Genomic DNA, 576,716 nt, shown 5'->3' on the forward strand with positions numbered 1-576,716 from the left:
TTACACCAACACTGTTGGTCAAACGTTTTGATGTCCAATGTGTGCCCTGAAGATGATAACTTGGTGATTGAAACGTGCATCAGGAGATGGGTTTGGAGATGGGCACAAAAAGTAACCAGTACACGTATTTTTATTATAAAATAATTACATTCATTTTTAAATAAAAAACAAATCAACAAATTGCGGATTTAAATTAAAAAAAATTGAACATTATAGCTATAAGTAGTATAATTAACGACATCGCGAGTCCTACATACATCAGTTTATTTACAGGATTAGTAATTTTCGGCAAATCTTCAATAAAATCACAATTTAAGGCACTTTTGTAATATTTGTTAACTTCCAATGAATCTAAAACACAACAGACTTTTTATAATAAAAAACTTATAAAAATAATCTTATTTCAGAGTAATTTATACTCAATATTCACCTGCTTGCCCTTCGACATCAGTTATATCCAATTTCCCATCAATTTTAATATCTAAAAGTTCCTCCAAAGACATTTTAGCTTCTTGAGGACCTTCGCCTGGAAATAGATAGTCTGAAAGAGCTACCTCACTATTCGGTAGTGAAATAAGAACTCGCCTTGGAGGTTCATGAACACTGTTTATATCCTCAGAATTTTCCTCCTCCGTTAAAGAGTCCCAGTGCATTTCTAACCTTGCAGCTAAACTCCTTAAAATATCTTCCCTGACAGCATCTGCTGCTTCGTTAATTGTTAATTTCGGTTGTAACCAAAGTTTACAGGCCACTTTTCCAACTAACTGTATATTACCGCAACTATCTGTTATATTTTCGTACAAAACAGTTTGCCCACACTGAAAAACAAAAACCTCAAATTGATAAATATATAGGTTCATAATTGAAGGTTATGTTACACTATAACCACCCAGAGCTGTTTTCTCCCTTCAAATTCCAAAGCACTCCAATATACGTAGAGGTTACAATGATATTACACCTTCACCCCTTTATTATCTTATCCAAAAATTGTTTTATGTATGCTTGTAATGACAAGACATGCTGGAATTGGCCCAGAACCATTCTTGGTGAGCCAAAAGTATTGTTATCATATTGTACCAGATATTTTTACACTATTGGCATCATGGATGATCCTTAGTTTTGCTGGTACATGGAAGAAGAACTAATAGTAGACCAAATCATCTGTGAGTACCCAGTACAGTTAAAAAATTTGGACAAGACCCATAACTTGCTAAATGACATCAAAAATTCAAGACCAAATGCCTGATTGGCTTCTCAAAGGACATCTGCCATTGGTTCCAAGGTATAATGGCTCGTGACCATCCACTATTCTACTAAGACTTATGAACCAATGGAGTTTCTCTGTTTTCTTCTTCTTCCTACATCTTGAAATGCTTCTTTTTCAGTAAACCTCTTCATTTAAGTTGAATCCTTTGTAACCAGGAGCCCAAAATAAAGACAATCTGTTATATTTGCCCATTTCACATAGTTTTCTTTGGAATTCCCATGTCAAGTTGAATTTGATGGCAAGGGAGGCTTAGTATTTTGATAATTTCTGAACTATTATAATGAATCACTTTGACAAATGTATTGGTACTTTTAATAGAGAAAATCTGTGAAAATGAATATACTTTTACCTTAGTTTGTAAAATGGACACTTTTAATGGTTTTAAAGTTTCAGCATCATCTTGTACACCTCTCTTTGTTCTAGAATGTCGTATTTTCTTAGTACCTATCGATTCTAAAGTATCACTTTTGTCTTTGAATTCCCCATCAAATAAATATATCGCTGACTGTAATGTACCATTAATTTCATCCATAATGACCTGTAATTATAAAAATTTGCCCTCCATTATTAAATTTAATAAAATATTTACCTTGATATGTTTTTCTAACGGCCAATCACATTCGTCTTTAAGTAGATATCTAAGTTTATTCAATTTGAGATCGCATTGTACTTGAATCCACTTTTTTTTCTGAGTTTTGATGTCAATAGGTAAAACATTATGATTGTGAACATCATAAGTCTTCCCGTAATATTTTTGAGTCTTTGATGAAAGGTGTATTATCAATTTTTCACTTTTGGGACTTCCAAAAATATATTTGTTGTTATTTAAATCATTGTGGACAATTTGTAGAAGTGATTTAATTTTTTGATTCAACGGATTTAAGCAATCGTCTGGGCTTATTACAAATAATCCTAAGACATGTAGACCCCCAGAGAGCATCCTGGTAGCTTGTCTAGCATGATCAGCCAACCAATTCCCATTAACATCAGTCAAACTTCCTAGTTCTATAGGTGGTTTGCCAAGTTTTTTATCCTCTTCCGATTGACAAGGTGGGGTTTTTGCAAAATGAATTACATACTCTTGTCCCAAACACGACTAAAAATACGATAAACAAAAAAACATGAGCATATGTTACGAATTAAAGGTTATGGTTGAATTTACCTGTCCTAAAATTAATCCTACAGCATATGCATTTTGTTGTGATACACCAGTCAGATATAATAGTAGGTTTTCGTCAACTATAATCGTCTTTACCATTATTATTTATATTAAATTACAAAAAAATATTTTATGTTAACCTACAAAGTTGAAAGTTGTGAATTTGACATTTGACAAGGCGATAAGATTAAAGGTACAATTTCATGTTGATTCTCTAGAACGTCAAATGAGATCACGTGGTGCAATTTTAACTGGGACGTTGTTTAGCTTTCAATTAAATAAAAGTATTCATCAATAACGATATATATTCATCCATCAAGCTAAGAATTTAATCAAGCAATTATTGAATGAATTATATATTGACAAAAGTGGTATATTTTTTCAGCGTTTCATTGATTCGAGTATTTGTAGCTCTAAGCCAGCGTCGAGCGTCAACATGAAATTACACCTTAACATTCTTGACTATAGACGAAGAAAAAACATAGATGATTACTCACATAGATAAATTAGAGTTTTATATTTTAATTAATTTCATTTTCGATTGTTTAAAGATCCTAAACTAGTTTATAACAAACATAAAAGAAAATAATTCAACTACTTTATTTAAATTAAATTAAACTATCAATATTTTTTTGGTAATAAATTCCGAAGCGTTCTCGTAATTTTCGATAAAATTATTAAATATTTTAACACGATCAATAAAAATTGTTTAATAAATTACTGAAGATATCTACGACACTGTTATTGGTGGTACTGATAAAATGCAACTATAAAAACTAATTACGAATGTGAGCAAATCACTTTTAAAATAATTTTTATCAAAATGGCACCGACTATTGAAAAATTATGCGGTAATTTCAAATTGGGAGAAGCTCCCTTTTGGGATGAATCTTCTCAAGTACTTTATTTTGTTGATATCAATGGTTATACTATTAATAAATATGATCCAAAAACCAAAAAACATACAAGTGCTTATGTAGGTAAGTAAAAAAATATTGTTTTTATAATTAAGTGGTTAGAAAAATTAATTAGTCCAATATTTCAATTTAAATAACTTCTAATCATTATATTAGAAGTATTAGAATGAAAATTTTGATTATATTTACATCTTCACTTTTTATTTTAATTAATGTTTTTTCATGTATATATATTATCCAAATAAAGTTTCTATCTTTTAATTACCAATTTAATTACATTTTTCTTTATACATATCTATAGTGGTTATCATTTAAATTAATTTGTTTTTATGGAAAATATCCTTGACCTCCATCTTGCAATAGGTAATATCATGTTTTTGATACTGAATTCGTTGAAGTATTTAAAAAAGTTGAAATATTGTACTTGGATATTTCATAATGTTAGCCAAATATGTATAATCTAACAAACAAAACATGAAATTAGTCAGCTCTATCTTTTTACAGAGTTATTATTAGAAATTATATTTTTTAGCTATCTTTTCAGTTCGTTATTGATGTGACGTTTCATGAGGTTTAGGTTATGTTTGGCTTCATTACCCCGTGTACCATGATATAGACAGATTTATTATTTTAGTTTTCATCGCGTTTACTAGTTTTCTTTTTACAGTTTATTAATTTTTGTTGCAGGTAAAAATGTATCGATCATAATTCCAGTAAAAGGAAAAAAAGATCAATTCGTTATAACTCTCGAACGAGAATTGATGCTAGTTACATGGGACGGCGTCAGCCCGAAACCATCTAAAATGGTAAAATTGTTGGAAGTCGATCAGAATACCAAAAACGTTTTTAACGATGGAAAATGTGATCCTTCGGGAAAACTATGGATAGGTATGATAAAACTTATCACCAAATAAAAATATTATTTCATGTAGTATTCAAAATATGGTACATAACCTAAAAAAAATTTTATATGATAGTTTATGTATCAACCTAAGTAGTCGACGAGTTGCGTATTATATTTTAACGACGACCTCTACGTGACAAACCAAAGGATAACTTCCATTTAGGAAAAAAAGGAAAGGAAAAAATACTCAAGGTCCTTTCAGATGTAATGGGGGCTCGTCCCGGAATGGTTCGTTCGTTGAAAGGTGTATTTTGAAAAAAAACAGATTTGGATTTGTGTATAATCGATTATTAAGTCGAAAATTAGTACGAGAAATATGATTTCAGTATCGTTAAATGAAAATAATGCTTTAGGTACCATGGGGGGTCCTCCGGTGGTTATAGCAGACATTCCCTTGGGCAAAGGTACTTTATACAGTATCCAAAACAAAAAATCGACCCCACATTTAACCGGAATCGGTATAGCCAACGGATTGGCGTTTAATACCGAACTTAAAAAAATGTATTACATCGATTCCCGTACCGGTACAGTTGACCAGTACGATTGGGATACGAACAAAGGATCGATTTGTAAGTTTATTCGTTTTAAATTTGTATCAAGTTAAATAGGTAATTTCAGCGAACGGTACGCCGATATTTACTGCTAAAAAGAACGGTTTGGACGGTATGGTTTTCGACGGAATGACCATAGATACCGATGGTAATCTATACGTAGCTGTTTGGGGCTCGAGAGTTATCAAAATCGATCCGAAAAAACCTGAAACTCTATTAGATACTTTCCATATGCCGGCAAAAATAGTAAGTTAGAAATTATTCGACTTGGAGTATTTTTATTTATTTTTCCAATTCAGGTTTCATCCGTTTGCTTCGGCGGGGCTAATTTGGATGAATTGTACGTAACCAGTGGACAGGTAGGTATAACACCTGGTCCAGATGACGGAGCTACTTTTAAGATTACAGGTATCAACGCTAAAGGTTTCGCCGAAGTACCAGTCGATTTGGAAAAAATGTAAATTTCGTTTTTTCAATAAAATAATTATTATAAACTCAATTTTTTTTATTTAAATTCCTTTGGACCGATTCGAAATGGAAACCAAGCAATAAACTAACTTTACTCACTCTTTTTTTCTTCACCCTGTATATATAATTGAATTATTATCAAATTATAAGTGATTATTCTATTTTTATCTTCTTATTTATTGAATTAAATATATATTTTTACTATCTAACCTCAATTTGCATCAACCATTTAAACTACAATTTATCCCACCTCCGTAAAATTCACTATAACTCAAAATAAACAGAGATATAGATGGAACTATCGATATTTATCAATAATTCGTATAGTAACTATCGATTAATATCGATAATTCATGAAAATATCGTAAATTTTGTTTCATGTCATATTTAATCCATTGACAGATAAATAAATAATCTATATGTCAAATTAACAGCGAAAAACAAAAATAAAACTATGTTGCAAGTTTAATCTTCTTCTTTTATTATGTAGTGTTATTGAGTTATTTCTATTTCTTTTATTTGTATCTTCTCATTTATTATTTTATACGCACGTCTTCATTACTTAACCTAACTTTAATCATTTAACTACAGTCTATCCCGCCTCTGTAAAAATCGCTACAATCGTACAACTGCGCACACTCGCCCACAATAAACGGAGAACTATCGATAATTATCAAAAATTAGTGCCCAAAATTATTATGGATATTTTTTTTTATTTGCTTTTAATGATTAAACATTTTAACAGCCCATTTTCACCCAGACTGGCGAGGTATGTGAAGTCTGGTTGTTATTGCGTTTTTTCTCACTACCGTTAATTTGTAACCACTACTCGAATACTTAACCTTGAAATAATACACGAAGATATCTTGCCAAACATTTTGATTACTCTCACTACTAAATCTCTTCAGAAATACAAATCTAATAAAAGATCAAAATTTAAGTACCTATATTTTTATTAATTCAGATTCAAAGAGAATTTCAAGAAAAACTGCATAAATTCATAACTCCTGTATAAAAATAGATTTCGTATACAATTTACATTCAATTTATACCAATAGATTCAAAACATCATTTATCACAACGTGGGTATCTGAAAGTTAAATTTAAATTTGAAATTTAAAGATTGGATAGTCTGTCTGAGTTAACTGAACAGAATTCATTACAATTCATTTGAAGTACAAATATAAATATTCTAGGTTATGTTAACGAGGTATACCTATTGAATAACGATTATTTGCTTTATAGCGTATAATTTTGTTTTTCGGTACATATTTAAAATGAAACAATCAAAATTTTGACTCGACATTACTCTAGAAATATTAGCAGTTTGGAAAAATTCATTTGGGAATAATTGATCGAGATTATATATTAAGTAATTGTGAAGGTCACGAACAAATTACATTTTTAAACACATATTGTTTCAATAACCACACAAATCACACTGATTCACCACAAAATCAATATTTTTCGGTTGTATATAAATTAAATAAATAAAGTGTTGTAATGAATTCATTTGTGGCTAATGAACCAGGTTCGAGGCCGTTTACCTTTCTCGAACTCAACGAAAATATTTCTTAATTAAATTGCGGTTTTTTAATAACAAACATTCTAGTTAGATTCGTGAATTGTTAGAAATGAGTTGTGAGAATTTTCCGTATCCGTACGTCCCTTACTGTATTGTTCATTATCACTTCTTCATTCAGATTTATTATTTTACGTCTCCCTCCATTACCCTCTCCTCGCGAGAGTCGTTCGCGTCGAACCGCGACAAATAAAAACAAAAATCACCATTTAACTCTTGAGACTTTTTATTTTATTTCCTTTTCTCAACTACTCTTTTACCTTTTCTATATAAATTATGTATTATTCAACAGTTTTTATGCGATGGAATAGAATAGATAAATTGGTTATTTCTTTACAGGAACGTACTCGATATAATGTAGGCTTTAGTATTTATGAAGTGGAAATAAACTCGATCGTAAATTACTTTTCTGTTATTGAATAAGTAATAAAACAAGTTAAAACAATAGTGAAAACTTATTATGCAATAATTGTTGATTTAAAAGTCATTTAATGTCATTATTACAACATATCATTTATTTGAATATATAAATTACAATCTTAATTATTAACACTGCAACGTGACGTGTACATTTCGTGTTCTATCCTGTAATCAACGTCTCTTCTTCTTTTTTATATAAATCTGTTATGTAGAGGCGGGACTCGATAGTTACTTAATAACATCTTGTTGATATATTACACATTTGTATTTAAAATCTATTTTCGTAGCTTATATATATACTTCAGTATGTAACGTTATTTTCAGTGAGATTTTCGAAAAAAATATTACACGGCAAAGGTCATTTTGAAATCACGTCACAACTAACCGCCATGTTGTTTTTAGGGGACAAATATTGCGTTATTGACAATAAAATTATGATTATATTTGTGTTTTATCTTCTTTTTTTTTGGCCGATTGTATTAATTTCAATCAAAACAATCAATTCTCTAAGCACAAATTAAATAGAATCTTTGTGCACCACGACAATATGGCCGACGTCTCAAATCACGTTACTCGAAACGACTTATAGGTTAGGTTTTCCAAGAAAATTATTAAAATATAAAATTGAATACACGACAAGAATTTGGAATCAGTTTAAAAACTATTAGTTTATCAATTCTCGACTTTACGATGTGAAATGATTTAATTTGTAATGTGCAGTTACGGCCCTGGGTACATTTGCTACAGAGATTGCTCTCCGCTTTGATAAAAAGGCCTAAATGTGGCCCTGAATGAAAGTGTAGTGCCCAAAACTAAGTATACATATCTACATTTTGGTCACAACGTGCACGTCAACAAATACCGATCTATAACTGACCCACCTGTTTGTGTTCTTGAACTTGAAATTTCTGTCTGCTGTTCGGCTGAAAGTGTATTTTCTTCAGTTATCGGTGGAAATTTTTAAGTGAGTCTTTAATTTGTATATACTCTCGTTTCGTTGAAATTTGTGCATTATAATATTGTTGATGACATGAATTTTTGGTTTTTAATAAAAATAAACAAGGTAATATATATTATTTTATGCTAATTTTTTGGAAAATTTGATCTCTTTCAATGAGATGAAATTTTTTCTTTTGAAACGACGTAATAAGAAAAAATAAAATTTCTATTTGTAAAAATTGGAATTATCAAAAATTATAATTATAAATAGAAGTAATTTGAATAATGTTACTAAATTTAAAAAAATAATTTTGGAAATAGTATCAAATTTTGAGAGCTAATACCATTACAAAAAAAATATTATTCATTCATCATTATTATTTTTACTTTGTGAAACATTTAGATAGTAAATTATGGAGCTGACAAAATTTTTTAGTCACCACCAATTTTTTGTAGTTAAATAAACTATTATAGTCCTAGGTATTTTTATTTGTTAATTGATAAGAAATATAACAAAACGATATTAAAAATGTATGAAAGGGTGTAAATAAATTTGAGAAATGTATCTTTAAGATTGGAATGATTACCTTTTCACTCCTTTTTTATATTTCACAACTTTGTTATTAACACAAGTGCACTTAAAATGAAACATCAGTATAATCTCCTCAGTAAATAGGTCAGAAAACGACAATTTTTAAAAAGATCACTATGCTTTAATATAAAATTAAAAGTAAACACAAAAAACACAACAATTAACACTAAATAAACAAAAGCGCACTGGAATTAATAACAAAAAAGACGAAAATATAACCTCGAAATGACAAACTTTTTCCTGTTTTGTATTCCGTAACAGAAATTTTTTAGCAAGTTGTAAAGATGTCAATACGTTGACGTCATGTATCGGCGCCATGTTTGTTTACAACATTGATACATAGACTTAATTGGTTCTTGAAGTTATAATTGTAAAATGAAAAATAATTAGTCTATATTTAAAAAATAAATTTGTGCTATTACAAATTATCTCCGTCATTGTAAAAATGGTAGAGAAGAGATTTTAAAAACTCATAATTATTTCTAGGCAAAAGACTCTCTCTATATAAAGTTTATCTATGGTTCACGCCACCAATGCAAATGTCAATTCATGACATTATTTCTACCCATTAAATAATGTTTTATCCCATTTCATTTAATGTTTATTTTTTTGTCTTCCTGTTTGTTTCTTTTTTGCTGTTCTTGTTTCTTATATTCTTCTAACCATTTTGTTTTTTCCCGTTCTTGTAAAATTCCCAAATCGTATTAGCTGTTACACATGACTCAATAAGTCGTGTGACTAAGATACACATTTTTTTGCCAAAAACCGATCTCATTCATCAATGTAATATCCTTCAAGAGCAATACAACCATTTCAACGCTTCTCTATTTTCTCCATGTTGTGCTTAGCGAAAGATTTGTCTTTTGCCTCAGTTTCAGCAATTGCTTCTTCATTTGAGCTGAATTTCTTACCGGCGAACATTTTTTAGAGAACAGCGAATACCAGCTTTATATTTTGATTTCTAGGTTAGTTGTTATTGATTTACATGGAGTTATATCAATTAAAAACTCAAGAAGTTTGAAATCTTGCGATTGAATTATTAAAATAAAATAAAGTCATTCTTGTTTCTAGACCGATTTATTAAATTACATTTTTATAGTATTATTAGATTAGTTTCATTGTTAATTATCAAAAAATTTATGAAGAGACTGAAGTTTGACCTGAAGATGATATCTTGGTAATCGAAACGCGCGTCAGACTGTGTAATTGAGGGTATTGGTTATCAAATACTGAAGTTTGCCCTGAAGATGATATCTTGGTGATCGAAACGCGCGTCAGATTGTTATTGAGAGTTTTGTCGTAGTTGTAGTTATCATATTTTACATCAAACTTTCATAAAATTACCACTATTCATTGATTTATTTTCAAAATTAAGGTAGAAAAATAAAGAAAACGCTGTACTTTAATATAAAATATAATTTTAAATCTACAATAAACTGTAAAATAAATTATTCCACAATTTTATTATATTTGTATTTTCCTCTCCAGTGTTTAGGTAGAGGGCAAGTACCGGGACAAGGTACTTGACCAGGTATTTCACAAATGCAATGTTTATCGTATCCTTTTCCAAAGTTAGCAGGATTGTCTTCCTTTTCTTTAACCATACTTTCGGCTGCCAAAACATCCCTTAATAATTACATTAAATAATAATCACACACTCAATATATACGATATTGACAAAAAAACACTTACTTAGGTTTTCCTACAATATTAATAAGATGTTCGTAAATATCTTCTTTAGTACGATCGAATGTATCTATTAACATCTGTTCTCCAGTATCTAAAAATAATTATTTAACAATAATTTCAATATATACATCCTTACTTGCCATAAAAACATCTTATAAAAGGTGTTGGGGTCATATTTTTCAACGTAGTGATCTGCACGTCACGATTCTTGTATTGAATTTGTGGCAAATACCAAAAAACAAACTCCCTGCAATAAAATTATATATCCTAGCCTACATCTATTAATTACAATTCCTATTAATTGAATTTGGAATGAAATTAATATTTTTACAACTTACTTGGTTCCATTATGTTCTTTACCATGTGTATTGTAATTTACAGTAACTATTTTTATCTTATCTTTTAAAACCAACCTTCCTGCTTCTAAATATTTAATTGTTCTCCTAATAGGAGCTCTACCTATCATAAAAGGCATCTTATTTCCTAAATAAATAATTTAGGTTATTATTATATCGACTTACTTCTTCTTTTTATGATTGATGCGCTAGTAGGTTAACCTCTTATAAAGTAAGCTAGCCAGCCACTAAATTTAGTGAAACTAAAATTAATGAAATTAAATCTATTCACATTATATTTTTACTTCTTAGACCTTTTTATGTTTTCCGTAATGATTTGTCTTGATTTTAGGTCTCTTTTCTATAAAAATCAGTTTAAAATAACATGTAAAAATTGACGTTTCGACTTACTTCCGTCTTTAACAAGAGATGACTCGACAATAAAAATTTGCGTAATTATATTTCAATACATTACCTACATTTTATAAATAATATTTGGTATTTAATAAATGAATTAATACAAAAAAAAACTATTTGAATTATTGTTTTAAATCCTATGTATATGGTTTTAATTGAATAAACTCTAGACATGAGATATATGATATAGACAATAACGGAAATAATCGATCTGGTATACAGGGTATTCCATAACTCAATGCTTCGTGCATTATTCATAATATAAATATGTAATATATAATAAAGATATAAATAAAAACGAAATAATTTGATTTAATTACATTAAGGAGTTTATTTATGAGGGTGGAGATAATAGAAAATTATCTTGCATATTAAAACCCAGTGAATATGTATAAGATAATTTAGTGTAGTCTCTGTAGGTTAGTAGTTTATATAGATTAAACACGTTTTTGCTTTTTCGTCTGTTATTTAACACCTTTTCTGTCACAATTACCAGTCAGCGGTTTTATAAAACTTGCTATATATGTAATATATATATTTTTACTTACGTTTTCTCTTCTTTCAGCTATTAAATACAATAAGTATTTAATGAAAACAAATTCAAAAAGTGTATGTAATCGTTATTAAACCAAAAAAAGTGTGATTAATAAGGAAGTAGATATAATAAAGGTCGGTTAATATTAGAAATTATTTACTTTTCAATTAGATTCATTCATCACAGCCATCGATATGAAATAAGAACATTATTTTAAATGGTAATATGAGATTCTAAACTTAAAATTAATAATGAATTATAATGATATTAGTAAACAATTCATTTTGGTTATATCTTTTCAATACAATTCTTCTTTTCTATCGATTGCCTTTTACCTTCATAGCTAGGGGTTTCCAGCTACTTTTTTACTCACATGTTGATAGCTGGATCTTTATTTTTCTTCATTACCACATCCGAAAGATTACAACGTAAATAGATTTAGTATTTTCTGTTTTTTTTATGTAATATACATATTTTTGTAGTTAGGAGATGAGTTTCTTTCATTTCTTCTTCTTTTTTAAATTTCAATCTAACATTATAGATCACAAATCTATTACATCTTATGTTTTTGTTTAACTATTTACATATTTTGTCGACAATTATTAACTTTTCGGGTTTATTTTGAATGTTTTGTTACAGAATTTTAATATGCCATTATTCAACTGGCCATCGATGTTTTTATTCGGACTAACTCTGTACGTATTGTACAAATATTTGACGAGAAATCACAATTATTGGAAAAGTCGAGGAGTGCCGTTTGAAGAACCGTATTTTTTAGTGGGTAACTTTTGGGAAGTATTTTCTGGAAAAATGCAAATAGGAAAACATCTCGGTTATCTTTATAGCAAATATAACAGTCCCTATTTTGGAATATACATTTTAGGAAAACCTTATTTAGTTGTAAGAAGTCCAGAGATAATAAAGAAAATCACGATAAGAGATTTCAAAAACTTTGACGATAGGACGTTTGCTTGTGACAAAAATGCCGATGAATTAGCGGCAAATAGTTTGTTTATAATGAGGAATCCCGATTGGAAATATATAAGAGCGAGACTAACACCGATTTTCACCTCTGGAAAATTGAAATTAATGTTAAATATTGTGAAACTATCCGCTAGAGGGATGCAAGAATACTTAAAACAATTCGACCGGAAGAACGTAGACGTTAAGGAAATCTCCTCCAAATTCATGACAGATGTCGTCGCTTCCTGTTTCTTCGGTTACGACGCAAAAGCGTTCAAAGATAACAATTCCGAATTCTACAAATTTACACAAAATATGTTCGCTTCTAAGTTATCATTTTTGAATTTGTTTTCGTATTTCTTCGCTCCTATCTTAGTTTCTTTGTTAAAATTGCAATTTTTAGAATACGGATTGCTCAGAAGAATATTTTTAGATACTTTGAAATATCGAGAAAAAAATAACGTCAAACGAAATGATTTTGTCGATTTGTTGCTGCAGCTAAGAGACAATCGCAAAGAAGAAGATTTAAATGTTGATTTTGGTAGGTTAGGTTATGAAAATAAAAACAACGTTTGAATAATAATATTTATATTTACAGGTGTTAACAGAATGATAGCCCAATCAATGACTTTTTTCGTCGCTGGTTTCGAAACTACAAGCAACGCTGTAGCTTTCGCTCTTTACGAACTTTGTCTTAGAATTGACTGTCAAGATAAACTGAGAGAAGAAATATTCTTACACATTAAAAACGAAGGGGATGTCACTTTCGAAAATATTCAAAAAATGAAGTATCTCGATATGGTTCTTTCGGGTAAGTTCGGATTTATTATATACTCGTATCTCGATATATATTTCTTTCGGGTAGATTCGGGTTATTGTATTATACTTATCTGGTAGCCAACTTCATGTATATACTGATTTGTAAATAAGTAAGGTTAAGAATTAAATTATTGTCAAATTTATATACAAGTCATTAAGTATGTCTATATTTATACTATAATTCAAGTTTGAGTCGACAATATTCTCCATTTATATTAATTTTCGTGTTATTTACGCATATCACAGTCTTTTATATCAAAATATTTTTTTTAGAAACTCTACGTCGATATCCTTTCGGTCCGTTCTTAAACCGGAACTGTCGAGAAGATTATTTAATCGAAGAGACTGGTTTGTTGATAGAGAAAGGAACTCCAGTTTTGATTCCATTAGACGGTCTACATTATGATCCTGAATACTTTCCAAATCCCGAAAGATTTGATCCGGATAGATTCATTGATGGAAACAAACACAATTATACTCAGTCGTGTGTTTATATGCCGTTCGGAATGGGCCCAAGGAACTGTATAGGTGAGTTTTATGAAGCAAGTGTGGTAGTTTGATGTTTTAAAAACAAATTTTGAAAGTTGGAACACCATTGCGAGTCTATTTTCGAATAAAAAAGGAAATTTTTATCTAAATACATCGTTTAACACCATTTCACAAAGTTGTATCTGTATTAAGGGCTTTATAAGTGAGCTTATGTACAAAGTGTGGTGTTTTAAAAACAAATTTTGGGAAGTTAGAAAGCTAATTCAAAAATTGGGACAGAAAAAGGAAGATTTTGTGAACATAAGTCATTTTACACCATTCCTCGATGCTCTATTTATAAAATAAATAAAAATTTGATGATAATCAGTCTTATTGTTCAGTTTATGCACACAATTGCATAAAATAATTTCTGAATTAGTGGTAATATCTCGAAATACAAAAAAAAACAATAATATGGGGTAGTTTCAAACAGAAAATATTTATTTTATAGATTGAGCATTCTGGATAGATTGTAATGACTTATTTTCCAAAAAATCTTCTGTTTTCCCAATCATTTATGATAATAATAACATCGAAATTGTGATCTGTAGCATTGGTTGACACTATTTTTGTGATCTAAAGCATTGATAGACACTATATTTGATATCCATAGTATTGGTTGATACTTTTTGTGATCTATAGCATTGGTAGACACTATTTTTGTAATCCGTAGTATTGGTTGACATTTATTTCAGTTTATAAGGTCAATTATTGAGTGATTTTTCTACTTCTTGGACCCTTTTTTGTTGCTAAATTCTAATAAAGACCTAAATAGATCAAAACGTTTAATTTTGTACTTTTCGGAAAACCAATTTTCAATCAGAAGAAAATCAAAATCAAAACGATTTAGCAATAAAAAAGATATTGAGTTTATTGTATGAAATATTATTTTAAAAACTGAAACATCAAAATATAAGGGGGTTCATTGCATTTTAGGTGACAGGTTCGGTTTAATATGTGCTAAAATAGGACTAGTTTACTTCCTACAACAATTCAAAGTAGAACAATGCGAAGACACCCCAGTGCCTTTGGTGTTAAATCCAAGAACTCCGTTCATGGTACCTTTGAATGGGCTCAAAATGACCGTTACACAAATACAGAAATAAATTATTTATTTTGCAAAAATTTGTAGTGTGCCCAAACGCGGGTAAATAGTAGATGCTGCGTTAATATTTTTAGAAATAGAAACTTTTTGATGCCACATAGAAATTTATTCGACTTTGTTATTTACAACACCTTGTAAATCGATATGTTGATATATCACTACAAAAATTGATGATTGAATTAAAACGAGTACGAGGTTACTTCTAAACAACGTTGCCAGACTTTGAAAACGTTATGGATTGAGGAAATGTAAAACAATGAGGTTATGTTGATTGGTGACGGTGAGCGGTATTGTTGGTATCAAATTTGAAAATGAATAAGTTATTGACGATGTATTAACTATCAAATAAAGAACTTAACCGATTAAATTGTTTTATTTTGACAAATATCCATGTAGAAATCTTTGTTATCTTGTTTCTAACCTTGATTATACAAGTATACGAAGACAAGGAGCGAGCGTTAATGATCAAATTTTACGACTTAATTGAACATAGATTTATTTAATGATTAAATAACAAACAAATCTACTGTTTTTTTTTTATATTTCAAGTCAAAATGTGAAATAACAATATATATTCCGACATATAATAAGAAAAAATATTTTTTTATACAAATAAATTAAGGCAATTCTTATACAACAGGTGAAGAATGTGTGAAAGAATTCAATTCTTCTTCTTTTACGTCCGTCACTTCCTGCCTAAAAAAACAAGAAACCTGCTAAATCAAATTCCTACCAGATCTTCTAACACTAGCTTTACAAATTTACCTTTTTTTCGCCCTGTATATGAAAAATATGACTACAGCATTTATAGCAAATAGACATACGACTAAAGTGGCTGGTAAAACTAGTTCTGAAGCCATATTGTCTTCCTCTTTACTAGGAAATATTCTTATTATTTCTTTTGATTCCTTCCAATATGGAGTAGTTGATTCTAAAAATAAATATTTTATTTTTTCGCCTACATTATTGTAACTGTAGCTTAAATCAAAACAAAAGACTGTCATATTTCGGAAAAAAATTTTTTGGATAAGCTGTTTTCTCAGTGTAGTTACACTTCAAAGGTATTACGTTTTAAATATGCAAATTGGGATAAAAATATATGCAAAAAATCACAATCAAACTTTTCATATACTTAAAACTTCGTTATTTCAATTTCGAATTGCCCCGTATATGTTCTAAATTTTTATTTGCTTGTTGTAAATAGACCCGTTGTATAACAATCAATAAAATTTTCCATTTATTTGGAAAACCTAATATTTAACAATGATAATACATTCTAATTTTGATATAAACAGATCCACGTGTGTTTTGTCCTAACCTAACTTTTATTTTCGCTCTAAAAATCTGTACTGATAAACCAACATTAAAACAATGGGTTTGCGTAGCCCTGAAGAGCACTTTCATTTCCATTACTAACAATGTTTTCACATATTGTGAAACAAAGAAAACACGAGGATATGTACGAACAAAACAATGTTCAATGAAAATACTTACCTAGTTTACGCTATTTCTTCATTTGTTTTTTTTTCTAAAAATCCAGCGGACGCTTTGGTTAATGAGAAAAATAATGACACGGTAAACGTTTAGTTAGTTAGTTCTCAGCGCACTGTTTCTAAACTTTTGTTACTAATTTTCGTTTGGCGACCAAATGGATACTGGAGTTCACTTTATTTATCTAGACGTGGAGTAATTGCACGGAAGAGTTTAATTTAATCTCAATGATAAACATATACGATTTTTTTACAATTTGTTGATGTTGATTTTATATGACGAAAATTTCATCATTTTTTCGGTTAATAAAAAATCCAAAAACCATAAATTTCTCAATTTGTTATCGAAAAATTTATTTCACATTTTTTTTTCGAAAAGTATTTACCAAAACTTACAATTTGAAAGAAAAAACCTTATTTGGAAATGAGGACCTCCCTAATATTTGTTCAAAAAATTGTAATTTTCAAGGTTAGGTTGAGATTTTCAATCAAATTTTGTTTTTATGTACTTTCCGATACAAAAAATACATTCTTAGCAAAAAATACAGTTTTTTAAGGCAAAATGGAAAATTTATGATTTTTGGATTTTTTAATGATCAAAAAGAGATGAAATTTTCGTTTTAAAAAGTCCCAGTTTTATCTCAAATGAACCAAAATAATAGACAAAATGAAAAAAAATTATCACCAAAAATACGGTGGACCCCAACATTTAACAATTGTTGAAATTGAATCGCCATAAAAGCTCACTAACAATCAATATAAATAACACTAAAATTGTGTAAAAAACATTATTGGACCCGTATACAAATCGTGTACAAAATGAATATTTCAAATATAAATATAAACCTTCAGTGCAATTGTCCACACCCTTTAACGTTCAACCGTCTGGAAACGATCAGAATCCTCAAAACTAAATAACATCGAATTCAATTTTCTGCACAGACGATGGATTTATCAAGGGTGGATGACGAAAAGGGAAATTTTAATGAGATAAAGTAAGAAAAGTACAATTTAAAAGAGTATGTAAAAACATGGTCTGGCTTTTATACGTTAAAATAAAATAAGAACTGTATTAATTTCGGTTATATTTCTTCTTCTTTTTCCTAGTTGCTACGTCATATATCGTTAATAACGAATTTAGATAATAAAAGAAGAAAATTTTGACATTAACTATGTTAGTCGGACGTTCAAAGGTCAGATAAATTATTGCCGATTATATTGTGACGCATAACACATAGGCGTACTAAAAAATTTTTTCCGATGGGTTACTAAATTCTAAAATATTCGATTTTGTCGATAATTTTAATTAAAATACTCACTTTGACAATGCGAAAGTGGCAGTGTAGTGTTCCATAACGCCCCCTGGCAACCGACGGTTTTGATTCTAGTACGCGTATCCGGAAAAGTGTATCCTAAACAGCAACTAAATACCATTAAATTAATATTTCTGTAATAAAAAAAGAAAATTATATCCGATTTATACGAGAGGAGTTAAAAATTACCTATAAATTAAGTAGGCGTCTTGGGGAATTTCAATATCGGGACATCCAATAGCAGTATAATGTATAAAAACACCTCTACGAGGGTTAAACGTTTGTGTAGATTTCAGTACTATTTCAATCGACTCGGTTCCTGAAATTATTTCAGAAGGGGGATGTTCCTGTCGACACGTCGAATATATAACTTGTTCTGTATCTTTTATTTCTAGAACATCCGCACAGTTAGGCCGATCAACTGCAACGACATTATATTTGTACATCAAATTTCGCGGAAATTTCCACGGCGTTTACCTATTAAAGCTATATCGAGAATAGTTATTTTAATACGTTGTTTATCCTGCCCCACGATTTTCCATTTACATTCCGGTCCCGAATAGAATCTAGGATAACCGGGATTATGAATGTATCCATCCGAAAGTCCTTTTGCATACAAATCCGAGAGCTGGATGATATCGTTGCAATAATTATGAATTCTGTCTTCTATAACCATGTACAGGAAACGATATTTTATAATAAATAATAATTATTTCACTGCAACAAGCTGACAAACAAACTACTCCTCCAGAAGGGACTTATTGTCGTGAAAAGAAGAGCGAGAACGAAATGGCACAGGAATCATGCACCGAGAAACAAAAATACATATAATCGACTAAGCAACACCCCCAATAAATCGATAATCCGTCCACACCTGACCGACCGATACACGAACCCGGCCGAGGCGTTTGGAATCGCGGAAAGGTAGAAGGTTTTTGGTTTTTTCCAAAGTCAGGTATATTGGGTAAGCTAGGAAGAAAAAGTAGAACTAGCACCCTCTTAACGATACTCCAGACCAGATTATCCGAAACGAACTAAACAGAAATCGACGCGATAAACATAAGGGGACAACTCCAAAGGAAATAATTGTGACAAAACTGCTCCAAAAATAGATTACGACGCTAACCTGGATATTTAACGCGATGTTAAGACTGCAGGGTTATTGTATATCGTAGAAAAATATACAAAGGGAGAGCCCTAGAAGAGCACGTGTAAAATAAATCCGAAATATTAAAAATTCCGCACGATACGTCAACCATGTTGTGAATGTTTGCCCCACGTGTTGTATTCGGATTAACGGACCTTCTTAATACCTTCCTTTGTTGTGAATAGGGACAAAAGAAATCGTTGTGTATTCACAAATTCGGAAAATTACACGGTCATGGAGATAAAAATAATTTTTTTGTTCAGTTTTCTTTAATACGAGGGGTGATAGATAGAAACGAAAAAAACCCGAACACCTAGAATTGAAATTAGCCAGATGTATTAGAGATACGATGATTTATTGATGTTTTGTATCCCATCAAGGCACCCGAAGGTAAATCTAAACTATTTCGTACGAATAAAACATACATCTGACCCATAATCGTAAATAAAACAAACGCTTACTTCATCCCCAATCACCTACTCAAAAGATATTTTGCTTGCGACCTGGAATTGAAAATATAAGTGTTGATTCAGCACCAGCAACACTGTTCATATCGATAAAGACATAACCTCAATTCCGAACACTATAAACGCCCCATAAGTGATTTGTATCATTAAATACCTTGCTAGAAACACCCTTCTCGCCCCTAGACCACTAGTAGACGGTACTTTTTCTCAAAATCTAAAAAGAATCTTCCCTATCCCCCTTTTCCCTTCCTTTTGGTGAATCTTGAACTCTATTTGTAGGTTTTCATGAAATTGTTCATCAGATAAATGGCCTAAGACAGGGAATAAAACATTCTATTTTATTTTTTAATAAAATGTCCTTATCTCCCCCAATAAAAATAATCACAACTCTGTCTCCTGAACGTGTCCCTAATAAAAAGAATCACAAGTGCCCTAAAATTGTCCCTATCTACCCCAATAAAAATTATCACCACTCTTTCTCCTGAAATTGTCCCTATATCCCCCAATAAAAATAATCACAACTCTGTTCCCTGAACGTGTCCCTATCTCCCCTAATGAAAAGAATCACAACTCTATCCCCTGAAATTGTCCCTATCTCCCCTAATAAACATAATCACAACTCTGTCCCCTGAACGTGTCCCTATCTCCCCTAATAAAAAGAATCACAAGTGCCCTAAAATTGTCCCTATCCACCCCAATAAAAATAATCACCACTCTTTCTCCTGAAATTGCCCCTATCTCCCCCAATAAAAATAATCACCACTCTTTCTCCTGAACGTGTCCCTATCTCCCCTAATAAAAAGAATCACAAGTGCCCTAAAATTGTCCCTATCCACCCCAATAAAAATAATCACCACTCTTTCTCCTGAAATTGTCCCTATCTCCCCCAATAAAAATAGTCACAACTCTGTCGCCTGAACGTGTCCCTATCTCCCCTAATAAAAAGAATCACAACTCTGTCTCCTATACATGTTCCTATTTCCCCTAATAAAAATAGTAACAACGAGCTCTATTTATCCAATATAAAGTGAAAACATAAAAAAGCGAAGTTATCAGATTTAATATGACTAAGATCAATTTAAAATTATGATTTTTTGTTCCATACGGCCCTATGACGAGAAAGCAACAAGAAGATGACAACATGTTCCTTTATTATATTGTTATTTCCCACCATGCTTATGACGTCATCTGCCAAATTTTCAGATAAATCTGACAGACAGATTAGTTTCAATAATCACATAAAGAAAACTGTTTTTGTTGTTGGGTAAATTACGGACAGAAAAAGCTTTAAACATTATTTTTTCACGTGGAAAAACAATAAAAAAAATCATTAGTAAAGTAAAAATTGTCCTGAAATTGAAAACATCCTAAGGAATTAATTACGTGATTCGAAAACAGTGCGGATTAACACAATTGAAGCTATATTTAAGATAATTTTGAAGAACCGGCAACACGTTGTTTGTCTTCTCAAGCTGGACAACAACCGTTAATTAAGTCATTTATAAAAAATAATTGTTTTCAAAATAATCACCAAATTTATCGTTAATTAAAAAAAATAAAAAAAACAAACTCATATGTGATAATTTCGTGATAGGAAACATTTTTTTTTTAAATATACATAAACGAAATGTGTCAGTAAAAACTATATAGTTGTAATTAAAAACTTCTTGAATTGTAAATACCAATTGATGAGAGATGTGAAGTTGCTAGTAACACATGGCATAATTCAATTATATATACAAAAACATGTAATTTAACGTATTTAAATATGTTTTATACATTCACGTGTAGTATTTTTGTAGATACTTACGCGTGATACAAGCATATTCGATCGTTATATTTCCTCTACCAAATATTTCCGAACCTGGACAGTCTTCGGAAAAAATAAAACTGCAATGATTTAAACCTGAACATCTAAAATGAAAAGCATCTCTTAGCAACAAATAAAAAGAGAGAGATGCATTTGACATAGAACGTGTAAAACAAAGATGTATAACGATATTGTGGCAACAGTGACATAGACAATAAAGAATATTTTATCAGAGGCGTACTTAATTTTGATTTAATAAATTATATATTTGAAAATTAATGATTAACCATAAATAAATATACGTGTATTTCGAAAAAATATCTTTAATAGTATGTCGTAATTTCAATAGTTGAAGATATTTTCATTCCTAATGACATAATCTGTTCTTGTAAACGAAAAAACTGATTTAAAATTAATTATTTTTGAACTAAACATTTTTTCCAGCGAGTTCCGCCCCTGTACATAGATTCTAAAGCCCTATTGGCTATAAAAGAATGGAATAGTAGTAAATTTATTCCATTTTCGTGGAATTAAATTCCAAAATCGAAATAGTTATGCCGAATATCGATCTAGAAACCTTCACTTTTACGTTTTCTTTCCAAGCCTCTATACATAAAACCAAATGTAAAGTGAAGATAAAAAAGTTATTTCTAGTAATAGATTTAATCGATACGGCATTGAGACCATCAAAGAAATTATATACCGCGTAATTAATACCACTTAAGAAAATATGAAAAATGCTATTTTGGTCTTTCGAAAAGATCTATGGAATACAAAGTGAAATTGTACACTCAAAAAAAGTTTCGTCTTGAATAAACAAAGAAATTAGTCATTTTTTCATTATGTCAGAGTTGAAATAAATATTCAGAAATTTGATATTAAGTTATATTTAATAAGACAAAAATTTCGTTGGACCCCCGTTTTTTTTTCGAAAAAGCTACGTTTGCTCCCCACCACTATCCAAAGTTATAACTAAATATCTCCGAAAATATCGATTTCAGAGAAAAAATTTTCAAACAAAAAATGAAGCTCTTAAAAAGCTTGACAAAAAAGATAATTTACATTTTTTACATAAACCTATTATTTTGGCTGTTACGACCCAAGATATCTCGGCATATGGCACCTGATGAGATATTTTGGGTAATATCAGCCAAAACAATTGATTTACGTAGAAAATGTATATTATCTTTTTTGTAGAGCTTTTCATGAGTTTAATTTTTTATTTGAAACAATTTTCTCTAAAATCAATATTTTCGGAAATATTTAGTTATAACTAAAACTATTACAATAAACGATTTTTCTTGGTGTATATTAAAACATATCCATTACTCAATTTACTATATGTCGATATCGATTGTCCCATTCGCAACCAAATATTTATTAATGATACATTGCACAAAGTTGGGGGTGTTAGGGCTCGGGGTGATTTTAGCAAAAGGGTGCTTTTGTATCAGTTACAAACTGGCACGCGAAGTCGTTATTTAGATATCGACGCTGATTAAAATAATATTTAAATTAAAACAAGTTATATCAAAACATTTTCAAAAATATATATTGAAATAAAAAATTTATAACAAAAATTAATTAAACAAATAAGTTACTTTTCGAATACACTGTATAATAATTGACGTAGAATAGGCAAAATCAATCGACCATATGTTAGGGTATGACGTGTCTTATTCACAATATGTAAGTCACCCGATTCTAAGGGTAGATAAAAATGATAACTGACCCATGAAACTGCATTTTATTTTGATGCATTTCAGACCGTTATATTCAGATTATAATGGCTATGGTAAAAGATTTGTATAGATTATTTAATTAATTAAAAATAAATTTACCTTGCATTAAGTACGTCCCTGGGATGGACTGGAGGGAAAGTAGGCGGGTTAATAACACTAACGAATGTATTGTTTCTCGAGGAAACTTCGAAAATACCATTTGATTGAATCCCGACGAAATCGACTTTCAGAATAGCGATCACGTCTGTCAGATGGCGACACGTCAGCATCAACTTGCAGGTGTCGCAACCTTGAGTTTCAACTATTTCTGCAAATATAATAATCGAATAGTATCGTATCAGTATCCATAGAGGATTGAATATTATTTAAATAAGAATAATATAGTAAATTTAATTATTGAAGTAGTTGAATATTTGTATTGACGGGATCGATTAAAATCAATTTCTTTCGCAATAACTTAGTTAAGAATGGTCGTCATCGTATATCCATATCCAGTGTTGCCAGCTCTACGTCTTTCTACGTAAATTTACGTATTTTACGATTTTTTCTCTAAACCTATGGACTTTAGTCTCAGAATATATTTGAAAAGACAGTGGATAGTTTGAAATTAATTTTATGATACTTATCACTACACAAACCTACGTTGGAATAAATTCAATATTTTATCAAACATTTGTATAAATGTAATTTAGTTGAGAATAATAAAAATGAGTAGTAACTAAAAAATTTATTTGTTCTTTAATGGCTACAAAAGCCTATAAATACTGCTAATACACCATCTCCTCTAGGAATTATCTTATCTAATCCACGCCTTTTTCAAAACTCGAATTGGCAACACTGTCCGAATCCCTGCCCAGTTCGTGTACGACGTTTAACAAAATCGCTTTTGTACGAAAAAGTTTGGCAGTAGCCATCTTGTATCGATTTAATATCGATCACGTGGAATAATCTACCCGAAATCATGTAATATCAAGAATTTAGGATCGATGGTTTTATGACGATGTGGTATTTTGTAGTTTAATTTTTAGATGAACATTATTTCTAACCCAAAATTTACTGCAGGATAATGAATATTGAAAAATTACTAACCTTAACTCTCAGAGATTAATATTATGTGACAAGTGACAACAAACAGTACCTTTTGAAAGTTTTTATGCATTTCAATGGTTTTAATTTGAATATAACACATTTGGCAACGATGGAAACGTCAAGTTGCAACAGTTGAGGCTCGCGCAAGCCAAAGCAAAGCGGGAGCGAGAAGTTAGTATGGTTTTACTGTGTAATATAATTCATATATAGAGGAGCTGATACGTTCTGACTTTATTTGCTATGGTTTATAGGAACATTAACTGTAAAATTTATATTTTTTTAAGATTCATCTAACCAGGACTAAGAGGTTATGTTTTTGATGTAACTTCAATTCTTAATTGTCTAATTTACATATTTGTACGAATTTTTTTTATTTTAATGTTTTTTTTGTGTTTCTTGTATTTAAAGACACTTTCAATACTATATTATAGCTCATACGCATAAAATTTTCCATATATTTGTATCTTAAAGTCTTAAACTTACCTACATATCCGTAGTTGGTATCCCATAAGTAACTGAAAAATAGCATCCATAAAAAGATGATCATGTCCTTTCCAGTGATCGTTATTTTTGATTCGATTATTCAGAAACATAATTATGTTTCTAACTCAAAAAAAAACCATCTAAAATACCATTAGATGATACTGATTTATACGTAAAAATTTGTATTTCGATTTTTCTATTGGTTTACAATCTATCAAGCATCTTTGCATGTAGGCGACTACGCGAAATAACATTAAATTTTTCAATACCTTCGATTTTGTTTATCTGCCGGACAGATTTGTCTGGAGTTTGATTTTTAGTTTACATTATTTTGTATATCGTAGAAATAGTATTTAATCTGAAAATAAATACAAACGATATTAGTTATTTTTAGTTATTTATATAAGCATTTCACTATTTTTTTAAAAATTCTTTCATCTTTTATAATACTAGATAAATATTGTATTGAATTACCTTAAGCTGTACAAACAAACAAATAACAGAATAAGAAAAAGAAATTATCACTAGTTGAGGTTATAAATAAGATTTAACAATATAATGACTCCACGAAGAATTGAGAAGAAGAATGATGGCGGAAGTTACAGGGCTGTACTGTGATAAAAAACAAGCGAGTTTGAGAAATAATAAATTCCAATTAACTAGATTATTTAGTTTCATACTATTATTCTCAATGATTTATTATATTATATATAAAAACAAATTTAATATTAACAAACATGTTATAATTGGCTAGAAATTGAACTAAATTTTGCACTTGTTTTTCAATGTGTCTTTACTATAATATATAATAACTATAAATCATGTACCAATTTACAAAATTTACAATGACTTAAACTTATTGCGACCATTATCGTTCAACTTGTATCACCCCAAAATAATTGTGAAGAAAGATGTCTTCGTCCGACAAACTCTATAATACCTTCTGAATTTATTTGTAGGATTATTATTATACTGCTTCCGGTAAAATCAATACCGATAATATACAGAGTTTGTTCAAAACTGATTGAAACGAATTTATGTATAAAAACTTCATATTATAATACCACCCTGTAGTCATCTAGAATGCTTTGTTTATTTTGGGTCTCTACCTTGATAATAACTAGCCATCTTTGATGAAATTCGAAAATAATATAATAATATAATTTGTTTCATAATAAATATGAAATTTTATTAACAATAGTCTACAATAATAAATATAAAATTGTATTAACAATTCTAGACAATAATGGAATTTGATTTAGTAACTTTAAAATTCGTAGTCGCTAAAATTCTTATCACTAAAAATCGAATCACGAAAATATGCCTTAACTGTCATTTTCAAACTATAAGTAAACAAGTGTAATAATAATTCATATTTTTTAAAAAAGTTGTGATTTCATTTATTTAGTGTCAGTTATTTTCACAGTATCGTAGTCAGTTTTTCAAATTAAATATAAGTAGTAGACTTTTCAAAACATTTTGTTTTCGTCTATTGTGTGAAGCTATATATTTATTTTTCATATCTCAAATTTAACTTCTTTTACGTAAGTTTTTCAATTACTAATATTTATTTATGTTAATTTTGAATTTCTTTCGGTACTTCAATACAATATTCATGTTATTTCTTAAGTATTTGATGTAAATTTTAAAAGATTTGTCAAGGTCATTCTGTAGAACAGAAGAATACAGCATTTTCAATAGTAAATAATGTCCAATGAAATTGGCGCCCAGTTTTTTATCATAACACTTTGTATAAACTTTTGAAATGAAACTTAGCTAGTGATTAATATATAGTTTTCAACAAAAAGTGTATATTTTCATGACTACAGTTTAAGAGTATTTGTTGAGTCTGTAATATCATTTTTTTCATTTATTTTTGATTTAGAAGATGTGATAAAAAGTTATAAAATTGTAACGTTAACAAGTTAAACAATAATTTTACATCATTTTATATTAAAAATTCATAACCTCTAATATCGATAACCATAGATGTTAACTAACTAAATTATTTATTTACCTGTCTCCTTAGGTGCTAATATTTACACTGAGGGTGATGTTTCGTTAAGCACAAAACATCGTGATGTAAGAAAACACGTCGTAATCGTTCGTCACGTCACAACGACCACCTTCTCCAGACACACGAAAATTAGTTTTAAATCGAACAACGAAAAACACGAACGATCATACTACATTTTCCCGCCACGTTGCCAAATCTACTCCTAATTTACCAGATTAGAGTCGTTTGTTCCGTTAAACAACTATATATTTACGTGTTATTTTTGTCGTACATTATTGTCGATTCGACAACGTCGCTTTCCACCCCCTCTTTAATCCACCCTTCTTTCGGGTCAGGATTGTATAGAGGGTGCTTTCGGGATATTCCACAAATTTTCTGCGTTTCCCACTGCCCCATTGTGCCATATACACAAAATCGCGAATCGAATATATACCGGGGGGAAATTAAAATTTATTTTTATTTAGATTCAATCGAGGTTTCATAAGAAGAATTGTTTTATTTATATATTTGGAACTATACTACAATTAAAAATTTATTGATTTCTTCATGTGCTTAAGGATTTTTTGTTGAATTTTCACTATCAGGATCCTCGGGAATGCTAATCTGGAATTGTAAAAGCACCACCAAATATGTAACCATCGTCGCTATTAACTGAAAATTAAATTTCTATTTAACATTCCACCAAAATAGAATTGGTAATGAGTCCCAAATATTCCCACAAAAAATGAAACGATTTCGATTTAATATATGACATTTTAGCGATTCTAATAATTAAAAAGTGTATAATAATCACATATAAATAGTTCAGGAGTATTGGATGGACGCTTTTTAGCTATAATCAATATTTGGTATTTTCTATCGACAATAGAATACGCCAAGCGTCGCATAAAAATCCAAATTTTGAATTTGACCTTGAGTAGCTTTCTCAGCAAAAAAATTCAAATTTTGATCTTGGGGAGCCATTTCAGCATAAAAATTCAAATTTTGAATTTGACCTTGAATAACTTTCTCAACAAAAAAATTCAAATTTTGACCTTGGGGAGCTATTTCAGCAAAAAAATTCAAATTTTGATCTTGGGGAGCTATTTCAGCATAAAAATTCAAATTTTGAATTTGACCTTGAGTAGCTTTCTAAGCAAAAAAATTCAAATTCTGATCTTGGGGAGCTATTTCAGCAAAAAATTCAAATTTTGACCTTGGGGAGCTATTTCAGCATAAAAATCCAAATTTTGAATTTGACCTTGAGTAACTTTCTCAGCAAAAAAATTCAAATTTTGACCTTGGGTAACTGATTGAGCATAAAAATCCAAATTTTGAATTTGACCTTGAGTACCTTTCTCAGCATAAAAATTCAAATTTTGACCTTGGGGAGCTATTTCAGCATAAATATTCAAATTTTGACCTTGGGGAGCTATTTCAGCAAAAAAAATCAAATTTTGACCTTGGGGAGCTATTTCAGCAAAAAATTCAAATTTTGATCTTGGGGAGCTATTTCAGCATAAAAATTCAAATTTTGAATTTGACCTTGAATAACTTTCTCAACAAAAAAATTCAAATTTTGACCTTGGGGAGCTATTTCAGCAAAAAAATTCAAATTTTGATCTTGGGGAGCTATTTCAGCATAAAAATCCAAATTTTGAATTTGACCTTGAATAACTTTCTCAACAAAAAAATTCAAATTTTGACCTTGGGGAGCTATTTCAGCATAAAAATCCAAATTTTGAATTTGACCTTGAGTACCTTTCTCAGCATAAAAATTCAAATTTTGACCTTGGGTAACTGATTGAGCATAAAAATCCAAATTTTGAATTTGACCTTGAGTAGCTTTCTCAGCAAAAAAATTCAAATTTTGATCTTGGGGAGCCATTTCAGCATAAAAATCCAAATTTTGAATTTGACCTTGAATAACTTTCTCAACAAAAAATTCAAATTTTGACCTTGGGGAGCTATTTCAGCATAAATATTCAAATTTTGACCTTGGGGAGCTATTTCAGCATAAATATTCAAATTTTGACCTTGGGGAGCTATTTCAGCATAAAAATCCAAATTTTGAATTTGACCTTGAGTACCTTTCTCAGCATAAATATTCAAATTTTGACCTTGGGGAGCTATTTCAGCAAAAAAATTCAAATTTTGACCTTGGGTAACTGATTGAGCATAAAAATTCAAATTTCGATCTTGTGGAGCTATTTCAGCATAAAATCCAAATTTTGAATTTGACCTTGAGTAACTTTCTCAGCAAAAAAATTCAAATTTTGACCCTTAACTTTGGGGTAACTTTTACATCTTATAAGGAATCGATGGGAATTTGAAATGCCAAAGTCCAAAATTACCACGAAAATTCGGCTCCGTTGGAATTTTTGGTTTTTTCCACCATTTCGTGTTCTAATTTGACCAGATAAAAACTTTTGATATTGATCACACAATTACCCGCTTACGTAATAAATAAGAAACAAAAAAAGCAACGAAAACCTAAAAAGAACCGTTTTTTTATACTACAGCCTCCCTTTTCTTCTTCTTTTTTCAACCCTATCCCCGGCCGAGAAACAACTCCTATATCAGGGCCAATTCCAATGAATTCCACCCTGTATGCAATTTTTATGGTTATTTCAAGGTGTATCAGTATCGAATTATGAAATTCAAACCATTTAACAATAAGACCACGAAAATCCGTTCTTAGTGTTATTAATACGCCCCGGAAACCATAGAATATTTTCAGTATACCTCAATCTTGAGGGGTAGAATTTACTGCAGTTCGCTCATCTACGAGGGTGAGAAATAATTGGCTGCCAAACGGCGGATGGCGCGTCAATTTGATGTTTTGACTGTTCCAAAAAGTTTTTTGTTTGTACCGATGTGCGAGAGCTCGCATTTTTGTGGTGTTGCCACATCTCAAAACTTATGCAACGACCCTCGTACCTGACCCTTGATGCTGTCGACTATAGTCAGGAAATATATTTGATGTATAATGAATCAAAACGGTCGGCGATTTTACAGAAACTCGAATTTAAAATAATATACGTCTTAACTTATCTTATGAACCTCGTATATCGATTTCTATAACGAAATTAACATTTTTGTCGTTACGAATCGATAACACTCAGTATATTTGTGGTGTAAAATTTGTATTTTTCTGAACTTACCGATTTAAACAAATTTCTGTTGACTTCAAAAAATCCACCAAGGCTCATATCGGTCGGATTCATTTCTGTCGCTCTTAAAAACATGTTGATCTGAAAATTAACGTTATTACTAAAATACTAAATACTAAAAAGTCCGCGAAATTGTTCCCTACACCGGCCCTGTGTAGTTACTACGCAATTTTAAAGGTTTGGCGAATTCGCGCGGCGCTTTCGGGGGACTTCTTTTAGTAGCAGGCGGTTTATTTACGGTATTTCTTCTAAATAATTTATAAAAAAGTCTATTTATTTATTTCTTTTGCTTCTTTTTGTTCTAGAATTTTATTTAGATATATAAATGATTTGTGTAAACGTAATTTATCTGTAGCATGTAGCAATTTGAAGCTAAAATATTTTTTATTTATTGTTTCTAAGCCAATAATGCAGTATTTAAATTTGCCGCCATTTATCCAATAAAGTGTTGACAACCATAAGAGAAAAAAAACAAATTGACAGCTGACAGTTGAGGTTTAGTAAAAATTTATAGTCATCAAAATGGATGCCGATTTATCGAGCATTGAACTGCATACGATTTTCAAAACCCACACGTGATTTTGGGCCATAATTAAACAATAGTTTTTTGAAAAAAAAACGTTGATCGAGCATTGACTTATTGGTGCTCGATATCGCGACTTGATTAGACATTTCCTTTTGCCGAAATATGTGGTTTCGACAAGACCGTGCCACTCGCGAACTTTCTCGTTTAGGTGATCCGAATTGGGCCCCTAGATCGTGTGATTTAACACCATTAGATTAATTTTTATGGGGTTAGTTAAATTCATACGTCTACATCGACAAGCACACAACCACGCCTGGATTAAAGAAGAAGAATCAACGTTGCATCAACCACATTTATGCAGGTCATGGTGTCAAGTTCAAAATGGTGTCAAATCTCCTAATTATTTAATGCAGCTGCGATTTTCCTGAAAATTTAGAATTAAAATCATCTTATCCTAAGATCTACATGGTTGTAAGGTGTGGAAATTGTTTTTAAGGGGTGAAAACCACCCTTTATAGAAAAATATTGATATCGTAGTTTTACCTACTTTTTTTCGATTCAAACGTTTTTCGTTGATGAAGCATAAGTATCTTAACATATTGTATAATAGAAAATTTATGTATTTTGAAGTATCAACCCTTAAAAATCGTCAAAAACTACCCTTCTGATGAAAATAACACAGGAAACAATTTTTTAACTATTTAAAACGTTGCAATTTCATTTTTACTGTGAAAAATTCAAAGTATTTTAATAAAATTTCATTGGGAATTAATTTTGATTAATCAACCCTTAAAAACTACCCTTTTACGGAGAAAAAAATAAAAATAAATCTAATGACTGCCAAATTTTAGATTTTGCGTTCTTTTTGTTAGTTCTTGTCTCTAATTGAAGTAATTTTTAATTGTCTATTTCCTGTCAACCCTTAAGAACTACCCCTCTGAAAAAAAAAATGGAAAAAATTTGTTTAATGACTGTTAATGTTTTGATTTTGAAATTTTTCGGTATTCGAATGCGTTTTCCAAACACGATGTGATTTTTCATTCTCTACACCCCTTAAGAACCACCCCTATACCAAGATTATTAGTATATCATCTCTTGGTAATCTCAAATTTACCTTGTAATCAATAGAAAAATGCGCCAAAATTTTAAACTTTTTCATAACCTATAATTCACAAAAAAAAATCTCAAAATCTTATTTTTTATGTAACTCCATTAATTTTGAAGATATCACGTCCTAAAAAAAACCATTTTGAAGGTAATTTTCAGGGCTACAAGTCTATGTATGTTAGAAGGGCTTGAGACTCTCCATATTTTATTAATAAAGGGTCAAAGGGCTGTGGACTATAGTGGACTATAGTGACAGATTAATTTGGTTATAACTCCGTCAATTTTTATGCTACAAAAAAAATAAAAAAAGAAAAATAATCTTCATAAAAAATACTATAATTTGATTGTTTATTTGTTTTTGTATCTTTTATGGTTATGGAGAAAAAATGACCAAAATAATTTTTTTTTGAAAAATCAAAAAAAAGTATTATTTAATGTTAATTTTTTTCAAAATTGTGCATTTCTGATCAACCAAACTTTCAGATGTCGTGAATAACATCCAAATAAAGTATTTGGTACAAGGATTTAGTTTAATTTTGATTTTCAATAAAATGGCATTAGTTTTAGTGCAATTTTTTTTTTAACTTTAACTATTTTACATCGTATCTCATTGAAATTCCAATCGAAACGGCTTTTATAAGTAGTCATTCGAAAGGTCTTTTTAAGCTCTTCAAAAAGTTTTATGTGACTTTTTTTTGAAAAATGTACCATTTTCCCGTTATTTGAGGTTAAATGTTTAATTGCGTAAACCAAAAAGTTATTCAAGTATCAATAACTTGTTTTAGGTAAAACATTAAGATCTTGAAATTAGTTTAATTTATTTGTTTTTTTATAAGCTTCATTTTTGTTCATCACAATTTTTTCGATAAAATGCATCGTTACACAGTTATACGTAAAAAACTATCGAAAAAAGCGGTTTTTTTTTGACGTACTTTTCAATAGCGAATAACTCAAAAACTATTGATCTGGCGAAAAAAATTTATACGACATTTTTTACTTTAAATTTGTCGATCTTTCGATTTCCTTGGTTATTTTGAAAATAAAATGGGAAAGAACTTGGCTTACCTCTTGTTGAGTATCATCACTCATCCAATTCAGTTCAACAAGCAATAATTTCTTTTGAAACTGCACTTTCACCTGAAAATAGTTCCATTCAAACGTTACCGCTTACAAAAAATGTTTCAATCGTTTCGCTTACACAATTGGAGGCGAAGTGCGCTTCGTCGCTGATCAGCAACAACATCAAACCGGCGAAAAATCCCGTCACCGCTAAACCGACGTCCTTAACGCCCAATCCGGCCTGAATTTGCGACATGAGTCCGTAAATCGTTAACGTGATTATCAAAAATAAATAGAGACACAAAAAAGTTAGAGTAAATCCGAAAGCGTTGCCCGTATCTCTGATAATTCTACTCAACAACATCCACAGCGATCTAAATTCCGCTATTTTATTAGCGGGACTCGCATTTCCAAGGATTTGCTTAAAATCCTCGGCCACTGTCAAGGCGATGTTGGCCAGTAAATCGCAGAGCATGTACCAAATACCCCCAATCAGGTACGTAACCACGTTTATGTAGCAATAAGGGATTACCTGGAAAAATATTCGGTTTATACTACAGCTAAAAGTTTATTTCGGCTCAATGGGTCGTCTAATTGAAGACAATCGTTTCGATATCAAAATTTGATTGTAGTACTGATGAAATTATAGAATTAAACGCACCAAACCAAAGGGTTTCAATTAGATGGTAATCCGAATACCAAAATCGACAGATTATACTCGAAATTGGACAAAATCGTCTGTCGAAGCGATTGGTTTGAACACCTCTGATCATCACCAAGATATAATCCATCGTTCTGCTGCTGAGAACAACAAATAACGCAAGATGGGATTCCGTTGGAGAAACGGAACTAGTCAAAATACAGTGGCTGGGTTCCGTACAGATTTTAGAGCACCAAAAGAAACGATGGACGTAGAACAAAGAAGAAAAGAAAGACCAAGAAAAAGATGGTGCACAGAGAGAGGAATTCAGGACTGGAAAATGAAGGCAATAGATATTTACACATTCTACTGTTGTTCATTCAAGTATAAAAAAAGTCAAAATGTATAAAATGACTTTGGAAAGATGACCAACTGTCGTTGAAAAAACTACGACTGATCAAACGAAAGCTATTCAAAAAAGAGTAGTCCAGAGATGAATTGAAGGTTCTTGGTTTCCTTGGTCAATAGAATAAACCTTATCAAACGAAAATATAAAAGAACAGATAGAGCTGGATGATTCCTTATCGTTAATATCGAGGAGCTTCCCCAAGAAGCAGTTTTAGAACAAAGGAATGGTCAAATGGGGTTTGGACGATGGAAAAATCTTCTAGCTTTTGGTAGATTGTTGCTAATCAAAGAGGAATAAGTTTCTTTTTGAATTACAAGGAAAAGAATCGTTTGATCAACTAGGAGATGACGAGGATCAGAAATATATCATCGATCAAGTGCAAAAACTGGTTATAAGTACTACCAGGCACTTCATCTTCGTTAAAACGACTTGAATGTGCTGCAAATACAAATTTGATGATTTTTCTTTGAACGACAGGCTTTATAATATAAAAGTTAACGAAGAAACTGCGTCTGCAGATGAATTGGTCACCAAAAAGTTAGAGGTTAGACCCCAGATCAAGTTTGAAATGTAGATTGGGATATAGCTAAAAACTGGTGGTTCTAAAGTCGAAAAGGACCGTGTAGCTTCCCCAAGAAGCAGTTTTAAAACCAAGGAATGGCCAAATGGGGTTTGTTCGATGAAAAAATCTTCTAGCTTTTGGTAGATTGTTGCTAATCAAAGAGGAATAAGTTTCTTTTTGAATTACAAGGAAAAGAATCGTTTGATCAACTAGGAGATGACGAGGATCAGAAATATATCATCGATCAACAGCAAAAACTGGTTATAAGTACGACCAGGCACTTCATCTTTGTTAAAACAACTTGAATGTGCTGCAAATACAAATTTGATGATTTTTCTTTAAACGACAGGCTTTATAATATAAAAGTTGATAAAGAAACTGCGTCTGCAGATGAATTGGTCACCAAAAAGTTAGAGGTTAGACCCCAGATCAAGTTTGAAATGTAGATTGGGATATAGCAAAAAACTGGTGGTTCTAAAGTCGAAAAGGACCGTGTAGCTTCCCCAAGAAGCAGTTTTAAAACCAAGGAATGGCCAAATGGGGTTTGTTCGATGAAAAAATCTTCTAGCTTTTGGTAGATTGTTGCTAATCAAAGAGGAATAAGTTTCTTTTTGAATTACAAGGAAAAGAATCGTTTGATCAACTAGGAGATGACGAGGATCAGAAATATATCATCGATCAAGTGCAAAAACTGGTTATAAGTACGACCAGGCACTTCATCTTTGTTAAAACAACTTGAATGTACTGCAAATACAAATTTGATGATTTTTCTTTGAACGACATGCTTTATAATATAAAAGTTGATGAAGAAACTGCGTCTGCAGATGAATTGGTCACCAAAAAGTTAGAGGTTAGACCCCAGATCAAGTTTGGAATGTAGATTGGGATATAGCTAAAATCTGGTGGTTCTAAAGTCGAAAAGGACCGTGTAGCTTCCCCAAGAAGCAGTTTTGAAACAAAGGAATGGTCAAATGGGGTTTGGACGATGAAAAAATCTTCTAGCTTCTGGTAGATCGTTGCTAGTCAAATAGGAATAAGTTTCTTTTGGTGAAGAAGGTAAGTACAGTAAATATTGTAATTACCTGCAAAATTTTAAAATGTGCCATAGTAACGTGTGTTACTACCATAGTAACGCAAGCAAAAACAGGTAAAGCTATGGTAATAACGAAAGGTTTGTTTCCCAAAAATTGCGCGAATCTTTTCTTTGTCATTTTATAATAAATTCTTTCGAAAGCCATAAGATTCGTCAAGACTCTCGCTAATTTTTTAGATTCGCTCCATGCTATTGGACTTGTTATAATTGGAATCTATAAAATATGAGAATTTATTGAGTTGTGAGATATACAAATGAATTTTTAATTGTATATGACTTTGAAGGCATCAAACGTTTCTTCAGGTGTAGAAAAATCCACGTCGAAAATCATAGAATAACATCGTGCGAAATAGTTCTGCGAAATGTCAAATTTTATGATTTCCAATGTTAAATTTGACATATCTCGATACTTAATCATCGATTTCCATCACTCGAGAGATTTTCAAACGTACTGGAGATCTTAGAATCAGACAAATCTTCTACTACCATTCTTTTCAGTTTGATCACTTTGTAATTTATAAAATGAAGTTTTATAAGTGACATAAATGACATTTGACTTGTAACTATGAATGACAGGTTGTGCGAACTTGAAAGTCACGTCAAAAATCATAGAATAACATCGTGCGAAATGTCAAATTTTATGATTTCCAATGTTAAATTTGACATATCTCGATACTTAATCATCGATTTCCATCACTCGAGAGATTTTCAAACGTACTGGAGATCTTAGAATCAGACAAATCTTCTACTACCATTCTTTTCAGTTTGATCACTTTGTAATTTATAAAATGGAGTTTTATAAGTGACATAAATGACATTTGACTTGTAACTATGAATGACAGGTTGTGCGAACTTGAAAGTCACGTCAAAAATCATAGAATAACATCTTGCGAAATAGTTCTGCGAAATGTCAAATTTTACAATTTCCAATGTTAAATTTGACATATCTCGATACTTAATCATCGATTTCCATCACTCGAGAGATTTTCAAACGTACTGGAGATCTTAGAATCAGACAAATCTTCTACTACCATTCTTTTCAGTTTGATCACTTTGTAATTTATAAAATGAAGTTTTATAAGTGACATGAATGACATTTGACTTGTAACTATGAATGACAGGTTGTGCGAACTTGAAAGTCACGTCAAAAATCATAGAATAACATCGTGCGAAATGTCAAATTTTACAATTTCCAATGTTAAATTTGACATATCTCGATACTTAATCATCGATTTCCATCACTCGAGAGATTTTCAAACGTACTGGAGATCTTAGAATCAGACAAATCTTCTACTACCATTCTTTTCAGTTTGATCACTTTGTAATTTATAAAATGGAGTTTTATAAGTGACATAAATGACATTTGACTTGTAACTATGAATGACAGGTTGTGCGAACTTGAAAGTCACGTCAAAAATCATAGAATAACATCTTGCGAAATAGTTCTGCGAAATGTCAAATTTTACAATTTCCAATGTTAAATTTGACATATCTCGATACTTAATCATCGATTTCCATCACTCGAGAGATTTTCAAACGTACTGGAGATCTTAGAATCAGACAAATCTTCTACTACCATTCTTTTCAGTTTGATCACTTTGTAATTTATAAAATGAAGTTTTATAAGTGACATGAATGACATTTGACTTGTAACTATGAATGACAGGTTGTGCGAACTTGAAAGTCACGTCAAAAATCATAGAATAACATCGTGCGAAATGTCAAATTTTATGATTTCCAATGTTAAATTTGACAAATCTCGATACTTAATCATCGATTTCCATCACTCGAGAGATTTTCAAACGTACTGGAGATCTTAGAATCAGACAAATCTTTTACCACCATTCTTTTCAATTTGATCACTTTGTAATTTATAAAATGAAGTTTTATAAGTGACATGAATGACATTTGACTTGTAACTATGGATGACAGGTTGCGCAAACTTAATATACAAACCGTTCTTACCAAATACAACGTAAATAAATAATCAATTACAGCTTCTTCGAATTTTCCTTCTGCAGATCTAACCATTTCCAGTTTATCCCATTGGATATAACCTACGTATCCTAATATTATAAAAAATATGCAAACAGAATAAATAATTGATCCAATAGTTACCTAAAACAATTTATATAATCTTTTTGTTTTTATATAAAATCTAGTTATATCTGGTTATTACTTGAAACACCAACTCGTCGTCTGTTATTGGAAAAATCCCAACGAATTTCATAAAATTCAATAAGGGTTTCAAACTTTTATATAATACACTATTATATTTATCTTTGGTATGAAAATTTCGAAGAATATCGCGTCCAGGTCCTGGACCTTGTGGTACGAAAGGTGCAATTTTCGTCACCGGATTCGGATTCTTTTCGGGTTTTTGATAGAAAGGAGCCGCACCTCCTAAATACACACTTCTTTTTCTTCCAGACATGACGTCTTCTAGTGTAAGAACGTTCTGACCAAACATTTCTAGAATATTTAAAAATATGTTTATGTCTCGTAATAATTTGGAGCAGCGGATACGAAAAAACCTCCAAAAAAAACCGAAGCTTCGTCTGTACAAACCTATATAAAGACCAATAGTGAGGTACGGAGCCGAAACGTGGACTCTTGACAAAGTAGAAGAAGAGAAGTTCGAGGAATAAAAAATACGAAATTTATTTGGGGCAAAACAAAAAGAATTACGGACGTTGAATGAAGAGGAACCAGAAAAGGGAAGACCAAAGAAAAGGAGGTGCTTGAAGACTCAAAAACGAAACAAAAAATAGAAAGGAATCACTTCCAAACTATAGGGATAAAACGCCTGCGTTCAGCAACCCATAAGTATGTATTATACTATAGACTGCGCCAATTATACACTTCGATTCGTTTTTTGAAGAAAAACAGAACGAAAATATAGAAAAACAAGAAAAGCTGGATGATTCCTTATCGTTAATATCGAAGAGCTTCCCCAAGAAGCAGTTTTGAAACCAAGGAATGGTCAAAGGGGGTTTGGACGATGAAAAAATCTTCTAGCTTCTGGTAGATCGTTGTTAATCAAAGAGGAATGAGTTTATTTTTGAATTACAAGGAAGGGAATCGTTTGATCAAGTAAAGGATGACGGGGATCACAAAAAAATCATCGATGAAGTACAAAAACTGGTTATAAGTACGACCAGGCACTTCATCTTTGTTAAAACAACTTGAATGTACTGCAAATACAAATTTGATGATTTTTCTTTAAACGACAGGCTTTATAATATAAAAGTTGATAAAGAAACTGCGTCTGCAGATGAATTGGTCACCAAAAAGTTAGAGGTTAGACCCCAGATCAAGTTTGGAATGTAGATTGGGATACAGCAAGAAACTTGGTGGTTCTAAAGTCGAAAAGGACCGTGTAGCTTCCCCAAGAAGCAGTTTTAAAACCAAGGAATGGTCAAATGGGGTTTGGTCGATGAAAAAATTTTCTAGCTTTTGGTAGATCGTTGCTAATCAAAGAGGAATAAGTTTCTTTTTGAATTACGAGGAAAGGAATCGTTTGATCAACTAGGAGATGACGAGGATCACCAAAATATCATCGATCAACAGCAAAAACTAGTTATAAGTACGACCAGGCACTTCATCTTCGTTAAAACGACTTAAATGTGTTTCAAATACAAATTTGATGATTTTTCTTTAAACGACAGGCTTTATAATATAAAAGTTAACGAAGAAACTGCGTCTGCAGATGAATTGGTCACCAAAAAGTTAGAGGTTAGACCCCAGATCAAGTTTGAAATGTAGATTGGGATATAGCTAAAAACTGGTGGTTCTAAAGTCGAAAAGGACCGTGTAGCTTCCTCAAGAAGCAGTTTTAAAACCAAGGAATGGTCAAATGGGGTTTGGTCGATGAAAAAATTTTCTAGCTTTTGGTAGATCGTTGCTAATCAAAGAGGAATAAGTTTCTTTTTGAATTACGAGGAAAGTAATCGTTTGATCAACTAGGAGATGACGAGGATCACCAAAATATCATCGATCAACAGCAAAAACTAGTTATAAGTACGACCAGGCACTTCATCTTCGTTAAAACGACTTAAATGTGTTTCAAATACAAATTTGATGATTTTTCTTTAAACGACAGGCTTTATAATATAAAAGTTGATGAAGAAACTGCGTCTGCAGATGAATTGGTCACCAAAAAGTTAGAGGTTAGACCCCAGATCAAGTTTGAAATGTAGATTGGGATATAGCTAAAAACTGGTGGTTCTAAAGTCGAAAAGGACCGTGTAGCGTTGTTTTTTTTTGGAAAGTTTAAATATCACATGGGGTCGCACCCCTACTACTAATTCGTGCCGAATAAATTTTTTCAACGGCAAATAAAAAGGCCTAAATGACTGTTACAAAAAAAAATCTTTCTTTTTGTAATACACTATTACTTTAATTAATTCTTTTCAAAAATTTACCTTGTATAAATGATTAATCCCGTAAAAAAAGTATCAAATTAAACCAAACAAAAGTACCTACACTCTCTCATCCTAAATACTAAATTTTCCGAAAGGAAAACTGAAACTAAGTAGACGACCTACGCTAAGGTCGATTGTGATGTAAATATTTGTATTTCGTTAGAAGAAAAAAAAACCGGCCAAGTTTCTAGAAAATTGGTAGCTTTTATGTTTGGTAATTAGAATATGTAATTGATGTCACGTTTAATAATTTTTTGATTAATTGTTCCCGTTATAATGCTTTCGTTTTATATCCAAGGACGAAGATGTATTATTCAATAAGACAATAAATAGATATATAAACGTCTTTCACGTGAATTTAACAAGGTATAACGTCATATTTTATACATTTATATTTAAATACTTATAAATCACACTTATTCTACGCCACTGGTAATCTCAGCAAATGACGTAATACCAAGATATACTAAATTTAGACAGATATAATTCAATCTGTTTATATAATAACATTTTTATAGAAAATTTTAATTTAACCCTATATTGATATTTGATAAACTCGTCTAAAAACAATAATTTATAACGTCTTGTTACTTTCTATTGATTAAATTCATTATTTCAATATATAATTATTTCTGTAATAAGTTATAATTTATCGTGTCGTCCTCTATCGGTCAGTAGCATAACATTATTATTGAAATAGTGTAGGTAAAATAGGAAACAGTCGGAGATATTGTAGTAGATGACTCTGAAAACAACAACTAGCCTTTTAGTTTTCACTTTTGTGTCGTGGTAACCGAAGTATCTTACTAACATAACCTTGTAGTTGCCAGTTAGCATGTTATTTTCCGTATATTTACAACAAACAGTGTTAAAATGAAAAAATTAACCTGTGTAGTGCCGGGTTGTGATTCGGGAGACTCCCCTACGGATAACATACAGTTTCATCAGATACCTAAAGAATCCGATGTACGAAAAAAGTGGTTAAAAGCTATAAACCGAACTGAAGCAGAAATTAATAAAAAGTCTCGAGTGTGTTCTAAACATTTCAAGAGTCAAGATTATGCTATTACTAAAATAAATTACACAATGGGGGGAAAAGCCGCTCCATCGGGATCAAAGAACACCTGTACGAGAATAAATAGGTAAGGCAATAGCTTTTTTTGTAACCACCCTGTATGTTTTAGGCGAATTCAAGGCGCTAAAATCTGAGGTGGTGCCAAATCTGCAGCTACCACAAAAATCTACGTTCAAAATAAAAATCAGCAAAAAGGATAATGCCAAACAAATCAAAGTGGAAGAGGTGAAAGTCAAGGAGGAAAAAATTGAAAAACTAGAGAAACCCGAAAAGGTAGGAAGCTATGTTTACAAACTAATATTAAAAACCCTGCAAACCGAAATAAATTAAATTAAATACCCTCCTACTGTTTCTAGTGTTTATTTTCTAAAATAGTGACCTGTGTTTCTGTACCTGATACTGTTTTAAAGGACTTCACTCCCAATTTTTCGCTATAATTTTGTTTGTGTTCGAAACTGTAAACAACAGTAGACCAATCATATCATGATCGGTTATTTCACCAACGTTTTCACATAAAGAACTGGCCTACTATAGTGAATAATTTTGAACGGCGTTGTCTTTTAATCGGGTGAAGCGGGACAAGCCGCCATTTTGGTTATTATTCTGACTTATTTATAATACGCGGTAGGTTAGATTTTGTTAATATTCCATTAACTTTTTCACATTTGGAACGTAAATAAATATTCTATTTTCGCATAATTTCGCTTTATTTTTGGATTTAATAAGTTGAATTTGAATTTGCCGCTAGGGATGCTCCTCCTATTTGAAAACATCGTTGCCGATGTTCGAATTAGTATGAAATTTTTTATACGCTATGGTACAAAATTTATTCAATTTATGATATTAAAAAAATTTTAATGTTCTAAATTCAAACTACTTTCTACTTTTAACGTTATTTCAATTAATTGAAAAAAAAAATTCTTCGTATTCCAAACTTATAATATATGTGTAACTCAATATTAATATTTATATTATAATATCTAATTAATTGTTTCTCAAATATTTGATGTGGAATTATTATTATTCTAATTAATCTGCAGTAAATAACATTTAGGTAAGGTATAAATATTCACTGGTACGTAATTGTTCTTTATGATCAAGAAATTCGTAGTCGCATCGGCAACAATGTTTTATACGATCGTGTTTTGTCAAAACTAATCAAGATGGAGGATGGGCCGGTATTAAGAAAAATAACAATTTATTGACATTTCTTTCAAAAAAATTTGCCGCTTTTTTTAAAAAAGTATGTTAATCATTCTAAAAAATATATAAATCGATCTGTTGAAAGTTGTGAATAGTGATATCATTGTGTTGGATGAGACGTTTTATTAGATCTGTCAAGAAAGTTATTTTACCGCCATTACCTATCGTACCTATCATTAAGTGAATCTTACTATAAATCGTTTAAATTTTAAAAGTGATTACTTCGTTGAAAACGCACGCGTATAAATATTTACCCACTCGCCCCACCTGTAATTAAAATTTACATAGCGCCTTATTTCAACCCCCTTAACCATGTTTAAATTTCTAACCTCGGTATTATTTCTATAAGTGAAAAACTGGTAATATTATTGATAATCAATTGAAATAATAAACCTATTGATAAAATTTGAGGTTAAGTTTATTTGTTTTTTTTTATTTTCTTGATAAATTTCTTATTAAACAGTGACGGTACGTGGGGATTAGAATAAGTTAATAGGGGACGTACTTTTATTACAATTTCTTTCCCAATTGAATCGTTTTTTTTATAAATACTCAATATTTAGTTAACAAATCGTTAATTATTTCGTAGTAAACGAGTTTAATTGTGTTGTGATAATAGTGTATTACATAGGAGATGTTCCTGAAAAGAATCGCGATTTAAATGTTTTGTAGATAAAGATGCCGAAGAGACCAGCTCCTCCTGATAGCCCTCCTCCGCGATCCAGGACACAATCTAGGAGGGCAGCCAGTAAAGAAGCTCTGAAACAAATGCAGCTGTTGTTGGATGATGAAAATGATACTGTGGAAATTCCTGATGATGTAAGTAGATAATGAGACTTATATTTAACACAAATAAAGAATTTAATGCATTTTTTAATAGTAAAATGAGAAAAATGATAAAAGATATTTTATTTCTTTGTGAATAAACTGTTTAATTTATAAAAAAGTTTCTATACGTATTTCCTTTCTTTTGTTGTTTCATCAATAAATAACTTGTCGCACATTATATGTTATAAATGTTATATAATTAACGTACATTTTTTCTTGCTTTCATATCATGGATTTTCCAGTATTTTCTTGATGTAGGTATAATATGTTAAATGTAGTATCTAGCAGCAATTTTTTTATAAATTCATTTAAAAGCATGGAAACTGAATGAATAAAACATTTTTATAATAACAATATTTGGTTTGTTATAAACTTTGAATTCAAGTATTACTAATAATTTTGATTTGATACGTTTTATCACTAACTTTTTTTTCAATATCGATGTATTCGAAATATTTGTGTGATTATAAATGTTTTTTGAGAATCTGAATGTGTCAAGTGCTAATTTAACACAGCTTTAGTTATTTTAATAATTTTTTGGTGCAATTCAATGCTTTTGTGCTTATTTAGTTATTTAAGTTGAGAGGAAAACAAAAAATGAGGATTTGTTTCAGGATTTTTCACAAAACAATGTTTTTATTTTGTTTTACTAGTTTTCGATCCCAGATGGGTTAACTAGGTGATGAAAATCCAAAAGTAAACTTTGAAATTACAATTAGTTGTTACATTTCAGTGGACTTTTCAATTTTTACATCCTTTTATATGTTTTTAGTGATAAATTTTGTTTTCCTCGTTTTATTTGCCGTTTACCTACTAATGAAAAACATATTTTTGAATACAGGTAATACCAATAGACACATCTCCGCACGTCCCACCACCTCCGAAGAAAAAGTACAAATTGAGTCATAGAAAATCATCAGACGGTAATACCATCAAACCGGCCGGTATGGATCATCACAATTTAATCACCTTGTAAATATTATTCTATAAATCTATATTTCTTACAGTTGACAGAGAAGCAGTAGTTTTGAAAACAATTACGAATCGAGATGCAGAGAATACACTCGAATTGGATTGCTGGATTGAACCACTCGAAGAGATTCAAATCAACCGCAGTAAAAAACTCCAAGAAGAAGAAAAAGAAATCCAAGCGAAATTAGATTCTCTCATATCACAATGTGACGCCAAAGTTATCCACAAAGGAGAACTCAGTACCATCGTAGAAGTAGCCGAACAAGTCCAAAGTGCTATACAAGGTATTATTTCTTTTCATTTTATTGAGATTTTACTAAATATTTAACCATTTCAGGCGCCCAAGCTCCTCCAACTAGCTTAATAATAAATAATAATCTAGGAGGACAACAAAGTTATCAACTTGTAATGGATCCAAGGATGGGTCTAGTCGTTGGAGCCGTAAATCCGACTACAACATCACAACTACCACCTGCTCCGAAAGTATATCAAGGAAAAGTACAGGTAAGATGAATTATTAAAAAAAAAAACGTCGAAAATATTGTGTTGATGATTATTTCAGGTGGCGCAGAATCTTCAACAAACCCCAACGACTTCTTCGACTCTAACTACACCTCGAGTAGCAACTAGAGCTCGCGGTAGAGGATCCACGAATAAAATAACACCTCCACCACCGGTGGTTACTCCAACAAGAAAAGCTGCCGGTAACCAGAACGTTTCCGTAACTCTGCAAACGCGACAAGCAAATCAAACCAGAACACAAGCTACAACTCCGACTAGAGCTCAAACTCAGGTACAAACAACAACGCCTACGAGACTGCAGACCCAAGCGACGCCTCAGACGCGATCGCAAGCCGCGACGCCTCAAACTAGAACAAAAGTACCTACGGTAATTAAGAAGCAAATCACAGTTGTGCAAACAAATACCCCCAATACTCGAGGAAGAGGGGTGAGTCAGATTCAAAGTGTTTATTCGAGTGTTTTATTTTTTAAATTTCAGCCTAGTCCTAATACGTTCACGACCCAAGTTCGACCATCGGAATCGAACGTAGAAGGCGGTCTGACGACCGGTTCTGCACAAGGTAGCAAGAAAGTAGTCGTCGATCTAACTTCCGACGATGGTAAATCCGCACCGGACAGTAGAGAAATTTCCTTCAATAAACTACAAGGCAAAACGTATCCGTCTTTGGTCGTCGTAGCCAGACCACACTTGAGGGTACAAGATTTATCCTTGGACAGACCGAAATTGGACGCCAAAGTCAAATCGGTGCTGATGCACGCCCCTACCAAATTCACCGAATGGTAAGCATGATTTTTTTCCAGTGATTAGTGGGGAGTGATCGGTTCGGGACAAGGGCAAAGTGCAGTTTGATAGTGAAGTGTTTAGTGATCCGATCAAGTCAATACTTATATAGTCGCATGGTGTTTCAATCCTTACTAGAACTATCTAAACGATTCCCCCCAGACCAAATATTAATTTCTAGTAAGGAAATTTCTGAAAAATGTCATTTGATGGTTTGTTTTGATGACATAATCAAATAGTAGGAATGTACAACACAGATAAACTAAATGATATTAAAAAAATCCTTGTAGGGGAAATTTTTGTATGGAATAGTTCCTATATATAGAAAAATATCTAAAATGAACTGTCATTTTACTTTCTTAATTCACATTTAATTTTCCTTGGTGTCTTTAAGGGGGTATTTTGGTCTAGAAGATTAAATTTTAGGCATTTTTGAAATGATGCAGTGATCTGGAACAAAAAAATTTTAAAAATTCCTAATCTGTGAAGATTTTTCTATCGCATTTTATTTGTTTCATATTTTTAAGAGCTAAACTTTGAAAATATGCAAAAAAACGATTTTTTCAAATTTCTAGATTAGAATACCCCCTTAATCCATTATTTTTAACTGTTTCTTTTATATTAACTATTTCCGGTTCCACAAAACTGAATTTATTAAGTGATACATCTTCAATTAATCCCTCTCTTCCTGTTTCTCTTTTACCCATATCTTTTATATTTTCTTTTTATCCTCTGTCTATACATTTCAATGGCTTCTGCCCTTAATTATTTTTAATTTGTTAGTCTATCCAATCCTGATGCATTTTTATCTTTTCGCACGTAAGGCTTGTTGGAGTTGAGTTATTGCACAGAATATTTTTCTATACTGGGTGTTTTGTTTCATTTCATGCCATCTTATACCTCGATTTTCCCCTGTCATATTTATTTTTTCTATCCAGCTCTCCCTTTCTTCATACATCTTATTTTTTTGTAGTGCGCTCAGGAGTTTCATAGTGTCTAACACTTTAAAAGATTGTTGATAAAGGTTTTGTCCTTTGCACAACAGAATCTGCATTATTTGCCAAGTCCAATGGGGCCACAGTGTCCTCACAGGATTCTTTTTAGTATTCTTAGGTTGTTCTTGCCTAGGTCGACACCATCAGCTGATACTTTCTTGAGAATCCTCAGTATTTAAAGCAATAACTCAGAAAGTAGGATTGTTCTAACTCCCAGATATCTTCGTCTTCTATTTCATAAGCTTCCAGGTGCAATGCTCTGGAGTTTAGTAGTGTTTTACTTCTCTGCTAAGTCCTTTGGGACAGACAGTGTCCCAACAAAATTTCTATTAGTATCTGTAGGTTGTTATTTATACATTTAATAGGTTATAACGTCCCAGGAGTGTCTTTGCCTTCTTACAGACTATATTGGAACCCATATTTCTTGACCTTCCAGTCTAAAAGCTGCCTCTTCTTCTAAATTTGATTCCAATCAATATTTTCACCAAAAATTTTATATATTGGTGATATATAGATAGCTATATATAGGAATCTTGTAAAATTTCTTTCGTTTTCAGGTTGATTCAGCAAGGTTTGATCAGATCGGAACAGAAATGTTCGGTGCACACCAATACCCAATTAAAATTAGGAATGTACAGCGACGTTACGAAATTTCCATATTCCGGTGGTTACGTTTGGATATCGGAATGTTGTCCTCAAAAATTCGTATCAGTGTTCAGCGGATCCTTATTCGAAGGCTCTCCCCATCCTCCGATGGTTATTTTGAAACTATTATACCATTGGGCTTGTCAAACTAACATTCAAAATGTTACGCAATGGGTAATAATGATTAATTTGAATTTTATTTTTCGTAATTTATTAGTTTTTTATAATTTCCAGGTGAAAGTAGATAATTTATACGTTAAAGGTATGTTTACGTGGCTACGGTCTACTTGTACGGTTGCTCTACAAACTCATATCAGACAAATAGGCGGTCCGGGCGTTAAAGTAGAAGTGGGCGTTATATCTTTGGGTACCACTTCCCAAGACGGTAACCAAAGACAAGTCAAAGTTGAAGTTTTGGGCGTTCTGGAATCCGAATCGAAACTAATCCGACTCAGAGCCGTAGAACCACAAATAGAAGGCGATAGAAACTATAAGAAGAGATTCTCGAAGATATTGGAACCTCTGATTCAATGGGTACATCCTCAGAGTATTTTAGTAGCCGATTTGACGGTTGACAAACAAACTTTGATCGGTATGGGTTTTTCCAACGTAGTACACTATTCATCTACCCAATATGGTAATAATAAACAGATTATGGATTATTTACGAAGGATAGTACCAAGGATGTTCCAAAATACTTTGTCGTTGTTATCCAGACAGATAATTCAACAGTTTCTCGATGAATTGGTGTGGAGGGAATGGTTCGGAACGTCGTCACTTCAAGCATTCGATAATATAGTGTCTCATTTAGCGGAACAAACCAAATACGAAAGCGGTTCATCGTTGATAGTCCGTTTAAATAAGGTAGCACAAAATCCGTTCAAAAGTTGGAACATGAATCTCTGTAATCCGTCTAAAACAGTTGAAAACGCCAAAAAGTCCAGAAACGCCCGAAAACCGGACCCGCCAAAGGTAAATAACATTTTTTTATGTTAAAAAAAAATTGTGGTGACATAATTTTTTTTGCAGTCAACTCAACAAGCTCCTATGGAAGTGAACCGACCGCCGAAAAGTACCTCACCTGACGTACCGGAACAAATGGTACCTTTAGAAAACTATTATTACGGTACAATCGATACCTATTCCAAAACCCCAAAGATAACCTTAAATATGAAATGCCCTTTCTGCAAATCGGTATTCGATAACAACATACAACTCATGAGTCATTTATTCAAACACGCCCACAACGTCTCCATGGACGCCCAACTGTGCAGATACTGTCTAACCAGCGTCGCGACGGCGAACGATCTATTAAAGCACATAGGTAAAACTATCCAAACCGATAAACTAGTCGAATACCTTCCTGTATCTTATTGTTTTGTTTGTTTCAGCTACATCACATCCCGCCGAAACCAAATTCGACAACGGTTTCTGTTGTCTCATATGCGAGACTCAATATATGAATCCGTTCGTATTGGGAAAACATATGTCGAAAGAACATTGTCCCAGCGAATTACCGTACCAGTGCGGCACTTGCGGTTATAGGTGTTCGAATCACAAACAGGCCATCGATCATTTTTACAGGACTCACGATAACGGTCCTACCATACAATGTCCCTTCTGTCTAAAATCCACTACCGTATTCACTTCCAGCAGAAATATCGTACAGAATATGAACTATTTCATTCAGCACTTACAGGTGATTTTTTTTTATGAAATTAGGACTTACTTTGTTAAATTTTAAGTCCAATGTTTGTAAAGTCTCGTATAATTTCATTTATTCTAGAAAATTTTTGAAAAAAATTGCTTAAAATAAGGACTTACGTTGCTAAAACGTCAGTTTAGGATTGAGGTTTATAAAATAAAGACTTACTATTCCAAATTTTAATTTCAAGCTTCTTAAAAGTCATGTGATTTTATTGATTCTAGATAATGTTGAAACTCCTGGAAATATGTTTTCAAATAAGGACTTACGTTGATGAAAAGTCAGTTTAGGACTTGTGATTGTGAAATAAAGACGTACTATTTCAAATTTCAAGTTCAAGTCTTTTAAAAGTCTTATATTAATAATAAAAATTACGAAAATCTTGAAAATATGACTTCAAATAAGGACTTACATTGATAAAATGGCAATTTAGGCGTGATTTTTGTGGGAAATAAAGACTTATTTTAAATTTTAAGTTCAAGTCTTTTAAAAGTCTTACATTAATAATAAAAATTACGAAAATCTTGGAAATATGACTTCAAATAAGGACTTACATTGATAAAATGGCAATTTAGGACTGATGTTTGTGGGAAATAAAGACTTGTTTCAAATTTTAAGTTCAAGTCTTTTAAAAGTCTTATATTAATAATAAAAATTACGAAAATCTTGTAGATATGACTTCAAATAAGAACTTACATTGATAAAATGGCAATTTAGGACTGATTTTTGTGGGAAATAAGGACTTATTTTAAATTTTAAGTTCAAGTCTTTTAAAAATCTTACATTAATAATAAAAATTACGAAAATCTTGGAAATATGACTTCAAATAAGGACTTACATTGATAAAATGGCAATTTAGGCGTGATTTTTGTGGGAAATAAAGACTTATTTTAAATTTTAAGTTCAAGTCTTTTAAAAGTCTTATATATTTTTATTAATACCATAAAATGACGAAACTTTTGAAAAGATATTTCAAAATTAAGTTTTGCGTAGATAAAATGTCGTTTTAGGACTAATCTTTGTGAAATAAGGACTTACTGTTTCAAATTTGAAGTTCAAAGATTTTAAAAGTCTCATAATTTCATTAATACTAACAGTTGCAAGTCTCATTTAATATTATTAATACTAAAATAAGACGAAAATTTGGGAAATATTGCTTAAAATAAAAATTGCGTTGCTATAATATCAGCTTAAAACTCATTTGTATGAAATAAAGCCTTTATATTTTGAAATAGAACTTAATTTTTTCTTTAGAATGTGTAAATTTGATTATTTTAAACATCACTAGAAAGTATTCCCCAAAATAAAGACTTAAGTTTATGTAATGTCTATTTAGGACTGATATTTGTAAAATAAAACTTAATATTTTGTATTAGAACTTATATACTTTTATTAATACTAAAAGATGCCGAAAATTCTAGTTAAAATAAAGACTTATCGTTTGAAAATATGTATTTAGGACTGATGTATGTAAATAAGACTTGATTTTTTAATTTGTTTGAATATTTGAAAAGTATTAATTACAGTGACTGAAACTCTCATAAATAGAACTGGAACTTGAGTTTCTAAAATATTTCTTTAGAATTGATGCTTTATTTGGACGGTCTTATATAATTTTATTGATATTCAAAATCTCCACTACTCCTGGAAATGCTTAAAAATAGGACTTGTTAGTTTAAAACTGATGCTCGTAAAACAAATACTCAGTGCTCTAAATTAGAACAAATATTTCAAAAAAAAAACGATGAAATGGTTAAAAATAATGTGTAAAATTAGGACTTATGTTTTTGTTTAAGAACTAAACCTCAATATAGAACTTCATTATAAAAAATAATAGTTTACGAAACATATTATTCTAATGAATCTTTATTTTTAAATTATGAACGTTTCATAACAAAATGACCTTTATATATAAGACTGTCCGTTTTAAATTAGGACTTATACTATTTAGAACTACCTTAAACCATATCGAAAGATAATGTTAGTACTAAATATTTTTTTTTTCTCGTAGAAACATCAACGCAAACAGTTCGCACGACGTTGCGGCAAATGTAACTTATGGTTCGTCCAAAAAGACGTCATCAAAGAACACCAGAACAAGATGCACATTTCCCAAAGGGGTAAAACGGGCTTGGTACCTTGGAACGCCCCTCGGAACGGCGTTATGGTACCCAAATCCAAAATGGATAAATACCCCGTAGACGCCGAGGTTATCAATTTCGCAGCTTTAACTTTCGATCTAGGCAAAGGACTTTTGTGCAAGGAATGCAACACCCCCATGGATACGCCCAAACACTTTCCGTAAGTTGAAAAATGATCAGTCACAATTGATTATTCGAAAATAGGACTGAGCATTGAATTATTTCGAAATTGGGACTTTGGTTTGCGCAAATATTTTGAAATGGGAATTTTTTTAATCGCGCAAGTATTAAAATAAGACTTTGGATGGTACAATATTTCAAAATAGGACTTTGGGTGACCAAATGTTTTGAAATGAGACTTTGAATAGTAGAAATGCTTGAAATAGGACTTTTAATTGCCCGAATAATCTAATAAGGACTTGAGATGGTGCAAATATTTTAAAATAGGACTTTTGGTCACTAAATGTTTTGAAATGAGACTTTGAATAGTATAAATGCTTGAAATAGGACTTTTAATTGCCCGAATACTCTAATAAGGACTTGAGATGGTGCAAATATTTTAAAATAGGACTTTGGGTCACTAAATGTTTTGAAATGAGACTTTGAATAGTATAAATGCTTGAAATAGGACTTTTAATTGCCCGAATACTCTAATAAGGACTTGAGATGGTGCAAATATTTTAAAATAGGACTTTGGGTCACTAAATGTTTTGAAATGAGACTTTGAATAGTAGAAATGCTTGAAATAGGACTTTTAATTGTCCGAATGCTCTAATTAAGGACTTGAGATGGTGCAAATATTTCAAAATAGGACTTTTGGTCACTAAATGTTTTGAAATGAGACTTTGAATAGTAGAAATGCTTGAAATAGGACTTTTAATTGCCCGAATACTCTAATAAGGACTTGAGATGGTGCAAATATATCAAAATAGGACTTTGGGTTACTAAATGTTTTGAAATGAGACTTTGAATAGTAGAAATGCTTGAAATAGGACTTTTAATTGTCCGAATGCTCTAATTAAGGACTTGAGATGGTGCAAATATTTCAAAATAGGACTTTTGGTCACTAAATGTTTTGAAATGAGACTTTGAATAGTAGAAATGCTTGAAATAGGACTTTTAATTGCCCGAATGCTCTAATTAAGAACTTGAGATGGTGCAAATATTTTAAAATAGGACTTTGGGTTACTAAATGTTTTGAAATGAGACTTTGAATAGTATAAATGCTTGAAATAGGACTTTTAATTGCCCGAATACTCTAATAAGGACTTGAGATGGTGCAAATATTTCAAAATAGGACTTTTGGTCACTAAATGTTTTGAAATGAGACTTTGAATAGTAGAAATGCTTGAAATAGGACTTTTAATTGCCCGAATACTCTAATAAGGACTTGAGATGGTGCAAATATTTTAAAATAGGACTTCAAATTGCATAGAGATTGAAATAAGACATTTGTTTGCACAAATATTTAAAAGAGAGCTTTGTATTGTGTGAATACTTTAAAATGGGATTTTGAACTGTTGAATATTTTGAAAATAGGACTTAGATTTGCACAATTGTTATAAAAAGGACTTCGAGTTGTACAAGTATTTTGGAATAAGACTTTGAATTGTCCAAATATTCTAAAAAATGCTTTCTACGGTGTAAATATTTTAAAATAGGACTTTGAGTTGTAAAATATTTCGAAATAGGACGCTGAATTGTGTAAATATTTTGATATAGGACTTTAGCTTGTGCCATACTTTGAAATAAGACTTTAAATTTCTATAATATTGTGGAAGAGTTTTTGTTTGGCGTACAAATTTCAAAATAGAACTAAGGATTGTGCAGATAAGTTGAAATAGGACGTTCAATCGTGCAAATATTTTGATTAAGGACCTTATCTTGTGCAATATTTTGAAATAAGACTTTGAATTTGTGAAATATTGCAGAAGAGTCTTTGTTTGGCGTACAAATTTTGAAAATAGAACTTTAAGCTGTAGAATAATTTGAAATAGGACTTCGAATTGTGCAGATAAGTTGAAATAGGACGTTCAATTGTACGAATATCTTTAATAAAGACTTGTAATCATTTATATTGAGTTGTATCGATTTTAGGTCGTTTGAGAGCTGTCAAAATCCCAACTGTCAGTATTCTACTTGTTGTACCAACGCAATGCAAGAACACAACGCGAAATGTAGCAAAACGAACAATCCGATTGCAGAAGAAACTCTTCCTTTTGAAATGTTTTGCATATGCGGTTTTAGTAGTTTGGACGGTGAGTCTTTTCGCATAATTTTATTTTATTATTTTTTTATTATTATAATTTACGATTCTAGGTAATCAAATGGCGAGACATCTCGCGATCTGCGAAAGGAAATCATCATATCCGTCTAAAAGTGAAGCGCAATCGGCGATTGTAACGCACAGTATGTTGGACGTGCTCGGTTTGGTAAGGAAACCGGAGGAATCGCCAAAACCGGAATCGTCGAAATCCGAATACTCGAAACCCAGACCGAGAACAGAAAAGAAAAAGAAACAGATGCAAGAATTGAACGCCCTTGACGACGCCTCTAATATACCGGAAGCGAATAAAGATAACGATATTGTCATGATGGAAGAAATCGAAGATAACGATTTGGATAAAAATAGGAACGACGAAGTCGACGCCATCGCCTTCGACGAAAGTGAAAATAAACAAGAAGAAGAAGAAGAAGCACAACATCTAGAAGATAAGGAAAATCCCATTAAGACTATAGATTGCTTGGAAATCGAAGAAAATCAAGACGTCGAAATGACTCTAGATCAAGACAAAGATGTCGAAGTACAGGAAAATGACAACGAAAGTATTAAAAATTCCGAAGAAACAAACGACATTGAAACAACAACAGAAGAACCTATTGAAACTATTGCAGACGATACCGATGAAAAATCTGATAACAAAATTGACGATGTCGATGAAAACGTCAAAGAAAACCAAGAGGAAAATATCAAAGATACCCAAGAGAAAAACGTCGAAGAAAATCAAGAGGAAAATATACAAACCGAAGAAAATATAGATAAAATAGAAGATAACGAAATCGATAAGGAACAAATTGAGGATTCTAATGAAAAATTAGAAGAGGAAGAAGAAGATAAAATCGATAAAGATGAAAATGATTCCCAAACCGCCATAGAAGATGCTTCAGATAGTCTTCGAAATAAATATAAAGAAGATGAAACAAAAGATAAACAAGATACCGAAGATAATGAAGATTCCGAATGTAAAGAAGACAATAAAAATGAAGAAGATGAAGAAGAAGAAGAAGAAATCGACGATAGAACAGAAGAAATAAATAAAGAAACTGAACGTAGGAAAGATGAAGAGAACCGAGAAACTGAACAAAGAGAAGATGAAGAAATCAAAGAAACTGAACAACGAGATATTGAAGAAACTGAACAAGGAGAAACGGAAGAAACTGAACAAGGGGAAGTGGAAGAAATAGAAGAAAGTGAACAAGAAGTGGAAGAGAACAAAGAAACTGAACAAGGAGAGGTAGAAGAAATCAAAGAAACTGTACAAGAAGTGGAAGAAAATAGAGAAACTGAACAAGAAATCAAAGAAACCGAAGCAACAGACAATGAAAACGAAGAATTTGTAAATAAAGAAAATATTGGCCATAAAGAAGATGAAGATAACGAAGAAATTGAACGCGAGGAAAGTCCGGAGATGTTGGACGAGCACGAGAATCTCGAAGATAACCTAGAAACGAGAGAAGGTGACGAATGTGAGACTAGTCGACGCGAACAATACGAAGACAGCCAACAAATTAGAGAAAAAGACGAAATATACGATGAAGAAGATGAGGAAAAAATCGAAGATCCACACGAAAAACTTCTAGATGATATCTCGTTGGATAAACCGGTAGATTTTCCAAATGACGAAACGTTGTCGGATCTTCAGAATCACGTATTGGAAAAAACTCCCGACAAAGCACCAACGATCACTTCCGATGATATACAGAGTCTTTTATCGGACGTTGTCGGCGAAAGCGAAGCTATGGATACGGAAAGTGGCAATAAACAACAATTAGATGATGTAGCGGAAGAAATGATGGATATAACGGAAGATAGTGGGGACATACCGACACCGATGGATACGGACTAGTTGAATTTTGAGAGAGAAAAAAAAAACAATCGGATGTTTTGGTGTGTAGATCCGGAGGGAAACTCGACGACTCAGAAAACTTGTGTTTGATTAAGGCGGTTATTAGTTCCTAGATGGATATGAATCGATACTCAGAAATTTGATTTTGTTTTTCCAAATAAATCGTTTTTTAAATTGATACCAGCTCAGAAATAGTGTGTATATTCAGAACGAGCCACATTTCTGAGCAATATTTGTTACCGGATAAGTAATTTTTTTAAACTTACATTTTTTCAACTAAATTTGAGTATTAAACGAAAATGAATGTTTCTGATATCGTTCGAGTTATAAAATCTACCGGCTTCTCCATATGGAGCATCTAATAAAGTTCGTTTCCGAGTAACATCGGGAGGCAATTATCTAGGTTTCTAAAACCTTGTACCGAATCCCTTTTTAAGGATTCTTATGGGTAGACTGATGTTTAAAGAAAGTGTTTGATTGCCACTAGTATAGATCGGGAATACGGCAACAACATAACCTTAAATTAACGCTTATCTACATCCCCCCCTCGGTATTTTCTATTTTATTTTTCCATAATTTCCTGTAATCAATCGTATTCGTACTAAATACCCTATTTACTATCCCTACACCAATGGTACCAACGTAGATCCCCGTCGAGTCGCCCTTGGATCCTTGGTGGTCCGCTTGGACCCTATTATAATAATTACGATTAGATTGTTTGCTCCTTCGAGCCGGATATTATCGTTGAAAGGCTCCAACTACTAGATAATATAATTTTGAGTTTATTTTTATTATCGAAATGAGGCTACTAAACATGGCAGGAATCAGGATACTTTTTTTGATCAATGGAAACCCAAGGAGTTTTTCACGAGTCGTAAGTACTTTTCCGGTACTCCAAAAGGTAGGAATTAAAAAAATTCGCGGACGATTTCGTTCCAATTCCTTCTGGTCTAAGAGTGTTGACTAGTTTTTATTATGTCGTCATTAAATTGAGTTTTTTCACCAACTCAAATTTAAGGATTACATAATATTAGCTCGTATCGAATCTCTTGACGTCTTTGCTAAATTTGTGGGGTTGCCAGTTCCCGATCTCTTTGTAAGTAACCGTTTTTCATTGTATATATTAGCTTATAAGATTTCTTCTTTTTTTTTGTATAAAAAGTGCTGTTCTATAGATGTAATCGTCCGTAAAGACTCGAAGAGGTTAGATTAAATAGAGTTTATTGGATATTTAAATAAATAAAAAAAAACTAATATGATTATTATTTTATAAAACTTTGTCCGAAATAAAAATGAAGCGGCAACAGTGTTTTTTTTTCTAACACTAATGGATCTAGTAACTTCTTCATTATTACTTTGAACGAAGTGTCGAACTACTTGTTTATATTTTTTTTTTTATAGGTGAAATATAATTTTTCAGTGTATTTCAAAATCGTGTTGCACTATTTGTACGTTTAATAAACTTGTTTTTTCTTTTTTAGTTATTTGCGATTTTATTTCGAAAATAAAATATTTTAAATTACGGCCCTGTGTTTTATTTCATTATTTACAGGTTATTTCAACTTAGAAAGATTTAGTTCGGCTATTGTGCGATAGATGGTAGTAACTACACAAGTATGTCGCGTATGTTGACAAGAGGTGAATATAAATAAGCCAAGCGACTAACACGACATCTGACGGTTGCGTAAAATAATACAAGGACAATAATGGTTGTAGGGAACATTGGAAAAGGCTCTGGTAATCTCGAGATCCATCATTTGTGTACCAGGAAGGTACATTTCGTACTTCCGGAAGATTATTATTGACCCATGATTGGCAGTTTTTGAATGGGACATCTATGTCCATCATCCTGAGCATTTGGTTCAGTATAGGTGACAGGGAAAAGATACTGTCAAATTTAATAAAAAAAAATAAAATTCTACTCAAAAAGCTTATATTTATTAACAAATACATACATCTACAATTCCAATTACATTCAGTCTTTTTTTTTAAATTCACAAGTTTTAATGACATATGGCATATTTTGGGACACAGAAAGTGACTAGTCAATTATTCAACAAAAATAAATCAAAAAAAATATATATATATAAACATTGTTTGGTTAGTAGAAACAGAATTTGACATTAGTACTTAAACTTTTCTTTTAATCTTATTACTAAAAATTATAAACATAAATGCATTATAAGGAGTCAAAAGACACACGATGCTCCAATTATTTACACCAGGTTCAAAATTAATATTTCTCTTTTCTGCGTGTAACAAATGGTAACTGTAACTTTCAAATTTTGCACTATAATTGTTCTTTGACCAGATGAAGATTGGGAGGGAAAAAGTTCTTCCATCAGATGAAGATTTGGACAGAATTATTTGCACGGATGAAGATTGAGACAAAATTCTTTGGTCAGAAGAAAATTGAGCTGATTAAGGTTGGGAAAAAGTTCTTTCAGTAAATGAAGATTGAGCTGAAGAAGATAGGGAAAGAGTTCTTTATCAGATGAAAGGTTTTCTACAATTCCGATAGACTTTTAACAGTTTATCGAAAACCAAATAGAAGATACACCTTCCGAAACACAAGATTATTATTTGGAGAGTCAATTTAGGTTAGGTAGTTATTAATAAGGGTTGTATAACATCAGATAGGGATACAAAGGAGATTCTGATGGTATTTGGTCTTTGCATTGGTGAGGATTTGATGTTTCGGTAAAGTAATTCTAGACCGTAATTTGTCCAAATTGTCCTAAATTATCATAATGAGGTTGGAATTGAAATTATGGATTGATCAATGAAAAATATTGATTTTAATCAGTATATAAAAAGTTGGGACATGATATATGAAAGTTTTCAACATTTCGAAATGACTTGATGAAGATTTTTATAATAAATTTCAACACAATTATATTGTAATTCATAATAGAGAAGGGAATATCAATTTTTTTGAATTAATTTTGTTCATTTAGATCAATATTAGGAAAAAAAAATATATTTTTCAAAATTTAGTGCTGGCAAGTCAATTTTTCTGGAAAGTATGTTTTTTAAATGAATGTTTTTAGAAAAATTTTAGCTCAAAAATATCTACAGGGATCGCAGAGAGGTTATTATAATAATAAAAAAAAATAAGCCTAAAAAATTTTATCGCCCTAACGTTTTATAAATAAAACCCTAAATCCGAATACCTGATTACCACCGTAAAAAATAATTTCCACAACTTTATATTACGTTAACTAAATATTGATTGTGTAAGTGTTGGAGAGATTAATATATAAACGAGTTTTTTGTCTCATTCCTCCTTGTTTTTTTGCTTTTCTTTTTCTTGTTCTTTTCGAATTTGTTCTTTCAGTTGGGCCACTTTTAGATTTGTCATTAATTGGGTCGATTGATACAACCAGCTCCCCTAAAATATAGAAAGGATTTTTTTTCGTATTTTGATGTATAGATATTTATTTTTAACAGAATGGCAAATCTTTTTTTAGTTTTATTGCAAAATATGAAAGAAAATGGGTATTCTGTCATAATAGTATTTGGAACATACACATTTTTCTTTGTTATTTTGAAAATATGAGTACGAAGATCAAACAAGTAGCTTTCGTGAAAGAAAATTGATTTTTAAACAAGACCCAAAAGTTTATTTCTTCATATCTACAACTTTTTACGCCCCTTAGAGGGTTAAAGTACTGGAATTTTAGTTTTCACTCTTCTTTTATCTATTTTTCCACTCTTTTCCATCCCTTTCTGCTACATTCTTATATCATATTGTTTCCGCTCTATTTCTTTCTCCAGTTCTACTAATTCTAGGCAAGTTTTCTTCATATCTACACCTTTTTATGCCCCTTAGAGGGTTAAGTACTGGGATTTTAGTTTCCACTCTTTTCCTTCTCCACTTCCTTTTTTGTTATTTCTTCCTTTCTCCTCCTATTATCCTAAATCCTTCGAGTTTCTTTTTTAATTTAAATCAAAAAAGTATCAATTTAGAAACTGTTCCAAAAGTGTTTTTATGTCCATCGGTATACGTACCACCGACTCATTTCATAATTTTCTTTTTATATCCTAAATTGGGAATTCTATTAAAAGCAATCTAAGTCATGTGTATTTCGATTATTTGTTTTTTTAAACAATTCAAATACTCTAATAATGAAAATGTTCAAGATAAGAAACTAGTTTAACCCATTAACATACTAAACTTTCAATTATTATAATAATAAATTTGAAAAACCAACTATTCATCTAAATACCGAGTGATATGTATCGAAATCCTTCCATATTCAAGTCACTGGTCAAGTAAAAAAAATAGATAGCATTTTATTCATAAAAATAGTTTCCTTCGTGATTCAACATATTTCATGTCTTTTTCCATATAAAACTTCCATTAGGTGATGTCTATTAAGTCTCCCAATTTCATTTTGTGGTTTTCCGTTAAGATTTTCTGGATTTATTTAGGTTTTCTGGTATAACTACCACTTCCGGAGGTCCTGATTATATAAAATCTTGGTCCTTGTAAGAAGGATACTTTTTCTGGTTATAACACAATATTTATCACATGGAATTATTTTTTTCAAATTATAAATGATACATTTAAGGAAAATTTTGATTTGTAGTGGATTTTTTCCATCAGATCAAGGATTTATTGAAGAAAATTTATACGAATTAATATAGAAAATTAGAAATTTATGAAAAATTACTTACCACCATCAATATGCAGTTGATAAGTATTGGTATTGAGAAAACTACTGATATAAACAATCCATTACTGTCAAAGTACTGCTGCCTTGAGAAAATCTTCCAATTAGTCGATGCCAATTCGTTTATACTTTCAGAAAAATATACTAATAACACTAAAACATCAATTTAAACAAATACAATAAATTTTTTTCTATAAATCAAATAACATTTGAACTAATAACAAAGTTAATATACAGATACTAGTTATAAAGTATACACAAGCACTAAAATCAACACTGGCAAAAAAACTAAACATTAAATTGTAATTTTCTTAGTAATATCTTAAAGCTAATTAGTATTAGCTTGAAAATGATATAAAATATTGTAATATTCCTATCTAGTGCTATTTAGGGGTAACTAACCCTTATAAAAGGTTATCTACCTAAGTCACCACTATCAGTTAGCCATTAAACATTAACCGATACACATTTCTGTTAACAACAAATTACTATTTTAGCTAAAAAGAAGTGATAAAGCCGCTCAAGTTGCATATAAATCAAAATATCATTATCAAACATATGTAGAAAAAATATGTTAATAAAAAGAACTTAAGTTATAAGAGAAATTAAATACATAGAGTACTTGGGTTGATTTAAGGCTAAATCAAGGTTATTATCATGATTTTTTTATAATCAAACCATCCAAAATCATCATAATAAATTTCGAAAATATCTATTTTCCATCGTTCTGCTATCATTTATGATAACCATTGGTTTTCCCATAAAACAGAGGTTGTATGTATATACAGGGTGTCATATACATTATACACTACCAAAAGGACCTATTTTGTTATGCCATTGAGGACATTCAGCGTTCACAATTGGTCTTTTGAGAAAATTCGGGACGTGGAGTAGCTCTAACCTTGATTCTATTTCATACTTCCTCTATGTTTGCATATCGCATCCTATTAATCTCATTCGTTTGAGAAAATTTGAGATCTGGAATAGCTCTAACCTCCATTCTATTTTATACACCTTTAGGTGAATAGAAATTTCATCCTCAACGTTAGCATGTTGTATCCTCTGCTAGGTCTTCAGGTGTTCATTGAAGAGACAATTATTGATGTTATAGTCATTTCTAGTATAGAATTTTGAATGGTGTTGTGGGTTGTGGACTCAAAATAAAACTGTATAAAAGTTTTTTGTTTTAAATGTCAATGTTTCAATTCTTTATTTGATCTTTATCAAGTTTTACTACTTATTTATCTTCCTCAACGTTTAAATTATCATGTACTACATATTTGTAGCCTTGATGAAGATAAAATAAAGGATCGAAACTTTTAGACAGTCTTATTTTGAGTCCTCAACTCACAACACCATTTGAAAACTAATATTATGAATTATCTATAAAAATTATCATTACTTGTCTCAACCTCTATGCTAATTTGATAATATGAACAAATCTGAAATAGATTTTTAAAATCTAAATAAAGAAACAAACCAAAATATGACAATACAAGTGGAAAGTGAAAATAAATTTGTGTTACAGGGATTATTAACGAAGATACAGAAAATCTTGTGTTTATTTCACCAAATATTATTAGTTCATATGTTAATAATTAATGATGGATAAATTGCAGAAACTTACATAAACAGAAAAATAATAAAGCTTGGAAATTTCCATAGTTTCGTGTGAGAAGGGCCATCATGAATATAGAAATGTGGAAAGTAAAAAGTGCTATCAGCCATGGGTCCCTCCATTCGATCTATAATACGTCAACTTCATCAAACCAATAGAAAAAGTGAAAATCTGTATTTTCATCATTGATAACCCAATTAAAACGGTACCACGTTTAAGATAAGTGTTGATGCATATTAGAAAAAAGGTCAGATCTGGTATAAAAGGATTAGATTTGGATTTTTACCATAAAATATCTATATTTACACATATATTTTTATGAAAAAGTAATACTTTGTTATTAAAATTAAAGTCAATAATCATATTAATTAGTATTTCAAGTTATTATCAGTATAAGGGTTATCGACAGATGGTAAATATAAAATCCTTTTAACAACAACATTTTTGACCTACCAGACTTGTTTTTACTAAAATTTTAATCCTAGAGCTTCTTTAAAGTAGACTGTTTTATTCTATTTTTAACATATAAATATTGAAAAACACTAGTAAGTAAAATGGATTAAATTAGACTGCATTTGATAATTATAGTGTTCATATATCTCCTCATTTTCGTCCAGTGCAAAATATTATCATACTTTAAAATATCACTTAATTTGCGTAAATAAATCAGACGAATATTACATATTTCAAATAACTGGTCATTCTCAGTAACAAGAATTTCAAAATAAACATCCAACGATACAAATTCAATAATATTACCGACAATTAACATATAATTAAAATTCCGGTTAATAAATATTTATTATATTGTGAGTATCAAGTTTTTTTTGTAGCGACCGCTTAGAAACTAAGCACTTGATTTAAATAATGAATGATTATAGAAGTTAAACTTCTAAAATTTTTACTTACATTCCACAAAAACGACAAAAAATTATTTATTTGGTTAACTTCAACAAACTCCCTATCGAACATGATTTAAAAAGATAGAAATATATGTTGTTATTCTAGAATATTGTCACTATATACATCCACATATCAATTGCATACAATTATAAATATTATACTTAAACTCAATTCACCATCATAGATAAATTGTGTCATTTGTTTGTCAATAATGTCTCCTGTCAATTTGTAGGTGATTAGTATATGGAATAAAACTCGAAGTAAATTTTTTACATTGTATATTGAATCCCATACACTTTCACTGTACATTTGTGGTACAAACTTATAAAAAAAATTAAATAATAACTTTCACATGTATTTCATTAGAATATTGCAATCACATACATCTATGATTACAGCTTATGTGGTCTGTCAACCACAGAACATACGAATTTTCTTCTTTTTATTAACTTGCAGCTTATGTTTTAGTAGATTTTTGAATCTTCTTTTTTATAAAGAGCGTTTGATCTAATCATTGTTTTGCTTTGGAGTTATCCCATGACACATGAAACAAATATTTTGGAAAAGGGAAAGAAGAAAGAAAAGAGAGTAAATGTAATTTTTTATTGAAAACACTGAAATTGATTGTTAGTGAATAGACTGAATATTAAAAGCATACATTAATTTAACAATGTTTATCGTAGTATATGATTCATCGTTAGAGATTGTCTTTTATCGTCCTTGTTGGATTTTTAATTACATTTTTCACTTATTACTAATTGTAAATGTTGATTTATAAAAATACCTCAAGATTCTTTAGATAAAAAATAAAATGTTGGAATAGTTTGAAATAAGTCAACCAAATGTATTTTTTACCTTTGTTTCCCAACAGTTTATAATAAATAATTGCGTTATTATTTACTATTTGAATAATAAAGATTATTTTGAGTAAAAAAATGAGTTTAATAATATTGCATGGTGAATAAGAACAAATGATTTGCCAACAAAATAATTAAACCAGTGGTAGAGCTTTTATGAATAAGTATAAGGGAAATATAGGATACAAAACATTGAATAAAGTTTAGAATAGCAACAAATATATAACAAATTTGATGTAAAATTATTGATGGGATAAGAATGATAAAAAGTATCATAAGTACATACATACATTTCATAAAATGTACTTCATAATCTTGATATGACACTCGATATTATCTAATATAGGTTAAAAATACTTTCCATACATGTTTTTTTTTAAAAAACAGTGGCGTTCGTCATAATTGAAAAATAATGTATATAAACAAACCAACAAAACGCAAACAGCACTTGTTTTTATAGACAGTACAAGTTCAGGGTCAAGGTTATTTTGTATTTTCGGTTTAGAGCCCTAGATGGGCCTGCCGACATAAATAGTAATTAAGATATACGGACATTTTAGATAGTACCAATAGTAATTTGGTTTTTATAATAATTATTTATATTTTCTATAACAATCCATTAATACGATGCATTAATTCTATATCTTTATAAATGTTTTTACAAGATGGCTGCTGCATGTCAACAATACTCACTCGAGATCTTGATAATATTTTGGATGTAATGTTATAATAAACAATACTTTATTTAGAAATTTCAATGTATTTGTGTCAATATGTACCTTAAATATATATCACTTTTATACTTGTTACAAGTAAAAATGTTTAAAAAAATGAGTTAGGGTCGTAAATAACTTTTAAATTTCGCGCTACAAATACATTTTCCAGTGTTTCCTGACAGACGTCAAATTATTAGTCATCCCTAGATGGTTAAAACCATAGACATAGTGATACTAGACAAGACAACTTTCCAATATAGGAAGTATATTAAATGCGCAATGTAATATTACTATGTCTATAGTTAGAACAATAATATTGTTGTGAACCATCGATATATAGGTGATCTGTGTTTGTGTTATTGCTTTGTTTAGAAAATGGCGTCATCTATATATTATGAGACTTGATTCGAATAATTTAATAAATATATAGTTGTAACTTTGTTTTTGGGTTATATTCAATTTTATGTTCGTTTGAAACAAAATCATACATATTTAAAAGAAACTTTAAGCAGTTATTTATAATATTTGCAAATAAATACATGACTTTTTTATGTAATTCTATACGATAAATGGCATTCTGGCAGATAATGTACTTTGTTATCATCTTTATTAATGCACTTTGTTTTGTAAATAAGAGATATAATAATAATAAGGTGGTATTCATATATACACTATGAATTTCTTTGTGGTGATTCTTTTTAGATGATATAAATATCGATGTTCACGAAGTGTTAATTTATTCGTTGTTTCAAATAAGAAAATAACGTAAATCTTATATTTATAAATTTAAAAAAAGTGCGCCACTGTTAATATCAATATTATATCTATAATATGAAACTAAATTATGAACTTTGATTCTTACATATAACTTGGATAAGAACAGATAAAACCTTTTTAAATTGAATACAATCCGAACAGAATACTCTGTATGTCCTCTCCCTGCAGACAAGTTTTTCAATAATATTAACCAACAGTGAATTGGGAATATTTTAATAAGTAAAAATACAAAAGTAAGTATTGTTATAATTTTTTAAGAGTTTTTCTTATCATCAATATAATTGAAATATGTATCCCTCTATTTTTATTAATTTTTTTCTAGTTATTAATAAAATAAATATAACAAGAACTATTTCAATAACAATTATTTTGATTTCTACAAATATGTCGAAAATTTCAATTCTTTTTTTAAATGAAATGTATCAATAAGTGAGATGCTTTTATCAATATGTTGTATTCGTTGTAATCTCAATATATTAAATTAAAATATTTGTATGGGGTCAGACCTAAGCCACCTTTTTATTGATAATAGAATTAGAAAGATAAGTTCCATAAACAGTAGAACGAATAATCCAATATTTACAATTAGAAAAAAAGCGAGGTCAATGTCATTAAATTTGTTTCATATTATTATATGGTATATTGATATATCTGTATATTAAAGCGATTTAAATATATAACATTTTGCATTTTGCATTGAATTTTTATTAGAACTTATCACGTAAACTACCCCATTAACAATAAGTATGAGGTGGCTATGTATATTTTTTAATGACAAGTGACATTTCCTATTTGGCATAATCAAAACTTACCTTAATTTTTATTTAATTGTTGCATAAACATCAACTTTGTCAAAATTCTATTCTTATTCCTACTTGCCTTTAAACACCAACTTCCATACAACAAATTAACACAAATATATGTCTGTATTAAGCAAAACCATTCACAGCCACTTAATTCAACTTATTATAAACACAAGAAATAAATAATTGAACATTTTTATTAGGTTATATTTTATTTTGTACACATACAGAATAGAACAAAAACCCTCGACGGTTACAGCGACCTCATCACAGTTGTAGGAAGAACTAATAAAAATGTTTGACCTTGAATTGAAGGGACATAAAACTGTGTTGTTAAGAAAGCTAGTAGGTGGCGACACCTTTATCCAGTGATGCCAGCTTTGTATATTTTACTATGAATTCAAAGAAAATAAGATTTTCTTTTTAAATATAAAATAAAAAATTATGTAACAGGAAAATTTTATTAATTAAACGTTTCTGACTATAAGGCATACGAGAGGAACAAGTAACTGTAATATTTCGTGAATGGTAAACCCATACTTTAGAACAACTATAATAAATATACGGGGAACAGTTTGAAAGTATTGTTATATATTATTTTTTTAGATGAGTAGTCCTTTCAGTCTCAATAAGAGTCCTTTGGATGAAGAAACGCGACAAATAGCGTTAAATGAACTTCGGGAGACACCCGAAAATGTGGCAAATGGGTTGGCAGAGCTGCGAGAACTTTTGGCCAATGACAGCTCGATTTATTTTAAAGATACCGACGAATATTTAACTATATTTCTAAGACCCTGTAAATGGTATGCCAAAAGTGCTTACGAACTGGTGAGTCTTCATTTCAACCGTGTCATTGTTTTAATATAAACGTTTGTAATGAATCATATCTTATTATTTATGTTATGAAACATCAAGATAAAGATTTACGTGACTTGCATTGTTTGTGTGTATCGAGGTGGGAGTTATCAGTTATAAAATAACAGTTTTCCGAATCGTATTTTTCGGTATTTAAAGACTCAGAGACCTTAACACGACACCTCTAAGATAAAAGATATTTTAGGTTAGGTTACTTTGAAAACAAGAAACTAAGAAAATGAAAACTATTTTCTTTTGTTTTTCAAATTAAAAGTGTTATATTTTATTAATAAATTGATTACCTTCAAAAATTCTTATCTAGTCAGGTCACAAAAAAAAATATTTTTTATGTTTGTTTCTTCAAGTGTTTATTAAATAGAGTAATCGGCATTTTTTATTGTGATACGATAAGACACTTAAAAATCTTCATGGAATTTTTCCAACTTTATGTTTAGATAAAATTATAACCAAATAATTTCGGCTCAACCTTATAAAATCTTTTCATTCGCTTTTAACTAAGAAGCAGAAATTTAAAAATTTACGTCTACTATAAAAAACAATATATCAGTCTGTGAGACGTACGAAATAGGCAGTGTTGCCAAATATCCTACAGAACATTCCTTGTGACCTAATTATCGTTTTTGTGATTTGAAAACTACCTCCTAGTAAGAAATTACATTTGGCAACATTGTTTTTATACGAAAAATAATAAGTCATAGACTTATTAGGGTTGTTCACAATATCGACATGGATAAAATTTTTAAAAAATCTCAAAAGTGTTTTATTATTATCATAAATTTTATGATTTCTTACTGTTTGAAATTAAAAATTGTTTTTTTTTTTCTATTTCTACAATATTAACAAGCTAAACTTATTGTAAATAAACTTGTTAGAGATAAATATGTTATTACATAATTATACCACTTGTAATTGTTTACTTTGTTTCCAAATTCGTTCTCGATTACTCAATTTATAAAATGATTCTTATTTAATAAGAATTATTAATAATTAAACAATATAACTGCCTCATTTATTCGATAACATATTATTATTTACACGTCACTAGAAGGTTTTTATAAGATTGTAAAATAAATCATTTTCCCTGGTGACTAAATCTGGTGAATATATCAGATTCGGTAGTATTTTTACTTTACAATAATTTTAATCGGTTTTATAAAAGAATTAACGCGTTTCAGGAACAAAAACTTTGACAAATGACTTTTGATAGGCATTTATTAGCGCGGTCAAGAAACACAAACTTTGACAGATGACGTTTAAAAGTCGTTCCTATCGGTTTTATGTGAAACCATAGAGTTTACAATACACTTCTTCTTTTTTTTGTTTTAGATGAAAAGAATAACAGATTTTAAAGAAAAAAACAAAGGTACTCTAAATAATCTGATGCCCGAAGATGAAAAAGAAGCCATTACTGAGCACAACGTTGTTAATATATTAACAAACTTGGATCATAAAGGAAGAAGAGTACTTTTAGTACACGCTGGAGGTATTTCCATATATATGACACACACATATATGAGAAAAATATAGAACAAAATGGTTTATTTTTTTTTGTCCACAATAATTAAGACGATTTAATTGAGAAGACAAAAACTTAACTTCACTTAATTATGAAAAAACACGAATTAAAACACTACCTCTAAATACGAAAATTTTCCACAGTTTAGATTTTCATCCACAACATAAATATTAACATTTGAAAACGCATAAGTACGTTCGGCAAAGTGTTTTTTGATTGCTATGAAAAACAAATAAGTGTAATATTTGTTTTGATGGAAAAACATAGACAAAGTTAAAAATGAAAAACAATATTTGTTACTATCGAAATCTAATTGTAAATTAATATCTTTAAAGGTCGATATTGTTCTTTTTTATTGAAATACATATATGGAATGTATTTTAGAAACTTGGGATCCTTCAAAAGTGACATCCGACCAAATTTTCCGTATATTTTATTTGATCCACGAGGTGGCAGTACTAGAACTGCAAACCCAAGTTAGAGGTGTGGTAGTTATTATGGATTATAACGGAATGGGTATGAAACAAGTTCGTGGTCTAGGACCCTCCTTCGCTCTTCTTCTACTCAGCTTCATACAGGACGCCATGCCTTTGAGACTCAAAGAAGTCCACATGGTCAGAGAACCTTTCGTGTTCAATATGGTGTGGACCTTATTCAAACCTTTGCTGAGGGCTAAACTTAACAAAAGGGTAAGATTTTGTTTCATATTTCCTTATTTGAAACACTAACACAATTTATCATTTTTATTTTTTATAATATTAAAAAAAAATGTTTATAACATCTACATCTTCCTGTAACCGCTTGTATCTAACTTCAAGTATAAAAAAATGTAAATTGGTCATGAATAATCAAAATATGGGGCACGTGTATAACAGAGCAGAGATTATGGAAATATAATTCCATATAAATACACAAGTACGTATAAGCGAACTGGCAAACCTGCCAGCTATATACATATTACTTCAGGCCGCTGCTATCTAAAGATGGGCAACTAAATATATTTGACAACACGGCTTTTTCTTTAGTCTTAGTATTGAATTTACTTATACTACAATTGTTACTATAAAAGATTAATGTGTTTTTTGATTATATATTATGAACTTTACCTTGCTCGAAACATTTTCTTTACCCCGGTAACACTTGAATTGCTTACTCAAACTATTTTGTTTATATTTCACTAATACTCGTTCGGAGTTGTTCACAAATAATTAAATCATTTAATAATTGTATTCACAACAAATAACACAGATCACAGTTGTTATTTCTTTTAAAATAAATATGTACGTTACATTTTCGTGCCGCGCTATTTCCCTTTTGGTTAGTTTTCTTCTTCTTTTTGAAATGAATAACTGACTTGTAGTTTATCATAGAAAAATAAAAAATATAGAAGGTTCTCCAATACTATTTGATATTGATGGTTAATATTGTGTGTTCCATGGTAGTAACAGTCAGCCACCATTTTATGATCCACAACTTACTGCAAAAATATTCAATAAACTATGAATCTATTCTCTTTTATCCTAGAAACGAACAAAGTTAGAAAACATTTACGTCGTTTTTCAGATTTTCTTCCACGGTAAAAAGATGTCTTCTCTCCATAAATATTTAGCTCCTTCCCACCTTCCCAAAAATTACGACGGGTTGTTACCGGAAATCAACTATTCCGGAAAAGAGTGGTTTCCAGTTTTGAAAGAACACGAAGAACATATAAAATTGATGAACTCTTTTGGGAAACGAGACAAATGAAAATGCAATGAAAATACAAAAAAATTATTATTTTGAAATAGAATTAAATCGTAAAATTCGTATTCCATACCACACATTCCAAAAAAAATTAATTTTTAATAGCCGGAACTACCAATATGACAGATGACTTGCTATAATTGAATCATCAACAATTCATTTTTAGGGTTAAGTTTGTTATGATTAATCACGAAATTAAATTTGTAACTACTTTTACCAGTTGTATTTCTTTTTACAGAAAAAAAAAACAATATTTTTTGTGCAATTTTTTCCAGACCTTGTATATAGCTTTTTTATAAAGTGTGTTAATAAAATTAAAGCAGTATTTATTTATTTTTTTCAATTTAATTCCCTCGCAAAGAACTACTAAGACTTAAAATTGGATTAACATCAATTTATGTTGAAAATTAATATATTTTGTAATTAAAACTTCACCTTCTTATACAGTAATTAATTAGTTTTACAACAGTCATACTAATTATTAAAAACAAAACAAAAAATGTTTTCTGACCAGGTATGTGTAGCACTGGTTGATAAGTGTGATTATAAACAGATGGCGCTGTACTTACAGATTTATTCGTTTTAAATGGAGCAGTATTAGATGGGTTCAAATTTGTTTTTTTTTTTGAAACGAATGCGTGAATTTCAGTACAATAACACCTATTGTCAATAAGACATAGGTCAAAGGTGTTGAATATTCATCAGAGTAGGCTTTAAACATGGGTGGCTTGGCATAGAAGTATTCAATAAATGATTATTTGAATCGGATTTTACAGGTTATATTAAAAAAATGTTATTGAAAAAATAAACATCCTTCTTCATTTAAGCTAAATATTTTGATTCCGAGAAAATACAATTAAGAGATTACACATTCTTAATACTATAATACAAACGATTATTATTTTTTATGCAATAAATAATCTGTAGCCGGTTCTGTTGACGTATATAAATGAGCAGATGAGGCAATGGAAAACTGTATTATGTTTATAAGTATTGGTTAATCGATTAATCAGTGATAGTGAAGAAATATATTCATAACTGTAAGTACGGTATATTATTTTGAAAAAAGGTACGTAAAATAACTATTCTAAAATTTATAATAACATTCTATTTATTTATATTGTTTTACGTATAAAAAAATTTTAATTATTTTTACGTTTGTAATATTTCCTTTACTCATTTTTATATCGATAATCTTTCACAACTACGGAGGGTAGGGGAAAAGTGTTGATCAAAATGCGCTACCCTCATGCCACACAATCGGTATCGGTTGAAATGCGTTACCCACATTAGCATCAGGGTAAATTTTCGAGGAAGCTCTAGATATGATTAGAGAAGAAATACGAAGTAAAATCGTTTTCTCTTAATAATTCTTTAAGGTTATATCTTTAACTCTGCATACATCAATTCATCTACAATATTTACATTTATACTTTGTCTAAAACTGCGCCATTATAGAAGGCTTTTGAATTGTTATTTTAAGTATAATTCCCCCATAATCGATGGAACATGACAGGCTTTCATCAAAACGCGGCGGTAATTAAAAAAAAACAGAGTTTAGTTAGTCAGTTTTATCCATACTTGTGAAATAATTAATTAAACTGCACGTGTTCTTGAACCCGCCATTTTGCCGATTATGACCAGTGGTAATTTAGACTTCTAATTTCGTTGGATTATCGCTAATATTTTGTAGTTTAATGCGCTTTCGTTTAACAAGACAATTTATTCCTATTAACATGATTAAATAAATTATTTGATCGATATTATATTTAAAATATCATTTTTAATTTCCTTGATGCAGTTGATCCCTCTAAAGGAAACATAAATGCTCTTAGTTATCGATCAACCTCTTTAGTGTGATGTGTGTTTAGTTAAGGTTAGGTTATAAGTGTATCTAAAATGAGTGTTAAATTCATCAATATTAAGTGAGTAGTGTTTATTAGTACAGTTTTCAAATCATTTACTATTTTCCTATAATAATTTGCTGATAGATTCATAAAATTTACCACTTTACAGTACTTTATAATTTCCTAACGAAATGGCGGGGAAGTTAGAAGAATGACTCGTAAAAAATGATTTTGCTACTACATAATTGTTTCTGGTTTGTTTATCAAATCTTTAAATGACGTCTTTTGTCCTATTTACATTGCATTTAGATCGAATGACCATTTTAGTTAATTTTGCAAGATTTCCTCATGCATAAACACATTATTTCATTGTTTAACTTTAAAATTTGTTAATTTGAATCGACCGTGTAATTGATAGAAACAAAGAAATTGTTTGTCTTTTAAATTTTTGATAACAATTGTAATTGTTAACCTTTTATTCAATAGCGCGTGTGGGTTTCGAACGGTCGTGTTAGTCCTGGGAATTCTAATCGTTAATCATCTTTGATACATCACGAATTGCATTAATTTATTATTTTTTATTTGTTTTTAATTACAATGAAAGAAAGTGTTTTCATAATATCTAACACCAAATGTTATTGACTTGAATTATTATCAATAGTGATAGGTATGTATTCTTTGTTTTATTATAAATCTATTAGAAAACAAAATAATTCTCTCTTTATAAAGTAGAAACGGCGGAAGTCTTCCATCACGTGATTAATACGTCAGTACTAATATTCATATGAATCAAATCAAAATTTCTGACAACTCAGTAATAATAATCGTAATGACTAATATTCCAGAGGTCGACCTTTTCCTAAGTTGTACTTGAAATTTAACTTCTTAATTCAACGAATCATACTGTTCTAACAGATATAATGTATACATAAGTATATAGAGATCGAAAAGGTCCGCCATTGTTATTTTCCATCTCAAAATATTCAAATTTATAACACCTAACCTCAAATTGCGGAAACGTCAAATTCAACGTCACGTAATGGAAATTCTCATCTTTACAGATTTTTTTTAAATAAATTTTAGTTAAAAAACTAATATCAATTGATTATAAGCATTTTACAGCAATTATTTTTAATTTGATTCGACAGTATTAAAGACAGTTTATTATCTAACAATGAACATTTAACGATATTTTTGCAGTGTATACAATTAATTTCTTTAATTTATGTTTAACGATAAATTATGGATATTAATATATTTTCCATCGTTTAAATACAAGTAGTTATAATATACTTCTAATTAATAGTTAAAAATAAAATTACTGTATAATTACACTCAATTATATGTAATTCTTATTTATGCTGAACTTGACAACACTGTGTTAGCATTTGCAACTTCAATTCTTTTATTAAAGTTCCATATTTTATTAAAACTAAACGTTTCATTAAGTTGCTTAATTACTTATTCATCACTCTTATCGAGATTCAAATATAATTGATAATATTTTCTATTGAATTAATTACGAACTGACACAAAACAGATTCTAATTGTTGTCTCTATTGAATATAATATTCTGTGCTAGTTTTTTATAGTGTTTTGTGCTAATTCGTTCAATTTCACTTAACAACGTTGCCAAGTTATTTAGATAAATTTATATTGAATAAATTTTTTTGTCGTATTTTGAACAAATATGAATAAGTTCAGTTACTTGTTTGAATGTTATCAGTACCGGATTTGGCTTCACACTATCTCATAATTGCGACTGATTCATAAAAAAAACTTTTTATTATCTTACTCTACCATAGTATTCGTTGTATTTGTTAATTTTATTATTCTAGACGTCCTTTTTGTGAGTTGATATGTCGATAAAAATCGAAAAAAGTTTAGATAACGTGCCTTACATCCAATTGGGCTCGCATCAATTACGATTAGATTTAGAAGATTTAACGCCGGAAGAAAAGCAAAGAGCTGAGCAAGAATTGAGAGAAACGCCTGAAAATGTGAAATATGCATTAGAAAAACTCAAGGAATTGTTAGGAGGTAAATTTATTATGAGTAAAAATTCATTTTATTTGTATTTTTCACTAATTCCGAAGGCGTAGTTGTTTATATTCAGAATATCAGCTTTTTTTGATGTTTATAATATTGAATATTTTTCTCGGTGCTGCCAGAATTAATCCAATAATTCTAATAAGTTTTGCTGAATATACAAGTTTCTCTTATCAAATTCGGATAAAAACTTAATTCTGGCAACATTGTCTCGTAGAACATCGTTCCCATATATTTCTTCTCTGTCTATATATTTATCTCAATCGTTAAAGAACAGATCCGGCGTGCCTATTTAAGATTTTTCAGCTGCGATGCTGAGTAGTGTTTTTTTATCATACAATTATCTAAATAACTTATCATACAATACAAAATTATTGAAATAGTTGGTGTATTGAGAATTTTGCAACAATTTTTTTCAAATTTAAATACAAACAATTGAATTCAGTGTACAAATTTTAAACTAGGCAACACTGTCATAGATGTCGTCGTTCTCTCTCCGCTGGTATCGTCGACGTACAGATCCGGCTTAGCTTATGTGATGCAATGGTTTTTCTTCAAAAAATTATCGGAATATAAGCTTATTGTATAATTTTTCTACAAAATCCTTTAAATTCAAATAAAAACTTTCTTATGTATAAATTATATATAAAACTTTTCACATTTAATGAAATACTCTGACAACCTCGTTCAGCCTCCATTTCTTGATTTCCGGTGGTATAGTCAACGTACAGGCCCGGTATTAGCTTTTTCTCCAAATAAAATTCTTGGAATAATCGTTACATATACAATTTCCTAATTTAGATAAATATATATTGAAATCCCATATAAATATGTTTATATAAAAAAAATCAAGTATATACTATAAGGCTGGCAACACTGTTGAATGTAACTTCGTTCTCCCTCTTTTAAATTCAATTGGTTTAGTTCAGATCCGGCACGGCAACCACCATCTTTCCTCTTCTAATGCGAAATTTTTTTTTTACTTTCAAAAGTATTGGGATATTGGCTGGATATAAATTTTTCCATCAAAACCCTGTAAATGAATTGAAAATCTCCACATCCGCATTAAAAAAAATATTATTTCGAATTTAGGGAAATGCTATAATTCTGGCAACACTGTTGCATCTAACCGCGCTCTCCTTTTTTATATCGTTTTGTTGTCTCGACGTACAGATCCGGTCTGGCTACCTTCGCATGTGATATTGTGTTTTCTAATATTATTGGAGTATTTATATTCTAGATGAACCAGATTTTTTCGTACCAATCGACGACGACATATTTCTTACAAAATTTCTGAGGCCGTGTCGGTTTATTCCCGAAAATGCTTTCAGAATCATGAGAAAATACTACGGGTTCAAAATAAAGTATCCTAAATTTAGTTGCAACATCACTCCAGCTGGTATCAGACATGTTTTCGACAAAGAAATTTTTAAAATGCTACCAACAAGAACGTCTAACGGCTGCAGAATCATGATCGTCAGCTTAGGTAAGTTTATTCTTATTAAATATATAGTGTCAACCATATTCGGGTCGTTTTAAGAAAAATGGGACCCTAAACAAGTGAAATTGGAAGATCTGTTTAAAGCTGTAATGGTAGCTATGGAAATCGCCATGTTAGAACCGAAAACTCAATGTGGTGGTGTCGAAATTATTCTGGATACTAAAGGGTTAGCGTTAATTCACATTTATCAGATCACCCCTACGCTAGCAAAAATTATTTTAGAATGGATACAGGTAATAAACATAACTTGGTTTTTTTACCTTAATCTACATAATATTTTCAACGTTTGGCAACGCTGTTTAAGTACGTGCTCCAATTCGTACATGTACCGATATGTTTATGAATTTCAAAAATATTTTTTAATGAAAATTATTAATGCTATTATTCGTCAAAGTATTATTTTTGTGAAAAAATAATTTAATTTAGAATTAAATTGAAATTTCTATTTTGATTTTACTTAAAAACGTAGGCATGCGCAATCTAGCATTATGATTTAATGTTAAAGAGAGAGCGATGTGTAAATGAAATGAAATTATACTATTGGAAGAAAGAGAAAGACCATCGGTTCAATACCCTTAATTTGAAACTTTGACGTCATGGCGATCCAATCAGAGTAGAGAAATTCAGAGAGTTGCATACCGGTGTTCTATCTCTCTCTATCAACAGTAAGGGCCCACTTGTCAAAGCCCCGTACCTCTCTCTCTATTTTCATTATTAATTCTGTGGAAATTTCAAATGATGATCGGTTACACGCTTTAGGCGAGGTTGCCACGTTTCTCAGTTTCAATTCGAACATAACTTTTAAATTTCTTATATATGCAACAGGATGAACGTTTTTTTTCTGATATTTCCATATGTCCGGTCAATTGTTTGATGTGGCAACAGCGATTGTTATATTAAGATTTTAGCTGACTACAGTTCATCACATATGAAATAGATACGCAGACTGACGTAATACGTTTGATGTGATTTGGGTCAAAACGTGTTTACTATTACTTTAAATTTTTGTTTTTGATATCATAAACAAAGAAAAAATATTAAATTATTTACTTTAAAACAAAAACTAAAAGATATTTTAAAGTACGTAAAATAAAAAAAGTTTAGGGATAAATCTAAGATTGTTGTGGCAACGTAGCATTAGGCTCCGTCTCATTATTTCCTGGCTCGTTGGGGTTTGAATGTTTAATTACCAGGATCGGCTTAAGGTTCCTTTAAACTAGAATTTGTAATAATTGTTTTTATAATTTATATAAATTGTTTAATATTACAGGAATGTTGTGCTGTAAGGCTGAAAGGAATTCATGTTATAAATCAACCGTTAATATTCAACATGGGTTATAAGATATTTAAACCATTCTTAGGGGAGAGATTAAAAAAAGCGGTAACTTATATTTATTTTATTAGGTATTAACTTCTCCCAGAATACTTTCGAAAGTTTAGGGATTTTTTTAACCCAAATACTCATGTTGTCGTATATCTTCACACAATTATAAGGGTTGGTTTTAGTTGTTTTTCCATGGACATAATGCTGAAAATTTATTAAAACGAATTTCCCCGGAAAGTTTACCCCCAAAATACGGTGGTACTGCTGATATTCCAGAATATCCAGGATCTTTATTTTCTGACATGCTTTTCTATTACGAAAAAAATTTTGAAGGTAAGTTTTTTTAAAGTATAATTATATTAAACCAATTTTCGTGTTTAAATGGGATTAAATTTGGATTTAACAATGGCTATTGCTTTATTTAACATAACCTCATCCTTGTAAGGGATTGAATTTAGATAAACCATTAAATTGATGAGTTTGTTGCAGTAAAATCACGTATTTAGCTACAATTTTTCGGGAAAGTTGATGTAGTTTTAAAAAAAATATTTGAAAATTTCATTAATGACTTACATGGTTATCTTTCTATTAATATTAAATATAAACTTGAATCGAACCTTTATCAATATAATAAATAAAATTGCAGAAGACACTTTTCTCAATCTTGCGATACGGACCTGACTACGCATATACATAATATGCGTAAATAGCCACGGTCACGAATATTAAATCCTCTGAAAGAGAGTGCAACGTTGCCAATTTTAAATTGGATACGTGGGTCGTGAAGTACTGTTTTGTCAGGTGATGTCACACATTATCTACAAAATATTTTTGTGTACTACAAAAATTTTGTATCCAAATAGAGGAAATGATCTAATGTAAAATACTGTTTGCATTGTGGGTGTTTATTGAATTATTTTCGTTTCATTCAATTCAGTTAATATAGTGTTATTCTCACAATTTTTCACCCCACCTCACCCTTAATTATTGCGTTGAAATACAGAAAAAATTAAATTTATTTAGATAGAATATCTTGTTAATTTAGAAAAAAAAAATTTTAAATAACTATAAAGCTTTTTCACCCACGATGTGGTTAAAAATAAATAATACGAATCACAAATATTTTTGATAAACTTCATTTTCATGACAATTAACCTGTTACAAAAAACTACTCTCATTGGATCCAATTTGGCAACATTCGTTTCTTAAACAAATTATGACCGTTGCTATTTAACGTCTTCGGCGACTATGCACGATTCTGTATTTCGTGGACTCTAGAAGAATAGATAAGATTCATTTCTATTCTTTTCAATGAATCGATTATTAATTTCGAAAGGAAAGCTTTTTTTTCAATAATTGAATTTCGCGAATCGGAATCGATTTCCATTGTTTATAGACATGTCCTAAAAACGTGATAGATATCGAAATATGAGCATACTAAATTTACAACAATAAAATGAGTGTTTAAATAAATCAAATTCACTATTGTTTATATATTGGAATCGAATTTTTCATATAGGATCGATTTTTTGGCAAACATCGATACCATATTTTACCTACATATAAAATGAATAAAATTTATTTTCATGGAAATAAATGTTATTTTGACTATTTCATAAATATGAATATTTAATTTGTATAAATCAACGAATAAACAAATTACTAAACATAATAACAACAACAATTTGTTTGTCTGAAACAATATGTTTTAAATAATAAATCTCCGGTTTTATGTTACCAAGTAACCTACAAATTTCAATGTCACACATTTTAGTTAGTCGCGCTGTTGTCAGATTTGATTTCAAAACGTATTGAATTAATTTTATTTTATTTTTAATAATGATTAGGAAATGAATACTAAGTGTTTTTAATTTAAAAGTTAACTTCTTTTGTTCTTGAAAGTATTTTTATAAAATAACGTATTTATGCTTATAAAATGTTCAATTTTATTGTGTACAATTTCTATTTTTTGAAAAGTATAGAGAAAGTTTATTGTTCGTTTTTCTTCAAAAAATTAGCAATAACATTTTTTTTATCTGACTAGAAACGTGAACTTCAAACAATTGATTTGAAAATAGACGTGTCAATGACATCATGCAATACCAACAATTAATAATAATATGTGACTAATGAGGTGATAAATTTATATCCAAGTGCGTGGTTCGAACAAAAAGAAATGATTATAAATTGAAATTTTTCTATAACATGGAAAATATTTTGTTTTTTTTTTTAGAATATAATACTTATGGATATAAGGAAGATACAAAAACAGTACAAACATTTAATGATACTAAAGAGGAAATAAGTGTAACATGCCATTAACGTGAGGAACTAAAACAAAACTTAAGTTCACTATGTATTTTAAAATTCATAGATCGATTTTGTGGAATATATGTTTTTATTTTTTAATAAAAATTCTCATTTACTAAATAGTTTTTTTATTTCTAACCTACCATTGGTAGAAAAAAAAAACAAAAAAATTTGACCTGTACTTGAAGCAAAGTTTTTTTCAAAATTTATAAATTTGGATCCAAAAAAAATAACTCGATGGTCAGGAAAATAAATAAGAATTAATCTTGTATTTGGCAACACTGTACAATTTTCGTCAACCATTGATAACAATAACCACAGACTAACTACTTCATAGACGGTACACGCAGAGAACTCAAGAACAATTTTTTAATTAAAGCACACAAACATAAATAGAAATGACGCAAAAATAATTATATGTTTATTCATATAAATAAACTGTTTAGTTCTAATTTTTTCTATGAAAAATTCATAATTTATTGTACTTACTCCAAATATCAGAAATATCGTTAACAACAGCAGTAATAACCACAGACTACATACTTCTTAGACAATACACGCTGAGGGCTTAAGATAATTGATTAGTTCATGACATGAACTACCGTTAAGTGACATTTTTAAATTTGGAGCTATTAATAATATTCCAATTCGTCAGTTTTTTTGTGATAAATTGAAATTATTTTTTGAAATTTATTATTGTTATGTAGCATCTAAATATAAATTATCTATGGTTGTTAAGTCTATGCATCTATTTTGACAATACTAAAAAATGGCTGACATACCAGTACAAAATATTATTTTTCTTAAATAAAAGTTGTTAAGAATAATCTGATTTAAGATCTATTCGTTATATTAACAATTATAAATGCCATTAGGAAGGTATAATAATTCTGGTAATACCTTACAATATACTTAATAAAACTAGCTGAATAACCCTAGAAGCTGACGCCTCATAAATCCAAAAAAGAATGACAATGTACACATCATTGTGTTACCAAACTATCAGTGTGATTGTGTATATTGAGATCTAATGAAACATAAAATTAAAATTCTAAATTTTTTGACACAATTCATTCCATATTCACATTTCATCGAATGAATGTGTGTGTTTATATATAGGTACAAAAATTATGAATCACGACATTTCAAATAACAATAAGTGAAATGAATATAAAGTTAGAAACTTTGTTTTTTAATAATTAATACTATTTAAATTTATCAGAAACGTAGAATAAATCTGGCAACATTCTACAACTTTCGTAAAAAACTAATGACATTTACGAATTGAGCAAACTAACAAATTGTCAAAATACCCGTCATGGGGTAAACAAATGATTTAACCGTAAGTAAAGTAGCTTTTTATTCTTTTTTTATAATAGTGTCTTGTTTAGTGTAGGCAAGCGGTAAATAAAGTATATTGGAAATTTGTGGAAAATGAGTAGGATTAGTCTCCTAAATTTTGTAATTTGCTTGAAAACTTGCACTAAACAATTGCACAAATACTTAGTTTCTGCTATATTAGTTATTACAGATCGAAAAAGTATTTTCTAAAAAAAAACATTTCTCACTACCGGATAAACCAAGAAAAGCTAATACGAGTATATACGAGAAAATTAATTGTTTACTCAAGGACCGCCATTTTGACGTAGATCAGCTGTTTCGTTAGATGGCCTAACGTATCTGTTTAAGTTTAAAAACATCCATTAAAATAGGCTGAATAACCTAGAAGCTGAGGCCATTCTAATTTCAAAAAAGAATGACAATGCAATTGACATTATTGTCATTTTTATCATCAGTGTTGTTGGGTAGTTGGAATAATTTAGTTTATTGAAAACTAATAATGCCTGAAATTATAATTTCACACTTTATAAAACAATCAATTCCATGTAGATATGTCATAAAATGAATTAATGTGGAAATATAAATACAAAAATAAGAAATCATGACATTTTTAATAACTTACATCAAGGTAATCTTTGTTTCTTAATAATTAGTCTTGAACTTATGAAAATTACCAGTAAACGTGTGTTTTAACCTATTTTTTCATATTGTGTACCGATATTTTATTCATGTGAACAAAAAAGTGACAATTATAATTAATCGGTACTACAAACTTGTTTCAGATTTGAAGGTATGGTTGATTAGGTAATAAAACGCTAATTAATTATCAAATTTTAATGCCAATTTTATATATTTATATAAACAATACTATAATAAAATTTTATTTTACTGTACAAACAATAACAATAAGAGTGATGTAAGCTATCACACAGAATTCTTGGCAGTAATACTTGAAGAAAAAAATGTGTGTAAACCTAATAAATTTCTGATTATTCAATGGAAATTTTACTAAAAACAAAAGCTAACACCACTTCTTCTAATTACATATAAAAAATTGTATAAAACCTTATAAAATTCTCTTATAAACACAACAAAAATGTTGAGAACCTCGATTAAAGATATTTTCGTATGTTATTGAGCTAAATAGAACCAATAAAATAGTTTTAACGATGAAAAATTCAATTAACAATAAATGCAACTTATTCTACAAGTAAAAGGGAAAGGAAAGTTGGAAAATTTCTTGTACTGAATTTGTCGTGTGCTGTAGGTTCTTTCCTCGAAGAAAAATACATAAAACCGAGATTTTATCAAGAAAAAAGGGTGCAAAAAGTAAGTATCCTCCAAAATTTTTTACTTTATTAGACTCTAATCACAATCGGACATATTTGAATACCCCAAACATCTAACCTTTACCATGATCTCAAAGTGCGGTTAGGCAGAGAAGTTGCACTTCTTTTATTATCCTGCGAGCTCCGCGGCGATAGAAAGCTCCTTTACTACCTATAGCTAGGTTCACAATAAGAAAAGAAACCGTTTTAACAAATGAAAGAATTGGTAAAAACGTTTCTTTCCAATAATTGGAAGCTTTTATGAAACAAGAAGCAGCACAAAATGAAGATAGAAGTTGTAGAACAACACCAGGATCTGATTCTGGTGCTTGTACTACTTAAAATGTGAGATGATCAGATAAAAAACTGAAGAAATAGATACCAATTCTAATATTCTAAAATTTTTAGTACCAAAAGCGAAATCGAAAAGTTAATTTCGCTTGTTAAGAGGGTAATGAACATATCTGATACTAATTATTATCCAGGAAAGTCATGAAAAGCTAATAAGAACCGAGTTGAACCAACGCAAGGACTCTGTTAATAGAGAAACAAAAAAATTTGTTCAAAAATCGATATAATAAACAGTTTGGAGTATCAGGAACATTTTCCAGTAGGATTTAACTTTCCCTGGACGAGGGAAAAACTTTTTTTATCAGGTTAAATAGTGTGTTCATTAATTTAAAATTGTATAACATTGAAAAAAATATTTAGAGCTAACCATATCAAAAACTGGCAACATTTTTACAAAAAAATTTATAATAATCGACAGTAGGTGTTATAGCAAGATGGATGGCTTCTCTTCTTCTATTTCGATTTACAATTCTCCCTTTTTGTTATAACCATATGAATTGATCGCTGAAAGTACAATTAATAATTTTTTTTTGATATTAACGATTAAACTGAAGTACTTACCGGTGTATTCTTGATCGCACATAACCAACAGTTCGTACCATTGGTTACCGTTTATTCTTGGTAAATCTAAAGTACCCCCGTAACATTCAGGCAAGCATTTGGGGCTTATGTATTGCTGTAACGATTTGCGATCTGTACCGTGGAAGATGATACGGCTTCTCAATTTTTCCCTAAGGAAAGGTTTGAAAAATGCGAAAACTATTTTGAAAATATAAGGTTGATTCACGATGTGGATATTTTTTAACCTTAAAGGCATGCTGTCCTGTAAAAGAACGTTTAATTAGCATATTTACAAAAAATCAATTTATTTTTGTTATTGAACTATTGACACAAGTGGCTAGGCCGGATCTGTACGTTTACGATACCAAACGAAATCGAGAATGGAAGAGAGAAAGAGCGAGGTCATTTGTGACAGTGTTGCCGGAAGTAAAGTTTTTTTTTAGATAAGAATAATTTTAAATTAAAAGTAACAATTGAAAAATGTTTTTATTGTATAAAAAAATATTAAACGCAGTTTTATCGTTATTATCGTAAATATGAATATTTTCTAATTTTTATAAAAAAATCTATTTTTTTAACTGCGTTTTGAATAATGTGAAGGATTTTCGTAAATCGATTAAAAATGGTCGGTAAAAAAGTATGGCAACACTGAATTACAACGAGATAAGAGAAAGACGAGGCCATCTGCCACAGTGTTGCCAGAATTGAAGTTTTTTATGCGAATTTGAAGCACTTTTAGCAAATATTTGTATAATACAAAATATTAAACTCAGCTTTCGCCACGTCAATATGAATATTTCGTTACTTTTATTGAAAAAAACTTCCATCACAGTCTTTTAATCGACGAAATCCTAATGTTTTGAATGATTTAAAAGATAATCGTGAATCGGTTAAAAAAACAAGTTTGGCAACACTGAATTACAACGAGATAGGAGAAAGAACGAGGCCATCTGCCACAGTGTTGCCAGAATTGAAGTTTTTTATGCGCATTTGAAGCACTTTTAGCAAATATTTGTATAATACAAAATATTAAACTCAGCTTTCGCCACGTCAATATGAATATTTCGTTACTTTTATTGAAAAAAACTTCCATCACAGTCTTTTAATCGACGAAATCCTAATGTTTTGAATAATTTAAAAGTTAATCGTGAATCTGTTAAAAGAACAAGTCTGGCAACACTGAATTACAACGAGATTCGTAAGATTGATGCATAATAAATTCATTGATTCTGTATCAGTTTTACATCAGTTATTTGTTCGTAATAAATAATAAAATTTAAAATTTCGATATTTATTCATAATGTGTTACAATGTGACCGTCTTTCGAAGAGATGTGACTAAAATTAGTTAAACGGAATGTGATTAGAATATCTAATGGGTAATAACTGAAACAAAATGAAGCAATTACTTGATAATTGTCATAAAAAAATAATGTAATAATACCTAATTCAAGGAGATTTAATAAATAAAGACACGTAATAATGTTATGTGTAGAATCCGGTGCATCGCGTGTAAATATTTGAGGTTATGTATTCGAAAATAGTCAAGATCGAAATAAAAATTCCGTTTAACGATAAAAACACAAAATATACACTGAGCGATACAAAAAACCGTCAAAAATATGAATATAAAAAAATTAATATGAATAAATAAGCTAAGCAACGTTTTGAAGTTATTTACAACCTGTTCTTATACCACTTTCGACTGTAAAAAATTCCATTACTTTACGTAATATACTGGTTCTTACTGTGTCGCCGAATTACGTAATTATACCATATAGAAATTAGCATATTTTGACTTCATATAATTAATTAAAATGATTCTGTCTTACCTGAAGCCAATCGACGATTCTTTTGGCGAATCCGGGTGTGAATTTAGTCGTTTGTGATAAAGTCAAACCGAGCATATCGAAAATAACAATGGCGCCGCATACTTGTGTTTCCGGTTCCAACATGGCCGCTTCGAGGAACAACACACAACCTTTGTATACTTCGTCTAATGTCACTTCATCCGTTTTCCATTTTTCTATTTGGAAACAATGATAAATTTAACGAAAACATCCAGGAAATAAAAAAAAATTAGATGCAATTTTTTTTAAACTGTTATTTTCACGTTCCCATCTCTGTACTTGTCATTATTTCGATACGTATGTTTTTTTTAATACTTATTTAATTAAATATTGTTTAAATTAGAAAAACAACTTTGTTTATTACTTTATTTAATTGAATGCCAATATTTTATCATAGTCGATCGGGGAATGAAAACATTACAAATTAATTACGATGTAAAACAATTAAACATAAATTGATTATTACGTTAAACAAAAAAAATTAATAAAAATAAATAGGGTGCGTCATACAGTCATTGGACACTCGCATTTTGAATCCTACAATAAGAATAAATTGTTTATTTATATAAATTTGAATATTCTATCATAGATGCCATTACGTCCCTGTTATATTTATTCAACCATCTTTCTCGCTAGACAACCAGAGCGTGACGTCATATCCGTCGATTTGTTTCTGCATTTAAAAAGTGTTCAATTCGTTTACTATTGTAAATGGTACTTTGTTTTGTGCGATAAGGTATTTTTTTGGAAAAATTTCGAAGAAAATACGAAATAATCACAAATCACTAAACGTATACAGGGTGTTCCGCAAAAAATTCGGTAGTGAATAGATGACGTGGAAATAATGTTGTGACATAAAAAAATTTGTCATACGACTCCTCGTTTCTGAGTTATAGGTTGCGAAACTTAAAAGTATATTATCTAAACTATAAATTTGAACATTATCAATTTTTGATGGATGGTTACGTGTTTGAAGTCAGGGGCGGCTCATGCCCAATAGTCCAGATTCAGGAGATATGTAGTTAAATTTTGAAAATAAAAATTTTCTCAAGTGTTCAATAACTGCACGGTTTACCCCAGTTTTACTTACTTCCTAATTCTATAATTAAAATTCTTCTACCAAATTGATCTCTATTCGGTTGTACTGTTAAAATATTTTGTTCGAAAATATTCTTCTCTTTACTGGGCATCAAACCGTCGTAAACATCGGCGTGCGTTACTTTAAATTTATAATATCTCTTAATCTGTAAACAAAAAAAGTTCGCGCGTCACAATTTAGAATCGATTCCAAAAATGTTTTTGTACTAAAATTCCGATTTATTTTTGACCTAACCTCGTATCTTCATCCTAACTTGTTCGTATGTACGTACAGTTCAATTGAATCAGCTGGAACTAGTTCAAAATCCACCAAAGCAAAATTAATTTAAAGCAGTGGAAAATTTTTTAATTTTGTTTTATATTAAAAAAAATGAGTTCTAAAAATATTTTTTTACGGAAATATAATGACTAATAGCGATGGCAATCACCATTGGTCGACATAGTTATGGAAGTAATTAAAAAAATATAATTTAATAGTAAACATTCATTATAATAATTATAATTTAATGAGATTTTTTTATTTCAAAATATGTATAACGTGGTTAAATAAACATAAAACAAGAATAATTGTTTTATCAGAAGTTCTACCACACACTTTGCAGAAATATCAAAGTTTTTATACTAATTTCGCTTTTTCTTCAATAATTACGTTTGTAACCATGAAAATCACACTTAACTGTCATATTGAGTTCAACTGTCTATGTTGCCACGTTTAATTCTACTTCAGACATGATCGAAATTAAAAACTTCAAATTACTCTTTGAATTATCAAGTTTATCAAATTTATTCATTAGTATTTTTGTATTTGAATTTATACAATCATTATTTCAAAAAGTTTTCATACTAATTTTGCTATTTCTTTGATAATTACGTTTCTAACAATTATAATCACTTTTAAAGGAATACCGTTCAGGTTACAACTGCCATAATGGATTTAACTATATGCTACGTTGCCACGTTTAATTCTACTTCGGAGATGATTTAAATTAAAAATTTCAAATTAAATTCTTTTTTGAACTGTAAAGTTTATCAAATTTATTCATGTGGTTTTTTAGAAAGTATACACTGAAAAAAAAGTAGGCAATTATAATTTTGCTTTTTCTTTGATAATTACGTTTCTAACAATGATAATCACTTTTAAAGAATACCGTTTAGGATACAACTGCCATAATGGATTTAACTATGTGCTACGTTGCCACGTTTAATTCTACTTCGGAGATGATTTAAATTAAAAATTTCAAATTAAATTCTTTTTTGAACTGTAAAGTTTATCAAATTTATTGATAAGTGGTTTTTTAGAAAGTATACACTGAAAAAAAGTAGGCAATTATCATTTCAAAAAGTTTTCATAATAATTTTGCTTTTCCTTTGATAATTACGTTTCCAACAATGATAATCACTTTTAAAGAATACTGTTTAGGTTATAACTGCCATATGCAACGTTGCCACGTTTAATTCTACTTAAATGAAATAAAAACATGCTCACCAAATCACGGGCGCTTTCAGGATAGAATTTACATGGTCTCAAAAATCTCACTAACCAAAGGTCGTTATCTAATGGTACTTTAAGGTCTTTTTCCTCTGTAACAAATTTCAAAAATTGAATATATACTTCTAATAATATACTTTTCATTTTAGTTACCTTTTAAAAGATCTCGTAGTGTTGCTATAGCTTCCCTTTTAGTGTCCGGATTTTCATTCAGTTCTTTCCTAGCGATTTCTTGTACTTCCGGTCTTAATTCGTCAATTTCGAATTGCAGCACGTAATCCCCCAACTTTACCGTGGGGAGCTTTTCCATAACGGAAAGCAGACTTGGGGCAACTGCAACGAGGAAAAATATTCAAATCAAAAGAATCCCGATCGGAAAAATTAGGATATTTGGCAACAATGGCGGTGGTATATTGACAGCTTCACTGAGTCGTCATATTTGTTGTTAAGACCATTATATTTTTACAGAAATGAAATATTAAAATATTTGTTATTGTGTGCTTACTTCGAACGATTTAAAAAAAAATAGTAGATAAAAAAACTATGACTCAATTACCTTGAAATTCAACTTAACTTTCAAATAGAATTATCTTTAACGTTTTAAATTGAAATGTTAATTTTTTTTAGTTGATAATTCCATTACTAACCAAAATATTGATTTCAATGGTTATCTAATTGTTTATTATGATTATTAAGTGTAAATATAGTTTAAAATATAAAATTATTTCTCACGTAAACATTTCGAAAACCATCTAAATTATTTAAAGAGATTAAAAAACAAAAAGCAATTCATTTCAAACGGTTATATACATAAAATGATCAATACCTGAAATAAAAATATGAAAAAATTCCAATCCAATCCTGTATATATAATAACCGTAAACAAAATATGAAAAAGATCGAATCCTAACCTAATTCTTTAAAATAATCCTTAACGTTAATATATAATTCTTCCGAGGAATGTTTTAATATAAATAAATATATCACCTTTGGACATTATGGAAAATCCAAGTTATTAATATTTATCAAACAGTTTCTTCACAGTTTTCTATCAATTCGTTGGCTGAAGAATGAATTCAGAACAAGTTCTACTTTCTATGTCTGTATACTAGCGGTACACTGAACAATATTCAGATTATATAAAACTGGCACAACTCACGTTATTGACTGAAAGGCGCGAATACACAAAAATGTGTGAACCTATTGGAGAAAAGTAACATATAAATACAGATGGAAACGGATGCGACGTTGCCACGTCAAATTTAAAACCGTAGAAATTCGATGCTCAATAATTCAATGGGAAAGCTTTTTTTTGAAACGATTAAGTTGCAATCAATTTTGTATTAGCTTACGATTAATAATAAATAATTGCCAAGATAAAGAAGAATAGACATCGTTTAATTTGTAAAAAAATTGCATAATACAAAGCTTAAGATAAACAAGAATCTTTTATACATATGGGGAATTTAAACTGAGGAAATTAGGAATTAATAATTTTGAGATACGCATATTTGTTTTTAAAAAGCGCAAATAACGAAAAAACTTTCAAAACGCAGAACAAAATTTTATCAAATCGGGATGTCAGTTGTAATTATTTGTCGACACGTAATTTGATAAGGAGATTTAAGACTCGTGTGAGATTGATGATAACGAGGAAATGTCCAAAATTACGCATAAAACTTCTCCGATATTATGTACAATATCTTTAAAACTCAAGGAAGTAGGATATAGTGTATCAATTTTAGATATGGCAACGCTGTAGGAACTTTTAATGCATTCCTTGGACAAATAATCGACGAAAAATTAATAAGTGGGAATTTTGTATTTAGTAACTAAATTAAATTGTAAAAGATACCTCAAGGTTTTTGTGACAGAAATTTTTATGTAATTTTTAATAACCGATCATTCGGTTTGCAGGTCGTTGAAAATAATTTATCGTCGAAACAACATAGTTAGTTTAATTGTACGTTATTTTTCTCATATTATAAATAATTGTAACTAATCATATCGGTCATTTTTTAGACGTTTTTCTTTTGAAAATGAAAAATATTTTCATCTCAATGATAATACACGTATAAGACGAGTCCATTTCGTGTGCGGCAGGGGTGTACGTTCATGTATCTTCCACGTTTACCGCCAAATGGACGAGTCCATTAATTGGAGGCAACTGCTTTAGTTTAGTCCGCCGAAATCAAAATAATATATAGGGTGATTCATTGTAAAAAACATAATTTCAATATCATTCAATTTTCGGGATCTAATTTTCAATAAAAAATAAAATGGTGTACCTAGTGAGGTGTATATTTTATTTAGACCCTAATCCCTTAAACCATCGTGTCATTAGTGCCCTTTCAGAAGATTAATATATTAAATACTAGCGTAAAATATCAGCTGTGGAGCAGAAAAGTGAAACAAATTAGCAGAACAAGATATGAAAGTTATTTTTGTTGCATTAACGTCCCCGTGTATATTTATGGCTTTCCTCGGGTTAAGAAACACTACCCTATATATTAAAATTATGAAAATATTGATTATATATAATTTCCGTACCTAAATTATTTTATTTAACAAAGTAGTTGTACACCCAGTGTATATCTTTCATTATGACATACATCACCCTGTATAGAGCAAATATTGTCGTCACACTTTGTGGTTACAAAATATATATCCCGCCTAAAATTATTTCTCAACGTAATCCTGTCCTCATTATATTTTTTTTTGTTGTTCGAACCCTCATTTAACTATTTTTTTAACCTACCAGTTTTTTTTTCATTCCTTGAATGATTTCGTATGTGTTAAAAACAGGAGATTGGCTAATGAATACTAGTTTAAGCACATGTCGTTTTTTTTATAATCAAGTAGAAGGTAATATTAGCATTTTAAATTGAATTTTTATTTATGAACAAACCTAACAAAAGAAACCGCGAAAATAAATCGCAAGATAAAATTTATTTCATTAAAACTAACATTGAAAATTAAACAAAAGAAAAGAAAATTACAATCTGACAACAATGTAAATAATATCGGCCATTTTGCAACTCGAAATAGATATAAATCATGCCGGCCGTTGCATACTTTAAATTCGCTTTGTATACTTATGTATATTGCGTTACAAAACAGTTTAATGCACTTGAAAATTTTCAATGAAACTTCATAATAATATTTCAAGTTTAATATTTTCGTTTCCTTTGGGTTTATTTATCAATATAACGTGTTAGTTAACATAACCTTGAACTTTAGTCAAATGGGTGTTTAATCGAACTCTAATTTTTCCAAATGACAAAAATAATAATTATCGACTGAAAATTAGTGCCAATTACTGTTGGAAAATTATGATGTCATTGTATATAGATTAACACAACTACATTACAGGTGAAATGTGAATTAAATACTAAATTAAATTTTGCCTGAAAGAGTCTGACGTAAACAAATAAGAAACGAATTCTGGGTAATAGTCTTAACGCTGATTCTTTCCTAACACGTGACTAGAATCACGATATTATCTAAGACGTACTGTGTTGTTACTATCTTTTTCTAATCACAAATAAAAATAAAAGGCATACAACAGTGTATTAGAAAGTGTCGTAGCGGTTTGTAGCAATTGGGAATATTTTAAAAACACATTTTTTAGAGATAGCTGTACCTTCGGATAAAACATAATAATAATTTTAAAAATCCCGACGTTAGGAATATTAGTCATAACGTTAATATCTACTGTCATTTTGATTCGATTCAAATTGATGACGTATCGATCACGCGACGGCGTTTTTAGTATACAACAAATCTATTCAAATATAAATAAACATTTGAAAATAAAAATGTATAAACCCACTTCATCTAATTAGACAAAACTCACGTAGATGTACTCAATATTGCATATTGTAGAAAATGACGAATCCTTTTTCATTTATTCACATGACCTTGACCTTCTTTTCAACGTTGCTAGTGCAATCTACTTCAAACGTGATTTGTATCATAACATATTATTATTTTTATTAGACGGTCATTGGCTCGGTAATGTTAAGATGGATAAATATCCATAATCATATTTTTTATTTTAAATTTAGTCGTCCTTTACGAATTTATTGAAATTAAAAGGCAACTGATAGATTGGTATAATAGGCAACACTGTTTTAAGTAATCACTACATCCAACGCCATTTTCAAGGATAATATTTCCGGTCTTATTTTCTTCATATTCCCACTACTGATAATCATCAATTTAGATAAAACGTTTGACAATAATGTAAAATAATTCTAATCATAAATTCTTTCAATTATATGTGATAGAAGATGGAATCAATTTAATTAAAAAAAGCACGTAAGTGAAAATTCCGGATTGCAATAATGCCAATCGAATATATTTGACGTAACTGTCAGAATGACAGCGTAAGTCATTAGTATAATAATCTACTTTTAATGTATTTTTACAAAACATAATAAAAAAACACTTCTTATACTTAGTTACGTATATATATTTTTATAATTAAGGCTATTCTGTTAGCATTGACAACACTGTTTGTTCACCAACATCCAGCTTGACTCGCTCAATTCTACGCCGAAAGAATTTGACATAAAGCGCATTTTTAAGTTCGTAATAAAAGGAGATAGATAAAATAAGATTTAAGCAAGACGTAAACCTGTATCACGAAAAATAATTACAGGAAATTAGTTGTAGTTTTGATTGTACAAGGTTATCGTTTACGTACTTCGTTATGAGAAAAAATATTATTTATAATATATGCAGTATGATTCATTAAATATGTTCAATGAATTTAGGTAGTTCTATGTTTTGTGATTGTAGAATAGAGGGCGCTATTGAATCAAATAGGTTGAACCCTAAGTTTTTATTAATTTAAAAAATGATATATAGAGAAAAATGAAACTTTTGTAGTTAGTGACAAACAATATAATTTTTAATGATATTATACCGAGAGGCTGATACATAATTAGTTTTTTTTACGGAATGATGATGCAGAATAAAGAACAAGGTTCAATGTCGTTAATGACTCCCAATCGATTACTAAAAAACCTGTAGTTTCGAAACGAGGACAAGCTGAGATGAAAGATCAATTTTTAATTTTCAATTATTATATTTTTACGCAATATTAACATATACCTAGCTTAGTAAAAGTATTACAGAAACTTTAAATCGTGCATCTAGGTTAAAAAAATTAATTTCAAGTTTATTAATTCACAGCTAGAGGGCGTAGTTAAATATTCGGATCAGTTGCCTTATAACTTTAGAAATAACAGGTAGGGGTGACTGGGGAAGTGGATGCAATGCAAAGTATTCTTAAATCTTATCTTAAAAAAAATGGATGTACACTTTAGAATACTTATACAAAAGAAAATTTATTAAAAAGCACGAAATATAGAATTTGAAAAATATTAACGACCGTATTGACAATTTAATGACTTTGATACAACTGTCAGTATAAATGTTCAACTGTCAATTTTTTCATATAACTTACATTTTACAATCGATTCAATTGTGTGTGAGTTAGGAATCAATTAATTCTGTCAATAACCACATTCTTAATCAAGTCTTAATTAAAATCGGATAATCGATTATTTTACTTCTTCACATTTAGAAAATTGAGTGGAATTAATATTTGAAAGAGTGATATCTAGGATGTAAATTATTAGACGGTTCTAAAACCGAGCCTTTTAATTTTTTTCATATTGTGATGGAACGAATACGATCGGGTTTACTTGATGTAATTTTATAATAACTGACGTGCTCCTCCTTCCATGGCTAGACAACTACTGACGAATCATGATTCAAATCGCGTAGACGATACGGATGCGCCAACTTAACGCATGCGTATTCATAAATTTATAAAACGAACAATTTAATTGACTATTTAATGATTTAAATAAAGGAAAGTTTTTTTACTGAAGTAGGTGACAAACATAATTTAATTAATAGTATAAATGATTAATTGATATAATGAAACCTATTAAAAAAAAAACATCATGTCATTCCTTATTATAAATGTGTTAACAAATGGATAACTTACGAGATGCTGGTATATCCCTTGAGCCCAATTCAATGGGCGTGATATTCTCAATTTTCTTTTTTTCTTTTTTAGATCGAAACATTTCGAAAAATTTATTAATTTTTAACCTTAAAAACACTGTCACAATGAGAAGCTATTATTTGTTGAATAACGTGTACAACAGTACAAATCCATTTTGATACCTTTTTAAATACCATTGTATGCAAATCATTTCAATCGACGTTCAAAAAGGATTCCGTAAGGTAAATTCATTGTCAAAATTAATGAAGACACAATATTATTATTAACAAATTAACTTCAGGTTTATTGTATTAACCTTGATTAAGGTTAAATATTTAACGTTTAAATGCTACATCCTGAAGCGTACGAAAGTGATGAATCTTTTCTTAAAGTCTACGCCATTGGTTGTAATTTTCGTTTTAGAATAATTTTTTGATTACCCAATACTTTCCTTGTAAAAAATTATTCCGATAAATAATCTTCTGACATTATGATCCGGTTAACTCGATTTCCGATAACTGTCATTCGGAAACCGAAGTAGCCGAATTTGTAAATACAAACAAGTTTTTTGGAAATATCAAGTTATATTTTCTTTAAAAAAGAATACTAATCATTATAATATTGGAATCTATTATACATATAATTGAATTAAGACATAAAAACACCCATAAACGGTTAAATAAAGCATGAAACTAAGTGATTAGTATTTGTAATTAGTTGATCTACTTGATTTAGATCGTTATTTCCGGAAAGAAGAACGAAATATGGCCGATCAGAAGCACCGCCCTAAAAACGCGCGTATTTCACAATATTGTACAGGGCCGTATTGAGGTAAAGATAAAATATAATAAAATATTTTTAAACTCATGGAAAATTGATTTCTCTGGAAACTAATGAACGAAGATTTTTTGAAATAGTGAGAAAATATATAGATGGAGACGAATTTTAAAATACTTCCTAGGTTATAAATTTTTTATCGTTCTTCTTTCAAGAATTTGATTAAACTTTTTATTCCTAAGGTGCTGTAGGTTAAAGTTTTCGTAAAACAACGAATAATGACCCTATATGATTATTAATTTTATTAAATTTGTTAAAAAAGGTTAGATATAATACACAATTATAACTAAACATATATTTATATCAACAATTAATATGAATAATGGAAATAATTTATCCAAAATAAAACTTACGTTCGGGGGCCATCGGTACATAAATAATTTCAGCCATATTTATAACTATGATCGTTCAACTTCGAAATAGTAATATCATACTAAAACTGATATTATTATAAATATTTTATAACATTAACATCGTCCACTTGAACGATTCGTTTATCAGACAGATTTCTGTTATCACGAAAACGAGGAATGAATTTTAAAATTATACAGTGTGTTTTCCAGCACAAAAATATTCTTGCGATATTTGTATTTAATCCAATATCAGTACGAGAATTCGCCAAATTCAACTTACGTAACCTCTGTAATCACTTAACTATGAAATAAATATCATATCGTAATTATTTAGATACAAATGTTTCGGGTATAGTACAGTGTAGTTATTGGTTTGCATATGAAACTTTTTTTTTATCCCAGAGTTGTTTCAGAAGCACTAGATATTGTCTCACCCTCGTATACTGTTTAAATTTTTTCTTAGTAATAAAATCGTGTATTAAAAATTAAATTTAAAACCGATTGAGTTCTGGAAACTACAGAAAAAATATTTTCATACAAAAAAAACTGTTTTATTGTACCAACTGTGGACATACTGTATAAATCTATTCATAAATTTATCGAATTTATTACTTCTTAGTTAACCTCAACTACGAAATAATTTTTTTTATCCCAAAGTTGTTTCACAAGCACTAGATATTGTCTCACCCTCGTATACTGCTTAAATTTTTTCTTAGTAATAAAATCGTGTATTAAAAATTAAATTTAAAACCGATTGAGTTTTGGAAACTACAGAAAAAATATTTTCATACAAAAAAAACTGTTTTATTGTACCAGCTGTGGACATACTGTATAAATCTATTCATAAATTTATCGAATTTACTACTTCTTAGTTAACCTCAACTACGAAATAATTTTTTTTATCCCAAAGTTGTTTCACAAGCACTAGATATTGTCTCACCCTCGTATACTGCTTAAATTTTTTCTTAGTAATAAAATCGTGTATTCAAAATTAAATTTAAAACCGATTGGGTTTTGGAAACTACAGGAAAAATATTTTCATACAAAAAAAACTGTTTTATTGTACCAACTGTGGACATACTGTATAAATCTATTCATAAATTTATCGAATTTACTACTTCTTAGTTAACCTCAACTACGAAATAATTTTTTTTTATCCCAAAGTTGTTTCACAAGCACTAGATATTGTCTCACCCTCGTATACTGCTTAAATTTTTTCTTAGTAATAAAATCGTGTATTAAAAATTAAATTTAAAACCGATTGAGTTTTGGAAACTACAGAAAAAATATTTTCATACAAAAAAAACTGTTTTATTGTACCAGCTGTGGACATACTGTATAAATCTATTCATAAATTTATCGAATTTACTACTTCTTAGTTAACCTCAACTACGAAATAATTTTTTTTATCCCAAAGTTGTTTCACAAGCACTAGATATTGTCTCACCCTCGTATACTGCTTAAATTTTTTCTTAGTAATAAAATCGTGTATTCAAAATTAAATTTAAAACCGATTGGGTTTTGGAAACTACAGGAAAAATATTTTCATACAAAAAAAACTGTTTTATTGTACCAACTGTGGACATACTGTATAAATATATTCATAAATTTATCGAATTTATTACTTCTTAGTTAACCTCAACTACGAAATAATTTTTTTTATCCCAAAGTTGTTTCACAAGCACTAGATATTGTCTCACCCTCGTATACTGCTTAAATTTTTTCTTAGTAATAAAATCATGTATTCAAAATTAAATTTAAAACCGATTGGGTTTTGGAAACTACAGAAAAAATATTTTCATACAAAAAAAACTGTTTTATTGTACCAGCTGTGGACATAAATTTATCGAATTTACTACTTCTTAGTTAACCTCAACTAAGAAATAATTTTTTTTATTCTCATAGTTCTTTTAATATTTTTATTACAACAAAGAATTTTTTTCGGTATTTGAATTTGTTCAGAAAAAAAAAGAAAGATAAAAACTTACGTTCAGGTAGGAGTTTCTTATAACCAATTTCAGCAGACATGTTTATTTAAGCAGATGTGATCACTTTTTGTTTTCGAAGCAAAACCGCAAATAACGAACGATAAAAATTTCAAGAATATTTAATATTTTTTTTTTCATTAAGGAGGGAACTTTGCATTTAAATACGTCAACGTTATTGATCAACTTAATGGATGTTAACAATAATTAAAATAACACTATTTTTGTCGATATTCAGTTTATTATATTTATACCTAACTGGTTTTCGGTTTGTTATTTTTGTTATTCACGTTTTTCATATCAATACGTGTACCATGTCTACATTGAGTTCGATCGAAATATTACTTTCTCTGCTGAACATTGCAAAGGTTATGGTGTTCGATTCCAAGTATTTCGTAATCATTTTTGTGAAAAAAAATTGCTTTTATCAATTATGAAAACTAAAGAGAAAGTCATCGCGGTTTATGTTGACTGTATAACGTTTTTAAACCGAAATCTGTTATTGAATAATAATTATTCGTAATTTTAATACAATTACCACAAACTTTATCTGATTTGATATAATTTGTTTCATATAAACAAGAAATGTAATTGTTATATATCTTTAACTTAAGACCTAAGAAATATATATTATGCAAACACTTTTACATGTATGTATGTTGGGTTGCCTATACAAAATAATCGAAACTGTAGCGGGTATTTAACTGGGAATGGCCTTCGTCATATTTCTTCTATCGTCGCGAAACAAAGTTTTTCTGTCACTGGAGGAAAGCTCGCGATGTTTAACAACATTTTTTTACAGTTTCTTTTTGATTTTGACTCAATTTTACACTCACAAACTAAATATATTTCACTGTAACACACTATTATAATAACCGATGCCCTTAAAGACTGATTGTTATTAATATACATAAAGAAAACATCTCTGAATAATTTACTAAGTGTATTTCACTGTGCAGCAATACTCGAAGCTGATTGGCTGTTTTAAAAAATCAAATGAGCGACTATTCATTTCAAATAAAATGTTAACGTTTTTTTTAGAAACTTTTATTCATAAATACAAGTGAAATAAAAATCAATAAATTTTAATTTCAATATGACTAGTTTGGTAGACGCGAGAGCCTTTTTAAACGGCATTTTATATATATATATTAAACGTCTAAAATAAAAGCCTACCTCTCAAAATAAGAGTGGGAACTTCGTTATGAATAAAAAAGCCTGTGAAACCGGTTCTGCCTAACCGATTTTTATAAACTTGATGTTTTTTGAAAGAGCTTTTGTCAAACAATACAAAATATATAAAGTCTAAGTAAAGTAATTATCAACTTGGTTGCTAGAGGGCGTTGTTTGATATATTTTAGATATTGTGATTTCTTTTACCGAATATCTTAAAAAATGTGTAAACGACGATAATTTTTCTTCAAATATCTATTAGACTGGTTCATCAAAACGGAAATTCACATTTACATCGTATACTATTGTAATAATAATTGTGTATCGAACCAAAAATTATTTCCTTAATGCGGTCCTGTTACCAGCCGTTTATAAGTCTGATCACGTGCACTATGCGTGAATATATTTTTACTATATTTCTTGGATAAATAGAGTATATTTAGTTGTCCACCCGGTATAAAATTTTAATAATGCATAGTAGCATCAACATTATTTTCATAGTTTTAATAAAATAATGAATTCAATCGGTAATCATACATTTTATATTAACGTAATCGGATTTGACATATTTTTCGTATAGTGTGTTGCCTACCAACTAAATACAAATATTTCTATAAAACATATTTAGATATTATTACGTTTTTGTAGATATAGACACAATCTTTTATAAGTAAAAGTTCAGTTTGAACTAATAATACGGTAAAAAGCATCATCAAATGAAACGAAACTTAGAAAAAACTATATTTATTTACGAAGTACGAAATCTAATATGGTGGCCCACAATGACAGGATTATATTTAACGTTTTATTAGATAATAAAAAATACATTTCTGTTATTTAATTATACGTTATTGGTGCTAAAACGATGAATCGGTAGTGTTGGAGTAGTAACGATGGGAGAGTATTTCTGAAAGGTAAAACTAGAAAGCCATGAACTGTGTATTCGTTGTTACCGTTTATCGTGGCGCTGCGGCTGGCCTGGTGTACGTAAGAAAATTATTAAACTCTTTGTAGCAAGTACCACTTTGCATATAGTTAGACAGGTAAGGATAAATTTTTATCTTGAATTTTATTTTTAATGTATTATTCAATTGATTTGTTTGAGATAAAAATTAGATGAGATATTTTTATTTTCTTGAGAGGGATCTAGTTGTTGACCCGAATTTAGCTTTTATTTGACAAACACTTCGTGAGTTTAGTATGTAATTGTAAAAAAACAATGATAATTTTTAATATATTTTAATTTTAGTAGATTTATACTAGATTGATAAGGTTTTTATTGAAATTATAGAATTTGAACGTTATTAATAATTTTTTATCAGATTGATTTTTTTTTATACAAAAACAAATGAGACTTGAGAATTATTTAGTTTTGTAATTAATTCGAGGTCACGACGTGACGTTAAGCCCCTTTTGAAAACGACACTTAGCTGTAATTTTGCTCTTATCTATCAATATAATTGATTTTTTAATTAAGAAATATTTTTTTCTATATTTTCTTAAATAATCAACTTACTAATAATATTAATTTTTCATTTATTAGGTTGTAAAGTTAATTTTCATTTTTTCTTATGATTCATGTCTCCTTTTATGACGCCTTGTATCTCAGAAACGCTTCATTTATTGTTTTTTTCTTATAACCACATTTTTCAATATTAATTTGGGCTTAATATTCCCATGAATTTGGTTTAGACATTTTTTAAATAGATTTTTATTTTTCGAAATTCTTTAATCAATGGCAAAAATACATCATCCCGGAACTACTTCTATAATAGGTCATTTCGGGATGACGTCACAACCGGCTGTCATATTATTGTCTTACGTGAGAAATTTCGTGTTTATTTACATTAAAAATATTATTACTATCGGTTTTATTTCTATTGTTTCGGTCAAAGATATTCATGTCACTCAAATAAGTGGATTCAAATAATCTATTCTTCATATACAAATAAAATAAAATCTTCACCAACGACAATATGGCCGACGTATAAAATCACGTTACTCGAAATGATCTATTGCTATGATCACACCTCGTATTCATTCTTCTATATTAGGGTATATTGAATAATTTTATAAATTATGATATAATAAAAATAATCAACTGAAGAAATTTGAATACCTTTAACGAAAATATGGATGTTTATGTCTTATAATACACGTTGTATATCCCAATCTATATATTTAAATACATCAGTAACTTAACATAACCTCATTAACGGCCATTTTGACAAGCGGCAAAAAAGCCTCTATGTTCTCGTACAATAAAGAATTTTTTTCTAGGAGCCTAAGAAAGCGTTCATCAAATCTCGATTTTTTATAGTAGAAAGAAATAATATTATAAAAATAATTGTTCTTGTTAGGTTAGTTATAGTTGTAAAAATAAACGTAAGATTTATGTCTCTTGAAAACGAGTTAAAACTTTATGTTTTTTTGTTGGGTATTTCAAGTTGATTCTTGTGTTTTTAACTGACACTGTTCTTTGAAAGATCGCTGGTTTTTTTGTTTCATTTGTTTTTATAGTTCCCAGAATAACATAATCATATACATTAGCACAGGACCGTACTTAAACGCTGTAAGATCTGGTAATTTATTAAAATAGAATTATAATTTTGAATTTTTGTCGTTATGAGGTTATTCTTTACAAATTTTATAACAAAATAATCAGTAATTACTTGAACTTATAACGAATAATAAACAATTGAAAAAAAAATTGATTGATATTTTAGAATTAATCAAGAACCAAGGACACGCTTTAGAAATCGTGTTTTTTTCCATTTATAATTTTTTTTTATCACACTTTCCAAAGTTCAACGATCAAAAGATATTTCAATACTTATTTAACATCCTAATTATGATTTTATTATCTTTAAATATCGATATGAGACAATTTCAAAGAGGTTGTATAAGTATGTTATACTGATGAGGCCAAAAAACTAGAAACTATTATTCAATCTTGGAATGTTTACGTACTATTCCAAGTACGAGGTCCCAGAAGTACCTGACCCAATAAAATAGCCATTAACTACCAACATTGTTGGAAAATCTTTCATTAACAGGCCATTTCTTCAAGTCTGGGTACAAAAAATAATCCGAGGTGGCTAAATCTGGCGAGTAGGGTGCATGGGGTAGCCAAATGCGACCATTTTGTTTGATATCTTAGCTCAAATGTTCTTTTTTCTACTTTCATGTGAAACCAAAACTCTATTCAGTGGAAAAACTTGATTTTTATTGATGTAATCAGTTTTATAGCGATTATTGGTCATTCTACTATAGCCGCCATATTGAATTGAACAATTCGATCTTATTTATCACTAAGTAGTGATCGATAATACGACAAAATGATAAATAAATCCCCCGAACAGTTAACTGGGTCGCGAAATTTCTAAGTATAAATAAGCCGACAGATTACACTGAGAAAAAACAACAAAAAACTAATTTTCAGTGTAAAATTATGAAAATTAAAGAAAATACCAATATCCAGTTGTCTTTTATATTTAAAAATTCTCCTAAATCATATACGAAATTATTATGACATTTTTTTTCTTAGTGTAACGATTTGAGCTTGTTTTCTCAGTGTATTCCGTTATGCAATTTCAAAACTCATTCAAACAACGCGTTTTTTAAGCGTAGGTCTAAGTAGAAGTTTTAACTTCGTCCTAATTACCAATTTTTAATATTAACAAAAAAATGTTTTCCTTTGTAGCGTAAATTATTTCAAATATTAAAATGTAACAAAATGTCATAACCTATATCAGCGTATGAATTATAAACCTACGGTCATAATAAACCCCAGTTCAAGGTTACAAAATTCCAACTTAATAATTTTTAAAAACCTTTGCACATTTTATTTCATTTTAATTAATTTGATTGATGATAATTTGTTGATTTTAATCGTTTTCAAATGGTAATCACCTTCGTGTGTTAATTGTTTTTTTTTATTTGAGTTAAAAGTATGAATCATAAAATAACCGAACTGCTGATATTTAGGAACAAAATGTCGGATGTGGACATCCTCCCCGACTTGGATTTGGGAGAACCCCCCCAAGAGCTCCTTGATTGGACAAAAGAGAATATAAACGAAGATCCTGACACTAGGGATCAAATATTAGAAAATTTCAGAGATCTGATTTTCGGTAAGATTCGTTTCAACTTTTTCATATCGCCTCGTATACGAAAAATTAGTTTGTTACAAAACTTTTCATTATTATTTTTAATATTTCGATATATTCACTAGACCCTGTATATATCTCGTGAACAAGTAGGCGGTTCATCAACACATTGTAGCATCCATATTGTTGAAAATAATGTTTCCTACTTTATCTTCCTAACAACTTTCTGGTTATTTCCGGTTTTTAAACTTGTTATTTCAATTTTACAGTTTCCCTATTTGTGTCGTTGATATTTCTTTAAATAATAAACAATGCGTTTTATGAATCAGTAAAATCATAGAGTGGAACAATGTTATTTATTATAAATCCGTTGTTTCATAGAGAAAGGAGAATGTACACCACACAGGACGGACGATAGTTTTTTATTACGTTTTTTGAGGGCACGGAATTTCGTTATAGAGAGAGCACACAGACTGGTGAGTTCGTTTTTTTCGGTGTTGCCGCCTTTTGTACATAACCTCAAAAATGCCGTTAATTTGAACCAATTTAAAGTGAATTCGAATTGAGTAGAATATAATTTTTTTAAAAAATCTTTCATCTGCGATATATTAAAATTTTATATAAACAAAATCGTCTTAAAATGTTGACCTTTTGTTTTAGTTAGTTAATTATTACGAGTTCAAAGAAAATAACCCAGAATTCTATGAGGGTGTAAATTTAAGACATTTAATAAAAATAGGGGAAGAATCTATAATTATCGTACCGCCCTATAGGGAACAAACCGGAAGAAGAATTTTACTTTACAGAATAGGTGAGGTTGACTTGGATGCAGAGTTACGAGGGCTGATCTCTTTGTACCACTCATGAATGATTCAATAATTAAAAATTTATCATTAGGGGCTAAATCCGGAATATTGAAATTTACGTCTTCTACTGTAGACATGTCAACTTGTCAATTTCTGATGCAACTATACATAATATAGTCCAGGGAAATTATGAAAACCACACGATTCTGTTTGTTGCAATCTCCAGTAGTTTGATATATAGGATATCGACAAAATATTTTTTTCTTTTTTTCAATATTTATTCAATTTAACTACAACTAATCAGATCCTGACAGAACACCATAAGTAAATTTTTGTTGAGGAACGATTTATCAAGTTCCTTAATCCAATCAGTCACTGTACTATAATTTTTTTTAAAAATTAATTAAACATTCCAGGAAAATGATTGTAGGTCTATATATTTTCAATTACAGTCAAAATCCGTCAAAAAATGTGAGGTAAACACTTCGACCTCCTTCCCGGACTAATTAATTTATTAGTTCATAAATACATCAAGGACGGAACAAAAGAATCAGCCCTCGTATACAACGTCGTAAAGTATTCGTGGATTCATGGTCTATTTCAATTTTTAAAAACTTTATCTCCACTAATACTTTAATATTCCATTGTTTTTTTATTATTATAATTAGGTAACTGGAATCCGGATAAAATCAGTTTGGTAGCTTTATTTCAAGCCACCATGATAGTCCTCGAACTGGCTATATTAGAAGCAAGAGCACAAATATTGGGCGGAATAGCTTTTTTTGATTTAGGGGGATTGACAATGCAACAAGCTTGGTATATGACGCCTTCCATTGCCCATAAAATTGTGCAAATCATGGTGGTAAGTGATTATTGATTACCCATAATAAATGCCATTTTACTTCATACATAAAATAATTAATTCTGGTTTGTACTCACCCTGTAACAATACAATCACATTCACTTAATTTTATATTCATAATTGAGATTATTTTTAATAAAAGAACAATACATTATTAACTAAGACCGAATTTTTTTGGTAATAATTTAACGATAACAATCTTTGATCAAATTTCCACCCATACTTAAAGAAAACAAAGAACTTGAAGTTAAAGAACGCCGATTCTTCTTTTTTTCAAGGTCTTATACTTCTTAGCTAACGTAACCACTGTTAACTTTTTCAACAGAATCTTATTTTGCATTCATAATTATCGTGAATGTATACAAATAAAATAAAATTTATAAGATATAAAACTTTCTCGAATAATTAAGTAATAAAAAAAACGTCGGGTGCATTAATATAGGAAGCGATATCCAGACGAGAAATTAGAACAATCGATAGTCAATGTTAATGAATGTTTGTGGCTACGGATGGGTAATTAGGAGCAGTGTTGCCGGCTGATATATTTTTCCGCGTTATTTGTTAAAGTGATAATAATTATTATTTATTGATTTAGATAATATGAAAATCAACAAAAAAAGTATAAAATAGACCCTATAAACTTGATTTTTTTAAATTATTAATACATTTACGTCGTTTATAGTACGCGTATCGACTTTTATTTATTATTTCGGGTTTCAAATTCAAGTATTTTTGATAAAACCGACAACATTGTATATTTTATTCAACAGAGAAATGTTCAATTATTTATTATCACAAGGAATTCAAGTAAAAGTGGTACATTAGAGAACATCTTAATGCTTTTAACTTGGCTATATATAATACAAATGCAATAGGAAAGTCAGTAAAAAATTTTCTAGATCGTAAATCATGTCTTCGGGAAACAGATACACTTGCATAGTTGCCACATTTAATATTTTTATTGATATAGACGTACTGAGGGAGAATTTTCTATTGTATAGTATTCTAAATATCAAAAACATTTGGCAACTGTGTATTGTAAAACTTTCGAGCTGGATAAAACGAGTATTAGGAAAAACTGTGGGTGAAATGAATTTTCAGGAAAGTTGATTTATTAAAAAAGAAGAAAGCTTTGTTTAAATAAATAAATTGTTTTCGATTTTTTTTTTAATAAATTCTCTATAACGTTATTTTTAGACTTCTTTTCCTATGAAACTTCACGCTATACACATCGTTCACCAATCTTGGATATTCGATATAATTTACAATATTTTCAAGCCGTTTTTAGACGATCGTATGAAAGAAAGAATTTTTTTTCACGGAGATGATATGGAAAGTCTTCATCAACATATCGACCCTAAACATTTACCTGAAAGGTAACTTTTCATTTTCGTAGAATATCCATTAATTCGATTCTTATTACTACCCTACCTCGCCCTGCATCTTGTCCCTTCCGGAATCCGCTAAATTCAAACCAAAATCAAAGTACATCAATATTAAAAATATATAATAAAAATACCTATTCAAAAAACCTAATTTATATTTTTCTCAAATTAAGTGAGAAAACATCCCAATTGGCAACACTGTTGAACACTGTCATCACAGAGATATTATAGATTGAGTAGACATGCGTAGAGGTGGAGTGTGTCTCGAGTGTAAAGAATCACTTACATATTTCTATCTCTTTCTTTCAGACAGTAATACATAAATCATTCTCTTTCTAAATGTTGAACACTCCCATTTGCAAGCGCACCTATACATGCCTACTCTGTACGTAATATTTATCTATGCTCATATGCTCAAGATATATTTTTCTAACGTCTTTTAACGACTTTTATTTCATTATTGTACTTCATTGGAATCGTAAAACATTTACGTTTCTTTAATTTTTTTATTCTTATCTATTACATCACCAATGGTTCTAGAAAGTCGTACTTACACGAGACTCATTTGATTTGTTCAGGTACGGGGGTATTCACCCCGATTACAATTATAGCGATTGGATAGAAAATTTCCAAAAAAGTGAAAAGATCAGATGGGAGTTGGAAACTTTGGGATACAAAGACATCGAGGAAGAAGAAGAAGAAAAAACCGATTTAGAAGTAGACAACAACTTAAAAAACGAAATCAATTAATTTTTATTAAAGATATTCATTATTTTTAAATACATTATTTAAATTTAGTTCTAACAATCCAACAATAATAATCTGAAGATGACCTGTGGTGTTCGAATTGTAAGTTTTTGTAAAATTTAATCAAATATAAGCTTTTTTTGAACACGTGTTTATTTATAATACTTGTCTACATACACCCTATATCAAATTTTCTAATTTTCTATAACATTAAATTCAATTGATTTGAGACAGTTTGAAACTGATATGAAATCTCAATCAAAATGTTTTGGCTACACTGTACTTGAAAAAATATTCATTATACCAGTGGCGTAGCGTGTGTCAACTGGAAATTCACACCCTACTTATTAGTGCAACGTAATACACATTGTAAAACGTATGTTGATGCTGACGTCATCAATATTTTTACACTTGTTGACATGACAAAATTTTTCATATTAACTTTGACGGAACATGTACAAAAGACATTTGTTTTTTCATTATGGTGAAAATAAATTGCAACACAATAAATTCCCGTATAAAGTAACTTTACATGAATGAATCACCACACAATATCTGTCTATCTGCATTCTCTAACCTCAATTTTCCACGGACGAAATTAATAACTTTTCAATGAACAAAAATCGACAAAAAAACTTACTACACATAAAGTATCGTGGAACAAATCACAAATAAATTTTTTTGAAGGACACTTACCCATTATGTTTTATTTCAAATTGATTATGTTACTTGTGAAACCCTTTCGCACTACGCCACTGCCTTATACATATGCCGTCGAAACTATTAAGTAAGTATTGTTAAATATTTAAGAAAATATTGAGTAAGTATTATTGAATATTTATTAAGAATAAATCGAATCTTTATATAAAAATATTTCATAATAAGCCTAACCTCTATAAAAACATAATATAAATAGAAATTTCGAAAAATTATTATGCCAGCATCAGCACTTGCATGCTAAAATTTAAATGTAATTTTATCGAGAACTTGCATTCGTAAATGAAAAAAAAACACTTTTCATTTTGCTATGGTTGACAGGAACAATAAATTTCCCTCCATTTTCAAAGTATTAAACTGTTATATTTACGTACATATTTATGTCTTGCAAGTTAAGATCCTAGTTATGAAGTCACTTTTTGTCAAAGGTTTTTTGTTAGAAATATCAAATAATAATAAAATATCGAACTAATAATTTTATTGATTCATATTGATTGGGTTGAAATATTTCATTATGACCTATAGGCAACCAATTATACTTACATACGTAATGGAGTCTTCGTAATTCGAAGGTAATTTAAGAAGTTTAGTAAACATTTTAGTGTTTTTAAAATTCACGTGTTATTGATAGCATTCCAATATTTTTCATTGTCAGTTAGAAATTATCTACTTAAAAAACAGTAGAAATTTCTTTCCAAGCTATTAAAACTATATGAAATTTATATTATTCAGTAGTAACTACGCCATATGCAACCAGTTAAGCTATACAGCTCAATTATTATATTTTATTTAATACGTAGTTGCCATAAAAAACTCTCCATTTTTTCAATTCCATTTCTAAGTAAAGTTATGAAAAAGTTCAGTTCAGTTGTTTGTGTTATGAATTTGATTTCCAAAGTATCAAAAACTTTATAATTTCTCTAAATATTTGAAGCTTACAACTGCATCTTATGCAACCAGTTAATCTCTGCACACCACAGAATATAATATTATTAGTAAAGGGATATTAGGCAATGATTCTATGTTTGAAATATTCTAATTTAGGTAGGTATAAAACATTTTTAATACAGTTTGAATATTTATTTACAGGAAACGGTATTGAAATGACATAATTGATCTTAAAGAACCTCATATGATAACAATGCAGTTAGTTCTGCGCATCTTTTGTGCGCATAAAGCATACGCAGTATAGATAAAGTGTCGGCACCGTAACGTAGAGACGTTTTTTCCCTTAAGAACTGTCCACATAGGAGTATTACATATATTATGATTGATATACATACATCATATGCAACCAGTTATACTCTACATATAATTACAATTTAATTCGTGAATAGTTTAGAAAACATTTTAATCTTACTCACATTTAATACAATATGATTCAATTGAAAAGGAATTTTCACTCGTTCACTTTCTTTATTCCATTTTTTTAAATTTTTGAATTGTTCCTCTAATATTTCCTACAACTTATGTAACCAGTTACACTCTTCGTTCATTTTATACAATTTTGCGGTGAAATATCTATATTAGAATAACTCCTTATGCGACCAATTACACTCCACATAGCGCGTTACTTCATGTTATTTATTAGAATAGATAATTTTTAATCCATATTTCTTTATTCAATTTTTAGATATCTCGAAATTGTTCTATTAATATGTTTTACAACTTATGCAACCAGTTATACTTCACGTAACGCTATACTCCATTCTATTTAAACAAATTCGTGGCTCAATTTAAAAAGATCTTGTAAATATTCTTAGATTTAATGGAAAACTATTTACTCGAAAAAATAATACTTCGATCGTTTATAGTAGTAATTCTTTTTTTAGAATTTTCAAGATTGTTTCTTTCAACATATTGTTTAACTTATGCAACCAGTTATACTTCACGTAACGCTATACTCCATTTTATTTAAACAAATTCGTGACTCAATTTAAAAAGATCTTGTAAACATTCTTAGATTCAATGGAAAACTATTTACTCGAAAAAATAATTCTTCGATCGTTTATAGTCGGAATTTTTTTTTAGAATTTTCAAGATTGTTTCTTTCAATATATTGTTTAACTTATGCAACCAGTTATATTGTATATAGCGCGATACTTTATTTCATTTAAATAAACTATTAGTATAGATCAGTGTTTATTATATTTAATAAATAAATATTTAATAAAATAAATGTCAACTCGTTCATCACGTTAAGATTTTATTTACTTTGAAAATGAAATGATTTTAAATGAGACACTCTGTAGTAATATGCTTTGGGATGACATCTCAGTATCTCTTTGTTATTTTCAATATTATAAACACAGCATTAACAAGGATAAACAATAATTGATTCGCACGAAACAAAAACAAATGACAAATCGTGAATTTTTTTTCATTATTATTATTTGAACCTTATTGAAATTCTACTCATATTTCAGAGAAATGTTATAATACCAATCGGTATTTATTGGAAGCATTCGAAGCAGAAGTTCTATAAATACTTATGAATTAGTTGTGTTGTTGTTTCAACTATGTTTTGGGTTAAAGTGCTCCAAAGATTAGATTAAAATACGTTTAATGGTGGCATGGAATGTTTAGTTTTTGCGTTTGTTTTAAATATTTTACTTGTTGAAACATTAATACGTTCACCTTGGTACCGTTGAAAAGGTTTTTACGTTAAGTTCTGTGTTGATAGGGTTTTAATATTGAAAACGTTTCATACAGAGGTAAGAATTTGTATTAAATATTTATCATAAAAAATAAATAATGAACTAGTATTTATCACGTTATTCTGCGTAACCATGACAACGTCTGGCGAGACAAAAAATATTCATTTAAATTTTTCGTTGTCTGTTTTGTCTTAACGTTAAGGTTAAGTGGTGAATATATAAAAATAAGTGAAAGGGTGAAGGTACTGTGAAATAAAAGATGCTAAAACCAATAAACACCAAAAACAAAGGAAAAAATCATAAAAAAGATTCATAGCAGTGTAAGACATAGAAAGAAACTATGGAAAATATACAAGGTTATCAAAAAGTACATATTTTAATAAAAATAAGAAGGGTGTTGTGATAATTACTGAAAATAATGAATTAATAGTATATAATTGATTGAAAATAAGTTGAAAAAGGCTATATACAGTGTGGTAATTTGTTTACTAAAATTACAGAAGCTCAAACAAACTTATTAATACCAAATTACTCTGCGTGGAAGTTGGTTCCGCCATTTTGAAACTTAATACACCATTTCCGGATGGAAAAACGTTTCGCAAATGTATAGAAAATTGAAAACGTGTTCGATTCACTTACTGAGAGAAAAAAAAATAGATTTTCTTTCTTATTTAGTGGATTTTTCGCAGTTAAATGACTCCCTGAGCTCCTGATTCACCATATTTAGTACCATGCGGCTATTGGTTTTTGAAAATGTGCGAGAAAGGAAAGTTTTGAAACCACTAGTCACATCAGAAACAATCATTTTTACGAGAAATAGTTTTATGTATATAATTTTATTAGAAATAAACTAAAAACCGTGGACAAATAATTTATTATGGTCATTTGATTCACTATTGTGCAATTAACTAAGAAAAAAATATATTTTCTTCGCCCTAATAACATCAGAAATCTTTTTGGTTCGATTTTTGCCAGCTAAATGACTTTCTGAGCTCCTAATTCACCAGATTTAGTACCGTGTGACATCTGGTTTTAAAAAATGTGCTAAAGAGGAAAGTTTTGACACTATTTCTGACATTGAGACATCAAAAACAATAATTTTTTAAGAGAAATAGTTTTTAGACAATTTTATATATTTAAATGCACGATTCTCAATTTTTATTGGCCTAATTTTGTCATAAATGAACTAAACACATCGAAAAATAAATTATTATGTCAGTATGACTTTCAGACAATCACATGTGCATAAACTTGACTAATTGACTGGTCTAATTTGACCGGACTAATTTTGATCTGTTATTTTTTTCAAAAACCCCGTATTATATGAAATAAAACATGAGTGTAATCAAAGATTATTAGCTCAATTATAATGATTTCACGGTTGGTACAGTATAATTGCAATTTACCTACTAGCCAATTTTACATAGATAATCATCTACCTGGATTCGTCCTTGTTGGTTAGGATAATGTTTAATAGTCTATTCAATGTTATTCGAAAACATTAACAACAATAGAAAACATATGTATTTGCTGACTAAAGATAAAAATGCAAATATATAGTTAGTTATAAGGAACTGAATAAAAACCATGACAATAAAATTCCATTTCGTAGACATGAGTCATCAACTCATAAATCATCAGAAACAAAAGCTTGAAATTATAACTGAAATATCTAAAGAAAATAAAACCACTTCATATTTTCTTAAACTGAGAATTATTTTGTAGCTTGAGATAATACTTACTTCGTATAGGTATTTTGAATATGTTTACATATCCAGGTGTTTAAAAAAAGTGAATACAGAGTCGTATTCAATACATACTCGTACAAAATTTTTGTTTTAATAAAAAATAACCTCAAATAATTATATATTATCAATATATTTATATTAACAAGAGTGAAACGCGTGATATAAATTTATAATTAACTGAATCGGTTAACCTAACCTACAAAAATTGTTCGAAAATAACCTTTGAATATATCTATCGGTTCTATATAAATGAAGGTGAATATAAACATTATTTTATGGAGAATCGAATGAAACTTTTAGTTCGTGACTTAAGAATTCGTTGATATATTTTATATTGAGAAAATTTGCGAGCTGTAGGGGTAAGTACTACCCTGTGTCTAATCGATTTATTTATCATATATATTTTTTTATAGTTTTCATCTAATTTCAACTTATTTATAAATTGTTTTTGTGGTATCTTCTTTGATTGAATAATCTAAATTTTTGGTAAACGTTTGATCATAAAAAATCAATATTTTCAGTAATTTTTTCTTTTCATTTTGTTATTGTTATCGGCGCTTTTAAGATATAAATGAGAAGTGAGTTTGAGAAACAACATTCAACCTTTTTTTTGGTTAATTAAAAATTCAAAAACTTCAAATTCATAGATTTGTTTTGTAAAAAATTTTTTAGGTTAGATTAGGTTAGGTTAGAATCTACTTCAAGCTTTCTTGGAAGAATTTCATAACGATTTAATAACAATTTAATTTAATTAGTAAAAATTGTTTGCATTACGATATTCAAATATTTCTTTTTCGTTTTTATATGTACTTTCCGACAAAATTACGACATTCTAAAGATCATTTTCGTCTTTAATTCGTTGAAAAAAGAAACAAAATGTCCAAGTCTACTTTCTTCATAGTAAATCAATATTAATTAGAAACTTGGCAACATCGTATTACAATTCCTATCTAATTTGTAACTTAATTTTGAGATTTTCATAAAACTATTTTGACGAGACGTGGGTAAATATTGAATATGCAATAGTTCATATTCACAAATAACGATTTGTTCATAAAAAAAATGATTTCAATGCAACTGTAAATTACACCAAAATTACAATACAAATTCACTTATGCCAAATACCATTTTGTATAAAACCGGACTCAACTCACTTCTTGGAAGGTCTTCGACTTTGTCAAGGTCCTCAAGTTTATTCATCTCTATTTATATAACTAACTACCCAGAATCTTACTGACTACAATCTATAGTTCCATAAGAAAATGATCTTAACCTAAATTGTAGTACGTACCTAATAAAGGCCGAGATATATGACTCATTGTTTGTGTTTGTTAAAACAAAACCAACTTTAAAAGTTATGTACAGTTAAATTATTGTTTTTATTCATAAAACCGTTTTTCTAATCTATTTAACAACCATAAAAAACCGACCTTCGCGCTAATTTATCTTAGACGACGTTAAGGAAAAACAAGCAAATGTCAAGGTCAAATTAAAGTCATTTATATTTATTTATAAGTTTGAATTTACCTTCTTCTATCCATTAAATAGATCGTGATCGGTTTATGTTAATCAATATTATTATTATACAATAATATTGCAGTAATGAACTCGCCAAATATTAACGAAATGAATAAAGAAACAAATAAAGCGGTGCTGGATTTATCGGAACCATCCGGTGAATTATTAGAATGGGCTGAAGAAAACATAAACGAGAACCGAGACAAAAAAGATCTCCTCATAAGCGAATTAAAAGATATGATTTACGGTAAATTACTTTTAACAAGTTTAATTTTCTCTTTAAAATATAATCTTTATAGAAAAAGGGGAGTGTACGCCTTCGAGAAGTGATGACGAGTTCCTTTTGAGGTTTCTCAGGGCTCGACATTTTATTTTGAACAAAGCGCATAGATTGGTAAGTGTTATGCAACCCGCAAAGCACTAAACAACTAGGAATTTATTAGTCACTGTATGTATATTTGTATATTGAATCGAAACTTCAATTTCAGTATGCCAATTATCACAATTTTATCGAAGATGTGCCAGAATATTTCACAAATGTCAATTTACACACTTTATCGAAAATAAAGAAAACAAATATATTCAATTGCCCTTTAAATAGAGATCAACATGGAAGAAGAATGCTCATATTTAAAATAGGTAACTATTTGTTGAATATTTCTATCATTTACTTTTATCGCTCTATTTAATTTGAAAACTCGAACTTGCAACGCCACCTATTGATGATTGAATGAATCAAATTTTATCTTGGAATCCATTTTGCGATCTCGAAAGCAATTTTTTTTTGTTTCGATCAATATTGTAATCTCAGACCAATCCCTTTTTGTATTTTACGTTTCTTCCTTATAATTAATAAATGTATTCGATAAGTTATCTTATAACAAACGCTAATTACACACCTAACAAATTTACTGTTATATGATTCGGAGATAAAGATACAGAAGATATAACTAAAAAAAAAATGAATATGTGAAATAGAGAAAGTATAAAAAGTGCATTACATCAATTTCAAAAAGTTGTTGTCTACTACCATTAATAGTTCGGTACTAAAAAAATAAATTGTTAGAGTTGCGGTACTGTTTTGACGCTGTGAAAAATTCACTGGTATCTTGTTACTCGCTTTCCAGGCGAATGGGTACCTTCCGAATTTTCTCCAGAACAGATCATGCAGTTCGTAATATTTATAATCCAAATCGGAATTATGGAACCACAAACACAAATAAAAGGTGTCGTGGTTATATTTGATCTTAGCGGATTATCCTTGGACATGGTATGGTATATGACACCCACTCTTGCCAAGCATTTAGTTAATATCACAGTTGTAAGTACTAATTATACAAATATATCATTAATTGTTTGTAATAATCGTTCATTTAATCAGTTTTGAATAGTTCTCAATGCAAAGGAAGTAGAATCAATTTTTTTAAAAGCTGACAATTTAACGAAAATAACCAGCGTATCAACCGCCTTCCATGAAACGGCGCAGTGTTGCCAAAATTATCAGATTTCCTTTGAAATTATGTTGATTATTCCTTTCGAAACTAGTATGTTTCTCATGAATTAAATATATGATAATAACAATCATTGTCACGAGGAAAGAAAAAAAAGCTTTGAAGAAAATGCGCAAAATTAGTATAAATATGTCTAAAATAAATATTATCTTTAATTTCTTAGACCTTTTTGTATGGTTTTGTTGATAAATGTCTTGATTTTAAGTATCTTCTGATTAAAAATTTGATTGATAATCAATAAAAAATAATAAAATATTTAGATATAATCAATTTCTTGCTCAAAAAGTCGAGAAATATGTCGAATTGTTTTATTTATAAAAATTTTGTTAAAATCTGAAAATTGTTTGTAATCTGGCAACACTGGAAATGCTAAAATATCAATTATAGTTTGATAAATTTCCGCATCGTAATGTCGCTGCATGTCATTACTTCTAATTGGTAACGTTTACCAAGTAATAAAAATTATTAGATTTATAGATATTTGTTAAAAACAGTTTACAGAAATATATAATAATATTATTGAATTTCACGAAGGTGATATTATTTCATCTCGTTTAAATTATATTAAATAATAAAATTGTTAAAACAGCGCCACCTATACAACAGAAGCTCAAACATGTCCGTTTAATATAGAAGAAATCGTTAATTTATTACAGACTTCCATGCCCACTCGTATAGAAGCCGCGCACATGCTTTACAGTTCTTGGATATTCGACACCGCTTTTAGTATGATTAAAGTGTTAATACCGAACGATGTCAAAGAGAGGATACATTTTCACAATGATTTAGATACTTTGTATACTCATATTGATCAAAAACTTCTTCCAAAATCACTTGGTAAGAATTCAAACGCAACTTTGAATTTTCTTTTTCCCCTCGTAAAAGTATTGTAGTTAGTTATATAACTTTTTTCCAGGGGGCGCTCAAAAAGATTTTTCGTTAAATATGTGGTATGATTGTCTGATGGAATCAGATAACGGGAAAATTAAGGCTGAATTAGAAAATTTAGGGTATCAAGTACAGGAGTTTTTGGATTCTAGAGATAATTAATGTAAAACTAAATAAACATATTAAAATTTTGTTGTTACATAATTTTATGACCTTCTCATTTTAGATTTCGATAAAAAAGAAATTAAATGGTGTATTATGAGGATTTAAAGTTGATTTTATCAATTTCCGATATTAATTGATAGAGATTTATCAGATAATTATTAAAAGTCAATAGTGTTTCAAATAAAAATCACCCATAAGGTCCTATTTCGTATAATACATTGAGCATGTCCGTAATCGGACGTATGTGATTTATTATTTCAATTCAAAAGAAGGAATCTACAGTTCACGACAATTCCACTAGTAATTAACTGTCGATGGTTTTTTATTGACTTTCGACAGATGACGCGCGGAATTCTTTGTCGATGTTACATAGAGGCGAGTTTTAACATACAACATATAATATGTAAAATAGAGAAAAATAATAGTTTCTCGTGTTAATAGAATTGAGATTCTTACGAAACAATTTCGTTTTTTTGTGATTTTGGTTAACTCTTCTTCTTCTCTATTGGTCTTTCATCTAACGACTTACAACCAGAGTTAGTTTTTAATGACTAATACAACTCTATTGAATGTTAAATTATAATAAAACAATTATAATATGTGAAATTATATATTAAATTTCTTTCGCGTTTAATTATTATGCTCTTCTTAAAACTCTCAAGCTGTTCCAAGTTTTAGCGACCTCACAACTGAGATGGTTGTCATTTAGAAACGCAACGTTGCCGGTAATACTTTTATTTCAGTAGAACTATTAATCGAACAAGATACTAAAAAGTAGCAATTTTTAAAATTTTCCATTCTCTAGTTTATGATATTTAATATAAATTTTGTAGAATTTTCGATAAATATTTCATATAACATGTATAAAGAAATAACAGATATACAAGGGATCAAATAAAATGACTGTCGATTCCTGTTATATAATAGTGAATAATTTATAATGTATTTTAATAAAATGTCGCAAAATTGTTTATAATACAAGGAAGTAAATACGAGGAAGTAAAAAACTAAAGCTATTGGGTAGAATTACGATTTCTTAGAAAAAATTCTTTCTTTGCATTTTAGGTTATTTTTGAAGCGACTTTACGTGCCAGAGAAGGTTGTCATTTAGAAATGCAACGTTGCTGTTAGTATTTTAATTTCAGTGAAACTTTCAACAGACCAAAAAACATTTATCTCTTTATTAGGTTTAATTTTCTTCTAACCCTATTGCTGTTTATTAGAAATATTGACGAAATTTTGAATACTTGTAGAAAAAATGATATATTTCTATATTTTATAATTTATATTTCAGTCTATACCAATGAATCATTGTTAAGTTGTAGGAAAAAATTTATTTCTGTCCTGTCTTTTGTTGACATTACATTCCCAAGTTCACTCATAACTGTCATGTCGAAAGATGTAAACAATAATTTTTGCAGACTTGTAATAATTAAAGTCTAGGTCATGAATCATTTGTTGTCGTTCCGTTCGTATTAGCAAATATGGAAAACGAAAATAAAGAGCAGAAATACGAGAGTTTCAAAGAATTTGAAAAACTAGCTAGAGGTAAGTAAGAATAAGAAATAAATTCAATTAACCAGAAGATTAGGATTAAGTTGAAAGCACGTTTACATAATTAGATACAAATTTTACATTCTTTGTAAATGATTTAGAGAAAAATATCAATCGTTTGGACAAAAGTTATTTGAGAAGATTTTTCGTTGGACGACAGTATGATACCGTGGCAGCTTTAAAAGCAGTAAGTTTTATATTAAATAACTTCGTAATTTTGATTTTTTTCTTTCATAATAAACGTTTAAGCTTCAAAATTACGAAAGTTTCGTAAAAAGACGTAAAGAACGATGGCTGACGATGAAAAAAACAAGAATAGAACTGTTAATGCAATATCAAATTGTTGAAATATTATTAAGTCCTGGTATTCAAGGACAATACATTGTTTGGATACGATTAGAAAATTGGGACCCTGGAACAGTTGAAGCTGACGAAATTTTAGAGGTATTTATTCCAACTTTTATACATTTTAAAAAAGTAATAAAAAATACATTTCTACACTTTACCTGTTTTTCCAACCTTTTAAATTCCAATAGACTCCACATCTATTTAATACCTTCACGCATACTTTTTGTATTTTCCAAAAACACTTCAAATCACAATCATTTTATTATTTTTAATAATCAAAAGTGATTTTACGTGTAGTAAAACACTTTAATGCAGAACTTGTACTTGTTTTCCAACAACCCTTTTTCCCAGTGTATATTTTTTTACAGTTTTCAGGTCTACTCTGCGAGCTTCTTTACGCAGAAGCAGACGAAATTCATTCCATCGACATTATCGTCGATTTACATAATTTTTCCCTGAAACACTTGTACGGATTATCCCCAAAGTTTGCTAAACGAATGGTGTTTTTTATGGCAGTAAGATATTTCCGATATACAATTAATTTGATCGATATACAATTAATTCGAATGATGTTATTTTAGGAATGTCTGCCAATGATTATGTCACACATTTATGTAGTTAGACAACCGAAAATATTCTATCTGGTATATTCTTTATTTAAGCCGTTTTTGGATGAGAATATTAGAAAAACTATCAAAATATGTGGTCATAATTATCAACTGTTGACTGGAACTATTGGAAAACATAATTTACCTATAGAGTTCGATGGTACGGTGAATTATTCAAAACTTACCAGATGGTTGAATATTTTTCACAACAACCGTACGCAAAAAGGTATATAGCAGAGTTTTTATTTATATCCATTGAATAAAAAATGTGTAAGTGAAATAATCGCTCGTGTATCAGGGAAAATTACATTCTAAAAGGTGGCAATCATGTAATATTTCGTGTTGAAAGATTAGTTGTCAAAATCAGCTGATTCTCTCCGAATTTATTGTGTTTATAATATTTTAGTTACATCCTATTGGTTATTAATTATTATTCTAATATAAATAATTTATTATTATTCTATTTATAATTATCAATCTTATTTCCTATTGGTTGAATTGAATATAATCATAGCGTATACTATTTTATAGGAATGATTAGAAAAAAAATACGAAGTGGCAACGATGTAAAACATCTGTCATCCATATTTATGATTCTTTTATATACTTTTTACATTTAATTTTACAGGTCTAAAGTTGGCTGGATACGAATTCGTCTGATTTGTTCTTAAGAAAATTTTTATTGAGTGAAAATTTTGTACTATTTAGAAATAAATGTCTACTGTATTAATTATGTGTTTATTTTTTACTTCATTTATTATGCGAAAAATACAATAATCAGTCAATGAAGTGCAGTAGGTGATCAAGGTGAGTGGAAGAAAGGTTAGCCGATAACGAAACAGGAAACCGTTACGTCACTTGTTGAAAACCATCGAATAATAAACAATGTTTACGTTTGGTTTGTGCCATTTGTAGTTAACTTTTGCTTTCTATCCGGTTTTTTGATGGATTGGGTTTATGAATTTATTGAATTTTTTTCATGGTTTCAAATTAAATCGACAAAAACCATGATATGTCTGTAATTTTTATGACGTCACGCGTAGATCAATCGGGCAACCTACCACCTATCAACCTTGAGCACGGATTTATCATCTGACCGATGTTGTCGTGCTATGAAAAAGCAGTGGCGTAGTTACTTTTTTTCTTAATATATTTACATTCAATAAACCAGGACGTAAATTATTTACTTTCATATCAGGTGTATCGTATTTATCGATAAAAATAGTTGTATGCCTAATAAAATAATGTCAAAAATCATATAGTTGTTTTATAGGTATTTTCTTATCAATTAAATTTATTTCCTCACAGGAACATTCATATAATTAGACATTATTATCAGAACAACTGTACCAAAAATAATTATTTTTATTATATCGTTAAATCGTATCGCGTATTTAGATTTTGAAATTAGATAAATATATTTTTATTAATGGTACATTCTGAATATTAGTAGTGTTTGGTGCAAGCTACTGGTTCGATATTTTAGCTAAATTTATTCTATGGAAAACAAATCTATAGAAATTCGTCGTATTAATGATGATAATGGACAATATATTTTTGAATTCAGGAAATTATTACAAGGTTAAGCTTAACTCGAGCAAAAAAAATAAATTTTATTGGTTTTTTTTTTGATAAATTATATCTAACATAACGTTTAGAAGCATCTTTTTATGGTACATATTTCATGTCAACTTATGAAACTTATTTTCTAGGAGATAATTTATTGAAACATCTAAAATGCGACGATGCTTATTTGTATCGATTTTTAGCTGCAGTTGATTACGATATTGCAAATGCTTTCCAACGGGTAAGTATTTAAAATTAAACGTTTCTATTTCTAGGACTTTAAAATCACAATTTTTAAATCGTACACATATGTTTATCGACATTTTTTTACTCACACTATAACATCGTAAATGGCAAAAAGTTCATTTGTTATAGATCAAAAATTTTTACGAATTATTGTCAGAAAATCCTAAATGGTTTTCAATGGGAGGTTTAATCGATAAAAGACGGTTAATACAAAAAGACATAAGCATCATATTAGATAAACATGATAAAGAAGGAAGGCCCATTTATTTACTGAAATTAGGTAATAACAATTATAGTATTTTATTAATAAGTATTCTAAGTACCTCTAGCATGTATTTTTAAAATCCTTTTTAACACTAATATTATAAAAAACTTTTGTACAAAAATTCGTAATATTTAATCAAGGTTAACTAACCTTATCATCTGGGTAATTTATTCAAATAAAATAAATCAAATATAAAAGAAAAAGAAGAAAATTACTTCATACAATCGCCATAGATAAATAAATAATATAGAGTGGAAAGTATTAATGCTGTAAGATGCAATTTTGATTTTATCTTTCGCGACAAATTATATAATCAATAAATATCAAGAACACTTTTTTTAGAAATGTGTAATACTCAATTATTCTTATCAATAAGAATTTCCAATATAAAAATATTTTTTTTCTCATTGCATTCATAGATAAAATCAACCCTATCACTATGGACTTTGTCAAGGACTTGGTAATTTTGCAAGATCTTTGTTGTGAAGGAATATTTATTAATAATATGGATATATCGATGAAAGGACTTTGTATAATAGTAGATGCTGCCAACATTCCTCTTAATGTTATAAAGTGGGCAACGCCGCATATTATTAAAACTTCTATTAAAAGAATTTATTCTATGCCGATAAAAGATTTTCGGTATCACATTGTTAATACCACGACTTTTTTCAATATAATATTGCAAATAGTATGGCCATTTTTGCCACAGCATATCAAAGAACAGGTAAAGTCTAAAATTAAGATAATATAACGTTGTTTAAATATTCTTACTATTTTTAGATAAAATTCCATTCATTTGATTACAAATCATTACATCAACATATAGATAAGGATTCCCTCCCCAAAGAATACGGTGGTACTCAAAAAATTAACACTACTGAACTTCGACGTACCTTATTAGATTGTGAAAATAAAATAGCTCATAATTTTCAAGTTAACAGAAGGTTATTTTTAGACGCCATTACAAACTAGAATTATGTATATTTTAATAAATTTTAAAATTGTTACATTTCGTTTTGATATCCAGTTATAACTGCTATTTACTTATGTCGTGATTTATCAACATCACAACTACTATTTGAAGCATGACATATGACATATCAAGGTCCATATTGCTAAATAAACTAAATGATTCATACCTAATAATAAAACAATAAAAGTTGTAATTAGTGAAACAAAAATCGTTTTAAAATGTTTTCGAGTGGTCCTAATTACCCGAAATTAAAAACGAACCTACGATTAGCGATATCGAGATTAAAACTACTCCAAAAAAAGAAAACAGAATTAACTGAGAAATCCAGAAAAGAAATTGCGGATTATATCGCAGCGGGGAAAGTTGAGAGGGCAAAAATAAGGGTAGAATATATAATTAGGTAAAGTACAACAAATTATATAAAATAGAAAAGTTATATTATACTATAAATAATTAAATCTCGTAATAGAAACTAGGTGACCACACCTAATTAATTAGTTTATTATTATAGGGAAGATTATCTTGTAGAAGCATTAGAAATTGTAGAAATGTACTGTGATTTATTATTGGCAAGATTCGGGCTTATTTCAAATATGAAAGAACTAGATGAAGGTATTGCAGAAGCTGTTTCAAGTTTAATTTGGGTATCTCCGCGACTTATGTCCGATATACAAGTAATAATATTGAAATTATACTTTCAATTTTATTTATAACTTATTATTTCCAGGAATTAAAAGTTATATCAGATCTTTTGAGTTCTAAATACGGACCTTCTTACGCTGAAGCTTGCAGAATCGAATCTGTAGAAACTATAAGTGCTAAATTGAAGCATAAATTGTCGATTCAAGCTCCTGCAAAGCTACTTGTTGAAAAATACATGATTGAAATTGCTAATTGTTATAATGTTGATTACGATCCTGATCCTCAAATAATGGCAATGGAAAAAGGTAACATTATATTTAGTTATTTGATATATAATTCAAAATTTCTTGTTCGTAGGGCACGATGCTCTATTGATAGATCTTTCTTCTAATAATTTGGGCGGAGGTGGTAGCGGTGGTTTACCACAGCCTCCTGGGTTCTTAGGGTATCCTCAACCTCCACCATTACCGTATATGGCTGATCCCATGCCTGCACCGTTTACATATCCCGTAAGTATACTAAATTTGAAGAATATAAAGGAAACATTTTTGAAAATCCAATTAATACATTATCCTCATAAAGATAATTAAATGATTTCTAAGTACAGGTCTATCAATTCAGAAATGAAAATTGTTACTGTTTGAGTCATTTATGTGTATTCACTTATTTACATATAAAATTGCAAAGGAAGTAAACACAGGAAACTTCCTACTTTTGACAAACATAATGAAATTTGTAAAAAAATGTATGATTTTGTTGTGCTACAGGCTCCAAAAGAAAAGGAACTGAATATAGATCCATCAGCCCCACCAAATCTACCATTTTCTTATAACATTCCACCTAATGGTGATAAAGAAGTTAATACAGATATTGGTGTAAGTATATTTAAGATTTTTTATTTGTCTTGCCCTTGTATAGGTGGAAGTTATTGTTTTTATAGTGTTATTGTGTACTAGGTTTGTTTTTTTTAATTATTTTTAGGAACAATTGCCTTCTTATAGACATCTTTATCCCAATTTCGCAACTCCCAAGGTAATTGTTGAACTTTATTTAATGCATGGTTACTTTCATTACTAGTTATAATTTCATTACAGATTTTTACTTATTGTGATTTATTTGAGTCATTATTAACACGTTCACTGCCATGCTAGTACTTTTATTTAGATGAAAATCATTTACTACTGGAAGTTAACGTGTTAAATGCAAAGTAGTTCAGAATTAAGTACATCAATATGATCAAAATTAATAATGATACTTCTTGTGAGTCTCTTCAGTCATACAAGAAGCAAAAAAGTTATAAACGACATTTATTACTATTTTTTTAATCTGGGGAAAGATTTTTATACAAAAAGTTTTGGAAACAGAAGGAAAGCACTCTGCTGATTCCATAAGGTGCTAAATAACTACAAAAGTTCCTTCGACTCAGCTGGATTTAAACATTATTTGGATAAAAAGCTGAAAAAAGTTACATTTCAATGGATATTTCAAAGGAATGTAACCTCATGGAAGTCCCTAATTAGATCTAGCACAAATTGATGGATATAGAATCTATGAAGAGGAGTTTTAGTTCTAAAATTCCCAGTTATTGGGAGCAAATATAAAAAATAGTTTGAACAATCTGCTGATAGTTTTATGTTGCTGTTAATCTTAATCAAAGTGTGGGAAAATCGTTTGCGGAGGGCTTTAAACCTTGTTGAAATTTGCAAGGAATTGATTAGAACTATGGGACTAGCAGATGATCCATAGATGTTGAATAATTTGGAAGCAGAATAATAAGATGTACAAAATATCTTTTAGGTATGGGTACAAAGTGGTTGTAAAGCCAAAACAATCTACAATCTAATGGAACTTCTCGATAATTGGATGTAGTTAATCACGATTGATTCAGATTGTTAAAATCAATTTACAAACGAGTAAAAAATGTCTGGTTTTTACTTCCTGTGAAGTTTCAATGGATTATTATCATATATTTCAATTTTTTTCTCTACTTTATTTGTTTTCATGTACTTTTATTAGTATTGGAGTAGTAAATAGTATGATTAGCATCGATGATTCAAAAATCTCAATTAGTGACAATCTTTTGAAGCTATTCGTGTCCTTAATTTCGATTTTTATTATATTTCTACAGCATGCTTATGACAATTAGTTTTTTTTTTCATTTTTCAAATTTTCTAGAGCGGTGAAACTGATTCTGCGACATCAAAAGATGGGGAAAAAAATGAGGTAAATAGTTGTATTCAAATTATAATAGAAAATCTGTTTATAACAGGCATGTTTAACCCATTAGCTTCCGAAATTATTTTTTATTTCCATATTTACTATATTAGTTGAAATTAGAGTATTAACAATAAAAATAATTATTAAAAAAAATATATTAGCCGCTACTACATACAGATGCTAAAGATTGCACGCACAGCGGGGTCTGTTGCATTGAGCATACCATCAAAGTGAACAGCTGATAGAAATGTCCTGGAGGTTGATGTTCATGAAGGTGGATTTTTAGTATCATTTCAATTTCCACAAATACCCGTAACTGTCTACCTGTCAGATTATAAATCATACCCCATTTGTTTTTATCTGCAGAGACTTCATTGGCGTCGTATGTTACTTTCGTGGGCTGATTTGTTGAAACCGTATGGTATCACAGTAGATTTTATCAAAGTAATACATTTCGTTAAAAAAAAGAAATTGGAATTAAATTCATAATTCTAATCACCTCCTTTTGAATATACAAATTACTTTAAAAACATAGTAGTAGTGATTTATTGACTTTCGATGCCTATTATTTATCCAACACTATACATTTTAGGAAAATGATAATGAATCAAGCCTAGATGTCAATATAGAGGTAGGATATGTGATAAAAGTGTTTGTAATATCATTAGATAACAGCTTAAACTATGATTAGTTGTATGTACCACATCCTGAAGCCTTTCTACCTTTTCAGGTGTAAGGCATGTGGGATTGAGTCCTTACACGAGTTCTGTTTTCAACAGCACTTTCCATTGTTTCCTATCCTGTGTTTTTATTTCCTGTTACGTTTTTCCTCGTTGCTATTTTCATTATTCCCGCTCAGTTGATTGTCTTTCTTCGATTTTTGAATTTAAATTATCCCTCATTTTGTCATACCTTATTTTATTCTTTATTCTTGTTAAGAAACTCATTTTTGTATTTTATATGTTGCAAAAAACAAAATAAAATGATGTTTTTAAGAACAATAGAGAATTCAAAGCAAAATTGATCCAGAAGAAAATATAGAAGCTTAGAAATGGTGCATACAACTATCCAGCACGCATTTAATACCTTCATTCAGATATTTTCACCTAATAATAATTTTTTTTTTAAATTCAATGTGTGAATTTTAACCAAATCGTTATTTACATTTCAGACACAATTTCCATCATCAAAATCAGCTATTTAACATTGGGTTTAATGAAATTATGAAATATATCACCACTTGAAAAATTCTCATAACGGATTGTTGTTTTCAGAATAATGACAGTGTGCCAAAACCAGCTCCAAGATTAAAAATGAATGACAAAGTTTATGATTTACCGGAATTGCCTTCAGTACCGAATATCGAAAATGATTCATCTTCATCAAGAGATGATGATATCGATTTTGATGATTTAACAAAAAGATTTAACGAGCTCAAGAAAAAATATTAGAAAGAATGTTGAGTATGTGATGGGAGGGGGCTTTCCGCACTTTTTGTTGAAACTAGAAACAACTTTTATTATCTTGTAATTAAGTAATATAGAACAGGTATTATAAATATTTGCTATAGGTTAAAAAAATGAAAATTCAATACTAATTTTTGTTATGCCTTGTGAGATAAATAAATATATTATTGCTATGTATTTTTAAATATATAAAAATGTAAAAAAACCGGAAAATAAATTTTAAAAACGTGATTATTGTTTTATTTTTTAGTACCGGTTCAACTTATATACACACTTTTAAAAAAATACACAACAGATCACTAACTTTTACACATTTTTGACTAAATTTTCATTTTTTTTATAAAAATTACTGCACAGTTCAAGATTGTAGGCATTTTGTAAACGTAATTTTTATATAAATAGAGTCTAATAATTTGTTAATAAATAATCATTTACATTTCAGCCATTTTGTTCAGTCAGCTGACGTTTGACAATCACTCAAGTAGTTGTGAGGGAAGATATGATGTATCATCATCAGTCACTGTGAAATTTAAACATGAGTGTTTAGAAAATTCAAAAAAATTTTATAACCATTAGAAAAAGTTGAGGAAATAGTACTGTTGTCATAGAATTGAAATTAGAGAAATGATTACATCTAAAGAATTCAGTACAAATATAGAATAAGAAGTAACTGCTGAATGAATATGAGTATCCGAAGTGTTCGTGATATTATCGTTCGTGTATCGAGGGAAATTATATTACGAACTTTGGCAATCCTGAGGTAGCGGTGTTGTAAGATTTATTGTTGAGTTAAAGATATACCCAAAAATAAAAAAGAATATATGTATATTTCAATTTTTGATATATTACAATCTCTAAAACTTAAAAATATTTATTTTAATTTTTTTTGGAAAGTATGATGTAGGATCAGATAGATCACTTATCAGTTGATTGCTATATACACATCTATCATAGATTCCAAACGTTGAATCTCGAAATCTTTTTTTACTCTGTTTCAACTATATTTCATATATTATTGCACCTTTATTTAGATATATAATGGATACCAGGTGTTAAATAATTGATATTAGTTATTAGATATTTACTCGTTGTCAAATTTTACGGTAACCACTGGAGAAAAAAACACAATGTGGCAACGATGTAAAACATCTGTCATTTTATTTGCTAATTATGCAATAAGAAAAAGGTAAGATTTCAATAAAACAAAAAATTATTCTAATTAATAAATATTTTATTTAGTTATTATATTTACAATTCATGGAAGTTGATTTTTCTAAACTATAACCGAAAATACTAATCAGTTTTTGTTTTTTTTTTAAACCTATTCTAACCCAATAAACTACTAGTAATAAGTCGAAATAAATAATTTTACATGATAAAACAATTCAGTGAAACTAAGCACAGAGAGATACAAGCCAAATAAAATTTGAAAAAAAAATTTTCTCCTTTTTTATACTACTGAAAAAAAAATTATTTACATCTTTAAATATTGTTTACATCATTTCACAGGGAAAGTTATCCGAAATCGAAAAAACATCGTCAAATTCCGCCAAATCTTCTGTTTTATAAAATAAAAATCACAGTTCTTAATCCCGGAAAAAATATTTACCCTCCAAAATTTGTTAAGCTACACAAAAATGCTTTTGGTACTATAATTTGGGCAAGTACTGGAAGTACTGTTTAAAAAAAGTTTTCTCAACAACTTATTAACAAAAATTTTGCAAAAAATAAGAATCAATAGAAATAATAATGTAAATTTTTTCAAAATTATGAAAAATGTCAAAATAATTGAATAAAAGTACTTATTTAATTAACTAGAACGAAAGGTTTCAAAAATATAAGGAAGAAAGGATTTTGTTTGATTTAGCATTTTTTGTAAAGAATTAGTAATGCTCTAAGTGAAGCAAAATGGAATGAGATATTAATGACAGCGTTTGTGAGTTATGGGGTGTTGAAGTTTACATATCGAAAAATTAATCGAAGCTCTATAATTTGAGAATGAATTCACTAAAATAAATCAAATTTTCATTGTTTCATTTATTAATTCTTCATAAATAAGCAGATAATTCATATGACTTTCTAGGACGAATGGTTTGAAAGATTTGAGTGAAATAAGAGAACAAAAGTAGCTCAAAATTGTCAAAAATTTATTCCGTTCAATTTGGTATTTTTTTATAGCCAATTTAAGGGAAATGATCTAAATAAACCTGAAACAAAATTAAATGATACATGAATATCGATGAGAGATACGGGGTGTTGAAGTTTGCATATCGAAAAATGAAGGTAACGTTTATTCGAAGCTCAATAATTTGAAAAATACTTGAGATAGAAGTTTGAAAATGTCATGGTTTGTATAGAAATTCTTCTTGAATAAATAGATACTTCTTTTGATTTTCTAGGACGAGGTGTTCAAAAGATATGAGCAAGATATGGGGCATCGAAGTTTCCATATAGAAAATCGAAAGATAAATTTTGTCGAAGTTCTATAAATTTGTGGAATATTTCAGTAAAAAATATGAAATTTTCTTATACAAATCCTTTTCAAATTCATAAGTAACAAGTAATAAAGAATTTCAACGACATGAACGAAATGAGAAGGTAAATCAGTATTAGGAAGAATCCAAGTTATTAAATAAACAATCTGCTAGGATTTTGTGCTCAAATTGACATATTTTGTGGTAAATTTGATAGGAATACTCTAAATTTACGCCCCAAAATATAATAGAGTCATCCAAAGAAGCGTTAATGAGATATGGGGCGTTAAAGTTCACAAAACGATGGAAAATTGATTCAAAGCTCAACAAATCGAAAAATATTTTAGTAAACGATCTGAAATTTTAACGATTCTTACAGAAATTCTTCTTAATTTGGTAAATAATTCATACAACTTTCCAGAATAAAGAATTTCAACGATATGAACGAAATGAGAAGGTAAATCAGTATTAGGAAGAATCCAAGTTATTAAATAAACAATCTGCTCGGATTTTGTGCTCAAATTGACATATTTTGTGGTAAATTTGATAGGAATACTCTAAATTTACGCCCCAAAATATAATAGAGTCATCCAAAGAAGCGTTAATGAGATATGGGGCGTTAAAGTTCACAAAACGATGGAAAATTGATTCGAAGCTCAACAAATCGAAAAATATTTTAGTAAACGATCTGAAATTTTAACGATTCTTACAGAAATTCTTCTTAATTTGGTAAATAATTCATACAACTTTCCAGAATAAAGAATTTCGACGATATGAACGAAATGAGAAGGTAAATCAGTATTAGGAAGAATCCAAGTTATTAAATAAACAATCTGCTAGGATTTTGTGCTCAAATTGACATATTTTGTGGTAAATTTGATAGGAATACTCTAAATTTACGCCCCAAAATATAATAGAGTCATCCAAAGAAGCGTTAATGAGATATGGGGCGTTAAAGTTCACAAAACGATGGAAAATTGATTCGAAGCTCAACAAATCGAAAAATATTTTAGTAAACGATCTGAAATTTTAACGATTCTTACAGAAATTCTTCTTAATTTGGTAAATAATTCATACAACTTTCCAGAATAAAGAATTTCGACGATATGAACGAAATGAGAAGGTAAATCAGTATTAGGAAGAATCCAAGTTATTAAATAAACAATCTGCTCGGATTTTGTGCTCAAATTGACATATTTTGTGGTAAATTTGATAGGAATACTCTAAATTTACGCCCCAAAATATAATAGAGTCATCCAAAGAAGCGTTAGTGAGATATGGGGCGTTAAAGTTTACATATCGAACAATTTATTCGAAGCTCTACAATTCAAGAAATATTATAGTAAAAAGTCTCAAATTTTTTCAGGATTGAGGATTTCTAAATATATGAAAAGACAAAATCTTTTTGGACGAATCAAAACTGCCCAAAAATCAATTTTATACCCAATTGTTGAATTAAATTGATATATAATTGATTCATTCATCAAAACAGAGCCAAAAAACATCCAATATAGTACCAAAAACAATTCCGATTCCAGTTTTTCGCCAAAAAAAAAAAAAAAAATGAAAAAACATCAACAATAAGTACGACGCCCGTAGCCGAATCCACAAAACACCGTCAACTAATGCGTCATAGCGTGATTAATACTTTGAGTCATTATCGGGTACGACACCATCGGTTGAGAAGCGGCATTAGACATCGCTATAGCTTGCGAGGTGCTCCTGTGAATCTCCGACGCCAAATTTTGTTGAGCAATCAATTGTTGATTAGTACTGGCTAAAGCTAATTGCTGAGGTACGTTCGTGACGGTCAACTGTTGAGGTTGGGTACTCAACTGTTGATTGGTACTGGCCAAAGCCAATTGTTGAGCTTGCGACGTCAATTGCTGATTAGTACCGGCCGCCAAGGCGAGTTGTTGCGCTTGCGTCGTCAATTGGGGACCGGCCGCAGTAGCCAACGCCATCTGTTGATTGGCCATGTGTTGAGCTTGCGACGTCAATTGAGGTTGGGCGGCCTGTTGGGCGGCGGCGAGGTTCGTTGCGAGATTCTGTTGGGCTATCGCCAATTGGGCCTGGGAACTATTGGCGATCGCTAATTGGGTCGTAGGATTTGTCGTCACTACGAAAAAAATATGGAAAAATGAAAAAAAAAAAAAAATTAAAACATACACCGATGACTTACCTAATATTTGTTGGCTGTTGGCTAAAATCTGCGCTGGGGCCATGCTAACAGCGGGACAACCGGTAATAGATACCGGGTTACAGGTGGATACCGTCGCCAGAGATACCGGTACGGTGGCTACGCTGGCTATCACTGTCCTATTAACTTGTTGGGGCGTTTGGGAATTCGTTATGCTAACGGCCGGTACGTTTACCGTACCGTTACGTTTGTCGTTGACGCGCAACGCGGCGTTTTGTTCTAATAAAAATTCATTGGTGGCTGTCAGATTCGATACCTACGGAAACGTTGAATAATTTCCGCCGTAAAATATCGAAGTACGGTCCTGTTGTTTGTTTACGTTACCGAACTAACCTATCGTATATGACTTATGACGTAGAAATGTAAACAAACCGCAGGGTCGGACTCGTTTTGAAAATAATTTGTTCCAAAAAAAAAAAAGAGAAAGTATTTACGCACTTGTTTTTTGAGTCGAGCGTTTTCTTTCAGTAACATTGCATTTTCTTCCACCAACATTAAAGTTCTGCAATAGAAATTTGAGAAAAATTTAGAATTCGGACGGCATGCATTAAATAAATGGTGCCCAATATGGCATCTAAAACCACTAGATGACAACTAAAGACCGATTTATGTCATTCAATATGGCATCTATTGAATAAATGGCACCTAATATGGCGTCTGTTGAATAAATGGCACTTAATATGGCGTCTATAACCTAAATGGTGCCCAATATGGCATCTAAAACTACTAGATCTTAACTAAAGACCGATTTATGTCATTCAATATGACATCTATTGAATAAATGGCACCTAATATGGCGTCTATAAACTAAATAGTGCCCAATATGGCATCTAAAACCACTAGATCTCAACTAATGACCGATTTATGACACTCAATATGGCATCTCTTTAACAAATGGCACCTAATATGGCGTCTATAACCTAAATGGTGCCCAATACGGCATCTAAAACCACTAGATCTCAACTAATGACCGATTTAAGACATCTGTTGAATAAATGGCACCTAATATGGCGTCTATAACCTAAATGATGTCCGAAATGGCATCTAAAACCACTAGATCTCAACTAAAGACCGATTTATGTCATTCAATATGGCATCTATTGAATAAATGGCACATAATATGGCGTCTGTTGAATAAATGGCACTTAATATGGCGTCTATAACCTAAATGGTGCCCAATATGGCATGTAAAACTACTAGATCTTAACTAAAGACCGATTTATGTCATTCAATATGGCATCTATTGAATAAATGGCACCTAATATGGCGTCTATAAACTAAATGGTGCCCAATATAGAATCTAAAACCTCTAGATTTCAACTAATGACCGATTTAAGACATCTGTTGAATAAATGGCACCTAATATGGCATCTATAACCTAAATAGTGCCCAATATGGCATCTAAAACCACTAGATCTCAACTAATGACCGATTTATGACACTCAATATGGCATCTCTTTAACAAATGGCACCTAATATGGCATCTATAACCTAAATGGTGCCCAATACGGCATCTAAAACCACTAGATCTCAACTAAAGACCGATTTATGTCATTCAATATGACATCTATTGAATAAATGGCACCTAATATGGCGTCTATAAACTAAATAGTGCCCAATATGGCATCTAAAACTACTAGATCTTAACTAAAGACCGATTTACGGTACTTGATAGTGCCCAAACCGGTACCTATAATAAAAATGGCGATCTAAATGATGTGCTAAAGTAAAAGATTGAGAAAAAGGAAACAAGTGAGAGGGGGGGATGGTGTGGTATAAAATGTTTATATTACCTGGCATTAGCTCGGGCCAACATATGCGGCGGGGGATTACCGGCGAAATAACCCTGAGGGGGAACGCCGGCGAAATATCCTTTGAAATAAGGACCGAGTCGAGATTCCAAAAAATCGCAAGATATCATTTCTTGTTCGGACATCGCGGCGTACCTCCGTTTTATCAACGGAAGTCCGTCGTCTTTATATTCGTCGTAACTTACGCCGTTTCTCCTAAGAATACCTTCGAAAACAAAACGAATCGATACATTTACGTACTATATAGTGACGTCATAATTTACCTCTGACAGATTCCAATGGCACCAGCTGCGGTTCGGCGATATTACCGTTATCGTTGTCGTATAGCAAAGAACGTTGTTTCTGGTGTTCGCCGTTGACAATTTCGGCTTCTTCTTGTTCTTTGGTGATGTGGCGGTATTTGCAGTTGGATCTACGGCATTGGCCGCGTCTGAATTGATCGCAGACGGGCGGCGGATCCGGCAGCAGATTCTTTAACGTAACTTCGGAAAGGATTTGCGGCGTCATCTGTCCGGTACGTTTGTAATGATCGGCCTCGTTCGGAGAACAATGGATAAATCTACGATTAAATTTGCTATTTAATAACGAATTTTTATGAAATATCGACGTTCTCACTTGCAAAACGGCCTGGGGCAGACGTTGTTTTGGAAATCGTGACAGAAATTCAAGGGTTTTATTTCGTTTTCGTGTTTATATTTACAGTTGTTTCTGTTGCACGTTCCGCGTAAAAAATCTCGACAGATATTGTCTTTTTCGTTCGATTTATTCGATTGTGAGGCGTCTTCGGAACTTTCCGACATTTCGATTTGATTATTTACCTAAAACTAAAAGAAAACAACAAAAACAAAAAAAAAATCCGTAAAGTTCTTATGCGAATTGGGTTCGTTCTCGAAAATTCGAACGAATTGAACAGTCTTCTAATTAATCGATCACTCATAAAATTTCGTCCGGAACCGTCGTCTCGCAGTATCGCAGAACTGATTCAACGAGCCGCGCCATTTTCAATTACGGTTGACGTCATAAAAAAACTCAAAATGGCGTACATTTCTTTCGACGTACCGCGCGCGTCCGGATCTGCGATCTATTAAATCGTGAATATACCTCGTATAAAACGAATGATATTGAAATTATTCTGATCCGAGATGGAAATGTTTAGTTTTTTACAACGATAACCGCTTAAATCCAAAAATTCATCGATATCGGTGAGTTTCAGCAAAAAAAAGGCACTCAAAACATGTTATGTTAATTTTTTTTTTTTAAACGTTCGTTATACAAAAAAAAAATAACAGTCTGCCAATCTCTTGGGATAAAATGTAAAGCTTGTAACCCCGCTGGAGGTTCTCGGTTTTGGGGTCAACAAACTTATGTTCTTTCCAAACGTTTTCGTTAATTTTAGGAAGTGACTACTAATACAACGTAAGGACGTAAAGGGATCGTTTAAACTCGTCTACGTCAATATTCAATAATTCCTGGTGGCTAGTCCAAGCTATATACGGGGGCGAAAGCTCCTGTCGTATACAAGCGACGTGGGGTGATGACTTTGGATGTTCCCAATATCTATCTGTCGTTCAGGATCGCATGGAATCGATTGGGAGTGCAGCAGACCGCGTTTGTTTGAATTCCTTACGTGGAGGTGAACCCCACCGACGGAATTGTTGTCCAACAACTTCGCGTTGTCGAAAAACCACAGTCGAAACGTTGAAAACCCCCCAAAAGATCCAACAAACACACACCTTGAGATAACTGAAGCTCGGGAATGCGTTCGCTATTGATCTTTTGGATAATAACATCCGAAATACGGCCCTGCAGTATTTGCGAACTCTTCTCCATAGAACTCGGTCAAGTGTCGATGGATTGAGCCTAGCACTTTCCCTAGAAGCTGTAGCTCATCATTTTTGGTATTCTAGATCTTCAAAATTATATAAAGTTCGTTCGATTATCCGGCAACCGTCATTTTTTCAATTTTCCGCACCATTTTCGTATTAATACACTTTTTTTTTAAACACCTCGCGGAGGAACGGTTTTAACGGACAAAAAACGAATCGCAGAGCGTAATTCGTACCCATGTTTCAGGATTTACGAGGCTACACGTCAAATTCCACCTGACAGTGTTCCTAGTGCACTTATTTTATGTACAACCCTCGTATTTAGATAAATTTGTTTCGAATTACGTATCGTCGGATCATTAGCCACTTCCGTTCATTAAAAATATCACTGGTATTAATGACGATTTTCCAAATTATTGAATAGAATTTTACATTATAAAACATAATATTTACGACATTTTAAATTGATTGATCAAATGGAAATGATAAATTTCATTTCGGGAAAATCGTAGAAAGAACTGGGAAAGTATAAAAGGGTGGAATGTAGAAATCCCAGCTCAGTTAGCTGTTTGAGAGCGCGAAGAGATGTTGTTTTATTTTGTAATTTTTGGAATTTTAAGTTTTTCTTATGTAATCGGCGTAAATGACATGTCTGAAGAAACTTGTGAAACTCTACCCTCCGAAATTCATTTAACGAAAGGTATATCGAACTTCATTTCGAGTTTAAACTGTATATATGGTTTACAAAGTTCAATTGCCGCTTAATATTTGAACGAAATTTTGTTTTAGAGGAATACGACGAATTGGGAAGACTTCAAAGGACATGCAACGGCGAAATAGCTGTCAACAAATGTGAAGGATCGTGTAAAAGTCAAGTACAACCATCAGTTATAACGCCAACCGGATTTCTGAAGGTAAACTGAGCTACCCAAATTGTTTTTTACGAAAATCAACTTTCAAAATTTAATAAATGGAATTTGTATAAATCTCGTCAATTTGTGTAAAGTTATTTTACAGAATTAGTCTGGTTTCGAGCTATAACGCCTATGTGTAAGAGAGAAATAATTGTGTCCTTTTCTATTCTATTCTTTCAAGAAACTAATGGCGCTTGCGCGCCGCGTAGCACTCTCCTGTCATGTGCTCCCGCGATTGTAAACAAAACAAACTTCACGAAACTTCTATAAGTGATTGTCTGTAAACCACGTGATCATAGGAAGTCCTCTTTCCCACCCCACTGCTACGTTTTCTATTACGTAATTATTAAAAAAAATCATTTCCTTTAATAAAACTTTGTTTTCACCTCCTCCTCCCGCCACGTGATTCAGTGTAGTATTTGAACTTATACCCCTCCCTCTTGGCCAATCTACGTGTTTTATGGGCGTTCCCTAATTTGAATACATGTCCCAATGGTGTTCGATCATTTGAACAGATGATTGTTTCGCGCGCTTGTTTTATTGGAGCTGTCATTAATTTTTTTGCTCGAGGGCGTATCAATCGCGTGAACGACCGCTCGTGTCTAGACTTTTCTATACAGGGAGTTTAGTCGAAGTTATTTTCCACGACGATATAATAATATTTAATCTGATTTTTTTTAGGAATGCTATTGCTGCAGAGAAAGTTATCTTAGAGAAAGAATAGTTACTTTATCTCATTGTTACGATCCCGATGGTGTGAGATTGACGTCTGAAGGTAACAACGCTCTGGACGTCAAACTTAGAGAACCTTCCGAATGCAAGTGTTTCAAATGCGGCGATTTTAGTCGATAAATTTTTTTGTGCGTATTTTTTTTTTAGGAGAATATTTATTGAATTTGATCTTTTTTATTAACGCAAGCTTGTATGAAAATAAAAAGTATTTTCAAAAATAAAATCTAAAACATTTGTGTTGTTTTTTCTTTATGAAATTATGAAAAAATATACGAATATACGTTTTTTCTGTTGATACACCCTATATATTTCTTCGTAATTAGATTCTTCTTTCTTACAATACGTAGTTTTATCTATTTACGAGGGCGGTCCCAAAAGTACCAGGCCCAATAAATAAAACACAAAAATTTTGGAAAAAAATATTTTTTTTTACTAAAATACGTACTTAAAACACACTTTCGAGTGCGTAGAACTTCACTTTACGCACTAGTGAATAAAGAAAAAAAATATTAAGCTCTCATTCGTGCTCATTCCACTTTTTTTTCAATTATTTAACAAAAATATTGTATGCAAATCGTGTGTAAAGGTCTTTTTTCGACTCGTGTGATTGCATGAGTCATTTTTTCAAGTCTGGGAACAAGAAATTATCCGAGGTGGTTAAATCTGGCGAATAAGGTGCTTGAGGTAGCAATTCAAACTTTATTTAATTAATTTTGGGCGTCTCAATAACTGCTACCCAATATTTTAGTGTTGATAACGAAGGAATAGTCTCAACCAGAGTAGAATCAAGTTGTATACTCACTAGAGATGGCGGTACTTTCCAAGTAAATACCGCCATCTCTACATCAGGCCAGGTACTTTTGGAACCATCCTCGTATATAAAGTATTTATATCGACATCACTCTGTATATGCGTGACTATTTAGTTTACGTAATACGTCGACGAATATTTCCAACTGATTATGAATTATCGAGAAAAATCTGTATACAGGGTGAAATAAAAACGATTTTATAAATTTTTTAATGTTTCTTCTTATATTTTATTTTTTTTTCGCGTTTATGAGCATCCCCTATATTTGAATTCGTCACTTTTCGAAAATTTTTCAGTAAAATTACGGCGGAAATGATCTAAATAACGCATCTTGGCTTCGAGTCCCCTAGTTCATCATTGTGGTAACATACTTGTCATTATTTCATCATCTTTCATACTAAAAATCATCTTTGGCGAATTTTCCTTGAAAATATTTCAATTGGATTTAGATCTGGTGAATTACCAGGTCAATCAAGTGCTTTTAATTTATTTTCCCATATAAAATTCTGTATCAATCATTTTAAAATTTATTTCATTAATAGAATAATCTTATGGTGCAATATTTCGATGAATTTATAATGCTTTCAATAAAAACTAATCTCCCAATGCCTTTTTTTTTGTTTATAAGGTCGTTTAACAATCTGTTTACCTTCAATTAGTCTAACGAAACTTTATGGATATCCCTGTAGAAATAAATGTGTTTTATCATGGAAAAGCACCTTTTTCCAGTCATCAACTGTTCGTGATTGGTATTTTTAGTCCATCTTAAGACTTTTACATCATTTTCTGAGTTAGAAATTGTTTTTTTTTGTCTTCCGGTCAACTTCGAAACGCCTTTCTGTACATTTGAGGTACTCACTCCAAAATCTAATAAATATGTTGGACTTGGTTTTCTTCGATTTAGTCTGGACTTCCTAAGAACCTTTTTCCATCATTTTATGAGTTAGAAATTACTTTTTCTTTGATTTTCTTGTCTTCCAAAAGTCTTTCCGTACAATTGAGGCACTCACTTCTATTCCATAATCCAGCAAATACCTTTAAAGGTTCCTGGTTGTCTTTATTACCACCACGCTACGCATTTCCTGATTATAAATAGTTTTTATGCCTTCAAATCAACGTTTGTACTGTGGAAGCCCTTACTTTATCACTCTAACCTAGTAAATCCCTCCAAAGGTCTTTCTTGGATTTAACTTACATAGTTGAGCCTTGCCAAGAGTTTTTTTATCATTTTCTTGATTAGAAAATGTTTCTTCTTTGATTTTCTTGACCACTACAATCCTGCAAACCCCTTTAAAGGTCTGTGTTTGTTTTTCTTGGAAAACGACCATGAAATTTTGTATTGAGTTGAAAATGAATTTGCCACAATTCTCAACATACATTTCAATAAGTTTGGGCTCCATGACTGAAGTTATTTTTCTATATGTGTATTAGATAATAATTTTTTTTGTGAATTAAATTTTTTAGAAAGAATAATCAGCTGATTTGATCATTTTATTTCATCATAGGCGATTGTATTCCTCAAAAAATTGTACTCCTTCTGTATATCCTTCGATTACCATATTTTCTTCATTACGGGATTCCTTTTTCTAGAAATCCTCAAGTTATAGCCCAAAAATTCAATTTCTTCTGCCTATTTTTGACTTTCCTATATAAATCTTTGACTTTTCCAAAGATTTTAGTCATCTACGTCTCTATCCAGCACCCAACAATGACATCTAAACAATAAAGTTTAATGTATGGTCTAAATAGATGAAGATATTTTTTGATTGCCATATGGGGCTTCTTTTCCCAAAAATCCTCAATTTACTGACCAAAAATTTTAACCATTTAAGTCCATATTTGGTCTGAAATTATTACAACAAAGACCAGATTGCCCATTTTGACTTTCCCTTTTAAAAGTGTCACTTCTTTCAAGATTCCAGCTTCCTTTCTCATCTTCAAGAAGATATTCTTCGATTACCATATTTCATACATTATGGGGCTTCTTTTTCTAAAAATCTTCAAGCGATAGCCCAAAAATTCAATTACCTCAACCTTTTTGAAGCTATTTTATACTTGATTTTGATAGTTCTATAAGTACTATATATTGAATTTTTCAAAATTTAATAAGATCAATACCAATTCATGTTCACTATATTTATATGGCCATAAACTAACTTTATTGCAAATTGAACTATTTATTTACTTATATTTAATATCATTTATCGCTTACCTGTTAAAAAAAAATAATTTAATCGATGGGTAAGTTGAACCGTTTATGTAATTCAGTTACAGTAACATGTTCGGCATCGGCCAAATAACCTAAAATCATTTGGGCTAGATCCTTCATTTCATTATATTCATGGAGGGCGTCCATTTGAGGATGAAGATCAGTTGTAACACCATTATCTTCAAATTCTTTAATAGCTTTATCTAACTCGGCGTTTTCTTTCAAAAGTCTTTCGTATCTAGATTTCAATTCTAAATTCGAAGAATTCTCTTTGGAATCGATCTTTTTTAATGATTTAAACTTTTTTGACGGTCTTGAGAGACGTTTAGATTTGTCCATTTACTAAATCAAAACATGGATAAAGATCTATAACATCAACAATTAAGATTTAAAACAATTCAAATTTTGTAATAAATGAGTGTATATTTAAAAAAGAAAAACTGTTAATCAAAAAAGGGAAAACAACATACTACCCCCTGTCAGATTGAACATCGGCCATGCCATTATACCACCCCCATGGTGTTAAGCAGGGGGTAACAACAGAAAACATATATTTCACATATAAACGGATAAAATGAAACCTAGAAGGTTATTGCTATTAAACCAGTGGTGTATCTATAGATAATATTGATATTACGGAAATTATATAATATTAAATAACATTCAAACCTAAGAAATTAGTAAAAAACTAGATTTTTCACCATATGAACACAACTGCTATAGACAAATAATAATATTCATATAACGATGAATTTATTAGAATATAAGTAGTTAAAATGAACTAAAAATATGTAATTAAAAATGTATTTACAAGATTTTTTATAAAAATCATCATAGAAAGTAAAAAAATCCAAATAATTGATGTTATAAGTGAACCTACACCACTGGAGGATCAGAAAAACAAGACTAGTTAGTCAGGATAAAAGGGTGTTTTATAAAAAGGCAAACGACTTATAAAAAAGCAACAGTGTGATTACATACTTTCAAAGGGTTGTGGGATGTTTGTAAAGATATTTTCGATATGTAAGCAAAATAAGTGATAATAAAACTGTTATTAATTCAATTTATTTCAGTGTTGAATAAGACATGGAACCTATTTCTGTTGCTTATTATACTAGAAAATATGTGTATAGATCCCAGATTGAAAACAGCAACAGTAGAAGCTGCTAGTACGACTGATGAATGTCAAGTAACGCCTGTCATACACGTTTTACAGTATCCTGGATGCGTACCAAAACCTATACCTAGTTTTGCTTGTATAGGGAGATGTGCATCGTATTTACAAGTAAGTGATGTTAATATAGAAAAGAATTTAAAAGTACCTTTTCTAAATTCATTAATTAACACATTTATCTGGGTCAAATTATCAAATATTTATTTGAAGACGAATATTAATAATTATTTATAATTAAATTTGATATGATATTAAGAAAATTTTTGTTTATGTTTATTTATTATAATCCAAAATCTACGGGAAATACAAAATAAAATCTGTTGGTAGAGTTGTTAACACATTTTTCAAGTTGATGCTTTTATCAAATTAATATTTGAGAGGTGGGGACAAGGAGGAAGATACATCGTCTATAGATTGTTTTTAATTTTTATAAGTATTTCTAGGTATCCGGTAGCAAAATTTGGCAAATGGAAAGATCATGCATGTGCTGCCAAGAATCAGGGGAAAGAGAAGCTTCAGTTTCATTGTTTTGTCCGAAAGCGAAGCCAGGAGAACGTAAATTTATAAAGGTTTGTTGGAGAATTTTAAATTTAAAAAAACTCACCTTCAAATCCTGGTTAATTGATATATTTTTGTTGGACTAATGTCTTTATAATAGTCAAATATTCAATATAAACTCCAGAGACAACTAACTACCTACGATTAAACACCAAACTTTTGTCTGTCAAAATGTAATGATCAGTAACAATTATTGTGGTACATTGAAAAATCGACCTTAATTATCTTGTCAATTTGATCTAAAATTCAGTAACACAAATAAAATGTCAAAATAATACATGTGACAGCTGAGATACAGTTAACTATAGTTTTGAGAAATTTTTGTGATTATAATTGAGCTACTGAGCAGAAGATGACGCACACCAATTTTTTAAATAAATAAAATGTTTATAATCTCATTTATTTTATATGGCAAAATGTAGACGTTTATGTTTATAGGTAACCACAAAAGCTCCATTGGACTGTATGTGTAGACCGTGTACTGGAGTCGAAGAGAGTGCTGTTATACCACAAGAAATGGCGGGGTATTCTGATGAAACTCCTTTATCAGGACATTTTCTTAAATCACATCAATTGTGAAACATCTTGACTATTACATTTAATATTGAATAAATCGCAAAATGTATATATAGTTTCATTAAAAAATACAAAAACCATCGATTGTTTAATTATATTTACAATAACTTTACAGTTAATATTTTTATTTCTTGGCTTTTTGATCATTAAGGCGTTGATATATATTAAATAAAAAAGAAGAAATTTGACATATAAAAATTGACACCAAAACATTTTTTTGCCAACATTGCCAACAAATCCTAATTTTAGGGCAAATATAAGTGAAAGTCTAAATAGAATTGTTAAATAAATGTAATGACCACTTCTAGGGTTATACGCGGCACTAGAGCCAAAGTATTTCTATACATATGTGCTATTTTAATTATAGTTGGTATAGTGGCATGTTATAATAACACTCTTTCTCAATTAGACGATGTTAAAAAAGCGAATGATATTTGCCACCAACAGGAAGAAAACTTATCTACTCAGTTGCAAGGTATCTATATTCATTTCAGACAAGTAAAAATTCAAGGAAACTAAAATAATTTATATTTTTATATTGTTTAAATTCAATTACCACTGTATTGTTCGAGTTTATTTATTTATAGTTATATCAGATTACAAACAGAGACTGGAAAAAAGTTTAAAATCTGAACAATCAGATCATCATCAAATTAAATTAAATCTTGAAAATCAGCTTAAAGAAGAAAGGAGCAAATATGAAAACGAAGCTAATGATATGAAATTAAAGTTGGGATCTGTACAACAACATTTAAATTTATTACAGGTAAAATCTATCGATTTTAGTAGATGCTATATAAGAATAAACGTATTCAAAAAATTGTTGTTTAATTTATACAATTTAAAAAATAGAATTCGCGTAAAATTGTTATTTTAATTTTACCTTGTTTCACTAATAGACACAATATGATGATTATAAAGAAGAAATGGATAAAAGCCAGAAGCAGCAACAAGAAGAAATTGGCAATTTGGAAGCTAGGATAAGCGAATTGTTGGAAGAACAGAAAAAACTTAGATCTTCTAGAGAAAATTTGAAAGTAAATATACAAAAACACGAATTTGTTAGTTATTTTTGTTTTTATTTATGTTCAGTTACAGTTTGATCAACTTGTGAATGAAAAAGATAAATTAGAAAAGCAAATTCAAAATAAACATAACAACGAGGAATTAAAGAGTGAAAATGCTGTACTCAAGCAAGAACTTGAACAATTGAAAGTGAGTTTTTATAATTTCTTATTCATTTAAGTCGATTTACCGTAAAAAACCTGTAATTTTTATCATATTTATACAACAGAATATGTATGTATGGATATTGATCCCACTGCTTTTGAAAAGTCCAGAAAGTGGGATGGCTCTAACTGCCAGAGATCTTCGTCTTCTATTCCATATGCTTCCAGGTGTAGTGCTCTGGAGTTCTGTAGTGTCTCACACATTACGAGAATGTGGTTAAAGGTTTTGTCCTCTGTGCACCAGAATCTGCAGACTTCAGATATTTATTGAGGCAACAGTGCCCCTATAGAACTCCTCTTAGTATTCAGCAGATCTTTTCTGGGTATAATCTCCCAGTAGTTTCTCTAATTGTCTCATCATCTGCTTCCAATGCTTTTTTTGTTCCGTAGCTGATACCCTAAAAGGGTTATGGTCCTATGAAGGGTTTGTCTGCCCTTGTTTTAGCAATTTTGTCAGCTATTTTGTTTCCCTTCACTCTAGTGTGTTCCGGAATCCATTGCAAGGTAACTTTCAAAGCTTAGTGTTGAGGTGATTTTTTCTTGGTATATCATCCTGAGGTATGTCCCCGGTTTGGTTATTTTTTAAGGACAGTTTTTCCTCAGTGATTCAGTCTCTGAACATTCCGAGAGATGTTTTTATTAGTGTGCAAATAGCTTAAAAAGTATTTTTTCAGGAAAAATGTAATATTCAAGATACCATTCCAGAACCTAAAATATCCGAAACGGGACCAAAACCACAATCTGATAAAGAAAATAAATTAGCTGAGGAAGCAGAAAATAAACTATCAGATACTAATGTATTACATCCTCCTCCAAACGATTCAAATATCCCTCTAAATCAACCGTTGAATATGAAACAGGAACTTCCTGTTCTTCCAGAGCCTATAAACGATAATGGCAAAATAATATCTTCTAGTACTTCTTCAAATAACAAAATTTTGAAACCTTCTCAAGCTAGTTTGAATTTAGTTAGACCAATATTTTTACCTACCGTCACCCCTGAAACAGTAAAAGAGCATAAACTACCCAAAGGAGTGGTAGCTGTTCCAGAAAAGAAAGAAGAGGAAATTATAAATGCCAGATATCAAAATGCAAAAGACAGTGCTAACGAATTAGCGCACAGAGAAAAAATAGGTAAGACACAATTTTGACTAATCGGATTGTATTATATCATTTTTATTTTGTTTTTAGTAAAAGAAGAATTGGAAAAGGAAAACGTAGCGCATGAAGTATTTGATGCGCCGTTACATCAAGACGGTTTACAATTCGACAATAACGACCAATTCAAACAAGCAGAAAAACCTAATTTTGATAAAAAACATATCGATACATTAGGAAGAGATAAAAAGAACTACGATCAAGATCAAGCTGAATATAAAGATTTGCAGAATGATGTTCAATTAGAAGAAAATGATGACGGTGAGTAATTTTCTTCACAATCATCTTGTAACTAATAATAAATCGTTGAACAGCAGGAGAAAAATAAAATAAGAGAAGAAGGAACGAGTAGGTAGAACAGATTTGAATAAAAAGGAGCTCATGCTCTATATATTTTTTAAAACATAACCAAACAGAAATCTGTTGTATTCTATTCGTTCTAATAAATTTATTTAAAATATTTTCAGACGATGGAGATGGTTACGATGACCATTTAGAAAGACAAAAAGAACCGGCTGTTAGGAATTAGAAATGAATTCGTGTTTATAGTTAGAAAATCGCGTACAAAATATACAAGGTTGTCTAAAAAAAAATTTTCTATACTCCGTACGTGGTTTTTTCGCTTTGTGTCATATAAAAGTGAAACGATCATACTTTCGATTATATCTTAGCATCTCTTGCCCCATTTTTATACATATTAAAATAATTTTTGTAAATATTGTATATGACCATTATGTGGGTAAGGAAAAAATATTTTTTTCTTATTATTATTTGGGGTATCTGTAAGTTTAGTTTCCGTACGATATTAAAATTGACATCGAAAAAAAAAATCTACATTAGTACTTAGTCGTGTCTGAAAGGTACTGTTCTAAATAACAAAAAAATTAATACAGGGTGACTTAAAAGTTCTAATTCAATTTCGGTTATAATTTATTTTTTTTATAGTACCATAATTAAATGTTTCTATCATATAAAACAATTTATAGTCTTCTAATTCCGTCCATTGATTAATGTATATTCAATTGGTTGTTCTAAATTCATCATTTTCTACAAAAATAACCACCAGGTACCCGAATGCAACTTTTTACCCCTAATTATTAGAATATTCTTATATTCCCTTTATTATCATCCTTTCGCATTGTCTTTATCCTTATATATCTCAAATTTTTTTTAAAAATGTATCTGCTATTATTACTATATCATCTGCATACACCAATCCATCTATTTTCACCGTTTCTAGGTTCCTGCATCAATTTATTGTCTTCCGTTATTTTCTTGTTGATCTTCTTCTTCTATTAATTGAATATTTCCTATTTATGTCACTATAGAGCCTCTATGTCCTTCAACCAATCCGAATAATGATAACCCGGTTTCAATTTTATATATTTCAAAGCATCTCTGTATATTTATAATTAACAATCACTCTGTATTAATTCAATGATAAGTTATTCTGTATATAAAAGCTGAAACAATAGTGTACAGTGTGATTTAAAAAAAAAGTACTAGTTAGATACATTCCCGTATCGATTAATCTCAAATCTCTATTCGAATATCTCTTCGCTAATATTTTTAATAAAAATTTGATTCATGTATAATGTACATAATTTTGTTCGAATAATAATTTTAATATTTCGCTGTAGAAACAGTATTATTATTAATTTTTTTGTTAATAAATGTGTTATATGAAATACCGTTTACTGTACATCACAATTTTAATAATTAACAGTTTATTTAAACATTTTTGAATAAATTTTCAAATTACGTCTCTATATATGATCATTTGAACTACTAAAAGGGCCAGACAGTATATTGTACAAGACTATATCTCCTCTCGAAGGGGTTTTGTGTCTCAATTTCCTAGTAATACTTCAAATCAAACAATTTTCAATATATAATCAACTGGTGTTTTGTATTAAATAATTTAGTTGATAGATTTTTTATTGTTTTTATATTTTTTTGTGTATATTATCATGTAAAATAAATTATGGATCTATAAACGTAAATAGTTGTTTTATTTAATTTCTTCTCACTAAAAATTGAATAAAAACTACATCCCAATAGTTTCCCAAAAGATTTTCCACTTTGGATCCAAAATTTTTGACCCAAAAGTATAATTCTACTAAATATTATTGGGATCTATTGCGTCCTCTTATCTTGTTGATCCCAACTACCAGAAATCTTCCGTATAGTGCTCTGGAGTACCATAGTGTCTCAGAAAACGTGGATAGAGGTATAATTCCCTGCTCAACAGAATCTACATTCTCCAGTAAGTACATTGGATCTTGGTTATTGCCTAGATAGATACATTCAGCAGATTCTTTCTTGATACTAAGTGTTTACAACATTAATCCCATTTTTTCTTATGAATTTCGGGTTCTAATTGTCTTCTATTTCATAAACTTTCAGGTGTAGTATTCTGGAGTTCCATGTTTCATCCTTGGAGAGAATGCTCAACAGAATCTGCACGGACAGTGTCCCAACAGCACTGCTTTTAGTATCCACAGATTGTTTCTTCTTACACGAGTTGAGACATTCAGTAGATTCTTTATTAGGGATCCTCAATGCTAACTACATCCCCTGACAAGACTCCTATTAGTATATTTGTCTATCTTAACTCGTGTAGATTTTTCCAGTAACTACCTTGATACTACAGAAGAGCTCAGTCTGTCAGCTATTTCGTTTACCTCTACCCCAAGGTGTCCTGGAATCCATTACAGAGTAACTTTATTTCGTCCCAAACTAGTTTAGATATTATAATATTAGAGCTTTGTTGCTTGGCTATCGTATAAGATGATTCTGCAATAAACCAGATTGATATCAAAAGAGTTAAGGAACAATTTTGTTTTATCTTCTACAATATTATATCCGGATCAATAAATCAATACACAAAAAAATTATTTTTTGCTTATTTAAAGATTTTTTTTATATTATTTTAGAGATTACACAATAAGAACATTGTGGTAGTACTCTGAAATGTAAACAATTCACAAATCAAACAATAACTGAGCGTTATCAATATATTTAGTAGTAAAATTAATATATTTTCCTTATCTAAGGAAAGATAAAACTGGCTGTACGTATTTGTTAGCATACCTACATTTTAATCTTACCTGAAGTATTAAAAACCATAAATGCGGAGATTAAAATGAGTGTAAGTGTACAGATTACACAATATTTTTGTTGAATAAATCAAAAATATTTGTTGCAGGCACAGAAATACGGAGTAGAGTTTTTAAAAAGTTATCCCGGTATATTGAAAATTACCGAACAGGTAACATATTTTTTTATTAGAAATTTTTAAATTTGTTATTACAGAAATCACCATGAAAATCGAATTCACTATTATTTTTTCAAATTAAGAATTTATTAGCTTCATAACGTTTTATTTAAATGAAAATAACCTCAAAATTATCGATCTTTCGAAAATATCTAAACGAAACAAGTTTTATTGAAATTTTTCTAAAAATAAGTCATGATTATAAAGCAAATTGAAAAATTTATAATATTTGGATACAAATCACCATAAAATAAATATATTGTTTTGATTTATTACCTTTTATATGGTTAAAGGTCAAATGCGGACATAATAACCTCAAAATCGAAAATATGTAAACAAAATAAAATTAACTGTTTATTTGAAATCATGAGATTATCACAACACCTTCATGAGAATTTTGAAAACGTTTTTTATGTTAAAATCCACAAGATACTTTTTTTATTAAAATTTTTGGTAAATTCCATAAACTTAACTTGCCGTTACTAATATTCATAAACTTGACGTTGCCGCACTTAATCTAAAAATTGTGTTATTCTTGTCCACTGCTTTTTGTTATCGGAATATTTTTTGTTTGTAATCCCGTATTTATTAACGATATTATAGGAAATAACTCAGAAAACAAGCAAACGGGAAGATAAATAACCCAAACATCATGTTCTAACGTCATACGTCAAAATCACGTGACAATCAAAAACGCATATGATTGGCCCTTTTTCTATTATTACGAACGGCCGACGGGAAATAAAAAATTCGTTTTTATTAAAGTTAGCAACGGCAACTCTGAATGGTTTTATGCATTTCAATGTTTTAAATTTTGTAACAAACGGAAAGTCAAGTTTATGAATCGGCCTTTAAGGCCATAAACGAATTTTATGTTTTCCCGTGGGCCGTTCGTAGCAAAAGAAAAGAGAGAATTACATTCGTGTGCGTTTGTCACGTGATTTTGACATGTGACGTTAGAACGTCATTTCTCTGTCGGTTGTTTGTTTATGGTAGTCATTTGTTTTTCATTAATACCGAATTCCAAACAAAAAATATTTAAGGAAATTTTATGTTAACGGTGATTACAACTCAACTTTTGGTCACAGATTACGCAGTTTTGTGAAAATTGAAAAAAAAAACATTAAAAGGTTTTATCTTCACCATTTAGTAAACGTCTAAAGCCTATAAATTACCGTATTTTTAAATTTGCCGCCGAAGCATTCATTTTAACGATTTTACATACATTTGTCTTGTCAAATCTTCTTTTTTTAATAAAGACACAAAAAAACTAACCTTAACAATTATTCAGGTACTGAATATAGCAGTTCTGATAGGAGTTTCGGTATGCGGATTCCAAACAACAATTATACTGCTCGGCATAAACGTATTTTACGCTATATGCACAACTACATTCTTCTTAATAGTAAGATATAGATCTGTATTCAAAAACTCTACTTTCCCGTGGGATTGGATCGAATGTGCTAATTGTATTGCCGTCGCGATAATGTACGCTTTAGGATCGTCGATTGCCCTTTCGGAGATGTCGAAGGAATTCATAGTAACCGCAGTGAGTATATATGTTTTACTAATTTACTAGGTTAAAACTATCTTGCACGACAATTGAACTATCTAAATCAGGTGACGCCCATTTAAACATGGTCGCCGTGGGATAAACTTTAGCTGATGCACATTTAAACAAGGCCGCAGGGGGATAAAAAAATGCTTTTGCAATTTCACTTTCAATCAATTTCCATAAAAAATGAGAAGTTTATGAAATCGCACAACTTCTTGATCATTCAGGTACCTTGGTTTTAACCATCTAAAGTGTACCAGCATGCACCAGCGGCGATTCGGATCATCCCTGAGGTCTATAGGTTAGTGATGAGTCGGATTTTACGACTAAGAGCGGCAAAAGGTCCTTCTATGTATGTCCTTCGGCTTATCTCATGCCAGCGTATTCTTTGACATTATTTTTCCATACAAAATGATTATCGAAGCGTTGTTCAAGATTCAAGAAGTTATTACGAGTCATTTTTTTTAGATAATTGGTTACATAGCTGCTATGGTATACGCTTTAGAAACTGTAGATGCTTTTAAACTGGCTGCTACACCACGAGCTCGGTACGTTTGGACGACACCAAATATGCCAGAATAAGAAAAGTCATATTGTATCTCTATTGTTATTTATTTGTTGGACAATAAAGTTAACTTTTTCGATAATTTTGAGTTTATACAAAAGAAAATGGTGACGATCGTATAAAATAAGAAAAATCACGTTGTATCAGTACTAATAATAAAGCATTTTTCTGTTATTCAAGGGTATTTGATCAGATGATTAAGATATTGATCACTAAAAGTCTCAAAAATTTCTCATTTTTTAAAAACATAATTATTTTAATAAAAAAAATTCGCCAAATACAAACATTTTCGATTGAAAACAAACGGTGTAACAATCAGCTACTTATGACGTCACTAAATAGTAAACACCTGATTAAAACCATCCAATTCACTTTCTTTTGGTTAGCTGTGTAACAGTCAAAAAGTAGTATTAGTCCGTTGAGGCACTATGTACCAGACGACGTCAAATAAAGACTACAAAAGGCCATCAACTGTTCACAAGCTTACTATGTACTGACGTCATAGCACCGCCATATTGGTAACAAGAGTTCTAGCGAAAAGTTAAAAATTCAACGTGTGAAATTGGAGATCATTCAAAGAACTTTTTCAAAATTTGTCAAATATCCTATCGACAGTTTTAGTTAAATCAGTGTAGCCACAAACCTAACTTGAGTAAGAGCTGAAAAAAAAGGATATAGGAAAAAAATAATTTATCCAATTGACTTAATATTTAATGTACTGGAGCAATACAAATTATAAACACGATTTATACTAATCCAACTTATAAAAAGGCATTTATAGTAGAACATTTATAATAACAATTTGTTTTTGCCACACGGTACTGTGCCGAAAATCTACAACTAAAAATATGAACGTATGAAAGAAAAAATATGGTTATGAACAAACCTACATAAAATAAACTCGACAAACCTTTCGATTTAATCATCTTTCACTTCTCCGGATTCATTTAAAGCTTCCTCTTTAACTTCCTCTACGGCCGAATTTTCTGTATCTTTATCCGCCCATTTACCTCCCATTTCTCTATCGATCAATTTATTGGTATCGGTGCTGATATAATCATCCCTATCTTCCCCTTCGGAAAGCGGTCCTTCGTGTCGAACTGGAGCATCTCCGTCCGAATATTTATTAATCTTCTCTTTATCCGGCGGCGGGGAGGATTTATCTCGTTTCGCCGGCGGCGGGGAAGTATCCGAACCGCTACCGCTGTACGACCTGCTACGATCACGATCGCGCGACCTACTCCTCGAGTATCTTAAAAAAAAAAACAAAAATTAAATATATTAAATACAATTATGTATAAAACTAACCTTCTATCTCTATCCCTATAATCTCTATATCCACCTCTCTGTCCGTATCTACCTCTCTGTTGTCGTCTATTACCCCTATTCTGATAAGAATAAGGTCGTCCTCTACCCCGATAATCTCGATCCAGATACCTGGAATCCCTATTATTATAATAATTGCCACCTCTACCTCTTTGACCGTTATGCCTTGGTGTCTGGAACCTCGGTTTGTAATAAGTTCCTCTATCGTTGAGGTGTCTACCTCTGAAACCTCCACGTCTATTATACCGTCTCCTATCGCCGGAATAGCTGCGCGACCTGCTGCGGCTACGCGAATAATACGAACCGCTTCGAGATCTCGATCTGCTATAATAACTTCTCGATCTCGAGCGGTAGCTGCGCGAACGCGATCTCGAACCGCTCGACGATCTACTGTATTTACTGCGACTTCTGCTGCGTCGTTTCGGCGATCGGCTATCGCTACGCGGCCTACCCGGCGGTTCAGGCGGTCTGCGACCTAAGGGAAAATAAAAATCGAATTAATATTTCGAGTTCAACATGCGGACGTCGAAAACTTTGTCACTTTAACCGATCAATTTTAGTAAAATCAATTCTTCAACGGAAGTGAGACGGTGTTCTTTCTAAATTATGAAATTGACCTGTAACCTACCCCTATAAATTCGACCGGTTTGAGGATTTTAATAGAAAGTATTTTGTTTTATGATAGAAGGTAAAATGAGGATGGAATGCGGTTGTTTGGTTTCCGAAAAAAGTAAACAAAGTTTCGGACGCCACTCGGTGATATTTTATATAATTTTAACAATTTTCTTGTATACGTTTAACAACCATACTTAGTGATAATTCGAGTTCCTATTAGATCCAGTATTAACATATATTCAAAATATTTCCTTTCTTCTAATTTAATTAAACGACCACTTGTATCCATTTCCTTAATCTGTCGTTGTTTTTTTTTGTACTAAAGCCAAGCTACTTCAAAAATTTGTTATATAAAACAATATTAACAAATAGATAAGAAGATTTATATTTTTTCGAGGCGGTAACCTTACTTTGTTCTTCATAATTTCTCCGGAAATTTCTTCGCAAATAATTTCTCACCTATGTTCAACTTCTGGATCGGTTCGTTTATGATAAATTCAACGTTTTTCGTCCACATCTTCTTCGAATTCAATTTACTTTCTTCTTTTTAATAATTTTTATTATAGTTCGTCGGTTTACCAAATTGTTAAGAAAATACTTTATCACTAATATTGGTCTCTGAAAAGTCGCTACAAGAAATTAAGTAGTCAGTGAGATTTTCGTTTTCAAATGGCAATTGTTAATGAATATATTCAATTATAAACACACTTTTTATTGTTTAATCATAGATGTAATCATAGGACGCCAGTTTAATTCTCAAGATGTCTCGACAGTTTCTCTACCTGATCCTTCAGCCATCCATTTATAGTTATTAGATAATTTTTTATCTCATAAGCCACAGAAAGGCCCTTTGGTCATTTTTGGCATGGCTGTCTTCTTTTTCGTTGCCTGGTATACTTCAGTATGGTAAAAAGTTCTTTTACACCATGCCAACTCAAATTTTCAAACGTTTCCATGGGAAAAACTTCTCCAATTTGCATTTGAATTCATCCCTTATCTATACTAATTCCTCATAGGAAACAACGTGGAAAAAAACTGCTCAAAATGTAATCCCACTTTGTTGGCAACAACACAGTCTTACATATGAACACAACAGTCACGTTTTTAGGATGAGATGTAATCCAATGTTCGTCGCGAGACATAGCCAGAAGAGTAATTGTTTTTCTCTCAAAAAACTATCAGCATTCCTTCAAATTATACCAAGATACGAATTTCTTTTCAGAAAATCTCATTGACTACAGATGCGAGTGTAATAAAATATTTCAAACCGAAATACCAAAAATTAAAAAACGACTCACTGATTGACGGTTCTGCCTTTGGAGGCGTCATAAGTCTAAAGTTTCCAAATTTATCGAGCACCACCTGCCCTTGCGGTATTTTGGGCAATGGCGGTGCCGGGGTAAGTTTCAACTTTTTAGGCGATTCCGGTTTTTTGGGAGGCGGTTCTTTGAGCGCCATCGCTTTACGAACGCTTACAGCTTTTTCTGCGGGAGGTAGGGGCGGCAACGAAGATAATTTTTTCTGTGGAGGAGAATCCTCCGCAGCGGAACCTAAAAGTGGAAATTTCTCGTTAACATACAGAATAAGCATTTTTTTTTGTAGTACTTACTACTTTTGCCTCGTTTTTCTCTTTCCCTTTCTAGTTGCCAATCGGGTGGGGCCGGCGGCGGTTGTCTTTCGGGTTTCTTTTTGAGTCTCGAATTACCGGACGTGCCTGGGCCTATTTGCATTTTCCACTTTTGCGCTCCAGCGGAAGCCGCCGCCTCGGCCACCGCCTGACGCGCCTTCTGCTCCCTCGTAGGAGACGGCGAATCTATGATGCGCTTCTCGGGACTTTCGCTACGCTCCTTACCGCTGAAATCGAAAATAAAATTGAATATATTTCAATCTCAAAGACATTTTTTAATAAGAAGCAAAGCTTATACATGCCTGGAACAATTTGACAATACTTTTACTACATAAGAGTATTTCTAAATTTTTAAAATCTATTTCAAAACAAAATTTGTAAAAAGAAAATAATTTCATACTTCTTTTGCTTACTAGCCGTTGATAAACGGGAATAAAAACTTGTGTAAATAGACAAAAGGTGTAATAAAACTTTTTTTTTCTATGATTCAAAAGGAATTACAAAATTTAGTATCGAAATATTTGATTTCCCATCATTTTATCATAGATTTCATGGTAAATGTTGAAATGATGCTTCTACGATTATTGTTCGTGTTCTCTACTTAATCTTAAACAGAGTCCGGGTCTCAAAATTAGATTTCAGTTTGGAGTAGTCCTTACATAGCTTAATGCTTCAAAAAAGCACAGGGTGTAATGAATGTAAAGTCCTGTAATTTGAGTTGTGGTTCATAAAGCGTTCTATAACTTGGACAGTTTTTGTTCATGCTTCGAAAAGGATTGTCCCAAGAAGACTAAGGTTCGGTAATTGCTTTTACTGACCCTTTTGTTAGTAAAAATGTCAGCTTCTTCCATTCAGTTGTGTCTGATGAGGTCTATAGTCAAATTGGACAAGCAGCATTTGTTTACTGTTGTCTCGGTCTTTGTATCAACCAAATTTGGACTCCTTGCGCATCCAGGTTTTCATATATGCTTTAAGAAAACTTATATACAATACCACCCGAAGACTTCGGGTCTATAATAAATTTTGATGACTCTTCTTTGGTAAAAATGGCAACTTCTTCTTTATATTTGTCAACCATAAGATCTAGAGTACACTAGAGTAAGTAGCATTTGCCTGTTGTTGTCCTGGTTATCCAATTTTTGATATATGCTTTAAAAATGCTTGTCCGCAATGTCACAAGAAGACCCTAGGTCTGTAATAACTTTGGCTGCTGGTTCTTTGGTAAAAAGGTCAGCTTCCTCCTCAAAGATGTGAACCATAAGATCCAAGATTAACATTTCGAATGGGTTGTTTTGTTTTCGATTGAAAACTAACCTAAAAATCAATTTTTATATTTCAAAAACATAATATAGTTGAAAAAAATGTGGAGGTGAAAATTTAAGTAGTTGGAATTCATCTTTGCTGAAAAATTTTGTACCAATATAAGCATATTGGGGGGTTTATAGTATTACGGAAAGAAAAGTCTTTATATTGTTTTCCAAGCTTTCCGAAGTACTTATTATTCCATTTTTAATGATACTAATCGATAATAGTTGTAAGAAAATTTGTTTTTAATCAAAAAATTGATTATACATCAATTTAAAACAATTTCATAAGAAATTTAGAGTTTTCGACATTTTTTAATGCTTTTGAGATATTAAAGGTTAGTTTTCAATCTTCCTCTACTCACCAAATGAAATTAAACTTTTTTTTCGATAAATTTTTTTGCTAAAATCAACATACAATTCAAAAATACAGACTTATGTCTCATTTGGTAATTTGAATTGAATTTCAATTGACTACTACACACGAAATTTATGGAAACAAAATCATGAAAATCCCACCACCTTGTTTTTTTTTCTTATCTACATTTATCTTCCTGTTAGCCAATTAAAAATAAACCACAAATTGTATACACGGTTACCAGATCTCTAATTTTAGGTTTTTGACCAATGCGGTTTTTATTTGTAAGGAAATATCGATATACGAGGGTCCATTAAAATGTAAAAAAGTTCATGTTAGGAAACATCATATATTGATTAAAATTGTACGTTATTTAACTCGAATTGAAGTTATAGTTTAGTATTTGAGTTGATTTTTCAAAAAAAAATCATATAAGGGAAAAAACATGCTATAAACCAAAACACTACTACTGCCTCAATTTATACAAAAAACGTACCGTTTATTTTCCTTTTCTAGGGCATAATAAGCATTTAATTTTGATTCTAATTCTTCTAAATCTGGTAAACTATCTATAAATCTGAAACAAAAATCACACAAAAAAAATAATACAATTTTTTTTCCTTTTCGGCTATGAGGCAATTTTGAAAATAAAATAAAGATCCACCATTTTGTTCAAAGCTTGGTTAATCCTAGCGAGAATGTTAGTCAAGTAAGCATAGTGTCTTTTCCTCAAGGTTGATGCAATATAATTTTTATCTTTCACGCAAAATCTTAAATTTCAAATTTTTTACTTCTTGTGGTCTAAAATTAAAATAACAAGCAAATATTTCGAAATGTCACCTGTTATTTAAAACAGATTTTCTAAAAATAGAGACCTAAAATAGAAAAAAAATCAGCACGAGATTTTTTTCTCAAATACCCCCAAGAAAATATTGATTAGTTGACAATTATTGGACTGTAATTTCAAAATTCGACACCCTGGACCGATTAAGATTACGCCACATAAATTAAAGAAAAATATGTCAATGTAATTTTCACTTCTGTATCAAAACGACTCAAATCATCATTCAATTTGAACCACTATATCGATATAAGAACAGGTGAGCTCAATTTCAATTTAATTAGATCATTTGCTATCAGATAATCCTCAAGATCCCATAGACTGCACTTACCAATAACGCAAGAGGTACTACAACAGTTGAATAAGGATCAAGAACTCCTAAACTTTATAAAAATAAGAAAGTTCGGGCATATAAATAGATCGGACTGGGAGTAGTGACAGATAGAGAATTAAATTGTAGGAAACGCAGAACTGACTCACTTATTTTCTACTTCACATTAATGCACTATTGAAGATATCGTGAACTTTCATTACCCCCAATATAAAAATAAGTTCTTATATCAAAAAAACTTCATTTTTCCATAGAATTAGCGACTCACAAGCAATAGAAACAGCACCAAACAAAATAGAAACCACTGAAATAATCTTGTCAAGGCATTAATGGACATCTGGAGATACGTGTAGATTCCATTATGTAAAAGACAATCTCTACCTACAATCAGTTAAAATAATGAAAAAAATGAGTTAGAAAGGTGTGAAAACAGTAACTACAACAACCTAAAGGGGTTGAAACAGTCCAAGATACTTCTGGAAAACTATAACTAGACACTTGGTTCAGCAGAGAAAGCAACATACAGATTGTGTTACGTAAAGCACACGATAATCAACTACAGAATAATAAAGAAAACACTGAAGGAGATCCTTAGGGGTTGAAAACGTAACTGGAACAATCTAAAGGGGTTGAAACAGACAAAGACACTCCTAGGAAGCTTTAACCAGAGAAGATCATTGGTTAAACAGAGATCGCAATATGCAGATTGTGTTATGTAGAGAACATGATAATCAGCTACAGAATAATTTAGAAAACACTGGAAAAGCGGGTAATTAGGGGGGAAAACAGTAACTGGAACAATCTAAAGGGGTTGAAACAGACAAAGACACTCCTAGGAAGCTTTAACCAGAGAAGATGCTTGGCTAAGCGGAGTACGCAACATGGAGATTCTGTTATGTAAAGTACACGATATTCATCCATAAACATCTACAGAATAATAGAGAAAACAATGGAAAAGGGGGTAGATGGGATAAAGCCAGTAACTGGAAAAATCTAAAGGGGTCGAAATAGGTCAAGATACTCCTGGGAAACTATAACTAGGGAAGGTCTTTTGAATGTGTCAACTTAGACAATCTATAAATACTAATAGGAGTCTTGTCGGGGCATAGCCCCCTCAATAGACACCCGAATAAGCTGCAGAACCTTTCACGTAGAGGACTCAATCTCTATGCACTACACCTGGGAGGGTATGGAATAAAAACAAAGATTTTTGGTAGTTAGAGCGATTCTAATAAACCATCTGTGAACATTGAGCATCCTCGGTGCCAAAATTAGAATAGGAGGCACAATACTGGTCATATATAAAATTTGTACAAATGCAAAGACAAAATCAACGCGAAGAAAAAAATTAGCGGACAATATTTAATCAATTTATCAATTGTTATCGCAAAATAAAATTATTGTAGTTATTATTAACTCACTTTTTGCTGTAACCGGACTTCTGCAAAAAGTATTCCTCCTCGTCTGACGGTATAGTATGCCTTTTATTCTTCTTCTCCTTATTCAATTCCTTCTTAAGGGCGTCTCTCCATTTCTTCGCCTCGTCCAATTCGCTAAGATCGAAACTCTGTTTCCTCTTCTTCTTTTCCTTCTTCAATTTTTTCTTGCTCTCCTTTTTCGCTTTCTTATCTTTCTTTTTCTTCTTCTTTTTATCGTCGGTTTTGCCTTTCTTCCATTTGGCGCTCTCCTCCAAGAATTTTCTAACTTTATCTTCGTAATCTGAATCGCCCTTGGTTTCGGCCAAAAACGTGCGCACTTGAAAATAAATTCACTATAAACATGCTGAATTTGTAAAACAAAACGCAATTTTTTTCTTTTACCTTTAGATTCGTAATCGTTCTCAACTGGTTTAGCTTGCTCGGATTTTTCGAAACTAAATTCAAAAGTGGTATTGACGGCGGGTTTATTGAAATTATAACCGGCATTCGGGGTTTCGTGGCTCTGATCCATCAGAGCCATCCTTTTACTCAAAGGACTCAAAGAATTCTCCCGTTCTTTACGTCTGTGCGATCTCGAACGATGTTTCTTTTTTTTCTTGCAATCCGAATCGCCAGAACTCGAACTAGAATCGCTACTGCTACTCGATGAACTAGAAGAAGATTCTCCGCTACCAGACGAACTAGAACTGGAACTAGAACTCGACCTCTTCCTATTCTTACGTTTCTTACTTTTCTTCTTCTTCTTTTTCTCTTTTTTCTCGTCTTCGTCGTTTTTCAAAAGCTGTTTCAGGGCATCGTTGACATCGGTAGTTTTCGAGGAAACGTTCAAGGCCGGCAACAAAAGTTCGGCCGGTTCTATAAGATTTTTCGGTTGTGTTTTACTTTTCAAAAATTCCAAAGAATTCTGAGCTTCTTCGTGATACGGAATGATACCCAAACAACTCTGATAAGCTTTTCTAGCTTCCTCTATTTTATTTTCTTCCTCATAACTTCTTCCTAGAGCCACCAAAGTCTCTCCCATATATTTTCTAGCGTTCGCGTGGCTTTGATTCAATTTCAACGCCGTTTCGAAATCTTCTATTGCTTTTTGGAAATTACCACTGTTTGCGTAAAGAGCGCCTCTAGCTACGAGACCTTCGACGTTCTTCGGATCGATATTAAGCGCTTTATTAAGACATTGAAACGCTTCAACGTGATTTCCAGCTTTGAAATGATCTATACCGTCAGCTACATTCCGGTACGCCCATTTACTCGCCTGTACTTGTCTCAATTCACCGGCGTATTCGTTATCGGGGAATTTGTACCTGAAAATGAAATTATTTTAATAATAAATATCAATAACAATTATTTAATATGACTCACTTTAATCCTGATAGGAAACTCAGATGCTTGTCAGTACCCATGATCTCGGATAGATATTGAATGTTATTTGGGTTATTGAACCCGATGCTCTTCTCTAATACACTGTCGTATGATTCATTCTTGTAATCCGACGCTTTTCTGTAAGCCAAAAAATGATGTTTCTATTAGAAACCACCTAGTGTCCTTTAACAAATTTTAACCGTTTTCATTTCGAGTACCTTCTGCTGTTCACCATTCAAGATTCAATTTTATTTTTTTTATATATATATGTATTATATAAAAAATAGACTTGCTCCTTCAAAAAAACATTGTTACCATTGATCAATTTAAAATTAAATCTAAATAAAATAAAAAATCGATGTAAAAGAAAACCGAGAAACTAGAGATTGACAATTGGAAGAGTGTGAGTGGAAATGGAAATCTTCCATCATTATATCCATTCCTACATTGTTTTTATTACCATATTCTTCGTGTGATATTTATCATAAACGAGTATCGTTATACTTTAATCGCCCAAAATATTATATAAACTGGATGGGAATCATTTTTGCTAGAAGAAATAACCCTGAAAATATCATACATACCATGAATCGAAGATAATTGTGAGTATCCAATTTGGTACAGCTCCTGTTTAAACATATTTTAAAGAATATCGTTTTTGTCAAACATACAAATCTCCTCAAAGGTACATAAACAAAAGTTTTTTTTTATAATCGTCTGCGTTATAAATTCCTCTATATATATTATTTAATTTTTGTGTCTGGGGGAGGAGCATTTTTCAGCTTGTACTGCGAAAAATACATCACATGAACTGGATTGTACATACAAAAGTCAAAATAAAAAAAAAATAAACTATACAATATAGATAGATAGATATATATATATATATATATACACATCCAAGTGATAAAAATCTTAGCCTCACCTTGTTCGTAATCTTTCAAAAGGTGCAAATTTTTCTAGATGCATAACCCCACAGTGCTAAACAGAATTTTTACTACAATTTTTATATTTATTTTTGTTCTTTAGCTGTATCTGTAATTTTTGTATGGCAAGACAAAAGGTCTAAAAAGAGAAAAATAGTTTAGTGCAACGTCTTCGAAAATCAGCAACACTAGAACAAAGCAGAGCACTGCCTCTACACCACGTTAATGTTCCTTCTCACCTATTTCACCTTTACCGATAAAAAAATTCAATTATATTAACCTATTCTTATTATTTTTTTAAATTAACATCAATTTTATAACTCCTGTAACTAATTTTCAAATTGGAAGTAATTCGAAACGAAATCAACTACACCTCAGAGTTATTTGATCTCCAAAACCAAAAATTTTATACAATTCCTTGATTGATTTGATAAACGATTTAAATGTAATGAAATAACTACTAAATTCTTTTTTTTTTAAATATCTTTCATGAAAAATTTCCAATATCTATAGGTTGTTATGAATAAAATGAAAACTATTCATATATATAAAGTTGGGAAACCTGACAGGTCACCTAAAAATTCTAGAATTGGTAAAAGTAAAGAGCAGTTGCACACCAATTGACCAAATCTATAATTAATAGATACAGACATCTTATTCGAAGTGGTAATCAGTAACTATCAATTATAGGTCAATAATAATGATCTCAAAGTACATAGCTGTGGTATACAAATCATTTGAAGCTAGCGCATACAACTGGGTTGGGTATTTTTGGACCGAAATGAAAGCTCCCAAGAAAATTATTCACTATTTTTCAAAGATTCGATGGCAATAAACATATATTTTGGTTATAAAACTCTTTAGAAAGAACATCTACATTCTGAATGATAATCAATAAAATTTGAATGCTATTCAAAAACAAACTTTAATATAATTTAAATATGAAAAATTATGACCAAACAGCAGAGAAAAAGTAACATATAGCAAGTAACAATAAATGTAATAATTGTTATATAGGACAAACAACAGGATATTTAGAAAACATACTAGAATGGCATATCAATCGACAATAACAGAAAAATTCTGAAAATAGTAGTTGTTTTTCAAAATGGTTTATATAAAAAGTTGTTAATAATTCGATGCAAACAGTTTCAAACTTAATTAGTCGTATACTGAAGAAAAATATTTAAATTTTACAAGATTGGTCCTTCCAATTTGAAAAACTATATTTAAACTGAAATAAAACATATTTGAACCTTAAAAATTTGGTGTACCTTACAAAATACACTATAAAAAATAACAGTACCTATAATCAACAAGCAGAAGTGAAATGAACACAGATATCCTGAAATAAAATAATGCGGTGCATTGATTATATAGAAAACAATGGAAAAATACGAACCAAAAATATCTACTTACTTGTATACAATAGGGAAATCGTCATTACTAATAAGCCCTAAAGCAGGTTGATGTTCCGGATCTGTAGGTTTCCTTGTAACTCCCTTCATACCACAAACAACTTTATCAGTGTCAGCTATAATTTCAAGCACTTCGCAACAAACATAGTCATTCATCATATAGCTGCGCGCTACTCCTTTTTTATCAACCGCAGGAATGACATTAGCAACAGGACAAAAAGCCTGTAAACAATTAGTAATTAAATTCTTTCGTTTCGTTTTAGTAAAAATGGTACAATCAACCTTTATGTTTATATCTGCAGCATACAAGATGGCGGAGGTTCCAGCAGTACACAAAACTTTCAACATCATCCCTGATTGTTGCTTGCTCACAATGGCACCCAAAATCAAATCACCCACTTTGACGTTCTATAATTTATAATAATGGAGTTGGTTTTTCTTTGCGAGTTTCCTTAATTAAACTTACCTGCATGAAAAATTGTACCCTTTTCTGTTTGTCCACACTAGTGTAAGTCTCAAACGGTGGCATAATGGCGTACATATCTTCAGTCACTGTTTTAGTGGGTTTCAATTGTGTTGCATCCAAACTGTATATTAAGTTTCCCTTTTTGACTAGAAACTGTTGAAGTTTCAGTCTTTTACCTCTATCCTGAAATGAAAGGTTCTTCTGTCTTTGGGCGTAGACATTGTAATTCAAGTCCTTTATATTTCTTCTCGTCAAATCATTTTCTCCAAATTCGCCTTCCCATAATTTTTGCAACTGTTGTCCATGGAAATTGATCGCTTTTGAAATCAACTGCGTATTTACAGTTTCCATTTTACTATAAAACAAGTACGATATTCATTGATTCGTTGCTTTGTAGTAATTACAAAAGTCTTTTATTTAATAAAAATTATGTTTTTATACATATTGTACTTAGATCAATACGAATGTAATAACAAGCTATACGAATATAAAAAAATGATATCGATAAAACTTATTGTCATGAAGGTAATACAAATGGCGTCCATAAGATAATTAATTATTATAACTCTTTATATCACGACTGGAATATTTTTTATTAATAACAAATATATTCTTATAATTAAACATTTTTTATAAAAATAAACTTCGAATACTTACCTTTGAAGTATTTTTCCAGAGTAATTAATTGATACATACACTGACGTCCATTTTGATCGCCTTAAGGCAGGATGATTTATAGCTTACAAAATATTTTGAATTGACTATTTATAAGCACAACTGTTAAACAAACAAAAAATATACTTTATAATTGAAAATATTCACAAATTCTCAGATAATAGAGCTCAAATTCAGCTATCTCACAATATCGTAAATCACTATCCAAGTTACCATCGGAAATGATTTATGAGGAAATTTAAAAACACGGAAATAGGGGTCGCTGTAAATTGTAGATTAAATATAGGAATGTGTTCCAAAATAATATTTGTAAAATGAATAGTTGTAATACGAATATTTTTTATAAAGTTACTATTCTATTTATATTGAAGACTTTTTATCTATTTGAAGCACATTAAATGTTAAGGTACATTTCTAATGCAATTCGCAGGCGAAATACAAATCAGCACGGTTTTTAGCCTTGAATATATTGAATCTTATTAATCTAGGAATGCCAACGTTTTGTTCATTATTCTATCTATACAGGGTACGATACCGAGCATTCCTAAATTTAACAATATCTCCCTTGACAACAAAATTGGGGACACTTATGACGTCATTATTTTCGTTGATGCCAATACGAAGATGTGCACATCACAAAAACATGTGATCAGTAAAACGAATTCATATTGCCGCTTTTTATAGATGTCACTAATATAATCAAATTTAAAGGTTATTTAAATCCAACTTGTTATCTTGTATCTAAAAGTGAAAATGGAGCTCGATCCCCAAACTTTTTTTAGTAAATTAAACAAGAGCATACACGATTCGACGTATAACGAATCCTTTAGAATTTTAGACTCTTTCAATAGAATTTTAAACGAAGAACAAACTGATCGAGAATTTATTGGTACATACGTTGATACGATTATTAAATTTTACTTATTTAGAATATCTTTTATGTTTCAGATTCATATTTACCTCATATATTTCATACAGAAAATTCTCTATTAAAGTTTGTAAATAGTGCTAGAAAAAATAAATGCTTGAAAAAATCTTGTGAAAAAGCTTTAGAGATTATATATACGATTTTAAATAATTGTTACAGTAGAATTCCTGAAAAGGATATACTTTTAGTATATAGCGTAGCTTCTGAAATATTTCATTCAACAACCGATTCAAGTATTAAATGTAAATTTTTCGATATAGTTCAGAAAAGTTTAGAATTGAATGACGGATGTGTTAGTACGAGTGCTACTATTGTTTATAAAAATATTGTTAATAAAATTATGATGAGCATCAGACAAACATCTGCAGATTCAGGTACTAATTTTTTTCTTTATTTAAAAATATTGCTATTCAATATGATTTTGTTGTATAGTCAAAGCGAAAGAAATGGAATTGTTGGGTTACATATCAAAAAAATTCCCTTTCATATTAGATAAACCTCAAGATATTAAATCACGTTTTTGGTACTGTTTTGATATGTATTGCGCATCAATCCAAAGAAAACTTTCTCAAAAAGTTCTTGAAGGTTTTTATAATGGATATGGGTACTACATAGAAAGTTTTCCTATGAATTTGAATTTTGGTGATGATAAAATGAAACTAGACAGTTTTTATAAGAATTTGAAACATCTGGTTATATTAAATGAAAAGGAAAGGATCAAAATTGGAAATAAAGGTAATGACATTTTACTTTTATGTATAGCATATTAATAAATATATTTTAGCTGCTATTAAATTTTTTTCGAATTATTCTTGGATGTTCAAGGATCATTTGTTAAAAGAATATAAATACTGGCATGAGAAACTTTTAGTTTGGTTTACGTTTAATGCAGATTGTCAAAAAATTGGATCTGCTGCTCTAAGATCTTTTTGTCAAACGTTATCTAAAGGTTTAGAAGAAAGCGATAATTCTGATTGTAAAAATATAATTCAGGTACATAATCACTATTTTTCGATTTAAATCATTTTTCAAATATAATCTTTTATTTCAGTATTTCGTAAGTTATAGTAAAAAATCTTTGCTTACTGAAAATACTTCCAATTTAATAAAACGACATTCGATATTTTGCTTAAGAGAACTTTCCCAATCGGCTTATAAACATTTGGAACAATACGAATTAACAGATTTATTTCTGTTCATAATGCAAACGTTCGAACGCACTTTTATACAAGATTATAAAGAAGATAGCGATGAAAAAGAATATTTACCGGATTATTTGCAAACTGTGGCAAATTTTGTGAGATTTAAACAATTGAGTACTACGGAATTGTTTTGTTTACAAAAAGGTGTTATTACAATGATGAAATCATTCCATTTGTTACCGGTACTACATCATTATTTGATCATAGATTCTCTACTACTTACACTTTTCTATCTGAAGGATACGAAGTACTTTGATAATTTCGTTGAAAACGTCGTTTATCAAGGTAATTTGTTTTTTTTTAAATCTTCGATTACTCGAGCTTGGTTTATGCAGCGGGTTTCATAATCTCACTCTAACTAAAGGTCCCTTTAGATTGAAGGACCCTTCAAGTTAGTTATTAAAGTGTCTATATGTAACAGTATCTCTACAAGAGGTTGAAAATATTATGTGTTGTTAAAAAAAAACAAAATGAAAAAGAATTCGTTGTCACCGAAGTGTCCTTCCGCGAACGGTTTTCTTGAATATTGTTTGATCGTTAACGAGATACAATGCTACTAATCTGAAGTGGAGTATCAGGTATGGTGTTTGTACGTTTAATGCGAAAAAGCCTTTTGGGCTTATAAAAATTTACTGACCTGACGTATTCTGTGCTCATAACCTCACAAAATTGAGGAATTAAACTACGAAATTGAACGTTGGCGAACTTTTATTTTAATTTTGGTTTAAATTTACTGTTAATGTTCCGCGTGAACTACAAGTATCATTTCAGTGTGTTTCAATTAGTAATTTGATTGATAATTTTTAATTTCGATTGCATAAACCAAGTTCCATTTATTTGTTTCTGCGACGGGAAAAAAGTTTGACATTTTGACTTCGTTGACAGGTGACAAAATGTCACTTTTCATAGAATTACTTTATCTGTGGTAATTTTCTCGCCCGAAAGTGCATTATACACGGAAAAAGTGCGTTTTTCCCTTTTATAATAAATATTTATTCACTTTAGGCGTGATATATTCTTGTTCCCACCAACACATATCCGTCGAAGCGTTTTTAGAAGGATCCCCTCAAAGTATCGTGACCGTAAACAATTATTTACCCCTTTGGAAGGGGTTGTTAAATTTGCGTTCGCACACGCAGTACGATAAGTACCGATTCTATTTGGATTCGAGGAAATACGTACTGGAAAGAATAGTTAATGAATTGATAAAAACTCTGATGATTTTGATAAATAAATTGAACGTATCGCTAAAAGAAGAAGACGACGATTTCACCGACGTGGAAAAAGCTTTTAAAACGGAAAAAATCAACGATTACGTCATATTTTTGAACACGGTCGATTTTTATTCGATTATAATCGATGACGTGGACCCGAGGTTACTGAAACGGTGCATTTGCAAGATGATCGATCACGTGATGACGAAATCCGCGCAATTTCCTTTAATCAGCGGTTTTTATAAACTGATCTCCTATTTTTTGAAAGTTTCCAAGCAAATATCCTTGTTCGATATCGACGATAACGACGTAAAATCGTGCAAGGAATCCGTGGCGTCATTTTTGTCGATCCTTTTCGACAAAATGGCCGAATTTAAGGACGATTTGTTAATTTCTTGTTTGCGAATCGTGCTCGAAGCCCCCGTGTCCGTAATAGAAGATATGTTGCCGGCTTGTGTCGCCCCTTTCATCAATATTTTCGAAATCGGAAGAAGTTATTTACCCCTGGCGGAAATAGGGATAGATACGTTGGAATATTGGCAGGATAATATACGGGAAGACGTCCTGGAACCGATTTTGGGCGAGATAATTCCGAGCTTGGATAGTTTTTTGAGAAGCAAGTTTCTCAAAGGCTACAATTCCGAATCGGTGCGAAAGAGACGGAAGACCGTTCAGGTTTTGAAAAAGAGGAAAATTGTCGAGGAAACCGAACCCGAATTGATAAGATTGCAAAGGAAAATACTCGGTTTTATTGGTAGACAGAGTTTGAGGAACTGTCGGGATTTTATCTTCTCGGATTCGACGTTTATACAAAATCAGATCAGCGGGCAAAATGTACATTTGAAAATTACGCTGCCTTATGAAGATCTGCAATTGGAGATGCATTTGGATACATTTTTACCTAGGATTGTGGAACTGGCTCTATACAGCAGCGATAGGAAAACCAGGATAACTTCTTGCGAGCTGTTGCAGGCGTGTGTGATGGTGTTTTTAGGTAGAGGTAAGTTTTTTTTTTTTGAAAAATTCAATATTCGAGTTTTCGTTGGGTTTACATCGATTTTTACGTCTTAATTTACAGTTTTTCTGATCTCACTTACATTTTCCTTGGATTTTGGTCGTTGGGTTTTGAGCAAATTCTCAATTTTTTGGAATTTTATTGTGGTTAGACCAAATTTTATGCCTCAGTTTCCATTATTTCTGATCTCACGTTTATTTCTCTTGGATTTTGGTCTCTGTTTGCTCGTGGTTTCGAGCAAATTCTCAATTCTAACGCTTTTTAGCTCAAATTAATATAAAAAAACTCTTAGAGTAGTGTCAGAATGTCTCAAATCAACTTTTTTTTTTGGTTATTACGAAGTCCTCGATGATATTTTCATGTTTTAATGTTTAAACTCTGAACTTTTGTCTCATAACCTCTAATTTTATGTATATAACACGCTTTGTAAAATATCGAAAAAGCTGCTCCATGATGGTATCGAAGTTTCTATTCGGATTTTTTTGTATTACAACGTTGCCATTCCTCAAATGCATAATTCTTACAAATATGATTCTTGATGAATCTAACATGAAATGTCACTTAGATACACGTTTTCTCAATCGATTCATGTCAAAAATAAATCGATATCTCGAATGGTTTCGATAATATCGAATTATTTATACAAGCATGTCAAATTTTTTGTTGAATTTCTGGATTTTTTGACATATTAGTTGAAATTTTCGTGAATTTTCCTCAATTTACCGTCTATAATAATTTTTTTCCGAACAACTGATATCCTTTTCGAACTTTTCGTATCAAAAAACCCATTTCTACGCATATTTAGCAAAATCCGAATAGAACTTACTTTGTATGATCAAAAAAAGGCTGTTGTATTTTTTCCCTCCCTGTATAATTCTTAAAAATATGAATTTTGATGACTCTAACATGAAATGTCACTTAGATACACGTTTTCTCAATCGATTCATGTCAAAAATAAATCGATATCTCGAATAGTTTCGATAATATCGAATTATTTATACAAGCATGTCAAATTTTTTGTTGAATTTCTGGATTTTTTGACATATTAGTTGAAATTTTCGTGAATTTTCCTCAATTTACCGTCTATAATAATTTTTTTCCGAACAACTGATATCCTTTTCGAACTTTTCGTATCAAAAAAACCATTTCTACGCATATTTAGCAAAATCCGAATAGAACTTACTTTGTATGATCAAAAAAAGGCTGTTGTATTTTTTCCCTCCCTGTATAATTCTTAAAAATATGAATTTTGATGACTCTAACATGAAATGTCACTTAGATACACGTTTTCTCAATCGATTCATGTCAAAAATAAATCGATATCTCGAATAGTTTCGATAATATCGAATTATTTATACAAGCATGTCAAATTTTTTGTTGAATTTCTGGATTTTTTGACATATTAGTTGAAATTTTCGTGAATTTTCCTCAATTTACCGTCTATAATAATTTTTTTCCGAACAACTGATATCCTTTTCGAACTTTTCGTATCAAAAAAACCATTTCTACGCATATTTAGCAAAATCCGAATAGAACTTACTTTGTATGATCAAAAAAAGGCTGTTGTATTTTTTCCCTCCCTGTATAATTCTTAAAAATATGAATTTTGATGACTCTAACATGAAATGTCACTTAGATACACGTTTTCTCAATCGATTCATGTCAAAAATAAATCGATATCTCGAATGGTTTCGATAATATCGAATTATTTATACAAGCATGTCAAATTTTTTGTTGAATTTCTGGATTTTTTGACATATTAGTTGAAATTTTCGTGAATTTTCCTCAATTTACCGTCTATAATAATTTTTTTCCGAACAACTGATATCCTTTTCGAACTTTTCGTATCAAAAAACCCATTTCTACGCATATTTAGCAAAATCCGAATAGAACTTACTTTGTATGATCAAAAAAAGGCTGTTGTATTTTTTCCCTCCCTGTATAATTCTTAAAAATATGAATTTTGATGAATCTAACATGAAATGTCACTTAGATACACGTTTTCTCAATCGATTCATGTCAAAAATAAATCGATATCTCGAATAGTTTCGATAATATCGAATTATTTATACAAGCATGTCAAATTTTTTGTTGAATTTCTGGATTTTTTGACATATTAGTTGAAATTTTCGTGAATTTTCCTCAATTTACCGTCTATAATAATTTTTTTCCGAACAACTGATATCCTTTTCGAACTTTTCGTATCAAAAAAACCATTTCTACGCATATTTAGCAAAATCCGAATAGAACTTACTTTGTATGATCAAAAAAAGGCTGTTGTATTTTTTCCCTCCCTGTATAATTCTTAAAAATATGAATTTTGATGACTCTAACATGAAATGTCACTTAGATACACGTTTTCTCAATCGATTCATGTCAAAAATAAATCGATATCTCGAATGGTTTCGATAATATCGAATTATTTATACAAGCATGTCAAATTTTTTGTTGAATTTCTGGATTTTTTGACATATTAGTTGAAATTTTCGTGAATTTTCCTCAATTTACCGTCTATAATAATTTTTTTCCGAACAACTGATATCCTTTTCGAACTTTTCGTATCAAAAAACCCATTTCTACGCATATTTAGCAAAATCCGAATAGAACTTACTTTGTATGATCAAAAAAAGGCTGTTGTATTTTTTCCCTCCCTGTATAATTCTTAAAAATATGAATTTTGATGAATCTAACATGAAATGTCACTTAGATACACGTTTTCTCAATCGATTCATGTCAAAAATAAATCGATATCTCGAATAGTTTCGATAATATCGAATTATTTATACAAGCATGTCAAATTTTTTGTTGAATTTCTGGATTTTTTGACATATTAGTTGAAATTTTCGTGAATTTTCCTCAATTTACCGTCTATAATAATTTTTTTCCGAACAACTGATATCCTTTTCGAACTTTTCGTATCAAAAAACCCATTTCTACGCATATTTAGCAAAATCCGAATAGAACTTACTTTGTATGATCAAAAAAGGCTGTTGTATTTTTTCCCTCCCTGTATAATTCTTACAAATATGAATCTTGATGAATCTAACATGAAATGTCACTTAGATACACGTTTTCTCAATCGATTCATGTCAAAAATAAATCGATATCTCGAATGGTTTCGATAATATCGAATTATTTATACAAACATGTCAAATTTTTTGGTGAATTTCTGGATTTTTTGACATATTAGTTGAAAATACACTTTTATAACAAAACTAATGTGAAAAACCACGGAATATGTATTTTTTTCTCGAAAAATCATGTTAATTTCAAAATCAAATGTATAGTTTTAAGGAAAATTCAATTTTCCGTGTCAGAATGTCCCATATCAACTTCTTTATAAGTATTACAAACTTCTTAGTGGTATTTTTATAATTTCCTTGCTATATCCCGAATTTTTCCTAATAATTTCTTTACCTAATCAAACTATTCGTTTCAAAAGTCCCTACATATGAAATCTTATACATCATTTTGACATCCCTCGTAATTTATTTAAAAAATATTTTAGCCAAACCAATGAGCTCAGCCGGATTAGAAGATTTGAATGTCGTACTAAAAACGTTACTCAAACCGTTAATTATATTGAGCTGCGATATAGATCAAGTTGTACGACAAATTTTTGAGCCTCTATTTTTCCAATTGATCCACTGGTACACGTCCCCAATCCAATCTCGAAGTCTGCACACCAGCATCGTCATCGAAACCATGATGGTAATAAGACAGATTAGATAATAATTCAGCAACATAACCTCAAATATTTTCCAGGAAACTATAACCCATCCTACTAATTCAAATTTGAAAGATTTCTCCGGCAGATGCGTCAAAGAATTCGTCAAATGGACTCTAAAACACGAAAAACTCGATCCTCAAATCAACATCAAAGTTTTAGTCAAACAAATGAGGTTTTTTAGCAACCACCCGGATCCTGCTAAAAAATTAGGGGCTGCTTTGATATTTAACAATATATATAGAGAATTGAGGGAAATCGAGAAATTAGTTAGTATATTCTGGTTGGAAATACTTCATATATTTATACAGAGTTTAGATTCTGTTTGGGGTTACGAAGAAACTTCGGTTGTTGTACAAACTAAACGAGCTCTGGTACATCTACAAAGAGTTATTATAGAAAAACCTTCGATTTTTAGAAAGTTTGATAAGGAACGAAGGATCCCTAACGATTTAGAACAAGGATTGTTAATAAATCTCTCTAATTGGTTATTAAAACAAACAGCGAGTAGTAGTTTACATTGCAGATGTGTCAGTATGGAGATTTTTATAAATATAGCCCCATTATCTACTGGAAATAATCAAAATTTAAGACGTTTTATTGAGGAGAATGTCGATTATACTGTATCTAGTTTATACGATACACGATTAATTGAATTTAATTCCCTTAAAGGGGAATCCTATATTGACTGCGCCAGTTTATTCAAATATTTACGCCATTTTATATGCGCTTTGGATGGATATAAATTTATCGTTGCCAATAATTTAGAAAAAATAGATTTCGAACAAAGTATTTTTAAAGAGATACAATTTTTTTTACAAATTTTATTACCTGCTGATTTAATTACAACTTTAAATCTAATAGAAACGAAAACTTGGAATTTTTCTAATATGGAAAAAAATTTATTTATTTCCATGAAGGAAATTTGTGTTTCGACTTTACTAAAATTGATAAACGCTTTATTACACAACGAAATTTTATTTAAAAGTTCTAGTAACATTTGGACGAACGAAATTTGGTATTTTATTACAAATATCATACTTCAACCCCAAGGATTAAACAACAGGACAACTACAGATATACTAACAGTTATCCTTAATACGATACCTAATAAATTCCCTAATGAATTAGGGTTGAAAAAATGTATTGAAGATATTATAAAAAATTACCAATTCACCCCTATAAAATTAGATAGAAATGTGCCTTTGAAACAGAGGAATTTACTTAAAGGGGTGGTTTTAATCAACAACACGTCCATTGGGAAAACAATGGCGCTTAAAAAGCATATTACTAAACTACTTTTTATATTTTTGGAAAATTTATTAAAAGAAGAACAAGATGGAACTATTTTTATCAATAATTTACAAGATACTACTTATAATTACATACAGGGTGTGTTGAAATTTGTTATGGACGATGAAATTGTGTTCAATAGGATAATAGAAGTTTCGCATTCGATATTGAAGGTTCAAAGTATCGAAATGAGTTGTAAGATTAGTTTCGGTGTATATTTTTTAACAACGTTTAAAGAAAGCGTTATTCCAATTGTTGTTAATAATTTCGAAAAGTTTTTAGTACTTTCCCTTAAGCAAAATAACATAAATATCACCATGGAACTTATAATTTACATTTTAAGTTATGTTATCGAAGAAAAAGAATATAAGAAGTCGTATAATGATATAATTAATAATTTGTTGATGTTTTGGAACAACTTCGTTGATTATTTCAGTGGAAATGTAAAAATTGGGGTGGAATTTTTGAAAAAAATCGTTCAAATAACGGATACTACATCTCCTGATATTCAAAATTGGTTAATAGAATGTGTGATAAATGGTACAGGTAGTGACCATTTGGACATGTTCGATTTAATGGCGAAAATGATGGGTTTTGATCTAAATGAAAAACAGAGGTAATTAAATGTAATATTTGAAAAAAATAATATAGGGTGGTTCAATATTGTTGTGTAAAATGTTATTTAAAAGGTTAGATGGCCATTAAAATTGGTTTTAATTTGGTCAATTTAACTTTTGATATGAATAATTCATATTAAAATATCTATAGAATTAGCGGTACTAATTTTAAGTAGAAATATTAAATATATTGTTATTTGTTTCGATACAATTATATGGGCGAGAACTTTCACTAAATTAAAACTAAAACACCCCAATTTTAATGGACGTGTAGAGATTTTTTATAAATTTAGTCACCATTATCCAGTATATTTATTCAATTCTTTGGAATTTTGTTTATACACCTCATAATCACTAGAAAATAATTAATTTTGAAAAAAAAAAACAACGAAAATACAATAACAAATCTCTAATTAATATTGGACATTTGAACTACTTGTTTTGACAGTTGACATGTCTACCAATACCAAAAAACTAAATTTTCCTTCGTGGTTATGTTTTTAACTGATACCAAAGATTCATTTTATTTAAAAAAAAATTGACGCAAAAAATACAATTTTTAACCAGAAAATAGAATTTTTTCAAATACTTTTCTTTCCCCTTAATTTCGGAACTTTCAGAACAAACTTTCCATGTATTGAATTGCTGATATAAACGTATGATTGGGTACTAAAGACTAATAATAAATTTGAGACTTATCAAACTTTAACGATTAATGAACCACCCCCTATACTTCACAAACTTAAAAAAATTTCGAATTGTTGCTTAAAGAGTATAATTTTTGTTACGTTTACTGAAAAATATCATAACGGGCGGAGAAAAAAAGGAGTACATGACACCAATAACAAATTTGAAACTTTAACGGTTAATGAACCACCCTGTATATTTCCCTAACTGTATTATTATTCAAATTTTTATCGACATTTATTTTCAGCAACGCATTAAAAACATCTCTGATGGTCCTTAATGAAAAAATATATTCACAATCTAAGGATCACCAAATAATTGAGAATAATTTCAACAAACTAGTGACTTTCTTACCTGTAGTAAAATCGGATGTAATTTTCGAATACCTAACGGAAATATATATAACCAAAGCCAAAAACGTTGAAATATACAATTTGGTAGAAAAATTTACTAAACGTTTAGATAGCAGATTACAGAGTCTGTTTTTGGAAAGAATATACAAGAAAATTTCATCTTCTATCGAGCACAAGTACGAAATGGCTAAAGAAATTTTATCCCCTATGTTCGAAAATTGCGAACTTGAAGTTTTCGAACAATTTTTCGTTAATAACATTGAAAATATACTGAAAACTTTCCTTGAAAACGACCTATTAAATTGTACGATCAATTTTATTCTTGTGGAAATTTTATTTTTGAGAATACCAATTGGAACACCAGAGAGAATAACCTGTGCTATTTCTACGGCTTCCAAACAACCAAAATTGCTTCGTGTTTTATTGGAATTCGCCCTCAACGCGTTCCAGGTTAGTATTTTTTATTATTTACCGTTAGTAATTGAACTATTCCTATTTTAATGCCAACTTTATGAGAATATAATGTAGTTATTTATAATAATTTAGTTAATAATAACTTCTACTATTATTTTCATAAAATATTCACAAAAAATAACTGAAAACAGGATTTCAAGAAAGATTTTGGAAAAGTTACGGTGTCAGGTGGCTAAAGGTAAAGCTACAAGTATAAACTGTGAATATTTGAGAATGAAAGAAAGTTTTTACAGAATATTTCTAATAGTAGCACAAACTTTAGATAAACTGTAATAAGAGGAACCCCAAAGTGATAAAAGTTTTGTAGAAATTGTATTAATAATGTTTAGATTCCAACATATCAGAAAGAGTCTTGAAAATATAATGATAATAACTTTTATTTTTATATTAATGATGCCACAGGTAATTATTATATGAATGAAGAGCCCCTAGAGAAGTTAAGATTCGTTTAATCAATATCATGAATGTTTTCTAACACAGTTGATAAAACTCAGTTTTACTACCAATTTTCCATATAATCAATTAAAAGTCTTGTTTTCGATTTTCAGGTACCCAATAAAGATGAAATTACCAGAAAATATAAATGTCACGCTTATAACGCTTTAACTTCAATCATATGCAATTCGGTTAGAGAAAATGTTTATTATGAAAAACTCTTTGTTAGACGATCTAAATCTGATAATTTTGATATATTATGGCACGGTATAGTAAATACTGAAATCCAGTATGATTTTCCGAAAGATTTCGATTCGATACCGGTTCAAAAAAAGATTTTAGTCAATATTAGAGATGAACTTAGACGCAGCAGAAGCGAAACAGGTTAGTGTTAAATGAAATAATAACTTTACTGTTTATTTTAACTTTTAAAAGAAAAATATCATCAAACCTTTCTATATCTTCAATTCTCACTATTAGAAATTTTCTATTAGAGATAATTTATTTCCAGTATCATATTTTTGTTTTTAATGTTCGTCTTTGGTATGTTTTCAACTTTTTTAACTTGTCACTTTTTTGTTATGTAAAAAAGATTATCCAGTATATTTATATTTATTCAATTCTTTGGAATCTTGTTCAAGCACTTCCAAATTACGTGGTAATGATAAATTTTGAAAAAAAAAACAACAAAAATACAATAATAAATAATATTGGATATTTGAACTACTTGTTTTGACAGTTGACAATGTCAACTTGACATGTCTACCAATATCAAAAAACTAAATTTTCTATCCTGGTGTTTTTTTAACTTATTTTTTTCTATACGTACTAAAAGTTATCGAGTATATACACTCAATTATCTGGAATTTTCTTTATACGCTTCAAAATTACCAAGAAATAATGTATCGAAGAAGTGAAAATACGTTAATAATTAATAACATATAAGTAACATTAAACATTTGAACTATTTTTTTGACAATCTACCAATACGAAAAAACTAAATTTTCCTTTGCGGTTATAGTTGATTTATGAACCAAATAGTTTTTAATAAAATTTCACTGTCTAATTATATATAAGGTAAATTATTATTTTCGTCAGGTACGACGATAAAAAGTTTAAAATACATCGAGTCCCAAAGGCTTTTTAACAGTTCTTTAAGCGAAGACGTTACAAAATTTGATTTCACTAATAGTTTTATACGCGATGAAGCAAAATTAGGGGAGAGTGGAGCATTAAAAAGCGAAATATTTTTGGATACAACTGAAATCAATAGACACGAATGTATGAGTACGATTTGTAGCTTAATTCAACACATGCGCGCAAAAGGTATTTTTCAATTACCAACACAGGATGATGACGATGTAAAACTCCCTTCCTGGATGGAAGGTAACTTGAAAATTATTTATTTATTTGTTTTACAATTTTTTTCTTTCCTTAGGAATTAGATTGCTGCTTCTAAATAAAAACACACATAAAAATGTAAAAATTTTTCTAGTGAAAATTATCGATAATTCCTTGGAAATATTTTCCTTTTACGCAAAGTGGTTCTTGGAACCTCTTATACAATTCGTGGTGGAAAATTCCGCCGGTTGTACCATAAACTATTTCGTTTCCGACGTGGTAAATATAAAAAAAAAATCAAATCGAATCCTATCTAAACAGATATTTTTAGCTCGTTATTATATCACAGTGGGCGTCGGAAATAGCGAATCTTTCTGATAACGAATCTCGATTAGCTTCGAATCTGTTGGATTTTTTCGTTAAAAATTTGGAAAAGGATCGCCAGGACGTTTTCAAATACAACCTGGAACTACTCAAATTGATAGTGGAATCCTGGAAGCAGTACCTCGCGGTACCAACCGGTACAATACGGGAAATGTTCGACTCGGAACGACGTTCCGAGATTGCGGTTTACGTTGCTTCCGTTTTTTTGGTAAACGGCTTGCGGCCTTGGTCGATAGGGCGAGAACGCGAATTTTTAGGTAAATATCGACGGGAATTTTTTGTAAACGGTACCGATTCTTCTTCTTTCGCAGATTTGATGTTGAGAAAACTTAATTGCAATACTCGACACATTTATAGAGCTTGCGCCGAAACTTTGGGTTCTCTTTTGAGCGTTTTAGATTCTCCGGAATACGTGGAAAAAGTCGACGGGGTTTTGGGTAAGATGGCGGATTTGGAAAAGTACGTCGTTTGTCTTGAAGGTAAGTTCAGGGATTAATTAAAAATTTGTGACAATCGATTTTATATAAATCGATTATCTGTGAATCGATTTGTGATAAATCGTCTCTAGCAACTTATTGTAACAATAAATCGATTCTAAATATATCGATCAAATCTTATTAAATACATTTTATATCATTCGAATCTTACTAAATCGATTATATTTGAATCAAATCTACGTTAATATGAATAAATCGATTCTTTATCTATCGAATCTTAATATATCGATTCTATATGAAGCAAATCTTATTAAATCGATTATATTTGAATGAAATTTACGTTAATACGAATAAATCGAATTGTAAACTTTGAAAATCGATTCTATTTGAAACAAATCGTACAAAATCGATTCTATTTGAAACAAATCGTACAATATCGATTATATTTGAATGACATGTACACTAAAATTAATAAATCGATTCTAAATATGACGAATCCTAGTAAATCGATTCTATATATATCGATCAAATCTTATTAAATACATTTTATATCATTCGAATCTTACTAAATCGATTATATTTGAATGAAATCTACATTAATATGAATAAATCGATTCTTTATCTATCGAATCTTAATATATCGATTCTATATGAAGCAAATCTTATTAAATCGATTATATTTGAATGAAATTTACGTTAATACGAATAAATCGAATTCTAAACTTTGAAAATCGATTCTATTTGAATCAAATCTCACTAAATCGATTATATTTGAATCAAATCTACGTTAATACGAATAAATCGAATTCTAAACTTTGAAAATCGATTCTATTTGAAACAAATCGTACAAAATCGATTCTATTTGAAACAAATCGTACAATATCGATTATATTTGAATGACATGTACACTAAAATTAAAAAATCGATTCTAAATATGACGAATCCTAGTAAATCGATTCTATATATATCGATCAAATCTTATTAAATACATTTTATATCATTCGAATCCTACTAAATCGATTATATTTGAATCAAATCTACGTTAACACGAATAAATCGAATTTTAAACTTTGAAAATCGATTCTATTTGAATCAAATCTCACTAAATCGATTATATTTGAATGAAATTTACGTTAATACGAATAAATCGAATTCTAAAGTTTGAAAATCGATTCTATTTGAAACAAATCGTACAAAATCGATTCTATTTGAAACAAATCGTACAATATCGATTATATTTGAATGACATGTACACTAAAATTAATAAATCGATTCTAAATATGACGAATCCTAGTAAATCGATTCTATATATATCGATCAAATCTTATTAAATACATTTTATATCATTCGAATCCTACTAAATCGATTATATTTGAATCAAATCTACGTTAACACGAATAAATCGAATTTTAAACTTTGAAAATCGATTCTATTTGAATCGAATCTCACTAAATCGATTATATTTGAATCAAATCTACGTTAATACGAATAAATCGAATTCTAAACTTTGAAAATCGATTCTATTTGAATCAAATCTCACTAAATCGATTATATTTGAATCAAATCTACGTTAATATGAATAAATCGAATTGTAAACTTTGAAAATAGATTTTATTTGAATGAAATCTCATTAAATCGATTATATTTGAATGACATTTACGTTGATATGAATGAATCGAATTCTAAACTTTGAAAATCGATTCTATTTGAATCAAATTTCATTAAATCGATTATATTTGAATCAAATTTCATTAAATCGATTCTATTTGAATCAAATTTCATTAAATCGATTATATTCGAATCAAATCTTATTAAATCGATAATATTTGAATGACATCTACGTTAATATGAACGAATCGATTCCATATCTATCGAATCTTAGTAAATCGATTTGATAAATGTGGCATAAAGTGATGAACAACGGACGTTATTGGCAACAAGGGTTCGTTCCAATGTTGGATAGGACGCTGGTCAAAAAATCCACTTTCCGTGGAAGCGAAACAACCGTCGAACGACTCGCGCACTACGACCACACGGTGCGTCCAATCGTAATCGCATATTTTTTCAGGTATAGCTATAAAATACCCAACAATAGTCAACACGTTCCACGCGGCTCGTCTGATAAGTTCGTACAATCAAGTATTGCCGATCCAAAAGATCGTCCACTTAAAAATACTCTACAGACGGCTAGACACTTCCTTAGATATCCTGGAGGAAATGAGCGATTTCAAAATAGTCAATTGGCACGAACACATCGACGATTCCAATTTGGACATACAAATTTTAACTATGGAAATAATCAAAAAGTGTTTGAAGGTGTTCGCGACTTATCCGGACTTCGAGAAAGTTTCCGAGGCCCTGTCCAGGAATACCCACCACCCCAACTCCATTTTCAGGTAGTTTTCTCTCGATTCGATTCTCTTTATTTCAGTCGAATCGTTTCAGGGGTTGTATGTACGACGCGGCCATCGGAATTTACAATTTGAAAAAGGATACAACGGGCGCTTGTAAGCAAATTCTAATTTCCGGTTTGATCGATTCGAATTCGGACAATCGACAAAAGATAATCGATTTCTGGATGGATCCTTCCGTCCTACCGTCGACGGTCACCGATAGATTTTCTTTTCTGTTGTCGCAAATGTACAAATCTGATATAGAAGACAAACTGTTGGGTCTTTGTACGTACTTTCTGATCGGGCTTTTGGATACAAGCGAAAAGTACGATACGGAAATTTTCGAACACCCTTTAGAAGATTGCGATTTCGAGGAATACAAATTGCGGACCGATTGGAAGTTGCAGCATCCCTCGGTGGTACCGATGTTCGCCGAAACTTTGGATATCGGCGCTTTCGACAAGTAAATTACTTAACAATGTTTCAGTTGATTCGAATACAGGGCGCGCGATTTTTTTCTTTTTGTTTTTAGTGAATCGTCTGGCTCGGCCGATAGGGACGTTTTCGCTCTGCGTCGCACTCAAACGAATTTCGAATTCGCCGCCACGCAGTCGTTTCGACTACAGCAGATTTCGAAGTATACGGCGCCGGAAAGTAGTTTGGGCGTCGATGTCGAACCGCGATTCAAACATCCGAATGCTTTTGGTTTACATAAGGTCCAAAAGAGGAGGTTTTTGAAAGATAAAAGCGAAATATCGAGGTTGATGGCGCACCGCGAGACGAACAAGCGAATCGAGGAGGAAAAAGCGAGAAAAGAAAGCGATTCGGAAAGAGAAAGGAAGATTACTATTTACAGGAGTTACCGGAAAGGGGATTTCCCCGATATACAGATACCTCTGTCGGCGCTGTTGAAACCTTTACAGATATTGGCGTCGGTAAATAATTTTTTTCATTTATTATCATCCGTTTTCGATATTGTTCGCCATTTTTTTTTGTTTCCAGCACGACCAGGAAATTTCCAAAATTCTGTTTTTGGAAATATTCAAAGGGGTCGCTTCGAAAATCGAGAACAACCGATTTTTCTTAACGACCGTTTCGGACGGTATAAAAATTATCTTCAATACTTCCGTGCAATTTGATAGACACCTTTTTACCGCCCTATTGGATATATTGTTGAAAAACAAAGAAAAAATGTCGGTGGATCCTAAATTGTTGTCGTACGTAGCACTGGAAAGCGGTTTGGCGTCAACCGGAGCCCTGTTGATCGAAGAATACATAATTCACGACGTCGACGACATCGATGGACCTACCGCAAGCAAAAGAACTTTCAAAGAAGATAATAAAGATACGCTTTATTGGATTAAGTTGGCGGAGTAAGTGAACGTTGTAATCATAATTTGTTTTTTTCAAAATTAGTATCATTTTCTTGCCCAAATCCGCTCCTCCATTCCAAACGGGACATTTATCTATTTATCTGTACGTACTAGTGAAAAAAAAACATGTTTTTGGACGAGTTATGGTAAAAGTTGCTATTAATATTAGTGAAAAATGTACTGTCCCATAAACTGGAGTAGAAATGGCATTTTCGAACCAATATCGTTGATTTTCTATTGTCCTACTTGTAAAAAAATCAGCAGTATCGCTCCTCAAACATTAACTAAGAAGCTTTACTGTCTTATATGTATAAAAAGGAGCAAAGGCTTTTCTTTGTACTGTCCTACAAGCTTGAAAAGCGGAAAAAACATTCTAAAACTAACAAGGATTGTTTTTTTACTGTCCTACGTGTATAGAATGGAATAGTTTCATCGTTAAGAGAACAACGATGCCTTCCAACTGTCCTACATACATAAAAATAAGTAATGGCCTCACTTTATACTGTCCTACATACATAAAAAGCAATTTAGGTCTCCTTATTCACTGTTGTACGAACATAAAAGTCAAAAATATCATGCCAAAGCTAACAGGAATAATTTTATACTGTTCTACGTACATAAAAAGAAGTACAGTTATCTCTTTGTACTGTCCTAAAAACTTAAAAAGCAGAGAAATTATTCTAAAGCTAACAACGATGGTTTTTTACTGTCCTACATACATAAAAAGCAGTACAATTATCTCTTTATACTGTCCTACATATATAAAATGATATAGTATTATATTTGAGACAATAACGAAGGCTTTCTACTGTCCTACAATCATAAAAAGAAGTAATGGACTCACTTTATACTGTCCTACAAACTTAAAAAGCAGAAAAAATGTTCTAAAACTAACAACGATGGTTTTTTACTGTCCTACATACATAAAAAGAAGCACAGTAATCTCTTTGTACTGTCCTACAGATGTAAAATGATGTAGTATCATCTTTAAGACAATAGCAAAGGCTTTCTACTGTCCTACAATCATAAAAAGAAGTAATGGACTCACTTTATACTGTCCTACAAACTTAAAAAGCAGAAAAAATGTTCTAAAACTAACAACGATGGTTTTTTACTGTCCTACATACATAAAAAGGAGCACAGTAATCTCTTTGTACTGTCCTACAGATATAAAATGATGTAGTATCATCTTTAAGACAATATTAAAGGCTTTCTACTGTCCTACAATCATAAAAAGAAGTAATGGACTCACTTTATACTGTCCTACAAACTTATAAAGCAGAAAAAATGTTCTAAAACTAACAACGATGGTTTTTTACTGTCCTACATACATAAAAAGGAGCACAGTAATCTCTTTGTACTGTCCTACAGATGTAAAATGATGTAGTATCATCTTTAAGACAATAGCAAAGGCTTTCTACTGTCCTACAATCATAAAAAGAAGTAATGGACTCACTTTATACTGTCCTACAAACTTATAAAGCAGAAAAAATGTTCTAAAACTAACAACGATGGTTTTTTACTGTCCTACATACATAAAAAGGAGCACAGTAATCTCTTTGTACTGTCCTACAGATGTAAAATGATGTAGTATCATCTTTAAGACAATAGCAAAGGCTTTCTACTGTCCTACAATCATAAAAAGAAGTAATGGACTCACTTTATACTGTCCTACAAACTTAAAAAGCAGAAAAAATGTTCTAAAACTAACAACGATGGTTTTTTACTGTCCTACATACATAAAAAGGAGCACAGTAATCTCTTTGTACTGTCCTACAGATGTAAAATGATGTAGTATCATCTTTAAGACAATAGCAAAGGCTTTCTACTGTCCTACAATCATAAAAAGAAGTAATGGACTCACTTTATACTGTCCTACAAACTTAAAAAGCAGAAAAAATGTTCTAAAACTAACAACGATGGTTTTTTACTGTCCTACATACATAAAAAGGAGCACAGTAATCTCTTTGTACTGTCCTACAGATGTAAAATGATGTAGTATCATCTTTAAGACAATAGCAAAGGCTTTCTACTGTCCTACAATCATAAAAAGAAGTAATGGACTCACTTTATACTGTCCTACAAACTTATAAAGCAGAAAAAATGTTCTAAAACTAACAACGATGGTTTTTTACTGTCCTACATACATAAAAAGCAGCACAGTAATATCTTTGTACTGTCCTACAGATGTAAAATGATGTAGTATCATCTTTAAGACAATAGCGAAGGCTTTCAACTGTCCTACATTCATAAAAAGCAGTAAAGTAGTCTCTTTGTACTGTCCTACATATATAAAATGATGTATCATATTTGAGACAATAGCAAAGGCTTTCTACTGACCTACAATCATAAAAAGAAGTAATTGACTCACTTTATACTGTCCTACAAACTTAAAAACCAGAAAAAACATTCTAAAACTAACAACGATGGTTTTTTTTTGTCCTACATGAATAAAAAGTAGCACAGTAATCTCTTTGTACTGTCCTACAGATGTAAAATGATGTAGTATCATCTTTAAGACAATATAAAAGGCTTTCTACTGTCCTACATACATAAAAAGATGTCATGGCGTTACTTTGTTATGTCCTACAAACATGGAAAGTAGGAATAGTATTCCAAAACTAACAGATATGGTTTTTGGACTGTCCTACATACATAAAATGAAGTAATGACGTGAATTTGTACTGTTCTACGAATAGAAAAAGTAGAAATAATATTCCAAAGCTAACAGTGATAATTTTATACTGTTCTACACACATTGAAATCATAACAAAAAAAATCAATGTCAAAAGTAATTAGGGTTATTACCTCCAAATAACTATAGAATTTTTTGTTTTGGTGGTAGTCGTGTCAGTTGACAGGCGTGACAACTTTGTAAATAAAAATAGAAACACAAAAAATAAAAAAAAGAATCACAAGTATGTCAAATTTGGTGGATTTTGGTTTATCAAATTTTACGCTTTCGAATCCTTTAGAAACAAGGAACTGTGGAAACAAAAATCCACCAAAAAACAACAGTTACAAAGTTCATAACCTCTAAATAACGATAGCACTTATTTTCTAATTGACAGTTGACGGTTGACAAGCGTGTCAAACTTAATACTCCATAAATTACCAGAAATAATGAATTTTGAGTAAAAAATAATAAAAAAATCCATAACGAATATAAGAAAAATTCATCAAATTTCGTGAAACGTTGGATAATAGATTCTACACTAAAAAAAATGTCAATTGTACGAACATAACAAAAGAAATTAATAGGATTCATAACCTCCAAATAGAATTTGTTGACAGTTGTCATTTGACACCAATTACAGTGTACCAACCTATAAAAATTTAAATTTAGTTCCGCAAACTATTTTTTTTATAGGTTATATAAAGAATTGGAAGACTGGGACGTGGTGAAAGCGATTTTTTTAGAAAAAATGGACCGCAAGGAATCATTCCAAAAAGCCGTAACTTTCGAATCGAAATGTTTATACAGGGAAGCCTCGAATTTATATAAACAATTGATACACGAAGAAGAATCGCAAAATAAAAAAGATTTTTACTACGATTCGTATTTCAAGTGTTTCGCCAATTTGGGGGAATGGGGAGAAATCCCGAGGGCGATTAAATCGGTAGTGGATAACGAGAATACGTGGGACGGTTTGTGGAACGACGAATGGGCCAAACGGAAACTTCTGCCGTGGTACATAACCTCTCGAGTCAAAAACGAATTGTTCCGACGGAGTTCCGAGGTGGAATTTTTGGACGAATTGAACGGTTGCTTGAAGGATTCGAAAAAATTGGATTATCTGAACGGTCGCTTTGCCGAGGAGCTGTGCGCCCTGTGGTTGAGCGAAGGAGACATACCGACCGCCGATCGGTACTCGAAGACGTGTTCCAAGCACTTCTTGGCCAACTGGCAAATATTGAATCCGATGTTTCAGTCGCAGCGGTACCGAAATTTACTCGGATTACGAAACGTCGCGGAAATATCGGATTTCATCGATTTTTTCAATAATTTCACCGACGATATCGACGTTAAATTGAAAAGTTTCATCGGAAAATGGTCGAGTAGATCGAACGCACCGCGACCGCCTTCGGTGCTTCTGGCCGAAACTAAACTTCTATACAGGAAACAGTTCGTTGATATTCTGAAAGATAAATTGGGGAAAATCGAGGGGTTGGACGTCGAGGAAAACGTCCGTTTGTTGGATAAAACGAAAATTTCCATGGACATCGATTTGATCAATTACGCGGCGGACGCGGGCAATTTTTCTATGGCCAAAAAATACATGGGGCCTTATTTGCATCGAGATCATCCCAAATTGAACGAAGCCAAAGGGAGTATTTACGTTTTGAAGGGGAATATGGCGAACGACGTCGCGGATAAAATAAATTTTTTCCTCAAGGGCGTCGATACTTTTCGTAAGTGTGTTTATTCGATTTTTTTTTTGGCCCCGTTTTCCTCCACGCCTCTCCGGGTACATTCTGTCGATAATTCTTTCACTTTCCCTCGGTTCCTCGTTTGTTTTTCTTTTTCCCTTATCACTGTTTAATCTCCTTTCATCGATCATCCTCATTTTACTGATTTCCTTCTAATTCTTTGTTAAATTGTTTTTTGTTTGTCTCTGTCATCGTTTTTTACGACCAAGACGCCTTTTTACTCAATTTATTTGTTTGTTTCGTACTTTTCCCTTCCTTTTAATTCTTTCTTTGTATTATCTCCTTTCCTTTGTTTCCCTTCTTCTTATCGTTTTGTCTTCTCGTTTTCTTTCAGTTGATGTTTCAATTCATCTGTGGATAACTTCGTTCTACTCTTTTTTTTTCGTGAATTTTCATTTTTTCGCTTTTAAATTCTTTTTTTCCACCTAATTTCCATTATTTTATCTCCTTTCATTGTTTATTCTACTGATTTCCTTCTAATTCTTTGTTAAATTGTTTTTTGTTTGTCTTTGACATCGTTTTTTACGACCAAGACGCCTTTTTACTCAATTTATTTGTTTGTTTCGTACTTTTCCCTTCCTTTTAATTCTTTCTTTGTATTATCTCCTTTCCTTTGTTTCCCTTCTTCTTATCGTTTTGTCTTCTCGTTTTCTTTCAGTTGATGTTTCAATTCATCTGTGGATAACTTCGTTCTACTCTTTTTTTTTTTCATGAATTTTCATTTTTTTTCGCTTTTAAATTCTTTTTTTCCACCTAATTTCCATTATTTTATCTCCTTTCATTGTTTATTCTACTGATTTCCTTCTAATTCTTTGTTAAATTGTTTTTTGTTTGTCTTTGTCATCGTTTTTTACGACCAAGACGCCTTTTTACTCAATTTATTTGTTTGTTTCGTACTTTTCCCTTCCTTTTAATTCTTTCTTTGTATTATCTCCTTTCCTTTGTTTCCCTTCTTCTTATCGTTCTGTCTCGTCGTTTTCTTTTATATCATCTCTCAAATCATCCGAGGTTCCTTTAATTCTCGTTCTTTATCAATTACATTTTCCATTTGAATGAGTTTTTACTTTTGTTTCCTTTTTAATTCCCCTTTCAATTATTTCACACGCGTTTTCGTTGTTTATTTCACTCATTTTTTTTGTTATTCTTCGTTCATCTGTTTTATGTTTCTCTCTATCGTTGTTATTTGTGATGAGAACGCCTAAATTTTCGTTTCTTTCCTACCTTTTTCTTCTTTTTGTATTCTATTATCCCATTTCCCTCGCCTCCTTCGTTCTGTTTATTTGTTTTCTTGTAATACAGATCTCAATTTACCTTTATCCTCGTTGTTCAAGGTACAATCTTCTTCTTTCCTTCCACCATCTCATTTCCACTGTTTTTTGCTTTTTATAAATATATTTGTCTTGTTTTATCGTCCAATCTATTCAACGTCTTGCAACACAGCCCTAAATTCTTCTTATATTCATTTATCTCACTTCCTGCTTGTGTTTTATGCTTTTTTCTTCCTTTTCACCCCCTCATAACCATCGTTTTACTTCCTTTTATTGTTTTATCTATTCGTTTCCTCACAATTTATCGCCCAATTCTCTTCAGATTCTCTTTATTCTTTTCGTTCGTGTTATAATTCATTTTGGCTTTAATTCTCGTTCGTCTTTTGCTCTTTTCTTCCTTTTCGCCCCCTCATAACCATCGTTTTACTTCCTTTTATTGTTTTATCTATTCGTTTCCTCACAATTTATCGCCCGATTCTCTTCAGATTCTCTTTATTCTTTTCGTTCGTGTTATAATTCATTTTGGCTTCAATTCTCGTTTATTTTTTGCTCTTTTCTTCCTTTTCACCCCCTCATAACCATCGTTTTACTCTATTTTATTGTTTTATCTATTCGTTTCCTCAAAATTTATCGCCCAATTCTCTTTATTCTTTTCGTTCGTGTTATAATTCATTTTGGCTTTAATTCTCGTTCGTCTTTTGCTCTTTTCTTCCTTTTCACCCCCTCATAACCATCGTTTTACTTCCTTTTATTGTTTTATCTATTCGTTTCCTCATAATTTATCGCCCAATTCTCTTCAAATTCTCTTTATTCTTTTCGTTCGTGTTTTAATTCATTTTCGCTTTAATTCTCGTTTGTTTTTTGCTTTTTTCTTCCTTTTCGCCCCCTCATAACCATCGTTTAACTTCCTTTTATTGTTTTATCTATTCGTTTCCTCACAATTTATCGCCCAATTCTCTTCAGATTCTCTTTATCGTTTTCGTTCGTGTTTTAATTCATTTTCGCTTTAATTCTCGTTTGTTTTTTGTTCTTTTCTTCCTTTTCACCCCCTCATAACTATCGATTTACTTCCTTTTATTGTTTTATCTATTCGTTTCCTCACAATTTATCGTCCAATTCTCTTCAGATTCTCTTTGTTCTTTTCGTTCGTGTTTTAATTCATTTTCGCTTTAATTCTCGTTTGTTTTTTGCTTTTTCTTCCTTTTCGCTCCCTCATAACCATCGTTTTACTTCCTTTTATTGTTTTATCTATTCGTTTCCTCATAATTTATCGCCCAATTCTCTTCAAATTCTCTTTATTCTTTTCGTTCGTGTTTTAATTCATTTTCGCTTTAATTCTCGTTTGTTTTTTGCTTTTTTCTTCCTTTTCGCCCCCTCATAACCATCGTTTAACTTCCTTTTATTGTTTTATCTATTCGTTTCCTCATAATTTATCGCCCAATTCTCTTCAAATTCTCTTTATTCTTTTCGTTCGTGTTTTAATTCATTTTCGCTTTAATTCTCGTTTGTTTTTTGCTTTTTTCTTCCTTTTCGCCCCCTCATAACCATCGTTTAACTTCCTTTTATTGTTTTATCTATTCGTTTCCTCACAATTTATCGCCCAATTCTCTTCAGATTCTCTTTATCGTTTTCGTTCGTGTTTTAATTCATTTTCGCTTTAATTCTCGTTTGTTTTTTGTTCTTTTCTTCCTTTTCACCCCCTCATAACTATCGATTTACTTCCTTTTATTGTTTTATCTATTCGTTTCCTCACAATTTATCGTCCAATTCTCTTCAGATTCTCTTTGTTCTTTTCGTTCGTGTTTTAATTCATTTTCGCTTTAATTCTCGTTTGTTTTTTGCTTTTTCTTCCTTTTCGCTCCCTCATAACCATCGTTTAACTTCCTTTTATTGTTTTATCTATTCGTTTCCTCACAATTTATCGTCCAATTCTCTTCAGATTCTCTTTATTTTTTTCGTTCGTGTTATAATTCATTTTCGCTTTAATTCTCGTTTGTTTTTTGTTCTTTTCTTCCTTTTCGCCCCCTCATAACCATCGTTTTACTTCCTTTTATTGTTTTATCTATTCGTTTCCTCACAATTTATCGTCCAATTCTCTTCAGATTCTCTTTATTCTTTTCGTTCGTGTTATAATTCATTTTGGCTTTAATTCTCGTTTGATTTTTGCTTTTTTCTTCCTTTTCGCCCCCTCATAACCATCGTTTTACTTCCTTTTATTGTTTTATCTATTCGTTTCCTCACAATTTATCGTCCAATTCTCTTCAGAATTCTCTTTGTTCTTTTCGTTCGTGTTTTAATTCATTTTCGCTTTAATTCTCGTTTGTTTTTTGCTTTTTTCTTCCTTTTCGCCCCCTCATAACCATCGTTTTACTTCCTTTTATTGTTTTATCTATTCGTTTCCTCACAATTTATCGCCCAATTCTCTTCAGATTCTCTTTCGTTCGTAGTACAATTCCCATTTATGTGAATACTAATTTGGTTCATTCTTTTTCAATCTCTTTCACCTCTTCCTTTCCTTTCTTTGATCTTCTCACGTATATCCTCGTGTCATTTCATTGTTCAATGTATTTTTTTCATTGTAATTTACTTTCCCGTGCTCTCCCCGTCCTCATTATCTCAATTTTGTTTTCTTTTTACTTCGTTTTCCTCTCTTATGTATTTCCCTCTAGTTTCTTCCGCGTTTTTTTCTATTTACGACTTAATCTCGACCAATTTCTGTTGATTTTCACTTTTTATTCTCTGTTTTGTTTCAATTTTCTTCCATTTCAGAAAATCTCCTACAAACCGCAACCGAAGGAACCGTAAAATTGTCTTCGAGCGGCAAAATTTTCGACGCCCTCGTTACTACAACCGAAATTTTGAACGCTAGCAACGAACTTTTCCAAAATTTCCAAGAACAATTATCGATCACGTTAAACGGCCGAATCGATTCGGTGGCCGACATCGAAAACTACGGCTGGAGCATTTTCAAAAAAACCGTGGAAAATTGTACGGACGAAACGATGGATCGCGAAGAATTCACCGCCGATACGTACGACGCAGCGGTTTCCAAGGCTTATACCAAATTGGCCCAATACGTAATCGATAAAAATTGTAGCGAACGAAACGTCGATTTAATTTTGTTCGTACTACGCGCCATGAGGATGAATTCCGTCGAAGCGAGACGGATGTTTCCTTGTTTATTGATGCTGGACGATCTCGGAGGCGAATACAGGAACGTTTTTACGGTAGAGGTGAGATTTCGAAATCCCGACCGTCATTTTACGCCGTATTTTTCTTGATTCTTCTTTTTTTTTGGTTTGTTCTTAGGCCGAAAAGGTGCCCGTTTGGATGTTCTTAGGTTGGATACCGCAATTATTAGCCAACGTCGATTCCTCAAAATTATTCGCCATATCGGACGTAATAAGAAGAATCGCCGAAACTTATCCGCAAGCTATTATGTATCCTTACAGGATAAGTAAGGATAATTACAAATTTACCGATAACGAAGTTCGAGTCGAAGCTGCGTCGTTAATAGAGAGGTTCGTAAACGTACGGCAACACCGTAATCTTCGTTTATTCGCATACTACGACGACGTTTTCCCGAAAACGTTTCTTTCTGTGTAGAAATCGTCAAATTTTTCTTCGGATTTGGTGAAAATTCCGTTTGGCAACATCGTTTCTCTATATTTGAGGCACTTAAACGCATTTGGCAACGTTGCATTAGACCGAATGTAAAAAAAAACGCTCACTTTGGCAACATCGCATTGTTTATATCATAATCCGCGAATGTTTCCGTTTGGATATCGGATAATTTCCCATATTTGCGAAAAATTAAACTCGACAACATTGTAATCTATGTATTAGTTCGATTCTAAGAAAGAAAAACCACGTTTGGCAACATTGTGATCTTTCTGTTATTCGTTTTCCAAAAAGTTTGAGGAAAAAAATACGTTCGGCAACGTTGCAATCTTCTAAATAAGGGAAAATATTGAGATTTTCCGGTTCCTTTCTTAATTATTGGAAAAATATGTCGAATACCATCAGATTTGGTGAAAATTACGTTTGGCAACATTGTGATCTTTCTGCTGCTCGTTTTCCAAAAAGTTTGAGGAAAAAAATACGTTCGGCAACGTCGCAATCTTCTAAATACGGGAAAATATTGAGATTTTCCGGTTCCTTTCTTAATTATTGGAAAAACATGTCGGATACCATCAGATTTGGTGAAAATTACGTTTGGCAACATTGTGATCTTTCTGCTGTTCGTTTTCCAAAAAGTTTGAGGAAAAAAATACGTTCGGCAACGTCGCAATCTTCTAAATACGGGAAAATATTGAGATTTTCCGGTTCCTTTCTTAATTATTGGAAAAACATGTCGGACACTTTCAGATTTGGTGAAAATTACGTTTGGCAACATTGTGATCTTTCTGTTATTCGTTTTCCAAAAAGTTTGAGGAAAAAAATACGTTCGGCAACGTCGCAATCTTCTAAATACGGGAAAATATTGAGATTTTCCGGTTCCTTTCTTAATTATTGGAAAAACATGTCGAATACCATCAGTTTTGGTGAAAATTACGTTTGGCAACATTGTGATCTTTCTGCTGTTCGTTTTCCAAAAAGTTTGAGGAAAAAAATACGTTCGGCAACGTCGCAATCTTCTAAATACGGGAAAATATTGAGATTTTCCGGTTCCTTTCTTAATTATTGGAAAAACATGTCGGATACCATCAGATTTGGTGAAAATTACATTTGGCAACATTGTGATCTTTCTGCTGTTCGTTTTCCAAAAAGTTTGAGGAAAAAAATACGTTCGGCAACGTTGCAATCTTCTAAATAAGGGAAAATATTGAGATTTTCCGGTTCCTTTCTTAATTATTGGAAAAATATGTCGAATACCATCAGATTTGGTGAAAATTACGTTTGGCAACATTGTGATCTTTCTGCTGTTCGTTTTCCAAAAAGTTTGAGGAAAAAAATACGTTCGGCAACGTCGCAATCTTCTAAATAAGGGAAAATATTGAGATTTTCCGGTTCCTTTCTTAATTATTGGAAAAACATGTCGGACACTTTCAGATTTGGTGAAAATTACGTTTGGCAACATTGTGATCTTCCTGTTATTCGTTTTCCAAAAAGTTTGAGGAAAAAAATACTTTCGGCAACATTGCAATCTTCATATTTCTTAATTACTCTACATCTGACGAAAAGAGAATACGTTCGACAACGCCGCACTTTTTTTTCTCCAGAAACATCTAAATCTTGATATCCCTTAATTTCCCCACATCTGAGAAAAAATACTACGTTTGACAACGTCGCATTTAAATCTCGTTAAGCTCTATTTCGACAATTGTTCCATTTTCTATGTTAATTTTTCATTGGCAACATCGCAATTTTTCCATTTACATTATTCGGAAAGAAAAATTGCCTTTTCGAGAAACTAGATTTTCGATATCATTCTGCATGTCAATTTCGAAAAAATTTCTGTATTTTTCTGCATATCTCATTATTTCGTATTTCAAGAAAATGACGTTTGGCAACATCGTTTCTCTATATTTGAGGCACGTAAACGCATTTGGCAACGTTGCAATAGACCGAATGTAAAAAAACGCTCACTTTGGCAACATCGCATTGTTTATATCATAATCCGCGAATGTTTCTGTTTGGATATCAAATAATTTTTCATATTTCAAATTCCTTCTTCTGATTCCCCAAATCTAAGAAAAAAAATCGCGTTTGACAACATCGTAACCCAACTTTTCTTTTCCTTTTTAACTGTTTCTTCAAGTTCCCCAGATTTACGGAAACTGTTCCTTCGACAACATCGCAATTTTCTAATGGTTACCACAATTTTTCCGCATGTGAGGAAAATCCAAATTTCCCAATATCACAATTTCGAATTTTTCAATTATATGAAAACTTTGTTTAATTTCCGTATACTTTTATAATGAAATCCTCTCAAACTTTAGGAAAATTACGTTTGGCAACATTGTATTCTTCATATTTCTCTTAATTACTCTACATCTGACGAAAAGGGAATACGTTCGACAACGCCGCACTTTTTTTTCTCCAGATTGTAGGAAAACTGCGTTTGGCAACATCTTAATCTTTCTATTCCCCCATTTGCCTATATTTGAGGAAAAATATTACATTTGGCAACGTCGATATGTCTCGTATATATGAAGGAAAAACTCACTTTGGCAACGTCGCACTCTTTATGTTTATCTATGCCAATTTTACTATTCTTTTTTCAAATTTTCATTATAGTACTTTCAATTTCGTGGACTTTCTATATTTTTCTGCATATACCTCCTCTCATTTCTACATATTTCAAAAAAATGACGTTTGGCAACATCTCGATCTTTCCATTCCCTCATTTCCCTATATTTGAGAAAAAATATTACATTTGGCAACGTCGCAATTTTCGTAAAATCACCGGCAACGAACTGATAGTAAAAAAATTGGTATATTTGAACAGGTCAGGCTCCGGATAATTTTGTTATGAATTAAATTTCTGTTTTTTTTTTTTCGCGGTTCTCAGATTGGACGAATTATTATTGAAGGACGAAAACGTCAACAAATTCCTCAAGGCGTTATCCTACGTCAGCGTACCTGCCAATATCCTCATATATCATTTGCGCAAAATCGAAAATTCCACAGACGCCGATAGTGTTCGAAAATATGTAAAGGCCGTTATGGACGATATTTTCGTACCGGACTGCGGTAGCGAAAACGCGAAAAATATGCAGGGAAATATTTTCAAGGACATCAAAAAGTTTCGAAAAAACTTCGAGAATATGTCTGGTAAGTTTCCATCGATAAAAAATCGAACATTTACCCAATTTACCCACATTTAGGGAAACGTACATTTGACAACACCGCTAGATCGCTAGATTATCGAAAAAACTCCTTGGCAACGCCGTAATTTACACGTACCTGAGGAAGAAAATCCACGTTTGGCAACATTGTAATTTCTATGTGCCGATTATTTAATTTTTCTTTATAACAGGATGAAAAACTACTCTTGAAAACATTGTTTATATTTATGTATTTCTCAGTCACGGAACTTGGTGTATATTCCACGTTTGGCAACACGGTAATTCATTTTCGTATGTCAAAACTGTGGAAATTTTATCATTTCTTCGTTTTAATTGAAAATCCGCTTTTGACAACACTGTAATCATCACATTATCCCATCATTTCTCTAAATCTAGGTAAATCGTACGTTTGGCAACATCGCATACTGGGACATTTTTAATTGCAGGTATGGAATCGTCTACCCTCAAAGCGTTTTGTTCGAAATTCGTTAAAAATTTGAGATCTCTGTTGAATGTCGCGAATAGCAAACTTTTGAAAGATTTTTGTCCGTGGTTGGCGAATTTTTCCGCAAATAAACTTAATGTGGAATTGGAAATACCCGGGCAGTATGACGGACGACGGATGCCTTTGCCGCAGTACCACGTAAAAATAGCAGGATTTCATCCAGAAGTGAGTATCATTTTATTTTTATTCAAACTGTTCGATATCGGAGAATCTCGAAAGTTAAACTGTTATTTTTTAACTACCAGATGTGCAATTGTGAATTCCCATCTCTACAACAAAAAATAAATGTAAGATTTCAAAGGGAACTGACGCTGTTACAAAGTAACTGGTAGATTTGCAACTAAAAGTTCCCATCTCTATACGACGCAACGATAAAATAATTAAATTGTAGTTGGAAGTAGAGATGGCGTCGTTAACGATTTTTTTTTTCAATTCTACGAGAGTATTAAGGAACGAATTGTTTTATAATTTTATGATTTTGAGAATATTTCGAAAGTTAATCTGTTATTTTTGAACTACCAGATGTGCAATTGTGAATTCCCATCTCTACAACAAAAAATAAATGTAAGATTTCAATAGGAACTGACGCTGTTATAAAATAACTGGTAGATTTGCAACTAAAAGTTCCCATCTCTATACGACGCAACGATAAAATAATTAAATTGTAGTTGGAAGTAGAGATGGCGTCGTTAACGATTTTTTTTTTCAATTCTACGAGAGTATTAAGGAACGAATTGTTTTATAATTTTATGATTTTGAGAATATTTCGAAAGTTAATCTGTTATTTTTGAACTACCAGATGTGCAATTGTGAATTCCCATCTCTACAACAAAAAATAAATGTAAGATTTCAAAGGGAACTGACGCTGTTATAAAATAACTGGTAGATTTGCAACTAAAAGTTCACATCTCTATACGACGCAACGATAAAATAATTAATTTGTAGTTGGAAGTAGAGATGGCGTCGTTAACGATTTTTTTTTCAATTCTACGAGAGTATTAAGGAACGAATTGTTTTATAATTTTATGATTTTGAGAATATTTCGAAAGTTAAACTGTTATTTTTTAACTACCAGATGTGCAATTGTGAATTCCCATCTCTACAACAAAAAATAAATGTAAGATTTCAAAGGGAACTGACGCTGTTACAAAGTAACTGGTAGATTTGCAACTAAAAGTTCCCATCTCTATACGACGCAACGATAAAATAATTAAATTGTAGTTGGAAGTAGAGATGGCGTCGTTAACGATTTTTTTTTCAATTCTACGAGAGTATTAAGGAACGAATTGTTTTATAATTTTATGATTTTGAGAATATTTCGAAAGTTAATCTGTTATTTTTGAACTACCAGATGTGCAATTGTGAATTCCCATCTCTACAACAAAAAATAAATGTAAGATTTCAATAGGAACTGACGCTGTTATAAAATAACTGGTAGATTTGCAACTAAAAGTTCCCATCTCTATACGACGCAACGATAAAATAATTAATTTGTAGTTGGAAGTAGAGATGGCGTCGTTAACGATTTTTTTTCCAGTTTTACGAGAATATTAAGAAACGAACTGTTTTATAATTTTATGATTTTGAGAATATTTCGAAAGTTAAATTGTTATTTTTGAACTACCAGATGTACAATTGTGAATTCCCATCTCTACAACAAAAAATAAATGTAAGATTTCAAAGGGAACTGACGCTGTTACAAAGTAACTGGTAGATTTGCAACTAAAAGTTCACATCTCTATACGACGCAACGATAAAATAATTAATTTGTAGTTGGAAGTAGAGATGGCGTCGTTAACGATTTTTTTTTCAATTCTACGACAATATTAAGCAACGAATTGTTTTATAATTTTATGATTTTGAGAATATTTCGAAAGTTAAATTGTTATTTTTGAACTACCAGATGTGCAATTGTGAATTCCCATCTCTACAACAAAAAATAAATGTAAGATTTCAAAGGGAACTGACGCTGTTACAAAGTAACTGGTAGATTTGCAACTAAAAGTTCCCATCTCTATACGACGCAACGATAAAATAATTAAATTGTAGTTGGAAGTAGAGATGGCGTCGTTAACGATTTTTTTTTTCAATTCTACGAGAGTATTAAGGAACGAATTGTTTTATAATTTTATGATTTTGAGAATATTTCGAAAGTTAATCTGTTATTTTTGAACTACCAGATGTGCAATTGTGAATTCCCATCTCTACAACAAAAAATAAATGTAAGATTTCAATAGGAACTGACGCTGTTATAAAATAACTGGTAGATTTGCAACTAAAAGTTCACATCTCTATACGACGCAACGATAAAATAATTAATTTGTAGTTGGAAGTAGAGATGGCGTCGTTAACGATTTTTTTTTCAATTCTACGAGAGTATTAAGGAACGAATTGTTTTATAATTTTATGATTTTGAGAATATTTCGAAAGTTAAACTGTTATTTTTTAACTACCAGATGTGCAATTGTGAATTCCCATCTCTACAACAAAAAATAAATGTAAGATTTCAAAGGGAACTGACGCTGTTACAAAGTAACTGGTAGATTTGCAACTAAAAGTTCCCATCTCTATACGACGCAACGATAAAATAATTAAATTGTAGTTGGAAGTAGAGATGGCGTCGTTAACGATTTTTTTTTTCAATTCTACGAGAGTATTAAGGAACGAATTGTTTTATAATTTTATGATTTTGAGAATATTTCGAAAGTTAATCTGTTATTTTTGAACTACCAGATGTGCAATTGTGAATTCCCATCTCTACAACAAAAAATAAATGTAAGATTTCAATAGGAACTGACGCTGTTATAAAATAACTGGTAGATTTGCAACTAAAAGTTCCCATCTCTATACGACGCAACGATAAAATAATTAATTTGTAGTTGGAAGTAGAGATGGCGTCGTTAACGATTTTTTTTCCAGTTTTACGAGAATATTAAGAAACGAACTGTTTTATAATTTTATGATTTTGAGAATATTTCGAAAGTTAAATTGTTATTTTTGAACTACCAGATGTACAATTGTGAATTCCCATCTCTACAACAAAAAATAAATGTAAGATTTCAAAGGGAACTGACGCTGTTACAAAGTAACTGGTAGATTTGCAACTAAAAGTTCACATCTCTATACGACGCAACGATAAAATAATTAATTTGTAGTTGGAAGTAGAGATGGCGTCGTTAACGATTTTTTTTTCAATTCTACGACAATATTAAGCAACGAATTGTTTTATAATTTTATGATTTTGAGAATATTTCGAAAGTTAAATTGTTATTTTTGAACTACCAGATGTGCAATTGTGAATTCCCATCTCTACAACAAAAAATAAATGTAAGATTTCCATAGGAACTGACGCTGTTATAAAATAACTGGTAGATTTGCAACTAAAAGTTCCCATCTCTACTAATTGTACTAATGACTCACAGATTTCAGTACAATGACAAAATTATTGATTTTGATTTCTAGTTGAAAATACAAACGGCTGTTTAACATTTTTTTATCAATTTAAATCTAAACTTTTCGAACTGACACACGCGCAAATGTGAATTTCCATCTCTACAAAATAAATCCGTTATAACGGAACCGGCAAAGTTACGATTATAAATTCCCATCTCTACAAAATGAAACTAATTATTAACGGATTCCAGTGAAGTGACGAAATAATTAAAATTAATCTAAATCTATGACAATACCTAGGGACAAACTGTGTCAAAACATATTTTTTCTACGATAAACAGTTATTTTCGAACTGGCACATCTGCGAGTGTAAATTCCCATCTCTACCACAGTGACTATCAGACCTACGACGGGAAAATAAAACTGTTATAATATAACTGAGCAGATTTGCAATTAGATGTTCCCATCTCTATTACGGGAAGTAAATATTTTTACAGATTTAGAGATGCGTTAGTTATTTTTGTTATCATAATTAGAGAATCTCGACGTGGAACCGTTACTTTGGAACGGGAAGTTGTCTATGGTAATGATTTATTTCCAGGTGAAAATTATGGAATCTTTGAGGAAACCAATAAAAATGACAATGCTCGGCATGAATACCAAAGAATATCCATTCCTGATTAAATTCGGCGAAGATATAAGACAAGATCAAAGAATCGAGCAGATGTTTTGTCTAATGAACGACATTTTGCGGAACGACGCCATTTGCTCCAACAGCGGTTTAGATATTCTAACTTACCAGGTACGAGATTATTCAGCATAAAAAAAATTGTTTTTTATTAATAAAAATTGTTTGTTTTAGGTTATACCGTTGACGCCGAATTTGGGTATCATACAGTGGATAAACGACGCTATTCCGTTACAAACTTTCCTAGATAAATCATTAAAAACGAAAAGGGGGCAAAAAGATATCCATGAGTCGATAAGAGAGGAGTACATTTCATTTTTGAACGTGAAAAAAATGAAAGAAATAGATTTTTTCCGGATGCATGGAGACGCCGCGGAAAATATCAAAAAGGAAAAAATCGTTACGAAATATATGGGTTTCGTTAAGAAAATACCATGGGATGCTCTTAGGTGATGACATTCTTCATTTTGAGATATCTGATATCTCGTAGTCTTCGTATTTTTTACGGAAAAAGAAAATGAAAATTTTTTATTTTTGATAATACATGCTTTAATATTTTGTCTTATATTTCCCGAACTATTGGCGATAAAGTTTTTCACAAAATTTGTATAGATTCAGAAATGATTTGTCTATGAACAAACAAAATTTCACCATTTTGTTTCCAATATTTTCAAAGTTACATAACCTCAAAGTTGGTCTTCATTTTCGAGTTTTAATTTCAGGTATCTTCACTTTAACTCTCTATATCTCGGAAATACATTACTGTTAAGATTTTTTACAGAATTTCCATAGATTAAGAAATGATTTGTCTATGAACAAGCACAATTTCACCATTTTGTTTCCAATATTTTCAAAGTTACATAACCTCAAAGTTGGTCTTCATTTTCGAGTTTTAATTTCAGCTATCTTCACTTTAACTCTCTATATCTCGGAAATACTTGTTTTTTGGAAATTGATGTTTTTTCCTCTCATGTATTGAACTTTTTTGAATATTTTTTCCAAATATGAACCAAAAATTTCCATTATTTCGAGATATATCATTTTATAAATGAAAGTATTTTTTTTCGAACATGCCTCAATACTTTGTTTTATATTTCCCGAACCATTATCGTTAAGATTTTTTACAGAATTTCCATAGATTCAGAAATGATTTGTCTATGAACAAGCACAATTTCACCATTTTAATCTCAATATTTTCAAAGTTACATAACCTCAAAGTTGGTCTTCAATTTCCAGTTTTGATTTCAGGTATCTTCACTTTAACTCTCTATATCTCGGAAATACTTTTTTTTAGAAATTGATGTTTTTTCCTCTCATATAATGAACTTTTTTGAATATTTTTTCCAAATATGAACCAAAAATTTCCATTATTTCGAGATATATCATTTTATAAATGAAAGTATTTTTTTTTTCGAACACGCCTCAATACTTTGTTTTATATTTCCCGAACCATTATTGTTAAGATTTTTTACAGAATTTCCATAGATTCAGAAATGATTTGTCTATGAACAAGCACAATTTCACCATTTTGTTTCCAATATTTTCAAAGTTACATAACCTCAAAGTTGATCTTCAATTTCGAGTTTTGATTTCAGGTATCTTCACTTTAACTCTCTATATCTCGGAAATACTTGTTTTTTAGAAATTGATGTTTTTCCCTCTCATATAATGAACTTTTTTGAATAATTTTTCCAAATATGAACCAAAAATTTCCATTATTTCGAGATATATCATTTTATAAATAAAAGTATGTTTTTTCGAACATGCCTCAATACTTTGTTTTATATTTCCCGAACCATTATTGTTAACATTTTTTACAGAATTTCCATAGATTCAGAAATAATTTGTCTATGAACAAGCACAATTTCACCATTTCGTTTCTAATATTTTCAAAGTTACATAACCTCAAAGTTGATCTTCAATTTCGAGTTTTGATTTCAGCTATCTTCACTTTAACTCTCTATATCTCGGAAATACTTGTTTTTTGGAAATTGATGTTTTTCCCTCTCATATAATGAACTTTTTTGAATAATTTTTCCAAATATGAACCAAAAATTTCCATTATTTCGAGATATATCATTTTATAAATGAAAGTATTTTTTTTTCGAACATGCCTCAATACTTTGTTTTATATTTCCCGAACCATTATCGTTAAGATTTTTTACAGAATTTCCATAGATTCAGAAATGATTTGTCTATGAACAAGCACAATTTCACCATTTTAATCTCAATATTTTCAAAGTTACATAACCTCAAAGTTGGTCTTCAATTTCCAGTTTTGATTTCAGGTATCTTCACTTTAACTCTCTATATCTCGGAAATACTTTTTTTTAGAAATTGATGTTTTTTCCTCTCATATAATGAACTTTTTTGAATATTTTTTCCAAATATGAACCAAAAATTTCCATTATTTCGAGATATATCATTTTATAAATGAAAGTATTTTTTTTTTCGAACACGCCTCAATACTTTGTTTTATATTTCCCGAACCATTATTGTTAAGATTTTTTACAGAATTTCCATAGATTCAGAAATGATTTGTCTATGAACAAGCACAATTTCACCATTTTGTTTCCAATATTTTCAAAGTTACATAACCTCAAAGTTGATCTTCATTTTCGAGTTTTGATTTCAGGTACCGTCACTTTAACTCTCTATATCTCGGAAATAAATGTTTTTATTGCGTTCTTGATTTTTTTCCTCGTATATCAATCTTTTTTGAGAACTTCCGTCAAATATAGAGTGAATATTTCCATTATTTCCAAAATCACCTTCTTTAAAGAAACTCCTTCGTTATTTTGTCTCCACGTTTCGTATTTTTAAAATCAGATCAATTTGGTTCAGATCAGGTCGCAAGGTGGGCTAAATAATCAATAGAATTATTTTTTTTCGCAAACCAAACAAACTAACATCATTTTTTTTTGTCTACAGAACTTCATTCTGGAGTTTAAGTACCAGCACGGAAAACTACATCGCGCTGCGCAATAATTTCATAAAAACCTACGCAGTAACGTGCGCCACCCATTGGATACTCGGCATAGGAGACCGTCACCTCAACAACATTCTAATCTGCACAAGAAACGGCAAAGTTTTAGGCATAGACTTCGGTCACGCTTTCGGTACCGCCACCCAAATATTACCAGTACCCGAACTGGTGCCGTTTCGACTTACCCCGCATTTGACCGGCCTCATGGCACCCCTGAAAGAAAGAGGCTCCTTCAGAGAATACATGATAAGTTGTTTGAGATGTTTGAGAGCCAGTAGCTCGCCGATATCCGCCACAATGACCGTATTCATACGGGAACCTTCCATCGATTGGTTGGAGCACGCCGGTCGAACCGAATCTAAAAAAAACGACACCTGGTACCCGATGGCGAAAATAAATCAGGCGGCGCGCAAACTCGGAGGAGCGAATCCGGCGGATATTATGTTGGAGGAATTGAGAGCCGGCACGAGATTGGAAAATTACACCGAGGCTTACATTCGGCACGTTAAAGGCGACCCCGACGATAATTTAAGAGCGAGATTGAGCGGTCGAATGGATCTAAGTCCGGAGGATCAGGTGGATTGTCTGATAGACCACGCTACGGATTATAATTTGTTGGGGAGGATGTATTTTGGATGGAGACCGTGGGTTTGAATACGGTCTATTGACCTGTTACTGTACCGTACGTTACAAACTAAACTACTGGATTCAAATCTGGATATTAAAATGGCTGTTTCATCATATATTGTCGGGAATAACAATGTATCGACAACTGATTGTGTTATAATACATTTCGGAGGCGGTCACTTGTATTGAATCTGGTATATAAAGTGGATTTTATGCGGTATACCATAGATAAAACCATTGGATCGAATCTGGATTATAAAGAGGCTTTTCTATGGTATGTTACCGAAGAAACTATTGGATTTCAATCTGGATCTTGAAATGGTTGTTTTAAGGAGGATTTTGATTCGAATCTGGATTATAAAGAGGCTTTTCTACGGTATATTACCGAAGAAACTATTTGTTTTCAATCTGGATCTTAAAATGGTTGTTTTAAGGAGGATTTTGATTCGAATCTGGATTATACGGTGGCTTTTCTACGGTATATTACCGAAGAAACTATTAGATTTCAATCTGGATCTTGAAATTGTTGTTTTAAGGAGGATTTTTATTAAAATCTGGATTATACGGTGGCTTTTCTACGGTATATTATGGATAAAACCATTGAATTTCAATCTGGATCTTGAAATTGTTGTTTTAAGGAGGATTTTTATTAAAATCTGGATTATACGGTGGCTTTTCTACGGTATATTACCGAAGAAACTATTGGATTTCAATCTGGATCTTGAAATGGTTGTTTTAAGGATTATTTTGATTCGAATCTGGATTATACGGTGGCTTTTCTACGGTATATTATGGATAAAACCATTGAATTTCAATCTGGATCTTAAAATGGTTGTTTTAAGGAGGATTTTGATTCGAATCTGGATTATACGGTGGCTTTTCTACGGTATATTACCGAAGAAACTATTGGATTTCAATCTGGATCTTGAAATGGTTGTTTTAAGGAGGATTTTTATTAAAATCAGGATTATACGGTGGCTTTTCTACGGTATATTACCGAAGAAACTATTGGATTTCAATCTGGATCTTGAAATGGTTGTTTTAAGGATTATTTTGATTCGAATCTGGATTATACGGTGGCTTTTCTACGGTATATTATGGATAAAACCATTGAATTTCAATCTGGATCTTAAAATGGTTGTTTTAAGGAGGATTTTGATTCGAATCTGGATTATACGGTGGCTTTTCTACGGTATATTACCGAAGAAACTATTGGATTTCAATCTGGATCTTGAAATGGTTGTTTTAAGGAGGATTTTTATTAAAAACAGGATTATACGGTGGCTTTTCTACGGTATATTACTGAAGAAACTATTGGATTTCAATCTGGATCTTGAAATGGTTGTTTTAAGGAGGATTTTGATTCAAATCTGGATTATACGGTGGCTTTTCTACGGTATATTATGGATAAAACCATTGAATTTCAATCTGGATCTTAAAATGGTTGTTTTAAGGAGGATTTTGATTCGAATCTGGATTATACGGTGGCTTTTCTACGGTATATTACCGAAGAAACTATTAGATTTCAATCTGGATCTTGAAATGGTTGTTTTAAGGAGGATTTTTATGAAAATCTGGATTATACGGTGGCTTTTCTACGATATATTATTGAAATCACCCGCTGGATTTAAATTTGGATCTTAAAATGGATGTTTGGTGCCACCTGGATGATAAAGTAACTCCTCCAAGAAGAAATCATTTGGATTTAGATCTGTATCTTGTGGTGGCTGTTTTTTATAGCCACTTGGATTGAATCTTGACTATAAAGTGGCTTCTCTACGATATATTATGAATAAAACCAATGGACTTGAATCTGGTGTTTTGATTGGTTGTTTCATGTTACATAGTGGAAGTATCCGTAGGCATCTGGATCATTAACCGGTTATCCCATGGAACCCTTTGATTTAAATTCAAATTATTTTGTATTTTATAATAAATGTTTTGGAATTTTTCGGTCGTTTCATTGAATTTATTTGATTAAAATTGATTTTTGGAAAAAAAATTGTAACCAAAAGATTTTTCTAAAATTGTTGGTAGTTCTTATTAGATCAATGGTACATAATTAAATGAAAGCGGCAGAGTTTAGATAAGAAAAAATCGTTGGAAAATGTGGAAATGTAAAAAAAAATAACAAAAACGGAAAAAAAATGACTTTAGCCGGTTGAAACTAGTATTGGGTCCCAATAGTCCGACTATTTAATTCATACACCTCGTATATACACCGTATAATGAATAATTGCGCTAACGAGCGATGTATATTCACTTTATGGTTATAAAAAAGGCTTTCGACTCTGTTGCTTTCGAAAAAATACGGTAGAACACGAAAATAACAAATTGATGCAACAAAATTAAAACGGGGGGGGGGGAATGTATCTGTTTAAACGACTATATTTCGTTCGAAAATAGTTCTATTCGCTTTCCCGGCGTGGGATTTTTTTGGAAATTCGCGAAATTTCGCCACCCGCGCTCCCCGGGCGTGGAAAATTCGATCGGCGGAACGGTCTAAAGGAGACGCGCAGCTTTTGCTCATCAGTCCGATCTGTGTTGTGAAACAAACAAGGTGAGCATTTGTGTTTATAAAAAAATCATACTGTATAATACGATTTTTTATCATTCGATTTCCTAAACAAGAAATTTCCCAAAAAAAATCCATTTCCAATAAAATTTCAAAAATAATTTCAATATTTAGATCAATTTCATCCAAATTACTTTTTGATATTTGAGGTTATGTACCAGGAAAATATAATTTCCAAATATTTTCGAGGTTATGTAATAAAGGGACTAAATATCCCACCTCTTTTTCTTCATTTACTTCACTTTTCAATGCAATAACAACGAACGGGTCATTTAAAAATGATAGTTGAATCCCAAACTTTTATAACAGCCATTACTTACCATGTAATTCAACTCTTTTCTTCATAAATTGAGACAAACTTTGAACCTATTTACTACCATATTCACTTTATTCCGGGTCTATAGTAAAACAAGGTTCATTTAATGTTCAAAAAATGTGTTAAATTTAAAATCTGTCAATTTACTAACTCTAAATATGGTTTACAAGGGGTATAAGTGGTTGAAAAGTGAAATGAATCCACAAGAAACAGTCGGAAAATTATTTAACCCCAAAAACAGATACTAATACACTAAAAATTAGCTAATTTTTAATCAAATAATCGAAAACTTATAGGGAAACTTGAAATCTCGTACCAAGATACATAAAAATGGGCCAATTTTTCCTTTTCTTCATCACGTTACTAAGTCTAAGTCAATCCTCACCCCATTTACTCACCAGATTGAGTACCAAGTTACTTCTTCTTCTTCCAGATAATAAGAAATGGGCTAAAATGCAATTTCTGACATTAAGACAAAGCGGATAGAAAAAATATTCCAAAAATGAGTCATGAACATTTTTAATCAATAATACTTCAAAAGAAATTTTGTTTTTAATGAAATTATTTGAATTATTTTTTTATCGTACCTCGTATTTAGTTTGGAATTTACAAACAACTTTTACATAAAAATAGTTTTCGTTGAACTATTGATTGGAATTGTATAAATCAGTGCCTCGAATCTAAATTTACTACATTTTTAAAACACACGTTCCGGATATTTTCGTAACTATGCCGAAAAACATTTCCAATAATTTTATGCGTTTTATTAATATATATTATTGTTTGAAGTATAACACTTTCCAGTCTTCTAGTGTTTACACGTTCGATTTATTCTCGGAAAATGTATTAGTCAGATTTTCTTCCAAGAAAAACAGCTTCACACACATATGACATAAATATTATTAATAAATGTGGGCGAATTTTGAAAAAAAAATGTGAAAAATTAATCGAAATTAATAGAAGTCTAATCACCAATCTAACATTAACTAACTGTATCTGAATTATCGTACTAAAATAGTTTTTTAATTTATCACCAATGAACACAAAAACCTTCATTATGATTAAAAATTGGTTTCTATTTCAAACTTTTTCTTTTTTATGCACTATTTAAATCCAAAAATTTTTCCATTGATAAACACGTTGAATGAAATGGAAGTAATTCAAATAAAATTAATTAGAACACGGTTTGAGTTTAAAAGTAATTCAATTGTGATGCGGTGATGATGCCAGAAAGGAAAGTTCATCGTACTTAAATCTTCTAATATTAGAAAAGTTTATAAATATTCACGGGGTTTTTATCAACTGACAGTATTTTTACCTATTATATTAAAAATAAAGTTTATGACGTGTACTTCGTCTTCCATAGACAAATTTGACATAACAATAGAGTAAATACTACAAACTATCAATTTTAAATTATGGCTGAATTTCTTATTCGAATAAGACTAATTCGCTTTGAAATGAAAGTTAACGCGTAAATTGAACAACAAATCATCTTTGGTGTTACATTTTTTCGTTACTTTCATATCTAAATATAAAATCCAATAAATTTGAATCATAAAAATATAAAATTTTTATATTGAACAGATTTTTGGCTCGTGATGTAACAATGTTATATGTACTCATAAAAACACATAATTCAGTTTAAAGAAAACAACCAGATAAAAATACTGTAAAAGTTATAATGTAATAGATAAATTATACTGATTATGTTTAATATATATGGTAATTTGACATTTATTTCGAAGATGTACCTCGGGTATCATGGCGCGAAGCTTAAATCTCTTATTAGTAGAATGCTTCTTCTCTTTTAATTTCGGCGAGCTTTCATGAAGTTAACCCAATATAACTAAATATGCTGTTTGGTCTTAGACACGTCAAATGTTGATTTATCTAATAGATACATTTTTTTACCGTGTGTACAGGAGTGATTATATTTGATGTTTAATTTACCTTTATAGTATTATTAAATCAATAATCAAAACATGTTTTGAAAAAATATCTGAAATTTTTGTGAATATCATATATTCTAAAAAAGAATATACCAGTTGAATTTATTATGAAAAAAAAATTTCATTTTTCGTGGTAGACATAATATTTGAAGAAATCATTTTTGAAAGAGACTGTATCGTCAAAATAGAATTGATGATGTGTTAAATAGAAAATTTCATATTTCGACTACATAAATTACTAAGCAAACAATCCTTGACTTTTTTGACAATTCAACATTTAAACCAATATTTTCGGTAAAATTTCATAAATTGATAACTGGATTTCATCCAAAATAAATCTAGCGTGCATTCCTAAATATTTTTTTAACTACATTTACATTTTACAATTTATTTATAAAGTGCTTTGAAAAAGTTGTTTTGAAATATCACACACACCAAAAAAACACAGAGGGTTATAATTAAAACAACTAGTTATACTTGAATATTTTGTTTTTGATTTATCAATGACTTAAGTGTCTTTTTTGATCAATTTTTAAATACCTATTAGATTTAATAATCTTAAAACAACTACTCAGAATTATCGTGCAGGGCTCTTTTTATTATTTATAATTTACTTAATTTTTTCTGTGTCGTTTTTGTTTCATTTCAGTAATATCAATTATTGTTCCTAGTACTTACCCATAATAGAAAACTGCAGTAATAAGTCGTAACCTAACTATAAAACTCTATATGCTGTTTATACACTAGTACAATATTTAAGTGGAACCAATTTTATATATGAATTTATGTAGTAGAAATAATAACTAAGAAATAGAAATTGCTTTTCGTTTATTGAGTATAATAGACCAGAAAAATCTAAACTATTTACTTTTCACCATGTTTGTTTATTGCAAACGCCATTATTATAAAATAAATTCCTAGCTTCATGGGGTGCGTTCCACTTGAAGGCTGCAATGTTCACGCTCGTTGGAATTCCTATTCCTGAGGGCGTTAGTCGAACGCAAATTTTAACGCTATAGGTTTACAATATGGAAATGATATAGGATTTTTTAACTTTATTATAGCTTAAAAGGAATAATAGGAAAAATACATAATGTAGTAACTTTATTTCACAGGAATCGTCACAATGCCTCAGCCGAACGAAGGAACTAGTTTACTCACTACCTACATGATTCTTATTCTCCTTCTTATAGCATTATGGGTCCTGTATTCCGGTCTCTTATAGAAAATATGTTAAACGTAAGTGAAAACAAAAAAAAACGAATTAAAAAATTGTTTGATCTACAATTAACTACAGATAACCATTAATCATTTTTATTTTTAAATATTTAAAACGCTCTCTTTATATATAGATTATTTATTTCGGTATATTCCATCAGGTGAATAGTGGATAGATAATATTAAAAGGTTCACTGTTTGTAATGGAAATAAATTCGATAAAAGTTGACAGAGTTGACAGCTTCCATCACGGATTACTTGATGAATAAGATCGTTCCAAATTTTGCGTGACCCGCTTTTTTTTGTTCTAAAAATAACTTACTATTTTTAATTAGTTGTGTGTACTTTACGAGTGATTGATGTGATTATAGGTCAGTACGTATTTTGAAAAAAAAAAACAACTAGAAACACAAATGATACGAAACAGTAGAACTACTGCAAACGTAATAGCATAGATAAACTAAAAACACGAATGAAGTAAATTGTTTTGAGGTTTTCCCATATTTTAATTCATTTATCTATGGGGTCGTTATAGATATAATTAATGTATCTATGATTAATATATTTATAGAAGAAATATCTTCTTTTTTTTCTATTGTTCTGTTTAAGGTTAGGAATTTATTGATTTTTTGTGTATTATCAGTTGGAAGTTATTTTCAACGTTTTTCTTTCGTTAGTAATCATCATCAAGTGAGTTATAAACTGTGGTAGCTTGTCGGAATAAATTATATTAATTAATTATATAGGAAACGAATTAACTTTAGTTTTTTAACTTATTTTTCGAGAAAAATTTTATTACTACCTACCTACAGACCAGTGTTTCGTTGGCACGTTTTCAAAAACCAGTTATTTTAGAATACGAATAATTTCTAACGTGTTTTTCAAGTGAAATCACTAATTTTATACTCTCATAGATCAAACTGAGTCAGTAGTTCTAGTTAATTTGGAACCCCAACTAAAGTAAACATTACGACAAATTTTTAAACCACCTGAATTTATTTCTATTAAAAATTTCGTAAAAAATGATAAATTGCGATGTTTAAGTTCGTTTACAAGTTTTTATTTTTAAATTTATCATCAAATAATGAAAGTGTCCCTTATTTTCGGGTTTCGTCCTTTGTTTGGATTTTTTCGGTTGATATAGTTTTAAAAGTGTATAGAATTTGAAAAAAAGTTGTTGCAAATTAGATTATCGGTTAAAGTAGACTCTTTTGGAAACTTATCATTATAAATAAATCAAAATAGATGTTTCGAGGTTAAGTTATTTAAAAAATTGATGTTGCGGACTTACTTTAAACTTTCTAATTTCACGAATTGAGGAGAAATAATCTCAATCTTGTATACTCCTTATTAAAATTCCGTTTTTTTTAGTAATTCAGGCACTTCTACACCAACTTCCCGCCTCAAATCAAAACGCTGTATTTTTTCGACTATTTCGTGACATTTTGAACTTTTATTTGTTAAAAATTTTAATATCGTATAATAATTTTTATGTTTGATATATTTTTTTTTTCGATTTTCAGATACTCTCAACACAATTGAATATTCCACAAATTTAGTTCGACACATCTTGTCTCACATCATCACTTTCAATATGTAGGAAAATAACACCCCAAAGGATGTCGTCGTTTTGTCGGTATTTCCATCCCTTGCTAATTAACGCGAGGCTATTTATTTATATTTTTATAATTGTTAAAAATTCTATTTTAGACTAGATCATATTTTTATGGTTAAGTGTAAATAAAATTTGTTGGTTTTTATGTGTTTTTTTTTGTAGTTACACTGAAAAAACATTTCGAAACAGTGAAATGAAACAAATATATTTATATACAAAAAATGTTTATTTACACTAAGAAAAAAGATTTTTAAGTATGTACACTATCAAAAATAGCAACGGCAATCAATAAATTTCTTCGTGTAAAATGTAAAGCTATTAGAGGTGAACTTTTTGTAGAAAAAGTTCGTAAAAGATAATTCGCACCATTTTTTACGTCAGGATTATGGGAAACGTTTACTTCTTCCGAGCTAGTTTCTTCTATCAACTTGGTGAAATCCCAAATTTTTAAAGTACAGTCCAAACCACCTACCGAATAAAAATTCTCTTAAGAAAACCACCAAAGCATATCATAAATCATGATAGTGAAGTATGTGCGATTGTTAAAGTTATTTCATTTATTAGAGGACAAAATGTATAAGGAAAGCCCTAATAGGGGGCACAATAATCTATCTACTAAAACTTTTATTAACGATGCAATTATGATATCGGAACATGGCGTAATCACCAAAAAAACAGATGGAAAGGGTATTTTTCCGTAATCACAACTTTATTTAAACAAAATAGAACAATTGGTTTAAATCTAAGGGTTCAAATGATTCATTTTACGCTCATACAGGGTATATCACAATGAGCTGTGTCCACTTTTACATCGGAAACACCTGCAGTGAATCTGGATTTTTTTATTATATATTTTTGCAAGGAAAACGATCTGAAAAGTAAAATTATTTCTTGTACATACCGGATACTAAAAGATTTCCACATCTGCTGAACGCCAAAGAATGAATGGTCTTTTCGTGGCCCGCCAACTCTGCTACCAAATGCCCGTGGGCCAAATCCCATATGAGCACTTTGTTATCTGCTCCGCCCGATGACAAATATCTTCCGCAAATGCTGAAAGCCAAAGAATAAATCGGCGACTTATGACCCGTCATAATCCGCACGTGGTTCCCGTTGGTGCAATCCCACAAACAAACCCTTCGATCGCTGGATCCCGTGGCCACGTAATTCGCGTTCGGGTGAAACTGGATACACTGTTAAAAATCGTGTAAAAAGATAAACAAATACACTGTTAAAAATCTAAACGAAGCAATAGAAAAATAAATAAATACACTGTCAAAAATTGATAATTAAATGCTTTGTTAAATGGAAACCGATTAGAATTTTGAATGAATACACTATTAAGAAGAGGTGGAAACATGTATAAATACATAATTAAAAATGGAGGAAGAGATAAGGGAAGGGATAAACGAAGCAATAAAAAAGAATGTAGTACACTGTCAAAAATCAATAATAAATACTCTCGTTACATAAAATGATTGCATAGCGCCAAAATAGAGCAGCAAATGGATAAATACACTGTAAAAAATGGATAGAAAGATAAATAACTACACTGCTAAAAAGCTAAACAGAAAAATAAACATAAATCGAGAAAAATATGCAAAAAGATATATGAATAAGTACACTGTTAGAAATCGAAAAAAAAAAAAAATTAAATGGATACACTGCTAAAAAGTTGAAAAGAAAATGAATAGAGATTAGTGGAAAACATGGAAACTGAGATAAATAAATACACCGTTAAAAATCGAGAAAAATTTGATAAACAGATGAATAATTACACTGTAAAAATCGAGAGAAAGGTAAAGAAAGACAAATACACTGTAAAAATGGAGACAAAGATAAAAAGAGACAAATACACTGTAAAAAATCGAGACAAAGATAAAGAAAGACAAATACACTGTAAAAATCGAGAAAAAGTTGAAAAAATTGATAAACATATGAATAATTACACTGTAAAAGTCGAGAGAAAGGTAAAGAAAGACAAATACACTGTAAAAATCGAGAAAAAGTTGAAAAAATTGATAAACAGATGAATAATTACACTGTAAAAATCGAGAGAAAGGTAAAGAAAGACAAATACACTGTAAAAATGGAGACAAAGATAAAAAGAGACAAAAACACTGTAAAAAATCGAGACAAAGATAAAAAGAGACAAATACACTGTAAAAATCGAGAAAAAGTTGAAAAAATTGATAAACAGATGAATAATTACACTGTAAAAGTCGAAAAAAAGGTAAAGAAATACACTGTAAAAATGGAGACAAAGATAAAAAGAGACAAATACACTGTAAAAATGGAGACAAAGATAAAAAGAGACAAATACACTGTAAAAATCGAGAAAAAGTTGAAAAAATTGATAAACAGATGAATAATTACACTGTAAAAGTCGAAAAAAAGGTAAAGAAAGACAAATACACTGTAAAAATGGGGACAAAGATAAAGAAAGACAAATATACTGTTAGAGATCGAGAGAGAGAGAGAGATAGAGATGGGGTATTATATATACAGTGTTAAAAAGACGAATAGAAGTGAAAGCGAATTGTGCGAACTTACGTCGACGTCTGAAAAATGTCCGGCAAACACCCTCAACGGTTGATAATGGTCGGTGGCCCAAAGTCTTGCGGTTTTATCGTACGATGCCGAAGCGAAATAATAACCGAGCGGTGAAAATTTAACGTCCCATACTGGAAACATGTGTCCTTTGTATACGACCAAACAACTCCATATTTGCAAGCTCCACAATCTTATTGTCGAATCTTCCGAACAACTCAACAAAAGGGTTCGATCCGGCGAAAAGGATACCGAATAAACGGGGCCGCTGTGGCCGCATAAGGTGCGCGACGTTTCGCCCGAACGTTCGTCCATCATACGTACCTGAAAGAATCCGGCGGCGGGAGGGGGACGGAGGCGATTAATAATTTATTTATTTATTTATTTTTTTCTTTAATTTTAATACAGTTTTATTTTCGAACAAATTTCATATGGGCGATTCATTATTTGACCGTGTAAAGCCAATTTTTGTCGTGGGAAAGCTATTTTTGATAAATTTTACGTCGAAAAATGCCATTTTCTTGGTCAAGTTAAACTCAAAAAATCCATTTTTACCAAACAAATCCTGTGAACACGATTTTTTGACAAAATTTAACCGAGAAAACCACTCATTTTTCTGATAAAGCCATTTTTGACCGAATTAATAGTTTTTGTCCAATTCAAACCAAAACGAATCACTTTTTGAACAAATTAATTAGAGACATGTTATTTTTTGACAAAACTAAGTTTACAAAGTCGATTTGTGATTGAATCGCATTCGAATGAGCCATTTTTTAAATAAACTGATATTAGAAAGCCATTTTGGACAATTCAAACCAATAAAATCCAATTTTGGCCAATTATAATCAATAATATCCAACATTTGACTGATTTACATCAAGAAAATCCAATTTTTGACTAATTTACACCATTAAAATCCAATTTTGGCCAATTACAACAAATAAAATCTAATTCTAACCTTTAAAATCCAATTTTGGCCAATTCTAACCAATAATATCCAACTTTTGACTGATTTACATCAAGAAAATCCAATTTTTGACTAATGTACACCAATAAAATCCAATTTTGTCCAATTATAATCAATAATATCCAACATTTGACTGATTTACATCAAGAAAATCCAATTTTTGACTAATGTACACCAATAAAATCCAATTTTGGCCAATTCTATCCAACTTTTGGCCAATTCTAACCAATAAAATCCAACTTATGGCTAAATTACATGAATAAAATTCAATTTTTGACCGATTTACACAAATATAATCTAATTTTTACCAATTCTAATCAAAAAAATCCAATTTTTGACTAATTTACACCAATAAAATTCAATTTTTGACCGATTTACACAAATATAATCTAATTTTTACCAATTCTAATCAAAAAAATCCAATTTTTGACTAATTTACACCAATAAAATCCAATTTTGTCCAATTATAATCAATAATATCCAACTTTTCACTGATTTACATCAAGAAAATCCAATTTTTGACTAATGTACACCAATAAAATCCAATTTTGGCCAATTCTATCCAACTTTTGGCCAATTCTAACCAATAAAATCCAACTTATGGCTAAATTACATGAATAAAATTCAATTTTTGACCGATTTACACAAATATAATCTAATTTTTACCAATTCTAATCAAAAAAATCCAATTTTTGACTAATTTACACCAATAAAATTCAATTTTTGACCGATTTACACAAATATAATCTAATTTTTACCAATTCTAATCAAAAAAATCCAATTTTTGACTAATTTACACCAATAAAATCCAATTTTGACCAATTCTAACCAATAATATCCAACTTTTCACTGATTTACATCAAGAAAATCCAATTTTTGACTAATTTACACCATTAAAATCCAATTTTGGACAATTACAACAAATAAAATTCAATTCTAACCTTTAAAATCCAATTTTGGCCAATTCTAACCATTAAAATCCAACTTTAACTGATTTTCATTAACAAAATCCAATTTTTGACTAATTTGCACCAATAAAATCTAGCTTTTAGTTAATTTACGTCAATCAAATCCAATTCTAACCAATAAAATCCAACTTTTAGCTAATTTACATCGATCAAATCTAATTTTGACCAATTCTCACTTATTAATTAGAATTCGGCCACTCATAACTAATAAAATCCATTTTTGGCCAATTCTAACCAATTAAATCCAATTTGGGCCAATGCTGACCAATAAAATACAACTTTTGACTGATTTAAATCAAGACAAATTCAATTTTTGACCAAATTAATATTAGAAAATTATTTTTTCACCAAACTAAACTTACATAACCAATTTGTGCCCCAATCACACTTGGACGAGCCAGTTTTTAACTAAATTAATTTTATGAAAATCCCTTTGTGGCCAAATTAATATCAGAAAAACCATTTTAACCAATTTAATGTGATAAAGTCCCACTTTTTTACCAGATTGAACCCAGAAAAATAATTTTTTGGGCATATTCATATTAGTTAAGCTGTTCGAACCAATTCAAACTTATAAAATCCACATTTTGATATCATTGAAATCGAAAACATCACTTTTTGAACAAATTTATATTAGACAAGTGATTTTTTTAGAAAATTAATATGAAAAAAGCCAATTTTCAGTTATATTTCACTCATAAAACCAAAGAGCTAATTTGTGACGAAATCAAACTTAGAAAATACAACTTTGACAAATTTAAATAAAATAAATATAATTTTTTGGCCAAACTGACCATTTTTTGAATGAATTAAACTTTTATAATCCAATTTTAAACCAAATTGAACTTAGAAAAACGAAATTTGACAAATTTAAATTAAGAAAAACCAACTAAGTTTACTTAGAATCGCTGAAAGGCAATTTTTATCAATTTTCGATCAAACTTCACCAGAAAAAAAAATTTTATCGAATATAATTGAAATTAAACTGAAAAACAAACATTTTTTATCAAACTCAAATTGTAAGAATTCAATTTTTGATTAGATTTAACTTGAAAAACCATATTTTGACTCAATGCCAGAAATGCTTCCATAAAAACAAAATTGAAACATATTCAAAAAGAGATAACTTACCAAAACATCTTCAGCTTCAATATTAACTTCTTCTAGCTGCTCTGTACTTTTCATAGCCTTCAATTTCTGCGGTACAAGCGTCCAAACTTTCACTATGGAATCATTGAAACCTACCGCAACCATACTGGAATCCTCTGTAATTTCCGCACAACAAACTCTAACAAATATACAAAAAAAACCCATTCAAACAACAAATAACTAAAAAAATTATAAATAACACAATGGTATACACCTAAAGTGTATTATTTATAAAAAACCTCATTAAAAGATTTGGAATGTGGATACTGCAGAAGAAAAAAAATCCTTAGAAAAGCTGGAACAGAACAATACCTATTTGATACATAGAAAAACATAGAGACTAAAAAAATGATTTAACCACCTAACAATTGCTGTATAAAGACATACTCACGAGTAATTAGCATTAAGTAGAGTATAGCAACAACAAGATGGTAAAGAATCTCCACCTAAAGTAACCCTCTTTGAAATCTCTCTGTTTGCCTTAAATTTTTCAGCTCGATCATTATCTTTCCTACAATGTCAATATATTTTAGTGGAAGTAAATTTTATTACTTCTGAGTTAAATACCATTCTGGAGCAGGTATTCTGTCAGGTGGTGGAGCATTGGGATCTGATTTCGTCTTTTTCGAAAACATAGGATCTTTTTTAGCCTTTTTCTTTTTAGGTTTATCAGGATTATCCTGATCGGCACCTTCTTCCTCCTCCTCTAAAGGAGCAGCGATCGTAATTGGATCAGGACCTTTTGGGATCCCATAATATACCTTCGTTTTATTGTCTAAATAAAAAAAGTTGAAATAAAAGATAAAATTTATTTTTTTTTTTTTGGTAAAAACTCACGTTTGGATATTTCACCCCCCATAGATCCAGCAGTAGCATCAATTTGCGCTTTATTCCTTGCTACACCTTCATACATATCAAAGTAGAGGTGATCTTGGATAATATTTAACAATATAGTCGATTTTTTTTCATTTAAATGTCTTTTTAATAACGATAATGTATCTCGGGATATTCTAATGACGAATTGATTTGATTTGAAAGTTTCAACTATTTCGCTCCCATTCATATGCTCCTTTTTCATTATCATTGCTAATTTTTTTAAATCTTCTTGGTAATAATAATCTTGTTCGGGACCGAATTTTTTCATCAATTCTATAGCTTTTGACGGGTGGTTATTATACACTAACTCTATATAAAAAAAAATGAATTTAAAATATACTAATTATAATAAACAACTTAACAACCTAAATACATGTGGACCAAAACTGGAAACAATATAGATCCCAATTCATGTTTGTATATATCTAAAGAATTCTCAACGAATTTCTTAAGATCGGAATAAGCTGTCTCGTAAGCTTCTGGGTCTCCGTCACTTTTATAACCTGTTAAAACATTATTAACGTCCGTATCTTCCTTCAATTCTTCATTATATTCGGTAAGATTAGCTTCTTTTCGAAGAAGTTCCTCCGTACCCTAAACAAAATTCGTTATAATAAAAAAACTAATTATCATTGTTGGTCTCACCTTTAAGTTATATTTTTTTAGTACTTGGAGGACAGCAGATAATTGATTTTTGTCCATTTTAAAAAATTATTATAACAACATAAGCAGCTTGTTTATTTTCATATGAATGAAGTTGGCTGCAAACAATGTCAACGTAAATGACAGTTGTCAAATTGATGTTTTTAATTGCTGATAGATGTCATTATACTAAATTACAAAAATTTCTGTATTCTAATTGATAAAAAGTACAAAATACTCCACGAATCAGATCCAAGCCAATAAAATCGATTCAATTTAATCAGAATTAATACAATCCGAACAAAGAGAGTGGTTATTATCTCTCTATTAGCACTTGAATATGATCTCATACCTCGCTCTCTCTCTATCTTCAATATCAACTCTATGATTGCAATATATTTTATGCATTAGAGGTAGGACTAACCACGTAACTGTCGAAATTGATGTTACCTCACTTTAAACACGACGATTTGGAAAACTCTGAAAATACCGTTATTAAAAAATGTCGAAATGTAGCTGATGCAGCTGAAATTAAAGAAAAAACTGGAATAGTACCTTAGCTATTCAATATATTGAAAAGCAAATAATAATTTATAGGACGCGAAAGGTACAATATGCTCCACAAAACGAATCTAAGTCAATAAATTGATTAAACGAATTGGCAAGCACATTTAACAAAGATCTTCTATTTAAGAAGAATCGATTGAATCAGTTCAGAGAGCTGTTAGCAAATGAACTAACTCACTCTATCTTTAATATTATTCTATGGTAGCATTATATTTTATGCGTTAGAGATGGGAGTAACTGGTAACGGTTATCGAACTGCCGATGTTACATCATCCTGTATGTTTAGGATACAAATGTTTGAATATCTTTGAAGGATAATGGGTTTGATTGGATGTTTTTTTATGGGAAAAATACATTATTGGAATATAATGAAACAAAAATTAGTATTAAGACATTTTATTTTGATTTTGAAATGAAATTGCAATCGAAAATAAGTTCATATATTACAGGTATATAAAATATATGTTTGGCATAAATTTGAGATTTTACACCTTGGGTCTGATTTTTTCGTACATCACAACTTGCCCTTTATTTTTCATAATAAATTTTTTAACAAAATTGAATTGGTCTAGAGCGAAATCATAAAATTCGTTTTCCATTTGCCAAACGGTGCTAGTTTTGATTTTTTCCAGAGTTTCTTCCGACGGTAGATCTTTTTGAACAGTTTGCCTCAAATGAGATCTATTGCTATGCTGGAAATGGTCAGTAGCACCCTTAAAAAATCTCGGAAGAGATAATTCAAGTAGTTGTATGAATTCTTCAAGTTGTTCCGTTAGTCCTACTAGAAAATAATTGTTGATTAGATTCTTTTTGGCCTCATTCAAAGCCCATTTGTTCCCAGGTTTCCTGAAATTTAAAACCTAACACGTTTCCAATAAAATATAATTCATTTACTCACCAACAATTGGCGGCGTGTCCACAAAAAAACGGGATTTGCAACCACATATTGTTAGGATCACATTCGGGTAGTTGCTTATTTACACACTCCTCAAAAGTCTAAAAATTACATTGATATTAAATCGTTAGAAATTTGAAAAATCAATTTTCTCACCATGGTGTTTCCATGTTTTTTCCTTATTAAATATGGCCTATAATTATCCCCATATCTTACAAAATAATAATACGAAATAAACCTATCTAATGGTTTACGAATCAGATTTATAAACAAAGGTTTAGACGCACCAAATCTAAAAATTTCAAATATTTATAATACTAAATAAATATATCAACAATACTTACTTGGAAAAATCAAAAAACGCGAAATGTCCATGATACAATGCAGGTTTTATACTCCTCCAATTAGTTACATTGTGAATAAACTTGATTTGATTTTCTAACGTTACGGTATGACTATTAGCACTAATATTCACATGCAAAACATGAAATTTATTTTTTTTACACAAATCGTAAGCTACACCTACGAAGCTTGTAGAACCGGTCTTAGGTACACGATTATATAAAATAACCAAATCTTTATCTTCTATAATATTTTTTTCGGTACGTAATATAACTTCATTTCGATTTTGATTCGATTCTACGAAAAATAATCAAATATTTATTAAAATTTGAATGAATCGTAATCATACGACTCCTTACCTAACTGTTCTAGTTTATCTTGTAATTTCGTAAGCTGAAATTGATATAATACAGCTAGAGATCCAAATAAGAGTACAATAATCAAAACATAACCTAATTTTAAAGGTATGGACATAATTTATTAACAACGAGATATCGGAGATCTATTTTTAGCGTACAATATTCCACAAGTGTTCATTATAGTTTACGTTGTTTTTTTATTCGATCAAAATGTAAATTATTTACATAAAATCCATTCAAACCTTCTATACTATTAGGAATTCACGATACACCCGTCTTTCAGGTGGTTGGGTAATAAGTAGGCGCTACTCAACATATTTTTATTAAAATAAATAATTTAATAATATTTATATATATTTTTATTAGATAAAGACACAAATTATTTATGAATTTACTATAAAATTCATTTAGAAACTCAAACTATAACTATAAATGATAATTTAGTTAAAATGTTTTATATTCCCGACTCGTCGATTATTAATAATTTCCATTGAAATGTCATTTATAAAAGTTGCAGTTTTTACTAGTAGATGACGCTAACGTAAAAATTAGTTTCTACATTACTAAGTTCTAAAAGGTAGCGCAAATTATCGATTCTATTTAATCAATACCATCTTCGTTATCTTAATGAATTCGTAGAACCTTTATTATTTTAAAAGTTTCACTACTATTACTTTCAATCTGAACGAGATTTATGACAAATAATTGCGACCAAGAATTAAGACAAACAACGAGATAACATTTTTTTTCGTTATCGATATTAGTAATTATATTTTATCAATAATCCTTTACGGGAGATAATTCGTCTGATAACTATATAGTACATGAATTAGTTATAAAATATATTACGCAAAATTGTAGTCTAAAAATATTGGTGAACAATAAGATTGTGGAAAAGTTTCATACTAAGCAACCATTATGGCTAATAAGCCTAGGTTGGTTGTGGTGAGTATTTGTAATGAAAATTAAAGACACAAAAAGCTTTTATTATTAAATATTTCAAATATACAGTATTTGGTAATTACTTGCATTATGACGTTTTTTAAATTGTTAGCTTTTACCCTTTTTTTCTTCTTTAAATTAGTCTACTTTTATTCTACTTTTTTAATAAAATAATTAAATTTTATATATATATTTTTTCAATAATCAGATACGAAAATGATTAATTTAACATGATTTATATTAGTAAAATACATTAAATTTCACCTGTGTGCTAAAATATTTACACACTTGTTTGGTATAAAAGATTCGGTTATTAATCAATAGTGGCTTGAAGGCCAATGGATGATAGACCTCTCACAAAAAAGAAGATGACACTATCAAAACATATAAGAGCTTTATTAGAATTACAGAATTGAAAAAAATTATAATGAAACTAATGAAATTCATTAGTCGTAGTTTTCCAATTACTTTTCTGTACACATATTTAAAAAAAGGTAATTTAAAATCTGGCGCCTTTACCACTTTCTACTGTCGTTATGTAATATACTATTTTTTTTATTATATTGACTCTAAAATCTCCCACTTGGGATGTTTTGAATTAATTTAATAAATATAAACATATTTTGAATGTTTTTAATGTAATAAGCATAGTAGGGGTCTATTTAATCCACATTTTTTGCGTTGAAAATATTCAACTATGATAAAATCTTCATTCAATCAGTAACCTTATCTTTGTAATTTGAAGCTTTGATATGATAAGATATATTATCCAAAACAAAAGGCGTTCTTATATGAAAACAAAAATATGTGATTATTATATTTACTAGGTAAAATAAGACTTTGAATATTTTTTATTTTCAATCTATTTTTTTTTTTTGGAAAAAATACAATATTTTTAAACTCATTTTATGAATAAATATTTATCATAAGTGTACAAGGAACTTCGAGAATACGTATCTTAGATTATTTCATTAACATATTGCAAAATATTATTTAAAAAAAAAGGCTTAAACTTGAAACAGTGGATCATAGGAAACTAGCGGGCAAATTATTCAAACTAATCAAGTATTTGCATGTTTTAGGGTGATTATATATGGGTAAAACCTGTGGGTAATGGGGAATTCGACATACCCATTGGTTGTAAAATAGTAGGCGTAGAATCTAATAGAGTTAGAGTCCTAGACGATGACTGCAAAGAAAGTTACGTCTCCATTCAACAAGTCATCAAAACTATGCATATATCTTCTATTGATGGAGTGGAGGATATGATAAATTTGGGGGATTTACAGGAATATGCCATTTTGAGAAATCTACATAAACGATATAGAGAAAAATTGATTTATGTAAGTGAGAGATGCAAAGGTATCGCCATGTCTGTTAAAAAATCCAAAATTTTTAATTTTCATCCAATTAAAAGGCACTTTATATGAGATAATCGAATTCTTCAATAAATTCTGCGCATTTTTCATTCCACAATATCAAATCTAACTGTTCAAATAAGAGATAGGGGAGAGTGGGAACTTTTATTATGAGAAAAATATTGTAAGTCCGGTTCTGTTCAGCCGATTTTCATAACCTCGATGTTGTTCGAAAGAACTTTCGTCTAGTAACACAAAATATATAAATTTGAGCAATTTTATTAGTAATATGAATGCTAGAGGGCGTCGCTTCATATATTATACATATTGTGATTTTTCTTCATCAAAAATAGTTAAAAATAGATCGAATAATAAATGACATTGACAGAATGAATGACTGATCAGTTTAATTATTATCAGGAGTACCAAAATAACCGTAGATACAACAGATTCCCCCAGATTAAACCATAGATCAATTTCTGATCAGTATCACATTCAGTTAATTCGTATTAACCAATATCTTCTTCTTTTTTTCTGTAGCAGCTTCAGTTAGAAGAAGAAGTTAACGAGTTCGAATGTTTCGATAAATTATTAAATTTTAGTTTTGGATCTGATCTACTTAGCGCACTCGCTTTAGGGTTGAAAATAATCGGAAAATTTATTTATTTTTTAGACTTATACAGGATCGATGTTAATAGCGATAAATCCTTACGAGATTTTACCGATATATACAAATGCCGTTATCAGTACTTACAAAGGTAAAAGAATGGAGGAGATGCCTCCACATATTTTCGCAGTCGGAGATAACAGCTACAACAACATGATAACAACCAAAAAAGATCAATGTATTGTCATAAGGTAGGTAACCTGAAGTTTTCCCTACTGATTTTACCACCTCAAAGTTTTCCTCTCAAGTTCATCCTAGCAGAAACGTCGACATCTTGTAAATAACACCGTACAGTACCGGTATCCGGTATGTGGACGAGTATTATGAAGAAATTTCCGCCGATGGAACTGGAGTAAGAAACGACGCGACGTGATTGTTTTAATAGAAACCGATTCGATTTTTACTTCTATTGAAATCTCGTTTAAACTTCCCGTTTTAAGCAATTCTTCGCGGCTAGGTCTTCTGTAGACTCGTCCTCTTCTATCTCCAAAACGGAGCTTCATCGATCGTAATTATTTGGTAAATCGTAGACTAGCTGCTGGGGTTAATTTGGAACCAGTAGGAGACGTCTTAAGTCTTCTTCTAATTGTTCAGCATCTCATTTCCATTATTTGAGTTTCAATGGGTTCTCGTTGGACTTGAACACCAGTGAGGATCCATTCTTTTGGTGAAAGAATGGCGTTATGATGTCTTGAGGTGGTAGCTTTAACGAAACCTCCCTTTATTGTTTTTGTTTTTATTATAATTTGATTGTTTTAGCGGGGAAAGTGGTGCGGGTAAAACGGAAAGTACTAAATTGATTTTACAGTATTTAGCATCGACTAGCGCCCAACATACGTGGATAGAGCAACAAATTTTGGAAGCTAATCCGATTTTGGAGGCGTTCGGTAACGCTAAGACAGTTAGGAACGATAATTCGTCACGTTTCGGAAAATATATCGATATTAAATTCAACAAAGCGGGCGCTATACAGGGAGCTACCATCGAACAATACCTTCTGGAGAAAAGTCGAATAATATCCCAGAACGAAGGCGAAAGGAATTATCATATATTTTATAGTATGTTAGCTGGAATGGGCAAGGAGAAGAAGAAAGCTCTCGATTTAGGTAGGGAAATTTATAAATTACGTAAGGAATTTGCGGGAAACTGTGCGGTGTATTTATAGGGAATCCTGAATCCTACGAATACTTAAAACACGGCAGGACTTTCACTTGTGATGGTAGAAACGAACAAGCTGAATGGTCGGATATCATTAACGCTTTCAAGGTGCTCAATTTTACCGATAAAGAGGTAATTCAAAGTTTTATCACATCCATTTTGATATAGAGTCGATTTAGAGAAATTTTCAGCACTTCCAATCATTATTTTCGTAAAAAACAAATGGAAATAACAAATAGAGCGGTAATTCCAATTTTGCAGCACTTTATTATCATCTCTAATGTTGTTGATTGCTTCTGATGCGATCTCATAGTTCTCCCAGTGCTTTTCTAAATATTTCATCGGAGAAAACGTTGAAAAGGAAAGGCGACTGTCGCACAACTCTCTTGAGACCAATTTCTCCGATGAAAATTCTTTTTTCCATTAATAAAAAGCTTCTGATGCAATCTCATAGTTCTCCCAGTGCTTTTCTAAATATTTCATCGGAGAAAACGTTGAAAAGGAAAGGCGACTGTCGCACAACTCTCTTGAGACCAATTTCACCGATGAAAATTATCTTTTCCATCAATAAAAAGCTTCTGATGCGATCTCCTAGTTCTCCCAGTGCTTTTCTAAATATTTCATCGGAGAAAACGTTGAAAAGGAAAGGCGACTGTCGCACAACTCTCTTGAGACCAATTTCTCCGATGAAAATTCTTTTTTCCATTAATAAAAAGCTTCTGATGCAATCTCATAGTTCTCCCAGTGCTTTTCTAAATATTTCATCGGAGAAAACGTTGAAAAGGAAAGGCGACTGTCGCACAACTCTCTTGAGACCAATTTCTCCGATGAAAATTCTTTTTTCCATTAATAAAAAGCTTCTGATGCGATCTCATAGTTCTCCCAGTGCTTTTCTAAATATTTCATCGGAGAAAACGTTGAAAAGGAAAGGCGACTGTCGCACAACTCTCTTGAGACCAATTTCTCCGATGAAAATTCTTTTTTCCATTAATAAAAAGCTTCTGATGCGATCTCATAGTTCTCCCGGTGCTTTTCTAAATATTTCATCGGAGAAAATGTTGAAAAGGAAAGGCGACTGTCGCACAACTCTCTTGACACCAATTTCACCGATGAAAATTATCTTTTCCATCAATAAAAAGGTTTCTAAGAAGGTATAAAGTTTCTATTTGTTGTTAAACGTTGTTCGAACGTGATTCCCGGTCCCATTTTACATTTACTGCGGTTCGAAGATACGTAAAAGTTTCTATCGGATCTACATCTTGATCTTTCATCGTTAAACCCGTTGGAAATTGATGATTTTTGTTAATAATCATGTTTGGTTCTCGATATTTCTTGCACAATAGTTTGTAGTTCTTCATATTATCATCTCTAATGTTGATTGCTTCTGATGCCATCTGACCTCGATGCATTTTTTATGTTTTACCTTATCGAAAGCCTTGGAAGAATCGATAAAGCACAAGTGTACGAGAATCTGTAGGTTTGTTTCACATTTTGCGTATAATTTTGGTAAAAACTTTGGTTATGTGGTTTATCAAGCTTATTAATTTCAATATTTCATCCTGTATGTTGTCGGGACCCGGTTTTTCGTCAAGTTTTAAAGACCACTACCTCGGATCCTAGAATTGAGGTCCCAGGCTATTTGGTTTGTTTTTAATTGTCGATTCACTAACCTTCTTATACTTGAACACACTGTATATACCACCACTACACATTGTTCGATTATGTTATTATGAATTTCTTGGTATTTTATTTGATTTTTTGGTATAATACAAGAAAAAATCGTAATCTAAATATAATTCGATGTTTTCCGTGGTATATAGCCAGGAGAGTGGTTGTTTTTTTCCCGAAAAACGGATTTTTCTTTTGTTATTTATAGGTTGACGATATTTTTAATCTATTGTCTGTTATTCTACATTTGGGAAATTTGAAATTTAAATCTGGAACACTAGCACATTCGGAAAGTTCTGAATTGGCAGATGCAGGTGCTGGAGAAACAATTTCCGTACTTTTAGGTACGTATTAACATTCAAAATAACCATTTTTATACATGAAATAATCATTTCGAAGCTCCACTTTTGAAAAAAACAACTTTGTATTATTTTATTATTACCATAACCTAATTTCGCGGTAATTCTCACCAACAACTAATATATTCTCAAAAAACTAAATATTTTGAATATTATTATACTTACACTATTATATCATTAAAAACATGATTATTATAATTCCCAAGAAAATGTTTTTTTAAAAAACAAAATGGTTTCAAATATTCATAACATTGTGTGCATATCTGCCAGAACAACTAAATTTATTGACGAGGTATAATTTTATTACAACCTTTTATTATAAACAAACTCATTTTAAGGTTATTTATTAATCCCCAATAAAATTAAACTTTTTCAAATTTTTAATATGCATAACAAACATTAAATAAATTTATAATTAACGTCAAAATGTCATTCCAAATATCAAATTAATTCTGTTTACTTTACCTTAATCTCCATATTACTTCTAAAGTTTGGCAACGCTGTTTAAATGTGACCTCGTCGACCCGTTCCGTGACGTGCATCAATTTTTTCATTGTATATTCGCGACAAACTTTAATAGAGGTGGGAAACAAAGCAACAATATAAATCAATTTTGTTGTTTTATAACAATAGAAGTGAAATTTTACTAAAGTTAAAGGTGATTTTCTAAGATAAAAACAACCACACATCACCAAGGTACACTTCGAAAACGATAAAATAGTGGTAAAAATTGTAGTGTATATACTACCACATCATTCAGATTAATTTTTAACTCACGTGGCTGGGAAATTAGACCTGACGCTTTTATATACAAACTTTTATATGTCCCGCTTTAAAAACAGCTTCACTTTCTTTTAGTAGTGTACTTCTGGTGCCAACTAATTTCACAATGTTAAAAAGGGTTATTTTCGTCATTTTTAGACAGATTTTTAAACACTACTTTTTGTTTTAACCACACAAACACGTTTAGGAAATAACGGAAATCACAAAAATAAAAAAAAATCTTTTTAAAATCACTAAAAACACATAAAAAACTAAAGATTATATATAACTACAGATTATAATGTTGCCCACCGCCATAGAATACATTTTGAGCGCCATCTAGTGACACGTGATTTTCGATGTCAAAAGAAAATTAGATTGTTACCTAAGGTTAATTCTACTTAATAACGACTAATTTTTATCAAGAATTAATTGATTAAGATTTATTGTTAATAAAAAGTATCAAATTTTTCTTAAATACCCAACAATTGTTTCAATGTTTAGTAAAATTTGAATCCAGTACAAATGCGCGGGAACATTTTTGTTTTGATTATCAACAGATGTACAGAGTTCAATTTGATATAAATACCAGTGTTATTTTTTTTTTTTTTAAAAACTTTCAAACTTGTCGATTAATATCAAATAATGTATACAGGATGTCCTAATTTATATCGTTAATTATATTAAATGGAAAATAAAATAAATTATTGGATTTGTTTATAGTTTATCAATTGACGTCATGACTATAAAGCAAAATGGCGTCGAATTCGGCGCGAAATTTAAAAACGTACATTATAGATTTTTAAAGATTTACACGTTACGAAATACAAAAATTATACGATGCGTCTCGAAAATATGAGTGCAGTGTGTATTTTTAGGTGTAAATAAATATGATTTGAACGAAGCTTTGACCAAGAGATCAATCTACGCTCAAGGCGAACAAATTACCGCAAACCTGACCAAGGAGCAGGCTTCGGATTCGCGTCACGCATTCGTAAAAGGAATTTACGGTCAATTATTTGTCTTCATAGTAGATAAAATCAACGGCGTGATATCTCTGAATAAAAAGATAAGTAAAGCGAGCATAGGCGTGCTGGATATATTCGGTTTCGAGAATTTCAATATAAACAGCTTCGAACAAACGTGTATTAATTACGCCAACGAGAATCTTCAACAGTTTTTCGTCAGACACATATTCAAATTAGAGCAGGAGTATTATAACAAAGAGGGGATAAGTTGGGCGAACATAACCTTTAATGATAACCAGACCATTTTGGATCTTATCGGTATGAAACCGTTGAATATTTTCTCGTTGATGGATGAGGAATCCAAGTTTCCGAAAGGGACCGATTTTTCGTTTTTGACCAAGTTGCACAAACAACATGGCAATCATTCCAATTATTCCAAACCGAAAAGTGAAATGACGCCCGCATTTGGTATCAAACATTTTGCTGGGGAGGTGTTCTACGACGTCGAGGGTGAGTATTCATTTATAGACAAGTTTTTCAATAGGATAGTTTCATTTCATAACCATTTTTATGCAACAATATCCCTTTGGTCTCAATATAGGATTTCATTTCAACGATTATTCCTTCGGATGTTTAATATTTCTTCCATTATAGCACTTTTTCAGGTCTAAAAGTCACCAATAGTACCTGAGAGCTAGATCTGGCGAATGTGGTGGCGCGATATTGGTGAAATATGATGTTTCTTCTTCTTTATAGCGTTCCCATGCTCAAATATCGATGTAAAACGTATAAAGACATCCGTGAGACGGTTTTATAGAATTTTTTCAGGTCTAAAAGTCACCAATAGTACCTGACAGCTAGATCTGGCGAATATGGTGGCGCGATATTGGTGAAATATGATGTTTCTTCTTCTTTATAGCGTTCCCATGCTCGTAAAACGTATAAAATCTTCCATGAGACGGTTTTATAGCATTTTTTCAGGACTAAAAGTCACCAATAGTACCTGAGAGCTAGATCTGGCGAATATGGTGGCGCGATATTGGTGAAATATGATGTTTCTTCTTCTTTATAGCGTTCCCATGCTCAAATATCGATGTAAAACGTATAAAGACATCAATGTGACGGTTTTATAGCATTTTTTCAGGTCTAAAAGTCACCACCAGTACCTGAGAGCTAGATCTGGCGAATATGGTGGCGCGATATTGGTGAAATATGATGTTTCTTCTTCTTTATAGCGTTCCCATGCTCAAATATCGATGTAAAACGTATAAAGACATCCGTGAGACGGTTTTATAGAATTTTTTCAGGTCTAAAAGTCACCAATAGTACCTGACAGCTAGATCTGGCGAATATGGTGGCGCGATATTGGTGAAATATGATGTTTCTTCTTCTTTATAGCGTTCCCATGCTCGTAAAACGTATAAAATCTTCCATGAGACGGTTTTATAGCATTTTTTCAGGACTAAAAGTCACCAATAGTACCTGAGAGCTAGATCTGGCGAATATGGTGGCGCGATATTGGTGAAATATGATGTTTCTTCTTCTTTATAGCGTTTCCATGCTCAAATATCGATGTAAAACGTATAAAGACATCAATGTGACGGTTTTATAGCATTTTTTCAGGTCTAAAAGTCACCACCAGTACCTGAGAGCTAGATCTGGCGAATATGGTGGCGCGATATTGGTGAAATATGATGTTTCTTCTTCTTTATAGCGTTTCCATGCTCAAATATCGATGTAAAACGTATAAAGACATCCGTGAGACGGTTTTATAGAATTTTTTCAGGTCTAAAAGTCACCAATAGTACCTGAGAGCTAGATCTGGCGAATATGGTGGCGCGATATTGGTGAAATATGATGTTTCTTCTTCTTTATAGCGTTCCCATGCTCAAATATCGATGTAAAACGTATAAAGACATCCGTGAGACGGTTTTATAGAATTTTTTCAGGTCTAAAAGTCACCAATAGTACCTGACAGCTAGATCTGGCGAATATGGTGGCGCGATATTGGTGAAATATGATGTTTCTTCTTCTTTATAGCGTTTCCATGCTCAAATATCGATGTAAAACGTATAAAGACATCCGTGAGACGGTTTTATAGAATTTTTTCAGGTCTAAAAGTCACCAATAGTACCTGAGAGCTAGATCTGGCGAATATGGTGGCGCGATATTGGTGAAATATGATGTTTCTTCTTCTTTATAGCGTTCCCATGCTCAAATATCGATGTAAAACGTATAAAGACATCAATGTGACGGTTTTATAGCATTTTTTCAGGTCTAAAAGTCACCACCAGTACCTGAGAGCTAGATCTGGCGAATATGGTGGCGCGATATTGGTGAAATATGATGTTTCTTCTTCTTTATAGCGTTTCCATGCTCAAATATCGATGTAAAACGTATAAAGACATCCGTGAGACGGTTTTATAGAATTTTTTCAGGTCTAAAAGTCACCAATAGTACCTGAGAGCTAGATCTGGCGAATATGGTGGCGCGATATTGGTGAAATATGATGTTTCTTCTTCTTTATAGCGTTCCCATGCTCAAATATCGATGTAAAACGTATAAAGACATCAATGAGACGGTTTTATAGAATTTTTTCAGGTCTAAAAGTCACCAATAGTACCTGAGAGCTAGATCTGGCGAATATGGTGGCGCGATATTGGTGAAATATGATGTTTCTTCTTCTTTATAGCGTTCCCATGCTCAAATATCGATGTAAAACGTATAAAGACATCAATGAGATGGTTTTATAGAATTTTTTCAGGTCTAAAAGTCACCAATAGTACCTGAGAGCTAGATCTGGCGAATGTGGTGGCGCGATATTGGTGAAATATGATGTTTCTTCTTCTTTATAGCGTTCCCATGCTCAAATATCGATGTAAAACGTATAAAGACATCAATGAGACGGTTTTATAGCATTTTTTCAGGTCTAAAAGTCACCAATAGTACCTGAGTGCTAGATCTGGCGAATATGGTGGCGCGATATTGGTGAAATATGATGTTTCTTCTTCTTTATAGCGTTTCCATGCTCAAATATCGATGTAAAACGTATAAAGACATCCATGAGACGGTTTTATAGAATTTTTTCAGGTCTAAAAGTCACCAATAGTACCTGACAGCTAGATCTGGCGAATATGGTGGCGCGATATTGGTGAAATATGATGTTTCTTCTTCTTTATAGCGTTCCCATGCTCAAATATTGATGTAAAACGTATAAAGACATCAATGAGACGGTTTTATAGAATTTTTTCAGGTCTAAAAGTCACCAATAGTACCTGAGAGCTAGATCTGGCGAATATGGTGGAGCGATATTGGTGAAATATGATGTTTCTTCTTCTTTAAAGCTCAAATATTGGTATAAAATATATGAAGACAGCTTTTTGATGTCTTAATTCAACTATGAGGTTTTCCAACACGATTTTCTGATGTAACTGCGTTCTTTAGACGTTCTGAACGATTACCGTGGTTATACGGCTACGTTTCATCTCCTCATATTAATCAATGATGGTTGATTTTTCTGTAAAACCATCGCAGAATATTTGTTCCAAATGGAATAATTATAAACTGTCATTTTGTTAAGATAATTCGCTTTTGATTTGGAGTTATTAATTGCTATGAGTCCGCTTGTCTGTTTACATTCGTCTTATTTAGCAGATTTAGCACCGTGTGACTTCTGGCTCTTCCTGAAACCGACTGATGAAAGACATTTTTAAAGTTGAATGCCCAACTTGTTTATCACACCTCGTATTCTATTTTTGTGTATTTCGAACAATTAATTTGTTTTTTTTTTTTCTGTAGTTTTTGTGTTGTTTTCGTTGGTTTTATTTATTTTGAAAAAATTAATTATTTAAAGCGGGGGTTCAATTTTCGTTACAGGATTTTTGGAAAAGAATAGAGACTCTTTCAGTCACGATTTACTTAAACTCATGTTAAAATCTCAAAACCCGATGTTTAAAAATTTATTTAAAAAAGAATTAGACACGAACTTGAAGAAAACACTGTCGTCACAATTTCGAACGTCTTTGGATCAATTAATGAAAACCTTAGAAACTTGCCATCCGTTTTTCGTGAGATGCATCAAACCGAATCACAACAAAAAACCTCAGGTACCTATTTACAAAGAGATGTGCGGACATTTTCGACTGAAAAGTTCATTTTTTTTACAGGAATTTGATAAACTGCTGTGTACAAGACAGCTTCGCTATTCGGGAATGATGGAAACCGCCAAAATCCGCCAAGCAGGTTACCCCATTAGATACAATTACATAGAATTCGTCGATAGGTTCCGATATCTCTGTAAAAATATAAAACCTTCTTACAAGGGCGATTGCAAAAATTCATCAGCTAGTATTTTGAAAAACGTTTTCAAGGATAACGTACAATATCAGCTGGGAAACACAAAGGTTTTTTTGAAACAACACGAAAATGAGTATCTGGAACAACAAAGGAACATAGTTTTGGATAAAGCAATTACGGTCAGTATACAGTGTGTTCTTATACTTACTCAGATGTCATGATCCGTATTATACCCAACTTTCTTTATTTCTTTGTTAATCTTTCCGTTTAAATCCTTTCTAATCTCTTGGTAACCTTATTTCAACTTTCTTCGTTTATTAAATTACCATAAGTCCTTCTAATTTTTCAGATGTTGAAGATTCAGGTTATACCCTATTTTAATTTTTTTCGTATTAATATTTTCATTCAAATCCTTTCTAATATCTTTTTTTATCTAATTCTAATACTTACAAGGGTTATTTGACAAGAATAGAACGTATTCTTGTTGATAATATTACATACACTAACATCATGTTTCCAATACGTACCTGGATTTTCTACAACACAAAATACTGTTATTTGACAATTGTTTTTAGTTCTATAAACCTCTAAACTAAAATATTGATAATTTGATAACGATTTGAATACGTATAATTAAAGTAACATTGTCATTAGCTTTTTTACAATCACTATAACCACTCGGCTTAAAAATCGTTATTTTATTTGTAATTACAATAAGCACTTATCACTAATTATAATGAAAAACACTTCATGACACAATTTTTGATATTTTTCAATTCAAATTACTGTAATTTTGAAACTAATGTAGATGAGTTATTTAGTAGTGACGGTATAATTCCAATCGACATGAATTATTCGGAAAAACTTTTATTTAACACAAAATCATAAATCCAGTTTCGAAAAATGTAAATAGGTATCAAAATCGAAATCACTGTACGTAAAATACAACTGATAAAACCAGTTACATGAAAAAATATTATCTCAATTATTGTTTAGAAAATTAAAGAAAAAAAATTAGGTTATGATGTTATGTTTTCACAGAATGATTTCAATAATTTACATGCAAAATATACTATAACTAATCTGACAGGTCGTTTCCGTTTCCTTGACCGCAACGCGCCTAATTTGAACTGCTTGTTTCATGCTTGTTTTCATGATAATAACAATTTTTTGATAATTTTAATTTCAAATTACTGTCATTTTAAAACAACTAATGGTAGAATGGTGCAGTATGGACAATTTTTCTTTATAATTAGTATATTTAGTGACAAAAATATGTTAATAAATTATTTTGGAGTTATAGTATACCCCGATTAACTTGATAAAGTATTTGACGCTATTAAATTAATAGTAAGTTACACTGAGAAAAATATCTCAATTATCATTTGAGAAAAATTATAAAAACGAAATAAAAGAAAAAAGTTAGATTATGACGTGGTGTATAAACTTGACAGCTAGTTTCCGTTGTTTCAACGCGCCGAATCCGAATTGTTTCTCAATAATTGGTGACGTAATGCTAAATATCGATGTGAACAGGACCGTATTTGGGACATTAATGAATAATTCCATAATAATAACGATGTTTTAATAAATTTAATTCCAAATTATTGTCATTTTCAAATAACTAATGTTAGAATGGTGCATTATTGACAGTTTTTATTTATAATTAGTATATTTACAAGGCGTAGTACTGATAAAAATATGTAATTAAATGATTTTGAAGTTATGATACACCCCGATTAACTTGAAATATTTGACCTTATCGAAATAATAGTACAATTGATAAAACAAGCTAGAATAACAAAAATATCTAAATTATTATTCAAGAAAAATTATAAAAACGAAATAAAAGAAAAAAATTAGGTTATGACGTGGCGTTTTCATAGAAACAAGGTTAGTTTTTTGTAACTGCGCACGCTTATAATCTTGACAGCCGTTTCCGTTGTTTCAACGCGCCGAATCTGAATTGTTTCTCGATAATTGGTGACGTCAGGGTAAATATCGATGTGAACAGGACCGTATTCAGGCGGCGAAACGATATTTCTATAGTAATAGCAAATTTTTTCAGTTGTTACAAAAAGTTTTGAAAGGATGGGTGTACAGACGGCGTTATCTGAAGATGCGGCAAGCAGCCATAACGATCCAGAAACATTTCAGAGCCAGAGGATACAGAAAGAGGTTCTTGGTGATGCGAAACGGTTATAAGAGAATGCAAGCTTGCATAGTATCCAGACAATTGACTTTCGCTTTCTTCAGAATCAAAAAGAACATCACCATCATCCAAGCGAGATGTAGGGGGTATTTGGTCAGAAGAAAGAGCAAGTTCGGACAGGTATTCAATATAGTTAAGCAGAGGAGGATCGACGAAAAGATGTTACAACAGCAAGGGGTTAAGAATTACAGGTGAGACGATGAAAAATGACCGTTAAAAAATGAAAATTATTGTCGTTGGATTTTACAGGGTGGAAGCTGAGGCTAAAATGAAACAGGAATTGGCGGAATTGAATATCAAATACGAAGCTAAACTGAAAGCTCAAGAAGAAGAACTGAAGAAAGCCGAAAAAATTGTCGATGACAACTTCGCTTCTATATTTAACGGAATAGACGACATGATGAGTAATAATAAGGAAAATGAGTTACCGAATACTCCAACCAAGGTAACCAAAATGACTGTACTATAATAATTTTTTTTATTCCCAACAGGTGGCGTATGGGTTGACACGAATTCGATGCTATACTCAACGATAAACAATCAATGGTTTTTTAATTGTTTTCCAACAGGTGGCGCGACGAATTTTTATTTTTTTTTTGTATTAACAGGAACCGGATTTCAACTTGGATTTTTTTTTGTTACCAAAAAATATAAAAAATTGTTTTCTCGACTACCGGAAACACATTAAGTTATATAGGGCGTTCCAATAATATGGTGCTATGATAATAGTCCAGGAAAATTAGGTCTAAAAATGAATTTTTTCGATTTCTATTTTTCTTTTTAATAAATAAAAACAGAATTAGTTTAATATTATTAGGAAATTAAAGAGGAAATGTTTCTACACAAGTCGATGTTTTAAAAATTCTAAAAATTCAAAATGGCGGCCGTGTAAACTGATTTTTCCTATAAATTTTTACATCGCCGTTAATTTCATAAATATTAACAATTTCGAAATGCGTTTCGCCGCGATTTATAGAGACAAAGTTGTAGTTTGATGGAGGGTATAAAAAAAAATTTCAAAATATCAAAATTTTCTAATATCACTTCGTCATTACCAAGCGGATTTTGATGAATTTTTCATAAAAATATGTAGTTTCCGAAGATCTATTTCTCTATAATAGAAAATTTGATTTTTTAACCGCAAAATTTCAGAAATTCAACACAATAAAACAGGTCCGGCTTCACATATTAGTTGTTGCGTAAGTATCGCTCTGTATATTAAATTGACGTTTCAGAAATACCGTAAAACACCTCTAACTATAGAAATCCAAGCTAACGATAAATTGGAGGATTTGAGCGAGTACAGTTTCCGGAAATACGCCGCCACGTACTTTTCCAGTACGGCGAATTACCAATTTTCCAAGAAACCCTTAAAAGAATCCCTGCATTATCTACCGACACCCGATGACACGATAGCGGCTCAGGCAATATGGTTGACCATACTCAGATTTATGGGGGATTATCCGGAACCTAAATTCGATAATTCCGTTAAAGGTACGAGTATATTTGGAGTCTTCCCCGTATATTCGTCGCTTTTTTTACGTTAAATCGCTGATATTCCGCTATGATATTCGACTTGTAATATATATTAGCCAATTAGATCGATTAGATTGATGATTTGTTTGTTCACATCCCCCTTATTCACCAGATTTGACACCAAGCGATAAAAATCAAAACGAAATTTATTAAATACGTTTCTTATATTTAAAACATCATGAAAGTGCACAAAGCACCCTCCAAGAAATGCTTCCAGTTATTTAATTACTTACAATGTACTTTTTGATTACACCTCGTAATATTAATCAATCAAATTACACTGAAACCAAATAATAATCATTTTTCTGGGTGTAGCATAATAAATAATATGTTTTTATTGCACTAAATCGTGCTTTAAAAAAATTTATACACTGTTCTGATGAGATTCAACGATATAAAAACCGTTTAATCAATTATAGATAGAGCATTGAAGGTGTCGATCTCGTTCTTTGGAGGAGATAACTCAATAATCGTCATAATATCGAAAGGTATATAGTCAGTTGACCGGTTTCGGTATTATTGGACCTCTTCAGAACGGTGTAAATACCTCTAGTCTGAACAATAACCAGCGCTTGGAAATAAACACACCCCAACATACTTATTGCGACGCCATCTTTATTTCCAATTACCAATCACATATTTCGAGCTGTATTTTTCGATGGCACGAAATAGAATTTAGTAGATATACGAGGTGCATCTGGTGTGTATCTGATTTTCTTTAAAATTAATAATTTGAAAAATATCACCTAAATTTTTTGTGATTAATACACGGTTCTGAAGGGATCCAACAAGGTCTAAACCGGTTAAATCAATAAATATGTCGATATTGAAAAAATGGTCGATGGCGTTCTACAGAGGAAATTCAATTCAATATTCGTTGTGGCGTATAGACACCAAAGTAGTTGTTTGGCTTTGTAGGGAAGATCTGAATTGTTCTGAAGAGATACAACAAGATAAAAATCGGTCAACAATGATGAAATAGACAAAAAAGTTGATTAAGCTGTTCGAGAAGTTAAATCAATATTCGTTGTGGCGTATAGACACAAAGGAAGTTGTTTTTCCTTTGTAGGAACGATCTGGTTATGGTAAACTGTTCTGAAGCGATACAACAAGATAAAAACCGGTAAACAATGACGAAATAGACAAAAAGGTTGATTAAGCTGTTCGAGAAGTTAAATCAATATTCGTTGTGGCGTATAGACACAAAGGAAGTTGTTTTTCCTTTGTAGGAACGATCTGGTTACGTTAAACTGTTCTGAAGAGATACAACAAGATAAAAACCGGTTAAAAATGACGTTATAGACAAAAAGTTGTTTTTCCCTTGTGGGAACGATCTGGTTGCGTTAAACTGTTCTGAAGAGATACAACAAGATAAAAACCGGTCAACATTGACGATATAGACAAAAAGTTGTTTTTCCCTTGTGGGAACGATCTGGTTACGTTAAACTGTTCTGAAGCGATACAACAACATAAAAATCGGTCAACAATGACGATATAGACAAAAAAGTTGTTTTTCTCTTGTGGGAACGATCTGGTTACGTTAAACTGTTCTGAAGAGATACAACAAGATAAAAACCGGTCAACATTGACGAAATAGACAAAAAAGTTGTTTTTCCCTTGTGGGAACGATCTGGTTACGTTAAACTGTTCTGAAGCGATACAACAACATAAAAATCGGTCAACAATGACGATATAGACAAAAAAGTTGTTTTTCTCTTGTGGGAACGATCTGGTTACGTTAAACTGTTCTGAAGAGATACAACAAGATAAAAATCGGTCAACAATGACGATATAGACAAAAAAGTTGTTTTTCCCTTATGGGAACGATCTGGTTACGTTAAACTGTTCGGAAGAGATACAACAAGATAAAAATCGGTCAACATTGACGAAATAGACAAAAAAGTTGTTTTTCCCTTGTGGGAACGATCTGGTTACGTTAAACTGTTCTGAAGAGATACAACAAGATAAAAATCGGTCAACAATGACGATATAGACAAAAAAGTTGTTTTTCCCTTGTGGGAACGATCTGGCTTTGTTAAACTGTTCTGAAGAGATACAACAAGATAAAAATCGGTCAACAATGACGATATAGACAAAAAAGTTGTTTTTCCCTTGTGGGAACGATCTGGTTACGTTAAACTGTTCTGAAGCGATACAACAACATAAAAATCGGTCAACAATGACGATATAGACAAAAAAGTTGTTTTTCCCTTGTGGGAACGATCTGGTTACGTTAAACTGTTCTGAAAAGATACAACAAGATAAAAATCGGTCAACATTGACGAAATAGACAAAAAAGTTGTTTTTCCCTTGTGGGAACGATCTGGCTTTGTTAAACTGTTCTGAAAAGATACAACAAGATAAAAATCGGTCAACATTGACGAAATAGACAAAAAAGTTGTTTTTCCCTTGTGGGAACGATCTGGCTTTGTTAAACTGTTCTGAAGCGATACAACAAGATAAAAATCGGTCAACATTGACGAAATAGACAAAAAAGTTGTTTTTCCCTTGTGGGAACGATCTGGTTACGTTAAACTGTTCTGAAGAGATACAACAAGATAAAAATCGGTCAACAATGACGATATAGACAAAAAAGTTGTTTTTCCCTTGTGGGAACGATCTGGTTACGTTAAACTGTTCTGAAGCGATACAACAAGATAAAAATCGGTCAACATTGACGAAATAGACAAAAAAGTTGTTTTTCCCTTGTGGGAACGATCTGGCTACGTTAAACTGTTCTGAAGAGATGCAACAAGATAAAAATCGGTTAAAAATGACGATATAGACAAAAAGTTGTTTTTCCCTTGTGGGAACGATCTGGCTTTGTTAAACTGTTCTGAAGAGATGCAACAAGATAAAAATCGGTCAACATTGACGAAATAGACAAAAAAGTAGTTTTTCCCTTGTGGGAACGATCTGGTTACGTTAAACTGTTCTGAAGAGATACAACAAGATAAAAATCGGTCAACAATGACGATATAGACAAAAAAGTTGTTTTTCCCTTGTGGGAACGATCTGGCTTTGTTAAACTGTTCTGAAGCGATACAACAACATAAAAATCGGTCAACAATGACGATATAGACAAAAAAGTTGTTTTTCCCTTGTGGGAACGATCTGGCTACGTTAAACTGTTCTGAAGAGATACAACAAGATAAAAACCGGTTAAAAATGACGATATAGACAAAAAGTTGTTTTTTCCCTTGTGGGAACGATCTGGCTTTGTTAAACTGTTCTGAAGCGATACAACAACATAAAAATCGGTCAACAATGACGATATAGACAAAAAAGTTGTTTTTTCCTTGTGGGAACGATCTGGCTACGTTAAAATGTTCTGAAGAGATACAACAAGATAAAAACCGGTTAAAAATGACGAAATAGACAAAAAAGTTGTTTTTCCCTTGTGGGAACGATCTGGATACGTTGAAATATCAAAAATGTGTAATTAAATAATAAGTGAATGTATTTCTATAAATGACATTGACAACTATGACGTTAGTTGACATTTGACAATATAGAAACTTATGTACTGTCAAATGATTCGTAAACATTATTTTTATTATTATAAAATGATAAAATTAAACAAAATATATTGTAACGGCTGTAGAGGATTTTTATCCAGTTGCTGGTCAGTGTTTTAGAGTAAAAAATGGCGTTTTAATGAAAAATAGAAGAACGGATTTAACCAAATATTTATTTTAGGTAAAGAATCGATAATGACCGTGGTTTCGGAAACGTTAAGTAGAAGTTTCACGAACAGAAAAGAGTACCAGGTAATTACGACGGTTGTTGGTGTATTTTTTGGTGTTTAACGATGTTTTTGTTTTACTTTTTTTTTTCTTTCAGGAAATATTGAAAGAGGAACGTATACACTCCTCGCTTAAGAAATCGGAACGGCAGAAATTACTTCATTTGACTTTGAAAAAGAAAACTAAACTTCTGGAAGACGTCAGAAGGGGTTTGGTGGAGGACAGTTTCGCAACGGAAAGATACGAAGAATGGTTACATCGACGGCGGACGAATAATTTGGAAAAATTACATTTTATAATTGGTCACGGAATATTGCGGCCGGAACTTAGGTAACTACGAATCATTTATAGAACTATAACAATAGTTATAGCGCCATCTCTTGAATCATACTCGAAACACAAAAATTATTATTTTCGCTTTAAAATTCATCTTGAAATATTTTTGTTTTGTTTTTATTTTGATTTTTTGTGCTATTACATACTTAAAACAAATTTGAGTTGATTTTTTGTTTTTGTTTCAGTGGTTTTCTTGTTTTTTTTGCAATTTTTCGTGTTATTACATCCCCAAAACAATTTCAAGTGTATTTTTTGTGTTTTTCTATTATTAGAAACTTGAAACTATTTTTTGTGATTTTTTTGTTTTAGTTCCAGTGTTTTTTCGTTTTCGATTTTTTGCTATTACATATTTAAAACAATTTCAAGCAGATTTTTTTTTGTTTTGTTGTAGTTTCAGTGCTTTTTCTTGTTTTTTTTTTGTTTTATTACAATCCTAAAACAATTTCCAGTTGATTTCTTGTGTTTTTTCTAGTTGTTTTTATGTTTTTTCCTGCTATTAGAGCAGAGTGATTAGTTGATTTAGTTTTTTTTGTTTGTTATTACACCCCTAAAACAACCAAGTTTGTTTTTTTTTCAGTTGTTTTTCTGGTTTAGCCTGCTATTACAGACTTGAAACAATTAAATGATTTTTTTTTGAGTTTTAGTGGATTTCTGTTTTGGTTTTTTGCTATTTAACATATTTAAAACAATTTAAAGTTAATTTTTTTACATTGCTTTAGTTGTTTTTTGTTTTGTTTTGCTGTTACATTCTTAAAACAATTTTGAGTTGATTTTTTGTTTGTTTGTTCAGTTTCTTTGTTTTTTTTTGTACTATCACGTATTTAAAACAATTTCTGGTTTATATTTTGTTTTGTTTTAGCTATTTTCTGTTACTTAGAACAATTTTAAGTTGATTTTTTGTTTGTTTGTTTAGTTTTTTTAAGCTATTACTTACTTAAAACGATTTTAAGTTGATTTTTTGTTTGTTTCTTTAGATTTTTTTTGTTTTTTTGTCCCATTACGTACTTAAAACGATTTTAAGTTGATTTTTTGTTTGTTTCTTTAGTTTTTATTTGTTTTTTTGTCCCATTACGTACTTAAAACGATTTTAAGTTGATTTTTTGTTTGTTTCTTTAGTTTTTTTTTGTTTTTTTGTGCCATTACGTACTTAAAACGATTTTAAGTTGATTTTTTGTTTGTTTCTTTAGTTTTTTTTGTTTTTTTGTGCCATTACGTACTTAAAACGATTTTAAGTTGATTTTTTGTTTGTTTCTTTAGTTTTTTTAGTTTTTTTGTGCCATTACATACTTAAAACGATTTTAAGTTGATTTTTTGTTTGTTTCTTTAGTTTTTATTTGTTTTTTTGTCCCATTACGTACTTAAAACGATTTTAAGTTGATTTTTTGTTTGTTTCTTTAGTTTTTATTTGTTTTTTTGTCCCATTACGTACTTAAAACGATTTTAAGTTGATTTTTTGTTTGTTTCTTTAGTTTTTTTTGTTTTTTTGTCCCATTACGTACTTAAAACGATTTTAAGTTGATTTTTTGTTTGTTTCTTTAGTTTTTTTTTGTTTTTTTGTGCCATTACGTACTTAAAACGATTTTAAGTTGATTTTTTGTTTGTTTCTTTAGTTTTTTTTGTTTTTTTGTGCCATTACGTACTTAAAACGATTTTAAGTTGATTTTTTGTTTGTTTCTTTAGTTTTTATTTGTTTTTTTGTCCCATTACGTACTTAAAACGATTTTAAGTTGATTTTTTGTTTGTTTCTTTAGTTTTTATTTGTTTTTTTGTCCCATTACGTACTTAAAACGATTTTAAGTTGATTTTTTGTTTGTTTCTTTAGTTTTTTTTGTTTTTTTGTCCCATTACGTACTTAAAACGATTTTAAGTTGATTTTTTGTTTGTTTCTTTAGTTTTTTTTGTTTTTTTGTCCCATTACGTACTTAAAACGATTTTAAGTTGATTTTTTGTTTGTTTCTTTAGTTTTTTTTGTTTTTTTGTGACATTACGTACTTAAAACGATTTTAAGTTGATTTTTTGTTTGTTTCTTTAGTTTTTTTTTGTTTTTTTGTCCCATTACGTACTTAAAACGATTTTAAGTTGATTTTTTGTTTGTTTCTTTAGTTTTTTTTGTTTTTTGTGCCATTACGTACTTAAAACGATTTTAAGTTGATTTTTTGTTTGTTTCTTTAGTTTTTTTTGTTTTTTGTGCCATTACGTACTTAAAACGATTTTAAGTTGATTTTTTGTTTGTTTCTTTAGTTTTTATTTGTTTTTTTTGTCCCATTACGTACTTAAAACGATTTTAAGTTGATTTTTTGTTTGTTTCTTTAGTTTTTATTTGTTTTTTTGTCCCATTACGTACTTAAAACGATTTTAAGTTGATTTTTTGTTTGTTTCTTTAGTTTTTTTTGTTTTTTTGTCCCATTACGTACTTAAAACGATTTTAAGTTGATTTTTTGTTTGTTTCTTTAGTTTTTTTTGTTTTTTTGTCCCATTACGTACTTAAAACGATTTTAAGTTGATTTTTTGTTTGTTTCTTTAGTTTTTTTTGTTTTTTTGTGACATTACGTACTTAAAACGATTTTAAGTTGATTTTTTGTTTGTTTCTTTAGTTTTTTTTTGTTTTTTTGTCCCATTACGTACTTAAAACGATTTTAAGTTGATTTTTTGTTTGTTTCTTTAGTTTTTTTTGTTTTTTGTGCCATTACGTACTTAAAACGATTTTAAGTTGATTTTTTGTTTGTTTCTTTAGTTTTTTTTGTTTTTTTGTGCTATTACGTACTTAAAACGATTTTAAGTTGATTTTTTGTTTGTTTCTTTAGTTTTTTTTGTTTTTTTGTGCCATTACATACTTAAAACGATTTTAAGTTGATTTTTTGTTTGTTTCTTTAGTTTTTTTTGTTTTTTTGTCCCATTACGTACTTAAAACGATTTTAAGTTGATTTTTTGTTTGTTTCTTTAGTTCTTTTTTGTTTTTTTGTCCCATTACGTACTTAAAACGATTTTAAGTTGATTTTTTGTTTGTTTCTTTAGTTTTTATTTGTTTTTTTGTCCCATTACGTACTTAAAACGATTTTAAGTTGATTTTTTGTTTGTTTCTTTAGTTTTTATTTGTTTTTTTTGTCCCATTACGTACTTAAAACCATTTTAAGTTGATTTTTTGTTTGTTTCTTTAGTTTTTTTTTGTTTCTTTGTCCCATTACGTACTTAAAACGATTTTAAGTTGATTTTTTGTTTGTTTCTTTAGTTTTTTTAGTTTTTTTGTGCCATTACATACTTAAAACGATTTTAAGTTGATTTTTTGTTTGTTTCTTTAGTTTTTATTTGTTTTTTGTCCCATTACGTACTTAAAACGATTTTAAGTTGATTTTTTGTTTGTTTCTTTAGTTTTTATTTGTTTTTTTGTCCCATTACGTACTTAAAACGATTTTAAGTTGATTTTTTGTTTGTTTCTTTAGTTTTTTTTTGTTTATTTGTCCCATTACGTACTTAAAACGATTTTAAGTTGATTTTTTGTTTGTTTCTTTAGTTTTTATTTGTTTTTTTGTCCCATTACGTACTTAAAACGATTTTAAGTTGATTTTTTGTTTGTTTCTTTAGTTTTTTTTGTTTATTTGTCCCATTACGTACTTAAAACGATTTTAAGTTGATTTTTTGTTTGTTTCTTTAGTTTTTATTTGTTTTTTTGTGCCATTACGTACTTAAAACGATTTTAAGTTGATTTTTTGTTTGTTTCTTTAGTTTTTTTAGTTTTTTTGTGCCATTACATACTTAAAACGATTTTAAAACGATTTTAAGTTGATTTTTTGTTTGTTTCTTTAGTTTTTTTTTGTTTATTTGTCCCATTACGTACTTAAAACGATTTTAAGTTGATTTTTTGTTTGTTTCTTTAGTTTTTATTTGTTTTTTTTGTGCCATTACGTACTTAAAACGATTTTAAAGTTGATTTTTTGTTTGTTTCTTTAGTTTTTTTAGTTTTTTTGTGCCATTACATACTTAAAACGATTTTAAAACGATTTTAAGTTGATTTTTTGTTTGTTTCTTTAGATTTTTTTTGTTTATTTGTCCCATTACGTACTTAAAACGATTTTAAGTTGATTTTTTGTTTGTTTCTTTAGTTTTTATTTGTTTTTTTTGTGCCATTACGTACTTAAAACGATTTTAAGTTGATTTTTTGTTTGTTTCTTTAGTTTTTTTAGTTTTTTTTGTGCCATTACATACTTAAAACGATTTTAAAACGATTTTAAGTTGATTTTTTGTTTGTTTCTTTAGATTTTTTTTGTTTATTTGTCCCATTACGTACTTAAAACGATTTTAAGTTGATTTTTTGTTTGTTTCTTTAGTTTTTATTTGTTTTTTTGTCCCATTACGTACTTAAAACGATTTTAAGTTGATTTTTTGTTTGTTTCTTTAGTTTTTTTTTTGTTTTTTTTGTGCCATTACGTACTTAAAACGATTTTAAGTTGATTTTTTGTTTGTTTCTCTAGTTTTTTTAGTTTTTTTGTGCCATTACATACTTAAAACGATTTTAAAACGATTTTAAGTTGATTTTTTGTTTGTTTCTTTAGTTTTTTTTGTTTTTTTTGTCCCATTACGTACTTAAAACGATTTTAAGTTGATTTTTTGTTTGTTTCTTTAGTTTTTTTTATTTTTTTGTGCCATTACGTACTTAAAACGATTTTAAGTTGATTTTTTGTTTGTTTCTCTAGTTTTTTTAGTTTTTTTGTGCCATTACATACTTAAAACGATTTTAAGTTGATTTTTTGTTTGTTTCTTTAGTTTTTATTTGTTTTTTTGTCCCATTACGTACTTAAAACGATTTTAAGTTGATTTTTTGTTTGTTTCTTTAGTTTTTATTTGTTTTTTTGTCCCATTACGTACTTAAAACGATTTTAAGTTGATTTTTTGTTTGTTTCTTTAGTTTTTTTTGTTTTTTTGTCCCATTACGTACTTAAAACGATTTTAAGTTGATTTTTTGTTTGTTTCTTTAGTTTTTTTTGTTTTTTTGTCCCATTACGTACTTAAAACGATTTTAAGTTGATTTTTTGTTTGTTTCTTTAGTTTTTTTTGTTTTTTTGTGACATTACGTACTTAAAACGATTTTAAGTTGATTTTTTGTTTGTTTCTTTAGTTTTTTTTTGTTTTTTTGTCCCATTACGTACTTAAAACGATTTTAAGTTGATTTTTTGTTTGTTTCTTTAGTTTTTTTTGTTTTTTTTGTGCCATTACGTACTTAAAACGATTTTAAGTTGATTTTTTGTTTGTTTCTTTAGTTTTTTTTTGTTTTTTTGTCCCATTACGTACTTAAAACGATTTTAAGTTGATTTTTTGTTTGTTTCTTTAGTTTTTTTTGTTTTTTTGTGCCATTACGTACTTAAAACGATTTTAAGTTGATTTTTTGTTTGTTTCTCTAGTTTTTTTAGTTTTTTTGTGCCATTACATACTTAAAACGATTTTAAGTTGATTTTTTGTTTGTTTCTTTAGTTTTTATTTGTTTTTTTGTCCCATTACGTACTTAAAACGATTTTAAGTTGATTTTTTGTTTGTTTCTCTAGTTTTTTTAGTTTTTTTGTGCCATTACATACTTAAAACGATTTTAAAACGATTTTAAGTTGATTTTTTGTTTGTTTCTTTAGTTTTTTTGTGCCATTACGCACTTAAGGCAGTCTAAAGTTGTTTTCCTTTTGTTTCCTTTTTGTACATTCTGTTCAATCTGTTCACTGTGCTTTTTAATAAGATTTCCCCGCATTTTCCTTCGCGTATTTCGTTTCTTCGTTGTCTGTTATTATTTTTCGCATTTTTCAAACGTTTTTTTTTTTTATTCCAGAGACGAAATATTCGCCATGATATGCAAACAATTAACAAACAATTACATAAAATCCTCGTACGCCAGAGGTTGGATTCTTCTTTCTTTATGCGTCGGTTGTTTCGCCCCCTCCGACCGATTCACAAATTACTTAAGGGCGTTCATAAGATCCGGTCCGCCGGGTTACGCGCCCTATTGCGAAGGCAGATTAAACAGAACCTTCCAAAACGGCACCAGAACCCAACCGCCCAGTTGGTTGGAATTAATAGCCACCAAAAATAAGGATCACATCAATTTAGAAGTCAAACTAATGGACGGCACTACCCATATCGTCGAAGTAAGTTAAAACAGAAGAAGAATAAGAGAAGAAGTATCGGTAATAAACGATTGATTAATTTCAGGCCGATTCCGCCACGATTTCCGAAGAAATATTATCGCAAATCGCTACGAGTTTAACGCTAAAGGACACGTTCGGATTTTCGATATTCGTCGCTTTGGACGATAAGGTGATGTCCTTGGGTAGCGAAAACGATCATATCATGGACGCCATATCGCAATGCGAACAATACGCCAAAGAACAGGTGAATAATCGATCCCCTTATCGTATCCGTATCCGTTTAATTTCCATTTAAACAGGGCCAACACGAAAGCACCACCCCATGGCGGTTGTTTTTACGTAAAGAAATCTTCGCGCCCTGGCACGACCCCTCCGCCGATTCCGTCGCTTCGAATCTGATCTATCATCAAATAATCAGAGGCGTGAAACACGGCGAGTACCGTTGTTCTAAAGAAGGAGACGTCGCGGTACTAATAGCCATACAATATTACGTGGACAACGGCGCCCAATTCAATCCGAAGCTGCTCCATAGCAGAATAGGGGATTACATGCCGACGTATTTGGTCAAAAGAAGCCAGAACGATCTTTCCAATTGGGAAAATAAGATAATGTCTGCGTTCATCAATTTGGCTTGCGTCAAACAGAAATTGCCGTCGATAAAAGCCAAAGAAACTATGGTGAAGTACGCCCAGATGACGTGGCCCATATTGTTTTCGAAATTCTACGAAGCCGTACAAGTTTCCGGTAAATAACGATCGATATTCGGCGGTAGATTCGGATCCGGTATTTTTTTTTTTGTTTCGCAGGTCCTCGACTACCCAAAAGCAAAATGATAATAGCCGTTAACAGTACGGGGATATTCATGATCGACGACGAGGAACAGATCCATATGGAATTGACTTTCGCCGACATATCGTTCGTTACTTACGAAAAGGGTAACCAGATGACGTTGAGGTTCAATACTGTGGCCAAAGAAGAATACGGTTTCCATACGATGGACGCGCAGAGTATATGCGGATTGTTGCAATACATTTTGGACGGTTTGAAGAAGAGGTCGGTGTATTGTGTGGCTACTAGCGATTATTCGCATCCGGCAGGTGAGTACCGTCGCGATAATCGATTATTTTTATAAATTTCGCGGAAGGTTGTAATCTAATTCGTCTTTTATTTACTTCGGACGTTTCTTAGTGATCGATTAAATCGATAATAACGGGAAATTGCGACGTACAAAAGGTGCGTTAAGGTTTTTAACGGACTTTTTGGAAATATTTTGACGACATCGACGTGGATTTTTCGATTTTTTTCAGATCGATTGTCTATGCTGTTAAAAAACAAAACACGAATCACTAAATCTAATATTTACTGCCCCTAATTCGAATGACTGCATTTGGAAATTTACTATTAGACTTCTTAACATCAAATTTTTGGTCGCCCCTAACTGACACTACTTTCTTTGCAATATTTACTATAGAACTTACGCTTTTGCCGCCCTTTATTAAAAGTACTGCCTTTGAATGCTCAAATATTGCGATAACTACATTGTAACTTGAGTTTTTGTCGCCCCTAAGTCAGAATATTGCCTTTATATTCTCAAATATTGCAACAATTACCGTAAGATTGAAGTTTTTAACCCCTAACTAAAAGTACTGCCTTTGAATTATCAAATATTGCGATAATTACATTGTAACTTGAGGTTTTGTCGCCCCTAAGTCAGAATATTGCCTTTATATTATCAAATATTGCAATAATTACCGTAAGATTGAAGTTTTTAACCCCTAACTAAAAGTACTGCCTTTGAATTATCAAATATTGCAATAACTATATTGAAACTTGAGGTTTTGTCGCCCCTAACTCGGAATACTGCCTTTATATTATCAAATATTACAATAATTACCGTGAGATTGAAGTTTTTAACCCCTAACTAAAAGTACTGCCTTTGAATTATCAAATATTGCAATAACTATATTGAAACTTGAGGTTTTGTCGCCCCTAACTCGGAATACTGCCTTTATATTATCAAATATTACAATAATTACCGTGAGATTGAAGTTTTTAACCCCTAACTAAAAGTACTGCCTTTGAATTATCAAATATTGCAATAACTATATTGAAACTTGAGGTTTTGTCGCCCCTAACTCGGAATACTGCCTTTATATTATCAAATATTACAATAATTACCGTGAGATTGAAGTTTTTAACCCCTAACTAAAAGTACTGCCTTTGAATGATCAAATATTGCGATAATTACATTGTAACTTGAGGTTTTGTCGCCTCTAACTCGGAATACTGCCTTTATATTATCAAATATTACAATAATTACCGTAAGATTGAAGTTTTTAACTCCTAACTAAAAGTACTGCCTTTGTATTTCCAAATATTGCAATAACTATATTGAAACTTGAGGTTTTGTCGCCTCTAACTCGGAATACTGCCTTTATATTATCAAATATTACAATAATTACCGTAAGATTGAAGTTTTTAACCCCTAACTAAAAGTACTGCCTTTGAATGATCAAATATTGCGATAATTACATTGAAACTTGAGGTTTTGTCGCCCCTAACTCGGAATACTGCCTTTATATTATCAAATATTACAATAATTACCGTAAGATTGAAGTTTTTAACCCCTAACTAAAAGTACTGCCTTTGAATGATCAAATATTGCGATAATTACATTGTAACTTGAGGTTTTGTCGCCCCTAACTCGGAATACTGCCTTTATATTATCAAATATTACAATAATTACCGTAAGATTGAAGTTTTTAACCCCTAACTAAAAGTACTGCCTTTGTATTTCCAAATTTTTCAATAACTATATTGAAACTTGAGGTTTTGTCGCCCCTAACTCAGAATATTGCTTTTATATTCTCAAATATTGCAATAATTACCGTAAGATTGAAGTTTTTAACCCCTAACTGAAAGTACTGCCTTTGAATTATCAAATATTGCAATAACTACATTGAAACTTGAGGTTTTGTCGCCCCTAACTCAGAATATTGCCTTTACATTATCAAATATTACAATAATTACCGTAAGATTGAAGTTTTTAACCCCTAACTGAAAGTACTGCCTTTGAATTATCAAATATTGCGATAATTACATTGTAACTTGAGGTTTTATCGCCCCTAACTCGGTATACTGCCTTTATATTCTCAAATATTGCAATAATTACCGTAAGATTGAAGTTTTTAACCCCTAACTAAAAGTACTGCCTTTGTATTTCCAAATTTTTCAATAACTATATTGAAACTTGAGGTTTTGTCGCCCCTAACTCAGAATATTGCTTTTATATTATCAAATATTACAATAATTACCGTAAGATTGAAGTTTTTAACTCCTAACTAAAAGTACTGCCTTTGTATTTCCAAATATTGCAATAACTATATTGAAACTTGAGGTTTTGTCGCCCCTAACTCGGTATACTGCCTTTACATTATCAAATATTACAATAATTACCGTAAGATTGAAGTTTTTAACCCCTAACTGAAAGTACTGCCTTTGAATTATCAAATATTGCAATAACTACATTGAAACTTGAGGTTTTATCGCCCCTAACTCGGTATACTGCCTTTACATTATCAAATATTACAATAATTACCGTAAGATTGAAGTTTTTAACCCCTAACTAAAAGTACTGCCTTTGTATTTCCAAATATTGCAATAACTATATTGAAACTTGAGGTTTTGTCGCCCCTAACTCGGAATACTGCATTTGAATTCTTAAATATTGTAATTATTACCTTTAAATTCAAGTTTTTGTCGCCCCTAACCAGCAGTACTTTCTTTAGATATCTTTATTAGGTTATTTTTATCTTTTTCAACGTCACTATCTTTCAAATGTTGTAATTATTTACTGAGAACTTCATTTATTACCGCCCCTAATCTGATATATTGCCATCGCACTCTCAATTACCACAATTTTCATCCTAATAGTAAAGTTTTCATGACAGTACTTGCTTTGAATCCAATTAGGGGGTTATTCTTATCGTTTCGGACAGTACTGTCTTGAATATTGCTACATTTGCCAAATAAATCTGGTTTTTGCCGCTCCTAACTCAAAGTACTGCCTTTGTAATTGTAATATTTCACTTACAATTCCAGTTTTTGTCACCGCCAACTTAAGGTACTACCTTTGGATACTCAAATACTACAATATTTGCCTTGAAATTTCGTTTTTTATCGCCACTAACTGGCAGCACTTACTTTTTTTCGTATATTTCTTCCGAACCTGTCTCGGTACCACATTTTCGTAGTAGACGAAGTACCGGTTAACACGGTGTCGTTTTTTTCTCAGGAGCAGAATCATTTTTGGTGTTACGTAAAGGTGACCTCATCGTATTGAATAACGGTCTAAACGGAGAAAAACTCTTGACATCCACTTGGGGTTACGGCGAATCTAACGGAAAAACCGGCGATTTTCCAACGGAAAACGTTTACATATTACCAACATTACAACTACCTCCTTCCGATATATTGACGTGTTTCAAAAAAGACGGAATAATCCTCGAAAAGAAAACGGAATCGTCGATAAGTACTACGCAAAGGATAAAGATGTACACTTTATCGCAATACGCCCAAGAACACTTTAGACCCGGCAAAACGACGTCTTCGAACAGATCCGCCATATTAACAGCCGCCAGGAGGATGTCCAAAGAGGAATTGTGGAAATACTCCAACGAACCCATCTACCAACCGTTGCTCAAGAGCTTATTGACCAACGAAGAAACCAGCAAAGAAGCATGCAACATCTTCACCGCCATTCTAAAGTACATGGGGGATTTACCGGCTCCAAAAGTTAAATATAGCACCGAATATTCCGACCAGATATTCCAAGGTGAGTCCTATCAGAAAAAAATTGTCCTCGCGTCGGTTCAACTCGGTTCGTATCGGTTTTAGGTCCTCTCAAAAACGATTTACTGCAAGACGAAGTCTACTGTCAAATTATGAAACAATTGACGTACAACAGACTATCGTTGAGCGAAGACAGGGGATGGGAATTGATGTATCTCATCACGGGCTTATATTTACCGAGCGAAAAACTCTACGGGGAATTACAGAAGTTTTTGAAATCCAGAACGCATCCTTTCGTCGAGCATTGCTTAAAGAGATTAGCCAAAACTCAAAAGGTATCAAAAGGATTTTAATATTACGCTACACTACACCAACACTCGCAATTACACCGTTCGAAGCGCGTTTTTATAACCAAAGTTATCGTCTTCGGAACGGGTAATGGTAGTGTAAACAGTTCAAATATATTTTTATTAATTTTCCAGCTGGGACCGAGAAAATTCCCCCCGAATACCATCGAAGTCGAAGCGGTACAACACAAAAGCATGGAAATATTCCACAAGATATATTTCCCGGACGATACCGACGAAGCTTTCGTAGTGGATTCGATGACTAGAGCTTTGGATCTTTGTAAATCGATCGGGAATAGATTGGAACTGAAATCCACCGACGGTTTCAGTTTATTCGTCGCAATAGCCGATCGAGTTTTCTCCATACCGCAAGATCAATTCTTCTACGATTTCCTGAGCGAATTAATCGATTGGTTCCGACAGACTAAACCGAGTTGGGGAAGTGAGTGATCGATTTAATCGATTATTTTCGTTCGATGCGACGGTTTTGTAATTTTTAGGTGCGATTCAAGTGCAGGCGCAATACCAAGTATTCTTCATGAAAAAATTGTGGGTTGGGACTGTACCGGAAAAGGATTATTACGCCGATCAGATCTTCCATTACCATCAAGAAGTGCCGAAATATCTTAAAGGATATCACAAATGCAATAAACAGGATGCTGTCAAATTGGCGGCGCTTATTTTGAGGGCGCGTTTCGAGGATAATAATTCCGAAGTCAGACGATTACCTCTGTGTGTGATAATAAAGTGAATAACGATTTGTTTATGTTTGTAGGCTACTTCGACTCTTCAGCACAACATAAAAGACCTCATACCGGCGGATATAGTGAAGGCTGCCAGTACGTCTGATTGGAGAAAAAATATATTGAACGAATACAAGTTATCGAAATTAACGGCGGAACAAGCTAAAACTGAATTTTTGAAAATAACATACAAATGGCCCACTTTCGGATCGGCTTTCTTCGAAGTTAAACAAACCTCGGATCCTTCTTATCCCGATGTCATTATCATCGCTATAAATAGAAAAGGAGTTAATATTATACATCCTCTAACCAAAGTGAGTCACTAGTTTTTTATTTTATATCTATAATCATTACCATAATCATAAATCTTTACTATATCAAGGCAATACTATATCTCACATCGAAATATCTCCGTTGCACACAAATAACAACCCAAAGAGTCTCTTAATTTCTCATATATTATCATCCAATTGAAATCATCCCCTAATGTAACTTATCAAGTCGAAAAAATATGAAAATGTTTATTATCACACTATATTAAAAATTGTTTAATTATAATTTTTAAGGATATTTTGGCGACTCACGAGTATTCCGAATTGAGTAATTGGTCGTCTGGTAACGCTTATTTCCATATGACGGTAGGTAATATCATGAGAAGAACGAAAATTTTATGTGAAACTTCCCAAGGGTACAAAATGGATGATTTAATAACCTCATATACTAACTTTATTCGCAATAATGGACAGATTTAGATAAATTTAAGTTATAAACGGAAATATCTTTATTATTTATATACTTTTAATGGTGTTTATTATTTGTATATGGTCATAAGTTTACTTGGTATTGATAAAATTTATTTCACAAAAATATTTTGTTTTATTTACCTTATTAATAAAAATTATTATGCAGATAAATTTAAAACTGGGCCTACTCTTCAGAAGAGCTAGTACCTTTTACTACGTACCACAACCAGTCACCAATAAATTACCAATTATTTACTTTTATCCCAATTTTTTAAATGAATTTCATTTACGAAGCTCTAAACAAAAAGAAAATAACAAATTTATCTTGAATCTTATAAGAAATCTACTAAATACTTCATTTATAATTAACATACATTATTACGAAAATAGTTCTTATGTAAAAATAGAAAAAGAAGACTTTTCTAACCTGAAATAAGAATCTCGTTTTTATAACTACGCTTATATTTTTTACGAAAAGTTTTATACCATATAACTATCATTGAATATACGTTAATAAATTTACATTAAAATAATAAATCTCCTATTCTTCAGTCAATTTGCGTACTAAAATCAAAGCAGTGAAGTGAAGAAAATTAGAATATTCAGTTTTTATTACAATGAGTACAGTATTAATCTTAACAGTATTATTCGTACAAGCTTACTGTGATACAAACTTTACTACAATCAACCTACCTGATGAACACATTCCTTATTACTTTCGAAACTTTCCCAAAATGGCAGGTAAATGTTTAAATGATGATAAATGTCCGTATAAATCGTATTTAAATGAAGATGTATGTTGGGGATACGAATACGACTGTGAATGGGAGAAACAATACTCGAAACCTAATTGTCCAGGAGATCATAAAGGGTGGGTGAAAACTAAAGCAGCCCAAGAAAGTACTTTTTATACACAAGCCGACTTCGGATATATTAAACAACAGTTGAGGGAATTAAAAGTAGTTTGTGAGCCACTTTTTCCTCACGACAGTTCATTGGAATGTTCGGAACATTTACGATTCTGTAGAGGAAGAAACATAATGATAAATTTTACTAAATTAATGAATAGAGATGAACCTATTCGGTACAAAATGGATGTATTAGGTGAAGGTGATATCGGAGGTTATTGTGACTTGAAAAAGGAGTGGTTGACGGAACAATGTGATCATATCAGCCCTTTGCAAAGCTGGGGACCTGAATTGAGATATTTCAAGAGATTAGATCATAGACCAATTGTTGAAGGACACTGTGATATAGTTATTGAAAAACCCACTTTCCTCATGAAAATAGATGCTAGTAAGTTTATAAAAAAAACTCTACTATAAGTTATTTATGTTTTTTTTTTTTAAATTTTTTAGCTGTTAATATGTATCACCATTTTTGTGATTTCTTAAATTTATATGCTTCTTTACACTTGAACGCCACACAAGAAGATGCTTTTTCAACAGACACACATGTTTTAATTTGGGAAACGTACAATTACAGATCAGCTTTCCAAGCAACTTGGGAAGCATTCACTGATAATGATTTGTGGGATTTAAAAACGTTTCGAGGGGATGTAGTTTGTTTTAAAAATGTTGTTTTCCCTCTTCTACCGAGGATGATTTTTGGGCTTTATTACAATACACCTGTAATCTACGGCTGTGAAAAAAGTGGATTATTTGATGCATTTTCAAAACACATTTTACACAGGTAACAGATTTTCTTGTATATTTTTTCACTTTTCGAGTAGTTTTATATTCTAGATTGAAAATTTCTGAATATAAAAGAAAGAACAAGAAAGTTCGCATCACTTTTTTAAGTAGAACAACTAAATATAGAAGGATATTGAATGAAATAGAATTAATAAAAGCTCTTGGAAAAAACGATAATTTGGAGATACAGAGGGTTGTTTATGACAAGGATATGCCTTTCAAAAAACAGTTAGAACTCACCAGAAACTCTGATATTTTTATTGGAATTCACGGAGCTGGATTGACTCATTTGTTATTTTTACCGGAATGGGCTGCAATTTTTGAAATGTAAGTAAATATACTTTTTTATCATGAACAATATATTATATATACTAATTAACCAAAAAGAACGAAGAATACCATTGAAATAGGGGCAGTCAGAAGAGGATCTATTAATTAAGACACTTTCCCCAAGGTCCTACAGGGACTAACTGAAATAAAGATAGTTAGAAGAAGCTTTATTGATAAAGGACGATCCTCCAAGATCAGAAGAAGCTTTATCAATGGAAAAAGATCCTGCAGGGATTCAATCAACCAGAAAGAACGAAGGAAACCACAGAAAACTGAAATAGGAGCAGTTAGAAGGGGCTTTATGGTTAAAGGACAATCCTCCAAGATCGGAAGAAGCTTTATCAATGGAAAAAGATCCTGCAGGGATTCAATCGACCAGAGAGAAAGAGGGAAACCACAGAAAACTGAAATAGGAACAGTTAGAAGAGGCTTTATGGATAAAGGAAGTTCTTCCAAGGTTAGGAGAAGATATAATTGATGAAAAAGGTTTCTACAGGGACCCAATTGGCACAAAAGAGCGAGGGAAACCACAGAAAACTAAAATAGGGACAATTAGAAGAGGCTTTATCAATGGAAACAGATCCTGCAGAGACTAATTAACTAAAAAGAGCGAGGGAAACCATAAAAAACTGAAACCAAGATAGTTAGAAGAGCCTCAGCCCGCAAGATGCACGTTTTTTCATAAAAATAAAAACTTTTATCATCTATCATCTCTACTCCCCAATTCTCTAGAATTACTTGACTCCAACTTGTTACTGATTGATTTCTCTCTCCTTTTTTTATTAATATACAACTGTCATTCTTCTTTTTATTGTCACTGTCATTGACAATAAATTTAATGTCAGTGTCAAACTTAACCTTATTTTGTAATTGTCAAACTTAAATTGATACATTTTTGTACTTACTTTATCCATAGATACAATTGTGAAGATAACAATTGTTATTTTGACTTGGCTAGATTGAAAGGAATCAAATATATAACATGGGAGGACATAAATAAATTGACCATAATCGACGATGTGAGTAATTGCCTACGTGACTAGAACGAAAAAATTTCATATAAAAATTATTTTAGGGATCATATTCGGGAGGGGCACACGCTAAATTCGTCAATTACAGATTTGATCCTGAAGAATTTGTTAAACTGGTAAACAGAGCAGTAGAGTACGTTAACAACCATCCAAAATTTCAGGAATATATCAAATATGTAGATATAGTAAAAAATCATGAAGAACTTTAACTAAAATAGGCTTTAATATCTTGTTTTAACTAATATGTTTATCAACACTGTTATTAATAATTTGAGACATTCTGGATTAATTTGTTTCCGGTTGGTTAAAAATGAAATTAATGAAGAATAATATCGTTCTAGAAAAATTTGATAAATTCTTACTAAACTCGAGTATGGTTGCAGGTAATTAATTTTTTTCATGTCAAGTTTATCACATTTGCATTGAATAAAATTTAAATAACCAAAATGAAAGCGAAATCATTTCTCATAAACAATAATATGACTCTTATTTTTCAAAATTGTTGTCACAATTTGATTTTGTGAAAATTTCTTGTCATTTATGCAAAAAAATCTGACAACCTCGCACTAAATTCTAATATGTTTACATGACAGTTTTTTTTCCAATTTGTGACATTTGCATGGAACAAAATATAAATATCCGAAGTGTTAGTGAAATCATTACTCATGAGCAGTGATTTCAGTACTTTTATTTTCTAAACGTTGGCAGCGGCCGTGTTGTAAGATTTAGATTTGTCAAAATCAAGCGATTTCGTAGGAATTTTGGTTTTGTTGTTTTTTATACTCATTTTATAATTAATTATTGTTAAATTATCATTCTTCTTTTATAATTAATAATTTTTTCTTCTATTTAAGATTATTACTTAAATATTTTATATTTTCAATTTAATTAACTTCAAAATTTTATACTACGACAGGAAAAAATTTCAACGTGGCAACAATGTAAAACATCTGTCATATGTCTTTGCAACTTTATTCTAAAAGCAGTAGTTCATTTAACCTCTCAAGAAATGTTTTGAATAGAAGTTGGGTTTAATTATATTTGATTTCGATTAAAATTTAATTAATTAGGTGCTATTTTTTTCAATTTATCGAAATAGTAGTTATTTTACTCGTATAATGCAAGTTTAGTTCGATTAACACGAAATAAATTACAAAGTGTTGAGTGTAACAAAATAATATACTTGTGCTTTTATTTATGCTAAAATATTTGCCATATTTTCAAGAAATCTGGAACTGTGCAATTACAGTAAGTAATCAGAAAAAAAGACCCATTTTTGTTAATCTTCAAACTTGACTTTCTAGCATTATAGTTACTTAACTATTAACATTTATTTTTGCATACGATATTTATAATACTTTTAGTGCGATTTTTAGTATTGGTAATGCAGTATTTAAAAAAAATTCAGTATTAATAAGTGTAAAGTTTTACAGAATGTCCTTTATATAAATAAATAAAGCTAATGGTCGAGACTTTCCACATTTTTAGTAACAATTATGATTGATACATTTAGATTGTGTTATTTATATGATTTAGAACCAAAACTCGTATTATAATATATATTTTTACAATTTATCCGACATATTTTGGTTCCAGTTTTCTTGGTAAAATAAATGCCATATTAAGAAACTTATTTTGTCATAATACGATTGATATAAGGAACATTTTAGGGTAAATAATATTGAAATGTTTAACAAAAACATAATTTATTCAATCCTTTTTTAGAAACATTGTTTTTTACATATTTTTTTACAATTATTTTATATTTGTTAACAAAAATACAAAAAAATAAATATTATAACAACATATGTTTATTAATTATACTTATACCATAAAAATACTAACAATTAATTATTATTGGGTTAAAATATAAAATAGAATTTTTTATTTTCAACAAGTTTTCAGTATAAAATTTTGTGTCCAAGATTTCAACATTAGACAACTCATATCTTTTATCGTTATTTGCTATTATTTCGAGGAAATAGATCGAAGTGAATATAAAGGATGTCTTATAAATAATATAAGATCACTTTGTTATTAAATAAATAAACAAAAAGAAAACCCATCGTATCGTTTCACCATAACGTCCAGCGTTCCATTCTTTGGTTTTATATAGAAAAAATTTTTTCATACAGCAATATATCATAACTTTCATAGATGTTATCTAATAAAAAGCGATGTCTAGTACCTTTAGAGAGTCTGGTAGTACTGCGTTAATTTCCTACTTCTTCCCTTGTAATGTTACTTATTACATACATATTATCTGACATTTTACAATTACAGGCAATTTTGACCCCTATGCCGTGCCTGTTAAAGGCCCCAGTTCTTCTAACAATGTTCTCTTTGTTAAATTTGAGAACGATTAGGATTTAAAAATGAAAAACTCGCCAATGTTTACAAATACAACGCGTATTCCAGTGAGTCATCCTACAAAGATGGCCGAACTGTCAATGATGTCATTCCGAAATAATGCATTGTCATTATATTTGATCTGTGATTGGCAACTGTTATTTTTACAAGCTTTTCTTTCTTCTTTTTTATTTCAATTTATACTGTTATTTTACCTACATTTAAAATGGCCTTTTATATTCATAGGTTTAAATTTTTTTAGAGTATTTACATTTTTGATTATAGTTAATCGAAAAATTGTCAGATTTCAATGAATTTTTTTCAAAAAACTTTCATTTCTACGGAGGAAGCATGAAAAAATTAGGGGAAATTAAAAATTTTGATATAATAATTGTTATGATAAACCCATTATTTTTAATAAAATTGTTTATAACTTGTTTGCAAAGCATTAACGTAGTTTATATACATATTTTTGTTGATTTATAGAAAAAAATCGTATAAAAACGTTTATTTATTCATTTATTACTTGAAACAAATTATATTACTTTAATGATTTCTCAATAATGTGTGAAAAAATGTCAAATTTTAGTGTTTTATTATTTTAGGCATGAAAAATCTATTTTGTTGTGTATATCTATCTTAATTTTTTGGCAAAAAAAAGTTATTAACAATTATACGTTGAATAGGAGCTTGTAGAAGTTTTCATTTTTACAAATTTCGAAAAAATTCATTGACATCAGATGTTTTTTGGATTTTAGTTATCAAAATGCCGTTGAATGAATTTAATTTAGGTGAAATTATTGTATTAATATTCAAATTTAGAAGAAAAAAGTTCAATACTGTGTATTTTATAAAAAATCCTTATACCGAAGAAAATCTTTCAATTCTGGCAACTCTGGAAGAGCCATGGTGGTTTATAAATGTTGAATTTTGTATGTCAACGATTTAATTGTTAAAATTTAAGTCTTAATCCTCTAGATTGCATTAAAGCTACAATCGAACAATTCACAGCCATATACGCGACAACAATGGTTAACGCGGTATATTGTTCGACGTCCGAAGTTCTAATCGTCATATTTATAACGCCCGTTAAAACATTGGCGACTAGAAAAAATACTAGACCGTTATTATTGACAGCTTCGTAAATGTAAGGAACGAAAATGGTGTTTTTATGAACGAACATTACTTTTTGAATACCCTGTAAGCAATAAAACAACCCGGTCATGAAAATACCCAAAAATAAGATCCACAAGACGTAGGCGGCGTTCGCGATCCGTCGAGATATACCGAAAATTTGTTGAAAACAAACAGAAAAAACCAAACAGATCAAACTGGCGATTAGGAATTTTTTCAACAATTTAAAAAAATTTTGATTCTTATTTTTCATATCTAATATAAAACCGAAATAAACCGAATACAAATACAGTATTATAAACCCGAAAGAAGAAACTATACCCTCTTTATTAGCTTTAAAAAAATTATCCCTTTCGAAATCGTCGAAAACGAACTTTTCCAATCCCCCCGATAATAATATCTGATCGAGCAACAGCAACAACGTACCGTTAATATAAAGATTTTCGATACTGAACATATTCAACAAAAGCGACGTAACGAGCTTCGTCACGCCTAAAGTTATAAAAAAATTCCAGTGGCGTCCGTATTCGGAAACTGGGACGTGGTAGTGAAACAATTCCGTTAAAACGAATCGAGCGCTACCTATTAGAAACAACGGCAACGAACCTCGAACGGATTTCGTTACGGGGTTATTCAATCCGCGAGATTCCGGCGACACTATACCGTTCGAGAAAACGTATAAACCTACCCCGGTATCCATTAAACTGTAACCTAAAGTATCCATTTTGGCGAATCTCGATGGGAATATTGGAAAATCCACGGCCAAAATAGCAATCACAGATAAAATGTTTATGGTCGATCTAGTGTTCGTTATAAAATTAGTATCGAACGAAATTTTTTTAATCGGCGAATTATTTTTTTTCCAAATATAAAAGAGGAATAAAACGCTCGATGAAATTAGTGTAAATAATACAAAATTTGGATGATCTGACAGCAAAGTCATACCTAATATTAACGGAAATATAAGAAAAGTCGATTCTAATATAAATAGATTAAATTTTTCAGTCTGTAGATACGTTTCTAAGAAAACCATAAAGAAAACGTAGAAAAATGAAGGTAATATCACGATGAAAGTATCGAAACCTGTTCTGTTCAATTCCGGAATGGAATTACTCGTAATTATTCCCTCATCCTTGATATCCGCTATCATCTTTTTGATTCTAAAAGGGAGAAAAATAAACGATTACGTCAAATTAAATGTTACAACGAACGTTGTCTGAAGTTGTTGTCTGACAATCATTAATTAGTCTTGTGACTGACACACCTATGACGCTGTCATTGTAAAGTCCATATGACGTTCATGAAGTATCAACTGTCAAAACTCTATGTGTCAAATTTGATTAGTGAACGTTCTGGTCGTTCATTTGAGGTAGTTACTGCAGAAAATATCAAAAAAGCCCACAAATAGGTTATATCTAATCGTAAATTGAAATTACTAAAGTCATAAAAGTATCAGAAGGCACTGTGTATCAAAAACAACGTATTGATGATTTAGAATAGTGTTTGTCCACGTTTACACTTAATAAATGAAATTTTTTGCCTCGAAATATGACAACGGGTCCATCACTTCACTCCGGAATCAAAACGATCATCATCTGAGTGGACTGAAATCAGTGAACCTAACCACGTCCAAAGGCACAACAGTCAGCTGGGAAGGTTATGGGTTTGAATGCAAAAATCAAGAAAAACGGCCTCTTATGTCGAAAAAAAAGTCACTGTTTCACCAAGACAATACACCGATTCACAAGTCAATGGCAACGATGGTTAAATTGCTTTTTCATCCACTGTATGACCCAGATCTTGCCCCCAGCTACTCGCCGATAAGGAATTCAGCTCAAATGAAGAAGCAATTTCTGAAACTGAAGCCTATTTTAAGTCAACAAGCACGACATCGAGAAGTTAGAGGCGTTGGCATGATTATATTTATTAATAAAATCGATTTTTGGAAAAAAATGTGTTTTTCTACGAAGGTAATTATATTTTTGAGATATTAAAAACGTTGGAGCACCACTTGACTAATTGTATAGACTCTAAAAGGGATTTATTTCTTTGTTAGACAGAAACATTTTCAGACAACCCTCGTATATATTTTCTGATAGTTAATTTTTTCGGAATAACCTAGTACAAATTATTTAGACTAGTTACTTATTGTAATTTATATGAAATTAGTCACAACATTGCTTTTAAGTTTAAAAATATGCAATTCAAAAATTTTTGCTTGGGTATTTAAGAAAACGACGTTTTTCCATATTTGTGGTATGAATTTTCAATTGAAGATGAAACCATTAATACGCCCCAATGTTGTTTTTAAATTTATCTAAAGGAGTCGTGCAGGCCACATAGACTTGGACTTGGAAAAACAATTTTCTAAAGATCATTTTGTGGACTAAATCAACTTAGATGCTTTGTTTTCAACAACTTGTTCAAATTTTTCAACACAAAATTCTGTTCTCGCAATTGGCCGTTGAATATAGTGGCAACTAGGGGCACTACGTGAACGCAACAGCCCCACTTTCATTCCCAACTATCACCAAAGCAAAAATTTCGTTTTTACTCATAATTAACCACTCTTAGTTTTTTATTAATTATGCTGCTATAAATATTAAATAGTTACCCACAAACCATAGTTTAAATAATTTTGAATCACTTACTTTTCATAAAAATATGCAGGAAGTCGCATTTTGTTAATATTACACTTTTCTATTATCAACATATAGTACCAACAAATCTATTTACATGTTTTATCTTGGAGATTTTATCAGTCTAAATTAGAAAAAAGTTCAGATTTTTCTTACAGGGTGAATATGGTATCATAAGGAACAACTGTATTTACATAAATGGTATGTAGACAAAACCAAATAATTTTTTTGTGTACTGTCAACATTTTTTGACTAAAAATGTCACATTTTCTAAAGATATTTATGATAAACACATAAATAAACAATGAACTTTTATATTTAAAAATTACTTTTTGCTAGAGATTTTTTTTTAATTTGAATGTTAGTACCCTTTTCCAAATACTTGTTTATATATTTTCAAAACTAATTTTATATATTGTGAAATAATAATTACTCACAATTCTCATACTGTTAGTAAATGTTGTTAATATTATTTTATTATTATATACAAAGTGAATTAATTATTTTTTATTATATTATTTTAGTTAAAATATTACCTGTATTATTTAATCACCCTATAGATACTTCAACTGTTTTAAGTAGAAAACAGAATATGTTTACTTTATATTATTCATTCCACTTATCAGTTATATGATAAGACGTGTTGGATACTGATAAATAGTTATGGATATTTTTTCAAAGCGAATAAATGAATGTATAAACAAAAAAAGACAAAAATCTGGTCGATTAAAAAGTAATAATATTATAATTTATACCCCTACTATTTATTTAATTATTTATGAAATGACTACCTTTGAACCTATTTGAGTATACGATTTTAGATGTTTTAAATTTACAAATATCCATTTTTTACTTACATGTGTATATTGCTTTCAGATGTTCTTCATTATAAAACAATAATTTCACTATATTAACATTATAACGTTTTGTTGTTAACACAAATTTAAATTATAATGGACGATTTGTTTTGACTTAAATCAATGGCTTTGACAAAAGACAGTTATCAAAGTCAGGCAATTTTTCGTGACTATGATTATAATTACTTGACGTTTTCAGATTTTTATTAGTTAATTACGTATAATTAATTGAAAAAGGAAAATTTCAAGAAAATACAGTCATTTCTCATATTTATTAGTGTGATTTTCTACAGGTTTATGTTTAACGTAGTGCTTTTTAATAAATTTAGAAATTTTTCCAGCCCACGAGGGGTATTTACAAACAACTTTACTTTCATCGACATTCACTTCAGATTCTTCTTCATTTTCTTTGAAATTTTCGTTCAAATTCGATTCGGAATTATATTTAGCATCATTAAATTTAACATCTAATTTAATAAATGGATCCCATGACGAGAGAGGTACTAGATATTCTTCGGTTTCGAGCATTCTCTTGTCACCGACTAAAGTAACCAGGTTAACCAAGGAGGGACTTTCACCTAAGTGAGAACCGTCTCCGGGAATGGCGATGTCGTGCATATCCCATCTACTTCTTCTTCCTTTTATAGTTAAATCACTACATTTAACACGCACTACGGTTATTTCGGAATCGGTTTTTTTTAAAAATGAGTTGTTCAAATAATCTCCCTCGTTAATAAAACCGCTATCATCGAATTGTGAATAACTCGGAATGTTTTCGATGGCGCTACTTGGATAAGAATACGCATATCGGTAATGGAATCCGTTTCCGTTAATACTATATTGGCCTAATATCTTTTTTGAGTCTATGATATCTTCAATTTGTTTAAAATTTTCTCCAGTAAATGAAATATCATCTGGATTGAGCATGACCACTTTGAATTTTTAAACCTGAAACTCATGTATCAAAATCGACAAGACATTTTATTGACAAAAGGGTACTAAGAATTTCATTATACCCTGTTTTTAAACTAGGACTGATTTGAATTTTAAGTTGGTAAGTCTGTAGATTCCTGATTGATATATTTATATTTTTTGATATATAATTGACAATTATATAAATTGTAACCAAATAGTGTAATTTTGTTTTTTCTTGGAAACTATATTTCGAAATATATTGATACTAGTAGTAATGACGTCATGTATTGACGCTTTATTTTTAAACATAGTGCGTTGAACCATAATTAGACACTTTATTGAAAAACTTCTTTTCGTAATAAAAAGCGTAGAAGTCTAAAACCTAGTGAAATAAATGATTTTGAATTTTCCAATCGTAAAATTACTTCTTGATATAAATATCTAGGTAGCATATTTATAACATCGCTAAAAATCGACCCACTGAACTGACGTTTTATTGTGTTAATCAGCTGTTTGACATTTGTTAGTTGAGATAGGGGTCGAGGTTATTAAAAATTGTTTAGGGTATAATTGATGATGTTTTAAGCGTATATTTATATATTTTTGATTTGAAAATGGAACATTTTGAAGACGAAATTAGTAGTGTAGAAGAAGAAACTACATCTTTGTTCAATAATGGTTCATTTTCTGAAAAAAGATCAGATGAATTTAATAACGATTTGGATGAGGATGTAGAAGATACCCGGTCAGAATTAAAATTCGACAGAGGTAATAACACGAACAATATTTAAAACTGTGTTCAAATATCGTTTTTAGAATTGGAAACTGAGGAAGAAACAGATAAAAGATTGTTAATAGAAACTGCTTTGAGTAATGCACTCAGTACTGTAAAAACTTGGCAGAATTTCGCTATATCACCGTACGGATTAGTAGCGGGTATCTTATTTTTATAAATATTCGTATAAAATCTCCGAATAACGTTTTTTTTAGATGATTTGAGGTGCAAAGTTTGGCCTTTGTTATTAGAGGTAGATCCTACGCCAAACGAAGTAATACCTTCTTTAGAAGAATTATCTAGTCATAGTGAATATCAGCAGGTAGTTTTAGATGTTAATAGATCTTTAAAAAGATTTCCACCAGGTATTTTTTTTTTATTTAAAGTTGATAATAAAAAGTTTTTATATTTGTTTTGTTTCAGGCATTCCCTATAAACAAAGATTAGCTTTACAAGATCAACTGACTGTTTTAATACTGCGTGTTATTATTAAATACCCACATTTACGTTATTATCAGGTAAGTACTAGAATTTAAATCATTCTTTTGTAGTTTATGGTGTTTAGAATTTAGAAAAAATCCAGTTTTGATTCTTTTACAGGTTTAAATTTAATATTTTGTTTATAGGGTTATCATGATGTTGCTATAACTTTTTTATTAGTCGTTGGAGAAGTAGTGGCGTTTAGAATAATGGAAAAATTGAGTACAACTCATTTGAGGGAATGTATGGAACCTACAATGGAAAAAACATCTTACAGATTGAATTATATCTATGCTCTTTTATCTAAAGTCGATATAGATCTATGTAATTTCTTAGATAGGTAAGTAACGATTATTTTTCTAAAGATTCTAAGGAAATTTCACATACATAATACACATGGAATGCCAAAGTTATTGACCAGATACTGCTTGGCTCAAATGTCTACATTCAAAGATATTGAAGTTCATATTTCACTGATGGGTCCCAATTTCAGGAGAGTTTGATTTAGAAAAAGGACTGACTTGGCACTAACTTGATCTAACTTAACAAAAATCCGACTTAATCAAATCAAAACGGGATTATCCTAGATTTTAAGGGGGCTGACCATGCCTTTCCAGATCTTTATGACATAACCTAACCATTGGAAGGGCTAACTATGACTCTCCAGAGGTCTTTATGTCACAACCTAGCCATTGGAAGCTAATTATGCCTCACCAGGTCTTTTTGATATAACTTGGCCATTGGAAGATATGAACATGGCCCTACAGGTCTTTATGCAGATTAAAAAAGCCTACAACAGCTCTCTAGGTTTCCCTTAGATCAGCTTGGATCAGATGGAGCTCGAAGACTTCCACATATGTTCGCTATTTATATGTACTGAGGATTGTATATTAACTTTCTGTAGTTACAAAATTTGTTGTAGATATAAATTCAATTTCCTGTTTTTCATAGCGCCTCAGTTGGCACCATGTTTGCCTTGCCTTGGTACCTGACTTGGTTCGGCCACTCTCTAAACCAATACAAAGATGTGGTTAGACTGTACGACTTTTTCTTAGCTTCTCCTCAAGACATGTCCCTGTACGTAGCCACTTCTTTGGTAATATCTCGAAGACAAGAAGTGTTTACAGAAGGTTGCGATATGGCTAGTGTTCATTGTCTACTTTCTCAGATACCTGACAATTTGGATTTTGAAATTATTTTGGAAAAGGCTTCTGAGTATTACAGGAAATTTCCTCCCGAAAAATTGGAGCAGATAGTGAAGAAACGGGTGCAAAAAGAGTATGTACAATTTGGATTTATGTTAATAATCAGATCGATTATGTCTTTTTTTAAAAATATATTTAATTTTCGCTTTTACGTTTTTTTGCTTAGCTATTTATTTTTGAGAAAAGATAAGCATAAAAATCTGTAGTATAAGCTAAATATTTTTATTTCTTATTTTGTTTTTTTTTTAGTAGCTTTTATCTCCAAATGTTTTTTTAATAAATAACTTGCACTTCTTTTAGTTATATTTTACTTAGTCCTTTTCTTGCTTGCTCCTGAATGTTTTTAGTTGGTGGAAGTTTAATTTACAAGGCGACTTATATACTTATAGATGCTAATTTATCTATTACTTATATTTCGCCCTGTATAACAGGGTTTAAAGTAAAGATACATGATTAGGGGTTTGTTTTAAAATTCCAAACTTCTGTTTTAATACACAGGGGCGTATTATAACGATTATATTAATAATTTTCGTATTCATAAGAATGTGAAAAAAAATCTTTTGATTTACAAATTCATGTGTCTTCTACAAAACCCTAATCAGAATTTAAAAAAAAATTGATTAAACAGTAATATCTGCTTTTTATATATAGCACCTCTGGCTTTGTTATAGTGACAACCTGTATGCACACAACTATCGCTTTTAAAAATATTCTTTACCCTTATTTAGTATTTCGAGCATGGCATTGTTTTTTTCGTAAGTTTGATACCAATAAAAAAAATTTACCCCCATAAAAAAACCATCGGTTGGACGTTTTTTTAGGTTAGATCAACGTAAAAGAGACGAACAAATTATGAGAAGAAGATTGAATAGAAACAAGAGTTTGTGGCATAAGATGAACCGAAATTTCCCTGCTTGGTTGGTGTTTAAGGGAAAATACGGTTTGTTATTCGCTGCTGCTACGGTTCTTATCGGATATATATATTTTTTGAAGTTTTCCGAAGGACGACATCCATTCAAGAGGTGAGTAGTCATTTATTATTATTGTAAATTCTGTTTTTTCAATAATGTTGTCAGATTTTCCAAAAAATATTGGTATACAAGTCATAAATTGACTATCGAAGGATTATTTATGTCTTGTTATATTTATGAAGAGGATTGAGCAAATACTCAAAATTGAGGCAGATGAATTTTTATTATATTTTTTTTCAGTTAGTTTTAAGGAAAAGTATCATTTTTTATAATAAAAGAAAGTTATTGTCAAGTTGAACCATAATTTTGAAATAAGAAGCTTTTTTATTTAAATTTTTGAAAAACTTATTTTATAATAATAAAAATACAAAAATTCTGTTGTTTATATTATTTCCGATAATCTCCATAATGTAGTTAAACTCGGCAACGTAGCATATCATTAAATTTATTTATAACCTATTATAATATAATATTATAATTTAATGACAAATTTTTATTCAAATTTATTATTTTTACATAATTTTGCTATTAATGATTGTAAATGATCAATATCTTCAATTTTATGTAATTATTCATAGTAACTAACCTCTAAATCATTGTTTTAACGAAATCCTATGACACTTTTGACACATTTTTCAATTATTCACTATTCACAATTCACTTTGATTAAATTGTTAACAAATATATCACCATGAATAATTTGTTTTCAAATTCGAAATTGTTTGTTGTTGATGTTAATGTATCATTATGGCATAAAACTGTAAGGAACATTTGAACTACCGTTTCCCAATATGGCGGCTACGTTGTCATTTGATACAAAAGTTCATTGGTAGGATCATAGAATAAGAAATAAAGGAAGGAGCAATAATAGACTTTGACATAGTTGTCACATATGGCGGACGATGATATCCGCTTTACCATAGGCGTGCAATAAAAAATTATTCTGAAGTAAATAATATTAAAAAAAATGTATAGAATTCTGAATTAAAAAATGGTTTATAAATATAACGAATCTAATACGATTTTAACTAAATTAAATTGTTATAAAAATGGAAAATTTGATCTACCGTTTTCCAAGATGTCGGCTACGTTTTAATTTGACGAAAAAGATTATTGATAGGATCATTGAATAAAGAATAAAGGAAGGAGCAATAAACGGAAGTTTGGTGCAAATGGCGGACGGTAATCTCCGCTTTACCATAGGCGTACTATATAAAAATTTATTGCCGTTTCTGGAAATTTATTGATGCGCCATTTTTGCACAAAACTGTAGGGAATATTTGAACTACCGCTCTCTAATGTGGCGTCTACGTTCCCATTTGATGAAAAGTGTAATCAGTAGAATAAATTACGGGGTGTTGTCACGTTTTAATAAGTTGTTATTTCGAAAAATAAATATTTTCTAATGAAATTTTCGTTTTTCAGCATATTCAACACATGACATTTGCTTGTTCCCGGTACCATAAGTTCTCTAACGCATAAAAGATTTTATACAATTTTTTAATTTATTTTTTTAAGGGGTATATAAATTAGGTTTAAAAAAAGCGATAAACAAAGCCTTTAGTATTATTATTTAATGGCTTAAGGGTTTATTACGAAACAAAAATGATTAAAATTATAAATAATTTTAAGTTGTTTTTTATTATTTAATTTATTGTTTGTTATATAGGTGTCGTGTTATGTTTTTTCTCAATAAATATGTACTCAAATGTATTAAAATCGCATTTAAATGTCATTTTGATAGAACCGAAGTTGAACATGTGATTTGTGCAATTAATTTAATAATTAATAAAAATAGTTTTCAAAAAAAAACCGTCGTTTCATTATTACCAATCCCATTTCTCCCTTTTTACCCACTTTTTTTAATATGAAGAACAATAAGAAAAAAATTAAAACAAACTTTGCTTTCAAATTCTTTTATTCATAAACAAATTAATTAAAAAAAATGTTAAATGGAAGATTTATAAATAATAAATATCTAAAAAAGAATTAACAACCCTATACGAAAAAAAAAACAACCTTTACAATAAATAAATAAATTCTAAAGTCGTCAGTAATCGTGTTAAATATCATACAAAAGCTGATGCACCTTACATCGTTATATACAACGTCACATCCGTTACAGTAGGTTGTCTACACAAATTTTATATGTTAAAAAAGAAGAATTACTAGTATGGCTGCTTCACGTCAAAATGAGGTTAGTACTGAAATATTTTTATAATAAATAAAACATTCCTTAAAATTTAGTGTTCAATTAAATGTTGCGTGAAAATAGTTTTCAAAGAAAAATACGAAAATGCCACGGAGTATTTGGAAAAAAAGTTTGGTATTTAAATATCCCGTTTGATAAACAAAGTACGAGGGTGGTATAAAGTATTTTGAAAACTACGAGCTTGGTATTGAAATACTATTAGATAATAAACGTACGAGGGCGGTACTAAACGTTATTAAATTGACAAACTTGATATTGGAACACATTATATCAAAAAAAAAATACGAGGGTGTTACAAATAATATGTAAAAAAGGTATAGGAATAATATATTGTCAAACAAACTACGAGGGTGGTATAAAGTATTTTGAAAGGGACGAGTTTGGTAGTAGATTATTTTTTCGTTGAACTAATTACGAGGGTGCTACAAAGTATGTTGAAAAGAAAAAAATTAGGGTACTACAAAAAAACAATAAAAGGGCGTTACGAATTTGCTTACGAGGGTACTTTGAAAAATTACAAAGAGCAATACTGATTATTGTTTTGACAATAAAAATACGAGGGTACTTCAAAACATTACGAAAAGGGCGAGCTATGTAAGCGAATATTCTTTCACAAAAAATACGAGGGTGATACAGAGAATTACGGAAAGAGAAGCTGTTATTGAATATTCTTAATAAAAATACGAGGGTACTTTGAGAAATTACGAAAAGAGCGAGCTATGAGAAGGAATATTCTTCCCCAAAAAATACGAGGGCAATAGAAATAATTAGGGAAAATAGAAGCTGGGATTGAATATTCTTTTCGTAATAAAAATACGAGGGTACTTTGAGAAATTACGAAAAGAAATTTTTTATCGAAAAGAAAATTACGAGGGCGTTACAACGAATAAGGTAAAGGTCAAATTGTACTGAATATTCTTTTGAGAATAGAAATACGAGGGTACTTTCAAATGTTACGAAAAAGGCGAGTTTTGTGAAAAATACGAGGGGGACGAGTTGAATATTCTTCCGGTAATAGAAATACGAGGGTGACACAAAGATTTACGGAAAAGAAAAGTTGGAATTGAATATTCTTCTGGTAATAGAAATACGAGGGTAGTTTGAAAAATGTTACTAAAGGGAAAAATAATCGAATTTCAGGGAATATGGTGGAAAAATCGAAAATTGGACCCCCGTAGTAAAAAAAAATATCAAAAAAATCGTCACTAATATATTTTAAATAAAATTAATTTAACAAAATTTCAATTCAACATTTTATAATGCCAAAATTGCTTTTTTCTTTTTTTATTGGCGAATTTTTTCATAACGTTTCTGATGTAATCCTGCGTCGATTTGTCGTGCAAAATTTGCAAATGTTCGATTTTCGGAGATTGTTGAACGAAAACTTTTTGTTTTTGAAGAGTCTGCCAATGGCGACATCCCTCCAAGGACCGCCTGTTGACGGTACCGTCCCCATCTCCGTATATCAGCGTTGGATATCCGGTCAAATCGGTACCGGGTTTATAATACAACCTGAAATAAATTCAAACGAAGACTCGACACCCCTCGAAAGACGGATTCGAAACACTCACCGTTCTACGGTTTGCACATCCGTACCGTACAAACAATGGACCTCGACTCCAGGTGGTTTGAAATCGAGTTGATACTTTTCGGTGTCTTTCCTCATTTCCCAACCGTCCATAAAATCGATTCCCCTAGGAAGAAGAAACTGTCTAATTGTTTGAAAATAACATTAAACGATGTTTGTACGAAGACAACTTACTGGAAAAATTCTTCTAAATCGTCGATGGTGTAATTTTTTTTACTGGTTTGTACAAGAACTTCGTCTGGTTTCCAAAAAAGTTTCGACGGTAATAACCAAGCTAGACTTGGTGACGTTATTTGTTCTTCCCTCATGACGCTTTCTCGAAGGGCGAAAGATCCTAAATTGTCACCTTTGATAACACATTTTATTTAAAAAATTGACAGTTTTATGTATTATGTAAAAAAAAAAAATTTGATACTATCGTGGTTCCCTCGTATTTAACTATGGGAAATTGAAGAAAATGAAGTTATTTTAATAAATTATTTTCAAATCGTTGTTTTTATAATGAATTTATCAAAACCAAGATCTCATTTGACTTTAAAAGTTAACATAACCCCACTTTATTCAATATAATCATTCATTACTTTTTTGAGTAGCACCAAACTTAGTTTAAACATTTTTTTTGTCAATATATATTGAAAACTGAGCATTTTGAAAAGAAAATCGTATAAAAATGTCTAATTATTAATATTTTACGAATGAAATTCTCTTTAGTTTTATACTATCGAAGTCCCCTCGTCTTTTAGGTTCTATAAAAGCGAGAAACATCCGATTCGAATCATTTTTTTTTTCAAAAATCGTGTTTTTATCGAAATATGAACGAAAAAAGTATGGGAAATGTCTATTTCAACGATTTTATAACTTTAAAAGTTAACATAACCCCACTTTCTTCAATATAATCATTCATTACTTTTTTGAGTAGCACCAAACTTAGTTTAAACATTTTTTTTGTCAATATATATTGAAAACTGAGCATTTTGAAAAGAAAATCGTATAAAAATGTCTAATTATTAATATTTTACGAATGAAATTCTCTTTAGTTTTATACTATCGAAGTCCCCTCGTCTTTTAGGTTCTATAAAAGCGAGAAACATCCGATTCGAATCATTTTTTTTTTCAAAAATCGTGTTTTTATCGAAATATGAACGAAAAAAGTATGGGAAATATCTATTTCAACGATTTTATATGATTTTATAACTTTAAAAGTTAACATAACCCCACTTTCTTCAATATAATCATTCATTACTTTTTTGAGTAGCAACAAACATGGTTTAAACATTTTTTTTGTCGATATATACTGAAAACTGAGCATTTTGAAAAGAAAATCGTATAAAAATGTCTAATTATTAATATTTTACGAATGAAATTCTCTTTAGTTTATACTATCGAAGTCCCCTCGTCTTTTAGGTTCTATAAAATCGGGAAACATCCGATTTCAATCATTTTTTTTTTCGAAAATCGTGTTTTTATCGAAATATGAACGAAAAAAGTATGGGAAATATCTATTTCAACGATTTTATAACTTTAAAAGTTAACATAACCCCACTTTATTCAATATAATCATTCATTACTTTTTTGAGTAGCACCAAACATGGTTTAAACATTTTTTTAGTCGATATATACTGAAAACTGAGCATTTTGAAAAGAAAATCGTATAAAAATGTCTAATTATCAATTTTATACGAATGAAATCCTCGTTAGTTTTATACTATCGAAGTCCCCTCGTCTTTTAGGTTCTATAAAAGCGAGAAACATCCATTTTCAATCATTTTTTTTTTCAAAAATCGTGTTTTTATCGAAATATGAACGAAAAAAGTATGGGAAATATCTATTTCAACGATTTTATATGATTTTATAACTTTAAAAGTTATCATAACCCCACTTTCTTCAATATAATCATTCATTACTTTTTTGAGTAGCACCAAACATGGTTTAAACATTTTTTTTGTCGATATATACTGAAAACTGAGCATTTTGAAAAGAAAATCGTATAAAAATGTCTAATTATTAATATTTTACGAATGAAATTCTCGTTAGTTTTATACTATCGAAGTCCCCTCGTCTTTTAGGTTCTATAAAAGCGAGAAACATCCATTTTCAATCATTTTTTTTTTCAAAAATCGTGTTTTTATCGAAATATGAACGAAAAAAGTATGGGAAATATCTATTTCAACGATTTTATATGATTTTATAACTTTAAAAGTTATCATAACCCCACTTTCTTCAATATAATCATTCATTACTTTTTTGAGTAGCACCAAACTTAGTTTAAACATTTTTTTAGTCGATATATACTGAAAACTGAGCATTTTGAAAAGAAAATCGTATAAAAATGTCTAATTATTAATATTTTACGAATGAAATTCTCTTTAGTTTATACTATCGAAGTCCCCTCGTCTTTTAGGTTCTATAAAAGCGAGAAACATCCGATTCGAATCATTTTTTTTTTCAAAAATCGTGTTTTTATCGAAATATGAACGAAAAAAGTATGGGAAATGTCTATTTCAACGATTTTATAACTTTAAAAGTTAACATAACCCCACTTTATTCAATATAATCATTCATTACTTTTTTGAGTAGCACCAAACATGGTTTAAACATTTTTTTAGTCGATATATACTGAAAACTGAGCATTTTGAAAAGAAAATCGTATAAAAATGTCTAATTATCAATTTTATACGAATGAAATCCTCGTTAGTTTTATACTATCGAAGTCCCCTCGTCTTTTAGGTTCTATAAAAGCGAGAAACATCCGATTTCAATAATTTTTTTTTTCAAAAATCGTGTTTTTATCGAAATATGAACGAAAAAAGTATGGGAAATATCTATTTCAACGATTTTATATGATTTTATAACTTTAAAAGTTATCATAACCCCACTTTCTTCAATATAATCATTCATTACTTTTTTGAGTAGCACCAAACATGGTTTAAACATTTTTTTTTGTTAATATATACTGAAAAACGAGCCTTTTGAAAAGAAATTCGTATAAAAATGTCTAATTATCAATTTTATACGAATGAAATCCTCGTTAGTTTTATACTATCGAAGTCCCCTCGTCTTTTAGGTTCTATAAAAGCGAGAAACATCCGATTTCAATAATTTTTTTTTTCAAAAATCGTGTTTTTATCGAAATATGAACGAGAAAAGTATGGGAAATATCTATTTCAACGATTTTATATGATTTTATAACTTTAAAAGTTATCATAACCCCACTTTCTTCAATATAATCATTCATTACTTTTTTGAGTAGCACCAAACATGGTTTAAACATTTTTTTTTGTTAATATATACTGAAAAACGAGCCTTTTGAAAAGAAATTCGTATAAAAATGTCTAATTATCAATTTTATACGAATGAAATCCTCGTTAGTTTTATACTATCGAAGTCCCCTCGTCTTTTAGGTTCTATAAAAGCGAGAAACATCCGATTTCAATAATTTTTTTTTTCAAAAATCGTGTTTTTATCGAAATATGAACGAGAAAAGTATGGGAAATATCTATTTCAACGATTTTATATGATTTTATAACTTTAAAAGTTATCATAACCCCACTTTCTTCAATATAATCATTCATTACTTTTTTGAGTAGCACCAAACATGGTTTAAACATTTTTTTTTGTTAATATATACTGAAAAACGAGCCTTTTGAAAAGAAATTCGTATAAAAATGTCTAATTATCAATTTTATACGAATGAAATCCTCGTTAGTTTTATACTATCGAAGTCCCCTCGTCTTTTAGGTTCTATAAAAGCGAGAAACATCCGATTTCAATAATTTTTTTTTTCAAAAATCGTGTTTTTATCGAAATATGAACGAGAAAAGTATGGGAAATATCTATTTCAACGATTTTATATGATTTTATAACTTTAAAAGTTATCATAACCCCACTTTCTTCAATATAATCATTCATTACTTTTTTGAGTAGCACCAAACATGGTTTAAAACATTTTTTTTTGTTAATATATACTGAAAAACGAGCCTTTTGAAAAGAAATTCGTATAAAAATGTCTAATTATCAATTTTATACGAATGAAATCCTCGTTAGTTTTATACTATCGAAGTCCCCTCGTCTTTTAGGTTCTATAAAAGCGAGAAACATCCGATTTCAATCATTTTTTTTTTCAAAAATCGTGTTTTTATCGAAATATGAACGAAAAAAGTATGGGAAATATCTATTTCAACGATTTTATATGATTTTATAACTTTAAAAGTTAACATAACCCCACTTTCTTCAATATAATTGTTCACAAACTTTTTCGAACGTAGTTTATATATATATTTTTTATAAATTTAGATAAAAAACAAACATTTTGACAAAATATCATACAAAAATGTCTAATTATTAATATTTACGAATGAAAATGTTTCTTGAATCAACTTTTTCTTTTAAAATAATATTCCAGGATACACGAATTTGACAAGTCGGCCATTTTGCCAGAGTTGTAATACAAAATATTTATTTTCTATTTGTTAACGTGCGTATTGGAAAGAATTGAATATTACGTGATTTTGAACAGTGAGTTGAAACTAACTTAATAGTATACATAATATTATACTTTAGCACTTGAGATTCCTATTAGTTTTTAAATCGGTCAGTCTCTAAGGAAATTAATCAAGATTATATAAACACTACTGTTTAATTGGATTATAATAATATTCCCACTAGACAATTGATTTATCAAAATTTTTAATTTAAAATAAATTGAAATGAAAAAAAAATTTTATGTTATCATAAAATCGGCGTTTATCAGTAGCTAGTAAACGATATAAACCTGGTAGATAAAACTTTATTGTGTATAAAAATTAATATTTGAATTTTACGATGCTCCCCCTTCGTTTTATAGTCCTAGAAAATTGATAAATTATTCGATCTCGATGAATTTTTTCAATAATGAGCAGCGAAACAGTTATGAACGAAAAAAAGTTGGGTTATGTTGACATTTAAAGTCGTAAAATCATATGAAATGTTCAAATGCGTTATTTTCCATGATTTTTATGATAAATTCCCTATGAAAACACAGTTTTCCGAAAAAAAATCATTAAAATCTGATCGATGTTCGATTTTCTAGTGTCAAAAAACGAGGGGATCAGGATATTATCAAATTACTTACAATTTAATTTATAAAAAAGGATTCTACAAACTTTTTGTACGATTTATTGCACTTGAAATATTCTTTTTTTTTTGTAGATTAATAAAAAAAATATATGAACTCTATTTAATGCTTTGCGAAAAAGTTATGATCGATTTTATTCAAAAAAGTTGAGTATGTTACCACTTGAAGTCGTAAAACCATATGAAATGTTCAAATGAGTTATTTTCCATGATTTTTATGATGAATTCACTATGAAAACACAGTTTATCGAAAAAAAAATCATTAAAATCTGATCAAGTTTCGATTTTCTAGAGTCAACAAGCGAAGGGACCAGGATACTAGCGAATTACTTACAATTTAATTTTGAAAGAAAGTAATTAACAAACGTTTTGTACGATTTATTTCACTCGAAATATTCGTTTTTTGTGTGGATTTATTAAAAAATATATATATGAACTCCATTTAATGCTTAATAAAAAAATTATGAACGATTTTATTAAAAGTGGGGTTATGTTTACATTTAAAGTCGTAAAGTTATAGAATTTTCAATAATTTTCATGTTTTTTATGATAAATTCACCATAAAAACAATGGTTATCAAAATTGGATTATTTTTTGATTTTCTAGAGCCAAAAAACGAAGACTAAACTGTAAAACTACTTACAAATTTCAAAAAAAATTATTTAAACAAACACTTTTGATTGAATTTTTTTATGAATATTAACAAAAAAACATATATGAGCTCCATTTAAAGCTTTGCGAAAAAGTTATGAACGATTTTATTTTATAAAAGTGGGATTATGTTAACATTCAAAGTCGGAAAACTACATAAAATGTTCAAATAAGATTTTTCATTATAAATTCACCATAAAAACTATTTAGAAAAATGATAATTTTCGATTTTCTAGACCCAAAAAATAAAAATACCATAATACAACGGAACCACAATAAATATTATAAATCACAAAATAAAATCAACTTACCGATAGCGTAAACTTTAATGGCCTTCATAGAACCACCCCAAACCCCCGCTAACGAAATCAACCCTGCGATGTACTGATTTTTCCAAGCTTGAGTTTGCATATTTAAAAATCTCAAAGCCATAGGTCCCCCCATAGAATGCACCAACAAAACTACAGCACTATTATTATTTTCACTATAAGTATCTTCTACTAAAACCTTAAGTTGTACAAAGAAATCACCATTTTCATCTAGAAACCCGTAACTGAATGAATAAACTTGTGTAATATAAAAAAAAAATTTCTTACTTGGTGCTTTCCTGAAATCGTACGGTGCTCCTTTTATACTGTGATTCCTCACGTATCCCATAGTCACTAAAGTATTCGAGACGTCTTTAAAATAAGCCCCCGTTGACGTATGGCTTGGATCTAACCATTCAACAGATTCAGTACCACCCCAACCCGGTACTCGTATTTCAACCCCGTCGTTATTTCTAGTAATTCTAGTTGTATTATCATATATAAGTTTTACATTATCTATCCAACAATCTATGACTAGAGGCATTAAAAGTTCTAAATTTAACCATATGTTGAAAAAATCAGCGGTGGATAAATCACAAAAATAATGTATCTAAAAAATATATCGTTTCTAATTTTTTTTATCAATTTAATAATTAAATTACCTTACCCTTTGTGTTTTATTTAATCTGGCTTCTAATTGGCTACCCCCGTCACCTGGTATTAGTATAACAGGATTTAAATTAGTTTTGATTTGTTCGAACAATAGTAAAAGAAAAAATAAAGTGAGGTTATACTGGAATTTCATATTCTCAGTACAAAGAATAACACAATACTGATGATTTATAACATTTTTTTCATTGTAGATATTTTTATGTATCGATAATTGCCGCAACAAACATGATAAAACTATTTATATAAATAAAATACGTAATATTTGTCGCTACCCATCGGATGATTATTTAGAGTACAATAACACTTAAAAATTTTTGACGTCTTTTGTGTGGATGTAAATATAAACACGTGTCTTCAGTGTCAGTTTAAAAAATCATATGTATATGTACCAATTTTGATATTTACAATAAATATTTTTGATTTCACAATATATAAAACACGATGAAAAATGTCGTTTTAATTATTTTGTAATTATTATTGAAAATTGTTATAAATTCGAGGAGTTAAAATGGAGACTATTTAATCCTAGAAACTCGTACTTCAAAATATAGATGGCGGCTTTAATGTAGTAAAGATAAAGAAGGCGGGAGAAGTAGGAGGGAGTGGGAACCTTGTTGTGAAAAAATGCTTCTAAGTCCGGTTCTGCTTAGTCGATTTTTATAAGCTTGATATTGTTTAAACTTACGTAGGTTTTTTAAAAGTAAATTAAATTGATGTTGATATAGAGATAACCGCAAATCGATATCTTTTTTCTGTCCCGAAATGAAATGTGTAAACGGCAAAAATTTTTCATTAAACATTTGGCTGGCTAGCTGTTTCGCCCAAACAGAACTTGAACATTGATTCTGGACGGACAGAGAAATCACAATATGTAAAATATATCATACAACGGCCTCTAGCATTCACGCTGCTAATTAAATTACTTGGAATTTATATATTTTATATTGCTGGGTAAAAACTCTTTGAAACAACATCAAATTTAAATAGATCGGCCAACCAGAACCTGATCTACAGGCATTTTATCATAATAAGGTTCCCACTCTTCCCCGCCACTTATTCGGGAAGATAAACTTAAACTTGTGAAATGAAAAATGCGCAGAATCTGTTTATATTCCATTTCATATTTCCAAATACGCCCTCTAGTGGTATACCTAAGATTCTGAAAAAAGTTCCTACGTTTCTCTCGGGACGTTTTTGTTATATTTATTTTTTTTTGGTATTTAGTTGACAGCCGTACTTAGTTGTCCACCCGGTATGTATGCAATATGAGCACAAACATCTAATTACATAAAAAATCGTACCTTAAAATTGAATTTAATATATTTACAAAAAATTAAAATAAAACTTTTAAAACATTCATGGACTTAAAATGGAAACTGTATTTTATTCAAGAAGTTCGAATTTCACTTTATAGATGGCTGCTAATATTTCTAATTTGGTTTCACTTAAAATTCGAACCACGAAATATAGATGGCAGTCATAGTAGAAAATGGTAATTTTATAACATAAATTTTTCAAATTTCGAATTCTAATTATTAAATGTTTAAGGTAATTTATTATTTGCTTTAAAGTCTTTGTACGAATAATATATTTTAATGTTAAAATTTATGTAACATATCATTGTATTGAATATAAACCATTCCCGTCTTGTTACTAATAAAAAATTAGGTTATGTACATGTTATTTATTCATATTATTATATTCTGATTGTTCTTTGGATTAGTGTCGATTGAGGATTTATACATATTATCATTATTTCGAACGGTATATTGTAAGAACTCGTTTCGATTTCTCGGAGTTTATTATCTTTCTTAGAATACTGATAGTTAGTAAGTAACAGCAAACCAGTGCTATTAGTTGTGATTTCTGATTCATATATTTTATAAATCTAATTATGAATTCAGATTTAATAATTGGATATGGTTAATCTGTTCTACGATTTACATTAGTTACTTTCTTAATGTTCTTAATGGCTGCCATTCATATTTGCTACTGTTTTATAAATCTTGGTCATCCATTTTCTTGTCATTGTTGGACGATATTAATTATACATCACTTATACCGAGTGGATCGGTTTCTAATAAAGAAATATTCATATACAAATAAGCGATATTTGATAAATTTTGAAAATTTGGCATATACGTTGTTTATATATGATCCACAATTATTAAATTAATGAGATCTAAATTTAAGAATTCCGCCTTCTTTTCACTCATTATAAAACTATGCGCGAATGAAAAATGATAATAGACAAAATTTTTTGCATCAACTGACTTTATCTAGATCAGTATGACATTGATAAGTTATCTAGTGTGTGGCCGAAATATATCAACCGCCTACTTGCTTTCGAATTAGATTCGATACGATTTTGCTTAATTCGATGACATTTATTCTCTCAATTTTTTTCGTAGTTGACAGCTCCGATGATGTGGTTGTTTGTTATCGAAACGAGACTCGAATGGGAATCAGGTGCACGCGTACGTATTCGATATTAATCAGATACGTGGATGATAGAATGTGATCATTTATACTATTCTTCCTGTTGGTGAAGCTACATGTCTTTAACTATATTTTATCTACTTAAAAACGACAAAATATAAATACGTAGACAAATAGTTGTTTGAATCGTGGTCTCAACCTTTCGTAGAATTCCACCTGAGAACAACTTGGAATAAAAACAGAAAAGAAAAATCGGTAGTAGCTATTCGACCAAAAAGTTGTTAAATTTATTCTGTACTTAATACAAATTGAAACTATTTAGTAGATGAATGTAATTAACAAAACATAATTGAAAATAAATACCACTAATAATAAATAAAGTTACTTTATTTATGATAAGATACAAAAATTAAATGATAAAATTACAATAACTGTCAGTAGTATAATAAATGTATAGTGCGATAAAATAGAAAATGATAATTTCTTACTAGGCAATAATTAGTTTTAAGACAAATTTAATTATATATTTCAACAATAAATAAATAAAAATATATCTGTGGGTATTTTAAATCTATTTGTAATGTTTATATTTAATTTTGTCGGTTTGCTGGTAGACTAGTCACTATCTATAAAAAAAAAGAAGAAAGGACTCCCGAAGAGTGGTCATGACCGAGTACTGCTACAGTTCAAACTAATTATGCTTTGAATTATGGTGACTTCGGTCACGATATTCTTATTAAAGAAATCTATTTGCACATTATTAACTATTGCTTTTGTTTTTATGGATTCGAGATGGAAGATCAACGGGTACCGTATCGTCGAAACAAATTTCGTAAAAATGAAATACGCTATGAAACTTATACGTTTTAAATATTTAATAAACGACGTAATGGTGTTTTATGATTACGATTATCTCGTTTTTTATTTTATTTTATACATTCACAAATAGTAAATAATATTTATGAACTATGAAAATATGTGTAATTGCTAAAAACATAACCGAAATTGGTTTGTTATGTTGTTCGAGGTTATTTGATTCAGGGACAAGTATGTATGGTTGTTTTTATGGCGATTTCTAGACCACCTGCAACGATCACATATTTACGTGTAGGTGTAGACACCACAACAAGAAAAAAATATCAAATCGAGTCAGCCGTGAAATCGGATATTGATAAAATGCTTTTTTTTATTTACATATAAAAAAATTCCTTTTATTTAATCTAGTTTGTATTTAATATGAAAATAATTATATTTGTAATTGTATTAATGTACGATTAACATACATTGACATTGTTACGAGGTTCGTTCGAAAAGTTTTAATCTCGACATGATAATATTAGATCGTTCTAACTGAATTTTGAATCAGCGATCTCAATTTAGGGATTGTACCCTCTAGAATTGAGTAAACGTTTATGAAAAACGAGATTTTTTGTAAAAACAATTAGTTATGCCATTTTAAATAGTGAAAATTATAGTTTTTTCGACTAAACAGAGTTGTTTAATGGTAATAGTTCATTAGATGATTTCTATAACTTCATTTTTTGATACGAGAGCTATTCAAAAAGTAAGAAAAGTTGAGGAATCAAAAAATGGGTTCGAAATTAACTTTTCTATATAGTTATAGTCAAAATTGTGTTATTCATAATCGAAAACATATTTTTAGCTGATTTATATGAATTATAAGGAAAATATTTACTCGAAATACTCGTGGAAGGTTGATATGGAATGTTAAGATCTCGATATAAATGAGCCTTAAAAAAACAAAATTTGACTGCTAAATTTTGTCAAATGTCAAATGTCAAATGTCAAATGTCAAATGTCAAATGTCAAATGTCAAATGTCAAATGTCAAATGTCAAATGTCAAATGTCAAATGTCAAATGTCAAATGTCAAATGTCAAATGTCAAATGTCAAATGTCAAATGTCAAATGTCAAATGTCAAATGTCAAATGTCAAATGTCAAATGTCAAATGTCAAATGTCAAATGTCAAATGTCAAATGTCAAATGTCAAATGTCAAATGTCAAATGTCAAATGTCAAATGTCAAATGTCAAATGTCAAATGTCAAATGTCAAATGTCAAATGTCAAATGTCAAATGTCAAATGTCAAATGTCAAACGTCAAACGTCAAACGTCAAACGTCAAACGTCAAACGTCAAACGTCAAACGTCAAACGTCAAATGTCAAATGTCAAATGTCAAATGTCAAATGTCAAATGTCAAATGTCAAATGTCAAATGTCAAATGTCAAATGTCAAATGTCAAATGTCAAATGTCAAATGTCGTCAAACGTCAAACGTCAAATGGCGGTAGTTGCTTGAAAAATACCATTGTAGACTTCTCTAGGTACTTCTGGGACCATCAGACATTTTTTAGTGAAGTTCGTGTACAAATTATTGTAAATTGACACTTGTAAGTTCTAAAAAGAGGACCTAACGGTCGAAAGTCTTGCATAAATCTCAAGTTTTTATAGTCTAGTCGACTTGACACATTTCAAACAGCCCTCGTATTATCATAGTGGGTTTATTTCGATTCGTAGGATAACCACACATTTTTTTTGTATACATTCACTTTTTTGACACGCCAAATTCCTTCTTCCATACACCGAATATATACAATGCGTTTTTTAATCCAGTTCAACGATCTAGTTTGACGAAATTTCATATAATAAGCGATTCGATTGTTCGGAAATATTTGTCAGAATATACAAACAATTTACGGACAGGTATTTTTACGACACCTAACACTCGAAATTCTTTTGAATGTGGTGTTAAAATCCGTCACGCTGTCTTTAATTTTCATTCAATCTTTTTAAATACCTTAGCAACGATTCTTGGAAGTCGTTCAGTGGAAATTTCTTTTTCGTTTGGTAGAATTTCGATTTCGACAATTTTTTTCTTTATAAAACGCCAATTGCGACTGAATTTTCAATAAAATACGAAACGAGAATCACGGCGCGGCCATTTTCTCGAATCTCATAAATTCTCTTCATGGAACGCACCATGAAAAATTATCCGTATACAAATAAGTGTATGGAAAATTAATTTAAGCTTGAATTGACTTTGTTTTGTGTCAAATACGTCAAATTATAGTTTCAGTCAATCCGGGTCATATTTTTACATGTTACAAATATAACGGTTGCCAACACCCAACTTTTGTTGTTTATTCGTCATACACTGTGAGATCCTAATGATAATTATGAAATAATCTTTGATGGGTACCACTAATAGTAGTAATTTACCACACCTTAGTACCATCAATGCTACCTGCACGGTTGAAGGCGTCCGATTTCTTATTTTACGCTCCTTGAAGATGTCCAATATATACGAAAACCGTGCACGTACAACAAATATGACTAATATGATAAATAAACCCTTCAAATGTTTATTACAAAACAGAGGCGTACTTATTGATAAACTACGAACGATAATTTCCAATTCCAAGTTATGCATATTCTGAATTAACGGAAGCTATTTAAAAAACAAGATGGAGGAGATTGAAGTAAATTGACAAATGACAGATGTCTGTATTGAAGAAAAATCGATTGAAATCTATCGAATGCCGACTAATATCGAATTGTTTTCGATGCCCCACTCTGTATAAACATAACGGCAACGTTTTAAAATGATTTTCAGTTATACAGTATGTCTTAAAAGTGTTATAAACACTATTTTTCGAATTTAAATTGTTGTACAATAATATACAGTTGAAGAAAAGAAATTTGAGCGACAGATCGATTTTTTAATCAATTCTTCTTTTTTTACGTAGCAAATTATGAATAAATTGAACGATAGTACATAGTCTTTGATCAATTTTCTTTCCGAAAATTTGCAGTTCGATCGCGAGGCTTGTTTACATCGATTTGCAGTTTCCACCATCGCATTTTTACATTTACAAACTCTATAGGTTTGGTTCTACTTCAGTTTTCATAATTTTCGACTTAATTTGTGATTTTTTTCAACTTTCGTAGTTGATTTTTCGGATTTATTTTTCAAAAATTGGTTAGACTGTATTAAAACGAATCTCCAGTTGTTTTTATATAATCCACAATCGTTTTTGACTCAAAAATCCAACCACAGGAATCAATTGATAATAAAATACGTTTATCTCAACGTTTTCTATGGCGTTGAAACCACCACGTTGTAATCCAAGATGCGTCGGGGTATTTTTAAAACTTCCAAGTCTGAATTTTCGAGAAAGAAAACAATTCGTCCACGAATTCCACAAAAAGATGACTCGGTGAGTCCAAAGAAATAATTTGGAAATATCGAATTATGAAATGGGCACAAACTTTTGACCGGTAGTGTATATTAGTATAAAGTAGGATGCGCACGTTCAATAGGGGGTTAAATTCACGTTGTTTCCATTATAAAGTACTTGAAAGTATTTAAAAAAGTTGTGAGTCATTTTGAAAATACCCCATCATCATCAATTCGAGGTGGAGCAATCCCTAAATTGGTTAATTTCAACCCTCATATCAATTACAATGTCCACGACCGCTTCCCAAATTGCGTTTCATTATCCAACAACTTTTTAATTAACCTGAAATGATGAGGCACATACGTCACACCGAGAGATAAAATTTTTATTTTTATTTTCTATCGTAATTTCTATTAGTACGGAAGATTGTTTACAAAAAAAATATAAATCGATATAAATGTCTTGAAATAACGAATAAAACTGAAATAAAAGATTGAAGATGTTTAAATTATGTTATAAACTAATTTCTGATTATAATCAGTGCCTTTTTTACGAATTTCTATAACTGCGAACTTGTTTTTTTAGATATAATAGCTTCGGACCATATTGATCTTTATAAGTCTATTATAAAATAACACCCTGTATTACTAATGTAATTTACGACACTGATTACACTGCTATAGTAAAAGAAGAAGATTTTGGTTATGTTGAACGGCACAATTAACCCGTGTGATTGTCTAAAATGAGTTAATTCAATTAATCGATTATTTTGAATCTAATTTTCAAACAAACCGCCGTACTAATGGGTTTTTAATCTTCAGAGGCACATGCCACACACACCATAACAGATGACGTTCGAGATGTTTATCTACAGGGTGTTCGGCATCGATGGATTTGACGCTTCGTCGCTCTTGACAATTTTGACGCGTGTTGTTTAACTTGGAATATTTTTCGAAATTTCTATGTGATAAACTCGATTAATCCTTTCAAATTTTTCGTTATTTATATATTTAAACATGAAATTCCTTACGAAAATTGGAACGATTGTATATTTTTTTTTGTATTCTCGGAATAAGAAGTAGATCAGTGCCGTACGTCCGAAGGCTATATTTAAATGACCTCTGCGAGTTGCGTCTTTGACCTTTTCGACCATTTGCAGTTCAACACGGAATCAAATCACGCGCCCCGTGCCCTCGGGGACTCCGACTATCGACACGAACGCCCCTGCAGGGTCTAGGTGAACGATTTAACCTGCTTTACCATGACTTTTGCCAAAGGAAGTCGAAAATTTTATGGGAAACGTGCGCCAATTATTAATCTATTTCTTTTTTCTCATGATAATGTTTTTCGTTTATTAATTATTTCTAAAACTACAAAGTTCAATGTGATCCGTCAAAACGGAATTGAAAATCTGGTTTAGATCTATGGAAATGATTTAACGTTCTTTTCAGATCTATGGAAATGATTTGACGTTCTTTTCAGATCTATGGAAATGATTTGACGTTCTTTTCAGATCAATAATTAGATTGTGATCGCTGTTTTATTTTGACAGTTTCAAGGTTTTCCTAGAACTTAAATCAACACTAGTAGGTAGTATTCTGATCGGAAATATCCAAATCGAATCACACCGTTAAAACTGTTGTATAATAAGACCCTGTATAGTTTAAAAGAAGCGGTAAGTATCGAATTCCGCAGGTTGCAGGATCCGTCTGAGATGCGGGTCCAGGTGATGAGTTTTTTAGCGGCTAGTCGTCGATAGTAGCAGGTACTACCCTCATGAAAAACAAAATATTTAGTCGATTATCTACAAACGGTTAATATGTGTTACAGGTGGATTTCACGATAACAGTTTTCTAGAAAAAATTTGTAATCAGATCCGGTATTTTTATCAAAAGGAACGAAAAATTAAGATACCAAATACGATCTGACATAAGTATGAGACAAACCGAAACGATTCACACTTCTGGTTGTCGTATACAAGAAATATGTTGGGTAAATACTTTAGGGGTGGAGTGTCACGAGGTTTTGAAAAAAGGGAGTCGACCAGTTATCAAATTTTCATTCTGAAGACCATGGGCTATGGCCTAGGCTCCTTTTTATGGATTGCAACGACACTGATTAGTACTTTTAGAAACATTTTACTGGAAATTATCCTGAGACGAGTCCAGGAGATCATTTACAACAAATTCTTCGTCAAATGGTTCTAGTCTTTGGAAAGAGAAACTTGAATGCATTCAAGATCGAATATATGGTCACGAGAAGCGAATTGGATGGCTTCAACCCAAGCAGGGAATGTTGTTTTGATTGAAGTACAAGATTTCGATTACCTGGAAGCGACAGTGTCAAATGAAGGAGTTGAAACCTGGGAAATCAAGAAGGAGATTGTTGGATGGAGGGAGCCAAAAAGAAAATTACGTCTACTAAAAAAAACGGTTAGAAAGATGTAGACAAGGAATATGATTAATGGGAATAGAGAATTGGAGCGAAGCAGCCTTGAAGGAAAGGTGTACAGCGACCCCAAGCAATGGGTCTATAAGACTGTTGTTTTAGGTCTTCTTTTTTTTATTTTTGCCTAATTTGCGTCTCAATCTCTTTTCACCAGTCTTGAATCTTCGAATTTCTATGTAAACGATCCTACAAACTTAATTTAATGAGATAATTGAGTTGAATAAACCCCAGATTTGTATATTTCTCGATGTATCCTTATTAGTAAGAGGCCAAGTTAAAGTTTCATAAAAAAGAAGTATGAACAGTTCTTATTGATAAACTACGAACGATAATTTCGAATTCCAAGATGAAAATTTCAAGTTATGCATATTTTGAATGTCATTGACATTGTTCAATTTAGAAATGTCACCATTAGAATTAACGGAAGTTATTTGAAAAACAAGATGGACGAGATTGAAGTAAGACAAATGACAGATGTCTGTATTGAAGAAAAATCGATTGAAATCTATCGAAAGCCGACTAATATCGAATTGTTTTCGATGTCCCACTCTGTATAAACATAACGGCAACGTTTTAAAATAATTTTCAGTTATACAGTATGTCTTAAAAGTGTTATAAACACGATTTTTCGAATTTTGGTTGTTGTACAATAATATACAGTTGGAGAAAAGAAATTTGAGCGACAGATCGATTTTTTTAATCAATTCTTCTTTTTTACGTAGCAAATTATGAATAAATTGAACGATAGTACATAGTCTTTGATCAATTTTCTTCCCGAAAATTTGCAGTTCGATCGCGAGGCTTGTTTACATCGATTTGCAGTTTCCACCATCGCATTTTTACATTTACAAACTCTATAGGTTTGGTTCTACTTCAGTTTTCATAATTTTCGACTTAATTTGTGATTTTTTTCAACTTTCGTAGTTGATTTTTCGGATTTATTTTTCAAAAATTGGTTAGACTGTATTAAAACGAATCTCCAGTTGTTTTTATATAATCCACAATCGTTTTTAACTCAAAAATCCAACCACAGGAATCAATTAATAATAAAATACGTTTATCTGTGTTATAGGTCTTCTTTTTTTTTATTTTTGCCTAATTTGCGTCTCAATCTCTTTTCACCAGTTTTGAATCTTTGAATTTCTATGTAAACGATCCCACCAACATAATTTAATGAGATAATTGAGTTAAATAAACTCCAAATTTGTATATTTCTCGATGTATCCTTATTAGTAAGAGGCCAAGTTGGTGTTTCATAAAAAAGAAGTATGAATAGTTCTTCTTTCAAGTTCAAACTTGACTTTTTAAATATGTCAAGTAAGTTAGACGTTTCCATAGACACAATCAGCGTATAGTTTATCTATGATTCACATTTGATTAAATATTCCATTTAAACGATCCTACAAACTTAATTTAATGAGATAATTGAGTGAAATAAACCCCAAATTTGTATATTTCTCGATGTATCCTTATTAGTAAGAGGCCAAGTTGATGTTTCATAGAAAAGAAGTATGAATAGTTCTTCTTTCAAGTTCAAACTTGACTTTTTAAATATGTCAAGTTAGTTAGACGTTTCCATAGACACAATCCGCGTATAGTTTATCTATGATTCACATTTGATTAAATATTTCATTTAAACGATCCTACAAACTTAATTTAATGAGATAATTGAGTTGAATAAACCCCAGATTTGTATATTTCTCGATGTATCCTTATTAGTAAGAGGCCAAGTTGATGTTTCATAAAAAAGAAGTATGAATAGTTCTTCTTTCAAGTTCAAACTTGACTTTTTAAATATGTCAAGTAAGTTAGACGTTTCCATAGAGACAATCCGCGTATAGTTTGTCTATGATTCACATTTGATTAAATATTTCATTTAAACGATCCTACAAACTTAATTTAATGAGATAATTGAGTGAAATAAACCCCAAATTTGTATATTTCTCGATGTATCCTTATTAGTAAGAGGCCAAGTTAAAGTTTCATAAAAAAGAAGTATGAATAGTTCTTCTTTCAAGTTCAAACTTGACTTTTTAAATATGTCAAGTAAGTTAGACGTTTCCATAGACACAATCAGCGTATAGTTTGTCTATGATTCACATTTGATTAAATATTTCATTTAAACGATCCTACAAACTTAATTTAATGAGATAATTGAGTGAAATAAACCCCAAATTTGTATATTTCTCGACGTATCCTTATTAGTAAGAGGCCAAGTTAAAGTTTCATAAAAAAGAAGTATGAATAGTTCTTCTTTCAAGTTCAAACTTGACTTTTTAAATATGTCAAGTAAGTTAGACGTTTCCATAGAGACAATCCGCGTATAGTTTATCTATGATTCACATTTGATTAAATATTTCATTTAAACGATCCTACAAACTTAATTTAATGAGATAATTGAGTGAAATAAACCCCAAATTTGTATATTTCTCGACGTATCCTTATTAGTAAGAGGCCAAGTTAAAGTTTCATAAAAAAGAAGTATGAATAGTTCTTCTTTCAAGTTCAAACTTGACTTTTTAAATATGTCAAGTAAGTTAGACGTTTCCATAGACACAATCAGCGTATAGTTTATCTATGATTCACATTTGATTAAATATTCCATTTAAACGATCCTACAAACTTAATTTAATGAGATAATTGAGTGAAATAAACCCCAAATTTGTATATTTCTCGATGTATCCTTATTAGTAAGAGGCCAAGTTAAAGTTTCATAAAAAAGAAGTATGAATAGTTCTTCTTTCAAGTTCAAACTTGACTTTTTAAATATGTCAAGTAAGTTAGACGTTTCCATAGACACAATCAGCGTATAGTTTATCTATGATTCACATTTGATTAAATATTCCATTTAAACGATCCTACAAACTTAATTTAATGAGATAATTGAGTGAAATAAACCCCAAATTTGTATATTTCTCGACGTATCCTTATTAGTAAGAGGCCAAGTTAAAGTTTCATAAAAAAGAAGTATGAATAGTTCTTCTTTCAAGTTCAAACTTGACTTTTTAAATATGTCAAGTAAGTTAGACGTTTCCATAGACACAATCAGCGTATAGTTTATCTATGATTCACATTTGATTAAATATTCCATTTAAACGATCCTACAAACTTAATTTAATGAGATAATTGAGTGAAATAAACCCCAAATTTGTATATTTCTCGATGTATCCTTATTAGTAAGAGGCCAAGTTGATGTTTCATAGAAAAGAAGTATGAATAGTTCTTCTTTCAAGTTCAAACTTGACTTTTTAAATATGTCAAGTTAGTTAGACGTTTCCATAGACACAATCCGCGTATAGTTTATCTATGATTCACATTTGATTAAATATTTCATTTAAACGATCCTACAAACTTAATTTAATGAGATAATTGAGTTGAATAAACCCCAGATTTGTATATTTCTCGATGTATCCTTATTAGTAAGAGGCCAAGTTGATGTTTCATAAAAAAGAAGTATGAATAGTTCTTCTTTCAAGTTCAAACTTGACTTTTTAAATATGTCAAGTAAGTTAGACGTTTCCATAGAGACAATCCGCGTATAGTTTGTCTATGATTCACATTTGATTAAATATTTCATTTAAACGATCCTACAAACTTAATTTAATGAGATAATTGAGTGAAATAAACCCCAAATTTGTATATTTCTCGATGTATCCTTATTAGTAAGAGGCCAAGTTAAAGTTTCATAAAAAAGAAGTATGAATAGTTCTTCTTTCAAGTTCAAACTTGACTTTTTAAATATGTCAAGTAAGTTAGACGTTTCCATAGACACAATCAGCGTATAGTTTGTCTATGATTCACATTTGATTAAATATTTCATTTAAACGATCCTACAAACTTAATTTAATGAGATAATTGAGTGAAATAAACCCCAAATTTGTATATTTCTCGACGTATCCTTATTAGTAAGAGGCCAAGTTAAAGTTTCATAAAAAAGAAGTATGAATAGTTCTTCTTTCAAGTTCAAACTTGACTTTTTAAATATGTCAAGTAAGTTAGACGTTTCCATAGACACAATCAGCGTATAGTTTATCTATGATTCACATTTGATTAAATATTCCATTTAAACGATCCTACAAACTTAATTTAATGAGATAATTGAGTGAAATAAACCCCAAATTTGTATATTTCTCGACGTATCCTTATTAGTAAGAGGCCAAGTTAAAGTTTCATAAAAAAGAAGTATGAATAGTTCTTCTTTCAAGTTCAAACTTGACTTTTTAAATATGTCAAGTTAGTCAGACGTTTCCATAGAGACAATCCGCGTATAGTTTATCTATGATTCACATTTGATTAAATATTCCATTTAAACGATCCTACAAACTTAATTTAATGAGATAATTGAGTGAAATAAACCCCAAATTTGTATATTTCTCGACGTATCCTTATTAGTAAGAGGCCAAGTTAAAGTTTCATAAAAAAGAAGTATGAATAGTTCTTCTTTCAAGTTCAAACTTGACTTTTTAAATATGTCAAGTAAGTTAGACGTTTCCATAGAGACAATCAGCGTATAGTTTATCTATGATTCACATTTGATTAAATATTTCATTTAAACGATCCTACAAACTTAATTTAATGAGATAATTGAGTAAAATAAACCCCAAATTTGTATATTTCTCGAAGTATCCTTATTAGTAAGAGGCCAAGTTAAAGTTTCATAAAAAAGAAGTATGAATAGTTCTTCTTTCAAGTTCAAACTTGACTTTTTAAATATGTCAAGTAAGTTAGACGTTTCCATAGACACAATCAGCGTATAGTTTGTCTATGATTCACATTTGATTAAATATTTCATTTAAACGATCCTACAAACTTAATTTAATGAGATAATTGAGTGAAATAAACCCCAAATTTGTATATTTCTCGACGTATCCTTATTAGTAAGAGGCCAAGTTAAAGTTTCATAAAAAAGAAGTATGAATAGTTCTTCTTTCAAGTTCAAACTTGACTTTTTAAATATGTCAAGTAAGTTAGACGTTTCCATAGAGACAATCCGCGTATAGTTTATCTATGATTCACATTTGATTAAATATTTCATTTAAACGATCCTACAAACTTAATTTAATGAGATAATTGAGTGAAATAAACCCCAAATTTGTATATTTCTCGACGTATCCTTATTAGTAAGAGGCCAAGTTAAAGTTTCATAAAAAAGAAGTATGAATAGTTCTTCTTTCAAGTTCAAACTTGACTTTTTAAATATGTCAAGTAAGTTAGACGTTTCCATAGAGACAATCCGCGTATAGTTTATCTATGATTCACATTTGATTAAATATTCCATTTAAACGATCCTACAAACTTAATTTAATGAGATAATTGAGTGAAATAAACCCCAAATTTGTATATTTCTCGACGTATCCTTATTAGTAAGAGGCCAAGTTAAAGTTTCATAAAAAAGAAGTATGAATAGTTCTTCTTTCAAGTTCAAACTTGACTTTTTAAATATGTCAAGTAAGTTAGACGTTTCCATAGACACAATCAGCGTATAGTTTATCTATGATTCACATTTTATTAAATATTCCATTTAAACGATCCTACAAACTTAATTTAATGAGATAATTGAGTGAAATAAACCCCAAATTTGTATATTTCTCGATGTATCCTTATTAGTAAGAGGCCAAGTTAAAGTTTCATAAAAAAGAAGTATGAATAGTTCTTCTTTCAAGTTCAAACTTGACTTTTTAAATATGTCAAGTTAGTCAGACGTTTCCATAGAGACAATCCGCGTATAGTTTATCTATGATTCACATTTGATTAAGTATCTATTTAGACGTAAACAAACATCATTGGAAATCGTGTTACTGATCCTACTTACCAACTAACTGTAGCTTACGCATCGTTGCAAAATTAATCGAATCAAAAATTATTTTTTTTCAATTATAAATATATATATCGTTTACGTACATATTAAATGTCGATGTATAACGTTGTGTGGTCAGGTACCGTTAGAAAAATATCTAATAAAAGAAGAAGAAGATTTCACTTCGTAAATTAATTGTAAGCGCCTTCTATTTCGGAATTCTTTCGAAATTATTCCCATGTGCGCAAAGAATATTTCGAGCAGCAAGTGTTTTACAAGTGAATGGCGTTGGTCGACAACAAAAGGCCCTGTATTTAACAACACAATAGTCGGCCTTGTAACCCGAAACGGGGGATTACAATAAAGCTCTTTTTTCCGATCTTATTCTTTCCAAAAAAATTTCTATTGCACCTGAGGTCGTCGTCTAAGAATATACGATAACCAATCCCCCACAAAAATAATTCCAAAATTCAACTCGGAAATAATAATCGTCTAAATAAAATTTTAGGTACGCGTCTGATAAAAAATATGACACGATTCTATTGGGACTTTTATTAGGTTACGCCCTGTATACTATACTCTGGACACGCAGAAATGCCTTAAATTGTACACGTGGTTTTCCACTCGAGGTTCTTAACTGGATTTGTAACTAAAAGGCCGAATTTACAAAAAAAGAAGAAGTGGAAGGAGGTAGAAGAAAATGGAGGAAACCGAAGATTTAAAAATACAATCAGTGAAGAGAAATTTGTAAAATGAAATAAAAATAATTTCGAGGGTTTTGAATGTATTATTATTAAATGTAATTTACAGATATTTCGATGCAATTTGAAGTGAATTATTTGGTTATATCGTCATAGCAAACAACTCGAAACATACGCGGAAGGAAGCAGGTGAAACAACCACAACATACCGTACTAGTCTAAATTAACAACAGGACCGTAATTGAAATTATTTCAATGACTATAAGTGGCAAATTTTAACGGCGCGTTACGAATAATAATCCCATAACGTCAAATCGGGATTATAACGAGGATATTTCAGTATTTTCTAACGAAATTTATTTTAAATTGGCGCGTCTTCGACGCCAAATCGTGTACGGTACTGCGTATCTTTTCCAAAATGAGTTTTCTGGTTAAAACTAGTGAACGGCTGGACCGATTTGTACAATTTTGGTGTTGAATCGTTTGTGGAAATCTACCGGTTCGGCTAGTTTTTGATAAGCCGTCCCTGCGCGTTATTAAATACGCCCAAATACACAGGATGTTGAGTGGACAGGTGGATTTGAAAATTCGCCTTCATTAATAAAATTAACACACAAAAGTCCATTCGTACGATGAATACAAACATTTATATTCAAAAGATTTGATTGGGTATGTTACAATGGACCTTTGACCCTTCGATGGGAAACAATAGGTTGACGTTATTTCGAAAAGAATAACGTTTTTTTTTGAAGATAATAACATGGTAGAGAAATCGTTTAATACAATAAAATTTCATGGATTTTGTCTTTAGATAAACGGTTTGTACTACTGGAAAATGCGTACCAGGCATAGAATTGATCCAGTGGCCTAGTAGTTTATGGAAAACATCGTCATTCCTTTTGGACTTTGGAGCAAAATGAGCAAAACTTCTGGCAGTACATGTTGAGGATGTCTCTGATCTAAATTTGACTATCCATCATTGTTTAACAATCATTTGACGACGTCCAGTACAAGTTTTGTCTTTGTCCATTACAAAGTACTTTTTATTGAAGAACCTGAGGCGTTAAAAAAAATCCCGTGTACGATTTCTATTCTTTGAAATGTCCACGAGCGATTTTCAACCGTTTCAATAAAAAATTCCCAACAAACGATAATTATAGTTTTATTTTTTGTTGTATTAGACACAAATAATATGTCGGGCGTACCGTTTGCACTAGATAACCAACAAATAATCCAAACGGACTAGAAGTTATTTCAAAAAATAAAACAAATCCTCGATATTACAAAAGAAAACCTCAAACGAATTCCGTTTTCGTCAAATTTTGTATTATAACCGGACTGGCTTCACGGGCCGTGTCGAGGACGAGTTCGTTATGTATCTAGCACCGTATGTACATTGTTAATTGTGAATATTATTTCGAAAATGTGTTCAATCGATTTAAAATGAAATAGTAAAACTCCACTGTAAGCAAAAAAATCGATCCAAAAGTCTCTAGCAGAAAATCTGTATCATCCATTTTGTTGTTAAGTCTAGCAGTCTTAGTTCTAGTCTTTATAATGAGTGATCTATGTTGTTATTGAGTTATATTTTTGACCAAATCAAAAAAATGATATTTGTGATAAATGGATACATTTCGAGACTGCGATTACGTATAAAATGGAAGTCTAACCAAGGCTCCTTGACTATGATACGTTAGTATGTTTGAAAGTCGACCACAACTCATTAAATGGCCATTGGAACGTGGTGATGAGCTTTGGCCAAGACAAAAACTAATTTGATCATAGATTTTAGCGAAATTCGATCTTTTGCAGTAAGACCAAAACCGAGACCGAGACCGAGACCGAGACCGAGACCGAGACCGAGACCGAGACCGAGACCGAGACCGAGACCGAGACCGAGACCGAGACCGAGACCGAGACCGAGACCGAGACCGAGACCGAGACCGAGACCGAGACCGAGACCGAGACCGAGACCGAGACCGAGACCGAGACCGAGACCAAGAGCAAGAGCAAGAGCAAGAGCAAGAGCAAGACCAAGACCAAGACCAAGACCAAGACCAAGACCAAGACCAAGACCAAGACCAAGACCAAGACCAAGACCAAGACCAAGACCAAGACCAAGACCAAGACCAAGACCAAGACCAAGACCAAGACCAAGACCAAGACCAAGAGCAAGAGCAAGAGCAAGAGCAAGACCAAGACCAAGACCAAGACCAAGACCAAGACCAAGACCAAGACCAAGACCAAGACCAAGACCAAGACCAAGACCAAGACCAAGACCAAGACCAAGACCAAGACCAAGACCAAGACCAAGACCAAGACCAAGACCAAGACCAAGACCAAGACCAAGACCAAGACCAAGACCAAGACCAAGACCAAGACCAAGACCAAGACCAAGACCAAGACCAACATCAAGACCAAGACTAGGCTGGTCTTGGTCCCTCTTCAAAGATTCAAGAACTGTTCTAGAGCCAAAAAAACGACATTCTTGGCATATTTTTAGTCACAAAATGTAAAATTACGTAATTATTGTTGAAATAGGCCTTAAAAATAAATATGTAGCTAAGTACATGACAAAATGTATTGTTTATAATCAATAAATTCTTTCTATGAAATAATTGGACGATAATAATTATTATTTGAACTCCATTTGTGCAGTTGATTCTCCCCTTATCAAAAAGTGAAGCGTACTAAACACACACAGCTTATTAACTAGAAATATTTGACAGATCAGGTTAAACAAACATTCATTATACCAAAACGACGCGGTGTGGGCCGGCTAGTACGAATATGAAGGAGGAAAAGAAGAAGAGCCAGTTATATGTGCACGAATGAAATCTTTTGTGCTTTTTTTGTATCCGCGTGAGGTCATAAGTCATAAACTGGGTCACGAAATGGTTAACAATGTGATAGAATCAAATCATCGAAATCTGATTGTCTAACGAATAGAAAATACAAGGAATAGTCCCGTGAATAGTGAATTTTTTTCAAAAAACAAATTTTATATAACAAATCCGACATTCTTAATATTTTGTGGGCCGTTAACAGCAATGACAGGAAATTATACCCCAACAGATTGTCGCTTGTCGATACGTTTTCTATGAAAGTCATTCTATGCGTTATAAAGCTCCAAAATAACTGTTTTTACAATCATCAGTGTATAATTTTGTTAATATTTATTCATCACGGGTACATTCGAATCGTGCTGGTCAGTTTTGAAGCAGTACCTTAATCAAATGTATGCAAAGTCAGACAAACCACGGAGGAGATCCAGGAAGCGACGAATCGTATCTGGGTGACCCACGACGAGATTCGAGCTCTAGGAAGTTGCCCTTCGTGAAGAATGGGACGCTACGGCTGTAGAGTACGTCCAAAAGTTGATGTATTCGATACCTAACAGACCTAGAACCTTCTGCCGTGGTAGAATGACTCAGATTAACCACGGAGGAGACGGAGGAAGCAACGAATCGTATCTGGGTGATTCCAATTCTAGGAAGTTGCTATTCGTGAAAAATGGGACGCTACGGCTGTAGAGTACGTCCAAAAGTTGATTTCATCGATACCTACAAGACCTAGAACCTTTTGCCGTAGTAGAATGACATAATTCGTAAGAAAACCTGTATGAACATGTGCATCCAACGCCTTAACTCTCATTAACTAGATGTGAAGACGTCGAATCATCAGATTAACCACGGAGGAGACCGAGGAAGCAACGAATCGTATCTAGGTGACCTGCGACGAGATTCCAACTCTAGGAAGTTGCTATTCGTGAAAAATGGGACGCTACGGCTGTAGAGTACGTCCAAAAGTTGATTTCATCGATACCTACAAGACCTAGAACCTTTTGCCGTAGTAGAATGACTCAGATTAACCACGGAGGAGACGGAGGAAGCAACGAATCGTATCTGGGTGATTCCAATTCTAGGAAGTTTCTTTTCGTGAAGAATGGGACGCTACGGCTGTAGAGTACGTCCAAAAGTTGATTTCTTCGATACCTAACAGACCTAGAACCTTTTGCCGTAGTAGAATGACTCAGATTAACCACGGAGGAGACGGAGGAAGCAACGAATCGTATCTGGGTGATTCCAATTCTAGGAAGTTGCTCTTCGTGAAGAATGGGACGCTACGGCTGTAGAGTACGTCCAAAAGTTGATTTCATCGATACCTAACAGACCTAGAACCTTTTGCCGTGGTAGAATGACTCAGATTAACCACGGAGGAGACGGAGGAAGCAACGAATCGTATCTGGGTGATTCCAATTCTAGGAAGTTGCTCTTCGTGAAGAATGGGACGCTACGGCTGTAGAGTACGTCCAAAAGTTGATTTCATCGATACCTACAAGATCTAGAACCTTTTGCCGTAGTAGAATGACATAATTCGTAAGAAAACCTGTATAAACATGTGCATCCAACGCCTTAACTCACATTAACTAGATGTGAAGACGTCGAATCATCAGATTAACCACGGAGGAGACCGAGGAAGCAACGAATCGTATCTGGGTGATTCCAATTCTAGGAAGTTGCTCTTCGTGAAGAATGGAACGCTACGGCTGTAGATTGAGCTAGAGCAGATGATCCAAGGTAGCAAAAACTGGTGAAATAATGGTAAGTTATTAGTGCGCCGGCTTTAGGTGCGTGAAGACGAAGGCGTCGAGTAAACAACGACAATTCCCACCTTTTATCTTAACGAAGACAGATCGTGTGAATTTCGTTCACGTTCAACGAGCTCACATAAATAATTTGAGTCGATTTTTAATAAATTATCATTTAAGTATCATTTTATGCGCATTCATCTCGCCATAATTGTCTAATAATTCAGAACGAACGCTCGACAAGTTCGTGGTTAGGGAGACGACGACGTTGATGTCTTCATCTTCATCTTCATCGCCGTCGTTCTTTCTTCCTGCAGGTTTTTAATGGGCCAATTATCGAACAGAAATCTTATTCCATTCAATGGAAATCGACACCCGATATACTGGGTGTTTTATTATATCAATCCAAGCGATAAAATTAAAAAATAACAAAACGATTTAAAGGGAAATCGATACGATAATATACGAGAGTCGTTTGGAAAATTTCCCGCTAAAATCTAAGGCTTGGAAAGTGGGAAAAATCACTTGGGGATAAATCTGGCGCATACGGTTGACGGTTTATTAATTCACGAGCGCAATCGTTCAAGTATCAGAAGATGTGGTGTCCTGATGTCATTTTATTCAAATTGTAACATTCTGATCCATGTAACCGTTTTCTCTATCCTTACTAAGGCAAGTTTGCGTGCAATATGACAACGCAGCATTTTCCGAAGCTATTGAGCACAAATGTAGCTTCGAAGATATGGAACGTCCGATGTATAAGCCCGATCTAGCACCGTCCGACTATTTTTTCGTTCGCAAAGCCGAAATACCGTCTTCTGGTTGTCTTCTTCTTTCACGTACCTTGGTCTGACGTTGGCGGGCGCCATTGCAAAAGCTGTATGACTATTTACCGAAGAACCAACACTTTCGATGTTTGTCCAATGTTGAATTATTAAAAATCGCGGAGCATTATTTTATAGAGTCACATTTCGAATTTTTCCTTTTGGTTAATTAAGAAACCTTTTTTGTTTACAATAATCTAACCTAAATCTCGCGTAGGTTATTTCGAAAATACATACGAGACCCTCAATTTGAATCCTTCCTTCCGAAAATAAAAAAAAATTAGCATTATGACCCGAGTTTGAAGCCATGGGAAACGTCGGTCCATTGATGTGGGTCGCTGTGGGAATATTGACAAAATATCGAGTTCACAGATGGTAAACAGGTGTATATATTTTTTTTTTTGGATGGGTTATGGGTAAAGACCAACATCCACTTTCATATTCATTTATATAATACACTTGCAACCTTTTCTTTTATACAAAAATATTCTCACAAGTTTTTTCTATGAAATTCAGTTTACTATAACCTTTAAATATTGACGTTTCTACCTACTTCGGTCTTTATTAAAATACGACTTAATATTTTCATATACATACTTATTACATCACTCAATAAATCGTGTGATTCACACGCGGATGGCGCTGTCATTGTCAAATCGATATGACGTTTATCAAGTACCAACTGTCAAAAGTCTATGTGTCAAACGTCATAACATTTCGATAAGTCGTAAAAAAGTGACAGCCGTTTAAGTGAAGTTTCTTTCAAATATTCTCTTTTGGTCTATAATGGAAATAAAAAAATTTGATTCCGGAAAATTTTGTTTTAAATACTTCAAGTTCACACCTTTACCAAATTTCGTATATTTTCCATATTTAAAACAAGTTATGACGCGTAAACTATTAAAAAATGTTGTCTTCGACATTTGAATGAAACTATAATACAATTAATTCGAAATTACACTTTTTCTAGCATATAAAACCTTTAAGAAAAGTCACTAATGTTCAAATCTAGTGGACTTTTTGGTTCCCTAACAACAATTCGTGCGAATTCGCGCAGCGCTTTTCCCACAACGTCTTTAACAAATGGAACTCGTTTGATATTTATTTGTATTTAAGTGTTTTAGCAGCAGACGTTTTATTTACAGTATTTCTTCTATTTATTTACTTCTTTTTTGTTCGAGAATTATGTAGAATTTTATTTAGATATTGTATTGACATTTCCAGGTCGAAGTCGAAAGTTTTTCCGAACAATCTCGTTCAGAATCTGTTCCGGAGCTGCTCAGTGCGCTCTTTCTATACGTTATTCTCTATAGAAAAAGAAAATTTATTCGCAAAATTCTTGTTTTGTGATGGTTTTCATTAAAAAAAAAAATGTTCAACGTAAAAAATAAATTTGGACGAATTATATTGGAAACTAATCGTTTTACCCGGCTCTAAGGACCATAATGTGGCGTTTTCGCTTAACTATTTGGTTTGTTTTAGTTTTTTCCATGTCCTTGTTCTATAAAACGAATTTAATGGATAAATTTTGTTCATGGAACGATGACGGCCACGTGTAGCGCTAATACGCTTGCGCGTGCCAGGTGTCGTTTGCGGCACGTGTGGTCACACTCTGCCGATTAAAAAATACCCTCAGTCCACTTTTTTAGCGACATATGCGGCGCGGTCACGCTTAGTAACAATCAATTTTGCATTTTTCTAATGTTTTTATCATGTTGGTAAACTTGTTTTTAACGACTTTTCATGGTCTAGTTGATGGTGCAGCAACAGTTGGTAGGGTTTGTATCTTATGGACTCTTCAGGTGGAACAAGTGAAGATCCAGAGAAGGTGTAAGCTCGACGCACCTGCCTTTTTATTAACCTAGGGTAGAAGCAGATTTCAAAGAAAATTCTATTACCAAACAGATGTTTTTTCTATTGGTACTTTTTTTTAACGAAAAATCAATATAAATATGTTAATTAAACGAATTGAAGTAAAAATATTGATGTTTTTTCCCTATATACAACATCTTTGTTCATAATCTTTAGATTCGACCCCTCTGTAACTATCTGTTTTCAAATAAAAGGTTTGAAACCTCGTTTTTTTGAAGTTGTAAAGTAGGGAGTTCGAATAAGAGGGAAAACAATGAATTTGACGTTATTTCCAAAGTGTTTTTTCCAATTTTTTATGTGTAGGTGCTTTCCATACTTCAGAATATACGTTTCGTTTTAAATTTTGCATAAAAACAGTTACGACAACGTCTTTTGCGTAATGAGCTGTTGCCATATCTAGCCAAGACACAAAATGTCCTCTATAAAACACATTTTTTTATATATTTTAGTGGTAACGCAATTTTCAGAAGGACAAATAAATGCCAAACAACGACAACGACAACCATTTTTAGTTTTAGTTTAGTTCCTTTTGTTTTTGTAGATTTTCTGCCTGATCTTTTAATCGAAATACACGTCGACAGATGTCGTTAATTGTTTTTCTGGCTATTACCATTCTTAAAATATGATTAACCGTTTTATTCACAAAAAAAATGATTTTTCTCCTACTTTAAAGTACGAAATTGATAACTTTTAGTTCACATAAAACGATTACGTGTAAAATAATCAAGTTTCGATATAAATTCGTTATTTAATCGAAGGAAAGAATTAAAACTTTCGAAAATTCGAAATGTTTGTGTTGATAACGTATCTGTTTAATTTCACGTATTGTTTATTAATATTTTGTAATTGTACGCGTGCTGCGCCGATACGTTTTAGTATTTCCGGTGTCATCGGCGCATGTCGGCCATATTGCCAACGTAATAAAACGACAGGTCGTCACTGAAGTGTGTATTCAAATTATTTTACAAACAGGTGCGTGAAAAAGTAAATTATCTAACAATATAAGGCCGTTGGTATGGAATTTAAGAAGAATAGAACATCTCGTAATACTTTAATACAGCGAAAGAAAATCGAGTACAAACTAATTTTTAGTTGCAATTAAACACATGTTTCCATGGAATTCGTTCCCTATAAAAAAAAAACGAACGAGGGGCCCATAAAGTTCATTAAAAAACACTGAACGGTATTTATGAGATATCGTTTAATTAGGAGCAACATAAGCGTGTCAGACTTCTTCTTTTTTATATAAAACGTCAAAAGATGTAAATTATATTAGTACCAAAACACATTCTTTCAGGTATAATCAAATATATGAATAAATTTAGCTTTAGCCTTAAACCTTTAGGTTTATTTCTATTTTGTGATGTCCAAACCTATTAAGAACATTTTTTGATTCACGTATGGCATTTGCACAGTCCCGACTCCACCACGGAAGAGTTTTACATCCCAAATCCTCCAAGAAGACTTCTTATTTGGCTTGACAATAAATTTAACTCCAAGTCTTTTATGTAAATTGAGTTTTTTTATGTTTTCCGAAAGTCCAAACCTATTAAGAAGATGTTTTGATTCACGTATGGCATTTGCACAGTCCGGACTCCACCACGGAAGAGTTTTACATCCCAAATCCTCCAAGAAGGTTTCTTATTTGGCTTGACAATAAATTTAACTCCAAGTCTTTTATGTAAATTGAGTTTTTTTATGTTTTCCGAAAGTCCAAACCTATTAAGAACATGTTTTGATTCACGTATGGCATTTGCACAGTCCGGACTCCACCACGGAAGAGTTTTACATCCCAAATCCTCCAAGAATGTTTCTTATTTGGCTTGACAATAAATTTAGCTCCAAGTTTTTTATGGAAATTAAGTTTTTTTATGTTTTACGAAAGTCCAAACCTATTAAGAACATGTTTTGATTCACGTATGGCATTTGCACAGTCCGGACTCCACCACGGAAGAGTTTTACATCCCAAATCCTCCAAGAATGTTTCTTATTTGGCTTGACAATAAATTTAGCTCCAAGTTTTTTATGGAAATTAAGTTTTTTTATGTTTTACGAAAGTCCAAACCTATTAAGAACATGTTTTGATTCACGTATGGCATTTGCACAGTCCGGACTCCACCACGGAAGAGTTTTACATCTCAAATCCTCCAAGAAGGTTTCTTATTTGGCTTGACAATAAATTTGACTCCAAGTTTTTTATGGAAATTAAGTTTTTTTATGTTTTACGAAAGTCCAAACCTATTAAGAACATGTTTTGATTCACGTATGGCATTTGCACAGTCTGGACTCCACCACGGAAGAGTTTTACATCCCAAATCCTCCAAGAAGGTTTCTTATTTGGCTTGACAATAAATTTAACTCCAAGTCTTTTATGTAAATTGAGTTTTTTTATGTTTTATGAAAGTCCAAACCTATTAAGAACATGTTTTGATTCACGCATGGCATTTGCACAGTCCGGACTCCACCACGGAAGAGTTTTACATCCCAAATCCTCCAAGAAGGTTTCTTATTTGGCTTGACAATAAATTTAGCTCCAAGTTTTTTATGGAAATTAAGTTTTTTTATGTTTTACGAAAGTCCAAACCTATTAAGAACATGTTTTGATTCACGTATGGCATTTGCACAGTCCGGACTCCACCACGGAAGAGTTTTACATCCCAAATCCTCCAAGAATGTTTCTTATTTGGCTTGACAATAAATTTAGCTCCAAGTTTTTTATGGAAATTAAGTTTTTTTATGTTTTACGAAAGTCCAAACCTATTAAGAACATGTTTTGATTCACGTATGGCATTTGCACAGTCCGGACTCCACCACGGAAGAGTTTTACATCTCAAATCCTCCAAGAAGGTTTCTTATTTGGCTTGACAATAAATTTGACTCCAAGTTTTTTATGGAAATTAAGTTTTTTTATGTTTTACGAAAGTCCAAACCTATTAAGAACATGTTTTGATTCACGTATGGCATTTGCACAGTCTGGACTCCACCACGGAAGAGTTTTACATCCCAAATCCTCCAAGAAGGTTTCTTATTTGGCTTGACAATAAATTTAACTCCAAGTCTTTTATGTAAATTGAGTTTTTTTATGTTTTATGAAAGTCCAAACCTATTAAGAACATGTTTTGATTCACGCATGGCATTTGCACAGTCCAGACTCCACCACGGAAGAGTTTTACATCCCAAATCCTCCAAGAAGGTTTCTTATTTGGCTTGACAATAAATTTAACTCCAAGTCTTTTATGTAAATTGAGTTTTTTTATGTTTTATGAAAGTCCAAACCTATTAAGAACATGTTTTGATTCACGCATGGCATTTGCACAGTCCAGACTCCACCACGGAAGAGTTTTACATCCCAAATCCTCCAAGAAGGTTTCTTATTTGGCTTGACAATAAATTTAACTCCAAGTCTTTTATGTAAATTGAGTTTTTTTATGTTTTATGAAAGTCCAAACCTATTAAGAACATGTTTTGATTCACGCATGGCATTTGCACAGTCCAGACTCCACCACGGAAGAGTTTTACATCCCAAATCCTCCAAGAAGGTTTCTTATTTGGCTTGACAATAAATTTAACTCCAAGTCTTTTATGTAAATTGAGTTTTTTTATGTTTTATGAAAGTCCAAACCTATTAAGAACATGTTTTGATTCACGCATGGCATTTGCACAGTCCAGACTCCACCACGGAAGAGTTTTACATCCCAAATCCTCCAAGAAGGTTTCTTATTTGGCTTGACAATAAATTTAACTCCAAGTCTTTTATGTAAATTGAGTTTTTTTATGTTTTATGAAAGTCCAAACCTATTAAGAACATGTTTTGATTCACGCATGGCATTTGCACAGTCCGGACTCCACCACGGAAGAGTTTAACATGTCAAAGAAAATATTGTTTTACCATTGAGAGCCTCGGCTCGTTTCTACTCAAAACGATGGAAGAAAATTACATTCTGAAGAAGAAACCTCTCCATCCATGTCATACAAAACATAAAAACGTACGAAAACCGTATTGGTACAATCGACAACGATCCGACGAACAAAAATCTTGGACATAGAAACCGCCTTTGACAATACTTCTCACGATGGTGTCAAAAATTCACCAGATGCTAGATAGAACCACCTCCAGATGGATGGTACAAGTACCATTTACTAGAAAAACAGAAATGGGAGTAAGGCAAGACACCATTTCAATAATGGCATGCCCAAATGGGTGATTCGATGTTAATTTCCTTCACTAGGAAGTCAAAAAAGCTTTGATGGCGCGAAGAAACTTTGTAGGGAGGAATTGGGGTTGTTACCCAAAGATTCTTAAGTGGATGTACATGGTAATTGTGGGATCAATCAAGACTTATGGGGCAGTGGTTTTGGGTACCAGAACTAATCTGGATACCACGAGAAACAATCTTTTAAAGATACAAAGACTTATGTGCAACCTGGGGGCGTGAAATCTTGTCCAACACTAGAATTAATTCCAAATAAATAAAATTTGAATTTTCCCGCCGTTCTAGGTGATCTGTTGCGATATTCCACTCAGATTTGATGAATTTCGAAGTTCTCCAAGTACGCCAATGTCTAGATCACTTTTATAATTAGTCGGGTTAATTTATTATTTGGAAAATGGGCGAAGAAGGCCCCAAAAACCGAAACTCACGTGCGTTACGTACGTCCTACCATCTGTGGTCCAATTTCGTCGCGCAACTGTTGTCGGTTTTTACTTTTTCGTCTTTGTCATGATGGATATGGTCATTTCGAACATTATTGTTTCTACCATTAGAACAGTTTTGTCTTATTTGTACAGGACAGGCTTCAGTACAAAACTACTCGAACCGAAACGGGCAGTTTCGCATTGAAATCGGTATCGGTAGGTCCAGAAACGAAAATATCACTTAAAAACTCACATATATAGATAAATTTACGTCAATTTTTGTCAATAAATGTCAAAAAAATCTATATTCATATCTAAATGAAAGGTTTTCCTTTCGATTTAGAAATCAATATTTAAATTGAAACGATACGGTCCTGTGATCGATAATCTTTTTGTTTTTACTTTCGGTGGTCTACCTGAATCCCTAGGAAGTGTTTCTTTAATTGGCCAACACCTGTTAGGACCCCAGGTATACGACAGGCGCATGCCGTTAGCATCATTCTTATAAATTCTGTGTCAACCGAAAAATAATTCATTAAATTCGAATTTTATCCATCCACGGCACAATATAACCCAGAACATCGCGCGTAGTTCAAGCTTAATGGTGAATAAACAAAATAAACTGGACGTTGTGAAAGTTAGGTTAGGTTTGAAGGAGCTATCGATTTGGTCAAAAATCACGTTCTAAAAAACGAAAAAAAGAGTCAAAACAGTTGGTTAACGACCCGATTTGGTCCCTGGCGATTTTTTCCTGTTTCCTAACCTTAAATTTTCACTTATAAGAGCGAGATTTTCATCGGGCGCGTTCGTTTTGTCAACCGAATCTATAGATTTGAAAAATAAACGTCGCAACTTTTCGAACAACCCTTGTAGTGATTTTTATTGCATGGCAATGACAATTAGTTTCGTGTCATTGTTGGTAATTACGTAAAAGCATAAAATAATAGACAATAGTTGCTTTGTTGTAAAATTAAGTCACTGCTAACCATATTTGTAAAATATTGCGAGCGAAAACTATCGGACGGACATTACTATAAATGGACCACCACTACCTTATTTATTACCTTTAAAAATTATTCTACAACGTATTAAATGGATTATTAGAAACAGAAAATTGGGTTAAGATGAAAGAGAAAACTTTGAAATACGTGTTTGTGTTAACAAAGTTATACCGCCCGCAACAGAAGGAATTAACGAAAACAATGAAGGAGTAGAAGTGAACCTTTTAGATTGACGTTTTAATTATTTATTTTTGTGTGGTTATTGAGTATAAAGTCCCAGAAATATCGTTTACAATAGAAAGTTTTCAACGATTGATGTTGGGTGGGAATTCTTTCATCAGCCAAATAGATGAGGATAAAGGGTGGATTCTAATAATTTGTTATTTCGGTTTTTTAAATTTTGTGTTAAAATTTTCCTGAATTTGAATTCAATCGTGATAGTTGTGGAACACACACGAAATGATAAAAGTCTTATACTTAGAGAAACTATTTGATACTAAGAAGTTATGCAAATTTGGAGCCTCGTATTTTCAATACTGTGGATCCTATTAACGTTTTGATTTTTTTATATAAAAAACTAACCTTTAAAAACATTTTTATGAAATCTCAACTCAATTCTCTGATTATTTTGACCTGAGTGGTTTTTTAAATATGCATATGTTTTTCTTAAATATTTCAACAAATTCGAAGCCACGTATTTCTTATACTGAGAAACCTATCCTTATTTTAATATTTTTCTACGTGAAAATAACCTTCAAAAACACTTTTCCAAAATTTCAATCCAATTCTTCGATTATTTTGGTATTGGTGGTTTTTTAAACGTACAAATGTTTTTCATAAATATTTCAACAAGTTTGAAGCCTCGTAATTCCTATACTGAGGAACTTTATCAACGTTTTAATTTTTTTCTACATAAAACTGACCTTTAAAAATACTTTTTCAAAATTTCGACTCAATTCTTTAATTATTTTGGCCTGAATGGCCTTTTAAATGTACAAATATTTTTCATAAATATTTCAACAAGTTTGAAGCCTCGTAATTCCTATACTGAGGAACTTTATCAACGTTTTAATTTTTTTCTACATAAAACTGACCTTTAAAAATACTTTTTCAAAATTTCGACTCAATTCTTTAATTATTTTGGCCTGAATGGCCTTTTAAATGTACAAATATTTTTCATAAATATTTCAACAAGTTTGAAGCCTCGTAATTCCTATACTGAGGAACTTTATCAACGTTTTAATTTTTTTCTACATAAAACTGACCTTTAAAAATACTTTTTCAAAATTTCGACTCAATTCTTTAATTATTTTGGCCTGAATGGCCTTTTAAATGTACAAATATTTTTCATAAATATTTCAACAAGTTTGAAGCCTCGTAATTCCTATACTGAGGAACTTTATCAACGTTTTAATTTTTTTCTACATAAAACTGACCTTTAAAAATACTTTTTCAAAATTTCGACTCAATTCTTTAATTATTTTGGCCTGAATGGCCTTTTAAATGTACAAATATTTTTCATAAATATTTCAACAAGTTTGAAGCCTCGTAATTCCTATACTGAGGAACTTTATCAACGTTTTAATTTTTTTCTACATAAAACTGACCTTTAAAAATACTTTTTCAAAATTTCGACTCAATTCTTTAATTATTTTGGCCTGAATGACCTTTTAAATGTACAAATATTTTTCATAAATATTTCAACAAGTTTGAAGCCTCGTAATTCCTATACTGAGGAACTTTATCAACGTTTTAATTTTTTTCTACATAAAACTGACCTTTAAAAATACTTTTTCAAAATTTCGACTCAATTCTTTAATTATTTTGGCCTGAATGGCCTTTTAAATGTACAAATATTTTTCATAAATATTTCAACAAGTTTGAAGCCTCGTAATTCCTATACTGAGGAACTTTATCAAAGTTTTAATTTTTTTCTATATAAAACTGACCTTTAAAAACACTTTTCCAAAATTTCAATCCAATTCTTCGATTATTTTGGTATTGATGGTTTTTTAAATGTACAAATGTTTCTCATAAATATTTCAACAAGTTTGAAGCCTCGTAATTCCTACACTGAGGAACTTTATCAAAGTTTTAATTTTTTTCTACATGAAAATAACCTTTAAAAACACTTTTCCAAAATTTCAACTCAATTCTTTAATTATTTTGGTATTGGTGGTTTTTTAAATGTACAAATGTTTTTCATATATATTTGGACAAGTTTGAAGCTGCGTAATTCCTATACTGAGGAACCTTATCAAAGTTTTAATTTTTTTCTACATAAAACTGACCTTTCAAAACACTTTACCAAAATTTCGACTCAATTCTTCAATTATTTTGGTATTTGTGGTTTTTTAAATGTACAAATCTTTTTGATATATATTTGGACAAGTTTGAAGCTGCGTAATTACTATACTGAGGAACTTTACCAAAGTTTTAATTTTTTTCTACATAAAAATAACCTTTCAAAACACTTTTCCAAAATTTCGCCTCAATTCTTTAATTATTTTGGTATTGGTGGTTTTTTAAATGTACAAATGTTTTTCATTTATGATTGGACAAGTTTGAAGCTGCGTAATTCCTATACTGAGGAACCTTATCAAAGTTTTAATTTTTTTCTACATAAAACTGACCTTTCAAAACACTTTTCCAAAATTTCGACTCATTTCTTCAATTATTTTGGTATTGGTGGTTTTTTAAATGTACAAATGTTTTTCATATATATTTGGACAAGTTTGAAGCTGCGTAATTCCTATTCTGAGGAACCTTATCAAAGTTTTAATTTTTTTCTACATAAAAATAACCTTTAAAAACACTTTTCCAAAATTTCGACTCAATTCTTTAATTATTTTGGTATTGGTGGTTTTTTAAATGTACAAATGTTTTTCATAAATATTTCAACAAGTTTGAAGCCTCGTAATTCCTATACTGAGGAACTTTATCAAAGTTTTAATTTTTTTCTACATAAAAATAACCTTTAAAAACACTTTTCCAAAATTTCGACTCAATTCTTTAATTATTTTGGTATTGGTGGTTTTTTAAATGTACAAATGTTTTTCATAAATATTTCAACAAGTTTGAAGCCTCGTAATTCCTATACTGAGGAACTTTATCAAAGTTTTAATTTTTTTCTACATAAAAATAACCTTTAAAAACACTTTTCCAAAATTTCGACTCAATTCTTTAATTATTTTGGTATTGGTGGTTTTTTAAATGTACAAATGTTTTTCATATATATTTGGACAAGTTTGAAGCTGCGTAATTCCTATTCTGAGGAACCTTATCAAAGTTTTAATTTTTTTCTACATAAAAATAACCTTTAAAAACACTTTTCCAAAATTTCGACTCAATTCTTTAATTATTTTGGTATTGGTGGTTTTTTAAATGTACAAATGTTTTTCATAAATATTTCAACAAGTTTGAAGCCTCGTAATTCCTATACTGAGGAACTTTATCAAAGTTTTAATTTTTTTCTACATAAAAATAACCTTTAAAAACACTTTTCCAAAATTTCGACTCAATTCTTTAATTATTTTGGTATTGGTGGTTTTTTAAATGTACAAATGTTTTTCATAAATATTTCAACAAGTTTGAAGCCTCGTAATTCCTATACTGAGGAACTTTATCAAAGTTTTAATATTTTTCTACATAAAAATAACCTTTAAAAACACTTTTCCAAAATTTCGACTCAATTCTTTAATTATTTTGGTATTGGTGGTTTTTTAAATGTACAAATGTTTTTCATATATATTTGGACAAGTTTGAAGCTGCGTAATTCCTATTCTGAGGAACCTTATCAAAGTTTTAATTTTTTTCTACATAAAAATAACCTTTAAAAACACTTTTCCAAAATTTCGACTCAATTCTTTAATTATTTTGGTATTGGTGGTTTTTTAAATGTACAAATGTTTTTCATAAATATTTCAACAAGTTTGAAGCCTCGTAATTCCTATACTGAGGAACTTTATCAAAGTTTTAATTTTTTTCTACATAAAAATAACCTTTAAAAACACTTTTCCAAAATTTCGACTCAATTCTTTAATTATTTTGGTATTGGTGGTTTTTTAAATGTACAAATGTTTTTCATAAATATTTCAACAAGTTTGAAGCCTCGTAATTCCTATACTGAGGAACTTTATCAAAGTTTTAATTTTTTTCTACATAAAAATAACCTTTAAAAACACTTTTCCAAAATTTCGACTCAATTCTTTAATTATTTTGGTATTGGTGGTTTTTTAAATGTACAAATGTTTTTCATATATATTTGGACAAGTTTGAAGCTGCGTAATTCCTATTCTGAGGAACCTTATCAAAGTTTTAATTTTTTTCTACATAAAAATAACCTTTAAAAACACTTTTCCAAAATTTCGACTCAATTCTTTAATTATTTTGGTATTGGTGGTTTTTTAAATGTACAAATGTTTTTCATAAATATTTCAACAAGTTTGAAGCCTCGTAATTCCTATACTGAGGAACTTTATCAAAGTTTTAATTTTTTTCTACATAAAAATAACCTTTAAAAACACTTTTCCAAAATTTCGACTCAATTCTTTAATTATTTTGGTATTGGTGGTTTTTTAAATGTACAAATGTTTTTCATAAATATTTCAACAAGTTTGAAGCCTCGTAATTCCTATACTGAGGAACTTTATCAAAGTTTTAATTTTTTTCTACATAAAAATAACCTTTAAAAACACTTTTCCAAAATTTCGACTCAATTCTTTAATTATTTTGGTATTGGTGGTTTTTTAAATGTACAAATGTTTTTCATATATATTTGGACAAGTTTGAAGCTGCGTAATTCCTATTCTGAGGAACCTTATCAAAGTTCTAATTTTTTTCTACATAAAACTGACCTTTCAAAACACTTTTCCAAAATTTCGACTCAATTCCTTAATTATTTTGGTATTGGTGGTTTTTTAAATGTAAAAATGTTTTTCATAAATATTTGAACCAGTTTGAAACCTCGTAGTTCCTACACTGAGGAACCTTATCAAAGTTTTAATTTTTTTCTACATAAAAATAACCTTTAAAAACACTTTCCCAAAATTTCGACTCAATTCTTCAATTATTTCGGCGTGGGTGATTTGAATACTTAAGCAATCTCAACCCTTAATTATGAATGCGGTGAAACCCCACTTGAATGATTAACTTTAAAACAATATTGTATAGTCTCTCCCTTGTTTCCGATTCAAAAGAATCGAAAAACGTGTCCAAAAACAAAAGAAAAACCAATAATTCCACAGCAACTAAAAACAATTTAAAGTGTTTTAGAATCAGAAAGAAACGTAACTTACTTTTCGATGATTGAAATACAGAAAAAAAAAGAAATGCGTTCGATGTTTCCACTTTCCTTTTCCTTGTGAGAATAGAAGGAAATTCGATTATTTTCACTAAATTATCTTCATGATAAAACCAGCTGAAACTACCATCGAAGTAGGCAGCGTACATCGAATCGCTTTCAGGTCAAAGGCCAAAAAGTTTACGAATACAATACGTTCTGTATTTCCAAAACTTGTCAATTTCTTCTTTTATTCATTGTTTTTTCGACATTGGCGTTCGTTGACTTATGTCAAAAACAAAGAAAAGATAAAAAAGAAGATTTTACAGCGAGAAACAACCGAAACTACTGAAGAGAATTCGGTTTTTCAACTTTCATCGTTTCTTAATTACAATCCCCTCGTAGATATTCTTGTAGATTAGAAATTCAATTTCATACCAAGAAAGTGCCGATGACTGGCTACGGAATATCCTTTTGCTAAAAATCTAACCATTAAAGTCGATCTAATAAACAACCCACAGCGATTCGTAAGTTAAGATCAATTTCACGCGTTCGTTTTGTTTTCTTTTGCGAATTGACGCAGCAAACAGGGACGTCCGGTATATTGGCCGAAGGTTCACAAATAAATTTAGTTCGATGTTCTTTTAGGTTCATGGAAAAACCGCCAAAAATTGGTTTAATTTGGTTATTTTTGATTGATTTTCGATGGGTTTCTACGGATTCTTTTTTTAAATTTGTTACATGCTTTTTGTGTTTCATTTTTCTTTGCTATTGACCACGAAAAACTGCTCTCCATGCGATCGGTTAATAAGCTTAAGTTTCAACTGCATTTGGAAGGTTTTTCATAGAAATCTGTTCAGAATTCTCTTCTCCATTTGAGGATTTGATAATTGCCTGGAAGATATACTATAAAATGTTTATAAAGAGAGGATTTGTCTTTGTCCTTGTCCACTGTTAATTAATTCCCAATTGAATTCCTATTCTTGGTATTGCCCACGGTTATTTTGATTTCTAAAATGTTTTTTATCGAGTTTTTTCGACTCAATTCCTCAATTATTTTTGTATTGGTGGTTTTTTAAATGTACAAATGTTTTTCATAAATATTTGGACCAATTTGAAGCCTCGTAATTCCTACACTGTGGAACCTTATCAAAGTTTTAATTTTTTTCTACATGGAACTGACCTTTAAAAACACTTTTTCAAAATTTCGACTCAATTCTCGAACTATTTTGGCCTGAGTGGCTTTTTAAATGAACAAATGTTTTTAATAAATATTTGAACAAGTTTGAAGCCTCGTAATTCGTATATTGTGAACTTTATTAACGTTTTAATTTTTTTATACATAAATCAGACCTTTAAAATCACTTTTCCAAAATTTCAACTCAATTCTTTAATTATTTTGGCCTGAGTGGTTTTTTAAATATGCATAAGTTTTTCTTAAATATTTGGACCAATTTGAAGCCTCGTAATTCCTATATTGTGAAGTTTATTAACGTTTTAATTTTTTTCTACATAAAACTGACCTTTAAAAACACTTTTCCAAAATTTCAACTCTATTCTTTAATTATTTTGGCCTGAGTGGTTTTTTAAATATGCATAAGTTTTTCATAAATATTTGGACCAATTTGAAGCCTCGTAATTCCTACACCGAGGAACTTTATAAAAGTTTTAATTTTTTTCTACATAAAACTGACCTTTAAAAACACTTTTCCAAAATTTCAACTCAATTCTTTAATTATTTTGGCCTGAGTGGTTTTTTAAATATGCATAAGTTTTTCATAAATATTTGGACCAATTTGAAGCCTCGTAATTCCTACACCGAGGAACTTTATAAAAGTTTTAATTTTTTTCTACATAAAACTGACCTTTAAAAACACTTTTCCAAAATTTCAACTCAATTCTTCTATTATTTTGGCCTGAGTGGCTTTTTAAATGTACAAATGTTTTTCTTAAATATTTCAACAAATTCAAAGCCACGTATTTCTTATACTGAGAAACCTATCCTTGTTTTAATTTTTTTCTACGTGAAAATAACCTTCAAAAACATTTTTCCAAAATTTCAATCCAATTCTTCGATTATTTTGGTATTGGTGGTTTTTTAAATGTACAAATGTTTTTCATAAATATTTCAACAAGTTTGAAGCCTCGTAATTCCTACACTGAGGAACTTTATCTAAGTTTTAATTTTTTTTCTATATAAAAATAACCTTTAAAAACACTTTTCCAAAATTTCGACTCAGTTCTCCAACTATTTTGGCCTGAGTGGCTTTTTAAATGTACAAATGTTTTTCATAAATATTTGGACCAATTTGAAGCCTCGTAATTCCTACACTGTGGAACCTTATCAAAGTTTTAATTTTTTTCTACGTGGAACTGACCTTTAAAAACACTTTTCCAAAATTTCGCCTCAATTCTTCAATTATTTTGGTATTGGTGGGTTTTTAAATATGCATAAGTTTTTAATAAATATTTGAACAAGTTTGAAGCCTCGTAATTCGTATATTGTGAACTTTATTAACGTTTTAATTTTTTTATACATAAATCAGACCTTTAAAATCACTTTTCCAAAATTTCAACTCAATTCTTTAATTATTTTGGCCTGAGTGGTTTTTTAAATATGCATAAGTTTTTCATAAATATTTGGACCAATTTGAAGCCTCGTAATTCCTACACTGTGGAACCTTATCAAAGTTTTAATTTTTTTCTACATGGAACTGACCTTTAAAAACACTTTTTCAAAATTTCGACTCAATTCTCGAACTATTTTGGACTGAGCGGCTTTTTAAATGTACAAATGTTTTTCATAAATATTTCAACAAGTTTGAAGCCTCGTAATTCCTATACTGAGGAACTTTATCAAAGTTTTAATTTTTTTCTACATAAAAATAACCTTTAAAAACACTTTTCCAAAATTTCGACTCAATTCTTTAATTATTTTGGTATTGGTGGTTTTTTAAATGTACAAATGTTTTTCATATATATTTGGAACAGTTTGAAGCCTCGTAATTCCTACACCGAGGAACTTTATAAAAGTTTTAATTTTTTTCTACATAAAACTGACCTTTAAAAACACTTTTCCAAAATTTCAACTCAATTCTTCAATTATTTTGGTATTGGTGGTTTTTTAAATGTACAAATGTTTTTCATAAATATTTCAACAAGTTTGAAGCCTCGTAATTCCTATACTGAGGAACTTTATCTAAGTTTTAATTTTTTTTCTATATAAAAATAACCTTTGAAAACACTTTTCCAAAATTTCGACTCAATTCTTTAATTATTTTGGTATTGGTGGTTTTTTAAATGTACAAATGTTTTTCATATATATTTGGACCAGTTTGAAGCCTCGTAATTCCTACACCGAGGAACTTTATAAAAGTTTTAATTTTTTTCTACATAAAACTGACCTTTAAAAACACTTTTCCAAAATTTCGACTCAATTCTCCAACTATTTTGGCCTGAGTGGCTTTTTAAATATGCATAAGTTTTTCATAAATATTTGAACAAGTTTGAAGCCTCGTAATTCCTATATTGAGAACTTTAGCAACGTTTTAATTTTTTTTCTACATAGAACTGACCTTTAAAAATACTTCTTCGAAATTTCGACTCAATTCTTTAATTATTTTGGCCTGAGTGGTTTTTTAAATGTACAAATGTTTTTCATAAATATTTCAACAAGTTTGAAGCCTCGTAATTCCTATATTGAGAACTTTAGCAACGTTTTAATTTTTTTTCTACATAAAACTGACCTTTAAAAACACTTCTTCGAAATTTCGACTCAATTCTTTAATTATTTTGGCCTGAGTGGTTTTTTAAATGTACAAATGTTTTTCATAAATATTTCAACAAGTTTGAAGCCTCGTAATTCCTATATTGAGAACTTTAGCAACGTTTTAATTTTTTTTCTACATAGAACTGACCTTTAAAAACCCTTTTCCAAAATTTCGACTCAATTCTCCAAATATTTTGGCCTGAGTGGCTTTTTAAATGTACAAATGTTTTTCATAAATATTTGGACCAGTTTGAAGCCTCGTAATTCCTACACTGAGGGACCTTATCAAAGTTTTAATTTTTTTCTACATAAAACTGACCTTTAAAAACCCTTTTCCAAAATTTCGACTCAATTCTCCAACTATTTTGGCCTGAGTGGCTTTTTAAATATGCATAAGTTTTTCATAAATATTTGAACAAGTTTGAAGCCTCGTAATTCCTATATTGAGAACTTTAGCAACGTTTTAATTTTTTCTCTACATAAAACTGACCTTTAAAAACACTTTTCCAAAATTTCGACTCAATTCTCCAACTATTTTGGCCTGAGTGGCTTTTTAAATGTACAAATGTTTTTCATAAATATTTGAACAAGTTTGAAGCCTCGTAATTCCTACACTGAGGGACCTTATAAAAGTTTTAATTTTTTTCTACATAAAACTGACCTTTAAAAACCCTTTTCCAAAATTTCGACTCAATTCTCCAACTATTTTGGCCTGAGTGGCTTTTTAAATATGCATAAGTTTTTCATAAATATTTGAACAAGTTTGAAGCCTCGTAATTCCTACACTGAGGAACATTATCAAAGTTTTAATTTTTTTCTACATAAAACTGACCTTTAAAAACCCTTTTCCAAAATTTCGACTCAATTCTCCAACTATTTTGGCCTGAGTGGCTTTTTAAATATGCATAAGTTTTTCATAAATATTTGAACAAGTTTGAAGCCTCGTAATTCCTACACTGAGGAACATTATCAAAGTTTTAATTTTTTTCTACATAAAACTGACCTTTAAAAACCCTTTTCCAAAATTTCGACTCAATTCTCCAACTATTTTGGCCTGAGTGGCTTTTTAAATATGCATAAGTTTTTCATAAATATTTGAACAAGTTTGAAGCCTCGTAATTCCTATGTTGAGAACTTTAGCAACGTTTTAATTTTTTTTCTACATAAAACTGACCTTTCAAAACACTTTTCCAAAATTTTGACTCATTTCTTCAATTATTTTGGGATTGGTGGTTTTTTAAATGTGTAAACGTTTTTAATAAATATTTGGACCAGTTTGAAGCCTCGTAATTCCTACACTGAGGAACTTATCAAAGTTGTAATTTTTTTCTACGTAAAACTGACCTTTAAAAACACTTTTCCAAAATTTCGACTCAATTCTTCAATTATTTTGGCCTGAGTGGTTTTTTAAATATGCATAAGTATATTAAGACGTATATCCTTTAAAATCCTACATTTTATTTTTAATTGATGTCCTGAATCAGTTTAAGCGAAAATATTCCTCCAACTATTAATATCTGATGTTTTAACACTCTCTACTTGTTTATTGATCAACAATCATTTTTTCTTCATCCTATCATCAAATCCTTCTTAATTCGGTTTTTGTTTTGTTGTTTTTTTCTCGTTTACTGATTGTACCATTCCGCTTTTCGAATATCTGTAATTCCTCGAGTTTCTAATTACTTTTTTCGACTTTTTATCACTTTTTTCAAATTCGTCTCCATCAATTTTTCGATTTAGTATTTTCGTCTGATTTAACTTTATCGTTTAATGTGTTTCTTTTTTTCATGTTGTTCGTAATAATCGTACCTTCTTTTGAATACGGTCGGTACGACCTTGATGGTACTACAAGTAAGTACAATGAGTAGTACCGAGAGGCGATAATTAGCACGTCGGTTGCTAATTACACGGAATGGATCGAATTCAATATTTCGCTGACGCGGTAGAATGAGGTAATGTCGATCAAAGCGCATTGTTCGGTCAGTAGTACCCTCTAATCTTCAAAGTACTTCTTTAATAGCGCAAATTCGCTATTAACTTACTCGCTTATCTCATTTATACAGGGCGACACTAACGGAAGAATTGGTCCGGAATGTCGTACAGCCGTTCGAAATTAAAATCGACCCAAATCTTAAAAAACTTCATCGATCTTCTTGAAAATTTGGAATTTAGTTCATCTCACCCTCCTCTTCGAACTTGACTTGGTCGCGAAGTATGCTTTTTATTTTTAAGGGGTGAAAATCACCCCTTTACTCCAATAAATTGAAAACTAATGAATTGAAGCTGTAAAGGGTTGTAGTTATGTTCAAATGTAATAAATTGATTGTTTTGTATCATGATTTTAATATTTTGATATTTCACAGCTCATCTACCCTTAAAAACCACCCCTAGTACAGAGATTATTTAAAAAATGTGGTAAAAAACGTGAAATTTTTTTATTTTGTCGTTATGTTCAAACATTTGAAATTATTGTTGGTTTTTTTTACAATGTAAGTAACTACCCTTAAAAACTACCCTAATACAGATATATAAATACAATACAATACTCCAAAAAGATCAAAACTTGGACGTTATGTGATTTTCCAGAATTATCTCTAGAAAAATTAATTTCGGTTTTTTAATAAAAACTCAGCTTCCCTTAAAGCTTTTTGCATCATACCTACATCATTTTGTAGGGAATTTCATAAGCTACAAAACCACGAGAGTTGCAACCCTTTTCTTCAGAGAATTTTGATATTAAAGGGTAAAAAACACTCTTCCTTAGCATTGAAATAAAAAAAAATATATTATTATATTAAAACTTTTGGAACGTGTTGTTAAGGCTTAAACAAAGACAATTTTACACGGGCTACGATTAATTCTAATCCTATCAATTTTTTTCCATAAGAGCTGTCATTTTTTTGAAAAATGCGCTCAAACTTTGGGTTCGCGTCTTACTAAATTTTCAAAATTCCTAATTTTGCAAATAACTCGAAATCTATGCCAAATTTCGGAAAATGATAGAAAATAAAAAATGTAGTTCAAGAAATTTTCTACAAAAAAGTTTCCAAGTGATTTTTCCATAAGAACTGTCATTTTTTTATAAAATGCGCTCAAAGTTTGGGTTCGCATCTTACAAAATTTTCAAAATTCTTAATTCTGCAAATAACTCGAAATCTATGCCGAATTTCGGAAAATGATAAGAAATAAAAAATGTAGTTTAAGAAATTTTCTACAAAAAAGGTACCTTGTGATTTTCCCATAAGAGCTGTCATTTTTTTGAAAAATGCGCTCAAACTTTGGATTCCCATCTTACTAAATTTTCAAAATTCCTAATTCTGCAAATAACTCGAAATCTATACCGAATTTCGGAAAATGATGAGAAATAAAAAATGTAGTTTAAAAAATTTTCTACAAAAAAAGTCTCTAGTGATTTTCCCATAAGAGCTGTCATTTTTTTGTAAAATGCGCTGAAATTTTGGGGGTCGCATCTACAAAATTTTTAAAATTGCTAATTCTGCAAATAACTCGAAATCTATATCATTTTTCGTAAAAAGTGTAGGAATCAAAAATGTAGTTTAAGAAATTTTCTACAGAAAAGGTCTTTTGTGATTTTTCCATAAGAGCTGTCATTTTTTTGTAAAATGCGCTCAAATTTTTGGTTCGCGTCTTACTAAATTTTTAAAATTCCTAATTATGCAAATAACTCGAAATCTATGCCGAATTTCGGAAAATGATAGGAAATAAAAAATGTAGTTTAAAAAATTTTCTACAAAAAAGGTCCCTTATGATTTTCCCATAAGAGCTGTCATTTTTTTGTAAAATGCGCTCAAACTTCGGGGTCGCGTTCACGTTTTTTTCAATGGTTGAAGCCTCTTTCGCGTGAAAAATCGGTAAATTTTACATGAAAAGTTTTTTAGAAACTGGTGCCTGAAACTTTTATACAACTCGCAAAAATATTTGTATTGACGTTTTGAATGCGATTATTAAATGTAAAAACGTGTGACGAATCGAATCAGCATCTTCACGGAACCGACCAAAAGAAACTGTTATTTAATAACCGCACCTCGTACACTTAAAAATATGTCGTGATGATATAAAGTCCCGCAATTTTTTTCGTAATCTAAAACCAGTACGGTCTAGCACGGCCTATATAAATTATAAAATAAAATTCTTGTTGAATTGTATATCATCAGATGTTAAAACAAGATTAGACTAAGTGCTTTCGCTTCATTTGACAGCTCTAAAAAAGCTGACGATGACGTCGATGATGAATATATACAAATGAGAAGAGATCGAAATTTTTGATCCAAGTTTCACGTCGATGACCTTCGATGATCGTGCACGCGCCAAGTTTTCAATATCATCTATAACCCAAACCAAAATATGATAGAAATGAGCCAAAACTAGTTGGATTCTTACTTGAAGTAGCAAAAAATACCGTCAAAATTGAAAAAACAAAGGATTCTGCCGCCTTCAATGTTGAAACCATTTTTTTGTCACAATTAAGAATATTTACTGAAATTTTCAAGAAACATAATTATCAAAATCGTCAATTAAATCATATTTAGCAACGTCGTGTGTAGTATATCAGGTTTCGTACGCATTAACTACGAGGGTTATACGAAAACTACATTTCTTAATATATTTACGTGTGCCCTGAAATTTCAGCCATTTTGTTTATGTTTGACGATCGTATAGGTGTTTATGGATATTTTTTTAGAATCTTTCAACTACTAGCTACAAGTAAACAAAAAGGATTTAACGTAAAAACTTTATTTCGTTTGAAATATCCGCTAGAACTAGTAGAACCGGAAGTCGACTGTAACTTTGTTATTTTGAATGGAACACCCTGTATATTAATACATTTTTGAAATTTACGTAAAATTTTAGTGTACTTTTGTCTGAAAAATTTTTTCTAAAAATGCATATTTTTTGAGTTAATAATTTTTTTGTAAAAAATTTGAACATTGCAGACCCTTGTATATTATTTTTTTATGATGATACCCTTGAAAATATGAAAATAATTTTTAATCGGTTGTTTTTATTAAGATTGGACGTTTTTGAATCTAGGTTGAAAAATTTTTTATTTTATACAGGGTGTATATAAAAAGTGTTTAAAGTTTAACTTCAAAAATATCAAATTTCTTTATTTTTTTAAATAGAACACCATGTATATTAAAACATTTTTGAAATATACGTAAAATTTTAGTATACTTTTGTCTAAAAACTTTTTTCGAAAAATGAATACTTTTCGAGTTATTAATTTTTTTGTAAAAAATTTGATAGTTGCAGACCTTTATAAATTATTTTTTTACGATGATATCCTTGAAAATATGAAAATAATTTTTGTTCGGTTGTTTTTATTAAGATTGGACGTTTTTGAATCTAGGTTGAAAAATTTTTCATTTTATACAGGGTGTATATAAAAAGTGTTTAAAGTTTAACTTCAAAAATATCAAATTTCTTTATTTTTTTAAATAGAACACCATGTATATTAAAACATTTTTGAAATATACGTAAAATTTTAGTATACTTTTGTCTAAAAACTTTTTTCGAAAAATGAATACTTTTCGAGTTATTAATTTTTTTGTAAAAAATTTGATAGTTGCAGACCTTTATAAATTATTTTTTTACGATGATATCCTTGAAAATATGAAAATAATTTTTGTTCGGTTGTTTTTATTAAGATTGGACGTATTTGAAACTAGGTTGAAAAATTTTTTATTTTATATAGGGTGTATATAAAAAGTGTTCAAAGTTTAACTTCACAAATATCAAATTTCTTTATTTTTTTAAATAGAACACCATGTATATTAAAACATTTTTGAAATATACGTAAAATTTTAGTATACTTTTGTCTAAAAACTTTTTTCGAAAAATGAATACTTTTCGAGTTATTAATTTTTTTTTTAAAAATTTCACCCTTGCAGACCTTTATAAATTATTTTTTTACGACTACACCCTTGAAGATATGAAAATAGTTTTTATGCAGTTGCTTTTAGCAAGGTCAGACGTATTTGAATCTATGTTGAAAATTTTCTCATTTTATACAGGGTGTATATAAAAAGTGTTCAAAGTTTAACTACATACAAATGAAATTTCTTTATTTTTTTTCAAATAGAACTACCCTTTATTTATTAAATTGAGAACTGGTAATTTAAACGATTTTCGAAAGTATTAACAATTGACTAATGACAGTTAAATAAGTGACATTTATCACAAAGGTTATTAAAATAAAATAATAATAAAAAATTAAAAATTGTTAAAAAATACAAATTAAAACCTCAAATATCCCGAAAACGAGTAAAAGTTGGAATAGGATTAATAAATACAATTCTATTTGATTTTTTTTTTGGCAAGATAAAGAAAAATACCGGGTGGTTCTATTTAAAAAAATAAAAAAATTCGATTTTTATGAAGTTAAATTTTGAACACTTTTTATACGCACCCTGTATAAAATGAGAGAGTTTTTAACATAGATTCGAATACGTCTGACTTTGCTTAAAACAACGGTATAGAAATAATTTTCGTATCTTTAAGGGTATTCTCGTAAAAAAATAATTTATAAGGGTCTGCAAGGGTGGAATTTTTTACAAAAAAATTAATAACTCAAAAAATATGCATTTTTCGAAAAAAATTTTTAGGCAAAAGTTTACTAAAATTTCACGTAGATTTCAAAAATGTATTAATATACAGGGTGTTGTATTCAAAATAACAAAGTTATAATCGACTTCCGCTACAACCGTGGGACATCCTGTATAGTTTTATATGAAGAAGTAACTGAACAGTTATGATCCTAATTTTGATTGTGTGTGTGTGTGTTTAGATTCTCCCCAAAGAAAAATAAAAAGAAATCTTTTTCAACAACAGTTATTCCATTTAATATTTCCATGGTTTAATTGGAGGTTAAGAAGTACCGTTAAGAGAATCTTTTGTATTTTTTATAGACATTAAACAAAACAATGTCCGAAGTGTAAATCGTTCGATTTTTACGACTCGACCTGCCAAATTTTTACGACCCTTCATATACTTGTAGATCTTAAACGAAGACATTCCATTTTCGTTTTATTTTTTTACTTCCTGGTTGTTAAACTCTTTCGATACTTAACCTCATTCGACGTATTTCGTCGTTTCACTTTATTTTAAATACTAAATTAGATTTTGACGCACTAAGCGAGACGGCGCAAGGTGCTGCGCAGGTATTGAGGCTTCCTCGTTATTTCCTAATCGTATGGCAGCTTGCAAAGTCTTTCGACGGTGTTTAGTCGACCTCCACTTCCTTCTTCCTGCTTACTAAGTACTCTTTTTTATCGAATTTAATGTTTTAATCGAGGGGTACCGTCACGGGTTCCGCATACACACATCACAACACCGATAATCTAATTATTGCTTTTCTGGAAATATTTTTGTTGTAATGACACGATGCAACACATCGTCAAATGCAAAAACATGCGTAAATAAGTTTATAATCCGCTAATATTACGTTTTATTGTTCTTGGGAGTTTTCCAAACGGTTCTTCATCTATTCTCAACTGATTTTTTTATGTTTTTACGTCTAATTTTCTAACTAAACTACACGTCAGACTCCAGAAGCAACACAGAGGCAGACATAATTATTACCAGTAACGTACTGGCCAAATTTGTCTTGTTTTTTTTTATTTTAAACTACGCACGAAGTATTGAATAAACTTTGAGGTTAGGAAATTGTTTATTTTTACTTTTTTTTTTGGAATTTCGATTAGTAGCAACCGTGATTCAGTAGGAAATGTCAAACAACACGCGATATATAAGGAATTGCAGGCAATTTTTTGTTTTGCATTAAGTTAATAGGTCTTAATATTAGTACGAGTAATTGAAGTTCAAAATGGTGTCAAATTCTTTAATTCATCTCCGTTTTTTCTTAAAATTTAGAATTAACCTCATTTTACCCTTAGATCTACATGGTTGTGAGGTGTGCAAATTGTTTTTAAGGGACGAAAACCACCCTTTATAGAAAAATATTAATATTGTAGTTTTTCTTACTTTTTTTCGATTCAAATGTTTTTCGTTTATGCAGCATAAGTATCTTAACATATTGTATAATAGGAAATTTATGTATTTTGAAGTATCAACCCTTAAAAATCGTTAAAAACTACCCTTCTAATGAAAATAACATAGGAAACAATTTTTTAACTATTTAAAACGTTGCAATTTCATTTTTACTGCGAAAAACTCGCAGTATTTTAATAAAATTTCATTGATTATTAATTTTTATTATTCGACCCTTAAAAACTACCCTTTTACGGACAATGAAATAAAAATAAATCCAATGACTGTCAAATTTTAGATTTTGCATTCTTTTTGTTATTTCTTGTCTCTACTTGAAGTTATTTTTTCATTTTTTATACCCCGTCAACCCTTAAGAACCACCCCTTTACCAAGATTATCAGTATATCATCTCTTGGTACTCTCAAAAGTACCTACAAGCAATTTAGCATCAACAGAAAACTTTTTCATAACCTATAATTCACGAAAAAAATTTCAAATTTTTATTTTTTATGTAACTCCATTAATTTTGAAGTTATCACAGCGTACAAAAAACCATTTTGAAGGTAATTTTAAGGTCTACAAGCTTATGTATGTTAGAAGGGCTTGAAAACTTTCACATTTTATTAATAAAGGGTCAAAGGGCTACGGATAACCAATCCTCGCACTATAGTGACAGATTAATTTGGTTATAACTCCGTCAATTTTTACGCTACAAAAAAAAATAAAAAAAGCAAAATAATCTTCATAAAAAATGCTTTAATTTGACTGTTTATTTGTTTTTGTATCTTTTATAGTTATGGAGAAAAAATGAACAGAAAAAATTTTTTTTAAAAATTAAAAAAAAGTATTATTTAATGTTAATTTTTTTCAAAATTGTGCATTTCTGATCAACCAAACTTTCAGATATCGTGAATAACATCCAAATAAAGTATTGTGACAAGGATTTAGTTTAATTTTGATTTTCAATGAAATGGCGTTAGTTTTAGTACAATTTTTTTTTAACTTTAACTATTTTACATCGTATCTCACTGAAATTTCAGTCGAAACGACTTTTATCAATAATCATTCGAAAGGTCTTTTTAAGCTCTATAAAAAGTATCCTATGACTTTTTTTTGAAAAATGTACCTTTTTCCAGTTATTTCCGATTGAATTCTCAATTACTTAAAACAAAAATTATTCAAATATCTAAAACTTGCCTTAGGTAAAACATGAAGATCTTCAAATATAGTTTATTTTATTTGATTTTTCATAAGCTTCATTTTTGTTCATCACACTTTTTTCGATAATATGTACCATTACAGAGTTATACGTAAAAAACTATCGAAAAAAGCGGTTTTTTTGACGAAAATTCGTACTTTTCAATAGCGAATAACTCAAAAACTATGGATCTGGAGAAAAAACTTTATATAACATTTTTTACTTTAAATTTGCTGATCTTTACAAACGTTTTTTATTTATACACAAACTCGCTTTTTTTAAACGTTCACTATCAACTTACTCAGTCAATTCTTCGATTTGGAAAACTTAGAAGGCAAAAAAAACTGTTTAAATCAAAATATTTTTAAAAAATGTCAAATAACCGTTGTTATTTAGTGTCACGTATAAACTACCTTTTTAATTTGACAAAATACCTACCTACAAACCGTTAGTTTTGCTAATATTTCAATTAGTTCTAAAACTAAAATCACGATTTTGATATTAAAAATAATATTATGATGTTAATCTTTGAAATGGAGCAAACAACAAACCATTAAATGATTCACGAAAAGTATATTTACCAAGAACTTTTTCTAATTAATTAAAGTTCATCATTATGTAATGATGTGTACGAAATTTTAACTAATATTTGAATTTACCGCCATTTTTGACAACCTTGACATAAGAACAATATGACAACTAAAATTTAGACAGAACAAATCTCGAAAGTAATGAAAACAACGTGAATATTTCAAACAGAAAATTGTTGAATATAAAAATATCAATAGAATGTTTCACTAAGTTTACTACTTAAGTTTTACGACTTTAAACTTCAAACATATGTTGTATAGATTGTCTACAATCTAATACAGTGATATTTTATAAACAACCACCGCCATCTATAGGTTAGGACAAATATTTCTGTGACAATTCACGTCAAACAAGTAAATCGCATAATATGACATTTCTTGCTTGTTTTAATGAACAAATTTGTTTCTGAATTTACTAGATTACGTAAAATAGAGTAGTAAATAATATAAATTGGATATTTTTTTTCATATCCCACTGATAATCACCATTTAAGGCTATAAACTATGTTTTTAATTTAATTGAAATATCTCTCTAATTTATGGGACACCCTATACATTGAATGCATATTTTTTATGCGTCACTGGGTATTGGTAAAATTTTCAAACATGTCCTCGTAAATTTCAGGTACGACCTTCAGATTGAGATAAAAGGATTTATCGTAGGAGGTGTATTTACGAAAAAAAAAGGAGTAAAATACTGGATTTTATCACCAGTTTTAATCAGAAATTTTATTACGAAAGGACAGGATTTGATGTAAATGTTTTAAATAAATACAAAACAGAAACTATACTTTCTCGCAAATAAACAATATTTATTTTGAGGTTAACACTGAATAGCAAATGCGAGTTTTGATTTAACGAACATTAGTGTAAATTTGACAAGTGACAGTTTATTGAAAACGAGTATCTACAGCAAACAGAAGAATACGAATAGAAAAATAGATGAGAAAATAATAATAAAAGTAGATAAGATTTTAAAAAAGCATTAGATTTGCTAGAAATACAATATGGTGAATGTAAACGTACAAAAAATGATGTTGAAGTTGATTAAAACGTATCAAAATAAATTAAAACTTTACAATGACAGTCTACAGATAATAAATATCAAAATAAACGTCACGATTTGATTGTAATCTTGATTATAAGTGATGTATGAATTTACTAATACAACTACTGCCATCTCCAGGTGATTCCAGGTATTTCTGGGACTATTCTCGTTGGGAAACCACGCCGTAACGTACGTGGGCGGTTGGTAGCACTTATTCATGTTTGACAGTTGACTTTTGAGTTATATTTTGAATTTAAAAGTTTGATAAACCGGAAAAACTCATCCAGTAAAGGGAACGGCGGGTAAAGAGGTTCAATTTATACAAAACAAAAAAATCTGTTGTTCCATATTAAAGCTAACGTCGAAAAAACGTCAAATTGTTACGTAAAATATCCAGTCATCTGTCAAAATGAAACTAGTATTCAGGGGCACCAACCCACTACAGAAAGTTACCAAAACAGTGAAATATATGTACGAGGGCCGTTTTTTTCAATTATAAATAAAAGACAAAAGTTTCAAAGAAAGTTGCCGTCGATAAATTCGAGTGGAGTACAAAACAGACATTGAAACTTCTGGAAATTCCATAGACAAAGCAGTAATGATGAATCTGCAATTCACAGTTGGCGGGAGCATCAATAATGTTCAAGTGGTTGTAGCACAACGCCGACTGACGGCTGAATGTCAAATTTTGCGGAGTGTGTAGTGCGGGAGCTTCGAAAAAGCCTCGTAGAAGAAAAATTACGATTGGATAAAGGCAAATAAGAAAAGTTTCAATATTTCGTACCAATAATATCAAAAAATAAACGAAACGTAAACGCCTGATCTCACCTCGGGTGATTTCTAATCGTTTCTTGGGGTAAAATCGTAGTTTCATCGTATAAATTGTTTTATTTTTCTTTAGCATGAACTAACTAGACTCAAATAAAATAAAAAACGATTAAAAAATATATCTAAAGATCCACACGTACCAACAACTTATATGGTACTGAGTTTCAACCTGTTTCTTAATATTTTTTTCCGCCCACGTGTTCGTCGTGGGTTCACGATGGTACAAAACCATGCACCTGATTCAGAAAACTACATTGTTGTTTAACATTAGTTAGAAGATAAGAGAGATTAACAAAAATCCCATCTACGGGGTGTATTCAAATTGAATCGTTTCCTTTTAACGAAAATATTAATAATCGGAAGAAGATTTTTTTATTAGTGTATCGAGTTTAATGAGAGGGTGTAGCGGAAACAACAGTAGCTGCTTACCACGTGCTATTCCCGCGGCATACCCACCTCCTCTTCTTCTACTTCGTCTTCTTCACTTATCCGTTTTTTTTTCACTCTATCTCTAACCTGTCATTTACCGCTAAGTCTGCCTACGGATAAGTTGATGCGAAGATTTCTCGTTTGGAATCGATGTGAATATGGACGTGTAGTACGGGATTAGATCCAAAAACTTTAAATTAAACATAATACAGTTGAATAATATGGAATTATTTGGTTTTTGCTATTTAAGTTTACAGTTTACGACTTTCAGTTAGGTTAGGTTAGGTTAAGTGAGGTTAGGTTAGGTAAAGTTGGGTTAGGTTAGATGAAGCGCCATCTTGAATCGCCGCGCTGGCCGGTTTTCCGAATTTAGTCGTCACAAGATAAATTTCGTACAAAATTAGGTGTCGTACTAAAAAAAATCGATAAATGATATTGAAATATCGATTGCGGTGTTAATTCCACTCGTATACATTCGAAATTTCAAGGTTAAAAAGATTTGATGGCGTTGGGTTTCGCGTAATGATGTTTTTTTTTTCGAAATTATTAGTTTGATTATTGGCTAACAAATTTCGTTGATTTTAAGATTTGCTGGTACTAAATTTCGATCGATACTTCCGTGCTAAAAGTATCTACGTATCCCGGTCGATTTCTGACAAGCGTTAACTTTACATACAGATTGATATTGTTGTTCATCTAGAGCTCTGTAAACATTTATCTTGACATCGAAATTTTATCTGTGCTGTTAGATCTACCAGCAATTTCTTTGGTACTGTTGAAAATGAGAGAGGTCGGTAAGAAGGTGTTTGTTAAAATTATTATGACTCGAACGTGACCCTAAATACGTTTTCATTAGAATAATAGGTTTATATAAATTATTGTATAATAATAACTTTCGAATAAGCGAAAAAGAAAGTGTTTATATCGATCACAATTGATGTAATCGAGATTTTGTGAGGTTAGAGGTCGTTCGAATCTGTTACGAAATGATTTATCATTGAAAAAATCGTCGCAGTTCATTCGATTATTCATTTCCAGAAACGTAACAATCGATTCTAGGCTATTAGATTACAAATACGGAATTTGGATTGTCGATCTAAAGATTTTTGTTGTATGTCGATTACAATTGATGTAATTGAGATTTTGTGAGGTTAGAGGTCGTTCGAATCTGTTATTAAATGATTTATCATTGACAAAATCGTCGTAGTTCATTCGATTATTCATTTCCAGAAACGTAACAATCGATTTTAAGCTATTAGATTACAAATATGGAATTTGGATTGTCGATCTAAAGATTTTTGTTGTATGTCGATTACAATTGATGTAATTGAGATTTTGTGAGGTTAGAAGTCGTTCGAATCTGTTACGAAATGATTTATCATTAAAAAAATCGTCGCAGTTCATTCGATTATTCATTTCCAGAAACGTAACAATCGATTTTAAGCTATTAGATTACAAATATGGAATTTGAATTGTCGATCTAAAGATTTTCTGTTGTATATCGATCACAATTGATGTAATTGAGATTTTGTGAGGTTAGAAGTCATTCGAATCTGTTACGAAATGATTTATCATTAAAAAAATCGTCGCAGTTCATTCGATTATTCATTTCCAGAAACGTAACAATCGATTTTAAGCTATTAGATTACAAATATGGAATTTGGATTGTCGATCTAAAGATTTTCTGTTGTATATCGATCACAATTGATGTAATTGAGTTTTTGTGAGGTTAGAGGTCGTTCGAATCAGTTACGAAATGATTTATCATTGAAAAAATCGTCGCAGTTCATTCGATTATTCATTTTTAGAAACGTGACAATCGATTTTAAGCTATTAGATTACAAATACGGAATTTGGATTGTCGATCTAAAGATTTTTTTTTGTATATCGATTACAATTGATGTAATTGAGATTTTGTGAGGTTAGAAGTCGTTCGAATCAGTTACGAAATGATTTATCATTAAAAAAATCGTCGCAGTTCATTCGATTATTCATTTCCAGAAACGTAACAATCGATTCTAGGCTATTAGATTACAAATATGGAATTTGGATTGTCGATCTAAAGATTTTTTTTGTATATCGATTACAATTGATGTAATTGAGATTTTGTGAGGTTAGAAGTCGTTCGAATCTGTTATTAAATGATTTATCATTGACAAAATCGTCGTAGTTCATTCGATTATTCATTTCCAGAAACGTAACAATCGATTTTAAGCTATTAGATTACAAATACGGAATTTGGATTGTCGATCTAAAGATTTTTTTTTGTATATCGATTACAATTGATGTAATTGAGATTTTGTGAGGTTAGAAGTCGTTCGAATCAGTTACGAAATGATTTATCATTAAAAAAATCGTCGCAGTTCATTCGATTATTCATTTCCAGAAACGTAACAATCGATTCTAGGCTATTAGATTACAAATACGGAATTTGGATTGTCGATCTAAAGATTTTTGTTGTATGTCGATTACAATTGATGTAATTGAGATTTTGTGAGGTTAGAGGTCGTTCGAATCTGTTATTAAATGATTTATCATTGACAAAATCGTCGTAGTTCATTCGATTATTCATTTCCAGAAACGTAACAATCGATTTTAAGCTATTAGATTACAAATATGGAATTTGGATTGTCGATCTAAAGATTTTTGTTGTATGTCGATTACAATTGATGTAATCGAGATTTTGTGAGGTTAGAGGTCGTTCGAATCAGTTACGAAATGATTTATCAGTAAAAAAATCGTCGCAGTTCATTCGATTATTCATTTCCAGAAACGTAACAATCGATTTTAAGCTATTAGATTACAAATATGGAATTTGGATTGTCGATCTAAAGATTTTCTGTTGTATATCGATCACAATTGATGTAATTGAGTTTTTGTGAGGTTAGAGGTCGTTCGAATCAGTTACGAAATGATTTATCATTGAAAAAATCGTCGCAGTTCATTCGATTATTCATTTTTAGAAACGTGACAATCGATTTTAAGCTATTAGATTACAAATACGGAATTTGGATTGTCGATCTAAAGATTTTTTTTTGTATATCGATTACAATTGATGTAATTGAGATTTTGTGAGGTTAGAAGTCGTTCGAATCTGTTACGAAATGATTTATCATTAAAAAAATCGTCGCAGTTCATTCGATTATTCATTTCCAGAAACGTAACAATCGATTCTAGGCTATTAGATTACAAATATGGAATTTGGATTGTCGATCTAAAGATTTTCTGTTGTATATCGATCACAATTGATGTAATCGAGATTTTGTGAGGTTAGAGGTCGTTCGAATCAGTTACGAAATGATTTATCAGTAAAAAAATCGTCGCAGTTCATTCGATTATTCATTTCCAGAAACGTAACAATCGATTTTAAGCTATTAGATTACAAATATGGAATTTGGATTGTCGATTTAAAGATTTTTTTTTGTATATCGATTACAATTCATGTAATTGGGATTTTGTAAGGTTAGAGGTCGTTGGAATCTGTTACGAAATGATTTATCATTGAAAAAATCGTCGCAGTTCATTCGATTATTCATTTCCAGAAACGTAACAATCGATTTTAAGCTATTAGATTACAAATATGGAATTTGTTGCATATAAAGCTCGGCCTGAAGAAAAATTTTGTAAAAGCTATGTCTAAAAACGGCAGGGGATGTTTATTAATCTATAAATACCTGAATTAATGAAGGATACAAACTTTAAAAAAAGCTGAATGATATGAAAGAAATCGCCTTGAAATGTTTGTTGAATTTCGTCCAAAATTTCTTATGTTTTTCGAGTTTTTGAAGAAATTAATTTGTCATCGACCTCCCACTCCATTCGAGACAATCAACAAAACCTCGGAATGTATTCTAAATCGTCCTCTATCTAATTAAACTCCAAGCAAAAGGAAATTTTAATAAACTCGTGGTGATTTTATAAATTACCATCGCTGGTAAATTTTTCTCGTACCCACAAAATATCTCTCTGGATTTCCTTTTGTTTAAACCAAATTTTGTACGATAGTTTTCATATTTTCTATTTATTAGAGGAACAGAACGAATACAACAGAACGAATACAATACAACAGATACCTGTTTGGTTATATTTAAAATAATACAAATTCAGTTTTTTTTATTTGTTAGGGCATAAGCTACTTTTTCTTCAAATCTATTCCACCTACTCATTCCTTCTTTAGTACTATATAGACAAGTTTGAGTCTACTGCCTAGGATTTAAGGTTATAGACTTAATCTATGAGGTTATAATTTAATAAAAAGCTTTGGGATTTTATATATGACAAACAAGACGGAAGATTTCATCAGGACGATTGAAAACTTGAAAAGGATATACCAGGATCCAAAATAATGTCTATTTATCGTACTTTTTCATAAAAATATATGTCCTGATGTCGCAAAGAAACCCGATGTGAGAATTTTTTCCAATTCCCATTGATTTATTATTTAGTTTAATAATTTTCATTATTCAATATTGAATATCTTACGAACCTTGAACTTTACCGTTTATCTAGTTATAAAAATTCCAAATCGCGGCTTTCGATCTATATGTAGAACGCATTAACCTTCCAGAACCGAAATCTAAATGATTTAATAACGTATTTCGACATACGTGATTTAATCAAATTTCTAGTCCGGTCCTGTACGGAACTTTCTAAGTAGAAAAAAATGCCGGCACTGCACGGCACAAACCCATATTTCTCTATCTATTATCCCGATATGACTTGTGTTGTTTGCGTTTTCCATTCTATTCTTGTTGCTTTTAAGAGGAACTGTGTCAGTCAACTATTGAATTCCGCAACATGTCTGACAAAAGGCGATAATAAATTATTACGGATAATAATGATGCCCAAGACAGTCATCAACACTTATTAATTTATTTGTAAACCAATATACGGTAATACAATAAGGATTTAATCGATCTACAATTTTCGTGTTCAACTAGATAGAACTAGATAGAACTGGATAGAAGTCTGGACATAAAACTGTGTGTGTTGAATAAATATTTAAACTAACTTCGAATGATGATATTTTCGTAAATAGAATTAATAAAAATATGGAAATTATATATTTTGATGAAAGAATTCTTCTTGTATCACCAGATTTTGTATTTGGGGTTTTTTTGATGTTGTTAGGGGGGATTAGAGCAAAATAAGAATATGACAGTTTTGTTTATGTGATAAAAACTCAAACTCTAAGTAGTTGTATTATTGAAAATAGCGGCAAACTAAATATCAGAATGTACTACAACTTTTTCTGAATCGTTTGTATTACCTCGTGAAAATCTATGAGTAATGGTAGGGGAGATATGGGTAAAATAATGACATCATAATTTAAAAATAAAAACAAAACTTTCAGCAGTCGTATAGTCGAAGCTAGTGGCTAAAAACTTGTGAAAATTTGGGTGGTGCTTAATCAATTCTTTTTGTATCTTTAGCATTTTTATATGATGCTCTACCATTGATAGTTCGGGAGATATGGATAAAATTATGAAATGATAATTTCAAAAAAAGCAAATTTCCAGTAGGGGTATGGTCGAAACCAGTGGCTATAAAAACGTGAAAATTTGGGTGCTGCTTAATAAATTCTTCCTGTATCTTTAGCATTTTTATATGAAGATCTTAAATTAATAGTTCGGGAGATATGGGTAAAATTATAAAATGATAATTTTCAAAAAAAGCAAATTTTCAGCAGTCGTATAGTCGAAACCAGTGGCTAAAAACTTGTGAAAATTTGGGTATTGATGAACCAATTCTTTCTGTATCTTTAGCATTTTCATATAAAGCTCTTCCATTAATAGTTCGGGAGATATGGGTAAAATTATAAAAAGATAATTTTCAAAAAAAGAAAATTTCCAGCATCGCTATGATCGAGACCAGTGGCTATAAAAACGTGAAATTTTGAGTGTTGATTAATCAATTCTTTCTGTATCTTTAGCATTTTCATATAAAGCTCTTCCATTAATAGTTCGGGAGATATGGTTAAAATTATGAAATGATAATTTCAAAAATAGCAAACTTCCAGCATCGCTATGATCGAAACCAGTGGCTATAAAAACGTGAAAATTTGGGTGCTGCTTAATCAATTCTTCCTGTATCTTTAGCATTTTTATATGAAGATCTTAAATCAATAGTTCGGGAGATATAGGTAAAATTATAAAATGATAATTTTCAAAAAAGCAAACTTTAAGCAGTCGTGTGGTCGAAACCAGTGGCTAAAAACTTGTGAAAATTTGGGTATTGATGAACCAATTCTTTCTGTATCTTTAGCATTTTCATATAAAGCTCTTCCATTAATAGTTCGGGAGATATGGGTAAAATTATAAAAAGATAATTTTCAAAAAAAGAAAATTTCCAGCATCGCTATGATCGAGACCAGTGGCTATAAAAACGTGAAATTTTGAGTGTTGATTAATCAATTCTTTCTGTATCTTTAGCATTTTCATATAAAGCTCTTCCATTAATAGTTCGGGAGATATGGTTAAAATTATGAAATGATAATTTCAAAAATAGCAAACTTCCAGCATCGCTATGATCGAAACCAGTGGCTATAAAAACGTGAAAATTTGGGTGCTGCTTAATCAATTCTTCCTGTATCTTTAGCATTTTTATATGAAGATCTTAAATCAATAGTTCGGAAGATATAGGTAAAATTATAAAATGATAATTTTCAAAAAAGCAAACTTTCAGCAGTCGTGTGGTCGAAACCAGTGGCTAAAAACTTGTGAAAATTTGGGTATTGATGAACCAATTCTTTCTGTATCTTTAGTATTTTCATATAAAGCTTTTCCATTAATAGTTCGGGAGATATCGGTAAAATTAAGGTACAAATTTTGGTTCAAAATTTATATCGAGAATCGATAATGATATTATGAAAGTTAAGTGTAAAGTGTAAAGTGTAAAGTGTAAAGTGTAAAGTGTAAAGTGTAAAGTGTAAAGTGTAAAGTGTAAAGTGTAAAGTGTAAAGTGTAAAGTGTAAAGTGTAAAGTGTAAAGTGTAAAGTGTAAAGTGTAAAGTGTAAAGTGTAAAGTGTAAAGTGTAAAGTGTAAAGTGTAAAGTGTAAAGTGTAAAGTGTAAAGTGTAAAGTGTAAAGTGTAAAGTGTAAAGTGTAAAGTGTAAAGTGTAAAGTGTAAAGTGTAAAGTGTAAAGTGTAAAGTGTAAAGTGTAAAGTGTAAAGTGTAAAGTGTAAAGTGTAAAGTGTAAAGTGTAAAGTGTAAAGTGTAAAGTGTAAAGTGTAAAGTGTAAAGTGTAAAGTGTAAAGTGTAAAGTGTAAAGTGTAAAGTGTGAAGCATTTCTTCGAAATTTGTCGAATTACATGAACAAAACTAGTAAGTAAATGTGCGTTCTAAAATAAAAAAAAAGGAAAAATGAATTCAGTGGACACTCTATAAAAGCGATTTAACATTATTGCGTTTATAACCTGTGTACGAGTTGCATAATCGGTTTACAATAAGTTATTTACCGAGACATAAGAATCACTTTAACTCTATCAAATAGCATATATCTGTCTGACCGTAAGTCCGTTATTTAAAATCGGTTTAACGAGAACATAATCCCACAATTGATACAAATTTTTCAATATCATTAACCATTAGTGGTATTAACAACGAGTTATTAACAAAACGGTCGCCACCGATGTCAGATTTCATATTCGATAGTCGTTTCGTACGAGGGAGCGCCGGAACGAAAAGAAGAAGAAAATAAACCGCGATAGATGTAAAAAATAAAAAAAAACTTCAATGTCGTATATTTATAACAGAAATGTTATTTTCCGTCCGTTTAGAAGCTTGGAAAATTACCCTCTTTGAACGTAAAACATAAAACATAACCAATGGAAGGTTAACTTGTATGTAAATTTCGGCAACGCAAATTTATTTCTACCCCGTATCAATCGTGGTGGTAGTTTAATAAAAATGTGTCACACGAGTCGGTTTTCTCACATTTACATTCACGGGTAGATGAAAATCCTCACGGTCCAAATTTTTTTTTTGAATAGTTAGCGAATTTTTCGAAATAATTCCCCACCCCTGTTATGTGATTTTCGCAGATACATGTGGTTTATCACGATGCAGACCTTCCCCCAAAACTAATTTCTGTTATTTTCAAATTATACAGATTGTCCCTGTAAAAGTTCCGGATTAATAACCATCGAGCAAAAGCCGTCCCCGATCTTCAGATTCAGAATTCATATTATTCCATTGTATGACAAGTTCTAAACGGGGCGAATTTTATCAGCAGTATTCGTTTCTAATAATAATAATTTATATGAAAAAAACTGTTTTTGGTTAAGGTTCTTTTTTGTTTAAAAGTGTTTAAGCGATGTTTGGAGTGTTTTAGCGACGTTTATAGTGTATCAGCGATATTTGGAGTGTATCAGCGATGTTTGAAGTGTTATAGCGCTGTTTAAAAGTTTTCCAGTGATGTTTAAAAGTGTTTCAAGGATGTTTGGAGTGTTTTAGCGATATTTATAGTGTATCAGCGTGGTTTGGAGTGTTTTAGTGATGTTTATAGTGTTTCAGCGATGTTTAAAAGTGTATTAGCGATGTTTGAGGTGTTATAACGATGTTTATAGTGTATCAACTAAGTTTGGAATGTTTAAGCGATGTTTAAAAGTGTTTCAGCGATGTTTGGAGTGTTTTAGAGATGTTTAAAAGTATTTCAGCGATGTTTGGAGTGTTTTAGAGATGTTTAAAAGTATTTCAGCGATGTTTGAAGGGTTATAACTATGTTTATAGTGTATCAACTAAGTTTGGAATGTTTAAGCGATGTTTAAAAGTGTTTCAGCGATGTTTGGAGTGTTTTAGAGATGTTTAAAAGTATTTCAGCGATGTTTGGAGTGTTTTAGAGATGTTTAAAAGTATTTCAGCGATGTTTGAAGTGTTATAACTATGTTTATAGTGTATCAACTAAGTTTGGAATGTTTAAGCGATGTTTAAAAGTGTTTCAGCGATGTTTGGAGTGTTTTAGAGATGTTTAAAAATATTTCAGCGATGTTTGAAGTGTTATAACTATGTTTATAGTGTATCAACTAAGTTTGGAATGTTTAAGCGATGTTTACAAGTGTTTCAGCGATGTTTGGAGTGTTTTAGAAATGTTTAAAGTATTTCAGCGATGTTTGGAGTGTTTTAGAGATGTTTAAAAGTATTTCAGCGATGTTTGAAGTGTTATAACTATGTTTATAGTGTATCAACTAAGTTTGGAATGTTTAAGCGATGTTTAAAAGTGTTTCAGCGATGTTTGGAGTGTTTTAGAGATGTTTAAAAGTATTTCAGCGATGTTTGAAGTGTTATAACTATGTTTATAGTGTATCAACTAAGTTTGGAATGTTTAAGCGATGTTTAAAAGTGTTTCAGCGATGTTTGGAGTGTTTTAGAGATGTTTAAAAGTATTTCAGCGATGTTTGAAGTGTTATAACTATGTTTATAGTGTATCAACTAAGTTTGGAATGTTTAAGCGATGTTTAAAAGTGTTTCAGCGATGTTTGGAGTGTTTTAGAAATGTTTAAAAGTGTTTCAGCGATGTTTGGAGTGTTTTAGAGATGTTTAAAAGTATTTCAGCGATGTTTGAAGTGTTATAACTATGTTTATAGTGTATCAACTAAGTTTGGAATGTTTAAGCGATGTTTAAAAGTGTTTCAGCGATGTTTGGAGTGTTTTAGAGATGTTTAAAAGTATTTCAGCGATGTTTGAAGTGTTATAACTATGTTTATAGTGTATCAATTAAGTTTGGAATGTTTAAGCGATGTTTAAAAGTGTTTCAGCGATGTTTGGAGTGTTTTAGAGATGTTTAAAAATATTTCAGCGATGTTTGAAGTGTTATAACTATGTTTATAGTGTATCAACTAAGTTTGGAATGTTTAAGCGATGTTTAAAAGTGTTTCAGCGATGTTTGGAGTGTTTTAGAGATGTTTAAAAGTATTTCAGCGATGTTTGGAGTGTTTTAGAGATGTTTAAAAGTATTTCAGCGATGTTTGAAGTGTTATAACTATGTTTATAGTGTATCAACTAAGTTTGGAATGTTTAAGCGATGTTTAAAAGTGTTTCAGCGATGTTTGGAGTGTTTTAGAGATGTTTAAAAGTATTTCAGCGATGTTTGAAGTGTTATAACTATGTTTATAGTGTATCAACTAAGTTTGGAATGTTTAAGCGATGTTTAAAAGTGTTTCAGCGATGTTTGGAGTGTTTTAGAAATGTTTAAAAGTGTTTCAGCGATGTTTGGAGTGTTTTAGAGATGTTTAAAAGTATTTCAGCGATGTTTGAAGTGTTATAACTATGTTTATAGTGTATCAACTAAGTTTGGAATGTTTAAGCGATGTTTAAAAGTGTTTCAGCGATGTTTGGAGTGTTTTAGAGATGTTTAAAAGTATTTCAGCGATGTTTGAAGTGTTATAACTATGTTTATAGTGTATCAACTAAGTTTGGAATGTTTAAGCGATGTTTAAAAGTGTTTCAGCGATGTTTGGAGTGTTTTAGAGATGTTTAAAAGTATTTCAGCGATGTTTGAAGTGTTATAACTATGTTTATAGTGTATCAACTAAGTTTGGAATGTTTAAGCGATGTTTAAAAGTGTTTCAGCGATGTTTGGAGTGTTTTAGAAATGTTTAAAAGTGTTTCAGCGATGTTTGGAGTGTTTTAGAGATGTTTAAAAGTATTTCAGCGATGTTTGAAGTGTTATAACTATGTTTATAGTGTATCAACTAAGTTTGGAATGTTTAAGCGATGTTTAAAAGTGTTTCAGCGATGTTTGGAGTGTTTTAGAGATGTTTAAAAGTATTTCAGCGATGTTTGAAGTGTTATAACTATGTTTATAGTGTATCAATTAAGTTTGGAATGTTTAAGCGATGTTTAAAAGTGTTTCAGCGATGTTTGGAGTGTTTTAGAGATGTTTAAAAATATTTCAGCGATGTTTGAAGTGTTATAACTATGTTTATAGTGTATCAACTAAGTTTGGAATGTTTAAGCGATGTTTAAAAGTGTTTCAGCGATGTTTGGAGTGTTTTAGAGATGTTTAAAAGTATTTCAGCGATGTTTGGAGTGTTTTAGAGATGTTTAAAAGTATTTCAGCGATGTTTGAAGTGTTATAACTATGTTTATAGTGTATCAACTAAGTTTGGAATGTTTAAGCGATGTTTAAAAGTGTTTCAGCGATGTTTGGAGTGTTTTAGAGATGTTTAAAAGTATTTCAGCGATGTTTGAAGTGTTATAACTATGTTTATAGTGTATCAACTAAGTTTGGAATGTTTAAGCGATGTTTAAAAGTGTTTCAGCGATGTTTGGAGTGTTTTAGAAATGTTTAAAAGTGTTTCAGCGATGTTTGGAGTGTTTTAGAGATGTTTAAAAGTATTTCAGCGATGTTTGAAGTGTTATAACTATGTTTATAGTGTATCAACTAAGTTTGGAATGTTTAAGCGATGTTTAAAAGTGTTTCAGCGATGTTTGGAGTGTTTTAGAAATGTTTAAAAGTATTTCAGCGATGTTTGAAGTATTATAACGATGTTTATAGTGTATCAGCGTTGTTTGGAATGTTTAAGCGATGTTTAAAAGTGTTTCAGCGATGTTTAAGAGTATTTAAGCGATTTTTAGAGTGTTTTAGTGATGTTTTTAGTGTATGAGCGATGTTTCAAGTGTTTTAGCGATGCTTATAGTGTATCAGCAATGTTTGGAATGTTTAAGCGATGTTTAAAAGTGTTTCAGCGATGTTTAAGAGTATTTAAGCGATTTTTAGAGTGTTTTAGTGATGTTTATAGTGTATGAGCGATGTTTCAAGTGTTTTAGCGATGCTTATAGTGTATCAGCAATGTTTGAAGTGTTATAGCGCTGTTTAAAAGTTTTCCAGTGATGTTTAAAAGTGTTTCAAGGATGTTTGAAGTGTTATAACGATGTTTATAGTGTATCAACTAAGTTTGGAATGTTTAAGCGATGTTTAAAAGTGTTTCAGCGATGTTTGGAGTGTTTTAGAGATGCTTAAAAGTATTTCAGCGATGTTTGAAGTGTTATAACGATGTTTATAGTGTATCAACTAAGTTTGGAATGTTTAAGCGATGTTTAAAAGTGTTTCAGCGATGTTTAAAAGTATTTCAGGGATGTTTGGAGTGTTTTAGCGATGTTTACAGTGTATCAGCGTTGTTTGGAGTGTTTTAGTGATGTTTAAAAGTGTACCAGCGATGTTTGAAGTGTTATAACGATGTTTAAAAGTTTTTCAGTGATGTTTAAAAGTGTTTCAGCGATGTTTGGAGTATTTTAGCGATGTTTGGAGTATTTTAGCGATGTTTGGAGTATTTTAGCGATGCTTAAGAGTATTTAAGCGATTTTTGGAGTGTTTTAGCGATGTTTATAGTATATCAGCGATGTTTGGAGTGTTTTAGCGATTTTTTTAGTGTATCAGTGATGTTTAAACAATATTTTGTTAATTTCGATAATTTTTTTCGGGTTTTTTCCATTTTATTCAACTGAATATATAATAAAAGATAAGTGTGAAGACATTGAGTTAGTTTTAGGTTAGACTGTTGTTTTTTTATCAAAAAATTATCAGTTTGAATTAGAAAAAATAATTTTAGTTCGTTTAAAAGTTATTTACAACATTTTTTCATAAATGCCGCACATTAAATTTTCAAATTTGTGATTCCCAATCGTAATAGATGATATTTATTCCGTAAAGCCCGGAGCTAAATATTCTAATTTCATTCAAAATTGCATGTAACCTTTTAACACTTACTAATTACGAAAAATTAGTCCGCGAGGCGAACACGCCAAAAATTTTATTTTATTTTAGTTGTTTTTTTTTTTTGACAGCCAAGGAAACTTTCTATTCGTAAGTTTTAATTATATAGTCTTTTGTTATTTCGAAATTTTTTTTTTCGGTAATAATTGGTTTCTTACCTTCGGGTTCGGATTCTCGAAGAAGAATCACGTGACAAAATAATTATTTTATAAATTAATTATACCGGAATCCGTTGAAATAAATACGAATTATTAAGTACGTCGTTGAACGATTTCGTAACCGCGGACATTTTGTTCTACACACTGTAGAAAAAAAAAAAAAAGATTTCTTCATCTCCAAATTGAAATATTTCGGCGATGACTACAAACATTTCAAAAAGTTATACAAAAATGAACTTGGAATGGAATTAACACTAGATTATTTGGGTCACCCTGTATATAATACCCCAATATCAGTCACGGCAGTAACAGGATCTTCTTTCCCTACGGGATATCTTTTTCACCTGCACGTTTTTTAATATCCCTGGTATTGATTTTCTTATTTATTATCTTCCTATTCAATTTGTTTCTAATGATGTCAATTCCAGAAGATTTTTCTTCTATTTCGATATCAGGTCTCGTTGAAACGCTTTCTTTGTTTCAGATTTATGATCCTTGATAATATTCGACTCAAAAATCGCATTAAAACGAAGCATATTCGATCACCGAGCTAGAAATTCTTAAAAACGGGCTCTGTTGTCGACGCGCCGCTTTCTGGATGACCCATGCGCTGTCGTCCTTCACGAGGATGATTTCGATCGCGGAATTTTTCGAATGGTACCTCAATTAGAAAAGAATTAAACCTTTTTTGGGGTGTATGAGTGTGTTGGTGACTGGGCAGGGAGGTTTCGTGGGTCACGCGACGCGCTAAAGTTATCTGGAATTTTTTTTTGTGGAAGATAATGCGTGATTATTATTTATCAGTTAACTCTCGTAAAACAATAATTTTTTGGGTTGTACAATAAAAAAAACGAGCTGTAATCGTTTGATAAATATTTTTTACATAATCGATTTCTCTTTGAATCGCATAAATTCCTTAAAAAGATAAAAGATGCAAAAAATAATCCGATGACAATACTTCTTAACCTTTCGACCTTCGACAGAAAGTAACATATTTCTACAATTCAATATGCACGGATTATATACGAGGGAAGATCATAAATCGCAAATATTTTGAAATATAACTCCGGGATTATCTTTTATTTCCGGTGGAAAATTTCAAACTTTTATCGTCTTAAATCCTATTTTCATATAAATAATTTGAGTTTTCTGATTTTGTGGGTCAATTTTGTTCAGTTACAGACCAAAATTATTACAATAACAGTACAGAAAATTAATTTTCAATAACGTTTTTACTTCTATTAATTTTTGATTGACTTCTAAGCAGTTATTGACAAATTAGGAATAGGTAACGAGATATATCCATCTTGTAAACCCAATAACCGATTAATTTGAGATGTCTACACACTTTCTATTGATTTTCTTCATGGATTCAAAGCTCTGCGTACAATTTATTGCAGATCCTATTGGTTTTTGGACTGTTGGCGCGTTTTCCTGAAGAAAAATCGCGTTGGAAAGCTGATTTCACGTAGTTTCCAAAAGTTTGGAAGGTACGACAAACAATGGGTTCATATGGAACGTTAAATCAGAATTACCAACATGTAATCAGTCTCCAGAACTGTGTAAAAAGTTTGTAGACCTTCTAAAGCAAGTTCTAGCAGCAGACGACAAATAGTTTTGGAAAAACTGTGTTTAACATGTTATAAAAGAAGAAGATATCACCCTTTTCACAACCCTTCATAATTCAATCAAATTATGACTCTAGTTCAGACGATTCTCACTACAATTACTATTTATGGATACTTTGGAATTGGAATGTTGTTTTTTTTATTTGAAAAGGTTTCGAACTAGTTTTTATGATCTGCAATTGATATTGGGAGAAGTGGTGACCTTCAAAACGTCCAATCGCGCTTTTGTTGCGATCTTATATGAACTGCTTTTTGTTATTTCGATGTTTTGCTTCTTAAAGTCTGTAATAATTGGGTTAAAAATGATAAATTGACATTAGTTGGTTATAAAAATAATTACGAAAGAAAAATTTGAAATAAATGATCATTTAAATGACTAACTACGTCTCCGCGATCGTTTTCTACAAAAAAAAAACGAATAGAATACAAAACGGGCTCAGTTCACGTCTGGTATCCTGTTTAAACCAAACGCCCTTACACTCAGATACATTTTACTCGTCTATTTACGTTTTATAATTCAATAATCAGTTGTAAGATATCATTTATATGGTGAGGTATCTACGTCTATGGTAGATCAAACAAAGTTGTAGAAAAAAGGTTTCGAACTAGTTTTTATGATCTGCAATTGATATTGGGAGAAGCAGCGACCTTCAAAACGTCCAATTGCGCCATCTACAGCTTTTATTTCGATCTTATATGAACTGCTTTTTGTTATTTCGATGTTTTGTAATTGACAATTGACGTTAGTTGGTTATAAAAATAATCACGAAAGAAAAATTTGAAATAAATAATCATTTAAATGACTAACTACGTCTCCGCGATCGTTTTCTACAAAAAAAACGATTAGAGTACAAAACGGGGTTAGTTAACGCCTGGTATCCCGTTTTAACCAAACGCCTTCACATATAGTTACATTTTACTCGTCTATTTACGTTTTATAATTCAATAATCAGTTGTAAGATATCATTTATATGGTGAGGTATCTACGTCTATGGTAGATCAAACAAAATTGTCGAAAAAAGGTTTCGAACTAGTTTTTATGATCTGCAATTGATATTGGGAGAAGCAGCGACCTTCAAAACGTCCAATTGCGCCATCTACAGCTTTTATTTCGATCTTATATGAACTGCTTTTTGTTATTTCGATGTTTTGTAATTGACAATTGACATTAGTTGGTTATAAAAATAATTACGAAAGAAAAATTTGAAATAAATGATCATTTAAATGACTAACTACGTCTCCGCGATCGTTTTCTACAAAAAAAAAAACGAATAGAATACAAAACGGGCTCAGTTCACGTCTGGTATCCTGTTTAAACCAAACGCCCTTACACTCAGATACATTTTACTCGTCTATTTACGTTTTATAATTCAATAATCAGTTGTAAGATATCATTTATATGGTGAGGTATCTACGTCTATGGTAGATCAAACAAAGTTGTAGAAAAAAGGTTTCGAACTAGTTTTTATGATCTGCAATTGATATTGGGAGAAGCAGCGACCTTCAAAACGTCCAATTGCGCCATCTACAGCTTTTATTTCGATCTTATATGAACTGCTTTTTGTTATTTCGATGTTTTGTAATTGACAATTGACATTAGTTGGTTATAAAAATAATTACGAAAGAAAAATTTGAAATAAATAATCATTTAAATGACTAACTACGTCTCCGCGATCGTTTTCTACAAAAAAAACGAATAGAATACAAAACGGGCTCAGTTCACGTCTGGTATCCCGTTTTAACCAAACGCCTTCAAATACAGTTACATTTTACTCGTCTATTTACGTTTTATGATTCAATAATCAGTTGTAAGATATCATTTATATGGTGAGGTATCTACGTCTATGGTAGATCAAACAAAGTTGTAGAAAAAAGGTTTCGAACTAGTTTTTATGATCTGCAATTGATATTGGGAGAAGCAGCGACCTTCAAAACGTCCAATTGCGCCATCTACAGCTTTTATTTCGATCTTATATGAACTGCTTTTTGTTATTTCGATGTTTTGTAATTGACAATTGACATTAGTTGGTTATAAAAATAATTACGAAAGAAAAATTTGAAATAAATGATCATTTAAATGACTAACTACGTCTCCGCGATCGTTTTCTACAAAAAAAAACGAATAGAATACAAAACGGGCTCAGTTCACGTCTGGTATCCCGTTTTAACCAAACGCCTTCAAATACAGTTACATTTTACTCGTCTATTTACGTTTTATGATTCAATAATCAGTTGTAAGATATCATTTATATGGTGAGGTATCTACGTCTATGGTAGATCAAACAAAGTTGTAGAAAAAAGGTTTCGAACTAGTTTTTATGATCTGCAATTGATATTGGGAGAAGCAGCGACCTTCAAAACGTCCAATTGCGCCATCTACAGCTTTTATTTCGATCTTATATGAACTGCTTTTTGTTATTTCGATGTTTTGTAATTGACAATTGACATTAGTTGGTTATAAAAATAATTACGAAAGAAAAATTTGAAATAAATGATCATTTAAATGACTAACTACGTCTCCGCGATCGTTTTCTACAAAAAAAAACGAATAGAATACAAAACGGGCTCAGTTCACGTCTGGTATCCTGTTTAAACCAAACGCCCTTACACTCAGATACATTTTACTCGTCTATTTACGTTTTATAATTCAATAATCAGTTGTAAGATATCATTTATATGGTGAGGTATCTACGTCTATGGTAGATCAAACAAAGTTGTAGAAAAAAGGTTTCGAACTAGTTTTTATGATCTGCAATTGATATTGGGAGAAGCAGCGACCTTCAAAACGTCCAATTGCGCCATCTACAGCTTTTATTTCGATCTTATATGAACTGCTTTTTGTTATTTCGATGTTTTGTAATTGACAATTGACATTAGTTGGTTATAAAAATAATTACGAAAGAAAAATTTGAAATAAATGATCATTTAAATGACTAACTACGTCTCCGCGATCGTTTTCTACAAAAAAAAACGAATAGAGTACAAAACGGGCTCAGTTCACGTCTGGTATCCCGTTTTAACCAAACGCCTTCAAATACAGTTACATTTTACTCGTCTATTTACGTTTTATGATTCAATAATCAGTTGTAAGATATCATTTATATGGTGAGGTATCTACGTCTATGGTAGATCAAACAAAGTTGTAGAAAAAAGGTTTCGAACTAGTTTTTATGATCTGCAATTGATATTGGGAGAAGCAGCGACCTTCAAAACGTCCAATTGCGCCATCTACAGCTTTTATTTCGATCTTATATGAACTGCTTTTTGTTATTTCGATGTTTTGTAATTGACAATTGACGTTAGTTGGTTATAAAAATAATTACGAAAGAAAAATTTGAAATAAATAATCATTTAAATGACTAACTACGTCTCCGCGATCGTTTTCTACAAAAAAAACGATTAGAGTACAAAACGGGGTTAGTTAACGCCTGGTATCCCGTTTTAACCAAACGCCTTCACATATAGTTACATTTTACTCGTCTATTTACGTTTTATAATTCAATAATCAGTTGTAAGATATCATTTATATGGTGAGGTATCTACGTCTATGGTAGATCAAACAAAATTGTCGAAAAAAGGTTTCGAACTAGTTTTTATGATCTGCAATTGATATTGGGAGAAGCAGCGACCTTCAAAACGTCCAATTGCGCCATCTACAGCTTTTATTTCGATCTTATATGAACAGTTTTTTGTTATTTTGATGTTTTGCTTCTTAAAGTCGCTATTGACAATTGACATTAGTTGGTTATAAAAAAAATAATGAAAAAAAAAGGTTTGAAATAAATAATCGTTTAAATGTCTAGCTACGTCTCTGCGATAGTACGAAAAAAAAAATTTTTAGAAGAGTGTTGCTTTACATTTAGACGAGTTCACCTGTAGTAGGGGGCCGAGAGGCGCGTTAGCTGGGCGAATAGGGCGCAGGTCAGGTCAGAACGTGGGCGCTACAATACCCCATCACTCATCTGCCCGACAATGAACCGCGGACAGTGTGTCTTTATGAGTGATTGTCTCTTTTGCATTTACTTTTGGGATATTACTAATTTTTTTTTCATTGTCTTTTTTTTTGTTGGTTTATTGTGACGCCTACACGTGATGGTGCTATGAAAATAATTTATGCCGCTTGAAGAAACTATTTTGTCAGTTGAATACTGTAATTAAAATATTTGGAATGAGTAAAAATCAATTAAAACTCGGTACAATTTGTGTTAACAAACATACAATTATTGGAATGCCCTTTACAAATTGAGGGAAATTAATGTGACAAGATGACGTGAAAATGATGCTGTGACAATCTAAAATTAACAAAAATTAATTTTTCAGTCGATTTTTTATCAAAAAGGAACTCGTTGTTTGATTAAAAGCTAGTGGCGGCTTATGTCCAATGGTTAACAATCCGTAACTTTTACAGGGACAACCTGTACAATGTAAAGATAGTGAAAATTAATTTTTCAGTTGATTTTTTAACAAAAAGGTACTCTTCGTTCAACTCGATAAAATCCATGGTTTACGAGATATTTTGATTTTTAGATCATTCTGAAAAAAATTATCATAAATTGTATCATAATTGTAACAAGATGGAATCTTTCAAATATCCGGAAACAATTCACAAAACACTCTGTTCTGTGCATACTTATCAGTAAAAATGTCAAACGTCAAGATGTCAATGTCAGATTTGACATATTGACATCAGCCATATCTCAAAACTTAAGTAGCAATCTTCGTATTGTTCAACTGTATCATTTTTTTCCAAAATACCCCCCCCCCCACACTGTTTCTGCTGTGTTATTGAATAAAATTCGGTGACGTTCTTGTCTATTTCTAATCAGATCTTTGACTACGATCACTGATTTTAATGATCCATCTTGATTAGAATAGAGCTGGGACTGTCTTCCTGTTATATCGCGGCCATTATCTGTACTTCCGGTTTAAATCTTTGTTAAAATTTCACGTTAATGTCTACGTGAAGGTTTTGGGTACTTTCGAAACAAAGTTTTAGTTAATTTTATGATAGTAAAAGAGTTTTTAGGTATAATTTATTGCATTAGAATATGATTAACATATCTGACTTAATTTTCTAGTGCTTTGAATGTCATTTTGTATTTACATGTGTCATTTAAACGACTTCCTCTATTCGCTCCTGGACTGAAAATAAAAAGTGTCAGGTCGAATCTCCGGGAAACTGATATCATATTTTTGTTATAAAAAAAACGTTTTTTACCCACCGTCTGCACATTTTTCAATCTAACGTTTCCTTTTCCTATTTTTTTTTTCAATTCATCTCAGACAAAGTGCATAGAATCCAACGTTTATACAGGGTGTCTCTTCCACGACGAGTTAAAACTATCTGTATATGGCAAAATACTTATAATAAAATGATGAAAATTTCTACGTGTCAGTTTCCGGATACGATCTTTTTAATTAAAATATTTTCAAAGATGGCCGACTTCCGGTTCTACCAGAAGTCGACTGTAACTTTGTTATTTTGAATAGAACACCCTATATATTAATATATTTTTTAAATCTACGTAAAATTTTAGTATACTTTTGTTTAAAAACTTTTTTTCAAAAATACATACTTTTTGAGTTATTAATTTTTTTGTAAAAAATTTCACCATCGTAGACCCTTATTAATTATTTTTTTACGAAGATACCCTTGAAGATATGAAAATGGTTGCTATTCGATGACTTTTATTAAGGTTAGACGTATTTCATTTTATGTTGAAAAATTTTCCATTCTATACAGGGTGTGTATAAAAAGTGTTCAAAATTTAACTTCATAAATATGGAATTACTTTATTTTTTTAAATAGAACTACTCGGTTTTTTCTATTTTAAAGCATTTAGGGGTGAAAAATAAGGCAAATTCATGTATACTTTTCTATATCTAAACCTTACCGTTATCCAGATATTAAATGTTTTTTTTTATTTTTAGAAATTTAGAGATTTTAGTTTCTATCCCTGCATCTCTAAACGGTAAGGTTTAAGTATAGGAAAGTTTACATGAATTTGTCTTATTTTTCACCCCCGATTGCAATAAAATAGAAAAAACCGGGTGGTTCTATTTAAAAAAATGAAGAAATTTGACATTTATGAAGTTAAACTTTGAACACTTTTTATACGTACCCTGTATAAAATGGAAAATTTCTCAACATAGATTCAAATACGTTTGACCTTGTTAAAATCAACCGAATAGGAACCATTTTCATATCTTTAAGGGTGTAGTCGTAAAAAAATAATTTATAAGTGTCTGCAAGGGTGAAATGTTTGACAAAAAAATTAATAACTCAAAAAGTATGTATTTTTAGAAAAAAGTTTTCAAACAAAAGTATACTAAAATTTTACGTAGATTTCAAAAATGTATTAATATACAGGGTGTTCCATATAAAATAACAAAGTTACAGTCGACTTCCGGTATAACCGGAAGTCGGCCATATTTAAAAATATGTTAGTTAGAAAGATCGTATCCTAAAACGCAAACGTAGAAATTTTCATGATTCTACTACAAGTATTTTGTCTTATACACATATAGTTTTAATTCGTCGTGGAAGAGACACCCTGTATATACATAAGTACCAATAAAACGTACTACGCAAGTGTGAAATGTGGTAAAACAAAGTTGGCAATCGCATCCTATTTTCTATACTTCAACAGCTAGAAAACAAATGACCGCAGATGGGATCTCGGTACGAACTGTGGTACCCGTTTGACGCGCGGTAGCACCGCACCATCAAACTGGCTAATAAAGTACCTTATAAAAGATTCCACGTCACGCTCGACCGTGAAAGCTTAACACTCTGACATATCCTATCCAAATACGTATTCGGTATTAGAAAATAATTGAAATAAATTCGAAAAATTGTTGATATAATGAAATAATTTTTGTTTTTGAATAATAAACCGAACCAATTCCACAAATCGTAACCCAATTTATCGATTAACAACGTGGAATATGTTTTATCTCCAAATATTACACCCCCCAACGAAATTTTACGTCTTAAAACAAATACAAAACGTTGTAACATCAACGTCTGCAATCCAAAAATCGTATTCGGGTTCTAGCAGTAACAAAAATGGTTTCAACAACATCCAACGTTCAATTAAGTGTTGATATTCATACTCAACACACTGTATACACCCCCACTACACCAACATTCAACATTACACTGACCAACACGCGTTTCGATAACTAAATTATCGTCTTCAGAGTCTTTACCTTCAATTTCTGATTTGGTTATCGAAACGCGTTTAATTTTGAGTGTTGGTGTAATGATTCAGTGTCCAAAATACTCCTGGACATGATTTAAACATCAGATTCGGTTATAACTTTGGACTGAATTCCTGGCGATTTTAATGTTGATAACGTCGACTGGTCAAAATTTTCCAACAGAATTATTCCAGCATCAATTCCTGATCTGCACGACGCGACTGTACATCAACCATTCGGTAAATCACACCACAAACTAATTACAGCAATGTGGAAACTAGAAATCTAAACCTAGGATCTACCTAGACCACGGAAATTTTGGTTTTATAGATCGACCAAACGGAAGTTTTTCTTTGGAATGATGTTCGTTTCGATTCCAATTACACCTGCGTGCAAACGAGTTTTCGGAAGTGATTTTTGCTGGTTTGGAAGAGAAGGGTCAAGAGAAGGCCGACCTGGGTCGCTTTAAATCCAATTCGCAGCCTACCTGGAGCTGGTTCATCGATACCAGAAAGAAAATTGCGACGCACATCAGAACTGTCACGAAAAAAGTTGTTACCGAGCAAATTTCGAGATATATTGTGTCTGTTAACATCAATTCCTTAACCTAGATCAAATCGGGGATTCCCTGGTCCATGTCTGAGCTTATGGAGTGATCTAGAGCAATGGTATTGGAAATATCGAAGGCTTTTGACAAGGTTTGTCATGTTTTGACATCGAATTGATGGGTTATCCTCCGTATTATCCTTATTTGGTATCTGTAGATCAACAGGCACCATCTGGAGAAGCATTTTAAGCGTTTAAATCACGTGGTTTCGAACGAAAAAGATTCGTAGCGATGTTCGTAGAAGGAAAATATTATTTTATTTTTTTTTAATGTCCCAGTGACATTCTTCCTCTTCCTGTAATAGAAAGTGGAACGACCTATTCTTCTTTTTGTTTTGTTAATAAAAAAAAATTGACTGTGTTTTAAACTATAACAGGAACTCGGTTGAATACTGTAGGCGGTTCGTAACAATGATCTCTTGATGAAGAACACGGTATTGAAATTGAGATTTCATTTACATAATAATTCAATTTACAGGGATTAATCAATAAAATTAAGATAGACATCGATGATATCGGAGGAAACTAATCCAGTCGCAAGAAACTTTAATCGACAACAAATATGTCGTAAAAAAGATTGTCATCGTCGAAAATATGTAAGTACAAAAGCGATACGTATCCTCAAGTTCTAATTATCGCTTTCGTACAACCGTCTAGCACAAAAGATAAAGAAAAAAACGACTTCCGGTTTCTTAAAAGTCGATCTTTTCGAGTTCGACCAAGCGGAAGTGACTCCTATGTCACCTGGACGAATACAAATAATAAATCTGACCTCTTCATTATTTTCTTTTCAGCATTTTCATTCATGGTTATACCTTTATTCAAAATTTATAGTACAAGAGCTAACAAACTGAAAAAAAATAATCATGAAACGATAATATTAAAAATTTATCGTTCAACGTTGTTTTAAAGTTAATTCAAAATGATTTTCAACTTTTTTGGTTCGACTACTTTTTTCAAACTGTTTTTTAATTGATACCACCTCTCGTCGAAACTTGTATCGAGCCGTAAAATTATAGTACAAGTTTTAACAGACTAAAAAACTAAAAATAATCTTGAAATAATAATGAATAGAAAATACTATTTTGGAAAAAGCGGTTGACGTTCGACGTACGCGTTTTTTTTTCATAATAATACCAAAAATACCTCGCTCGACATTGTTTTAAAGTTAATTCAAAATGATTTTCAACCTTTTTTGGTTCGACTACTTTTTTTAAACTGTTTTTTAATTGATACCACCTCTCGTCGAAACTTGTGTCGAGCCGTAAAATTATAGTACAAGTTTCAACAGACTAAAAAACTAAAAATAATAATGAATTGAAAATACTATTTTGGAAAAAGAGGTTGACGTTCGACGTACGCGTTTTTTTTTCATAATAATACCAAAAATACCTCGTTCAACTTTGTTTTAAAGTTAATTCAAAATGATTTTCAACCTTTTTTGGTTCGACTACTTTTTTTAAACTGTTTTTTAATTGATACCACCTCTCGTCGAAACTTGTGTCGAGCCATAAAATTATAGTACAAGTTTTAACAGACTAAAAAACTAAAAATAATCTTGAAATAATAATGAATAGAAAATACTATTTTGGAAAAAGCGGTTGACGTTCGACGTACGCGTTTTTTTTTCATAATAATACCAAAAATACCTCGTTCGACATTGTTTTAAAGTTAATTCAAAATGATTTTCAACCTTTTTTGGTTCGACTACTTTTTTTAAACTGTTTTTTAATTGATACCACCTCTCGTCGAAACTTGTGTCGAGCCGTAAAATTATAGTACAAGTTTCAACAGACTAAAAAACTAAAAATAATAATGAATTGAAAATACTATTTTGGAAAAAGAGGTTGACGTTCGACGTACGCGTTTTTTTTTCATAATAATACCAAAAATACCTCGTTCGACATTGTTTTAAAGTTAATTCAAAATGATTTTCAACCTTTTTTGGTTCGACTACTTTTTTTAAACTGTTTTTTAATTGATACCACCTCTCGTCGAAACTTGTGTCGAGCCGTAAAATTATAGTACAAGTTTCAACAGACTAAAAAACTAAAAATAATAATGAATTGAAAATACTATTTTGGAAAAAGAGGTTGACGTTCGACGTACGCGTTTTTTTTTCATAATAATACCAAAAATACCTCGTTCAACTTTGTTTTAAAGTTAATTCAAAATGATTTTCAACCTTTTTTGGTTCGACTACTTTTTTTAAACTGTTTTTTAATTGATACCACCTCTCGTCGAAACTTGTATCGAGCCGTAAAATTATAGTACAAGTTTTAACAGACTAAAAAACTAAAAATAATAATGAATTGAAAATACTATTTTGGAAAAAGAGGTTGACGTTCGACGTACGCGTTTTTTTTTCATAATAATACCAAAAATACCTCGTTCAACTTTGTTTTAAAGTTAATTCAAAATGATTTTCAACCTTTTTTGGTTCGACTACTTTTTTTAAACTGTTTTTTAATTGATACCACCTCTCGTCGAAACTTGTGTCGAGCCGTAAAATTATAGTACAAGTTTCAACAGACTAAAAAACTAAAAATAATAATGAATTGAAAATACTATTTTGGAAAAAGAGGTTGACGTTCGACGTACGCGTTTTTTTTTCATAATAATACCAAAAATACCTCGTTCGACATTGTTTTAAAGTTAATTCAAAATGATTTTCAACCTTTTTGGTTCGACTACTTTTTTTAAACTGTTTTTTAATTGATACCACCTCTCGTCGAAACTTGTGTCGAGCCGTAAAATTATAGTACAAGTTTCAACAGACTAAAAAACTAAAAATAATAATGAATTGAAAATACTATTTTGGAAAAAGAGGTTGACGTTCGACGTACGCGTTTTTTTTTCATAATAATACCAAAAATACCTCGTTCAACTTTGTTTTAAAGTTAATTCAAAATGATTTTCAACCTTTTTTGGTTCGACTACTTTTTTTAAACTGTTTTTTAATTGATACCACCTCTCGTCGAAACTTGTATCGAGCCGTAAAATTATAGTACAAGTTTTAACAGACTAAAAAACTAAAAATAATCTTGAAATAATAATGAATAGAAAATACTATTTTGGAAAAAGCGGTTGACGTTCGACGTACGCGTTTTTTTTTCATAATAATACCAAAAATACCTCGTTCGACATTGTTTTAAAGTTAATTCAAAATGATTTTCAACCTTTTTTGGTTCGACTACTTTTTTCAAACTGTTTTTTAATTGATACCACCTCTCGTCGAAACTTGTATCGAGCCGTAAAATTATAGTACAAGTTTTAACAGACTAAAAAACTAAAAATAATCTTGAAATAATAATGAATTGAAAATACCATTTTGGAAAAAGCGTTTGACGTTCGACGTACGCGTTTTTTTTTTCATAATAATACCAAAAATTTATCGTTCAACTTTGTTTTAAAGTTAATTCAAAATGATTTTCAACCTTTTTTGGTTCGACTACTTTTTTCAAACTGTTTTTTAATTGATACCACCTCTCGTCGAAACTTGTATCGAGCCGTAAAATTATAGTACAAGTTTTAACAGACTAAAAAACTAAAAATAATCTTGAAATAATAATGAATTGAAAATACCATTTTGGAAAAAGCGTTTGACGTTCGACGTACGCGTTTTTTTTCATAATAATACCAAAAATTTATCGTTCAACTTTGTTTTAAAGTTAATTCAAAATGATTTTCAACCTTTTTTGGTTCGACTACTTTTTTCAAACTGTTTTTTAATTGATACCACCTCTCGTCGAAACTTGTATCGAGTCGTAAAATTATAGTACAAGTTTTAACAGACTAAAAAACTAAAAATAATCTTGAAATAATAATGAATTGAAAATACTATTTTGGAAAAAGCGTTTGACCTTCGACGTACGCGTTTTTTTTTCATAATAATACCAAAAATATCTCGTTCAACATTGTTTTAAAGTTAATTCAATTTAATTTCCACACTTTTTTGGTTCGACTACTTTTTTTAATTGATACCACCTCTCGTCGAAACTTATATCGAGCCATTACGGTGTTTTTGGTAAGGTTGATTTCCAAAACGGAGGTCGGAGGCTTAATTCATTTGTGTCGAATACCTTTTCATAATCAAAAAAGCGCACGAAAACATTTTTACGTTAGTCGCGACGCTTTTGAAGGTTTTTTATATACAGAATTCACTATATATAGAAAAAAATCATCTAAATTAATTTCTTTCATAAGAAATAAGAAATTAAATGTTTTTATATATATATATATATATATATATATATATATATATATATATAAACTTTCTTTTGGGATACCTCGTATTTATAGTGTTTTTATATCAATTACTGGAAAAATATTAAAACTTGGCATCGCTGTACATCTGTCATATGTTACTAATAACACTTTTCCACAGAATTACGAGTATAATTATTAGACATCTGTCAATTGTACATAAAAAAAAGAAGAAGTAATAGTTCTATGTTACTTAATAGACGTTATTTTAAAAATTCGTCAATAAATCGTTGAATGCGTCAGATATCTAGCAGTGAAAACTTGAATTTCGACGTTAAAACGTCGTTTTGGAAAAAGGTAAATTGAAGTTAGATCGCAATCGAAATATGTCGGGAAGCTCCTCGACTATAACGTTTTACGATTGAAATATTCAGTATCTCAAAACTAGAATAATAGGTCTGAGTTCATATTTGGTAGGTAATCATTTTAGTAAGAGTTTTTCCCACGTTTTTGTTGATTATTATAGATTTTAACTCATGATAGTCACGTCCATTTTTTTATCCATATCAAATTGTGTCATGCGAATCAAATTTAGTAAAGTACTTGCTTCCAACACTTTTGAATAAAAGTTCTGTTTCAAAATTAGTTTTTTCAATAATTTTTAAAAATTTTCAATCACAAGAGACCTAAAATCAAGAACATTTAGAAGCATAAACATATCAAAACGTCTAAGAAATAAATTGAAGAATTTTAAAATATTTTTTATATGTATTAAGATTTTCAGCTGTGATTTCCACGAACCTGCTTCGATTTAAATGAAATTTTGACAGCTTGTAGGGAATACTTCAAAAAATAGAATTTACCCTACATCGATGTGTACTTTTCCTGTAGGGGTGAAAATTTTAATGTTGAAATAAACCCGGAAATTCATAGGGGTATAAATTTCAAACAAAAACTTGATTTTTCATCGATAACTCGAATAATTTTGATTTTATCAAAAAAAATGTAGGGAACAAAAATAAAGCTTATAAAAAAACAAAAAGAATGGTTTTCATAAATTTGTTTTAGGTATAATACACACCGATTTATGATTTATTGAAAGTTGATAATTTTTATGGAATGAAAATTTTTCGAAATTCAACGTCGAATAACGGAAAAACTGTCAACTTTTCGAGGTTATTGTATTCAATATTTTTCAAAGTAATTTTAGAGAGCTTCAAAATGAAGGTTAAATGAAAGCTCTAGCATAAAAACCAAAAAAGTTATGGCCGAAATAAGATCGATTTAAATTTTTTTTTTGAAGAAAAAATTTTAATTTCACCCTTAGCAATAGTACCAAAATTGCAATAAAATATAAATCAATGATGATTTATTTTATTTACGTGCTAATAATAATTTTTGGGAATTTGAACGATTTAGAATGCATAATTTCGAAAAAAAGTCGAAAAATCGTTTTTGAAATTTTTTAAACCTTTTCTTTTTTTCAAAATTACTAAAAAACTATAACTATACATAAAAATTGATAGGAGACAAAAAGTTGGTATTTTTTTTAATAAATATTTTGCGTTTTCAAAAATTTTTGTGATTTTATGATTAATACCAGTTTAGAACCTTTTAAACGTTGCCCTTTGAAAAATAAAGAGCTAAGGAAATTTAAAACGTTCATAAACTTATAGGTTATAAAATTCTCTATAAATCTACGTTTTGAGCCACCAATTTTATTGAAAATTAACAGAGTTATAGCCAAAAAACTAAATATAATTTTTTTTAAATTTTGGAACACGTAGATTTTGAATTATAAGTATGAATCAGAGATTTAAATAATTTTTTTATCATAAAGGATGATTCATGAGGGTTGAAAATTTTGAGTACATAATATTCAAGTAAAAAGATATAAAAAAATATCAATTTAAAATAATAGAATTTAAAAAACAAATAATTACGTCCATAAATAATTTTTTTATTTTTTTTTCGAAATAATGGATGATTTATAAGGGTTGAACTTTTGGGATGCAATTTAATGTAAGTAAGCTACCATAAAGTAATTAAATTCTATTAATTTTATTTTAACCGGGGGTGTATAAGGGATGAAATAGATCAAGCACAGTTGAAAAATTATAAAAACTACAAACAACTTTGATTCAAACTTTAAAAGGATTTTTCAACTAATTAAATACTTATACTTATAATTTAATTGATTTTTGGTAATAAATGTGTAGTTTACAACCCTATACATATAAAGATATAGAGTAGATTTTGAAAATAAGGGTAAATCAAGCTTAATTCAAAATTTTGCAAAAATAATAATAAAAATAATACCATGACATAAAAAATTTATCTTATGATACTTCGTTTCTGAGCTACAGGCTTTCAAAGTTGCAAAATCTAAACTTACATTTTCGTTTTTCTATTTTTTTAAATATAAGTTCTGATTTTGCAACTTTGAAGGCCTGTAACTTGATTTTTTCATTCGTTAAACGTACAAATTAAAGTTTTATCTAATCAGATATTTGGTAGTGTGTAAAATGTATAAATTACGATACACACAACTCTGTTTTGCTTTGTATAATAATATATTTATATGAATTTAGTTGTTCTAAAGATAAAATTTCAGTTTAGAAACGTGATTTCGATAAACAGGAGCACAGAAAGAGGATTCTAGCTGTTTAAACATGTCCTGAGATCAAATTGTAATGAACCTGGACAAAAAATGAATCCAGTACATTCTTAATACTATTAAAACCTTTTTTTGTATGAATTTAGTCTTTCTAAAGATAAAATTTCAGTTCAGCAACGTGATTTCGATGGACAGGAATTCAGAAATAGGATTCTAGCTGTTTAAAAACGTCCTGGGATCAAATTGTAATGAACCTAGACAAAAAATGAATTCAGAACATTCTTAATACTATTAAAACTTTTTTTTGTATGAATTTAGTCATTCTAATAACAAAATTTCAGTTCAGAAACGTGATTTCGATAAACAGGAGCACAGAAATAGGATTCTAGCTGTTTAAAAACGTCCTGGGATCAAATTGTAATGAACCTGGACAAAAAATGAATCCAGAACATTCTTAATACTATTAAAACTTTTTTTTGTGTGAATTTAGTCATTCTAATAACAAAATTTCTGTTCAGAAACGTGATTTCGATAAACAGGAGCACAGAAATAGGATTCTAGCTGTTTAAAAACGTCCTGGGATCAAATTGTAATGAACCTAGACAAAAAATGAATTCAGAACATTCTTAAGACTATTAAAACTTTTTTTTGTATGAATTTAGTCATTCTAATAACAAAATTTCAGTTCAGAAACGTGATTTCGATAAACAGGAGCACAGAAATAGGATTCTAGCTGTTTAAACATGTCCTGAGATCAAATTGTAATGAACCTGGACAAAAAATGAATTCAGAACATTCTTAATACTATTAAAACTTTTTTTTGTATGAATTTAGTCATTCTAATAACAAAATTTCAGTTCAGAAACGTGATTTCGATAAACAGGAGCACAGAAATAGGATTCTAATTGTTTAAAAACGTCCTGGGATCAAATTGTAATGAACCTGGACAAAAAATGAATCCAGAACATTCTTAATACTATTAAAACTTTTTTTTGTATGAATTTAGTCATTCTAATAACAAAATTTCAGTTCAGAAACGTGATTTCGATAAACAGGAGCACAGAAATAGGATTCTAGCTGTTTAAAAACGTCCTGGGATCAAATTGTGATGAACCTGGACAAAAAATGAATTCAGAACATTCTTAAGACTATTAAAACTTTTTTTTGTATGAATTTAGTCATTCTAATAACAAAATTTCAGTTCAGAAACGTGATTTCGATAAACAGGAGCACAGAAATAGGATTCTAGCTGTTTAAACATGTCCTGAGATCAAATTGTAATGAACCTGGACAAAAAATGAATTCAGAACATTCTTAATACTATTAAAACTTTTTTTTGTATGAATTTAGTCATTCTAATAACAAAATTTCAGTTCAGAAACGTGATTTCGATAAACAGGAGCACAGAAATAGGATTCTAATTGTTTAAAAACGTCCTGGGATCAAATTGTAATGAACCTGGACAAAAAATGAATCCAGAACATTCTTAATACTATTAAAACTTTTTTTTGTATGAATTTAGTCATTCTAATAACAAAATTTCAGTTCAGAAACGTGATTTCGATAAACAGGAATACAGAAATAGGATTCTAATTGTTTAAAAACGTCCAGAGATCAAATTGTAATGAACCTGGACAAAAAATGAATCCAGAACATTCCTAATACTATTAAAACCTTTTTTTGTATGAATTTAGTCTTTCTAAAGATAAAATTTCAGTTCAGAAACGTGATTTCGATAAACAGGAGCCCAGAAAGAGGATTCTAGCTGTTTAAAAATGTCCTGGGATCAAATTGTAATGAACCTGGACAAAAAATGAATTCAGAACATTCTTAATACTATTAAAACTTTTTTTTGTATGAATTTAGTCATTCTAATAACAAAATTTCAGTTCAGAAACGTGATTTCGATAAACAGGAGCACAGAAAGAGGATTCTGGCTGTTTAAAAACGTCCTGGGATCAAATTGTAATGAACCTGGACAAAAAATGAATCCAGAACATTCTTAATACTTTTAAAACCTTTTTTTGTATGGATTTAGTCTTTCTAAAGATAAAATATCAGTTCAGAAACGTGATTTCGATAAACAGGAGCACAGAAATAGGATTCTGGCTGTTCAAAAACGTCCTGGGATCAAATTGTAATGAACCTGGACAAAAAATGAATCCAGAACATTCTTAATACTATTAAAACTTTTTTTTGTATGAATTTAGTCATTCTAATAACAAAATTTCAGTTCAGAAACGTGATTTCGATAAACAGGAGCACAGAAAGAGGATTCTGGCTGTTTAAAAACGTCCTGGGATCAAATTGTAATGAACCTGGACAAAAAATGAATCCAGAACATTCTTAATACTTTTAAAACCTTTTTTTGTATGGATTTAGTCTTTCTAAAGATAAAATATCAGTTCAGAAACGTGATTTCGATAAACAGGAGCACAGAAATAGGATTCTGGCTGTTCAAAAACGTCCTGGGATCAAATTGTAATGAACCTGGACAAAAAATGAATCCAGAACATTCTTAATACTTTTAAAACCTTTTTTTGTATGGATTTAGTCTTTCTAAAGATAAAATATCAGTTCAGAAACGTGATTTCGATAAACAGGAGCACAGAAATAGGATTCTGGCTGTTCAAAAACGTCCTGGGATCAAATTGTAATGAACCTGGACAAAAAATGAATCCAGTACATTCTTAATACTATTAAAACGTTTTTTTGTATGAATTTAGTCATTCTAATAACAAAATTCCAGTTCAGAAACGTGATTTCGATAAACAGGAGCCCAGAAAGAGGATTCTAGCTGTTTAAAAATGTCCTGGGATCAAATTGTAATGAACCTGGACAAAAAATGAATTCAGAACATTCTTAATACTATTAAAACTTTTTTTTGTATGAATTTAGTCATTCTAATAACAAAATTTCAGTTCAGAAACGTGATTTCGATAAACAGGAATACAGAAATAGGATTCTAATTGTTTAAAAACGTCCTGGGATCAAATTGTAATGAACCTGGACAAAAAATGAATCCAGAACATTCCTAATACTATTAAAACCTTTTTTTGTATGAATTTAGTCTTTCTAAAGATAAAATTTCAGTTCAGAAACGTGATTTCGATAAACAGGAGCCCAGAAAGAGGATTCTAGCTGTTTAAAAATGTCCTGGGATCAAATTGTAATGAACCTGGACAAAAAATGAATTCAGAACATTCTTAATACTATTAAAACTTTTTTTTGTATGAATTTAGTCATTCTAATAACAAAATTTCAGTTCAGAAACGTGATTTCGATAAACAGGAATACAGAAATAGGATTCTAATTGTTTAAAAACGTCCTGGGATCAAATTGTAATGAACCTGGACAAAAAATGAATCCAGAACATTCCTAATACTATTAAAACCTTTTTTTGTATGAATTTAGTCTTTCTAAATATAAAATTTCAGTTCAGAAACGTGATTTCGATAAACAGGAGCACAGAAAGAGGATTCTAGCTGTTTAAAAATGTCCTGGGATCAAATTGTAATGAACCTGGACAAAAAATGAATCCAGTACATTCTTAATACTATTAAAACGTTTTTTTGTATGAATTTAGTCATTCTAATAACAAAATTCCAGTTCAGAAACGTGATTTCCATAAACAGGAGCACAGAAAGAGGATTCTAGCTGTTTAAAAACGTCCTGGGATCAAATTGTAATGAACCTGGACAAAAAATGAATTCAGAACATTCTTAATACTATTAAAACTTTTTTTTGTATGAATTTAGTCATTCTAATAACAAAATTCCAGTTCAGAAACGTGATTTCCATAAACAGGAGCACAGAAAGAGGATTCTAGCTGTTTAAAAACGTCCTGGGATCAAATTGTAATGAACCTGGACAAAAAATGAATTCAGAACATTCTTAATACTATTAAAACTTTTTTTTGTATGAATTTAGTCATTCTAATAACAAAATTCCAGTTCAGAAACGTGATTTCCATAAACAGGAGCCCAGAAAGAGGATTCTAGCTGTTTAAAAATGTCCTGGGATCAAATTGTAATGAACCTGGACAAAAAATGAATTCAGAACATTCTTAATACTATTAAAACTTTTTTTTGTATGAATTTAGTCATTCTAATAACAAAATTTCAGTTCAGAAACGTGATTTCGATAAACAGGAATACAGAAATAGGATTCTAATTGTTTAAAAACGTCCTGGGATCAAATTGTAATGAACCTGGACAAAAAATGAATCCAGAACATTCCTAATACTATTAAAACCTTTTTTTGTATGAATTTAGTCTTTCTAAAGATAAAATTTCAGTTCAGAAACGTGATTTCGATAAACAGGAGCCCAGAAAGAGGATTCTAGCTGTTTAAAAATGTCCTGGGATCAAATTGTAATGAACCTGGACAAAAAATGAATTCAGAACATTCTTAATACTATTAAAACTTTTTTTTGTATGAATTTAGTCATTCTAATAACAAAATTTCAGTTCAGAAACGTGATTTCGATAAACAGGAATACAGAAATAGGATTCTAATTGTTTAAAAACGTCCTGGGATCAAATTGTAATGAACCTGGACAAAAAATGAATCCAGAACATTCCTAATACTATTAAAACCTTTTTTTGTATGAATTTAGTCTTTCTAAAGATAAAATTTCAGTTCAGAAACGTGATTTCGATAAACAGGAGCACAGAAAGAGGATTCTAGCTGTTTAAAAATGTCCTGGGATCAAATTGTAATGAACCTGGACAAAAAATGAATCCAGTACATTCTTAATACTATTAAAACGTTTTTTTGTATGAATTTAGTCATTCTAATAACAAAATTTCAGTTCAGAAACGTGATTTCGATAAACAGGAGCACAGAAAGAGGATTCTAGCTGTTTAAAAACGTCCTGGGATCAAATTGTAATGAACCTGGACAAAAAATGAATTCAGAACATTCTTAATACTATTAAAACGTTTTTTTGTATGAATTTAGTCATTCTAATAACAAAATTTCAGTTCAGAAACGTGATTTCCATAAACAGGAGCACAGAAAGAGGATTCTAGCTGTTTAAAAATGTTTTCGCAATGTTTCGCAACTTTGAAGGCCTATAACTCGATTTTTCCATTAGTAAAACGTAAAAATTAAAATTTTACCTAATCAGACATTTGGTAGTGTGTAAAACGTACAAATCACGATACACACAACTCTGTTTTGGTTTGTATAATAATATATGTTTATATTTGGAATCGAATCGTAATGAGAAAAAAGTAATTAAAACCTACACGCAAGATCTATTATTAAAAAAAAGAAAAACAAAAAACCCAAGGAAACATATCACAGTTATTACACCTGACACCTGCCAAAAAGCCGTAATGTTAAATAACATCATAAACAATAATATAAGGTTGCAACATCTGGTCATCCTTGCATTTTTGACAGTACATCCTTTTATTTAAAAATTTCGTAAGGTCGGCCCACTGCGATGTGGGTGTAACCCAGATTCATTATGGTAAGAACAATATGGAACTGTTACTCAAATATAGAGATGGAATCGTTATTTCAAACGATTACAACGTTAATTATTATGTAATTGAGATTGGAACTAATCAAATTCGGATTTTCGGGATCGAAATTTCTTCGTTTATATTAGATTTAAAAACCAAACACTTCATATATTGAACTCAGGTCCTCCTTAAGTTTAGCAAATTCAAATTTACCCGTTCAAGGGAGTTCCAAGTCGTTTCCTTCAGGAATTTTTCTTTTATAATCTTCTAAATGTCCAAACAGCATGTAATTAACTCAAACTTCTTCGGAATAACTTGTACAAACACAGTTTTTCGAAGAATTTCTTTTTTGAAACAACACTCGTTGCGAAAACCCTTCAAACAACAAATTATTTGTTTTAATACAAAGTTTTTGCTTCCAAATCGTTTTTTTGGATAAAAATCAATCACTAGAGGGTGAACCCATTCAATTTCGACTGATTCGAATGGTATTTGGGACTCTGTAGATTGTAGTGTTTGGGAAAAACTTGTTTGCACTTCCCCGAAGTAACGAGTCCCTATAAAGAGATCTGAACGTCTGCAGATGAACTTTTGAGCCATCTCTGCATGTCGAATAGATCTTGTAGATGCTCTAGGTGAGGTAATGTGTCCTCTAAGTTGTCCAAGTTTCCGGTTAACTTCAATAACTCTCTTCTGTATTAAACGAAGCGTCTTCAAGGTAATTTTGGGAGTTGAACTCCAAATATGAATCGATGGACGACTGTGGGGCTTCGTAGAAGTTTGGCTTCGGGGTTCTTGTGTCGTATTCCTCGTAGATTTCGTTAGAAGTTTTAAAACGGTTATATTGTAACTACTAGTGATGATGGTGTGAATTTCCACCTCTAGGTCGAAATAGAAAGTGACACCTTCGAGACGTAAGGAAAGCAAATAAAAGACAATTATTGCGATGGCGGTTTTCATCTATATATCTACCAAAGTTGAACTTCTTCTTCTTCTGTTTTTGTTATTATTGTCGATTCGCCACTATCGTCGGGTCAGATCTAATAGGTATGAGGAACGAATTTTGTTTCTTCGAGATTTCATGTCAATGATATAATGATAAAAAAGGTTATTATTTTGATCGCGGTATTTCGAGAAAGTATGACGGACATTCAGTATCGTTCGTTTCATTTTTATAATGGAGAAAAATGATAGAAAGGAATTCCGGAATTGATTAATTGGTGAAGGTGGGAATTAATAAGATACCATTCGAATATTTGACTTTATACATATTTCGTTGTTTAAATCATATTATTAAAACGTTTTTTCACAACTTTTTCACGATATTGCAATTCTTAATACTATTAAAACCTTTTTTTGTATGAATTTAGTCTTTCTAAAGACAAAATTTCAGTTCAGAAACGTGATTTCGATAAACAGGAAATCAGAAATAGGATTCTAGTTGTTTAAAAACGTCCTGAGATCAAATTGTAATGAACCTGGACAAAAAATGAATCCAGAACATTCTTAATACTATTGAAACCTTTTTTTGTATGAATTTAGTCTTTCTAAAGACAAAATTTCAGTTCAGAAACGTGATTTCGATAAACAGGAAATCAGAAATAGGATTCTAGCTGTTTAAAAACGTCCTGAGATCAAATTGTAATGAACCTGGACAAAAAATGAATCCAGAACATTCTTAATACTATTAAAACCTTTTTTTGTATGAATTTAGTCTTTCTAAAGACAAAATTTCAGTTCAGAAACGTGATTTCGATAAACAGGAAATCAGAAATAGGATTCTAGCTGTTTAAAAACGTCCTGAGATCAAATTGTAATGAACCTGGACAAAAAATGAATCCAGAACATTCTTAATACTATTAAAACCTTTTTTTGTATGAATTTAGTCTTTCTAAAGACAAAATTTCAGTTCAGAAACGTGATTTCGATAAACAGGAAATCAGAAATAGGATTCTAGCTGTTTAAAAACGTCCTGAGATCAAATTGTAATGAACCTGGACAAAAAATGAATCCAGAACATTCTTAATACTATTAAAACCTTTTTTTGTATGATTTTAGTCTTTCTAAAGACAAAATTTCAGTTCAGAAACGTGATTTCGATAAACAGGAATACAGAAATAGGATTCTAGTTGTTTAAAAACGTCCTGAGATCAAATTGTAATGAACCTGGACAAAAAATGAATCCAGAACATTCTTAATACTATTAAAACCTTTTTTTGTATGATTTTAGTCTTTCTAAAGACAAAATTTCAGTTCAGAAACGTGATTTCGATAAACAGAAAATCATAAATAGGATTCTAGTTGTTTAAAAACGTCCTGAGATCAAATTGTAATGAACCTGGACAAAAAATGAATCCAGAACATTCTTAATACTATTAAAACCTTTTTTTGTATGAATTTAGTCTTTCTAAAGACAAAATTTCAGTTCAGAAACGTGATTTCGATAAACAGGAAATCAGAAATAGGATTCTAGCTGTTTAAAAACGTCCTGAGATCAAATTGTAATGAACCTGGACAAAAAATGAATCCAGAACATTCTTAATACTATTAAAACCTTTTTTTGTATGATTTTAGTCTTTCTAAAGACAAAATTTCAGTTCAGAAACGTGATTTCGATAAACAGGAATACAGAAATAGGATTCTAGTTGTTTAAAAACGTCCTGAGATCAAATTGTAATGAACCTGGACAAAAAATGAATCCAGAACATTCTTAATACTATTAAAACCTTTTTTTGTATGAATTTAGTCTTTCTAAAGACAAAATTTCAGTTCAGAAACGTGATTTCGATAAACAGGAAATCAGAAATAGGATTCTAGCTGTTTAAAAACGTCCTGAGATCAAATTGTAATGAACCTGGACAAAAAATGAATCCAGAACATTCTTAATACTATTAAAACCTTTTTTTGTATGAATTTAGTCTTTCTAAAGACAAAATTTCAGTTCAGAAACGTGATTTCGATAAACAGGAAATCAGAAATAGGATTCTAGTTGTTTAAAAACGTCCTGAGATCAAATTGTAATGAACCTGGACAAAAAATGAATCCAGAACATTCTTAATACTATTAAAACCTTTTTTTGTATGAATTTAGTCTTTCTAAAGACAAAATTTCAGTTCAGAAACGTGATTTCGATAAACAGGAAATCAGAAATAGGATTCTAGCTGTTTAAAAACGTCCTGAGATCAAATTGTAATGAACCTGGACAAAAAATGAATCCAGAACATTCTTAATACTATTAAAACCTTTTTTTGTATGAATTTAGTCTTTCTAAAGACAAAATTTCAGTTCAGAAACGTGATTTCGATAAACAGGAAATCAGAAATAGGATTCTAGTTGTATAAAAACGTCCAGAGATCAAATTGTAATGAACCTGGACAAAAAATGAATTCAGAACATTCTTAATACTATTAAAACCTTTTTTTGTATGAATTTAGTCTTTCTAAAGACAAAATTTCAGTTCAGAAACGTGATTTCGATAAACAGGAAATCAGAAATAGGATTCTAGTTGTTTAAAAACGTCCTGAGATCAAATTGTAATGAACCTGGACAAAAAATGAATCCAGAACATTCTTAATACTATTAAAACCTTTTTTTGTATGAATTTAGTCTTTCTAAAGACAAAATTTCAGTTCAGAAACGTGATTTCGATAAACAGGAAATCAGAAATAGGATTCTAGCTGTTTAAAAACGTCCTGAGATCAAATTGTAATGAACCTGGACAAAAAATGAATCCAGAACATTCTTAATACTATTAAAACCTTTTTTTGTATGAATTTAGTCTTTCTAAAGACAAAATTTCAGTTCAGAAACGTGATTTCGATAAACAGGAAATCAGAAATAGGATTCTAGCTGTTTAAAAACGTCCTGAGATCAAATTGTAATGAACCTGGACAAAAAATGAATCCAGAACATTCTTAATACTATTAAAACCTTTTTTTGTATGAATTTAGTCTTTCTAAAGACAAAATTTCAGTTCAGAAACGTGATTTCGATAAACAGGAAATCAGAAATAGGATTCTAGCTGTTTAAAAACGTCCTGAGATCAAATTGTAATGAACCTGGACAAAAAATGAATCCAGAACATTCTTAATACTATTAAAACCTTTTTTTGTATGATTTTAGTCTTTCTAAAGACAAAATTTCAGTTCAGAAACGTGATTTCGATAAACAGGAATACAGAAATAGGATTCTAGTTGTTTAAAAACGTCCTGAGATCAAATTGTAATGAACCTGGACAAAAAATGAATCCAGAACATTCTTAATACTATTAAAACCTTTTTTTGTATGATTTTAGTCTTTCTAAAGACAAAATTTCAGTTCAGAAACGTGATTTCGATAAACAGAAAATCATAAATAGGATTCTAGTTGTTTAAAAACGTCCTGAGATCAAATTGTAATGAACCTGGACAAAAAATGAATCCAGAACATTCTTAATACTATTAAAACCTTTTTTTGTATGAATTTAGTCTTTCTAAAGACAAAATTTCAGTTCAGAAACGTGATTTCGATAAACAGGAAATCAGAAATAGGATTCTAGCTGTTTAAAAACGTCCTGAGATCAAATTGTAATGAACCTGGACAAAAAATGAATCCAGAACATTCTTAATACTATTAAAACCTTTTTTTGTATGATTTTAGTCTTTCTAAAGACAAAATTTCAGTTCAGAAACGTGATTTCGATAAACAGGAATACAGAAATAGGATTCTAGTTGTTTAAAAACGTCCTGAGATCAAATTGTAATGAACCTGGACAAAAAATGAATCCAGAACATTCTTAATACTATTAAAACCTTTTTTTGTATGAATTTAGTCTTTCTAAAGACAAAATTTCAGTTCAGAAACGTGATTTCGATAAACAGGAAATCAGAAATAGGATTCTAGCTGTTTAAAAACGTCCTGAGATCAAATTGTAATGAACCTGGACAAAAAATGAATCCAGAACATTCTTAATACTATTAAAACCTTTTTTTGTATGAATTTAGTCTTTCTAAAGACAAAATTTCAGTTCAGAAACGTGATTTCGATAAACAGGAAATCAGAAATAGGATTCTAGTTGTTTAAAAACGTCCTGAGATCAAATTGTAATGAACCTGGACAAAAAATGAATCCAGAACATTCTTAATACTATTAAAACCTTTTTTTGTATGAATTTAGTCTTTCTAAAGACAAAATTTCAGTTCAGAAACGTGATTTCGATAAACAGGAAATCAGAAATAGGATTCTAGCTGTTTAAAAACGTCCTGAGATCAAATTGTAATGAACCTGGACAAAAAATGTATCCATAACATTCTTAATACTATTAAAACCTTTTTTTTGTATGAATTTAGTCTTTCTAAAGACAAAATTTCAGTTCAGAAACGTGATTTCGATAAACAGGAAATCAGAAATAGGATTCTAGCTGTTTAAAAACGTCCAGAGATCAAATTGTAATGAACCTGGACAAAAAATGTATCCATAACATTCTTAATACTATTAAAACCTTTTTTTTGTATGAATTTAGTCTTTCTAAAGACAAAATTTCAGTTCAGAAACGTGATTTCGATAAACAGGAAATCAGAAATAGGATTCTAGTTGTTTAAAAACGTCCTGAGATCAAATTGTAATGAACCTGGACAAAAAATGAATCCAGAACATTCTTAATACTATTAAAACCTTTTTTTGTATGAATTTAGTCTTTCTAAAGACAAAATTTCAGTTCAGAAACGTGATTTCGATAAACAGGAAATCAGAAATAGGATTCTAGCTGTTTAAAAACGTCCAGAGATCAAATTGTAATGAACCTGGACAAAAAATGAATCCAGAACATTCTTAATACTATTAAAACCTTTTTTTGTATGAATTTAGTCTTTCTAAAGACAAAATTTCAGTTCAGAAACGTGATTTCGATAAACAGGAAATCAGAAATAGGATTCTAGTTGTTTAAAAACGTCCAGAGATCAAATTGTAATGAACCTGGACAAAAAATGAATCCAGAACATTCTTAATAATATTAAAACCTTTTTTTGTATGAATTTAGTCTTTCTAAAGACAAAATTTCAGTTCAGAAACGTGATTTCGATAAACAGGAAATCAGAAATAGGATTCTAGTTGTTTAAAAACGTCCTGAGATCAAATTGTAATGAACCTGGACAAAAAATGAATCCAGAACATTCTTAATACTATTAAAACCTTTTTTTGTATGAATTTAGTCTTTCTAAAGACAAAATTTCAGTTCAGAAACGTGATTTCGATAAACAGGAAATCAGAAATAGGATTCTAGCTGTTTAAAAACGTCCTGAGATCAAATTGTAATGAACCTGGACAAAAAATGAATCCAGAACATTCTTAATACTATTAAAACCTTTTTTTGTATGATTTTAGTCTTTCTAAAGACAAAATTTCAGTTCAGAAACGTGATTTCGATAAACAGGAATACAGAAATAGGATTCTAGTTGTTTAAAAACGTCCTGAGATCAAATTGTAATGAACCTGGACAAAAAATGAATCCAGAACATTCTTAATACTATTAAAACCTTTTTTTGTATGAATTTAGTCTTTCTAAAGACAAAATTTCAGTTCAGAAACGTGATTTCGATAAACAGGAAATCAGAAATAGGATTCTAGCTGTTTAAAAACGTCCTGGGATCAAATTGTAATGAACCTGGACAAATATGAATCCAGAACATTCTTAATACTATTAAAACTTTTTTTTGTATGAATTTAGTCATTCTAATAACAAAATTTCAGTTCAGAAACGTGATTTCGATAAACAGGAGCACAGAAATAGGATTCTAGTTGTTTAAAAACGTCCTGAGATCAAATTGTAATGAACCTGGACAAAAAATGAATCCAGAACATTCTTAATACTATTAAAACCTTTTTTTGTATGAATTTAGTCTTTCTAAAGACAAAATTTCAGTTCAGAAACGTGATTTCGATAAACAGGAAATCAGAAATAGGATTCTAGCTGTTTAAACATGTCCTGAGATCAAATTGTAATGAACCTGGACAAAAAATGAATCCAGAACATTCTTAATACTATTAAAACCTTTTTTTGTATGAATTTAGTCTTTCTAAAGATAAAATTTCAGTTCAGAAACGTGATTTCGATAAACAGGAGCACAGAAATAGGATTCTAGCTGTTTAAACATGTCCTGAGATCAAATTGTAATGAACCTGGACAAAAAATGAATCCAGAACATTCTTAATACTATTAAAACCTTTTTTTGTATGATTTTAGTCTTTCTAAAGATAAAATTTCAGTTCAGAAACGTGATTTCGATAAACAGGAATACAGAAATAGGATTCTAGTTGTTTAAAAACGTCCTGAGATCAAATTGTAATGAACCTGGACAAAAAATGAATCCAGAACATTCTTAATACTATTAAAACCTTTTTTTGTATGAATTTAGTCTTTCTAAAGACAAAATTTCAGTTCAGAAACGTGATTTCGATAAACAGGAAATCAGAAATAGGATTCTAGCTGTTTAAAAACGTCCTGGGATCAAATTGTAATGAACCTGGACAAATATGAATCCAGAACATTCTTAATACTATTAAAACTTTTTTTTGTATGAATTTAGTCATTCTAATAACAAAATTTCAGTTCAGAAACGTGATTTCGATAAACAGGAGCACAGAAATAGGATTCTAGTTGTTTAAAAACGTCCTGAGATCAAATTGTAATGAACCTGGACAAAAAATGAATCCAGAACATTCTTAATACTATTAAAACCTTTTTTTGTATGAATTTAGTCTTTCTAAAGACAAAATTTCAGTTCAGAAACGTGATTTCGATAAACAGGAAATCAGAAATAGGATTCTAGCTGTTTAAACATGTCCTGAGATCAAATTGTAATGAACCTGGACAAAAAATGAATCCAGAACATTCTTAATACTATTAAAACCTTTTTTTGTATGAATTTAGTCTTTCTAAAGATAAAATTTCAGTTCAGAAACGTGATTTCGATAAACAGGAGCACAGAAATAGGATTCTAGCTGTTTAAACATGTCCTGAGATCAAATTGTAATGAACCTGGACAAAAAATGAATCCAGAACATTCTTAATACTATTAAAACCTTTTTTTGTATGAATTTAGTCTTTCTAAAGATAAAATTTCAGTTCAGAAACGTGATTTCGATAAACAGGAGCACAGAAATAGGATTCTAGCTGTTTAAACATGTCCTGAGATCAAATTGTAATGAACCTGGTCAAAAAATGAATCCAGAACTTTCCGTCTTAAACTTCGTATAGTAGACAACAGAAAGAATATAACAATTAGGAATTCTGAAATAAGAATTTTGCACATTGCAATTGCACAAGCAAATATTACATTATTTAATAAGCCGTGTGATTGACAAACATATGGTATTGTCATTGTCAAATCCCTATGACGTTCATGAAGTACCAACTGTCAAAAGTCTATATGTCAAAATTCGTGACATTTCGATTAGTCAGATAAAAGTGATAGCCATTTAAGTGAGGCAATTTCGATGGTGAACGTGTTTGGCAATGTTTATATGTAATAAATCAGATTTTTTGCTTTGATGTGTGACAAAGGATCCATCATTTTACTCCTGAATCCCAACGATCATCATCTGAGTGGACTGCAATCGATGAATCAAGTACTAAGCGTCCAAAGACACAACAGTCAACTGTGAAGGTTATGACATCAGTAATTTGTGATGTGTATGGAATATTATTCATTCATTTGATCGATTGTACGCAAAAATCAAGAAAAAACGTCCAAGAAAAAACCACCGTTTCACCAAGACCATGCACCGATTCACAAGTCGACAAAAACGATGTTCAAATTGAACAAATCGATTCCTCGTCCACCGTATAGTCCAGATCTGGACCCTAGTTACTACTGGCTATTCATTGATTTCAAAAAAATTGTCGGTTGGAAGAAATTTCACTCAAATGAAGAAGAAATTAATGAAACTTAAGCTTATTTCGAAGTAAAAGACAAACACGACATCGAGAAGTTTTTTTTCAGTCAGTTAGGACGATTTATTATTATTTTTGTTCGTTTCAATCATCATTCTAGTTGGATTAATCGCTAGAAATTACGTTGATGTACTATCAGTAATAGAAATCGATAAATCATGATTCGATTCCTTAAAAACGGAATGGAATGAGAAAAAAATCGATTACAACACGTCTATAAATCGAATCGAACATTCTCTATCCATATTAATGAGCTAGATCGAATCGATGGAGTTGTAATCATATGCGGATACTCCAGCTGACACTTCATAATGTTTATATCGCCTTCAGATCAAAGAAACATCCACCGACTACACGTTCACACATTCTATTTATTATTTTCGGTCGGTACTTCATATTAATGCTTCTACTATTCCCATGGTGACAAAAATTACTTGATTTCAACAAAATTTTCAAGTACAGTGTCTTTTTGTTGTTTACAATTGACGTATAGGTCCATACAACACATTTCCAAATCAATAGTTAACTAAAAAAGCTAAATTTCATTAATCTCCCTCGTATATTTATATATTTTTAATACGTAGGCTTTTAATAATAGGTTAGTACTAATATAACGACCGCGCCATGTGATATCTTCCAGGAAAATTCAAATAACCCCCTTAATGTCCTGATAGTATAAACACTTTTTAGGAAAAACCAATATAACTGTATCTTTCTACCTGCTCACTGTTTTAAACTTGAATCCGGTCGGGACGTTTTTTCGATCACTTCTAGTGAATCGGTGACTGTTTTACGTCATTTACTTTTTGCTCGAATAACTTTTGTTGGATTTTCGAAATCCAGCGATTCGAGATTGTACTTCGTTACATTTTTTTTTTACCAACACATTCACTATTGTAAATGTCAAATGTCAATGTCAGATTTGACATATTTACATCAGTGTTGCCAATCTAAAATCTTTACTGGTTCTCGATTAAGTTTCTTAGTAAATATTTAAGGGCTCGTTTCGATGTTTCACTTTAGCTTTCGATACTTTTTGCAATCCTTGAAGTAAAACTAGACGAAATAATAAGAACAGTTGTTCGAAAACCTTTTAGCACAGCAGGTACCACGGAAACAATTCGCTAAAGGGTTCGTTACAATCAAATATTGCAAATGACTTTTTTATCATTCGTTTCCTACCCGGTTCTCTTGAAAGTCCTTCGTTCAAGTAGTCGATTTCATTCAAAAGTAATTTGATATTTCTACATCGATAAACATTGAAATTAATGGGTCTCTTTCAATGCTTTTATTTTTTTTTATGAAGGGTTGTGACTTTGGAGAACTTCGAGGGGTACTTTCCATAAATTATCAATTTGTAGAAAACCAGGGATTCCCACAGCGGTAAATATCGACGCCTTGATGTTGAAATCTATTAATTGAAATAACCACAAGTGTTGCTCTAAGAAACAAAGAAACGACATTTAATGTTTATTTATGCAACTGTCTTTCTTAAATAAGCAGTATTTCATTGATTAACCTCTATTATCCTATTCTAATCAATCAAAATTGACACTTGTGACAGTGACGTTTGTGACATTCATGACAGATCTATCATAGACATCACAACTCATAGATAAATAAAGTTAAGGATACTAAAACTGAAGAAATAGTGTTTCGTTACACGCAAATGAAGTGGATGGGTTAGTACCAGTACCATCTTGAGATTCCGATGTAAATATGTACAAAGTTTTCATATTGGTGTGATTTTTATCGAATGGGGTGAATTACGTAATGAATTCGATGATTTTTATTGTTGTTTTGTCAACACCGCGTTGATAAATTGAGACAAGTACCAACTGGTATTGAAATTGCCACAGGTACGACGTTTTTCTGTGATTTCATGAACTAAAATTGTTTGTTTGACTGTTTGTATGCAATAATTTCAAAAAAATATTTAGATTATTTTCATTTCGGGTAAAAAAGGGCGAATAATAAAACTGTAGTTCTTCTGAATACGAAAATTGAAGGTGACGTTCGATTTATATAAAAAAAGAAGAAGAATTAACCTCGAAAATAGATAAAAGGTGAAAATTTCATGAAATCTTGTATCGGAATTGCGACAGGTGCGACGTTTTTCTATGATTTTATGAACTAAAATTGTTTTTTTGACAGTTTAAATGCAATAATTTCAAAAAAATATTTAGATTATTTTTATTTTGTGCTGAAAAGGTCGAATAATAAAACTGTAGTTCTTCCGAATACGAAAATTGAAGGTGACGTCCGATTTATATAAAAAAAGAAGAAGAATTAACCTCGAAAATAGATAAAAGGTAAAAATTTCATGAAATCTTGTATCGGAATTGCGACAGGTACGACGTTTTTTTATGATTTTATGAACTAAAATTGTTTTTTTGACAGTTTAAATGCAATAATTTCAAAAAAATATTTAGATTATTTTTATTTTGTGCTGAAAAGGTCGAATAATAAAACTGTAGTTCTTCCGAATACGAAAATTGAAGGTGACGTTCGATTTATATAAAAAAAGAAGAAGAATTAACCTCGAAAATAGATAAAAGGTAAAAATTTCATGAAATCTTGTATCGGAATTGCGACAGGTACGACGTTTTTTTATGATTTTATGAACTAAAATTGTTTTTTTGACAGTTTGTACGCAATCATTTAAAAAAAAAATATTTAGATTATTTTTATTTTGTGCTGAAAAGGTCGAATAATAAAACTGTAGTTCTTCCGAATACGAAAATTGAAGGTGACGTTCGATTTATATAAAAAAAGAAGAAGAATTAACCTCGAAAATAGATAAAAGGTAAAAATTTCATGAAATCTTGTATCGGAATTGCGACAGGTGCGACGTTTTTCTATGATTTTATGAACTAAAATTGTTTGTTTGACAGTTTAAATGCAATAATTTCAAAAAAATATTTAGATTATTTTCATTTTGTATTGAAAAGGTCGAATAATAAAACTGTAGTTCTTCCGAATACGAAAATTGAAGGTAACGTTCGATTTATATAAAAAAGAAGAAGAATTAACCTCGAAAATAGCTAAAAGATAAAAATTTAGGCGAAATGAAGAATTGATGTTTCTCTTTTTCAAACACACGGTATAATAATTGTATAGATAAATGAATCTCGGTAGATTTTATTAACTTAATATGGTGAATAAGTAGACAAAGTCCAAGATCAAGATCGCGCGTCTTTTTCTTCTTTCTTCGATCCGCTCTCATAGAAGCATATGTGTTATTATTCAAAGCAGGTAGGTAAGTATGTAAATTTAGAGATTCTTATTTATTTGAGTACTCGTATGAACGTACCATCTACTTAGTGAGACATTTATTGTAACAAGAACGGACATCGAGATCTTTCGACTTCCTTGCTTCTCATGACTGTCTACTCATACCGAAGGAATGTTCCGAGATAGGAATTTATTTCAATTATTTCTTTTTGTACTCTTATTTAAATAATTCACCTGTTGAGTTTTGGTCCATTAGGTTTTGTTGGAATGCCCGAACAAAAACATCGCGGCAATAATTCCAATTATTTATTGGAAAATCGCCGATTTACTTGAATATTTTGCTAAATATCTTTTATAATCTTCCTAGAGCTCGAGAACCGGAAGTCGACAATCTTTGAAAATATTTTGGTTAAAAAGATCGTATCCGAAAACCCAAACGTAGAAATTTTCATGATTTTACCATAAACAGATAGTTTTAACTCGTCTTGAGAGAGACACCCTGTATAGAATCGATTGTAAAGATAAATAATTATTTCATTAGCAGGCAGTAATTGGTTGATAAATAATAAAACCCTTTGCTATTATGACATTGACACTTGACAGCTGTCGAACCAGGGAAACTATCACTTATCAATATTGCAGTTATTTTTCGAAAAATCGCGTTTTGTTGTTATAACAGCCTGTCAAAATTACGCTATCTGATTGGATTGAAATGACAGGTATACATTTTTCACTAGTAATACCTTGCACGTTGATAATTGTTCATAAAAATTTTAAATGCTTGTCGCTTGGAAAGAGACTATTCGGATAGAAAATACACAGCGAAAATAATTAATTTAAAGGTGCAATTAACAAAAAGTAATTAGAAATATTAGTTTCTATAATTGATGAATATGTATTTCCAATACGCAAAATTTTCCAACAACAAACTTTATTTTTAACATTTGTATCATAAACATCTATAATATTTAAGGGACACGACTTTTTAATTATTTTTTTTTGTAGTTGATTTATATTTATAAAATGATGTAGCACGTGAGGGGTGTGAAAAATTAAGGGATGCATTTTTTATTTATACTATACAGACGTTAATGCAGTACCGGATTAACATTGGGTAGTAATTCAAATGCGTTCGCACAGGGACGTATCCAAATTCTACAATTCAATTATTTATTATTTTAATTGTAGATAAAAGCTTGTAAAAACTATAAAACAAACAGAAATTATACAGAATAAAACCTCAATTAATTATTAATCAAATATTAGAAGGTACTTTCCGGTAAATTCGCCCTCAAATTATTGCGGATTGCGATATATCGATTTGATTGCAATAGTCAAGTGATTATGCACTTTTTTGCGTTGTAAAATATTGAGCCCTGCTGTTTAATCAGAGTAAATATTCAACAGCTGTCTTTTGTAGTATGAAGATTCGGTTTTGAATCTTCGGAAGGGATTTGCGATTCAATAAGGGCTGTTAAGTTCAATTTTTTGGAAACTGATCTCATCACAGAACTTTGGTTTTAGAAACGTTGATTTAACGGTGATTAGGTCATTAGATATGGAATATTAGATAAGAGATGTCGTTTGTAAACTAAATAAAACCTAGTACTGACCCTCGTGGCATCCCACATTCTATTATCCTACAAGAAGACATCTTTGTACAAGCTGACATCTATTGGTAAGGTATGATACGATTAACACAGTCGAAAGCCTTAGAGAAATCACAAAAAGTTGTTGTAGCATAATTTATACACTTCGAAACCCAAATTTATAGGTAGTATCAATATTTCTCATTTATTAGACTTTATATATCAAAATAAACCTAAAATGAAGACTATTTAAAAATATGAACATAATATTTTTGTCGTTTTGTTTATGGTAGACTTGTAGAATTAATCCAAAAAAGATTTTAATCTGGTATTTCTACAACTGGAAGGTCTATAATTGTAACCAGCTGGAGTTTGATCGTTTTTCTTAGTGGGAACGTGGCAATTAAACACCAAATCACCAAAGTAGTCTAGCCTTGATACATATTTGTGTATTTATCGTCAGGGAAATAATTAATTAAACTTTGCGGTGTACTAATTCTTGTAAAAACTTACTAAATTTGGTTGGTAATTATTTAGAAACGTTTTTTTTTTTCGATGATTTCGCTTTCGAGTACTATGTGAAGAGCTGGGAGATTTAAAATCATTTCTAGTGCAGCTGTTTGGCATGATTTCATGACCTCAGTTGCAAATAACCAAGCGAACCTTTGTACCTTTGAGAGATTGTGTCCAGATTAGTTCTAGTACCCCAAACCACTACCCCAACTCCTCTCTGCAAAGTTTCTACACACCATAAGAGCATTTGGGTTTTTGAAATTTATTGATTTTTTGGGTTTTTTGGTTTTTGGAGTTTTTTTGGTTTTTTGGGGGTTTTGGGTTTCTTGGTTTTTTGGGGGTTTTGGGTTTCTTGGTTTTTTGGGGTTTTGGGTTTTTTGGAGTTTTTGGAATTTTTCTGGGTTTTTGGGTTTTTGGGTTTTTGGGTTTTTGGGTTTTTGGGTTTTTGGGTTTTTGGGTTTTTGGGTTTTTGGGTTTTTGGGTTTTTGGGTTTTTGGGTTTTTGGGTTTTTGGGTTTTTGGGTTTTTGGGTTTTTGGGTTTTTGGGTTTTTGGGTTTTTGGGTTTTTGGGTTTTTGGGTTTTTGGGTTTTTGGGTTTTTGGGTTTTTGGGTTTTTGGGTTTTTGGGTTTTTGGGTTTTTGGGTTTTTGGGTTTTTGGGTTTTTGGGTTTTTGGGTTTTTGGGTTTTTGGGTTTTTGGGTTTTTGGGTTTTTGGGTTTTTTGGGGTTTTGTTGATTATCTTTTTTCATGTTTCTTTTAATGTATTGCGTAATGAACTTTTTATAATGTTTTCGACTTTCTGCGAATTTTTATTTTTAAATATGTATCAGGAGGCTTCTTAAATAAGCTCACGAATATAGTGAGGTTATGTTTTCACAAACTAAACGCAATAATCAATCAATAAGAACCGTCGAAATGATGGGCAATTTCTAATAGTAAAATACCGAAATAGATTTATAATTTTTGACAAATAAAAACGTACTTTATCTAAAAATAACATTTGATTAAACCACGTGTCATAATTTCTATGGTTATTATACGATGAAATGGAAATAATAACAATGAAATATCGATCAAATCATCACCATTTATGACTGTTAGAAATAAATTGCGTCGAGTAGGTGAAAGTGAGGTTATGATCTTTTCATATAGGAAGAAAAAGATTCATTATAAAGTAGGTTTTAGTCGATATGAACGCCCCGAAGCGTCAATTATATTACAATTATGTAAAATGTATCACGAAATTCCAACTTTTGTCTTTCTTGGTGCGGTGATTTATATTTTGCCGTATTGGTTCAATTAAACTTTAGTTTAAATATTGTTTATTTGGTTCTCGTGATTCAAAACATGAAACTTCTACATGTTATACAAATAATTTTGACGCCCCTCGTTTTTATTAGCATCCAAAATTTCACGAGATACTTACTAAACCTTTTTGTTGATTTCAAAACAGCTTATGGTAGTATAAACATAAAAAAGTTACGAATTCGATCAAGAAGAATCAATATCAACAGAAAGGACATAGAAAATATTCGGAATTTAATTACATATTTTGTCCAAGATGAATCTGCAAACAATTCAATTACCACTCGTATAACAATACGTTCCGAGTACGTTAAAAATGTCAAACTTCATAATGTCAATGTCAGATTTGACATAGTAACATCAGTGTTGCCATATGTCAAAACTGAAGTAGCGGTTAATCGTATTTGAAACAATAAAAATTTGTCCAAATGTAAAATTTTGTTATCGATTTGTATTACAAGTAAAAGTAGTTTCGATCTTTCTCGTATATATAAATATAAAAACAACTGTTCGAATCTCACAGAATCTGGCACTAAATACATAATGACAGATTGCGTTTCCGGAAAAAGATATCAAATTTCAATTGGGGCTGCACTACTTTATACTCGGGCCCTTTCGATTTCCACAAAAAATTAATTGGTTTTAAAGCGCGCACATGAAGGCAGGTAGATCGTAGTGGGCGTTTAAAGATGGATTTTTTGTCGGTTACAATCTTTTTGTCCAAAATTAAATGTCTACCTACTTTTTTCCAATACATACATGTGTAAATGTGAAGATTTATATGTTTAATTACGGTTTTTTTTCGAAAAAATCGATAAATATTCCTAAAATCATTTATTTGAGATCGAAATTCTGACAAATAATGTCAAATTTGTACATAACCTTAAATATCTTAAGCAGTGATATAATTTGACGCAAGATTTGTAAATATATCAAAATTATGACTCGATCGAACTTCGAAGATATGCGTAAACCAAAATCTTGATGTTATTTAATCATAAATTTATACATAACCTCAAATACTGACATAACCTGACGTCAAATTCTGGAATAGCTTCGAATATTTCAAAATTTTAACGTATTTTGACGGCTCCTGACGTCATCTAACCTCAAATTTATCTTTGAAACTTGAAACTTTGAAAAAATCTCAATACACATGTATATAACCTAAAAATATTGAAATTTTTGGCATAATAGTGGTTCGAAATTGTACATATCTTCGCGTAATTCAAAATTTGACGTTGAATTTGTATATGAATTCATATATCGAATATATTTAACAAAAAATATGGGCATAAATTCAAAAATTTAGATGTACTGATAAGATCTGATGTACAGTTTATATTTAACCTGAAAATTTTCTTTAGCCCGACTCGATTTTATGTCTAATTATTATGTAATGTTAGAAATCTAACAATAATGTGATCTAACCTTAAATTTATGCATAACCTTCAAAATTTCGAATCCCTGACAAAATTTGTTGTAAAATTTATAAATAACAAAAAACACTTCAGAACTGCTTCTATTATAAATTTATATATCGAATATTCCAAATTTTTGTTACAATCCATTGTCGATTTGTACATAAATTCAAAAATCTTAAAATTTCAATATTATTTCGTTTGAAGGTATCAAAATAATGACTGGCTCTGAAAACTAGTATCTAACCTTAAAAATCTCAAATACTCCGATGTCGAATTTGTTCCTAACCTCAAAAAGTTCTTAATAAAGACGTGATCTATACTATATAACCTCAAAAATATAAGATTTAACCTCAAAAACATAGATGTTCTGAAAACTACTAACGTAACCTTTTTATTGGATTTAGATTCAAAAACAAAGTTATGGGGATACAGGTGGAATAGTTTAGATCATTTGAAAAGAATAAATTTCGAAATCATGCGGCTTAAACGTCTTTAAAAACTTATGTTACTCAACCGAAAACTCATTTACTTTTATGATTATAGCCGCGGTCGGTTATTTTAGAACTGAAGTGTCTGTATACCACCAAGACGAGACCATAATAACGTTGGTAAAGAATAAGACTTAAGAAATAACTTAATATAAATATAACTGCCGCCGTAGTAAACAATAAGGATTTTTAAGCCGGCGACACACGCGAAATAAGCATTTAAACGAAAAATTAAACGTCAATAATTTAAGACAAATACAGATGACGTTTATAATACAGGGTGCGTCTATAACAACATTCTTTTTTGAACTTTATAAACAAAAATTATTTTAGTTATTTATTGAGTGTGTCTTTCTCAAATATTGAATTAATGAACGTTTCGCGTTAATTATAAGCTACAGCGTTGCCAAGATGTAGTAATTTCGATATTTATATTAAAAAGGATGTAGTATAAAGTCTGTCTCACATGGATTTGAAAAAAAGACACCGGAAACGGATGGGATGACTGACAGTAGGATTAGGCCTTTAATATATGGGTATGTAAGACCTGCTGCCGAAGCTACATCGACCTGTTGCTTTTAAGATATCCGGTTGCCTACTGTATTCCACATAAAAGGGATTTTAATGTTTTTTTTTTATTATTATTATTTTTCTTTATATTGCAAAATATTCTTTCACGTGCAGGTTAACGAGATCTTCTTTTATTCGGATACGGGTACGGGATATAGGAATCGTTCTATTTCGAATCGATTATACGGGGTCAAGTCGATAATATCCAAATAAAGATAAATTAGACTTAAATACAGTTAACAAGCTGAAAAACTCGGTATCTTGTAGCTTATTTATATTTGTAACAAATATATTGATACAAATATTGTTAGATATACGAGGTTTGGTCGAAAAGTATCAGAAAATAAACGATATTTTCTGTATTTAATGAAATTGATGTTAACACGAAGCAGATGTTGGATTTATGAGGATTTTCTCTTCTTCTGGAAGAAACTCGACACCAAGATGTATAGATATATTTACGAGGAGTGTCCCAGAAGTATCTGGCTTGACGTAGAGATGATGGTGTGTGAGATGTTTCAATACAGCGTTCTGAAGATGTCTTTTTGGTAACGTTTCATAACCAAGGACGAAACGTGGGTCCATGACTACACACCCAAATCAAAATACCAATCAAAACAATGGATTTAAAAGAAAGAACCGGTTCTAAAGTAGACAAAAAGTTATTGCAACGTTTGAGCGAAGAAATCAAGTAAAAACGACCGCATTTGGTTAAGAAGATTCAGTCAAACATATTCCGCGACCGTATATTACAAAACGGATCGAAATAGTGTATTGAAATCGATAAAATTCGCGTCGTGCCACCGAATACCCGGATTATTATACACAATATAAACGAAATTCCTTCCTAGTGCTTATTTCACGCCGCGCCGGGCGATTACGGAGAACCGTTCTCGCTCGCACCGCATTCATCTGTTTTTCCACGCCAACTAAACGTAAAATATTTCTGGCCCGCACTACAACCGCAGATATCTCGCCGTGTATTACATTTCGTATCATGATAAACACTGTATATATTGCCATTATTTAGCCGCGCCACGAATTATATTCTTATCACACGTTGTATATATTTCAATTCTTAAATGTAAGCACACGTTTCTTGGATACCATTTTACCTTCGAATCGGATCTTATTTATATCAAAAGATATACGAGGGTATTTACTTTAATTCGACCACATCTAGAACCCAATTACAAATAATTAAAATATAATTAAGAGTTTACTTCTAGTTTTAAACGCCACCCTGTATATGCGGAGTTTTAATTGAGTTTTCGTTGTCCAGGGGATTATTTAGAACGAAATAGTCGGTAGGTTGAATGAAAATGTTTTATATTGTAACGAAATAGAGTTCAAAACGAAAAAATGATGTTGGAAATATAAATATAAACTTGACAAAACAAAATCATGGTTCTTACAGACGTTTAAGCGTGTAAACGACTGCAAAACTCGACATTCGGGTGTCAGTCGGCGTTGTGCTACGGCCTCGATGCTTCCTCCAATCGCGAACTGCATCTCAATCGGAGATTGATTCGTGTGTATGGGAAAACTTTTGTTTCAAACTTCAAAATCGTTGGCTGCGAAGTAATTTCGTCGGAAAATGTTATTAAATTATGAAAATGTCTAAAATTAGCTTCCTAGCTTCGTCAAATCCGTCCAAAAAGGATTGAGAACCATCTAACCACGTGCTTGAACAAATAATCCTTCACAAAAAATTCACAAACCACCAAGTTATTCAAAATGTACGTATGGAAAATTAAGTAAATAAAAACACTCTAAGGGATTGGTGCATAACGTTAAAAATTGGTTTAACTTACAGAAATCTTCTTTAAGAAGTGCGGGAAGATACCAGAACATAAAGTAGACATTTTGGAAAAAGAAACTCCCAAAATTAACGAGGTTAAATATCTGGGGGTCATGGTGGGATCAAGGAATACCGTTCATCGAAATAAGCTTCAGTTTCATCAATTCCTTCTTCAATTGAGTCGAATTAACATGCAGAAATCTTCTTTAAGAAGCCTAGGAAGATACCAGAACATAAAGTAGACATTTTGGATGAAGAAACTCCCAAAATTAACGAGGTTAAATATTTGAGAGTCAAACTGAGATCAAGGAATATCTTTCATCGAAATAAGCTTCAGTTCCATCAATTCCTTCTTCAATTGAGTCGAATTAACATGCAGAAATCTTCTTTAAGAAGTGCGGGAAGATACCAGAACATAAAGTAGACATTTTGGATGAAGAAACTCCCAAAATTAACGAGGTTAAATATCTGAGAGTCAAACTGAGATCAAGGAATATCTTTCATCGAAATAAGCTTCAGTTTCATCAATTCCTTCTTCAATTGAGTCGAATTAACATGCAGAAATCTTCTTTAAGAAGCCTAGGAAGATACCAGAACATAAAGTAGACATTTTGGATGAAGAAACTCCCAAGATTAACGAGGTTTAATATCTGAGAGTCAAACTGAGATCAAGGAATATCTTTCATCGAAATAAGCTTCAGTTTCATCAATTCCTTCTTCAATTGAGTCGAATTAACATGCAGAAATCTTCTTTAAGAAGCCTAGGAAGATACCAGAACATAAAGTAGACATTTTGGATGAAGAAACTCCCAAAATTAACGAGGTTTAATATCTGAGAGTCAAACTGAGATCAAGGAATATCTTTCATCGAAATAAGCTTCAGTTTCATCAATTCCTTCTTCAATTGAGTCGAATTAACATGCAGAAATCTTCTTTAAGAAGCCTAGGAAGATACCAGAACATAAAGTAGACATTTTGGATGAAGAAACTCCCAAGATTAACGAGGTTTAATATCTGAGAGTCAAACTGAGATCAAGGAATATCTTTCATCGAAATAAGCTTCAGTTTCATCAATTCCTTCTTCAATTGAGTCGAATTAACATGCAGAAATCTTCTTTAAGAAGCCTAGGAAGATACCAGAACATAAAGTAGACATTTTGGATGAAGAAACTCCCAAGATTAACGAGGTTAAATATCTGAGAGTCAAACTGAGATCAAGGAATATCTTTCATCGAAATAAGCTTCAGTTTCATCAATTCCTTCTTCAATTGAGTCGAATTAACATGCAGAAATCTTCTTTAAGAAGCCTAGGAAGATACCAGAACATAAAGTAGACATTTTGGATGAAGAAACTCCCAAGATTAACGAGGTTAAATATCTGAGAGTCAAACTGAGATCAAGGAATATCTTTCATCGAAATAAGCTTCAGTTTCATCAATTCCTTCTTCAATTGAGTCGAATTAACATGCAGAAATCTTCTTTAAGAAGCCTAGGAAGATACCAGAACATAAAGTAGACATTTTGGATGAAGAAACTCCCAAAATTAACGAGGTTTAATATCTGAGAGTCAAACTGAGATCAAGGAATATCTTTCATCGAAATAAGCTTCAGTTTCATCAATTCCTTCTTCAATTGAGTCGAATTAACATGCAGAAATCTTCTTTAAGAAGTGCGGGAAGATACCAGAAGATAACAAAACAAAATCATGATTTATACAGACGTTTAAGCCTGTAAACGACTGTAAAACTTGACATTCAGGTGTCAGTCGGCGTTGTACTACAGCCTCGATGCTTCCTCCAATCGCGAACTGCATTTACGTCGGAAATTGATTCGTGTGTATGGGAAAACTTTTGATTCAAACTTCAAAATTTCGTTTTTTTAAATTCCTGCTTAAATCTTGGACGTCTTGGTAATCCCTCGTACATATAATATATTCCCGCAGGATTTTAGAGAAATAATCAAGGTGGGAATTTGTGTCATCTATCAAACTACGTTTTTTTTTTGTTAAAAACGTACGGGATCAGGTATTTTTTTTAATATGTTCAGGGGTGCCCCCTGAATATATGAGCCGCCATTTTGAAAAACACGTTTTATTAAATATCTCGCGAACCGCGAATATTACGACAAAAATTATTAATATCATTATTGTAGATAATGATATTTTCCATCTTTTTTATTTGAAACTTTTTTTTGTATAACGCATAGATTTTTAATTATAGCGTTCCGAACTTTTTTCAATATTGTTTTTGCTAAATATTTAGTTAATGATAAATTGAAAAATGGTGGTAACTGAATTATAAAGCATAAAATTTTCTATAAATTTTATAGGAAACTTTTTCCCGTAGCATTTATAGTTCAGGAACTGTTTTTTAGCAAAAACCATATTGAAAAAATTTTGGAGCGCTATAATTAAAAATCTATGCGTTATACAAAAAAAAGTTTCAAATAAAAAAGATGGAAAATATCATTATCTACAATAATGATATGTATAATTTTTGTCGTACGATACGCGGTTAGCGAGATATTTAATAAAACGTGTTTTTCAAAATGGCGGTCCACTTTACATTCAGAACCAACTTTTTCGTTTAGGACTCTTGGACTAATGTGTGTATAAAAAAAATTATTAATTCGATTGTGGTACATTGAATACGCGACGCACTCGACGAAATTAATGTACAAGGATATAGGTTTCGTTTTTTTCGAGAATGTTTTCTGTTTTATATTTTTTGTTGTTGTTGTTGTTTCTTTGTGGCAGAGGGTCATTGCGGTGGCACAGACGTAACATAAACCTTCCTTTACAACAAAAGGTCGTCGATTTTGCCGTGAAGACGAAGAAGATCCGCATAACTCTCGCTCATCTCGTACACTTGTAAGATCTGGTGGTGAGATACTCGATATAGTACAAGAAAATTAGTAAATACGTCGAAAATAATCAAGTTGTTAGTATTTTCCAGCTTTTTTTATACTTTGTCGATTACTAAAAGGTCTTCGACACGGTTAGACATCGCAAATTAATCGAATTATTTAGTTAAAGGTGTATTCGAAATTTGTACGTGAAAAAAAAACGAATTAACAACAGACGACGTGGCTATTAATAAATTAATCAAATTAGCCTCTATTTTGAGGCTAATTTAATGGTTCTGTAGGGGATATAGTTGCAAATATCTCCGAAATTGATTGGACTAGGAGTGTGAAGTGAAAATTATTTTTTTAAATTCAAAAAACAGGGAAATTCTTCTTAATTTGGTACTGATACTCAGAGACCCGAAGTACCGATTTCTACAATTCACAGTTGAGGTTAGGTTAGATAGTAAGCGGTAGAAGAAGACGAAGAAGGACCAAAATGGTACCAAATTCGTTTATATTACATTTAATAGTGATATATAAATTTTCTTGTGTTATAAAATCGGAATGTCACCTCTGAAAATCACGGACAAGCGGGACAATCGAAAAACGTATGACCCCCGAACTCTGGTACCGGCATATAGCGGCGGTATCACTGCACGGCGAGGTGGTACCGTTACCGATGTGCGTTATGGTACCACACATATACATATAAATACATATAAATATGTGTGCCCGTATCTCACTGAGAAATATTAGGTTATAGTCGTCAGTTTCGGTACTAATCTGATGTTTAACGTTATGGACGAACGTCCATCTTAATGTATACAATATCTACAAGTACGGTTGTAAATTTAGTATGAGGACGAGTACTGATATTACCTCCTTGACCTCCATTATTTTTAATGCGCTCGCAAATTTACTTTCCTCATTCTAAAATTAATTAAACAACGTTCAATTTTATACCGAAAAGGTACTATTTGTACAGTAATAACCGATGCTGGGGAAAAAGTTATTATAAATAATAACAAGAGCAAAAACTCTGAATCATTTGCCACCTAGATCACCCAAGATAGGTTAGGTTAGGTTAAAGTTAGGTTATGTTTAGGTTAGGTTATGTTTGGTCGTACCTAAACGATAAAATCTAAGCTAATATAGAGATAAATCCACGTCAAGAACTGGAAGATCGTTTGTTGAACTCATAATCGTTAAGAAGATCGATGGAAAACTTTTCCCCGTTTCCAGTAGGGTTTTTCCAGGCTATCCATCATTCTTTATTACGTTCAAACATGCTGCAAGCTTTAGTTTTATCTCGTTGTATGATATTTAAATTTACTCATCACTAATTTCGATCTATTCTATCCGTGAGGAGCCGTGCAGTCGACGCATATTACATATTGAAACGTATCAGCTTTTTCTTGGGTTATTATCAGTTAATTTATGTACAGTTTTTGTTTCATCGCACTGTATATGATCGAGATTCCATTCCCACACAGTTTCGAAATGAAAAAAATAACCAATATCCACACACGGAATGGTAAAATGGTTTCCTTTTCCTTTCTAAATAATCGTATTTCTACCTGTACTTGCTTAAACCAGAAATTGAAGGTGCATGTCCCTGGGAATAGTAATTCAAACGAGACTACACACCCTTTTTTAAATTCTATTGACCGATTGTGTTGTATGACATCCTCGAAAATTCAATTTCTAATAATATACTTTTGGATTGTATAACGAAAAGCACCTGTGGTGTAATCGACAGTTTGAAAACTGTTTGTTGCGAAGTAATTTCGTCGGAAAATGTTATTAAATTATGAAAATGTCCAAAATTAGCTTCCTAGCTTCGTCAAATCCGTCCAAAAAGGATTGAGAACCATCTAACCACGTGCTTGAACAAATAATCCTTCACAAAAAATTTACAAACCACCAAGTTATTCAAAATGTGCGTATGGAAAATTAAGTAAATAAAAACACTCTAAGGGATTGGTGCTTAACGTTAAAAATTGGTTTAACTTATAGAAATCTTCTTTAAGAAGCGCGGGAAGATACCAGAAGATAAATTAGACATTTTGGGAAAAGAAACTTCCAAAATTAACGAGGTTTAATATCTGGGAGTCATGGTGGGATCAAGGAATACCATTCATCGAAATAAGCTTCAGTTTCATCAATTCCTTCTTCAATTGAGTCGAATTAACATGCAGAAATCTTCTTTAAGAAGTGCGGGAAGATACCAGAACATAAAGTAGACATTTTGGATGAAGAAACTCCCAAAATTAACGAGGTTAAATATCTGAGAGTCAAACTGAGATCAAGGAATATCTTTCATCGAAATAAGCTTCAGTTTCTTCAATTCCTTCCTCAATTGAGTCAAATTAACATGCAGAAATCTTCTTTAAGAAGCCCAGGAAGATACCAGAACATAAAGTAAACATTTTGGATGAAGAAACTCCCAAGATTAACGAGGTTTAATATCTGAGAGTCAAACTGAGATCAAGGAATATCTTTCATCGAAATAAGCTTCAGTTTCATCAATTCCTTCTTCAATTGAGTCGAATTAGCATGCAGAAATCTTCTTTAAGAAGTGCGGGAAGATACCAGAAGATAAAGTAGACATTTTGGATGAAGAAACTCCCAAAATTAACGAGGTTAAATATCTGAGAGTCAAACTGAGATCAAGGAATATCGTTCATCAAAATAAGCTTCAGTTTCATCAATTCCTTCTTCAATTGAGTCGAATTAACATGCAGAAATCTTCTTTAAGAAGTGCGGGAAGATACCAGAACATAAAGTAGACATTTTGGATGAAGAAACTCCCAAAATTAACGAGGTTTAATATCTGGGAGTCAAACTGAGATCAAGGAATATCGTTCATCAAAATAAGCTTCAGTTTCATCAATTCCTTCTTCAATTGAGTCGAATTAACATGCAGAAATCTTCTTTAAGAAGTGCGGGAAGATACCAGAACATAAAGTAGACATTTTGGATGAAGAAACTCCCAAAATTAACGAGGTTTAATATCTGGGAGTCAAACTGAGATCAAGGAATATCGTTCATCAAAATAAGCTTCAGTTTCATCAATTCCTTCTTCAATTGAGTCGAATTAACATGCAGAAATCTTCTTTAAGAAGCCTAGGAAGATACCAGAACATAAAGTAGACATTTTGGATGAAGAAACTCCCAAAATTAACGAGGTTTAATATCTGGGAGTCAAACTGAGATCAAGGAATATCGTTCATCAAAATAAGCTTCAGTTTCATCAATTCCTTCTTCAATTGAGTCGAATTAACATGCAGAAATCTTCTTTAAGAAGTGCGGGAAGATACCAGAAGATAAAGTAGACATTTTGGATGAAGAAACTCCCAAAATTAACGAGGTTTAATATCTGGGAGTCAAACTGAGATCAAGGAATATCGTTCATCAAAATAAGCTTCAGTTTCATCAATTCCTTCTTCAATTGAGTCGAATTAACATGCAGAAATCTTCTTTAAGAAGTGCGGGAAGATACCAGAACATAAAGTAGACATTTTGGATGAAGAAACTCCCAAAATTAACGAGGTTTAATATCTGGGAGTCAAACTGAGATCAAGGAATATCGTTCATCAAAATAAGCTTCAGTTTCATCAATTCCTTCTTCAATTGAGTCGAATTAACATGCAGAAATCTTCTTTAAGAAGCCTAGGAAGATACCAGAACATAAAGTAGACATTTTGGATGAAGAAACTCCCAAAATTAACGAGGTTTAATATCTGGGAGTCAAACTGAGATCAAGGAATATCGTTCATCAAAATAAGCTTCAGTTTCATCAATTCCTTCTTCAATTGAGTCGAATTAACATGCAGAAATCTTCTTTAAGAAGTGCGGGAAGATACCAGAAGATAAAGTAGACATTTTGGATGAAGAAACTCCCAAAATTAACGAGGTTTAATATCTGGGAGTCAAACTGAGATCAAGGAATATCGTTCATCAAAATAAGCTTCAGTTTCATCAATTCCTTCTTCAATTGAGTCGAATTAACATGCAGAAATCTTCTTTAAGAAGTGCGGGAAGATACCAGAACATAAAGTAGACATTTTGGATGAAGAAACTCCCAAAATTAACGAGGTTAAATATCTGAGAGTCAAACTGAGATCAAGGAATATCTTTCATCGAAATAAGCTTCAGTTTCATCAATTCCTTCTTCAATTGAGTCGAATTAGCATGCAGAAATCTTCTTTAAGAAGTGCGGGAAGATACCAGAAGATAAAGTAGACATTTTGAAAAATAAAACTTCGAAAATTAACGAGGTTAAATATCTGGGAGTCATACTGAGATCAAGGAATATCGTTCATCACAATAAGCTTCAGTTTCATCAATTCCTTCTTCAATTGAGTCGAATTAACATGCAGAAATCTTCTTTAAGAAGTGCGGGAAGATACCAGAACATAAAGTAGACATTTTGGATGAAGAAACTCCCAAAATTAACGAGGTTTAATATCTGGGAGTCAAACTGAGATCAAGGAATATCGTTCATCAAAATAAGCTTCAGTTTCATCAATTCCTTCTTCAATTGAGTCAAATTTCTAATCGATGAGAAGTTTTAGAGATCAACCAATAGCCAGTAGTCACTGGAAGGACCGGATCTGGATTATACGAAATGAAATTCGTTCAATTTAACCATCGACTTGTGAATCGATGCATGGTCTTGTTGAAACGGTGATTTTTCCTTGATTTTTGTACTCAAATAATCCAACAACTCTTTGTAGTTTTCGCTATTGATTATCTCTCGCTTTTGGAGACAATCGATGAACTATTTTCCATGCGCATCCCAAAATAAATAACTGTCAATGTCATAAACGTCATGTCAATGTCAGTATAAGTCACACGATTCGTTAAATTATGTAATACTGCGAATTGAACCAGAGAAAATTGTAAAAAATCATAAACAACACAACCAGAAGAAGATTATAGAGGTTAGGTATCCAAGAGTGAGAAAACAGTCGCATGAATACTAGTAGTAAAGAAATTTTGAAAGAAAGTGTCATCTAGGAGTGAAACTTGGCAACATTTCGTGTAGGGGTAACTGCAGTATGCAAATCAACTCTCTTTTAGTAAAAACTAAAAGTATTTGATTTAGGTTATGTTTAGTAAGGTTAAGTATATATAAATAAAGTTAATTAATATTGTTCCATACAATTTATTGGATAATTCCTTGTGTATAAAAGTTATAAGTTCGAGTAGAAGCCAGCATTTTTTTTTTCTTTAAACAAGTCGAAATCTTCCACGATACCGTTATGTCCATAGTATTTACAAACTGAAAAATGGCAAAATTAATTTTACGTACCTCAACTGTGAGATTATATACGTTTCTTCATCGAAATTTACTTGTCATCTTGAGCAATCCATTCCGAGGAACCAGCCTCTCAATACGTTTTTGGTTTGTGCCAAAAAAAAAGTTTTAATAGCATACTACAAACATTCGGTCTTTATGGTGTCCCTATTCGCATTATTTCAGCGCGTCGATGTGTCGAGAGATAAACTTTTCCTTGATAAATATACGAGGGAAGTTGGATAATTCCTAGTCACAAATCGAAATCGATTTTTATTATTGCGAAATTGAGATATTTTATAACAGAATCGAAATATTTTTATACAAATATACTATGAATTTTTGTTAAAAAAAATTGAATATAACTACTCAAATTTATAAATCGAAAAGAAAAATGTCAAATTTTCTTTCTCACTGAAAATTTTGTTTACATTGTTTCATTTAAATCGTCATTTTTCTTTTAATTTGTACTATTTTATTCAATTTTTTCGAAAATTGATTAGTACAATATTAGTTTTGACAGGTGTCACGAAAAATTTCCAGTTTCCATCCTGTATATTTGTAATAAATAAAAAATTATACACAAATATATATTTTTGAGGATATTTTAGAATTCCCCTCGTATACTACCGAATGTTGGTAATTTTTTTTTTCGTTTCTCAACTTCATATTTCTTGTTTTTGAATCGGAAATTGATTACGAGTCGATGAGAGGGTTCAGTTCGATGAAAATTAATTTTTTTTTGGGATCGCAGAAGGGCGGAGTTGTAAGACAGCGGTTTTTTATAAACTTTATATTTTAGAAGAATTAATGTATAATTGCCAAGTGTATGTAAAACGTTGTTTTTTATGGGTTAATAAGTAACACACGTATACGCGATGATACGTTTCAATGTTATACAGAACGTCCCGTTGCAGACAAAACCAAAGAATGTCTACAAATTTCCTTTATACTAACATCTGATTTTTTCCGTTTAATTTACCGTTTAATTTTCATAAATATTCGAATTTTTCATGTTAATAATCGATCTAAATCGATTCCTTGATATTTCACTTCATTTTTATATACGAGGAATCGATTTTTAAACAAAACCGTTGGACACAAATTTTTTTTTCAGATTCAAAGTGACATTTGACATTTTATTTTCTTTAGCTTCAAATTTCAATGCATTTAACAATTTTTTTGATTTATTTAGATGCAATTTAAGATGCCATGATACGTTTCAATATTATACAGAACGTCCCGTTGCAATAAATAGAAAAGAACGTCTACAAATTTCATTTGTACTAACATCTGATTTTTTCCGTTTAATTTACCGTTTAATTTTCATAAATATTCGATTTTTTCATGTTAATAATCGATCTAAATCGATTCTGTGATATTTCACTTTATTTTTATATACGAGGAATCGATTTTTTAACAAAACCGTTGGACACAAATTTTTTTTTCAGATTCAAAGTGACATTTGACATTTTATTTTCTTTAGCTTCAAATTTCAATGCATTTAACAATTTTTTTGATTTATTTAGATGCAATTTAAGATGCCATGATACGTTTCAATATTATACAGAACGTCCCGTTGCAGTAAATAGAAAAGAACGTCTACAAATTTCATTTGTACTAACATCTGATTTTTTCCGTTTAATTTACCGTTTAATTTTCATAAATATTCGATTTTTTCATGTTAATAATCGATCTAAATCGATTCTGTGATATTTCACTTTATTTTTATATACGAGGAATCGATTTTTTAACAAAACCGTTGGACACAAATTTTTTTTTCAGATTCAAAGTGACATTTGACATTTTATTTTCTTTAGCTTCAAATTTCAATGCATTTAACAATTTTTTTGATTTATTTAGATGCAATTTAAGATGCCATGATACGTTTCAATATTATACAGAACGTCCCGTTGCAGTAAATAGAAAAGAACGTCTACAAATTTCATTTGTACTAACATCTGATTTTTTCCGTTTAATTTACCGTTTAATTTTCATAAATATTCGATTTTTTCATGTTAATAATCGATCTAAATCGATTCTGTGATATTTCACTTTATTTTTATATACGAGCAATCGATTTTTTAACAAAACCGTTGGACACAAATTTTTTTTTCAGATTCAAAGTGACATTTGACATTTTATTTTCTTTAGCTTCAAATTTCAATGCATTTAACAATTTTTTTGATTTATTTAGATGCAATTTAAGATGCCATGATACGTTTCAATATTATACAGAACGTCCCGTTGCAGTAAATAGAAAAGAACGTCTACAAATTTCATTTGTACTAACATCTGATTTTTTCCGTTTAATTTACCGTTTAATTTTCATAAATATTCGATTTTTTCATGTTAATAATCGATCTAAATCGATTCCTTGATATTTCACTTCATTTTTATATACGAGGAATCGATTTTTAAACAAAACCGTTGGACACAAATTTTTTTTTCAGATTCAAAGTGACATTTGACATTTTATTTTCTTTAGCTTCAAATTTCAATGCATTTAACAATTTTTTTGATTTATTTAGATGCAATTTAAGATGCCATGATACGTTTCAATATTATACAGAACGTCCCGTTGCAGTAAATAGAAAAGAACGTCTACAAATTTCATTTGTACTAACATCTGATTTTTTCCGTTTAATTTACCGTTTAATTTTCATAAATATTCGATTTTTTCATGTTAATAATCGATCTAAATCGATTCTGTGATATTTCACTTTATTTTTATATACGAGCAATCGATTTTTTAACAAAACCGTTGGACACAAATTTTTTTTTCAGATTCAAAGTGACATTTGACATTTTATTTTCTTTAGCTTCAAATTTCAATGCATTTAACAATTTTTTTGATTTATTTAGATGCAATTTAAGATGCCATGATACGTTTCAATATTATACAGAACGTCCCGTTGCAGTAAATAGAAAAGAACGTCTACAAATTTCATTTGTACTAACATCTGATTTTTTCCGTTTAATTTATCGTTTAATTTTCATAAATATTCGAATTTTTCATGTTAATAATCGATCTAAATCGATTCCTTGATATTTCACTTCATTTTTATATACGAGGAATCGATTTTTAAACAAAACCGTTGGACACAAATTTTTCTTTCAGATTCAAAGTGACATTCGAACTTTTCTTTTCTTTAGCTTCAAATTTCAATGCATTTAACAATTTTTTTGATTTATTTAGATGCAATTTAAGATGCGATGATACGTTTCAATATTATACAGAACGTCCCGTTGCAGTAAATAGAAAAGAACGTCTACAAATTTCATTTGTACTAACATCTGATTTTTTCCGTTTAATTTACCGTTTAATTTTCATAAATATTCGATTTTTTCATGTTAATAATCGATCTAAATCGATTCCTTGATATTTCACTTCATTTTTATATACGAGAAATCGATTTTTAAACAAAACCGTTGGACACAAATTTTTCTTTCAGATTCAAAGTTTCATTCGAACTTTTCTCATCTTTTGCTTCAATTTTCAATGCATTTAATCATTTTTTTGATTTATTTAGATGCAATTTAAGATGCGATGATATGTATCAATGTTATACAGAACGTCCCGTTGCAGTAAATACAACAGAATGTCTACAAATTTCCTTTATACTAACATCTGATTTTCCGTTTAATTATCCGTTTAATTTTCATAAATATTCGATTTTTTCATGTTAATAATCGATCTAAATCGATTCCTTGATATTTCACTTCATTTTTATATACGAGGAATCGATTTTTAAACAAAACCGTCGGACATGAATCTTCTTTTAGATTCGAAATGACATTTGACATTTTATTTTCTAACCTAACCTCACCTAATCAAAATACTTTTGTTTGATTAATTTTTACGAATATTTAAATGAGTATTTTGCTAAATACTCGCGTTGAGAACGCAAAATCTGCATGTTGTGTGCCAAATTGTCGAGGATTTAAAGAGTCTAAGCGGTCGCATAAATTTTCCTATAAAATGACAGCAATTTTAGTAAAGATTTACGATTCGAGTCTTTAAATAAAAACGGGCGTATTTCATCTTGTCTCCGAAGCGTACTCGCAACTTTGAAAAATTATTTTCTTACTAAAGATTGTAACGGAAAAAATTTCTCCGATTGTAGAATGCAAAAATCATTTTTCATAATTTCGCTACTGTAAGATAAAACCTCGCGCGAAACTTTCAGTTATTCCATTTATTGGGGTGACAAAACCATTAATTTTTTTTTTATTATTAAAATCCAATGACATACTCGATCATTTACAAATATACGAAGCGCCAAAAAAGTCTTCAGTTCAATGTTTCAATGTTAAAAATATGTACGAGGGGACAGAAAATATTCCGAGGGGGCTAAATCCGGCGTATGAGGTGCCTGAAGTAGCAATTCAAACTTGCATCACTATCCCCAATGTCCCCCCGTGATAAAATGGAAAAAAATTGTCCTTCCCCAATAGTTTTCGATTATTCTAGGTAGTAATTTCGAAAAAGTTAAATATTTTTTGAATGGTATTAAATGTCGATACGACCCTGGTAGGATTCGGTGGGTAGTAGGTGCAGTCGATGGATAATAATTTTCGTTTTAATATTTTTCAAACGTTTATTGTTCATACGGTTAATGATGTCACACGATAATAAGGTCAAGATTAAAAACAATCGCATACGGGAACAATCAAAATTGAGGAAGTACCTTTTTGATTTCACCTTTTGTGTAATCATTTTCAATAGGTTTTTTTTTAAACAAATTTCTAATTCGTCGTATACATAATGGAGAGATTAGGAACGAAAAAAAAACCTGGAAAATTCCAAATCTGTTTAAATACAGACGAAATAATAAATAGTAACATTAGAAAGGCTCTATATCTAGTCTTTAATCGACGTTTGTCACAATTCCAAAAGAACTAAACGCTCAAAGACATTCCAAACCTAATGAGTCACAAGCTTAAGGTTTTTCTCAAAGTCGTCCATCGTAGGATTCATCAGAAGCTGATGGATGATACACAATTCGTCTTTGTAGATGGTTTCGGTACAAACGTTTGTCCATAATGTCTATAACATATCGATTTAAAAGGTTCTAGAAATATCCCGATTGATCTGGAAAGTTCTAGATTGTCCACAATTTATTATAATCAGCCTAGAACGTTCCAGACAGTTCTAGAAATGTCCCGATGATCTAGAAAGTTCCAGAATGTCCACAATTTATTGTGATCGGTTTAGAACGTTCCAGACAGTTCTAGAAATGTCCCGATGATCTAGAAAGTTCCAGAATGTCCTCAATTTATTATAATCGATATAGAATGTTCTAGACAGTTCTAGAAATGTCCCGAATGATATGGAAAGTTCCAGAATGTCCACAATTTATTAGAAACGATATAGAATGTTCCAGACAGTTCTAGAAATGTTCCAAATGATCTGGAAAGTTCTAGAATGTCCACAATTTATTATAATCGATATAGAATGTTCTAGACAGTTCTAGAAATGTCCCGAATGATATGGAAAGTTCTAGAATGTCTTCAATTTATTGTAATCGGTTTATAAAACGTTCCAGACAGTTCTAGAAATGTCCCGAATGATATGGAAAGTTCCAGAATGTCCTCAGTTTATTAGAAACGATATAGAATGTTCCAGACAGTTCTAGAAATGTTCCAAATGATCTGGAAAGTTCTAGAATGTCCACAATTTATTATAATCGATATAGAATGTTCTAGACAGTTCTAGAAATGTCCCGAATGATATGGAAAGTTCTAGAATGTCTTCAATTTATTGTAATCGGTTTATAAAACGTTCCAGACAGTTCTAGAAATGTCCCGAATGATATGGAAAGTTCCAGAATGTCCACAATTTATTAGAAACGATATAGAATGTTCCAGACAGTTCTAGAAATGTTCCAAATGATCTGGAAAGTTCTAGAATGTCCACAATTTATTATAATCGATATAGAATGTTCTAGACAGTTCTAGAAATGTCCCGAATGATATGGAAAGTTCTAGAATGTCTTCAATTTATTGTAATCGGTTTATAAAACGTTCCAGACAGTTCTAGAAATGTCCCGAATGATATGGAAAGTTCCAGAATGTCCTCAGTTTATTAGAAACGATATAGAATGTTCCAGACAGTTTTAGAAATGTTCCAAATGATCTGGAAAGTTCTAGAATGTCCACAATTTATTATAATCGATATAGAATGTTCTAGACAGTTCTAGAAATGTCCCGAATGATATGGAAAGTTCTAGAATGTCTTCAATTTATTGTAATCGGTTTATAAAACGTTCCAGACAGTTCTAGAAATGTCCCGAATGATATGGAAAGTTCCAGAATGTCCTCAGTTTATTAGAAACGATATAGAATGTTCCAGACAGTTTTAGAAATGTTCCAAATGATCTGGAAAGTTCTAGAATGTCCACAATTTATTATAATCGATATAGAATGTTCTAGACAGTTCTAGAAATGTCCCGAATGATATGGAAAGTTCTAGAATGTCTTCAATTTATTGTAATCGGTTTATAAAACGTTCCAGACAGTTCTAGAAATGTCCCGAATGATATGGAAAGTTCCAGAATGTCCTCAGTTTATTAGAAACGATATAGAATGTTCCAGACAGTTCTAGAAATGTTCCAAATGATCTGGAAAGTTCTAGAATGTCCACAATTTATTATAATCGATATAGAATGTTCTAGACAGTTCTAGAAATGTCCCGAATGATATGGAAAGTTCTAGAATGTCTTCAATTTATTGTAATCGGTTTATAAAACGTTCCAGTCAGTTCTAGAAATGTCCCGATGATCTAGAAAGTTCCAGAATGTCCTCAATTTATTATAATCGATATAGAATGTTCTAGACAGTTCTAGAAATGTCCCGAATGATATGGAAAGTTCCAGAATGTCTTCAATTTATTGTAATCGGTTTATAAAACGTTCCAGACAGTTCTAGAAATGTCCCGAATGATATGGAAAGTTCCAGAATGTCCTCAGTTTATTAGAAACGATATAGAATGTTCCAGACAGTTCTAGAAATGTTCCAAATGATCTGGAAAGTTCTAGAATGTCCACAATTTATTATAATCGATATAGAATGTTCTAGACAGTTCTAGAAATGTCCCGAATGATATGGAAAGTTCTAGAATGTCTTCAATTTATTGTAATCGGTTTATAAAACGTTCCAGTCAGTTCTAGAAATGTCCCGATGATCTAGAAAGTTCCAGAATGTCCTCAATTTATTATAATCGATATAGAATGTTCTAGACAGTTCTAGAAATGTTCCAAATGATATGGAAAGTTCCAGAATGTCCTCAATTTATTATAATCGATATAGAATGTTCTAGACAGTTCTAGAAATGTCCCGAATGATATGGAAAGTTCCAGAATGTCCACAATTTATTGTGATCGGTTTAGAACGTTCCAGACAGTTCTAGAAATGTCCCTAATGATCTGTAAAGTTCCAGAATATCCACAATTTATTGTGATCGGTTTAGAACGTTCCAGACAGTTCTAGAAATGTCCCGAATGATATGGAAAGTTCCAGAATGTCCTCAATTTATTATAATCGATATAGAATGTTCTAGACAGTTCTAGAAATGTCCCGAATGATATGGAAAGTTCCAGAATGTCCACAATTTATTGTGATCGGTTTAGAACGTTCCAGACAGTTCTAGAAATGTCCCGAATGATATGGAAAGTTCCAGAATGTCCTCAATTTATTGTAATCGGTTTATAAAACGTTCCAGACAGTTCTAGAAATGTCCCGATGATCTAGAAAGTTCCAGAATGTCCTCAATTTATTATAATCGATATAGAATGTTCTAGACAGTTCTAGAAATGTCCCGAATGATATGGAAAGTTCTAGAATGTCTTCAATTTATTGTGATCGATATAGAATGTTCCAGACAGTTTTAGAAATGTCCCAAATGATCTGGAAAGTTCTAGAATGTCCACAATTTATTATAATCGATATAGAATGTTCTAGACAGTTCTAGAAATGTCCCGAGTGATCTAGAAAGTTCCAGAATGTCCTCAATTTATTGTAATCGGTTTATAAAACGTTCCAGACAGTTCTAGAAATGTCCCGAATGATATGGAAAGTTCCAGAATGTCCACAATTTATTAGAAACGATATAGAATGTTCCAGACAGTTCTAGAAATGTTCCAAATGATCTGGAAAGTTCTAGAATGTCCACAATTTATTATAATCGATATAGAATGTTCTAGACAGTTCTAGAAATATCCCGAGTGATCTAGAAAGTTCCAGAATGTCCTCAATTTATTGTAATCGGTTTATAAAACGTTCCAGACAGTTCTAGAAATGTCCCGATGATCTAGAAAGTTCCAGAATGTCCTCAGTTTATTGTAACCGTTTTTCAAAATGTTCCAGACAGTTCTAGAAATGTCCCGAATGATATGGAAAGTTCCAGAATGTCCTCAGTTTATTAGAAACGATATAGAATGTTCCAGACAGTTCTAGAAATGTTCCAAATGATCTGGAAAGTTCTAGAATGTCCACAATTTATTATAATCGACATAGAATGTTCTAGACAGTTCTAGAAATGTCGCGAGTGATCTAGAAAGTTCCAGAATGTCCTCAATTTATTGTAATCGGTTTATAAAACGTTCCAGACAGTTCTAGAAATGTCCCGAATGATATGGAAAGTTCCAGAATGTCCACAATTTATTAGAAACGATATAGAATGTTCCAGACAGTTCTAGAAATGTTCCAAATGATCTGGAAAGTTCTAGAATGTCCACAATTTATTATAATCGATATAGAATGTTCTAGACAGTTCTAGAAATGTCCCAAGTGATCTAGAAAGTTCTAGAATGTCTTCAATTTATTGTAATCGGTTTATAAAACGTTCCAGACAGTTCTAGAAATGTCCCGAATGATATGGAAAGTTCCAGAATGTCCTCGGTTTATTAGAAACGATATAGAATGTTCCAGACAGTTCTAGAAATGTTCCAAATGATCTGGAAAGTTCTAGAATGTCCACAATTTATTATAATCGATATAGAATGTTCTAGACAGTTCTAGAAATGTCCCGAGTGATCTAGAAAGTTCCAGAATGTCCTCAATTTATTGTAATCGGTTTATAAAACGTTCCAGACAGTTCTAGAAATGTCCCGAATGATATGGAAAGTTCCAGAATGTCCACAATTTATTAGAAACGATATAGATTGTTCCAGACAGTTCTAGAAATGTTCCAAATGATCTGGAAAGTTCTAGAATGTCCACAATTTATTATAATCGATATAGAATGTTCTAGACAGTTCTAGAAATGTCCCGAGTGATCTAGAAAGTTCCAGAATGTCCTCAATTTATTGTAATCGGTTTATAAAACGTTCCAGACAGTTCTAGAAATGTCCCGAATGATATGGAAAGTTCCAGAATGTCCACAATTTATTAGAAACGATATAGATTGTTCCAGACAGTTCTAGAAATGTTCCAAATGATCTGGAAAGTTCTAGAATGTCCACAATTTATTATAATCGATATAGAATGTTCTAGACAGTTCTAGAAATATCCCGAGTGATCTAGAAAGTTCCAGAATGTCCTCAATTTATTGTAATCGGTTTATAAAACGTTCCAGACAGTTCTAGAAATGTCCCGATGATCTAGAAAGTTCCAGAATGTCCTCAGTTTATTGTAACCGTTTTTCAAAATGTTCCAGACAGTTCTAGAAATGTCCCGAATGATATGGAAAGTTCCAGAATGTCCTCAGTTTATTAGAAACGATATAGAATGTTCCAGACAGTTCTAGAAATGTTCCAAATGATCTGGAAAGTTCTAGAATGTCCACAATTTATTATAATCGATATAGAATGTTCTAGACAGTTCTAGAAATGTCCCGAGTGATCTAGAAAGTTCCAGAATGTCCTCAATTTATTGTAATCGGTTTATAAAACGTTCCAGACAGTTCTAGAAATGTCCCGAATGATATGGAAAGTTCCAGAATGTCCACAATTTATTAGAAACGATATAGAATGTTCCAGACAGTTCTAGAAATGTTCCAAATGATCTGGAAAGTTCTAGAATGTCCACAATTTATTATAATCGATATAGAATGTTCTAGACAGTTCTAGAAATGTCCCAAGTGATCTAGAAAGTTCTAGAATGTCTTCAATTTATTGTAATCGGTTTATAAAACGTTCCAGACAGTTCTAGAAATGTCCCGAATGATATGGAAAGTTCCAGAATGTCCTCAGTTTATTAGAAACGATATAGAATGTTCCAGACAGTTCTAGAAATGTTCCAAATGATCTGGAAAGTTCTAGAATGTCCACAATTTATTATAATCGATATAGAATGTTCTAGACAGTTCTAGAAATGTCCCGAGTGATCTAGAAAGTTCCAGAATGTCCTCAATTTATTGTAATCGGTTTATAAAACGTTCCAGACAGTTCTAGAAATGTCCCGAATGATATGGAAAGTTCCAGAATGTCCACAATTTATTAGAAACGATATAGATTGTTCCAGACAGTTCTAGAAATGTTCCAAATGATCTGGAAAGTTCTAGAATGTCCACAATTTATTATAATCGATATAGAATGTTCTAGACAGTTCTAGAAATGTCCCGAGTGATCTAGAAAGTTCCAGAATGTCCTCAATTTATTGTAATCGGTTTATAAAACGTTCCAGACAGTTCTAGAAATGTCCCGATGATCTAGAAAGTTCCAGAATGTCCTCAGTTTATTGTAACCGTTTTTCAAAATGTTCCAGACAGTTCTAGAAATGTCCCGAATGATATGGAAAGTTCCAGAATGTCCACAATTTATTAGAAACGATATAGAATGTTCCAGACAGTTCTAGAAATGTTCCAAATGATCTGGAAAGTTCTAGAATGTCCACAATTTATTATAATCGATTTAAAAGGTTCTAGACAGTTCTAGAAATGTCCCGAATGATCTGAAAAGTTCCAGAATCGGCCTAGAACGTTCGAGAATGTTTTAGAAATTTTTGGAATGATCCTGAATATTCAAAAATATGTATTATTGACAAAAAACAAACAAAATGGTATGCATATAAATGTTCTAAAGTGTTTTGGTACAAGAAAATTCGATGTCTGACGGTATATAAACTGAAATAGCGACTCCGGGTTTCTCTGCTGATCGAATTATATTTTTCAATTTATCCCCTTTAACTTATTATAACTATTTCTTCTTCTTTTCCTTAACGAATAATGATAATTTTCGAATATTTATCGCTTTCTAAGAACAATCGTATTGCTACGTTTTTAATTCCTGGAAGAACCGCTCCCGCTCGATGGCGCTGACCTCTTTTTCAATAACACTTTCCAGCCAATAAAAATGACGGCCCACGATGACGCTTACCGGCAAATAACAATCGTTGTTACCTAATGAATTTATTTGTTTTTATTCTCTTTGATAATCCCACGTGTTTTAAGGAAAGTTTCTTACATAAATAATAAATTTATTTATTATTATTCCAAGGATTGAAATTCCCATACGATTTTCCCACCCTAAATCGTTCGAGATTTCCCTCCCCGTGAGATTATTATCCCCCGTAACGTAACAACCAGCTTCCCTTGACAAACTCACCGGATTAAGGGTTTCGTTTGAAGGGCGGGCGATTTCGTTGCAATAGTTCAAGGTTATTGTCGAAGAAAAATTAAACGACGCGAAAAAAAAAAAAATGTTTAAATTTAAATTTATTATCGATTCATAAGAATGCGGAACTTGTAGGTGTTCTTTACGAGACGTTCTTCGGATGGCGGACGAAAACAAAACAAAAAAAATCAGTCTGGTCATTCGATACGTTCGTCGACCGGCATTTGTTTAAGTTTTAGGTCAATTTTTAAACAATAAAATTCCACCCACGCTACCACAAATACGATTAAAACAAATATTTATCACGCCGAGAAAACAGTCGTTACAATATAACTATCATACACTGAAAAAACTGTTTAATTTGCAATAATTTTTGATCTAGGGTATAAGAAAAAATCAATAGACGGTAAATAAGGACTGTAAGGTGGATGACCCATCAAATTTATCCACAATTCGTCGTCTGTTATCATTTGAAACACCGGAATTTTGATGTTTCGCACCAATCGACACTTTTTTTTACTACGCGGTATTCAACAGCGAAATATCCATGCAATATTGAATGTATATCAAGTGGAACTGATGCCCATGTATGTATCAATCTCATGGTATGTCAAATGACGATGTTTTAAGCCACCTCCAGCGTTGCCATATCTCAAAACTTGAGTATTTCCCCGAAACTCGTATTTTACAAAATTGTGTTTATATTTTTTTCGTAGCCCCTGTATATTTAAAAATCCGTATGTTGGAATACGTTCGCGGATAAAAAAAAAAAAGAAAAAATAAGGTATCAGAATTTAAATACAAATACGCAGCAAGCAAAGCTGTCTACTTGTCATTTTTCCCGGGTCGAATTGAAAACTTCGTTTTTTTTATGTACGAGGAATATTAATATATTATTAGGCCTGTCCGAGTTAACTGAACTAAATCGAGAGGTTGGGAAAGGTTTCTGGAAAAAAAATCGACTGGCCTAATACGTTTAATGTGTCAAGTTGTTTTGAAAACGTTGAATGGCAGATATTTTTGAAATTGATAATGAGAATTGTTAAAAGTTGATGTTCCGCATGACAAACAGATATTTTTCGTGTAATTTGGTACGTTGTGAATTGTCTGACATGTAATTTATTTACTGAGATGGAGTAATATCAAATGATACGCTTTTTAATTTCGTAAATAACAATTTTAATTTTAAAAACTACATGTAAAACAGTTTTGTCGAAGATACGGCCCGCGGTGCGCTTCCGGCCCGCGGGCCGTATTAAACAGGCCCGCGATCGCAATGTGTCACAGAAATAGAAATTAGAAATTTTTTAGAGCTTTCAAATTTCATTAATTAAAACAGAAAACATCGGGGAATTTGGTGGGATTTGGTTTTTAGACCATGCGTCTCTAGAAATTTACAGAAAACATTTAATATATTGATAACTTTTAGGTTTAGGTATGAAAAAATACATGAATTTGCTTTATTTTTTATTCCTGAATGCATTAAAATAGAAAAAACCGGGTAATTCCATTTAAAAAAATTAAAAAATTTCATATATATAAAGGTAAATTTTGAACGCTTTTTATAAACACCCTGTATAAAATGAAGAATTTCCAAAATATATTCAACTACGTCCGATATTGCTTGAAGTAACCGAATAAAAACCAATTTCGTATCTTTAAGGGTATTTTCGTAAAAAAATAATTTATAAGGGTTTGTAGGGTGAAATTTTTTACAAAAAAAATTAATAACTCAAAAACTATGTATTTTTAGAAAAAAGTTTTCAAACAAAAGTATACTAAAATTTTACGTAGATTTCAAAAATGTATTAATATATGGGGTGTTCTATTTAAAATAACAAAGTTATAGTCTACTTCCGGTAGAACCGGAAGTCGGCCATATTTAAAAATATTTTAGTTAAAAAGATCGTATCCTAAAACCCAAAAGTACAAATTTTCATTATTCTACTATAAGTATTTTGCCATATACAGATACTTTTAACTTCTCGTGAGACACTTTATATTTGGATCGCATTGTATATATGTGTCGAAGGACTTGAACCCCTACAGGGACAATAACCAACATAAATAGATGTTAAATCACAAATTTTTTAGAGCTATTAAATTTCGTTAATTAAAACAGAAAACAAATTTCATATTATAAAGGTAAATTTTGAACGCTTTTTATTAACACCCTGTATAAAATGAAGAATTTCCAAAATATATTCAAATACGTCCGATATTGCTTGAAGTAACCGAATAAAAACCAATTTCGTATCTTCAAGGGTATTTTCGAAAAAAAATAATTTATAAGGGTCTGCAAGGGTGAAATTTTTTACAAAAAAAATTAATAACTCAAAAACTATGTATTTTTAGAAAAAAGTTTTCAAACAAAAGTATACTCAAATTTTACGTAGATTTCAAAAATGTATTAATATATAGGGTGTTCTATTGAAAATAACAAAGTTATAGTCTACTTCCGGTAGAACCGGAAGTCGGCCATATTTAAAAATATTTTAGTTAAAAAGATCGTATCCTAAAACCCAAAAGTACAAAATTTCATTATTCTACTAAAAGTATTTTGCCATATACAGATACTTTTAACTTCTCGTGAGACACTTTATATTTGGATCGCATTGTATATATGTGTCGAAGGACTTGAACCCCTACAGGGACAATAACCAACATAAATAGATGTTAAATCACAAATTTTTTAGAGCTATTAAATTTCGTTAATTAAAACAGAAAACAAATTTCATATTATAAAGGTAAATTTTGAACACTTTTTATAAACACCCTGTATAAAATGAAGAATTTCCAAAATATATTCAAATACGTCCGATATTGCTTGAAGTAACCGAATAAAAACCAATTTCGTATCTTCAAGGGTATTTTCGAAAAAAAATAATTTATAAGGGTCTGTAGGGTGAAATTTTTTACAAAAAAAATTAATAACTCAAAAACTATGTATTTTTAGAAAAAGGTTTTCAAACAAAAGTATACTAAAATTTTACGTAGATTTCAAAAATGTATTAATATATAGGGTGTTCTATTGAAAATAACAAAGTTATAGTCTACTTCCGGTAGAACCGGAAGTCGGCCATATTTAAAAATATTTTAGTTAAAAAGATCGTATCCTAAAACCCAAAAGTACAAATTTTCATTATTCTACTATAAGTATTTTACCATATACAGATACTTTTAACTTCTCGTGGGACACTTTATATTTGGATCGCATTGTATATATGTGTCGAAGGACTTGAACCCCTACAGGGACAATAACCAACATAAATAGATGTTAATATATGAAATAAATTATCATTTTGACAGTAGCAGGTTAAGAGAGTTCGTCCACCGTCACCGTTTTTTTTTCTTTTCTCCATTGAATAATATATACGAGGTCCGTCTAAAAATCCGTCTTGTCGCATTATTCCTAACCGTGAACTTATGTTAATCAATTTCTATTATTGAAATTCAAATTAAGGAATTTGAATATACGACATATACGGAGCAACGAATTTTTTTTTCAAACCTAATAAACGAAAAACAAGTTTTAGAAACGTTTTCAAACCCAGGAACAGAAAATGTTCCGAGGGGGTTGAATCTAGCGATTAGGGTAGCGAGTCACACTTCTTAACCAAATACGGCCGTTTTTGGTCGATTTATTCGCGATAATTTGATTCATCCAACACCAATTCGCGGATTTTCTTTAACTTTGACAGCTCGCGCGCAACAAGTTTACTGCAAAATAACTAAGAAATTAATATGTCAAAAAGGGTTTTTTGTCCTAAACTAGCAACTTCCGTCTCTTGTTATAACCCGAAATCGTTTTGTTTTTGATCAACAAGTCAACGATGTTAAAGAACTGAAAGAATATATCGAAGACACAGACAATGATAAAACGGCGCCTTTCCGAAGGTATTTAGTCGATTTTTCGTATCAATTTGTTACGTTTAAGTTTCTAAAATTCGATACCGAGCGTTTTGCGTCCTAGTTCCAACCAGGTGCGCGCTTATGTACGCGAGTTTAATGTAAACAACAAAAGAATTAATAATCTTTTGTGTGGTGCAGTTGGGATCCGTGTTAACACCGTGTCTCTTTAACATAGAAATAAATTAAGTTGGTGACGGCTATTCAAAACGAACGATACCATCAATGAACTACTTTTTATTCTTAGAAACGGATTCAGAAGTTTCGAATCTACAAAAGAGAATCGATAACATTATATATACAAATTTTCCTTGGATAGACAGTTAAAACTGGTTGTATTACGAAAGCAACTGGTACCGAATAACCTCCGTACCGGTACTGGTTGTAGAATTGATCATCGGCTCAAGTAGTATTGCGCTGATGAGTTCCAAAACATCTAAATTTGTACCGAATATCCATAAATAAGAAACTACCGTGGTACAAATCGAAATATCTTCACGTGGAAAACACCAAAAAGCTTCCGGGGAGGTTATATTCATATGTAAAGTATAACGAAGACTTAGACTTCATAAAAAAAACGAATATTCATCATTATCAACAAATTCTCATGAAATGATAAAATGGAAGTGTTCGAAACGAGACTGATGGGAATTTATGAAGGGAAATCATGAATTAAGTGAAACGCATCCTTCTATACATGATTGATTTGTTTGCAATGGGTTTAAAGTAATAAAATGATAAAATTCACACCGAACGTTAAATATTATTTATTCGTTTTCGATTTCATCCACACGCGTAATATATTTCCAACTTTTTACTATTAGTTTTTTTATTATTTACGTTTATATATATATATATATATATATATATATACATACGAAACACACGAAGTAGTTTTGTCCTTTTAAATGATATCACATTGCAAATCGGTCTGTATGCATCTGTATCAGTAATAATAAGCGTAAACAACAGTGGCTGTTTAAAACCATAGACGTACATCTTATTATAAATCTATGGTTTTATTAATTTTAGTGTAGGTGAAATGAATACTCGATGAAATGTCACGAAACTAAAACTAGTTAATTCTACGATTATCTCTATAGACAAAATGGCGGATGTCATATGAAAATTTATTATAAACATTCGGAATAATCATTTATGTTAACGTTTTAAATATTAAATTGTTTAAATTATAATAAATTTCGTATAAAAAGTAACTTGAGAAGTTAAATTTATAAAGAAAATAAAAACCATGGACGTACATCTTATTATAAATCTATGGTTTTATTAATTTTAGTGTAGGTGAAATGAATACTCGATGAAATGTCACGAAACTAAAACTAGTTAATTCTACGATTATCTCTATAGACAAAATGGCGGATGTCATATGAAAATTTATTATAAACATTCGGAATAATCATTTATGTTAACGTTTTAAATATTAAATTGTTTAAATTATAATAAATTTCGTATAAAAAGTAACTTGAGAAGTTAAATTTATAAAGAAAATAAAAACCATGGACGTACATCTTATTATAAATCTATGGTTTTATTAATTTTAGTGTAGGTGAAATGAATACTCGATGAAATGTCACGAAACTAAAACTAGTTAATTCTACGATTATCTCTATAGACAAAATGGCGGATGTCATATGAAAATTTATTATAAACATTCGGAATAATCATTTATGTTAACGTTTTAAATATTAAATTGTTTAAATTATAATAAATTTCGTATAAAAAGTAACTTGAGAAGTTAAATTTATAAAGAAAATAAAAACCATGGACGTACATCTTATTATAAATCTATGGTTTTATTAATTTTAGTGTAGGTGAAATGAATACTCGATGAAATGTCACGAAACTAAAACTAGTTAATTCTATGATTATCTCTATAGACAAAATGGCGGATGTCATATGAAAATTTATTATAAACATTCGGAATAATCATTTATGTTAACGTTTTAAATATTAAATTGTTTAAATTATAATAAATTTCGTATAAAAAGTAACTTGAGAAGTTAAATTTATAAAGAAAATAAAAACCATGGACGTACATCTTATTATAAATCTATGGTTTTATTAATTTTAGTGTAGGTGAAATGAATACTCGATGAAATGTCACGAAACTAAAACTAGTTAATTCTACGATTATCTCTATAGACAAAATGGCGGATGTCATATGAAAATTTATTATAAACATTCGGAATAATCATTTATGTTAACGTTTTAAATATTAAATTGTTTAAATTATAATAAATTTCGTATAAAAAGTAACTTGAGAAGTTAAATTTATAAAGAAAATAAAAACCATGGACGTACATCTTATTATAAATCTATGGTTTTATTAATTTTAGTGTAGGTGAAATGAATACTCGATGAAATGTCACGAAACTAAAACTAGTTAATTCTACGATTATCTCTATAGACAAAATGGCGGATGTCATATGAAAATTTATTATAAACATTCGGAATAATCATTTATGTTAACGTTTTAAATATTAAATTGTTTAAATTATAATAAATTTCGTATAAAAAGTAACTTGAGAAGTTAAATTTATAAAGAAAATAAAAACCATGGACGTACATCTTATTATAAATCTATGGTTTTATTAATTTTAGTGTAGGTGAAATGAATACTCGATGAAATGTCACGAAACTAAAACTAGTTAATTCTACGATTATCTCTATAGACAAAATGGCGGATGTCATATGAAAATTTATTATAAACATTCGGAATAATCATTTATGTTAACGTTTTAAATATTAAATTGTTTAAATTATAATAAATTTCGTATAAAAAGTAACTTGAGAAGTTAAATTTATAAAGAAAATAAAAACCATGGACGTACATCTTATTATAAATCTATGGTTTTATTAATTTTAGTGTAGGTGAAATGAATACTCGATGAAATGTCACGAAACTAAAACTAGTTAATTCTACGATTATCTCTATAGACAAAATGGCGGATGTCATATGAAAATTTATTATAAACATTCGGAATAATCATTTATGTTAACGTTTTAAATATTAAATTGTTTAAATTATAATAAATTTCGTATAAAAAGTAACTTAAGAAGTTAAATTTACAAAAAAATAAATAAAAACCATAGACGTACATCTTATTATAAATCTATGGTTTTATTAATTTTAGTGTAGGTGAAATGAATACTCGATGAAATGTCACGAAACTAAAACTAGTTAATTCTACGATTATCTCTATAGACAAAATGGCGGATGTCATATGAAAATTTATTATAAACATTCGGAATAATCATTTATGTTAACGTTTTAAATATTAAATTGTTTAAATTATAATAAATTTCGTATAAAAAGTAACTTGAGAAGTTAAATTTATAAAGAAAATAAAAACCATGGACGTACATCTTATTATAAATCTATGGTTTTATTAATTTTAGTGTAGGTGAAATGAATACTCGATGAAATGTCACGAAACTAAAACTAGTTAATTCTATGATTATCTCTATAGACAAAATGGCGGATGTCATATGAAAATTTATTATAAACATTCGGAATAATCATTTATGTTAACGTTTTAAATATTAAATTGTTTAAATTATAATAAATTTCGTATAAAAAGTAACTTGAGAAGTTAAATTTATAAAGAAAATAAAAACCATGGACGTACATCTTATTATAAATCTATGGTTTTATTAATTTTAGTGTAGGTGAAATGAATACTCGATGAAATGTCACGAAACTAAAACTAGTTAATTCTACGATTATCTCTATAGACAAAATGGCGGATGTCATATGAAAATTTATTATAAACATTCGGAATAATCATTTATGTTAACGTTTTAAATATTAAATTGTTTAAATTATAATAAATTTCGTATAAAAAGTAACTTGAGAAGTTAAATTTATAAAGAAAATAAAAACCATGGACGTACATCTTATTATAAATCTATGGTTTTATTAATTTTAGTGTAGGTGAAATGAATACTCGATGAAATGTCACGAAACTAAAACTAGTTAATTCTATGATTATCTATATAGACAAAATGGCGGATTTCATATGAAAATTTATTATAAACATTCGGAATAATCATTTATGTTAACGTTTTAAATATTAAATTGTTTAAATTATAATAAATTTCGTATAAAAAGTAACTTAAGAAGTTAAATTTATAAAAAATAAATAAAAACCATAGACGTACATCTTATTATAAATCTATGGTTTCATTAATTTTAGTGTAGGTGAAATGAATACTCGATGAAATGTCACGAAACTAAAACTAGTTAATTCTACGATTATCTCTATAGACAAAATGGCGGATGTCATATGAAAATTTATTATAAACATTCGGAATAATCATTTATGTTAACGTTTTAAATATTAAATTGTTTAAATTATAATAAATTTCGTATAAAAAGTAACTTGAGAAGTTAAATTTATAAAGAAAATAAAAACCATGGACGTACATCTTATTATAAATCTATGGTTTTATTAATTTTAGTGTAGGTGAAATGAATACTCGATGAAATGTCACGAAACTAAAACTAGTTAATTCTACGATTATCTCTATAGACAAAATGGCGGATGTCATATGAAAATTTATTATAAACATTCGGAATAATCATTTATGTTAACGTTTTAAATATTAAATTGTTTAAATTATAATAAATTTCGTATAAAAAGTAACTTGAGAAGTTAAATTTATAAAGAAAATAAAAACCATGGACGTACATCTTATTATAAATCTATGGTTTTATTAATTTTAGTGTAGGTGAAATGAATACTCGATGAAATGTCACGAAACTAAAACTAGTTAATTCTACGATTATCTCTATAGACAAAATGGCGGATGTCATATGAAAATTTATTATAAACATTCGGAATAATCATTTATGTTAACGTTTTAAATATTAAATTGTTTAAATTATAATAAATTTCGTATAAAAAGTAACTTGAGAAGTTAAATTTATAAAGAAAATAAAAACCATGGACGTACATCTTATTATAAATCTATGGTTTTATTAATTTTAGTGTAGGTGAAATGAATACTCGATGAAATGTCACGAAACTAAAACTAGTTAATTCTACGATTATCTCTATAGACAAAATGGCGGATGTCATATGAAAATTTATTATAAACATTCGGAATAATCATTTATGTTAACGTTTTAAATATTAAATTGTTTAAATTATAATAAATTTCGTATAAAAAGTAACTTGAGAAGTTAAATTTATAAAGAAAATAAAAACCATGGACGTACATCTTATTATAAATCTATGGTTTTATTAATTTTAGTGTAGGTGAAATGAATACTCGATGAAATGTCACGAAACTAAAACTAGTTAATTCTACGATTATCTCTATAGACAAAATGGCGGATGTCATATGAAAATTTATTATAAACATTCGGAATAATCATTTATGTTAACGTTTTAAATATTAAATTGTTTAAATTATAATAAATTTCGTATAAAAAGTAACTTGAGAAGTTAAATTTATAAAGAAAATAAAAACCATGGACGTACATCTTATTATAAATCTATGGTTTTATTAATTTTAGTGTAGGTGAAATGAATACTCGATGAAATGTCACGAAACTAAAACTAGTTAATTCTACGATTATCTCTATAGACAAAATGGCGGATGTCATATGAAAATTTATTATAAACATTCGGAATAATCATTTATGTTAACGTTTTAAATATTAAATTGTTTAAATTATAATAAATTTCGTATAAAAAGTAACTTGAGAAGTTAAATTTATAAAGAAAATAAAAACCATGGACGTACATCTTATTATAAATCTATGGTTTTATTAATTTTAGTGTAGGTGAAATGAATACTCGATGAAATGTCACGAAACTAAAACTAGTTAATTCTACGATTATCTCTATAGACAAAATGGCGGATGTCATATGAAAATTTATTATAAACATTCGGAATAATCATTTATGTTAACGTTTTAAATATTAAATTGTTTAAATTATAATAAATTTCGTATAAAAAGTAACTTGAGAAGTTAAATTTATAAAGAAAATAAAAACCATGGACGTACATCTTATTATAAATCTATGGTTTTATTAATTTTAGTGTAGGTGAAATGAATACTCGATGAAATGTCACGAAACTAAAACTAGTTAATTCTACGATTATCTCTATAGACAAAATGGCGGATGTCATATGAAAATTTATTATAAACATTCGGAATAATCATTTATGTTAACGTTTTAAATATTAAATTGTTTAAATTATAATAAATTTCGTATAAAAAGTAACTTGAGAAGTTAAATTTATAAAGAAAATAAAAACCATGGACGTACATCTTATTATAAATCTATGGTTTTATTAATTTTAGTGTAGGTGAAATGAATACTCGATGAAATGTCACGAAACTAAAACTAGTTAATTCTACGATTATCTCTATAGACAAAATGGCGGATGTCATATGAAAATTTATTATAAACATTCGGAATAATCATTTATGTTAACGTTTTAAATATTAAATTGTTTAAATTATAATAAATTTCGTATAAAAAGTAACTTGAGAAGTTAAATTTATAAAGAAAATAAAAACCATGGACGTACATCTTATTATAAATCTATGGTTTTATTAATTTTAGTGTAGGTGAAATGAATACTCGATGAAATGTCACGAAACTAAAACTAGTTAATTCTATGATTATCTATATAGACAAAATGGCGGATTTCATATGAAAATTTATTATAAACATTCGGAATAATCATTTATGTTAACGTTTTAAATATTAAATTGTTTAAATTATAATAAATTTCGTATAAAAAGTAACTTGAGAAGTTAAATTTATAAAGAAAATAAAAACCATGGACGTACATCTTATTATAAATCTATGGTTTTATTAATTTTAGTGTAGGTGAAATGAATACTCGATGAAATGTCACGAAACTAAAACTAGTTAATTCTACGATTATCTCTATAGACAAAATGGCGGATGTCATATGAAAATTTATTATAAACATTCGGAATAATCATTTATGTTAACGTTTTAAATATTAAATTGTTTAAATTATAATAAATTTCGTATAAAAAGTAACTTAAGAAGTTAAATTTATAAAAAATAAATAAAAACCATAGACGTACATCTTATTATAAATCTATGGTTTTATTAATTTTAGTGTAGGTGAAATGAATACTCGATGAAATGTCACGAAACTAAAACTAGTTAATTCTATGATTATATCTATAGACAAAATGGCGGATTTCATATGAAAATTTATTATAAAAATTCGGAATAATCATTTATGTTAACGTTTCAAATATTAAATTGTTTAAATTATAACAAATTTCGTTTAAAAAGTAACTTAAGAAGTTAAATTTACAAAAAAATAAATAAAAACCATAGACGTACATCTTATTATAAATCTATGGTTTCATTAATTTTAGTGTAGGTGAAATGAATACTCGATGAAATGTCACGAAACTAAAACTAGTTAATTCTATGATTATCTATATAGACAAAATGGCGGATTTCATATGAAAATTTATTATAAACATTCGGAATAATCATTTATGTTAACGTTTCAAATATTAAATTGTTTAAATTATAACAAATTTCGTATAAAAAGTTAAATTTACAAAAAAAATGACAAGTATTGGTGATTTAACAAGCTATAAGTTTCAGAAGTACTTAGTCTGACTTAGAGATGGCGTTAATTGATTAAAATCCACAAAGCTGTACATGATGATAGTCGATTGAAAGTTAGCGAGCTGGTAGACAAGATGGTTGCCGCGTTTGGAACAAAAATAGCGTCGTAAAGTATTTTTGACAATGTTTTACAGAAATAAAGCCGTTCCATAACCATGGATGTAATTTGTGTTCATCAGAAACGATAAAAAACAATCCAAACGATGGACTCCAAAGACAGTTTCATCTGGAGGCGTGGTTTTTTGGGATGCGCCTGAAATAATTATCATCGAGCAATTAAAAACTATCAACGGCGATTTTTAACGAAGAAATCGAGCAAAAAAAAGAAAATGTTTCATCAAGACAATGTTCCAGTTCACAAATCCGTTATTGCAATGGCAAAAATTAATGAATTAGAGTTTGAAGTGTTATCTCACGCACCTTATTTACCAGATTTAGCCCCCTCGGATTATTTTCTGTTCCCAGACTTCGCTTCCAACATTTTCACGTTATTTCTAACGAATTTATAAAGAAGAATCGATAATCCTGTCGAAGATATGATTAATAAAGAAGAAAAAATTAATTTTTGAGCTACCGTGGAAAATTAAACCATACGACACGTCCCTGAAATCGGCGAATCGTCACGGTAGTACCTACCTTAAAAGCTCACACCGTGGTCGTACTCGGTCGGAAGGTACTATAATTTGTACGCGTCCCGTAGAAAATAATCAGCTAATAGTTTTAGAAGCATCAGATATGGCGAAGAATGATGCGGTACCGGAGGCGAATAGGTTAGAAAAAGAGAGAAAGATAGTGTCGGAATAAAGGAATACCCGGTACTACCCGATAATGGTACCATCTATCACGAGTAACACCGGATAAAATAGACTATAAGTAAATGGAAATCCAGCATACACCTGATCGATAATCGAGATGGTCTAAATAAATATTCCAGTGGTAGTACTGGGAAAATTTGATAACTTGGCATCTTAAATGACGCGTATTTGGATACCAGTACATTCTGGTATCCAAGTAAAAGTCTTTTTGATATAGTTGGTGCTTGTTTCGACCCATAAATAACCCAATGGTAGTACCAAACAGTCTAATCCAAGTTGCGCATACTTAAAAGCCTGTATACAGTAAATCATACAGGGCGACGAAAAATGTATCGACTAAATTGAATTGGGAGCAGTTTCAAAGGAAAAACTCCAAGCCGAATCCACAATTCAATAAATTATTGAACTGATTGATTAAATCGATCAATAATCAATGTTGTTAACACAGTTTTTATTGTTAATAGTAACATTTTACTGTTTAAATGTAGTATCTTTTTAAAAAGTGATTTTTAAGACAGTAATTCTTGATTGGCGCAGTCAGTAGTATAGTGGAAAAGCCTTCAGTGATGCACAAGTCCATTCTAAAGTATCAAGAACGAACAAGAAGTGAAAGAAAATGAAATATTATTTGTTGGAAGTGATCAAAAGTTGAAAAAACATTGAATCCTTTTAGAAATTTTGAAATCAATGGGAAAATTGATCTAAAAGTTGTAAAACATAAAAATTTTGAACGACTTTTACGAAATTTATCTTATAGGGAAGTGCGAGTAGGTTTTAATTAGGTAAACCAGCGAAATAGTGTGATTGGAGATGGTGCTTCATCTAACCTAACCTCACTTAACCTAACATAACCTCACCTAACCTAACCTAACCTAACCGAAAGTCTAATCGAGTTGATCGACACATTTTTGTTGATTCCATCGACGTCGAAAGTTATAGAAAATTTTTCTCAGAGTAATAATTGTCTATTATATTTATCCTACAATATCAAATATAATTTCGCACGCCTTGTAACTCGTATTAGATGGGAAAATAGATAATTCGTTGTAATATATACAAAGCTTTTATTGACATTAATTGATGGTAAGTATAACAATGAAGAAAGTTCCACACTATGATTTCCCTTTCACGTACAAACCACTCCCTTCATACAAATACAATTACGTTTAATTTTTCTTCTTCTTCTTTTTTTTTAATTTCGTTTTTAACACTGCCTCCAACGTGTTTATAACAAACAGTTAATTACATTGATTGGGTCGTTTAACCATATTAATAATTAGACAGGGTGATGGGTAGAATATTAAATTGTTTGAAACAAAAAAATTGGTTTGATTTATGTACGGGATGAATGGACTATAGCCCGCGGTGGCAGAATTCAGATAACCCCCAAAAAGCTGTTCAGAACTAGAAAAATGACCATCCTGTATATAACCAATATAAAATAATCGCAATTTCACGTTATGGTAACAAGAAATACGAAATATCAAATGAAATACAGGGTGTTTATTTCTAAAAATACCTAATTTTGTTGTTTTAAACAATTTTCGAAAGTATACTTTAAATTTGTCCACCCCGTATATAACTAATGTAAAACAATCACAGTTTAATATTATTTTAACAAGAAATATGAAATTTCAACTGAAATACAGTGTGTTTATTACTAAAAACACCAAACTTTGTTGTGGTAAACAATTTTAGAAAGTTTGGTTGAAATTTGACCGCCCTGTATATCACAAAAGTAAAACAATCACAGTTTCACATTATTTTAACAAGAAATATGAAATTTCAACTGAAATACAGGGTGTTTATTTCTAAAAATACCTAATTTTGTTGTTTTAAACAATTTTCGAAAGTATACTTTAAATTTGTCCACCCCGTATATAACTAATGTAAAACAATCACAGTTTAACATTATTTTAACAAGAAATATGAAATTTCAACTGAAATACAGTGTGTTTATTACTAAAAACACCAAACTTTGTTGTGGTAAACAATTTTAGAAAGTTTAGTTGAAATTTGACCGCCCTGTATATCACAAAAGTAAAACAATCACAGTTTCACATTATTTTAACAAGAAATATGAAATTTCAACTGAAATACAGGGTGTTTATTTCTAAAAATACCTAATTTTGTTGTTTTAAACAATTTTCGAAAGTATACTTTAAATTTGTCCACCCCGTATATAACTAATGTAAAACAATCACAGTTTAACATTATTTTAACAAGAAATATGAAATTTCAACTGAAATACAGTGTGTTTATTGCTAAAAACACCAAACTTTGTTGTGGTAAACAATTTTAGAAAGTTTAGTTGAAATTTGACCGCCCTGTATATCACAAAAGTAAAACAATCACAGTTTCACATTATTTTAACAAGAAATATGAAATTTCAACTGAAATACAGGGTGTTTATTTCTAAAAATACCTAATTTTGTTGTTTTAAACAATTTTCGAAAGTATACTTTAAATTTGTCCACCCCGTATATAACTAATGTAAAACGATCACAGTTTAACATTATTTTAACAAGAAATATGAAATTTCAACTGAAATACAGTGTGTTTATTGCTAAAAACACCAAACTTTGTTGTGGTAAACAATTTTAGAAAGTTTAGTTGAAATTTGACCGCCCTGTATATCACAAAAGTAAAACAATCACAGTTTCACATTATTTTAACAAGAAATATGAAATTTCAAATGAAATACAGGGTGTTTATTTCTAAAAATACCTAATTTTGTTGTTTTAAACAATTTTCGAAAGTATACTTTAAATTTGTCCACCCCGTATATAACTAATGTAAAACAATCACAGTTTAACATTATTTTAACAAGAAATATGAAATTTCAACTGAAATACAGTGTGTTTATTGCTAAAAACACCAAACTTTGTTGTGGTAAACAATTTTAGAAAGTTTAGTTGAAATTTGACCGCCCTGTATATCACAAAAGTAAAACAATCACAGTTTCACATTATTTTAACAAGAAATATGAAATTTCAACTGAAATACAGGGTGTTTATTTCTAAAAATACCTAATTTTGTTGTTTTAAACAATTTTCGAAAGTATACTTTAAATTTGTCCACCCCGTATATAACTAATGTAAAACAATCACAGTTTAACATTATTTTAACAAGAAATATGAAATTTCAACTGAAATACAGGGTGTTTATTTCTAAAAATACCTAATTTTGTTGTTTTAAACAATTTTCGAAAGTATACTTTAAATTTGTCCACCCCGTATATAACTAATGTAAAACAATCACAGTTTAACATTATTTTAACAAGAAATATGAAATTTCAACTGAAATACAGGGTGTTTATTTCTAAAAATACCTAATTTTGTTGTTTTAAACAATTTTCGAAAGTATACTTTAAATTTGTCCACCCCGTATATAACTAATGTAAAACAATCACAGTTTAACATTATTTTAACAAGAAATATGAAATTTCAACTGAAATACAGTGTGTTTATTGCTAAAAACACCAAACTTTGTTGTGGTAAACAATTTTAGAAAGTTTAGTTGAAATTTGACCGCCCTGTATATCACAAAAGTAAAACAATCACAGTTTCACATTATTTTAACAAGAAATATGAAATTTCAACTGAAATACAGGGTGTTTATTTCTAAAAATACCTAATTTTGTTGTTTTAAACAATTTTCGAAAGTATACTTTAAATTTGTCCACCCCGTATATAACTAATGTAAAACAATCACAGTTTAACATTATTTTAACAAGAAATATGAAATTTCAACTGAAATATAGTGTGTTTATTACTAAAAACACCAAACTTTGTTGTGGTAAACAATTTTAGAAAGTTTGGTTGAAATTTGACCGCCCTGTATATAACTGAAGTAAAATAATCACAGTTTAACATTAATTAAGCAAGAAATATGAAATTTCAACTGAAATACAGTGTGTTTATTTCTGAAAAAACATAATTTTGTTGTGGTAAATAATTTTAGAAAGTTTAGTTTAAATTTGACCGCCCCGTATAGGAATACTGTAATTATTGTCATTCACGGGTAATTGTAGATCAATAACAACAATTGTTGATTGTCTATAGAGATAATTATGAATGACTGTCGTCTTCTTAAGTCGTCGTAGTCGGCGACAGGCAAGCTGGCAAAGCGCATTTCTAATTGCCTTCAATGGATCCACGTAGGACTCGAATCAATTTATTTATTTAAATATAATCACATAAACATCGAGAGTGCGGCGGAATAAACAATACGGTTTGATGACTCATGTCACTCATTATAACTTCAAACCATCCTACAAATATACTGCTCCGCACAAACACAGAATTTTTTCGCCGGTGTCTTCCTTCATTGGATCGTTTCGTGTCTTTCTAATACGTTCTATGGGATTTGACGTAATGTCAATGTCAAATTCATTTGTCAACAATAATATTTTTATTTTAACAGAAGAAGAATCGTATTTTGATCGATCGTGGTCGGGTGTTGGATCAAGAAAGTCAACCAGAAATACAAATCGTCAATCCGCGCTTCGGGATCGTTATTTTTCGATTCTACGTCTACAAATTCTACAAATAAAAAGATTTTTTAGATAATTGATGACCCCGAAACGTCCTAGTTCGTTTTTTACACGATTATTGTTTTCACGGACACATTTTAAGAACCCATCCATTCGAATTTGTCGTAAGATTCGATTAGAATTTAATTTATTTTTATCGGGCAGTGTAGGTAAATGATGATGGCAAAACGGAACTACATAAAAGGATGAAGAAAAAGAGAAGGTATTCCAAAAACGAACCACCCATTCACACCTGCTAATCCACACACTATTATCGTTTAAATCCCACAAAACAAAAATCATAGAGCACGATACACTCAGAGCATGACTCAGAGCCGCGCTGTTATTTTCTATTATTCATAAGAAATGTAGGAAGTTATTTCTATATAAACTGTAAAGGATGATAAGGTAGTTAACTACCTTTTGTCATCGATGGCGACTGTGTGAACCTGCTCGCGAAATTAATTACGATTCGTGAAGCCATCGAATCAAATACGTTTATAGGATATCTGGTATTATACAGAGTCGTTTTATGGAAGTAATGTACAGGGTGGCCAATCGAGAACGGTAGTCGGCCGTATTTCAGGAACGTCACTCAATATGACGTGTGACTGATATACAGTAATCTAAATTTTGATTAATTTGTCTTTTTTGTGTATATTTTGATGAAATCGTTGGTTTGTTATGCGATTGATGATAATTTTTGTATGAAATTTGTACCAGTTTCTCATTCAATTGAAATGTTTCATTTTTTTTTCTTTTTTTTTCTAAATAATTTTCAATTTTCTGACCGTATTTTGTATTATAAAAGTACATTTAATTTTTTTTTAATTATTTCAAAAAGTATTTTGAGCATTTTACTATCGACATTCTATGAATTTTGATAAATTCCACCAAAAATTAAACGCGATTTTTTCGTCTTTATACATAGACAGTTTTTTCAAAATTTTTCCCATTAAAGACAACTAATATTTTCTTTTACTATTGAAATTCTTATTTTTCTTGTCAAAAATGATAATTTTCGTTAAAAATTAGGCCAGTTTCTCATTCAATTGAAATGTTTAATTTTTTTTTCATTTTTTTTTAAATAATTTTCAATTTTCTGACCGTATTTTGTATTATAAAAGAGTCATTTAATTTTTTTTTAACAATTTCAAAAAGTATTTTGAGCATTTTACTATCGAAATTCTACAAATTTTGATAAATTCCACCAAAAATTAAATGCGATTTTTTCGTCTTTATACATAGACAGTTTTTTAAATATTTTTTCGAATTTTTTCCCATAAAAGGCAACTAATATTTTCCACTACTATCAATATTCTTATTTTTCTTGTCAAAAATGATAATTTTCGTAAAAAATTAGGCCAGTTTCTCGTTCAATTGAAATGTTACATTTTTTTTTCTTTTTTTTCTAAATAATTTTCAATTTTCTGACCGTATTTTGTATTATAAAAGAGTCATTTAATTTTTTTTTAACAATTTCAAAAAGTATTTTGAGCATTTTACTATCGAAATTCTACAAATTTTGATAAATTCCACCAAAAATTAAATGCGATTTTTTCGTCTTTATACATAGACAGTTTTTTTAATATTTTTTCGTATTATTTCCCATAAAAAGCAACTAATATTTTCTTTTACTATCAAAATTCTTGTTTTTATTGTCAAAAATGATAATTTCCCTCAAAAATTAGGCTAGTTTCTCATTCAGTTGTAATGTATCATTTTCATTTTCATTTTTTTTTAAATAATTTTCAATTTTCTGACCATATTTTGTATCTTATAAGTGCATTTAATTTTTTTTAACACTTTCAATTAGTATCTTGAGCATTTTACTATCGAAAGTCCATAAATTTTGATAAATTCCACCAAAAATTAAACACGATTTTTTCGTTTTCATACATAGACAGTTTTTTCAAAATTTTTCCCATTAAAGACAACTAATATTTTCTTTTACTATTGAAATTCTTATTTTTCTTGTCAAAAATGATAATTTTCGTTAAAAATTAGGCCAGTTTCTCATTCAATTGAAATGTTTAATTTTTTTTTCATTTTTTTTAAAATAATTTTCAATTTTCTGACCGTATATTGTAATATAAAAGTACATTTAATTTTTTTTTAACAATTTCAAAAAGTATTTTGAGCATTTTACTATCGACATTCTACAAATTTTGATAAATTCCACCAAAAATTAAACGCGATTTTTTCGTCTTTATACATAGACAGTTTTTTCAAAATTTTTCCCATTAAAGACAACTAATATTTTCTTTTACTATTGAAATTCTTATTTTTCTTGTCAAAAATGATAATTTTCGTTAAAAATTAGGCCAGTTTCTCATTCAATTGAAATGTTTAATTTTTTTTTCATTTTTTTTTAAATAATTTTCAATTTTCTGACCGTATATTGTAATATAAAAGTACATTTAATTTTTTTTTAACAATTTCAAAAAGTATTTTGAGCATTTTACTATCGAAATTCTACAAATTTTGATAAATTCCACCAAAAATTAAATGCGATTTTTTCGTCTTTATACATAGACAGTTTTTTAAATATTTTTTCGAATTTTTTCCCATAAAAGGCAACTAATATTTTCCACTACTATCAATATTCTTATTTTTCTTGTCAAAAATGATAATTTTCGTGAAAAATTAGGCCAGTTTCTCGTTCAATTGAAATGTTACATTTTTTTTTCTTTTTTTTCTAAATAATTTTCAATTTTCTGACCGTATTTTGTATTATAAAAGAGTCATTTAATTTTTTTTTTAACAATTTCAAAAAGTATTTTGAGCATTTTACTATCGAAATTCTACAAATTTTGATAAATTCCACCAAAAATTAAATGCGATTTTTTCGTCTTTATACATAGACAGTTTTTTTAATATTTTTTCGTATTATTTCCCATAAAAAGCAACTAATATTTTCTTTTACTATCAAAATTCTTGTTTTTATTGTCAAAAATGATAATTTCCCTCAAAAATTAGGCCAGTTTCTCATTCAGTTGTAATGTATCATTTTCTTTTTCATTTTTTTTTAAATAATTTTCAATTTTCTGACCATATTTTGTATCTTATAAGTGCATTTAATTTTTTTTAACACTTTCAATTAGTATCTTGAGCATTTTACTATCGAAAGTCCATAAATTTTGATAAATTCCACCAAAAATTAAACACGATTTTTTCGTCTTCATACATAGACAGTTTTTTCAAAATTTTTCCCATTAAAGACAACTAATATTTTCTTTTACTATTAAAATTCTTGTTTTTCTTGTCAAAAATGATAATTTCCCTCAAAAATTAGGCCAGTTCCTCATTCAATTGAGATGTTTCATTTTTTTTTCATTTTTTTAAATAATATTCAATTTTCTGACCGTATATTGTATTATAAAAGTACATTTAATTGTTTTTTAACAATTTCAATTAGTATTTCGAGCATTTCACTATCGAAAGTCCATAAATTTTGATAAATTCCACCAAAAATTAAACACGATTTTTTCGTCTTTATACATAGACTGTTTTTTTAACATCTTTTCGAATTTTTCCTATAAAAGGCAACCAATATTTTCTTTTACTATTGAAATTCTTGTTTTCCTTGTCAAAAATGATAATTTCCCTCAAAAATTAGGCCAGTTCCTCATTCAATTGAAATGTTTTATGATTTTTTTAAAATAATTTCCAATTTTTTGACTATATGGCGCTGTCATTGTCAAATTCACGTGACGTAATCTACAAAATCTATCGTACGAATAAGATTTTTGACAAAAAAACATGTTTTTCATAGTTGATCACACGACTTATTGAGTAATTTGTTATTTCAGCTTCAGAATAGATCTGAAAATCTCGGTCTCCATATAAATAAACTTCCACGTCATATCCAACTACGCTGTTGTTGTTAAGATAAACTAAAACTTGTGAAATGTCAAGTTAAGTTAGGTTAGGTTAAGTTAGCTTAGATAAATTACCAAAAACATCAATAGATGTCACGAGAAACAACAATTTGAAGTGTCCTCGTCGATAGATTAAAACCAAACGAAATAATAACGTGACAGGGCTCTAAGGGTGTAACTTGAAGGGTTTCTAGTAACATTTTCTTTCCAACATACCTCGTAATTTACGTTGATGTAAATGTACTTACGATAAACAGTGAATAACCTCTTGAATAGATGCTCTAACTGGACTTGTATTAACAATTCAAATACCTAAAATTTTCTTGTGTTGTAAGCATCGAGAATAGGAAAAAAAATAGACACTTATGAATATATAAAATTTGAATAAACCAAAGATCGACATTATCTTCATTTTTGATCTCTTTCAACGAGTGTGTATTGTTTTATAAAAGAGCGCATTTCATTTTCAACGTTTACTGTTTGAATTAATTAAACGAATTTAATCTTTCAAAAGTGATCTCGTCCATCTTGTTGCTTGAAGATTAATTGCGGGTATCGAACCACCGAATACGTTTAATCTAATTTTTATTTTAATTTGATTTAAACCGGAGATTAAAACCGACTTAAAATAATTTGAAATGACGGTTTAAATTGCGAGATATCAAACGTATTTAAATTTTGAGACATGGCAACGCTGACGTGATTATGTCAAATCTGACATTGACATTTGACATTTTTAATTATGAACGTACTCAGAACGTTTTGAAGTACGAAACGTTCATCAAAAATAAATTGCGAGATCGACGTTTTTTTTTACACCTGAAGAATCACGTGTTTTGGAGGTGTCCAAATAGGTATGATAAAAATGCTTCGACAATTTTGACAAATGTACATCTGGATAGTATATATATTGAACAAACACGTCTGATTTGTTTTAATTACTTTTGGTTAAATTAGGTTAGGTTTTAACTACTTTAGGGACATCCTGTATGGTTTGAAATGATTCTGTAATTAATTTTCATACTGTTATGAGCAAAAAATCATGACAAATGTACGTACAGGGTGTTCTATATATTGAACAAATACTTCGAGTTTTTTATCAGATTTGGTTAAATTAGGTTAGGTTTTAACTACTTTAGGGACATCCTGTATGGTTTGAAATGATGTTAAATGATTCTGTAATTAATTTTCATACTGTTATGAGCAAAAAATCATGACAAATGTACGTACAGGGTGTTCTATATATTGAACAAATACTTCGAGTTTTTTATCAGATTTGGTTAAATTAGGTTAGGTTTTAACTACTTTAGGGACATCCTGTATGGTTTGAAATGATGTTAAATGATTCTGTAATTAATTTTCATACTGTTATGAGCAAAAAATCATGACAAATGTACGTACAGAGTGATCTAAATATTGAACAAATACTTCGAGTTTTTTATATCACTTTTGTTTAAATTAGGTTAGGTTTTAACTACTTTAGGGACATCCTGTATGGTTTGAAATGATGTTAAATGATTCTGTAATTAATTTTCATACTGTTATGAGCAAAAAATCATGACAAATGTACGTACAGGGTGTTTTATATATTGAACAAATACTTCGAGTTTTTTATCAGATTTGGTTAAATTAGGTTAGGTTTTAACTACTTTAGGGACATCCTGTATGGTTTGAAATGATGTTAAATGATTCTGTAATTAATTTTAATACTGTTATGAGCAAAAAATCATGACAAATGTACGTACAGAGTGATCTAAATATTGAACAAATACTTCGAGTTTTTTATATCACTTTTGTTTAAATTAGGTTAGGTTTTAACTACTTTAGGGACATCCTGTATGGTTTGAAATGATGTTAAATGATTCTGTAATTAATTTTCATACTGTTATGAGCAAAAAATCATGACAAATGTACGTACAGGGTGTTCTATATATTGAACAAATACTTCGAGTTTTTTATCAGATTTGGTTAAATTAGGTTAGGTTTTAACTACTTTAGGGACATCCTGTATGGTTTGAAATGATGTTAAATGATTCTGTAATTAATTTTCATACTGTTATGAGCAAAAAATCATGACAAATGTACGTACAGGGTGTTCTATATATTGAACAAATACTTCGAGTTTTTTATCAGATTTGGTTAAATTAGGTTAGGTTTTAACTACTTTAGGGACATCCTGTATGGTTTGAAATGATGTTAAATGATTCTGTAATTAATTCTCATACTGTTATAAGCAGAAAATCATGACAAATGTACGTACAGGGTGATCTATATAATGAACAATTACTTCGAGTTTTTTATATCACTTTTAGTTAGGTTAGGTTAGGTTTTAACTACTTTAGGGACATCCTATATAGTTTGAAATGATTTTATACGATGTTGTAATCGATGTTCATATATTGAACAAAGACAAATTTGTTGTGTCGATTAGTAATTTATGATAAATTAATATTATAACACTTGATTTGAAATTACAAGTTTGGTACTCGGCGAAAATCCAAAAATGGTCGAAGACAAGCGACATAACCGAGAAATTTTTTCTTATTATCCTTTAACAACGGCCACCTAATGGATTGAAAATCATTTCCATGTCTCTCGAGTTCTATTCAACTCATCCCAATCGATTCCACCAAATTACGCAAACATAAAAATAATTAATTACTTTATATCATTTATAAAACGTCGTTCACGATATTAACATTATTTTTTGACTCGATATTTTTTCATTTTACGTTTCTCCCTCTATAAAACGAAGTTTCCTACCTAACAGCGAAACATTTTGTCCACCATAAACACAAAAACAGTTACTAATGAAGTTTCTTCAAAATTTGAGATTCCTTCGGATATTTTTGGCAAACAAAAACTATTATTATAGTTTATAAATGAGCTGAGAGCCAAATCTGGACTATACGGTGGATGAGGTTCAATTTAACCATCGTCGGTACTTCTTAAACGTCATATGGATTTGTCATCGGCAGCGCCATCTGTGTGTCAGTTATTTGAGTTATACAATATTTCAAACAACTAAAATCACTTGTATAAAGTTGTGGTGGAATGTATCGGTACCGTACGAATATGGATACTTTTTAAATGGGGCTTATTAGGAAACATTTAGCGGCAATTTAGCGGCACGATATATACCAGCCGAAGAATCGCTGCCGTTGCGATACAAGGGAGTGTCCAACCGACAAACGCCACACATTTTTTTCGATTATCGTATACGGCACCAGTTACAAGTATTCTTGTGAATATAAACGCCTATTGCGTCCTATTAATAATATTCAAATCGATATAATGTCTAATCGATTTATTAATTGATATTTAATTCCCCGCGCGCGGTACTTCAATCCACTCATTGTACTACGAACCATTTTTTAAAGTCTCGGAACAGAAAATAATCCGATAGGACTAAATCTGGTGAATATGGTGCGTGAAATACCGATTCAAACTTTAATTCGTTAATTTTAAGTGTTGCGTATAGTAAAAATAAAGATTTTTTTCACCCCACACCCTTAATTACGAAGGGTTGTTTCCTATTGACGACAAAACGGATAGTTTTTCACACGATTTTTGTTATTTATTTTCTATTTTTATAAAAATATATTTTTTGCTACTATATATTAGATTTTAGTAGACCCTGTATATATAAAAATGTAAATTTATTAAAAAATGTTGATTAAGTAATCTATTTTATAAATTCATGGCACACTTATATTTATTAAAACTTCGTTATGAATGATGTTTGTGAAAAAGTAGCAGCGCCGTGTTATAATGCTTAATCCGGCCCTGGGCTATCACGACTACCGGAGTGTTTCATTAAAACTGATATTATACCTTCTTGTAATTCATTTAAAACACTATAATTTTCAAGTTTACCTTAATAATATTGTCCGTACATTCATAATAATTTACTTGTACAATGTAAACATTTCAAAAAAAGATTTTTCGTAATAAAATTGATTGAATCGAATGAATTTCAAGGTGAAACGTTGAATGTCGATCCAGTTTTAATCATCAAGGATTATTGATTACAAAATTAAAATTATAGTCCGTTATAGTCCGTTCACGTGGAGTATTGATCACAAAAATAAAATTATAGTCCGTTATAGTCCGTTCACGTGGAGTATTGATTACAAAATTAAAATTATAGTCCGTTATAGTCCGTTCACGTGGAGTATTGATTACAAAAATAAAATTATAGTCCGTTATAGTCCGTTCACGTGGAGTATTGATTACAAAAATAAAATTATAGTCCGTTATAGTCCGTTCACGTGGAGTATTTATCACAAAAATAAAATTATAGTCCGTTATAGTCCGTTCACGTGGAGTATTGATTACAAAATTAAAATTATAGTCCGTTATAGTCCGTTCACGTGGAGTATTGATAACAAAAATAAAATTATAGTCCGTTATAGTCCGTTCACGTGGAGTATTGATAACAAAAATAAAATTATAGTCCGTTATAGTCCGTTCACGTGGAGTATTGATCACAAAAATAAAATTATAGTCCGTTATAGTCCGTTCACGTGGAGTATTGATCACAAAAATAAAATTATAGTCCGTTATAGTCCGTTCACGTGGAGTATTGATAACAAAAATAAAATTATAGTCCGTTATAGTCCGTTCACGTGGAGTATTGATTACAAAATTAAAATTATAGTCCGTTATAGTCCGTTCACGTGGAGTATTTATCACAAAAATAAAATTATAGTCCGTTATAGTCCGTTCACGTGGAGTATTGATAACAAAAATAAAATTATAGTCCGTTATAGTCCGTTCACGTGGAGTATTGATTACAAAAATAAAATTATAGTCCGTTATAGTCCGTTCACGTGGAGTATTGATCACAAAAATAAAATTATAGTCCGTTATAGTCCGTTCACGTGGAGTATTGATCACAAAAATAAAATTATAGTCCGTTATAGTCCGTTCACGTGGAGTATTGATTACAAAAATAAAATTATAGTCCGTTATAGTCCGTTCACGTGGAGTATTTATCACAAAAATAAAATTATAGTCCGTTATAGTCCGTTCACGTGGAGTATTGATTACAAAATTAAAATTATAGTCCGTTATAGTCCGTTCACGTGGAGTATTGATAACAAAAATAAAATTATAGTCCGTTATAGTCCGTTCACGTGGAGTATTGATAACAAAAATAAAATTATAGTCCGTTATAGTCCGTTCACGTGGAGTATTGATCACAAAAATAAAATTATAGTCCGTTATAGTCCGTTCACGTGGAGTATTGATCACAAAAATAAAATTATAGTCCGTTATAGTCCGTTCACGTGGAGTATTGATAACAAAAATAAAATTATAGTCCGTTATAGTCCGTTCACGTGGAGTATTGATTACAAAATTAAAATTATAGTCCGTTATAGTCCGTTCACGTGGAGTATTTATCACAAAAATAAAATTATAGTCCGTTATAGTCCGTTCACGTGGAGTATTGATAACAAAAATAAAATTATAGTCCGTTATAGTCCGTTCACGTGGAGTATTGATTACAAAAATAAAATTATAGTCCGTTATAGTCCGTTCACGTGGAGTATTGATCACAAAAATAAAATTATAGTCCGTTATAGTCCGTTCACGTGGAGTATTGATAACAAAAATAAAATTATAGTCCGTTATAGTCCGTTCACGTGGAGTATTGATCACAAAAATAAAATTATAGTCCGTTATAGTCCGTTCACGTGGAGTATTGATAACAAAAATAAAATTATAGTCCGTTATAGTCCGTTCACGTGGAGTATTGATAACAAAAATAAAATTATAGTCCGTTATAGTCCGTTCACGTGGAGTATTGATAACAAAAATAAAATTATAGTCCGTTATAGTCCGTTCACGTGGAGTATTGATCACAAAAATAAAATTATAGTCCGTTATAGTCCGTTCACGTGGAGTATTGATCACAAAAATAAAATTATAGTCCGTTATAGTCCGTTCACGTGGAGTATTGATAACAAAAATAAAATTATAGTCCGTTATAGTCCGTTCACGTGGAGTATTGATAACAAAAATAAAATTATAGTCCGTTATAGTCCGTTCACGTGGAGTATTGATCACAAAAATAAAATTATAGTCCGTTATAGTCCGTTCACGTGGAGTATTGATCACAAAAATAAAATTATAGTCCGTTATAGTCCGTTCACGTGGAGTATTGATCACAAAAATAAAATTATAGTCCGTTATAGTCCGTTCACGTGGAGTATTGATCACAAAAATAAAATTATAGTCCGTTATAGTCCGTTCACGTGGAGTATTTATCACAAAAATAAAATTATAGTCCGTTATAGTCCGTTCACGTGGAGTATTGATTACAAAAATAAAATTATAGTCCGTTATAGTCCGTTCACGTGGAGTATTTATCACAAAAATAAAATTATAGTCCGTTATAGTCCGTTCACGTGGAGTATTGATAACAAAAATAAAATTATAGTCCGTTATAGTCCGTTCACGTGGAGTATTGATTACAAAAATAAAATTATAGTCCGTTCATATTGATGAAACACTGTATTTATATTGAGATTTGTCGTAAAATCACTCAACTTCTAAGCTATTTTCCCGTTTTCAATGAACACTCAGTAAATGGAGACCCTTCATTTGAGATATCGAGTCGGTATATAATCAAAAATGTACCCCGCAACCTCCAAGGTACTAAAACTTTATCTACTTATTCGAAATTACAGGCTCAATACTGTAAAATACGAAAAAAATGCACAACAATTTGCTAATTGATATAAAATCTTTATTTTTTAAGGAATTGAAAGAATATTTACTCACTATAAATAGGAAACAAACACGAAAAAGTGATAATCACTAAATCCATAAAATCGCTGATGGTTTGTCGACTTTTCGCAAGGAAAAATTGGGGTTGTAACCCAAATATTCTACTGTAGACGTACACGGATGTTGTAAGACGAATTGGGAAGGGGTTTGGGGTACTGGACTCACCACTAGGAAAAATCTTTCCAAGGTACAACGTCTGATTAGCAGGGGCCTTAAAAGCGTGCACTAAAAGCGGTTTTAAATCTCCCAGTATGACCCCAATATCTACATACATCCCTAGAAGGCGATTAAACTATTCTGTGGGGTTAATTAGGGTTGATCTAACCTCAAAACTTTACAGATTAATGATATTCACTATAAATTACTATATAATTACGTCACTTAAACTTTTTTTAGTTCAAGTTCGTCTCGAATAATTATCGCGAGTTTATGAATTTTTTTGTTTTTGTTTGGCGCTTCTTTTTAATCACTATCAAGGTCACAAATTTTCAATCTCGTGCACCTGTTGCTTGTTGCGTTTTCGGGGGCGGTGGGGGTAGAGAAGACAGGCGGTTAATCGGGTGGAATGACCCACCCGTAAAACTGCAAAGTAATATTTGAAACGCGTACGAGAAATATTTCGACGCGAATAATTTATTCAATAGATAATTTATCGCGGCTTTTTTCTCGTCTCAATTTGTTGAAATCGTTCACCTGGTGGATATCAAGGACGAAAAAATAAACAAAGTAGTACTTGAAATAAGTCGAATCGGAAGTGTCAAAACAATGTCATTTCTCTTTCGTTTGGCCGTGAACTTATAAATGAGAAAAACGATAAGGGGTCTAAACCGATTATCTCTTTGGCAAATATTAGCATTTTTTCAAATATTTGCACAGGGTTTCCTGTCGACGGTTATTTGAATATGAATTTACAAAGGTATTTTTTGCATAATTTCAGCAGTTTCGAAAGATTTTCTTATTATTTGGAAAGTTTAGCTTAGTTTTCTTCTTCTCTTTCGAGCCCCTTGTCTCGTCTCTGTTTTTCATATAATTTCTCTAGCTGTTTACATCGTCGGGGATAATTATTTGCAAGTTTCAATATCTATTTCTTAATCCTCATCAACTTTTTTCAATTCTGATCACTGTCTAACATCTTTCCATCTTTCCAGTTTTATAAAATCGATTTTGATCACTGTTTCCCCTATAACTTTTTTCCCAATCTCTTTTTCTACCAATTTATCACATAATTTATAAATTTCAATCACTATTTCACTATTTTGTAGCTTCCAATCACTATCCTTTGAATCTTGGTGACTTTCTGTGAATTCACGTCCAAATTTTATGCAAACTATTATTTTTTTTCCACAATAATCACTATTTTATAAATTTTGATCACTTTATCCCGATTTTTATATCTATTTTATATTTTCAAACACTATGCAAATCACTTTTTACATTTCTATGATTTATTTGCACTATCTATATTGTTTTTAGTATATTTTTATAATTTTCATCACTGTTTATTACTCTTTATCACGTTTTAACACAATTTTATCATAATTTTATAAATGATGATCACTATTTTATAGATTGCGCCATTTTTTTCAATTCTGATCACTCTCTAACATCTTTCCATCTATCCAGTTTTGTAAAATCGATTTTGATCACTGTTTCCCCTATAACTTTTTTCTCGATCTCTTTTTCTACCAATTTATAACATAATTTATGAATTTCAATCACTATTTCACTATTTTGTAGCTTCCAATCACTATCCTTTGAATCTTGATGACTATCTATGAATTCACGTCCAAATTTTATGCAAACTATTATTTTTTTTCCACAATAATCACTATTTTATAAATTTTGATCACTTTATCCCGATTTTTATATCTATTTTATATTTTCAAACACTATGCAAATCACTTTTTACATTTCTATGATTTATTTGCACTATCTATATTGTTTTTAGTATATTTTTATAATTTTCATCACTGTTTATTACTCTTTATCACGTTTTAACACAATTTTATCATAATTTTATAAATGATGATCACTATTTTATAGATTGCGCCATTTTTTTCAATTCTGATCACTCTCTAACATCTTTCCATCTATCCAGTTTTGTAAAATCGATTTTGATCACTGTTTCCCCTATAACTTTTTTCTCGATCTCTTTTTCTACCAATTTATAACATAATTTATGAATTTCAATCACTATTTCACTATTTTGTAGCTTCCAATCACTATCCTTTGAATCTTGATGACTATCTATGAATTCACGTCCAAATTTTATGCAAACTATTATTTTTTTTCCACAATAATCACTATTTTATAAATTTTGATCACTTTATCCCGATTTTTATATCTATTTTATATTTTCAAACACTATGCAAATCACTTTTTACATTTCTATGATTTATTTGCACTATCTATATTGTTTTTAGTATATTTTTATAATTTTCATCACTGTTTATTACTCTTTATCACGTTTTAACACAATTTTATCATAATTTTATAAATGATGATCACTATTTTATAGATTGCGCCATTTTTTTCAATTCTGATCACTCTCTAACATCTTTCCATCTATCCAGTTTTGTAAAATCGATTTTGATCACTGTTTCCCCTATAACTTTTTTCTCGATCTCTTTTTCTACCAATTTATAACATAATTTATGAATTTCAATCACTATTTCACTATTTTGTAGCTTCCAATCACTATCCTTTGAATCTTGATGACTATCTATGAATTCACGTCCAAATTTTATGCAAACTATTATTTTTTTTCCACAATAATCACTATTTTATAAATTTTGATCACTTTATCCCGATTTTTATATCTATTTTATATTTTCAAACACTATGCAAATCACTTTTTACATTTCTATGATTTATTTGCACTATCTATATTGTTTTTAGTATATTTTTATAATTTTCATCACTGTTTATTACTCTTTATCACGTTTTAACACAATTTTATCATAATTTTATAAATGATGATCACTATTTTATAGATTGCGCCATTTTTTTCAATTCTGATCACTCTCTAACATCTTTCCATCTATCCAGTTTTGTAAAATCGATTTTGATCACTGTTTCCCCTATAACTTTTTTCTCGATCTCTTTTTCTACCAATTTATAACATAATTTATGAATTTCAATCACTATTTCACTATTTTGTAGCTTCCAATCACTATCCTTTGAATCTTGATGACTATCTATGAATTCACGTCCAAATTTTATGCAAACTATTATTTTTTTTCCACAATAATCACTATTTTATAAATTTTGATCACTTTATCCCGATTTTTATATCTATTTTATGTTATCAAACACCATGCAAATCACTTTTTACATTTCTATGATTTATTGGCACTATCTATATTGTTTTTAGTATATTTTTATAATTTTCATCACTGTTTATTACTCTTTATCACGTTTTATCAATTCTTGATCCCATTTTTCACATCTACCAATGTTTTTGAAGTATCAACACCTTTTTTTTTTATTTTAATCATCATTTTAAAATTTTATCATAGTTTTATGAAATCTGATCACTATTTCATAAGCTGCGCTATTTTTTCTCATTTCTGATCTCTATTATATTTAGTATTTAGTAACTTCATTACAATAATAAATAAATTATGATCAATTTTCGAATTTTCTTTCGTTTTATGAGCTCCGTTCGCTTTAATGAAATCGTCCTTACTGTTTTATGGATTTCGATCACTGTTTATTATTTTATATCACCTTTTATCAATTTGTAACTTCGTTTTTCACTCCTATCACTATTTGTGAAATTTCAACACTGTTCAGATTAAATCTCAGTTACTATGAATAAGACTTTAACAAAATTTCATCAAATCTGATCACTATTTTATTCACTATTTCAGAAATATTGATCACCAACATTGTTTTTATCAGCAATCTTCCAATTTTATTCAATTTTCTCCACTATATTTATTCTAACTACATTCTTCTTGATATTTCATCGAATTTCATCTTTATTTTCAGCTCTGATCACTATTTAGTGTATCCCGATCAGTTTTTTAAAATTTTCGTGTTTGTGTTACAATTTTCGATAATTTTATCATAATTTTTCCAATTTTATGCACTAAATTTGCTCTATTTAAATTTTCTTCACTGTTTCATCAATTTTTATCGACTCCTGTATATTTTTTCTATTCATATCATTTTGTCTGGAGTCATTAGAATGTTTCTAAAGTCTCGTCACTATTTATTATAAATTTTGATCACTATTTATGATATTTTATGATGGTTTTATAAAATCTGATCAGTATTTTTGGAACTTAATTTTTTTTCAAATTTTTAAACTATAACATTCCAATTCCAATCATTATTATCTCTGTGTGACAATTTTCGATAATTTTATGCACTAAATTTGCTCTATTTAAATTTTTTTCACTGTTTTATCAATTTTTATCACTGTTCATCTATTTTTATCGACTCCTGTATATTTTTTCTATTCCTATCACTTTGTCTGGAGTCACTAGAATGTTTCTAAAGTCTCATCACTATTTATTATAAATTTTGATCACTATTTAAGATATTTTATGATGGTTTTATAAAATCTGATCAGTATTTTTTGGAACTTAATTTTTTTTCAAATTTTTAAACTATAACATTCCAATTCCAATCATTATTATCTCTGTGTGACAATTTTCGATAATTTTATGCACTAAATTTGCTCTATTTAAATTTTTTTCACTGTTTTATCAATTTTTATCACTGTTCATCTATTTTTGTTGATTCCTGTATATTTTTTCTATTCCTATCACTTTGTCTGGAGTCACTAGAATGTTTCTAAAGTCTCATCACTATTTATTATAAATTTTGATCACTATTTATGATATTTTATGATGGTTTTATAAAATCTGATCAGTATTTTTGGAACTTAATTTTTTTTCAAATTTTTAAACTATAACATTCCAATTCCAATCATTATTATCTCTGTGTGACAATTTTCGATAATTTTATGCACTAAATTTGCTCTATTTAAATTTTTTTCACTGTTTTATCAATTTTTATCACTGTTCATCTATTTTTGTTGATTCCTGTATATTTTTTCTATTCCTATCACTTTGTCTGGAGTCACTAGAATGTTTCTAAAGTCTCATCACTATTTATTATAAATTTTGATCACTGTTTATAATATTTTATCATGATTTTATAAAATCTGATCACTATTTTGAGGATACTGACTACTTTTAATCTCCGTTTCATAATTTTTTGTAATTATAATTTAAATAGTGATTTGTTTTTAACTCTTTCACACTTTTGTGAATCATAATCCTTCTTTTTAGTTTCCCTTCACTGTTTTATACAAATCTCATCCTTTTTTTATGAACTACTAATGATTTTAATCTCCATTTCAACAAGTCTCCAGAATTCCATAAATTTTTTGAACTTTACTCAAACTTTTTAACTGTTTCATATTTTTTTATCACTGCTTTATAAAATTTTATCACTATTTTCTAATTATAATCGTGGTTTTACGAATCCAAATCACTTTATTCAAATTTCAATCACTATTACTGGATTTTTGTAATTTTTGTCAACTCCGGTCATTTTTTTTTTCGAACTTTGATCACTATTTTTATAAAAAAACGTGATTTTATGTATAGTGATCACTATTTTTTTTAATTATATCCATGATTCCGATCACTAATTCTAAATATACAATTTAAAAATTACGATCACTGTTTTCGAACTTTTGAACACTATTAATAAATATGAAATAGTGATCTGATGGATTTATCGGATACGAGGAGACGTATTTTCAAAATAAAAAAAAACAAACACTAAGAAATCTAAATGTTAAAAAAATTGGCAAAAAAGTTTCTCGGTGTACGTTCGGTATGCGTGCAGATAATCGCCAAAACAAGTCGTTCAAGGTGGTTCATTCACCTTTTTTTTTATATAAATATATATATATATTTACACCGAACATCACCATCGTGAAAGAGATCTTCTGATGTTCTACACCCACGATTTATTAAAGCACGGCCAACGGAAGGACGGTGCAGACCCTGCTCGAGACGGCGACGGCACATTACGACCATATGGTCCTTATTATTAACGCGATCCCACCTCTAATTTATCAAAAACAAAATTCTAGTCCTTATTTATAAATATAAAGGAATATACAAGTTCTATATCTCACAGAACAAACAATGGCGGAATAATTTTATATCGATTTCGGTAAACATTTTATGTAAATTCTATTATCGGTTTCCAACTTGGAAGATCTCTAAGTGAAATTCGAAGAAATTCGGATGTCAATCAGACACAGACGCATCGGTCGGTTTCAAAACAAACCCTACAGGACGGAACACAAAACTAACTACGCGTCTTTATTTAATACACATCTTTCAAAAATTACGTATCGGTCTTTATCAAAATGTGTTATTGTTGTGAATTTAGAAAAAAGAAACTTGTTATCATCGGTAACAGTAAATTCCAGATTCGCAACGCAAGACCTCTCGGTAATCACTTCTTGCTTTTGCCTTGGCTTTTCAGCTATTCAACCAATCTGTCTATTTATAGCTCGCCAATCGCTTCATTCGCACACATAGACGTACTTTCAAATTTTTTATACACTAAATATTGTATATTATAACCAATACTACGAGTTTTAATAAATTCTAATCGAATAAATCGTTATTTAATAATTACGATTTATAATTCTTCTTTTTTTGTGTTAAGACAAATGACACGGGACGACGTTACAGCGATTGGAGCTACGAGATCTATGGTTCGTCCAAACATAACCACAGATATATAACAATCAATTTAATTTAGATTTGAATTAAAAGTTTTGAATAAGCAATTAAGAATCAAACTCCTGGTTAATAGAAAGTATTTTGAGTTGGTACAAGTGACAGAAAACTGCTACAAACTTTAATACGTCATAGTGAATACACGTTAGGAAGTAGATAATTAAGTAAACATCCTGTGTCATCTGTCATATGTCAAAATTTCGAATATATCCGAGACGAATTAGTTTTAATACCGATACAAAAGCTCCATACACTTTAAGAATCGTTTGTGAGCAGAAAAAAATCGAATGGGCTGAATCTGGAGAATAGAGGTAGCGAATCAAACTTTAATTCATCAATTTTGGCAATTGCAATAACGGATGTGTGAGCTGGTGCATTGTATTTTATGATGGTTGGCCTACGCCCATCAAATAAACGATGACAACTAAACGAAGTGGTATTTTTTCGAGCAGCTACCGCCTCGAAAGTTTTTGGTTTGGTGCGCACCTGAATCTCATCTTAACTCAGTTTATCTTCGCCTAGCCACCTACGATTGAACAAAGTTATTTTGTAGTATTTATGGGCTTTAATAACACTATTGGTAATTACATCTACATGCTGTGCTATACTATTTCTAAGGTTACTGTATATAACGTTGAAATAGCACGTAACAGCCAAGAAGTTACCTAAGGTCAGGACGAATTTATATTTATAAATATACAGTGTCAAACAATAAAGTAGTAGATCTAAATGCGATCCGCATAAAAATTTTTGATTTGTTTAAGTACGTGGTGTTTTAAACGACGCCCTGTATATTCAAAATTTGAGTATTAGGTAACAATAGTTGTTTGTATACCAAGGACTGAAAGCCGCGGCGTACACAACATTTTTTATACGACGCATAAGTTCCAAAACTTTTTCAATTACACTGAAGAAAGAAAATAAATAATAGAGAATTATAAACATTTTAATTATTGAACAATATAATATACTTAATGATATTTGCGATGCTATTTTTTTTTTCATTATCATTCACTAATTTAGACAAAACTTCGGTAAATTAAAAATTTAAAGTTACGCAAAATCATCGAAGTGATGCTGTCAACTGTCAACATTGAAGTGGCTACTCCAGAACGAGCTTGGAGCGTTTTGCAGTACGGAACTGTCATTTTCACTACATGAAACTTTCAAAACGCAACTTTCGGTATGTAAAATGGGTACAGAAAATAAAAAATGATAATCGTTCCTTAGATTTTTCGTCAGTTAGCAGACATATCGTTTTTTTTGCTCACGAGTGTATAATTTATCATAAGTTTACGTAAAATCATCGAAGTGATGCTGTCAACTGTCAACATTGAAGCGGTTAGAGTCACATTCAAAGAAAATAAATTTGTTTACTCCAGAACGTTCCTAGAGTGTTTTGAAGTACGGAACTGTCAATTTCACTAAATGGAACACTCAGAACGCAACTTTCGGTATGTAAATGAATACAGAACGAACAATTCAATAGAAAACAAACATCGATTTAAATGTAGGACAAATTTTGTAAAATCGGAAAAGCATTTTTCTTATTTTATCATAAAAAATGATATTTGGTGTCTAGATTTTTCTTCAGTTAGCAGAGATATCGTTTTTTTTTGCTCACGAGTGTATAATTTATCATAAGTTTACGTAAAATCATCGAAGTGATACTGTCAACTGTCAACATTGAAGTGGCTACTCCAGAACGTTCCTAGAGCGTTTTGCAGTACGTCAATTTAACTCAAAACGCAACTTTCGGTATGTAAATGAATAAAGAAAATAAAAAATGATAATCGGTGTTTAGATTTCTCGTCAGTTAGCAGAGATATCGTTTTTTTTGCTCACGAGTGTATAATTTATCATAAGTTTACGTAAAATCATCGAAGTGATACTGTCAACTGTCAACATTGAAGTGGCTACTCCAGAACGTTCCTAGAGCGTTTTGCAGTACGTCAATTTAACTCAAAACGCAACTTTCGGTATGTAAATGAATACAGAAAATAAAAAATGATATTTGGTGTTTAGATTTTTCTTCAGTTAGCAGAGATATCGTTTTTTTTTGCTCACGAGTGTATAATTTATCATAAGTTTACGTAAAATCATCGAAGTGATACTGTCAACTGTCAACATTGAAGTGGCTACTCCAGAACGTTCCTAGAGCGTTTTGCAGTACGTCAATTTAACTCAAAACGCAACTTTCGGTATGTAAATGAATACAGAAAATAAAAAATGATATTTGGTGTTTAGATTTTTCTTCAGTTAGCAGAGATATCGTTTTTTTTTGCTCACGAGTGTATAATTTATCATAAGTTTACGTAAAATCATCGAAGTGATACTGTCAACTGTCAACATTGAAGTGGCTACTCCAGAACGTTCCTAGAGCGTTTTGCAGTACGTCAATTTAACTCAAAACGCAACTTTCGGTATGTAAATGAATAAAGAAAATAAAAAATGATAATCGGTGTTTAGATTTCTCGTCAGTTAGCAGAGATATCGTTTTTTTTTTGCTCACGATTGTATAATTTACCGTACCCAACGATTTGTTTTATAATTAGTATCACAATTGATGTTATTCGTAGTACCAATCCTTTATGACCCCAAACAAACTAGTTGTCATTCAAAAATCTATTAATTATTATCATTCTAATAACAACCTGCCTACAATCGGCATGTACCCGTACACAATATGGCGGAGATCTAGTAAAACGTCTCCGACGATATATTACCAAACGGAATGAGTCATAGACTTCCACCGTGTGGAATGTCTTATCCAATTGCATAATTTTCTTCAATTGAAATATGAATAAATGTTAATTAGGTGTTTATATTTGAAGCAGGTAGGGGAGAACGGGAACAATTTATAAGGTTTAATGAAAACTTCACGATTAAGAAACAGCAACAGATCATTCGGTGACCTAACCTAAAATTTTTTATATCCTCTATAAAAATCCATCTTCCATCAAAATCGTTGTCTCAATCGCAACTTTAGTACTCCGAGATTCGATTCTAAACTTTATCGACGAAGTTCAATCGAAATTAGTCGATTTTTGGCGTCGATTTGGGTGATCATCTAACCTCAAAGTTTTTTACATTAAAAAAACAAGCACTTTATTACACTCGAGTAATTCGAGTGGTCTATGGGGGGCTAGTATAGGCACTGGGTCAATTATATACAGCTCTGGTTCTAGATTGAAAGCCCGGACCCCCGCTTGGTTTAGCAATCCTCAACCAGGCCTAGATAAACCCAAAACTGTTATTCACAGTTCCGTCAAGCCTGGATGACTATAGGATGACCGAGGGGTGATTACCCAGAGTTCAACCAGGCTTGGGTCATTATCGTTTCGCCAAGGCCGAGTTTCCCGCTAAGTTCAAATCTGGGGGCTCCTACACGGGTACGTTGTCTTCAACCCTTCCAGATATTGTACCATGAATAACTTTGTTTTATAGATCTAATCAAGATGGCATTTTTAAATAAAATCCCTCGAAATATCCACTACGATTACTACTAACCTTAAAAATTTTATTTGCAGAAGGTTAAGTTATAAATTTCCTTTGTTAGGTTAGAACATTTCTTAAAAACCCTGTATTATTCCGTACTGTCAACTGTCAACTGTCAATATTCAATTAGTAATTTAAATATTACGTGATATTTGTAAACGAAATTCTGTTACTCCACTTTCCCCTAAGAAATCGTTTCCAGAATCTCGTTCTATATGGTAATGGAATTAATTATACAAAATATAATCAAAAACATTCGTCGTAATGAGAATTTTTTATTACGTTAATGTAGATATCTATTAATGTTGGCCTTCTTTTGGCCGGTTACCATTTTGTTTATTTTTTTTCTTAGAATCGATGCCACTCCTCTTAACCAAACGGGGAGACAAATAGACAACGAGAAAGTATTTAATATAAATCGCTTCAAATTAATTTACATTAGAAATTCGACGAAATAAAATTTGTATATAAAGTATTAGTTGTAATAGTCTGTTTTATTAGAACTAGATCTCAATCAATATAACAAAAAGTGAGGTTAACTCATACAAATACAAATTACGATTATTCCACAGAGGAAACTAATTGAGTAAAATCATAACTAACAAGAAAATTATGATTTGAAACTACGTTGGTATAAAATAATGTAAATGAGGCTTAATTTGTAGCATGGAATTTCCTTCCTAGGAAATATTCAAACGTTGAAATGAAATAACTTGATTTGAGGTAGTTTTTAGGTTAGATCATGACGAAGCTTAATTTTTATTAACAGTAGAAGTGAAATTATAGAGATTGTCTTATAAATAAAGTCTTTATTGAATAATTATATAAAAAGGATTCGAAGTATGGTATATTAAAAGCTGTATATTGTATAAGTTCAATGTTAACAAATTAGTTTAGGTTAAGGGCTGATTTCGAAGTACACTAGTGGTCCAGGGGTCCACGGGAGACTATGTTGGGTGTAACAAAAAATGGGAGTCCACAATCGTAAGCGATTTACCATCTCTCAGTGTAACTTGTAGTATTTTTTTTTATTACTGTAGGAAATTGACGATTTCTGTTAACTGTGGTGTTGCCAGATTTTTTGTTTGTCGGTGTAGTATGAGAAAGCTGATATTTCTCAAAACGATTTGGTAAATGTTGAAACGAAAATTGGGACGGAAAAAAAACTATTTTTCCTCCAATTAGGGGGATAATATACGAATTTTTGATTGAGGAAAAAATGAAAAACGAAAAAAAATGTTTGTGCCATTTTTTTCTCAGAAAATAAGGGTTCAAGTGGAAAATAGTAGGTAACGTAAATTGTAGATTCTCAAATTCTCTAAAATTTTCGTTTCATGAAGTTTTTGATAAGAAGTGTCATTTTGCAGTAATTTGAATTTGAATGTCAAAAACACAGATTCGCATATTTGTCGGTTCTAGTTTTTTCGGAAAATTGTATGTTAGGGAAAAAAAGTAAGAGAAGTAAAATATAAATTTTTGAATTCTCTACAATTTCTATTTGACAAATTTTTCGATATGAATCATGATTTCGTCGTAATTTGCGTATAAATGTCAAAAACGCGAGTTTTCACATCTTTCAGTGTAACTTTTTGTATTTTTTTCTCTAATTTTTCAAAAAATTCACAATCTCTCACGACGATTTTATAAATTACGAGATTATGGAGAGAAATCGATACAATTTTCAAAAAGAAATAGTTAAAAACCAAAAAAAAAACGTTTTAACCGTTTTTTCGGAAAATTAGATGTCTGGCAAAAAAGTGAAAAGAGTAAATTGTAGATTTTTGAATTCTCTACAATTTCTATTTGACACATTTTTCGATATGAATTATGATTCTCACGTAATTTGCGTCTAAATGTCAAAAATACGAGTTTTCACATCTTTCAGTGTAGTTTTTTGAAGTTTTTTCTAATTTTTCGAAAAAATACACATTTACTCTTAACGATTTTATAAATGATGAGATGATGGAGAAGAATCGATATAATTTTGACAAAAAAAAGTTAAAAATTGGGAAAAAAATGATTTTTTCCATTTTTTTCGAAAAATTATATGTCAGGTGGAAATATATTTGAAGAATAAATTGTAGATTGTTAAATTCTCTACAATTGACTATATTTTCCGACATGAAATAATATTCTGTCGTAATTTGCGTATAAATGTCAAAAACGCGAGTTTTCACATCTTTCAGTGTAACTTTTTGAATTTTTTTCTCTAATTTTTCAAAAAATTCATAATCTCTCTTGACGATTTTATAAATTACGAGATTATGGAGAGGAATCGATACAATTTTCAAAAAGAAAAAGTTAAAAACCAAAAATAAACGTTTTATCCATTTTTTCGGAAAATTAAATGTCCGGCAAAAAAGTGAACAGAGTAAATCGTAGATTTTTAAATTCTCTACAATTTCTATTTGACAAATTTTTCGATATGAAGTATGATTTTGACGTAATTTGCATATAAATGTCAAAAACGCGAGTTTTCACATCTTTCAGTGTAACTTTTTGAATTTTTTTTTCTAATTTTTCAAAAAATTCATAATCTCTCTTGACGATTTTATAAATTACGAGATTATGGAGAGGAATCGATACAATTTTCAAAAAGAAAAAGTTAAAAACTAAAAAAAAAAACGTTTTAACCATTTTTTTCGGAAAATTAAATGTCAGGCAAAAAAGTGAAAAGAGTAAATTGTAGATTTTTGAATTCTCTACAATTTCTATTTGACACATTTTTCGATATGAATTATGATTCTCACGTAATTTGCGTCTAAATGTCAAAAATACGAGTTTTCACATCTTTCAGTGTAGTTTTTTGAAGTTTTTTCTAATTTTTCGAAAAAATACACATTTACTCTTAACGATTTTATAAATGATGAGATGATGGAGAAGAATCGATATAATTTTGACAAAAAAAAGTTAAAAATTGGGAAAAAAATGATTTTTTCCATTTTTTTCGAAAAATTATATGTCAGGTGGAAATATATTTGAAGAATAAATTGTAGATTGTTAAATTCTCTACAATTGACTATATTTTCCGACATGAAATAATATTCTGTCGTAATTTGCGTATAAATGTCAAAAACGCGAGTTTTCACATCTTTCAGTGTAACTTTTTGAATTTTTTTCTCTAATTTTTCAAAAAATTCATAATCTCTCTTGACGATTTTATAAATTACGAGATTATGGAGAGGAATCGATACAATTTTCAAAAAGAATAAGTTAAAAACCAAAAATAAACGTTTTATCCATTTTTTCGGAAAATTAAATGTCCGGCAAAAAAGTGAACAGAGTAAATCGTAGATTTTTAAATTCTCTACAATTTCTATTTGACAAATTTTTCGATATGAAGTATGATTTTGACGTAATTTGCATATAAATGTCAAAAACGCGAGTTTTCACATCTTTCAGTGTAACTTTTTGAATTTTTTTTTCTAATTTTTCAAAAAATTCACAATCTCTCTTGACGATTTTATAAATTACGAGATTATGGAGAGGAATCGATACAATTTTCAAAAAGAAAAAGTTAAAAACTAAAAAAAAAACGTTTTAACCATTTTTTTCGGAAAATTAAATGTCAGGCAAAAAAGTGAAAAGATTAAATCGTAGATTTTTGAATTCTCTACAACTTCTATTTGACAAATTTTTCGGTATGAATCATGATTTTGTCGTAATTTGCATATAAATGTCAAAAACACGATTTTTCACATTTTTCAGTGTAACTTTTTGTATTTTTTTTTTCTAATTTTTCAAAAAATTCGTAATCTCTCACGACGATTTTATAAATTACGAGATTATAGAGAGGAATCGATACAATTTTCAACAAGAATTAGTTAAAAACCAAATAAAAACGTTTTATCCATTTTTTCGGAAAATTAAATGTCCGGCAAAAAAGTGAACAGAGTAAATCGTAGATTTTTAAATTCTCTACAATTTCTATTTGACAAATTTTTCGATATGAATTATGATTCTGACGTAATTTGCGTATAAATGTCAAAACACGAGTTTTCACATTTTTCAGTGTAACTTTTTCTTTTTTTTTTCTAATTTTTCAAAAAATTCGTAATCTCTCACGACGATTTTATAAATTACGAGATTATGGAGAGGAATCGATACAATTTTCAAAAAGAAAAAGTTAAAAACCAAAAGGAAAAAACGTTTTATCCATTTTTTCGGAAAATTAGATGTCAGATCAAAAGAAGTAAAAAGAGTAAATTGTAGATTTTTGAATTCTCTACAATTTCTATTCGACACATTTTTCGATATGAAGTATGATTCTCACGTAATTTGCGTCTAAATGTCAAAAACACGATTTTTCACATTTTTCAGTGTAACTTTTTGTTTTTATTTTTCTAATTTTTCAAAAAATTCATAATCTCTCACGACGATATTATAAATTACGAGATTGTGGAGAGTAATCGATACAATTTTCAAAAAGAATAAGTTAAAAACCAAAAAAAAAACCGTTTTTTTCGAAAAATTAGATATGTTAGATAGAAAAAAAGTGAGAGGAATGAATTGTAGATTTTTGAAATCTCTACAACTACTACTACTACTAATTTTTTGATAAAAGTCTAGTTCTGGTTTAATTCGAAAAATAAATTCACCATTCATCACTTTTCATTGTTGCCAGATTTTGTTTTTTATACTACAAGTCGTGGATTTCGAACATTAAAACAAGGAATCCATAATCAATTAAAAATAGTCAATTTAATAAAGGAATTTGTAATAAAAAGACAAAAATATTATAAATAACTATATTTTTAAATATAATAAAATCTGTATAATCAAAAAAATACTAAATCTAAGGCACTATACATGGCAATATATAACAAAGAAACTACAACGTTTCTTCTGACTAGAAAAATATCTGTTTTGAAAAAAAATTATTATACACGAAGAAAAATATATTAAATTCCCGATGTAATACTAAAAAGGCGTTATTTACAATATTATATATAATATTTTATAGTCAGTCTTTGAATAAAAAGGCACAATTAATAATGAATCAACGAATTTTTTTTTGTTTTTTGTTTTTTTTTTTTTCAGCATATTTTTTCGATATGCATCAACGTACAACCGCTTTCGGTATGTTTGGTCAACAAAGACATCCTCGAAAACGTCTTACTACAAGTGGAACAAGAATATTTCTTAATATCGGAATGGGTCTGAAGATGCGCCCTCAAATTCGACCTATCGGCGAAAGCCCTATTACAATAAGTACACGAAAAGGGCTTCTCCCCCGTATGGGTTCTAATATGACCTTGCAGCAACCAAGGTCTCGAGAAGGCTTTACCGCAAATGGTGCACTTGCAAGGCAACGTATGGGTCCTGATGTGCATTTTCAAAGCCCCCAATGAAACGTACACTTTTTCACAATATTTACAACTGAACGATTTTTTGGGACCGTCTCCTCCGGCCGCGCAATGGAACTGCCTGTGTTTCGATAAACCGGAAAAGGTCGAGTAGCTTTTCCCGCAATCCGGACATTGGTGTCTGACGCCCGCCCTCCTTTTCTCCGATAAATCCTCGGCCGACGGCACCGTTTGGGGCGGCGGAGAAGTCGTCGAACTATTTGGACTCAAACTGTTCTGATCCAACGAGGAATAAACCGTCGGTCTCAAAGCTAGCGGTTGCAGAGGTTGTTGCATCTGGTGGGGCGGCGACAGGGAGCTGCTGTCGCTGTAAGGGGATGTGGGGCCCATGTACATATTCTCGTGGTAAGGGTACACGTAGGGGTGGTAGGCCGGGTGGTACATTGGAGCGACGCTTCGGTGCCAAGTTTGGGGGGCGTATTCGGGATTTATCGGTACTGGGTATTCTCGTAAAGGTTCTACTTTTATGGGGGCTTGGTACATGAAATGGGTCGGCGATGGAGACGATATTGGAGGCGATGAAGGCGGGGAATGCGTCAGGGATGATTGTGGGGAAGCAGAAGGGGATATAGCTGGCGACGACGGGGGCGATATTGATGCCAAACGGCCGCTACGGCTCAGATCCTCCGGTTTTGTCGATAAGTTTTCCGGTTCTTCTGAAACAACAGAAAAAAATTTATTAGAAAAAAATTTTCCTTCGAATAAATGGCAAGAAAAAATTCACGCAAAAAAATCAAAATTAAAATTCGTAAAATTCATTTTTTTTTTCTTCTAATATTGATATTTAATATTTTCTACAAAAGTTTTAAAAATTTTGAAAAAATATTATACAAAAATTCGTTTCAACTAATAAAAAATTTGCAATCAAATTTGTCTAATTAAAAAATTAAAATACTGACCTGGTATATCTTCGAAAACGATGGGTCTCTTTTTCAGAGGACAATGCGAATAATTTTTAGCCATATTGTTAAAATAAAACCACAATAATAATCCAAATAAAAGTAAGCACCAAAAATCACTTAAACTTAAGTCTCGTATATACTCAAACTAATCGGTACAGAAAATGAAAACACTAAACTCTCCCTGTGTTGTCGACGAAGTTATGACCAGGAAGAGATTGGGAGCGTACTATTAAGCGTTTTCCCACTCCGCTAACAGCACGTGCCCCCCGACCAATCGCGGAATGTAGTTGCACCGGCAGCCAATAACAGCAAGTACTAGTTCGTAGAGGGGTCGTCAGCAGGTGTGCTTCTGAATAGAAAACAGTTGATTGTTAGGTGGCTGGGTTGCGTACAATGACAGGCTGATTTTTACATGTTGATTTTTCGTAATAAGCGCCGGACACGACTTTGACTCACAGTATTTAGTTTCGTAATTTCATTTTTAAACTAATACATTTATACGCGATACATACATTTAAAACTATTGAAAATCTATAAATATATTGAATAAATAAAGTCTTAAAATGTCGACGAATGACTTTTTTATAAATCCGAATTTTCTTAATCGTTTATTGAGGAAGATAAAATGAAAATTATCTTATATATACATAGTTAAATAATGTTTAAAACTGATTGTTGTATTTTGTATTCAATATTTCTCGAATTAAAATTTAGTAATTTAGTAATTTATATCTAATTATAAAAAAAAATATTGAATCAAAAATTATTTCTATTCTGATAAACGTTTATATTTCACATCTTTAGACGCCGCGCGGATCGTCTTAATAGCTTACTTGATAAAGCGTTTACCCGTTACCAGGAAGATCCGGGTTCAAATCACACTTACTCCAATGTTGGTTTTTAATAAAATTTGTGTTTACGAAACCTCAAAATTATTTTTTTTTAATCAAATTATAAAAAAATTCGATTTTATATATATTATAATCGACAAACGATACATTTTCGGTATTTTTAGTAAGAAATTTGAGATTTGACGTGTACTGAAATGAAAAAAAAAATCCATATAGTCAAAAGTGCATTGGCACGCGTCCGGATTCCCGAACCAGCTGTATTTTGGAAACGACCGTTACGGACAAAGACAATACGCGAGTAAAACGAAGAGGGAATATAATAGAAGGGCTCAAGGCAAGGGCACCCTCCAGATGGGGCGGCGGCGATTCTTTCTCTCGTTCCCTCGTACTTTGTTGGGAAGGCTGCCACCTTCCATATATACACCTGGCCCTACGAAGGGCCATACTGCACCGTTTCTGTACGTGAAAGAACATGTGCAGATATTTGACTATTGAATAGAGGAGAAAGGGGGAGAAACAAAAATTGATATTCCATATCGAAAAATAAGTAAAGTACTTTTTGAATCGATTATTTCTCGATTTTTCTATTTTTTTGACTTTTCTACGTGTTTTTGTAATGATTTTATGTTTTTTCTTGGAAAAAATCGAGTAAAAAACGAAGTTTCAACCTATTTTGGTTTGTATCAAAATTTTCAACGAAAAGAAAACTGAAATTACCAAAAATAATCGATTATTTCTCGATTTTTCTATTTTTTTGACTTTTCTACGTGTTTTTGTAATGATTTTAGGTTTTTTCTTGGAAAAAATCGAGTAAAAAACGAAGTTTCAACCAATTTTGGTTTGTATCAAAATTTTCAACGAAAAGAAAACTGAAATTACCAAAAATAATCGATTATTTCTCGATTTTTCTATTTTTTTGACTTTTCTACGTGTTTTTGTAATGATTTTAGGTTTTTTCTTGAAAAAAATCGAGTAAAAAACGAAGTTTCAACCAATTTTGGTTTGTATCAAAATTTTCAACGAAAAGAAAACTGAAATTACGAAAAATAATCGATTATTTCTCGATTTTTCTATTTTTTCGACTTTTTTACTTGTTTTTGTAACGATTTTAGGTATTTTCTTGGAAAAAATCGAGTAAAAATTGAAGTTTCAACCTATTTTGGTTTCTATCAAAATTTTCAACGAAAAGAAAATTGAAATTACGAAAAATAATCGATTATTTCTCGATTTTTCTATTTTTTTGACTTTTTTACGTGTTTTTGTAACGATTTTAGGTATTTTCTTGGAAAAAATCGAGTAAAAATTGAAGTTGCAACCTATTTTGGTTTCTATCAAAATTTTCAACGAAAAGAAAATTGAAATTACGAAAAATAATCGATTATTTCTCGATTTTTCTATTTTTTTGACTTTTTTACGTGTTTTTGTAACGATTTTAGGTATTTTCTTGGAAAAAATCGAGTAAAAATTGAAGTTTCAACCTATTTTGGTTTGTATCAGAACTTTCAACGAAAAGAAAACTGAAATTACGAAAAATAATCGATTATTAGACTGGCCTATAAGTCGTAATCGATTTCGGAATTATTACTATGTATTTATGTTATAAATTTTCAAAATTTACGCAGGTGCTTGACGTTTTGATGATTTTTCTTTATGACTTTGTTACATTTACAGTTACTGAGAATTCTATTCGAATCGACTTGTAAAAAATATGACTATACAGGGTGTAGTAACTTACATTGACAAAAAAAAATTGAAAAGTAAACATCCTGGTATTCTTAGACAGCTGTTCCAACTTTCCTAATCGAATCGACCTATTTTCGTCCCCCCGAAAAAAAACTATCTCAACAAGTGTTTGAATTTTCACTTGTACATCACCGTCGTAACAACCAAGCAGGTTTTTGAAGTACCCAGTACAAACGCAAGTTTATTTTTATTCAACGATAATACATAGACGTACAGTCAAATAAAATCTATAATTTTAGTACGTATTTCACGTGAAAATTTGAAAAAATCCATGTACCATAAGTACCATTAAACATTTATACCCAAATTCCTTCACAAAACTAATTAGTTAGTGGGTAATAATCAAAAATTCGACGTGGGAAAGACCCAAATAGTGTTTTTCGAAAAAATAGAGAAGATTTAACATACTACGGACATTATTGGAGAAAGAACGTACTTACTAGCACACAAAATGACGTAAAACTCATTGCAAGAACTGAAAACTTCTTGAAAACCATTTCTTCATCATGCTGTATAGATACAACGAGGGTTTACATTGATAAGATTCTTTCTAAGCAACAAACTTCCTTTTGGACATTAGAACCCACCAAAACTATCAAAAATTGGACAAAAATGATTTAAATGACGAAAACTCGAGACCCAGCTCCTCCTTATAAAGACCAAGAGTCATTTGAGGTAACGAATCAACTTGGGACAAGCAATAAAAATCGTTTGGTACATTGGACTTCACCAAAATTATCAAAAATTGGACAAAAATGATTTAAATGACGAAAACTCGAGACCCAGCTCCTCCTTATAAAGACCATGAGTCATTTGAGGTAACGAATCAACTTGGGACAAGCAATAAAAATCGTTTGGTACATTGGACTTCACCAAAATTATCAAAAATTGGACAAAAATGATTTAGATGAGGAAAACTCGAGACCCAACTCCACATTATAAAGACCAAGAGTCGTTTGAGGTAACGAATCAACTTGGGACAAGCAATAAAAGTCGTTTGGTACATTGGACTTCACCAAAATTATCAAAAATTGGACAAAAATGATTTAGATGACGAAAAGTCGAGACCCAGCTCCTCCTTATAAAGACCAAGAGTCATTTGAGGTAACGAATCAACTTGGGACAAGCAATAAAAGTCGTTTGGTACATTGGACTTCACCAAAACTATCAAAAATTGGACAAAAATGATTTAAATGACGAAAACTCGAGACCCAGCTCCTCCTTATAAAGACCATGAGTCATTTGAGGTAACGAATCAACTTGGGACAAGCAATAAAAGTCGTTTGGTACATTGGACTTCACCAAAATTATCAAAAATTGGACAAAAATGATTTAGATGACGAAAAGTCGAGACCCAGCTCCTCCTTATAAAGACCAAGAGTCATTTGAGGTAACGAATCAACTTGGGACAAGCAATAAAAGTCGTTTGGTACATTGGACTTCACCAAAATTATCAAAAATTGGACAAAAATGATTTAAATGACGAAAACTCGAGACCCAGCTCCTCCTTATAAAGACCAAGAGTCGTTTGAGGAAGCTTTGAACCAAAAATCATGTAGGGAACTGCTAAAAGCTTATAGGATGAAGACCCAGCTCCACTTTGTGAATTTCCCATCATTCCCATGATATTGTGAGCTTGTATACGCAGATAAACATGTTACTGAAGGAATTTTGGTGAGCAGTAAACGTCCTTTGGTAGATACAATCCAGCAGATTTAGATCTGGATCCAAATCGTGGAGAGAACCGTCAAAATATGATTTCGAGCTGAATTTAACAAAAAAAAAAGTAAACCACGATCAATAGTGTTGACAAAAAGAAAGAAATAGCGAAGATTGAACATCCACCAAAAATTCTTGTATCGAGAAAACTCCAGAGGAGTTGGCGATTTATTTTATTTGCAGTATACAGAAAAAATGATTATTTATTATGAACAATCAATATTTATTATTTATTTAGTTAATGTCATGAGTAATTCGGTGCTAAATTGCTTATAGTCCGGTCAACATTGAACGAAAAATAAAATAAACAAACTGAACCGAATTTTCACGGGGTTAAGACATAAAAAATAAGCTACCATCGATTTTATTCAAGCTGAAAATGTTTTACAACACGTTTCAAGTTTGAAAACGATCAATCAATATAAAAACTGAATTAGTTTCTACTCTGGATGCGATTAGTTCTACGTTATCAACGGAAAGATATTGGAATGCAAAGTTTAGACGAGACCGTATGACTTACGAAGACCAGCAATCCAATCATCGACTAAATACTGAAAGAAATCCACAAAATTGTAGTTTAGACGAGACCGTATGACTTACGAAGACCAGCAATCCAATCATCGACTAAATACTGAAACAAATCCACAAAATTGTAGTTTAGACGAGACCGTATGACTTACGAAGACCAGCAATCCAATCATCGACTAAATACTGAAACAAATCCACAAAATTGTAGTTTAGACGAGACCGTATGACTTACGAAGACCAGCAATCCAATCATCGACTAAATACTGAAACAAATCCACAAAATTGTAGTTTAGACGAGACCGTATGACTTACGAAGACCAGCAACCCAATCATCGACTAAATGTTGAAGAAAATGGTACTGGATGAAAATTTCTACATGAGAAAGCTGTTTACATCGAATGTTTCATATAAACGCGGGTTCGTGTCTTCATATTTCAACAATGGACTCAAAAAGGAACCGAAAAAGACAAAAATCGTTTTATTTATATTATTTTCATGGAGTAAATTTTCAAAAATCCTGTTTTCAACAGCGAGAATTGATTATATTTAATTTGACCGCACTATTAGTTATTTTTGTGGAATGTATTAGTAAAATTAAATAAACAAAAACCTTACTAACGACTTTATAGTAAATTTTTGTTTACTAAACATTTTAATCACGCGTTAAAAAAAATAATTTATTTATTATGACGAATTAATAGTTTCAGTGAAATAATTATTTAATCGAGGTAAATTGTGATACGTCAATGATTTGATTCACAAACTATTTTCCCAATTTCCGTCCTTTTTTCACCCTTTTTATTTGTAGTTCGATTGAAAGAACTCCCTTCATTCCTGCTTATGAATACCTGCACTGTTGAGGAAAAAAAACAGTTGACACTTTACGTGTTTGTTATAACGCGATATTGAAAAAAAATTAATACAAATCTTCGACAAACCGACAAGCAGTTGTATGACGATAAAAAATTATCAATAGCTCTATAAATAATTATTATACAAAGCTTCAATTAATAAATTTTCATCATAAAACCTTAAAAATAATAGAAATAATCATTTTATTGATAAATTAGTAGTATAAACACCAAAAATTTTGATACAAACTTTGTTTTCCTTATTTCCAATCCAAAATAGAGTTTTAAACTTTTTCTATTTGTATAATTTCTTCGAAATCATCCACCATATCGTCCCTAAATGGTTTTTTGTCCAGGCAGATTGTCCAAATGATTTAGATGAAGAAAACTGGAGACCCAGCTCCACCTTATAAAGACCAAGAGTCATTTGAGGTAACGAATCAACTTGGGACAAGCAATAAAAGTCGTTTGGTACATTGGACTTCACCAAAATTATCAAAAATTGGACAAAAATTATTTAGATGAGGAAAATTCGAGACCAGCTCCACCTTATAAAGACCAAGAGTCGTTTGAGGTAACGAATCAACTTGGGACAAGCAATAAAAGTCGTTTGGTACATTGGACTTCACCAAAATTATCAAAAATTGGACAAAAATTATTTAGATGAGGAAAATTCGAGACCAGCTCCACCTTATAAAGACCAAGAGTCATTTGAGGTAACGAATCAACTTGGGACAAGCAATAAAAGTCGTTTGGTACATTGGACTTCACCAAAATTATCAAAAATTGGACAAAAATTATTTAGATGAGGAAAATTCGAGACCAGCTCCACCTTATAAAGACCAAGAGTCGTTTGAGGTAACGAATCAACTTGGGACAAGCAATAAAAGTCGTTTGGTACATTGGACTTCACCAAAATTATCAAAAATTGGACAAAAATTATTTAGATGAGGAAAATTCGAGACCAGCTCCACCTTATAAAGACCAAGAGTCATTTGAGGTAACGAATCAACTTGGGACAAGCAATAAAAGTCGTTTGGTACATTGGACTTCACCAAAATTATCAAAAATTGGACAAAAATTATTTAGATGAGGAAAATTCAAGACCCAGCTCCACCTTATAAAGACCAAGAGTCGTTTGAGGTAACGAATCAACTTGGGACAAGCAATAAAAGTCGTTTGGTACATTGGACTTCACCAAAACTATCAAAAATTGGACAAAAATGATTTAAATGACGAAAACTCGAGACCCAGCTCCACCTTATAAAGACCAAGAGTCATTTGAGGTAACGAATCAACTTAAGACAAGCAATAAAAGTCGTTTGGTACATTGGACTTCACCAAAACTATCAAAAATTGGACAAAAATGATTTAGATGACGAAAACTCGAGACCCAGCTCCACCTTATAAAGACCAAGAGCCATTTGAGGTAACGAATCAACTTGGGACAAGCAATAAAAGTCGTTTGGTACATTGGACTTCACCAAAATTATCAAAAATTGGACAAAAATTATTTAGATGAGGAAAATTCGAGACCCAGCTCCACCTTATAAAGACCAAGAGTCGTTTGAGGTAACGAATCAACTTGGGACAAGCAATAAAAGTCGTTTGGTACATTGGACTTCACCAAAATTATCAAAAATTGGACAAAAATTATTTAGATGAGGAAAATTCGAGACCAGCTCCACCTTATAAAGACCAAGAGTCATTTGAGGTAACGAATCAACTTGGGACAAGCTATAAAAGTCGTTTGGTACATTGGACTTCACCAAAACTATCAAAAATTGGACAAAAATGATTTAGATGACGAAAACTCGAGACCCAGCTCCACCTTATAAAGACCAAGAGCCATTTGAGGTAACGAATCAACTTAAGACAAGCAATAAAAGTCGTTTGGTACATTGGACTTCACCAAAACTATCAAAAATTGGACAAAAATGATTTAGATGACGAAAACTCGAGACCCAGCTCCACCTTATAAAGACCAAGAGTTGAGGTAACGAATCAACTTGGGACCAGCAATAAAAGTCGTTTGGTACATTGGACTTCACCAAAATTATCAAAAATTGGACAAAAATGATTTAGATGAGGAAACTTCAAGACCCAGCTCCTCCTTATAAAGACCATGAGTCATTTGAGGTAAGGAATCAACTTGGGACAAGCAATAAAAGTCAGCAGAGCAGATACTGATGATACTAAGACTCCATGGAGAGGTCTAAGATGAAAGCGACCCAAAACTCGAAATCGGATGAAGAATTGAGCAAGCGCTGATGATTTTGGACAACATTAGAACCTTCTAAGCAACCTAAGCCTCAAAATCCGGACCAGAATGTTTCGTTGTTACATTTTTCCTTTTCTTAGGCAATTTTTCACCACGATCAAAGAAAAAAAGTTGCAGATAACTCAGACAGAAGTCTACGTCGTGCGACAATAGCCATTTGGATCACCAAGGAGACGGCGTCGTAAGAAGAAGAGTTTTGTATCAATAGTACAACGTCCAGGGATCATACCAAAAAGTGCAGATACTGTACACATCTATTCGACTCCATTATTTGACCTTTTGCCTTGATTAAACACTAAAACTGTCTTCATGGCATGTCTTTTGCAAGCTTAGTGTCCAGGTACCACCCAGAGTCACGAATCTAGAAGAAATCGTTCATTTACAGTTCTTACAAATCGAAATCTGGTACATCGATGGATTTTCCGGTAGAAAACGACGCTCCAGCTCAACCATCGGCAGTACCAACAAGTAGCGTTCAAAACGACGAATTTATTTCGCGGTCTACATACAAAAGGGAGAAGGTTGTGGCTTTTTCCTAAATCAGGTATATCTGAGTGGATTAGTTTAATTGTATGGGGCTTTGACGTTGAGAAGGTTACTTGGAATATCCGTTTCCACAAAATCTATGTTATTATCCATAGTTTGAATTGCTTGTTTGCACTTTTTGTTAAGCAAAACTCTTGTCGATCAAGAGCTCTTCTTCTTGCTTCTTTTCCATGGACTTCTAGACGAAGTTAATACAGCTACTCCACCATCAGCGTTAGCTAGTACTCGATTCTAGTTTTTTTTCCATGGTTTAGCCACTTGGGGTAAATTTCTGTCAGTATAAACATATAGTACAGTCAACCAAGCAAATCACCTCGCAATTCTAAACAACTTTATGGATTAGTTTGAAATTTTGACAGAAGCTTAAAAATGATGCAAATAACAAACCTGATTTGGTGTTAATGTATGCTTCTGGCGCAGGGGTGAATGCCACCCTTACTCGGGGGTGGAAATTTAAAATTTCAAAATAATATCGGGAATCGATAGAGAATTGAATTTTATGAAGAAAATGTGGAATGAAGTTTTTTATTTAACTCTATAGTTTCTGAGGTATTCGCGATTGAAAATTGGAAAAAAAACACGTTTTTCAACATTTTTTCACGAAAAACTCGAAAATTACGCATTTTCTGGAAAAAATTATTCTTATCAAAATTGAAGCTTATAAAAAAACAAAGAAATTAGTCGGTTTGTATTAAATTTTTTTAATAATATTCACGACTTACGAGTCACTGAAAGTCAATTTTTTCTTTTTTGTAAAATTATGCAGAGGTTTGTGCTCAAATAACGGAAAAACTATAAATTTTTTGTAAAAAATTGTTATGAATATTTTTAAAGTACTTTTTTAGACCTTTAAAATGAGTTTTTACAAAACCGTCTGCCATGAAAATTAAGCGAGTTATGACGAAAATTTAAAAAAACACGTTTTTCAACATTTTTTCACGAAAAACTCGAAAATTACGCATTTTCTGGAAAAAATTATTCTTATCAAAATTGAAGCTTATAAAAAAACAAAGAAATTAGTCAGTTAAAATTGAATTTTTTAAATAATATTCAGCAACTTATTAGTCACTGAAAATCAATTTTTTCTTTTTCGTAAAATTATGCAGAGGTTTGTGCTCAAATAATGGAAAAACGATCAATTTTTCGTAAAAAATTGTAATAAACATTTTTGAAGTAGTTTTTTAGACCTTTAAAATGAGTTTTTACAAAACCGTCTGCCATGAAAATTAAGCGAGTTATGACGAAAATTAGTTAACTAACTCGAATTTAAGAAAAAAAATGTTAAATTTGACACCATGTGCGGTAAAATTAAAATTAACTGTATAGCCCATGTAAAATTATCTTCGTTTAAGTCCTAACAACACTTTCCAAAAGTTTGAACACGCTTGGAACACGTATATTCTGAAAAAAGTTGTTTAATGTGAAATTTTTTATTTTCGATTCGTTATTTTTTCAAAATATCTCAAAAACTATTGGATTATCGAAAATATTTATTCCTAACTAAATTTTAGCTGTTATTTTACCGAACATTTTGCTTTTTTTTAAACTTACATAGTTTGAAAATTAAACGAAATATAAGCGTTTAAAGTATTGATTTCAATACTAAAGAATAGTGTTTTTTACCTTTTAACATCAAAATTCGTTGAAGAAAAGGGCCTACAAGGGTTGCAACTCTCGTGGTTTTATAGCTTATGAAATTCCCTACAAAATGATGTAGGGATGAATGCAAAAAGCTTAAAGGGAAGCTGAGTTTTTATTAAAAAACCGAAATTAATTTTTCTAGAGATAATTCTGGAAAATTACGTACCGTCTAAGTTGTGATCTTTTTGAAGTATTGTATTGTATTTATATATCTGTATTGGGGTAGTTTTTAAGGGTAGTTACTTACATTGTAAAAAAAACCAACAATCATTTCAAATGTTTGAACATAACGACAAAATAAAAAAATTTCACGTTTTTTACCACATTTTTTAAATAATCTTTATACTAGGGGTGGTTTTTAAGGGCAGGTGAGCTGTAAAATATCAAAATATTAAAATCATGATACAAACCAATCAACTTTTATCACATTTGAACATAACTACAACGCATTACAGCTTCAATTCATTAGTTTTCAATTTATTGGAGTAAGGGGTGATTTTCACCCCTTAAAAATAAAAAGCATACTTCGTGACCAAGTCATGTTCGAAGAGGAAGGTGAGATGAACTAAATTCCAAATTTTCAAGAAGATCGATGAAGTTTTTTAAAGTTTGGGTCGATTTTAAGCTTGAACGCCTGTACTAATATAAAAAAAATAATTTACAAAATCTAGTCGTAAACACGTGAGATTATTGACCTTGTTTCTATGCAAATGATAAATCAAAAGTGTTTATATCATCACTATAATTGAAATAAGGTATTTAGTAAAGCAGATGTTCTATAAAACATTGTAATTTAAACGTATACATCTGTTTCTTTGTAACCACCGGCTCAGGAAGAGATCCACGTTATTATTACGCAAAACTACGAAGGTGGTGTCGATTTGTTCATTCATTTTAATTAGGAAACCACCCGATTATATTCGTGAGTCATTAAATACTTTTTTTTTATAATCGCACGTGGAATAAACGAAATATAACGAATATTGTCACTATTTAATTCGTTTAATCAAATTCAATAAACGTCAATGTCAAATTCTTCTTCTTATTCATTTTTAAGATGTCATGATCTGTTAGTTTTGCAGTTCAGTTCCTCGAAAGTGAACTACCAGCTGTTTATCCATTTCTTAAGTAATCGTCCAGGTTTTATTTTCCCTATTGATTTTCCTTCGAATACGATGCGTGGTAGTCTAATTTCTTCCATTTTTCTCGCGTGAATATACCAATACTTCAAACGTCAAACGTCAAATGTCAAATTAACGCCACCATCAGCGTTAGTTAGTACTCGATTCTAGTTTTTTTTCCATGGTTTAGCCACTTGGGGTAAATTTTTGTCAGTATAAACATATAGTACAGTCGACCAAGCAAATCACCTCGCAATTCTAAACAACTTTATGGATTAGTTTGAAATTTTGACAGAAGCTTAAAAATGATGCAAATAACAAACCTGATTTGGTGTTAATGTATGCTTCTGGCGCAGGGGTGAATGCCACCCTTACCCGGGGGTGGAAATTTAAAATTTCAAAATAATATCGGGAATCGATAGAGAATTGAATTTTATGAAGAAAATGTAGAATGAAGTTTTTTATTTAACTCTATAGTTTCTGAGTTATTCGCAATTGAAAATTGGAAAAAAAACACGTTTTTCAACATTTTTTCACGAAAAACTCGAAAATTACGCATTTTCTGGAAAAAATTATTCTTATCAAAATTGAAGCTTATAAAAAAACAAAGAAATTAGTCGATTTAAATTAAATTTCTTTAATAATATTCACGACTTACAAGTCACTGAAAGTCAATTTTTTCTTTTTCGTAAATTTATGCAGAGGTTTGAGCTCAAATAACGGAAAAACTATAAATTTTTCGTAAAAAATTGTTATGAACATTTTTAAAGTACTTTCTTAGACCTTTAAAATGAGTTTTTACAAAACCGACTAGCTTTAAAATTAAGCGAGTTATGACGAAAATAAGTTGAGTAACTCGAATTTGAAAAACAAAACCACGTTTTTCAACATTTTTTCACGAAAAACTCGAAAATTACGCATTTTAAAGAAAAAATAATTCCTATCGAAATTGAAGCTTATAAAAAAACAAAGAAATTAGTTGATTTAAATTAAATTTTTTTAATAATATTCACGACTTACGAGTCACTGAAAGTCAATTTTTTCTTTTTCGTAAATTTATGCAGAGGTTTGAGCTCAAATAACGGAAAAACTATAAATTTTTCGTAAGAAATTGTTATGAACATTTTTAAAGTACTTTTTTAGACCTTTAAAATGAGTTTTTACAAAACCGTCTGCCATGAAAATTAAGCGAGTTATGACGAAAATTAAAAAAAACACGTTTTTCAACATTTTTTCACGAAAAACTCGAAAATTACGCATTTTCTGGAAAAAATTATTCCTATCAAAATTGAAGCTTATAAAAAAACAAAGAAATTAGTCGATTTAAATTAAATTTTTTTAATAATATTCACGACTTACGAGTCACTGAAAGTCAATTTTTTCTTTTTCGTAAATTTATGCAGAGGTTTGAGCTCAAATAACGGAAAAACTATAAATTTTTCGTAAGAAATTGTTATGAACATTTTTAAAGTACTTTTTTAGACCTTTAAAATGAGTTTTTACAAAACCGTCTGCCATGAAAATTAAGCGAGTTATGACGAAAATTAAAAAAAACACGTTTTTCAACATTTTTTCACGAAAAACTCGAAAATTACGCATTTTCTGGAAAAAATTATTCCTATCAAAATTGAAGCTTATAAAAAAACAAAGAAATTAGTCGATTTAAATTAAATTTCTTTAATAATATTCACGACTTACGAGTCACTGAAAGTCAATTTTTTCTTTTTCGTAAATTTATGCAGAGGTTTGAGCTCAAATAACGGAAAAACTATAAATTTTTCGTAAGAAATTGTTATGAACATTTTTAAAGTACTTTCTTAGACCTTTAAAATGAGTTTTTACAAAACCGACTAGCTTTAAAATTAAGCGAGTTATCACGAAAATAAGTTGAGTAACTCGAATTTGAAAAACAAAACCACGTTTTTCAACATTTTTTCACGAAAAACTCGAAAATTACGCATTTTAAAGAAAAAATAATTCCTATCGAAATTGAAGCTTATAAAAAAACAAAGAAATTAGTTGATTTAAATTAAATTTTTTTAATAATATTCACGACTTACGAGTCACTGAAAGTCAATTTTTTCTTTTTCGTAAATTTATGCAGAGGTTTGAGCTCAAATAACGGAAAAACTATAAATTTTTCGTAAGAAATTGTTATGAACATTTTTAAAGTACTTTTTTAGACCTTTAAAATGAGTTTTTACAAAACCGTCTGCCATGAAAATTAAGCGAGTTATGACGAAAATTAAAAAAAACACGTTTTTCAACATTTTTTCACGAAAAACTCGAAAATTACGCATTTTCTGGAAAAAATTATTCCTATCAAAATTGAAGCTTATAAAAAAACAAAGAAATTAGTCGATTTAAATTAAATTTTTTTAATAATATTCACGACTTACGAGTCACTGAAAGTCAATTTTTTCTTTTTCGTAAATTTATGCAGAGGTTTGAGCTCAAATAACGGAAAAACTATAAATTTTTCGTAAGAAATTGTTATGAACATTTTTAAAGTACTTTTTTAGACCTTTAAAATGAGTTTTTACAAAACCGTCTGCCATGAAAATTAAGCGAGTTATGACGAAAATTAAAAAAAACACGTTTTTCAACATTTTTTCACGAAAAACTCGAAAATTACGCATTTTCTGGAAAAAATTATTCCTATCAAAATTGAAGCTTATAAAAAAACAAAGAAATTAGTCGATTTAAATTAAATTTCTTTAATAATATTCACGACTTACGAGTCACTGAAAGTCAATTTTTTCTTTTTCGTAAATTTATGCAGAGGTTTGAGCTCAAATAACGGAAAAACTATAAATTTTTCGTAAGAAATTGTTATGAACATTTTTAAAGTACTTTCTTAGACCTTTAAAATGAGTTTTTACAAAACCGACTAGCTTTAAAATTAAGCGAGTTATCACGAAAATAAGTTGAGTAACTCGAATTTGAAAAACAAAACCACGTTTTTCAACATTTTTTCACGAAAAACTCGAAAATTACGCATTTTAAGGAAAAAATTATTCCTATCGAAATTGAAGCTTATAAAAAAACAAAGAAATTAGTCGATTTAAATTAAATTTCTTTAATAATATTCACGACTTACGAGTCACTGAAAGTCAATTTTTTCTTTTTCGTAAATTTATGCAGAGGTTTGAGCTCAAATAACGGAAAAACTTTAAATTTTTCGTAAGAAATTGTTATGAACATTTTTAAAGTACTTTTTTAGACCTTTAAAATGAGTTTTTACAAAACCGTCTGCCATGAAAATTAAGCGAGTTATGACGAAAATTAAAAAAAACACGTTTTTCAACATTTTTTCACGAAAAACTCGAAAATTACGCATTTTCTGGAAAAAATTATTCCTATCAAAATTGAAGCTTATAAAAAAACAAAGAAATTAGTCGATTTAAATTAAATTTCTTTAATAATATTCACGACTTACGAGTCACTGAAAGTCAATTTTTTCTTTTTCGTAAATTTATGCAGAGGTTTGAGCTCAAATAACGGAAAAACTATAAATTTTTCGTAAGAAATTGTTATGAACATTTTTAAAGTACTTTCTTAGACCTTTAAAATGAGTTTTTACAAAACCGACTAGCTTTAAAATTAAGCGAGTTATCACGAAAATAAGTTGAGTAACTCGAATTTGAAAAACAAAACCACGTTTTTCAACATTTTTTCACGAAAAACTCGAAAATTACGCATTTTAAGGAAAAAATTATTCCTATCGAAATTGAAGCTTATAAAAAAACAAAGAAATTAGTCGATTTAAATTAAATTTCTTTAATAATATTCACGACTTACGAGTCACTGAAAGTCAATTTTTTCTTTTTCGTAAATTTATGCAGAGGTTTGAGCTCAAATAACGGAAAAACTATAAATTTTTCGTAAGAAATTGTTATGAACATTTTTAAAGTACTTTCTTAGACCTTTAAAATGAGTTTTTACAAAACCGTCTGCCATGAAAATTAAGCGAGTTATGACGAAAATTAAAAAAAACACGTTTTTCAACATTTTTTCACGAAAAACTCGAAAATTACGCATTTTCTGGAAAAAATTATTCCTATCAAAATTGAAGCTTATAAAAAAACAAAGAAATTAGTCGATTTAAATTAAATTTCTTTAATAATATTCACGACTTACAAGTCACTGAAAGTCAATTTTTTCTTTTTCGTAAATTTATGCAGAGGTTTGAGCTCAAATAACGGAAAAACTATAAATTTTTCGTAAGAAATTGTTATGAACATTTTTAAAGTACTTTCTTAGACCTTTAAAATGAGTTTTTACAAAACCGTCTGCCATGAAAATTAAGCGAGTTATGACGAAAATTAAAAAAAACACGTTTTTCAACATTTTTTCACGAAAAACTCGAAAATTACGCATTTTCTGGAAAAAATTATTCCTATCAAAATTGAAGCTTATAAAAAAACAAAGAAATTAGTCGATTTAAATTAAATTTCTTTAATAATATTCACGACTTACGAGTCACTGAAAGTCAATTTTTTCTTTTTCGTAAATTTATGCAGAGGTTTGAGCTCAAATAACGGAAAAACTATAAATTTTTCGTAAGAAATTGTTATGAACATTTTTAAAGTACTTATTTAGACCTTTAAAATGAGTCTTTACAAAACCGTCTGCCATGAAAATTAAGCGAGTTATGACGAAAATTAAAAAAAAACACGTTTTTCAACATTTTTTCACGAAAAACTCGATTTTATTTTCCCTTATGATTTTCCTTCAAATACGATGCGTGGTAGTCTAATTTCTTCCATTTTTCTCGCGTGAATATACCAATACTTCAAACGTCAAACGTCAAATGTCAAATTAACGCGAGAATAGTCCCTTTTAGTTAAATCTATTTTGGCTAGAGGTGGTTTTTGTTATCCATCTAAACACATTGTATATTAAAGTAGTTTAATATATTCCGCTAAAAACTCGATTTACCTGACCTCATTTTCTAATCCCTCGTCGATAAAAAAAAACAATTAAACTTTTAAGGAGCGTATAGACAAAACCAAACAGTCGGAAGAGCATCCTCATAATCCTTTGTTTTGATCTTTCGTAGATACCGAGAAAAAACAACAACAAACGGCGAAGACGAAAAAAAAAGGGTTAAATCTCTGGTACGGCGTTGAATTTTTAAATTATAGAGTGTATAATGTGGAGCACCTGGTCGTTTAACCAGGTCGGCGAGGCAAGTTGAAAGAACGCACCTGGGCGCGCATCGCACCCCGTGTTTTCTCGACTTGAAGATGATTGAGCTGCCGTTTTACGTAAACTACCGAATCGATTTTGTTGTACGGGAAAAATTACTCGTTTCTATGTTATAAACATTAAAATTAGATAAGCGACAGATCTGATCTGATCTGATCGTCAACAACCATCTTAGAACGATCATCCGTCCACGTCTGATTGACAGATACCCGATCAGGACTTGGTACGACCACCGTTTAGTAACGTACCGACGATTTATGGGTCTTCCCATGGTGCGCGAAGAATACCAGCTAGGAGTTCGTGGTTTGACCTTGATTTTGGTCTACGAGGAGACCAAATGCGTTTCGCGGACCAAAACTTTCGATTTTTCTCTTGTTTTTGACACCGTGTCGGTTAATCTCCATATTGTGTAGTTCTGAATGTTTCCGAGCTCCCGAGGATCCATTTAAATAGCACTAACAGGGGATAAAAAAGGGGGTGAGCACTTTATTATAATATTTAACCCCCTATATACGAATCGTATAATTCCAGTTTTTCATTTACCTCAATTTCAGCTGTCTATGGTCGAAAAACAGGACTAGCCCCGATAATAATATCCTTTTGGGGTCAGTTTGTATTCATTTGATTAGAAGGGGAAGTACCGGTGGTATAACAAGTAAAAAAACGTGAAAATCCTGATTTATTATACGAAAAATTCAATCATTCATACCTGTCCGTACGTAGTACTCGGACAGGTATGTTTTTAATTTTAATCTTGTGTATATTTAATGTTAAAAACATCTGATTCAACTTCTTATCTTCGGATATTTTCGAAATATTGTAAAATACGACCCTTGTTCTGTAAATATGAAATGGCACGAACCAAGAAATGTCACGTGCGATTTCAGATACCGACGTCTGTTTACCTTTCGTCTCGTCGTCGATTTATTTGAACAAATTTTGAAGAAAAATTTGTTTTGAACGCGATATTCGACTCTCGGATACAAATTCGATGGAAAATTTTTGGTCGGCGTTCGAGAAGCGTTTTTTGAAATTGGTTAGGTTGGAATAATTGGATAGAAAATGGTAAAATGTTTGGTCGTGTCAACAGCTTTAGGGACGCTGCTAAATCAATCGATAAAACAAAAATAATTGACTCAAATCAAACCTCCAGAGTATAATAAGCAATGGGGAGACTCCATATGGACCAGAACCTTGCCGTGGCTTCGTAAGATATAAGTTAAAACGTCTGAAGACTTTTTGAGTTGTCCAGGAACGATATTGACCTAGTGGTGATGAAAAAAACTGTCATACCAATTTTTTTTATTCAAATTTCTTGAAATAAAAGCATTTTCTGACTTGTTTCCTCATTTATAGTCTTCAAGAGGTGTTATATCGGAAGTAGATGGCTAAAAGACCTTGCTGAGTTGTCCAAAAACGACATTAATCTGGTGGTGTTGAAAAAAACTGTCATAGTCAATTTTTCTTTGATTTTCTTCAAATAAAAGCATTTTCTGACTTGTTTCCTCATTTATAGTCTTCAAGAGGTGTTACATCGAAAGTAGATGGCTAAAAGACCTTGCTGAGTTGTCCAAAAACGACATTAATCTGGTGGTGTTGAAAAAAACTGTCATAGTCAATTTTTCTTTGATTTTCTTCAAATAAAAGCATTTTCTGACTTGTTTCCTCATTTATAGTCTTCAAGAGGTGTTACATCGGAAGTAGATGGCTAAAAGACCTTGCTGAGTTGTCCAAAAACGACATTAATCTGGTGGTGTTGAAAAAAACTGTCATAGTCAATTTTTCTTTGATTTTCTTCAAATAAAAGCATTTTCTGACTTGTTTCCTCATTTATAGTCTTCAAGAGGTGTTACATCGGAAGTAGATGGCTAAAAGACCTTGCTGAGTTGTCCAAAAACGACATTAATCTGGTGGTGTTGAAAAAAACTGTCATAGTCAATTTTTCTTTGATTTTCTTCAAATAAAAGCATTTTCTGACTTGTTTCCTTATTTATAGTCTTCAAGAGGTGTTACATCGAAAGTAAATGGCTAAAAGACCTTGCTGAGTTGTCCAAAAACGACATTAATCTGGTGGTGTTGAAAAAAACTGTCATAGTCAATTTTTCTTTGATTTTCTTCAAATAAAAGCCTTTTCTGACTTGTTTCCTCATTTATAGTCTTCAAGAGGTGTTACATCGAAAGTAAATGGCTAAAAGACCTTGCTGAGTTGTCCAAAAACGACATTAATCTGGTGGTGTTGAAAAAAACTGTCATAGTCAATTTTTCTTTGATTTTCTTCAAATAAAAGCATTTTCTGACTTGTTTCCTCATTTATAGTCTTCAAGAGGTGTTACATCGAAAGTAGATGGCTAAAAGACCTTGCTGAGTTGTCCAAAAACGACATTAATCTGGTGGTGTTGAAAAAAACTGTCATAGTCAATTTTTCTTTGATTTTCTTCAAATAAAAGCATTTTCTGACTTGTTTCCTCATTTATAGTCTTCAAGAGGTGTTACATCGGAAGTAGATGGCTAAAAGACCTTGCTGAGTTGTCCAAAAACGACATTAATCTGGTGGTGTTGAAAAAAACTGTCATAGTCAATTTTTCTTTGATTTTCTTCAAATAAAAGCATTTTCTGACTTGTTTCCTTATTTATAGTCTTCAAGAGGTGTTACATCGAAAGTAAATGGCTAAAAGACCTTGCTGAGTTGTCCAAAAACGACATTAATCTGGTGGTGTTGAAAAAAACTGTCATAGTCAATTTTTCTTTGATTTTCTTCAAATAAAAGCATTTTCTGACTTGTTTCCTTATTTATAGTCTTCAAGAGGTGTTACATCGAAAGTAAATGGCTAAAAGACCTTGCTGAGTTGTCCAAAAACGACATTAATCTGGTGGTGTTGAAAAAAACTGTCATAGTCAATTTTTCTTTGATTTTCTTCAAATAAAAGCATTTTCTGACTTGTTTCCTTATTTATAGTCTTCAAGAGGTGTTACATCGAAAGTAAATGGCTAAAAGACCTTGCTGAGTTGTCCAAAAACGACATTAATCTGGTGGTGTTGAAAAAAACTGTCATAGTCAATTTTTCTTTGATTTTCTTCAAATAAAAGCATTTTCTGACTTGTTTCCTTATTTATAGTCTTCAAGAGGTGTTACATCGAAAGTAGATGGCTAAAAGACCTTGCTAAGCTGTCCAAAAACGTCATTAATCTATTGGTTGACTTTCAAACAGGTCAAATACCATTTTAAGACATAAGCATGCGAAAAAAAATTGCAGGTTGTACTAAAAAGCAATAGAAAAAATATTAGTGACTATTGCAGCTCTAAGCAAAGATACCTCAAGGGAGTAGAGCCTCCATTAAGGAGGAAATTACGTGTCCTATAGGTAGAACCATGCACAAAATATCTGTTTGTATATGGTTGGAAATCTAAAGCGATTAAAGACATTTTAGTTCACGTATACATACAAAACAAGACATTCCATCATTTCCTGTTGTTCAGATGGAATCTCGTGGTATTAACCGTCGTTTTGGTCGCTAATTCCATGGAAAAGCCTTTGGAGGTAAACTCCAGGAGTCGGTTACTTGTTATCTCAATAGTCTTTGGAGCCGTCTACCTTATAACCCGGAATTTCACTAACAAAAAACGAAGTTGCCATGTCGGGGAGTTTTCTCTTTGCGAATTGACTCAACTCCTATGACTTTAATATCGAGTTGTAATTAGACGTGGATCACCCTGTACACTTGTCAACTTACGAACTCATCTAACAGCGAAATTACATCCGACTAAAAACAATTCAAAACATAATAAGAAAATTAATATTATCGTCATCTACAACTTCAATTCTTTCAACCATAACTATGTACACGTGTATCTGTATTATACAGGATGTTTTATAATAACTAAGGAATGTGAGTTTGTCATGAAACGTTTATAAATAGACAATTTATGCGCTAGATCAGCGCTTAACTCCATACAATTAGCGCAAACTACTTTTTTGCAGCAACCATTTGTTGGAAAGAATATTTGTTCAAAAATATCCCGAATTAGACCATATGCAAGACATTTAAAGCTACAAAAAGCAAAAGAAAGAGATGAAAATCCTTAGAGTCGAAGACATTAATTTTTGGTTAGGTTAGAATCCGAATAGGTACCAGAAAAACTGCTAAAGATACAGATAAAAGTTTCTATGATATCATCTGCATCATAATCAGTTTTATCAACATTTTTATCAAGTATAAGACGTTATACAAGGGAAAGGAAAGTTCGAACAACCATCAAGAGATTTGTGAGAGTCTTTCAAACCTTAAGTAACCTTGTGGTACCTAGTCGGTTAGACTAAGGATCGTGCAAACTTTCACCACTTCCTACGAGGTTGTTTTTATCGATTTATCGCCTTTTTAAGCTGATTTTGAACGATTCCTTTTGCCAATCGGTGTAATCTGATCTCAACAGCTGGAAGATCCTCAAGATCATCGTGAAAGAATTGCCATAAGGATAAACTAGTGGAAAACATTGTCTGATTGTACCAATTGGTTCGATGAAGACAAATTCTCTAATGCACCACCGATTTATTTGAAATTTGGACAGTTGGAGAATTGTTCACCGAAAATAATCTCAGAAATCGAAAGATCAGTAAATTTAAAGTAAAAAATGTCGTATAAAGTTTTTTCGTTGGAGGGATAGTTTTTGAGTTATTCGCTATTGAAAAGTTTCGTCAACAAAAACCGCTTTTTTCGATAGTTTTTTACGTATAACTCTGTAATAATGCATTTTATCGAAAAAATTGTAATGAACAAAAATGAAGCTTATGAAAAAACAAATAAAATAAACTATATTTGAAGATCTTAATGTTTTACCTAAAGCAAGTTATGGATATTTGAATAATTTTTGTTTTACGTAATTGAGCATTTAATCGGAAATAACTGGAAAAGGGTACATTTTTCAAAAAAAAGTCATAGGATACTTTTTATAGAGCTTAAATAGACCTTTCGAATGATTAGTAATAAAAGTCGTTTCGACTGAAATTTCAGTGAGATACGATGTAAAATAGTTAAAGTTAAAAAAAAATTGTACTAAAACTAACGCCATTTCATTGAAAATCAAAATTAAACTAAATCCTTGTGCCAAATACTTTATTTGGATGTTATTCACGATATCTGAAAGTTTGGTTGATCAGAAATGCACAATTTTGAATAAAATGAACATTAAATAATACTTTCTTTATTTGATTTTAAAAAAAAATTTTTTTGTTCATTTTTTCTCCATAACTATAAAAGATACAAAAACAAATAAACAGTCAAATTAAAGCATTTTTTATGACGATTATTTTGCTTTTTTTATTTTTTTTTGTAGCATAAAAATTGACGGAGTTATAACCAAATTAATCTGTCACTATAGTGCGAGGATTGGTTATCCGTAGCCCTTTGACCCTTTATTAATAAAATGTGAAAGTTCTCAAGCCCTTCTAACATACATAAGCTTGTAGACCTTAAAATTACCTTCAAAATGGTTTTTTGTACGCTGTGATAACTTCAAAATTAATGGAGTTACATAAAAAATAAAAATTTGAAATTTTTTTCGTGAATTATAGGTTATGAAAAAGTTTTCTGTTGATGCTAAATTGCTTGTAGGTACTTTTGAGAGTACCAAGAGATGATATACTGATAATCTTGGTAAAGGGGTGGTTCTTAAGGGTTGACGGGGTATAAAAAATGAAAAAATTACTTCAAGTAGAGACAAGAAATAACAAAAAGAAAGCAAAATCTAAAATTTGACAGTCATTGGATTTATTTTTATTTCATTCTCCGTAAAGGGGTAGTTTTTGGAGGGTTGAATAATAAAAACTAATAATCAATGAAATTTTATTAAAATACTGCGAGTTTTTCGCAGTAAAAATGAAATTGCAACGTTTTAAATAGTTAAAAAATTGTTTCCTATGTTATTTTCATTATAAGGGTAGTTTTTAACGATTTTTAAGGGTTGATACTTCAAAATACATAAATTTCCTATTATACAATATGTTAAGATATTTAGGCTGCATAAACGAAAAACATTTGAATTGAAAAAAAGTAGGAAAAACTATAATATTAATATTTTTCTATAAAGGGTGGTTTTCATCCCTTAAAAACAATTTGCACACCTCACAACCATGTAGATCCTAGGATAAGATGCGGTTAATTCTAAATTTTAAGAAAAAAACGGAGATGAATTAAATAATTCGGAGTTATGATACCGTTTTTTGTATTGAGAAAAATTGTTTAATAAATTTATTATTGTTTGTGGTGTTTTATGGTGTTTTATGGTGGTATGTGATGTTAGATTCACCCTGTTATCTCAAGGCGTGGTTATGAGTCATCACCGGATGTCTGTTCCGGTTTATAACCATCTCAATGGACCTTTGCCTGTTTGCCCATTACGTATTGCGCGTTGTCTTACAATTTTTTTTAAACAAAATTCGACATTAGAAAGCGAATATTTATTACGACCATTCAATACAACAATTAGTTGAGGTACAAATTCAAAAACCAGATGTTAATCCACAGAATATTTACGATAGCAGGTATTAACAATTATTGAATGAGTTTTAAGAAAAATTACAACACATGTTGACCATCTTTCGCATTGTAAAACGAAATTTTAACAAAATTCCGTTGTCAGGACACGTTCTATGAAGATATCTCCATAAATATTATTAGGATTGTATCCTTTCCAATTTCCTAAACCGTAATTTGTTCACCAGATGCAAATAAATAAAAATACAGTGAAAATATTTTATTACATCTGTTGTCAGTGGCGGTACTAAAGGTATTTCAGAACCCGGGAACTAGAAAAGCTGAAAAAAACCCCTACTACACCCACAACAAACCCCTAATTCAATACTCATTGCTTTTGGAAAATATCTAAACCTCCCTTGTAAATATATTTTCTCTACTACACTGTATTATACTGAAAAGGTGTTTTATCGTGATTTTCGTCACCCTAGTTGTTAGAAACCTTCGGTTTAACTTTAAATCATATACTTTTATTCTAAATGACGATGTTCGATTCGCTTTAGGGCTTAAAATAATTATCAACAATTACCGATTGTGTAAGTTTAAACTACTCTTCAATACAGAATCAATTAATTACGAAATTTAATAATCTGTAATAAGTAATATGTAATTTAATTAAATCGTAATAAAAAACATATCTTATGTACCTCGTATATATTGTAAATTGTGTTCCAGGTATTGGAACCTAACCTATAACCGTCTTACGTTTTTAATTTGAATATTTATAAAAAAAAAAAGCAACCAACCTACTTTACTACATTGAAAAATAGAGTGTACCATTGTTCTCATTTTTAATATAATTTACATAATGATAGGTAGTACACGCTTCTGAAATAAGGTACTGTGCAATGTGAAAAATATAACTTCCAATATAAACTTAGTCGACCATAAAACTATTAGATTACATGCTTTAAATTCACTATTTTTGAAACCGACGGGCATTAGTACGAAACATGAGCGCCATTAAATGGAATTTTATTAAAATATATAAACAAATACATTAAAATAAAAAATTTTCTATTCCGAGTATTCAACTATGTAAGGTAAATGAACTCTCGTATTATAATGTATAATTTGTAGCGCCACCTATACTAAAATCGAAACTTTCCAACCAGGTTTACACAGCAAATATAATCAATAAAACAATAAAAACAATAAATAAGTTGGAATTAATGATTTGTTTCATTTTATCAAATGACAATTGGTACGACGCTGATTTCTAAGGTTAAATTTAATTTCGCTTGTCGTAATATTTCGTTAGAAGTTCAGATATTGCAACTCATGACTTTGGTTATACATAATCAGTGTATTCCGATGAAATATCGGTTAAATCAACAGTTAATACTCCAGAAGCTATCCATTTTAAAATTATATATTTCGTACTTTGCTTGTTGACCTCAGTTTCGAATTGATTCAAATATTTCACCAATTTAAATAAATAGCAAAGTTATAACGGGTAGAGATTCTCGAATAAGGATAAAATACTATCCTCTTTAATATACAACGTTGCCAAATTTTAAAAGTAGTGTCAAGATGTGAGAAAATAAATTCATGATTATACAATTGATACTACTGATTCAATTCGTTCAACTATTATCATTACACGAGTCCTATTAAAAGAAATTTTTCTCGTATTATGAAATCTAGATCATATTAATTGATTGGAAAAAAAAAACATTGTGGTGTAGATTGAATCGTTCGTATGAAAACCACCTACAATTTTGCAACCTAGATAAATGATTCTTTCTAGAACCAGTTGCAAATTAACGAATATGGTCGATTTAACTACGGCTTTCTTGTCTTGTGCAAGTCGTGTCTTTTATCAACTCTCATTACCTAACCCGCAACACGAAAATGACAAGCGGGATGATATATCGTTTTGTTAAGGTACGTGTTAATACGCGTAGTAGAGGTGGGACGTACTTAATTAGATAGTAATTCGGAACGGTTGCTTCTAAAATAATTTCTATAGTAGTTATTCGTTATACAAGTTTTATAAATGACATCATGCGCGACAAAGTGCATCATTTATCAAAATTACCTAAGTAAAAGTAGTTCTAGATCGTTTAAAAATTAAATCACTGGTAATAATTATATCTGCTGATACTTTGCTGGAGTCTAATGGACAGAAAATGGCACTCAAGCGATTGTGGTTCACGTCTTGGCTAAATAGAATAATATGTGTATGTGTGTGTAAAAGAAAAACTTTTGGAAAACTTCTAAGGAAAATAAAACGTAATATCAACAGGTTAGAAACTCATTTTTATGTAGAATTGCAATTTGCATACCTTTGCAGCCCTTTTTTATATTTTATTTTTAAATTGAAAAGTTATTTAAATGTTATACTATGAAAATTGTATTACGTGCAAAACAAGGTGAAGAATTTATTTCCTTACCTCTATAATCACATAAAATGATTGCACACTGTTGATAAAAAAAAAAGAAAAACATAAACACAGTATCAATTAATTAAAGTTATGTCCCACCTCTATTATCAAAAAATAAAATTCAGATCACGCTTCATAGCAGAAATAGAAAAGGAGAGGGTGAAGAACGGCTCCATTAGTAACAATAGCGATTATTGTGTCGTTTTGAACATGATAAATACACTTATATATATCTATAAAGTTGCTTTAGCTTATTGGCACGTGTCGAAGTACTACTTTAAACAAGAGATCTAGCAATCTCTTCTCAATACTACGACTCGACGTAAATGACAGCTGACGTAACGGAATTATTACATTTGTAGACAATGAAGCTTTCGATATAATAACGGTTGCGTTTTTTTTCCAATTCCGATTGTGTGTGGACGAGCGAATGAACGATTGAAAAATTAGTTGATATCGTTTCTGAAAGTTTCAGGTCGATGGTTCGTATGATGCAACGTAAATTACGTTCAAATAATAAATTATATAACTCAATTAAGGTTTAGATGTATATAAAATTTTAATTAAGTTATACAGTGTGAATATGAAGTATCTGGAAAATGTATTACGACATTTTTTATTCATTTAAGTTTTGATTTTCGATATAACGGTTACGTTTTTTTTTTGCAATTTCGATTGTGTGTGGACGGGCGATTGAAAAATTAGTTGATATCGTTTCTGATAGTTTTAGGTCGATGGTTCGTATTATTCAAAGTAAATTACGTTCAAATATTAGTAAATAATAAATTATATAACTAAATTAAGGTTTAGATGTATATGAAATTTTAATTAAGTTATACAGTGTGAATATGAAGTATCTAAAAATTGTATTACGACATTTTTTATTCATTTAAGTTTTGATTTTCGATATATTTTTTTCCAATTCCAATTCTAGATCGATTCGGGAAAATGGAGCGTGTATATTATGAACAAAAGGGCACGGAACAATTTGTAAGAGCTACTCTAGTGTATGTCAAAATGTCGAACCTAACCAAACAGTAACTGTCAAATGAGTTGTAAAATAAAGCAGTGTTGCCATTTAAAATTGCTGAATATCCAAGATATTCTATATCTTATTCTGTTTAACCTTTCTTTTTGGTTGTTTTCTCTTCTTCTTCGCTACTAATGACAACTGATTTCTAAATAAAAATGCATATGAAGTAGTTTTAGAGTTATTCTTGTAAGTAAACACTTGCAAGTTGTCGTTTTTATTCAATCCGTTTCTTTTCAATTGATGATAATAAGCACTTGATGTATAAGAGTTTCTTTGGCGGACGAAGCCGTCTCATCCTGTCGTTGAATCAACTTAACCATGCAAGCTCACGAACTCTTTCCTGGGTCCTTTTCAAAAAAACGTTTCGGGACGTTTTTGTGCATACGGCGTGATTCAATCTATGGAAATTCTCGCAGTGTCGGCGACTAAATTTATTTTGAAAGATTTTGTTTGTTTCAAAACGTATATAGGGTGGGCAAAATAAGTTTCATCGTTCGCACATTTCTCAAGATATCTCGAAACAAAAAAACGATATCGATGAGCGGTTTTCGCGATTCTAATGTAAATTTAGTTAACTTTCAAAATATTCTTTGAAACAACTTCAAATTTATAAAAATCGACTAAGCAGAACCGGACTTTATTACAACAAGTTTCCCAATCGCCCCTACCTTACTAGACGCCATTTTCGAAAGGATTAGAAATTATCTAAACGTTCCTTTTACAAATAACGCACTATTCAAAAGGAATAAAATATCAATCAACCCCCAAACTTCAACAAATTTTGAGTTGTTTGGAGTTTCCTCAATATCCACATTAACTGTGTCGTGTTTCTTGGAATTCCTGCTTCGATCCTCCTCGAAACCAAAGAACTGTCTTTTCCCTGGTCTGCAATATTGAGCTGGAACTTCCAGTTTTCGAATTCTGAAGGAACATCACCAGGTTTTCGATCTGGACCGTTTCCATGTTTTGAATCATCATTACACAACTCTCCCCCATTTATTGTTTGAAAAGAAACGTGTAAACGTGTAAAGGTGAACTGTCAATGTCATTTAAATGGTTAAATGTCAAAATTTTTTGAATCCTCGGAATTTAATCTCCAAAAAAAAACCAAAAAGTATTTATAGAAATATTTATCGACAATCCAATCGGTTTCTGATGTTTAATTTTTATTTTTCCCTTCGGACGCTACCCCTGTTCCATCTAGAGCCCTTATTATACATACGTGTTTATATCTATGGAAATCGGTGGACTCACCTGGGTGGAATTTCCATTGTTATTCAAAATTTTTTTCAAACGAACTGAATATTTTTTGTGAAAAGAATTTTTGTGGTTAGAGGTTAAGCAGAGATCGAGGTGATATAAGGTGTACAAAGGGTTTTCTAAATTAAAAGGAGGTTAGTCACCCCGACCGTCATTACATCATTAAAATAAAAAACACATCAATTACAGGTAAAAAAAAATGATTATTTTTCCACATACTTTTCAAAACTAAATTTTTATGCCATTACAAAAAAAAAATGATGTATCATTAGAATCGAAACGTCGTGAATTCATCACGCTTTAACTTGACGAACAAAAAATAGTCGTAAGGAACCGAATCGGGGTTATATTGTGGGTGTTTACTAATGAAAGCTTTTGTTTTTAAATCCCCGTCACTTTGCAACAATTTTTTCCATCAATTTAATGTTTTTCGAGTGAATTACGATTTACTGATTACGTAATATTGATTCCAGATGGTAGTACAATCAATATCGTGGTACATAATGAAGTTTTACGGTATAAATATCCAGGTGTAGTTAACCGATGCAGGTTATTACGAAACAAAAAAAAAACTTGTTTTGTTTTTGAACTGGTACCACGTCCAGCATTTAGTCCAGACCTTGCACCGTCAGTTTACTATTTATTTAGATCTATGACGAATCTAGAGGAGATATTGGCGACGTAGTATGACACTTTTCTGAATCTAAGCGCAAATAATGGTTTTAACAACATCTGTTGCTCCACGTTGGGCGAAAACCATAGAATACGATGTTGTGTATTTCGAAAATTAAGAATTTGTTCGTTCGTTGTATCATAGTCTGTTTTAGAAACAGGTCTAAAAGGCAGTAAAGTCACCGATTACATTTGTTTTATGATGAACTGTCAACTGTCAAAGTTGAACGCTTGCTAGATTTTGAAACTGTGGTTTCGAATACATTTTTTGATGAATTAGACAAGATTGTCAATTGTCACACACTTTTTTCATCTTCTTTCTTAACTAAATCAATGTTTATTAGCATTTGTATTTGACTTGAATTTTTTTATTTCTGTTTTGTATTGATTTTTAAACCCATTCGCTTTGAATATCGTTCAAACTCGATTTGAATACGTGTTTCTTAAGTGCTACGGCAGGTACATTTTTTTTCTAACCCTTCCTCGACAACCACACAAAGAACAATCTTTACAACCCGAATTGTTGCTAAAATTCATTATATAACTTACCCGCATTATATTATGTACAAGTTTTTTATGGCCCTAGGGATTAAAATCACGCTGTGAAATTAACAAATCTAAATATTTTAGCGATTTGGATGGATGAAAAGGTGTTTAGAGGTTATGTTTGTTAAGAGATGAGGATTGAAAAATGCCGTGAGAATGTACCGAAAACTTATTAATTATTCAGTCGCTCTGATTGTAATTATTTCGAATAACCGCGCAGGTAGCTATTATGTTAATAAGGGTAGTTTTTTTAAGTTGAACTACCTTTGAAACGACGTTAAGAGCTACGTTGAATTCGACGTATTTTCACTGAAATTACGTGGATTAGAGTCTCAGATGTCGAGATTATTGTGTACTAAAAATTAATCACCCCAAAAGAAAATTCAAAACAATTAAACACCTTCAAAAAATAGTGTTTCATTTTTCGCTTATGGCTTGCAAAGTAATAAATATTTTTATTTTTTAAAAACGGATCCTTAAAGAGGAAGAAAATTACTATGGGAAACGTAAATTTCCGAAATCATACCTTCGTTATTTATAATTTTAATTTAACGTTGAAAATAGCCATCCGCGCGTCGCCAAAAACGTTCCGCACATCGTCAAAAGAGTCCGCGCATCGTCAAAAGGGTCCGCGTATCATCAAAAGGATCCGCGTATCCTTAAAAACGTTCCGTGCATTGTCAAAAACGTCCGCGCATCTTCAAAAGGATCCGCGTATCGATAAAAACGTTCCGCGCATTGTCGAAAGCGTTACGTGCATCGTCAGAAGGGTCCGCGCATCGTAAAAATGGCCCGCGTATTGTTAAAAACGTTCCGTGCTTTGTTAAAAGCGTTGTGCGCATCGTCAAAACATTCGGCGCATCTTTAAAAGGATCCGCGTATCGTCATAAGGATCCGCGTATCGATAAAAACGTTCCGCGCATTGTCGAAAGCGTTGCGCGCATCGTCAAAAGGGTCCGCGCATGGTAAAAATGGTTCGCGTATCGATAAAAACGTTCCGCGCATTTTCAAAACGGTCCGCGTATCGTCAAAAGGATCGTCGTATCGTTAAAAACGTTCCGTGCATTGTCAAAAACGTTGCGCGCATCGTCAAAAGGAACCGCGTATCGTTAAAAACGTTCCGTGCATTATGAAAAACGTTGCGCGCATCGTCAAAAGGGTACGCGCATCGTAAAAAAGGTTCGCGTGTCGTTAAAAACGTTCCGCGCATCGTCTAAAGGGTCCACGTATCATCAAAAGGATCCGCGTATCTTTAAAAGCGTTCCGCGCATTGTCAAAAGCGTTACGTGCATCGTCAGATGGGTCCGCGCATCGTAAAAATGGCCCGCGTATTGTTAAAAACGTTCCGTGCTTTGTTAAAAGCGTTATGCGCATCGTCAAAACATTCCGCGCATCTTTAAAAGGGTCTGCGTATCGTCAAAAGGATCCGTGTATCGATAAAAACGTTCCGTGCATTGTTAAAAGCGTTGCGCGCATCGTCAAAAGGGTTCGCGCATGGTAAAAATGGTTCGCGTATCGATAAAAACGTTCCGCGCATCTTCAAAAGGGTCCGCGTATCGTCAAAAGGATCGTCGTATCGTTAAAAACGTTCCGTGCATTGTCAAAAACGTTGCGCGCATCGTCAAAAGGAACCGCGTATCGTTAAAAACGTTCCGTGCATTATGAAAAACGTTGCGCGCATCGTCAAAAGGGTACGCGCATCGTAAAAAAGGTTCGCGTGTCGTTAAAAACGTTCCGCGCATCGTCTAAAGGGTCCACGTATCATCAAAAGGATCCGCGTATCTTTAAAAGCGTTCCGCGCATTGTCAAAAGCGTTACGTGCATCGTCAGATGGGTCCGCGCATCGTAAAAATGGCCCGCGTATTGTTAAAAACGTTCCGTGCTTTGTTAAAAGCGTTATGCGCATCGTCAAAACATTCCGCGCATCTTTAAAAGGGTCTGCGTATCGTCAAAAGGATCCGTGTATCGATAAAAACGTTCCGTGCATTGTTAAAAGCGTTGCGCGCATCGTCAAAAGGGTTCGCGCATGGTAAAAATGGTTCGCGTATCGATAAAAACGTTCCGCGCATCTTCAAAAGGGTCCGCGTATCGTCAAAAGGATCCGCGTATCGTTAAAAACGTTCCGTGCATTGTTAAAAGCGTTGCGCGCATCGTCAAAAGGGTTCGCGCATGGTAAAAATGGTTCGCGTATCGATAAAAACGTTCCGCGCATTGTCAAAAACGTTGCGCGCATCGTCAAAAGGGTACGCGCATCGTAAAAAGGGTTCGCGTATCGTTAAAAACGTTCCGCGTATCGTTAAAAGCGTGTCTAGTAAAAAGATACTTTAAATACGCCTGAAGTAACTAAAATCTGTAAATCTTAACAAACCGTACCAAAACTACACCGTTGGTGACATAAACTAGGAGATCCCGTGTTTGATTTACGAGAACCATGTCGATGGTCGCGTACTCAAGATATCTCAAGAATTGCTGGTTAAGGACTTTGTTTACGATCTTGGCAACGACTAAGACTAAAACAATCGAAGCGTGGTTGTTGGAAACTGTCTGCAAGGAAGAGACTTCTATCATATGATAGAGAAAGCTGAATTTAAACTTAGCAGAAATGATCAAATCCACGTTGCAATGATTTCTGGACTTTGCTCACTGAATTGTATCTGACCTTGACTCCTGTCAACTGTCAAAGTTGAACGCGTGCTAACTTCAGAGAAAGCTGGTTTTACCATTTGATAGATTAATTAAAAGAACGCCATTTTGATTTAGTAGTAATTCTCTTCGAATATTGATTCTACTCAACTCCCTAATCCGTAGATTGTCCAAGGAATTTTGGAACTGTTGGCAATCGTGTTTCGAATGGTGGCGCATGTATCAGAGTCGATTTTAGAAACAGTTCTAAAAGGCAGTAAAGTCACCGATTACATTTGTGTACGTTTTATGATAAACTGTCAACTGTCAAAGTTGGACGCTTGCTAACTTCAGATAAAGCTTGTTTTACCGTTTGGTAGATTAATGAATTCTATTGGTAATCGATAGAATCGTTGTTTGTTTTTGTTTCCGCGGTATAAACTCGTTATTTTGTATATATGAACGCCCATTTTCAATTACACCCAATTAAATAAATTACAAAACCGTCACTCAAATACAACTTATATATAAAACAAATATTTGCCTATTGTGTAATAACACAGTTAGAGAAATCCATTTAACATATCAAAATGCTGTCAATTTGGTGTATTTCTCATTTTGAATACACCGAGAAATAGATAGAGAATAGCCTTAAGGCTCGGAGATAGACACACGGCATATATAAATAAATATTACGAACGATCCTTAATTTGAATTATGGCTTGTAGATAAAATCGATTTCTATCGATATCCCATGACGGAACAGGTACATAGTTCACATTAAAATTATTGATAGATGTTTTTATTAATTGGATTTATGGAAAAAAAAAAAAAATATCGACGCCATGATAGTAAAAGTTTTAATACAGGGTATTGTCGAAAAGAGACGATTTAAATTTCTGTATTTTCGATATAAATAGCAACTCCAAGTATTTTTATGTAAAAGCTTAAAAAACATTCCGAAAAGTCTGAAATTTTAGTCGAAATTATTTTTATTGCGCTGTTTTATGATAATTTACGAGGATGATTTGAAAAGTACCTCGGTTGACGTAGAGATGGCAGTTTTGTTGTTGTATTTTTGGTTGTTTGTTTCTGTTTACGATAACCGACTAATTTCATGTTTAGTTTATTAGACATGTTCATTTATTTATCGGAATTATTATTCAACGAAGGTCTTCTCTTCTTCTTATCTACAAACTTGACTGATTTCTTTGAATATTCGTTATTGATAAATGGAATGATATTACAAATGACTATAGATGACTAAAATGGGACTCATGATTTTATTTATGATGATTCTGCATATGCGTATATAAATAAACGTAATTTATAGTATGCGTCATTTATTTGTTAATGATAGTAACAAAACATTTGTTGATGAAACGGAATATTCATTGTCTTTAACATACTTAATTTTATTTGTTTACATTTAACAGTAATTTTTAAAGATACTAAAAGTAATTCGATAGATGATGACGTTTGTTATAATGACGTCAACATTTTTAGATAAAATTTTGTTTGTAAATTATTTAGAACAATTAAAAATAATTTTATAATTTCGCGGTAGCGTCGTTTTTTGGCTGTAGAAAATCGAAAAAACATCCGATTTGGATGAATTTTTTTTTGAAATATTCGTTTTTACGGCAGATTTACGAAAAAAATTATAAAAATAAAAAAAAATGGAAGCTTATATTAGTTTCAGGGCTTTAAATGTTCACGAACATGTACTCAGTCATGTATAGTTGTTGATAACTTTTTTTCAAATGATTAAATGAAGTTGTAATATTTTTTTTCGTAATCTACACAAAAAAACGAACAAATTGAAAAAAAAATTTGTGCAAAAATGTTGATTTTTCACATTTTTACAATTGAAAATATATTTTGGTTTCAGTCACTCAGTCACGTATAATTGTTGATAACTTTTTTCCGAATAAAAAAATAGAGCTGGTATATTTTTTTTCGTAATCTACACAAAAAAACGAACAAATTGAAAAAAAAAATTGTGCAAAATTGTTGATTTTTCACATTTTTACAATTGAAAATATATTTTGGTTTCAGTCACTCAGTCACGTATAATTGTTGATAACTTTTTTCCGAATAAAAAAATAGAGCTGGTATATTTTTTTTCGTAATCTACACAAAAAAACGAACAAATTGAAAAAAAATTTGTGCAAAAATGTTGATTTTTCACATTTTTACAATTGAAAATATATTTTGGTTTCAGTCACTCAGTCACGTATAATTGTTGATAACTTTTTTCCGAATAAAAAAATAGAGCTGGTATATTTTTTTTCGTAATCTACACAAAAAAACGAACAAATTGAAAAAAAAAATTGTGCAAAATTGTTGATTTTTCACATTTTTACAATTGAAAATATATTTTGGTTTCAGTCACTCAGTCACGTATAATTGTTGATAACTTTTTTCCGAATAAAAAAATAGAGCTGGTATATTTTTTTTCGTAATCTACACAAAAAAACGAACAAATTGAAAAAAAATTTGTGCAAAAATGTTGATTTTTCACATTTTTACAATTGAAAATATATTTTGGTTTCAGTCACTCAGTCACGTATAATTGTTGATAACTTTTTTCCGAATAAAAAAATAGAGCTGGTATATTTTTTTTCGTAATCTACACAAAAAAACGAACAAATTGAAAAAAAATTTGTGCAAAAATGTTGATTTTTCACATTTTTACAATTGAAAATATATTTTGGTTTCAGTCACTCAGTCACGTATAATTGTTGATAACTTTTTTCCGAATAAAAAAATAGAGCTGGTATATTTTTTTTCTTAATCTACACAAAAAAACGAACAAATTGAAAAAAAATTTGTGCAAAAATGTTGATTTTTCACATTTTTACAATTGAAAATATATTTTGGTTTCAGTCACTCAGTCACGTATAATTGTTGATAACTTTTTTCCGAATAAAAAAATAGAGCTGGTATATTTTTTTTCGTAATCTACACAAAAAAACGAACAAATTGAAAAAAAATTTGTGCAAAAATGTTGATTTTTCACATTTTTACAATTGAAAATATATTTTGGTTTCAGTCACTCAGTCACGTATAATTGTTGATAACTTTTTTCCGAATAAAAAAATAGAGCTGGTATATTTTTTTTCGTAATTTACACAAAAAAACGAACAAATTGAAAAAAAATTTGTGCAAAAATGTTGATTTTTCACATTTTTACAATTGAAAATATATTTTGGTTTCAGTCACTCAGTCACGTATAATTGTTGATAACTTTTTTCCGAATAAAAAAATAGAGCTGGTATATATTTTTTCGTAATCTACACAAAAAAACGAACAAATTGAAAAAAAATTTGTGCAAAAATGTTGATTTTTCACATTTTTACAATTGAAAATATATTTTGGTTTCAGTCACTCAGTCACGTATAATTGTTGATAACTTTTTTCCGAATAAAAAATAGAGCTGGTATATTTTTTTTCGTAATCTACACAAAAAAACGAACAAATTGAAAAAAAATTTGTGCAAAAATGTTGATTTTTCACATTTTTACAATTGAAAATATATTTTGGTTTCAGTCACTCAGTCACGTATAATTGTTGATAACTTTTTTCCGAATAAAAAAATAGAGCTGGTATATTTTTTTTCGTAATCTACACAAAAAAACGAACAAATTGAAAAAAAAATTTGTGCAAAATTGTTGATTTTTCACATTTTTACAATTGAAAATATATTTTGGTTTCAGTCACTCAGTCACGTATAATTGTTGATAACTTTTTTCCGAATAAAAAAATAGAGCTGGTATATTTTTTTTCGTAATTTACACAAAAAAACGAACAAATTGAAAAAAAATTTGTACAAAAATGTTGATTTTTCACATTTTTACAATTGAAAATATATTTTGGTTTCAGTCACTCAGTCACGTATAATTGTTGATAACTTTTTTCCGAATAAAAATATAGAGCTGGTATATTTTTTTTCGTAATCTACACAAAAAAACGAACAAATTGAAAAAAAATTTGTGCAAAAATGTTGATTTTTCACATTTTTACAATTGAAAATATATTTTGGTTTCAGTCACTCAGTCACGTATAATTGTTGATAACTTTTTTCCGAATAAAAAAATAGAGCTGGTATATTTTTTTTCGTAATCTACACAAAAAAACGAACAAATTGAAAAAAAAATTTGTGCAAAATTGTTGATTTTTCACATTTTTACAATTGAAAATATATTTTGGTTTCAGTCACTCAGTCACGTATAATTGTTGATAACTTTTTTCCGAATAAAAAAATAGAGCTGGTATATTTTTTTTCGTAATTTACACAAAAAAACGAACAAATTGAAAAAAAATTTGTACAAAAATGTTGATTTTTCACATTTTTACAATTGAAAATATATTTTGGTTTCAGTCACTCAGTCACGTATAATTGTTGATAACTTTTTTCCGAATAAAAATATAGAGCTGGTATATTTTTTTTCGTAATCTACACAAAAAAACGAACAAATTGAAAAAAAATTTGTGCAAAGATGTTGATTTTTCACATTTTTACAATTGAAAATATATTTTGGTTTCAGTCACTCAGTCACGTATAATTGTTGATAACTTTTTTCCGAATAAAAATATAGAGCTGGTATATTTTTTTTCGTAATCTACACAAAAAAACGAACAAATTGAAAAAAAAATTGTGCAAAATTGTTGATTTTTCACATTTTCACAATTGAAAATATATTTTGGTTTCAGTCACTCAGTCACATATAATTGTTGATAACTTTTTTCCAAATGATTAAATGAAGTTGGCATATTTTTTTTTGTAATCTACACAAAAAAACGAACAAATTGAAAAAAAAATTTGCAAAAATGTTGATTTTTCATGTATTTAGAATTGAAAACTTATTTTGGTTTTAGAGATTTAAATGTTTGCGGAAATGTACTCAGTCACGTATAATTGTTGATAACTTTTTTCCAAATGATTAAATGAAGTTGGCAAAATTTTTTTCATAATCTATATAAAAAAACAAACAATGACAGTTTTTTCGACGTTCACGAGGCCCTTCGGACCCTTCCAAATTTTCCATAACCACACTAGAATTCACAATAATAGATTTCAAACTGCACCTTGTAAAAACAAAACGGAAACGTAAACCCAGAAATTCAGCCACTCACATCGTATTTATCGACGTGGAAAAGGCCTACGAAACGGTATCGTTGAAATCGCTGTAACCATATCGAAGCCATTAATCACCAAAATCATTCTGGAAGCTCCGAGTAGCTGGAGATCTAAAATGGGAGTTGAGATTCAAAATATCTGCCTAACAATTTTTCTCAAACGACCAGATTGTTGAAACTTACCACGAGGACAGAACATCACGCAAGAAGACCCCGAAGTGCAAATCATTTGGACGATGTAGACAATTCAAATACCCAGGATGATATGGAATCGAGTCTACACATCTTCAGAGAGAATGCAGACTGGATAATTGCTCAATAACCTGGAAGGAAGACATAGAGCAGACCATGAAAATCAGAGTTGTCCAGGAAAACGAGTAGATAGAAAATTCGGCACAGGAACTTTACTTCAAAGTAATTTTCCGATATAAAATCATCACAAAGAAAGATCGATTTGAGGGAAAAGTTTTTTAATCTGCTCAATAAGAGATTGGTGGTACTGAAATCCTACCACAAACAACATTTGGTCCTGATTTTGCACCGTCAGATTACTATTCGTGATTTTTTATCAAAATATTCTACATGCTGAATAAGCTAGTTGACAAAATGAGTTTAAAACCATAGCTTAGCGTCTATTTCACCCCAAAAATATATCATTTTGAGAAAAATAGATTTTTCACGTTAGTATTTTGAGTTTTTATAAATGAATTTGAAATTGACCGCGAAAAAAGCCAAAACTGTCATGGCGTATTGAATGACGTTACATCTCGCGAAACAGCCATGTTTGTTTACGACAGTCAATTGTTCAATTTAATAAATAACGAATTAAACGTATTATAAATATTGTTGTTGGTGTTTGTTATTCCGAACAGGATAGGAACGAGCACATCCCACATGCAAATTAAACATTTACACACACGGTAATGTAACAGTAGCCATTTCCAATTCTTCTATGACGTTCGGGCAAATGTCATTTTAATGAAAATATTCATAATTAGAATTGACTTTGATTATTTGGACGTTGTGTTTCCAAACAAACTAATAGGAACTAAAAGACTTATTAAATAACCACCGGAATACCCAGATTTCAATTCTTTGTGATTATTTTTATGTAAGTAGTTGTAAAACATAACCAAATAATCAAATGTTTGATAAACTCATTTTGTGTGATTCTATTCTCCAAAAATATTATTAATTTTACGCGTTTGGACAAATATTATTTATTTAATTGAAACTAATATAATTAAGTTAAAAGGTTAATGAGAATTCGAAGCGTATTTGGAATGCTTTATACACTTATAATTATTGAGATATCAAATAATACAAAAGAGAACAAGTTCCGGAATCTCGATTTAATGCGATATGGCCTTCTAGATACAGGAATCCGTTCCTACACGGAGACACAGCCACCAACTATAATTTGTTGAGTGTGTTGTACAAATGTGAAAAATATTATTTATTGGATCGGCTATCGATGTATAATTATTAAATAAAGGAGCTATTATAAAGTTTCACAAGGTGTTCCGTTTGTAGGTGCGACAGGTAGATCTATAGATTATGTGATTCCGATATATAAATATGATACTTTCAATTTTTTTTTTTTTAGTTCATTTCGTTTCGAGCGCCCATGTTTTGAAATGTGTTTCAATCAAAAAATAATGAACAATACATTTGATTGTGACAATTATATTTTCATTGACGACTATCTATCAACTGAATTCAAGATTTACGATTCAGTTTCTTTATGTCTGTAAAAGTTTTGAGGTATGGTAACACTGATGTGAATATGTCAAATTTGACATTGACGTCTTGACGTTTGACATTTTTATTGATAAAGGTACGCAGAACTTGTCATACGAGTGTTATTTGAGTTGTTTGTAGATAGTTGAATTATTCATCTTGGTCAAATATGACATTTTTCACTACTTTCTAAGTGAATTGAACTAACAGCAAATCTAAACTAGATTTTACGAAACTAATTGTCATTTATCGTCAGAAAGTGTCTTTTCTACAACAAACAATCACTTGTTTTGAAAAACAAACTGTCATTTGTCATTAGAGAGTGGATTTTACTAAACTAATTGTCATTTATCGTCAGAAAATGTCTTTTCTACAACAAACAATCACTTGTTTTGAAAAACAAACTGTCATTTGTCATTAGAGAGTGGATTTTACTAAACTAATTGTCATTTATCGTTAGAAAATGTCTTTTCTACAACAAACAATCACTTGTTTTGAAAAACAAACTGTCATTTGTCATTAGAGAGTGGATTTTACTAAACTAATTGTCATTTATCGTCAGAAAATGTCTTTTCTACAACAAACAATCACTTGTTTTGAAAAACAAACTGTCATTTGTCATTAGAGAGTGGATTTTACTAAACTAATTGTCATTTATCGTTAGAAAATGTCTTTTCTACAACAAACAATCACTTGTTTTGAAAAACAAACTGTCATTTGTCATTAGAGAGTGGATTTTACTAAACTAATTGTCATTTATCGTTAGAAAATGTCTTTTCTACAACAAACAATCACTTGTTTTGAAAAACAAACTGTCATTTGTCATTAGAGAGTGGATTTTACTAAACTAATTGTCATTTATCGTTAGAAAATGTCTTTTCTACAACAAACAATCATTTGTTTTGAAAAACAAACTGTCATTTGTCATTAGAGAGTGGATTTTACTAAACTAATTGTCATTTATCGTCAGAAACTGTCTTTTTCGAAACAAACAATCATTTGTTTTGAAAAACAAACTGTCATTTGTCATTAGAGAGTGGATTTTACTAAACTAATTGTCATTTATCGTCAGAAACTGTCTTTTTCGAAACAAACAATCATTTGTTTTGAAAAACAAACTGTCATTTGTCATTAGAGAGTGGATTTTACTAAACTAATTGTCATTTATCGTCAGAAAATGTCTTTTCTACAACAAACAATCACTTGTTTTGAAAAACAAACTGTCATTTGTCATTAGAGAGTGGATTTTACTAAACTAATTGTCATTTATCGTTAGAAAATGTCTTTTCTACAACAAACAATCACTTGTTTTGAAAAACAAACTGTCATTTGTCATTAGAGAGTGGATTTTACTAAACTAATTGTCATTTATCGTCAGAAACTGTCTTTTTCGAAACAAACAATCACTTGTTTTGAAAAACAAACTGTCATTTGTCATTAGAGAGTGGATTTTACTAAACTAATTGTCATTTATCGTTAGAAAATGTCTTTTCTACAACAAACAATCACTTGTTTTGAAAAACAAACTGTCATTTGTCATTAGAGAGTGGATTTTACTAAACTAATTGTCATTTATCGTTAGAAAATGTCTTTTCTACAACAAACAATCACTTGTTTTGAAAAACAAACTGTCATTTGTCATTAGAGAGTGGATTTTACTAAACTAATTGTCATTTATCGTTAGAAAATGTCTTTTCTACAACAAACAATCACTTGTTTTGAAAAACAAACTGTCATTTGTCATTAGAGAGTGGATTTTACTAAACTAATTGTCATTTATCGTTAGAAAATGTCTTTTCTACAACAAACAATCACTTGTTTTGAAAAACAAACTGTCATTTGTCATTAGAGAGTGGATTTTACTAAACTAATTGTCATTTATCGTTAGAAAATGTCTTTTCTACAACAAACAATCACTTGTTTTGAAAAACAAACTGTCATTTGTCATTAGAGAGTGGATTTTACTAAACTAATTGTCATTTATCGTTAGAAAATGTCTTTTCTACAACAAACAATCACTTGTTTTGAAAAACAAACTGTCATTTGTCATTAGAGAGTGGATTTTACTAAACTAATTGTCATTTATCGTTAGAAAATGTCTTTTCTACAACAAACAATCACTTGTTTTGAAAAACAAACTGTCATTTGTCATTAGAGAGTGGATTTTACTAAACTAATTGTCATTTATCGTTAGAAAATGTCTTTTCTACAACAAACAATCACTTGTTTTGAAAAACAAACTGTCATTTGTCATTAGAGAGTGGATTTTACTAAACTAATTGTCATTTATCGTTAGAAAATGTCTTTTCTACAACAAACAATCACTTGTTTTGAAAAACAAACTGTCATTTGTCATTAGAGAGTGGATTTTACTAAACTAATTGTCATTTATCGTTAGAAAATGTCTTTTCTACAACAAACATTCACTTGTTTTGAAAAACAAACTGTCATTTGTCATTAGAGAGTGGATTTTACTAAACTAATTGTCATTTATCGTTAGAAAATGTCTTTTCTACAACAAACAATCACTTGTTTTGAAAAACAAACTGTCATTTGTCATTAGAGAGTGGATTTTACTAAACTAATTGTCATTTATCGTTAGAAAATGTCTTTTCTACAACAAACAATCACTTGTTTTGAAAAACAAACTGTCATTTGTCATTAGAGAGTGGATTTTACTAAACTAATTGTCATTTATCGTTAGAAAATGTCTTTTCTACAACAAACAATCACTTGTTTTGAAAAACAAACTGTCATTTGTCATTAGAGAGTGGATTTTACTAAACTAATTGTCATTTATCGTTAGAAAATGTCTTTTCTACAACAAACAATCACTTGTTTTGAAAAACAAACTGTCATTTGTCATTAGAGAGTGGATTTTACTAAACTAATTGTCATTTATCGTTAGAAATGTCTTTTCTACAACAAACAATCACTTGTTTTGAAAAACAAACTGTCATTTGTCATTAGAGAGTGGATTTTACTAAACTAATTGTCATTTATCGTTAGAAAATGTCTTTTCTACAACAAACAATCACTTGTTTTGAAAAACAAACTGTCATTTGTCATTAGAGAGTGGATTTTACTAAACTAATTGTCATTTATCGTCAGAAACTGTCTTTTTCGAAACAAACAATCACTTGTTTTGAAAAACAAACTGTCATTTGTCATTAGAGAGTGGATTTTACTAAACTAATTGTCATTTATCGTTAGAAAATGTCTTTTCTACAACAAACAATCACTTGTTTTGAAAAACAAACTGTCATTTGTCATTAGAGAGTGGATTTTACTAAACTAATTGTCATTTATCGTTAGAAAATGTCTTTTCTACAACAAACAATCACTTGTTTTGAAAAACAAACTGTCATTTGTCATTAGAGAGTGGATTTTACTAAACTAATTGTCATTTATCGTTAGAAAATGTCTTTTCTACAACAAACAATCACTTGTTTTGAAAAACAAACTGTCATTTGTCATTAGAGAGTGGATTTTACTAAACTAATTGTCATTTATCGTTAGAAAATGTCTTTTCTACAACAAACAATCACTTGTTTTGAAAAACAAACTGTCATTTGTCATTAGAGAGTGGATTTTACTAAACTAATTGTCATTTATCGTTAGAAAATGTCTTTTCTACAACAAACAATCACTTGTTTTGAAAAACAAACTGTCATTTGTCATTAGAGAGTGGATTTTACTAAACTAATTGTCATTTATCGTTAGAAAATGTCTTTTCTACAACAAACAATCATTTGTTTTGAAAAACAAACTGTCATTTGTCATTAGAGAGTGGATTTTACTAAACTAATTGTCATTTATCGTCAGAAACTGTCTTTTTCGAAACAAACAATCATTTGTTTTGAAAAACAAACTGTCATTTGTCATTAGAGAGTGGATTTTACTAAACTAATTGTCATTTATCGTTAGAAAATGTCTTTTCTACAACAAACAATCATTTGTTTTGAAAAACAAACTGTCATTTGTCATTAGAGAGTGGATTTTACTAAACTAATTGTCATTTATCGTCAGAAAATGTCTTTTCTACAACAAACAATCACTTGTTTTGAAAAACAAACTGTCATTTGTCATTAGAGAGTGGATTTTACTAAACTAATTGTCATTTATCGTTAGAAAATGTCTTTTCTACAACAAACAATCACTTGTTTTGAAAAACAAACTGTCATTTGTCATTAGAGAGTGGATTTTACTAAACTAATTGTCATTTATCGTCAGAAACTGTCTTTTTCGAAACAAACAATCATTTGTTTTGAAAAACAAACTGTCATTTGTCATTAGAGAGTGGATTTTACTAAACTAATTGTCATTTATCGTCAGAAAATGTCTTTTCTACAACAAACAATCACTTGTTTTGAAAAACAAACTGTCATTTGTCATTAGAGAGTGGATTTTACTAAACTAATTGTCATTTATCGTTAGAAAATGTCTTTTCTACAACAAACAATCACTTGTTTTGAAAAACAAACTGTCATTTGTCATTAGAGAGTGGATTTTACTAAACTAATTGTCATTTATCGTTAGAAAATGTCTTTTCTACAACAAACAATCACTTGTTTTGAAAAACAAACTGTCATTTGTCATTAGAGAGTGGATTTTACTAAACTAATTGTCATTTATCGTTAGAAAATGTCTTTTCTACAACAAACAATCACTTGTTTTGAAAAACAAACTGTCATTTGTCATTAGAGAGTGGATTTTACTAAACTAATTGTCATTTATCGTTAGAAAATGTCTTTTCTACAACAAACAATCACTTGTTTTGAAAAACAAACTGTCATTTGTCATTAGAGAGTGGATTTTACTAAACTAATTGTCATTTATCGTTAGAAAATGTCTTTTCTACAACAAACAATCACTTGTTTTAAACAAACTGTCATTTGTCATTAGAGAGTGGATTTTACTAAACTAATTGTCATTTATCGTTAGAAAATGTCTTTTCTACAACAAACAATCACTTTGTTTTGAAAAACAAACTGTCATTTGTCATTAGAGAGTGGATTTTACTAAACTAATTGTCATTTATCGTTAGAAAATGTCTTTTTCGACAACAAACAATCACTTTGTTTTGAAAAACAAACTGTCATTTGTCATTAGAGAGTGGATTTTACTAAACTAATTGTCATTTATCGTTAGAAAATGTCTTTTCTACAACAAACAATCATTTGTTTTGAAAAACAAACTGTCATTTGTCATTAGAGAGTGGATTTTACTAAACTAATTGTCATTTATCGTCAGAAACTGTCTTTTTCTACAACAAACAATCACTTGTTTTGAAAAACAAACTGTCATTTGTCATTAGAGAGTGGATTTTACTAAACTAATTGTCATTTATCGTTAGAAAATGTCTTTTCTACAACAAACAATCATTGTTTTGAAAAACAAACTGTCATTTGTCATTAGAGAGTGGATTTTACTAAACTAATTGTCATTTATCGTTAGAAAATGTCTTTTCTACAACAAACAATCACTTGTTTTGAAAAACAAACTGTCATTTGTCATTAGAGAGTGGATTTTACTAAACTAATTGTCATTTATCGTTAGAAAATGTCTTTTCTACAACAAACAATCATTTGTTTTGAAAAACAAACTGTCATTTGTCATTAGAGAGTGGATTTTACTAAACTAATTGTCATTTATCGTCAGAAACTGTCTTTTTCGAAACAAACAATCATTTGTTTTGAAAAACAAACTGTCATTTGTCATTAGAGAGTGGATTTTACTAAACTAATTGTCATTTATCGTTAGAAAATGTCTTTTCTACAACAAACAATCATTTGTTTTGAAAAACAAACTGTCATTTGTCATTAGAGAGTGGATTTTACTAAACTAATTGTCATTTATCGTCAGAAACTGTCTTTTTCGAAACAAACAATCATTTGTTTTGAAAAACAAACTGTCATTTGTCATTAGAGAGTGGATTTTACTAAACTAATTGTCATTTATCGTCAGAAAATGTCTTTTCTACAACAAACAATCACTTGTTTTGAAAAACAAACTGTCATTTGTCATTAGAGAGTGGATTTTACTAAACTAATTGTCATTTATCGTTAGAAAATGTCTTTTCTACAACAAACAATTGTCATTTATCGTAAGAAACTGTCTTTCCAAAACAAACAATCACTTATCACTTATTTTGAAAAACAAACTGTCATTTATCATCAGAAACAAGTTATAAGTTTTGTTTCAAGTCTATTTATGATAACAATTGTTAAATTTGTTTTTACATGGTATTTTCAAATATACTTTGCCCAAATATGTTTCCAACCACTATGGAAACAATTTTTACGTTGTCAAGCGATTTTAGTTAGTTAAAAATTCACAAATAACCGATTTTTATTGTTGAGTTTCATTGTTTTAACAAAAATATACAGAAACTACGATTGAAAAGCAAAACATTTTGCTGTTAACAAAGTTAACAAACCATTTCTGATCCAACTAACATCAATCATTTTTCTTTATTGTTATCAAAAAAGAAATAAAAGGGAGAATGTAAGGTCAAAAAATAAGTTCGCGTTGGATACCACAAAAATAGAAAATACGAACCCGAAACTAAACAATCAAATAATATTTTTGAATGGAAAACGCATGGAGAAAATTTTGAAAAACTATAAATACACATCCAATTAAAAATATTCGTTTTTATTTGTCTTAAATGGCAACCGTACAAACGTTGACGGATCTATTAAAAATTCGACCCGTTTCGTATACTATTGGTCACGACCATTAACCATCTAAATATTTTATTATTTCCATTTTATTTTCAACAAGCTGTTGTACTTCGTAGACTCGAAAACGCAATGGATCGTGACCGCGTGCGTGGGCCTTTACCATATTTTTATAATGGCACCTGTTTCATGCTATGATATAACGCCACCTCTAGCTTTGCACCAGTACTTCTACCACCGTCGATTTTGATCTCTCTTTATACATTAAGCGAAAATAATAAATTTGCTAGATAATTCTGAATTCCTTTCTTGTTGGTGTTTGTTATTCCGAACAGGATAGGAACGAGCACATTCCACATGCAAATTAAACTTTTACACACACGGTAATGTAACAGTAGCCATTTCCAATTCTTCTATGACGTCCGGGCAAATGTCATTTTAATGAAAATATTCATAATTAGAATTGACTTTGATTATTTGGACGTTGTGTTTCCAAACAAACTAATAGGAACAAAAAGACTAAAAAAGATTAAATAACCACCGAAATACCCAGATTTCAATTCTTTGTGATTATTTTTATGTAAGTAGTTGAAAAACATAACCAAATTAGTGATTGAAAACGTTCAAAATGTGTTTCCAAATATGTTATTATTATATGTGATTATTTTTATGTAAGTAGTTGTAAAACATAACCAAATAATCAAATGTTTGATAAACTAACTACGTGGTTTAAAATTAATTGCGTAACAAGTGATTGAAAACGTTCAAGACACGTTCTTTGTTTTTGCTTTGTTTCATCATTAAATTTAAGGTAAAATTAAAAAGATTTTAACTAGTTTGAAACGTACAGATGTAAATTTTGACCCAAAACTCTTATGAACTCAGTGCTTAAACTGTTAAAAGTGATTTTACACAAAAGAAAATCCTCAATCTCTTGGTAATCGCGTTTGCATTAACCTAACTTTTTATCCAAAGTAGTTTTTGAATGTGCAATAAGATTTAAAAATAATAAAATCATTTTTTAATTTGTAAATCATTACCAATTTAACAATAATGAAATTTAAAACAGTATCATGTCTGTAAATAGCTGGGTTCCAACCAAAAACTCGCCGAATGCGTCCAGATTTTGAGTTTCTTATAATATTGAGGAAGAAGATTTTTTTAAAATCTTGTATAACAACGACAATCGACTCCCACAACATTCAAACGAATATTGGGATTGAAAAGGTGTTATTTATGCAACCTGGAACATATTAAGAAACTTTGCGAGGTATTCAAAGCAAACTCACTTCTAGAATTGGTCTTTTCGACGACAATACCCACCATACAGTGCCCACCTAGCCCCAAGTGCTTTTTGAATGGAAGTAGTAGCTTCGAGGACGGCTTTTGTGAAACTGACGTGGGGCTCGGAGCTTTGATATTAATTATCAACAATCAGAACATTTTTTACATTCTATGGGTTAATTTTCACGCTAGTATTGGATAATTTATCATCTATAACGTCTTGGCGAGGCTTACATCCAGTGGTGCAACTCCTCTAGTAGTGGATTTGGGTGGGTTTCTATGTTTTCGAGGTATTTGATGATCCTTTTTGTACAGTGATCACTTCCAGGTCCACGTGAATGTAAAAAGTTTTTCTAAAGAATCGAAATATTTCAGCGTCGATTTCTGAATACTACCCTGGAATGTTTAAATGAAATAATCAATATGTGTGCGGAAAAAACGAAGAATATTAAACGTACTTCTGTTAAGTGGTAACTTATCTCGAGATACAGGAAATATGGTCGTTCCAGAGAAACTTACCGATCACGTAGTTTGAGTTTTCAACGTTCATTTCAAATATTTTCATATTAAATAAAACAACAACAATTTTGTGATTCCCAAAGTAATCTAGGTGAACCCCGAGGTGTCCGTGGGAGGAGCTACGACATATTTTTTGATAAATTTTGGGAATATCGTGTTCATATCAACTAAAATCAGGAATAGATGTTTTGAAAGTTGTCTACGACGAAAAAAAAAGGAGCTTCTGGGATAACTAATGTTATGGAAAGAATCTGGAATTTATGGAAACGTTTCAGAAAATTATTTTGACTATTACGAATTATTTTAAAAGATTCCAGTTCATTTTTTAAGAATCCAGATCAATTTCGAATAGTCCAGATCATTTTCAGTTCATTTTGGAAGATTTCTGATCATTTTCGAACCATCCAGATCATTATTGAACTTTCCAGATCATTATGGAGCACTTCAGATCATTTTGGAAGATTCCAGATCATTTTTGAACTATCCAGATCATTTTCAGTTCATTTTGGAAGATTTCTGATCATTTTCGAACCATCCAGATCATTATTGAACTTTCCAGATCATTATGGAGCACTTCAGATCATTTTGGAAGATTCCAGATCATTTTTGAACTATCCAGATCATTATTAAACTTTCCACATCATTATAGAGCACTTCAGATCATTTTGGAAGATTCCAGATCATTTTTCAACTATCCAGATCATTTTCAGTTCATTTTGGAAGATTTCTGATCATTTTCGAACCATCCAGATCATTATTGAACTTTCCAGATCATTATGGAGCACTTCAGATCATTTTGGAAGATTCCAGATCATTTTTGAACTATCCAGATCATTTTCAGTTCATTTTGGAAGATTTCTGATCATTTTCGAACCATCCAGATCATTATTGAACTTTCCAGATCATTATGGAGCACTTCAGATCATTTTGGAAGATTCCAGATCATTTTTCAACTATCCAGATCATTTTCGAAATTTCCATATTATTTTGGAAGATTTTACATCATTTGCGAATAGTCCAGAACATTATTAAGCAATTCAAATCATTGTGGAAGATTCTAGATCATTTTTGATCTATCCAGATCATTTTCAGTTTATTTTGGAAGATTTTAGATCATTTCTGAATATTGTAGATTATTTTGGATGATCCCTTATCAGTTTCTAGAAATCCAGTACATTATAGAGCATTTCAGATCATTATGAAAGATTCCATATCATTATGGAGCATTTCAGATCATTTTGAAATATTCCAGATCATTTTTGAACATTCCAAATCATTATAGAGCATCTCGGATCAATGTGGAAAATGATTTTGACTATTTCAAATTATTTTGAAAGATTCCAGTTCGTTTTTCATGCATCCAGATCATTTTCGAATAGTCCAGATCATTATGAAGCATTTCAGATCAATGTGGAAAATTCTAGATCAGTCTTAAACTATATTTCTGAATATTGTAGATAATTTTGAAAGATTTCCTTATCAGGTTTTAACATTCCAGATCATTATAGAGCATTTTAAATCATTAGGGAAGATTTCTGATCATTTTCGAACCATCCAGATCATTATTGAACTTTCCAGATCATTATGGAGCATTTTAGATCATTTTGGAAGATTCCAGATCATTTTTGAACATTCCAAATCATTATAGAGCATCTCATATCATTGTGGAAGATAATTTTTGCCTATTACAGATTATTTTGGAAGATTCAAGATCATCTTTCAACTATCCAGATCATTATTATACTTTCCAGATCATTATGGAGCACTTCAGATCATTTTGGAAGATTCCAGATCATTTTTGAACATTCCAAATCATTATAGAGCATCTCATATCATTGTGGAAGATGATTTTTGACTATTACAGATTATTTTGGGAGATTCCAGATCATTTTTCAACTATCCAGATCATTATTATACTTTCCAGATCATTATGGAGCACTTCAGATCATTTTGGAAGATGATTTTTGACTATTACAAATTATTTTGGAAGATTTCAGATCATTTTTTAACATGCCAAATCATTATAGAGCATCTCAGATCATTGTGGAAGATTCCAGATCATTTTTCAACTATCCAGATCATTATTAAACTTTCCAGATCATTATGGAGCATTTTAGATCATTTTCAAACATTCCAGATCATTTTTGAACATTCCAAATCATTGTGGAAGATCATTTTTGAATATTGTAGATTATTTCGGAAGATTGTAAGGTTATGTTAGGATGACGTCACAACCAGCCGCCATATTGTTTCGTAGGCGTTATTTACATTAAAACTATAGTCGTATTGGTGTTTGATTTTCGTTTTTTTTTGATATTTCAATAAAATAAACGTTCGAATCGATTGATTATTTATATTATCAATTATTTATATAAAAATAAAATGAATTCGTTGCTGGTACACCACGACAATATGGCCGACGTCTCGAATCTCGTTACTCGTAATGACGTATTGTAATTAACCGTATTTTTATTTTTGGTATTCATTATTCGGACAAATCGGGAATATCTAATGGGGATAATTAAACGTATTCTATTCGAACCAATCGACCATTAATGGGCATTCGTCATTTATCAACCGATGGAATCTAATTATGACTTAAATGGTCTTATTAACGTTTTATAATAATTTTACCACAATTGTTTACTAATTCGTAAAAGTTATCATACAAATATGTTCATAATGAGAATAATGAACGACTTGGATACTATAAATGATATTATTTAGTGGGAATTTCGTCGAAAGAACAAACTCCGTGCTAGTTCACAAGAGAAAACTTGAAATAAAGCCACGTTTACATTATACTTGCAGATGTTGCGTTCTCGTACGCTGGTATCTAATTTTTTCGAAGCTTCGCCCGCCGAAACACAAATAAAAGTTTTTAAATATCTAAGAGAATGGAAATCAATCACAATTGCCGACGACAACGTAAATAACAAGTTAGAACTTGAAACACACGATTGGAAGAGAAAATAATAACAATTCTTATTGAATTGGTAAATTGGTGAAGATATAACGGAAAGCTGGACATAATTTAAACCATTTACTCATAAATAAACGACTTTTTTTTATATTAGTAAATACACGAGTAGCTGTACACGTTGTGAAGGCGGTATATTCATTATTCAAAACGGTTTCCTGGAATGCTTAACAATTATAGATAAATAATATTATACACGAACGTAGAAATGGGATTATAAAAACACAGTAATTTCTATATCGCAGAAAGACAGTTTTCGACTTCTAGAAAGGTCTAAAGTATTCGAAAACATCGCCACAATATTTTGCAATATTCTTGGACGGAGCGCTATTTAAGATATGAAGGATTAACAATTTTGAACAACTTCTAGATCATTGTGGAACATTACAGATCATTTTTGAACATTCCAGATCATTGTGCAGCGTTTCAGATCATTATGGAACATTGTAGAAGATTTTAGACCATTTTTTAACTATCTAGATCATTTTCGGTGAATTTTGGAAAATTTTAGATCATTTCGGAATATTGTAGGTCATTTTGGAGGATTCCTCATCAGGTTCTAACATTCCAGATCATTATAGAGCATTTTAGATTATTAGGAAAGTTTTCCAGATAATTTTGGAAGATCCCAGATCATTTTTGAACATTCCAAATCATTATAGAGCATCTCAGGTCATTGTGGAAGATGATTTTTGACTATTACAGATTGTTTTGGAAGATTTCATACTATTTTGGAAGATTTTAGATCATTTTGGATTCATCCATATCATTATTTAACTTTCCAGATCATTATGGAGCACTTCAGATCATTTTGGAAGATGATTTTTGACTATTACAGATTGTTCTGGAAGATTCCAGATCATTTTTCAACTATCCAGATCATTTTCTAAATTCCCATATTATTTTGGAAGATTTTAGATCATTTGCGAATAGTCCAGAACATTATTAAACTTTCCAGATCATTATGGAGCACTTCAGATCATTTTGGAAGATTTTAGATCATTTTTGAACATTCCAAATCATTATAGAACATTTTAGATTATTAGGAAAGTTTTCCAGATAATTTTGGAAGATCCCAGATCATTTTTGAACATTCCAAATCATTATAGAGCATCTCAGGTCATTGTGGAAGATGATTTTTGACTATTACAGATTGTTTTGGAAGATTTCACACTATTTTGGAAGATTTTAGATCATTTTGGATTCATCCATATCATTATTTAACTTTCCAGATCATTATGGAGCAATTCAGATCATTTTGGAAGATGATTTTTGACTATTACAGATTGTTCTGGAAGATTCCAGATCATTTTTCAACTATCCAGATCATTTTCTAAATTCCCATATTATTTTGGAAGATTTTAGATCATTTGCGAATAGTCCAGAACATTATTAAACTTTCCAGATTATTATGGAGCACTTCAGATCATTTTGGAAGATTTTAGATCATTTTTGAACATTCCAAATCATTATAGAGCATCTCAGATCATTGTGGAAGATGATTTTTGACTAATACAGATTGTTTTGGAAGATTTCATACTATTTTGGAAGATTTTAGATCATTTTGGAGGCATCCAGATCATTATTTAACTTTCCAGATCATTATGGAGCATTTTAGATCATTTTGGAAGATTCAAGATCATTTTTCAACTATCCAGATCATTATTATACTTTCCAGATCATTATGGAGCATCTCAGATCATTGTGGAAGATGATTTTTGACTAATACAGATTGTTTTGGAACATTTCATACTATTTTGGAAGATTTTAGATCATTTCTGAATATTGTAGGTTATTTTGAAAGATTTCCTTATCAGGTTCTGAAATTCCAGATCATTATAGAGCATCTCAGATCATTAGGAAAGATTTCTGATCATTTTCGAACCATCCAGATCATTATAGAGCATAGCAAATAATTTAAAAATTAACAAAGCTCAAACACATTGAGACTTTGAGTGATTTGATTGAGATTTCATGCGTATAAACCCACAAAACGTTTCTTTGAAATTTACCCATAATTTGAAAGGAATTTCTAGTGAATCAAAGGCTTTTATTGAGTTTGAAAGGGTTCACAAAAAGAGAACCGAAATAATAGAATAAAACAACAAAAAACAAAAGAAAAATCTTTACGATACGCCAATGCCGATCAAATTATAATTTCTACTGAAAATTGTTTTATTTAAATGGTATAAAGTAGTAGTTAGTTACATAAGTAGTAATTCAAATGAATTCGCTATTTATTTAAATTGAGTGTTTTTGATTGGTCGGCTCTATATAAACCTTGATACTCAAGATCGGCATATCAATAATCAATCTCCAAGCTTGACTAATTTAAATTAGTTGTTTAATCGATTCTATTACAATCGACATGCGTTTTCGACATCGCGTCATCTTTTTCTGAATATCTTGTGTATGTGTGTGTTTTTGCTGCCTCTGGTAAACCCTTTCCAACCAAACACCTAATCCTTGGTTGGTCCTTGCTCATGAAATAGCTGGGGGTGTCCTCTTGGAGTCTACATACGACTCGATGGTGCGGGATTGATCAGGTTTACCAACTTAGCAGTTTTCCCTACAAATTTTGGAGGAAAAAGAATGTTTTTAAGGCTAGCACTTATGGGGCAGTCGTACCAACAGTTCTGTCTCAAAAAATATTTGGAGTACGTTCGACAAGCGTTTTTTTTTCAATTCTTTCGAATATGAGATCATCGAAGTTATTGTGTAGCGCTCTAGTCACGGGACGACAAAAGAAAAGATTTTCGAACGAGATAAATTGTATTGAAATCGGATAAATTGTCGCAAGGTGGCATTTGACAAGTATGAAAACAAAGCGATTCGCACCTAAAGAGATATACGTACACTACCTGAGAAACCCGTATCAGATCTACAACAGAGATGTAACATAATTTTACGAGATTATGGAATTTCTTGATGTTAACGATAAAACTTTGAGACATAAAACATATTCAATAAGAAAATCAACTTCTAAATTTTAACAATATAAAATTAGTTTTACCAATTACAAAACGTGATGCTAGTCTGATAAAAAAAACGTCCCTCTACTGTCAAAGTCAATTGCCAAAAATTAATAATCATTTGTTTTGATTTTCCATACATAATTTGTAATATAATTTTACGAGATAATGAAACTTCTTGATGCTAACGATAAAACGTCAAGATATAAAACATATTCAATAGGAAAATCAACTTCTAAATTTCCACAACATAAATTTAATTCTAGCACTTACGAATCGTTGTACTAATCTAATAAAAAAAACGTATCTCTACTGTCAACGTCAATTGTCAAAAATTAATAATCATTTGTTTTGATTTTGTAAACAATCAATGATGAACGGGGGCACTTATTGAATTTAATTTTGATTCAAAAACAACCGGATGTTAAGGGTTTATGTCGTAAGTAGTCCGAATATTTTAATAATCAGACACCGTCTTGTAAAACGTTTTCTCAAATTACCACGGCCAACACCACTATAGAAAAACGAAAAACTTTCACGATCCACGTTAAAGATTCAATTATTGATGTGAATACGAGGGTAGTTTTAAGATACGGCGAGTAATTCACTCAATAGAGGAATCAATCTCCACATTAGTTAGAACGAAAACGTGTTTGAGCAGTCAAAACATCGGTTCATTCGCCGTACTGTCTTTATTTATCATTGTAGTATATCGATATCGATCTTATAATCAAATTTCCATTATAATTTCACGTTTTGCTTATAAAAAATGAATAATAACGTGAAAGAGTGCATCGTTTAGGCGAGAAGTATCAGGTACTGTTTCCCACGCTCCGTTTTTTATTTGTTAATTTAATTTTAGAGCCTCCGATGATTTAATAGGTAGATAAGTACCTGACAAATATCCGGTGGAACATTCGACGAACAGGTGTCGTGTTTATTTAATTAAGTGGTTTTTTTTTGTTAATAGTTAAATCTGAGAAATAGTGAGTATCGCGAGTAAATAATTGATGAAAAACAAATTACATCAAGTTACTAATGTTCCCTGCGTATGATAAAGTATTTTTTTCTTATAAGGACACTCTGTATACGTAATAATTCACATATATAAAAAAGTTACATCACTTTAAATAGAAATTCATCCAATAATTCATTCATTGTACACTGGTACTGACTAAAATTGTTCGATATAAATCAAGTTATTACGAAAAAAGAATAAAGACTTTCTCTAAATCATTCCACTTGCTCTAAAACCGTTAAGAAATTTGAAAAATGACTCTCGACTGCAATATCTTACAAGCCCGCAATCGGTAGACCTCGAAGGGAAGCCGCCTAGATGCGGAAACTCCTGGTGCTAATTGCAATCGGCGAGAAAGAGACGATGAAATGTTGTTGATTTTATTTATTTTCTTGTTGTATTTCAATCACTTACTCGGTATCTAGTTACCGTTTTGAAATGATAAAACCGGACAAGACTTAGACTTCAGTGGTAATTTCGTCTTGGAGGCCGTAGTATAATGTTTCACTTTGATAAATTAGTTTTTACTTTTGACAGGTTTATCAGTTGAATAGACAGTATCGGCACCGGCGTATATATCGTTTTCTAATGTGAAACAATTCAAACAAAAAAAAGAAGACGATCTGTCAAACTTCACTATATTCCAAACTTCTACCAACATAAGAAAAAAATGATTTAAACTACAAGCAATCTTCTTAAACTGACGTAGGTGACTGTAGGCCTCAAGGTCGAGTCTTTCCAGATAAAACGAAAAGAAGAAGACAACTTGACAGTTCAGTAAAAAGAAGACTGATTGAATTAGCTAATGCTTGACAGGTCCAAGTGGAATTGCAACTTTTTTATTGATAAACTTCAAGTTTATTGTGTGGTCTAGCAACTAACAGATTTAGGAAATGATAAAATGGAAACGAATATCTATGAAGCCATCGCGATGATCATAAATTATAAACGGATCGTTAAGATGAGAAACTGGAACCAGCAAATGATTTTCCAGCAGCTGCATTTGTAGGAAATGAGAAAATAGAATTATTAAGACGCTGTTCTAGAAGTTTCATCTTAGTTTAGGAACTCCTGGAGATTGATGAGGAAGAACGAAGTCAAAATGGATATAAATAGCAAGAAGAATAGTGTCAATGTCAAAAAAAAACTTGATTTAAATGATAACTTTATGAAGAAGAAGAATCGGAACTACTGGAGAGGAAAAAAGAAGAATTACTGGTTAATATCAAATTTTTTATAATGAGAATCGTCAAAATATCCATTAACCACCGACATAACCTCTTCATCCATAACCATCAGTCTTTAATTCATTGTTTTTCGGTAATTCTTTCGTTCCACGTGCCATCCATGATTATGAAATGGGTTTGGTCGACCACTGGTGTATGGCCTCGACCAATGGTGATTGCCAAGCAACTTCCGCCATCTCCAGATCGAACCAGGTACTTCTAGGACCATACTCGAGTTCTATTGTCTCGAAAATCTTGTAAGTCTGCATATGTAGATGTTTGAGGTTATATAACCTCTCAAATATAATATTTTCACTTTAAATTCGTATCTACTTATACCTGTTCTTCAAAGACAATTCTGTAGGGTTAAGAACGTCTCCTCGGCAACACCTGTATTTGTATTCGCAAAATGTTTGGTATTTACTTTAAAATAGTTTCGAAATTTTTAAAAGCAGGTGTTATATACCTGTTTCATTACTCTCTTTAAATCCGTGGGAGAAGAAAATTACTACGGAATTGCATGGTGAACGTTTTAAGAACTTACCTGTGTTTCCGAGAAATTGTCCTCAAAGGATGTTATTTGGTACAAAAGGATAATAAACTCGAAATACCGAAACTCAAATATATTTTTTTATTGTAGATAATCATCTAATATTTCCATTTGTTTTTACGTAGATGTTAATAGTTGTGTTAAAGAGTTGATAAATCGGTACCTAACCAACCAACCGAAGAACGCCTCGCCCCATATTCGGTATATTCTTCAGGTTTTGGGACAGCGCTAATGGTATGGCTTCTAGTATGCTAGATCTTGGGTCTTCTGCTGTTTTTATTTTCACATTTACTATCCTCATAGGTAATGGTGCAAAAGTACAACATAATCTTGTCATATTATTTGAGTTCCAACGTATTAAATCGTCTCTACGACATGCGTCAAAAAGATCCCAAGGACTTGAATCATTTTCGCTAGAAATTTCTCGAAAGATTGTCAAATTATGCGGGATCCAACGCGAAAAAACAACTTTCTTTTGAACGATTGTCAAAGTATGCGGGATTCAACGCGAAAAAACAACTTTTTTTTAAATTATTGTCAAAATATGCAGGATCCAACGCGAAAAAACAACTTTTTCTCGAATGATTGTCAAAGTATGCGGAATCCAACGCGAAAAAACAACTTTCTTTTGAACGATTGTCAAATTATGCGGGATACAACGCGAAAAAAACAACTTTTTCTCGAACGATTGTCAAAGTATGCGGGATCCAACGCGATAAAACAACTTTCTTTTGAATGATTGTCAAAATATGCAGGATCTAACGCGAAAAAACAACTTTCTTTTGAACGATTGTCAAAGTATGCGGGATCCAACGCGATAAAACAACTTTCTTTTGAATGATTGTCAAAATATGCGGGATCCAACGCGAAAAAACAACTTTCTTTTGAATGATTGTCAAAATATGCAGGATCCAAAGCGAAAAAATAACTTTCTTTTGATTAATTGTCAAAATATGCAGGATCCAACGCGAAAAAACAACTTTCTTTTGAATGATTGTCAAAGTATGCGGGATCCAACGCGAAAAAACAACTTTTTTTTAAATGATTGTCAAAATATGCAGGATCCAACACGGAAAAACAACTTTCTTTTGAACGATTGTCAAAGTATGCGGGATCCAACGCGAAAAAACAACTTTTTTTCAAATGATTGTCAAAATATGCAGGATCTAACGCGAAAAAACAACTTTTTCTCGAATGATTGTCAAAGTATGCGGAATCCAACGCGAAAAAACAACTTTTTCTCGAACGATTGTCAAATTATGCGGGATACAACGCGAAAAAACAACTTTTTCTCGAACGATTGTCAAAGTATGCGGGATCCAATGCGAAAAAACAACTTTTTTTTAAATGATTTTCAAAATATTCAGGATCCAACACGGAAAAACAACTTTCTTTTGAACGATTGTCAAAGTATGCGGGATCCAACGCGAAAAAACAACTTATTTCCATCTGTTTTTACGTAAATGTTAATAGTTGTGTTAAAGAGTTAATAAATCAGCACCTAACCAACCAACCGAAGAACGCCTCACCCCATATTCGATATATAACCCACAGTTTTCTTAAGTTTCCCACCACCTTTCAGTAACATCTTTTCCTTGGTCTTAATTTTCTTCGTGTACATCATTTTCACCCCTTAATATGCTTGTTGTCTATTCACTAACTCATTATTGGTTTTATTATTGTTTTGAGTTGACGTGGATCCGTTTTTTGGTTGATTTTTTCGGAACTTGTCATTTGTATCCAGTACTACTTACTCCCAATCGTAATTTTTGCGTCTAGATTTCAAAATTCATCACTTTTTGTTCATTCTGCTGTATTTTCATCGATTTTTTCTTTCGCGGTGTTGTCTTCGTTGACTGTTCAAACCGCATTTCGATATTCTTTGATTCATCTTCATTTTTATATGTTCGAGTGACATTTTTGGTTAGACTTTTTTGGGAATATTAGAAAATCGTCTTTTCATATTCGAATCTGGTGATATATTATTTAGAAATGTGTTGCCGTTGAATGTATAACTCGAACAAGGTTGAAGATATATACATTTTTCAAAATTATTACGAAATCATATAAAAGAACAATTAAAAAATCCAGTTCTCGTTTGATAGATAAAAGTATGGGATTAGCAACGGCGTATGGCGCCCAACGGCAATATTCTATAATTATTAAGTTAGAAACTATAAAGAAATTGATTGAACATCGCCATCGGCCATTTTATTTTTGTCTAGATTACATTAAGAAGGTTACGGAGTTTCAGAAACGAAAAAAATGTCTGGTGCGACTCAATTTACACTACACTACACTCCACGTTAAGAATTAGTTAATGGCTCGATATTTTACAATGCAAAAAAGTGCAAAATCACTTGCCGATTGAAATCAGATCGATATCATGTTTTCCCGGATTAATTTGAGAGCTTATTTACTAGAAACTGCCATCTAATGTGTAAACAACTTATAATAATAATCTACAATGTCCATATAGGTGATTATTTACAAACAGAAACGTGTATAATGTACTTTTGAAATATCTATTATGAAAAGTTTTAACAAGGTACTGCATCCTTGTTTTTATGTAATTTCTGGATCGTTGCAGTTTAGTTTGTGGCACTTTTTATGTATAGATGTGATTTATACTGTTTTCCAGTCTTCTATGATACGAAATTGCTTCCGTACAACGATTTACCTCGTCCCTGCTTTCCATAGAAGTTAATTTTGTACAAGAATAATTATAGTTCCTGAATTATACTGGTCGACGTTTCATATCGGAGGATGAGATAGATAAAGGATTTCATCGAATTTTTTTGAACGCTTCAATCGCTTCTTCGGATATAGATAAACGTTGACCTTGCAATTGTCAAATAAGGACGCTAAATTTGAGCTCGTTGATCAAGGATATAAATTGAGTGATTTGCTACGATGGATTTGGATATGGCTCGTCTTGAAAGACCCATACAATCGATTGTTGTTTAGGATTCCTAAGAATGTTTGAATTATTTTAGGTTTTCTTTGTACCAATCGACACGAACTATCTTTCGTACGATCAACGCGAAAAAACAACTTTTTCTCGAACGATTGTCAAATTATGCGGGATCCAACGCGAAAAAACAACTTTCTTTTGATTAATTGTCAAAAGATGCAGGATCCAAAGCGAAAAAACAACTTTTTCTCGAACCATTGTCAACGTATGCGGGATCCAACGTGAAAAAACAACTTTCTTTTGAATGATTGTCAAAATATGCGGGATCCAACGCGAAAAAACAACTTTCTTTTGAATGATTGTCAAAATATGCAGGATCCAAAGCGAAAAAACAACTTTCTTTTGATTAATTGTCAAAATATGCAGGATCCAACGCGAAAAAACAACTTTTTCTCGAACCATTGTCAACGTATGCGGGATCCAACGCGAAAAAACAACTTTCTTTTGAATGATTGTCAAAATATGCGGGATCCAACTCGAAAAAACAACTTTCTTTTGAATGATTGTCAAAATATGCGGGATCCAACGCGTAAAAACAACTTTTTCTCTAACCATTGTCAACGTATGCGGGATCCAACGCGAAAAAACAACTTTCTTTTGAATGATTGTCAAAATATGCGGGATCCAACTCGAAAAAACAACTTTCTTTTGAATGATTGTCAAAATATGCAGGATCCAAAGCGAAAAAACAACTTTTTCTCGAACCATTGTCAACGTATGCGGGATCCAACGCGAAAAAACAACTTTCTTTTGAATGATTGTCAAAATATGCGGGATCCAACGCGAGAAAATAACTTTCTTTTGAACGATTGTCAAATTATGCGGGATACAACGCGAAAAAACAACTTTTTCTCTAACCATTGTCAACGTATGCGGGATCCAACGCGAAAAAACAACTTTCTTTTGAATGATTGTCAAAATATGCGGGATCCAACGCGTAAAAACAACTTTTTCTCTAACCATTGTCAACGTATGCGGGATCCAACGCGAAAAAACAACTTTCTTTTGAATGATTGTCAAAATATGCGGGATCCAACTCGAAAAAACAACTTTCTTTTGAATGATTGTCAAAGTATGTGGGATCCAACGCGTAAAAACAACTTTCTTTTGAACAATTGTCAAAATATGCGGGATCCAACTCGAAAAAACAACTTTCTTTTGAATGATTGTCAAAGTATGCGGGATCCAACGCGAGAAAATAACTTTCTTTTGAACGATTGTCAAAATATGCGGGATCCAACGCGAAAAAACAACTTTTTCTCGAACCATTGTCAACGTATGCGGGATCCAACGCGAAAAAACAACTTTCTTTTGAATGATTGTCAAAATATGCGGGATCCAACGCGAGAAAATAACTTTCTTTTGAACGATTGTCAAATTATGCGGGATACAACGCGAAAAAACAACTTTTTCTCGAACGATTGTCAAAATATGCGGGATCCAACGCGAAAAAACAACTTTCTTTTGAATAATTGTCAAAATATGCAGGATCCAAAGCGAAAAAACCTTTTTAACAACCAAATAGTCAATGTCTGCGAGTAAAATTGCCTCAAAATCCCGGTATATCACATGAAGATATTGCAATATCAGTTAAGCATAGCATCGATGTTTTCTAGCACGATAACCCTCCACGAAATTCATCCAGTAGCGAAGTACGACCACGATTGAATTAGTAAAACCGCGATGGTTCGAGATGATGCTTCTTCACCGAAAAATCGCAGCTAGTCGATCGGCTAGCTAATGTTAACTCAACCCAAGTCTAAAGTCCAACCAAAACGAATAATTCAATCAAACTGTTAACAATTCTTGTAAAGGGTGATCCAATATTTTGAATTAGTTACCTCACGAACCTGATATCTTCAATTCTAAATCCTGTCCTTGTTTAAGTACAATCTAAAGGTGAGATAATCAGTTTCATGACGATAAAAATTTTTTTCTCTTCTCCTCGCACGTCAAAACCGAACTGATATTATTTGTATTTAATAGACAGATGTATTGATTATTAGCAGCTGTTTCAAGAAATCTCTATAGGTGAAAAGTAAAGTTTAGGTTTTAGGCGGGGCTCCATGTTTCTTTGAAACGATTTATATACAAGAATTTCCCTCGATACGTACAGGTGTAGGGTGTTTACCGATTTATTGTTATCTAAAATCGATTATTGTGAATGGATTTTTTTGTTCAAAAAATAACGGACGTCGATAAGTTTTGTATAAATCACTTTGTTGTTATAATAATGTTATTTCAAACCCTGAAAATCATACAAACTAAGAAAAACACATTTTTTTTTGTCTAAAAATCGATGTAATCACTTCCAAGCGTTCCAACGCTCAAAATACGCTTCAGTTTCAGCAATCGCTTCTTTATTTCACTTAAATATCTTAACGGAGACCATTTTTTCAGTCCAGTAGTCACCGGGGACCAGGTATGGACTAAACAGTGGATGAGGAAGCAATTCGAAACGTAATTCGTTCAATTTAACCATCGACTTGTGAATCTTGTTGAAACGGTGATTTTTTCTTGATCCAAAAGATCCAACAATACTGAATAACCTTCCCAGCTGACTGTCGTGTCTTTGAACCGACTGCAGTCCACTCAGATGATGATCGTTTTGGTTCCTGATCGAAGTGATGGATGGAAAAAACGTGAAAACTCTGCTCTGAATCCTCTGACTCACGACTGGATCTAAATTGGTGGATTTCTTTGATATTATCTGGAGTAATAGCTTCAATTGGACGACCAGAACGTGCATCATCATCTATGTCTGTACGATCCCGTTTAAATTCAACCAATCAACAAAAAATGGTTCGTTTTCGATGGAGCACATTGTAGATGACACTTTTAAAGCTATTTCTTTCAAGAAACAATGATAAATCAAACAACCTCAGTAAAAGTGTACCGTACCTGATTTTCTTCTTTCTAAATGAAATAAGAATGTTTTGAATGTGTCTCACCCACTTGTTCCAAGAGGTACAGTGAAATTACAAGCCTTGAATGGCGCCGGTTACATGTTCTGATCCGTAATTGATTTGATAGTTTACAATGAGTGAGGGGAAGGGGCGTTATTGTCTACAGGAGACAGGCCTATCACCTGTCTCTTAAAAATTTAATAATTAATTGTATCGATCGCTTTAGATTTGCACCTAACTAATAACTAAAAAGTTTCGTTCATTTTATCCAATCAAAGTCCATTTTTTTACGTGGATTTCGTGGATCGAGATATCGATGCACGTCATCAAGTTTTTACAATCGATTCGTCGCTTTTTTTAATAAGAAACTTCGTCAATAAAAATCTGTCGCTGGTTACTTCTAGATTAAAAATTAGAATTCACATTATCGTATTTTGTGAACGTTTATTTTCGTATAAATAGGATTGTTGTAAAGAAATTTTTTAAAAAATAAAATTTCGGGAGTTAAAATTCTAACTGGCGCAGTCGTAGCAGGATTCGTGCAGTCGTAAACAATTTTTAAAAAAATAAAGTTTCTGAAATTAAACTTCTAACTGGCGCAGTCGTAGCAGGATTCGTGCGGTCGTATACAATTTTTTAAAAAATAAAGTTTCTGAAATTAAACTTCTAACTGGCGCAGTCGTAGCAGGATTCGTGCGGTCGTATACAATTTTTTAAAAAATAAAGTTTACTTCTAACTGGCGCAGTCGTAGCAGGATTCGTGCAGTCGTAAACAATTTTTTAAAGAATAAAGTTTCTGAAATTAAACTTCTAACTGGCGCAGTCGTAGCAGGATTCGTGCAGTCGTAAACAATTTTTTAAAGAATAAAGTTTCTGAAATTAAACTTCTAACTGGCGCAGTCGTAGCAGGATTCGTGCGGTCGTATACAATTTTTTAAAAAATAAAGTTTCTGAAATTAAACTTCTAACTGGCGCAATCGTAGCAGGATTCGTGCAGTCGTAAACAATTTTTAAAAAAATAAAGTTTCTGAAATTAAACTTCTAACTGGCGCAATCGTAGCAGGATTTGTGCAGTCGTAAACAATTTTAAAAAAAATAAAGTTTCTGAAATTAAACTTCTAACTGGCGCAGTCGTAGCAGGATTCGTGCAGTCGTAAACAATTTTTTAAAAAATAAAGTTTACTTCTAACTGGCGCAGTCGTAGCAGGAATCGTGCAGTCGTAAACAATTTTTAAAAAAATAAAGTTTCTGAAATTAAACTTCTAACTGGCGCAGTCGTAGCAGGATTCGTGCAGTCGTAAACAATTTTTGAAAAAATAATGTTTCTGAAATTAAACTTCTAACTGGCGCAGTCGTAGCAGGATTCGTGCAGTCGTAAACAATTTTTTAAAAAATAAAGTTTACTTCTAACTGGCGCAGTCGTAGCAGGATTCGTGCAGTCGTAAACAATTTTTTAAAAAATAAAGTTTACTTCTAACTGGCGCAGTCGTAGCAGGATTCGTGCAGTCGTAAACAATTTTTTAAAAAATAAAGTTTACTTCTAACTGGCGCAGTCGTAGCAGGATTCGTGCGGTCGTATACAATTTTTTAAAAAATAAAGTTTCGGAAGTTAAACTTCTAATTGGCGCAGTCGTAGCAGGATTCGTGCGGTCGTAAACAATTTTTTAAAAAATAAACTTTACTTCTAACTGGCGCAGTCGTAGCAGGATTCGTGCAGTCGTAAACAATTTTTTAAAAAATAAAGTTTACTTCTAACTGGCGCAGTCGTAGCAGGATTCGTGCAGTCGTAAACAATTTTTTAAAGAATAAAGTTTCTGAAATTAAACTTCTAACTGGCGCAGTCGTAGCAGGATTCGTGCGGTCGTATACAATTTTTTAAAAAATAAAGTTTCTGAAATGAAACTTCTAACTGGCGCAGTCGTAGCAGGAATCGTGCAGTCGTAAACAATTTTTAAAAAAATAAAGTTTCTGAAATTAAACTTCCAACTGGCGCAGTCGTAGCAGGATTCGTGCAGTCGTAAACAATTTTTGAAAAAATAATGTTTCTGAAATTAAACTTCTAACTGGCGCAGTCGTAGCAGGATTCGTGCAGTCGTGAACAATTTTTTAAAAAATAAAGTTTACTTCTAACTGGCGCAGTCGTAGCAGGATTCGTGCAGTCGTAAACAATTTTTTAAAAAATAAAGTTTACTTCTAACTGGCGCAGTCGTAGCAGGATTCGTGCGGTCGTATACAATTTTTTAAAAAATAAAGTTTACTTCTAACTGGCGCAGTCGTAGCAGGATTCGTGCGGTCGTATACAATTTTTTAAAAAATAAAGTTTCGGAAGTTAAACTTCTAATTGGCGCAGTCGTAGCAGGATTCGTGCGGTCGTATACAATTTTTTAAAAAATAAAGTTTCTGAAATTAAACTTCTAACTGGCGCAGTCGTAGCAGGATTCGTGCGGTCGTATACAAGTTTTTAAAAAATAAAGTTTACTTCTAACTGGCGCAGTCGTAGCAGGATTCGTGCAGTCGTAAACAATTTTTTAAAGAATAAAGTTTCTGAAATTAAACTTCTAACTGGCGCAGTCGTAGCAGGAATCGTGCAGTCGTAAACAATTTTTAAAAAAATAAAGTTTCTGAAATTAAACTTCCAACTGGCGCAGTCGTAGCAGGATTCGTGCAGTCGTAAACAATTTTTGAAAAAATAATGTTTCTGAAATTAAACTTCTAACTGGCGCAGTCGTAGCAGGATTCGTGCAGTCGTAAACAATTTTTTAAAAAATAAAGTTTACTTCTAACTGGCGCAGTCGTAGCAGGATTCGTGCAGTCGTAAAAAATTTTTTAAAAAATAAAGTTTACTTCTAACTGGCGCAGTCGTAGCAGGATTCGTGCGGTCGTATACAATTTTTTAAAAAATAAAGTTTACTTCTAACTGGCGCAGTCGTAGCAGGATTCGTGCGGTCGTAAACAATTTTTTAGAGAATAAAGTTTCTGAAATTAAACTTCTAACTGGCGCAGTCGTAGCAGGATTCGTGCGGTCGTATACAATTTTTTAAAAAATAAAGTTTCTGAAATTAAACTTCTAACTGGCGCAGTCGTAGCAGGAATCGTGCAGTCGTAAACAATTTTTAAAAAAATAAAGTTTCTGAAATTAAACTTCCAACTGGCGCAGTCGTAGCAGGATTCGTGCAGTCGTAAACAATTTTTGAAAAAATAATGTTTCTGAAATTAAACTTCTAACTGGCGCAGTCGTAGCAGGATTCGTGCAGTCGTAAACAATTTTTTAAAAAATAAAGTTTACTTCTAACTGGCGCAGTCGTAGCAGGATACGTGCAGTCGTAAACAATTTTTTAAAAAATAAAGTTTACTTCTAACTGGTGCAGTCGTAGCAGGATTCGTGCAGTCGTAAAAAATTTTTTAAAAAATAAAGTTTACTTCTAACTGGCGCAGTCGTAGCAGGATTCGTGCGGTCGTATACAATTTTTTAAAAAATAAAGTTTACTTCTAACTGGCGCAGTCGTAGCAGGATTCGTGCGGTCGTATACAATTTTTTAAAAAATAAAGTTTCGGAAGTTAAACTTCTAATTGGCGCAGTCGTAGCAGGATTCGTGCGGTCGTAAACAATTTTTTAAAAAATAAAGTTTACTTCTAACTGGCGCAGTCGTAGCAGGATTCGTGCAGTCGTAAACAATTTTTTAAAAAATAAAGTTTACTTCTAACTGGCGCAGTCGTAGCAGGATTCGTGCAGTCGTAAACAATTTTTTAAAGAATAAAGTTTCTGAAATTAAACTTCTAACTGGCGCAGTCGTAGCAGGATTCGTGCAGTCGTAAACAATTTTTGAAAAAATAATGTTTCTGAAATTAAACTTCTAACTGGCGCAGTCGTAGCAGAATTCGTGCAGTCGTAAACAATTTTTTAAAAAATAAAGTTTACTTCTAACTGGCGCAGTCGTAGCAGGATTCGTGCGGTCGTATACAATTTTTTAAAAAATAAAGTTTCGGAAGTTAAACTTCTAATTGGCGCAGTCGTAGCAGGATTCGTGCGGTCGTAAATTCTACGCAATTGTGACAAGAATTAGAATCGTATTTCAATTTCAACTGCAAATTACTACTTTTAAGAAAATAGAAAATTGAAAAAAAATAAAAACAAGAATACCACCGTTATTTTTCACTCTTGTGTGATATAAGAAGTTAAATAGATTAAATCTATATCTAGATTAAAAATTAAAACGAAAAAAAAACAATTTTTAATAAAATAAAATTTCGAAAGTTAAATTTCTAGCTGGCGCAGTCGTAGTAGGATTCGTGGGGCAAATACAGTTCGTCAACTTTTAACCACAGTCATTCTATTTGATAAGACGCATTAAGAAGATGAAGAATTTTCGAAAAATCGTTAACAATTAAGTCAAATCAGCTGATTGTCTAGAAAATATTTTTAAAACCATTTTTTTATGGTATTCGTTCACTTTCTTTTTAATTTTGGGGGTTTGGTGGTTACGTATGAGAAAATAAGTTGATGTTACAACAAAATGTCGAACTAATATTTTGATCTAGCTCAGCGGATTTCATATTAAACGACATTCGTACAAATTCACCCCTAGCTGAAAAGAAATGTGTTCGACAGGTGATCAAAACCGTTATTCATTCCCATATTGATGCTGTGAGTATCATTTCACATTCATCTGCGTGGTTATTCCGGAGGGTTGTAAACTCGAACACATGCCCCGGGATTTATTAAACGGGATCGCGATCGCTTCAAAAAATGATTGTTTAAAATCAATTTTTTCCTCTACATAATTAACGGGGTAGAATCAACGTAGAATTGGTATTTTAATACCACCCCCTATGTGAGGACTTAATTAGAAGTTGTTCGCCGTAAGGGGTAGGAAAATTATTATAGAAAAAGGGTAAATTCTGTCATGGTTAATAAAAAAATCATTAGCTTTGAAATCTTCATATTGAAATGGTTATAAACTTTTAGCCAAACCAACTACTATTAAGAAACTTTAAGGGTGGTCTTCAATATATTAAATTAGAGCGAAATAGTCGTTTATTAATGTACCGAAAAATTTTTTCATTACTTTTATTAATAGTACCAATTTCATATGTTTATTTGTACAAAATTTAAACATAACCTCAAATAACTTTAACCTAACCTAACTTTTATAATCAAGTTTCTACCATTTCTCTGATTTTATTGTTGTTTGCCATTTTGTTACTATATAATCTGTTTTATTTTGTTATTTGCTCCACTTGCTTGGAGGAATTCCTAACCTAACAATACCTAACCTAACCTAACTACATCTTTCAGCCAAAGTACCATTGCCAGTGGCCAGTGCGCGAACTGGCAGCACTGCGGGCTTTGGCCATAACATATACACGAAACTATGCGTTTTAGACTTGACAACAATGGATTTTTAAATAATGACGTTGTGAATTTATGACAGAAATGTTCTGCTTTACACATTTAACAATTAAACTGAGTATAGTGTCAAATTTCACGTGAATAAAATCAAAAATGATCCATTTCTTTTTAAGTTAGACTTATAACTGGCGCGGTCGTAGCAGGATTAAAAAATTTATACAAAGAATGAACGTCGAAGACTTAATTTTTCATATTTTACTAGATTACCCACGTTTTAAAGAAACATTTTCGAAAATTGAGTTTTAGCTGCGGAAACAACGTTTTGAAATACAGTAATTTCCAAATTTTGAACGAAATTTAAAAAAAAAAAACTGTCGACATTGTTGTATACTTGTCTTATTACTTCTCAAATAAATTTTTTTCAAGTTTTCTCTGGCTGACTGTTAGAGAAATTGTTATAAAACTTTTCGGTTCGCCCTCGTAGTTACCTGGAGAATCGCAATCAATTTTAACACCTTATAATCTTCCTATTAGTACCTAATAAACATTTTAGCAATCAGTAGATCTAATATGAAGATACCCCTTTGAAAATAATAAAAAATATAGATTAGGGCGCCACCCTTAATTATCTCGGAATCTGCGGGATAATTTTTCGCACTTTCCCCATTATTTTCGAACGAGAAATCCCAAGAAAGCACCGTATCGTTTCTTAAAAAAGCAGATGCATTTCGATAATAGGTTGATTAGTTGTATCGACAAGGTATCGGCGCCCTACCGTGGGCCGTAGGGCATCTACGGGGCGTCCGAATGCATCTGTCTAAAACCGGACATTCCTCATTATCTAATATCTATTTATTAATAGAAACGACGATGTGGGTGGAAAGAAAACACCTCGAAATCAAATTTTGAGCATTTGATAATAGTTTTGTAAACTTTTATAAATCACGAGACGCGCGCCACTGGAATCGAAACATATCAAACCAAACAATATGGATTTTGAAAACTATATCATTTCTCAGTTCGTAATTTAATGTTCTTCGACATTTAAATACACAATTTCCAAGTAAGCAACCTTCGGGACCACACAATAAGAAATACAGATTACACGTTTTTATTTTTATTAATAAGATTAGTGGTAGTTAGGTTATAATTTCTGCGTTGGAATCCTGCGGAATTCGATACGAAGATGAATCAGATTGAGTATTACTTAACGTCAGTTTAGTATTAAAAAATTATCAGTGGCACAGTCGAGTTCTACACGTCGAATTTTAATTCTAGAACATTCATTACGAACACAAAAATAATAACAATTGTTTTAAAACGTCAAACAAGTCATTCTTCTTTTTTATCATTATTTCTGGTCTCGATATTTGTGTAATCGAATATTAGTTGTCGAATTTTAATTCTAGAAGTGTCATTACGAACACAAAAATAATAACAATTGTTTCAAAACGTCAAACAAGTCATTCTTCTTTTTTATCATCATTTCTGGTCTCGATATTTGTGTAATCGAATATTAGTTGTCGAATTTTAATTCTAGGAATGTCATTACGAACAAAAAAATAATAACAATTGTTTTAAAACGTCAAACAAGTTATTCTTCTTTTTTTTTATCATGATTCGTAGTCTCGATATTTATGTAATCGAATATTAGTTGTCGAATTTTAATTCTAGAAGTTTCATTACGAACAAAAAAATAATAACAAATGTTTTAAAACGTCAAACAAGTTATTCTTCTTTTTTTTATCATGATTCGTAGTCTCGATATTTGTGTAATCGAATATTAGTTGTCGAATTTTAATTCTAGAAGTTTCATTACGAACAAAAAAATAATAACAAATGTTTTAAAACGTCAAACAAGTCATTCTTCTTTTTTATCATCATTTCTGGTCTCGATATTTGTGTAATCGAATATTAGTTGTCGAATTTTAATTCTAGAAGTTTCATTACGAACAAAAAAATAATAACAAATGTTTTAAAACGTCAAACAAGTCATTCTTCTTTTTTATCATCATTTCTGGTCTCGATATTTGTGTAATCGAATATTAGTTGTCGAATTTTAATTCTAGAAGTGTCATTACGAACAAAAAAATAATAACAATTGTTTTAAAACGTCAAACAAGTTATTCTTCTTTTTTTTTATCATGATTCGTAGTCTCGATATTTGTGTAATCGAATATTAGTTGTCGAATTTTAATTCTAGAAGTTTCATTACGAACAAAAAAATAATAACAAATGTTTTAAAACGTCAAACAAGTCATTCTTCTTTTTTATCATCATTTCTGGTCTCGATATTTGTGTAATCGAATATTAGTTGTCGAATTTTAATTCTAGAAGTGTCATTACGAACAAAAAAATAATAACAATTGTTTTAAAACGTCAAACAAGTTATTCTTCTTTTTTTTTATCATGATTCGTAGTCTCGATATTTATGTAATCGAATTTTAGTTGTCGAATTTTAATTCTAGAAGTTTCATTACGAACAAAAAAATAATAATAATTGTTTTAAAACGTCAAACAAGTTATTCTTCTTTTTTTTATCATGATTCGTAGTCTCGATATTTGTGTAATCGAATATTAGTTGTCGAATTTTAATTCTAGAAGTGTCATTACGAACAAAAAAATAATAACAATTGTTTTAAAACGTCAAACAAGTTATTCTTCTTTTTTTTATCATGATTCGTAGTCTCGATATTTGTGTAATCGAATTTTAGTTGTCGAATTTTAATTCTAGAAGTTTCATTACGAACAAAAAAATAATAATAATTGTTTTAAAACGTCAAACAAGTTATTCTTCTTTTTTTTATCATGATTCGTAGTCTCGATATTTGTGTAATCGAATATTAGTTGTCGAATTTTAATTCTAGAAGTTTCATTACGAACAAAAAAATAATAACAAATGTTTTAAAACGTCAAACAAGTCATTCTTCTTTTTTATCATCATTTCTGGTCTCGATATTTGTGTAATCGAATATTAGTTGTCGAATTTTAATTCTAGAAGTTTCATTACGAACACAAAAATAATAACAATTGTTTTAAAACGTCAAACAAGTCATTCTTCTTTTTTATCATCATTTCTGGTCTCGATATTTGTGTAATCGAATATTAGTTGTCGAATTTTAATTCTAGAAGTTTCATTACGAACACAAAAATAATAACAATTGTTTTAAAACGTCAAACAAGTCATTCTTCTTTTTTATCATCATTTCTGGTCTCGATATTTGTGTAATCGAATATTAGTTGTCGAATTTTAATTCTAGAAGTTTCATTACGAACAAAAAAATAATAACAAATGTTTTAAAACGTCAAACAAGTCATTCTTCTTTTTTATCATCATTTCTGGTCTCGATATTTGTGTAATCGAATATTAGTTGTCGAATTTTAATTCTAGAAGTTTCATTACGAACAAAAAAATAATAACAAATGTTTTAAAACGTCAAACAAGTCATTCTTCTTTTTTATCATCATTTCTGGTCTCGATATTTGTGTAATCGAATATTAGTTGTCGAATTTTAATTCTAGAAGTGTCATTACGAACAAAAAAATAATAACAATTGTTTTAAAACGTCAAACAAGTTATTCTTCTTTTTTTTTATCATGATTCGTAGTCTCGATATTTATGTAATCGAATTTTAGTTGTCGAATTTTAATTCTAGAAGTTTCATTACGAACAAAAAAATAATAATAATTGTTTTAAAACGTCAAACAAGTTATTCTTCTTTTTTTTATCATGATTCGTAGTCTCGATATTTGTGTAATCGAATATTAGTTGTCGAATTTTAATTCTAGAAGTTTCATTACGAACAAAAAAATAATAACAAATGTTTTAAAACGTCAAACAAGTCATTCTTCTTTTTTATCATCATTTCTGGTCTCGATATTTGTGTAATCGAATATTAGTTGTCGAATTTTAATTCTAGGAATGTCATTACGAACAAAAAAATAATAACAATTGTTTTAAAACGTCAAACAAGTTATTCTTCTTTTTTTTTATCATGATTCGTAGTCTCGATATTTATGTAATCGAATATTAGTTGTCGAATTTTAATTCTAGAAGTTTCATTACGAACAAAAAAATAATAACAAATGTTTTAAAACGTCAAACAAGTCATTCTTCTTTTTTATCATCATTTCTGGTCTCGATATTTGTGTAATCGAATATTAGTTGTCGAATTTTAATTCTAGAAGTTTCATTACGAACAAAAAAATAATAACAAATGTTTTAAAACGTCAAACAAGTCATTCTTCTTTTTTTTTATCATGATTCGTAGTCTCGATATTTATGTAATCGAATTTTAGTTGTCGAATTTTAATTCTAGAAGTGTCATTACGAACAAAAAAATAATAACAATTGTTTTAAAACGTCAAACAAGTTATTCTTCTTTTTTTTTATCATGATTCGTAGTCTCGATATTTATGTAATCGAATTTTAGTTGTCGAATTTTAATTCTAGAAGTTTCATTACGAACAAAAAAATAATAATAATTGTTTTAAAACGTCAAACAAGTTATTCTTCTTTTTTTTATCATGATTCGTAGTCTCGATATTTGTGTAATCGAATATTAGTTGTCGAATTTTAATTCTAGAAGTTTCATTACGAACAAAAAAATAATAACAAATGTTTTAAAACGTCAAACAAGTCATTCTTCTTTTTTATCATCATTTCTGGTCTCGATATTTGTGTAATCGAATATTAGTTGTCGAATTTTAATTCTAGAAGTTTCATTACGAACACAAAAATAATAACAATTGTTTTAAAACGTCAAACAAGTCATTCTTCTTTTTTATCATCATTTCTGGTCTCGATATTTGTGTAATCGAATATTAGTTGTCGAATTTTAATTCTAGAAGTGTCATTACGAACAAAAAAATAATAACAATTGTTTTAAAACGTCAAACAAGTTATTCTTCTTTTTTTTTATCATGATTCGTAGTCTCGATATTTATGTAATCGAATTTTAGTTGTCGAATTTTAATTCTAGAAGTTTCATTACGAACAAAAAAATAATAATAATTGTTTTAAAACGTCAAACAAGTTATTCTTCTTTTTTATCATCATTTCTGGTCTCGATATTTGTGTAATCGAATATTAGTTGTCGAATTTTAATTCTAGAAGTGTCATTACGAACAAAAAAATAATAACAATTGTTTTAAAACGTCAAACAAGTTATTCTTCTTTTTTTTTATCATGATTCGTAGTCTCGATATTTATGTAATCGAATTTTAGTTGTCGAATTTTAATTCTAGAAGTTTCATTACGAACAAAAAAATAATAATAATTGTTTTAAAACGTCAAACAAGTTATTCTTCTTTTTTTTATCATGATTCGTAGTCTCGATATTTGTGTAATCGAATATTAGTTGTCGAATTTTAATTCTAGAAGTTTCATTACGAACAAAAAAATAATAACAAATGTTTTAAAACGTCAAACAAGTCATTCTTCTTTTTTATCATCATTTCTGGTCTCGATATTTGTGTAATCGAATATTAGTTGTCGAATTTTAATTCTAGAAGTTTCATTACGAACACAAAAATAATAACAATTGTTTTAAAACGTCAAACAAGTCATTCTTCTTTTTTATCATCATTTCTGGTCTCGATATTTGTGTAATCGAATATTAGTTGTCGAATTTTAATTCTAGAAGTTTCATTACGAACACAAAAATAATAACAATTGTTTTAAAACGTCAAACAAGTCATTCTTCTTTTTTATCATCATTTCTGGTCTCGATATTTGTGTAATCGAATATTAGTTGTCGAATTTTAATTCTAGAAGTTTCATTACGAACAAAAAAATAATAACAAATGTTTTAAAACGTCAAACAAGTCATTCTTCTTTTTTATCATCATTTCTGGTCTCGATATTTGTGTAATCGAATATTAGTTGTCGAATTTTAATTCTAGAAGTTTCATTACGAACAAAAAAATAATAACAAATGTTTTAAAACGTCAAACAAGTCATTCTTCTTTTTTATCATCATTTCTGGTCTCGATATTTGTGTAATCGAATATTAGTTGTCGAATTTTAATTCTAGAAGTGTCATTACGAACAAAAAAATAATAACAATTGTTTTAAAACGTCAAACAAGTTATTCTTCTTTTTTTTTATCATGATTCGTAGTCTCGATATTTATGTAATCGAATTTTAGTTGTCGAATTTTAATTCTAGGAATGCCATTACGAACAAAAAAATAATAACAATTGTTTTAAAACGTCAAACAAGTTATTCTTCTTTTTTTTTATCATGATTCGTAGTCTCGATATTTGTGTAATCGAATTTTAGTTGTCGAATTTTAATTCTAGAAGTTTCATTACGAACAAAAAAATAATAACAATTGTTTCAAAACGTCAAACAAGTCATTCTTCTTTTTTATCATTATTTCTGGTCTCGATATTTGTGTAATCGAATTTTAGTTGTCGAATTTTAATTCTAGAAGTTTCATTACGAACAAAAAAATAATAATAATTGTTTTAAAACGTCAAACAAGTTATTCTTCTTTTTTTTATCATGATTCGTAGTCTCGATATTTGTGTAATCGAATATTAGTTGTCGAATTTTAATTCTAGAAGTTTCATTACGAACAAAAAAATAATAACAAATGTTTTAAAACGTCAAACAAGTCATTCTTCTTTTTTATCATCATTTCTGGTCTCGATATTTGTGTAATCGAATATTAGTTGTCGAATTTTAATTCTAGAAGTTTCATTACGAACACAAAAATAATAACAATTGTTTTAAAACGTCAAACAAGTCATTCTTCTTTTTTATCATCATTTCTGGTCTCGATATTTGTGTAATCGAATATTAGTTGTCGAATTTTAATTCTAGGAATGCCATTACGAACAAAAAAATAATAACAATTGTTTTAAAACGTCAAACAAGTTATTCTTCTTTTTTTTTATCATGATTCGTAGTCTCGATATTTGTGTAATCGAATTTTAGTTGTCGAATTTTAATTCTAGAAGTTTCATTACGAACAAAAAAATAATAACAATTGTTTCAAAACGTCAAACAAGTCATTCTTCTTTTTTATCATTATTTCTGGTCTCGATATTTGTGTAATCGAATTTTAGTTGTCGAATTTTAATTCTAGAAGTTTCATTACGAACAAAAAAATAATAACAATTGTTTCAAAACGTCAAACAAGTCATTCTTCTTTTTTATCATTATTTCTGGTCTCGATATTTGTGTAATCGAATTTTAGTTGTCGAATTTTAATTCTAGAAGTTTCATTACGAACAAAAAAATAATAATAATTGTTTTAAAACGTCAAACAAGTCATTCTTCTTTTTTATCATCATTTCTGGTCTCGATATTTGTGTAATCGAATATTAGTTGTCGAATTTTAATTCTAGAAGTTTCATTACGAACAAAAAAATAATAACAAATGTTTTAAAACGTCAAACAAGTCATTCTTCTTTTTTATCATCATTTCTGGTCTCGATATTTGTGTAATCGAATATTAGTTGTCGAATTTTAATTCTAGAAGTGTCATTACGAACACAAAAATAATAACAATTGTTTCAAAACGTCAAACAAGTCATTCTTCTTTTTTATCATCATTTCTGGTCTCGATATTTGTGTAATCGAATATTAGTTGTCGAATTTTAATTCTAGAAGTTTCATTACGAACAAAAAAATAATAACAAATGTTTTAAAACGTCAAACAAGTCATTCTTCTTTTTTATCATCATTTCTGGTCTCGATATTTGTGTAATCGAATATTAGTTGTCGAATTTTAATTCTAGAAGTGTCATTACGAACACAAAAATAATAACAATTGTTTCAAAACGTCAAACAAGTCATTCTTCTTTTTTATCATCATTTCTGGTCTCGATATTTGTGTAATCGAATATTAGTTGTTGAATTTTAATTCTAGGAATGTCATTACGAACAAAAAAATAATAACAATTGTTTTAAAACGTCAAACAAGTTATTCTTCTTTTTTTTTATCATGATTTAGTCTCGATATTTGTGTAATCGAATTTTAGTTGTCGAATTTTAATTCTAGAAGTTTCATTACGAACAAAAAAATAATAACAATTGTTTCAAAACGTCAAACAAGTCATTCTTCTTTTTTATCATCATTTCTGGTCTCGATATTTGTGTAATCGAATATTAGTTGTCGAATTTTAATTCTAGAAGTGTCATTACGAACACAAAAATAATAACAATTGTTTCAAAACGTCAAACAAGTCATTCTTCTTTTTTATCATCATTTCTGGTCTCGATATTTGTGTAATCGAATATTAGTTGTTGAATTTTAATTCTAGGAATGTCATTACGAACAAAAAAATAATAACAATTGTTTTAAAACGTCAAACAAGTTATTCTTCTTTTTTTTTATCATGATTCGTAGTCTCGATATTTGTGTAATCGAATTTTAGTTGTCGAATTTTAATTCTAGAAGTTTCATTACGAACACAAAAATAATAACAATTGTTTTAAAACGTCAAACAAGTCATTCTTCTTTTTTATCATCATTTCTGGTCTCGATATTTGTGTAATCGAATATTAGTTGTCGAATTTTAATTCTAGAAGTTTCATTACGAACACAAAAATAATAACAATTGTTTTAAAACGTCAAACAAGTTATTCTTCTTTTTTTTTATCATGATTCGTAGTCTCGATATTTGTGTAATCGAATTTTAGTTGTCGAATTTTAATTCTAGAAGTTTCATTACGAACAAAAAAATAATAACAATTGTTTCAAAACGTCAAACAAGTCATTCTTCTTTTTTATCATTATTTCTGGTCTCGATATTTGTGTAATCGAATTTTAGTTGTCGAATTTTAATTCTAGAAGTTTCATTACGAACACAAAAATAATAACAATTGTTTTAAAACGTCAAACAAGTTATTCTTCTTTTTTTTTATCATGATTCGTAGTCTCGATATTTGTGTAATCGAATTTTAGTTGTCGAATTTTAATTCTAGAAGTTTCATTACGAACACAAAAATAATAACAATTGTTTTAAAACGTCAAACAAGTCATTCTTCTTTTTTATCATCATTTCTGGTCTCGATATTTGTGTAATCGAATATTAGTTGTTGAATTTTAATTCTAGAAGTGTCATTACGAACACAAAAATAATAACAATTGTTTTAAAACGTCAAACAAGTCATTCTTCTTTTTTATCATCATTTCTGGTCTCGATATTTGTGTAATCGAATATTAGTTGTCGAATTTTAATTCTAGAAGTTTCATTACGAACAAAAAAATAATAATAATTGTTTTAAAACGTCAAACAAGTCATTCTTCTTTTTTATCATCATTTCTGGTCTCGATATTTGTGTAATCGAATATTAGTTGTCGAATTTTAATTCTAGAAGTGTCATTACGAACACAAAAATAATAACAATTGTTTCAAAACGTCAAACAAGTCATTCTTCTTTTTTATCATCATTTCTGGTCTCGATATTTGTGTAATCGAATATTAGTTGTCGAATTTTAATTCTAGAAGTGTCATTACGAACAAAAAAATAATAACAATTGTTTTAAAACGTCAAACAAGTCATTCTTCTTTTTTATCATCATTTCTGGTCTCGATATTTGTGTAATCGAATATTAGTTGTCGAATTTTAATTCTAGAAGTGTCATTACGAACACAAAAATAATAACAATTGTTTCAAAACGTCAAACAAGTCATTCTTCTTTTTTATCATCATTTCTGGTCTCGATATTTGTGTAATCGAATATTAGTTGTTGAATTTTAATTCTAGGAATGTCATTACGAACAAAAAAATAATAACAATTGTTTTAAAACGTCAAACAAGTTATTCTTCTTTTTTTTTATCATGATTCGTAGTCTCGATATTTGTGTAATCGAATTTTAGTTGTCGAATTTTAATTCTAGAAGTTTCATTACGAACACAAAAATAATAACAATTGTTTTAAAACGTCAAACAAGTCATTCTTCTTTTTTATCATCATTTCTGGTCTCGATATTTGTGTAATCGAATATTAGTTGTCGAATTTTAATTCTAGAAGTTTCATTACGAACACAAAAATAATAACAATTGTTTTAAAACGTCAAACAAGTTATTCTTCTTTTTTTTTATCATGATTCGTAGTCTCGATATTTGTGTAATCGAATTTTAGTTGTCGAATTTTAATTCTAGAAGTTTCATTACGAACAAAAAAATAATAACAATTGTTTCAAAACGTCAAACAAGTCATTCTTCTTTTTTATCATTATTTCTGGTCTCGATATTTGTGTAATCGAATTTTAGTTGTCGAATTTTAATTCTAGAAGTTTCATTACGAACAAAAAAATAATAATAATTGTTTTAAAACGTCAAACAAGTTATTCTTCTTTTTTTTTATCATGATTCGTAGTCTCGATATTTGTGTAATCGAATTTTAGTTGTCGAATTTTAATTCTAGAAGTTTCATTACGAACAAAAAAATAATAACAATTGTTTCAAAACGTCAAACAAGTCATTCTTCTTTTTTATCATCATTTCTGGTCTCGATATTTGTGTAATCGAATATTAGTTGTTGAATTTTAATTCTAGAAGTGTCATTACGAACACAAAAATAATAACAATTGTTTCAAAACGTCAAACAAGTCATTCTTCTTTTTTATCATTATTTCTGGTCTCGATATTTGTGTAATCGAATTTTAGTTGTCGAATTTTAATTCTAGAAGTTTCATTACGAACAAAAAAATAATAATAATTGTTTTAAAACGTCAAACAAGTTATTCTTCTTTTTTTTTATCATGATTCGTAGTCTCGATATTTGTGTAATCGAATTTTAGTTGTCGAATTTTAATTCTAGAAGTTTCATTACGAACACAAAAATAATAACAATTGTTTTAAAACGTCAAACAAGTCATTCTTCTTTTTTATCATCATTTCTGGTCTCGATATTTGTGTAATCGAATATTAGTTGTTGAATTTTAATTCTAGGAATGTCATTACGAACAAAAAAATAATAACAATTGTTTTAAAACGTCAAACAAGTTATTCTTCTTTTTTTTTATCATGATTCGTAGTCTCGATATTTGTGTAATCGAATTTTAGTTGTCGAATTTTAATTCTAGAAGTTTCATTACGAACACAAAAATAATAACAATTGTTTCAAAACGTCAAACAAGTCATTCTTCTTTTTTATCATCATTTCTGGTCTCGATATTTGTGTAATCGAATATTAGTTGTCGAATTTTAATTCTAGAAGTGTCATTACGAACACAAAAATAATAACAATTGTTTCAAAACGTCAAACAAGTCATTCTTCTTTTTTATCATCATTTCTGGTCTCGATATTTGTGTAATCGAATATTAGTTGTTGAATTTTAATTCTAGGAATGTCATTACGAACAAAAAAATAATAACAATTGTTTTAAAACGTCAAACAAGTTATTCTTCTTTTTTTTTATCATGATTCGTAGTCTCGATATTTGTGTAATCGAATTTTAGTTGTCGAATTTTAATTCTAGAAGTTTCATTACGAACACAAAAATAATAACAATTGTTTTAAAACGTCAAACAAGTCATTCTTCTTTTTTATCATCATTTCTGGTCTCGATATTTGTGTAATCGAATATTAGTTGTTGAATTTTAATTCTAGGAATGTCATTACGAACAAAAAAATAATAACAATTGTTTTAAAACGTCAAACAAGTTATTCTTCTTTTTTTTTATCATGATTCGTAGTCTCGATATTTGTGTAATCGAATTTTAGTTGTCGAATTTTAATTCTAGAAGTTTCATTACGAACACAAAAATAATAACAATTGTTTCAAAACGTCAAACAAGTCATTCTTCTTTTTTATCATCATTTCTGGTCTCGATATTTGTGTAATCGAATATTAGTTGTTGAATTTTAATTCTAGGAATGTCATTACGAACAAAAAAATAATAACAATTGTTTTAAAACGTCAAACAAGTTATTCTTCTTTTTTTTTATCATGATTCGTAGTCTCGATATTTGTGTAATCGAATTTTAGTTGTCGAATTTTAATTCTAGAAGTTTCATTACGAACACAAAAATAATAACAATTGTTTTAAAACGTCAAACAAGTCATTCTTCTTTTTTATCATCATTTCTGGTCTCGATATTTGTGTAATCGAATATTAGTTGTCGAATTTTAATTCTAGAAGTTTCATTACGAACACAAAAATAATAACAATTGTTTTAAAACGTCAAACAAGTTATTCTTCTTTTTTTTTATCATGATTCGTAGTCTCGATATTTGTGTAATCGAATTTTAGTTGTCGAATTTTAATTCTAGAAGTTTCATTACGAACAAAAAAATAATAACAATTGTTTCAAAACGTCAAACAAGTCATTCTTCTTTTTTATCATTATTTCTGGTCTCGATATTTGTGTAATCGAATTTTAGTTGTCGAATTTTAATTCTAGAAGTTTCATTACGAACAAAAAAATAATAACAAATGTTTTAAAACGTCAAACAAGTCATTCTTCTTTTTTATCATCATTTCTGGTCTCGATATTTGTGTAATCGAATATTAGTTGTCGAATTTTAATTCTAGAAGTGTCATTACGAACAAAAAAATAATAACAATTGTTTTAAAACGTCAAACAAGTTATTCTTCTTTTTTTTTATCATGATTCGTAGTCTCGATATTTATGTAATCGAATTTTAGTTGTCGAATTTTAATTCTAGAAGTTTCATTACGAACAAAAAAATAATAATAATTGTTTTAAAACGTCAAACAAGTTATTCTTCTTTTTTTTATCATGATTCGTAGTCTCGATATTTGTGTAATCGAATATTAGTTGTCGAATTTTAATTCTAGAAGTTTCATTACGAACAAAAAAATAATAACAAATGTTTTAAAACGTCAAACAAGTCATTCTTCTTTTTTATCATCATTTCTGGTCTCGATATTTGTGTAATCGAATATTAGTTGTCGAATTTTAATTCTAGAAGTTTCATTACGAACACAAAAATAATAACAATTGTTTTAAAACGTCAAACAAGTCATTCTTCTTTTTTATCATCATTTCTGGTCTCGATATTTGTGTAATCGAATATTAGTTGTCGAATTTTAATTCTAGGAATGCCATTACGAACAAAAAAATAATAACAATTGTTTTAAAACGTCAAACAAGTTATTCTTCTTTTTTTTTATCATGATTCGTAGTCTCGATATTTGTGTAATCGAATTTTAGTTGTCGAATTTTAATTCTAGAAGTTTCATTACGAACAAAAAAATAATAACAATTGTTTCAAAACGTCAAACAAGTCATTCTTCTTTTTTATCATTATTTCTGGTCTCGATATTTGTGTAATCGAATTTTAGTTGTCGAATTTTAATTCTAGAAGTTTCATTACGAACAAAAAAATAATAATAATTGTTTTAAAACGTCAAACAAGTTATTCTTCTTTTTTTTATCATGATTCGTAGTCTCGATATTTGTGTAATCGAATATTAGTTGTCGAATTTTAATTCTAGAAGTTTCATTACGAACAAAAAAATAATAACAAATGTTTTAAAACGTCAAACAAGTCATTCTTCTTTTTTATCATCATTTCTGGTCTCGATATTTGTGTAATCGAATATTAGTTGTCGAATTTTAATTCTAGAAGTTTCATTACGAACACAAAAATAATAACAATTGTTTTAAAACGTCAAACAAGTCATTCTTCTTTTTTATCATCATTTCTGGTCTCGATATTTGTGTAATCGAATATTAGTTGTCGAATTTTAATTCTAGGAATGCCATTACGAACAAAAAAATAATAACAATTGTTTTAAAACGTCAAACAAGTTATTCTTCTTTTTTTTTATCATGATTCGTAGTCTCGATATTTGTGTAATCGAATTTTAGTTGTCGAATTTTAATTCTAGAAGTTTCATTACGAACAAAAAAATAATAACAATTGTTTCAAAACGTCAAACAAGTCATTCTTCTTTTTTATCATTATTTCTGGTCTCGATATTTGTGTAATCGAATTTTAGTTGTCGAATTTTAATTCTAGAAGTTTCATTACGAACAAAAAAATAATAATAATTGTTTTAAAACGTCAAACAAGTTATTCTTCTTTTTTTTATCATGATTCGTAGTCTCGATATTTGTGTAATCGAATATTAGTTGTCGAATTTTAATTCTAGAAGTTTCATTACGAACAAAAAAATAATAACAAATGTTTTAAAACGTCAAACAAGTCATTCTTCTTTTTTATCATCATTTCTGGTCTCGATATTTGTGTAATCGAATATTAGTTGTCGAATTTTAATTCTAGAAGTGTCATTACGAACACAAAAATAATAACAATTGTTTCAAAACGTCAAACAAGTCATTCTTCTTTTTTATCATCATTTCTGGTCTCGATATTTGTGTAATCGAATATTAGTTGTTGAATTTTAATTCTAGGAATGTCATTACGAACAAAAAAATAATAACAATTGTTTTAAAACGTCAAACAAGTTATTCTTCTTTTTTTTTATCATGATTCGTAGTCTCGATATTTGTGTAATCGAATTTTAGTTGTCGAATTTTAATTCTAGAAGTTTCATTACGAACACAAAAATAATAACAATTGTTTTAAAACGTCAAACAAGTCATTCTTCTTTTTTATCATCATTTCTGGTCTCGATATTTGTGTAATCGAATATTAGTTGTCGAATTTTAATTCTAGAAGTTTCATTACGAACACAAAAATAATAACAATTGTTTTAAAACGTCAAACAAGTTATTCTTCTTTTTTTTTATCATGATTCGTAGTCTCGATATTTGTGTAATCGAATTTTAGTTGTCGAATTTTAATTCTAGAAGTTTCATTACGAACAAAAAAATAATAACAATTGTTTCAAAACGTCAAACAAGTCATTCTTCTTTTTTATCATTATTTCTGGTCTCGATATTTGTGTAATCGAATTTTAGTTGTCGAATTTTAATTCTAGAAGTTTCATTACGAACAAAAAAATAATAATAATTGTTTTAAAACGTCAAACAAGTTATTCTTCTTTTTTTTATCATGATTCGTAGTCTCGATATTTGTGTAATCGAATATTAGTTGTCGAATTTTAATTCTAGAAGTTTCATTACGAACAAAAAAATAATAACAAATGTTTTAAAACGTCAAACAAGTCATTCTTCTTTTTTATCATCATTTCTGGTCTCGATATTTGTGTAATCGAATATTAGTTGTCGAATTTTAATTCTAGAAGTGTCATTACGAACACAAAAATAATAACAATTGTTTCAAAACGTCAAACAAGTCATTCTTCTTTTTTATCATCATTTCTGGTCTCGATATTTGTGTAATCGAATATTAGTTGTTGAATTTTAATTCTAGGAATGTCATTACGAACAAAAAAATAATAACAATTGTTTTAAAACGTCAAACAAGTTATTCTTCTTTTTTATCATCATTTCTGGTCTCGATATTTGTAGAATCAGATTAATATCAGTCAGAAAATGAGTATCATCGAACTCTAATCAACATAGTGTTGGTTAAGACGTTTTGCACGTTAAATCTCTAAATAAAAACACTCAAATATCAAAGATTATATTGAATAGATATGGGACATATAAAAAAAGACACATGTGCACCATCTGCTTTCTTCTATTACATCAATCAAGACGAGGGCGAGCAGTCTACCATCGAGACGCGTGTCGTTGTACTCATAACTACCCTTAAAAACTAAAAAGGGCGCTTGCTGATTATTCCTTTCGGTAAACCACCCCGCAGGTGTGCGTGCTTTCAAGATACGCCCTCGCTCCCTCACCCTCGTCCCGCGAAAACACATTCTCTGGCTAAATTTAGTTACGCACTTCTAGGAAGTAGCTAAGGAATGCAGAACTTTTCAGATCATCGAATTCGGCGTATCTACACATTATTTCTATTTTCTTCGTAGCAAAATATGCCCCGTATATAATCGGAGGATAATCATTAGATTTATTACGCTAATTTGTTAGTTTTTTCACAAGACTGTACAAACTGAAATGTAAATCTTAACCTCAAAAGGAAAGTTTACGATTAAAATTGATGATGTCAATGTCAGATTTGACGTAATAACGTCAGTGTTGACATATGTCAAAAGTTGAGTAGCAGCCTTGAGTTTTTTATAAATTTTAGAGATTGAAGCGAACGAATTATCGAATTATGATCAAAGTCAAACAAATATTACCGTCATTAATTTCCAAATAAACTGAAATAGTTGAAAATAAAATTTTATCCTACTCACATGATCTAAAATAATGCCAACACAAGTAGCTTCTAGATCTTTCTAATCGCAAATTAAATCTCTCCATCAGACATTCCACCATAACTATAACAAATGACAATCAATTCGTTTCCATGACAATAATAAACTAAGTTTTCAAACATTTCAACGAACAATCGGCGTTCATATTTAACCCGCTCACAGTCTAAGCGAATTTCAATGACAATACAGCGAGCAATTACATTTCGTAATGTGATCTTATGTCAGCGCATTCGGTAAATACGACGAATTGCAGTTGAAACGTGATTTTTTTCGATTGGTCAATTCATTGAAGATAAGAGCACGAAACGGGCCGTGAGCAGCCTCCCGAGATCGTGCGTGCTTCAAAGAACATTAGAGGAAAATAAAAACGATAACACGTACATTTTGATATAAAGCGTATAAGCTCTTTAAACAGTCGACGATGAAAAGATACCGCATATTAATTTAATACGGGGTACGGCTGAAAGTTTATTTATCTATTCGCAGAAACGAAATTTGTAGTTTAATCCAGGACTCTAACCGAACACACAAAGTTCCGTTTCAGGACACGAAATGTGAGATTAAAGTGTTCAATTCGTGATAAAACAGTGTCAATATCGTTCTTACGTCATTACAGCCTAACCTAACCTCACCTAACCTCACCTAACCTAACCTAACCTAACCTAACTTTAACCTAACCTAACGTAACCTCACTTAAATTAAACTAACCTAACCTAACCTAACCTAACCTAACCTAATTTCAACCTAACCTAATCTAACCTAAATTAACCTAACCTAATTTCAACCTAACCTAATCTAACCTAAATTAACCTAACCTAATTTTAACCTAACTTTAACCTAACCTAACTTTAATCTAACCTAATCTAAACTAACCTAACTTAACCTAAACTAACCTAACCTAACCTAAACTAACCTAACCTAACCTAACCTAACCTAACTTTAACCTAACTTTAACCTAACCTAACCTAACCTAACTTTAACCTAACCTAATTATCCTAACCTAACCTAACCTAACCTAACCTAACCTAACCTAACTTTAACCTAACTTTAACCTAACCTAACGTAACCTAACGTAACCTCACTTAAATTAAACTAACCTAACCTAACCTAACCTAACCTAACCTAACCTAACCTAACCTAACTTCAACCTAACCTAATCTAACCTAAATTAACCTAACCTAATTTTAACCTAACCTAACCTAACTTTAACCTAACCTAACTTTAATCTAACCTAATCTAAACTAACCTAACCTAACCTAACCTAACCTAACCTAACCTAAACTAACCTAACCTAACCTAACCTAACTTTAACCTAACTTTAACCTCACCTAACCTAACCTAACTTTAACCTAACCTAACCTAACCTAATTATCCTAACCTAACCTAACCTAACCTAACCTAACCTAACCTAACCTAACCTAACCTAACTTTAACCTAACTTTAACCTAACTTTAACCTTACCTAAACTAACCTAATTCAACCTAACCTAACCTAACCTAACTTTAACCTTACCTAACCTAACCTAACCTAACCTAACTTTAACCTAATCTAACCTAAACTAATCTAACCTAACCTCAAAAACATGTACTGAGTGTCAAAAATAAGTGGTAACAAAGAATTGCAATTCAATGAATGTTGCGGAGACTGATTAATGTCGATGTAGGAGATGTTCGGAATGCTCGCCGCGAACGTCTTTGTAGCATCTTGTTCGCGACGATGTAGAGAGAGATAGATAAAGCTTTATTATCAAAAAATTGTTAAAATTTGTAGACAAAATCTAGTAAAAATTGAAAAACAAACATAAAAATAACTAAATAGAGATAAAGTTAGAATGAAATTTCAATATACAGATCAAAATTATTTATTTATTATTATTTATTAAATATTATTATTAGGATAGAAGTTGATGTGGATTTCAATCGGCAAGTGATTGTGCACTTTTTTGCATTGTAAAATATCGAGCCCTTTATTAATACTGAACGTCGTGCTTCGGATAGCCGTGCAACGATCTTCCTGAACGAAAAAAGAGTCCCTGCTGTTTAGTCCTAGTTTTGTAGTTTAAATTGAGTCTTCAGAAAGGAAGGTGCAAGTTAATAATGGCGTAATAATCCGTTGTAGATGTGGATAAGTTCAGTTCTTTGGAAACTGATATCAGAGCACTGAATTTTTTTTTTTAGATAAGGCGGTAATGGGTAACTTCCACAACAAGTCCTTAAAGGCGGGTTCACACGCAGTCTCAAACTGATTTAGTCGCGAAACACCAACCAAATGTCAAGTTTCCAACGTATTTGTTTCTTTTTTTGAATCGCTATTTTTATTTTAGTGAGCAAATATAAACGTCGACTTGGATCTATTCTAAAAAAGTTTCCGTAGCCATTTTGATCTTCCAAAGATATTACTCGACATATATTTTTAGTGAAATTTAATATTTCCCACACAATTTTTGCAATATCCTGTTTAGCCGTGATTAAATACGATAAAAAAACACGTGTGAACCCGCCTTAAGAATTTTATAAATTCAACGACGTCGATGGTGGCCTAGTACTGACCCTTGTGGCACCCCACATTCTATTAGCCTGCAAGAAAACATCGTTGCACAAGCTGACATCTGTTGGTACGGTATGACACAGTCGAAAGCCTTAGAAAAATCACAAAAATTGCAGTGATGGCCGTTTGAGTTAGAATAAACATCATTAAAGAAAGAAAATCTAGCATTTTTTCATTTAAAAACCTAATTTTCGAAAACTAATTACTTCAACAAAAAAATTACGTAGTCGTAGATGTAATATTGTATTCTATTCGCTTATAATGAGTTATTTTAATCAATAAATAAAATAGTGAGTTCGATTATGTCGAAATAATTCGTTTTTGAAAACTGAAATTATGTTAGATACGAAACAGAACCGGACTTAAAAAAATTAGAATTAAAAGAATGTAGTAAAAATGATATATTTTAACAGCGTTGTCATATTTCCAAACGGAATAATGATTCTCGTAAATTTTTGTCGTATACCTGCACAAATTTAATATGAATGTTCTAAAACGAGTTTTCTTTTATTATCTGGTTAAACTAAGGTGTGTTTGTGTGTGTATCGAGTCTGGATTAAATTGTTATTGTCTTTTCTACAGTCCACTAACTATATATATACTAGACGTATTTTAGATGGCATTAAGTATTGTTTCATTATTGAATTTATAGAATGAATTATAAGTAATTTTGTAAGGGACGGCTCGAGCCCGTTGGAACAGTTGACAAAAATCGATCGGTTTGTATATCTTTTATGTCACGAGGAAAAAATGAATGGGAACTATAACGAACAATAGTCGAAAATTTCGGTTCAATGGCTGACAATGATTATCGAGGTGGAATATACTTTTCGACTTGGCAAATCAAAACGACAGGTAGGCGAAGTTTATTCTTTTCAATGAATGGCCGCGCTTTGTTGAGACTTTTTGTACGTTAAAAATGGACAGGTATTTCTTTTAAGTTGGCTTTCTGCCGCAGGGGCTCCTCAAACGTATTGCTAGTAGGGGCGATCGGCGCAAAAACGTTCTACCATGAACAATTATTAATATAAACGAAATATCGTTTGTTTTAACTATTTTTCATGATGATAAGCTTCAAATGGGAGCCGCTCTATTGCTCTATTTCCATAGGAAACTTGATAGGGAAAATTTTATAGAAACTGTGGATTTTTTTCAATAGATTCCTATCTCCCCTATAACTTGCAAGCTGATCAAAATCTGCGCGCATATACACACATTGAAAGCAAAGACCAAACATAATTTTAAAGAATGTTGGGTAGTTTTAGAATTTTAGAATGGAAAAAAAAGACTTTTGCTACATTTTAGTTGTGTGTTTTCATATTATTTTAAAGGAAAATAATCCGATAACCTGCGCGCCGCATTTTTTTTAATAATTGAATTATTTCGAACGTAATGGAATATCCAGGAAGGATTTATTTGTACAAAAGATACAAAAATGGCAGGGGACGTGGGATTATATACGAGATTTCTCAAAAAAAAAAATGCGACGGATCAACTTTTATAGATGAAAATTTAGGTGTATAATATATTTAGTGACAGGATTAAACCGGTTTGTATTTGTCAGTATGCTAGGAGAGCTGCTCTAGTGACTATTATACGTTTAGAAGATTTACTACTACAAAATAGACCGAGTCTCAATCACCGAGTCTATCTTTCGTAGAAACAAAACGTCATTTGTCATTAGAGACTGGATTTCACTAAACTAATTGTCATTTATCGTAAGAAAATGTCTTTTCTAAAACAAACAATCACTTGTTTTGAAAAACAAACTGTCATTTGTCATTAGAGACTAGATTTCACGAAACTAATTGTCATTTATCGTAAGAAAATGTCTTTTCTACAACAAACAATCACTTGTCTTAAAAAACAAACTGTCATTTGTCATTAGAGACTAGATTTCACGAAACTAATTGTCATTTATCGTAAGAAAATGTCTTTTTCAAAACAAACAATCACTTGTCTTTGAAACAAACTGTCATTTGTCATTAGAGACTAGATTTCACGAAACTAAATGTCATTTATCGTCAAAAACTGTCTTTTTCAAAACAAACAATCACTTATTTTGAAAAACAAACTGTCATTTGTCATTAGAGACTAGATTATACGAAAATAATTGTCATTTATCATCAAAAAATGTCTTTTCTATAACAAACAACCACTTATTTTGGAAAACAAACTGTCATTTGTCATTAGAGACTAGATTTCACGAAACTAAATGTCATTTATCGTCAAAAACTGTCTTTTTCAAAACAAACAATCACTTATTTTGAAAAACAAACTGTCATTTGTCATTAGAGACTAGATTATACGAAAATAATTGTCATTTATCAAGAAAATGTCTTTTCTACAACAAACAATCACTTGTTTTGAAAAACAAACTGTCATTTGTCATTAGAGAGTGGATTTTACTAAACTAATTGTCATTTATCGTTAGAAAATGTCTTTTCTACAACAAACAATCACTTGTTTTGAAAAACAAACTGTCATTTGTCATTAGAGACTAGATTATACGAAAATAATTGTCATTTATCAAGAAAATGTCTTTTCTACAACAAACAATCACTTGTTTTGGAAAACAAACTGTCATTTGTCATTAGAGACTTGATTCACGAAACTAATTGTCATTTATCGTCAAAAACTGTCTTTTTCAAAACAAACAATCACTTATTTTAAAAAACAAACTGTCATTTGTCATTAGAGACTTGATTTCACGAAACTAATTGTCTTTTATCGTCAGAAACTGACTTTTTCAAAACAAACAATCACTTGTCTCAAAAAACAAACTGTCATTTGTCATTAGAGACTTGATTCACGAAACTAATTGTCTTTTATCGTCAGAAACTGACTTTTTCAAAACAAACAATCACTTATTTTGAAAAATAAACTGTCATTTGTCATTAGAGACTAGATTATACGAAAATAATTGTCATTTATCAAGAAAATGTCTTTTCTACCACAAACAATCACTTGTTTTGGAAAACAAACTGTCATTTGTCATTAGAGACTTGATTCACGAAACTAATTGTCATTTATCGTCAAAAACTGTCTTTTTCAAAACAAACAATCACTTATTTTAAAAAACAAACTGTCATTTGTCATTAGAGACTTGATTTCACGAAACTAATTGTCTTTTATCGTCAGAAACTGACTTTTTCAAAACAAACAATCACTTGTCTCAAAAAACAAACTGTCATTTGTCATTAGAGACTTGATTCACGAAACTAATTGTCTTTTATCGTCAGAAACTGACTTTTTCAAAACAAACAATCACTTATTTTGAAAAATAAACTGTCATTTGTCATTAGAGACTAGATTATACGAAAATAATTGTCATTTATCAAGAAAATGTCTTTTCTACCACAAACAATCACTTGTTTTGGAAAACAAACTGTCATTTGTCATTAGAGACTAGATTTCACAAAACTAATTGTCACTTAACGTAAGAAACTATCTTTTCTCTTTATTCGCGGAGTGTATCAATAAAAACTGACCCTTTATAAACACTGACTCTTACGTTGTTAATTTATTTACACACAAATAGAATTCTACAATATTCTAGAACAAAAATAAATAAATGAATAGATTTTCCTAGAAATTATATAAAAAGTTCATGAAAAGTGCGTCCGCCATTTAGAAAAAACAAGCGCCGCGAAATCACCGAATTTGAAAATACCATTGTAGTTGGACAGGACCGACCTAAGGACCCATTTCGCGAGCTTATTTGTAACAACATATTATATATTTTTCCAATTCGCCATCTAAACAGAAAAATAAATATAACCATACATCTGTACTCAAAATGTCCGCTTTTTATTGCGTGAATTTTAGGGAATATCTCAATAAAAAATCACAAATAAACTGACGCATTTATCTAAAAGTTTTCATTGAAATTCGAGCCGAACCTGTCGTTTGTATCAGAGATTATGCGTCAAGCAAGACATCAATATAATTACTTGTATAAGAAACATGACATGAAACCTACGCGGGATTGTAATATCCAATTCTTGGACTGTATTACCCAGAAGAAAAACAGGAACAACTAGAATCGAAACCAGTACCGTATTCAACTCGAATTTATATTCGAAATACTTTTTTTACTATATTAAAATGGTTTCCTTGATACAAGTACAAAAAACTAACCTATCTGAAGAATGTTTATGAAATTATGACAGTTGACGTCAAAAATATGAAGGATATTTTAGCGACGTTGTCATTTTGAGGTTAAATTATGAAATAACCAATTTGTAGCTGTCAAATATTTGAGGTTAGAAGAATACATCATTTTACTTTTGTTATAAAAGAAGTAACTAAAAATTGTATTAATAGGGAGACTTTTTGACACTTAATCAGTTAAAAATTTATAAAATTTTATTAATTTCCTTCTCAAATTTAAACCAAAATATCAATTTCATATACATAGAGATTTACTATCGAACAAGAAACAATTCAGTAACGATTTTATCTGAAGTGAACGGTGAAGAAAAAAATCTAATAACACGTGTGATTACATCAGAGCGTTTTGCGGCGGCGGCGGCGGCGACGGCGACGAGCGGGCGGTCCATTTCACATAACAAGTGCCACACGAATCTCATTATTACGCGGCCGAATTATCTCAGTTGGCATTGTTTCTTTTTTACTTCGGTATGTTCTATTTAATTTGGGTCAACTATAATTTATATCACCGGCTCTTACTTAACAAATCGAATAGTATACAGAGGGAACAAAATGTATAGTCCAAACGGGGAGGTTAAATTTTTTGATTTATCGAATCGAAGAAAACGAAAATTTCGGTTTTAGGTTAGGAATTTTCCAATGAAAAACCACATGCGAAACTACCCTTAAAAAGTATTGAGTAAATTGGTGATTAAACTACAACAAACTCTACACAAAGAAAAATAAATAATTACAATTTATGTTAATTTTTTTCAGAATGTTTCTTTATGGCGAACGGTTTTATTGGGATTTACAAAGATCTAAATATCTCCTAAACAATAAACTTTATCGAGTTGAACAAAGAGACCTTTTTGTTAGAAAATCTACCGAAATATTCATTTTTGATATTTTTAAATTGTACAGGTTGTCCCCGTAAAAGTTACGTTTTGTTAACTTGGTATGTACAACGATCTAAAAATCCAAATATCTCCTAAACCATAAATTTTATCGAGCTGAACAAACAGACCTTTTTGTTAGAAAATCGATTAAAAAATTCATTTCCACTATTTCCAAATTATACAGGTTGTCCCTTTAAAAGTTACGGATCGTTAACTATTAAGCATGAGCTACCCCCTCAAATAGTAACTAAATTGTAATTTTTTGAACTTTTGGCGATACTTACACAGTTCAAATCAACACCACTGAATGTTTATCCCCATTTTAATCTGTCCCAATTCGATTAAAATTTTCAGAATCCTCAAGCCCCGTCAGCTTAAACTGCCTTCTATCTTACGCGATAGGACAAACAAATCGACGATTTTCCGATAGGACTAAGGAGCACTTTTTGTATATTCGCGTCCATGCGCTCAATCGATTGCAATAGATCCAAAATTATCGCTCTAAAATAATATCTAAACTACTTAAACATAAAAGATAATAGTTAGTAATTATTATCAAATAGAAAACATCTTTTCCATCCACCCATTTTGAATGTAACATCGGCTTATGCAGATGAGATCAATCACTACGAGAAAATGAACTTCACGCGCGCCCCCAAGAGATTTTAAGAAATAGGTAAATGAAGGGATGGGAATCAATCGAAAAAGGGTGGGGTAATCACGGAATCATTCATCCCTTTTGGATAACGGCTTCAAATTGGGCCTTGTGACGAAGATAATTTTTGTTTGAACGTTTGTGTGGGCAACACTGTATATGTGCCGGTTTTATTTAGTGGATAGTTCGAAGCACGTGTGGGTGTGCCTCAGGGTAGTACCCCGCGGTTATTACGCAAGCTCGATGAATTTATATAAGACGATTTCTAGACAATGGTACTCTCGAATAAAAAAATAATAATAATAATCGAAGAAAGATAAAAGAAATTGGATTTATGAAAAATTTGATTGTGGTAAGGGATGGGTTACGATTAGAAAGAGAAGTAATGCAAAATTACATTATACGAGGGTCAAACAAATATAAATTTGCGTTAGAATGTTTGGTTTCGAATCGCGGTTTTTTCAGTTCAATTCCTGTTGCGGAGAGTGTGGATTCTTTTGGTAAAGGGACTTTCCCGTCTGTTTCGTCAATATTGGAACCTACACCTGTAGGTTTTTTTGAATATTGAGCGTTTTAAAGCCGATAATTTTTTTTTGAATTTTTTTCTGTTCTTTGGTTATTTAATTTTGCTTCTAGTACTTGCGATCGTTGTTTTGGGACTTCGTTTTACGTTTTCGACGTCTTCGTTTTATTTTATTGCCCCCCAAAAACGCCATTTTTTGATCTTCAAAAACGTCAATCTTGTATTTCAAATTTTGTGCACCATTTTTTCGTCGAACCGACCAAAATATTTTCGTATAGCTGCTTTCCATCAGATTTTTGTTGAAAATCGTATTCTTTAACCTCACTTTTTTCAAACATTTTCTTTATTGCTAGTTTTGGCTTGAGCTGCACAGCTTGGATGGTAAAAGGCTTCGCAGTTTTCCTAATCCGGTGATTCACAGGATCCTTTCCGTTTTTAAATTCTCAATTTTTTTTACAATGTTGTTATCGACGCCATAACCACAAAAACAACAACCCTCGTATAATATACAAAATATTTAACAAAAAAAAAAGAAAATAATATATTGAAATAGTGATAAAATCAATTAGACGTGATCCACTGTAGCTCGGAATGATTAAAATACAAATATCACAATTTCGACGAGACTTGTGATATTTTAATTTGGTATAACAGCAAAATATGATAAAATATTGATTAAATAACAAAAATAAAAGTTTGTGAGTAAATTTTAAAATGTTTTAGTGTCTCGACTGGCTTTCTAGTACGGTTTATGTGTTTCAAGTCCCACACTGCCGGAAAAAACGAGTTACATACGTCCTTTTCAAGAGAAATAATAAAATATTTTTTATATAAATTGATAGCATGATCGCTCCACTTCATATTTCATCCTATAACAGTGAAGTACTAACAAGGGGGCCAAGATATAACCTAACCTAACCTAAAAATAATATAATCGATCTTACAAGTTTTTTGATTTAAATTTATAACTAGTGGACAAATAAAACGAAATTTCATGACAAATCGACTAATTTTTTTCGAAATTATGCTACGAAAAGAATTATATACCAAGCGAAACATATATTGTGTGCAATTGCACTTTTTAAAAAGCGTTATACGAGGACGGTTCCAAAAGTAAGTAAGAATCGTCAATTTTCTCAAAATAATCATTAACCGTCCGATCACCGATCCATTTTTTCAAGTATGGGAACAGGAAATAATCCAAGGGGGCTAAATCTGGTAAATAGGGTAGCAAACCAAATGCTAATTCGTTAATTTTGGCTATTGCAATAACAGACGTTTGATCTGGTGCGTTATCTTGATGAAACACTTTCTTTTTAGACTAATTCAAGCGATTTTACTTGTTTTTTAAATATTAAATGAAAACTATGCCACGCGCATCCCAAAAAACCGTCTTTGCCTTTTCAAGTTCATTGTTTCGATTGTTGTTTTGCTTCTTGTGTGAACTGATGGATCCATGGTTAAAAAAAAACAACGAATTATATAACCAAACATTGAAAGAACCGTTTTTCGCGGCGGAGATTTTTTTTCCTTCTTCGAACCACGTTTGAATGCTAGTTTTTTCTTTTTTTAACCTGAAGCAATCCAATCATAAGCGAATCACTTCAACCCCAGCTCTGGGGAGGAGTAATTCCTACACCAGGGTTAATTCCAAGGAATCTTCCTCAATATATCCAACGAAATATTCATAGTTGAAACTTTGAATTGTAAATTTCGATAATTTGGAGGTTAGGTTAGATTAAATTGAGACTTTCATTTGTAAATTACGATAAATTAGAGGTTAGGTTAGGTTGAATTGAAACTTTTAATTGTAAATTTCGATCATTTAGAGGTTAAGTTATGTTAAATTGAAACTTTCAAGTGGAAATTTCGATCATTTAGAGGTTAGATTAGGTTAAATTGAAACTTTCATTTGTAAATTGCGATAATTTGGAGGTTAGTTTAGGTTAAATTGAAACTTTCAAGTGGAAATTTCGTTTATTTAGAGGTTAGGTTGAATTGAAACTTTTAATTGTAAATTTCGATCATTTAGAGGTTAAGTTATGTTAAATTGAAACTTTCAAGTGGAAATTTCGATCATTTAGAGGTTAGATTAGGTTAAATTGAAACTTTCATTTGTAAATTGCGATAAATTAGAGGTTAGGTTAGGTTGAATTGAAACTTTTAATTGTAAATTTCGATCATTTAGAGGTTAAGTTATGTTAAATTGAAACTTTCAAGTGGAAATTTCGATCATTTAGAGGTTAGATTAGGTTAAATTGAAACTTTCATTTGTAAATTGCGATAATTTGGAGGTTAGTTTAGGTTAAATTGAAACTTTCAAGTGGAAATTTCGTTTATTTAGAGGTTAGGTTGAATTGAAACTTTTAATTGTAAATTTCGATCATTTAGAGGTTACGTTATGTTAAATTGAAACTTTCAAGTGGAAATTTCGATCATTTAGAGGTTAGATTAGGTTAAATTGAAACTTTCATTTGTAAATTGCGATAATTTGGAGGTTAGTTTAGGTTAAATTGAAACTTTCAAGTGGAAATTTCGTTTATTTAGAGGTTAGGTTGAATTGAAACTTTTAATTGTAAATTTCGATCATTTAGAGGTTAAGTTATGTTAAATTGAAACTTTCAAGTGGAAATTTCGATCATTTAGAGGTTAGATTAGGTTAAATTGAAACTTTCATTTGTAAATTGCGATAAATTAGAGGTTAGGTTAGGTTGAATTGAAACTTTTAATTGTAAATTTCGATCATTTAGAGGTTAAGTTATGTTAAATTGAAACTTTCAAGTGGAAATTTCGATCATTTAGAGGTTAGATTAGGTTAAATTGAAACTTTCATTTGTAAATTGCGATAATTTGGAGGTTAGTTTAGGTTAAATTGAAACTTTCAAGTGGAAATTTCGTTTATTTAGAGGTTAGGTTGAATTGAAACTTTTAATTGTAAATTTCGATCATTTAGAGGTTACGTTATGTTAAATTGAAACTTTCAAGTGGAAATTTCGATCATTTAGAGGTTAGATTAGGTTAAATTGAAACTTTCATTTGTAAATTGCGATAATTTGGAGGTTAGTTTAGGTTAAATTGAAACTTTCAAGTGGAAATTTCGTTTATTTAGAGGTTAGGTTGAATTGAAACTTTTAATTGTAAATTTCGATCATTTAGAGGTTAAGTTATGTTAAATTGAAACTTTCAAGTGGAAATTTCGATCATTTAGAGGTTAGATTAGGTTAAATTGAAACTTTCATTTGTAAATTGCGATAAATTAGAGGTTAGGTTAGGTTGAATTGAAACTTTTAATTGTAAATTTCGATCATTTAGAGGTTAAGTTATGTTAAATTGAAACTTTCAAGTGGAAATTTCGATCATTTAGAGGTTAGATTAGGTTAAATTGAAACTTTCATTTGTAAATTGCGATAATTTGGAGGTTAGTTTAGGTTAAATTGAAACTTTCAAGTGGAAATTTCGTTTATTTAGAGGTTAGGTTGAATTGAAACTTTTAATTGTAAATTTCGATCATTTAGAGGTTAAGTTATGTTAAATTGAAACTTTCAAGTGGAAATTTCGATCATTTAGAGGTTAGATTAGGTTAAATTGAAACTTTCATTTGTAAATTGCGATAATTTGGAGGTTAGTTTAGGTTAAATTGAAACTTTCAAGTGGAAATTTCGTTTATTTAGAGGTTAGGTTGAATTGAAACTTTTAATTGTAAATTTCGATCATTTAGAGGTTAAGTTAAGTTGAATTGAAACTTTCAAGTGGAAATTTCGATAATTTGGAGGTTAGTTTAGGTTAAATCGAAACTTTCATTTGTAAATTTCGATCATTTGGAAAGGAAAGTAAAAAATTGTCACATACGGCGTATTCGTCTTTACATCTATAAATTTTTTTTAAGAAGATGTCTTTGGAACTCCTCCACTGCCCTAAAACAATATTTTACGATGTGTATTCAAGTTTATGTGGTTAACCAAAAGATTTATCACCGATTATAATTGACATTTCCAGTGCATATTACTCATATTTATGATCGCGATTAACAGATCGCCATCGTTGGTTTTACTGTTGTCCACACATTTTTCTTGTTGTGATAACTCGAACGAAAAATACCTCAAGCAAATTACAATGAGAAAAAAAATACATAAAATCGATCACTATAAAGAAAAAATCAGTTAAGCCCTCGAATATCCACGCGTTTCTTTTTATTAGCGGACAATAAATTTTATTTTGATTGGAGGTCACTACCGAGAAAAACTTGCAGAAGAAGATGACACAGACTGAATCATTAACTGACAAAAATTTTTACAAAAACACTAAAAAATAGAATAGAAAAAAGCTCTGAAACCAACAGGTATTCGACAAGGTGTTTATTATTCAACCAGGTGCTTTACCCATCCGAAGATATGTCCGTGGAAACGATTTTCATGATTTTATTGCTGAGGATTCATCCACCTACAGATTTTACATCATCTCGGAACGGATAATTCACCAACAATTAATTGGAGAAAGTTTTTTTACTGGAGGGAAATTTAGAACGCGTCCAGGGAAACTAGAATCCCAACTAAGTGTTAAGGACTGCAAATTGTGTCTTCGTTTTTGGAAAAAATATAGTTCACGGTGGAATAATTCGTCCTCGATCAAAAATTCATTATTTTTTCTTAATTTAAATCTCTTAAGAAAAACATTTAGTTCGTGAGGATTGTCTCCAAACGAAACTTCCCCAAATTTATCGATTTGTGTTTAGCAATTGATCGGATCGACTTCCTGAAGATATTGACCAAATTCATCGATATAAAACTCAATTATACCATTGATTAACAATTAATAATTAACAATCGCATCTCTAGAACTGAAAAATCCTCTCGAAAGAAACTTGGTATGTTATCGATGATTTTTAAAAGCTTTATTCGATTGCGTAGGTTAGATTGTAGCCTCGAGGGGACATAGCACCTCGTAGACATTGATCTATCTACATATATTTTAATATTTAAGAGTACGTAATGAGATGTAATGGATGTTTGAGGTTAGGAACATCGTGATAATGATGATCGATGCGTGCACTTGTGCCCGTGGCACACGCTCAAATCCGACGTTATTAAATATCTAATCGAACATTGATTGTTTTTTTTTATACATCGGCAGCTGTTAGAGGACAAAAAAAACTAGCTGAAGATATTTTTTGGAATAGTACAAACTCGAGAATAATGAATCGTCCGATTTACTCACCATTTTTGTAATTTGATGGTTCCGATGGATTTGAAAATGTTTTTGGGGGGTTTATTTTATCGAAAAACAAATATTTTGATGGTACAAAACGTTCAGGGACGGCCTTAATTCGATTATAGACTGTCGATCAAAAGTTTTTGTATATAATTTTCGTAGTCTAGGTGATTGGTTGGCAAATTGAGTCTCCAGAACCACATGTGGCTCCTTAAGTGCGGCTCTAACTCGAATATCATTCACCAAGAAACGTTTTGTACGCAAATATTTACAGGAAGAAATTTGTAAAGTTGTGATAACCTCTTCAGTGACTTTTGTATATAATCTTCGTAGTCTACGTCATTGGTTGGCAAATTGAGGCTCCAGAACCACATGTGGCTCCTTAAGTGCGGCTCTAACTCAAATATCATTCACCAAGAAACGTTTTGTACGTAAATATTTACAGGAAGAAATTTGTAAAGTTGTGATGACTTCTACAGCGACTTTTGTATATAATCTTCGTAGTCTAGGTGATTAGTTGGCAAATTGAGGCTCCAGAGCCTCTTGTAACTCCTTAAGTGCGGCTCTAGCTCAAATATCATTCACCAAGAAACGTTTTGTACGCAAATATTTACAGGAAGAAGTTTCTAAAGTTGTAATAACCTCTTCAGCGACTTTTGTATATAATCTTCGTAGTCTACGTCATTGGTTGGCAAATTGAGGCTCCAGAACCACATGTGGCTCCTTAAGTGCGGCTCTAACTCGAATATCATTCACCAAGAAACGTTTTGTACGCAAATATTTACAGGAAGAAATTTGTAAAGTTGTGATAACCTCTTCAGTGACTTTTGTATATAATCTTCGTAGTCTAGGTGATTAGTTGGCAAATTGAGGCTCCAGAGCCTCTTGTAACTCCTTAAGTGCGGCTCTAGCTCAAATATCATTCACCAAGAAGCGTTTTGTACGTAAATATTTACAGGAAGAAGTTTGTAAAGTTGTGATGACCTCTTCAGCGAATTTTGTATGTAATCTTCGTAGTCTAGGTGATTGCTTGGCAAATTGAGGCTCCAGAACCACATGTGGCTCCTTAAGTGCGGCTCTAACTCGAATATCATTCACCAAGAAACGTTTTGTACGTAAATATTTACAGGAAGAAGTTTGTAAAGTTGTGATGACCTCTTCAGCGAATTTTGTATATAATCTTCGTAGTCTAGGTGATTGCTTGGCAAATTGAGGCTCCAGAGCCTCTTGTAACTCCTTAAGTGCGGCTCCAGCTCAAATATCATTCACCAAGAAACGTTTTGTACGTAAATATTTACAGGAAGAAGTTTGTAAAGTTGTGATGACCTCTTCAGCGAATTTTGTATATAATCTTCGTAGTCTAGGTGATTGCTTGGCAAATTGAGGCTCCAGAACCACATGTGGCTCCTTAAGTGCGGCTCTAACTCGAATATCATTCACCAAGAAACGTTTTGTACGTAAATATTTACAGGAAGAAGTTTGTAAAGTTGTGATGACCTCTTCAGCGAATTTTGTATATAATCTTCGTAGTCTAGGTGATTGCTTGGCAAATTGAGGCTCCAGAGCCTCTTGTAACTCCTTAAGTGCGGCTCTAGCTCAAATATCATTCACCAAGAAACGTTTTGTACGTAAATATTTACAGGAAGAAATTTGTAAAGTTGTGATGACTTCTTCAGCGACTTTTGTATATAATCTTCGTAGTCTAGGTGATTAGTTGGCAAATTGAGGCTCCAGAGCCTCTTGTAACTCCTTAAGTGCGGCTCTAGCTCAAATATCATTCACCAAGAAACGTTTTGTACGCAAATATTTACAGGAAGAAGTTTGTAAAGTTGTAATAACCTCTTCAGCGACTTTTGTATATAATCTTCGTAGTCTACGTCATTGGTTGGCAAATTGAGGCTCCAGAACCACATGTGGCTCCTTAAGTGCGGCTCTAGCTCAAATATCATTCACCAAGAAACGTTTTGTACGCAAATATTTACAGGAAGAAGTTTGTAAAGTTGTGATGACTTCTTCAGCGACTTTTGTATATAATCTTCGTAGTCTAGGTGATTAGTTGGCAAATTGAGGCTCCAGAGCCTCTTGTAACTCCTTAAGTGCGGCTCTAGCTCAAATATCATTCACCAAGAAACGTTTTGTACGCAAATATTTACAGGAAGAAGTTTGTAAAGTTGTAATAACCTCTTCAGCGACTTTTGTATATAATCTTCGTAGTCTACGTCATTGGTTGGCAAATTGAGGCTCCAGAACCACATGTGGCTCCTTAAGTGCGGCTCTAACTCAAATATCATTCACCAAGAAACGTTTTGTACGTAAATATTTACAGGAAGAAATTTGTAAAGTTGTGATGACTTCTTCAGCGACTTTTGTATATAATCTTCGTAGTCTAGGTGATTAGTTGGCAAATTGAGGCTCCAGAGCCTCTTGTAACTCCTTAAGTGCGGCTCTAACTCGAATATCATTCACCAAGAAGCGTTTTGTACGTAAATATTTACAGGAAGAAATTTGTAAAGTTGTGATGACTTCTTCAACGACTTTTGTATATAATCTTCGTAGTCTAGGTGATTAGTTGGCAAATTGAGGCTCCAGAGCCTCTTGTAACTCCTTAAGTGCGGCTCTAGCTCAAATATCATTCACCAAGAAACGTTTTGTACGCAAATATTTAAAGGAAGAAATTTGTAAAGCTATGGAATTGAGGATTGCCATAATCAATTCCAAGAATTGTTATTTTATATTAAGTACGTGGATTTTCTGCTTCGTAATAAGCTAAATTGGTTATTAAGAGGGAAGCATTTCACTTTGAGAAGGGCTTTAACTATCCAGAACTAAGAGACCATCAATGGATCCATCCAAAACGTGGAAATCAAAAAGTAATGTCCTATTTCATCTTAAAATCGTCGGAATATCATGAAAAACGAATCTAACCAAATATACGACGAATATTTTTCCAAATTGTTACAGGGAGTGTCAAAATTGCGCGCAGAAGTAATAAAAACAAAACGGAGCTACATCGATCAAGTAGAAAGTTAAATAGGCGACAACTTTTCTATTATAACCAAATTATTTTTGTTTTTAACTCTATATAAGCCAAAACTTCCGATCAGAAGTGTAAAATACGTAAAATTACTGATTTTATATCAAATTTGAGCTCTTAGTAGCCTAGAATCTTTTCCAATTCCTTCCCCAAGTTAAGAATAACATTTAAAATGTCCTAGGCTAGTTAAAAAACTTGATATTTGGGTACCTAACGAATTGTAAGGATCAACATTTGCAATATGCACCTTAAATGAAATGAAACTGATTCTTTATTGAAAAGAATCATCACTGGTGATGAAAAATGGGTCTTGGTCAGTACCATAGTTCGAAAATGATTATGGAGCAACCACTAGGAACCAGAACAAACTATATCGAAAGCAGAAAAACAACTAAAAAAGCTCATGGTGTTAGTTTGGTGGGTTCTCGAGCTGCTTCCAAGGAACCTGGTTCAGTTTTTTACTGGTAAGGACCTTTTTTTGAAAAGAATCATCATTGGTGATGCAAAATGGGTCTTGGACAGTAACATAATTCGAAAAGAATCAAGGAACAACCACTAGGAACCAATACAAACCACATTGAAAGCTAAAAAACCCCAAAAAAGCTCATGGTGTTAGTTTGGTGGGTTCTCGAGCTGCTTCCAAGGAACCTGGTTCAGTTTTTTACTGGTAAGGACCTTTTTTTAAAAAGAATCATCATTGGTGATGCAAAATGGGTCTTGGACAGTAACATAATTCGAAAAGAATCAAGGAACAACCATTAGGAACCAATACAAACCACATTGAAAGCTAAAAAACCCCAAAAAAGCTCATGGTGTTAGTTTGGTGGGTTCTCGAGCTGCTTCCAAGGAACCTGGTTCAGTTTTTTACTGGTAAGGACTTTTTTTTGAAAAGAATCATCACTGGTGATGCAAAATGGGTCTTATACAGTAACATAATTCGAAAAGAATCAAGGAACAACCACTAGGAACCAATACAAACCACATTGAAAGCTAAAAAACCCCAAAAAAGCTCATGGTGTTAGTTTGGTGGGTTCTCGAGCTGCTTCCAAGGAACCTGGTTCAGTTTTTTACTGGTAAGGATCCTTTCATGAAAAGAATCATCACTGGTGATCCAAAATGGGTCTTGGACAGTAACATAATTCGAAAAGAATCAAGAAACAACCACTAGGAACCAATACAAACCACATTGAAAGCAGAAAAACAACTAAAAAAGCTCATGGTGTTAAATTGGTGGGTTCTCGAGCTGCTTCCAAGGAACCTGGTTCAGTTTTTTACTGGTAAGGATCCTTTCATGAAAAGAATCATCACTGGTGATCCAAAATGGGTCTTGGACAGTAACATAATTCGAAAAGAATCAAGAAACAACCACTAGGAACCAATACAAACCACATTGAAAGCAGAAAAACAACTAAAAAAGCTCATGGTGTTAAATTGGTGGGTTCTCGAGCTGCTTCCAAGGAACCTGGTTCAGTTTTTTACTGGTAAGGACTTTTTTTTGAAAAGAATCATCACTGGTGATGAAAAATGGGTCTTGGACAGTAACATAATTCGAAAAGAATCAGGGAACAACCACTAGAAACCAATACAAACCACATTGAAAGCAGAAAAACAACTAAAAAAGCACATGGTGTCAGTTTGGTGGGTTTTTGAGCTGCTTCCAAGGAACCTGGTTCAGTTTTTTACTGGTGAGGACCTTTTTTTTGAAAAGAATCATCACTGGTGATGAAAAATGGGTCTTGTACAGTAACATAATTCGAAAAGAACCAAGGAACAACCACTAGGAACCAATACAAACCACATTGAAAGCTAAAAAACCCCAAAAAAGCTCATGGTGTTAGTTTGGTGGGTTCTAGAGCTGCTTCCAAGGAACCAAATGATCAATTATGATATTTACTAACAACAATCAACGAAACTGGATGATGCAATCAAAGAAAAACGACCAGAATGGTCAAATGGAAGAGGTTTATTGTGGGAAACTTTTGGATCTTGGCTGTATCTCCAAAACAGCCCCGATCGGGCACCACTTGATTATCATCATTTATTTCGAGGTACGCAGAATTCTTTTGGGACACGAATTTGGCGTCTTACTATCAGCAACACCTAAAATTTCTTCGGCAAACTTCAAATGTTCGAAATTAATCACCGTACAAATTAGAAAAATAATTTTCAATAAATCTGTTATCAATTAAAGCGAAACCGTTTATATTGTTCTCGATTTCATATAAAAAAACGGGGTGTAATCGAATGGATCTGATAAAGTAATGATATAATGATACCTTCCATGAATTAATTATATTTTTTATCATAATAATATTATCCGTCAAGGCGGGAGGGCTACGATTTCATATAAGTTCAAGCAGATGCTTTGAAAATGATGCTGTTGGACTTTCAAACCCTTAGATGAAAAGTTTTTCAATATCTCATTTTTTTTTGTCGATGATTACATCTCTAAATACGAATTAAAACCGTAAATTACAACAAAATAATCCGAAAACGACGAGTTAGAAAAGCCTAAAAATTTTCTTTAATTCAACGTACACACGTTTCAGTTGGTAGACCGCGAATTTTACTTTGCAATTGTTCTAGAACTAAAAAAACGTCCTGAAACTTATCACCAAAGTTTAAAAATACAATTTTCGTTAATATTTCCTAATTTTTTCACAACATCAATACTTTTGTACTTGGAGAGGACACAACATGGAAACGGAGCTACAAAAATTGGTATAAAACTTTTTTCGATAACATTGTGGGACATGGAATCGAAAAATATCCTCCAAGGACTATCCAAATGGTCCTACCTCGTTGGGACTACACTAGATTCTGGTCTATTCCTTCGAAATTAATAGTAGACCAATCCAGCATCGAAGAGGTCGACCAAATGAGTTGGCGACTCCAGATATGTTGGATGGAACAAAAACAGAGTCGTGGAAATGTTTCCAAGGAGTTTTTGGCAACGTTTCATAACCATGGATGGAACGTGGGTCCATGACTACACACCCAAATCAAAATAACAATCGAAACAATGGATTTAGAAGAGGAAATCGGCCTCAAAGAAGGCAAAGTTCTTTCCATCTGCAGGCAAAGTCATGGTGTCAGTTTTTTGGAATGTTATGGAAGTTTTTGCAGCTTTTGAAAAAAGAAATCGAGAAAAAACTGCCTCAAATAACAATTTCCAATACCAAAGAAAAAATATTTTGGAAACAACGCTTATAAAACAACAGTTGATGATGTGTGTGTAACTTTGACCACCCTGTAAAACTTTCTTGGTTCAATAGACCTCGGAAAATGAAAATTTAACTATATTTGATTGAAAAAAAAGCGCCTTTGACAATTTTTTTAGCTGATCCAACATCCTTTAAGGACCCAATTCATAATAGGCGAATTTCTACTCCGAAAATATCTGGAAAAAAAATTTTTTCGCTATATTTCAACCAATCGAAAAGATGTTTAAGTTACAGAATATGATAGCGACGAATTTTCTCTTTGAAATTAACTTTTATTCAAGAAAAAATATCAATTTCCACTCGAGTTATCGAATAATTTGTCCTACGGCAACTGTACAGTAGGAAGTTTCTGTTTTTTAATCTCGAAACTTTCGATAAAAATGATAAACACTTTATACGAGTTTCTAAATACGATATTTTAGAAAAACAAACGAATTTTCGGCCATTTTCAGGCACCTACTCGCTTTTTTTATTTCTAATAGTACCAGAATTATTAAAAACGAATTATTTCAAGGCTGGATCCTTTATTTACTGGACTATAAGTGAAATTTGTTAAGCACATTGTTCTTATAAGTAATAAGTCACGCATTTATTTGTTTTTTTTTTCAGTCTTTAAATATGTTTAAACTTAATTTTTCCCCGTGTTTATTCAAATCGAAAGTTATACCCATAAAAATTTACTAAGACGAATGCAAACCATTAAATTACCGTGGACTACCTCTTCGATGATTAATGATTCGACTATTTTTGAAAAAAAATCACGCGTGACAAAGTTAAATCATTTATCATATACCGAAAAAGAAATTTCCTCGCCGATAATTTCCCCGTTAAATTCATTTAAACCCTACTCGATTTTTTCAATTGAAATACCTCCCCGAAGCATCCAGGAACCGTCTCCAAAAGTTTTTCTTCTCCACAGGTCATGCAGATACACTCTGCTTCCATCTGAGAAGTAGGTCCAGTAGCTGGACTTTGTGGTCTTCGTCGGATTCTATTTACTCACCGATTCCTGGGGTTTCTTTGAGGTCTTGTCGGACATGAACACCAATCTTGGATGTGCAGCTTTTGCTTCCTGAACCGCGTCTTCGATGAAAGTCACCAGCCTCCTGGTAACTCCCTTCGCTACACACCTTTCCATACGTTCCACACCTTCTTCGGTGATGGTCTTCCATCGACTCAAATCGGGTCCATTTCGAAGCAAATCTTTTTCTAACCTCTCAAGGAAATCTGAGCAGACCCGTTGACGCCAGGAGTCAGATTTTTTGGCACCAACTGTTTCGTTTATCGGGGTGTACAGCCTCGGCAATAATCCGGACGGTCCGCACGCAGATTTTCGTTGATTTTGGTCACTGATTCCGGATTTGAAACAGTCACAGGGCGACCTGGGCGCTGGTCATCTTCAGTGCTCTGACTGAAGCGTTTACGTCACTCAAAAACACCTGCACCACATAGAGAATTGTCACCATAACATTTATAGCTTCTGTTTTTTGTCGCACGTGGTTTTCGGCAGGTCTGGAGCGCCCTCTAGTCTCGTTATTTAATGACCAGACCTCGTAATTGTGCAATAAAAGATATGAATGATCGCCTTTCGGTAGTTCGACTGAAGAAATTAAAGGAGCAACTGGTTAGTGCTAAATGTATATAATTATATGAAGAAAATACCCATTCTTCTTCTTTGTTCTTGATAAAAGGTTGAGGCCGTTTGGTTTCGAAGAATTATAGTTTCGCAATTTTGAAATGATTTTTATTAACCGGTCGTAATATATTAGATTTTACGTTGGAAAAATACGCGTACAGTTCGATTAAAAATATTCGAACACTTGGATCTGTATATATATAAAAAAAAATTAGTAGCAGAGGTTTTTAATACAAATAATTGCGTTGGTGGAAGCAAAACCAAGTCTCTTAAATGACCCTGGTGGATGCAAATCTCACTAAGAAGCATCCTGTGCTTGAAAGAGTTCGGCAACTTATAAAATTTCAAGTTTCTATGGGAAAAACCGCTTGGATAATATTTTTGATCGACACTTACCATAAAAGCCATAAAGACTCAATTATTTCATTCTAAACTAGTGTTAAAGTCTTATTGGTCAGGTTTCCGATCCCCTTTTTACTTTACAAAGTGACGGATTTCTTGACCTGTCCTCGTATTAGCGACACATGATTTTCTATGACTTTTCACTATGAAATAATGTCAGAAAGTAAAATATTTGATTGAAATATAAAAATGGAAACGATTCTCTATGGGTTCCAGTCGTGAAAAACATTGAACAGTTGTCTGCTTGAAAATCACGAGGTTATCGTTGCCGGCAACGTAGTATGTGCTGTTATAATACAGTTTTTATTTACTAGTTACGTATACGATAAAATTCGAATTTTTTAGTATCAAAAAACAATTTTATTAGGTGATTTAGTCGTGGTATTTTCAAATCCTGGTACAAAACACGATTTATACAACATTTTCAGATTAATCAAAATTTAATTATAATGCTTATTTTAGAATAACTGCCGCATTTATTTTGTGGTTTTACTGAAATGTTGAAACTACCTACAAAATGTTTGAATTTCCAATAATATTTTTGTCTACTTCGTATTTTACTAAAAAATCCTGAAAAAAATCGTCAAAGCGACCAACACTTCCAAATCATTTTTTGTTGTAGTATATTCGAATTTATTGGCATCATGAAAAAACTTTATTAGGTGATTTAGGCGCGGTATTTTCAAATCCTGGTACAAAACACGATTTATACAACATTTTCAGATTAATCAAAATTTAATTATAATGCTTATTTTAGAATAACTGCCGCATTTATTTTGTGGTTTTACTGAAATGTTGAAACTACCTACAAAATGTTTGAATTTCCAATAATATTTTTGTCTACTTCGTATTTTACTAAAAAATACTAAAAAAATCGTCAAAACGACCAACACTTCCAAATCATTTTTTGTTGTAGTATATTCGAATTTATTGGCATCATGAAAAAACTTTATTAGGTGATTTAGGCGCGGTATTTTCAAACCCTGGTACAAAACACGATTTATACAACATTTTCAGATTAATCAAAATTTAATTATAATGCTTATTTTAGAATAACTGCCGCATTTATTTTGTGGTTTTACTGAAATGTTGAAACTACCTACAAAATGTTTGAATTTCCAATAATATTTTTGTCTACTTCGTATTTTCCTAAAAAATCCTGAAAAAAATCGTCAAAACGACCAATACTTCCCAACCATTTTTCGTTGTAGTATATTCGAATTTATTGGCATCATGAAAAAACTTTATTAGGTGATTTAGGCGCGGTATTTTCAAACCCTGGTACAAAACACGATTTATACAACATTTTCAGATTAATCAAAATTTGATTATAATGCTTATTTTAGAATAACTGCCGCATTTATTTTGTGGTTTTACTGAAATGTTGAAACTACCTACAAAATGTTTGAATTTCCAATAATATTTTTGTCTACTTCGTATTTTACTAAAAAATCCTGAAAAAAATCGTCAAAACGACCAATACTTCCCAACCATTTTTCGTTGTAGTATATTCGAATAAATTGGCATTATAAAAAAAACTTTATCAGGTGATTTAGGAGTGGTATTTTCAAATCCTGGTACAAAACACGATTTATACAACATTTTCAGATTAATCAAAATTTAATTATAATGCTTATTTTAGAATAACTGCCGCATTTATTTTGTGGTTTTACTGAAATGTTGAAACTACCTACAAAATGTTTGAATTTCCAATAATATTTTTGTCTACTTCGTATTTTACTAAAAAATACTAAAAAAATCGTCAAAACGACCAACACTTCCAAATCATTTTTTGTTGTAGTATATTCGAATTTATTGGCATCATGAAAAAACTTTATTAGGTGATTTAGGCGCGGTATTTTCAAACCCTGGTACAAAACACGATTTATACAACATTTTCAGATTAATCAAAATTTGATTATAATGCTTATTTTAGAATAACTGCCGCATTTATTTTGTGGTTTTACTGAAATGTTGAAACTACCTACAAAATGTTTGAATTTCCAATAATATTTTTGTCTACTTCGTATTTTACTAAAAAATCCTGAAAAAAATCGTCAAAACGACCAATACTTCCCAACCATTTTTCGTTGTAGTATATTCGAATAAATTGGCATTATAAAAAAAACTTTATCAGGTGATTTAGGAGTGGTATTTTCAAATCCTGGTACAAAACACGATTTATACAACATTTTCAGATTAATCAAAATTTAATTATAATGCTTATTTTAGAATAACTGCCGCATTTATTTTGTGGTTTTACTGAAATGTTGAAACTACCTACAAAATGTTTGAATTTCCAATAATATTTTTGTCTACTTCGTATTTTACTAAAAAATCCTGAAAAAAATCGTCAAAACGACCAATACTTCCCAACCATTTTTCGTTGTAGTATATTCGAATTTATTGGCATCATGAAAAAACTTTATTAGGTGATTTAGGCGCGGTATTTTCAAACCCTGGTACAAAACACGATTTATACAACATTTTCAGATTAATCAAAATTTGATTATAATGCTTATTTTAGAATAACTGCCGCATTTATTTTGTGGTTTTACTGAAATGTTGAAACTACCTACAAAATGTTTGAATTTCCAATAATATTTTTGTCTACTTCGTATTTTACTAAAAAATCCTGAAAAAAATCGTCAAAACGACCAATACTTCCCAACCATTTTTCGTTGTAGTATATTCGAATAAATTGGCATTATAAAAAAAACTTTATCAGGTGATTTAGGAGTGGTATTTTCAAATCCTGGTACAAAACACGATTTATACAACATTTTCAGATTAATCAAAATTTAATTATAATGCTTATTTTAGAATAACTGCCGCATTTATTTTGTGGTTTTACTGAAATGTTGAAACTACCTACAAAATGTTTGAATTTCCAATAATATTTTTGTCTACTTCGTATTTTACTAAAAAATCCTGAAAAAAATCGTCAAAACGACCAATACTTCCCAACCATTTTTCGTTGTAGTATATTCGAATTTATTGGCATCATGAAAAAACTTTATTAGGTGATTTAGGCGCGGTATTTTCAAACCCTGGTACAAAACACGATTTATACAACATTTTCAGATTAATCAAAATTTGATTATAATGCTTATTTTAGAATAACTGCCGCATTTATTTTGTGGTTTTACTGAAATGTTGAAACTACCTACAAAATGTTTGAATTTCCAATAATATTTTTGTCTACTTCGTATTTTACTAAAAAATACTAAAAAAATCGTCAAAACGACCAATACTTCCCAACCATTTTTCGTTGTAGTATATTCGAATAAATTGGCATTATAAAAAAAACTTTATCAGGTGATTTAGGAGTGGTATTTTCAAATCCTGGTACAAAACACGATTTATACAACATTTTCAGATTAATCAAAATTTAATTATAATGCTTATTTTAGAATAACTGCCGCATTTATTTTGTGGTTTTACTGAAATGTTGAAACTACCTACAAAATGTTTGAATTTCCAATAATATTTTTGTCTACTTCGTATTTTCCTAAAAAATCCTGAAAAAAATCGTCAAAACGACCAATACTTCCCAACCATTTTTCGTTGTAGTATATTCGAATTTATTGGCATCATGAAAAAACTTTATTAGGTGATTTAGGCGCGGTATTTTCAAACCCTGGTACAAAACACGATTTATACAACATTTTCAGATTAATCAAAATTTGATTATAATGCTTATTTTAGAATAACTGCCGCCTTTATTTTGTGGTTTAACTGAAATGTTGAAACTACCTAAAAAATTTTTGAATATCAAATTTTTTCCGTCTACCTCGTATTTTACTCCAAAATCCTTTTGGTGTTGAGTGTACATCAAGCATATCTTTTCAACAAGTCATTATTTCTATTTTCGATATAATGATATGTTACACGAAATCGGTTAGGGCCAAATAAAGGGCTTTCATTGCAGTCTACAATTAACCTTTTAAGGTATTTTACACCCTTCCGTATGGATACATCTATTATAGATCGTATTTCGCTAAAGGGAACATTATTTTTTTTTCTATTAAATGTGCCGAAAATTTATTTTTTTTTTCGTACATAACATAATCTAGATATATAAATGAAATGTGAAAAATTCAGGAAAGTATCCAGTAAGGTCAACTTCATTTTAATAAAACCGTCGACCATAAAAACGATGCTTATCAAATTAATCTCCGCATTACTAATCCATTCGGAATTCCATAAAATGAGCCCGTGACAACGAAATAATCGTTCTACAATAAACAATAAAACAGAAAACAAAAACACATTCACTGGAACATTACGTACATTACGTAAGTTGAGTAACTGGTTTAGTCTACTTGGGTGTTCGCTTCAAAAAATTTCTACGTTTTCTCAAAAACTCTCTTCAATTATATCTCTCAGTTTTATCACATTCTTTCCTTCGATTTGCTTCTTTGTTTGTAAGTGAGTGAATCGGTGATTGTGATTTGAATTTTCACTTCAATCACTCATTAAAAGAGCGTTCGTCAGACACAAGATTTAACTACACCCCGAGGATTCGGAATCCACGTCCTGCCGGTCAATCACACACTGAATCCGCGAGCCGCCATCCGAATAAGATTATCGAGTAAACAAAATGTCGCACGTCAAATATTAATTGCTGATATTTCGCATTATAAGTTTGTATTGTTTCGTTTTTGAAATGAAATTTCTGTCTATCGATTTCTAACCTTAAAAATCGAAGAAAAACTACAACATCAACCGTATAAGGCTTTCATGGAATGGAGAAATAAGTTTTTCTGGAAACGCTTTCTTGGCACCAGGTGGTCACATTCGTAACCTTCTCGAAATCCCCCAGGATAGGAATATCCGATCAATGTTATAACGAATTTCCATCGGGCTCCAGTAGACGACGTAGAAACCATCCACCATGTGCACCAGGTATCTCACAGGTTATCGCCGTCGTGATAATTGTGTTTAGTGACCTTCAAAATCCTCCAGGATGTATACATTTGACAATTTCTTAACGAATTTCCACGGAATTTTTGGTATACGACGTATAATCCTTCCACCATGTGCACCAGGTACCACACAAGTTATCGCCGTCGTGATTATTGTGTTTAGTGACCTTCAAAATCCTCCAGGATGTATACATTTGACAATTTCTTAACGAATTTCCACGGAATTTTTGGTATACGACGTATAATCCTTCCACCATGTGCACCAGGTACCACACAAGTTATCGCCGTCGTGATTATTGTGTTTAGTGACCTTCAAAATCCTCCAGGATGTATACATTTGACAATTTCTTAACGAATTTCCACGGAATTTTTGGTATACGACGTATAATCCTTCCACCATGTGCACCAGGTACCTCACAAGTTATCGCCGTCGTGATAATTGTGTTTAGTGACCTTCAAAATCCTCCAGGATGTATACATTTGACAATTTCTTAACGAATTTCCACGGAATTTTTGGTATACGACGTATAATCCTTCCACCATGTGCACCAGGTACCACACAAGTTATCGCCGTCGTGATTATTGTGTTTAGTGACCTTCAAAATCCTCCAGGATGTATACATTTGACAATTTCTTAACGAATTTCCACGGAATTTTTGGTATACGACGTATAATCCTTCCACCATGTGCACCAGGTACCTCACAAGTTATCGCCGTCGTGATTATTGTGTTTAGTGACCTTCAAAATCCTCCAGGATGTATACATTTGACAATTTCTTAACGAATTTCCACGGAATTTTTGGTATACGACGTATAATCCTTCCACCATGTGCACCAGGTACCTCACAAGTTATCGCCGTCGTGATAATTGTGTTTAGTGACCTTCAAAATCCTCCAGGATGTATACATTTGACAATTTCTTAACGAATTTCCACGGAATTTTTGGTATACGACGTATAATCCTTCCACCATGTGCACCAGGTACCTCACAAGTTATCGCCGTCGTGATTATTGTGTTTAGTGACCTTCAAAATCCTCCAGGATGTATACATTTGACAATTTCTTAACGAATTTCCACGGAATTTTTGGTATACGACGTATAATCCTTCCACCATGTGCACCAGGTACCACACAAGTTATCGCCGTCGTGATTATTGTGTTTAGTGACCTTCAAAATCCTCCAGGATGTATACATTTGACAATTTCTTAACGAATTTCCACGGAATTTTTGGTATACGACGTATAATCCTTCCACCATGTGCACCAGGTACCTCACAAGTTATCGCCGTCGTGATAATTGTGTTTAGTGACCTTCAAAATCCTCCAGGATGTATACATTTGACAATTTCTTAACGAATTTCCACGGAATTTTTGGTATACGACGTATAATCCTTCCACCATGTGCACCAGGTACCACACAAGTTATCGCCGTCGTGATTATTGTGTTTAGTGACCTTCAAAATCCTCCAGGATGTATACATTTGACAATTTCTTAACGAATTTCCACGGAATTTTTGGTATACGACGTATAATCCTTCCACCATGTGCACCAGGTACCTCACAAGTTATCGCCGTCGTGATTATTGTGTTTAGTGACCTTCAAAATCCTCCAGGATGTATACATTTGACAATTTCTTAACGAATTTCCACGGAATTTTTGGTATACGACGTATAATCCTTCCACCATGTGCACCAGGTACCCCACAAGTTATCGCCGTCGTGATTATTGTGTTTAGTGACCTTCAAAATCCTCCAGGATGTATACATTTGACAATTTCTTAACGAATTTCCACGGAATTTTTGGTATACGACGTATAATCCTTCCACCATGTGCACCAGGTACCTCACAAGTTATCGCCGTCGTGATTATTGTGTTTAGTGACCTTCAAAATCCTCCAGGATGTATACATTTGACAATTTCTTAACGAATTTCCACGGAATTTTTGGTATACGACGTATAATTCTTCCACCATGTGCACCAGGTACCACACAAGTTATCGCCGTCGTGATTATTGTGTTTAGTGACCTTCAAAATCCTCCAGGATGTATACATTTGACAATTTCTTAACGAATTTCCACGGAATTTTTGGTATACGACGTATAATCCTTCCACCATGTGCACCAGGTACCTCACAAGTTATCGCCGTCGTGATTATTGTGTTTAGTGACCTTCAAAATCCTCCAGGATGTATACATTTGACAATTTCTTAACGAATTTCCACGGAATTTTTGGTATACGACGTATAATCCTTCCACCATGTGCACCAGGTACCTCACAAGTTATCGCCGTCGTGATTATTGTGTTTAGTGACCTTCAAAATCCTCCAGGATGTATACATTTGACAATTTCTTAACGAATTTCCACGGAATTTTTGGTATACGACGTATAATCCTTCCACCATGTGCACCAGGTACCTCACAGGTCGTCGCCGTCGTGATAATTGTGTTTAGTGACCTTCAAAATCCTCCAGGATGTATACATTTGACAATTTCTTAACGAATTTCCACGGAATTTTTGGTATACGACGTATAATCCTTCCACCATGTGCACCAGGTACCTCACAAGTTATCGCCGTCGTGATTATTGTGTTTAGTGACCTTCAAAATCCTCCAGGATGTATACATTTGACAATTTCTTAACGAATTTCCACGGAATTTTTGGTATACGACGTATAATCCTTCCACCATGTGCACCAGGTACCTCACAGGTCATCGCCGTCGTGATAATTGTGTTTAGTGACCTTCAAAATCCTCCAGGATGTATACATTTGACAATTTCTTAACGAATTTCCACGGAATTTTTGGTATACGACGTATAATCCTTCCACCATGTGCACCAGGTACCTCACAAGTTATCGCCGTCGTGATTATTGTGTTTAGTGACCTTCAAAATCCTCCAGGATGTATACATTTGACAATTTCTTAACGAATTTCCACGGAATTTTTGGTATACGACGTATAATCCTTCCACCATGTGCACCAGGTACCTCACAACTTATCGCCGTCGTGATAATTGTGTTTAGTGACCTTCAAAATCCTCCAGGATGTATACATTTGACAATTTCTTAACGAATTTCCACGGAATTTTTGGTATACGACGTATAATCCTTCCACCATGTGCACCAGGTACCTCACAAGTTATCGCCGTCGTGATTATTGTGTTTAGTGACCTTCAAAATCCTCCAGGATGTATACATTTGACAATTTCTTAACGAATTTCCACGGAATTTTTGGTATACGACGTATAATCCTTCCACCATGTGCACCAGGTACCTCACAAGTTATCGCCGTCGTGATTATTGTGTTTAGTGACCTTCAAAATCCTCCAGGATGTATACATTTGACAATTTCTTAACGAATTTCCACGGAATTTTTGGTATACGACGTATAATCCTTCCACCATGTGCACCAGGTACCTCACAACTTATCGCCGTCGTGATAATTGTGTTTAGTGACCTTCAAAATCCTCCAGGATGTATACATTTGACAATTTCTTAACGAATTTCCACGGAATTTTTGGTATACGACGTATAATCCTTCCACCATGTGCACCAGGTACCTCACAAGTTATCGCCGTCGTGATTATTGTGTTTAGTGACCTTCAAAATCCTCCAGGATGTATACATTTGACAATTTCTTAACGAATTTCCACGGAATTTTTGGTATACGACGTATAATCCTTCCACCATGTGCACCAGGTACCTCACAACTTATCGCCGTCGTGATAATTGTGTTTAGTGACCTTCAAAATCCTCCAGGATGTATACATTTGACAATTTCTTAACGAATTTCCACGGAATTTTTGGTATACGACGTATAATCCTTCCACCATGTGCACCAGGTACCTCACAAGTTATCGCCGTCGTGATTATTGTGTTTAGTGACCTTCAAAATCCTCCAGGATGTATACATTTGACAATTTCTTAACGAATTTCCACGGAATTTTTGGTATACGACGTATAATCCTTCCACCATGTGCACCAGGTACCTCACAAGTTATCGCCGTCGTGATTATTGTGTTTAGTGACCTTCAAAATCCTCCAGGATGTATACATTTGACAATTTCTTAACGAATTTCCACGGAATTTTTGGTATACGACGTATAATCCTTCCACCATGTGCACCAGGTACCTCACAACTTATCGCCGTCGTGATAATTGTGTTTAGTGACCTTCAAAATCCTCCAGGATGTATACATTTGACAATTTCTTAACGAATTTCCACGGAATTTTTGGTATACGACGTATAATCCTTCCACCATGTGCACCAGGTACCTCACAAGTTATCGCCGTCGTGATTATTGTGTTTAGTGACCTTCAAAATCCTCCAGGATGTATACATTTGACAATTTCTTAACGAATTTCCACGGAATTTTTGGTATACGACGTATAATCCTTCCGCCATGTGCACCAGGTACCTCACAACTTATCGCCGTCGTGATAATTGTGTTTAGTGACCTTCAAAATCCTCCAGGATGTATACATTTGACAATTTCTTAACGAATTTCCACGGAATTTTTGGTATACGACGTATAATCCTTCCACCATGTGCACCAGGTACCTCACAAGTTATCGCCGTCGTGATTATTGTGTTTAGTGACCTTCAAAATCCTCCAGGATGTATACATTTGACAATTTCTTAACGAATTTCCACGGAATTTTTGGTATACGACGTATAATCCTTCCACCATGTGCACCAGGTACCTCACAAGTTATCGCCGTCGTGATTATTGTGTTTAGTGACCTTCAAAATCCTCCAGGATGTATACAAAACAAATGACGAAAACGATAATGGGAATAATGATTTTATTCAACAAATTTCAACAAGGATAAAGGACAAAACCTAATTCAAACATATAAATCGCCCCTTTCCCGTCGTATCAACCAGATCAAAATTAACTTTTAGTCCCACATATTTTTCCCGCTAGTTTACACTTGTCCGCGCACTGTCAATTGTCGAAGTCCCCGCATATGTGGACACACTCTAACGAAAACATGTGCCACCAAAATGAAATGGTGTCAACAAAAGGATCCCCAGGCGCACGCCGAAACCCAGGAACGGACTGGTCATAAATAATTTTCAAATCTTTTCAAATAGATTTTTAAATTCTGTTTGTCTAATTACGTTTTTATTCGCCGTCTTCTAATACAGGGTTTTTCATAAATCTAAAATTTTGTATTTTCCACATTTTAAGTAAAATAATCATCATAGGTTCCAGGAATTCATTACACATTATCCAACTTCATTCCTGGGGTTCCTAATCATGCCATCATTCACCAAACCCATTCCTGATGTTCTAAATCATGCCAATTATTGTCCAATTTCATTCCTAATTGTGCCATCATGGTCCAATTCCATTCCTACGGTTCCTAATCATGTCATCATTGTCCAATTCCATTCCTACGGTTCCTAATCATACCATTATTGTCCAATTCCATTCCTACGGTTCTTAATCATGTCATCATTGTCCAATTCCATTCCTAGGGCTCCTAATCATGCCATCATGGTCCAATTCCACTCCTACGGTTCCTAATCATGTCATCATTGTCCAATTCCATTCCTACGGTTCCTAATCATGCCATTATTGTTCAAATCTATTCCTAGGGTTCCTAATCATGCCATCATTGTCCAATTCCATTCCTAGGGCTCCGAATCATGCCATTATGGTCCAATTCCATTCCTACGGTTCCTAATCATGTCATCATTGTCCAATTCCATTCCTAGGGTTCCTAATCATGCCATTATTGTCCAAATCCATTCCTAGGGTTCCTAATCATGCCATCATTGTCCAATTCCATTCCTACGGTTCCTAATCATGCCATTATTGTCCAAATCCATTCCTAGGGTTCCTAATCATGCCATCATTGTCCAATTCCATTCCTAGGGCTCCTAATCATGCCATCATTGTCCAATTCCATTCCTAGGGCTCCTAATCATGCCATCATTGTCCAATTCCATTCCTACGGTTCCTGATTATACCATTATTGTCCAATTCCATTTCTGATGTTCTAAATCATGCCATTATTGTTTAATTTCATTCCTGGGGTTCTAAATCATGTCATTACTGTCCAATTCCAGTCCTAGGGTACCAGATCATGCCCCAACTAAGTTTGAACAATGTTCATATGTTCATTCGATAATAATCTCAGGACTAAGTACGTCCAGCATGATCCGAATAAATTTACAAGACACTGGAATGTGACAACTCCTCAATTGGAAACCCAGATTCCTCGAATTATTGACCAACATCCAGAAATGTGTACCAGAAAAATTCCTGATGTAGTTTGGAATTTTCTGGGAAATAAACTTCCACATTTAGCATAGTACGCGAATTTTTCGAAATTATTGGATCAAACAAGGATTTCCTGACCTCTAGGACACCTTAACACAATCCTCTGGATTATTTTGGAGTCTCAAAATGAAGTAACGAGGCTACAAAATTTAGTTTTAGTTATTATGAAATACCCTGTATAATTCGATTGGAATTGCTTTGTTGTTGAGTACGGTCCTGTATGGACCAATCGTGTAAATGTTTAATGTAACTTTACCCGTGGGAAACGTATAAAAATCCTATGGGAGAAAATCAGAATTAGATTAATAAGAATTGAAAGCAATTTGACCATCTAAAAGGGGCAAGTTATTGTCAAAAAGAGGGTAAATTAAATACAGAAGATTCACGTTTTGTATCGTTTTCAAATCTGGGAAATTTTTAGGTTTTTTCAGGTTAAAATCGCACATTTTTTAAATAATTCCACTAAATAGAAACAATGGGAACGATTTTTGTTTTTAATTTGATTCGGGGGGCTGGAAAATGATTTATAATTATTAATTTTTGAGATTTTCTGAAAAAAAAATGGAATATTTTGAAAATATTGAAAGATTTTTATATAATATTCAACAAAAACTATTTTGTTTTCAAATCTGGGAAATTTTTAGGTTTTTTTAGGTTAAAATCACGCATTTTTTAAATAATTCCACTAAATAGAAACAATGGGAACGATTTTTGTTTTTAATTTGATTCGGGGGGCTGGAAAATGATTTATAATTTTTGAGATTTTCTGAAAAAAAAATGGAATATTTTGAGAATATTAAAAGATTTTTATATAATATTCAACAAAAACTATTTTGTTTTCAAATCTGGGAAATTTTTAGGTTTTTTTAGGTTAAAATCGCGCATTTTTTAAATAATTCCACTAAATAGAAACAATGGGAACGATTTTTGTTTTTAATTTGATTCGGGGGGCTGGAAAATGATTTATAATTATTAATTTTTGAGATTTTTTGGACAAAAAATGGAATATTTTGAAAATATTGAAAGATTTTTATATAATATTCAACAAAAACTATTTTGTTTTCAAATCTGGGAAATTTTTAGGTTTTTTTAGGTTAAAATCACGCATTTTTTAAATAATTCCACTAAATAGAAACAATGGGAACGATTTTTGGTTTTAATTTGATTCGGGGGGCTGGAAAATGATTTATAACTATTAATTTTTGAGATTTTTTGGACAAAAAATGGAATATTTTGAAAATATTGAAAGATTTTTATATAATATTCAACAAAAACTATTTTGTTTTCAAATCTGGGAAATTTTTAGGTTTTTTTAGGTTAAAATCGCGCATTTTTTAAATAATTCCACTAAATAGAAACAATGGGAACGATTTTTATTTTTAATTTGATTCGGGGGGCTGGAAAATGATTTATAATTATTAATTTTTGAGATTTTTTGGACAAAAAATGGAATATTTTGAAAATATTAAAAGATTTCTATATAATATTCAAAGAAAACTATTTTGTTTTCAAATCTGGGAAATTTTTAGGTTTTTTTAGGTTAAAATCGCGCATTTTTTAAATAATTCCACTAAATAGAAACAATGGGAACGATTTTTATTTTTAATTTGATTCGGGGGGCTGGAAAATGATTTATAATTATTAATTTTTGAGATTTTTTGGACAAAAAATGGAATATTTTGAAAATATTAAAAGATTTCTATATAATATTCAAAGAAAACTATTTTGTTTTCAAATCTGGGAAATTTTTAGGTTTTTTTAGGTTAAAATCGCGCATTTTTTAAATAATTCCACTAAATAGAAACAATGGGAACGATTTTGGTTTTTAATTTGATTCGGGGGGCTGGAAAATGATTTATAATTATTAATTTTTGAGATTTTTTGGACAAAAAATGGAATATTTTGAAAATATTAAAAGATTTCTATATAATATTCAAAGAAAACTATTTTGTTTTCAAATCTGGGAAATTTTTAGGTTTTTTTAGGTTAAAATCACGCATTTTTTAAATAATTCCACTAAATAGAAACAATGGGAACGATTTTTGTTTTTAATTTGATTCGGGGGGCTGGAAAATGATTTATAACTATTAATTTTTGAGATTTTTTGGACAAAAAATGGAATATTTTGAAAATATTGAAAGATTTTTATATAATATTCAACAAAAACTATTTTGTTTTCAAATCTGGGAAATTTTTAGGTTTTTTTAGGTTAAAATCGCGCATTTTTTAAATAATTCCACTAAATAGAAACAATGGGAACGATTTTTGTTTTTAATTTGATTCGGGGGGCTGGAAAATGATTTATAACTATTAATTTTTGAGATTTTTTGGACAAAAAATGGAATATTTTGAAAATATTGAAAGATTTTTATATAATATTCAACAAAAACTATTTTATTTTCAAATCTGGGAAATTTTTAGGTTTTTTTAGGTTAAAATCGCGCATTTTTTAAATAATTCCACTAAATAGAAACAATGGGAACGATTTTTATTTTTAATTTGATTCGGGGGGCTGGAAAATGATTTATAATTATTAATTTTTGAGATTTTTTGGACAAAAAATGGAATATTTTGAAAATATTAAAAGATTTCTATATAATATTCAAAGAAAACTATTTTGTTTTCAAATCTGGGAAATTTTTAGGTTTTTTTAGGTTAAAATCGCGCATTTTTTAAATAATTCCACTAAATAGAAACAATGGGAACGATTTTTATTTTTAATTTGATTCGGGGGGCTGGAAAATGATTTATAACTATTAATTTTTGAGATTTTTTGGACAAAAAATGGAATATTTTGAAAATATTAAAAGATTTCTATATAATATTCAAAGAAAACTATTTTGTTTTCAAATCTGGGAAATTTTTAGGTTTTTTTAGGTTAAAATCGCGCATTTTTTAAATAATTCCACTAAATAGAAACAAAGGGAACGATTTTGGTTTTTAATTTGATTCGGGGGGCTGGAAAATGATTTATAATTATTAATTTTTGAGATTTTTTGGACAAAAAACGGAATATTTTGAAAATATTAAAAGATTTTTATATAATATTCAACAAAAACTATTTTGTTTTCAAATCTGGGAAATTTTTAGGTTTTTTTAGGTTGAAATCGCGCATTTTTTAAATAATTCCACTAAATAGAAACAATGGGAAGGATTTTTGTTTTCAATTTGATTCGGGGGGCTGGAAAATGATTTATAACTATTAATTTTTGAGATTTTTTGGACAAAAAATGGAATATTTTGAAAATATTGAAAGATTTTTATATAATATTCAACAAAAACTATTTTGGTTTTAAATATAAATATAAAATCGACTTTAAAAATCGCCAATTATTACGTACCAATTAAATCGCTACATTTTTTGTTTGAAACATTTTTTCGTATCTCACGAGATATTTTCAAAAACGTGACTCGCTTACACTGCAACATTAAACATCAAAAACTCATTCGTTTCACTCACACAATCGATTCATTTCCCATGTCTACATCAACCGTTTATAATATCTAAATCGGACGCCAGATGGCGTGAATTCAGAAGTTTTTAATGAATTTTCCATTAGAGATCGAGGGCGTTGTCGCTTTCTCTCCGGTAACCAATGATATACGACAATCAGCTGATGAATTCTCACCTGAGTCATTCTATTAATTAATCAGCTGACGCGAAATGCACCCCTAGATGAAACATCCCCTAATTAACAAAATTTAAAACACCTTATTTCATCGTGTACCAAAAATTTGACATTTTGCATTCTTTTCCTGGTGATTTTCTAAATTTTCTTCTTTTTTTTATCAACATCACTAATACTACACACATATACATCCCCCTCCTCTTCTTTTATCTTGCATCGCTCGAAATAAAGCGGGAAAACTAATTTCCTTCGGGATACGCGCCGTTTTTCATTTCCCATCTTCCGCACACCAAAACCTTGATCTTATCAATGCGAATTTGATCTTAGGAAAAGGGTAAAAGTCGCACGATACAAGATCCGGCGAATAAAGTGGATGGTATAGCACTGGGATCTGGTACTTGGTCTCTTTAAATCGCTCGAAAATATAAAGAAATCGAACCAGTATACAAACGAACGCCACGGCTATACTGATTAGTCTACAGACGCGGTAGACATCGCGTAGGCTTCAAACTAAACAGTTTTTCTGGTTATTTAATAACCGCCCCTCGTATCCATCCCAATCGCGATTTGATTGGGTTGAATCGCGTAAATTTTTCAAATTCCGAATCAACGTTTTCGTATTAATCGAAATTGAAGTGCTCGTAATAAATGGGCAGTTATAACGGGCGCCAATTCAAATTATAAAAAAAAAACTACCAAAACAAGTGAACAACGAGGTACCACGCCCTTGGCGCCGCCGTACCCAACAGGTGGGTACGCGGTACTTAATTTATGCCTCCGCGATCCAACTAGACAAATCACAACAAAGAAATAAAAACTTCCTAGAATTCGTACGTTGACAATTTTCAAGAATTAGATAAATTTAAAATATATAAAAAGAAATAAGAAATCGGCGGTTTATATAGGAAATACTAGATGTCGCGGCGGACTTAGGTACCACCTCAATCGATAAATATATAAACTTTTATATAAAATAAATTTAAAACAAGAGTTTTCCTTAAATATTTGCTATTTATAAGGTTTTAATTTGATTTTGACAAAGATACGAAGTTATTATACAGTTTATAAATCAATTTAAAGCTTTCTGTTAAACAAAATGAAGGTTTTTCGACGTATAATTATCCATATTCCAAACAGAGAAACTCCAAGTTGATTTCGGAAACTTCCAACGACTGGCCTTGCGATTTATTTATAGTTATCGCAAAATCTAGACGTATCGGATATTAAAAACGTTTAAAATCGAATGGACGTCATTTCCTCTGTATTTTCCATTAATGATAGTTGCCTCGATGACGTTGATCATCACGTTTTTCATCAACCAGTCTTGTTCCATTGTACAAACGAGGTTCATGATGACTGATCCTACTTTTAACAGCAAATCAACATCAACATCAAAGATTTTTAAAAAAAATCATCGAATTCGGATGATTTTTCGATTTTATAGAGCAAAAAAATGAGGCGACTTCGAAATTACCACCACCAAAAAATTGACGTTTCGACTTAATTTCAGTCTTCATCAAAATACATTTTGATAGGTCGAAACGTCAATTTTTTCGTCAAAAATTAATTCTGAGATATAAGAGGCATAAAATCAAAAACATTTAGACGCTTTTTGTATCAAAAGATCTAAGAAATAAATTCCTTTGATCGCTTCTTATATTCTTACTTCTTTGGTGGTAGCTTTGATTCTGTATTGTACCATAGAACTCGAACAACTATTACATAAACATTATTTAAATTAATTTCTGTTTTGGTACCAACTACAACGAAATAATTCTTTAATGTACCGTTTAGAACGTTTATGAGTCATTCATTGATGCAAAACCAAGTGCAATGGAAAACGCAATATTTCTCAATCGAAATCTAGTTACTTTTGGCATAACAATCAACAAATGTCAATGTCAGATCAACTGTCTTGTTTTGGTTCCTTCGTTTTCAAGCTACACTTAAATAGCTGTCACTTTTTTATGACTAATCGAAATGTCATGAAATTTGACACATAGACGTTTGACAGTTGGTACTTCATAAACGTCATATCGATTTGACAATGACAGCGCTATCTATGTGTCAATCAACGATTTATTCTAAAGGCCGTTTGTCATGATGTAAAACAACGTGCAATGCAATATTTTTTTTTCAAAATTTAGTTACTTTTGGCATAAAAACAAATAAATGTCAATGTCAGACCAACTGCCTTGTTTTGGATTCTTCAATTCCAAAATAACAAACGTAGCTTCACTTAAATGACTGTCACTTTTTTATAACTAATCGAAATGTCATGAAATTTGACACATGGACGTTTGACAGTTGGTACTTCATAAACGTCATATCGATTTGACAATGACAGCGCTATCTATGTGTCGATAAACGACTTATTCTAAAGGCCGTTTAGCATGGATGTAATATAACGTGCAATGCAATATTTTTTTATCAAAATCCAGTTACTTTTGGCATAAAAACAAATAAATGTCAATGTCATATCACTGGATTGTTTCGCATCCATTATTTTTAAAATAATAAAAATAGCGTCACTTAAATAGCTGTCGCTTTTGTTTAACTAATCGAAATGTTACGAAATTTGACATATAGACTTTTGACAGTTGGTACTTCATAAACGTCATATCGATTTGACAATGACAGCGCTATCTATGTGTCAATCAACGATTTATTCTAAAGGCCGTTTCTCATGATGTGATACAACGTGCAATGCAATATTTTTTTATCAAAATCTAGTTACTTTTGGCATAAAAACAAATAAATGTCAATGTCATATCACTGGATTGTTTCGCATCTATTATTTTTAAAATAATAAAAGTAGCTTTACTTAAATAGCTGTCACTTTTTTATGACTAATCGAAATGTCATGAAATTTGACACATAGACGTTTGACAGTTGGTACTTCATAAACGTCATATCGATTTGACAATGACAGCGCTATCTATGTGTCAATCAACGATTTATTCTAAAGGCCGTTTGACATGATGCAATACAACTTGTAATGCAATTCAAGACGCGATATTTCTTAATAAAAAGCATGCGCAGATGAAGTTTATCTGATTTTTATCACGCAAGATCTTGACATTATCGGTTTTGTGCCGTTTTTATTAAGTGCGAGTTTCAATCTAGTTACTTTTGGCGACTTAGCTTCGTTATTTTCATTGTTAAACTATGTACAAAATATGAGATAGAAATGTGAGGTTAGGAATTCGTTTACTTATTACTGCTTCTAATTTATATGTGTATCTACCCCTATGACACCCCGTAGTTAATACACCCCAATGAATATTAGTCCTTATTTAGTCCTTATATATTTATATACCGGAAATGACTAAGATGCGTCCGTTTTCAAAATGTTTGCTGTAGATGCAAGTAATTCGAGACACACGTTCAAATTTCCTATAAATACACACCATGTCTCTCTCTACCCATATAAAAACCACTCGAAAATAAATTGTGTAAATTTCCAAGGCACTCTACGTTTCCTCCATTTAGGATACAAACAGCACGTGCGATAATTTCCGATCGAAAAAGAACGCGTTTAGTTTGATTTTATCAGTCGACAGACTCATATTTGGAAGAAGAAGAGAAAATGTATTGAAAAATGATCAAATTTGTCGAGCTATGAGCTCATGAGCCGCGCTATGTACCATTAAGTAAAATTGTTGAAATACTGAGTCGATTTGATGTAGAAAAAAAATAATTATTGAATCTAGTACGGCGTGACCTGTGTGTAATATACATCTAGTATAATTATTAGTTCACTTTCCAGTTGAACAACCACAAAATGTATTTTATTTGATTTATGATATCTACTAGAGTCCAGTATTTGCACATTTATTATTTGATACTTGTAGAGAGTAAAATCACTCAACTATTTCGAAATAATCATGACTTAACCCCGGTGTCTGGCTTATACTGAATCAAATATCGGTAAAGTACTTTAAAATACGATTCTAATCATGCGGCGTTGCCAGATGTAGCTCCTCTAGTTGAGTGGTCGATCGTAGTTGCCATTTTGCCACAAAATCGTACTTCTACTTTTTCAAACAAAGACGGACGTATCCAAGAAATGTTTTAATTTGATACCAAGCTTTTCAGGCAATTAGAAAAAGCTCAAACTTGATTTTATAAGATGCATTTTGAGCTTATTTTGGTATGTAAACAACCAAAAGTATCAAAAAAGAATTTCATTTTGAAAACAAGCTTTTCAGGCAATTGGAAAAAGCTCAAACTTGATCTTATAAGATGCATTTTGAGCTTATTTTGGTATGTAAACAACCAAAAGTATCAAAAAAGAATTTTATTTTGAAAACAAGCTTTTCAGGCAATCGGAAAAAGCTCAAACTTGATTTTATAAGATGCATTTTGAGCTTATTTTGGTGTGTAAACAACCAAAAGTATCAAAAAAGAATTTTATTTTGAAAACAAGCTTTTCAGGCAATTAGAAAAAGCTCAAACTTGATTTTATAAGATGCATTTTGAGCTTATTTTGGTGTGTAAACAACCAAAAGTATCAAAAAAGAATTTTATTTTGAAAACAAGCTTTTCAGGCAATTAGAAAAAGCTCAAACTTGATTTTATAAGATGCATTTTGAGCTTATTTTGGTGTGTAAACAACCAAAAGTATCAAAAAAGAATTTTATTTTGAAAACAAGCTTTTCAGGCAATTAGAAAAAGCTCAAACTTGATCTTATAAGATACATTTTAAGCTTATTTTGGTATGTAAACAACCAAAAGTATCAAAAAAGAATTTTATTTTGAAAACAAGCTTTTCAGGCAATTAGAAAAAGCTCAAACTTGATCTTATAAGATGCATTTTGAGCTTATTTTGGTATGTAAACAACCAAAAGTATCAAAAAAGAATTTTATTTTGAAACAAGCTTTTCAGGCAATTAGAAAAAGCTCAAACTTGATTTTAAAAAATGCATTTTGAGCTTATTTTGGTATGTAAATAACCAAAAGTATCAAAAAAGAATTTCATTTTGAAAACAAGCTTTTCAGGCAATTGGAAAAAGCGCAAACTTGATTTTATAAGATGCATTTTGAGCTTATTTTGGAATGTAAACAACCAAAAGTATCAAAAAAGAATTTTATTTTGAAACAAGCTTTTCAGGCAATTAGAAAAAGCTCAAACTTGATTTTAAAAAATGCATTTTGAGCTTATTTTGGTATGTAAATAACCAAAAGTATCAAAAAAGAATTTCATTTTGAAAACAAGCTTTTCAGGCAATTGGAAAAAGCGCAAACTTGATTTTATAAGATGCATTTTGAGCTTATTTTGGAATGTAAACAACCAAAAGTATCAAAAAAGAGTTTTATTTTGAAACAAGCTTTTCAGGCAATTAGAAAAAGCTCAAACTTGATTTTAAAAAATGCATTTTGAGCTTATTTTGGTATGTAAATAACCAAAAGTATCAAAAAAGAATTTCATTTTGAAAACAAGCTTTTCAGGCAATTGGAAAAAGCGCAAACTTGATTTTATAAGATGCATTTTGAGCTTATTTTGGAATGTAAACAACCAAAAGTATCAAAAAAGAGTTTTATTTTGAAAACAAGCTTTTCAGGCAATTAGAAAAAGCTCAAACTTGATCTTATAAGATGCATTTTGAGCTTATTTTGGTATGTAAACAACCAAAAGTATCAAAAAAGAATTTTATTTTGAAAACAAGCTTTTCAGGCAATTAGAAAAAGCTCAAACTTGATTTTAAAAAATGCATTTTGAGCTTATTTTGGTATGTAAATAACCAAAAGTATCAAAAAAGAATTTCATTTTGAAAACAAGCTTTTCAGGAGATTGGAAAAAGCTCAAACTTGATTTTATAAGATGCATTTTGAGCTTATTTTGGTATGTAAACAACCAGAAGTATCAAAAAAGAATTTTATTTTGAAAACAAGCTTTTCAGGCAATTAGAAAAAGCTCAAACTTGATCTTATAAGATGCATTTTGAGCTTATTTTGGTATGTAAACAACCAAAAGTATCAAAAACTAATTGTATTTTGAAAACAAGCTTTTCAGGCAATTAGAAAAAGCTCAAACTTGATTTTATAAGATGCATTTTGAGCTTATTTTGGTATGTAAACAACCAGAAGTATCAAAAAAGAATTTTATTTTGAAAACAAGCTTTTCAGGCAATTAGAAAAAGCTCAAACTTGATCTTATAAGATGCATTTTGAGCTTATTTTGGTATGTAAACAACCAAAAGTATCAAAAACTAATTGTATTTTGAAAACAAGCTTTTCAGGCAATTAGAAAAAGTTCAAATTTGATTTTAGAGATAAATTTTTTCAGTCTGTAAACAGCCAATAGTCACTAAGAGCACAACATGGAGAAACTTAAACTATTATTGCAAAAAAACGTCGAAAATAACTGCAAAAATTGTGTGTAAATAATAAAGTCCGAGGTCTTTCGACAACATTTCACTTTTTCTCAGTGTACCTTATCAGGAAGCCCATCATCGTCGGCCATGACTTAATTGATCTGATTTTTTATAATTTGACGTTCATAATATAACAAAAATGTTTTTGTGAATTATCGCCCACGACTTTGAAAGTTTATACATTTCATTTTCAAATCGCATTCTTTATTATTTGTTGCTATTTCTCGCCGTTTTTTTTTTCTCTCGCCAAGTCAACTCGTTCTTTATCTTTTTCTCGATCTGTACGGACACGTTATGAAACGCGTTGGAGGCTTTGAAATAATCTTGGAAACGTATTAGAAATGATGTTAATTACAATATTTTGTAACCATTAAGCTGCGTACTTGATTTCGGGGTATTTTATTCAGATCAGCACAGGATCGGATCGGCCAATATTGATTCTATAAAATGTTCATGATTCTCAATAAACCGCGACCAAAAACCACCAGAATATTGAATTTTGGGGACGATGAATCCAATATTTTTGATTTATTCACGCCCGAACCAAAGAAACAATCAAAACAATCGATTGAAAATGAAGAACCCGCTCCGAAGATGACAAAGGGCGGTATATCCGCAGGCAAGGTCAAAGCGTCGGTTTCCATTGATGTTTGAGTGAAAAAATTTTGAAGAAAGTGTTGTTTCATCAAAACCATGCACCAGCTCACAAAACGGTTATTAAATTAACGATTTGAAGATTGATTTGATACCTAATACACTTTATCCGCCAGATTTAGCCCGTTTGGATTATTTTTCGTTCCCAGATTTGAAAAAATGGTTTTATTTTTATAAAAAGAGTACCGAATTTATTAAACATCTGTGGGAAAAGTGTTTGGAGCTTAAAGGAGGTTAAGTTCAAAAATTTTTGTATTTTCCATTGCCAATTCCCATTAGAAGTTAGAATTAATAGTATATTTCCATAGATAAATTGATTATTTAGTCGAATATTACAAAGATAAACATTTGTTTGACTTTGTTTGAGATAAACTCAAAACAAAATTCTTTTTCGCCCCGAGTTCGGATCTGTATTCTTGATTCAATTAAGCGTCTGATCGGAGACCTGTTAGTCGATTGGTAGATACAAAACTGACCTATATTAATCGTGTTTTGATTATTTTGATGTATCGTTATCTGATATAACAGAATCACGGATGTAAACTTAGACCTTTCCAAACGTGTACACCTCCTATGTTTAATAGATTACATAAAATCGACGTACGGACTGGAATGAAATCGACCAACAAAAAAAAAATAATAACAACAAGATGTACTCGATAATTTTAATACCCTATACATCATCACCGTTAGAATTCTCGTTATATTTCTTATCGGCCGTCACATTTTCATTCGATTTTCGAGTTTTAAATCTTAATTTTTCCACTTTATGTACCCCCAAATCAACTTTCAAATATGCATTTGATAAAAAACATTTAGAATTAACAGCTTCCTTTTAACAGAACCTCTAATCGGCCGTTGTCAAATGTCAAACTGTCAAAACAAGGTTATTTGATATTATAGTTAACTGTCAACGTCAAACGAGGTCAAACATGGCCTACTTATCGTATAAATAATAAAAAGTATCAATTTTGTACTGCGGGAAAAGTAATGTCAATATTTATACGATACTAACTTCAATTATGAAGTTAAAGTTATAAAATTCATGAAAATTAGATATATCCACCGATATACATCAAATGTCAAATGTCAAACCGTCAAAACAAGGTTATTTGATATTATAGTTAACTGTCAACGTCAAACGAGGTCAAACATGGCCTACTTATCGTATAAATAATAAAAAGTATCAATTTTGTACTGCGGGATAAGTAATGTTAATATTTATACGATACTAACTTCAATTATGAAGTTAAAGTTATAAAATTCATGAAAATTAGATATATCCACCGATATACATCAAATGTCAAATGTCAAACCGTCAAAACAAGGTTATTTGATATTATAGTTAACTGTCAACGTCAAACGAGGTCAAACATGGCCTACTTATCGTATAAATAATAAAAAGTATCAATTTTGTACTGCGGGAAAAGTAATGTCAATATTTATACGATACTAATGTCAATTATGAAGTTAAAGTTATAAATTTCATGAAAATTAGATATATCCACCGATATACATCAAATGTCAAATGTCAAACCGTCAAAACAAGGTTATTTGATATTATAGTTAAGTGTCAACGTCAAACGAGGTCAAACATGGCCTACTTATCGTATAAATAATAAAAAGTATCAATTTTGTACTGCGGGAAAAGTAATGTCAATATTTATACGATACTAACGTCAATTATGAAGTTAAAGTTATAAATTTCATGAAAATTAGATATATCCACCGATATACATCAAATGTCAAATGTCAAACCGTCAAAACAAGGTTATTTGATATTATAGTTAACTGTCAACGTCAAACGAGGTCAAACATGGCCTACTTATCGTATAAATAATAAAAAGTATCAATTTTGTACTGCGGGAAAAGTAATGTCAATATTTATACGATACTAACGTCAATTATGAAGTTAAAGTTATAAATTTCATGAAAATTAGATATATCCACCGATATACATCAAATGTCAAATGTCAAACCGTCAAAACAAGGTTATTTGATATTATAGTTAAGTGTCAACGTCAAACGAGGTCAAACATGGCCTACTTATCGTATAAATAATAAAAAGTATCAATTTTGTACTGCGGGATAAGTAATGTCAATATTTATACGATACTAACGTCAATTATGAAGTTAAAGTTATAAAATTTATGAAAATTAGATATATCCACCGATATACATCAAATGTCAAATGTCAAACCGTCAAAACAAGGTTATTTGATATTATAGTTAACTGTCAACGTCAAACGAGGTCAAACATGGCCTACTTATCGTATAAATAATAAAAAGTATCAATTTTGTACTGCAGGCAAAAGTAATGTCAATATTTATACGATACTAACGTCAATTATGAAGTTAAAGTTATAAATTTCATGAAAATTAGATATATCCACCGATATACATCAAATGTCAAATGTCAAAACAAGGTTATTTGATATTATAGTTAACTGTCAACGTCAAACGAGGTCCAACATGGCCTACTTATCGTATAAATAATAAAAAGTATCAATTTTGTACTGCGGGAAAAGTAATGTCAATATTTATACGATACTAACGTCAATTATGAAGTTAAAGTTATAAATTTCATGAAAATTAGATATATCCACCGATATACATCAAATGTCAAATGTCAAAACAAGGTTATTTGATATTATAGTTAACTGTCAACGTCAAACGAGGTCCAACATGGCCTACTTATCGTATAAATAATAAAAAGTATCAATTTTGTACTGCAGGCAAAAGTAATGTCAATATTTATACGATACTAACTTCAATTATGAAGTTAAAGTTATAAAATTCATGAAAATTAGATATATCCACCGATATACATCAAATGTCAAATGTCAAACCGTCAAAACAAGGTTATTTGATATTATAGTTAACTGTCAACGTCAAACGAGGTCCAACATGGCCTACTTATCGTATAAATAATAAAAAGTATCAATTTTGTACTGCGGGAAAAGTAATGTCAATATTTATACGATACTAACGTCAATTATGAAGTTAAAGTTATAAATTTCAAGAAAATTAGATATATCCACCGATATACATCAAATGTCAAATGTCAAACCGTCAAAACAAGGTTATTTGATATTATAGTTAACTGTCAACGTCAAACGAGGTCAAACATGGCCTACTTATCGTATAAATAATAAAAAGTATCAATTTTGTACTGCGGGAAAAGTAATGTCAATATTTATACGATACTAACGTCAATTATGAAGTTAAAATTATAAATTTCATGAAAATTAGACATATCCACCGATATACATCAAATGTCAAATGTCAAACCGTCAAAACAAGGTTATTTGATATTATAGTTAACTGTCAACGTCAAACGAGGTCAAACATGGCCTACTTATCGTATAAATAATAAAAAGTATCAATTTTGTACTGCGGGATAAGTAATGTTAATATTTATACGATACTAACTTCAATTATGAAGTTAAAATTATAAATTTCATGAAAATTAGACATATCCACCGATATACATCAAATGTCAAATGTCAAACCGTCAAAACAAGGTTATTTGATATTATAGTTAACTGTCAACGTCAAACGAGGTCAAACATGGCCTACTTATCGTATAAATAATAAAAAGTATCAATTTTGTACTGCGGGAAAAGTAATGTCAATATTTATACGATACTAACGTCAATTATGAAGTTAAAATTATAAATTTCATGAAAATTAGACATATCCACCGATATACATCAAATGTCAAATGTCAAACCGTCAAAACAAGGTTATTTGATATTATAGTTAACTGTCAACGTCAAACGAGGTCAAACATGGCCTACTTATCGTATAAATAATAAAAAGTATCAATTTTGTACTGCGGGATAAGTAATGTTAATATTTATACGATACTAACTTCAATTATGAAGTTAAAGTTATAAAATTCATGAAAATTAGATATATCCACCGATATACATCAAATGTCAAATGTCAAACCGTCAAAACAAGGTTATTTGATATTATAGTTAACTGTCAACGTCAAACGAGGTCAAACATGGCCTACTTATCGTATAAATAATAAAAAGTATCAATTTTGTACTGCAGGCAAAAGTAATGTCAATATTTATACGATACTAACGTCAATTATGAAGTTAAAGTTATAAATTTCATGAAAATTAGATATATCCACCGATATACATCAAATGTCAAATGTCAAAACAAGGTTATTTGATATTATAATTAACTGTCAACGTCAAACGAGGTCCAACATGGCCTACTTATCGTATAAATAATAAAAAGTATCAATTTTGTACTGCGGGAAAAGTAATGTCAATATTTATACGATACTAACGTCAATTATGAAGTTAAAGTTATAAATTTCATGAAAATTAGATATATCCACCGATATACATCAAATGTCAAACCGTCAAAACAAGGTTATTTGATATTATAGTTAACTGTCAACGTCAAACGAGGTCAAACATGGCCTACTTATCGTATAAATAATAAAAAGTATCAATTTTGTACTGCGGGATAAGTAATGTTAATATTTATACGATACTAACTTCAATTATGAAGTTAAAGTTATAAAATTCATGAAAATTAGATATATCCACCGATATACATCAAATGTCAAATGTCAAAACAAGGTTATTTGATATTATAATTAACTGTCAACGTCAAACGAGGTCCAACATGGCCTACTTATCGTATAAATAATAAAAAGTATCAATTTTGTACTGCGGGAAAAGTAATGTCAATATTTATACGATACTAACGTCAATTATGAAGTTAAAGTTATAAATTTCATGAAAATTAGATATATCCACCGATATACATCAAATGTCAAACCGTCAAAACAAGGTTATTTGATATTATAGTTAACTGTCAACGTCAAACGAGGTCAAACATGGCCTACTTATCGTATAAATAATAAAAAGTATCAATTTTGTACTGCGGGATAAGTAATGTTAATATTTATACGATACTAACTTCAATTATGAAGTTAAAGTTATAAAATTCATGAAAATTAGATATATCCACCGATATACATCAAATGTCAAATGTCAAACCGTCAAAACAAGGTTATTTGATATTATAGTTAACTGTCAACGTCAAACGAGGTCAAACATGGCCTACTTATCGTATAAATAATAAAAAGTATCAATTTTGTACTGCGGGAAAAGTAATGTCAATATTTATACGATACTAATGTCAATTATGAAGTTAAAGTTATAAATTTCATGAAAATTAGATATATCCACCGATATACATCAAATGTCAAATGTCAAACCGTCAAAACAAGGTTATTTGATATTATAGTTAAGTGTCAACGTCAAACGAGGTCAAACATGGCCTACTTATCGTATAAATAATAAAAAGTATCAATTTTGTACTGCGGGAAAAGTAATGTCAATATTTATACGATACTAACGTCAATTATGAAGTTAAAGTTATAAATTTCATGAAAATTAGATATATCCACCGATATACATCAAATGTCAAATGTCAAACCGTCAAAACAAGGTTATTTGATATTATAGTTAACTGTCAACGTCAAACGAGGTCAAACATGGCCTACTTATCGTATAAATAATAAAAAGTATCAATTTTGTACTGCAGGCAAAAGTAATGTCAATATTTATACGATACTAACGTCAATTATGAAGTTAAAGTTATAAATTTCATGAAAATTAGATATATCCACCGATATACATCAAATGTCAAATGTCAAACCGTCAAAACAAGGTTATTTGATATTATAGTTAACTGTCAACGTCAAACGAGGTCAAACATGGCCTACTTATCGTATAAATAATAAAAAGTATCAATTTTGTACTGCAGGCAAAAGTAATGTCAATATTTATACGATACTAACGTCAATTATGAAGTTAAAGTTATAAATTTCATGAAAATTAGATATATCCACCGATATACATCAAATGTCAAATGTCAAAACAAGGTTATTTGATATTATAATTAACTGTCAACGTCAAACGAGGTCCAACATGGCCTACTTATCGTATAAATAATAAAAAGTATCAATTTTGTACTGCGGGAAAAGTAATGTCAATATTTATACGATACTAACGTCAATTATGAAGTTAAAGTTATAAATTTCATGAAAATTAGATATATCCACCGATATACATCAAATGTCAAACCGTCAAAACAAGGTTATTTGATATTATAGTTAACTGTCAACGTCAAACGAGGTCAAACATGGCCTACTTATCGTATAAATAATAAAAAGTATCAATTTTGTACTGCGGGATAAGTAATGTTAATATTTATACGATACTAACTTCAATTATGAAGTTAAAGTTATAAAATTCATGAAAATTAGATATATCCACCGATATACATCAAATGTCAAATGTCAAACCGTCAAAACAAGGTTATTTGATATTATAGTTAACTGTCAACGTCAAACGAGGTCAAACATGGCCTACTTATCGTATAAATAATAAAAAGTATCAATTTTGTACTGCAGGCAAAAGTAATGTCAATATTTATACGATACTAACGTCAATTATGAAGTTAAAGTTATAAATTTCATGAAAATTAGATATATCCACCGATATACATCAAATGTCAAATGTCAAAACAAGGTTATTTGATATTATAATTAACTGTCAACGTCAAACGAGGTCCAACATGGCCTACTTATCGTATAAATAATAAAAAGTATCAATTTTGTACTGCGGGAAAAGTAATGTCAATATTTATACGATACTAACGTCAATTATGAAGTTAAAGTTATAAATTTCATGAAAATTAGATATATCCACCGATATACATCAAATGTCAAACCGTCAAAACAAGGTTATTTGATATTATAGTTAACTGTCAACGTCAAACGAGGTCAAACATGGCCTACTTATCGTATAAATAATAAAAAGTATCAATTTTGTACTGCGGGATAAGTAATGTTAATATTTATACGATACTAACTTCAATTATGAAGTTAAAGTTATAAAATTCATGAAAATTAGATATATCCACCGATATACATCAAATGTCAAACCGTCAAAACAAGGTTATTTGATATTATAGTTAACTGTCAACGTCAAACGAGGTCAAACATGGCCTACTTATCGTATAAATAATAAAAAGTATCAATTTTGTACTGCGGGATAAGTAATGTTAATATTTATACGATACTAACTTCAATTATGAAGTTAAAGTTATAAAATTCATGAAAATTAGATATATCCACCGATATACATCAAATGTCAAATGTCAAACCGTCAAAACAAGGTTATTTGATATTATAGTTAACTGTCAACGTCAAACGAGGTCAAACATGGCCTACTTATCGTATAAATAATAAAAAGTATCAATTTTGTACTGCGGGAAAAGTAATGTCAATATTTATACGATACTAATGTCAATTATGAAGTTAAAGTTATAAATTTCATGAAAATTAGATATATCCACCGATATACATCAAATGTCAAATGTCAAACCGTCAAAACAAGGTTATTTGATATTATAGTTAAGTGTCAACGTCAAACGAGGTCAAACATGGCCTACTTATCGTATAAATAATAAAAAGTATCAATTTTGTACTGCGGGAAAAGTAATGTCAATATTTATACGATACTAACGTCAATTATGAAGTTAAAGTTATAAATTTCATGAAAATTAGATATATCCACCGATATACATCAAATGTCAAATGTCAAACCGTCAAAACAAGGTTATTTGATATTATAGTTAACTGTCAACGTCAAACGAGGTCAAACATGGCCTACTTATCGTATAAATAATAAAAAGTATCAATTTTGTACTGCAGGCAAAAGTAATGTCAATATTTATACGATACTAACGTCAATTATGAAGTTAAAGTTATAAATTTCATGAAAATTAGATATATCCACCGATATACATCAAATGTCAAATGTCAAACCGTCAAAACAAGGTTATTTGATATTATAGTTAACTGTCAACGTCAAACGAGGTCAAACATGGCCTACTTATCGTATAAATAATAAAAAGTATCAATTTTGTACTGCAGGCAAAAGTAATGTCAATATTTATACGATACTAACGTCAATTATGAAGTTAAAGTTATAAATTTCATGAAAATTAGATATATCCACCGATATACATCAAATGTCAAATGTCAAAACAAGGTTATTTGATATTATAATTAACTGTCAACGTCAAACGAGGTCCAACATGGCCTACTTATCGTATAAATAATAAAAAGTATCAATTTTGTACTGCGGGAAAAGTAATGTCAATATTTATACGATACTAACGTCAATTATGAAGTTAAAGTTATAAATTTCATGAAAATTAGATATATCCACCGATATACATCAAATGTCAAACCGTCAAAACAAGGTTATTTGATATTATAGTTAACTGTCAACGTCAAACGAGGTCAAACATGGCCTACTTATCGTATAAATAATAAAAAGTATCAATTTTGTACTGCGGGATAAGTAATGTTAATATTTATACGATACTAACTTCAATTATGAAGTTAAAGTTATAAAATTCATGAAAATTAGATATATCCACCGATATACATCAAATGTCAAATGTCAAACCGTCAAAACAAGGTTATTTGATATTATAGTTAACTGTCAACGTCAAACGAGGTCAAACATGGCCTACTTATCGTATAAATAATAAAAAGTATCAATTTTGTACTGCAGGCAAAAGTAATGTCAATATTTATACGATACTAACGTCAATTATGAAGTTAAAGTTATAAATTTCATGAAAATTAGATATATCCACCGATATACATCAAATGTCAAATGTCAAAACAAGGTTATTTGATATTATAATTAACTGTCAACGTCAAACGAGGTCCAACATGGCCTACTTATCGTATAAATAATAAAAAGTATCAATTTTGTACTGCGGGAAAAGTAATGTCAATATTTATACGATACTAACGTCAATTATGAAGTTAAAGTTATAAATTTCATGA

At 30.6% G+C, this 576,716-nt stretch overlaps 30 protein-coding genes and 1 long non-coding RNA gene across 54 annotated transcripts; 18 read left to right on the forward strand and 13 right to left on the reverse strand.

The window, feature by feature from the left end:
- Nucleotides 1-112: 112 nt before the first annotated feature.
- Nucleotides 113-2,615, reverse strand: LOC130452687 (protein odr-4 homolog). The gene is made up of 5 exons (XM_056792085.1): nucleotides 2,430-2,615; nucleotides 1,857-2,363; nucleotides 1,617-1,805; nucleotides 431-818; nucleotides 113-351 (listed from the first exon to the last, which is right to left on the reverse strand). Exons 1-5 carry the CDS (start codon nucleotides 2,523-2,525, stop codon nucleotides 194-196), a joined length of 1,338 nt encoding a protein of 445 aa, XP_056648063.1. The 5' UTR covers nucleotides 2,526-2,615; the 3' UTR covers nucleotides 113-193.
- A 551-nt stretch (nucleotides 2,616-3,166) lies between these two features.
- Nucleotides 3,167-5,292, forward strand: LOC130452637 (regucalcin-like). Its single transcript, XM_056791990.1, has 5 exons — nucleotides 3,167-3,406; nucleotides 4,031-4,231; nucleotides 4,601-4,816; nucleotides 4,866-5,044; nucleotides 5,098-5,292. Exons 1-5 carry the CDS (start codon nucleotides 3,250-3,252, stop codon nucleotides 5,257-5,259), a joined length of 915 nt encoding a protein of 304 aa, XP_056647968.1. The 5' UTR covers nucleotides 3,167-3,249; the 3' UTR covers nucleotides 5,260-5,292.
- A 4,905-nt stretch (nucleotides 5,293-10,197) lies between these two features.
- LOC130452638 (probable 28S ribosomal protein S25, mitochondrial) lies at nucleotides 10,198-11,022 on the reverse strand. Its single transcript, XM_056791991.1, has 4 exons — nucleotides 10,827-11,022; nucleotides 10,629-10,735; nucleotides 10,492-10,579; nucleotides 10,198-10,425 (listed from the first exon to the last, which is right to left on the reverse strand). The coding sequence occupies exons 1-4, from the start codon at nucleotides 10,961-10,963 to the stop codon at nucleotides 10,248-10,250; spliced, it is 510 nt and encodes a 169-aa protein (XP_056647969.1). The 5' UTR covers nucleotides 10,964-11,022; the 3' UTR covers nucleotides 10,198-10,247.
- Nucleotides 11,023-11,816: 794 nt separating this feature from the next.
- On the forward strand, nucleotides 11,817-15,550 carry LOC130452636 (cytochrome P450 6k1-like). Of its 2 annotated transcripts, none has more exons than XM_056791989.1 (5): nucleotides 11,817-11,909; nucleotides 12,415-13,279; nucleotides 13,337-13,549; nucleotides 13,831-14,085; nucleotides 15,022-15,550. In XM_056791989.1, exons 2-5 carry the CDS (start codon nucleotides 12,424-12,426, stop codon nucleotides 15,189-15,191), a joined length of 1,494 nt encoding a protein of 497 aa, XP_056647967.1. In that variant the 5' UTR covers nucleotides 11,817-11,909; nucleotides 12,415-12,423; the 3' UTR covers nucleotides 15,192-15,550. The 2 variants fall into 2 exon arrangements, with proteins under 2 accessions (XP_056647967.1, XP_056647966.1); XM_056791988.1 differs by having other exon boundaries at nucleotides 11,872-11,995.
- Nucleotides 15,551-15,662: 112 nt separating this feature from the next.
- LOC130452871 (uncharacterized) lies at nucleotides 15,663-26,937 on the reverse strand. 4 transcript variants are annotated; one of them, XM_056792353.1, is made up of 9 exons: nucleotides 26,749-26,937; nucleotides 24,732-25,089; nucleotides 23,259-23,466; nucleotides 21,418-21,521; nucleotides 18,471-18,659; nucleotides 18,183-18,414; nucleotides 18,000-18,127; nucleotides 15,956-16,121; nucleotides 15,663-15,886 (listed from the first exon to the last, which is right to left on the reverse strand). In XM_056792353.1, exons 2-9 carry the CDS (start codon nucleotides 24,793-24,795, stop codon nucleotides 15,820-15,822), a joined length of 1,158 nt encoding a protein of 385 aa, XP_056648331.1. In that variant the 5' UTR covers nucleotides 24,796-25,089; nucleotides 26,749-26,937; the 3' UTR covers nucleotides 15,663-15,819. The 4 variants fall into 4 exon arrangements, with proteins under 4 accessions (XP_056648331.1, XP_056648332.1, XP_056648334.1 ...); XM_056792354.1 differs by having other exon boundaries at nucleotides 15,666-15,886; nucleotides 24,732-24,763; nucleotides 26,749-26,838; XM_056792356.1 differs by lacking the exon at nucleotides 18,471-18,659 and having other exon boundaries at nucleotides 15,666-15,886; nucleotides 26,749-26,867.
- Nucleotides 26,938-27,300: 363 nt separating this feature from the next.
- LOC130440677 (gustatory and odorant receptor 24) lies at nucleotides 27,301-37,766 on the reverse strand. The gene is made up of 7 exons (XM_056773942.1): nucleotides 37,476-37,766; nucleotides 37,262-37,414; nucleotides 35,286-35,510; nucleotides 32,732-33,124; nucleotides 32,599-32,670; nucleotides 29,892-29,981; nucleotides 27,301-27,399 (listed from the first exon to the last, which is right to left on the reverse strand). Exons 1-7 carry the CDS (start codon nucleotides 37,764-37,766, stop codon nucleotides 27,301-27,303), a joined length of 1,323 nt encoding a protein of 440 aa, XP_056629920.1.
- Nucleotides 37,767-40,488: 2,722 nt separating this feature from the next.
- LOC130440571 (uncharacterized) lies at nucleotides 40,489-56,236 on the forward strand. The gene is made up of 15 exons (XM_056773823.1): nucleotides 40,489-40,846; nucleotides 40,905-41,068; nucleotides 42,671-42,817; nucleotides 43,668-43,770; nucleotides 43,834-44,082; nucleotides 44,136-44,302; nucleotides 44,361-44,747; nucleotides 44,799-45,100; nucleotides 46,654-46,915; nucleotides 46,976-47,713; nucleotides 47,771-48,065; nucleotides 48,133-48,440; nucleotides 50,458-50,747; nucleotides 52,685-52,845; nucleotides 52,907-56,236. Exons 1-15 carry the CDS (start codon nucleotides 40,594-40,596, stop codon nucleotides 54,712-54,714), a joined length of 5,634 nt encoding a protein of 1,877 aa, XP_056629801.1. The 5' UTR covers nucleotides 40,489-40,593; the 3' UTR covers nucleotides 54,715-56,236.
- A 391-nt stretch (nucleotides 56,237-56,627) lies between these two features.
- LOC130440573 (transmembrane protein 18) lies at nucleotides 56,628-62,278 on the reverse strand. Its single transcript, XM_056773826.1, has 4 exons — nucleotides 61,918-62,278; nucleotides 61,018-61,135; nucleotides 59,395-59,543; nucleotides 56,628-58,105 (listed from the first exon to the last, which is right to left on the reverse strand). The coding sequence occupies exons 1-4, from the start codon at nucleotides 61,978-61,980 to the stop codon at nucleotides 57,992-57,994; spliced, it is 444 nt and encodes a 147-aa protein (XP_056629804.1). The 5' UTR covers nucleotides 61,981-62,278; the 3' UTR covers nucleotides 56,628-57,991.
- Nucleotides 62,279-63,782: 1,504 nt separating this feature from the next.
- On the forward strand, nucleotides 63,783-69,528 carry LOC130440572 (clavesin-2-like). Its single transcript, XM_056773825.1, has 5 exons — nucleotides 63,783-64,494; nucleotides 65,671-65,892; nucleotides 67,267-67,423; nucleotides 67,841-68,145; nucleotides 69,020-69,528. Exons 2-5 carry the CDS (start codon nucleotides 65,671-65,673, stop codon nucleotides 69,200-69,202), a joined length of 867 nt encoding a protein of 288 aa, XP_056629803.1. The 5' UTR covers nucleotides 63,783-64,494; the 3' UTR covers nucleotides 69,203-69,528.
- A 446-nt stretch (nucleotides 69,529-69,974) lies between these two features.
- Nucleotides 69,975-78,350, forward strand: LOC130453181 (alpha-tocopherol transfer protein-like). 4 transcript variants are annotated; one of them, XM_056792796.1, is made up of 7 exons: nucleotides 69,975-70,239; nucleotides 72,885-73,086; nucleotides 74,336-74,581; nucleotides 74,636-74,829; nucleotides 75,867-75,977; nucleotides 76,103-76,253; nucleotides 78,154-78,350. In XM_056792796.1, exons 2-7 carry the CDS (start codon nucleotides 72,906-72,908, stop codon nucleotides 78,240-78,242), a joined length of 972 nt encoding a protein of 323 aa, XP_056648774.1. In that variant the 5' UTR covers nucleotides 69,975-70,239; nucleotides 72,885-72,905; the 3' UTR covers nucleotides 78,243-78,350. The 4 variants fall into 4 exon arrangements, with proteins under 4 accessions (XP_056648774.1, XP_056648770.1, XP_056648772.1 ...); XM_056792792.1 differs by having other exon boundaries at nucleotides 70,173-70,268; XM_056792794.1 differs by lacking the exon at nucleotides 69,975-70,239 and adding an exon at nucleotides 70,330-71,124.
- A 2,455-nt stretch (nucleotides 78,351-80,805) lies between these two features.
- On the reverse strand, nucleotides 80,806-96,276 carry LOC130453090 (clavesin-2). 4 transcript variants are annotated; one of them, XM_056792685.1, is made up of 8 exons: nucleotides 95,448-95,660; nucleotides 93,460-93,545; nucleotides 86,401-86,580; nucleotides 86,245-86,339; nucleotides 84,751-84,904; nucleotides 83,643-83,836; nucleotides 81,812-82,073; nucleotides 80,806-81,754 (listed from the first exon to the last, which is right to left on the reverse strand). In XM_056792685.1, the coding sequence occupies exons 2-8, from the start codon at nucleotides 93,494-93,496 to the stop codon at nucleotides 81,714-81,716; spliced, it is 963 nt and encodes a 320-aa protein (XP_056648663.1). In that variant the 5' UTR covers nucleotides 93,497-93,545; nucleotides 95,448-95,660; the 3' UTR covers nucleotides 80,806-81,713. The 4 variants fall into 4 exon arrangements, with proteins under 4 accessions (XP_056648663.1, XP_056648662.1, XP_056648661.1 ...); XM_056792684.1 differs by lacking the exon at nucleotides 93,460-93,545 and having other exon boundaries at nucleotides 95,448-96,276; XM_056792683.1 differs by lacking the exons at nucleotides 93,460-93,545; nucleotides 95,448-95,660 and adding an exon at nucleotides 92,270-92,563.
- A 991-nt stretch (nucleotides 96,277-97,267) lies between these two features.
- On the forward strand, nucleotides 97,268-104,671 carry LOC130453091 (alpha-tocopherol transfer protein-like). Of its 2 annotated transcripts, none has more exons than XM_056792688.1 (7): nucleotides 97,268-97,660; nucleotides 100,605-100,750; nucleotides 101,108-101,202; nucleotides 101,387-101,537; nucleotides 102,201-102,394; nucleotides 103,592-103,770; nucleotides 104,358-104,671. In XM_056792688.1, the coding sequence occupies exons 2-7, from the start codon at nucleotides 100,612-100,614 to the stop codon at nucleotides 104,527-104,529; spliced, it is 930 nt and encodes a 309-aa protein (XP_056648666.1). In that variant the 5' UTR covers nucleotides 97,268-97,660; nucleotides 100,605-100,611; the 3' UTR covers nucleotides 104,530-104,671. The 2 variants fall into 2 exon arrangements, with proteins under 2 accessions (XP_056648666.1, XP_056648665.1); XM_056792687.1 differs by having other exon boundaries at nucleotides 97,460-97,660; nucleotides 100,562-100,750.
- A 2,974-nt stretch (nucleotides 104,672-107,645) lies between these two features.
- LOC130452819 (alpha-tocopherol transfer protein-like) lies at nucleotides 107,646-113,756 on the forward strand. Of its 2 annotated transcripts, none has more exons than XM_056792279.1 (7): nucleotides 107,646-107,957; nucleotides 111,249-111,413; nucleotides 111,466-111,560; nucleotides 111,655-111,805; nucleotides 112,294-112,487; nucleotides 113,334-113,514; nucleotides 113,594-113,756. In XM_056792279.1, the coding sequence occupies exons 2-7, from the start codon at nucleotides 111,251-111,253 to the stop codon at nucleotides 113,725-113,727; spliced, it is 918 nt and encodes a 305-aa protein (XP_056648257.1). In that variant the 5' UTR covers nucleotides 107,646-107,957; nucleotides 111,249-111,250; the 3' UTR covers nucleotides 113,728-113,756. The 2 variants fall into 2 exon arrangements, with proteins under 2 accessions (XP_056648257.1, XP_056648258.1); XM_056792280.1 differs by lacking the exon at nucleotides 107,646-107,957 and adding an exon at nucleotides 109,529-110,007.
- A 1,187-nt stretch (nucleotides 113,757-114,943) lies between these two features.
- On the forward strand, nucleotides 114,944-116,970 carry LOC130453011 (alpha-tocopherol transfer protein-like). Its single transcript, XM_056792590.1, has 6 exons — nucleotides 114,944-115,278; nucleotides 115,386-115,471; nucleotides 115,534-115,728; nucleotides 116,001-116,147; nucleotides 116,214-116,466; nucleotides 116,869-116,970. The coding sequence occupies exons 1-6, from the start codon at nucleotides 115,215-115,217 to the stop codon at nucleotides 116,898-116,900; spliced, it is 777 nt and encodes a 258-aa protein (XP_056648568.1). The 5' UTR covers nucleotides 114,944-115,214; the 3' UTR covers nucleotides 116,901-116,970.
- A 733-nt stretch (nucleotides 116,971-117,703) lies between these two features.
- On the forward strand, nucleotides 117,704-119,323 carry LOC130453236 (clavesin-1-like). The gene is made up of 5 exons (XM_056792859.1): nucleotides 117,704-117,821; nucleotides 117,953-118,047; nucleotides 118,182-118,332; nucleotides 118,737-119,044; nucleotides 119,101-119,323. The coding sequence occupies exons 1-5, from the start codon at nucleotides 117,740-117,742 to the stop codon at nucleotides 119,290-119,292; spliced, it is 828 nt and encodes a 275-aa protein (XP_056648837.1). The 5' UTR covers nucleotides 117,704-117,739; the 3' UTR covers nucleotides 119,293-119,323.
- Nucleotides 119,324-119,405: 82 nt separating this feature from the next.
- Nucleotides 119,406-123,849, forward strand: LOC130452879 (IST1 homolog). Of its 2 annotated transcripts, XM_056792368.1 has the most exons (9): nucleotides 119,406-119,693; nucleotides 119,805-119,967; nucleotides 120,021-120,240; nucleotides 120,293-120,444; nucleotides 120,703-120,810; nucleotides 120,917-120,967; nucleotides 122,111-122,158; nucleotides 122,745-122,783; nucleotides 123,427-123,849. In XM_056792368.1, exons 1-9 carry the CDS (start codon nucleotides 119,512-119,514, stop codon nucleotides 123,601-123,603), a joined length of 1,140 nt encoding a protein of 379 aa, XP_056648346.1. In that variant the 5' UTR covers nucleotides 119,406-119,511; the 3' UTR covers nucleotides 123,604-123,849. The 2 variants fall into 2 exon arrangements, with proteins under 2 accessions (XP_056648346.1, XP_056648347.1); XM_056792369.1 differs by lacking the exon at nucleotides 122,745-122,783.
- Nucleotides 123,850-125,895: 2,046 nt separating this feature from the next.
- Nucleotides 125,896-138,487, reverse strand: LOC130453320 (zinc finger CCCH domain-containing protein 10-like). 2 transcript variants are annotated; one of them, XM_056792985.1, is made up of 8 exons: nucleotides 138,373-138,487; nucleotides 136,598-136,936; nucleotides 130,719-130,927; nucleotides 130,367-130,662; nucleotides 130,086-130,308; nucleotides 128,731-128,794; nucleotides 128,275-128,548; nucleotides 125,896-128,211 (listed from the first exon to the last, which is right to left on the reverse strand). In XM_056792985.1, the coding sequence occupies exons 3-8, from the start codon at nucleotides 130,901-130,903 to the stop codon at nucleotides 127,715-127,717; spliced, it is 1,539 nt and encodes a 512-aa protein (XP_056648963.1). In that variant the 5' UTR covers nucleotides 130,904-130,927; nucleotides 136,598-136,936; nucleotides 138,373-138,487; the 3' UTR covers nucleotides 125,896-127,714. The 2 variants fall into 2 exon arrangements, with proteins under 2 accessions (XP_056648963.1, XP_056648962.1); XM_056792984.1 differs by having other exon boundaries at nucleotides 136,598-136,960.
- LOC130453321 (partner of bursicon-like) lies at nucleotides 131,558-138,937 on the forward strand. Its single transcript, XM_056792986.1, has 6 exons — nucleotides 131,558-132,629; nucleotides 132,719-132,843; nucleotides 133,525-133,687; nucleotides 137,758-137,879; nucleotides 138,212-138,337; nucleotides 138,765-138,937. The coding sequence occupies exons 1-6, from the start codon at nucleotides 132,515-132,517 to the stop codon at nucleotides 138,903-138,905; spliced, it is 792 nt and encodes a 263-aa protein (XP_056648964.1). The 5' UTR covers nucleotides 131,558-132,514; the 3' UTR covers nucleotides 138,906-138,937.
- A 144-nt stretch (nucleotides 138,938-139,081) lies between these two features.
- Nucleotides 139,082-143,292, forward strand: LOC130452838 (interaptin-like). The gene is made up of 7 exons (XM_056792314.1): nucleotides 139,082-139,377; nucleotides 139,490-139,668; nucleotides 139,802-139,939; nucleotides 139,995-140,117; nucleotides 140,806-141,265; nucleotides 141,323-141,550; nucleotides 141,757-143,292. The coding sequence occupies exons 1-7, from the start codon at nucleotides 139,197-139,199 to the stop codon at nucleotides 141,816-141,818; spliced, it is 1,371 nt and encodes a 456-aa protein (XP_056648292.1). The 5' UTR covers nucleotides 139,082-139,196; the 3' UTR covers nucleotides 141,819-143,292.
- Nucleotides 143,293-144,396: 1,104 nt separating this feature from the next.
- On the forward strand, nucleotides 144,397-146,768 carry LOC130452839 (uncharacterized). The gene is made up of 4 exons (XM_056792315.1): nucleotides 144,397-144,440; nucleotides 144,498-144,560; nucleotides 145,858-146,115; nucleotides 146,590-146,768. Exons 1-4 carry the CDS (start codon nucleotides 144,435-144,437, stop codon nucleotides 146,701-146,703), a joined length of 441 nt encoding a protein of 146 aa, XP_056648293.1. The 5' UTR covers nucleotides 144,397-144,434; the 3' UTR covers nucleotides 146,704-146,768.
- Nucleotides 146,769-147,375: 607 nt separating this feature from the next.
- Nucleotides 147,376-159,622, reverse strand: LOC130453322 (tetratricopeptide repeat protein 14 homolog). 3 transcript variants are annotated; one of them, XM_056792987.1, is made up of 13 exons: nucleotides 159,357-159,622; nucleotides 158,700-159,054; nucleotides 158,516-158,641; nucleotides 158,235-158,455; nucleotides 155,890-156,027; nucleotides 154,909-155,831; nucleotides 154,510-154,843; nucleotides 152,413-152,493; nucleotides 150,237-150,481; nucleotides 149,926-150,177; nucleotides 147,995-148,487; nucleotides 147,577-147,938; nucleotides 147,376-147,526 (listed from the first exon to the last, which is right to left on the reverse strand). In XM_056792987.1, the coding sequence occupies exons 2-12, from the start codon at nucleotides 159,048-159,050 to the stop codon at nucleotides 147,605-147,607; spliced, it is 3,498 nt and encodes a 1,165-aa protein (XP_056648965.1). In that variant the 5' UTR covers nucleotides 159,051-159,054; nucleotides 159,357-159,622; the 3' UTR covers nucleotides 147,376-147,526; nucleotides 147,577-147,604. The 3 variants fall into 3 exon arrangements, with proteins under 3 accessions (XP_056648965.1, XP_056648967.1, XP_056648966.1); XM_056792989.1 differs by lacking the exon at nucleotides 152,413-152,493; XM_056792988.1 differs by lacking the exon at nucleotides 152,413-152,493 and having other exon boundaries at nucleotides 147,376-147,938.
- A 403-nt stretch (nucleotides 159,623-160,025) lies between these two features.
- On the forward strand, nucleotides 160,026-197,963 carry LOC130453324 (DNA-dependent protein kinase catalytic subunit-like). 2 transcript variants are annotated; one of them, XM_056792990.1, is made up of 26 exons: nucleotides 160,026-160,263; nucleotides 160,323-160,676; nucleotides 160,735-161,037; nucleotides 161,087-161,295; nucleotides 161,354-161,789; nucleotides 162,510-163,718; nucleotides 167,242-167,444; nucleotides 167,499-169,369; nucleotides 170,305-170,860; nucleotides 171,433-171,703; nucleotides 172,418-172,705; nucleotides 172,758-172,939; nucleotides 172,992-173,301; nucleotides 173,356-173,523; nucleotides 175,550-175,877; nucleotides 175,927-176,337; nucleotides 176,407-176,809; nucleotides 176,877-177,247; nucleotides 180,618-181,660; nucleotides 185,716-186,179; nucleotides 186,256-186,467; nucleotides 189,461-189,723; nucleotides 190,184-190,407; nucleotides 194,237-194,437; nucleotides 194,498-194,772; nucleotides 197,255-197,963. In XM_056792990.1, the coding sequence occupies exons 1-26, from the start codon at nucleotides 160,128-160,130 to the stop codon at nucleotides 197,961-197,963; spliced, it is 11,400 nt and encodes a 3,799-aa protein (XP_056648968.1). In that variant the 5' UTR covers nucleotides 160,026-160,127. The 2 variants fall into 2 exon arrangements, with proteins under 2 accessions (XP_056648968.1, XP_056648969.1); XM_056792991.1 differs by lacking the exon at nucleotides 172,418-172,705 and having other exon boundaries at nucleotides 160,110-160,263.
- Nucleotides 197,964-200,342: 2,379 nt separating this feature from the next.
- On the forward strand, nucleotides 200,343-205,757 carry LOC130453328 (uncharacterized). Its single transcript, XR_008911037.1, has 3 exons — nucleotides 200,343-200,496; nucleotides 203,895-204,018; nucleotides 205,521-205,757. It is a non-coding gene; the product is annotated as an uncharacterized LOC130453328 (long non-coding RNA).
- Nucleotides 205,758-205,815: 58 nt separating this feature from the next.
- LOC130453326 (transcription initiation factor TFIID subunit 5) lies at nucleotides 205,816-212,960 on the reverse strand. The gene is made up of 9 exons (XM_056792995.1): nucleotides 212,768-212,960; nucleotides 212,488-212,716; nucleotides 212,084-212,431; nucleotides 211,814-212,021; nucleotides 211,638-211,757; nucleotides 211,229-211,385; nucleotides 208,166-208,486; nucleotides 206,514-206,805; nucleotides 205,816-206,080 (listed from the first exon to the last, which is right to left on the reverse strand). Exons 1-9 carry the CDS (start codon nucleotides 212,822-212,824, stop codon nucleotides 205,863-205,865), a joined length of 1,950 nt encoding a protein of 649 aa, XP_056648973.1. The 5' UTR covers nucleotides 212,825-212,960; the 3' UTR covers nucleotides 205,816-205,862.
- A 751-nt stretch (nucleotides 212,961-213,711) lies between these two features.
- LOC130453327 (heparin sulfate O-sulfotransferase) lies at nucleotides 213,712-222,188 on the reverse strand. Of its 2 annotated transcripts, XM_056792997.1 has the most exons (6): nucleotides 221,545-222,188; nucleotides 214,928-214,961; nucleotides 214,571-214,865; nucleotides 214,383-214,518; nucleotides 214,230-214,327; nucleotides 213,712-214,177 (listed from the first exon to the last, which is right to left on the reverse strand). In XM_056792997.1, exons 1-6 carry the CDS (start codon nucleotides 221,554-221,556, stop codon nucleotides 213,817-213,819), a joined length of 936 nt encoding a protein of 311 aa, XP_056648975.1. In that variant the 5' UTR covers nucleotides 221,557-222,188; the 3' UTR covers nucleotides 213,712-213,816. The 2 variants fall into 2 exon arrangements, with proteins under 2 accessions (XP_056648975.1, XP_056648974.1); XM_056792996.1 differs by lacking the exon at nucleotides 221,545-222,188 and having other exon boundaries at nucleotides 214,928-215,218.
- LOC130453325 (myosin-VIIa-like) lies at nucleotides 215,285-247,808 on the forward strand. Of its 2 annotated transcripts, none has more exons than XM_056792993.1 (24): nucleotides 215,285-215,872; nucleotides 216,952-217,212; nucleotides 217,901-218,085; nucleotides 218,654-219,000; nucleotides 219,060-219,184; nucleotides 220,929-221,064; nucleotides 222,720-223,319; nucleotides 226,686-226,915; nucleotides 226,976-227,284; nucleotides 229,174-229,508; nucleotides 229,567-229,762; nucleotides 230,553-230,811; nucleotides 234,553-234,623; nucleotides 234,697-234,929; nucleotides 240,745-241,060; nucleotides 241,125-241,304; nucleotides 241,360-241,804; nucleotides 241,867-242,157; nucleotides 245,355-245,894; nucleotides 245,957-246,186; nucleotides 246,334-246,640; nucleotides 246,699-246,913; nucleotides 246,974-247,255; nucleotides 247,508-247,808. In XM_056792993.1, exons 1-24 carry the CDS (start codon nucleotides 215,846-215,848, stop codon nucleotides 247,691-247,693), a joined length of 6,306 nt encoding a protein of 2,101 aa, XP_056648971.1. In that variant the 5' UTR covers nucleotides 215,285-215,845; the 3' UTR covers nucleotides 247,694-247,808. The 2 variants fall into 2 exon arrangements, with proteins under 2 accessions (XP_056648971.1, XP_056648972.1); XM_056792994.1 differs by lacking the exon at nucleotides 215,285-215,872 and adding an exon at nucleotides 216,169-216,363.
- A 281-nt stretch (nucleotides 247,809-248,089) lies between these two features.
- Nucleotides 248,090-252,545, forward strand: LOC130452828 (EGF domain-specific O-linked N-acetylglucosamine transferase). Its single transcript, XM_056792297.1, has 5 exons — nucleotides 248,090-248,980; nucleotides 249,043-249,376; nucleotides 249,430-249,705; nucleotides 250,625-250,727; nucleotides 250,784-252,545. Exons 1-5 carry the CDS (start codon nucleotides 248,302-248,304, stop codon nucleotides 250,946-250,948), a joined length of 1,557 nt encoding a protein of 518 aa, XP_056648275.1. The 5' UTR covers nucleotides 248,090-248,301; the 3' UTR covers nucleotides 250,949-252,545.
- Nucleotides 252,429-257,848, reverse strand: LOC130452829 (uncharacterized). Of its 3 annotated transcripts, none has more exons than XM_056792298.1 (2): nucleotides 256,874-257,670; nucleotides 252,429-255,382 (listed from the first exon to the last, which is right to left on the reverse strand). In XM_056792298.1, the coding sequence occupies exons 1-2, from the start codon at nucleotides 256,933-256,935 to the stop codon at nucleotides 254,041-254,043; spliced, it is 1,404 nt and encodes a 467-aa protein (XP_056648276.1). In that variant the 5' UTR covers nucleotides 256,936-257,670; the 3' UTR covers nucleotides 252,429-254,040. The 3 variants fall into 3 exon arrangements, with proteins under 3 accessions (XP_056648276.1, XP_056648277.1, XP_056648278.1); XM_056792299.1 differs by lacking the exon at nucleotides 256,874-257,670 and adding an exon at nucleotides 257,719-257,848 and having other exon boundaries at nucleotides 253,088-255,382; XM_056792300.1 differs by having other exon boundaries at nucleotides 253,088-255,382; nucleotides 257,398-257,669.
- A 1,288-nt stretch (nucleotides 257,849-259,136) lies between these two features.
- Nucleotides 259,137-263,876, forward strand: LOC130452830 (TBC1 domain family member 20). Of its 3 annotated transcripts, none has more exons than XM_056792301.1 (8): nucleotides 259,137-259,401; nucleotides 259,450-259,569; nucleotides 259,624-259,773; nucleotides 259,832-259,926; nucleotides 260,035-260,228; nucleotides 260,840-261,166; nucleotides 261,915-262,115; nucleotides 263,490-263,876. In XM_056792301.1, exons 1-8 carry the CDS (start codon nucleotides 259,248-259,250, stop codon nucleotides 263,503-263,505), a joined length of 1,257 nt encoding a protein of 418 aa, XP_056648279.1. In that variant the 5' UTR covers nucleotides 259,137-259,247; the 3' UTR covers nucleotides 263,506-263,876. The 3 variants fall into 3 exon arrangements, with proteins under 3 accessions (XP_056648279.1, XP_056648281.1, XP_056648280.1); XM_056792303.1 differs by lacking the exon at nucleotides 263,490-263,876 and adding an exon at nucleotides 261,745-261,848 and having other exon boundaries at nucleotides 259,163-259,401; nucleotides 261,915-262,014; XM_056792302.1 differs by lacking the exons at nucleotides 261,915-262,115; nucleotides 263,490-263,876 and adding an exon at nucleotides 261,745-261,908 and having other exon boundaries at nucleotides 259,163-259,401.
- A 1,074-nt stretch (nucleotides 263,877-264,950) lies between these two features.
- On the reverse strand, nucleotides 264,951-273,131 carry LOC130452748 (phospholipase A2 group XV-like). Its single transcript, XM_056792166.1, has 6 exons — nucleotides 272,603-273,131; nucleotides 272,224-272,545; nucleotides 271,939-272,166; nucleotides 266,039-266,210; nucleotides 265,848-265,970; nucleotides 264,951-265,788 (listed from the first exon to the last, which is right to left on the reverse strand). The coding sequence occupies exons 1-6, from the start codon at nucleotides 272,738-272,740 to the stop codon at nucleotides 265,518-265,520; spliced, it is 1,254 nt and encodes a 417-aa protein (XP_056648144.1). The 5' UTR covers nucleotides 272,741-273,131; the 3' UTR covers nucleotides 264,951-265,517.
- Nucleotides 273,132-439,102: 165,971 nt separating this feature from the next.
- LOC130453021 (protein snail homolog Sna-like) lies at nucleotides 439,103-440,778 on the reverse strand. Its single transcript, XM_056792602.1, has 2 exons — nucleotides 440,570-440,778; nucleotides 439,103-440,326 (listed from the first exon to the last, which is right to left on the reverse strand). The coding sequence occupies exons 1-2, from the start codon at nucleotides 440,631-440,633 to the stop codon at nucleotides 439,341-439,343; spliced, it is 1,050 nt and encodes a 349-aa protein (XP_056648580.1). The 5' UTR covers nucleotides 440,634-440,778; the 3' UTR covers nucleotides 439,103-439,340.
- Between the last annotated feature and the right edge of the window lie 135,938 nt (nucleotides 440,779-576,716).

Source organism: Diorhabda sublineata, chromosome 2 (genome assembly GCF_026230105.1).
Source record: "Diorhabda sublineata isolate icDioSubl1.1 chromosome 2, icDioSubl1.1, whole genome shotgun sequence".
NCBI lineage: Eukaryota > Metazoa > Arthropoda > Insecta > Coleoptera > Chrysomelidae > Diorhabda > Diorhabda sublineata.

What these genes read in the sequence shown, in the direction of transcription:
- LOC130452687 (XM_056792085.1), bottom strand. Translation starts at nt 2,525, where the DNA reads ATGGTAAAGACGATTATAGTTGACGAAAACCTACTATTATATCTGACT. An exon ending in TAGGATTAATTTTAGGACAG is followed by an intron (nt 2,364 to 2,429) that starts GTAAATTCAACC and finishes TCGTATTTTTAG; the next exon opens with TCGTGTTTGGGACAAGAGTA. An exon ending in TGATGTCGAAGGGCAAGCAG is followed by an intron (nt 352 to 430) that starts GTGAATATTGAG and finishes GTTGTGTTTTAG; the next exon opens with ATTCATTGGAAGTTAACAAA.
- LOC130452637 (XM_056791990.1), top strand. Translation starts at nt 3,250, where the DNA reads ATGGCACCGACTATTGAAAAATTATGCGGTAATTTCAAATTGGGAGAA. An exon ending in TACGAACAAAGGATCGATTT is followed by an intron (nt 4,817 to 4,865) that starts GTAAGTTTATTC and finishes AGGTAATTTCAG; the next exon opens with CGAACGGTACGCCGATATTT. An exon ending in TCCATATGCCGGCAAAAATA is followed by an intron (nt 5,045 to 5,097) that starts GTAAGTTAGAAA and finishes TTTCCAATTCAG; the next exon opens with GTTTCATCCGTTTGCTTCGG.
- LOC130452638 (XM_056791991.1), bottom strand. Translation starts at nt 10,963, where the DNA reads ATGCCTTTTATGATAGGTAGAGCTCCTATTAGGAGAACAATTAAATAT. An exon ending in AAAGAACATAATGGAACCAA is followed by an intron (nt 10,736 to 10,826) that starts GTAAGTTGTAAA and finishes ATTTTATTGCAG; the next exon opens with GGAGTTTGTTTTTTGGTATT. An exon ending in TTTTATAAGATGTTTTTATG is followed by an intron (nt 10,580 to 10,628) that starts GCAAGTAAGGAT and finishes AATTATTTTTAG; the next exon opens with ATACTGGAGAACAGATGTTA.
- LOC130452636 (XM_056791988.1), top strand. An exon ending in AGATTTAAATGTTGATTTTG is followed by an intron (nt 13,280 to 13,336) that starts GTAGGTTAGGTT and finishes TTATATTTACAG; the next exon opens with GTGTTAACAGAATGATAGCC. An exon ending in GGGCCCAAGGAACTGTATAG is followed by an intron (nt 14,086 to 15,021) that starts GTGAGTTTTATG and finishes ATTGCATTTTAG; the next exon opens with GTGACAGGTTCGGTTTAATA.
- LOC130452871 (XM_056792353.1), bottom strand. Translation starts at nt 24,795, where the DNA reads ATGATCATCTTTTTATGGATGCTATTTTTCAGTTACTTATGGGATACC. An exon ending in TACCAACTACGGATATGTAG is followed by an intron (nt 23,467 to 24,731) that starts GTAAGTTTAAGA and finishes TTATATTTGCAG; the next exon opens with AAATAGTTGAAACTCAAGGT. An exon ending in CGAATATGCTTGTATCACGC is followed by an intron (nt 18,660 to 21,417) that starts GTAAGTATCTAC and finishes ACATGGTTATAG; the next exon opens with AAGACAGAATTCATAATTAT.
- LOC130440677 (XM_056773942.1), bottom strand. Translation starts at nt 37,766, where the DNA reads ATGTTTGGTCAGAACGTTCTTACACTAGAAGACGTCATGTCTGGAAGA. An exon ending in CACATTTTAAAATTTTGCAG is followed by an intron (nt 33,125 to 35,285) that starts GTAATTACAATA and finishes ATATTTTTCCAG; the next exon opens with GTAATCCCTTATTGCTACAT. An exon ending in GTGATGATACTCAACAAGAG is followed by an intron (nt 29,982 to 32,598) that starts GTAAGCCAAGTT and finishes GTTAATTTTCAG; the next exon opens with ATCAACATGTTTTTAAGAGC.
- LOC130440571 (XM_056773823.1), top strand. Translation starts at nt 40,594, where the DNA reads ATGAAAAAATTAACCTGTGTAGTGCCGGGTTGTGATTCGGGAGACTCC. An exon ending in TAATACCATCAAACCGGCCG is followed by an intron (nt 43,771 to 43,833) that starts GTATGGATCATC and finishes TATTTCTTACAG; the next exon opens with TTGACAGAGAAGCAGTAGTT. An exon ending in AGTCCAAAGTGCTATACAAG is followed by an intron (nt 44,083 to 44,135) that starts GTATTATTTCTT and finishes TAACCATTTCAG; the next exon opens with GCGCCCAAGCTCCTCCAACT.
- LOC130440573 (XM_056773826.1), bottom strand. Translation starts at nt 61,980, where the DNA reads ATGTTCGATAGGGAGTTTGTTGAAGTTAACCAAATAAATAATTTTTTG. An exon ending in TTTTGTCGTTTTTGTGGAAT is followed by an intron (nt 61,136 to 61,917) that starts GTAAGTAAAAAT and finishes GACGTATTATAG; the next exon opens with ATCGAATGGAGGGACCCATG. An exon ending in TTTATTATTTTTCTGTTTAT is followed by an intron (nt 59,544 to 61,017) that starts GTAAGTTTCTGC and finishes TTGATGTTTTAG; the next exon opens with TGTTATTAGTATATTTTTCT.
- LOC130440572 (XM_056773825.1), top strand. Translation starts at nt 65,671, where the DNA reads ATGAGTAGTCCTTTCAGTCTCAATAAGAGTCCTTTGGATGAAGAAACG. An exon ending in CCAAAAGTGCTTACGAACTG is followed by an intron (nt 65,893 to 67,266) that starts GTGAGTCTTCAT and finishes TTTTTGTTTTAG; the next exon opens with ATGAAAAGAATAACAGATTT. An exon ending in ACTTTTAGTACACGCTGGAG is followed by an intron (nt 67,424 to 67,840) that starts GTATTTCCATAT and finishes AATGTATTTTAG; the next exon opens with AAACTTGGGATCCTTCAAAA.
- LOC130453181 (XM_056792796.1), top strand. Translation starts at nt 72,906, where the DNA reads ATGTCGATAAAAATCGAAAAAAGTTTAGATAACGTGCCTTACATCCAA. An exon ending in AATCATGATCGTCAGCTTAG is followed by an intron (nt 74,582 to 74,635) that starts GTAAGTTTATTC and finishes GGTCGTTTTAAG; the next exon opens with AAAAATGGGACCCTAAACAA. An exon ending in TTACGAAAAAAATTTTGAAG is followed by an intron (nt 76,254 to 78,153) that starts GTAAGTTTTTTT and finishes TTTTTTTTTTAG; the next exon opens with AATATAATACTTATGGATAT.
- LOC130453090 (XM_056792683.1), bottom strand. Translation starts at nt 92,351, where the DNA reads ATGTTTCGATCTAAAAAAGAAAAAAAGAAAATTGAGAATATCACGCCC. An exon ending in CTGAAAGCGCCCGTGATTTG is followed by an intron (nt 84,905 to 86,244) that starts GTGAGCATGTTT and finishes TTTTGTTTACAG; the next exon opens with ATTAAGAGATATTATAAATT. An exon ending in GTGCGATCAAGAATACACCG is followed by an intron (nt 81,755 to 81,811) that starts GTAAGTACTTCA and finishes TTGTACTTTCAG; the next exon opens with CGATCAATTCATATGGTTAT.
- LOC130453091 (XM_056792687.1), top strand. Translation starts at nt 100,570, where the DNA reads ATGAATCATAAAATAACCGAACTGCTGATATTTAGGAACAAAATGTCG. An exon ending in TAGAGAGAGCACACAGACTG is followed by an intron (nt 101,203 to 101,386) that starts GTGAGTTCGTTT and finishes CTTTTGTTTTAG; the next exon opens with TTAGTTAATTATTACGAGTT. An exon ending in CCTAAACATTTACCTGAAAG is followed by an intron (nt 103,771 to 104,357) that starts GTAACTTTTCAT and finishes TGATTTGTTCAG; the next exon opens with GTACGGGGGTATTCACCCCG.
- LOC130452819 (XM_056792279.1), top strand. Translation starts at nt 111,251, where the DNA reads ATGAACTCGCCAAATATTAACGAAATGAATAAAGAAACAAATAAAGCG. An exon ending in TGAACAAAGCGCATAGATTG is followed by an intron (nt 111,561 to 111,654) that starts GTAAGTGTTATG and finishes CTTCAATTTCAG; the next exon opens with TATGCCAATTATCACAATTT. An exon ending in ATTTAGTTAATATCACAGTT is followed by an intron (nt 112,488 to 113,333) that starts GTAAGTACTAAT and finishes AATTTATTACAG; the next exon opens with ACTTCCATGCCCACTCGTAT.
- LOC130453011 (XM_056792590.1), top strand. Translation starts at nt 115,215, where the DNA reads ATGGAAAACGAAAATAAAGAGCAGAAATACGAGAGTTTCAAAGAATTT. An exon ending in ATTTGAAAAACTAGCTAGAG is followed by an intron (nt 115,279 to 115,385) that starts GTAAGTAAGAAT and finishes TAAATGATTTAG; the next exon opens with AGAAAAATATCAATCGTTTG. An exon ending in CAACAACCGTACGCAAAAAG is followed by an intron (nt 116,467 to 116,868) that starts GTATATAGCAGA and finishes TTAATTTTACAG; the next exon opens with GTCTAAAGTTGGCTGGATAC.
- LOC130453236 (XM_056792859.1), top strand. Translation starts at nt 117,740, where the DNA reads ATGGAAAACAAATCTATAGAAATTCGTCGTATTAATGATGATAATGGA. An exon ending in TTGCAAATGCTTTCCAACGG is followed by an intron (nt 118,048 to 118,181) that starts GTAAGTATTTAA and finishes CATTTGTTATAG; the next exon opens with ATCAAAAATTTTTACGAATT. An exon ending in CATTTATTTACTGAAATTAG is followed by an intron (nt 118,333 to 118,736) that starts GTAATAACAATT and finishes TTGCATTCATAG; the next exon opens with ATAAAATCAACCCTATCACT.
- LOC130452879 (XM_056792368.1), top strand. Translation starts at nt 119,512, where the DNA reads ATGTTTTCGAGTGGTCCTAATTACCCGAAATTAAAAACGAACCTACGA. An exon ending in CTGCACCGTTTACATATCCC is followed by an intron (nt 120,445 to 120,702) that starts GTAAGTATACTA and finishes GTTGTGCTACAG; the next exon opens with GCTCCAAAAGAAAAGGAACT. An exon ending in GCCTAGATGTCAATATAGAG is followed by an intron (nt 122,784 to 123,426) that starts GTAGGATATGTG and finishes TGTTGTTTTCAG; the next exon opens with AATAATGACAGTGTGCCAAA.
- LOC130453320 (XM_056792985.1), bottom strand. Translation starts at nt 130,903, where the DNA reads ATGTCGGAAAGTTCCGAAGACGCCTCACAATCGAATAAATCGAACGAA. An exon ending in ACGCTCGACTCAAAAAACAA is followed by an intron (nt 128,549 to 128,730) that starts GTGCGTAAATAC and finishes ACGTTTCCGTAG; the next exon opens with GTATCGAATCTGACAGCCAC. An exon ending in CAACAGCCAACAAATATTAG is followed by an intron (nt 128,212 to 128,274) that starts GTAAGTCATCGG and finishes TTTTTTTCGTAG; the next exon opens with TGACGACAAATCCTACGACC.
- LOC130453321 (XM_056792986.1), top strand. Translation starts at nt 132,515, where the DNA reads ATGTTGTTTTATTTTGTAATTTTTGGAATTTTAAGTTTTTCTTATGTA. An exon ending in CGAAATTCATTTAACGAAAG is followed by an intron (nt 132,630 to 132,718) that starts GTATATCGAACT and finishes ATTTTGTTTTAG; the next exon opens with AGGAATACGACGAATTGGGA. An exon ending in GATGTGCATCGTATTTACAA is followed by an intron (nt 137,880 to 138,211) that starts GTAAGTGATGTT and finishes AAGTATTTCTAG; the next exon opens with GTATCCGGTAGCAAAATTTG.
- LOC130452838 (XM_056792314.1), top strand. Translation starts at nt 139,197, where the DNA reads ATGACCACTTCTAGGGTTATACGCGGCACTAGAGCCAAAGTATTTCTA. An exon ending in CTTCTAGAGAAAATTTGAAA is followed by an intron (nt 139,940 to 139,994) that starts GTAAATATACAA and finishes ATTTATGTTCAG; the next exon opens with TTACAGTTTGATCAACTTGT. An exon ending in AGCGCACAGAGAAAAAATAG is followed by an intron (nt 141,266 to 141,322) that starts GTAAGACACAAT and finishes TTTTGTTTTTAG; the next exon opens with TAAAAGAAGAATTGGAAAAG.
- LOC130452839 (XM_056792315.1), top strand. An exon ending in TATTGAAAATTACCGAACAG is followed by an intron (nt 144,561 to 145,857) that starts GTAACATATTTT and finishes ACAATTATTCAG; the next exon opens with GTACTGAATATAGCAGTTCT. An exon ending in AGGAATTCATAGTAACCGCA is followed by an intron (nt 146,116 to 146,589) that starts GTGAGTATATAT and finishes CATTTTTTTTAG; the next exon opens with ATAATTGGTTACATAGCTGC.
- LOC130453322 (XM_056792987.1), bottom strand. Translation starts at nt 159,050, where the DNA reads ATGGAAACTGTAAATACGCAGTTGATTTCAAAAGCGATCAATTTCCAT. An exon ending in CTAGAAAAGGAAAATAAACG is followed by an intron (nt 150,482 to 152,412) that starts GTACGTTTTTTG and finishes TTTCGATTTCAG; the next exon opens with CGGTAAGGAGCGTAGCGAAA. An exon ending in AAAGGCAGAACCGTCAATCA is followed by an intron (nt 148,488 to 149,925) that starts GTGAGTCGTTTT and finishes ATTTTCCCTTAG; the next exon opens with GTCGCAGACCGCCTGAACCG.
- LOC130453324 (XM_056792990.1), top strand. Translation starts at nt 160,128, where the DNA reads ATGGAGCTCGATCCCCAAACTTTTTTTAGTAAATTAAACAAGAGCATA. An exon ending in TGAAAACGTCGTTTATCAAG is followed by an intron (nt 161,790 to 162,509) that starts GTAATTTGTTTT and finishes TATTCACTTTAG; the next exon opens with GCGTGATATATTCTTGTTCC. An exon ending in GCGAGAACGCGAATTTTTAG is followed by an intron (nt 173,302 to 173,355) that starts GTAAATATCGAC and finishes CTTCTTTCGCAG; the next exon opens with ATTTGATGTTGAGAAAACTT.
- LOC130453326 (XM_056792995.1), bottom strand. Translation starts at nt 212,824, where the DNA reads ATGGACAAAAATCAATTATCTGCTGTCCTCCAAGTACTAAAAAAATAT. An exon ending in AGAATACCTGCTCCAGAATG is followed by an intron (nt 211,758 to 211,813) that starts GTATTTAACTCA and finishes TTGACATTGTAG; the next exon opens with GAAAGATAATGATCGAGCTG. An exon ending in GACATTTTTCAGACGTCGAC is followed by an intron (nt 206,806 to 208,165) that starts GTAAGTTCGCAC and finishes GATTTTTAACAG; the next exon opens with TGTATCCAGTTTCACCCGAA.
- LOC130453327 (XM_056792996.1), bottom strand. Translation starts at nt 215,042, where the DNA reads ATGTCCATACCTTTAAAATTAGGTTATGTTTTGATTATTGTACTCTTA. An exon ending in GCGTTTTTTGATTTTTCCAA is followed by an intron (nt 214,519 to 214,570) that starts GTAAGTATTGTT and finishes TGAAATTTTTAG; the next exon opens with ATTTGGTGCGTCTAAACCTT. An exon ending in GGACACGCCGCCAATTGTTG is followed by an intron (nt 214,178 to 214,229) that starts GTGAGTAAATGA and finishes TTTAAATTTCAG; the next exon opens with GAAACCTGGGAACAAATGGG.
- LOC130453325 (XM_056792993.1), top strand. Translation starts at nt 215,846, where the DNA reads ATGGCTAATAAGCCTAGGTTGGTTGTG. An exon ending in ATTCGATAATTCCGTTAAAG is followed by an intron (nt 230,812 to 234,552) that starts GTACGAGTATAT and finishes TATTTATTTTAG; the next exon opens with GTAAAGAATCGATAATGACC. An exon ending in TTCCGACCAGATATTCCAAG is followed by an intron (nt 245,895 to 245,956) that starts GTGAGTCCTATC and finishes TATCGGTTTTAG; the next exon opens with GTCCTCTCAAAAACGATTTA.
- LOC130452828 (XM_056792297.1), top strand. Translation starts at nt 248,302, where the DNA reads ATGAGTACAGTATTAATCTTAACAGTATTATTCGTACAAGCTTACTGT. An exon ending in TGGGCTGCAATTTTTGAAAT is followed by an intron (nt 249,706 to 250,624) that starts GTAAGTAAATAT and finishes CTTTATCCATAG; the next exon opens with ATACAATTGTGAAGATAACA. An exon ending in AATTGACCATAATCGACGAT is followed by an intron (nt 250,728 to 250,783) that starts GTGAGTAATTGC and finishes AAATTATTTTAG; the next exon opens with GGATCATATTCGGGAGGGGC.
- LOC130452829 (XM_056792298.1), bottom strand. Translation starts at nt 256,935, where the DNA reads ATGTTGATAATAGAAAAGTGTAATATTAACAAAATGCGACTTCCTGCA. An exon ending in CCTGCATATTTTTATGAAAA is followed by an intron (nt 255,383 to 256,873) that starts GTAAGTGATTCA and finishes TCTCCCTTTTAG; the next exon opens with AATCAAAAAGATGATAGCGG.
- LOC130452830 (XM_056792301.1), top strand. Translation starts at nt 259,248, where the DNA reads ATGGAACATTTTGAAGACGAAATTAGTAGTGTAGAAGAAGAAACTACA. An exon ending in CACATTTACGTTATTATCAG is followed by an intron (nt 259,927 to 260,034) that starts GTAAGTACTAGA and finishes TTTTGTTTATAG; the next exon opens with GGTTATCATGATGTTGCTAT. An exon ending in AAGAAACGGGTGCAAAAAGA is followed by an intron (nt 261,167 to 261,914) that starts GTATGTACAATT and finishes ACGTTTTTTTAG; the next exon opens with GTTAGATCAACGTAAAAGAG.
- LOC130452748 (XM_056792166.1), bottom strand. Translation starts at nt 272,740, where the DNA reads ATGAAATTCCAGTATAACCTCACTTTATTTTTTCTTTTACTATTGTTC. An exon ending in CGATTTCAGGAAAGCACCAA is followed by an intron (nt 272,167 to 272,223) that starts GTAAGAAATTTT and finishes ACGGGTTTCTAG; the next exon opens with ATGAAAATGGTGATTTCTTT. An exon ending in GATTTAGAAGAATTTTTCCA is followed by an intron (nt 265,971 to 266,038) that starts GTAAGTTGTCTT and finishes TCTTCTTCCTAG; the next exon opens with GGGAATCGATTTTATGGACG.
- LOC130453021 (XM_056792602.1), bottom strand. Translation starts at nt 440,633, where the DNA reads ATGGCTAAAAATTATTCGCATTGTCCTCTGAAAAAGAGACCCATCGTT. An exon ending in CGTTTTCGAAGATATACCAG is followed by an intron (nt 440,327 to 440,569) that starts GTCAGTATTTTA and finishes CTGTTGTTTCAG; the next exon opens with AAGAACCGGAAAACTTATCG.